This window comes from Callithrix jacchus, chromosome 1, assembly GCF_049354715.1.
Source record: "Callithrix jacchus isolate 240 chromosome 1, calJac240_pri, whole genome shotgun sequence".
In the NCBI taxonomy this organism is placed as follows: Eukaryota; Metazoa; Chordata; class Mammalia; order Primates; family Cebidae; genus Callithrix; species Callithrix jacchus.
The window spans coordinates 154,020,291-154,597,006 of record NC_133502.1 but is presented as its reverse complement, the minus strand read 5'-3'; the positions used below and the strand labels follow the sequence as shown (position 1 = coordinate 154,597,006).

The 576,716-nt window shown below is 39.3% G+C and overlaps 1 protein-coding gene, 2 long non-coding RNA genes, 2 other non-coding genes and 4 pseudogenes across 8 annotated transcripts in view; 5 read left to right on the top strand and 4 right to left on the bottom strand.

Moving 5' to 3' along the window:
- The window catches only part of LOC144579442 (uncharacterized), a 275,742-nt gene extending 66,647 nt beyond the window's left edge, over window positions 1-209,095 (bottom strand). The window contains exon 1 of the long non-coding RNA XR_013526978.1: window positions 204,213-209,095. This is a non-coding gene — a long non-coding RNA (uncharacterized LOC144579442). The remainder of the gene's footprint in view (window positions 1-204,212) is intronic.
- LOC100399138 (large ribosomal subunit protein uL3 pseudogene) lies at window positions 109,429-156,642 on the top strand (annotated as a pseudogene).
- LOC128932558 (uncharacterized) lies at window positions 156,610-181,449 on the bottom strand (annotated as a pseudogene). Its single transcript, XR_008482516.2, has one exon. The product of XR_008482516.2 is annotated as an uncharacterized LOC128932558 (transcript).
- Window positions 209,096-239,653: 30,558 nt separating the features above from the next.
- On the top strand, window positions 239,654-253,160 carry LOC118143683 (uncharacterized). The gene is made up of 4 exons (XR_004728008.3): window positions 239,654-239,908; window positions 240,421-240,514; window positions 251,409-251,616; window positions 252,600-253,160. It is a non-coding gene; the product is annotated as an uncharacterized LOC118143683 (long non-coding RNA).
- Window positions 253,161-272,611: 19,451 nt separating this feature from the next.
- On the bottom strand, window positions 272,612-524,523 carry TMEM38B (transmembrane protein 38B). Of its 3 annotated transcripts, none has more exons than XM_054258575.2 (6): window positions 524,296-524,523; window positions 500,675-500,831; window positions 486,588-486,772; window positions 485,660-485,747; window positions 468,845-468,962; window positions 272,612-272,753 (listed from the first exon to the last, which is right to left on the bottom strand). In XM_054258575.2, exons 1-6 carry the CDS (start codon window positions 524,405-524,407, stop codon window positions 272,631-272,633), a joined length of 783 nt encoding a protein of 260 aa, XP_054114550.1. In that variant the 5' UTR covers window positions 524,408-524,523; the 3' UTR covers window positions 272,612-272,630. The 3 variants fall into 3 exon arrangements, with proteins under 3 accessions (XP_054114550.1, XP_054114552.1, XP_002743220.2); XM_054258577.2 differs by lacking the exon at window positions 272,612-272,753 and adding an exon at window positions 448,313-450,574 and having other exon boundaries at window positions 468,832-468,962; XM_002743174.7 differs by lacking the exon at window positions 272,612-272,753 and adding an exon at window positions 448,313-450,574.
- On the top strand, window positions 337,511-337,629 carry LOC118147885 (5S ribosomal RNA). The gene has a single exon (XR_004734585.1). It is a non-coding gene; the product is annotated as a 5S ribosomal RNA (ribosomal RNA).
- Window positions 344,282-344,388, top strand: LOC118148044 (U6 spliceosomal RNA). The gene has a single exon (XR_004734795.1). It is a non-coding gene; the product is annotated as a U6 spliceosomal RNA (small nuclear RNA).
- Window positions 493,733-496,493, top strand: LOC103794601 (uncharacterized; annotated as a pseudogene).
- A 30,143-nt stretch (window positions 524,524-554,666) lies between the features above and the next one.
- On the bottom strand, window positions 554,667-556,009 carry LOC108593841 (stathmin pseudogene; annotated as a pseudogene).
- Window positions 556,010-576,716: the final 20,707 nt, after the last annotated feature.

Below are 576,716 nucleotides of genomic sequence, written 5' to 3'. Positions count from 1 at the left end.
AATAAAAAGAATACAAATGCAAACAACCCAATGAAAAATAAGCAAAATATCAAAACAAACACTTTCCAGAAGAACATAAATAAATAGCCAACAAAGCATATGAAACACAAATCACAAGTCACCAAGAAATGCAAATTAAAACCTCAAGATTCCACCACACACCCATTAAAGTACCTGAAACTAAAAATGCTGAAAATACGGAGTATTGATGAGGACATGGAGTAGCTGCAACCCCAATACATTGCTGGTGGGAATGTAAGATACGAAACGGCACAACTGTGTCACGAAATGATTTGACAGTTTCTGATAAAGTTAAATATAAGCTTGTTACATGACCAAGCAATCCCACTCTTAGGTATTTACTCAAGAGAAAAGAAAGCATTTGTCCATGCAAAGACTCGAATGTGGATATGCATAGTTTTTAGCTCCAAACTGGAGACAATCCAAATGTCTATTAACAGTGAATGGATAAATACATGTTCATATAATGAAATGCCATCAGAAACAAAGGAAAGAACTCTTGTTTATGATACACACACAATATAGGTAAATTTTAAATTATTATTTTGTGTGGCTAAGACAGATAAAAAGGGCATATACTCTATAATTCAATTTATATGAAATTATAAAATAAAAAAAAATTAATAGTTACAATAGTGGTTGCCCACAGTTGCTGTGGAGTCAAGGAGATTGTAAAAACAAAGAAGCTCTTTGAAGAGATAAAAATGCTCTGTATCTTGAGTTTTATGATTGTTCTATGGGCTTAAGAATTTATTAAAACTCCTAGCTACCTCAAATGGGTGCATTTTAGTGTATATAAATTGTACTTCCATGGAGCTGATTTTAAAATTACAATTAAAAACATGCCTAAATAAATGAAGCTGAAATAGAGAGTTTCAAATAAATACTAAGAGTATGTCACCAATAGATCTGTATGAAAAGAAATATTTAAAAGAAATCCTTCAGGCTTCCTGAAGTTAAATGACATCAGATTAAAATGTGGATGTACAGAAAGGAATGAAGAGCATCAGAAATGCTAAATATATGGCTAAACATAAAAAATATTTTTTCTTCTCTTTTCTTAGAAGGCAACCGATAATTTTTTATTTTAATTATGCAAGTTTATTTTAAATGATATATTTAAGCTATTATATTTCTGACATTTTTTATTTTCAATGACTAAATGTAAAAATTATAAAACAATTGTAATCCCATTCATTAATCTTTTATGCATGTCTGTTTTCTCTGTTGACCACTCGGCCCACATTATGAATGAAAATGTGTATATACTTCAGAATAATTTTTAAAAATTATGTATATAAATCAATATTTACTAACCTTGTCATTTCACCATGAAATACTACTGCCTCATTTTGCTATTTTGTCACCTGCACTTCTCACTGTCCAATTGATAATTTTAAACAACCATCGTAACACTGTATTGTAGGGTACATAACATAGATAACTAAATGTTCAAAATAGCACAAATATGTAGTCATAGGTGGAATTATAAATTATTCTTATATTTTCTGTCAGTGGGACAATTTTAACTTTAAGTTCACTACAATAAGGATACATAATGAAAATCATAGAGTAACCACCAAAAACAAGACAAACAGGCATGTCTAAAAAGCTATTCAATGAATTAAGGGCCGGGCGCGGTGGCTCAAGCCTGTAATCCCAGCACTTTGGGAGGCCGAGGCGGGTGGATCACGAGGTCAACAGATCGAGACCATCCTGGTCAACATGGTGAAACCCCGTCTCTACTAAAAATTACAAAAAATTAGCAGGGCACGGTGGCGCGTGCCTGTAGTCCCAGCTACTCGGGAGGCTGAGGCAGGAGAATTGCCTGAACCCAGGGGGCGGAGGTTGCGGTGAGCTGAGATTGCGCCATTGCACTCCAGCCTGGGTAACAAGAGCGAAACTCCGTCTCAAAAAAAAAAAAAAAAAAAAAAAAAAAAAAGCTATTCAATGAATTAAAATGAAATATTTGGAAAAATACAATTAACCCAAATAAGGCAGGAAAAGTAGAGGAACACTGCAAAACAGAAATCCCAAAAGAACAAGCCTAAACACAAACATTTCAATAATTTCATTAACTATAAATGGACAAAACATTTCAATTAAAAAACAAAACATAAGTATAATTCTATTTACAAATAACTTATCTAGAGAGAGAGGTTTAAAGTAAAAACATTTAAAAAGACATATGTAATGGTGGCGCGTGCCTGTAATCCCAGCTACTCAGGAGGCGGAGGCAGGAGAATTGCCTGAACCCAGGAGGCGGAGGTTGCGGTGAGCCTAGATCACCCCATTGCACTCCAGCCTGGGTAACAAGAGCGAAACTCCGTCTCAAAAAAAAAAAAAAAAAAAAAAAAAAAGACATATGTAAACACTAAATCTTGAGATCTCAAAACCCTGTCTCAAGGCACTGCTTCTTATGGAATCTGACCTAAGAGAAGCTCATCTTAGGGCTTGAATGACTTATCTATGAGTCATTCAAAATATTCTGATCTTATTATTGCACCTAACATTTATTTGATCATCAGTAACTAATAGTCATACCAAGGTTATACATGTAGGATCTCCTCATATGCAAGGGGTTCCTATAAGCTTAGGACACTTTCTAAAATCATCAGTATCCTTGAACTGGCTCTTCATGTGGTTATGTGGTTGGGTACTGCTATTAAATTGCACATCTTTCCCCAGCCCATCTGTGTATTTAGAGAAAACTATTCCGGGGCCTGAGACTTCCTCCAACTCTAATGAATTCCCAAACTGCATTCTAATCCTTTCACCACTTGACTTTGCTGTCTAACAAGGATGCTTCAAGCAGGTGGAACTGGCATATTGCCCATTTAGACTTTCTAGTCATAAATGAATTGGGGATTTGGGACTGCATCAGAAAAAAATCTCCAACTATCTTTGCAGCCTTAACCGGATAAAATATTTCCAAGTCTTGGGTGACAAAATTATCCACATAACAAACCCCCACAACGTGCAATTTACCCTCATGACAAACCTGCACATGTACCTTTGAACCTAAAACAAAAGTTGGAAAGTTAAAAAAAAAAGTGATTCTAGCATATGTTAATTATCTCCATTTAGCCATTCCACAATGTATACACATTTCAAAACACCAAGTTGTATACCATAAATATATACAAATTTTATTTAAAAAAAAAAAACTCTCAGTTTTTCATGAAGAAACTCTCCACTGGGAAGACTGTATGTAAAACCTGGACACATGACATGTTCAAGCTGTTTTTCCCTAAAGAAATTTGAATTATGCTACCCTGTTTCATTTTTCCACTTAGAAACTGCAGAGCCATATAATTTATCCAAAAGAGGAAAAAGGATAACTTTTTACATTTATTTGCTCACAAAGTCAGCATTTCTGATGTTCTTCATTTCTTCTGGTAGAACCAAGATTTTATCTTTTGTCATCTTTTGTCTTCAGCCTGAAGAGGTTCCTTTAGCATTTCTTATTGAGCAGGTCTGTTGGTGACAAATTCTCTTAGATTTTGCCTATCTGAAAAATGCCTCTATTTCACTTTTATTTGGAGAGATGGGGGCTGACCATGTTTTAATCAGCTTTATAGAGGTATAAGTGGGTTTTTTTTGTCTTAGTCTCTCTAGTTGATATTCTATTAGAAAAGAACCTATGATTTATTCTGAAGTAGCATGGCACAGTGATTCACAACCAAAAATCCAAGGCCAAATGCCTGAATCAGAATCTCAGCTCTACCATGAACCACCTGGAAGACTATGGGTAGGTGGCATAACCTCTCAATGCTTTAGGTTTTCAACCTAAGCATCTTTCCTAAAATGAGAAAAAATAAAAGTATCCACTTCAAAGAGATATTGAAAAAAAAAAACAACTTGTGAGCTACTATAGGTAATGGTGTTAGAACAATGCCTGGCATATATAAATCACTTTTTAAATATTTGCTATTATTAAAAGTAGTATTAATCTCTGTATCCCAGCAACAGAATGTTTACATTTTAATAAAGGTTCAGGATATGTTGATTAAGGATTCTTCCTGGATTATTTAAGGAACAACACAATAGAGTAGCAATAATCAGTAAGAAATTCCAAGATAATTCCTTTCATACATTGTCCCCTATACTTTCATTTCCTGCTAAGAAAACAGTTTAACCCACTTTTAATTATCCTGAAAGTGGCCAAACTGGACTAATTTGTCTTTGGCATGGTCTCCTTTCTTGATCCTGTTTCAGATTTTGACTTCATTGTTCTTTTCCTTCTTCTCCATGAATCTTTCAAATCCATACAAGCATTCAGATGCTTCATTCTCCATAAAATGTTCTCAAGTCCCGCAGTGAAATGTCTCTCTTTCTTCCCCATAGCTGCTGGGAGTTTTGCCTAACCCTCTTTTTAAGCACTCACCATACTTTATTCCAGATATTCCAGCTGAGAGTTTCTCAGATACGGCCATCTACTTACACATCTTGCCATAGTCAGGAAAGATTAAAATAATCCAGGACAAACCCTCTTTGGACCTGATACACGGATACTCTTGATGCCAGCCTGTCCTTGTCTCATGCCTGAGGATCGATATTTGGGTTTCTGTTTTAGACTCTATACTTAAATCCATGGATTAATAATCAGCCCAGTGTTCTGGTTCTCTGTGTACTACAGTTATTGTCTACTGCACTGCTATAGTTCAAATAATTGTCACTTCCAAAACTCATGGTGAAATTTAATTTCCAGTGTGGAAATATTGAGCATTAGGGCCTTTAATAGATGATTGGATCATGAGAGCTCTGCCTTTGTGAGTGGATTGATTCATTCGGAGATAAATGGATTAATGGGTTATCATAGGAGTGGTACTGGTAGCTTTATAAAAAGAAGAAAATTTCCTTGGTAGAATTTCCTTGGCAGGTAGTGCCTAGTAGTGGGACAGGCAGTTAGCATCAGATTACCAACGTGGCAATCCAAACTGAAGACGAGGGCCATATCCAGTTTTGGTGCATGTATTTTCTCTTGCCTATAACAAAATACCTGAAACTGGGTAATTTGTAAAGAAAAGAAATTTATTTCTTAGAATTATGGAGGATGAGAAATCCAAGATTGAAGGGCTGTACCTATTGAGGATTTTCTTGCTGGTGGGGACTCTCTGCAGAGTCCTGAGTGGTACAGGACATCACATGGTAAGGGGGCTGAGTGTGCTAGCTCAGATCTTTCTACTTTTATAATGCTACCAGGACCACTGCTATGATAACCCATTAATCCATTAATCTATGAATGAATCCATCCACTAATGAAGGCAAAGCTCTCATGACCCAATCATCTATATAAGGCCCTAATGCTCAATACTACCACATTGAAAATTAAATTTTACTGCGAGTTTTGGAAGTGACAATTATTCAAACTATAGCAGTGCAGTAGACAATAACTGTAGTACACAGAGAACCAGAACACTAGGCTGATTATTAATCCCTGGATTCAAGTACAGGGTCTAAAACAGAAACCCAAATATCTACCCTCAGACATGAGACAAGGACAGGCTGGCATCAAGGATATCTGTATCTCAGTCTCAAAGACTATTGGTCCTGGATTCTTTTAATTTTTCCTGATTATGGTAAGATGTATAAGTAGATGGCCCATAACTGAAAAGCTTTAATCTGGAATAAAGTATGGATGTGCATCCCTAAATTGGTACTAATGGCCCTTCTTCCCTTTCCTACTTCATCTCTCATCAATCCCTTACCATAAGCCTTAAATTTAAGTCATTCTGAACTCTTCAGAGTTCTGCCAACAGCTTTTGCGGGGTATAAGCGAACGTAGATGGTGGCCTGTACCTTTGTACCTTTAGTGCTATTTACCTAAAATGTCATTACCCTCATAACTTAACAAATATCTAGTTATATTTTAAACCTCTCCCCAGTTAACACACTTAAATAATGAAGGACATGTCCAAAGCTTAACTAGCACCTATGTCTCTGTTGCAAATGTTCAGTAACTAGCAACTTGGCACGTGAAAACCCTGTGCAAACAGAGAATTTAGTAATGCTGGATTTAGCAAAGTAGATACACTCAGACATGCCAAAACAAAAACAAAAATGGAAACAAAAAACAAAGAAGTGATCAGTTTTTTACTCCTAGCTCTCAAGAGCTGCAGTTTCTTCTTGTAGATCAATGGGCTTGTGGATATGAACCACTTCAGTGTCTAGATCTTCGAGTGTATGACTCTTGGTCAGAATATACACATATGTTACCATGTCCAGAATATAAACAAATGTTACTCATAGAGGGAATCTGTTTCCTAGTGAAAAGCTATTGTCCCAAAGATATAAGAAAACCAAGACAGAATGAATGTCAAAAAGTCATCACATATCCAACCCTTGAGCAATACATTTCCCTATTAAGGGAAGCTCTGAATTGCTACAATTCATCATAAACCTTTATAAAAAATCTCTTCTCTTCAAATGTGCTGTGTTGCCAGGCACATGTCTGACAGCTCCTCACTTGAAAAGTGAGGAGCTCAATAATTTCTCCATTCCTGGCCTCAGCTTCAGTCAGTATAAATGAGTCAAGGCTTTAAAAAGGCATCAAGGAATTACGGCTATCCTCTCCTTCCTAGCTGCATCCCTGTATGTGGCTTCCATCATGATAATAAATGAGGCTCTTGGTGGCTGAGCACATGTGATATCTGACCAGTTAAAATAAAATTCTGTGCTTTGATAGTGCCTGACACTTCAAAGTAGAGGGTAGTTATCAGTAGGTTAATACTTTCACTGTTATTTTGGACTTGATTCTTCTTAACCAACATTTGAGAGTGAAACAACAGTGACAGCCATCAAAAAGATGGCTGGAACTTATTGTGAAAAGATGTAGGAGCCAGGCATAGGTAAAGGACACTTTTGCTGTATCTGGTGGGCTATATGTTCCCTGAACTCAGCTGGTAAATTTCCCTCTCTAGACTTTGGCCACTGTCACAAGCCAGGTGGGAAGACACTTTTGAGACACAGCTGGTCCTGCTATCTCCAATGTTGCATTTAATCCATCAGCCAATGTCTTAGAGACTAGGGTATATTGGTACTTTTGTAACCTGGAGGCTGGCATTACTGCATATTATCAATGACTACCCAAGAATGTAGACAAATGAGACCCAATTTCACTCCATTGTCAGGTCTTAACAGGAGTCCCAGGAATACCAACATTTCCTTATTTGTGAGCAGAGGCTCAAGAAGAAATCTGTTCTATACATCTAGTATATGGGTACTATGACGGACACTTGATATACATAATTTTGTTGGCCCCTCACAACAACACTATGAGGCTAATGGTATCAATTCCGTATGAGGGAAGTGACATCTGAGACTTGGGTTTCAAACACAAGCCTGCTGATGTCAAATATGTGTCCTTTGCCATTTCCCATAATTTAGTTTCTTACTACTTAACTTAGAATATTTAACATATTTGGGTCTTAAAAACTTTAGGGAGCAAATGAATACTGTCTTTTATTTGGATCTTTTGGGTAGAAGGATTCAAGATTTCTGGTTGTTGGATATTTAGACGGAAGTATAACGAAATAACAAATGTGGTTTTGAAGATGAAAGGAGGTGGCCCTCAGTCAAGAAATGAGGGTCACCTGTAGAAGCTATAAAAAGCAAGGAAATAGATTCTCTCCTGGAACCTCCAGAAAACAACAGAGTCCTGGTGATACTCTGACCTTAGCCCAAGAGGAGGATGAGTTGTGAACATTTGAATGCTTCAAACCCTCAAGGCTTTTACCCAGATCACCTCAATAACATCTGGCCTGTGTCCAAAAAAGTACGTGAGAGATGAAATCAAGTCTGTTACGACCACCCATAAAAGAGCTATAGAATAGATACACTGTGACCCGGGGATTTAGCCACTATCTCTGTGTCTCTAGAGAAAGTGGATCATCTACAAAAATCCTCCATGCCTCCTTTCCTGTTTTCTTTTCTCTTTTTTTAATTTGTTCTTTTTCCTACTTACTTTTCATCTAATTCATTCTTCAACAACGAATTCCTATTAAACAGTTAAATATACATGGAAATCCCAAATTATGACCAGTTGCTGCCATCCAGGAGCTAGCACTATGATTTGGGTATTAAGGCATGCACATAAAAATATGTAACATAAGATAAAAAGTAGTATCTGCCTTAGGAGAAGTTTGGAAAATATATTGTGGGGGTAAAATGCAGGGTCGGGTTACTTTTACTTGGTGGATGAGCCTTAAGGAATGAGGGAAATAAATGGATAGGATATAGACAGATAAAAAATATCAAGAGGAAAAGAAACCTGGTGAAGGGAACTGTACTAGGCAGAATAAAGCCCTCCACCCAAAGATGTCTACATCCTAATTCCCAGAACCTGTGAGTATGTGAGGTTATATGGCAAAAGTGAATTAAGGTTGAGGTAGAATTAATATGGCTAATCAGATGATGTTAAAATTGGGACATGATCCCAAATTATCTGCATGGATCCAACAAGCATCCTTACAAATGGAAGAGGGAGACAGAAGAGAGACAGAGAAGAAAATGCAATGCCAGACGCAGGGTCAGAGAGATGCCACATTGCTGGTTTTGAAGATGAAAAGAGGTGGCCCCGAGTCAAGGAATGGGGGTGGCCTGTAGAAGCTATAAAAGGTAAGGAAACAGATTCTCTCCTGGAACCTCCAGAAAAGAACACAGCCGTGCTGATACCTTGACCTTAACCCAGTGGGACCTGTGTCAGAGTGCTGACCTCTAGAACTGAAGGATAATAAATGTGTGTTGTTTTAAGCCACAAGGTTGGTGCCGAATTGTCACAGCAGCAAACGGAAAATGAATACAGGAGAAATCTTGTGGTGGAAAGGTGGAAATTTAATCGTATATTTTATAACAAAAAGTCCACAAAGAAAACAAAGTAGGCAATGAGGCTTGGGAGGCAGTTAGGAATGTGGCAGTAAAGGGTAACAGAGTGCCAGTGAGGGGTTTAGAGTAAAGAGGAATGTGATCAGATTTGTATTTAAGAATTATCATTATGGCAGTTGTGTTAAGGAGCAATTAAAGGAAATAAGTCAGGGAGATCAGTTAGAAATCTGTGGGAATGCTTTCAGCAAGAAATGATGAGGCTTCAGAGAGGGTAGTAGAATGAGAGCAGAGAAAATGAGTCATTCGTTCGTTTATTCAACATATTATTTTTGAGTGCCTGCTATGCTTTCGGGTATTGCTGTATTTGTTGAAGGTATGGACAAGCCCATGGCTAATACTCAAATCCTTTCCTTAGGATTTACAGTCTAATGCATATAGAGATAGAATAGACAGATAAGCCTATGTCAGAGGGTGATAAGATCTCTAAAGAAAAAGCTGAAGTAGGAAAAGGGATTAAGAGAGTGGCAGGTGTGGATAGAAAGTGACAGATGTGGATGGGTATTTCTTTCAATGGGACTTTGAAGGAGGCCTCTCTGAGAAGGTGGTATTTGAGTACAGACCTAAAAGAAGGGAGAATCAAGTAGATATCTTGGGGCAGAGCCTTCATGGCAAAGATCAGAAACATAGTATCTTCACAGTAAAGTGTGGAGGAGGATGTGGTTAGAGGGAAATGATAAAAAATGTGGGTGATAGAAGCAGATGTCAGAGACACTGAGTGGGGCATCTCTTGGTTGGCTTCTCAGATCACAGAAAGAGCACGGGGTTTTACTCCGAATAACTCATAGGCGGGTGATGAAAAATGAGAACACATGGACGCAGGGAAGGGAGTACTACACACTGGGGTCTATTGGGGGAAACAGGGGAAGGACAGCGGGAGGGGGAGCTGGGGAGGGATAGCCTGGGGAGAAATGCCAAATGTGGGTGAAGGGGAGGAAGGCAGCAAAACACACTGCCATGTGTGTACCTATGCAACTATCTTGCATGTTCTGCACGTGTACCCCAAAACCTAAAACGCAATAAAAAAATTTTTATAAAAAGAAAAAATATATATATCACATTCTAGAAATGCCAAAAAAAAAAATGAAGGCATTTTGTATTCAGAATTGACAGGACTAGGAGTTATTTAAACAGAGCCAAGGGCCTGAGGGTAATGAACAGCCTTCTCCTACAGCTTTATCCTGATCAAATTAGGATGTTCCCATAATGCTCACCCAAAGGAAGACCACTCAGCAGCACACAAAAAGCATGAACAGGGCCGGGACCATCTCAGGGTCATCCTTATCCAGCTTGACTTAATGCAAATGTTTTTGCAAGAAGAAATTTTCATCTTGCTTCCCATGCTTTCTTTGTGGATCAAAACCAGATTATCCAGTACATGAAGAGAGAAAGTCTGGGTCCCTAAACAGTCTCTATTTTCCTGCATAGAGATAGAGAATTCTGTTCAGCTTATAACTAGAAAATATTCTATAGCAATGATGGTACCGTGTGTGGTCTTGGATGTGTCCCATAACCTTTCCAGGTCTCAGTTTCCAAACTGAAGAAAGGAAGATTGCTTTGTTTGCAAGGGATCTGGTGATCTCCTTAGGGCTTTTTTGACTGTAGGACCTGTAGTTCTACTCCTAAAATGAAGGCCTGAAATTTATCCAATATACAGTCAGGCACACAGACAGAGAAGGAAATAGCAGGAGTTTTCAACCTCTGGAAATTTCTGTGGTCTGGTATTCTGATATTATAGAGCAGCAAAAGAACCTCATTCTAGTGATAAGAACACAGGCCTCTGTTTTAATTTCAATTCCTTCTTTGGCTGGTCATGTGAACCCAATGAAATTATCTTATAGAATAAGATAGGGTATAAGAACACAAATGCATAATAACAGTGTGACTTTGAACACATTATTTCACCTCTTTAAGGTTCCAGTCCTCATCTGCAAATTGGGGATATTAGTGTCTACTGCATAGTATTATGTGAGAGTTGTAGAAAATGCAGGCAATAAATGCTAACTAGATTCTTTACCACTTAAGAGCATTATAATGGAAGAAAATGCTATTATTGTTACTTTAAAAAGAAAATTAAAAGAATTCCATTAGAACTTGAAAATCATAGTAATCCTGCTGAGGAACAGCACATTAAAGACATTACTAGCTCAGGGGAAAGGAGTAAAGAGCAAGCCACATCCAGGTTATCCACAGCTGCTCCTAATAAGCCAAAAGATCACAAATGCAAAATCTCTCTCACAGTTTGACCTGGGAATTGAGAAAGAATGCTTTCAGGTTCTGTCATCCATGGCTCCTACCCAGATATCTTATTACCTTACCTGGAATCCCCTTACTAACAAGTGAGAACCATAATCCTACGGGGACCTCGGATTGTTCAAAGCAATACTGATTTTATCTAGAGTGTATACATCTCTCAGCAATCTCTGATAGGAGAGAGGCAAAGTGGATCAGCAGAGCCTGTCCCTTGTCTTTTACCTGCTCTGCTCCAGATAACAGAGCTGCATCCTCCAGGGACTCGATATGAAGACTGAATTTCCCCAGCACCTGTGCGTGCTGGTTTCTAGCTGAGCTTGGCCAATGGGAGAGATTGGCAGGAAATTAAAGAACATATGTAATGCACAAGTCAGGGTATTACTCTTCTTGCTCAGGAAATAATCTCTGGAGACAGAGATGTTTCTTCCATGACTCCAGCTCCCTCCTAGTGACCCCAGCTCCTGAATTCTGACAATATTGCCTCCACCCTATGTCCTTCCAACCTCCAGCCTACTGTTGTTAACCTCTGGGTTGCATTGCTGACCTCAGTTGTAGCTTTTGTTTTACCTATGTAAGTATTTGTCTATATTAACTTCCCTCTGTTTTTAATTCCTGGAGTAATTTCCTTCCTAGTTGTATCCCAATTGATACAGCCCACATTGAGACTAGGCTGTAACGAGGGCAAGTTTCGATATGCTTAAAATAATCTCACAAAGTGGCAGCATCTTGGAGGATGCACCACACACTGGGGTCTGTCTATTGTCTAGTTGACCCAATACTTTACTTTTGTCAGGGTCCCAGATATGATGAAACTCTGAGAGGTAGACTCAAAGTCTTTATACTAGCAAGATTTTGAAAAGTTAATCATAATGTATATTTTAAAATTCTGATGAGAAACAGAATTGTCATATGTTGCAGAACTTTTTTTTTTTTTTTTTGAGACAGGTTCTTGATATGTCACATAGACTGGAGTGCACTGGCACTATATGGCTCATTGCAGCCTCAACCTCATGGGCTCAGGGTATCCTCCTGCCAAAGCCTCCTGAGTAGCTGGGACTACAGTGCATATACCCAGCTAATGTTTTAAGTTTTTTTGTAAAGATGAGGTCTTGCTCTACTGTACAGGCTGGTCCAGAACAGTCTTGTCAGCAGGACCCAAACAGTATCTCCCTTCAGGAGAACAACACAGAAGCCTAATTCCCATTAAGTAGTAACCTGGAAAGACCAAAATCAGCATAGCTTATAGATTTAAATTATGAATATAATCATGAACTGAGAGGCCACAGTATCCACTGCAAGGTAGAGGTGGCCTAGCCAATCTTCTAACATTCCTTTATTGGGAAACTCATATAAACAGGAGAGACAGCTTCTGTCCTTATAGAACATGCGATACATCTCCAATTCCCACGGCCATTCCACTGGGAGTACTCTGAAAGATACTGCCCACATCCAACTTTGTGATTCCTTTACCCTACTTCCCTAGCTGGTCATTCCCCATTCCAATGAGGACATCATTGCTTTGGATCTCTGTGACATGAAACAAGAAAATGGACATGATTTTAGCTGAGGCAGATCCTAGAACTGGCCTTCTCTGGCCCTCCTAAGAGAGACAGTGCTCCTGGAGAAATGACCATACAAATGAGTCCATAGAGCTACATGACTGGAAAGTCAGGCTATACATGGCATGAGGCACTATTTTCCAGGTTTAATACTGAGTCAATGTGATCATTCTCCCTCTGGGACCTAAAGGATGCATCAAGAGCTTAGGGCTAGCGTGGTACATGGTGACTACAAGTTAGGGTACCTCTGCTACCTACCAAGTTAGAGGGCCAGCTTCTATCCCTGTATGCGCACCCACACACACACACACAACACATGCACACTCACACACACACCCTGGAATAACAGCGGGATATTTCAAGACTAGATAAAACACTCAGTATCATCTACGCAGCAGCACCACACAAGGAACTCACTGAAGCAGGTATCAGAAAACTGGGCATGATGGGGGACTGGTTATGTTTCCCATAACTCTCTATGAGGTACTTGGAGTCAGAAAGGTCTTTTTTGGACTGAGTGAGCTCCAGATCTCTTGGAAAATCCAGACAAAGAAGGGACCCCCACTCCAGGGAGATAGTGTATATTCAACTTAATTATGTGGATACTTCAGTTGGTTTTAATTTGAAACAGAAATGAGATGGGACTACATTTGTACACAGCTGGTTAGGTAGGTTACGACAGCTGCGTGCTATTACCTTCACTTAAGTCTCAATGATCAGAATTTTGACACCCTCTAATCTAATCTATAATACATTGATCTATAATGTAAGTCTCAAAAGACAATGCTATTCCTTCAAATTCAAATTTGGGAGACAGGAAGGTGGGCAAGCCCCAGTGGCATGCCGGTAAACCAGTTCTCAAAACACGAATTAAATTGTTCTCAAAACATTTAATTTTTTACTTTGACAACTTCTTTTGCACAAATACTCCCACTATGGCTGATTTTGAGCTACCAAAATGACATCAACCAACTTGTAAAATTTCTGCAAATTTAACAGTCACCTCTTATGAGCTAAAATAAACCAACTCCAGCACTTGACTAGAATGTCCTACCGTCATTTGCAAAAAATGAGTTCCTATAAAAACTCAAGAAAATCCACCTATGCCTAAAATTCACCTGTAGTTTTCTTTGCTACCTGGAGTTATGGAGATGAATTCTTACCACTGTGTGGAATTTAAGTCTATCTCACACCGAGATTATGTTCATTTATTTGCCTGCTTATTTATACCTTCTTTTTTGAAGAAAGGATTTGAGGTAGATTATCTAAATACATTCAATATAGAAATAGATAAAACTGAATTTCAAATGAGTAGATGAGGAATGTAGAACAAAAAGAAAATGAAAGCTTTAGTAGTAATAAAGAGAAAAATAAAATCAGGTGTGAGCTTAGCACACAAAATACATGGTATAAAGGCCCTATGGGCCATTTGCAGTCCATGTAGAAAAAAATCCATGGGAACACACAGACATACAATGACGAGTCATTAATAGGAGTGCCTATCTCCAGCTTCCAGTGGATCTGGCCATCTGTACAGAATGATGTGGCAAGGGCTTCCCACCCCATAGGTCAGTTTCAACATTAATATTACACCTAGGACTTCTCTGGAAATGTGGTAAATGGGTCTAGTGTCCTACTCTCTGCCTGCAGAGGCACTTGGCAGTCTAATGATGTCCTATTGCCTCGTCAGTTTGTCAGAATTGCAGCTCTGGAGCAAACCCCAGTCTCCTGGAACAGCCTCACTAGGGGCACTCACTGGATGGTGGATTATTCAAGCCCCCTGTAAGTCAGACTGGCAGCTTATGAGAGCTTCAGTCCAGCTCTGCACAAACCATGACTGCCAAGCAGAATAGTGGCCCATGCTTTATCCAGCTGCCAGTGCCCCAGAAGGACCAGAAAATCAACTCTTGGGATACGGACAAGCAGAGAGGCCAAAGAATAAGAGAATCATTTAAAACAAACATGTCTCTTAGATTCGGTGACCTAGGACAGGAACTTTGGCAAGCTTTTCACATGTTTGTAATGAAGCTCCATTATCAGCCCTCCCCTGGTTCCTCAGGGACCCTGGGAGAACCCTGAGTGTCTTCTCCATGCATGGCTCTTTCCCTGAGTTGGTGCAGTTATTAGGATATGTTTTTGCTTAACCAAATTAAAAGCAAAAGATATACAAATCTGGCACAAGGCCTGGCATTGAGCAATTAGTTGAATGGAAGCCCCACTACTGGTTCTGCCAAGCATCCCAGGCTCTTCAAGGCTGTCAGCCAGAGTTTAATGGCAAGACCTTACTTTTTCTGGAGTTCTATCTTGGTTAGGGTCCACTCCCCACATATGATGACCATGTGTCTCCTAAATTTCTCTCATCTGCATACCCCACACAACTGTGCTCAGCCAGACCTGATACATGTCAAGCTTGCAGATTCTCTGGGCCCTGTGCCTTCTTGCCTGGCTATACTTCCAGAACCAATCTCTGTAGTCAGGACAGTTTCCACAAGGGTTCTCATCTCATGCCAGGCCTATCCTACTTTCATGCCTTCTCTGAGTCGAAATCAACAGATAGGACCCCTAGAGTGATGCTTTAAACAAACTGCATTGATCAGACATTGGCCCATCAGCTTTTCATGACTGAGGAACAAATATCTAGATTTTAGAAATTCTATGTGCTGAAAAATCAGTAAGATTGGCAGAACTTGCTCAGTGGTGCTTGCCCAGCCCTCAGAGAAGAATTGCCCTTTCTTGCCTTCATTGGGCCATTTCAGTAATAAATTTCTTATGAGCAACTCATTAAATCTTTCTAGGCCTCAGATATAAATCAAAAATTCCCTGTGGACACAGTTTTGGTGTTGTGGCAAAAGCACGGGACCTCAATTGCAAGAACAGAATTCAAAGGATAATGATTTCATTTACTAGATGCATAAACATGGGTAAGATAGCATCTCTGGATTCCAGTTTCTTCATCTATAAAATGGTAATAGTAAAAATATCTTCCTAAATAGATTGAGTCAAGGTCTAAAAGAGAAAAAAATATAAAAATTTCTCATAAACTGAAAGCACAATACAGTGTTACATATTATGGTTATTTATAGCTGACTTCTCAAAGAGGTTGTTAAGATTTTAAAAGGCTGCCAAGGACTGAGTAAGAAGAAAGACAAAGTAAATTTAAGAAGCCTCCAGCTTTCAGTAACGGCAAAGTAGCTTGGCCAGACTAACTCTTCTATAGATAGCAATAATTAAATCTGTGTAAAATATTTAAAAAGCGCTGAAGAACATCAGAAGCAGGAAGAAAATGGATGGGAAATCATTCATTTTAGAACAGGAAGGTCACTGGTGAGATTTGTGAATCAGCAAATTTCCACTGAGGGCATTTCTTAATCCCTGTAGCTCAGGGCAGTAGAAAATGTAATCTTACTAGCTGAGGGGTCAGAGAATAGAGTTCTGAGCTGGCAAAACCATTGAAAAGTTGGTGGGGAGGGGTATCCTGAGAAAGGAGCTACAGAGGAAGTAAGGACAAAATATACAAATAAACTCTGCCAAATCTCATTACTTAACTGCTGAACAAGAAAGAATACAGAAGCTAAAAGCTTAAAGAACTGAGCATAAATTTCAACTATTTCCCATCCAGGAAACAGAGAATTTGGAGTTCAAGTCCAGTCAAATTGTCAGCTATAACAAATATCAACATTTTTCAAAAACAGTTAACAAAATATAGTCTCTATAACATCTTTTATAATGTTGTCACATAATAAAAAATTATCAGACATGCTAAGTAACAAGATTATGTGACTTATACTCCAAAACAGAGCAGTATGCTCAAGAACTTCTAAAAATATATATTTTAATGAAAGAATGGAACATATTAGCAAACAAATAGTGATTGTATTTAAAAAAAAACTGGATGAAGACTATAGAACAGAAACCAAAATAGCAGAAAATTTAAATTGGCAGAAAAAAGAAAAACAGTGAACTCAAAGGCAGATGAGTGGAAGGGATTCAAACTAAAAAGCAGGGAGGAGGGCCAGGCACGGTGGCTCAAGCCTGTAATCCCAGCACTTTGGGAGGCCAAGGCAGGTGGATCACAAGGTCAAGAGATCGAGACCATCCTGGTCAACATGGTGAAACCTCATCTCTACTAAAAATACAAAAAATTGGCTGGGCACGGTGGCACATGCCTGTAATCCCAGCTACTCAGAAGGCTGAGGCAGGAGAATTGCCTGAACCCAGGAGTCGGAGGTTGCGGTGAGCCGAGATCGCGCCATTACACTCCAGCCTGGGTAACAAGAGCAAAACTCCGTCTCAAAAAATAAATAAATAAATAAAGCAGGGAGGAAACTTTTTGTTTCTAAACCAAATTAAACAAAATTATGTAAACTAAGTAACTAAAACCAAACAGGACTTTAGTTACTTAGTTTACATAACATCAAGCAGTCTAATATATTTGTAATAGGAGTTCCAAGAGTAAGGCAAAGAAAGAATGAAGCAGAGAAAAATATTTGAAAATATAATGACCAAAAATTTCCCAAATTACTTGAGAAAGTTTCACTTACAAATTCAAGAAGTCAAATAAATCACAAGAAGAATAAATACAATCAGTACCATAACATAATATTAAATTCTGGAATCTATAAATAAAATCTTAAAAGCAACCAGAGAAAAATTACACATTATGTACAGAGGCAAAATCATGTGAGTTTTACTGATTTCTCACAACAAATAGTGAGGGCCACAATCCAATGGAAAGACATCTTTAAAATGATGAAAGAATAAAACTGACAACCAAGAATTCTATACACAGGGAAATTATCCCTAAAATAGTAAGGCAAAAAACAAAAAACATTTCAAATGAACAATAACCAAGAAAATTTGTAGCCAGGAGACTTACCATTTTAAAAAAAAAATGAAAGAAATTCTCTGGCTGAGGAGAAGTAATATCAGATAGGAATTCAGATAGATCAACAAAAGAAATGACTAGCACTAAAAATACTCCATATTGCCTAAATATAAGGGAACATCTTTAATTTTTCATTTGCTTCAAAAATATAGGACTGTTAAAATAAAACAATTGTAACGTTTTGTTGTGGTGTATACGACATGCAGATGATATGCAGATTACATGATATGCATATATGTGTATCTGTTTATAATAATGCAAAGGAAAGTTTACATTATTACAAGGCAATGATGTCAATGAAACTATACTGTTGCAAGTTTCCTATAGTTCATTTGAAGGAATAAACACTTGACACTGTGAAAAGTTAAAGATGCATATAGTAAATAGTAACCACCAACTGTAAGTAGAACAACTAGTTTAAAAGATGTATGGTTGAAAAGCCAATATTTGAAGTAAAATTGGGTATCAAAATGTGTTGGACTTTCACAAAACAAGGCAGGAAATGTAAAATAGAGGAACAAAAAATAGTTAAAACAAATGAAAGCATGATAGATCTAATAATATCAGTAACTATAATAATATAAATGGATTAAACTCTCAAATAAAAGGCCAACATCCTTAGGCAGCATTAAAAAAATCAAGACTCATATGCTGTGTACAAACTGCAATTTTCAAATACCAAAACAAAAATAAAATGTAAAAAGTTGAAAGGGTACATAATGCAACACTAACCATAAGTAAGGTGAGACCACTATGCTAATATCATCTGCAATAGACTTTCAAAACAAAGAACTTGAATGAAGATAAAGATAGACATCTTCTATACAGGAGTCAATTTATCTACACAACACCAGGATTATGAATATAAATGTACTTAATCATAAGACTTCAAAATATAAGAGGGAAAATATTTACATATGTTAATACTAGTCTCTCAGCATTTGATAGCCAAAAGATTAGTAAGAATATAGACTATCTGAACAATACTTTCTGCTATCTTGTTCTAATATTTGTAGAACTCCATTCCTAAAATTTCAGAATGCGCATTCTTTTCAAATGTACGTTAAATACTTATCAAGTGAGATTATATGCAGAGCCACTAATAGTCTGAACAAATTTCAAAAAATTGAGATCTTGAAAGTATGTTCTCTGGCCAAATTGAAATTAAATTAGAAATAAAGTCAATAGGATAGCTAGAAAAGCTCTAATATTTAGAAACAGAACGAAGCACTTCTAAATAGTCAATGAATTTTAAAAAAAGATATCAAGAGAAATTAGAAAATATTTTGAACTTAATAAAAATACAACATATTAAAATTTATAGACAGTAGCTAAAGAGTGATTATAACATCAAATGCATAAATTAGAAACAAAGAAGTTTTAAGATTATCTAACTTTCCACCTTAAGGGTATAGAATAAAAAATAAATTAAAACCAAAATGTGTAGAAAGAAAGAAGTGATTTTTAAATAGCAAAAAAAATAAATCATTGAAATTATGAATGGAGAATTTATCACAGAAGATTCTTCAGGGCCAGGCATGTTGACTTATGTCTGTAATCCCAACAGTTTGACCCCATCTCTACTCAAAAGTACAAAAATTATCTGGGTGTGGTGGCAGGTGCCTGTAATCCCAGCTATTCAGGAGGCCAAGGCAGGAGAATCACTTAAACCTGGGAAGTGGAGGTTGCAGTGAGCTGAGATCACACCATTGCACTCCAGCCTGGGTGACAGAGTGAGACTGTCTCAAAAAAATAAAAAAAGAAGAAAAGATTCTTCAGAAATAATAATAAGGAAATTTTATAAATAACTGAACATGTATTGCTGTGTGCTTTACTAATAGCTAATCTGGGCTCATATGAACATATACACATATGTTTCTTACTTTCTAATATGCACACACATATATCAGACACACACACATATATATATGAGAATGATAAAATAAGTGGAGCAAAATATAAACATTTGTTGAAACTGGATATAGACAACATGGGATTTTTTTCAACTATTCATGCAACTTTTCTAAAATCCGATGTTATAATCAAAGCAAAAGTTATTTTGAAAACTAAGAATAAGCCCAGATTAGTTATCATGGTGAAAAAAGAAATGTACACAGCTTATACTGGGTCAAATCTCTTAAAAAAAAAAAATAAGCTCAGGCCCCAAATTTTAGTTTCATTTCTTACTCTATCTGGAATCCAGAAAACTGATGTAACTTCTTAAAAGGCTGTTTCCCTTAAATTGAAAGTTAAAATCTCAAAATGCCTGATATTTCTTCATGAGGCATCTACACATTACAGAATCCTCTCATAAACTTGAATTATGTTCTGACTTACTGTTGAAAGCTGAATTTCCTCTTTTTTTTTTTCTATTCTCTTCTCTGTCAGCCCATCTATCACTTCTCTCTTCTTCTCTCTTCTACTTTGAAAGTAGATTTCAAAGTCTACTACTTTCTTCTGTAGGAAAAAAGATTAGGACGCTTGTAGTTCTAGCTACTTGGGAGTCTGAGTGTGGATGGTCGCTTGAGCCCAGGAATTTGAGACCAGCCTGTGACATATATATATATATACAGGTTAGTATATATATATATGCATGCATTTTAAAGACAGGTTATCATCCTAACCTTTTTTCATTGGAAGAGGTTAGGATTATATCCTGTTCTGTATACACAAAAAAGAGGTGAGGGATGAATCTGAATCTGAAAGCATATCACAGCTATAAGAGGAAGGGAATTATGCAGAAAGGCCAGTCAACATATATCCATTCTTTCTCTGTCCCCAAAATATTATCTTATTCATAAATATGAAGAAACCTATTGGATGATGATCTTTTGTCCCCATCCTCAAAACTTATGATAAGAAAAGAAACAGAACATCCTATTTATTGAAGATATATAATGTATCTGTGTCTTAGTCCATTCCAGCTGCTATAACAGACTACCATAAACTGAGTGGCTCATAGCCACAGAAATTCATTTCTCACGGTTCTAGAAGCTAAGTCCAAGATCAAGTCATCAATAGATTCAGTGTGGTGAAGGCCCTCTTCACAGAAGGCCATTTTTTCACTGTAATCTCATGTGGTGGGAGGAATAGAGGTCTGTCTGGGGTCTCTTTTGTAAGGGCACTGATCCCATTCATAAGCACTATGCTTTTGTGACCTAATCACCTCCCAAAGGTTCTACCTCCTAATATCTTTACCTTGGGAGTTAGTATTTCAACATATAAATTTGCAGGGAGACACAAAGATTTAGTCAACAAGAGCCTGTCATACTTTTGGGTACTTTGATACATGGTTATTCTACCTCACCATCTTTTAAGGCATGTTAATAGATCAAAAAGGATAAAACATTGTTCAAATGAAGTTGAGATTCCCATATATTAAATAATGTTTTCAAGAACACAATTCTATCAGGTAAATAATTTGTCCATACCAGCATACCCTCTCTTATTCTCTGCCTAGCTACTGTTACAAAAGATTTTGATCCTAGTTTTTTCCAATTCCTACCTATCCTAGGTAATTCTCATAGTTCTACAAATCCAAAATATTGCTAGACAAATTGGTTAATTAGATAGATGATAGATTAGATAGATTAGGCCTTTAGGCCATTAGATGATTGATTGATTGATGACTGATTGATAGATTAAAAACCTGGTCTCATACTAGACTCAGAACATCCATTCATTTGTTAATTAAAATTCATGTACTATTCCCTCATTTTATACCAGGCACAGACCCAGCCAATATGGAATGGGGGGAAAAAGTTGAATAAGGTAAAATGTCTATACAGTCAGCTACAAGCTACAAAGAGATGTACTATATCTACCTCTATTCCCTGTATGATCCTAACATAAAAATATATATTCAGGAAATGTTAAAATGGAATAAGTAAGACTGAACTACCCAAGAAAAAATAACACATATCTCTCCAGGAGGGAACAGGATTGAGTGGACAGAGAGCAACTTGTGATTTTAAACTGTAAAACAAAATAGCAGCAGAGATGTGGATACCCAGGATACCAAAATAGCAGAAGATGTCAGAGAACCTGACTGGAAGACTGAAGCTGCCCCTCAGCTCTTTCACGTGAAGAGAGAATTCCAGCACCAACATCTAAACTCCTACCATAAATAATGTCAAGAGCTGACAACTTATAGCTTATTCTTTAAAACAATCCCATATTTATATAATTATCACATTCTTTTTTTGTCACAGATGAGGAAACAAAGATTAATTAAGTTCCTTATCTGAGTTCACTTAATTCCTAGGTGGAAGAGTTTATTACACACCCAAGCTGCTTAATCCCCAGGTCTTCATCTCCCTGGCTCCCATGTCTTTTTCTTCATTATATCATATCTATTAGATATTTTATTGCTTTTTATTTTCTCCAATAAATGACCTGGATATCTCTATGTTAGGATTTGTGTTATACACATGGGATCGAGGTGGATATAGTACACCTCTTTGTCGTTTGTAGCAGCTAACTGCACATTCTGTCTTATTTGACGTTTTCACCACTCTCTGTAGTAGCTGGCCCCGTGCCTGTTATAAAACAAGGAGATAGTACATGAATTTCAAATTAACAAATGAATGGATGTTCTGAGTCCAATGTGAGGCCAGGTATCCATCTGCCTGTCTGTCCGTCCATCCATCCGTCCACTCATCCATCCATCCATCTTCCTAACAATCCTACAAGCAGGTAATAATATTTTAATTTTGCTGAAAAGAAAACAGGCTTAGAGAACTTAAGGAGCTGGTTTAATATCACACAGGTAACTAGCATTAAAGTCAATAGTTAAAGCCAGTTCTTAATTTAGAAAAACAGGCTCTCAACCACCATTACCCCTCACCAGGATGAAACTTTCACTTCTTTCTAAAGCATTTTTCTCCTGCCAGGATCACGTATAGTAACAGTATCCTCCAAGTCTCCAGGGCTTAATACAATATAGATCTATTTCTCAGTCAGCTACATGTCTAGAGCAGTGTCAGAAGACAGTGTCAGAAGACAAAATAAGAAATCAGTTTATCATAGACACACAGAGACTCAGTCTGACAGAGACTCGAAATCGACAGATCCTTTAAAATAGTCAAAAGAAAGAAGAAGAAGGAAGAAGCGGGGGGGAGAAGGAGGAGAAAGACAAGGGGAGGAAGAGGAAGAAGAAAGGGGAAGAAGAAAAAAAAAGAAAAAAGGAGGAAGAGGAATTAGAGGAGGAGGAGCAGTAAAGGGGAAGAAGGTGAGAAGGAGGGAGAAAAAGGGGAGGGGAAGAGGAGGAAAGAAAAAGGAAAAAAAATTAATGTATCAAATTTCATATTGCAAGTTAAAGCTTCCACCCAGAATTGCCACATAGCATTTCCATTCGTATGTCACTGACAAAAGCAAGATTCTATGGCCACAGATAATTTCAATGTAGGTGCAAAAGTGCAAACCAACCATGTGCTAAAACAGGAGAAAACCTAATATCTGTGAACACAAGCTCTCTCTCCCATTCTGCAAAGATAGGTACCATCAGTGCTGATACAGAAAGGAAGAGCTTGAGATCTCCTGCTTACCAGACAGGCAACATCCACCCAGCTGACCACAGTGCCTGGTGAGCCTCTCTTACAAGGTTCCTGTGCAAAGCCCAGTCTCTACTAACATTCATGCTTGAACTCAGAGTGGCACTGCCATGAACTAGTGGGGTATAGATTGGACAGTGTTTTTGCTCCCTTAGTTATCCAAATGGATAGGCAAGTGACCCAGCCCAACACTTGAGAATCCAGCATTAGTGTTCACAACCTCCCTAAAGAGTTCGAGGGAAGGACTTATACCAACAAAGTCAGCTGAAGTGTGGATAAGCTTGGAGTTTTAGGAGAATCCCTCTGCAAATCATCACAACTGGTGTCTCGCCGGAAGAAATCATATCAGTTATTTTAACAGACTTTTAACACAAAACTTGTTATCTAGGTTTAAACAATTATTAATGAGATATCAAAAAAGGTAAAAAGATATACTAAGGTATCACAGAGATAGTGTAGGAAGAGCTACTATCTGAGGGAACAAAGAAAAAAAGGCTGAAGCTATTAAAATTTAGAAAGGTGAATGAGGGTCTCATGAATGAAAGAAGGTCCAAAGAATGGAATAGTCACATAGACCCTGAGATTTCTGAGACTGGGGTTGCCCTCTCCTGAGCTGTGCTTGTGTCTCTGAGGAAGGTGCTATGAGGCTGATTCGATGAGCATTAAAAAAAAAAAATCAATTCCTCTGCTGCAGCAGAAGCAAACTGCTGCTGCTTGGATAAAGAAGGGAACCTGGGTCTCCATCAAAAGCACACAGGAAGCAGACAATAGGGAGAAAGTTTCTCTTCTTTCTCCTGGCTTCCAGTTTCCCTCTGGTATTCCTTATTAACAGAACCTATCATGGAGCTAGGTGGCAAAGCAGAAATGAAGTTATAGGCTCCTGGTCCCAGCATCACAAATCTGAGTGCAGAACAGTGGCTTGGAAGCCAGGAGACAGTAGCTTAATATCTGGCCCAGCTGGGCTATGACGAGGCCAGCAGCCATTGCTGAGGTGGATTCCCCAGACAGGGGACTTGAAATGGAAATTGGAGAGATGGGTTTCCTAGAACATTTGGAAGCAAATTGAATCAAAGGGTGAGTGAGTCCAAGTGAGTATGCCAGGACAACAAGGTGGGAAGCCAGACTGTAGATTAGGACAAGGGAGACTGTGGAGCTGGTGTTGAGAGAGGGAGCTGCAGGAGCCAGCCTGGTAAATGTGAGAGCATGGCAAAACATGAGGAGCATAGAGAATAATGAAACAAGAAGGCAAAGAAATTTGCAGGACCAAGATGTCTAAACTCTCTCTGAGAAAGATAGAAATAGAGCTTGTATATCTAATTATCAGTCAACCTCAGTTCGTATTTTAGAAGAAATACATAAATAAGTTCGTGTGTGTGTGTGTGTGTGTGTGTGTGTGTGTGGTGTGTGTGTGTTATGCACATGAGCTGGTACATGCATGTATATCCCATGAGACTGTTCCTGAAGAATCTTGTAACAGTGATGCATGGACAATATAATATGTATTTATTATGGTTGGTGAAAAGAATTGGATCTTAATGGAGAAGGTGATTGTTATTCATGATTTCCAAATGGTTAACTAGATCCAGAGGATTTGCATTAAACCAAGTCATTCCCCTTCTATGCTTGCTGGCCATGATAGATGGAAATGTCAAGTCCCATGAGATCTCAAGGCTTACATTTACTTTCTACCAGAAATGAGGCATTTTTTTCCTCACCATTTCTGCCCTGAGTCTCATTTCTACAAACAGTGTTGGCGATACTTCTGTGCATTTGATCTTCAATTTCTCACTTCTATTAAAGGGCATTCTCAGCCCACAGCACAGTTTCTAAGGCAGATATTTTTCTGACATCAAAAGGAAAAAAAAAGGATGAGAGAAAGAAGGTGACTCTGAATATGAAATGCAAGATTTCACAGAATCATGGATTTTCAAGCTAGAATGTACTTTAGGAAATACTGAGTTTAGTGTTTTCAAGCTCTGTTTTAAATAGAAGAATTTCTTGCACTAGGTTTTGGAACTGATAATTTCTTGAATGAATAAATGACGCAGAATATGTGGCAGAGGACCTTGTAGGTAGAAGAAATTATAAGATCAATAATACAGTAGTCATAACATTTCCCAGGGTTTTCTGGAATTTAGAATATTGAAGCCAAAGTGCAAGATAGAAAAAGTAGAGAAATCTTCTGCATTTCAACTTATGGTTAATGATTGTAGAAGAAGTACAGAGATTTTAAGCAATAAAGATATACAACCAGATTTGGATTTCAAATACATTAGGTCAGAAACTATGCAAAAAAAAAAGAGGAGGGAGATAAATTAGGGTTCTTTAGAGAAACAGAACCAACAGGCTATATAAAGATATATTGGAGGAGATTTACTATAGGAATTGACTCATATAAATTTGGAGGCCAAGGAATCCCATGATACACAATCTGCAAACTGGAAAATGAGGAAAGCTAGTGGTGAAATTTAGACCAAGTCCAAAGTCCTGAGAAACAGAAAAGTCAACAGTGTAACTTTCAGTCCAAGGTTAAAGGTCTAAGAACCAGAAGCTTCAATGTCCAAGAACAAGAAAGAATGAATGTGTTAGCTCAAGCAAAGAGAGAGGGAGAAGAACAGAGAAACAATTAGTCCTTCTCCCACCTCTTTTTACTATTCAGGCCCTCAAAAGATTAGAATGATACCTGCCCATGTCACAGTAAGATCAGATCTTCTTTACTTAGCCAACTCATTCAAATGCTAATTTCTTTTGAAAATAACCTCACAGACATACCCAGAAATAATGTTTTGCCACCTATCTGAGTATCCCCTAGCCAGCCAAGTTGATAGATAAAATTAAAAGTCACAGGGGGATTTTTCAGTAATAAAAACGAGAAATAATACAATCTATACCTGAGTAGTGGAATTGGAAAAATTAGGCTAGGAAGAAAAAAAACTCAAGAGACGTTTAGGAACTGGCTAGTTCTAGATGACAGAGGACAGAAAGGAACATGGAAGAATCTAAAATAATCCCTAGGTCTCCAGCCTGAGCTAATGACGGTCTTCCCTGAACTGAGGAAGACAGGAAAAGCTGGGGTACCGTGACTGTGTTTGTTTTCAGATACATTAAACTAGGCTCAAGATGGAAACATTAAAGGGAAAAAATTTTTTAAAAGGCTAAGATAAAACGCTAGCCAGCTTCAGGAGTGGAAGGCAAGGGACAGTAATCAGTATTGGGAAACAAGACTAGGAAGGGACATATAGTGTAGGCAGTGCCAAGTACGACTTCCTGTTTCAGGTAAATCCAGCATCAAGTATCAAAGCCAGCAGAGACTAATCAGACACAAGGCCTAGCTAGGAACCACGGGATGTCCCAGTAAACGAGGATCAATTTCCACAGAATTACAATAATGGCTGAGGCCTTTCTCCCCGCCATCCCCTTTTCTAGGTCTTTAAAGCCTAACAGTTCACACCCAGCTTCCAACAAAGGAGATGAGCAAAGCTAAACTTTATTTCAGTGCTTCTGCATTCTACTTCCAAGGAAGCATATAACCAGTAAGCTGGAAAAGGGTGTCTCTAACTCACGGGAGATGGAGCTGTGTGGGTAGTGGCTTTGGGGAGCAGTCCAACCTCGGAGGAGTGTGAATTACCACCCGCACACACAGAGTGGCTCTCCTCAACTGTCTGCCAAGGAAGGGATGGTTCTCAACCAAATCAGTCTGTGACTGCCAAAAGCTCTTATGAGGGCCCAGTTTTCCAGCAGGAAACGTAACCTGAATTGGAAAACATGACTGTAAGCTGGAAAACAAACAGCTCAAAATATCTGTGTCCTGAAATGAACCATAAGCCATTCTGTCTCCAGAACCGAATCCACTTAATCAAAGGAGCAGAGGGTCAAGGGAGCCACAGAAAGGAGGGTGAGAGGAAGGATAGACCACTTGATAGAAGGAAAGAAATCAGGAAATATATAACAAAATGAACATTGAGTCTTTACTATATGCCAAGATCTGTGTGGGGAGGTCTGCATTCATTTTCTTATGAAGCCTTTCAATGACGTTATGACACATGGAGAAGCTGGAAACCCTGAGGTTAATTAACTTACCCAAGATCACATAATTAGAATGGAACAGAACTGAAACTTGAACTCAGATTTAGTGACTTCAAAATTAACATGTTTTCACCAGATTCCTTTGCACCCAGAAAGGGGGAAGGAAGTGTTATTGAATACTACCTTGGAGAAGACTTTTCAAGCTCTTATTAGATTTTTGAAAATTAAAGATGCAGAAGTGACCAACATCAGAGCATTCCTAGTCCCTGAGTTACATGTATAGGGAGTGACTTGAAAAATCAGTCAGATACTATAGGACTGTTTCTCTTTTCTAGAAAATCTTTCCTTCTCTTCCTTCTTTTCTGGGTTTTCCCTGACCGCCAAAGCTCCAGTTGATCTATCTGCATATGAACTTTCACATATGATGTTTATTCAGGGAACTTTATATGGTCAAAAGAGTTTAAGCAATTTAGCAAGCCACCTCATTGATAAATGACATGACTGAAATTTAAACTCAGGTCATAGAATCTTTCCAAGCAATTTCTACTGCATAATAACTGTCTCTATAACATGTGCTTAGAGCAAGGAGGTGCAAGATAAACACTGACTATCAATTTGTCAATACTAGCTGCTGACATATTTTAGTTACCACTATTCCATTGGTGACTTCACAGAAAGTCTCAGGATTGGCCAGTGACAATGTGAAATTACTAAGGTAAACTGTGAAGTGATATGCAAATGAAAGCAATTATTATATTTTTAATGGATTCTCTTGACTCGGTACCTGAAACTACAGCTACTCATTCAAAGATGACAGTTGAAAACTATCATAAAAATAGAACATTTAGTCATTTGCTAAGAAATGATTGCCTTTCTAAAACCTGTGGTAAATATTAAGTGACTTACTCAAAGTCACACAGGTAGAAGATGGTGAAACAGAAATACAAACCTAAGCAATTTTTCTCCAGCAACTAAAATTGAAATCACATTCTCTTTAGGCATAGAACATTCAGTGAAATGGGTAACATCATTATATATGTCTTCATTTTATAAATAAGGTAATAAGAAGTTACATCTCTTATGCAAAGGACCCACAGCCAGTGTGCAGTGGAGGTAGGATTTGCATTCAGGTTGTGTGACCCCAAAGTTGGCAGAACTAACCACAATGCTACAGCTGCTACCTTATATGAAAAATAAAAAGAAGACAAAAAAGCACAGGACTTGTTTAATATTTATAGTTCGTAAAACAGTAGTTTTACAGCCTTAATTTGTTTAGGCTACTATCACAAAATATCTTGGACTGGGTAACTTATAAACAAAAATGGATTACAGTTTTGAAGGCTGGTAAGTCTAAGACTGAGGAGCTTCAGTGTCTGATGAAGGGTCACTCTCTGCTTTATAGATGGGGCCTTCTAGCTCTGTCCTCAGATGGCAGAAGGGGCAAATGAGCTTCCTTTGTCCTTTTCTTTTCTTTAATAAGGGAACTAATTCCATCCATGAGAGCTCTGCCCTCATAGTCTAATCAATTCCAAAAGGCCCCACCTCTTAAGACTGTTTTATTGTGGATTTGGTTTCAACATATGAATTTTGAGGGTACCCAAACATTTAGACCATAGCAAGTAGAGATCTGATAGGTATAAATATAATTGCCCATTATAATCATCAACTATTCCTTAAACTCAACTCTTTTTATCTGTCTCCACTAACAACACTGAAATTCAGGGTCATCATGTTTTCTATAGACACCCTCTAATATCTCCCTATCTGCTATTTCCATTCTACAACCTATCCTACATGCTGCCATAGGAAGAATATTTTAGAGACATGAATCTGATGATGTCCCTTCCCCACTTAAAAACCTTCACTAGCTCCCTCTTTTCATTAGGAAAAAGCCCATGGATTCTGGCACTATGTTTACAGGCCCCTCTACCCTGCCACGTGACCCCCTCTTGGGTCTCATTTAATACTGTTCCCTTACCACCCCTCACAATTTCTGCTCCTGCCACTGGACAACTTCCGATTCTGGTATTCTGCAAAGCTGTCTCCTACCTCTGTATCTCTGCTCATGATGCCGTCTCTGAGTGGAATGTTTTCTCCTCCCTTGTGCATTTGCAGAAAACTTCCCAGCCAAGGTACTCCCTCTTTAAGATCCTCTCTCTCTTCCAGTGCCCCCTTGAGACTGCTTCTGTAGGAATCAAATGCCTTTGTTGCTTTGCATGCTGCATGTCTCTCCACGCCCACACTATGGCAACTTGAGGTTAGAAAGCCTGCCTTAATCATCTTTGGGTCCTCAGAGCCTAGCACAGGAGGTCTGTAAATGCTTTTCGATGTGAAGTTAGCTGACTTCTCAGTTTCTCCCTCGCTGGTCCTCATAAATTGCCTTTTTGGGTACAGAAAATATGTTTTCCTTTACCGCCTCCTTCCCTGCCTTCCTTTCTCTCTCCTTGTCTTCTTTCCTCCCCTCCTATGTACTCTGAAGAGGTGAGAAAGCAAGAGGATCAACAAACAAGTAACTCAAAAGTGCCATTCAAATGCCAGCTCATATTATTTCTCTTGTGTCTATAAGAGAGAGACATAGAAGTAGAGAGAGAAAGAGGAAGTGGGAGAGGATGGAGGGTATGCAGCTGGCTGTGGGTAGAAGCACCCCCACTGGGCAGGACCTCACACTGTGTTTAATGGCGAGCCTACTTTGGGGGATGATGGGGACGGGGAGCAATAGATTGACTGCTGTGTGTACCAATTTGAAATTGCTAGCTATACCCTTATCTAACACTAGTGTTTCATGTCGCAAATCCAGTGTTACCACATGAAATAGCCAGCAAGTGCACCTCTGCCAGAGTTGGAGTAATTTGTTGTCGGCTGGAGTGAGAAGCTGACACAGTTAGCTCACAGAGATGCTTTTATTCAGATGTGCAGCCTTCCTCAGATTAACCATGACTGTCCCGGGTCATATGCTCTGAGCAAAAGCTCCTTGGCCAGTGCTGTTGCATTTTTAAAGAGAATCCCCCAATATGCTATCCAAATAATTTCTGACTTTCCCATCTTAGCTGTTCCCTGGTGGTGATACACGAGGATATTTGGAGATGTGGAATTCAGAAACAGAAGCTGGAGAAGTAAACATCTCTGTCTTGCCTCCCTCAAATCCATCCTCCAATGTAGTTTGCTAAAACTCCAATCTGATTGTATCACTCCTGTTTAGATACTCTCAGTGACCCTACTGCACTCAGATGAAGCTGAAGCTTCTTAACCTTCCATGCATGCCTATCTGCAATCTGGCCCCTGCTTACTTCCCACTGGCAACTTTTGTCTCTGACTTTTGGATCCGGTAACACCAAACTATTTGTCAGTTTCTGCACGTATTGTTTTTGTCTCCATGCCTTTGCTCAAGCAGTTCCTTCTGCCTGGAGTGCCCTTTCCTGAACCCCTGACCTCTCACCCATGTTGCTTAGAAAACTTCTACTAATCATTTAAGGTTTAGCTTAACTCCTCTAGTGTCTTCTAACCCTCTGGGTTAATTAATTTCATTCAGGTTCCCATAGTTCTTTGACATTTCTCCCCCATGTGTTACAGTGATCTCAGGAAGCAGCAGCATATATGGTCAGGAGCAGGTGAAGGACCAAGAGGAGTGGTAGGCGTGGTCTGCCCTGGGTGCAGACAATAAAGGGTGTATTATTTATGAATAATGTGAAAAAAATTAAAAACAGATTAAAAGTTTCATGTTCCTGCAATTCTAAACAATCTCAGTGATAAAATACTCTTCTCTACATGGACAGTCTATTCCCACATCCACTTGTGGTTAATAATGCAGGGTCTAGAATCAATACAATCAGCTCTACCATGTAATAGCTGTTTCACCTTGGGCATATTACTCATCTTTCTGTTCTTCAGTTCCTTCCTTTGTAAACTGAGGACAAGGAAGCTACCTGCCTGGTTAGTTCATCTGATGATTACATAAAACAATGCATATAAAGTAATTATAACAGTAACTGGGACTACATAACCTTTCTGTAAATGCTAACAACTATTTGCTGATGAGTTGGTATTCCTCCCTTGGGTTAAAACTTCCCCACTAGCTTAAAGGTCTTCGAGAATCTATCTTGCTTACTATTGTATACCTGCTGCCTAGCATAATAAGCATTTGTCGAATGAGTAAATGGGTCATATTCATACCTACATTATAAGTGCATGGCAGAATATGTGTATTGTAAATGGCACTCAGTAAATGTTTGCGGGGTGAATGAATAGTTAAACAAAAGGTTGGCTTGTAAAAGAAGAACAAACTTGCAAAGGAAACCAGATGTGATTCTTAAGAGACACAGATATAGGGTTAGAAAGGGTAGGCAAAGCTGATGGTGAGACTGAAAGAGACATCCAGGTTTACCTCTCCTTGAACTATTCCACAAGGTTGCACCTAATAAAATGAAGGTCTATGGAAATTGGAGTCATATCAACCAACTGCATGGCTTGCAGAGCTAGAGGAAGGAGAGGAAAATCCATCACATGGGTTCACATTACAAAGTAGCAGTAACAAAAGGGAACTCAAGAGGAAGACTTTCCCACAGTCTAAGCTCTACATTAAGACCATAAATACGACTGTGAAGAGGAAAATGAGGATCTTCCAATTCCTTATTCCAATCACTGTGTTAATGTTACTTTTTTTTTATATGGTTGACAAAGCTCATTACTATAATTCTTTGTATGTCATGCTTGACTAAGATATGATTGGATAGGGATTACTCTCAGATTTTCCAGGGTGTGACATCAACTAAACCCATGGTGATATTACTCATAAAACTATATCAGAGCCGTCAACAGGAGAGGGAAAGATTATACATTTAAGAGGCAACAGACGCTGGAGAGGATGTGGAGAAACGAACACTTTTACACTGTTGGTGGGAGTGTAAATTAGTTCAACCATTGTGGAAGATAGTGTGGCGATTCCTTAAGGATCTAGAAATAGAAATTCCATTTGACCCAGCAATCCCATTACTGGGTATATACCCAAAGGATTATAAATCTTTCTATTATAAAGACACATGCACACATATGTTCACTGTGGCACTGTTTACAATAGCAAAGACCTGGAACTAACCCAAATGCCCATCAATGATTGACTGGACAATGAAAACGTGGCACATATATACCATGGAATACTATACAGTCATAAGAAACAATGAGTTTGTGTCCTTTGTAGGGGCATGGATGAATCTGGAAACCATAATTCTCAGCAAACTGACACAAGAACAGAAAATCAAACACTGCATGTTCTCACTCATAGGCAGGTGTTGAACAAAGAGAACACATGGGTACAAGGAGAGGAGCATCACACACTGGGGTCTGTTGTGGGGGATGGGGAGGAACAGCGGGGGGTGGGGAGGTTGAAGAGGGATAGCATGGGGAGAAACGCCACATATAGGTGACAGGGGGACGGAGGCAGCAAACCACCTTGCCATGTGTGTACCTATGCAACAATCCTGCATGATCTGCACATGTACCCTAGAACCTAAAGTACAATTTAAAAAAAAAAGACGAACTCATAGGAATGTTTGGAATTTCCCTTCAAAAAAATGCCATTTCATTAATTCTTAGCTTTAATAAATAGAAAGAATGGGTCACACCTGTGTTCTAGTAAAACTTTTGCCAGATCATATATCATCACAAGGAGCCCAAAGGACCACATTAAACTGAATTCAAACAACAAAATAATATCTAATGTAAAAGGTCCTCTGGAGACTAAAAAAAGAATTGACTTCTTGAACATACATCCTACTAGCTAAGTGAAGATAGCTTCCACATGCCAACCCACCCCAACCTTTTAAGACTTATCTTTCTCAGAATTAAATGTCCCCTTTATCTAATCTTCACATAACATGAGTTTGTCTTTCCTTGCAATTTAAATCAGAAAAGAAGTATTTTCTAGCATGTGTTGGATAGACATAAGTTCTTCCACTATCATCCAAGTGCCCCATATCCAAAATGACAGGAATTATACAGGAGATCATATCTGATCACCTATTGAATTAGATAGCTTCCTCCATAGTAATTCTGTTTGAACTCATTCTGCTAATAGTTCTCTACCTTCTAAACCATTTGTTGGAAAGAATGGACAAGTATTGCTGCTTCTGCTGTCACAGAGAGACCCAAAATAGTAGAGGTTTTAATTATATAGTGTTTCATTTTTCTGAATAGGAGGTCCAAGTTTGATATAGCAGCTCTACAAACTAGAGACCCTAGTTATATCTGCCTTTTGCTCCACTGTTTTCAAAATGCAGCCTGCATCTCATGGTTCAAGGTGGCTTTCTTAGCCCTAATCATCATATGAGCCTACATTCTCACTGGCAAAAAGGAGAAAGGAATAATGGCGAGGTAGGTACACTCTTCCTTTTGAGAGTCCAACTGGAAGTTGCATGCATCGTGACTGCTCAATTCCAGTTGGCCAGAACTCAGTCACGTTCCAGTCACACATGAATAAGAGGAAGTCTTTAGGCTTGTCACAAAAAAAAAAATCGAAGATTCTACTACAATGAAAAAAAAGATAAAATGGATACTGGAGGACAACTACAGTTTCTGTTCTCCATGTTTTAAAACTCTTCCTTATATTTAAGTAAAATTTGCCTCTGATGAAAATAATTGATTCTCTGGAAATAAAATAAATAGTCTTATTCTCCTCAAAAAAATAAGTGCAACTGTCATGGAACTCCCCCCTACTCAATTTTTACTTTGCCAAGAAACACTAGCCTCCACTTCTTTGTTTCTTCTCTAATGTGGTTTCTACATACTTCTGCATCCTCATTGCATTTCTCTTGTCTCCTTTTTTGCCAATGTTTCTCTCACTTATCCAGAGTTCTTGTTTTATACCTCTATGATCACGTTGCAGTTTTAGCAGTAACATTCCTCATTTCACAAATATTCATTCCTGATATTTTCATAACTATGCTCAATATCAGTGATAACTCAAAGAAGACATGATTTTCAACTCCAGGGAACTTTTATATAGGCCAGCGCCACTTTAGACAACTGATTCGTAACAGCCATGGGCAACTCAATTCTCCTTCATATTTTTCACAAGAGTAAATAATTCATGCCTGCAACATTCAAAATTTTGGTAATTGACTTACTCACTGAGTTGAGGGACTTGATGTCCAGTGGGTTGTATCTTACTTTGATTTTCAGCTTGTTATTTCATAATTTGAAGCCCTGGTTTTCTCTTTGGATATTATGTTATCACTCCCAATTTTATGAATTTTGACTTTTTTTTTTTTGGCAGACATGCTCAGAGAAACCATTGATATGAGTGATTTGCTATAACCCAGATGTATTAGTCTGTTCAGGCTGCTATAACAAAGTGCCACAGACTGTGGCTCACAAACAACAGAAATTTATTTCTCACATCTGGAGGCTGGGAAGTTGGAGATCAATACAATAGCAGATTTTGTGTCTGGTAAGGGTCCTTTACATAGGCAGCAGTATTTCCCATGAGTTCTCACATTGCAGAAGAGAAGTGGGAGGGTCTTTTTTAATAAGAGCACTAATCCCACTCACGAGGGGCTCCTCCCTCATGATCTAATCACCTAATGAAGATCTCACCTCCTAATAACATCATGTTGAAGATTAGGATTTCAACATGTGAATCTGGGAGGGGACACAGTCTACAGCACTAGATATGATTCTAAGTACAACATACACTGCTTAGAAGAGTGTAGACAAATAAATGATTCTTTTTTTCCAAAATGAGAATTTTATTTCACTTTTCATTCCTCTTCTTTTTGTTAAAAATGCTGTAAAATAATCCTAACAGCATGAATGGCTATGCAGGTAATTAACCAATGCCAGCTGAATGCTGACCAGAAGGTTCCTAAGCCCACTGGCAAGCTAGTGCCAATGATACTCCATATTAGTAGCTGGTAATGTTGGCACAACTCTAAGAATTACGTGAACTCATCCTGTTCTGTGAGCTTAATCCTCATCAACAGAGGCTTTGCCCATGGTCCACCTCCTCTTCTGAAAAGAAATGCAAATGAGTATCATTTATAGCTTGGGAAGTTTTCAAATTCTCAGAAAAAATATACTTCTCTTGCTCTTGGGCCATGAATGAGGAGCCAACCAGAAGTTAAACAATTCTTATCCTGAGAGATTCATGTCAGCCAAAGGGCCATCTCTTCATTTGAAACCTCTGCCTCTTAGAGTAGAAGCCAAATATGAATCTTGTTCCATTGCTTCTACTTACTTTGTGTTATCATAATCATTCCTTTCCTGTGCCATCCATATGACAGAGGAAAGGAAGTAGTTAATCACAACCCCTCAAACATACCTCAGGATAATTTACTAGTACTATGCTGAAAGAAGGATGGCAGTCATTTCAACAATGGGGAAAATACTTTTTCAGTTTGTATTCCCATCTGTAAATTGGTACCCCCAGCAAATAAAAAGAAATAGAAACACGCAGAAAAATAGGTCCTTTCATCATTTTCTTTTGGGCGAAAGACAGGAGGGGGATTAATAAGTGTGAAAAGAGAGGGAGAGCCGCAGGGCTAAGTAAGCAAAGAGAGAATCCATTCCTTGCTAATGGCAGAGAGCATTCAGGGAAAAACACATCCTTTCACTGAAGCTAATAAAAGCTCTGCATTTCAGGTGACCTTTGAGCAGTAACAGACAGAGAGAGTGAAAAGTTCTTCCAAATAGAAATAAACGTCTCCTAGAAGGAAGTGACATCCCAGAGCAGGCAAGCTTTAGGCAAACACAACTGAGGACACACAATATTTTTTATTGCAACCTGCATCCAACCTCATGTCCCTCACATCCCACAGCCAGAACAATCAAGATAACTTATTCATGTTGAACATCTACTAAATTCCAGACGCTATGCAATAAAATCATCAATCCAGCCTGGACCACAGCAATGACAATTCTCTGTGTAGGTCACATTGATGAATGCCAACCAACAAATGCAACTGAAGTTGATTCCCAAGGTAGATGGACACTTAAAGAACATTGGTTTGTCAAGACATGTTAGAGCAGGGTGCCTGCCAGTTATATTCACGTAACACTGTTGCTTACTTAAACAAAACTCTCTAAAATATATTTACACACTATGAGAAGATAGAAACTAGAGAATACCATTTATAGATGATAGTGAATTACCTCTCCATTACTCAAGGTTTGTAGTAGCAACAAAGATGAAACCAGATTAGGGGCCATAGGACAATCTGAGGTATCATCAATTATTAGATGAGATACTTTATGCAAAACTCTAGCATGTTGCTTGGAAGAGTAATTGTTCAAGATATTATAGCTATTAGTGTATAATAGTAAATGTCATCAATATGATTGTTGATGTTATGATGATTACTGCTCTATATTATTTCTATATTATTTCTGAGCCCATTGCATAGCCATAATTTTTAAATTATCCCTATCTTATAGAGTTCATTTCTCAGAGATGAACTGGAGAAGATGATGGAAGACAACACAATAGCCAAGATATATTAAAAAATGTCTAGAAAACTAAAGACTGAAGAATGAATGCTTGGGAAAGTCAGCAGTCCTTTATATTCAAGTTAATATAAGTAAACTAAGAGACCACCATGCCTGGGCTGGGATCTTGTCACCAATTAAAGGAGGTAGACTGTGGACTCTAGAATAATGTGGCAGTTTCTGATTGCAGAAAGGAAGGAAGAAGAAGGTAAGTCTGTGTACCTAGGTGGAGGACATATTTCAGCTTTGAATTCAACAAACTCTTATTTTTATTTTGAGACAGAGTTTTGCTCTTGTTACCCAGGCTGGAGTGCAATGGCGCGATCTCAGCTCACCACAACCTCCGCCTCCTGGGTTCAGGCAATTCTCCTGCCTCAGCCTCCCGAGTCGCTAGGACTACAGGCCCGCGCCACCATGCCCAGCTAATTTTTGCATTTTTTAGTAGAGACGGTGTTTCACCTTGTTGACCAGGATGGTCTTGATCTCTTGACCTGGTGATCCAACCACCTCAGCCTCCCAAAGTGCTGGGATTACAGGCGTGAGCCACCGCTCCCGGCCTCAACAAACTCCTTAAGCCTAACTCACCTCGAGTCAGCTTAGTTCCAGAAAACAGAAGCCATTATATTTGGTGTTAAGTAGAAGAATCTATATTAGAGAATAGTAGATAGCTCACATAATTTATGATGGTCCAATGCAATAATATTGAATGTTACTCAACTTGGAGCTATATGGCCAGGAGAAATGTCCAACCATGTTACTTGACTTCTATGCCTGATACCCAACTGCTGTTGTCACCTGCTGCTTAGCAACCATGACTCACAGGAGAGAAAGTAAGTACAATTTCTACCACAGCATCTGATCTCACATGGCTATGAACTCTGCTCTCAAAGTCTCCCACAATTTTAACTGTTTATCATAACTCAGGTAATGAGTAAAATCATTGCTGCACAAGAATCTCAGAATGTGAAATTGTAACTTCCAGCCCATATAGTACAGGAAACTATGAGAGAAAGGTATCAGAAGTGATTGTTGAGTAAACTAATTTATCACATCTATCACATTGACATCAGATTTGGAGACAAAATAGCTTTCCCAGTCATCTGATTATTAAATCTCAGTATCCCTTTTCATGCTAAGTGGCCTCAATCTGCTCCAAGACTGTGGAGGGGTCTCAGAAAACCAGTGCTACTATGAACTTGATAAACAGAGACCCAGAGAAAAGCACAGAAATATGCCATATTGCTGAACTCAAGAAGTGTCAGCATAGACTCACTGGGTATTTTCCATATTGAAAATTCCTTCTGACTAACGGTACTGTCATGTTGGAGGCAGGGATGTAGATTAGTGCTCTCAAAAGACATCCTGCACAACACACTCATCCAAGTCACTTAGTCTCAGAAATAAGGTATTAGGCCTAGAAAATTTACAGGTGTCTCCAAGGAGTTGGCATTAAGACATTTACACATGGCATACCCTGTGTTTATATGCAAGCAAGACACTATGCTATGTTTTCCTATTGATGTTTTTAACCTCTACAGAAAAAATGTGAAGACGAACTTCTAGCATATGGAAGTATTTTCACATAGCAAATTATGTGAGAACTAGGAGGAAGAATAAAGATTTGTAAATATTGCCAGTGTAAATGCAACATTTCAAATTCTATTAGGAGACCTAAATCCTCCTGTATTCAACTAAAATCAACCAACATTTATTGAAAACCTACTATGTGCTAAACTCTTTCTAAATGCTTTCTTACATGTTATCTGATTTGATTTTCAGAACAGATCTACAAGGTAATTGTTTTTCCTATATTTTTATTGTATATATTTAAGGTACACAACATAAAGTTCTGATGTACTTGCACATTATGAAATGGTCACTGCAGTCAAGCAAATTAAAATGTCCAACATCTCACCTAGTCACCATTTTTGTTGCAAGGGCACCTCAAATCTACTCTCTCTGCAAAATCTTGAATACAATAGTATTAACTATCATCCCTTAGACCTACATCTTCCCATTTGTTCTCCCTTCACCTGCCTCTTGTAATCATCATTTTGTTCTCTGTTTCTATGTTCTTGACTTTTTTTAGATTCCAAATAGAAGTAAGATCATATGGTATTTTTCTTTCTATGTATGGCCTATTTCACTTAGCTTCCAGGCCTGGATTATCTCACTCAGCATTATGTCCTACAGGTTCATCCAGGTTGTGGTAGATGGTAGTATTTATTTTTTTTTTATTTTATTTTTTATTTTTTATTGGATTATAGGTTTTGGGGTACATGAGCAGAGCGGTAGTATTTATTTTTTAAGGCTGAATGATATTTCACTGAATATAGACATATACCACAATTTATTTATGCATCTGGATTAGGTTGTTTTCATATCTTGGCTATTGTGAATAATGCTGCAATGAACATGAAAGTGCAGATATCTCTACAGGGTGCTGATTTCATTTCCTTTGGATATATCCCAGTGGTGGAACTGCCGTGTCCACAATGAGATGCCACCTCACACCTGTTAGGATGGCTAGTATCAAAAAGATAAAGATGACAAATGGCAAGAGTGTGGAGAAAAGGACACTCTAGTACACTGTTGCTGGGAATGTCAATTGCTGCAGACTTTATAGAAAAAAATATGGAATTTCTTTAAAAAATTAAAAATAGAGGTTTTTTAAATTCTGTTTTTTACACTGAAGAAAACAAAACTCCCAAGAGATTGAGTCATGTGCCACATAGCAAGAGGAAGTGAAGCTAGGCTTTCTGACAGCAAATCCAGTGCTCTATTTTACCACATTCTCTAATTAATACTAATTATTTAATAATTAATACTAACAACCCACTACATCTTATAGCAGAATACACTTTTACTAAGGACATTGTCTCATTTCAAGGCTTGGCAGAGAATGATATTACAATTTCACAATGGGACAACAGAAACACCATGAGATTCAATGACTCTTCACAGGACATGAAGTTCATGGAAGCAGACTCAGCACTTGAATCCTATTCTACTTCCAAATATGTATTCTACTTCCTGCCTCAGAGTTAATTAACACTTTTCTGCACCTACTTTATTTTAGACAGACTGCTAGGCATTTTACATACACAAGTGCTAATCCTCACAGCAAACTTGAAAACTTGCAAATATCCATGTTTTATAGGTATACAATGGCTTATAAGAGGTTGAAGTTAATCAGTATTGGGACTGATTCAAACCCAATTATTTAAGACACGGTTGTAATTACACACACACACACACACACACACACACACACACACAGCATCATTTAAAATGGGGAAAATTGTGATGAAGAAAGTACAAATAGCTCTTACCAAAACTTTGGAAACTCCTAGGTTTCATCATAAAAATGTTCTAAATTGTTATACCAAAATAAAATTAGCAAATGTAGACAAAATAGCTCTGTCTTTCATATAGTCAGGATTGTACCTGAAGGAAGAAGAAACTGATTTGCACATTCTAAAAGGACTTGGACATGTCTATGAATGTCCATTGCCAAAATAACTTTAAATATCTATGTTCTTCATGTCATTTACCCAGCCCCATTCTGGTCAGTGATGTCATGGAGGATCAAGTTGTGAACGTGTTACTCAGTGCTTAGAACTAAAGTACTGGCAAATGGAGAGAAAATTTAGCAGGAGAAGATCTTGTGTACTGAATAAGAACAGCATAAAATACAGTACTCTCACAGACATTTTGAAAAACACAACTGCTATAAAATATGTGAGATTTTACCAAGGAGAAGGAATAATAAAGTGTTTGCTTTGTTAACATATTATCTCAGTAAGACTAATAATCATTAAGACTTACATGAACTTTTTACAACTTAAAAGACATTTTCAGACATCAAACTCATTTGATTTCAAATTACATAACATTTCAATTCAATTATCTGGCCCATAGTAGGCTTCCAATAAATGCACGTAGCAATGATCTAAATTAAACAGTAAAGAATTACTATTCTGTTTAAACCCTTGAAAAAATGAAAACTCAGTAAAGTTAAGTGACTTTCCTGGTGTCAAATATAAGCTTTTACATGTTATGTACATTCTTTTAATCTTTTTTGAGTCTTTCAGAAACTACTCAATTCTATAGTGATATCATGAAGTAACATTAGACCATTTGATACACATAAAAATTGGTATTTTTCTATTATGCCTTTCATTCTTAGCTACAAAACTTGGATTTGGTTAATTTAGGTTTCTATAATAGAACTCCTGAAGATTCCAAATCCAGATTTTTGAATGATCCATATATCTGAATCACAGTGTTTTTGTCAAACATCCTTTACCTCATGGCCCAGATTTTTCTAACTAAATGATGTCAAATGAGAATATATGCAAACTGAAAAGCCCTATGTGTTAGTATTAGCCACTATCGGTGAGATGTATGGGGGTGTGCGTGTGTGTGTGTGCGCGCATGCGTATATATACACACACATATATATCATGTATATACATTTACACACACGTGTGTGTGTGTGTGTGTAAATGTAATTCCCTTAAAAAGAAATAAAGGATTGTCTTCTCAGTTACAAAAAAGTATCACACATCCATACATCTTGGACTCAAAACTTCAAAGAAAAATATAATTGCTAATAGTACTATTATATTAGACTATATTACAAAATACATTGAAAGTTTGGAGTTTGATGTTTGAAAGGACTAAGTGTTGCAGAGATGGAAAACTATCAGAGATACAGCCCATTATTAAAATCAAAGATTTACTCAGGCATAATCCTCTTATAATATGATCATATGGTTTTCATATACTATGGACTCAGACTTTTTCATGTCTTCAATTTTTAAAATCTGCTACTTTAAAAAAGTATTTTTAAAGGCACTTGAAATAAATATATGTATTTATTATATAAATAAATATATACTACATTATATTCAAATACAGTAGATACTTGTTGAATGCCTGCTAGATGACAGGTGACTATTTAAAAAGCCATTACTGTCCCAATTTTACAGATGAGGAAACTGAAGTTTGGACTAGTTAGGTTATTTGTTCAGGATGATAAAGATAAAAATTAACAAAGACATAAATTAAGGCCAAATACTGTAATATATTATCTTATATTCATTTTTCTAAACTTCTCTGAAAATTTCAAAATAGACCAATATATGATGTCCTGGAGGACATCCAAGATGACAACACTAACAGTCTTTCTTCTTTTTATTACCCTTTTGCAAATGTAATTACTTATTTTTTTTTTCTTTTGAGACAGAGTCTCGCTCTGTCCCCTGGCTGGAGTGCAGTGGGGCAATCTCAGCTCACTGCAACCTCTGCCTCCCGGGTTCAAGCAATTCTCCTACCTCAGTAAGTAGCTGGGACTACAGGCGCCTGTCACCACACCCAGCTAATTTTTGTATTTTTAGTAGGGATGGGGTTTCACCATGTTGGCCAGGATGGGCTCGATCTCTTGACCTTGTGATCCACCCACCTCGGCCTCCCAAAGTGCTGGGATTACAGGCATGAGCCACCATGCCCGGCCAATGTAATTACTTTTAACATTTCTTTCCACTTAATAATTTCTCACTCTATTTTGCACCTTTATATTAAGATCAACATAACTAGAGACTTCTGGTGTTAAGTTGATCTATTGTTTCAGATAACACTCCCAAAACAAGATGAAGCACAGTAACAGAATGCAAAGTCCTGTTTGGGGAAAACTAAGAAACATCTCTAATCCCAAAATACTATGTATGATGAAGAATTTGTGGGATCACCTGAGGAAAGAAGTGTACAGCAGCAAATCTTAAGCATGTCAGGAGAGCACAATCACCAAAAGAGATGGTGCACTACAAGAAGCATAAAAAATAATCACATCTTTAAAAAAAAAAATTGAAACGAGATGCCCAGGCCACAATGAGTAGTGAGAAATAAGCAAAGAAACAGACAGATATGCCACTTTCACAAGAAACAGTCTGTTAATGAATTATAGTAGAAGAAAAGGTCAAAAGGCTGAGGCAATAGAAATGCATAAAGACTTAAACAACTATCTCTCTCTCTCTCTCACACACACACACACACACAGAGAGAGAGAGAGAGAGAGAGAGAGAGAGAGAGAGAGAGAGGGAGGGAGAGAGAGACAGACCTTCATATACAAATAACTGTGAAATACAGAAAACCCTACTAGTCTGCAACACAGCTTGGTCCCTTTCCCATAAACTTCCTACGTATGCAGTCTGAGAACTCAAGAACTCATTTCATTCAAAAGAAAGCAATATCAAAAAGAATTGAAGATTGTTTAAGACACAAAAAAGAGAAATGAGCAAAAAATGCTTTTCTTTTCTTACAAAAGAATACACATATAGAAGATTCATTTTAAAAATGTTGGCCAGATGCAGTGGCTCATGCCTGTGGTCCCAGAACTTAGGGAGGTCAAGGCAGGCAGATCACCTGACCTCAGGAGTTTGAGACCAACCTGGTCTCTACTAAAAATACAAAAATTAGCCAAGCAGGTGGTACACATCTATAATCCCAGCTATTCAGGAGGCTGAGGCAGGAGAATCACATCAACCTCAGAGGCAGAGGTTGCAGTGAGTTGAGACCACTCCACTGCACTCCAGCCTTGGTGACAGAGTGAGATCCTACCACCAAAAACAACAACAACAAAAAATGTCAACAGGTAGAAGAAAATCCTGACAAAATTTACCTCCGTGACTCAAAGGGCATTAAAAAAATTAAAGAACCCAAAAATACAGTGTAAGATATGAGATCAGTCTTTGAAGTGACAGAAGAAAGTAAAATATGAGAAGTCAGAGAGAAGAAAAGATGGAAAGAAAATATAAAAGTATTAAAGTAACAAAGTCCCATATTGTAAGCACTGCACAAAAAAGTATAATAGTCTTATAAAAACATTGTAAAGATAAGCTCACAAAAAAAGCAGCATTATATGAAACAAAAATCAGTTATGTAAGTTTAGACAAAATTATACTAATAAAAAATAGACTAGGGAGAACATTTATACACATGATCAGTGTTCCTTAAGAAAAGAACAAAACACAAGGAAGAAAACTGAGATATATTTAAAGAAAACTTTCAAAAAGAAAATACTTGGATCAACAGATTGAAATGGTCCATTCTGTTGGATAAAATGAATATATTATAGGACAACCAACAAAAATACATCTTAGTATTTCAAAAATAAGGAAAACTCTGAGCAATCAGGCAAAAATATCACTTAAAATAATAAAACATACCAAGTTGATCTCAGGTTTCTCCATGGCAATTGTCAAGAGTGGAATATAATGACACTATGCTTGAAAAATCTTACAGGAAGAATCTGAATAATTCAAGTCTAAAGACAAGAGGAAAACATTTTGAACTTTCAAAAACCCAAAGAACATAAATCATAATGAGCTCTTTTTGGAAAAAGTACTAGAAGAAAAACAACCTAAGCAACCTAAGTAGAAGAATGAATTTTAAAACTACTACAAATTTTCTAACAATAATCATGCAACTCAGGTGACACAAGCCTAAATCTAAAAAAATTGTGGAAACTATAAATATTAATTATTAACTATTATAATGTATAAATAATATTAAAAGTATATTTGTAGTATATGCTAAGATATATTTTAATGTAATTATTAAATTATATAATTAAATTACATAAAATATACATCAAATGATTAAATTACACATTGAATTAATTATATACTAAATATGTAATTTAATTTATATAATTATCATATATATCTAGAACAATCAAAAGAGAAAATTAGAGCAATAAAGATTGGAGAAGATGCTTGATAGATATTGTCTTTTAAAATGTGAGAATTCAGTGTATTATATAGAGTTACAGTAATAAAGATAATAAATGAGAGAATTTAGAACATATACCTACGCAATTATTAAGAAAAATACTATCACGTATTATTTGATTAAAATATATTTTAAGGAATCAATAAAAAAGCTATGAATACCATAAGATTTGATTGCAAAATTAAGTTAAGCAATTAATGTAAATGGGATAAGCTTATATATTGATAAGAAAAAAAAACTAAAACTAAATAACAAAGGAAACAACTATATACCATAGACAACATGGAAACATTTTAAAAAGTAATTCAGAAAAGTTAATTTAAAATGATTAAAGTCATTTAAGAAATGAAAAAAAAACATGGGTCATATTCTAATAAAAGACAATGTCAAATTTAGGAAACAAAACAAAAAGGACTCTATAATGATGGAGACTTCAAACCACAATGATTACCTAAGAACTATAAACAAAATAATAATACCAAAATTTATAAACAAAAGCTTGAAGTCATAAAAAAATAGAAGACTACATAAATAAAATGTGGCACATATGCACCATGGAAAACTATGCGGCCATAAAAACGATGAGTTCATGTTCTTCGCAGGGATGTAGATGAAGCTGGAAACCATCCTTCTTAGCAAACTACACAGGAACAGAAAACCAAACACCGCATGTTCTCACTCATAAGTGGGAGTTGAACAATAAAAACATATAGATACAGGGAGGGGAACATTATACACCAGGGCCTGTCGGGGGTGGAGTGCTAGAGTAGTAGTGATAGAATTAGGAGATATAACTAATGTAGATGACAGGTTGATGGGTGCAGCAAACCACCATGGCATGTGTATGCCTACCTAATAAACCTGCATGTTCTGGACATATATCCCAGAACTTAAAGTATAATTTTAAAAAAGGAGAAACAGACAAACAAATTTATACCAAGATTTCAAATTTTTTCTCTGGCAAAGCAAATAAACTAAGGATAGTGAAGACTTAAACATGTAATAAATAAGGTATGTTTCATTGATTTATATAGGTATCTATTATCTGAAAAAATAGCAGGTATCTTTTTCTCAGTGTCCATATAACATTCACAAAATTATTCATCTACCAGACCACATAGGAAACTTCAAATAATTAGCAATAGTATGAAACTACCACAACCAGGTAAAGGTTATTATGGACATAAAAAACCCATAACTAATATAATATCATACATGGGACAGTAAAAAACTGAAAGCTTTCCTTTTACCATCAGGAACAAGAGAAAGATGTCCATACTGGCCACTTACATTTAACACCGAAGTGAAGGTTTTGCCAAGGGCAATTAGGCAAGAGAAAGAAATAAAAAACAACCTACAGCCAATATCATACTGAATGGGCAAACACTGGAAGCATTCCCTTTGAAATCTGGCACTAGATAAGGATGCCCTCTCTCACCACTCCTATTCAATATAATATTGGAAGTTCTAGTCAGAGCAATCAGGCAAGAAAAAGAAATAAAGCGTATTCAAATAGGAAAGGAGGAAGTCAAATTGTCTATATCTGCATATGAGATGATTGTATGTTTAGAAGACCTCATCGTCGCAGCCCAAAATCTCCTGAAACTGATAAGCAACTTCAGCAAAGTCTCAGGATACAAAATCAATGTGCAAAAATCACAAGCATTCCTATACACCAATAACAGACTTAAAGAGAGCCAAATCAAGAACCAACTGCCATTCACAATTGCTACAAAGAGAATAAAATACATAGGACTGCAACTAACAAAGAATGTAAAGGACTTCTTCTGCAAGAACTACAAACCACTGCTCAATGAAATAAGACAGGACACAAACAGATGGAAAAACATTCCATGTTCATGGTTAGGAAGAATCAGTATCATGAAAACGCCCATACTGCCCAAAGTCATTATAGATTCAATGCTATCCCCATCAAGCTACCAATGACCTTCTTCACAGAACTGGAAAAAACCATCTTAAACTTTATAAGGAACCAAAAGAGAGCCCGCATAGCCAAGTCAATTCTAAGCAAAAAGAACAAAGCTGGAGGCATCACACTATCTGACTTCAAACTATACTACAAGCCTACAGTAAACAAAACAGCATGGTACTGGTACCAAAACAGAGATATAGACCAACGGAACAGAACAGAGGTCTCAGAGGCAATGCCACAAATCTACAACCATCTGATCTTTGACAAACCTCACAAAAACAAGCAATGGGGAAAGGATTCCCTATTTAATAAATGGTGTTGGGATAACTGGCTAGCCATGTGCAGAAAGCAGAAACTGGACCCCTTCCTGACACCTTACACTAAAATTAACTCCAGATGGATTAAAGACTTAAACATAAGACCTGACACCATAAAAACCCTAGAAGAAAACCTAGGCAAAACCATTCAAGACATAGGCATAGGCAAGTACTTCATGACTAAAACACCAAAAGCATTGGCAATAAAAGTCAAAATAAACAAAGGAGACCTAATTAAACTCCAGAGCTTCTGCACAGCAAAAGAAACAGTCATTAGAGTGAATCGGCAACCAACAGAATCGGAAAACATTTCTGTAATCTATCCATCTGATAAAGGGCTAATATCCAGAATCTACAAAGAACTAAAACAGATTTACAAGACAAAAACAAACAAGACCATTTAAAAGTGCAAAGGACATGAACAGACACATTACAAAAGAAGACATATATGAGGCCAACAAACATATGAAAAAATGCTCATCATCACTGGTCATTAGAGAAATGCAAATCAAAACTACATTGAGATATCATCCACACCAGTTAGAATAGTGATCATTAAAGAATCTGGAGACAGCAGATGCTGGAGAGGATTTGAAGAAATAGGAATACTTTTACACTGTTGGTGGGAGTGCAGATTAGTTCAACCATTGTGGAAGACAGTGTGGTGATTCCTCAAGGACCTAGAAATAGAAATTCCATTTGACCCAGCTATCCCATTACTGGGTATATATCCAAAGGATTATAAATCATTGTATTATAAGGACACATGCACATGAATCTTCATTGCAGCACTGTTTACAATAGCAAAGACTTGGAACCAACCCAAATGCCCATTGATGATAGACTGGACAGGGAAAATGTGGCACATATACACCATGGAATACTATGCAGCCATAAAAACCAATGAGTTTGTGTCCTTTGTAGGGACATGGGTGAACCTGGAAACCATCATTCTCAGCAAACTGACATGAGAACAGAAAATCAAACACCACATGTTCTCACTCATAGGCGGGTGTTGAACAATAAGAACACATCGATACAGGGAGGGGAGCATCACACGCTGGGGTCTGTCAGGGGGAGCTCAGGGATGGACAGTAGGGGATGGGGAGTTGGGAAGGGATAACATGGGGAGAAATGCCAGATATAGGTGATGGGGAGGAAGGCAGCAAACCACAATACCTATGCAACAGTCTAGCATGTTCTTCACATGTACCCCAAAACCTAAAATGCAATAAAATATATATTTAAAAAAATAAATAAAATAAAGCAGCATTGCTAAACACCAATAACAGTCAAGTTGAGAGCCAAATCAAAAATGCAATCCCATTTACAATAGCAACATAAAATAAAATACCTAAGAATACACCTAACCATGGAGGTGAACAATCTCTACAAAGAATACACTTAACCATGAAGGTAAAAGATCTCTATAAAGATAATTAAAGGCTATCCACAGTGGTTCACACCTTTAGTCCCAGTGCTTTGGGAGGCCGAGGGGGGCAGATCACAAGGTCAGGAGATCAAGACCATCCTGGTCAACATGGTGAAACCCTGTGTCTACTAAAAATATAAAAATTAGCTGGGCATGGTGGTACACACCTGTAATCCCAGCTACTCGGGAGGCTGAGGCAGGAGAACTGCTTGAACCCGGGAGTCAGAGGTTACAGTGAGCTGAGATAACTCCACTGAACTCCAGCTTGGCAACAGAACAAGACTCCCTCTCAAAAGCAAAAACAAAAACAAACAAAAACGAAGATCATTACAAAACATTGCTTAAGGAAATCATAGATGACACATAAAAATTGAAAAACATTCCATGCTTACTGATTTGAAAAATCATTATTGTTAAAATGACAATATAACCAAGGTAAACTACTGATTAAATGCTATTTCTAACAAACTAACATCATTTTTTGAAGAATTAGGGGCGGAAAAGCTATTCTAAAATTTGTACACAGAGAGAGAGTCTCTTTGGAAAACTGTAAGGGTAAAGAGCCTCTGATTGGTCATCCAAAGAATTCTTCCAAATCTTATCCAAGACCACCAAAACAGTGCCCGTACAAGTCTGCAAGGGCTATATTGTTATTGGGCTTGGGATGCCCACATAGATAAAGCCACAGTAAATGAAAATTTAAATCACAACACCTAAGTCTCTTTGAATATTTGGAAAGCCTTCACAAGAAGAATCAGTACACACAAGCCCTGACTGTGAAGACTACAATAAATACCTGACTTTTTGATGCCTGGACATCGACAAGCTCCACAAACATCAAGATGATCAGAGAAAACATGACCTCTTCAAACAAACAAAATAAGGCACTAGAGAACAATCCTAGAGTGACAGTGCTATGTGGCTATCAGACAGAGAATTCAAAATAGTTGTTTTGAGAAAACTCAATGCAATTCAAGATAACATAAAGAAGAAATTCAAAATCCAATCAGATAAATTTAACAAGGAGATTGACATAATTTAAATGAATCGGGTAGAAATTCTAGAGTTGGAAAAATCCAAGTTACATATTGAAGAACACATCAGAGTCTCTTAACAACAGAATTGGTCATACAGAATTAAGAATTAGTGAGATTTAAGACAGTCTATTTGAAAATACAGAGTCAGAGGAAACCAAAAACAAAAAGAATAAAAAATTTTTTAAAAAATGCCTAAAAGATGTAGGAAATAGCCTCAAAAGGGAAAATCTAAGAGTTACTGCACTTAAAGAGGATGTAGAGAAAAAGGGCAAAAAGTTCATTCAAAGGGATAATAATAGAAAACATCCAAAACCTAGAGAAATATATTAACATTCAAGTACTAGAAGTTTGTAGAACATTGAGGAGATTTAATCCAAAGAAGACTATGTCAAGGCATTTAATAATCAAACCCCTAAAGCAAAGATAAGGTAACTATCTAAAAAGCAGCAAGAAAAAAGAAATGACATACAAAGGAGCTCCAATATGTCTGGCAGCAGACTTTTTAGTGGAAGACTTACAGGCAAGCAGAGAGTGGTATGACATATTTCAAGTGCTGAAAGAAGAAATCTTTTACCCTAGAACAGTATATCCACAAAAATATTTTCAAACATAAGGCAAAGAAAAGATTTTACCAAACAAAAGATAAGGTATTTCATCAACAGTAGACCAGTCCTACAAGCAATACTAAAGGAAGTTCCTCAGTCTGAAAGAAAAGGAATGAATCAACAATAAAAAAAATCATCTGAAGGCACAAAACTAATTGGTAATATTAAGTGCATGGAAAAACAGAATATTGTAACACTGTAATTGTAGTCTATAAATTACTCATATCTTAAGTAGAAAGACTAAAAAATAAATTGTTAAAAAAGGATAATGACAACCTTTTAAGCAGAGTACAATAAGATATAAATAGAAACAACAAAAACTTAAAAAGCAGGGGGGCAAAGGAAAAGTGTGGGGTTTTTATTAGTTTTCTCATTGCTTATTTTTTTAATGCAATCAGCATTAAGTTGCCAGCAGTTTTAAATAATGGATTACAAAATTACAAGCCTCCTGGTAACTTCAAATCAAAAAACATTCAACAGATCCATAAAAAATAATCAAGAAATTAAAACATATCACCAGAGAAAATCACCTTCATTAAGAAGAAGACAAGAAGGAAGAGAAGACCACAAAACAATCAGAAAATAAATAACAAAATGGCAACATTAAGTTCTTACTTAGTAACAATAACACAGATTGTAAATTGACTAAACTCTCCAATCAAAACATACAGAGTGGTTAAATGAATGAAAAAACAAGACCCAATGATCTGTGGCCTATAAGAAACATGCTTCACATACAAAGGCATACATAAATTGAAAATAAAATAACAGAAAAAGATATTCCATGCCAATGAAAACCAGAAAACAGAAGTAGCTAGACTTATATCAGACACAATAGATTTCAAGACAAAAACTACAAATAGAGACAAAGAAGGTCGCCATATAATGATAAGGAGGTCAATTCAGCAAGAGGATTTAATAATCATCAATATCTATGTGCCCAACAATGGAGCACCCAGATATATAAAGCAAATATTTGAGCTAAAGAGAAAGATAGATCCCAATAAAATAATACCTTAGAGACTTCAACAACCCACTTTCCCCGTTGGACAGATCATCCAGATAGAAAATCAACAGAGAAATATCAGATTTAATCTGCACCATAGACCAAATATATCTAATAGATATTTACAGAACATTTCATCCAATGGCTGCAGAATATACTTTCTTCTCCTCAGCACATAGCTCGTTCTCAAAAACAAACCATATTAGGCCACAAAACAAGTCTGAAAACATTTAAAAAATTGAAATCATATCAAGTATCTTCTTTGACCACAAAGGAATAAAAATAGAAATCAATAACAAGAGGAATTTTGAAAACCATACAAACCCATATAAATTAAACACTATTCTCCTGAATTACTAGTGGATCAATGAATAAATTTAAAAGGGAATTGAAAAAATTTTGAAACAAATGAAAATGGTAAAACAATATTCCAAAGCCTATGGGATACAGTGAAAGCAATACTAAAAGGAAATTTTATTCGTATAAGCACCTACATAAAAAAAAGTAGAAAAGCTTTTTTTAAAAAACCCTAACAATACAGCTTAAAGAAATATAAAAGCAGGAGTAAACCACACCCAAAATTAGAAGAAAATAAATAATAAAGATCAGAGCAGAAATAAATGAAATTAAGACAAAGAAAATACAAAAGAATTTAGAAAGTGAAAAATTAGTCTTTTGAAAAAATAAACAAAATTGATAAACCTTTAGCCAGAGTAAGGAGATAAAAAAGAAATAAGACTCAAATAAAATCAGAGATGAAAAAGGAAACACTATGACCAATACAGAAGAAATTTAAAACCTCATTACAGGTTGCTATGAACAAATATATGCCAACACACTGAAAAATCTAGAAGAAATGAGTAATTCCTAGACACATACAACCTAATATTTCGCTATAAAAAATTCAAATTCTGAACAGACCTATAAGAAGTAACAAGATTGAAATCATAATAAAAAGTCTTTCAGCAAAAAAAATCACAGGACCCAATGGCTTCACTGCAAAATTTTACCAAACATTTAAAGAACTAATACCAATCCTACTCAAACTATTCCAAAAAATGGAGAAGGAGAAATACTTCCCGACTCTTCATATGAGGCCAGTATTGCTCTGATGACAAAATCTGAGAAAGATACATCAAGAAAAGAAAACTATAGGCGTGTATCCCTAATGAACACTGATGTAAAAATTCTCAAGAAAATACTAGCAGACTAATTCAACAACACATGAAAACCATCATTCATCGTGACCAATGGAGATTTATCCCAAGGAGGCATGGATGATTCAGAACATACAAATCAATCAATATGATACTTAATATTAACAGATTGAAGGAAAAAATTTTTCATTACTTCAACTGATGCTCAAAAAGTACTGATAAAATTAGACATCCCTTCATAATAAAAACCTTCAGAATACTGGGGATAAAAGGAACATATCCTAGCATAATAAAAGCCATATATGATAGCCCCAAAGCTAGTGTCATATTGAATGGAAAAATAAACTGAAAGTCTTTCCTCTAAGATCTAGAACGTGACAAAGATGCTCATCTTCACCACTGTTACTCAATATAGTACTGAAATTCCTAGCTAGAGCAATAGTACAAGAGAAAGATATAAAGGGCACCCAAACTGGAAAGGAAGAAGTCAAATTATCCTTATAGCAGATGATATGATCTTATATTTGGAAAAAAACTCAAGAAAACTATTAGAACTCATAAACAAATTCAGTAAAGTTGCAGGATACAAAATCAACATACAAAAAATACTGGCATTTCTAGATGCCCACGATGAACAACCAGAAATTAATCTCATTTACAATATATATAAATGTTATAAAACAAGATATCAAGGAATTGGCTTAACCAAAGAACTGAAAGATCTCTACAAGAAAAAGTATAAAGCATTGAAGAAAGAAACGGGAGAGGACATTAGAAATGGAAATATATTCCATATACATGGATTGGAAGAATCAAAATTGTTAAACATGTCCATACTACCCAATGCAATCTACACATTCAATGCAATCAGTATCAAAATATCAATGATATTCTTCATAGAAATAACAAAAACTCCTAAAATTTATATGGAACCATAAATTTTACTATTTCTTTATAGAAATAACAAAAACTCCTAAAATTTATATGGCACCAGAATACGCAAAGCTATCTGAAGCAAAAAGAATAAAACTGAAGGAATCACATTATCCAACTTCAAATTATACTATAGAGCTATAGTAAACAAAGTAGTATTATACTAACACAAAACACACATAGACCAAGAAAACAGAATAGAGAACCCAGAAACAAATCCATACATCTACAGTGAACTCATTTTCAACAAAGGTGCCAAGAATATATGTTGGAGAAAGGACAGTCTCTTCAATAAATGGTGCTGGGAAAACTGGATATCCATATTCAAAGAAGAACAATAGACCCCTATTTCACATGTACAAAAATCAAATCAAAATGGATAATAAACTTAAATCTGAGGCCTCAAATTATAAAATCACTAAAAGAAAACATTAGGAAAATTATCCAGGACATTTGAATGGATAAAAATTTCTTGAGTAATAATCCACAAACACAGGCAAACAAAGCAACAATGAAGAAGTGGGACCACTTTAAGTTAAAAAGCTTCTGCACAGAAAAGGAAAGTGGAAAGACATCCATAAAGTGGAAAGACAACTGAAAGAATGGGAGAAAATACTTGCAAACTATCCAACTGACAAAGGACTAAGAACCAGAATATATAAAGTGTTCAAACAACTCTAAGACAAAAATCTAATAATCCAATTTTAAAATGGTCAAAAGATCTGAATAGACACTTCTCAAAAGACATGCAAAAGGCAAACAGATATATAAAAAGGTGCTCAACATCACTGATTACCATAGAAATGCAAATCAAAACTACAATAAGATATCACTTCATCCCAACTAAAATGGTTTTTATACAAAAGACAGGCAAAAACAAATACTGGCAAGAATGTAGAGAAAAGGGAGCCCTCGTACACTGTTGGTGGGAATGCAAATTAGTAAGACCACTATGAAGAACAGTTTGGAGATTCCTCAAAAAAAACTAAACATCGAGCTATTATATAATTCAGCAATTCCACTGCTAGGTATATAGCCAAAAGAAAGGAAATTGGTATATCAAAGAGATATCTGCACTCCCATGTTTATTGCAGTACTATTTGCAATAGCCAAGATTTGGAAGCAACCTAAGTATCCATCGCAGACAAATGGATAAAGAAAATGCGGCACTCATACATATTGGAGACTATTCAGCAATAAAAAAAAGAATGAGATCCTTTTACTTGTAACAGCTTGGATGGAACTGGAGGTCACTATATTAGGTGAAATAAGCAAGGCCCAGAGAGACAAACTTCACATATTCTCACTATTTGTGGGCGCTAAAAATTAAAACAACTGAACACATGAAGGTATGGAGTAGAATGATGGTTACCAGAGATGAGAAGGGCGGTGGGCCACTTGTGGAGAGTGGGGATGTTTAATCTTCTAAAAAACACTTAGAAGAATAAGATCTAGTATTTGATAGCACAACAGCATGACTACAGTGAATAATAATTTAATTGTACATTTCAAAATAACTAAAAAAGTATAATTGGATAGTTTATAACACAAAAGATAAAGGTTTGAGATGATGGTGATGGATACTCCATTTACCCTTAGGTGATTGTTATGCATTGCATGCCTGTGTCACAATATCTCATGTACCCCATAAATACATATGCCTACTCTGTACTTACAAAAATTAAAAATTAAAACTTTCAAAAAATAAAATATGCATACAGAACCAAAAAAGAGTTTGAATAGGCACAATGATTCTAAGCAAAAAGAATAAAGCTGGAGGCATCGCATTACCTGACTTCAAACTACACTAGCTAGCTATAGTAACCAAAACAGCATGGTACTGGTACAAAAGTAGACATAGACCAATGGAACAGAATAGAAAATCCAGAAATAAAGCTACACACCTATAACCAACTGACCTTCAACAAAGTTAACAAAACCCAACAATGGAGAAAGGACTCCCTATTCAATAAATGGTGCTGAGTTAACTGGCTACCCATATGCAGAAGAATGAAACTGGACAAATGCTTATCACTGTATGCAAATATTAACTCAAAATGGATTTAAAAATTAAATATATGACCTAAAACTGTAAAAAAAATTAGAAAATATCCTTCTGGATATTGACTTAGGTATCTGAAAAAGGACTAATATCTAGACTCTATAAGGAACTTAAATAGATCAACAAACAAAAAACAACCCCATTAAAAAGTGAGCAAAAGACATAAACAGACATCTTTTAATAGAAGACATAGACATATTAATGGCCAAGAAACAAATGAAAAAAATGCTCAATATCACATAAATACAAATGAAAACTATAATGAAATTATATCTTACACCCGTCAGAATGGCTATATTGGTGAGACCAGGGAGAAAAGGGAATGCTTATACATTGTTAGATAAAATGTAAATTAGTTCAGCCACTATAGAAAGCAGTTTGGAGATTTCTCAAAGAACTAAAAGTAGAACTATCATTCAACCCAGCAATCTCATTACTGAGTACACATCCAAAGGAAAATAAATTGTTCTACCACAAAGACACATGTTTATCACAGCATTATTCACAGTAGCAAAGATATGGAATCAACCCAGATGACCATCAATAGTAGGCCGGATAAGGAAAATATGATACATATACACCATGGAATAGTATGTAGCCATAAAAAAGAACAGAATCATATTTTTTGCCAGAGCATGGATGCAGCTGGAGGCCATTATCCTAATCAAAGTAATGCAGGAACAGAAAACCAAATACCATATGTTCTCTCTTATAAGTGGAAGCTAAAATAGGTACATAAAGATGGGGAAAATAGACACTGGGAACTACAAGACAGGTGAAGTACGGCAAGGGTTGAAAAACTACCTACTGGGGACTATGCTAACTACCTGGGCAGAGTTTCAACTGTACCTCAAATCTCAGCACCACACAATACCTATAACAAACAAGTACCTCTGAATCTAAAATAAATGTTGAAATTTTTAAAATTATATGTATTTTTTTTCCTAAAGAGAGCACAATAGACTATAATCATCATGGAAAGAATATTGATAAACTACACTTCACTGTAGTGAATATAATATCGATAAACTACACTTCACTGTAGATAATAAAATTATCTGCTCTACAAATGACATTGATTAAAAAAAAAAGACGAACCACAGACTGTGAGAAAATATCTACAATATATTTATCTGACAAAGGATCTGTATCTAGAATACATTTTAAATGCATATAAATCAGCAGCAAAAGATAAATAATCCCACTTTTTTTTTTTAATGCAGAGGACTTAAACAGATACTTCATGAAAATAGAAATATATGAATGGCCAACAAGCACATTAAAAGATGTTCAACACCATTAGCCATAAAGGAAATGCAATTCGAAACCACAATATGATAGAATTTCATACTCATTCAAATGAATAATATAAAAATAATGACAACATTGAATATTGGTGAAGAGGAAAAGAAATTTGAACTCTTATATATTGCTTGTTGAAATGTTAACTGGGTGGTAGTTCTCTTACAAAGTTAAACAAACCATTTACCCCATGGCTTAGAAGTTCTATTCTACATATCTGCCAAAAAGACATGAAAATATATATCCATCAAAAAAATTTCACAAGAATGTTTTTACCAGCTTATTCATAATGGCCTCAAAATGGAAACAACTCAAATGTCCATCAACAAGAGAATGAGAAGAAGGCATAATATAGACATAAAATATACTACTACCCAGAAACTTTTTAAAATTTACTACAGATATACACAACAGCATGGAATGAAGCTCAAAAATATTATGATGAGCAAAAGTGTACATACTATGTGATTCTATTTATATGAAGTTGAAAATAGGCAAAGCTAACCTATGGATGATAGATGTAAGACAGTCGTTGCCTATAGGCGGAAGTGAGATAGACTTATAAGGGAACTTTGAGGTGATGGAAATGTCTTACTTATACTAAGATGGTGAGTAACACAGGTATATTTACTCACCAAAAGTTACTAAGTTGTACCCTTAATATACATGAATTTTATCTTAATAAAAAAGCCAAAGGAGAAAAAATATACTTTTACCCTCTAATTCCACTTCTAATAATTTTTCCTATAGTATTCATTTAAAAACATTTAAAACATCCTATATATCCAACAATATCTATCATGGAATACAATTATGAGGTTTTCAAAAAGAATGAGGCACCATAATTAATAAAGAGTGAAGTTTAAAAGGCAAGGTACAGAACAGTGCATAAGATATGCTATCAAGTGAATTTAAAAACCAAACCAAACAAATGAAAAACAGAAAAAATACTGCAGGATGAAAAAGGGATTGGTAACCCTTGTCTCCAGAACTGGATGACTGAGAAACCTAGAGTGAGACTTGCTTTTCAAAAGTGAGCTATCTCTTTCGTATCTTTTGAACTGTATATCATTTGCCTATGTTGTCTTTGTCTTGTAGGCAAGTATAAAAATGACTTGTTGCATGATAAATGCACTTACATAGTTTTTTAAAAAACAATACTGAATGAAATAAGTGCTAAATGAGAGGTTTGAAGTAAATATTAAGGATGGCCAGAGATAAATAGGTAATTTTCTTCAGAGAGGATTTTTACAGAATTTTGAATCAAGAGTCATATTTTGACAGAAATAAAACAGAGTGGATCAGAAGCAGTGTTCAGTTAAAGGAACTGACATGGCAGATACAAGGCAATGGGAAACTTGGGGCATGTTTAGAAAACAGAGGACAGTGAAAACTATTTGAACCAAGTAAACAGTAGACCTTAGCCTGACGACTGAAGGCTCATTCAACATAGTTTATCGATTTGGTTATAACCCCCAACCTGATTTCTTCTAAACTTACAGCACTGAATTCCATTCTATCTGAGAAATAAAATCAAAGGGGAGAGGAGAAGAAAGAATAGAATAGAGGAAAAAAAGGAAGAGGAGGGAAGGACAAGTGTCAAGATAAAAAAATCTTAGAAAAGTTAGGATGGTATTCATTACAAGGGAAAGTGAAGTATATTTTAAAATTGAAAAAAGACTTCGTTGATTTTGATTTGGTTGCAGAAACAGAGAAGAAATAATAGGAGAAGCGTACTTACTTCCTTAGCACGCAGGGTATGTAATCAGACACTGAGGTATAAAAGGATAAAAGACATATTAAATAACTGTTTTCCATCTGCAGTTACTAATGAAGAAAATGGAGAGTCAGACAAAACAAGGATCAGGTTTCCACGAATGAAAAGGGGCAGATAAATATCAGAGTGGAAAGACCAGGATCTCACAAAGACATGACACCTGTGAAGGGGAGGGTCCAGCATGTGGTCAAGACTTGGTAGACCAGCTCTTGCTTGCATTTGATTCATCACAGCTTGCTGGACTCGGCAAAAGCTGCCTCCTCTCAAAATGAATTTTATGTGCGGAGATGAAAACAGACTTCTGTGGGCTACTCATTAGCTCACAGCGGTAAAATTGCAGGCTTCCCCCTCCCTCCCAAGAGAAGTCCCATCTCAGGATCTGCACCTTATTCTAAGTTAATATTTGTACAGACTTAGAAAAGCTGTGGAACAGCTTTGGCTAGTCTTTGACCTCCCTTAAAACTTAGACCCTGTGATGTAGCAAGATGATGTCCTTAGGGATTAAAAAAAAATTCTGTCCATTCATTCATTCATTATTTGAACAAACACCTATTGGTTACCAAGCTATGCCTCTGATACTATGTTAAGTACTGGTGAAATAAAAATAAAAAAATTAATTCTCATTAAGGCACTCCAATCTAATAGGAAGAAAGAAACAATCAGTTACATAAAACAAACATAGCAAAATGTTCATTGTAGAATCTAGATGGTAGAGATACTGGCCTTCACCTACACATTGCTATTTTTCTCTAATTTTGAAAACCTTGTATAATAAAATATTGAAAAAAATAAACCAATTACAGTACAACATAACAAGTGCTTATTGGTGTTTAACCCCAAATCGGGCTCCTTTTCATAAGTGAGGAGGCCATCATTTTTTTAATGATCATTAATGAGTGCAACACAAAACGAGTTCTGAGTCAAGTAAGTTTAATAAGCATTGGGCTAAAGATAACACAGGTCTGTACGGCTTCTTTCACTGACCCCTAAGATGTTCTATGCAATATGACTCTTCCAAGATCAGACATGGTATGTATAGTTTTTAATATAATATATAGGCTTATTTGACTATTTTCCCTGGGTATTTATCAGCATTCGTGTTCTAAAAAATAGACAGTGGGAAATACTTAAGATTAATTCCACTGAGCTGTATCTCCTGAGAAATGTAATGAGGTTATGCAGGTATGTTACTGTGTATGATAATTCCTCTTTCAGCCCATAATCCAAACAGAAATTTACTTTTCTTATATGTAGTGGTTTAAGGAACACAATCTAGTATTATAGCATTATAATCATTCATAAAGACACTGGGTAATGGCCTTATGAAGGCTATAATAAAGCCTTCATATCGTATGAAGACATGAAGAGCAGAAACACAGAAATGAATTGTTTTTAAAACCCAAGCATAATGACTTACTTCAAATTAATGCATGAGCAAAAGCTAAGGACTTTAAACATATTGAGTTAAGGACCCTGAAATGAGAAAGGGGCATCTCAGTTCAGAATGACAGACCATCCTAAAGAGGAAAAGCAGAAGTGAAACAATGTAACCAGCAAAGCCATTTATATTGTTCCCCTGGCTTAGGGCTTTTATATGAGGGAGAACTGGAAATAAATATTAGAGTTTCACAACATGATATTCAGAATTATACCTGAGCAAGACAGTATAATGAAACAGGTGTAATTCTCATACAAGAAGGCATTTTCAACAAGCCCTTTTACTCTTTAATTCCCAAGTTAAACAATCTGTCGGCCGGGTGCGGTGGCTCAAGCCTGTAATCCCAGCACTTTGGGAGGACGAGGCGGGTGGATCACGAGGTCAAGAGATTGAGACCATCCTGGTCAACATGGTGAAACCCTGTCTCTACTAAAAATACGAAAAATTAGCTGGGCATGGTGGCGCGTGCCTGTAATCCCAGCTGCTCGGGAGGCTGAGGCAGGAGAATTGCCTGAACCCAGGAGGCGGAGGTTGCGATGAGCCGACATCACGCCATTGCACTCCAGCCTGGGTAACAAGAGCGAAACACTGTCTCAAAAAAAAAAAAAAAAAAGAATCTGTCTAGGTCGTATGCAAGATATGCATATGTCTACTGGGGCAAGAACTTACCGGAAAATAACTGTTAAGTTTTACTTCAGAGTGGGTAAACTAAGTAAACAGATGACTTCCGAGAACACCCTCTTAACAGCCTTAATTCCTCTCTTGTAGTCCTACAAGTCTTACACAATAATAGAAGTATCACAACTACTACCCTTTGTTTTAGTTTTTGTTTACATTTTCACGCAATTCGGAGAACACTTTTTATAGTGCATTAAAATTATCTGTGTATACGTTGGCCTCCATGATTAAACTGAGCTCACTGAAGGTGGTAATGAACATCTTTCATTTTTGTGTCCCATATGCAAATTCTGAAAGTCCTGATATGCCATTCTAAAGAGCTTGGATCTTATCCCAAGAGCAACTGGAAGCACTAGAGGCTTTTAAATAGGGTCAGTTTTAATAGGGCTAAATTTGCATTTAGAAAGCCCTTTGGCTGGATTGTAGAAAGTAGATTAGAGGCAGGAAGCCAGGTGGCAGAGAGGCCAGTGCGAAGGCCATGTCAGGAGTGCAGGTGAGAGATGAGAAGCTGAAACTAGGGCACTAGCATAGGGGCGGGAACAGCCAGAGGGGTTCAGGACACAGAATAGGCTGAATTTGGTAACTCATGAATTGCCAAAGATGGAAAAGAACGTGTAGCTTTAAATGACTGATGCTTCTATCTGTGGTGATACCAGCGGCCAGAAAGTGGAATACCAGAGGGAAAATTAGGCTGACAGAGAAGAAAATTAACATGTTCATCGCAAACTGCCCTTTCTCAGATAGCTAGGTACTGTGGAAATAGAGAAATAGCGTCTCTAACTTACCACCAGGCTAGGTTCCAACTGTTTGTTTACAAGTCAATTGCTTAGAAATTGGAATGTGTTTTTCCAGAAGGAAGAAGAGTACAGATCCTGATTGGCCCTGAAGGCTATTTGCTCCCCAGTGGCCATACAGTATTGTATTATTTCTGTGGGAGGAGGGGCACGGAAGCTTAGGACTCAGACCCAGGTTCACCAATTACTTGTCTTTCCACCTATTTCCTTAGTTTCTCTAAAAATAAAATGAAGATTTGAAACAAAGTTTTGCTTATGTAGGAGGTTTTCTGTAAAGCTCAAAAGAGACAGTCTATGGGAAAATATTTTGTATACTGTAGCCTGTCTTATAAATCTAAAATGTAAAAGCAGCCATTTGGTTACCCGGTATTCGTAAAGGGTAAATGATTCCAGATAGCTGGGTTTGAAAGAGTTCAGAATTTAGTCTTTGACTTGGAACCAACCCAAATGCCCATCAATAAGAGACTGGATAAAGAAAATGTGGCACATGTACACCATGGAATACCATGCAGCCATTAAAAAAAAATGAGTGCATGTCCTTTGCAGGGCCATGGATGAAACTGGAAGCCATAATTCTCAGCAAACTAACACAGGAACAGAAAACCAAACACCACATGGAGCTCTCACTCATAAGTGGGAGTTGAACAATGAGAACACATGGACACAGAGAGGGGAACATTATACACCAGGGCCTGTCGTGGGGTGGGGTTAAGGGGAGGGAGACCCTTAGAACAAATACCTAATGTATGCAGGGCTTAAAACCTAGATGATGGGTTGATAGGTACAGCAAGCCACCATGGCACATGTATACCTACGTAGCAAACAAGCAGGTTCAGCACACCTATCTTAGAACTTAAAGTAACATTTAAAAAAGAGAAAGAATTCAGAATTTAGTCTTTAAAAGATAAAACTTTTTTCCCTGAAAGGTTAACCATTTTATGGGCATGTAAACCTTTCCAAAATATAGTTTATCTTACAGGGTCCTGAACATAAGACTAGGAGATTAATAACTACTTGTTGAGTAAACCGTTAACTTTGTGACCTTATTCTGAGGTGGTCAGTATTTCTCAATCTCCTCTGCTAGTTCTTCCTCCTCTCTGAGACGTCGTAAATGTGGAGGAGCCAAGGACACAGGCATCAGATCTATTAACTTCTCTATCTGCATTCATTTCCTAGGTGACTTCATTCAGTCCCACAGCTGTAAATTCCACCAATACACTCCTGACTGCAAATGTTCTGTCTCCAGTTTTGGCATTTCCTTTGAACTCCAATCTTATACCCAAATGCCTACTTATCTTTGTATGAAAAATAAATATCCTAAATTTAACATGACCAGAATATTGTTTCCCACTCATGCTCCAACTGCAAATCCTGCTCTGTTCTTCAACTGTAACAATCTCAATAAATGACAGCAAATGGCTATTTTTCTAACTAAAATCCTTGGAGTCAGCCCTGCCTCTTACAACACACAGTCTGTATGCAATCTGTGAGCCAACATTGGTGGCTCTGTCTTTAAGGTTAATTCATACTCCAACCACTTCTCACCATCTCCCCTGCGACCTCCCCGGCCAAGCCACCATCATTTGTCTACAGATTATTTCAGGAGCCCCCTTACTTTCCCTCCTATGGTCTATTCTACATGGAGTAGCACTATGGCCACATTTACAGTTCAGATCATATCACACCTTTGCTCAAACCCCTATAATGGTTTTGAATAAAATCCGTAGTTCTTGTAATAGTCTACTAGGCACTGGTAATTTAACCCATCCTTGACCCCACTCCTAGAACATAGCATTAATCTCACCTTACAACCTCTGTTCATATTGTCTTCTGCCTCTGAAACTCTTCCTTTGATATCTGCAAGGCTCACTCTTTCACTTTATCCCATTCCTTGCTCAAACCTCATATCATCAAAGAAGCCCTCCAACTTACCTCAGTAAACACCATCCTCCAGCACCATCATTCTCTATCCCACTGCTGAGTTTTATTTCATTCTCTAGCATTTTCACAACACCTGCACAATACGCATATATTTGTATATAATATTCCATTGTTCTGTGTGGTCCATGGATTGCCACCAGTCTGCAAACCAGAAATGCATGCGTGCACACACACACATGCACACACACCACACACACACACACACACACACACACACACACACAGAACTGTGAGGCTTAGCTTGATGGGAAGTTCATGTCTGCAGAATCTAATAATAAAAAATTTGGATTTGTGTTTTGTATGTATTTTTGATATTTTCGGAATTTTTACCCAAAATGCCAGGCTAAAAGAGACTGAAAATTTTAAAAAATTTTAATTGGTTCTTTATCAAAGATCATCTGAGCAGCACTGGTTTACTTCACCCCTCCTGGACTGTAAGCTCCAGAAGAGCAGGATTATTTTCATCAAATATTTACTAAACACCTACTATGGCCCTGGCCCTGAATTGATCTCTGAGACTCAAACTTGAGTAACACACAAACAATGCCCTCTTGGATCTCACAGTTCACTGGAGGAGAACACCACATAAAAACAATTGGCAGTCGAGTGTGAAAGCCCAACAGTGCAGGTAAGGTACACTCTATTCATGACTTAGAGCTTATATATTTGCACACCTGAGAAAAAACCAACTGTGCAAGTGCATGATAAGCCAGGCATGAGCAGTGAGGGAGAACCTCTTTGGGGAGCACTGGGATCTGTCTCCCTCCCAATTCATGTGAAATTTTTGTCCCTCTTCTCTTAGCATAAACCAGTTTGTTCATTTGTTCATTGGTTACTTCGATGATATTCACAACGTGGCCCCTGGACCAGCACCTATTTGTTACCCAGCTAAAAGGAGATAACCCCCTTTCAATATTTTCATCTTTCACTCACACCACATCCGTGCTCCCTTTCAATCTTCCTGCCTTTCACACACACCACATCCATGCTCCCTGTCCAGGGATGAGTCTTCCATTTTCCATGTTGGTCTGGCAGAAGGTGAGGACTCCTGCTAAGTGGCAGAAGTGTAAGCCAGAAATGGGAGACGAATCACTACTGATGTCCAAAAGCTTACAAACATCTGACAGGGTCAAACTATAGTTAAGAAGTCTTCCTTTATTTACTTCATGCTCTCCAAACCACAGTTAAAAAAAAATCCACACAGTTTTTTCTAACACTGCTTCATAGAACAGCGTATCTTATTTAGTTGAAAACGAGTCATCTTACTCTCTTTGCTGCAGGCCTGGGAGTAGTTTGAAGGTAGGTAGCATGGTTCTTGTAATTATCCCCACCCCCTAAAAACACAAGACACATATGGTATACTGCTGTTCCCTTAACAATCAGATATTTTAGCAGTCATTTAAATCCCATCCCTTTACGAAGAAAGACTTGAAGTAATTAACAAGAAAGGAGGATGGGAACAAAGATTTATGGAACAAATTATGTTGCAGAGCCTTTTGACTGTTTAACCTTCACAACAGACAGGAAGACAGGTAGATTGTGCCCATTTTACAAATAAGAAAATAATAGGCTCAGAGAGCCAGGTGGAGAGACCAAGCATCAAACCATGTCAGTCTGATTTCAGGGATGTGTAATTAAGTAGAGCCCTAGAAAAAAATAGGAAAAAATTATGACGATGACAAGAAATATTAGAATTCTTACAGTCGTATTATAATTGGCTACAAGTGTTTTTAGTTTCAAAATCTCTAGTAACTGAGGCATCAAAAAGGCTGAAAATGAAGAGGAAGATATGAAGACAATAAGAAAGAAGGAGAACAGGAAGGCAGGGTAGAGAGGGCAAGAGAATAAGGATGAGGGAGGAGAAGAAGGGTGCGGAGAAGAATAAAAAAGAAGAAAGAAAATAGGAAGAGGGAGAGTAGAAAGAGGAAATAAAGGGAAATAAAGCATTATGAAGGGTCTAATTGGACCCAAAGATAAAATACAGAGAGGTGGAAAGACAATGTGTTCCTTTATGCTATTTTTTCCAAACACTGAAGTCTGGCTTCACTGAGGTCAAGTCCTGAGTCAGATTTACAAACAGGGCTTTCTGTATTGCTAGCAATAGGAAGAAATGATTAAGTATAGTCATTTGTTTTACATGCCCAATTAATGGCTAAGAGAAGTGATATCATGTTGTAAAAGCAAGAATACAAAGCAATTTCTTTCTTTTTTGTTTTTTTTTTATTTTTATTACATTTTAGGTTTTGGGGTACATGTGCAGAACGTGCAAGATAGTTGCATAGGTACACACATGGCAGTGTGCTTTGCTTCCTTTCTCCCCTTCACCCACATTTGTCATTTTTCCCCAGGCTATCCCTCCCCAGCTACCCATCTCCGCTGGCCCTGCCCTTTTCCCCCCAATAGACCCCAGTGTTTAGTACTCTCCTCCCTGTGTACACGTGTTCTCATTTTTCATCACCCACCTATGAGTGAGAATATGCGGTATTTCATTTTCTGTTCTTGTGTCAGTTTGCTGCAAATGATGTTCTCCAGATTCATCCATGTCCCTACAAATGACATGAACTCATCATTTCTGATTGCTGCATAATATTCCATGGTGTATATGTGCCACATTTTCCCAATTCAGTCTATCATCGATGGGCATTTGGGTTGGTTCCAGGTCTTTGCTATTGTAAACAGTGCTGCAATGAACATTCGTGTGCATGCGTCCTTATAGTAGAACGATTTATAGTCCTTTGGATATATACCCAGTAATGGGATTGCTGGGTCAAATGGAATTTCTATTTCTAAGGCCTTGAGGAATCGCCACACTGTCTTCCACAATGGTTGAACTAATTTACACTCCCACCAACAGTGTAAAAGTGTTCCTTTTTCTCCACATCCTCTCCAGCATCTGTTGTCTCCAGATTTTTTTAATGATCGCCATTCTAACTGGTATCTCAATGTTGTTTTGATTTGCATCTCTCTGATGACCAGTGACGATGAGCATTTTTTCATATGATTGTTGGCCTCATATATGTCTTCTTTTGTAAAGTGTCTGTTCATATCCTTTGCCCATTTTTGAATGGACTTGTTTTTTTCCTGTAAATCTGTTTGAGTTCTTTGTAAATTCTGGATATCAGCCCTTTGTCAGATGGGTAAACTGCAAAATTTTTTTCCCATTCTGTTGGTTGCCAATTCACTCTAGTGACTGTTTCTTTTGCTGTGCAGAAGCTGTGGAGTTTGATTAGGTCCCATTTGTCTATTTTGGCTTTTCTTGCCAATGCTTTTGGTGTTTTGTTCATGAAGTCCTTGCCTACTCCTATGTCCTGGATGGTTTTGCCTAGATTTTCCTCTAGGGTTTTTATGGTGCCAGGTCTTATGTTTAAGTCTTTAATCCATCTGGAGTTAATTTTAGTGTAAGGTGTCAGGAAGGGGTCCAGTTTCTGCTTTCTGCACATGGCTAGCCAGTTTTCCCAATACCATTTATTAAACAGAGAATCCTTTCCCCATTGCTTTTGTCAGGTTTATCAAAGATTGCGTGGTTGTAGATATGTTGTGTTGCCTCCGATGCCTCTGTTTTGTTCCATTGGTCTATATCTCTGTTTTGGTACCAGTACCATGCTGTTTTGATTACTGTAGCCTTGTAGTATAGTTTGAAATCCGGTAGTGTGATGCCCCCTGCTGTGTTCTTTTTGCTTAGAATTGACTTGGCTCTGCGGGCTCTCTTTTGGTTCCATATGAAGTTCATGGTGGTTTTTTCAACAAGAAGAGAAAACTTTTTTTCTTTTCTTCATCATGGATAGGCCAATATCCATGATGAACATAGATGCAAAAATCTTCAATAAAATATTGGCAAGCCGATTGCAACAGCAAATCAAAAAACTTATCCATCATGATCAAGTAGGATTCATCCCGGGGATGCAAGGCTGGTTCAACATATGCAAGTCTATAAACATAATTCACCACATAAACAGAACCAAAAACAAAAACCACATGATTATCTCAATTGACGCAGAGAAGGCATTTGACAAAATTCAATAGCCCTTTATGCTAAAAACCCTCAATAAACTCGGTATCGATGGAACGTTTCTCCAAGTAATAAAAGCTATTTACAACAAACCAACAGCCAGTATCATACTGAATGGGCAAAAACTGGAAGCATTGCCTTTGAAATCCAGCACTAGACAAGGATGCCCTCTTTCACCACTCCTATTCAATATGGTACTGGAAGTTCTAGCCAGAGCAATCAGGCAAGAAAAAGAAATAAAGGGTATTCAAATAGGAAAGGTGGAAGCCAAATTGTCTCTATTTGCAGACAACATGATAGTATACCTAGAAGACCCCATCGCCTCAGCCCAAAAACTCCTGAAACTGATAAGCAACTTCAGCAAAGTCTCAGGATATAAAATCAATGTGCAAAAATCACAAGCATTCCTCTACAGCAATTTCTTTCAAATGGCCTATAGGTAAATTTGTATTAACTAAGATTCCTCTTTTCTCCTTTGCTGCTTAAATCTCTCCACTGTCTATCCCAGCTCATTCCCAACACACAACAGGACCATAAAAAAAATGACTTAGAGTACCATATAAGAAATAAGACTATGATTGAGACATTACAGCCATTCTTACCTCATTTTAAGAGAATGTCATTCTTCCATCATTCCAAACTTTACTGTTAACTGCAACTATAATCACTCATTTGCTGAATAACAAATGAGGATTTACTGTGTATTAGGCATTATACTCACATTAGAGATACCCTCAGGCAGCTTACAATCTAATGGATAAACTGAGTAAGCACACAATTTAAATATAATAAGCAAATTCCTATATTAGAAATGGAATTAAGCCAGAGATAATGTAGTGATGATTGTCATATGTTTTACACAATAATATAATCACGATTAAAAAGTGCAAAAGAATTTTAAATGTCATATTTTTAACAAAACAAAGTATTTTTATTTTCTTGTTTGCTTCCTGTCTTTATCTACGATCAGATATAGTTGACTTCCCCTGAATCAATACTATTTTTTGAATTATTTTCAGTTGGTGTATATTTAGAATGTCTCTATATTGCTCAGTATTTTATAATTATCATACAATAATCTTCTAAATCAATACATTTCATTTTATAACAATATCTATATTGCTGGGTATTTAGATTATTTTCAGACTCTAGAATAAATGACATTATAGTTAACGTCTTCCTTTTTCCTTATATTTTTTCCCTAGGATAAAAATTCACAGAAAAAAAATTTACAAATTAAAAATGTCTACATATTTCAGAATTTCTCATTTATGTTAATTTTTCATATTGTTTTCTAAAAGGTTTATGTCCATCTATCATGCCACTATTAAGTATAGGGAACAGCTTGACTGCAATCTCACCTAGTGTATTTTCCAAACTCTTACTACTCTAAAAGGTAGAAAAACTACGAGTTCTTTGCTAAATTAGTATGGTTGAATCTTTTTCATAAATTTTGCATGTTTACCTTTGAGGGCCTTCAGATTTTTTTTCAACTTCTTTGTGACATATAATAAAGATATTAGCCACTATCATGTTTGTTGTAAATGTTTTCTCATACTATATTGTTACCCGATTTTTTTCCCTGAACAGATATTTATCTTAGATGATTAAATCTGACTATCTTTAATTTTGTGATTTAAACTAATATCTCAAGGCTTATAATGTCAGCATCACTCCAGAAATGTGATATCATCTCTATTTTCTAATATGTTGCTGCCTAGATTTTTAATGCTATTTGGCATGAGGCATGAACATGATTTTATTTTCAAAATAGATGGCCAACTATTTATAGATTTTTCTATTCCCTAAATTATCTGTAATACATTTTGACTTCTTACATTTATTATGTTTAATTAGATTATACTATCTCACTATTTCAATTATTGCATATTTTCACCTATATTTTAGTATGTGATACACTAGTCTGTTCACCATTCTTTGATTTTTCAGATGAATTTAATAACTGATGTGAGAAATTCTACTGAAATTTTGGTTGACAATTATTTAAATCTATAAGTGCATTTAAGAGAAATAAACATTACAGAACGTCACATTCTCTACAAGACCTTATATCTCACCTTGTTTAAGCTAAGGAGTGTGCTCTAGATTCAAAGCTAAGGAGTGTGCTCTAGATTTAACCCTTTTGTACCTCAGTTTTTCCAATTTTCTCTTTCTTACATAAAAGTTAGTATGTGTTCCATATTATAAACAAATATTTTAAGGTAATCTATTTTTTCTCTTTTTTCCTCTTTGATGTTTCTTCTGGTACTTTCAGGTATTTTTATTTTTTCTTCTTGTAGTCACCATTATATAATGCCCTTTGTAACATTTATTTTCTTACTTAGGCTTCTACTATCGGAATGTCATCTTTAAACATATCCTCTGACTCTTATATCACCTATCTATGGATCCATCATTGGGCTTTTTTTCTTCATCTGTTATTTTAAGTTCTGGGAGGCATGTGCAGGATATGCAGGTTACATAAGTAAACGTGTGTCATGTTGGTTTGCTACACCTATCAACCCATGACCTACATATTAACCCTGGCACCCATTAGCTGTTGCTCCTGATGCTCTTGCTCCCCCAACATCTCCCAATAGGCCCCAGTATGTGTTGTTCACCCTCATGTGTCTGTGTGTTCTCATCGTTCACCTCCCACTTACAAGTGAGAACATGTGGTGTTTGGTTTTCTGTTCCTGAATTAGTTTGCTGAGGATAATGCCTTCCAGCTCCATCCACGTCCCTGCAGATGAATTATCTCATTCCTTTTCATGGCTGCATAGTTTTCCATGGTGTATATGTACCAGATTATCTGTAACCAGTCTATCATTGATGGGCATTTGGGCTTATTCCATGGCTTTGCTATTGCGAATAGTGCTGCAATAGACAAACACATCATGTATCTTTATAATATAATGATGTATATTCCTTTGGGTATATACCCAGTAATCGGATTGCTAGGTCAAATGGTATTGTTGTTTCTAGGTCCTTGAGGAATTGCCACACTGTCTTCCACAATGTTTGAACTAATTTACACTCCCACCAACAGTGTAAAAGCATTCCTTTTTCTCCACAACTTTGTCAGCATCTGTTGTTTCTTGGCTTTTTAATAATCACCATTCTGACTGGCATGAGATTCTGCCCAGCAAAAAGAAACTATCATCAGAGTAAACAGACAATCTACAAAATGGGAGAATATTTTTGCAATCTATCCATCTGACAAAAATCTAATATCCGGACCCTACAAGGAACTTAAATTTACAAGAAACAACCATACTAGTTATTTGTTTCTTGTAAATTTGTTTAAGCTCCTTGTAGGGTCTGGATATGAAAATGTAGGCAAAGGACAGGAACAGACCAACTCTCAAAAGAAGACATTTAGGTGGCCAAAAAACATACGAAGAAAAGCTCAACATCACTGATTATTAGAGAAATGCAAATCAAAACCGCATCGAGTGTTTTAAAATGTTCTTTTTTGCCTTTTTAAAATTTCAATAGGTTTTGGGGGAACAGGTGGTGTTTGGTTACATGAATAAGTTCTTTAGTGGTGACTTCTGAGATTTTAGTGCACCCATCACCAAGCAATGTACACTGTACCCAATGTGTAGTCTTATCCCTTGCCCCTTTGACCCTTTCCCCCAAGTACCCAAAGTCCATGGCATTATCATTATGCCTTTTCGTCCTCATAGCTTAGCTCCCACTTATGAGTGAGAACATATGGTATTTGGTTTTCCATTTCTGAGTCACTTCACTAACAATAATGGTCTCCAACTCCACCCAGGTTGCTGCAAATGCTCATTTTGTTCCTTTCTATGGCTGAGTAGCATTCCACAGCATATATGTAACACATTTACTTTATCCACTCACTGATTTATGGGCATTTGGACTGGCTCCATATTTTTGCAGTTGCAAACTGTGCTGCTACAAACATACATGTGCAAATATTTTTTCATATAATGATTTCATTGCCTCTGGTAGATACCCAGGAGTGGGATTGCTGGATCAAATGGCAGATCTACTTTTAGTTCTTTAAGGAATTTCCACACTGTTTTCCATGGTGGTTGTACTAGTTTACATTCCCACCAACAGTGTAAACGTGTTCCCTCTTCACCACATTCATGCCAATAAATATTAATTTTTTTATTATGGTCATTCTTGCCGAAGTGAGGTGGTATCACATTGTGGTTTTCTCTCTCTTTTCCTAATTTAGTTATGCTACTTCTATTTTGTAAAAACATAAAATTCACATCACTTCTGTTGATTTCAGATCTTGCCTCCATACTTTTTAAAGTCTGAAATCTGAAGTTTAATATATTTAGTGTTTTCCCGATGTGCCAAACTATCCCCAATCATAGTTTGGTTGCATCAAGTTTATCCTCTATTATATTCTTCAGGAAGAGCTTTTAAGTGCAGTATTCCCTAAATTCTTACAAGTTAGCCAGATAAAATACTCTGTTAACACTTTAAGTTTCTTGAAAATAGTTTTACCATTGTCTTTGTGTTTTGCTGTTAAGAGTTTTGATACCAATCTGGATTTTTAAAAGTGGCTTTGTTTTTTTGCCTGGAGGCAAAAGACATTTTCATTTGATACTTAAAAATTTATTGTTATCTATGATTCAGTATTGACTGTTCCAGGCCAACTTTCCCAAGTATATGGCAGGATCTTTTAATATGTAAGTTTGGGTCACTTATTTTCCAGACAGTTTTCTTGTATTATAGTTGAAATATAAGTTCTGTTTCACTGTGTTAATTTTTCAGAAACTCTAATTACAGGTATTTTGAGCCTTCTTTCTATCTTCTAGATCTTTGACTTTTCTTTTAATGTTTTTTAACTTCCACATTTTGTGGTTATTATTGTCTTGGCTATTGTATTTCCATTTCCCAATTTGTTATTTTTTCAGTTGAATTTATACTTAAGTACCTTTCATTTTATTAAGTATCTTTATTCCAAAGATGATTCTTTCCCTTCAATTCTTTTGTGAGTTTAAAATATTAATTTCTTATGTTCTAGAGTGTTCTGTCCAACTCAATTCTGAATTTTTAAATTTTTTTATTTGAAGTTCTTTATAACTACTTAAGAATATTCAATTCACCTTGTGATAATATGCCAGTTTTCTTGTATTTCATGATTAGTTTAAGAAGAATATATATATATATTTGCTTTGTCTTATTTTCATATTCTAGTAAATTCTATTTGCTATTCATTTTTCAATGTCTTATATTTTCCTATCAGTAATAACTGGTTTGTGCAGGCAGAAGTGATGAGTTTGGATGGTTTGTCGGATTTTCTTGTTAAAAAGCTCCCTCTTATTGTTATAGTGAGATTAATTTAATCAATGACCTTTTATTTGGATTGAAGTTGAGTTGGTGTGCCTCCTGATTTTACAATTATCTTTTGTTTCAGAAGTATACTTTATTTGCATGGCTTGCTCTCTTCTTTCCATACCAACAAGCCTCTAAGAGACAGCTCCCTCTAAATTGGTACTCTCCTTTCCCAAAACAGTGGCTTCTCAAATGGCTGCCCTTTGGTCCCACAAACTTTAAATCCCATTTTTTTTATATTTTTTGGACACTAGATCAGACTGAAATATAGTTGTGCAATCATAATTCACTGCAGCCTCCACCTCCTAAATCTCCTCTGTTTTGATTCTCTAGCAACCAGTGCTCTAATACATTTTGCCTCAGACCCAGTCTCAGTATTTTTCCACTAAGGGTAGGTTTCCTTCTTTATAAGAGCAACTTTATTCTATTCCACTGATGGTAGGACCTTCCTAACCCCTCCTTCATCTTTTTGAAGTCTCTGCCCAACTCTTCTCTGGCTTGACCTCAGAGTATACCTGGGCATTGGAATGTTTATTTTCCTACATGTTAATTTCCTATGGCTGCTGTAACAAATTACCAGAAATTTAGTGGCTTAAAATAATATAAATGTATTAACCTACAATTCCAAAGATCAGAAGTCTAAAATGGGTCTTACTAGGCTAAAACCGAGGCGAATGCAAAATGCAGTTCTTCTAGAGGCTCTAGGGAAGAATGTTTCCTTGTTTATTATAGATTGTAGAAGCCATATCCATTCCTAGGCTTTTGGCCACATTCTTCTGTCTTCAAAGCTAGCAAAATCTTGGTGAGTCCTTCTCATACGACCACTTCTTTTATTTTGTTTTTCCAAGACAGAGTCTCACTTCTGAGATGGAGTCTTGCTCTGTTGCACAAGCTGGAGTGCAGTGGGTGGATCTCAGCTCACTGCAACTTCTGCCTCCTGGTTTCAAGTGATTCCCCTGCCTCAGCCTCCAAAGTAGCTGGGACTACAGGCGTGCGCCACCACTCTGGCTAATTTTTGTATTTTACGTCTCACCATGTTGCCCAGCCTGGTCTCGAACTCCTGAGCTCAGGTGATCTGCCTGTCTCAGCCTCCCAAAGTGCTGAGATTACAGGCATGAGCCACTGCACCTGGCCATCATATGACCACCTCTATGGTCTTTCTCTTCTCTCTCCCTCTTCTACTTAAAAAGACTCTTGTGATTATGTTGGGCCCAACTGGATAATCCATAATAATCTCCCCATATTACTGTCACTCATTATCAGTCTTTCCTTTTAGCCTTGCAAACTGACATATTCAGTTTCCAGAGAGTAGGATGTAAACATCTTTGGGGAAAGCAATATCAGCCTGCCTCCCACTACCTGCTTACACAAAAATTGAGCTTGTGGTATTCTTGTCTTTTATGTGCTTTAGACATAAACTATAGGTTTATTTGCTTTCCTTATTGATATGTATGCTTTTCGGAGGGAATGTGGAAAGATTCGGCTTTTGGCAGCTCCCATTACACTACTAGAAGCTGGATTTCATCCACTCGTTATTTCAAAAGTCAGAATATTGTTTCATATCTCCCTTTCTTTGTTCATAATGTGCTCACTGCCCAAAATGTCCTTTATGTTTTAGAAAACTCCAGCTCAGGTGGCACTTCTGATACCACCTAAAAAGAATCAATTACTGTTTATTTAAGACTCCTTTAAGACTTTGTGCTTACTCTATTATTCCAGATGCTGTGTGGTTATTAGAATTATTCTTTTACATGTCACACTAGATGAGGAGATGTTTTAGAGTAAAAGACTATTTTCTATTCACTTTTGTTTATGGCCTAACATAGCATACGACACATGCTCTATAACTGTTATTATCTATATTAATAAGTTTTTATACCTACTATTTATACTGAGCACTTGACCGATTATTATGAACGCTCACTAAAATTCAATGCTGTAGGTCATTTTACTTTCATATTACAGAGGAAAAGACTGAGAATGGAATTATGGCCAAAAGGTCAATAAATAGTATAGACCTCAGTCTTAATCCATGTATATTTGACTACCTACACATCTTAGACTGTTTTCACTTCAATTAAATATGTTCTGAGAGGAATACTGAAAGAAATAGTGCTACACCCCTGGAACAGCCAGAAAAAAATATATATTCCAAAAGAAGATTCCAGAACTCTATTTTTCTTTTTCAATGAAATCATATGGTCTCCCTAGAGGCCAAGAACCTCTGCTAGGTGCACAAATACCAAAGCTCTCAATGAGAGCATAGTCTAGGCAGTATAGACAGGGCACTTAGCATTTTACTTAGAGTAAAACGAAGAAAGCCTTGATTGGTTTTCCAAGAAGTCAGATTAGGTAAATTCTGAGGGCTGTGGAGATTCTGGAGATATGTCAGGGGTTCAATGGAGGCTTTCAGAAAAAAGCAGTTGTCCTAATACCAGGAGCCACCATGCTCTGAAAACCCACCAATGTGCTGGGAACAGGTCTAAAGAAAACACGCAGGTCCCAATTTTCCAAAGAGCTAACAAAAATCCTTGCATTGGCTCAAGAACACCAAAATTGAAATAAAAGAAAGATGCTGAGTGAAAATTGATTTTCAGGTACAGACCACCAGGAATCCATGAATTCCATTGTTACAATGGGAAGACAGACTTAACAGGCAGAGTAACCAGAGAAATGAGTGCAAGGCCCATGCTGGATAATTGATTGTGGGCTGGGTCTGGAGGCTAATTATGCAGACCTAGGGATGTATTTCATATCCACAGGTAACACCAGGCTGGGAGAGGCCTTGGCAAAGCAAAAGCATGGAGCTTAAAAATCAAAGTTCCTACATTTCTGCCTCCAAATCTTCCTTGAGGATTGACTGTCCTCCTTAAATGACTTTATAGCTTTATAGACTTGGAAAACAATCTTAAGGCAGGTCTGAGGCTAAGACATAGTTCTTTCATCTTGATCATTAGTCCCTAAGACTTATAGTTGACTCCTAGTACAGAGGATGCAGATCTAAATAAAGTAATAAAGTAATGTGGGTCAGAAAGGAATTGAAATTCAGATATCAGTGTTACCAAACACTAAGAGGACTAAGAGTGCCAAATCATGTTACTTAAGCAGAAAGCTCTCTTACTGCTGGTACAAATAAGATTGGTTAAGTCAGAATAATCTGAGAGAGATGGTCTCTGAATTCAACTTCTGCCTTCATGACATGACTTGGTGGCTTTGAGGAAAGGACAAAATTAAGACAAACTGGCAGAATCAATGCATAAGGGCCTGTGCCGTGAAGGGCCACACAGCTCTGACCTGTGCAACACAGCCCTGACTTGAAAGGTCCATTTCCATCAGAACACAGCCACGGTGTAATATCTCCCATGTAAACTAACAAAAACAAAACTAAATGAAAACAAAACCTCTGTTGGCCACACAGCTCCTTCCAGCCTCTTGCCACATTATTCTAAGAAAATTTTACTTTTCTCATAGTCTCTATTTGTCTGCCTTCTAATCAAGCCTTCATCCCCACCGTGCCACACAAACTCCTTCTGTAAGGGCTCCCAGTGCCCTCCGCCCTGATGAAGACAATGGACAGCTTTCAGTCTCATGCATACTTGATGTCTCAGGAACATTTGGCAGGGCTAATTTCCTTCTTCCTCTTGAAACACTTGTCTCCTTTGACTTCTAGAAAGGCATACTTCCTGTTTTGTTTCTGTTTTGATTGTTTGCTCTGCTCATTGGTTTATTAGACTTTTCTTCTATATTGCTTCTTTGCCAACTCGTCCTCATTCTAATCTCTAAATGTTGAGATACCCAAGGGCTCAATCCTCAACTCTCATTTATTCTCTAAGTTTATCCAAGGTGTGCTCAACCAGGCTAATAATTAAATATCATCTACTCTGTCATGATGCCTGAATGTGAAATTTCTATCCCCAGCATCTTCCCTAATTCCACCTTGTTGACTAATCAGCTTCTCCAAACCCCTGCATGGATATTCACTAGGCTGCTCAAAGTTAAGATGCCCAAAGAGAATTTCCGATTCCCATTTATTCCTTCAGTTTGCAGCTTGCACCCTGCCCCATCTGTTCCTCTTCAGCCCTTCCTACCTTGCAAGGCTGCTCAGACCAAAACCTAGAAGTCACCCAATCCATGTGCCAGATAGTATTTACTCATCCTTAAAATATACCTGAACATTGGCCATTCCTCAACACTTCCCATCCGTATCTACCACCTTAGTTCAAGCCTCCCTCTCACATGAACTAATAGGTGGCAATACTCCCTGGCTGGTCCTCACTGCCACCTTTTCCCACCCTCACCCTTGCTGTACTCTTCAGTTATTCCCCACATGGCAGCCAGAGTGATCATATTCCAGCCTGAGTCAGATCATGACATTCCCTTGACCTAAGCACTCTAAAGACTAAACTCCAAATATTTGTGTGTGTGTGTGTGTGTGTGTGTGTGTGTGTGTGTGTGTGTGAGAGACAGGGTCTCACTCTGTTGCCCAAGCTAAAGAGGAGTGGCACAATCTGAGCTCACTGCAACTTCTGCCTCCTGGGGTCAAGTGATTCTCGCACCTCAGCCTCCCATTAGCCAGGTGCATGCCACCACACCTGGCTAATTTTTGTATATTTTTGGAAGAGACAGGGTTTCACCATGTTGGCCAGGCTGATCTCAGACTCCTTACCTCAAATAATCCACCAGCCTCAGTGTCCCAAAGCTCTGGGATTACAGGCATGAGCCACCACACTGGGCCAGGTCTTCTTAACCATAATGATTGTATATATTTGAGTCAAAAGTCCAGCATTCGTTTTTACAATGCCAGAGCTTCTGTGCCATCTCCTCACCTCCTTTGGGCTTCAGTTTCTCCTAACTACTGTGTGCTTATTTTATCTGGAATAGGCCAGATGCATTCTATTTGGCAGAGAAGAGGAAACCTCAGACAGGAAGTAAGAATTCTGCACCCTGCGCTCTGAGGGTAACATATCCCCATACATCTATTTACATACTTGGCAAAGGGCCAAAATAAGACTATGTAAAAGAATGAGAATTGTCAAACTATTATAGAATGCAAAAGTATTTGTTTTATTTTACATCTTCAAACAATGCCTCACCACACAGATAAAAGATTACCAGATGTTATGTAAATGTAATAGTATTTAGGCTTCTTTTATCTCAGTTTTGGGAAGCTGTAGAGGGACATGATTAAGATAGACCTGGGTTTAAATCTCAACCATATTCTCTCACAAGCAGTGTGACTTTGGAAATGTGTGTAGTTTCCCTGAACCTCAGTTTTTTCATGTAAAAATTGGGTGAACAATACCCAGCTCATTATGATGGAGAGGGTGAATAGAGGTAAAAGGCTCATGTAATGCCTGCAGCAGAACCGTCCTCAGTAACCAGCAGAACTGGTGCTTTTTTTGTTCCTGGTAATTGAAAGGTTAAGTCTTCTTCAAAAATCTTCCAAGATGATAAGATTTTGCCAAGTGAAGGCCTTCTTGATTTTCCTGAAGTCAATGCCAGGTAGCATGAGAAGCAGTTTTCTTCACTGTCTCTAAGTGTCCTCACCTTTTCATCAGGCAAATTGGGTCTTGAGGAGAAGGGCCAAGCCCACGGGCCCTGTCCTCTCAGCTATGTCCCAGATGAGTCTCATGGTACCACCATGGCCTGGGCTCTTCCCTGCTTCCCTTATTAGACAGATTCCTATTAGTACCTTATTTGTCACAGTTGTCACCATTTCCAGCTCTCCTAGTCATGCTTCAGCTCTCTCTTAGGAAGCGCTCATCTCTAGTTTCCTTAGGGATTCATTGTCTATTTCACTGTCCAAATCTCCAGATCCATAGCCACTTCCTTGGGAGAAGAAACTGGCTAAGAAGAAATTAACAACCAGAGACAGTTAAGATGTAAGAGTCCAGAGGGCATACACTTTCAGTAACATAACACTAGGTTAGGCACAACCCTAATTTCATTCTGTTTCCACTCCTTGGATATAATGCAGCAGTGAGAAGCCCAAACTTGGGAAATACGCCAACATATTCAATTACACTTATTAACTTGAGACCCCCTTGAACCTGCTTGCTCGCCTGCACAATGACAATAATAAGAGTACTTTATTATCCCATGGGTTTGTTGTGAGGATTAAATGAGATAATAAATTTAATGCACTCAGTTTGGTGCCTGTCACATCATATGCACTTAACTGAAAGAAGCTTCTGCTATTATTATGATTTCAATTATAATGATTATTCCTAGAGTCATGCAGTCCAGTTCTCTTCGTGGCCTGTAATTCACAACTTTTATGTTCTGCTCAGAAGTTAAGCATGATCTGACCACTCTGAGGAAATGTCTACTGGCTCTGTCTGAAAAGTCTCTGTATCCTCATCTCTGTAAACTCCCAAAGAAAGGGAAACTGCATCCTCACACAAAATCCATGGCAGCACGACAGTAACTGTGCACCTCTTACGGTTGACAAAACACTCATCCTCTTGGAACCTTGTCACCACTCTGAGCAATAAACAGAGTAAAGGTCATCATACCCACATAGTGAGCCAAGAGAGGCTAGGTGCCTTGCCCATAGTCACATATCCAGAAGAAGCAGAACAAGGAATAGAATGAAGATTTTACAACTCCAGGCTATGCCTCTTGACTCCTAGGTTTGAGCTGCTCTCCTCAAAATCAGCCAACTATTGGACTCAGGACTTCTGGATCAGATGGTACATAGGCCCATAGTCTGCATCCTGACAGTGTCTGATATCTGGTCACCATAAGAAACCAGAACACAGGGACGAGAATGTCAAAGAAGCAAGGAATTTCAGAGCTCCCAAGACCTACATGCCAATCCCACATTTTCTGGATAAGAAAAGGATGTCACTTCCAAGGTCATGCTGAATTCATAGCAGAGCCAAGACTAAAATGCAAAGGAGAACATTAACTTAGGAGCTGACTTGAGAAAATCCATAAAACCATCATACTCAGGCTTCACTGCTGTCATGAATTCAGTGTGCTGCATCCCATACTAAATTCTGGGATTCAGAGAATAAAAAGATACATTTATTATTTTTAAGACAATGAAAGTCAAATATACTCAGCCATATTTATAAGAAATTTTAGTTGAGGTATTGATGTGAACAAATCACTATACTTCACACACAAGTATTTTACTTTGTGATTAACCCTATGAGGGCAGACACACTATTATTATTCCTATTCTATAGATGAAGAAACTGAAGCTCATACAGCTTAAAGAATTTTTCCAAGGCCTAATGATACGGCTAAGATTCAAAACCAGGCAGTTAAATTCTAATACTCATGTTCTAGTCTGCACTACTGAAAGGAGATAAACTCCTAAACAAACAAAAAAAGCAACAGAAAATATTACTACCACAGTTCTTCCTGGTAAGTGTGCAATTTGAGAACTGAGGATGGAGCCCACAGCATCTAAGAATGATGTCCTTCTGAGTTACAGGTATTAAAGAAGGTGTCAGAAATCCATGAACAAAGGTGCTGAAATGTACTGTCTGCTGTCCAGGCAGTATCATACATCTTTGAATTTTTCAAAGCACCATTTGATGAATCCACAGCAGCCCCAGCCAAGGTTACTACAGATAGGGCACTAGAAAAGGAAAACCAGGAGTAGGAGTTGGTGAAGAGAAGGAGGGGGTTGAGGCAGTGCAGGCGGTGTGGAGGGATACTTTAGTCTCGCTGATATCAAATCTATTCTTTATCTCTGAAAGCTGGAACAAGCAATCCAATCCATACATTCTTTCCCCCACCTTATGATAAATTCCATTTTTAAAAAATAACTGGTGCAGGATTTATTGATCAGCATTGACTGTGAACTTCACAAATTCATACGAAAGAGTTTTCTCATTATAGAATCATTTAAAGAACTTGTTCAGAGCATTCACTGTAAAGTTCACCTGTAGTATTTTTTTTAAAAGGCATAAAATGTAGAAAGTTGAGCCCAGGCTGCATTTTTTTCCTATCAAGTGGATTTTTCAGCATATTCTTTCAGCCTCCTTCCCTTCAGTTTGGTAGATGAAAGTAAGAGGCGTGCCACCTTGACAAATTTTTTTCCAAAAGTCAGCAACAGAAATCCCTCCAAGTGTTTTAGCTGGTCAAAACTTGAATTCAAAGCTAGAATTAATCAAAGGCTGATTCTAAGAGAAACCCTGACTTTGTCTGTAGGTTCTCTATGACCTTTCTCCATGTGGAAATGAAGAGATCTATCATCAAGGAAGAAACATTTGTTGGGGTTCTCAGCTTTCATATGGAATGCCAACCCTACCATCTGCTCCTCTAGCTTCCAAAATATAAAACCCCATACTCAACCAAATACACGGAGCCTTGTCATGCAATTTTAGTCTCATAAGGCCTACAGAAGCTCCTGAGCATTGAAGGAAAATATTTATACTACCAAACCACTCCTTTTTAAATTTAACTTTTAAGTTGAGGGGTACATGTGCAGGTTTGTTATATAGGTAAACTTCTGTCGTGAGGGTTTATTGTACAGATTTCATTACCCAGCTATTAAGCCTAGTATCCACTAGTTATTTTTCCTGATCCTCTCCCTCCTCTCACCCTCTACCTTCTGATCAGTCCCAGTGTATCCTATTCCCATCTATGTGTCCTTGTGTTTTCATCATTTAGCTCCCACTTATAAATGAGAACATGCATTCTTTGGTTTTCTGTTTCTGAATTCATTTGCTAAGAATAATGGCCTCCATTCTATTCATGGCCCTACAAAGGACACGATCTCATCCTTTTTTGTGGCTGCGTAGTATTCCATTTTATGGCTGCATAGTATTCCATGCTGTATATGTACCACATTTTCTTTATCGAGTCTACACTGATAGACATTTAGGTTAATTTCATGTCTTTGCCATTGTGAATAGTGCTGTAATGAACATACATGTGCATGTGTCTTTATGATACAAGAATTTATATTCCTTTGATATACACCTAGTAAGGGGATTGCTGGCTGGAAAGATATTTCTGTTTTTAGGTCTTTGAGAAATTGTCACACTGTCTTCCACAATGGTTGAAATAATTTACACTTCCACCAACAGTGTACAGGCATTCCTTTTTTTCTGCAACCTTGCCATCATGTTAGTTTTTGACTTTTTCATAATAGCCATTATGACTGGTATGAGATGGTATTTTATTGTGGTTTTAATTTGCATTTCCTAATGAACAGTGATGCTGAGCTTTTCTTTTTAAGATTGCTAACTACATGTATGTCTTCTTTCAATAAGTATCTTTTCATATTCTTTGCCCAGTTTTTAAGGGGGTTGTTTTTCTTGTCATTTAAGTTCCTTATAGATGCTGGATATTAGACCTTTGTCACATTCATAGTTTGCAAATTTTTCTCGCATTCTGTGGTTTGTCTGTTCACTCTGTTGATAGTTTCTTTTGCTGTGGAGAAGCTCTTTAGCTTAACCAGATCCCATTTGCCAATTTTTGCTTTTGTTGCAATTGCTTTTGGCATCTTTATCATGAAATCTGTGCCCATTCCTATGTCCACAATGGTATTGCCTAGGCTGTCTTCCAGCGTTTTTATAATTTTGTGTTTTACATTTAAGTCTGTAATCCATCTTGAGTTAATTTTTATATATGGTATAAGGAAGGGGTCCAGTTTCAATCTTCTACATATGGCTAGCCAGTTATCTTGGCACCATTTATTATTCTTTCCCCATTGAAGCTTTGTTGAAGATCAGATATTGTAGATGTGCAGTCTCATTTCTGTTCCATTGCAAATGGACCTCTATTTCATTCCATTGCAAAATCCTGTAGGCATTTTACCAAAGGGTCCAGGAACCACCAAAAGACACAGAGTGAAACAATCACAGACTTGTCCCGAGCTGCTCTTTACTCATATGAACAGAGTCTCATGGATAGTTAGTATCAGGAGGTTTCATTCTACTTCCTTCTGCATTTCTCAGAGGAAGGATATAGGCTCTGCAGTCAAGCTGCCTGAATGTGATTACTGGCTCTACCACTTACTAGTGGTGAATCCTTGATAAATTATTTCATTCTTAGGCTTCAGTTTCCCCAACAGCGAAATGGAGATAATAAGTGCATCTACCATAGAAGGTTGAGAATTAAATAAGAGGTATATAAGCATATTTACAGCAGCTCCTGGTCCAGTAAATGCCAGTTATTAGATTTAATTATGGTTACAAAAGCTATTTTGTAGGACATTGTATGTTAATCATTTGATGACTGATATTAGATCCTCTGAATTTTTTTAAAGAATTTAATCTAAAGAGAACAGAATATCCATCAAAAATCACAGCTTTATCACATTGAAAAGATCTATAACCTAAAGCAGTTCCTATTTTGCCTTTGCAGAAAAGAATTTCAAATCCAAATGTGATGGCAATTTATATTTGATTGACCATGTTTAACATGTGTGTTTTACCTCCTTTTTTTATTGCATTTTAGGTTTGGGGGTACATGAGCAGAACATGCAAGACAGTTGCATAGGTGCACACATGGCAGTGTGTTTTGTTTGCTTTCTCCCCTTCACCCACATTTGGTTTTCTCCCCAGGCTATCCCTCCCCACCTCCCCCTCCCACTGGCCCTCCCCTTTTCCCCCCAATAGACCCCAGTGTTTAGTACTCCCCTCCCTGTGTCCATGTGTTCTCATTTTTCATCACCCGCCTATGAGTGAGAATATGCGGTATTTCATTTTCTGTTCTTGTGTCAGTTTGCTGAAGATGATGTTCTGCAGATTTGTCTTACCTCCTTTTTAAGCAGCATTATGATATCTATTGTAAAATACTCAAATTCCTTTTGGGAAGAATCTACTGGACTTCCAGTAGCTTAGGAACGTGGCACCTAACATTCCCATTTGTACCCCCATATCTAAGTATTGTGCACCAAGTAGCTGTCCATAAATATTAATTGATTTGCATTTTAAGAAAATTCAAGATACCCCAAAGATAGAGCCTAGAATGTGATTAGTATTAAGGTTGTCTGAGGGGCAATGAAGAAATCTGTGCCCTCCTCAAAATGGTATACCTTTGTGTTAACTGCAATTAAAAACACTTATCTCAGTGTATGAATGTCTGTTTAATCTGGTGTAATAAGTTACTTAAGAGACTTCTACTTTTTATCTTTCTTTTTCTACATCTAGCCTGGTAGTTAGCACATTTGTGATATGCATAATCAAATAAATAAGTTTGAGTAATAAATAGTCAGAAAAATCCCCAGAATAAAATAAAACTTACACTTCACATCAAGCCTATCATATTCACAATGACTCAACAGCTGCAGTAGAGTTTAGACCACTCTTGGTGAACCCAAGAGAAAGATAAAAGGAGGAAGATAGGGAAAGGGAGCAGAAAGTCTTCTCCAATCACATTTATTTAGCAACAAATATTTCTTAAGCACCTGTAGTATGCCAACCACTGTCCAAAACCCAGGTGACAAGAGTAAAGGAAAGAGTCAAAAGAGCTTCTCATACAGAACTTGCATTTCAGTGGGGGGAGACAAAATAAGGAAACAACAGGATAAATAGCTTAGACAATAAATTATATAAATAAAATAAAACTGGGTAATATAATAAAGAATTATTGGGTATACAAAGACAGGGAACTTTAGAGCATCTAAAAAGTCTTCCTCTAGTTTTCAGTTAAGCCTTTCTTTATTACAACCTTTACATCATTGGGTTATAATTATCTGTTTCTTTATTCATCTCCCGAATTCTCCCAATTGAAGTGTGACATTTCTTAGTTTCAAGGATAAAACACAGTGTCTGGTGCAAATTAGGATCTCAATACTTTTTCCCTGGATTACATTTTTTAGCGACACAAAAGGAAAAAACTTTTTCCTGGAAAGGAAATAGGGGTTAAAACCAGGAAAAGCTTCAGAAAAGCTTCAGAAAGTAGGTAAGGAGATGCATAGAAGTAGAAAATTGCATGCCATATTTGGGGGTAGCATGACAGGGAAGTAAGCGGAAAGTTAAAGGCTGGTTGTGGTAAGCTAATGAAAAACCATCAATGTCACGCCAAGATGCTTGGACTTTCTCCCTTAGGCAATGTGGGAGCCATCAGAGATTTTACAAGAAAGGAGCCAAAGAACAAGGTCTGGAAGGCAGAAAAATCACTCTAGCAGCTGGTAAAGAAATGGAAGAAAGAGGAAAGGCAGCAGGAAGGGGAATCAAGTCAAAAGCAGCTACAATGGCCTGATTGAGAAAAGAGGAGAGAGGCTGAGCCAGTTATGACAGCATGGACAAAGAGACACAATGTGGGTTCAAGAGACATTAATGAGGAAAAAGTCAGTAGGACTTGGGAAGCAATTGCATCTAAACCAGTTGCATCTGAGCTTGGAAGGAACTGGGAAGGATAGCTCAGCAGTTGTCAACTTGGAGAACTTGATTTCATATGATTTATATATATATATAATATATATGTTTTATATATATAACATATATAAAACATATATATAACAGACATCTTGAGCAGGTTTGATTCAGTCAACATATATGGAATAATTTTCCTCTCTGCCTATATGAAAGTCTGAACCAGAAGACATCTAAAGCCGTTTTTGGGCCAGCAACCAGATTGGACTTTCACTCTCAGTTGGTCAGTTTGACATGAAGTCTTTCTAGCTGAGGATATCAACTCTCATCTTCACAAGGAAAGTCTGTCTGCACAGCAGTGGCTTGCAACTTAATATTTTGCATAAAAATTCATGAGGTGCCGTATCTATTTCACCTATGTTATAAAGTAGTAAAAGGAAAAGAGAGGGAGGAAAAGAAAAAGTTCAGCCCTGCACTCAGATAGGGTTCATTTTGAGTGATGATTGCGAGCTATCCTTGGAAATTACAGATGCTACTTGGTTCACTATTATTTTGCAGCATCTCCAGTAATCTTCCGTGATCATTTATAACAGCATGTCTGATGACTTTCAAAACGTAACGGGAAAGGGTACTTCTGTGAAGCATGTCTACTCAAAGAAAAAATCAATCTTGGCTGCCGAGGGAGTGAACTTTGTACCACCACGATTAGACAGTTAGAGATTTCAACATATAAAAATAGGAATGGCAGGGGTCCAGTCCTCCAACGTATATATGTGTATAATGTGTGTTCCAGTTCCTTGAACAGTTTAGGATTTCTCCTTTCATCCAAACAAAATACAACATGTGTCAGGAATCCAAATTGGCATACTCTAGTAATAACTCCATTATAACAACTACTCATGTTTATATCATGCCTTTACAGTTTGCTAAGTACCTGCCACACACCTGAGCTGCTAAACATCAAAAATATCTCACATTTTCCAACCTTCTTTTCTTCTTTGACCATCATTCCTATTACCTGGAATGTTCTCCCACACCGGTACTCCCACCTCTTAAGGGCAAGTGCCAAACCTCCTTCCCTGTATGACAGTCTTTGGTTAGTTTAACTCTCACAAGAGAACAATGTTTTATAATGAGATCAAGATCTCTGACGGGCAGTGTAGTGTTAGCAATATTTAGGATCAGAAGACTTGGGTTCAAGCATTAGTTTCACAATGTCTTAGTTTTATGACCTGGGTATGTCTTTTAACCTCATAATAAGAGCCAAAACGTTATTTATATAATTTTTATGTAAATCAAAATAGATTATCTATATAAACCTGTTTAGTAATCCTAATTTATTATATAAATGTTAAGTATTCGTATTTTGCTATATTTACTTCAAGAGACTATTACGAGGACTAAATAATTTAAGTAAAGCATTTTGCCCAGTGCCTGGTAGATAGTAAATGCTCGATGAATGTTTATTACTGGTAACTTACTTGTTGATTCAACAGATAGTAATTACACATATCCTACATGTAAGACACTGCAGTTGATATAGCATCTCATTGATCTTCTGAATAATTTATTATTAAATGTTAAAACATTGTTGTCATGAATAAACAACTCAACATAATAATTAGGGGCACTGGCTCTGGAATCAGGCCACCTAAAACTAATTCTAATTTTTTATAGCTGTGTAACCTTGGGCAAGTTGCTTAACCTGTCTATGCCTCCTTTTTTAAAATCTATAAATGAAAGAAAACAATAAATGTTTAAATACAGGGCTGTCATAAAGATTAAACAAATTGGTTCATGGAAAGAGGCCAAAATAATGTTTGAAACACAGAAGTAGCTCGATAAATGTTAAGTATTATAACATTTTAGTGTAACGACCTCATAGATAAAATGTTTTCTTATCAATCAAAACAATGTTATAGTAAAGAGTGAGCTCAATTACCTTTTTAATCCATCCACTGCTCCTAATTTACCTTTTGTCTCAGTTTTCATCGTCTCCCAAAGGACCCTCCACTCTTTAGCCAGAGTCAACTTTCTGAGACATCACACTGATCATGTTAAACCTTGCAGAAGATCCTTAGCATGCTTTACAGGGTATTCCATTACTTATTCTACCTGCCTCTGCCTCTGCATCTTCTGCCACTCATCTCAGCCAGTTCTCCAGATTGTCATGGATACAGAGCCACAGAGATGAGTTAGAAGATATTAGCCCATCCCCTCCAGTAATATCCAGGAGACACACCTCCCATTTTAAATATGGATAATGGATATTTTATTATTTTACATCAAGGTGCTATGCAAACACAACTTTCATGCATGTTTCTTAGCTCTTTTTTACAACCAGAATGCTGCCCCCAAGCTCTCCTATGTAGAAATTCTGAAGTCATCATGCTTAATTGCCTGCCATTCCCTTTCAGACATATATGTTCAAAAGATTTTCTTTCACTGGAATTCCACATCCACTTTACCTCTCACCACTAAAACCCACTGATCATTTCTATATTCAGCTCTCATCTCATCTAAGAAGGCTCTTAGGACTCTGGCAGATTCAGTCATTCCCATAATGCTTTATAGTTGGTGGTATGTCCTTACAATATGTGTTTACCAAAGCAGGGTTTAGCTCAGTGTTTTTGCTACCTGAGATAGACCAAGCATCTAGTAAAGACTCCATAAAAATTAGCCTCAGTTAATATTTGAAGGATCATATTACCCACATAGAAAACTTTGATTAATAGAATTATAAAAATAAAAAGGCACCAATGATATCAGCAACTGTAGATTGGTTTATGCTAGATTTTTTGGTTTAGCTTCTTCCTGACAATAGTGAAAGTTTCCAAAGGCAAGATAACCATCTTAATAAATGTCAGTAACACTTATCACCAATTTAAAAAACATATTGACAGTCTGTAAAATACCCATCTCTATAAGGGGTGCTAGAGATACAGCTATGACAAATAAGTAGCCAGATTTTTTGAGCCAAAAAAAATTTTAAGGGTCTAAAAGAAGAAAAATAATGATAATAATATCTACGAATCACTGACTAACTTTGTTATTTTCGGACTGCATCTGGTACAGTGCATAAATTACCTCATTTTAATCTTGCAACAATTTTTATGTTAAATATTTTCACCTCCATTTTATAGATGAAAAAAACAAGTTGTGAAAAAGGTAAATAACTTACCCAAAGTGATAACTACTTAGTAAATGAAGGCTTTGAACCTATATTTGTTTTCAGGACCTGTCATTACACTATCAATTTCAGAAGCAACTTCTAGATTTCTGAAATAGTTTCTGGTTTTAAGGATCTTTAGTCTAGACACATATCAATACCAAAACATGAGCAACAGGCATTTGAGGACTTTCTGAACCTATGTCTTGGCCTCCAGCCTCTCTTTATTTTTAAGAAATATAAATTTTATTAATAAGGTTACTCTCAATGACAGTTGTCCCAGATCCAAGTCACACATGCCCTCTCCCACCAAATCATCCTGTACATCATTTTCGAGTATCACCTTAGATACCATTTCAATTTTGATGAAGTTGGGGAGATAGACTGGGACAAAGGGAGGAAGGACTTTGAGAATTCAAACACAAAATTATCATCCTTTTCCAAAGACTATTGAGCTGAACATTTCTAAGCACATAAACCATATATGCACAGCAAGATTTTAGAATACACATCTAGCAACCATGTAAAGATAGATAAGAAAGCAGGAGGACAAGCTTAGAGGAAATATTATATTTTGACAAAATACTAGAGAACTGGTAATAGAAGTAAAAAGAACTAAGAAATTTAAAAAGGAAGAATGTAAAGGATGCTATAAATGTCTAGATAATGGTGGGGAAAGCAAAGGTGGAAACAAAGATTGACTCCAAGGCTGGGGGAAAGAATGTGAATTACACTGTTTTTTTCCTAAGGTGATGGGAAGACAGCTAATTGGTGTGTCTGCACCTAACTGGAGTCATGATAGAGAAAGCAGGAGTATAGAGGGGCCAGTGAGTACCAGCTGAGAGAACAGGAGTGGCTGAGATTTGTAAGGAAGTAAGGTAGAAAGTGAGGTCAAGGATGGATCTTAAGGATAAAGCCTGAACCATAACTCCATTCAGAAAATTTAGTCATTCAAGTCAATAAATGTCTGTTGAGCACCAATTGTGTGCCAGGCAGTGTTCAGGGTCCTGCAGACCTAGAAGTGAGCCAAGTTCTACTAATCCTACAGCTTACAATAAAGCAGACTCTTAAGTAGTTGGGAAAAAACTAGAATATTTTAATAATCAGAAATTCAATGAAAAGTTTTAAAAGAAAACTAGTCATCAATTACACTGACTTACAGTCTATCCTTCTTATGAGAAAATCAGAAAAATAAAACTATGCATGTTCAAAAAACATAACAGCACAAACAATAATCATCACTGGATCAGTGTATAACAGTGCAAAAAATAATCATGACTGGAACCCATATTTGAAATACAAGAACTGTCCTTCAGAAAAGATGAAAGTGATTGAAAATTAAAAAGCAGGTCTCCAAAACCTCTTCAGGATGGATGATTTTAGGAACATCAAGACAGTGTTTTTGACCATTTGAAAAAAATGTCCCAAAAGTGGGATAGGATATTAGCCAGAAAGAAAGAGAAGAGAGAGGCTGAGGAAGTTCAAAATGTGGCTTATCTCAAGCAGTTTTTAAAAGGAATGTGTATATTTTAACAGGAATCTAATCCATATGTTCCAGATTCTTTTACATTCTACAAAATGCCGGCACATAAGAGCTCTTGGATGTCCAGAGATCTTTCCAATTCTTTTTATGAGACTTGTTAAGTCATCTCATTTCCAAATTGGAAGTTGTGTTTTATCTAGAGAAAACAAGCTCACACGCCAGCACACCAGGGTTTGGGTCAAAGAAGAAACGACACGACCCGCAGTAAACATGCAGAACATAAAAATGATTCCTTCCTTGACTTATGTGGTCCACATGTAAGAGGACATGAATCCATTAAGCGTAAACTATAAAACAAGCTCATCGTGTTTTAGTCCAGCTGCTATACGTGGGGACAGGGAGTGGGGAGACTAGTCAGAGAAAACACAGCTGATAGAATACATGAAGTCATCATACAGTAAATGGTTTTTAAGAAACGCAAGAAAAACATTATCTTATCAACATTCAGCCCAGAAATTTTTTGTCCATGGAAAGTCAGAGAGAGCTAATAAAGACCCTCCCATCACACAGTGCAGAAAGAAGGCATTTTATAATAAGAATTTTACAAAGCAAGTTTTCCTGGAAGAATATTCATCCTCTAGCATCTTCACAGATTTATGCCAAAGCAAATAAGAACAGAAATCACTGGAGAAATAGAAACACAAGAAGAAATCTTTACAATATAGATTGAACCTTAAGCAATTTCATTCATAAGGATTAAAGACAGTGAAATCAGTATAGAGAATCTGCTGAGCTGCTTCCGTTTCTTCGTTGCAATCAGAACAGAAACAAATGAAGCTGTAAGACTGGCTCAGCCATCTACAGCATGCATGTGGCAAGAGACATTGGTGATGTATTAGTCTGTTTTAAAGAAAATGACAGAAATTAAAAAACAATTTCCTCATTCTATAGGACACTAACATGTCACTATGCTCTTTCACCCATAGTTTCGTAAGGCAGAAATGTTTTTTAGTCCTAATGTACTACTACCATCTATAGAAGATGGGCTCTGACAAGTGGAGGAGCCATTGCTTGCCAAAACTGATGCAAAAATATCAAAGAGCTAAGACACAGCCAAACTGCTTAGCATAAGAGAGGAGAATTTGAGGGTGAGAGAAGATCTGGGAAAGGGAGGAAAGAAACCAGTAAGATTGGAGAAAGGGTGGGCTGGAAGAAACCTCTGATAAAAAATACAGAAAGACAAGCAAATAGACATGTCTTCCAGACTTTACCTGAGTTGCCTGCTGTGCACAATGCACTATGATCCTGTGATTCTATTTAGAGTTTTACAATGGAGAAGAATTTTGTGTCAAAATAGGCAGACACCCAACAAAGAGTCAGACTATGCAGATGCTAGGGGCTGGTGTCAGCTGGCTTAAATTTGAAAAGGACAACTTCTTTCGCTACCACATGTTCTTGACCCAGTCCACAACTCTGAGAGTTGAAAATAGGCAGGGGAGTGCCAAAAGCAGACATCACAATGCAGAGGGACTTGTCCCTCTGAAATATGCTACAACTAACCAATAGCACTGAAATCCATGCCCATTATCTAATCCAGAATATCATCTGTGAGCTTTAGTGCCAGACATAGTTTCTGGCACATAATAATGACTCAATAAATGTTGAAAGAGTGAATGAGCCACAGAAGAATCAGAAGTAATCAGACTGATGTTAACTGACAAGGAACAATGGGGTCCACAAAGAGTTAGATGTACAGATGCAACAGAACAGGATGGGGACAATAAGAAAGCATCCATTGCCTTGCTTCTCAAAGTGTGGTCAATGAGCAGCCTCAGCATCACCAGGGAGCCTGTCAGAAATGGAGCACCTCAGGCTTCACTCCAGACCCCTGAATCTGCATTTATATCTTGATGAGTTTCCCAAGTGATTGGCAGGTCCATCATCAGTTAAGAAACACTGATACAAACCCTAACTAGGACAGGCAACACTAACGCCATGCCTAAGAGGGTCATCGCCATCAAAGTGAGGAGGGATTGGGTATTTACCCCAAGATCTTTCCGTGGGGATGCCTGTACATTATTCACCTGTCACTCTGAAGGGTAAATTCTGTCTGCCATAACAAGTCTCCTTTTGTCTTCATAAATTCCCAAGTAAAGAAAAACTTATTTGGATACCATTATAAGACAGGTGATATAGATATAAATAGATAGATGTAGATAGACATAAGTTATCTCCCGTTCCTTCGGACTCTGTATATTTGGAGTGGTCAAATTTGCAGCATCCTAAGAAATAATACATATGCCTACTTCTGACATGCCAGATATTTTGCATACGTTATCTCTTCTAACAGTGATAACGGTAATAAGAAGAAGAGCTAAAAGGCGTTGATTGCTTACAGGCACAGCACTTAATTTTTGTACATTTAGTTTGTACATTTATTTGATCCTCCAAGGGACCTAGGCATGGATTCTCTCCTTACCTTCATTTAATCCTTCAACACTGTAACAGGGATGCTTTTATGTCCACATTACAGTTATAGATATAGAAGGAAACAGAGCAAAGAAACTATCAGCCTTTTCTGCATCCAAACCCAGACTTCCACATCTCCAATACCTACAGTTTTTCCATTGTATCACGTGGCTGAACACTAACCAATGTGGATGTAAAGGCACACATCTCTTTTGAGCAATGGTATATCAGTAGGGACCATTGCTGGTGGATGAGCCACACACAGAGAAGCAGCCCCAAATACTCTGAAGTCAGATTCATCGCAGTTTGCAGTTGTTTTCCATGTCAGCGTACAAGGTGACGGGAACATAAAGCCACATTGCAATGATTTTGTCTCAAGAGGACAGAAGCAGAAAGTAGCCTATACATATTCCTCCCGACTGTGAGCTATGGTTCACCATCATTTGCACATGGGATGAACTCACTCACTGTCTCTGGGTGCTCTTAACACAATTTGAGTACTCATTCTTTACTCTCCCTCCCTGGAGGGTATGCTCAGTGTTCCCTCTGTCTAAGGCCAATGATTATCATTTCTAAGAGTGAATCTTCCTTTAGTTCTTCTTTGTCCCAGGCCAGTTGCTGAAGTCCTGGCAGCGCAGTAAAGCAGGAGAAGCTGCTTATGAAATCCTGGCGGATCAGATGTGAAATGCCTTGCAAGAGGCTACATCAGATGCCAGAGCTGTGCAGGGGCCTGTAGCCTCACACTGGGTTCCTTTACTGCTCCATTTTTGTTTTTCTCTGACTTTGAAATTGTCTATTTTACATTAGCTGAAATCAGTGCTAGATACATCAATCCAGGAAGAGTCTAGGAAGTGCTATATAAGGAAATTATTTTTATCCAAACCTCATGGCTATATACTTTTTGTTTCAGAAGCATTGATTCCTCAAGGGACCCACATCACACTAAAAAAAAAGTCGTCATGCAAAACTGCAACTCAGGCAAGTCTGCAAGCTAGCACAAACCTCCCTCTTGCACAATCACTAGTTTCAATACAAGTTTTATTAAATAAAAAGAGTTTTGTATTGGTTTCCCAGAGCTGCCTAAGAAAATACTACTAACCGAATGGCTTTTAAAACATAAATTTATTGTCTCATACTTCTGGAGACTGGAAGTCCAACATCAAGGCATCAGCAAGATGGGCCGTACTGTCTGAATCTTTCCTTGCTCCTTCCTAGTTTCTGGTGGTTTTCTGGCGCAATTCTTGGTGCGCCTTGACTGTGGCTGCTTAACTCCAGTGTCTGCTTTCTTGGCCTCACAGTGTTCTCTTTGGACATCTCTGTCTACATATTGCTGTCTTATAAAGCCAGCACTCATATATGATTAGGGGCTGATCCTCCTACCCCAGTATGACCTCATCTTAACTAATTACATCTGGGGGAAAAAAATCCCTATTTTCAAATAAGCTCACATTCTAAGGTGCTGAAGGTGCTAAAGGGTTAGAACTTCGACATCTTTTTTTTCTTTTTTTGGAGACAGAGTCTAGATCTGTCCTTCAGGCTGTAGTGGCATGATCTCTGCTCACTGCAACCTCCTCCTCCCAGTCCCAAGTGATTCTCCCACCTCAGCCTCCTGAGCAGCTGGAATTAGAGGTGTGCACCACCATGTCCAGCTAATTTTTGTATTTTTAGTAGAGATGGGGTTTCACCATGTTAGTCAGGCTGGTATCAAACTCCTGACCTTGTGATCTACCCGCCTCAGCCTCCCAAAGTGCTAGGATTCAGGTGTGAGCCACCGTGCCTCGCCAGACTCTGATATCTTGTGGGGGTGTCATGGGGACACAATTCAGCCTATTGGGAATCCCAATTACTATAACACAGAACAATTATATTATTCCAAACGCCCTGGAATCCTCAAAAGCACATTCCTCATATTGGTTTTAGTTCTCAGACTGGTTTCAGTTCACAAAAACTCTCTAGTTACTTTCCAGCCCAATGTTGGAAGGCAAGATGATGAGAGGAGTAGAAAAAGTTCAGATTTTAGAGTCAGAACGATCTGAATTCTAATACCAGATCCAATATTTTACATACCAGAGATCTGGAGCATGTCAATTCACTTCTCTGAACCTCAATTTCCTCAACCTCAAATGTGGATGGTAATTAACTGTACCTGACTTTGTTAATGGCCCACCATGATCCCTTGAGTCCTCCACCTGCCAATACTGGCACATTTTTGCCTAAGAATGTATCTGGAGGCGCTTACTCTGCTGATCCATGGTGAGTCACAGATACTGGAGAATTACTGTATCTCAGAGTGCTGCCCTCAGCCAGTGAGTAGCTGGACTTGGTGTATAAAACGTCCCAGCTCCTACACCTTCACTAGGATAACCCTGAAGTGCTTTTTCTACATTAGTTCCCAGAGGTGCTCAGCAGGATTAACCCCAGGTGCCCACAGTGTTAACGTTCTTGAGAGCACATCCTGAATTTGCTGTTTCCCTTTCCTGCTCACTACTCCATTTCCTGGGATCATCGTTCAAATAAACTGCAGTGGACCTTTGCATAATGCAAGGGCTAGGGGCAGTAGGAAATAGATGTATCATTTCTGATCCCCCCAAAACTCAGCTACCAATAGTCTATTGTTCACCAGAAGCCTTACTGAAAATGTAAACAGTAAATTAACACATATTTTGTACATTATATGTATTATATACCCTATTCTTAATGTAAGCTAGAGAAAAGAAAATGTTATTACGAATATCATAAGGAAGAGAAAGTCTATTTACTAGTCATTAAGACAAAGTGGTTCATCTTAAAGGTCTTCATCTTCATCGTCTTCACATTGAGAAAGCAGAGGAGGAGGAAGAGGCAGGTTTTTGATACTTCAGGAGGGGCAGAGGCAGAAGGAGGAGGTAGAAGGGGAGACAGGAAAAGAATTACTTCCAGTGTAACTTTTATTAAAAAATATTTATAAGTGGACTGGCACAGTTCAAACCCGTGTTGTTAAAAGTGCAACTGAACTTGAATTTGAACCCTTCTCTCATGGTCTGCCTCCAGGAAAACTCAGTAAGACAATAAAATTTACTTTGGCAGCATTATTTTGAGGTTTAGAATTATGTTGATTTGGAACATGATACACAGTAGGCACCCAATAAATGGTTTCTATTAAAGCAAACACAAATGTATCTATTTTAAGAGGGATTATATTGTTGAAGCAAAGTGATACAAGAAGCCATTGCCTGTTACTAGAAATAGTCTCTCTGTTCATACAGTAATGTAATTTAACTCCTTTTCAATAAGAGTCCAATTGAACTTTTCTCCCAGAAAAAAAATAAGAAAAGGAAAAGAGAGGAGGGGCATTATTTTCTTTTTCCTTGTTCAAATTCTGACTTAATCACTTACTAGTAGTGTGACCTTAACAAGTTTCTGCAGCTAATATTAACCACCAGGTAAAGTTTTAAGTGGTAGAGCTGTGAATTCTTGGGAAAGCTACATAGTGTCTTTAAGCATCAATTTCTTCATCTGACTTGTTCAAGGTCACACAGATACTAAGGGATGGAGCCAGCAGGTGAACCCAGGCAGTCTGAAACTAAAGCCTACTACACGTTTAACCGCTACATTATACTGTTTCCCTCACATGAAGCATTTAATCACCCAGCTGGGACCTGCATTTAAATCATTCAAACATGAAATTTTTAAGGAATAAGATGCCTTTGCATTGAAGGTAATGTACTTTCTGAGGTTTCTATAGCAACAAAAATCTAAAATCACTTCTGGTGGTATTACTCACAAAAGAAGAGAGACATTCCTGCTGACCCTTTATCAAAGAATTTGTTTTGCCAGTTCAGGTCCAGCCACGCAGAAGAGAACTGGGCAATGGATTCTCAAGGATGTGATTGCTCCACTTGATGGTGGGAGGTCCACCTGAATACAATCAACAAATATTTTTGCTTATTGTGTGCCAGACCAAAGAAATTGAAATATGGTTATGACTTTTTTCAAGGAACTCAATTTCTGATAGAAAAAACATCTGTATCACAAATGCTGACAAATTGTGTGATGTGGTTGGTGATACAGGAGTGCCAGGTACATTATATGCAATGGGAGCAAGGGAAAGCAAAAATCATAGTAGGCTGGGGAATTTTTAAAAAATCCCAAAGAGGTAAAAACCAAGTCAATACTCTCCACCTACAGGGCAAACCAATCACTAACAAGACTTCGCTCCTTCCCCATCTCACATTCCCAATTTCCTCCCCTGAGCTTCCTAGGATTGCCTCTTCAACAAACCACCACACTCAAGGGCTTTCTTTGAAATCTGATTTCAGGGAAACCCAAACTAAGACAACATCAATCAGGTTGATTCGCTCGGTTCCCTAGAGACCTAATTTACAGAGGAAACTTTAGGATTCATTAAAACAAGTTTACCTTCACTATCGGGTGGCTCCCAGTAAAAACCACCAACAGAGTAAGGGAGTGCCCACTAATGGCCACTGATCAATTCTCGTGGTCTTCCCTCCTTCCGGGGCCAAGCTTGACTTTGTTTTGAATTCACAGTGACCAAGTGGAAGCACCTGCAAAAGCAAAGCTCAAACCTATCTCCTACACTCCTTGGCGTTGCTCTGTGAGACTGCATGGGAGGAGGCACCCCTTCACCTTCACTGTGAGAGCTGCTTGTCACCATGGTCCCTCTGCTCCCATCTCAGGACGCCATGAGGGATAGCCTTGAACTGCGTTTGCAGCAAGAACGTTGCTAAAAGCATGGCTCCCCGTACTCTCCATAGGTTTCCACATGAGAAATGTCTTTCAAAATACTTGGGAAAATTTTTCCTCCTGCAGGTAAGTGAAATACTTTTCTATTTCAGGCATAAGATTGACGATACTGATCATATCTTCTTTTCCACTTTTGCCACTGCAAGCTCGGTGTCAAATATGAGGTTCACCTGCAGTCAAAATCCTTTGACTCTCACAGGAACTCAGCTTATGTTCCTTTTGTCACTAAACTTTATGTATTACTTTTCTGTTCTTATTCTGATTAATTTTTATTGTATAATGTTTTATTGCAAGTCAATAGCCTCAAATCTTTTTTGTGGAACCTTGTCAAAAAACATTTTGAGTGTCTATACGTGCCAAAGCTATCTCCAGCACAAGGGATGGGACACTGAGCAAGAGAGACATGATCCCTAGCACCACGGGGCATACTTTCAGAGGGAAAGAGGTGGAATATAAATACATAGATTTGTTATCTGGTACATTGTTGGTAGGACAAAATGTGTTCATCCAAAGGACACATTTTCTTCCAACAGAGAAAAACCAAAAGATTTACTGTATTTTTATTTTTGTCTTTATTAGGAAACTTGGACTCTATTTAATGCCCAATTCTAGTGATTTATCTGGATTCTAATACAATCACTTCTTCATTTTCTCCAAACTTTTTTCCCCAAATTGTATCCCATTTTATGTGGTTTAATTTGTAGTCCATCATAAACTATTGTCTGCAAGATGCAGAATACATATCTTTGGAAATTAGTGCTTTGGCTAAAGGCCTGAAATATCAGCCCCTATGTTGTATGATGTTTTCCTTATAGAACAAATTAATTCATTTTAGTAAAAATATCTGATAACCTGCAAACCAATGCCCAGGTTATCAACTGATTAATGCCAACTTGAGGTGAGAGGTAATTTAAAAAAAAACAACACAGAACAAGATGTTAGAATCTCTTTCCTTCTCTACACCTGCAAAGTAAGTGTTCCTTCAGGTAGAGCAATAAATTCAAATCAGGAACCCATATCTTTAGTAGATTCATATGGTTAGGACAAGAGTAATTAGAAAGGCAAAAGCACTCAAAACCATGACTTCAAAGGAACTCAAGAAACAATTGGGAAATTTAACCTGGAGAACAGAATTCTTAGGAGAGAAACCATCTTTAAACATTTGAATAGGCAATAAACTTTTCATACATAGGTCAGTGGACCAAAGGAGGAACAAGCTGTAGAAGCATTATCTATGAACAAGGAATAACTTTCTAATTGATGAGGACATGGAACTCCACTAGTCAATGAACTGCTGGCTCCTCATGACTCCGATTGGCTCCTATCGTGTCTTTTTCTTCCTTACAAAGAAAATCCTGAAGACTGGTCTGTTTTTTTTCTTCTTCAAAGATGATTTTGGAGGTCATGAGTTTCCCATCATTGAAAGTACTCAATCAACAGCTGGGCAAGCACTTAGTAGGGATGTTGCTGACAAAATGTGAGTTTTTCCCAGATGTCTCTTAAAACTCCAGGATCTGAAAATGTAAGTGTCAAGAGGAGAAAAGCGACTTCCTCCCAGGAGCCTCAGACTTTGATTAGAGTAGGATGTGTTGCCTCTCCTCTCACACTCTGCAGAAGCCTTCCCAATTTTTTTTTAAGTACATTCCTCTCGCCCTCCCATTTCAACACATTTCTCACATGAGGTGGAACAGATGCTGGGGTAACGCAGGCTAAAAATAAAAGCAAGAGGAGGGAAAAAAACTATTTTACAATAAATATCTCAGCAAAAATTTTATATCCTGAATGGATTCAGCAGCAAAAGAGCAGCTGCCATCTCTTTTGTGGTTCTTCCTTCTCTTTTATAACTTGATTAATATGCCAATCAGATTTTTGTAATCAGGAGCAGGGGACATTAACCTCATAAAGCATGTAAAATGTATCTTATCTGAATAACGAAGGAAGTATTGTGTGAATTGGTCTCTTTTGCTCCTTTTAATTTCTAATTGTATTGGGAATCTAGCTTGTCAAAAAAGATCAGAAATCTTTTCCATCTGTCAGCCTCCAAGCCCTTTAAGTAACACACTAGTATTTTCACCCTCACTCCAATGGACCAGATAGAAGCATCACAATGACCTCTACTGTGCTAGGGGACAGTGGTACCCACTGCAGCTGTCCTAGAGGACTCTAGCCTTTAAATGAGCCTTGATCCTCTCCTTTCTCCAGCCATTCAAATCAGAAAATGATACATTGGAAAAGCTGGCCACACCAGTTTCTGGACATTAATAAGCTAGGTGATCATTATAAGGCCTTTGGGCACACACACAACAAACAGTAATAAAACACTATTAGGTACAAGACACTGAAAAAATGCAAAGATGATAAGGTATGGTAGCTATACATTTCTCCAGAAATGTATAATCTAGAGGCAAAGATTTTATGCCCATAACGAAGCAAGAAGCAAAACGAAAAGTGATAAAGGCTACAGAAGCACTACAGATAAAATTCATAGGAGCTCAAAGCAGGGGAAAAATGTTTCCATATTGTGGACGACATTTAAATAGGGGAGGCACATTTTGGAAGAAGGTGCCATTGGGTCAGGATGTAGAAAAGATTTGGGTAAAGATAGAAGAAATGTGATGGTAAATAGAGAGAAAAAGGAGGGACAAATGAAGGGGAAATCACAAAGACAAGAGTGAGAAGTACAGAGCATGTGCTCTGATGGTTAATTAAGTACACCAGTTTAACTAAAGCACAAGGTAAGGGGAGAAAAGAGAGGAAAAAGGCTTGCAACAGAGCTTTCAGTAATGACTTTCTATGATTGAGTGTTACACCCAATCGTTCCCACTCTACCCTGTTGGCTAATCGATGCTGCTCAATCCTGAATATCTTCTTAACCCTACCTCCCCCCGACCCACAAAAAAAAGAGTGGTCCTAAAGTCATATCTGGTCTGTAGCTCTGGCAGCATTCTACCCCATTTAAGCCTGTATTATATAGAATTTGTAGTTTCCTTTGAAATAGAAAATACTGAAATAAATACAGTCATACATTGCTTAATGATAGAGATGCATTCCAAGAAGTACTTCATTAAGCAATTTTGTTGCCTTATGAACTTCACTGAATGTACTTACACAGACATAGATGGTATGCCCTAATGTTCCTAGGCTACAAAGCTGTACAGCATGTTACTGTACTGAATACTGCAGCCAATTATACAATGCTAAGTATTTGCATATCCAAACATGTCTAAACATAGAAAAGGTACAGTAAAATTATGGTATTATAATCTTTTAGGACCACCATCATATGTGTATTGTTGACTGAAATGTACTTATGTGGCATGTGACTGTATGAGTGTGTGCATGCCAGCAGTGTGTCTGTGAAGTATGTTTCGCCAAATGTTGACAGTTGTTGGAACCAGATAATGGACAGATGTGTGTTCATTATTCTGTCGTTCTGCTATTTGTAATTATAAAAAGTTTTTAAAATAGCTTTTAAAATATAGAAAAAATAAGCAAATAATTAAATCCTGAGTTACTGGCCTACGGATCACCCAAGTACCTCATTTCTAGCAGTGGTTGGCTATGTTCTTCCAAGACTAAAATGTGTGTATGAACTAACCTCAGGTACATGCTGTGCCCAGATTGGGGGTTGCTGGGATCCTTGGTCATGTCTCTGTGATGCCCGTGGTGCAACTGCAGAGTTAATAGGCAACAAAATATAATCGTGTGTGGGAAGCGAAAAGAGCAGAGCAGTTTGCCATTTGTTCATTTTCACAAGTTGTAGGCGCTTTCAATGGCAAAAATATTCATGGGGTTAAGAATCAGCTTATTTGGTAAACTGCAATTAGCATGAACTAGGTCTCCTCAGCTTCTGGAAAAGGAATAAATATAAATGTCGATATTTTCTGTGGGAAGACAGAGCCCCGAGCTTCTATTTTAGAATCTCGGGAAGAAAAGTGCCTTTGTAAGGTGCTTACCAGCCAGGAAGGCAGGCCTTGCCTCCAAGCCCACTGTGAAGACCGTAAGGAGGTGCTGCTTGTTTTGGTCTGCTCACTCAGGAGTCCAGGACCCCCTACAGGAACTATGCCAGAACGGCTGTAAGCAGAGAGGTTAACCATAGATTCTGGAAGCCAGAAAACCCAGCATTGATCCCTGCTCTGCTGCTCATCAGCTGCGTAACTCTAGCTGAACGAAGCCTCTTTGGTCTATGCTCCAGTTTCTTTATGTACAAAATGACAATGATGATGAATACATGGAAAGCACTTACAGTGGTATCCGGCACAAAGCAGGTAGTATCCATGTTGTTATTCTCTAATCTTTTAAAAATTAAAAAGGAAAGTTAAATTAATTTACTATTAACTAATCTGCAGACCTTACTTGGGTCTCAGACGTCTCCCTACTACTGTTATTTCCTCTGGTCCAGGATCTAATTCCATGATGCATTAAGTTGTCATGTCTCCTTAGACTCTTCCAGTCTGGGACAGTTCTTCAATCTTTGTCTTTCACAACCCTGGCACTTTGAAAGTGGTCTGGCAGAATGGCCCCCATTTTCAGTTTGTATACTGATTTTGATGATTACATTGAAGCTACAAATTTGGGGCAAAAATATTGCAAAGTGACACTGTGCCCTTCTCAGTGCTTCATATCAGGAGGTACATGAATTAAGTGCATCTTATTCCAGTGATGTTCTTATCTATTACTAGATTAAGGTAGTGTCTGGCAGGTTTCTCCGCTTGGAACGCTACCATTTTCCCCATTTTAATTAACAAATGTCTTATTAATTATTAAGATATTCGTTATTAAGTATTTCTCAAAGAGAAATACTTGGAGATTATGCAAATATTCTGTTGCTTATCATGCTCTTGCCAACTACTTTTAACATCTATCAGTGATTCTTCTTGACACAGTTATTAACGTGGTGTTTGCCTAATGATCATCTTCTGCTTTCAGCATTCCTAATGCATTTATTAACTCGAATTCTACTTTTAAAAAGTGCGGTCCTTTCTATTTATTCAATTATTTATATAAGTGTGACTGACTAATATTTATTTTAATCTATGTGTTGCACTTTATTATTTGTTGCTCCTCTTGTTGCGTAAAACATCCAAGATTTCATTGCTGCTAGTCCGAGTTGATTCCCGTGTCCCTTTGATAATTTTGTTATAATTCGATCGGTCGTTAACATTACAATAAACAGAGTGAAGGGCATATAGGAACTTTCTGTGCTATCTTTACAACTTTTCTATTAGTCTAAAATTATTTAAAAATTTTTAAATTTAAAGTTAAAAAAAGGACTCAAAAGGAGCATGAGATAGCTCCTGGTAATGTTCTTTCTTTAGCTGGGTGCAGGTCACATGGTTGCATTCCATTTGTGAAAATCCATCAAGCTACACATTTATGATTTGCATGCTTTTCTGTGTGGATATTTTACTAAAAAAAATCTCTAAAGGTAGGTAATAGTGCTTTACAAATATTGTTTGAGGAGAATTTAGCTGTAAAATATATAGTAATGGAAAATAATAGGCAGAATTTCTTACAGAAGGGCCTGCTGGTAAGTTTCAAATCACCTTCCATAACCATTGGGGAACTCCTCAGCCTGGAGTAGCTTAGAGCAAAGTCCCCATCTGAGTTTTGCTTAGAGCTTGCATCTGATGTCACTGTGTTCTGTGTAATAATATGCTTGGTCACTTGCATTTCCCAAGGTGATCCACCTGCTTCTGTTTAGTTGGTTACTTTCTTGGACCAGAACTGAAATGTTAATGCTCAGGTCTCAGACTCTCTATCTGAAGTTCCCTGATGTTCCACCTCTGCATTAGGATATACAGACCGTCTGCTTTGTACCGTATCATCTTCTAAAAACATACATTGATTGCTTCAGCTATTATCAATATTTATTGATCATTTCAATTAATTGCTCCTTCATCTATGTTGCCACCACCCTTTGACCATGTCTCTATTAAAACATGAGTTATATTTTTCCTGTAGATTATGGACTCTCCAAAACAGGGGAATTAGTCTTCTCCATATTTGTGTCTCCAGCACCATATGTAGGGCTCTCTCTGAAAACTAACTTCATGAGGGTGGGCAAACAAGAGGGTCAGGGAGAGAGTGTAAACTCTCATCTTCTTGATAGTCATAATCTTTTATAACCTAATATTGAAAGTTTCATACTGTCACTTTTGTCACATTCTATTGATTAGAAGCAAGTCACTAGACCACCCTATACTTGGGAAGGGGGAGGAATACACAAGGGCGCATGTGACGGGAAACAAGGACACTGGGACAATGTCAGAAGATGCCTACCACAAATTAGATTAAGAGAAGTCAATAAAGTGTAGGGAACTTTAGAAATGTTTTCTAGAAACTGTTGATTGTTCTACTTCCTGATTTGTGTTGGCACTTAGGTTCACCTAAATATGACTTACTGTTTACCTCTGATAGATGTAGATAAGTGTGTTGGTGGTTCAGGATGATTGCATGCCATATAATAAATTTCTCAAGAATTATTTTTGTGAATTACCTTCATGTTATGTGACATCAAATCTCAGCAGCCAATTTCATTTAATTATTAATAGCCATATAAATAAAAATAATAACATAGGTTTAATTAAAATTCATAATCGACGTGCTTTAGTATATTTATCTGCTCTTCTGCTCCCTTGCTCTTAGCTGAAAGGCCATTTTTCCCCTACTCCGTTCTCACCAACACAAATAAAAGTGCAAAAAACGACCGAACCTGATCTACAAATGAGACAGAAATTTCTGTGCATTTATACTTTTAAAGGTTGTCCTTGCCTGAGGATGGAGAAAGAGTGATGAGAAATCAGAGGAGAGACTGAAACGGGAAAGGAAGGCGTAGAGGGAGCTAAGGGTCAGGGAAAAGTAGCACCTGTCAATTCGAGGGCCAGGTGGGACTCAGCATAGATTTCTTTTCAGGTACGAACCCTCCAGTGTCCCTTGTCCAAGATAGTTGCAAGCTCCCTGAGTAAACGGTAGAGGCCTTTGACACCTTGTGCAAGGGTGAAGACATGACAGGAAAGCCTTATTTTCTGAGCAAAGTAGAATCTAACTAAAGTGGCTGAAGCTTAACTCTTATGAGCTGAGATAGCAGTGAAAAGGGTTACCTGTTTTTAAATTACAATGGCACCACTAGTAGTGACTAACATTTACAAAGCATTTGCTTACCTACGGTACCTGGACAGGATTATTTTTGGCTCATTGAGAGATGGGCCAGTGGCCCTCCTCCATCTCATAGCTATGCCATCTGGAACACATTGCATCCAAATCAGCACAGAGGAGAAAGAGAGAGATAGGAAACATATTGATTCTAACTGGCCTTGACCCAAGGTGACCGACATCCTTTCTGCTCACATTATATTGTCTTGAATTAGTCAGTCATGTGGTCACACACAACCTAACTGCAAGGTGGGTACTGAATGTAGAAGGGGACATGGATATTTGATAAGCACTAACTCATCACCCTATGTGATCCCTGAGGCATCACTGAGGCTCTCAGAATTTAAACAGTGTGTCCAAATCATACATTAATGAGCGATCTTATGCCTAGTCATTTTATTATGTTCGGCACTTGCATATATTTCATATTTTCTTTGACTCAGATAACCTTCTTTCTGTCTCAGTAACCGCTACCTTAAAAAAACCAAAAGGTTGGTCAACTCCACAGGTAATGTCATTCTTAGCCAAGTCACACATGCAGTTGTTAGAACCATTCTAATGAGTGCAGAGCAAGTCATATTGTGATCTAAATACGGTACCTTTCATTTGTGAATAAAAAACATTTACAGCTGAAGACCCCAGTTAAGGTGAGAAATAAAAATATCCAAGGTTTCAAAGGAAAGGAAACTTTTTTTCATGAAAAATATTTAAAACATTTTTCTGGACCATCAATCACCTTGACGCAGGCTTTAATTATTCAAAAAGAAATTTTATTTCTGGAATCAAAGATTTAGATATTTCTTCACAAGGTAAAAGTTTTGAGACATCCCCTTTGCTGAGTGCCATCTAAGATTTTCTCTGACCTTATTAGATTTTAACATTTTCCTGAGACACACTGATGCCCATGCCTCAGAACAGGAAGATTCTGGCAATCTATTTTCCAGTGCAACCATCCTAAACCACAAATTCAATCATGTCACTCTCTGTTCAAAAAATCTGCCTTGGCTTCCTTGGTAGACACTTAGAGTCGATGATTCAACCATCATTTTTCCCTTCTTCCTGGCTACCCGAACCCTGATTCTCTTCAGGAATTGGACAGATTTGATGTGTTCTGGAGAAGCATTGTAGACCCTAAAGCAAGTCCATCTTTACTGCCCAACCACCACATTGACTTCTGCTTAGCACCAGTTCCAGGAATGCCTCTCAGATTTCCAGTTTATTGGTCATTCCTTGTGAAAGAGAACATATGTGCCATAAATTCTGCCCTTAAGCAAATTCTCCTACCCACTCCCTCTGAAGCAAGAAAAGCCTTTCCCTGTGATTAATAAGCCCTGGGTCTGGGGGTAGCATCAGAGAAATCTGCCTGACTCACAGCCGTGCAAGACCACACTTCCGTCCATAAGTCAAATCACTTCATACCAACAAACTGTATTTCTCTTTGGTCTCTTGGTTCCTGGGGTATTTGGGTGTCACTTTGCATATAATACGACCCTTTCACAAAACAAGTACATTTCTCTCAAACTCCAAACTATTATTCAAGATGCACTATGTCAGTCACTCCCATTCAGATGCTTATAGTTTCAGCCTGTGTCTGGGTGAAGGTGAGCACATGACATAGATTTCATCAGGAACACGGAAGGGGAAGCCTTTTAGAAAATTTCCCAAAACTTTGGTACAAACTCAAGAGGAAAGCTTTCTTGCTCTCCCTGTTCCCCTTTCCTCCTCCCTGGAACATGATTTCGTAGGAGGTGATGTTTAAAGCTTCATTATTCACACTGTAACCTATGGCCGAGTCTGCTCACTTATCAGTCAACTTACTTTCTCTTCTTCCAAGTTGCATCGATACTCATCATTTTCCATTTTCCCTTGCAGTTAAATAAGGATTCTGTTCAATAGAATATAGAGTAAAGTACTGTACAACACCCCAGGGTTAACACAGAAAATGCTCTCATGCATGATCCATATATTCTTTTCCCTCCCAGCCTGATCAAAGCCTTGGAAATTTTGGAAGCTATATTGAAGCTGGTGAATAACAAGATGAAAACCACTTGAAGAAAGGCCATCAGCTTATCAGGAAACCTATTTCAAATTTTATAGGAGAGAGATATAAACTTGCGTTGTATTAAGCCACTTAGAATTGAGGAAGTTATCCAGTACAGTAGCTAGCATTACATTAACTATACATGACCATGAAGCAAAGAAAACTAAAAATGAATATCAGCATGATGAAGACTCAAAAGAAAAAAAAAGGGAAGATCTTGAGTCTGAAGACATTGTTGAGATGCTGCACCAAACTAGAATGAACTGTCTCTAGACTTCTTGCTGTAGGAGAAAATGTAATGTCTTTACTGTTTATTTGATAGTGAACAGCCTCTTCACTATCAGCTGAAGAGGCTGTTACTTGCAGCCTAAAACAATCCTAATTGCTAAACTACAAGTGACTTAAGAAAAAAAAAATGGCCTTCAAGTTCTTTGCCAATCTGAACGTCACAAAATGTTATTCCATACTGAACTACAATCTGTTCCCTGAGTTACCATGGACATCATGCTTCTCTGATACTGCATGTGTTCATTCCTCTGCCAGAATTCTTTTTCCTCCCCTCTACATCAAATTATTCCTTAAAATTTTCAACTCAAACAGCACCTCTTCCTGTATTTTCCCCTGACTCCAGAAGACAGAATTAACTTGCTCCTTCAACTATGTTCCACAAAGCTGTGTAAGAACCTCTGGCATGGTGCCTAGGTGTATTTACCTGCAAGCTCACTTACCTGCCTTCTTCACTAAACTAAAAGTTTATTAAAGACAGAGACTATAATTTCTTTACTTCTACTTATCCATAACCTAGCACAGTCCCCAGCACATACAGGATTCTTGATAAATACTTAATGAATTGAAAAGAATCAATTGTTGATTTTTGTTCAGAATTGACAGGATCCTTTAAGATTAACTTGTCCATCCTGCTCGTTCCTGGATGAAAAAATAAAATGCTACCCTGAAATGACCAAGAATATAGTATCAGAACTGGTATGGAACATAAGCTTCTGATTTTCAAGTCACTAAGAATTTCTTCCATTTTCCAGTTTCTAGGCTGAAGCTATTTTTTAGTTTGACCACTTTATTCAACTCTGGTGACATGACCTTCCCCCAGCTCTAGCTTTACCAGTCATAGAAATAATTTTCCATAAATCCTAGTGTGAGCACCAAGAAGAAGAGAGAAATGTCAGAAAGTAAAAAGAATATATCCTAGCTTGGAAATCAATCATCCTCAGGATCACACTAACCTAACAAACCCTGCCTCACCAGACATCCTGATTTTGCAATGCGGGTCCCCTGACACTGAGCCTGGAAGCCATCCCTGACCCCCAGTAGAATGGCTGGGGCATGATACCCTGCATCACCCTGAGCAGTCAAATTCCTCTCCTGGAGGCAGCTAAACCTTGCTCTCTGGCCATCAACCACTGCCTGATTTTCTATTCCAAACTGAAAAAAAAATACATGAACACAATATTGATGCATAATCTGACCATATTATGCGTGACTGTTCCTGCTGCCCCACCCATCTCAGGTGGGGGCCTTGGACCCTGAACTTAGCCTGGATGCTGTCTTAATTCTCTGATTGGCTGGGCACCAAGCCCCAGCATGCTGAGTTCACCCAAGATAAGGCAGGAAGGGGTCAAGGCAGTGGCCTTCTGTAAGAGCTTTGACCAGGATCAATATTTATTAATGCAGTCAACTAAAATTTATTAAACATCTACTATGTGCTCTTGACAGAAAAGTTATTGTGGTAAGCAAGACAGACAAGGTCCTTCCCCATGGGACCTATGTTTTAGGGATGAGGCAGCCATTCAACAAGTAAACAAATGTTCACATAATGTGTCACATAATTCAAGAAATATCGGAAGAAAAATAAAGGAGAGTCAGGGAAATCTAGGGACAGTGATGGAAGCAAGTGTTTATTTTAAATAGGGTGGCAAATGAAGACCTTTCTAAGAGGATAATGCTTGACATAAGACCTAAAAGAAGTAAGGGATCGGGCCATGAAAATATCATAGGATGACCATTTATGCCTGGAATAGTTACAGTTTATTATCATTTCCTGATACAATCATTAATAACAACTCATTATATACCCAAAATTATCCCAGTTGGGAAAATAAATTATATGAGTTTGTAAGTAAATTACACCCAGATTGCAATAACACTCCGGTGGATTTGAGTTAAAGGCAAAGGAAATAGTGAGTGCAATGGCCCTGAAGTGGGAAAAGACTGGAGTGATTAGAAACAAGAAGGTTGAGGTGGGTGGAGTAACGTGATGGCAAAACAGGGGGCTACAGATAACTGAAAAAGGAACAAGCAGAGCCTGCAGGTTCATCAGGTAAGGAATTTGGATTTTTTTTTAATATAATAGGAAATCACAAGAAGGTTTGGGAACAGAGAGTGACAAAAACTAATTGAGATATTTAAAAGGTCCATTCTGGATTTTGTGTGAAGAACACACTATGTGGGGACAAAAGGAACAGAGACCCCAGACCGGAAGTCTGAGAAGAACAAACCACTTTTTCTCTCTACTGTCACACAGTTACTCAACACAGCACTTCTGATACCAGACATGTGGAGATTCCTCCTCACACACCAAGCAATCAGTTCTCCAGTGGGCACCAAATAAGTATCCAACAATTTAGTTCAATTCTGTCAGCTTCGACCAGAGATACTTCTCCAGCAATCTCTGCTTCTGACCAACCAGCTATACATTTTGATTCTTATTGATTAACGGAATGACTAGTCTCCTATTCTATGATAAAAAGAACACACACAAACACAATCATGATGCACAAACTTTCCATTTTATGACTGAAGACTCCTGCTGCCTCATCCTTCTCATATGGGAGCCCTTGGATCCTGGGCTCAGCCTGGATACTCCTTTACCTCTCTAGTTAGCCTAATACAGAATCCCAGCAGGCTAAGTTCTCCCTTCATGCATTCAATTAATTTGCTAAAGCAGCTCACAGAACTCGGTGAAACACTTTACTTTTTTTTACCCATTATTATAAAGAATATTATAAGGAAACACATAGAGGAAGCATCTGGAAAGGGGCACAGGGCTTCCATGCCCTCTCCAGGCTCACCACCCTCCAGGAACCTCAACAAGTTCAGCTATCTGGAAGCTCCCCAAACCCCCATCCTTTTGGGTTATTATAGAGGTTTCATTGTGTAGGCGATTGGCGATCAACTCCATCTTCAGCCCCTCTTTGCTCCTTGAAGATCAGGAGTGGGGCTGAAACTTCCAACTCTCTAATAACCTGGTTGGTTCCCCTGAAAACCAGCTTCCATTTTGAGGCTATCCAGAAGCCCACCAAGTCACATCATTCGAACAAAAGATGCTCCCATCACCCAGGGAATCCCAAAAGATTTCAGAGCTCTGTCCGACACTCTTAACACATAGGAAATTTCAAAGATTTTAGTTGCTATGTGTCAGGAACCAACATCAAAGATTAAATACTAGAACTGAGGGAAGACATCAAATACATATTTCTACTCTGGTCCAGTGACTCATGCCTGTAATCTAAGCACTTTGAGAGGCCACAGCAGTAAGATCACTTGAGCCCAGGAGTTTGAGACTAGCTGGGCAACATGGCAAAACCTCATCTCTACAAAAAAATACACAAAGTTTCCAGGTGTGGTGGCATGTGCCTGAAGTCACAGCTATCCAGGATCCTAAATTGGGAGGATCACCTGAGCCTGGGAGGTCAAGGCTGCAGTGAGCTATCAACACACCACTGCACACTCCAGCCTGAGTGACAGAGTGAGATCCTGTCTTATAAAAGAAATATGTACATATATTTCTTTTTATCACAATATCACAGGAAGTTATTGCAGTAATTCAGTTGGCAAAATGATGCTTTGAACTACGGCAGTGAAAACATGTGGTCAGATATGGGGTACATATTGAAGATAAAGCCAACTAGTAAATTAGGTGTGGTGAGTGAGACATACAGAGGAATTAAAGATGACATCGGGGGTTCTGTCCGAAGCAATGGCACAAATGACAGTGCCTACTCAGTGGGTAAGATTGAGAAAGGAGCAAGTTAAGATAGGAGTGGGAGAGAGGAAACCTTGGGTTCTGTATTCATTGTGTTAATCTGGAAACATTAATTGGCGTCCCCAATGGAGACGTGGAGTATGCACAGGGTGTGCAAGTCTGCGTCCCATGGTATAGGTTATGTCCAAAGGGATGACTTTGGGAGTTAGAATATAAATGGTATAAGTATATGCTTGCCTCATAGGAATATTTCTCTTGAATGTTTTTTGTCTTGTCAATATTGATGATTTTACTTATGTTTCTTTTCTATCAATTTTTTTCCTTCTGCATTATCATCTATTTGTGTGTTGGGTCTCTTAAATCTCTCCTCTAGTTACTTTTTCTCCCAAGATCTCCCAGGTTTTATCTTTCTACTGAAATGGTGGTAAAAGACATGGATGGTGCCCTGTTTCCTATACAGTTGACATCTATCTCAGATGTCAACTCAATTCTCATGGACAATTCCATATGCACTCAGACTTGCCTTGTGCTGACAGCTGTCCACCTCAACCTCTGCCCACATCTTGAAATGCAGAGGAATTAAGGCTCATAGGAATATTTCTCCATCAGTAAGGACTGGGAGACTGTGAGTAAATTCTCTAGCCTCCTGTCTTTCAAGAGCTCAGTTCCAGGAGGACTTCTAGATGCTTCTCCGGAGGTCCCTGTGGAATTAAGTCTTGCCACCCATAGCAGTGATTTTATAATGCATCCCTATATCAGATTTTACTGTCCCTGTCTCAATCTCCGTATTCTCCCACTCTTGCATCCTGGAATTATCTGCAAAACACACTGCCTACACCCAAGTCTTTGTTTCTGATTTGAGGTAGTTTTGGGGGAGGGAGGGAGCCAAACAAGAAAATAGTTTTAGATATTTTTATAATTTCTTCTTCAGACTGCTAATTTGAACCTCAATTTGAACATTCTCAAATAGTGAAGATTTTAGCTCAAAAATCAAGTAGTTATCAAGCTCCAATGAGGCTATGTTGTATATGTTCCTTCCCTCATCCTTTCTCTACTCAGATGGTCATACATCTCCCCCAAGTAGATCTCTTTTGCCATGTTTGTTCCCTAATTGGTCAACCTGATTCTTTTCTTCTCTTTTCCTCTTCTGACTATTAAGGCCCATCAAGCCTAAATGCTAAGATATTCTTAATGATGAGACTCTGAAAGAAGGTAAAAGGTCAACATATCTTTTATCCTGTAGGCCTGTGTTTTAAGAACAGGGTATCAACCCCACCTAAGGCTGCTAGGGTAGCCTCTCGACTATCAGTACTACCAGAACTCCTCCAACCCAGAAAGGGGGAAAAACTTTATCAACTCTTTCAAATCCTTCTTGGCCTTTTGTAGGTTAAGGAAATGAACACACTCTTAAGGATTAGCATTAGACTTCCTTTAGGGTCCAAAGGCTCTTCCCTACCCTACCCTCATCCTTAGTCTCTGATGCTACTCCCTGGGTGATTGCCCAGCACTTAGAAGAAGTCCCATTCAGTTCTCTTTCAGGGAAGTTAACAGAGCCTGGAACCCTGGCTATACCATTTACTGAAAGATCTCAGTTCCTACTTGGCTCAGAAAAGGCAAATTTGCCTTGAGGGGAGGGAAAGAGAGTTATGTTTATGTCATCATATTCCCAGAGTCTCCTTATCTCAGTTATGGAGGATAAGTAAAGCTTTGGACAGGAGAAACAATGTAGGAAGTGAATACACATAAAAAGAGGGCTGAAGACAGGGTACCGGGACATGCAAGCATGTAGAGGAGAAAAGAGAACTTATTAATGATAGAACCTATTAATGATATCATTGAAACAAATTTTTAGAGAAAATATTTCTAACAAAACTATATTTTATTGTTAAAAACAGAGGATGTAGAGAAATAGGAATGCTTTTACAATGTTGATGGAAGTGTAAATTAGTTCAACCATTGTGGAAGACAGTGTGGCAATTGCTCAAGGATCCAGATATAGAAATACCATTTGACCCAGCAATCCCATTACTGGGTATGTATCCAAAGGATTATAAATCATTCTGTTATAAAGACACATGCACACATATGTTCACTGTGGCACTGTTCACAATAGCAAAGACTTGGAACCAACCCAAATGTCTATCAATGATAGACTGGATAAGAAAAATGTGGTACATATACCCCATGGAATACTATGCAGCCATAAAAAGGATGGGTTCATGTCCTTTGCAGGGACATGGATGAAGCTGGAAATCATCATTCTCAGCAAACTGACACAAGAACAGAAAACCAAACACTGCATATTCTCACTCATAAGTGGGAGATGAATGATGAGAACATATGGACATATGGAGGGGAACATCACACAGTGGGGCCTGTCAGGGGGTGGGGGGCTAGGGGAGGGATAGCATTAGGAGAACTACCTAATGTGGATGATAGCGTGATGGATGCAGCAAACCACCATGGCACGTTTGTACCTGTGAAACAAACTTGCACAATCTGCACATGTACTCTGAACTTAAAGTATAAAAAAAAATTTTTTTAAGAGGTCAATATTGAGGATTGTGTCAATAGAGAGGTCCTGTAAGACCTAGCTGATATAGAAAATGACTACAGAACCTTAGTACAAGACAGGAAAGAGTAGAAACAAAATTGCAGCTACTTTCGCTTGGCAGAAAGAGCAGGCGACAAGGGAAAGAAGTCAGGTATCCAAGAAGCAAAGAGCACACTGCCCAAGCGAATGGGGAGCTAGAGCCTCTGTCCACACAGAAAAGATGAGACAGGTCCCAGGGAGGGAACCCAGCCATTTGTAAAGTCTATGAATACAGGAAAATTCCAGACAAGATGGGAGAATAAAGATGGGAATAGAGGCGTTTCCAAGGGTCTCATGATTATCAGAAAAAATGTACCTTGTCTCTGGATGCAGGGTAGAGAAAGAGCAAGTCCATGTGGAATTTGAACTTCTGCAAGAATTTTTTTAGACTTAACAGTCTACATATGGAATATATAGTATTTTATCTTTATTAAACTTCTTAAGAGTCTTGTAAAAGTGCTTACTCTATATCTCAGATAATCACGGGAGAGCTAGAACAGGCAAATATGCTATCCAAAAATATTCCTTAAAAATACTGACTTGGAAGAATTCATTTAAAATATGAATGGCCAGGCAGGTTCTATAATTTTTAAAAATCATAATATAGAACTGGCCAGTCTGAAGTCATCTGATTTAATCCAATCCCTGAAACGGTCCTGTGTAAAAGTCAAAACATTAATATCCCCATTTTATAAGTGAGGAAATTAAGGCTTAGAGAAATTAAATGAGTCGTTCAAGGTTGTTTGCTAAGTGGAAGAGCTGGGACTAAAACCCAGGGCTGGCGGCAGCCTCTGCTGAGGCAGGCATGGAAGGAAGGGTAATGACTTCTAATTGAAATGTCTACCAGGAGTGCGATGCACTAGTATGGGTAACGGCTGCCCCGACTCGAGCTGGGCCGGCATCAGGCCAAGAGCTGCCTGTTTCCCAAGCATTCCTTCACTTGTTCAAGAGATCATGAAAATTAAATTGGGCTATAACCAGGCCTTAATTCCCCACCCTTGATGTGAGGAGCCATATTTGTCTCATTAGCCTAGGTCATAAACTCCAGCAGGAGGGAGCAAAGGAGGCAGAGGATAAAAGTGAGGGAAGGGAAGAGAGAAAATGCTATGAAGAAGCAGGAAGCAAGGGAGAGGAAGGTGAGAGGGTACATGAAGGACAAGCACACCTCGTTACACTGGGAGTACTCCCCTCCTGGCATCATGGTAATTATATTTTAAGCTTGTGCAGCTCTTCGTGTGTGCTCTCTCATTCGATCCTCGTTACCTCCCTGGGAGGCAGGCAGGGCAGAAAGGATCAACCACATTTTACCAGCAAAGGAATGGGGCTCTGAGAAATTGAGAGACTTGCCCAATTGGCAGATCCAGGGCCAATAAAATCTGTGTTTTTTTGACTCCTACTCCATAAACAGCAGGTCATTTTCAAAATCCCCTTGAGCCAGGCAGGAGCAGAAGGCAGAGCTCCAACATTCTTTTGAACATAACACGCTGCCACTCTTGTACCTTACGATACACCGATATATCAAATGAGGGTTTTTATTTCTACATAGCAGCAGGGGTGTAAGTATGGAAGTTCTATTACCAAATGTTTAAAAATCCAGTGGACTGCCCCTCTTCTTTAGCTGTACTGGAATATGGATGAATCATCTATTGAGTAGGCTAGTAGGTCCAGAGTAGGAGCTAAGAATTATTTTTGTTTAGTTTACAGATATCTGTACCATAATGGTATGTATTAGAGAAACTTGATCTAAATTGAGCATGAAACTCTTGGCTTCAAATTACATCTCTTGGATGCTTGCCTTCCATATAAAGAAAATGTAGCAATTGACTATCTCCAAAGAATAAAGCTCAGAGAGTCAGAATAGATAAACCTTTGGAAAAGCACTGAACTGCTGTACAATCATATAGGCTGTCAAATCAGGTAACATGGGTTCAGATAAAGTCTTCACTACTTAGTATAAAATATAACACATAGCACAGTAAGTAAGTGTAGATTTGGGGTGCAAATGAATTCAGGTTCAAATCCTGGTCTTACCACCTTAGAAAAGTAATATTGATCCTCAAAATTTTAAATTCTACCATCTATAAGGTAGAAATAATCATGACCATCTTGCTAAACTATGTTTAACAATTATTAATAGCTATTATTTAACAGAAATACGTTTGATACCCTTTGCCTAAGTGACAAACCTTGGGACTTAGCCTAGCTATACCATAAAAGGTTTTTCTGCAATACAAATATCAATTGTACTTCCCTTATTTTTACGCTTTTACTGTATTGTTACTAGTTTGACACATGCTTCTAAATTGGCCTACCCTAAACAAGTATAGGTTATAATTACGCTTCAACACACATGCTACAAGTAAACTTCTGTTTAGTTGTGTTAGTAAACAATAGGACTTTGTCTATTGAAACAAGTTTCCAGGATTCAGTCGACAAACTATTTGACAAATGTATTTTTCAAGGAATACTTTTTAAATTTTATTTTAGATTCAGGGGTAACTTGTATAGGTTTGCTGAGTGGATATAGTGTATGATTGCGTGGGTTGGGCTTCCAGTGTACTCATCACTCAAAGTGAACTATTGTACCCAAGGTAATTTTTCAACCCACACCCCCTTCCCAATTCCCCTCCTTTTGGAGTCTCCAGTGTTCATTGTTTCTATTTATGTCCACGTGTGCCCACTGTTTAGCTCCCACTTATACATGAGAATATGTGGTATTTTGTTTTTCTGTTTCTGAGTTATTTCACTTAAATAATGGCATTCAGGTCCATCCTTGTTACTGCAAAGGATGTTATTTTATTCATTTTATGGCTGCATAGTATCCCATGGCATATATATATTATATATATACCACAGTTTCTTTATCCAATTATCCACTGATGGACACTTAGGTTGATTCCATGACTGCTATTGTGAACAGTGCAAGTGTCTTTTTCATATAACGATTTCTCTTTTTTTGGTAGATGCTGGGTCCAATAGAAATTCTATTTTTAGTTTTTAAAAGAATATTTTAAAATTTAGTTGAAATTTTAGTTGAAGGCAAAGTTCAGGCTTTCCATACCTAGTAGCTCCACTATATTCCTTGAAGGTAATGCATTTGGGAGTGTGTGTGTGCGCGCACGCATGCGTGTGTGTGCGTGTGTGTGTTAAGAGTGGAGAGATAGGCCTATGTTCACATTGCTAAATCTTAAAAGAAAAATCAATTTGTCAACACATGATAAGTACAACTTTGCCATTTCCTCAAAATGGAAAAATATTTCGATAAATACGGAGTAGATAACTACTTTCATGGCTGGCAGAATTTCCATGTATCTTATAGGGAAATACATTAAGTGTCCTCTGGATGGGAGAAATACAGAGATGCTCAGGAGCCAAAGTCCCAGCACTTGAGACAATTATAAAGAGATGAAAAAGGTGACTGCCTCTTCACAATTGAATTATTAAATATGGCTTTCCTGACTGAGCTACAACTAGACTGCTAGAACCAAGCTACTGACTGCCCTCTGAAGACAAAGTTTAAATGTCATTGTTTCTACACCAGGGAGAATTATTGTTAGAACAGAGTATAATGGTTCTAGAGTTCAAGAGCCTGGATTAAAATCCTGGATACTGGTAGCCGACATACACAAGGCACAGTTCTAAGCGCTTTGCACAAATCCTTGCACTTGATCATCACAGCAACCCTATGAAGTAGATGCTTATGTTATTCCCATTCACAAGTGTATTAGTCTGTTCTCATGCTGCTACTAAAGACATACCGGAGACTGGGTAATTTATAAAGGAAAGAGGTTTAATTGACACACAGTTCCATGTGGCTGGGGAGACCTCACAATCATGGAGGAAGGCAAATGAGGAGCAAAATCACATCTTACATGGTGGCAGCCAAGAGGGCTAGTGCAGGGGAACTCCCATTTATAGAACCATCAGATCTTGTGAGACTCATTTACTACCTGAGAACAGTATGGAGGAAACTGCCCCTATGATTCAATTATCTCCACCTGGCTCTGTCATTGACATGTGGGGATTATTATAATTCAAGGTGAGGTTTGGGTGGGGACACAGCCAAACCATATCAACAAGTTAGGTAACTGAGGAATGGAAAAATTAAACAACTTCCTCAGGGTTTACAAAGCAATTGTTGTAGCTGAATCCAACTTGAACTACCTGGTTCCTTTCTGCTCTTTTCTCTCAAAATCAGCCACTTACCAGCTATGTAGCTTAGGGTAAGCTACTCAATCTCTCTATGCCTCATCTACAACGTGGAGATGATTATAGTTTGTTAAAGTACAACAAACTTGCAGAGTTGTTAAAATAATTATCAAAGATAACTCCTGTATTTTTTTTAGCACAGTGCTTAGCACATAGTAAATGCTCAACAAAAGCTACTCATTTATTGTATTATCTTCTTGGTGATGGCGGAAACCATATTTACTCATTTATATATGCTGTTAAGCACATCACTTCTCTGAAACATCCATCCTTCATCTGTGCAATGGGATCATAATACCAATGTCACAAAGTTATTTCAGTACATAAAGGGCCCTCAGAAAACACTTGATGCATTTGTGAGGTCTCTCTGTGTAGTTCCTAACGCAGTTCCACATGGAAATAGGTACAGCAATAAAAGCTTCTAGATCATAGCAATCCATAATGTAAAAGTGACAATATTTCCTTCCCCTCATCCCTCAGGTTCTGTGAGGATAAATGAGAAAACCTCTAGGAGGGAGATTCTCAGGAGAAAGGGGCTTTATAAATCTAGAGGGTTGCTATTAATGAGTATCTTTATAATAAATTCGGTATTGGAGAAATCATAGCTCATCGTACATGTCTCCGTAAGGGAAGCCTATCAAGGCCTCCTTCAATGACATAGTGGCAGCTGGTGCCTGAGGCTTTGAATCTATGGAAATATGAGAGGGAAGGATAGTGTTGTTACAGAAAGAAGTCACAAAGGAATGCAAGCTGACCATTCAAACAGAATCTTCTCTCCTATGTGCTCTGGCCTCCCCATACTCCATACTGACTACACCAGGTCCCCATGGTGGCAACACTGGAGCCTGAGGTCTGATCCTCAATTTTACAGGCTCAGGAGTTCAAACATGTCCACACATACAGAGCTCAACAGGCTCTTAGAGGTGCTTCCCCATAGGAGAGTCTCAAAGAACCAGGCAAGCTGGGAGGCTGTTTCCTTCTGGCAGTCTGATATAAAGGTGTCTATTCAGGGAGCCACAGGTTTAGTCCCAAAGGCAAAAGACTGGCCCAGATTGACAAGGTGTGATTAAGGCAAAACTGGCATTGTAGTGGCCAAGAGCATATAGATCTGGAGAGGAATCCCAGCTGCCCAGCTTAGATTCAGTGTGACAAGCTCTCCAATCCTCTATTTCCATTAAAGCAGAAGTATCTGAGAGGGAACTTGTGAGGTTTCAATGAGATATAGAATTCATCATGTGCCTAGCACAGCAACTGGCACATATGAAGCCCTCAGGTAACGATAGTAATCATCACTGTGGTTACTGTGCAGCTAATATTTGGATTTTGATGATTTGAAGAAAGGATGTAAAGCAAAGCCAGGCTAGTGTAAAGAGAAAGGAGCAGGTGGGTCCACTATTCAGATAGAGGGCCTTCCTCACTTATGCCATGGTCTTGAATGTGCTGACATTAGTTCAACAGCATCCTTAAAGAAATTGCATTAGTGGGCTGGACAGATTTCCCCAACTCTGGAGACAATGATACAGAAACAAGACAGAGACATTCATTTAAAGATTCAGATATCCATTTCCAGTAACTAGGGTATGCCAAGTACACAGGAAGGTAACTTAGCTATTGGAAGATGACTTGGTGTGCATGAGATCATAGGGAGCTAGAAGATCCAGTGGGGCATTGATCCAGACATGTCAAAGCCAGATAGACTCACTCTTCCCACAAAAGACTCCACCTCATAGGTGATCTGATTACTTGACCTTCATGTCTACCAAAACAACATCTCCTTTTGTTGCACAGAGCTGAAGTTTTGCTCCCCTTCCTTTCTCCAAAATACACATAGAACGTTTTCCTTCATACAGTAAGTTTTAAAATCCAGTGATCGCCGGGCGCAGTGGCTCAAGCCTGTAATCCCAGCACTTTGGGAGGCCAAGGCAGGTGGATCACAAGGTCAAGAGATCGAGACCATCCTGGTCAACATGGTGAAACCCCGTCTCTACTAAAAATACAAAAAATTAGCTGGGCATGGTGGCGCGTGCCTGTAAGCCCAGCTACTCAGGAGGCTGAGGCAGGAGAATTGCCTGAACCCAGGAGGCGGAGGTTGCAGTGAGCCAAGATTGCATCATTGCACTCCAGCCTGGGTAACAAGGGTGAAACTCCGTCTCAAAAAAAAAAAAAAAAAAAAAATCTAGTGATTACACATGGATTTGATAGCCTGCTCTACCACTGGCAAGCTGTGTGACCTTGGAAACATCACTCACCTTCTCTGAACCACAGTTTGCTGAACTATAAAATAGTGACAAGAATCTCTAGACTGTTGTGAGGCCTAACAAAAATGTATATAACTGCTTAGCACAGTATTTGTGCTAATGTGTGATTATTGTTATAGTGGCTACTATTTTAATTCTATTAAAAGCACTCTTCATTCAATTTCTGTGATTCTGGTCCTAAAGACAAATTCTAAACACACTGTTTGAATCTGTAACTATTCTATATCCATTCTCATGTTCATTCAATCACATGAGTAAAGAACATCTTGGAGGCTGGGCCATGTCTAAAGATGCCTCAATTCCTTTATTATTTTCTGACTTTTAGATACTTGACCTTCAGAGAGTGACCTCATTCCCTAGTTCTGGGGACATCTCACTATGGCTGATTTATACAAGAAAAGGAAGAATTCTGAAGGCCCAGAGGAATGCAAAAAACTGAATATTCTGCAAATATCGAGTAGTTCTGGGCCCTATAAAGTATAGACATTTCTATTTTTCTGCTTAGAGCATTCTCTTCTTCCCTGAGCCAACCAGATTTTCAAAAGGCATTTCTCCCCCTTGTTACTATTAGCCAAGCATCCAGCATTAATAAGAATATTACTGGGATCATCTACAGTGATCCCACATTTTACTTTGGGCCATTCTTCATTTACTATAAAATCTTCAGATAAAATGTCCCAGATAGCACTTTTCTCAGTGGCTTTGAACAGTCACCTTCTCTTTATTTCCAAATGCACAGATGAGCTCTGCTCAATGAAGAAACACATTAATAGCAACCTCTCTATTCCCTCTAGGCTACTTGCAAGTTTTCCTGTGTTTTTAATCTTCACCAAGCTCCAAAACCAACCACGGTGAGTGATGTGAATACCAGGCTTCTCATTTCAGTAAGGAGGTGACTGGATTGGAGTCTGCACCGTTTAATAAAAAGAAAAAAAAATCGACACAGAAAAATCACAGGTTTGAAACAAAAGAAAGAAATGATAAAGATTAAGAAGGTGATTCCAAAAAAAAAGGAAGATACAAAATATTCCCATTTTCTCTAGAGTGGCGAAAAACTCCAGTATAAACCAGGCAACACTGAGCTGCTCTTTAATAACACTGGAGATAAGGAATGCGAACTCAGAATGGAAGCATATCTGTAGCAAAATACAAAGCTGGGGGCTTGGGATTCAGATCAGACAGAAAAAGGGGTTGTTGATTTAAGTGGTATGGGAAAATGGGGAAGGTATTGCTTAAAGCAGAAACCAATGTTGTTTATTTGGGAGACAAGCTCGAGAATATTATTATGGAAGAGAAAAGAAGTTATCTCCTGTGAATTGTCTTGAATTATGGGGGGAGTGAGAGAAGCTCACGGTGTATGACATTTAGAATTGTAATTTCTAAGCAGAGCACCATGTCTGATATATCATTTATTGTCTCTGTCTCCATCCTTCCAGAGCCACATTAAGGGCAGATGTGAACCTCACTTCCCTAAGTCTCCATTTTCACATTGATTTGAAGGACATTTATTTCTCCTTCACAACAGAATCGTATTTTTTCCCCTCTCGGAAGGTTTAGTTCATCACTAAATATTCAAGTCTAGGAAGCAATTTTTTTCTCTGTGTATGATTTGTCTCTCTCTGGAACTGAACCCCTTTGGTTGAAAGCAAGAATCTATACAAATAAAGGGCACACATGAGGAGAGAGTGGGGGTGGATGAGTGCAGGAGGATATTTCTCAAGTTGTGATGGAAATTTGCACTTCAGTCTTCCCACTTTAGCTGATTTTACAGGAAGGAAGAAACAATGCTCATCTGATCAGGTATCAGATCCTGCTGGCTTAGAAGATTCAAAAGGCAGATTCAATTACTATGCCGTATACTCCTACTTCCTGCTGAAAAACATTATGCATATGTGCAGATTCTCGTGGTCGCTCTTTTAAAATGGGGTTTCCACACAATCCTCACTGCATTTCAGGCGGAAATGAAGTGATGCCATGTACAGACATTCTAATTTAGTAGATTCGATGAATTTTAGAGCTGGAAGGAATCAACGGACCCATTTATTTGGTAGCTGGAGAAACTAAGGTGTCAGAAGTTATCTGACCTGGTCAAAGCAATGTATCCCCACAAGCATCTGCATATGCATATTCATTTGTTTCCTTTAGCACTATGGAATTGTTCTGTTTTCTGCATGTATGTGGGAATCTTCCACTTTGCACTGGGTCTTTGCCAAGGCTGGGCACTGGAGCCCAGGGCCCAGCTTAACACAATGATAAGAATGCAGTGCTTCCTTATCAAGGTCTTACAACCTCTCTGAGACACTGCAAGAGTTCAGGGGACAGGTGCAGCCAGTCTTACAAACCTAAGCTGCAGCCCACTTGTAGTCTCGGGGAAAATGGCTTTCCCCTATTCCAACTGTCCTGCGTCCCATACAAAGGCACTAACCACTTCCCTCTTCCCTTACTATAATTCCCTCAATAAACTGAGGCTTTTAAAAACAAAGGCCAGCAATGTCTGTTGTCCTCAAATAACTTGTTTTCAGCTCTGCAACTAAAGCCCTAGAGAAAAGAGATCACAAAACCCAAATTAATACCTCAACAAATTATTCTGCCACACTTGCCTTGTATATTTCCACCCCTGTAGCCTTACTGATGCTGTGCCCTTCACCAGGAATGTTATTCCCCTTCTCCCTGAGCTACCTGAGTTTTGTCATCTTCAAGATCCCCTGCCATCCAGGAAGGCCTTCTTGACCTCTTCACAGAATTCCTAAGGCATTCCCTGTTTTTGCCCCTCGCTTTGTCTTTCGTATCTCAGGCTTAGGTGACTTTTTTCTCGTGATTGTTAGTCCCCCCAGTGGAAGGCACTGTGTCCTTGGCTTCTTTGTATCTCTCAAATTACCTAAGAGAGTGCCAGTCACATGGCTTGGAGTGAGGTTTGGGTTTGAATTCAGAGCAAATTCTTATTTTGCCTCTTTGATATATCACAATAATCTCAAAATGTGGCTGATAGTATTTTTTCTCAATAGCTTTATTGTTTTCTTTCTGATAATATAGATGGCGCATTCTCATTGCAGAAAATTCAGAAACCACATTGTACCATAAAAAACAAAGTAAAGGTCACATGAAATTCTACCTTCCTTATGTAAGCGCCAGGAACATTTTCTTGGCCATCTTTTACATCCCTCTTTATCACTATATATTTTGTACACACATAAATATATTTGTATTTTATACATACCTTTTAAAAATGAAGAATATTAAATATCATATGCAAAAATGTCAAGCAACACTAGTTGAAAAAATAATCTGACTTCGATCAGCAATCTTAAATAAATGAATAAATAATATTTCCCATAGTACGTGGGGAATACAAGTAAGCAAGAGATGGCCCCTAAACTGTCTTCCTGTCTCTAGGCAGGATCCACTGAAAATACTCCATTTAAATTAGCCCAAGGCCCAAAGTGTACAGCACAGAGGACAAATGAGCATTCTAATTGGAAATTCAATACCTGACACTAAGATCAGATTTCCTCAGCCTAACGCAGCTTTCAGACATCATATGTGTTCTCAGTTTACCAGCTGGAAGCATTGAAAGAGATGGACAAAGCTACACACCTTGGGTAAAATGTTTCCTAAAGCTAAAATGAACTACACCAGACTGATGTGTATCTTCCCTGGAGATCTTACAGAAGAGACGCCAGCCTCCAGAACCCAGGGAAGAAACTCAGCTTTCTTATCTTAAATCATCCTGTTTTCATTTAAGCCTGTTTCCTCTTGTTCTACCCCTAGTGGCAAGAGAACAATTATTAAGTCAGTTCCCTTTCCCCTCCTCCCCTCACCCTGGCCACACACATGCCTTTCTGCAGGCCTAATAATTTTAATTTCCCTTCCTCCCCAGGTCCTTTAATTACCTTTTTTGGCTCTGCTTTGAATACTCCCTACTCTCTACACCCCTTTTAAGGGTATGTAAACTCTGAGTTCCTCTAGCTTCTACAGAACTGAAAGAGAGAAACATTTTACAACCCCATCACCCCTTCTTAAACATGAAACGTAGCCACATCTCATCAGTAATAAACTTTATGTCGGAAAACTGAAAGAACCATCTCCTTTTATTAGTCCGTATTTCAAAATCAAATTCAAACCTATGAAAAATTCTGTTCTCATAACAAGCAAATCTTTTCCATTGTATGACAACATCCTTTACTGTCTGGACTTGACTGGATTGAAGGATGCAAAGTATTGTTCCTTGGTATGTCTATGAGGGTGCTGCCAAAGGAGATTAACATTTGAGGCAGCGGACTAGGAGAGGCAGACCCACCCTCAACCTGGGTGAGCACAACCTAATCAGCTGCTAGCATGGTTTCTACTTCAGTCCTGTGCAGAGATACTAGAGTCTATTTGTGAGTTAGAATTATCTATCATAACCCATTTACACCACGAGAAGTATAACTAACAGATCACAAATGTCTCTTCTCTCAGCTAATCAGTTGGAATATAATACCTGCTACAACACATAACATTTCTGTTCTCCTGTTCGCAGATACATAGCAGGTGGTCATGACATAGGTATGTGCTTCAGTAGAAACTGTTTAGCCAGATGACCAGGACTGGCGGTGGTCTGGGCTTCCCTCCTGGAAGGGCACAGACCATGACTTTCTCAAGTTATCCTATTTTTTAATGACATTTATCATTCCTTTTTTTTTTCATTGTTATTTTATTTTTTTTTTTTTGTAGAGGCAGAGTCTCACTATGTTGCCCAGATTGGTCTGAAACGATCCACCTGTCTTGGCTTCCCAGAGTGCTGGGATTATATGTGTGAGCCACCATGCCATCCACTAATTATTTTTTTACTTCTTGCTTATGCCTTTTTCACTATATGGCATAAGACAAACTTAGTTTTGCTCATCACTGAAATTAACTCTTTCACCTCCTTCTAGTCTGCCAATATCTCACTTTCTCAGTGAGAAATATGCCAAGTTGCAAAGGCCCCTACATCCACTAACCCTGGCATATCTGACCCTTGTCTTGCTCTACTTTTTCTTGCCCTCTTTCTCATAGCTTCTGTTATCTTCTAACTAATTATATCATTAGCTAGGTAGAATGATGTATTAGTCAGAGTTCTCTAGAGGGACAGAACAGGACACATGTACATATGAAGGGGAGTTTATTTAAGGAGCACTGACTCATGGGATCACAAGGGAAAGTCCCACAAGAGGCTGTCTGCAAGCTGAGGAGTAAGGAAGCAGTCTGAGTTCCAGAACCTCACAGTAGGGAACATGACAGTGCAGCCTTCAGTCTTCTTCAAAGGCCCAAGATCCCCTGCAAACCACTGGTGTGAGTCCAAGAGTTCAAAAGCTGAAGAATTTGGAGTCTGATGTTCGAGGGCAGGAAGCATTCAACATGGGAGAAAGATGAAGGCCAGAAGACTCAGCAAGTCTGCTCTTTACAACTTCTTCTGCCTGCTTCATTCTAGCCATTCGAGCACTTTGTTAGCCACTAACAAAGCTATATTAGTCAGGGTTCTCTACAGAGACAGAACTAATAAGATAGATAGATAGGTAAAGGAGAGTTTATTAAGTATTACCTCACAAGATCACAAGGTCCTACAATAGGTCGTCTGCAAGTTGAGGAGCAAGGAGAGCCAGTCAGTCCCAAAGTGAAGAACTTGGAGTCTGATGTTCAAGAGCAGGAAGCATCCAGCACAGGAGAAAGATGTAGGCTGGGAGGCTAGGCCCATCTAGTCTTTTCATGTTTTTCTGCCTGCTTTATATTCTGCTCATGCTGGCAGCTGATTAGATGGTGCCCGCCCAGATTAAGGATTGGTCTGCCTTTCCCAGTCCACTGACTCAAATGTTCATCTCCTTTGGCAACACCCTCATAGGCACACCGGAAATAATACTTTGCATCCTTCAATCCAATCAAGTTAACACTCAGTATTAACCATCACAGGTGAATATGATTTATTGCCCATTTCCCCTTGTGAGAAAGGTCCATGAAAGCTCAAAGCCTCCTCCATTTTGTTCACAGAATGGAACTGGAAGAATGACTGGGACAAAAAAAGGTGTTCAATAAATATTTATCAAATGAATGAAAATTTGCTGTATCCCAAGCTCTTGTAACAGTGCCTCTCCTGTAACAGCTGCTCAATAAATACTTGTTGAAACGAGGACTCTGGCAATAGGGAATTTTGCTTTCCCATGAAAGCACCTGGGTTAAAAAACATTTTCTCCAGTTTCCAAGCACCTGGCCCTTCAATGTCTTTCACTAATCTTCCTGTGTCTCTAGTTAATGGCATATAGTAGTAACTAAACTTTCAGTAAGTTAAACAATTAATAAGTTACTGAGTTGATTGTACTCAGTGACTCAGTACTTCATGAGTAATAACTGACACTTCATGTCTGAAATGCTTTTCTGACTACCTATCCTCCAATATCATCAAAAGCAACCCATCCCATTTACATTTTAATTCAACAAACATTTCTTTCCTGAACACCTACCCTTTTTTAGTCACTATGCTAGATATTGAGTGGGACAATCAATGACAACAATACTAAAATGTGTTTATTGAGTATTTACTTAGTGCCAGGTACCATCCTAAGCACTGAACGTGTATGATCCCATTTAATCTTCACAATAACCATATAAGACAAATTACTGTTATGCCCATTTTACAGAGAAACTTAAGCTTTGAGAAGTAACTTGTCCAAAGTCAGGTAGTAAGCTGGGATAGTAAACAGGCTAAGCTTGGATGCTTATCCAGACAACTTTAACCCAACACTCAGACTTTTAAGCCCCAAAACAACCAAATGATGAACAACAATCAAATGTAATTTATTTTCTTGAGGAAAACTGGGGATATTTCAGGAGAAAACCATTTTCAAGAATTTGGAGTCATTCACCTTTTGGTTTGCATGCTCTGCATAGAATACAGCACAGAGTGAGTCATGAATACATTTTTGCTAATGGAATACATGATATTAAGCAATAAAAGGAGGTAAAACTATAATAGGCAAGTATCAGCTCTGGCTAGAGGAAGCTGGGAACAATCCAGACAACCGAAGCAGAACCTGAAAGAATAGATGAGATTCTGAAAGATCAAGAGGAGGGTCATTCTTGGTAGAGAATGCATTAGCTATTGCTGCCTAACAAATTAGACCTGAAAGAACACATAGAATACTAGGACATCAAGAGAAGAATTACTCTTAGTAGATCATGTCTTAGCTATCTATTGCTGCATAACAAACTACTTCAAAAGTCAGTAGATTGAAACAAAAATAAACACTGATTATTCTTATAGTTTGTGGGTCTCAAATTCCAGAGCATGCTTGCTGGGAAATTTTATCTTGCAATTTGTCATGGAGTTGCAGTTAAGATACTGGCTGGGCCTGTAGTCCCTGGAAGGCTTGACTGGCAAGGAAATTTTCATTCAAGGTGATTCATTTACATGGCTGGAAAGTTGTGGCTGGTTGATGGTGAAGGCCTCAGTTCCTCCTCACATGAGCCTCTTCACAGGCTGTGTGAGTGTTCTCAAAGCGTGAAAATGGGCTTTCCATAACATATGCAATCAAAAAAAGAAAAAGAGCCAACAGAAGCTACCTTCTTAATGATCTAGCCTCAGAAATCATGTAGCATCTTTTCTGCCACATCTTATTTGTTAGAGGCAAGTCATGAAGTCTGATTCACATTCAAGGGAGGGAAGTCAGGCTCCATCGCAGTGGCTCACGCCTGTAATCCCGGCACTTTGGGAGGTCGAGGCGGGTGGATCACGAGGTCAAGAGATCGAGACCATCCTGGTCAACATGGTGAAACCCCGTCTCTACTAAAAAAAAAATACAAAAACTTAGCTGGGCATGGTGGTGCGTGCCTGTAATCCCAGCTACTCAGGAGGCTGAGGCAGGAGAATCGCCTGAACCCAGGAGGCGGAGGTTGGGGTGAGCTGAGATCGCGCCATTGCACTCCAGCCTGGGTAACAAGAGCAAAACTCCGTCTCAAAAAAAAAAAAAAAAAAAGAGAGAGAGAGGACTGTCAAGAATTTTTAGATCTATCTTAAAACCACTAAAGAGGCAGTTCTGAAAAAGCACAGAACATGTTCCGAAATGACAAATTATGCAGCATTCCAGTTAATGGACTTTTATAACTTGATGACCTCCCTTGTTTTCACTATTTTCATATCACTCCATCAACGTCTTATACTTTGATCATTTGATGCTTGTCATCGTGCAGAACAAATCTTTCAACATTTCTTCCCCAGTTCATCCATTTGTTCACTTTATTTAAATATAGTTTTATTCTGTGTGGTTAGCCCTAGAAATATAAGAATAAAAAAAGACATGGCTCTTCCTTTCCAGGAGTTTATCGTCTATTTGACAAATCATGTATGTAGTACATGTAATAACCACATACTGGCCGGGTGCAGTGGCTCACGCCTGTAATCCTAGCACTTTGGGAGGCCAGGGCGGGTGGATCACCCGGTCAGGAGTTCGAGATCAGCCTGGCCAACATAGTGAAAACTTGTCGCTACTAAATATACAAAAAAAAAAAAAAGATTACCCAGGCATGGTACCAGATGCCTGTATTCCCAGCTATGATCGAGGCTGAGGCAGGACAATAGCTTGATTCTGAGAGGGGGAGGTTGCAGTGAGCCAAGACCATGCCACTGCACTCCAGCATGGGTGACAGAGTGAGATTCCTTCTCAAAAAAAAAAAAATAAAAATAATAAACAACCACATACTATATTCCAAAGATCGTAATAGAATTTTATACAAAATGATATGATAATATGTAGAAGGCTAATTTTCTTCATGGAAGGGACCATGCTTCCTGCTAAAGAGTTTAGATCTCATATTTTATTCAATAAAGTTTTTTGGTTTTGTTTTGTGTGTTTTAGGTTTTTTTTTGAGACAGGGTCTCACTTTGTCATCTAGGCTGGAGTGCAGTGGCACTATTTAAGCTCACTTGAGCCTTGATTGTCCAGGCTTAAGCTATCCTCCCACCTGAGACCCCCAAGTAACTGGTAATACAGGTGCATGCCACCACACTTGGCCAATTTTTGTATTTTTTGGTAGAATCAAGGTTTTACCATGTTGTCCAGGCTGGCTTCAAACTCCTGAGCTCAAGCAATCTGCCTGCATTAGCCTACCAAAGTGCTGGGATTATAGACATGAGCAATGATGCCCAGCCTCAATAAAGTTTTTAACCAGGTGTGTGCCAGGATTCACGTCTATATTTAAGAAAGACAATTTTGCTGGCAGTAGAGAGGATGGATTTGGTAGAAACTATGTTGTCAATAGCATGTTGAATGAAGAGGACAAAACACACATGAGAGATGTTTATTGGATAGAATCTATAGGACCTGGTGATTAATTACATAGGCAGAAAAGAATTGTTATTATTCAACTTCTGGATTTATGGAAAGTTTATGAAGGCATCATTCACCAAGGTAGGAAATACAGGAGGAGGATCCAGTTGTTTTGTGGAGAAGATAATAAAATAAATTCAGTTTTAAACATACTGAGTTTGAATTGCCTTTGGTTACATAGTCGAAGGATGTGTCACCTAGATGAATGGAAATATGTAACTGAAGTTCCAAGAGAGAAATCTCAGCTGGCAATACACATTTTGGACACACTGGTGTTCATGTGCTAAACTCATTATATTGAAGGCAGTCACCTTGGAAAGTAGAAAAGGCAGCCAAGAATAGAATCTTGGGGAATACCAACACACAAATGGTTAAAGAGGAGACAGGAAAACAGTAAAGAGGTGAAGCCAAAAGAGGAAGAAGACATCTAAGAGTTTCAGGGTCACAGAAGGAGATTTTCAAGGAGATAGAATCAACATAGATTTTTTAAAAATGCAGACATAAAATGAGAGACAGAATAAAAATAAGATGTCACATTTGTCAATTAGGCAATTATTAATTGCTCCAGTGACATGATGCAGGATAGAATCCTGTTGTAGCACATTGAGGGGTAAAAGAGAGATGAGGAATGAACACCAAAAGGGTGAACTACATGCACCAAAAGTTTGAAAGCTAAGAACAGTGAAGAAATTGTTATCTTTATAAGGATGAAAGTGAAGCAGGATCCATATCGTTCCATTCTAATCAGGCTGTGCTTTCTGGATTTTATTCTCAGTCTAATCTGAAAAGAGGATTTTCATTCTCCCTTTGGTTTTTGTAGCTGCTTCCACTGGAGTATGTCAGAAAAGGGGAAGCTGCTTTAAAGGGCCAAGGAGAAGACCAAGAACACACACAGCTTGTCAACTTCAGCAACCCAAGAGAACCTGGAATTACCACCTCACTCATTACATTCAATAGGCCAAATCGCCCCTCAATTCTCAAAGGGGTAGCTGGTTAAAAATTTATAACAATTTTCAAGGTAAGTGAAAGTCAACTAATTATTAATGAAGGCAACCGAAAAAGAAGGAAGTGTATGTTTTTTATTTATAGAAACCTTCCCTTTATGACACAGCATGAACCTATGAGTATAAAAATCTGAGATTCAATATTTTCATAATTTATCAAGACATATCTAAGAATCAGAATCTAAACATAAATTTCCACGCTGGCAGACCAAATGACAAAACTTGGAGTTCCAAAAGGCAGAGGCATGCCATTGAATAGCTTTGTAATTAGCTCTCTGGTGAGTAGATCTGGGCATCCTAGCAGAGCTTCACCAATCAATCTCAAGTATCAGAAAGAACATAGAAACAGAAGCAAATCTCCAAAGAATATAATACTCAATGTAAAGAGGTCTTACCAAGAGTTATTCTTTCTTTTCACCCTTTGGTGAAAATATAAAAAGTGCATAGAAAAATATGAAAAAAAAGAGGGATAGTATCCCAAATTCCAGTGCCCTAGCATCATAATTGTTATATTTGAGAGCTTCTCTTTAATAACAATAGAAACAACACCAATTGATTACATTCCTTTATTTTGAAATGTTTGCCAGGCATTTATCTTGTGCCAGAGTCTGTTTTAGAGGCTAGCAAACCAAACAAACCCTTTCTTGGCCTTGAGCACCTCACATTCTAAAGGGAAAGCAGACATTGAGCAACTAAATACGTAATTATTTTACTACAACTGGGACTGATGGCATGAAAAAGAAGCGTAGGGTATAGGAAAGCAGACAATAGGATCCTGAGTGCCTGCTAAAGCCTTGCTCCCCCAAATGTCCCCAAGTCCTCTATCTTTATAAGGAACTCTTTATCACTTCAATAAAATAACTTGAGCTCCTTTCTTCATGACTGCACATCCTTTCTCTCTACATGAACTGAGAAGTTCTGGGGCAGGTGCTGACAAGTAGTGGTTGTCTTCTGTCAGCCCAAGTTTTACCTAAATTACCTTGGGCCTCCTCTCATGCAGCTTCAGCTGTCTCTTATTGATTTCTCCATATCCATAATAATAAATGCAACCCTTTATTCTCCAAGGCAGCCTTTATACAAGGTTAACTCTTAGCCAATAACATAGCTACATTAGTCAGTGTTCGCTACAGGGACAGAACTAATAGGATAGATAGATATATAAAGAAGAGTTCATTAAGTATTATCTCACATGATCATAAGGTCCCACAATAGGTCTCATCTGCAAGCTGAGGAGCAAAGAGAGCCAGTCCAAGTCCCAAACTGAAGAACGTGGAGTCTGAAGTTCAAAGGCAGGAAGCATCCAGGACAGGAGAAAGATGTAGGCTGGGAGGCTAGGCTAGTCTAGTCTTTCCACATGTTTCTGCCTGCTTTATACTCTGGTGGTGCTGGTAGCTGATTAACTGGTGCCCACCAGATTAAAGATGGGTCTGCCTTTTCCAGCCCACTGACTCGAATGTTAATCTCATTTGGCAACATTCTCACAGACATACCCAGAATCAATACTTTGAGACCTTCAATCCAATCAAGTTAACACTCAGTATTAATCATCCCAACAGCGCTATTAAAGTTTTGAGATAGGCAAAGGGAGAAAAGGAGGAAGAGGAATAGCAGAAGAAATTTAAAACAGGAAACATTCGTTATCACATGTCCTTTCACCAACCGCCCACACGCATGCCTTGTCACAGGTATTCTCCTGGGGTCCTTCTTTCTCACTAGACTGTTAGCAACTGTCATTTTCCTAGGTCCTGCATTTACTCAGAACCAAGTCCTTCCTTCCATTTCCTCTCCTCTTCCCAATGTCAAGGCTTCTTACAAACCACAGATCAGGGATGCACGCTGAAAATACCAAAATGGATTATACACCAGAACAATGTCTATCATTCACACTATTATGCCGAAAAGTTTAGTTTCCTTAAACTACACTTCCTTATCACATCATCACACATTATCTTGACTGTCATAGCAGAAGTTTCATTAATATGGTTTCTCAACAAAAGATTAAGTTTCTTCTTGAGAATAATTCCTCAGCATCCTCTGAATGCAGAAGTGGCTCCAGTCATTTTAGTGTTAATAGTTCTTCCTTTTAGCTACAAAAATTTATCCACAGGTAAAAATAAGCTCTTTATAAGCTGGGTAGTAGTATGATTAGGTTACAAATGTAAAAGTTATTCTGATCTAAACCCTAGGCAAAGATTGAGACATAAAAATTTACAACTCAAAGTCACGTTTCTTTGTGAAAAAAGAAAAATAAAAGCAATTTAAATGTCCAATAGAAAAATTAATAAACTATGTCAATATTAGATGGAATATTACATAGCCATTAAGGTGCTGTTCATTTGGACTTTTGATAAGAAAATGCATTTGATATGGTGTTAAGTCAAAGAAGGCATGATTCTGAATATAAAGAAATATCAAATATTCAAAATGTAGTTGGCTTTAGGTTCTGAAAAAACTGAGAAGTAACTAGTGCAATTGGCTCTTTCCCAACTCCCAAGATCAACCATAGAGAAACTATTAAATAAGAGAGGAATTAATAAGTAAGAGAGGAAAGCAAGCCTCTGAGGCACTGCCTAAATACTGTCAGAGCCCCAGGAGGAGCTAGGAAAATAAAATAGTCTTGAGAAGGAGAAGGCTGGGGGATGATGCCTTGTTGGGCTAGATCATCCAGGTAGAGAGAGTAAGATAGAGGACAACTTTTACATCCTGCTCCAGCCTTTCCTCAGAATTGTCTTGATAGAATCATGGCTCCCCTGTGAGATAAAATCACAGTGTCTGCAGGACTATCACAGGGAAGCCAAAGCCCTGCTGGGATAAAGGACCAAGAAAAGAAGCTAGAGATGTATTATCAGCTTTCCCTGCCCCAACCCAAAGACTGGTAGATTCAATCCAACACAATAGCTTTCAAAATGTTTGATCACTGTCAACAGTAAAGAATCGTTATTCCAGGTGCACACCTTTTTTGGTGGGTATATACAGAGCTGAAACAAAAGTTTCACTAAACAGTACTTATGTTAATGAATTGTGAGGCACTCGGATATTTCATTCAATTCTACTTCATTTTTTAAAATAGTGGCTGTACCCCATTAAACATGCAGCTTGAAAACCACTGATCTAATGAGATTTTTATCTTCCCAGTGCTATTTCTACCAAATATAGTTTAAGGGAAAATCCCTGACCATAGATGTTGCTAGATAGAGTGGTGACAAAAAGGACAAACTTTACTTCTCTTCCTCCTTGTAATTACCAGGAGTTCAGTATTGGCTTTCTCCTTCATATACATTAGTATATGAGTAGTTGATATTCCTAGGAAAACATGAACATATAAGCCAAAGCTAGTAGACACGTGAAGTGGACAATTTTTTTTAATTAACAAGCAGCACTATATACCAATTATTATATAACTATTAATATATAATAATTATATATATGCACATAAACATTTTAAATTAAGCATATTCTCCAAAAGAAATAAGAAACATATATAATCCAAAGTATTATTAGCCACTAAAAATATAACAAAGAATGTAAACAGATGGAATGAAGTGTATAGTGGATATTGCTGATCAATAAGTTAGTGAAATGTAAGAAATGATTGAGAAAACCAGATGGCAGCCAAAAAAGATAATGACATACAAAATCTAAGCAACATGGATATGAGAAGTAGAAACACTAACATCCACATAATAGAAGCTCCAGAAAAAAAAACATGGAAAAAACAAAGGAAGAAATATGAGAATAAAGAAGATAAACTCTTTCCCCAAAAATTAAAAAAAAGATGACATATGTTTAACTTAAAGGCTTCAAAGTGTCAAACAGGAGAGATATAGAAAAACACACACTGATACATATTACATAAATTTTAGATCAAAGACAAGGGAAAATTTGATAGATTAACAGACAGATTTTTTAAGATTCTAAAAAGGAGCTACAGATTGCCAACAAAAGAAAAAGAATCATCATGAAATCTTTGCCCACACTTATTCACAATAGCAAAGACCTGGAATCAACCCAAATGCCCATCAATGATAGACTGGATAAATGCAATACACACACACACACACACACACACACACACACACACACACAAACACACACACATCACAGGATACTATGCAGCCATAAAAAGGAATAAGAGCATGTCCATTGCAGGAACACAGATGGAGCTGGAAGCCACTAACCTCAGCAAACCAACACAGGAAGAGAAAACCAAAAATCTCATGTTCTCACTTGTAAGTGGGACCTGAACGATGAGAACATGTGAACGTAGGGAGGGAAAGAACACACACTAGGGCCTGTTGGAGAAGTAGGGAGAGGAGAGCATCAGGATAAATAGCTAAGGCATGTGGGTCTTCATACCTTGGTGATGGGTTGACAGGTACAGCAAACCACCAAGGCACATGTTTACCTGTCTAACAAACTGCACATCCTGCACATGTATCCTGGAAATTAAAATGAAATTCAGAAAAATAAAAATAAAATGAAATAAAAAAAGAAAAGAATCATAGTGATATCACAATTCTCAAGAACAAACACTGAAGCAAGAAGACAGTGATTCATTGTTTCCACATGATGGAAGGAAAAAACTGATTAGTTTTGTCCATTCCAAGTATCTTTAAAAAGCGAAGACGCCAAAGTTGGCTTCATGAATACATGACCCTAACAGCACAGTCTCAAACTATAAAATGCAGCAACTGATGGAACTAGAGAAGGAAGTAGATAAATAGACAAGTGTGGTGGAAGATTTGGGAGATTTTAAATACCTTCTCCTCAAAAAGCCAAAAAGTAGTCAGATATACAGAAGATATAAATAACATAATTTAAAAGCTTATATTTTTAGATATAGAGAGATCTTTTCACACTATAAGGAATATACTTTCATTTCAAGCACATATACAACATTTACATAGATGTACCATGTAGTAGACTACAAAAAGGTTTTCAGTAAATCCCAAATAATTAGTATCATACTGACCACAAAGCAATACAGTTTTAAATTAAAAACAAAGGTATAAATATACAGAATTTAATGTCACCCCATTTGCCACTGCCTTTACTGTTTTCAGACTCCACAGGCTACTGAGGAAAAGATTTTCAAAAATGGAGAAAAAAGGAAACAGCAGAATTCCTATCAGGGAATTCACCTGCTCCCTTCTTGAGCTGCCACTGCAGTTTGTCTCATAGTAAGGGTCCACGTTTGCTTTCTGACTACACATAGGCATTCTCTGAACAAAAGCACCTATCATAACTCAGACTATTTATGCTTGAACTACATGCACTTGCCTTCTCTGACCCTTTGTCAGAGAATCTTTGTCCCTCTGCTCTCAGATTTTTTGCAAATGTGAAAGAAATTTCCTGGCTATCTTCATAATTTGATAATTAAAACATGAATGGATTAAAATTACAAATTCCAAGACCAGACTAGTGTGACTACTAAAGGTTTGTCAGGAACATTTTGATTAAACTGGGATGATCTCTCTGAATCTGCTTGCACAGGCTTTAGATGTCCTGGTAGAAATAGGATGATGTTATTCATGAGGAAAACTAAGGAAAGAAATTTAAAAAATATTTGGGGACAATAACTAGTGCCAAGATGATGCTGGAGGATCTGTCTCTTCTCTCAGAGAGGTCTCCAAACCATGACTGAGATGACCTGGCATATTGTGGGCTCAAATATGTTGCCTTGGCCCAGAGAGAAAAAGAACGGATTGCCTTATGAACCAGCACATTCAGAGATGACAGAAATGAGAGCACTCCCTGCCAAAGCACTTCCATAATCTCAGGGAAGACTTCTATAATCAGCTAGTTTATGAGAGAGCAAATCACTGGTGCTAAAACCTAGAAGATTTCAAGATTTCTAGGAAATGTTAATGCCAAATGCTAGTCTCACCCATGCCCAACCTTTTGGTCCCTGGATCCAACTGGCAATGCTCCACTCTCTCTGAGGACCTCTCTGTAACTCAGTGTGTCAAGGTACCCACCATGTGCAGAACTTTGCAGCTCATCATCCACCCCCATAATTTTTCTGTTATGTAGTTAAAGCTATTGCCTCTTACAAGTATGGTTCCACGGTAGGTAACCCATATCCCACTGTACATGATCTTTGGACACCTCTATCTGAAGTTCATGTGCAAGTAAAGAATTCCTGACAGTCTCAATGACGAAGGTAATGTTCCCTCAGGAGTTGTAGGAAATGAAAGCATGTTCCTCCCACCTATCCAAATGTTACCCTCAAACATGGCTTGGAAATTCACAAGAATGAAGCTGGAGATTGACAGCTCTGAGCCTCCACCCCAACTGGAGTCTCCTAAAGTCTTCTCCTGTAGTGTGTGGGTGGTTGGGGCAGGAGTTGCAACTCTGTGTGTTCAAGAAACAAGTTCCCCAGAAAGTGAGCATTTTCGCTATTACCTGTTAGACTAGAAAAAGCAAATTTATGGATTAATTCATAGATTATTAGTTCATGGTTTGAAGTCTTACTCAATGTTTTACACACCTAACCACAAGACTCATTGGTAAATATTTCTTTAATAAGATAAAATGGTCAATTATTTTTTAAAAATCTGAATTTAACAATTCAGGACCAATTTTCCAAATTTTTTTTTTTGCTGTACAGTATAGTAATCTTGTTTTCTCCCTTATATTTTATGGTTTGGGGATTATTTAGCATTTATTTCTATTTCATGTATCTTGTACACATACCAAATATTCTAAGTACAAAAAGTGTTTTTGAAACTTTTAGGTTCAAGGTACATGCATAGTAAGTACAAGTTAAATAGTAAAACATGCATTGCATCATGGGGGTCAGTTGTACATATTGTTTCATCACCCAGATATTAGGCCTAGTATCTATTATTTTTTCTTCTTCTCTTCCCCCTCCTACTCTCCACCCCGTAGTAGGCCACAGGGTATGTTGGTCCCTCTATGTGTTCTCATCATTTAGCTCCCACTTGTAAGTGAAAATGTGTGATATTTGGTTTTCTGTTCTTGTGTCAGTTTGCTAAGGATAATAGCCTCCAGCTCCATCCATGGCCATGCAAAGGACATGACATGATCTCATTCTTTTTTATGGCTGCATAGTATTTCATGATGTATATGTACCACATTTTCTTTTTCCAGCCTATCATTGATGGGCATCTGGGTTGATTCCATGTCTTTGCTACTGTGAATAGTGCTGCAATGAACACATGCATGCATATGTCTTTATGATAGAACAATTTATATTCCTTTTGGTATATACCCAGTAATGGGATTGCTGGGTTGAATGGTATTTGTCTTTAAGGAATCACCATACTGTCTCCTGCAGTGGTTGAACTAATTTATACTCCCACCAACAGTGTAGAAACATTTCTTTTTCTTCACAACCTTGCCAGCATCTGCTATTTTTTGACTTTTTAATAGTCATTCTGACAGGTGTAAGATGTTATCTCATTGTGGTTTTGATTTGTATTTCTCTAATGATCAGTGATGTTGAGGCTTTTTCCATGATTGTTGATTGCATATATATCTCCTTTTGAAAAGTGTCTATTCATATCCTTTGTTTACTTTTTAATGAGGTTCTCCTGTAAATTTAAGTTCCTTATTGATATGAGACAGACCTGAATCAGATGCATAATTGCAAAAACCCTCTCGCATTCCATAGATTGTTCACTCTGTTGACAGTTTCTTTAGCTGTGTAGAAGTTCTTTAATTAGATCCCATTTGCAAATTTTTGCTTTTGCTGCAATTGCTTTTGGTCTCTTCAGGAAATCTTTGCCCATGCCTATGTCCAGAATGGTATGGTGTAGGTTGTCTTCCAGGGTTTATAGCTATGGGTTTTACATTTAAGTCTTTAATCCATCCTGAGTTTATTCTTGTATATGATGTAAGGAAGAGGCCCAGTCTCAGTTTCCTACATATGGCTAGCCAGTTATTCCAGCACCATTTATTGGATAGGTAGTACTTTCCCCATTGCTTGTTGTGAGGTTTGTTGAAGATCAGATGGTTTTTAGAGTGTGGTCTTATCTCTGGGTTCTCTATTCTATTCCATTGGCCTCTGAGCCTTTAACCAGTTCCAACCTGTTTTGGTTATTGTAGCCCTGCAGTACAGTTTGACATCGGGTAGCAAGATGCCGCCAGCTTTGTTCATGTTGCAATCAATGTGCCAAAACCACTAGCATTCTTATATACCAACAACAGTCAAGCCAAGAGCCAAATCATAAACTAATGCCCATTCACAATTGCCCCCAAAAGAATAAAATACCTAGGAATACACCTAACAGAGGAAGCGAAAGATCTCTATAAGGAGAGCTAAAAACTGCTACTTGAAGAATTAGATAACATAAACAAATGGAAAAACATTCCATGCTCATGGATAGGAAAAAAAAATCATTATTAAAATGGCCAAATTTCCCTAAACAATTTGTAAATGCAATACTATTCCCATTAAATTGACCTGGCATTCTTTGCAGAACTAAAAAATCTATTTCAAAAATATTTCTGAATTTAAAAATGAAGGCTTCATTTTTTAAAAAATCCTATATGAAAACTAGACAATATGGTACTAGATAGCCCTTGAATCTAAGACACTAGAGGAGACATTAGAAAACACTTAGAACTTACCAATGATGAAATACAACATGCTAACATTTACGGTATAGAACTAAAGTAGTATTTAGAAGTTTATAGCTGGCGATACATTTTATCAGTCAAAAAAGAATTATCTAAAAACTAAACAAGCTCTAAGCTTTTAACTTAGGAAGCTGGAAAAAACAGAAAATGTGTTCTAAGAAACATGAAGTAATGGCAAAAGTGTTCAAATAAAAACAATCAATAACAAAAAAAGAATAAAAAGCACTTAAAAACAAATCTGGTTCTTTTTAAGAAGATAGAACTTCAGCAAGATCAATCAAGGTAAAAAGATGAAAATGTAAATATTCAAATAGAATTAAGAAGAAGTAGCTACAATTTTTAAATACTATGAACAAATACCTCTTAACTAATTTGAAATCTAGATAAAATACATACATTTCTAAAAAAAATTATACAATGTCAAAATTGGTGAAAGAAGAAATAGAAAACATGACTAGACCAATAAGCACAAATACATTAAAGTGAAAGAGAAGTTTAAAAGACTTCACTGGAAAAAACTTTAGGTTCATAAAGCTCTATTGGTGATTCCTACCAAATTTTCGAGGAATGAATCATTCCTTCCTTATACAAATTGTACTAAAAATATAGTGAGAAAACGATCTTTTTTTTTTTTTTTTGAGATGGAATTTTGCTCGTTACCCAGGCTGGAGTGCAATGGCATGATCTCGGCTCACTGCAACCTCCACCTCCTGGATTCAGGCAATTCTCCTGCCTCAGCCTTCTGAGTAGCTGGGACTACAGGCACGCACCACCGTGCCCAGCTAAATTTTTGTATTTTTAGTAGAGATGGGGTTTCACCATGTTGACCAGGATGGTCTTGATCTTTTGACCTCATGATCCACCTACCTCGGCCTCCTTATAATGTTGATCCCCAACCAATATTAACTTGGTGCCATCATCATAGTTAGCATTTAAATAAAGCTTACTATGTGCTTGATATTTCTCTGAATGCTTTCTGTATTTTAACTCATTTATTTATCATGACAAGCTATAAAGTAGGTATCATTAGTATTAATTACATTTTATAGATAGAAAAATAAGGCTGGGAAGGTTTACTGCTTTCCTAGATTGCACAGCAAGTAAGTGGGCAAATTGAAATCCAGACAGTCTGGCTTGAAAAATTGAAACTCTTAAGCAATATGCCATATTACTTCTCATAAAGAAAGAAAGTAGAGGCCCAATTCACTTTTTAGAAACAAAAGTATTAGCTAATCATATCTAACAGTATATATAAAAAATATATCATGGTCAGGTAAGATTTATCCCAAGAAAGCAAGATGGTTCAACACCAAAAAAATATTTCAAGTAAATACAACACATTAAGGGTCTAAGTGGGAAAAAACCCTAGATACAAAAAATATATAGATATATACAGTTTATTACCTATTTATGACAAAAACTCTTAGCAAACTAGGGATAGAAGGGAACTTTATTAACAGAAAATATTTTTTCTGAGAATTCACTATATATTTCTTATTAAAGAAAATTTAAGAACAGAAACAAGACAAAAATGGTTGCTACCATCTATCATATTATATTGTAGACCATGGCCAGTAAAATAAGGAAAGAAATAATAAGAGGCACACAGACTGGAGAAAAAAAGACATAAAATAGTCAATAATTAAAAGTGGTGTGATCATTTCCATAGAATAAGAAACAATGAAGTCATCAAGCTATTAGAATAATTATGAGTTCACCAATGTTACTAAATACAGGTGAACATATAAAAAATAGAATTTTCTTCCTCAGAAATTGCCAAGTAGAAAATGTCATCACATGTAAGATACCATCTATAAAGCAGAAAAAAACTATAATAAAGAATTAATTAAAGCATTCAAAGGCCTCCATCAAAGTATTTTTGTGTTTTCAGATCTGGATAAATGAAGAGAAAACCACATGCCCTAAAAATATCAATTTATCCTAATAGTAACTTACTTAAATTTCAAACTATATTTCAGGTAGGCCTTTAAGGAACTTGATTTATTCTAAAATCTATGGAGAAGGACAAAATACCTATGATTAACTAAGTTTGAAAAAGTTAAAGAGTAAAGACTTGCTTTTTAAGCAATATTAAGATCTGCTACAAAGCCATTGTGATAAAAATCAATATATAACAAGAATTAAATCAATGGAGGAGATTAGGGAGTTCAGAAACAGATCCATGAATTTATGGTAACCTGATATGACACTACAAGAGCCTGATTCTTTATAGATGGTATTTGCTATGGTTTGGATGTATTGGTTCCTTTACCACTTACATGTTGAAACTTAAACGCAAGGGGACAGTAATAAAAGGTAAGGCCTTTTGCAAAATGATTATAGTCATGAGGACTCTGCCCTCATGAGTGAATTATTACTCCAGTAATCCAGTGAGGTGGGAGGGAGGCCACTGTGCCCTGTGCTTTGCCAAGTGAAGACATGACATTTGTCTCCTTTGGAGGACACAACGTTTAAGGAGCCTTCTTGGCAACAGAAATCGGCTCTTACCAGATACCAAAGCTGCAAGCTCCTTGGTTCTGAACATCCCAGCCTCCGTAGCAGTGAGCAGTCAATTTACGCTGTTTATAAATTACCCAGTCTGTAGTATGTTGTTAGAGCAGCAGTAATGGACTATTAGAAATAACTAGCTTAATATATGAAGAAAAATTAAAAACTGGATCCCTGTGTTACACCATATACAATAGTGGTTGAAGATGAATTAAAGATGTGGGTGGGGATGATATAACTTTATACAAAGTAATGGAGGAGAACAGTTTTATACCCGGGGTGAGAAAGGACTTCTAAAACAAAACTCTGAAAACTTAATACATAAGGAAGGACAAAAAGATAGATTTTATGCATAAAAATATGGACATCCACAATAGATGACAGATGGGAGAAAATATTTTCATTGTCTAAAAACAAGAAACTAATATCTAGAATTGACAGGATATTCAAGAAATTATTAAGACCAATAATGAAAGAACAGGAAATCTAGCCAGAAAACCAGACAGATAGGAACTGGGAATACACAGGAAAGGAAGTCCAACAGGCAAACAAGCATATAAAAAATATGCTTAAAGTAACTTTTATTTGTAGAAATGCAAATTAAAACAAGAAGGTATTACCATATACTCATCAAATGAGCAAAAATTGGAAAGCTGGCTAGTATGATGTATTGAAATGAATGTGGCAACACAGGACACCTCCCACAATGGTGTTGGGAATGAACACAAGTACAGTCACTCTGGTGTGCAATCTGGTATACTTTCATTAAATGCACGCATATCCCTTGACCCAGCCTTTTAACTTCTGGGTTTATAGCTCATGAAAACAATCACACAGGTAGATAAGGGAACATGTGCAAAGATAATTGAGTTTTTTGTAATAGCAATGAGTCAGAAGCAACCTAGCTCTCCATCACTGCAAGAACAGATGAATAAAATGTATTAGATGCATATTATGGAATTTTAAGCATTATTTAGAAGCAACAAACTACACACAAAGAAACATAGATAAATCTAAAAACATAATAGTGTGTGAAAAAGGATCTTACAAAGACCACTGTGAATGATGTTCCATGAATTGAGAAATATGATCAGTTAACACTTTGAACCTAAATAATAACGTGCATATTTTCAAACATGTTAATATATTAAATATATTTTATGCTTATATATATTTTAAGCAACATTTACTGTATATGGATATATACATATGTAGCCATACATAAGATATAAAACATAAATACAAAACATATTTATACTTCTATATAAAACATATGTTTTGATATGCACACAATTAAATGCTATGCAGCCAAATAAAAAGTAGGCTGTTTTAACTGCTGCTGAATGATCTCCAAAATATACAAAGTAAAATATGTGAGATGTAGAATGAGTTATTTAATATGCTACTTGTGTGTTATATATATGGATATGTGTGTATGCTTATAAACACATACATGTATAATTACACAGCAAGAAAAGGAAAATAAGAAACTGGTACCTGTGATTGCCTCTAGGATGGAAAACTGGGTAAAACAGAGGTAGGAAAGAGACTCGCCATTTACTCTATATCCTTTTATAATTTTTAAATTTTGTTTTGTTTACATATATTAATCAAAATTATTACAAAAATAAAATGAAAATATATGCATGTACTGAAGCGAAATATTACAATGATTTGCCTGCATGTCTTTCCATCCAGACTAAGTCAAGGGGTCAGCTATATTCATCTTTTTATTTTCTGAAACAGTTCCTGACACATAATACGTACTCAGCAAATGCTGAACAAAGGATGGATGAGATATGGATGGTTAAGTTTTCTCTTCATACTTTTCCATCATTCTCATATTTTCAAAATTATTTTTTTAATTAAGAAAAATGACACTCTGGAGAATGAACCTGAACGTGGAGGCAGGCTGATAGGTAGGAGCTTCTTTTAATAGGTCACATAGGAGATTATGAATAGCTTGACTTGGGTACTGCCAAGAAGCCAAAGGCTCTTCTCAGATGTTTTCTTTAGCACCTGCTTGATACCACCACATCCATCATTTTGAATGACATACCTCAAATCAGAGTGGATATAGAGAGGTGGGCAGTTGCTGTCAGAACAGTATTCTAAATAAGTTGAGCAGCTTCTCCCTCTCTTTTTAGCCAAAGCTTGAGTTGTTCTGATTACCTTCTAGAAGTAAGAAAAGGTAAACGGAATATAGCTCAAGATCAGAGGTGCCCAAAACTCACACAGTCTAACCTTGGGCTCTCACATCTGCCTCTCTAGCAGTGCCCAGCCTGTTCTTAATGGCTCCCAGCCTTTAAGCATCCATTTGACCTCCCTCTCCTCCAATTCTTTTTCTTTCCATTTCTTAACCCTCCGATCCATCTTCACTTTCTAGCTGCTCTCCAAGGCCTCACCTTTTTGAGTACCTTTTGTGTGTTAAATATTGGACTCTGTTGCTGGGCTCCAGTGAATGTTGCTTAAAACACAAAAGGTTAAGCAGAGAGCAACTTTATTGATTAAACATCCATTTTCTTTCCTTTTGTTTTTGTAAGAGCCCTTGATGTTGTCTCTGATTGACAGCCCCACCTGCACACCTCTGGCCCTGGATTCCCCTTGGTAATGTCTCAGAGCTACAGAGCACCTCATCCACTCCACACAAGCCACAGATCCTTCATGTACAGCTTTCAAAGGAAAGGGAAAAAAAAAAAGAAATGTAACTTTTCTCTTTCCATTTCTTTTGCCATTCCTTAGACAGTATTTCCAGAAGTCCCTATTGAATGAAGAAAAGTAAAATGAGGAAAGGAAGAGAAAGCTTTCAGCAATGACCCTTTCTTTTATTTGAGTTTCTTCGGCTAGCAAGTCTTTGAATATGCTTTTAAGGAGGCGATACCCTTATTAAATTAGCTTTCTCTTCTCACCTCTCACCGTGTGAATGACCTAAAGATTCCTTACTGCAAGACTAACAGAATTACACCCATTAACGAGCTCGGCATGAGAAGCATGGTATGATGGTGGCTTTGCCCTGTTTCAACTCATGATAATGACTACATCAGCTGGTTTTGACTCTTCCCTGCTCTCCCATAAAAGTGTAATATTGCAAATAATAGGGTGCCACATTGCCATTAGAGAAGAGGATAAGCCTCCCAAGTATAGAAGCCAAATGTCCAGTTACTCATATGTAGCCAACAATAAATGAGGTCAACTCAAAAAATTCACCTTCTTCCTCCAAAAGCTCTATTTACACCATCAAATAAAACCTATTCATAAGAACTGGGTCATCAGGATGATCACTAGAGCTGCAGGACTGACCAGGGTGTCAAAAAGTGATGAACACTGTTTTAGCAACTTCAACCTCGGTGTGGCTCTTTTCCACAGTTTCACCCCCACCCTCACCTCTACTAGTTCAGTTTGAACTTTTGCAGGGAGAAAGTCCAGCTTGGATCAAATTCTGCATTAGTGTCACTAGGATTTCAACTAGATGAAAGCTGTGGGATAAAGAAATGAGGTGCAAAGCTAGAATTCCTCTTTCCTCAACACTTATTAAGACTCAGCCCTCCAGCAAAAAGTAACTCAAAGGCCAAGTATGTACTAGCCTCAGCTTTTATTGCCTTGCAAGAGTTATTACATTTTCAGGAATTTTATAAGCCAGTTGTTGATCACAGGTTTTTTTAAAAACTAAATTATATAAACTTATTAAATAACTTATCTAAAAACTCATCACTTATTTTATTACATTTTACTGCTCTCTATGCTCTTGTGGTTATTGATGTCTATAGCTCCTATATGATAGTAATAATAAATGAGTAGCTATTATACATCTCTTCTAATTCCATATTTAACGATATCATGCTGGTAGCTTGAAATCGGCCAATTTGAGTATTTACACCACAGAAATTGGCAAATGCTACAAATCAGGGCTTGTCATTGTTCTGTTATTTTCAAGACTAGGGCTCAACCATCTGTGGCTCAATGGATGAATCCAGCCCTTAGCTTATTTCTGCAGGGCCCACAAGCTAAAAGTGGTTTTGACATTGTTTTAAGGACTGTACAAGAAGAAGTTGAAGGATGAAGAGGTCAGACAGGGAATTGGAGGAGAAGAGCACAGGGAAGGATAGACAGATTCCTTTTTCTGTAAAGGGACAGCTAGTAAATACTTTAGGCTTTGTGGGCTACATGGTCTATGTCACAACTACTTAACTCTGTCATTACAGTGCAAAAGCAGTCACTGAGTGTGACTAGGCTTCAATAAAATTTTATTACAGAAGTAGGTGGCAGGTCAGGATGTAGTTTGCCAACCCCAGATCTAGACTTAAAGCATTCTGAAAGAATCAATTGGCCCTATGAAATTGACTGACAAAGTATATTACCCATTTTATAATTTGTCAATTTGTGCTACAGATCCTTTAAATCAGTAATGCTTATAATAAAGACAACACACACGTACATTGTTATTAATGAGCACAATAGTTACCATCATACCGCTTCCTTTACTATGTCTGCAATTCACACATCTCTTTCCTCAAAAAGCCTTTGTTGAGAGCTTACCCCATGCCAGACACAAGAGATGAGATCTAGAAAGATGAGGTCCATGTACTCTAAGAGCTCACAATTCAGCATGAAAAACCAATGAGCACCAGATAAATGAATGACACAGGATAAAGAACAAATACAGAAACACAAATGATCCAAGTTCCACGGGGCAGAGAGAATACAGAAACCAGTGTTCATGGTTCCAGGACAGTCCGTAGTGATAAACTGACCTAATCACATGGCAGCACCACGAAGTAAGTGTTATCGTCTCCATATTATATACGGGTAAACTGAGGCATAGATTTAGTTAACGTACCTAAGATCATAAAGCTGATAAAGGCAGAAATAAGATTCAAAGCCAGGACTATTTTGACACCAAAGTCCTTGTCCCTTTACCCCACTTCTAGTAAATCCCATGCTTATAAAAATAAGGTAATTATATTAGTATATTTTGATATATGAATGCTCTTTTAGGTTTCCTCTTTCTCTAGTATCTCTGCCATATAAGTTTACCATTTCCCCAAAAGTCAAAAAGCAAAAAGAACATATGTTGATGTAGCTCTGAAATGGTTAATCAGTTGAACTGTGACCAAATTAAAAGCTCTGGCATTAATGCACATTCACATGTGCAGGTGTTCTCTCTTTGTGGAGACAGTAAGTTCTTTGAAAGCAGGCATCAACCATTCTTTCTGCAGTGTGTAGCAGAGGGCTAGTCATGCAGGAGACATTGCACCAAAGCACTTGAGTAACTGAGGAGCAAGAGGAGGAGGAAATGCAGAGTCCTAATCCAAGCACACTCATATGCATGTCAGCCACAGATCTTCCGATGGGGCAGTCTTGATCTCTAGAGAAACAGAAGCCCAAAATGCCCAAGTACTTGAATCCCAATCCTAGCTCCAGCTGGAGCCTGTGTGCTGCAAAGTTAACACATTTATCCACTCACATAGATCAAAAAGAAATCAACATTTTCTTAGATGAATAGAGAAGAAAATGTCACAATCTCCGTTGGAAATTTCTTCTAGAACAGAGGTTCTTAAATTTGATGTGAATCAGAATCACCTGAGGAGCTTGTTAAATGTATCTTCTCCTGGTCCACTCCCAGATGGTCTGATTTAGTAGATTGGAGAACCAGAACTTCACTCTCCTGTTTAAGAAATCTTCTAGAGTTCTTCAAATTCCTATGGTGAATAATTTCGTCCACCAAGCCTAGCAAGTTGTTATGCTGCGGACCCACTAACTCTCTCATCTGCAATTCTGAAATTCAAAAGCTCTGAAATATAAACATCTTTACATAACTCATCTGGCAACAAAACTTGTTGTGAACTTAACTCATCTGGAGGCAAAACCAGGCTTAAGCTCATTCAAAACTTTTTAAAGTCTTTGATCATTTAACTTTGCATGGATTTGTACGTTTTGCTGTGGAAATATCAACATGATGGTTACAAGGTAGGTTCCACTTCAGACCCTCTGAGGCTGTCCCAAAATATCAAATATATTCTCCATTTTACTTTTCCAAAATCATAAACATTTGACTTATGAAATATATTTGGCCCTAAGGGTTTTGGATACAGAACTGGGATCTAAATAAAAATCCTTGTGATTTTTAGTACTCCTCAACCATGGGAGGTTTAGGAAACAAAATTCACAAACATCATTTGAGCTGCCTCAGAGTTCCCTGGATGCTTGATCTTCAAAAGGCAAGAGTGAGAAATATACAAATTGCAGTGATCACAAGTACTCCTGGTCACCTAAGTTTGGAAGTCTTGTCATCTCTAGAACTACACCCCCAACAGCTGAGTACCCTATTTCAGGTACGATCAGTTCTTCAACCTTTTTGATACTCAGTACGTTTATCTCAAGAAAACAGCCTAGACCACCTCATAAATCTATGGGTATTTTTAAGGTTTTCATGACTGTAAGCCCATATTATCCAGTCCCTTTTCAACAGGCCTAGAAAGATCTAGTCAAGAATATCAAAAAAGTGAATAGATAATAAAGTTGGGTTCTAGGGACTGAAGTATAATCAAGCCAATGAGATTCTCAGAAAAAAATAAAATATAAAGGGGATGAGGGTTGAACCAAGAGAAAATGCCTAGCTACCAGATGCTGAGAAAAAGCAAAGTAACACAACCTTCAAAGTCCTGCATTACCTTGTCTGTGCCTCCCTCTCCAATCTCCTGTCCCTCTAATTCTCCCCCTTCACATCTTCCCTCTATTGCTCTTCATTATCTTCAGTTTCTGGGAAACCCCTGCTTCCTCTTCCCCCTTTATATATATGCTGTTCATTCTGCCTGGAATACTCTACAATACCCTGCTTTCCTTCACCTTCAGTTTTCTAAATGCCATCTCTTATCCCCGCAAAGTTGTTTGCCTTCCACTGTCTAGTCAAGTCTCTACCAGAGCCCACATCCACTGTATTTTAATTGTCTGGTAACTTGGCTTCATGTCTTACCAGCCTGTGGCCACCATGAAACTAAGAATTCTGCTTGTCTTCCACTGTTGTGTTCTCAGTGCCTAGCAGAAAGCCTGGAAATGATTACATACTCAAAAAATGTGTGCTGAATGAATGAGTGAACAAATGAATGAAAAGCAGGAGGCAAGAAACAATGCAGAAAGGCAGGTAATGGTCCAGAACCATTTCTTGGAACACAGCAGGCACATGCAAGCCATCTCTTGCTGGGTGGGCTTTCAGGGGTCAGTTCACTAAAGGTAAAGAGACAAGGCTAAGCAAAGACCTAGATTCTTTCTCTGTTCCTTCTCCCTTTCTCTCTTTTCTTTCAGAGTCCTCAACAAAACTTTCATTATGTACTTTTGTATGTTTATGTCCTATCCCTCCACAGACAGTAAGCTTCATGGAGTTAGAAACCATATATCTGCCCCCATCTTATCCATATTTGTATCCTACCCCTAGAGTCATGCCTGGAGTAGTCTTGCACAGCAAGTATTCATTAAATGAAAGACTGATTGATGAATGAATGGGTCAACAATGTTTAATTTCTCAGGTTCCAAAGAATCTATGTTTTACAATCTCCTAGGTACCCCCAAAAAGCTAGTATTCTAGCCCTGTCATGAGTGAGCAGGAAATTATAAATTTGGATGATAGAATGATATAAGACAAAATTTTATTAGTCTGTCTCATAGGAATCTATCCATTTATCCCAACTTGTTCTTAGGCAAAATTACTGAATTTTACCATATTCTAAAAAGAAATTCACTACTAAAATTTTACTATCCTCTAATTGATACTGTGAAAACAATTCACCCCATCCCTATTTCATCTTTCATCCCAGAGTCCCAAGAGGGATTTCTCCAGAAGAGAAAACCAAATAATATTTTCATAAACATTTTTGTAATTGTGAAAAGCTCCTTGCCAAATGGTTGGCAAAAAAAAAAAAAAAAGAAAATGATCTTCTCTGAACTTGCCTTTAAAGAAAATTAGATATCCCTCCATCCTTCCACCTGGAAAAATCAAAGGGCTTCAAGGAGATGTTTTTCCTCAGCACAGCCTTGTCATGTGAAATAATTGGTAGACAGACCATTAACATATTTGTATCATGATTACTACAGATTCTAATAAAGATGAAAAGTTAAAACAATTTCCAGTTAAAGAACTCACTTGTGTTCCACTCTCCTAAATTTCTAGATTCCAAATTCTCCTTTCTCCAGTTAAAAATAAATGTGTAAACCAAATACGATTTTTTTTAAGATTTCAGCTTCAAAAGAATAAAAAATGCTTCAGAACTAATGCAAATGCTTCCAGAAGCAATATGAAGTAAGAGAAGGTCTTTCAGCATAATTTTAGTAGAAGTAGGCTCCAATATATCATATAACCTTTCTATTTGGGAAGAATGGGACCAAGACTTCTGAATACCCCAATTTTTGACCACTCCATAGGTCTACACCATATATTCTGCCAAATTTTCTTCATCTACAAAATGGGGATTTTGAAATCCAAATACTGACTTTCTGTGAGAACTAAGACCACATGATAAACACAAACTACAAAACTATGTTAAAATATAGGTGCTGAGCAGTCCTAGAAAAATTACAAGGGGCTCCAGAGCATTGGCCTCCAGAGTCATTCATAAAAAGCAGAAATATCAAATACTAAATCCATGTATGCCATGAGTCCTCCCATGATTTTCTCCATCCCTCTCCCCCACCACCAGCCAAAATAAACCATTTTGTTCATGTTCCTGGTTGGTATAAACTGGAAATTAACTTGGATAAAAGGAGCCACCCCAGCATGAGGAAACCTTCAGGCTGGGGATTCATCCAAAACTTATTCCCAGAAGATGTTTCCACTGACCCAACAGTCACAATCTCAAAGAAAAAGTCAGGGGAAAATGAAGACATAGGAAGAATGAGGTGGAGAAGAAAAGGGAAAGGTAAGCAAAATAAAGTCTAAAAAGATTTCATAATTGCCCATTTTCTGTATGCACATACAAAGAGAAACAGCTAGATGTTTGCAACACTTAGAATTCCAGTAACAATTCCATAACGTTTTTCTATAGCAGATTCTTCAGAGATTAGAGAGATAAAAGAATTTGCACACAAATTATAACACATTGTTCAGACTGATAATCTTTACAGATATGTGTGCACATTTATTCACAAATATGTGGCCAAAAGAACATGCTGGTGAAAAATAAGCAATCATCCATTTTAAAGGAATTTATTTTAAATACTTTTAAAAGTATAAGCATGGGAGCAGACTTAATTCCAGTTGAGTATTCCCAGCATCTTTAGCAGCTTGATCAACTTAGCAAGGACATGTTTGGCAGTGCAGGGCTTGTATTCAAGTTCTATCTGCTCTCCTCATTGTCTCTCTGACTTTAGGTGAGATGCCCAACTCCTCTGATCCTGAGTTTCTACAGTTGTAAAATGAGGACAACCATAAAACTTACCTCACACTGTTGTGAATAGCAAATGAAGCAATATAGCATTTCTAAAATGCCAGACTGCAACAAATATTTTACAGTCTGCAGCAAAATGGGGGAATGAAAGTGTATGGATTCTTAATAAAGCTATTCATTCAATAAAAGACTGACCCCTTATTTTGGTGTTAATATCTTTCCCACTTTTCTGGTGTTAAGAATCTTTCTGTTATTAAAGAGCTGGCAAAAGTTCAGCTCTTTCTGTATGATTTCAGTAAATGGCTATTGTTTTGGGTTTTCTCTTTTGTTATTTTCCTCAGGTGGCCAAAGAAACACTTGGCAATTCAATCTTATTTCTGCAAATTCTCTCTGAAGTGTTACTGGTCTTTGAAATGCAAAGGCCAGAGTATCACTGTAATAATACATGGATGGCAGTGGTCCCTGCATGGACCTAAGCTATGGTCACCAAATGACTCAGCTGCATTTGAAGACAAGTAGGGAACACTAGAAGGTAGCTTTTTTGCTTGTGGGACTAAGGAAACTAAGAGGGAAAAACTCACTGAAACATAAGAAATAGCCTATCAGACATATCGTTAATGATCAGTGGTTGAAGTCAGAGGATGATTCCAAGGTCAATACCTTATCTGCTGTTTGGATTTATGTTTTCCTTGGCCAAATCTTATTGGGATGTTCAAGAGGGACTATAGTAAAACTAAAAGTACTGTTTCACTAAACTTCATAAGCCATTAGGATGGGGTGAGGGACAAGGCAGTACTGCTTTGAGGCTCAAGGAAAGGAGCTTGACACAAAACAGGGAAAACTTTTCTCCCCACTTGGGTGGTCTAACCACAGAGGTACAGTGATCGGGATCTCCGTGGCTTAGGCGGCATGTGGGACTTTGGAAGCACAATGAAACTGCACCTTCAATATAAGCTCCTTTGATGGCAGACACCTGTAGCCATAGCAACACGGAGGCACCTTCACAATGCTTCAATTCAGGAAACAGATCTCACCAAAATACACCAAATCTAGAGAGAACAAAAATGGCCAACACCAAGCAGTAGCTAAGAGGATGTGCTTGTGGGGACTTATGAAAGAGTCCTCAGGGAATCCTAGAAATACAAGGGGACTAAAAGAGCCAGTGGTAGCAAGGAGGTGGGGAGTACAGAAGAGAGAGGTAAAGTCAGTACCTGAAACTCTTAGGTTTCAGGAAACCTGTTACTCTTAGGTGCACTGGGTGAAGCCCATGCTTACTCCAACTGTGTAACCTTAGTCAATTCCCTTAACTTTTCAGAGCCCCCACTTCCTCATCTGGAAAATGAAATAATGAATATTAATAACTGGTTCACGGAATAATGTTGAGAATCAAACAAGATGACTTATTTTAAAATCTTCCTTAAATGTTAAAGTACAATGTAAATATTAACTTTTTTTTTTTTTTTTTTTTTTTTTTTGGAGACGGAGTTTCGCTCTTGTTACCCAGGCTGGAGTGCAATGGCGCGATCTCGGCTCACCGCAACCTCCGCCTCCTGGGTTCAGGCAATTCTCCTGCCTCAGCCTCCTGAGTAGCTGGGATTACAGGCACGCGCCACCGTGCCCAGCTAATTTTTTGTATTTTTAGTAGAGACAGGGTTTCACCATGTTGACCAGGATGGTCTCGATCTCTTGACCTCGTGATCCACCCGCCTCGGCCTCCCAAAGTGCTGGGATTACAGGCTTGAGCCCCCGCGCCCGGCTGTAAATATTAACTTTAACAGCGGACTGTTATGCAACTTTCAGTGCTGAGATCTTAATCAGAATTTTAACCTGTAGCACATCCACTCCAGATACACAGCTGAAAGCATGCCTTCAAGGAGAAAGAATGAGGAGAGAATGAGCTAACTTGATTATAAAGTGGGAGGGAAGGAAAAACCCACCCAGTTACACCCAGAGGACCAATAAGCTGTCAATGTAGGAAGGAATTGTGAAGGGAGGAAAGAAATATGCTATGTATATCACAGTTATGCATTGCCATTTATTTCTTATAAAACTCTGTAAGGAAGAGATGACCACCCTCTTTACAGATAACGCAAATGAGACTCAGAGAGGTTAAACGTCGCACCCAAGGTCACATAATAAATAGAAGACAGGGGTGACATTTGTAACCCAGATATTTCCTACTCTAAAATCAGATAGCTGGCAAATTAAAGAGCTGGCAAAAGTCCAGCTCTTTTTTCTTTGTTGTTGCTTCTCTATATGACAAATAAGTCACTAAGCATGTTGCACCATGCCCCGTGCCTCCATGTTGTTGCAAGCTCAATCTAAATCTTTCTGCACACTCAGGAGCTGGCTTTGGCTCTCGATAAAAGATTCTTTCAACCGCACTTGCACTTGAATACTTCCTAAAACTGTTCTTTTGGGTGGCAAAACACTTTATTTGTTTGCATGGGCGTATCCTGAAAGCACTAAAGTGAAATTACTCAGATGAAAAATAAAGTCCTTTCACTGTGTGTAAATGCAACACATGTAGCTTGCATGGGGAAAAAAAGAAAACTTAAAGTACATGAGCTGAGTGAGAATTAAGCAAGCTGTAAAGATGGGAACTCTGTGCGAGGAAAGCCAGAGGCTTGTGGCTTTCTGCTGTAGAACACCATGCCAATGGGACGATGTGGCTGCATTCCTGATATAAAGACAGTGTACTGTTATTCTGCTCTTTGTGAAATGGGGTTGCAGGGAAGCACATGTGGTAATAATAGGAAAAATGCAATTCACTTTGGCTGCTTTTCAAACTTTACTATTTGGATAATCTGGGGACTTTTTTTTTTTTTTTTAACTTTGAGAAGTTCTCTCAGGACTGGCTGATTATAAGATGAGAATATGTCCTAGATGCTGCCAACAGAGAAAACTTGGCTGAATTAGATTTTTTAAGTTGTATATACTTTTGCTGGGACAGATTGGCTTCTCCAATCACCTCTTCTTTTTCAGAGAACTAACTCAAATTCTGCCTTGAAAGAGTTTTAATCTTTCCTGCTCAGGATGAAGGACCTTCAATGCTCTTCCCAAATAAACCCCCAGGTGCTCGTTGTTAATGCGCCAAGCCAAATGTTGAAGACAGTCTCATTTCTGCAATGTACTATGCCCTGAATTGATGCGGCATATTTTAACTCTGATGAGTTAAAAACCTAAGCAGTTCACTTATTATTATTATTATTAATTTTTTTTTTTTTGCAGCTCATTAAATTGTGTCTGACTGCTATGGACCCTGGGTTCATGCTCAAGGACAAATAGTAACCAAAATGAAGAAGCTACAACTTGTTCTTACTACAGCCAAAAAGTCTCTAGGGAAAAAGCAAAACTGAAATGTGACTTAAAGGAAACCAAGCCCACGTAAAAGAGGCTTTGGGAGCATAGAGGAAAGAAGACAGAAGAGTAAAAATTAGAAGAGTAGAAAGAGTTTCACCACTCAGATGCATGGAGTCTGCTCGGAGGTTGGAGTGACTGTGTGATCTCAGGCATGTTACCAGTCACCAACTCTCCAAGCCCCATCTGTAAAATAGAACTAAAGATATCCCTGTTCTGGGGTTAACATGTTAATGAAACAACCATTATGAAAGTTCCTGGCTCACGTCCAGCTACAAAGTACTGCTCAATTATTGCCGGTTTCCTTCTCTGTCTACAGGATTGATGTGGAAACCAAATGAGATTATTTGGGATGAATTCAAGTGCCATTTACATGTGGGATTGTTGTAAAAAGAAAAAACTGAAATATAAAAAAAGAAAGGAATGTAAAGAAGAGGGCACAGGTTTCAAAGAGATATCTGCACTCCCATGTTCACTGCAGCATTAATCACAATAGCCAAGACATGGAAGCAACCTAAATGCCCACCCATTAGTAAATGGATAAAGAAAACATAGCATATAAATATGATGGAACATTATTCAGCCCTGAAAAGGAATAAAATTCTGCCATTTGTGGCAAAATGGATGAATATGGAGGACAGTATGGTTAGTGAAATACATCAGACATGGGACAAATACTACGTGATACAATTTACATAATAAATCTGAAATACTCAAACTCAGAAGCATAGTGGACTGGTGGTTGACAGCAGCTGGGAGACAAGACATTAATCAAAGTGTACAAAGTTTCAATTATACTAGATCAATGAATCCCAGGGATCTACTTTACAACATAGTGCCTATAATTAACAATATGTTATGTTCTTGAAAATGTGCTAAGATGATAGATCTTATGTTAAATGTTCTTGCCACAAAAATTAATAATAATAACTGGAGGTGATGAATAGGTTTATGGCATAGATTGTGGTGGTTTCATACGTGTATACTTATCTCTAAGCTCATCAAATTATAAACAATAAATATGTAAAGCTTTTTGTAGGGCAATCCTACCTCCATAAAGTATTTTTAAAAAACAGGGAAAATGGGATAAGGGATACACAGCAATCCTCTGTACTATCTGGCAACTTTTCTGTAAATCTAAAATTATTCCAAAATTTAAAAAGAAAAATACCTGCTTCCCAGAGAATCCTTTGGGTTCTGATCTGGATGTTGCCCAGTTCTTTGTGACAGATTCAAACTTCTGGCAAACTCCTCAAGGAGAGAGAGAGACAACACACACCACGCCCTTATGTATAGCCCATAAGAGACTGCAGTGCAATCAATGTAAAAAAAATGCCAAAATTCTAGGCCATACCACTTACTCATTCAACAAATATTTATTGAGTAACTACCATGTGCCAGACACTGTTCTAGAGGTTGTGAATAAAACAATGAACAAATGCCAAGATTTCTGCCCAAGTTGAACTTCTATTTTAGTGGAGAGAGAGGAACAAAATATTTAAGTAAGCACCACAAGCGTTATGATAGATGAGCAAAAGCAGAAAATGATTGAAAACGCTGGGTTTTGTGATTTTAAAACAGGGTAATCAGGGAAGCTTTCACAGAGAATGTCAAGATTTGACAGGAATTGAGAGAAAAGAATACTGGAGAGAGACCCAAGAACAGTCTGCAAAAACCCTAAGGCAAAAGAATGCCTGTGAAGTCCAAGGAACATCAAGGCACCTGATGTGTATGGAATAGAGGGATCAAAGAAGAGAGTAAAACCAGATAAAGTCAGATGGGGGCCAGATCATAGATGATCTTGGGAGCTCTCCTAAGGAGTTTAGCTTCACGTGGGAAGCCACTGGAGGGTGTTGTTGTTGTTGTTGTTGTTGTTTACATGAAGGCAATTTATTAACAGAAAATATTTTGAGGAGACTTGTTCACAGACGGCGACCACAGCAACCCCCCTTCCAGCAGGTGCTGTCAGAGGAGATGGGGGTGACATCCTCAATCTGCGCATTGGAGGGTTTTGAGGACAGGAGTGAGATTATCTGGCTTATACTTAACAGAGTCGCTCTGGTTGCTGTATGGTGGAGGAGGACAAGGGTAGAAGCAAGAAGGTAAGTTGGGAGCACATTGCCATTTGCCCTTGATGGGAAAGCTGTGTAATTATTTACTCAACATTTCCGCAGAGTCCATAAAGGAAAAGAAAGTGCCTACAATTCTCTAAACTGATTTTGCCACCTGAAAATCTGCCACCATGCAAAAACTGGTGAAAAAAGATGGGCGCTCTGCACAGAAGTCCATCATTTAATTTCTAGATGACTGTTTGCCCCTAAGACGTTATATATTTGTTATCTGTAAGTGAGTAATCTACATAACTTACCAGATACTTTGAAGTAGAGATACCTTAGTAATAGTGGAAATTTACCCTCAAGTTTTTGCTGTCAAGCTATGAATGTTTTTCAGTCATCAAAGCATTATAACTAAAAAGAGAAGAAAAAAACAAAATTCCTTTAATGACATGGTGATCTGACTTGCTTTCCAACTAAGTTCTCAAATGTGGAAAGAAAGTATGGAGAAACCAAATTCATCACTGATAGAAATAATGCTTGGGCAGCCTGAATAGCTGAAATATTCTGCAGGGCAGGAGGGATACAGGGTGAAAGGAATCCTAGTTTGGAGAAATTAGGTCAAGGAGATAGAATAATGTTTTCCAGGCTGAAAGATGTCGGGGAAAATCAAAATCCAGAAGTATGAAGGAACTACATGCATTGGTTAGAAAGAGCTTGGAAGCAGAGGACACACACTGTTGGAAAATGGTTCAGGAAGGAAGTGCCAGGAAAGAGAAAAGTTCAATAATGAGGATTTCTCTGTACAGGGGACCAAGGGAGTTTCACCACTCAGATGCATGGAGTCTGCTCTGAAGGTAGTCCAGTCTGAACCTGCTGGTACGGCTGGAAAATCTAGAAGCAAAAAGGTCTTATTTCCTCCATGACTAACAGATCCTTCAGGGAGAGCTCTTTTTTGTGGCTTGTGAGGTTATACCATACCGATAGAGGACTGTGAAGCTAAACAGAGCTGACAGTTAAAGTCTGAAATTTTTATCAAGCTGAACTGAACACTTCAACTCTGTTCATACCCAAATTCCTTTATCCAGTTACAAAACTATTTTTAGACTACCAATGACTGACAAAGCAAGCACAATGGTTTGCTTTCCATGGGTGGGGAAAATACTAGAGGAGAAATAAGGCATAAGCCTCAGGGGCCCAAGGGCATTTATTGCTAAATCATAAAATCCTAAATGGGGACAGAAGTAGAGGTGATAATAGAAAGTAACCAACAACAAAAAAATAAGTTCATTGAGACAATATAAAAAAGTAAAAAACAGCCCTGCAAGACTCACTGAGGCCTGTGCAAGGTGGCCTGCACTAGGGCATGGTATCCTGTCCGTGTGGCCTTCTCTATGGCTCCCCCTGGGCAGAAAGGCTACCATCACCTTAGATCTCTAAGATGGACCAGGGCTACCTTATCCAGGACAGCAAGCTGATCAAAACAATGCCTCCACCGACTATGACCTGACAAAAGCATCAACCCTCTGGGTCCACTATGGTCAAGTGCCCAGTGACTGTGTCATGCTGAAAGGCTGTGTGGTGGGAACCAAGAAGCAAGTGCTCACCTTCCGCAAGTCCTTGCTGGTGCAGACCAAGCAGGAGGCTCTGGAGAAGACTGACCTTAAGTTCACTGACACCACCTCCAAGTTTGGCCATGGCCGCTTCCAGACCATAGAGGAGAAGAGAGCATTCATGGGACCACTGAAGAAAGACCGAATTGCAAAGGAAGAAGGAGCTTAATGTCAGGAACAGATTTTGCAGCTGGTGATGTCTCAATACAACTTATTTTCCACTGGGGAAAAAAAAAGTAAACAACAACAAAAAAAGGCTGGGCGCGGTGGCTCACGCCTGTAATCCCAGCACTTTGGGAGGCCGAGGAGGGTGGATCATGAGATCAAGAGATCAAGACCATCCTGGTCAACATGGTGAAACCCCGTCTCTACTAAAAATACAAAAAATTAGCTGGGCATGGTGGCACATGCCTGTAGTCCCAGCTACTTGGGAGGCTGAGGCAGGAGAATTGCCCGAACCCAGGAGGCGGAGGTTGCGGTGAGCTGAGATCGCACCATTGCACTCCAGCCTGGGTAACAAGAGCGAAACTCCATCTCAAAAAACAAACAAACAAACAAAAACAGATACTTCAGAGTCTACAGTTTGACTCCCTGGGTTAGAAACGTCAGCCTGCTACTCAAACTAGTTTTTGTTTTGTTTTGTTTTGTTTTTTGACAGTTTTTGCTTGCTTTCCTGGCTGAAGTGCAATGGCACGATCTCAGCTCACCACAACCTCTGCCTTCTGGGTTCAAGTGACTCTCCTGCTGCAGCCTCCAAGTGGGATTACAGGCATGCACCAATAAGTCCAGCTAATTTTGTATTTTTAGTAGAGACGAGGTTTCTCCATATTGGTCAGGCTGGTCTCAGACTCCAAACCTCAGGTGATCCACCTGCCTCCGCCTCCTAAACTGCTGGTATCACAGGCGTGAGCCACCGCACACAGCCCCTGTGTGTGTGTGTGTATGTATATATATATATATATTTTTTTTTTTTTTACCTTAGATATATCACTAAACTTCTCTGAGTCTTTCCTCAACTGTAAAATGGTAATAACTTAAAGGAGATCACTAATTATGATATATAAAGCATAGAGCACAAAGACAGTGTTCAACAGATCTTCACCTCTTTCTTTCATCGTCGTTCATATGGATTTGGTCATAATGTAGCCAAAGATTAAAACTGCAAAACTACAAATGACTATGTAATTTGGTTAATCACTATAGCTGATTTAATTAGTAATGACTTCACCATGAGTCCCTTATTAATTCATCTTTAAATGAACCACAAAATTTCTCAGTTCATTATTTTAATAAACATTCATTGAAATTGTACCACAGACCATGTACCACACAAGACACTGTGCAAGACAGAAAGAACAATGTTGTTTTGATCTTCTGCAAGCCCACATCTTAGAGGCATATAAACAAAATAATCACCACTGTGATAAGCATTACCATAGAAGATTATACCATGAGTGTCCGAAAGAATAAATAACTCTACCTGAGGAAAAATTCTAGGCAACACTGACCAAGCACTTACTATGTGCCAGACAGTATCTTGAATACTTCACATGTACCAGCTCATTAAGCATGACAACCCCAATATGAAATATTATTTCCGTTTTGCATATCAGAAAGTCGAGGCATGGGGAAGTCAAATCACTTATCCAAGATCACACAGCTGATAAGAGACATGGTCAGGATTGGAATCCAGGCGTTCTGGCTCCAGGAACCACACTCCAAACTCTGTAGTGTACTGTGGATACCGAGGATGCTTTATAGAAGGTAACATAGGAAGCAGAACTTGCAGAATAAACAGTTTGCAAACCAGAGAAGGGAATCTGCATGGAGGGAACAGTATACATCAGAGTGTGTAAACTCTATGTTTGAAGACCATTTAGCAGTGCATACAGCCAAACTGGGGGAACAGATCAAAAAAAGAAGCCAAGGCTGATTAAGCTGCCTGTTAAGCCTCCCCAATATTTCCTCCCCATTATTCTATGAGACTTGGATTCCTTCCAAAGGTGCCAAAGCCTGCCTTCTGCCTCATCTTTGGTCTCCTTTCATTCAACAGCTTGACTTGTTGGCTCATCAGAGCAAATATCCTGTGAGGGAGAGTGATGGACTTAGCTGCTTCGAATAAACAAGATGCTTAAAAGTACCAACTATTTAATGCTATTTGGATGATCACTCAACACTCAGTATTTAAAAATGATTTTAGGTGTTTTGTCATATGACTGAAATGGCCGGTATTTTTGCCATATCAAAAGAGGCCACACTATAATTTATTCTTCCTTTCAATGGAAAATCTTCCTAATTTTCTATGCATTTTATGAGGGGTGGAAGTGACACAGAACTAAGGGTGATGCTCATTTTCACGAACTTTAGAAACCCTAGATTCTAGGATTTCCCTAAAAAGGAAATTACAAGGAAGAAAGCATTAGCTCTTTCTCAAAGTGCTTGCATCAGGCAATGTTTGCCTTTTGGTAAGTTGCTACCAAGAAAGGCTGCGGGAATAGAGCAAATAATATGATGTGGGGCAAAGTATCTGGAACTGTTGGATAAATCACATGGCTGGATAGCACCCAGAATGGCCCTACATCACTCTTAGCTCATGAGACATCAAGGTGAGAACATCCGTTTTGAGAAACAGCCATAAAGAGTTTAAAAAAACAGCCGTAGACCACTTACTGAAACAGCTTGTTCTCACAGGAAGGCAGGGACTGTGGGAACAACTCTGGAGATAATTAACATTGAAAGAAGGGTTTATGTTTCAGAGCAGATAAAACTTGAGTTTGTTATATAAGCAAAAAAGGACACCAGGAAAGGAAAACTTGAAAATACATGACAGAATGAGGATAAGAGATCAAGCAAAACCATAAAGATGACAGGAAAAGGGGCTCAAAATTTGCAGCTTGAGATGCTAGATAGAAAGAATAGAAAGACAACTTTCCCTGATATGGGAAAAAAGAGAGAAAGGATGTATGATGATTCAGAAGGTAAATGAAAGAGAGGGTTGGACTGCTACATGGCCTCGTGTGCTCAGTGAAAACAAAAGTTACCTAGTTTGACTCAGGGACCTGACACCCATCCTTGTTTCTGTCTTTCTTACTTCCCACCTCAACCCACCACCTGGTTCTGCTGGTCCTACCCCCAAAGCATGTCTAACAACAAAGCCACCTTTATTCGTCCCCAGTGCCACCACCACAGTCCAAGCCACAATTATCTCTAGAACAGAGTCCTGCACAAGTTTTCCAGTTGTCCCATGTCTGTATTTACCCCGAATCCATTCTCCACATATCTGCCAGAGAGATTCCAAAAGTGAACATTGACTCCAGTTCCCTCTGGCTTTTCGAATACAATACAAATCCCTTAATCTGCCAAATTTGCCTTAGGTCTTGTTCAGCTTTCTTTTCCAGCCCTATCCTATGCCATTCTCTTCCCCCATCTATGGTTTAGCCATACTGACCTTTCCATTTTCAAACACACTTAGGCCTGTCTCCATGCAACTTGTTCTCACTGAAATGCTGCTTCCTGGTTCTTTCATTTATTTATGTCAGTATGGAGGGCTTCTCTTTCCTGAAGCCTTGAGCTAAATCCCATCTTCTCAAAGGAGCTCTCAAAGACCAGCTTGTCTATGAAAATGCCATGCCTGCTGCCCTAAAGCCAGGAGTTAGTGGTTAAGAAGGTAGACTAAGGAAACTGATTTCGAAGCTTAGCTCCAACACGTGTGTGACCTCTAGGCAGCTGAATCTAATTGTTCTGTAACTCAGTTTTCCACCGTAAAATGGGAAAAACATAACATAGTCAGAGGCTGGTTGGAAGGGTTAAAAGAATCAAAAAACATAAAGGACTTATAATAGTATCTGGTCCATATAAACGTTCAGTAAGCACTTTTTATCATCACAGCATCCTCTTCACTTCCTCCTAATATTTTAGTCTGTATTTTTGTGTTTATATTTATTACCTGGTTTATCCACTATTTTATAAGCTCCAGGAAAACAGAGAACAGGTCCATAACCCCGGTACCTAAGAGAATGCCAGCTATTCAGTCAATATTTTATGAGTGAATAAGCTATAGCATATCCAACTCAGTGTGTAGGTTCTGAGAAGGCCCAAACTGTTGTTGAGAAAGAAGGCTGAACTCATTAACCATAATAACCGTGCTAGCTAAGAATGTCCAAGAGAACAAGACATGTCTCTTAGAACAGAGTGGTTCCCAAGCTTGAAGGCATTGTAAGTGTATTAGTCCGTTCTCCCACTGCTATAAGGACATACCCAAGACTGGTCAAACTACAAAGGAAAGAGGTTTGACTCACAATTATGCAGGGCTGAAGAGTCCTCAGAAAATGAATAATCATGGTGGAAGGAGAAGCGTGAGTGCCCAGCTAAGGGGGAAGCCCCTTATAAAACCACCAGATCTCGTGAGAAGTAACTTACTATCACCAGAACAAAATGAGAGAAACTGCCGCCATGATTCAATTGTCTCCACCTGGTCCCTGCCACAACACGTGGGGGTTATGAGACCTACAATTCAAGATGAGATGAAATTTGGGTGAGGCACAGCCAAACCATATCAATAAGGATCAGTAGAACGCTGATTGAAAGTCAGAGTGTGTCAGGTCAAAGGACAGAAAGTTGTGGTAAGAGAGAAAGTGTGTCAGTTTGAGGTGAAAGTGAGATCGAAATGCAGTTATTTTTACCCGCGTGACTATGGTGAGAGGACAGATGGAGGTGTTAAGGTTGAGAGGTCTAAGAAAGGGAGAGAACCAATGTATTAGAAGAATTACTGGGTGAAATTGAATTCCTTGAGTAGAAGCTGGGGAGAAGTCAGGAAGTAAAATGCTGAGTCAGGTGCTAAGGTCATTAAGAAGAATAAAAGAAGATCCCAAAGGTCAACCAATAACAGCAATGAGGATGGCAAAGAAATGGCCAAAGTGGCTGCCTGAGCTCCATGAGGGGAAAAAAAAGATTGACAAGTGTTGGAAGAAAAATCATCCAGAGCAGTAGCAAAGAGTGAGGAGATTGCCAGCACTCCTTCTTGAATTAACAGTCTTGTGAATTAAAAGAAATGGGAGCATCCTGATGTAGAGATTAGAAATGGAATAGTCCAGAGGAATACATTAGTGAAGGGGAGAATGTAGTGCATTTTGGGGTCTTAGACAGATCTGACCAGTGTCAGAGCTGAAGAGATGCTGTGATATTGTGATAGTCATGACTCCCTGAGTTTCGTCTTCTGTTTTAAAAGGGCTGGGAAACACCGGCTGACTTTTAATATTATTCAGATATCTGTACCATTTCTGGTAGACTGTAATTCAACCACCATAAGCTTGCTTCATGTCTCCCTCTCTCAATCTCAATCTCTCTTACTCACCATTTTTTCTCTGATCCAAAGGTGGGACACAAATGTCTTCCTACAAATCGATGGAAGCATCCTTCCCGCGGGCCTCCACAGGAAATATCAGGAAGGAAATGGCAAATATCAAGTCCATATTTAGGAAGAAGAAAACACCAGAGGCTACTGACAACATCATAAATCCCTAGGGAAAATCTCAGGCTGGAGTTTGTCTTGGCAGATACAGGAATTTGCTATTTTTTTCATCCTTCCTCACGTGCACTGCCTGGACAGCCTCTTCAGATCAGAGCCAAGACTACAGTTTACACTGGCCAAATCATGGGGAATCCTTGGGAGAAATAGTAGCCCTCAGCCCTCCCTCATTTTGAGCAGTAGGTCAGGTGAATTACTTCAAATACATACAAGGCCCTTCAGTTACCATGGTAACTGTTCCAAGAACCGTAACAACGTCAATCATAGAAACGGTGAAATCATGGCTTGAACCCGTCTTGCTGACAAAGATATCTTGAGAAGTAGCCACTACTTGGTGTCAGACTTTTTGCCTCTCATTTGGGAGAGAATGTTTTGTTTACATCCAATCAGTTATGGGAATAAGGGGAAATGGTGGTTAGTCATTTTCCTTCTGCTTCGCTGGGTCTATCTCTGTCTGTATTTTGCTGATATGCTTGTAACTCATTTTCTCTGCTTGAAATTACAGATGGAACAATTCGTTTTTTCACCTCTCTTTCCTGTATAGGTGTAAGCACTTGAAGACGAAATATTGATTTTTTTCCATCTACTTAAAAAAAATAGAACAGTGTGCTCATTTTCAATACATCGTGCCAGTTGTTTTAATTTCTATGTGCCTGTTTTGATGAAGCAACCTCACAATATCTGGAGATGAAGTTCTAATCCTGGGGCCCTGAAATAAGATCCAATGTCCTTTGTCTACACTTAGAAATGGAGCAAACATCTCAGTTGACAGATTCTTACATGAATAGAGAAGTTAAGGAGTCATTCTTATTTCTTTCCTGTTTGTGAACAATCTACACTCTGGATTCTAAGGTGAAATCCCACAGAAATAAAACACTAAAATGGCATATTCATGACACCAGGAGCCTACATGATACTACTTACCAAAAAAAAAAAAAAAAAAAGGATTCTGGCATATTATCATTCAAAATCTGTTGATTGCTTAGTTTTATTTTTTAGCGTACATTGTAGGGCACCCTAGTCCTACATAATATTTTTATCTTTTCTTTAGAATTCTAAAAAGTCTCAAAGCAAGAACATTTCTGTGAGTTTATTAGAGCCTTCAGTTTGGATACCGAATTGTTACAAAACCAATATTTTTTACATTTTTCTTCTTAATAATGTTCTTTGACCCAGATAGAACTTAAAAAATAAGCTATTTGATGTCTAAAATTGCAGAGATAAACTGAAATTGTGTTCTGAAGGTGTCTTTTCACAAGAAAAATGGAATTTTTTAAAAAATGTAATCAAGTTATACAGAGCCTCTCACCCTCAGGTCATCAGTTCAGATTTGTCTGAGCTTGGAAAGTTATACAAAGTTGCGGTGGTTGCTGGGCTCTCGGTGCCCTATAAGAAATGAGTTGGAGGTCCCAGGGGAGGTCACTGCTTTGTAGTCATAATCCTGTAATTGACACCTATGAGTTCTTTGGAAAATAACAATTCTAACAGAAGTCCATAGATTTTGCCTAAGAATTCTCTCCAAGTTGGTCCTAAGCACCCTTAGGTTTGCAAATGTATGTTCGCAAATGTAAGCTCCCCACTCTGGAAATCCTCTGCACTATATCCTACTTAATTCATTCAACTGAGGTGTTGACAATCCTGAGGAGAATATAGATGAACAAGGAGGAAAAGCAGGAGGAAGACAATGAGAAGGAGAATTTTTAAAACTAAGCAAACAAAAAAAATTAACTAACAAATAAATAAATAAATGGAGAAAAAGATGAGAAGAGGCAAGAAAAGTAAAGGAAAAAAAGAAGAAAAAGAAAAAGGTGAAAGGAAAAAGAAAAAGAAATGAAGAAATAGGATATGTGAAATTCTATCACGGTGGTGAGTAGAGATCTCTCCATTCCAACACAGTACTTGTATTTATTGTTCTCACAAGGATCTTTCTTGTATAGGAATACTTTTTGTAAATCCTAAATTTGATTTTTAAAAGTCCAGACTTAATAATCATCCTCCAAAGAAAGGAAGTCACTGGCAAAAATGCTTTTTGCACACTGTATGTGAAAGAACCCAAGGAGGCTCAGGAATTTATGTTTCCCATACTTTGAAAGTTGGGGTGCAGATAGGACAACAAGAAGAGATTTAATTGAAAGTCTGGATTAGAAGCTGCAGCTGGGTTCTCTCTTCCCCAGTTCTAGTAGAAGACTAGGTGTATACTCTATGAAGGGGTTGAACCAGATACTCTGTCTGGTCTTAGGGTTATTTAGCGGAGCTGGAGGAGATTTCATACTGAAAACTGAAAGATTAGGTGAGGTCTACTTACTGAATGCAGAGATTTACCAAACTCAGCAACAAGAATGCTGGAACCAAGAATATCTCCACTAGAAGGGAGATCAGAAGATTGATACTTGAAAAAATTGCTCAACTGGATAAAAAAGACCTAAAGTTGCTCATAGTTGCTTTGGTCCTGCACGGCCCTGCCAGATCATCATACAGTGAAACTCACCAGGTAACATCTGCTCACAGAATGATCATTTCCTCCAAGGTTGTAGTATCTCACTCTGAGCAAAAATGCCCACATCATCAGATACTTGAGGGAAAGGTTCTAATGTGAAAAAGACCAAAACAACGAACAACAGTAAAAGAATCACAGGGAAAAAAAAGTAATGCAGAGAACAGAAGAAAATATCTCCAAAAACTAGCCTCTTCATAGAAATAAAAATATTGTCAGGATAAAGTAAGAATATGCATATATTTTTTTAAAAAACCAATTTGTATAAAGTAAGAGATTTGATATTAAAAATAAGTGAACAGGATTAAAATCAGTGAATGGGTTGAAAGATAAAGTTGAGGAAAGCTCCCAAAAAGTATAAAATAAAGAAAAAGGGATAGAAATTGGGCAGGTAGAGGGGCAGATAAGAAAATTAGAGCCACATCTGGGAGGCCTAGTATACAAATAATAGGATTTTCAGAGAGAAAGAGAGAGAGAGAGAGAGAGAGAAGAACAGAGAAACCAGAGAGGAGAGAATTGAGGGTTGTTCTTCCCTTTTCTTGAAAAATAACACGTTCCCAAAATAGCTTTGGTGTCCAGTCCTATTGAATCTAAGAAGCCCAACAGCCTTTCTTCATCATTTTCTTCTTTATCCACTTCAGTTTAAATTGGCCGTGTTTCTACTCATACAATTCCATCTCTATTCCTAGCTTCTGTTATAGTGATTGATTAAATGTATAGCTCACATTCATACTAATCTTCTTTTCAAATGGTTGTTCAGCCACACCCCTGACGTTTCCCTGAGAACAAACTTTTTCACTTTTTGTAATATGTATAGCTGATAATTTCTAAGTCTTCAAGTTTTGGTTCCTTTTTGCTTAACAATTCTTCTTCAGCTTCTCTCTGTCACTCTATCTCATTTTACTACAAGCAGTCAGGCAGTCAAGGGGACCTAGGCTGCACCTTCAACATTTTGCTCAGAAATCTTCTCAGTTAAATATCCAATTTTATCACACGTGAATTATACTTTCACAAAACACTAGAATACCGTTCAGTCAAGTTCTTTGCCACTTTATAACAAGGATTGCCTTTCCTCCAGTTTCAATAACTTACTCCTCCTTTCCATCTGAGACTTCGCCAGAATGATCTTTAATATCTATATTTTTATCAACATGATTATTCTGTTCATGATTATATAGTCTCTGAAAAGGTAAAGGCTTTTTTCTCCAGTTTTTCTTTATTTTTAAGTCTTTACCAGAATTGACTTTATCATCCCTATTTCTACCAATATTTCCTTTATGGCAAATAGACTTTTTAGCTTGCTCCTCAAAACACTTCCAGACTCTACCCATCACCCGGTTCCAAACTTGCTTACACACTGTTAGGTATTTGTTACAGTCCCAGCACCCTACTTGCTGGTACCAATATCTTAGTCTGTTTGGGCTACCATAACAAAATCAGACTGGATGGCTTAAACAACAGATATTTATTTTCCTTCAATTCTAAAGGTTAGACGTCCCAGATCAAGATCCCGAAGGGTCAGTTTCTGTTGAGGGCTCTCTTCCTGCTTGCAGATGACTGCCTTCTGGCCAGGTATTTTACATGGCAGAGAGGGGCAGTCTCTTTCTCCTCCTCTTCTCCTAAGGCCACCAGTCCTATGAATTAGGGTCTTGCCCTTATGACCTCACTTAACCTTAATTACCTTTAGAGCTCCTAGCTCCAAATACAGTCCCACTGGGAATTAGGGCTTCCACAAATGAATTGTGTGCAGATGCAATCATTCCACAGCAGGTGACAAGGAGGATGTTACTAAAAGTATGACACCGACAGACTGAGGAATTTGAATATAAAGGGAGGAGGTATATATGTCTGGCAAAGAGTTTAGAGATACATTAGTAATCATTCATAGAAACACAAATTAAACCAAAAAAATGGAACCATTATTAAATGCAGCAAAGTAAGTGAAAAAAGCTGTAATACCCCAATCTCTCACAAAGAAAATATAATTATAATACACTATATGACTCATGCATAAAGTGTAAATAACGTTTATTTAGTCATAATTATGTAAACACTGAATCTGTTTTTAGACTTCAGTGCAGATGGTAGAGTTAATCATACTTTCCCAACTCTGGCTTACCAGCATGAGTCTTAGTGCAGCCCCTTCCTTACTTATTTATTTCTCTCTCCTTATTTCCATTCCCCTACAAGCAAACACCCTGATATGTTTCAAGTATATATTTCATTTCTATGAGTTCTTTTAAAATGTGTATTATATTATTTGTGTACATTTTTAATTTACATATGTGGTATTTCTAAATATCTAATTTTTTTTGCTTTTTTTACCCAGCATTTAAAAACTCTATCCATATTGCTGTTGTGTTTTAGTGTGTTTTGTGCTGCTACAACATAATACCACAGCCTTGGTAATTTACAATAAACAAAAATGTAGTCTCACAGCTCTGGAGTCTGGGAAGTGCAAGGGCCGGCGTCTTGCAAGGGCCTTCTTGCTACATCATCCCATGGTGGAAAGTGGAAAGGCAAAGGGAAGACAAGAAAGAGCATAAGGAGGCCAAATTCATCCTTTAATAAGGAACCTATTCCACAAAAACAAACGCACTCACCAGATAATAGCATTAATCCATTCATTAGGGCAATGTCCCTATAACCCAAACACCTTCTGTTCAGCCCCACCTCCCAGTGCTTCTGCATTGAAAACCAAGTTTCCAATACATGAACTTCGGAGGGGTACATTTAAACCATGGCACTGTGTATACATCCAATTCATTGCTTCTAATTCATAAGAATTCCTTAATGTATATCCAACAACTAGATTGTCTCCAATTTCCAGCTGTCACAAACAAAGTAGGAAATTTCTGTAGGATGAAGATCCTGAGGTGTGATGGAGTTGACTAAGGGGTGGCAGAGTGCTCCCCAAATTGCTGCCCCAATATGCACTTCCATCATGGTACTTTGTAGTTCCTGTATGATTATCACATACCTGCCAATCTTCGCACTATCCAGCTTTTCAGTTCTGACTTTACTGAGAGGAGTAAAGTAATAGTTTGATGTTTTCCTCTTTCTACTCACCAGTGGGTTAGAGCATCTCTTCATCTGCTTGCTAATCATATGAGTTTTTTTTTAAATTACTTGTTCACACCTTTGCCCATGTTTCTATTCATTTCCCTTATTTTCTTTTTGCCTTGCAGAAATGCCTTTTATAGTCTAGAAGCTAATCTCTTTTGGCTCAGGAAACTAAGCAAACAAGAATACAAGACCATTAATAATTCCATGAAAACCAAGTGCAAATAAAAGGAAATTTAATCAAACTGATGACATGACTCAGATGTAAATAATATTTGTACAGTCATAATAAGGTAAACACTGAAGTTTGACATAACAAAAACATTATTCTCAGAAGGTAGGAGAAGTGAAAGCAAATGGAAGGAAGATGTAAAGAGTATAATAACTAAATCCTCATATTTTATGAGAAGAATACAATGGAAGATAACTTTTATGGTCGAATTATGTCCCCAGAAAAATATATATGAGAGTCCTAACACCCAGTACCTCAGAATGTGACCCTAATTAAAAACAGGATATTTGGCTGGGAGTGGTGGTTCACGCCTGTAATCCCAGCATTTTAGGAGGCCAAGGCAGGTAGATCACCTGAGGTCAGGAGTCCGAGACCAGCCTGGCCAACATGGTAAAACCCTATCTCTACTAAAACTACAAAAATTAGCCAGGCGTGGTAGCAGGTGCCTAGTCCTAGCTACTTGGTGGGCTAAGGCAGGAGAATCACTTGAGCCCGGGAGGGAGAATTTGCAATGAGCTGAGATTGTGCCCCTATACTCTAGCCTGGGCCACAAGAGTGATTCTCCATCTCAAAAAAAAAATAATAATAATAATAATAATAGGATATTTACAGAGGTAATCAAATAAAAAGGAGGTCATTATATGACCGGTGTCCTTATAAGAAGGGAGAATTTGGGCATAGCAATAGACATGCACAGAGAGAAGACCACATGAAGAAGACACAGAGAAGAAGCCACATGAAGATGAAGGTAGTACTTGGTTTAATGCATATACAAGCCAAGGAACACCAAAGACTGCCAGAAAACCACCAGAAGCTAGGGAAGAGGCATGGAACATTCTTCTTCGCAGCCCTGGAAGAAACCCACTCTACTGAGAAGTGATTTGGGACTTCTAGCCTCCAGAATGTAAGACAATGAATTTTTGTTGTGTAAGCCACCCAGTTTGTGGTACTGATGGTAGCAGTGGCCCATCTGGAGTGGCTGCTGCATGACACTGGCTGCAGTGGGGAGGTACATTCAAGGCCATGTGTTCCACAAAACTGGTGGGAGCCCTACCCACTTCTGAGTTGGAGGGGCTGGAGCCCTATCCTCCCAGGCACAGCAGCAGCCACCCAGCTACAGCTGCAGACCCAAACATTCCTGAATTCTTGGGGGCCTGGGAAGCCCCTCCTACCCCCACAGGCTCAGAAATGACTGCATGGCCTCTCCCTGCTCCTGGTGCCTGCTCCAATTTTGGAGCAAAGTTGTGGCTGAGCCTGGGTGTTGTCATGACCCAGCTGGGTGTGTACACATTCAGGGTGATACTGACACGCCAGTCCCCTGCCACCTCGGCCCCCTGCAAGCTTTGGGCACCAATGAGCATCAGAGAAGGCTGAGGGGGAGCTGAGGGGGGTTTGGTGCAGGCACCCCTCAGCATGAACAGCCTGGGCACCATGGAGGACATATAGCTGGTGGCAGGAGGCAGACAGGCTCCTAGGTGGAAAGGGGTGGATACCCAGTGAAGCCCCACCTTCAAGCCATGGACAGCCTGAAGCCTGGGGGCCAGGCTGCCAGTTCTGCAGACTGGAATGAGAACTTATGATGCTTTTTCTGGGCCCACCCACGGACCAATCAGCAGGTAACTTCCTCCTCTCTGAAGCCATAAAAACTGTGGATTCAGCTAAACTCAGGCAGATGACCAGACAACCTGCCTGCAGGTAGGAGCTATCCACTCTGGGTCTCTCTCCTCGCCACTGAGGGCTGTAGAGATGTTGGGATGACCTGCCTGTGAATAGGAGCTACCCATTCCAGGTCTCCTCTCTGCTGAGGGCTGTAGAGATATCAGGACGACCTGCTATGGACAGGAGCTACCCATTCTGGGTGTCCTCTCTGCTGAGGGCTGCAAATATGATGGGACAACCTGCCTGTGAATAGGAGCTACTGCGATGGGGTGGGCAGCAGCCCACTCTGGGTCTCCTCTCTACTGAGAGCTGCAGACTTGACAGGATGACCTGACTGCAGAAAGGAGCTACCCACTTCAGGTCTTCTGAAAACAGTTCTGTCACTCAATGAAACTCCTTTCAACTTGCTCATCCTCCAGTTGTCCACTTACCTCATTCTTCCTGGATGCAGAACAAGAACTTGGGACCCAGGAAAAGATCTGTAACACAAACGAGGCTGAAACACACTCACCCACCCCACTCACCAAGTTGTGGGTGACAAGAAGGAGAGAAGAGCTGCCACCCTTTGAGAGTCCAGACCTAGGGGCTCCCCAATCCAGGCCCATAACACCCTCTTTGGGGATCTGTGGTTCCTGGCATGTCCAAGCTTCCAGGAGCCACTGCATTCCCCCGTCCAGGTACAGATGCCCACAACAGAAGCCATGTGCAATACATCTGGTCCAGCACAGCCTTGCATGAAACCAGTACCTATATTGGTGCCTGGAGCTGTCCACCCCATCACAGCAGCCAGCATGCCTGGCTATGCGCAGTGGCTAGACCCCATGCTCACTAACACTCCTCTTACCACTCCATGCCTGGCTCACCCTTGGCATGTATGGGATCCAGGCTGGCAGCATGAGCTGAGTGCAGCCTGCTGCGCTGAGAGAGAAGGAGCCCAATAGGCACGAGCAATACTCAGGCAAAAGGTGCCACCAGCCACAGAGGTGTCCAGTTGGCGAAGCAATACCCCAAGTATCCCTCGTCAGTACTTTGTTATGACAGCCCTAATAAACTAATACAATACCTTTAAAAAAAGAAATGACAGTATATACATGTTATTTTAAACATGGAGGCAAACATAAACGTAAGTGGCTGCTTCTGGAAGTGGAAACTCGTGGGAACAGAATGTGCATTGGAGGCAGGAGATGGCTGTATTCTGTTGTAAATTATATAAAATTCCTTGACTATTTTAACTGTGTTCTTATAATTTTTATAAAAATATATCCTTAAAAAGCTATCTTGACATATTTTAAGCTTCTGCAGCATCTTAGAGAAAATAATTTCTACATTTTTACTACCTTAATAGCATCAAAGATTTTTTGTGTGTGTTCTATTAAGAAAATATTGGTTTTTAGTTTTCAGAGTACATTGTTGTATGGTTTTGTGGCCTTTTAAAATATTAACAATCCAGAGACTGGGACCTAAATTCAAGTGGTTATTAGCAGGCAAAAGCATTCACATTTCAAGACTTTGGATGGTGAGTGGCAGAGTATTGTAGATGGAGAATGAGCTTTAAAGGAAGATAGAAATAGGACTGAGTCCAAATGCTTCTGCTTATTCACTTGTAGGACCTGAGGCAAGTCCATTTAAACTCAGTTTCTCAATTTCCTCATCTGTACAACTGGATAATAAAGGAGTACTTCCTGGGAATTCTGTGAGTCTTAATGAGAAACACTTAGCACAATGCCTGGTTCATGGTAAGCACTTGATAAATGGTAGCCATATGGTTATGATAGCCATAATAAGAAGCTCTTCCATTCTTTGCCAACTATATCTTCAGCCCCTAATTTAAAATCCTTCCTTCTACTCCAATATCCTTCACTCTTGATTCAAACCATTGGTTCATTTTGCTCACTGTTTACGTGATTATGTTAAAGAACATAAATCTTAAAAGAATCACTTTTAAGTCCTAGATCTACAAATTACCGTACTGCTGGCATCAAGCAATTCATTTATATTTTCTGAGCCTCAGATCCTCACCTGTAAAGCCCATTAACTAATATCTGTTGTGATAATTAAATAAGACAAAGAATATAGAAATGTCCACAACAATAACAGGTAGAGTATAGATGCTCCATTTATGGGGACACAAGGCAAAGCTTATAGGCAAACTCACTTCCCAATATATTAAATTAAGTCATGTTAAACAAACACCTCATATTCTTTTGCTATCTCATGGAAACATTTTGTGAATATTTAAAAGCTAGCTCCACCTTTCAAGAGAATACTTGAGAGACATGAATATTGTAGATATGTGAAATATACATCAATTTCCAACCCCTTTGCTTTGTAATATGCCAAAAAATTGGATTTACACAGTGCTTGAAGCAGAACAAACTATCCATGCTACATTAATTGAATTAATTTCCAATGAAATCCAGAACTTTGCAATACTTGACAAAGTTCAAAGGAAAGGTAATATGAGCAAGCAAATGTTTATAAGAAATGTAGTAAAGCTTAAAACAAGCACATATTTGTCAGTATTGCCCGCCATTCAAAAACAATCCAACTTGCAAAACTTCGAATTTACAAAGCACCTAAAACTGCCATCACAAAAAGATTCCCAGAGTCCTCAATGAATTCCTTCAAATAGTGGTCTTCCCAAACAGCTTTTAAATCATCTGATTCTAAAAATCTGCCTTGCACACAAATCTTCATGAATACAGCTATTTCCCGAATGAAGAACACTCAAAATTAGAACAAGATCCCTCCTGCTTTGATGCCCATTATCAAAGTGAGCAGGGGCTGAGTTTAAATCACCATGCCCCTGCTCGAACAGTCTTGTTCCCTCTCATCCTCACCACCGCTGTGGTATCCTGTCGGGGAGAAGACATAAGGCTCTCTAAATAGTTGAGTTCAGCAATCCTCTAAAATGCTGATACAGCTCCCTTGGCTAAGTGAATGCAATATTTCTGTGACAACCTTCCATAATGCAAGGAGCAGCTCTCTTAGGTCAGCAGAGGTTATAGTGGTTCCCTGTCAACTGGGAGAGATTACTCCAAGTTTCATTTGTAGCTGAGAAGAATTTCTCCCCTCTTTTTGTTTGGATAAAATCCACACCTAGCACAAAGTGCTGAAAGACATCCTTGAAATGTGTCTTCTCTCACAATTCTTCCATGTCTGGGACTATCCCCCACACATGGGCTTGATGGCTATTGCTAGTATAATGTGGATAGCCATCCAAGTCCCATGTTGTCCATGGGACTAAAATCAGCCATAGTCTGTTATTACCAAATAACAAAGATAGAGACAGCTCCCTATTTTTATTTATGAGGCAACTTAACATACTTTATTATCATGTGTTCTTTCCAGAAACTATGTAACACAGGGATTGTCACCTTCTTGGTACACACAGGGAAATAAGTCTCTGAACACGGGCTTCTTTGTCAATGCTCCTCCCCAGCTGCTACATCCAGATATGAGTTCATGCTTTTGATGAGGTATGAATAGAGTGATGCTAGACCATGTGCCTTCAATCAGAGTACCTGCAGGCCCCATCACTCCTGTGGCATCCACTGCAGCCCAGCAGAAGTCTGGGAAAGAAAGACAATCTTTCCCACACAATGCAAGCACACAGGTCCACTTAGAAAGGAGGAAGGCAACAATTGAGTTGTCAGAACTCTGAAAGCTCAGGGACTATTGAGACCTTCTATGTGAAAATGAGGTTGCAATTTAATTATAAGAAGAAATTACATTTCTTGAGCACTTGCCATGTGCCAGACACCATACTTTGTGTTTTTCGTGTATTATCTCACTTAATTCTTGAAACAAACCAAAGTGGTAGTTACTATCATTTTCCCTATTTTTCAAATGTGGGAACACAAGGAAATTAAATTGCTTACCTAAGTGCCGCCGCAGCCTGAACTCTAAATCTCTCTGCTCTGCTGTCCCCACCACTGTCCCATCTGCCTTGTTTCCTTTCTAACAATAAAATGTCCCCAGTGCTCCAATCATGCATTAATGTGGCCTTCGACTTGGAAGTCAGGAATCTTTTTTAGTTTTCAGAGGAAATTGAGAGCATCTACTCATCCCCATTTGATAGTCATAAAAGAAACAGTCCATTTCAATGCTACTGCCTGGCATTTCATTTTCATCAACTCGCATTTTCACAGCACAAAATATATCTAAGGTACAGATGGATTTTTAGAAAACTTTCTTCTCTGCTCAAAGGTATCAAACCCCATGTTTAGTTTGCGATTTGTTTTAACATCTGGAAGCTGGATGTGCCTCAGTGTGCTAGAGATTTAAAGGTGAATGACAGTTCCTGCCAATGAGAAGCTGCACTGAGAGGTGGCGAGCAGGAAACAACCAGCTGCAATACAACAAGTGCTACATTAATGGTGTAAACCAAGTGTGGACCGAGAATAGAGAAAAAGTAACATGTACACTGTGAATGGCAGGACTATGACTTCAGTGAGGTGGTGATTTTTCAGTTGAACTTCAAAGGTCATGTAGGAGTTGATCACAGACTTGGCATGGCCAAGGAATGACTGGTGCACAGGGGCCACTGGGTATGGGTTGGGGGCATGTTGTGTAATAAGATCACAGATGGTGAGGGGGGAAAATTGTAAAGAATCCTGAATTCATCATGATATGTAATGAGATTTGCTTAATTTACATAGCGCCTTCACCTTCATTTTCACTTGTTATCCAAATTAATGCTGTAAAGTTATTATTTTCTCCTCTTTGCAGAAAGTCAGAGAGGTCAGGCCCAAGTCCTCAAAGTTGTAGCAAGAAACTTTTTATTACTTGGCCTTAAAATCTAATGCTGTTTCCAATACTTAAAAAAAAAAAAAAAAAAAAAAAGCAGACTGCCTTGAGGAAGTTAGAAAGCCCAGAGATAGTTTCCAGCTTCATCCATGTCCCTGCAAAGGACATGAACTCATCCTTTTTTTATGGCTGCATAGTATTCCATGGTGTATATGTGACACATTTTCTTTATCCAGTCTATCACTGATGGGCATTTGGGTATGTTCCAATCTTTGCTATTGTAAACAGTGCTGCAATGAACATACGTGTGCATGTGTCTTTATAGCAGAATGATTTTAAATCCTTTGGGTATATATCTAGTAACGGGATTGCAGGGTCAAATAGTATTTCTGGTACTAGATCCTCGAGGAATCACCACACTGTCTTAAACAATGGTTGATCTAATTTACACTCCCACCAACAGTGTAAAAGCATTCCTATTTCTCCATTTCTCCAGGATCTCCATTTCTCAGGAAAAAGTTGTTTCCTGACTTTTTAATGAACTCCATTCTAACTGGCATGAGATGGTATCTCAGTGTGGTTTTGATTTGCATTTCTCTAATGACCAGGGATGATGTGCTTTTTTTCTTTTTCTTTTTTTTTTTTTTGAGACGGAGTTTCGCTCTTGTTACCCAGGCTGGAGTGCAATGGCATGATCTCGGCTCACCGCAACCTCCGCCTCCTGGGTTCAGGCAATTCTCCTGCCTCAGCCTCCTGAGTAGCTGGGATTACAGGCACATGCCACCGTGCCCAGCTAATTTTTTGTATTTTTAGTAGAGACGGGGTTTCACCATGTTGACCAGGATGGTCTCGATCTCTTGACCTCGTGATCCACCCTCCTCGGCCTCCCAAAGTGCTGGGATTACAGGCTTGAGCCACCGCACCCAGCTGATGTGCTTGTTTTCATATGTTTGTTGACACAGGAACAGAAAACCAAGTACTGCATATTCTCACTCATAAATGGGAGTTGAACAATGAGAACACATGGACATAGGGAGGGGAATATCACACACCGGGACCTGTCAGGGGCTGGGGGGCTAGGGGAAGGATAGCATTAGGAGAAATACCTAATGTAGATGATGGGTTGATGGGTTTAGCAAACCATCACTGCCCGTATATACCTATGTAACAAACCTGCACGTTCTGCACATGTATCCCAGAACTTAAAGTATAATAAAAAATAAAAAATTTTTTAAAAGCCCTGAGACAAATCCAGGGGAAGATCTCTCTGAAATGTTCACATTTCATTTAATTCTATGCTCTTAGTCTTTGACACACTGCCGACAAGAAGAGCACAAGGTTAGCAGCCATACGCTATGGCCACTGCTCTTAGCTTTTTCTTGAATGTTGTCTCCATTCACAGTGCATTTCTCAAGGGTGGTAGAAGTTAAGAAATTAAGTCGTGGAATTTTATATAAATGAGAAAAAAGCTTGAAGTCAGTTTCGGAATTTCCTGCCTTTGCTCACTCAAAGGTTGTTTTAGCAAGGCTAATTCATATCTATTTTTGTTTATTTACTTATATATTACCTCATTAGAAAAAGATTTTGCAGCCATTCATACAACATACAAAAAGTAGTAAAATATTTGTTTCTAAATCATCGCAACAAAAGAAATTGCATTAGAATAAGAGAGACAAGTCAAGGGAAAAACAGAATATTGTTAAGCAGGTGATGGGATCGCTACCATAGCTGTTTTTAAAATTTCCCCTAAGTTTCCCAATAGACAAAACAAAATCAGAAACTAATTAGTAACATATTCATGAGGAGAAAACATATGGGCTCCTTGGAAGCAGCAAGTATTTCCTTGTGCTAAATTCTAAAATAAATTTATCTTATGAAGTGTCCTATAGGGAACTCGGAGATGCAGTGAATGACACCAACAATGAAATTTGTGTATGCTTCAAATGCAACGGAGGGTTCTTCCTGCAGTTCACAGTGTTCTCCAACTGCATGCAGGCTCCTATGTCTTCATGTCCATCAGCCCATCTTTCTTTCTGCTTCCCTTTCCTTCTGTTGCTCAGAGTGCACACAACGCTAGCACACACACACACACACACTCTCTCTCTCTCTCTCTCTGGGAGCTCCCTCATGCCCCAGAGGGCATTTCACATTGGAGGCATGCTCCCCCCCCCCGCTTATCAGCAACATATTTTTCAAATTAGCACTTGGTAACTTTGAGGGAAACCCAGACCTTTTGGGGAAGAGAGTGAGAGGCCAACTGAAAAAAACAAGAGGTCTGCTTTTTTCTCAGCTTGTTATAAATTTGCAATACAAGCAAAGAAAAATAAACACCCAGATTCTGCAACTAATATAAAAGTTCCCTGGATTGATGTGTTACCAAGGCTTGGTCTTCCCCCAGATCCTCTGCTATTTACAAGCAAGAAGCTATTTCTCATGTGGAAGAGGCAAGCATGCAGCTTTGGTCCTCCTCCTCCCAGTCTTCATTACTGTGTTTCCCAATTGCTGGATGAGAGGCGGGTGGACAATAGTTAAATAGAAGGCTCTTCCCAGGAGACCCATGGATTCCACCCTGCCCAGGCAGCAACACTAGTTTCTGGTGTATGAAAAACGTCTACTTCTGAAGCTGCTTTTAATTCAGTGAGACACCTCACTGCTACTGGCAGAGGAGAGGTTCAGGAGGCCCAGCTGATCTTAATTAACAAATGGGCAGATCTCTACTCTTGCCAAGACCTTCCCTGCGGCCTCTTTCCTGCCCCTCGTGAAGACTGTTCTGATCTTGACTAGGGACTAAAGATGGGGAAAGGCTGAAAAGGAAGATTTTTCTCTGGGAAAAAGTTGGGACTAGATCAAGAAAAGTGATTTCTCCATTTTGTTTAGGGAAGTTGCATTTAGGGTCCAGTGGAGTGCTGTGGTGGAGGAAGTCATGATTTCGTAGTCAAAGGATTCCAGTTTTAATCCTGGCTCAGCCAATTGCTAATGATGTCCTTGGACAAGTCCTCTTTGAACCCCAGATTTCTCCTCCATAACATAGGGACAAGTCTCTGTAGCTATAAACATAGTTGAGATAATATTTGTGAACAGGCTTCAACTGCTAAGTACTTTGCAAATTCTAGTTGTTATGAGTGTAGGAAAATATTCTACCTCCTAAACCCTGGAAGTTGGCAATGGAAGATCTGGTTTCCAAACTCTCTCAAGTCTTTTAGCTCCAATATTTACTAGCTGGATTGTTTCCAGTCAATCCTTTGTTTTATCTGAGCCTCAGTTTCCTGCCATAAGAATGCTGACAAAGGAAGTCACCTCAGATCCCAGGGCTGTGGCGAGAATCAAGTAAGACTAACCATCAAGAAGTACTTTGACAACAGTAAAATGCTAGACAAATATGAGCTGTTAATTTTATTAAGTAACAGCCCAGAGGCCTGACCTCTGGTATGAGCTTTGCATGTGTCTTTGCCCTTGGTGCTTTCTCAGCTGGATTCATCACATTCTCCTACAAGCTGTCTTTCCCCCCGACAGTTATTTATTTCCTTTCTCAATAACCACATTCCTTGAGTGGAGCCCCAGATTCCATGGGGAGAATGAATCTATTCCTGTCTTTAAGGAACTTAGATGAGGCAAGGCAGAGAATAAATAACTAAAATGGCTGAAGGAAGACAGGGTATAATGGAAAGAATACAAATCCTGAAGTCGGAAAAGCTGTTTCTGATCCCAGTGCTGGCTAAGTGATCCAGAGTGAGTCTCTTGGCGTCTCTGAGTTTTAATTTCTTTTTCTGTAAAATGTGTCTCATAAAAATAATAACACCTGCTTCATACACTTATAATAAACACGCAATAAGATAATGCCTACTCTCATTGCTGTATAAATGTTATTTTTACTATTATCTGAAAGTAGCCGGTGCCTTAACAATAAAGATAGCTACAACTTACTGAATGCTACTATGTCCCAGGTACTGTAGATGGCACTTTACTGGTGTTATTGCATCTACTCCTCACACTAGGAGGGGGGAGTTATCTCCATTTTACAGATGAGAAAACTGAAGTTCAGAAAGGTTAGGAAAGTAAGTTGTGGAGAAAGTGCTAGATCCCAGGTCTGTCTGATTGCAAAGCTCACATTCTATTACCTATTTGATTTTTTAAATAAAGTAATATAGTAACAAATACAACTTCTCAGGATTCATTTACTAGAGTAAGAGTGGATTTCTGCAGGTGCTTTCTGCTCATAGTAGACTTTCAGTACATGTGTTCTTACTTGGCTTCCCCCAGAAGCAGACCCCAAGACAAAGATGTGAAGGTAAGTATTTTATGTATGAGCAATCCCAGGAAATTCCAATAGGGCAGTAGAGACATGGACAGTCAATGAAGGGTTTCTTGCCAAGCCAGAAGTTTGAGTCTATCGAGAACTCTGGGGTCATTGTAAAAGATTCATCTCAGATTTTTTCCCCGTTGAGTGAGTGAACTAGTACTGTATTTATACACAAACTTCTATTTGGAATTAATTTTGGTTATTCTGAGGCAACCCAGGACACACACACACACCAGCAGGGAGGAAGGATCTTTCAAGCAAGAAATGCAGATGCTGAAAACCATAGCATCACTGAGTTCACATAAATGAACCAAGATCAAGAGAATGTGCCAGTATATGGTAGTGGTGAAGGGTTGGGTAGGATGGGGAAAAAAGACAGACAGAAACATAAAGAGAGTTATCAAAGCACTGGCTTGAGGATTTAATAGGCTCCAATCCTTTTTATCATTTGAGGTCATATACATTAAGAGACCTGAGGCAATTTTTCATTTTCTACCCAATAAGAAGATTATAAATCTATAATTCTTTGCATATAACTTTGTAGTGGCTTCCCTTTAAGTGGGCTACACTTCCTTACCCTTTAACTGGGTGCTTGACCATGTGACTTACTTTGATCTGTGGAATGGTAGCAGATAAGACACAAGCAAAGGCTTGGAATAGGTTGTTTACTGGGACTGGTACTCTTATATGTTATGTCAGAGTTACCCTCTTGGTTGCAAAAGACAGATGAGTTACATCAGCCAAGCCCAATCTAGATGAGCTGTACTCAGTCAGTTACAGACACATGAGTGAAACCAGCCTAGATCAACTGAGCTGACCCACAGGCATGTGAGCTTAAGAAAAATGCTTATTGTTATATAATGCTCAGACTTTTGTAGGTATTGAATGTTCTAAAGCCATAAGTAACTGCTGCAAAAACTGTATTTCCTTATTTTCTGATAGCACCAAATATTCATCCAAAAAATTAGCTCATCAAGCATTTTGTAAGCAGCTACGCTGGGTCACCATTTGAAATTATTTATTTGTCATGTACCAGCCCATCACTGAACCATGACCTTCATGAAGTCAGGAACCTTTTCTGTCTTGTTCATTCCTATATTCCAAGGGACGACTATGGTGAGTGTTGAATGAATATATGTTCACTGAACAAATTGGTATCAGTTATTTTGATATCTACTGCAAATATTCAAAATGTCACTCCAATTACACTCAATTTACTAGAGGAGACAAATGGACATAACTCTAAAGTTCTCTTATCCAAGTTATAGAAGCATAGAGAAATAAATAATTCTAAGTGGAGAAATATTGAAAGACTCTGCCGAAATAACAGCATTGGAGCCATTATTTGTTGACTCAGGATGAAGACTGATTAAGGTAGGAAGAGAAGCTATTCCAATCAGCAAGGACATCATGAATGAAAGTATGGAGGTGTGCAAGAATACCTAGAGCAGCTAAAGTATAACATATGCATATAGGGGAACAACAGGTAGAGTCCAACTCTGAGGAACCATAAATGACATGCTACAAAATTTGTACTTTGTCTTCCAGAAAATGAGCAACCAGGAAAGATTTTTAATCATAATATTAATATGACTTTATCTCTTTCACAGAGTTCTTTATACAGCTGTGGGGGAGAAAAATTTGATTTACTACCTCCTCTAAGTAAATTTGCCTTGTGTTATTGTCCTTCCTTAAGCCTTCTTTGTCCTAGCAGATAATGAACCCCATAAGCTCTGAGATCCAAGTTATATATGCTCTTTTAAGTCACCTCCCTTTCTTTCCCCTGAGCCCTATACCCTGAGTTTTCTATATCCCCACCCAAATACCTAGTACACATGCTTCACCCCTGTGGCACATCTGATGTCTACTCAAAAAACAGGCAGGCTTAAATTAATCAGAAATACAACTTTGGTCAGCAGCAGAAATGTACACACTTGGGAATCTTTCAGCACAGCTAAGATTGAGAAATCTTAAAGGTGGATGAGACAACCCTTACTTGCAAAACAGTGAAGGGAAAATGTCCATGTGTAGAAGGAATAAGAGTAGAAATCTTTCCCACTGGGCATCTGTTTCCCGACCTGGTGTGTTAATCTAAGGAGATACGGCATACACCAAAGAATGTAACTCCAGAAATCATAAATGCAAGGACCAAATTAAAGTTACACATGGTAGAAAATATCTATTTTATATAATCAAAATCATTATCATCAATACTCACTAAGTCTTCTTTCAATATGATTATATGCTAGGCAATATAGTACTATGTGTGGTCACCGACTTACAGCTTAATAATCTAATGCTCTTTTACTTATGGGGTGTGTTAGGGAGCCATTGCATTTTAGTAGGTAAAGTGTTATGAGGTGAATACAGACAGTATATGCTGGAAATAGTTATTTGTATGTACTCCTTTGATTCACAGAATCAGAGAACCAGGTGATTGTACGAAATATGATCTTGCTTCAACCTATATCATTGATAATCAGTAAAATAATAATATCCATGGTACATGGACCAAAATATGTTCACAACAGTGTGCCCCCAATTCTAGATGTAAGAAATAGCTTTACCTGTACCCAAGAAGCCAATAAAGTCACTAGCCAATCCATGCATTCGGCCTATGCAAATACAAGTTTAGAGAAATATTCCCTTATGTGCAGATGAATAAAATAAAAATCCAGTATAGAGCATGTGAAGTAAAACTGCAGCTAGAGGAAAGAATAGCATCATCCTGAGTAATCAAAGAAGACCTTTGAAAAATAATTATAATTATAATAATAAATGACTAAAAAGAAGGGAGAGGTAACAATATAATAGGATAAGGTGCAAGACAATTAACTGAGATTAAAATAGAAGCCAGGTAAGATTAGAAAGCAGTACCAGAAATGATATCTCTGTTAGAAATAGAATTGACATTGTGATAAATCAAGACACTCCTATAGAGGGAAAACTGAAGTCCCTAAGAACTCAAAGGAGAAGAACAAGAATTTTTAATTAATTAAGTAAATAATGAAAAGGAGAAAGAAAAGTATGATATAATCTAAGAATGAGATAATCCCAGAAACCGTAAGATAAAATAATCAAAGACATAACTAAAGAAAACTTGCCAGAGCTAAAACAAGTTTTTTACTTTAAAAAATATATTTGACCCAGAACAATTAAGAGAAACAAGCCCAAACCTAGATATCTGGAATTTTTGTTAATTATATAGTTAAGGGAGAAAATCTCCAAAGCTTACCAGGGGAGGGAGGAGTGGGGTAGTTATCTTGAAAGAAACAGAATTCAGACTGGCTTCGAAATCTTACTCTTGAACACCAAAATATCAGGAAGTAATAAAGCATTCTGAATACTGCATTTTTGTAACATGAGTATTGTGAGCTAAGGGAAATTATTTTTTCATGTGATTTTTGTGTTATATGTAATATTGGAAGTACCTCCTAATTAGTCACCTTTCCACTCATCTCTCTGCCTCCAGAACATCTTCCATATCCTTTGCATTGATCCTGCTTCCTTGCTGGAAGTCTTTTAGAGCTATGTGATTTTTTAAAGTATAATAAAATATTAATAATAGAATCTAGATGGTGAGTATACAGTTATCTAATGTTAAAATTCTTTTGATTTCACTGTATGTTTGATTTTTATAATTTAAAAACTATTTCATATCATCCTCATTGTTAACTGGATAGAATCCAAATTCCTTGCATAGTGTGCAAACCTCTTCAGAGTCTAGCCTCCACCTACCTCTACAATAGCACCTTCTACCATCTCCCTGTTCTAGTCACCATGAACTCCTTGCTGTTCATGAAGTACCTCTGTTAGGAGGTCCTAAAAAGATAATTTTAATTGAGATAGTACTAAACTGAATTTGTTTAGTACGACAAACTCTGCAGCAGCTGAGTTTGAGGACAGAAAAAGATGAATACTCTGACATCTCATACAAGTTGTGTTTTACTTTAGTGTGCAGTACAGGCTATAAAGCTTATAAAGTATTGTGCAAAATGAAATTTCAGAACCCCTTGTTCAAAAATTCTTAAGAATTTCAAGACGGCAACAGCAAAGCAATAAACCAACTGTGAGCCCTACCCTTTTTGTTTGGAGACAGGATCTCATTCTGACACCCAGGCTGGCGTGCAGTGGTGCAATCATAGCTCACTGCAGCCTTAAACTCTTGGGCTCAAACAATCCTCCCACTTCAGCCTTTTGAGTAGCTGGGACTATAGGCATTCACCACCACATTTAGTGAACTTTTCTAGATGGGGTCTTGCTGTGTTGCTCAGGCTGATCGTGAACTCTTGGGCACAAGTGATCCTCCCACTTTAGCCTCTCAAAGTCCCAAAGTGCTGGAATTATAGGCATGAGACACCACAACCAGCCTGTGGGCCCCTTTTGGATGGTGTGCCCTTGAATAAAGCCAGCTGTAACTATTTAAGGATATTAAGCTGACTGAAACTTCCCAAGTATCTACCATTTCCTTGAGTGGCAGTAGTGTGTATCTGCCTGCCTGTGGTGATGCACTGACAGGGAATGGGAGCACCTAAGTGGAAGTTACAAGTATCTTCTGTCTTCCTACCATGTCTTTTGCAAGCCATATCTCAACTGAATGTCTAGGTCCTGCGTACAGTTTCCTATCCTGCTAGCAGAGTCATGGTGCTATATTATCCATAGGTTATATTATGGCACTTGTATTGCAAAAAGGTAATAATGACTGGCTTATGATCAGGCTCAATCTCTTATCTCCCACTTGAAAAGACTTAGAATGAACTGAGCACAGCATTCTAAGAGAATAAGACAATTTTGTGCTACTCAGTCTTTTCATTTAACAATATTGAACATGCTGTGTCACTCTAGTTATCAAAATATTCTTTACATTACTCTATAATTTTTAAGTTTCTTCATGCTTTAAAAAGTACTGTTTTTACTACTGTCACAATTATAAGATAGATGTTTTTCTCTATCACATCAGCTATAATTTTTTTGTTCTATTTACTACATAAAATCTGTTAATGTTTGTATATTTATCTCCTATATAGTGATTTTACTAAACTCATTCATTCTAAGGGTTCTACAGTTGAAATTTCCAGGTTTTCTATTAATATAAATGCATGAAAATCATCATGTCTTTGTCTCTTCCTTTGCAATAGTTATGTCTCTTATTTCTGTTTGATGTCCTATTGTGTGGTCCAGAACTTTCAGAAAAAGAAGTTATGTAAAAATACCTCATTCTTGATCTTGGTGGCAATAAGCCTAGTATTTCACTATTAAGTATTATCATGATTACTTGTAAATAGTTCATTTTTAGCACACTGAAAAAATCCTACTCTTAATTTGTTTTTCAAAATCTGAAATAGAATATTATTAAATGCCATTTTACTACCTACTAACATTGTGTAGCTCTTGTTGTTTTGCCTAGAGTTGTGATGTACTATGTTAATCAATTTGTTTTTATTTTGGAATAAATAAAGGAATCATCTTCATATTCCTAGAATAAGTCGCTCAGTTATTAAGGATGATTCTTTTGATATATTACTGTATTCAGTTTGCTACCATTTTATTTAAGACATTTGTATCAAATTAATAGTAAGAATGTCTATAGTTTTCCTTCCTACTACATCAGCATCATGTCACTCCAAAATCTATTTACACTGTGCATTGGCCATTCATGGAGAATTAAATATAAGAATTCCCATCCCCACCATGTTCACTTCTTTGATGACAGCACTAATCACTACACATTTCCAAAAAGTAAAATATTGCTTTAATTTTTTTTAGCAGAAAGGAAGAATTCCAGAGACTTCCCTTTGGTCTTTTCTACCATATCATTCCTTTATCTAAGATCACAGAACCAAGATAAGAATTCTTCTAGTTCCTGAGGCCAAATATTCCAACTGTACAGTCACAAAATAAAAAAACAACTATGGAATAGGAGTAGGATCAGGGTCCTACACAGCTCATACGAGGCACACTCAGGGCAAAGCTCTGTTTATCACCTGAACCTAATGAATTCCCACTCTGACTACTATGATTGAACATAGTAGTATTCTGGGCTCCCAATAATTAATGTGGGCTCATAGTCCATGTCTAAGAATCCTGGAAGAATCTGCATCTTTTTCATACTCCAGTACATACCTACTTTGTGTGATGGTTAATCCGGAGTGTCAACTTGATTGGATTGAAGGATGCAAAGTATTGCTCCTGTGTGTGTCTGTGAGGGTGTTATCAAGGGAGATTAGTATTTCCCTGGGCTGGGAAAGGCAGATCCACCCTTAATCTGGATGGGCACCATCTAATCAGCTGCCAGGGTGACCAGAATATAAAACAGACAGAAAAACATGAAAAGGCTAGACTGGCTTAGCCCCCAGCCTACATCTTTCTCCTGTGCTAGATGCTTCCTGCCCTCAAACATCAGACTCCAAGTTCTTTAGCATTAGGACCCGGACTGTCTTCCTTGCTCCTCAGCTGGAAGATGGCCTATTGTGGGGCCTGTGATCACGTGAGTTAATACTACTTAATACCTAGTATTAACTCACATGATCACATGATCATATATATATCCTATTAGTTCTGTCCCTTTAGAGAAACCTGACTAAGACAAATTTTGGTACCAGGAGCAGATCTAGAGGAACAGACTATTAAAGATATAGTTTTTTCATTGGTTCTGGGATTTCTGGAGTTGGCTGCTTAATGTAATTGGACCCAAAAATGCTAAGGACTCTACTTCTAATAGTATGGAGGTCAGGTAATTAATGGAGTTTTAGCTCAGGTCCAACCTACAGTGGGTCCAGTGGGTCCCTGGACTCATCCTGCAGTCATTTCCCCTGTTCCAAATGCATAATTGGCACAGACATACTTAGCAGCTGGCAGAACCACCATATTGGCTCCCTAACTGGTAGAGTGAGGGCTATTATGGTGGGAAAGGCCAAACGGAAGCCATTAGATCTGCCTCTACTCTACCTAGAAAAATGTAAGTCAAAAGCAATATCACATCCCTGGAGGGATTACGGAAATTATTGCCACCATCAAGGACTTGAAAGATGCATGGCTGGTGATTCCCACCACATCCCCATTCAACTCTCTCATTCGGCCTGTGCAGAAGACAGATGGATCTTGGAGAATGAGAGTGGATATCATAAGCTTAACCAAGTGGTGACTCCAATTTCAGCTGCTGTACCAAATGTGGCTTCATTGCATGAGCAAATTAACACATATCCTGGTACCTTGTATGCAGCTACTGACTGGGAATATGCCTTTTTCTCTATTCCTGTCCATAAGGTCCACCAGAAGCAATTTACCTTCAGCTAGCAAGATCAGCAATATACCACTGCTGTCTTACCTCAGGGGTATATCAATTCTCCAGCTTCATGTCATAATCTTATTTGGAAAGAACTTGATCACTTTTCACTTCCACAAGATATCACACTGGTCCATTGCAATGATGACATTATTATGCTGCTTGGATCCATGGAGCAAGAAGTAGCAAATACAGTGGACTTATTGGTGAGACATTTGTGTGCCAGGGGATGGGAAATAAATCTGATTAAAATTCAGGGATCTTCTACCTCAGTGAAATTTCTAGAGGTCCAGTGATGTGGGGCTACAGTGATATTCCTTCTATGGTGAAGGATAAGTTTCTGCATTTTGCCCCTCCTGCAACCAAAAAAGAGGCACAACACCTAGTGGGCCTATTTGGATTTTGGAGATAACACATTCCTCATTTGGGTGTGTTGCTCTGGTCCATTTATCAAGTGACCCAAAAGGCTGCCAGTTTTGAGTGGGGTCCAGAACAGGAGAAGGCTCTGCAACAGGTCCAGGCTGCTGTGCAAGCTGCTCTGCCACTTGGGCCATATGACCCAGCAGATCCAGTGTTGCTTGAGGTGGCAGTGGCAGACAGGATGCTGTTTGGTGTTTTTGTCAGGCCTCCACAGGTGAATCACAGCAGAGGCCTCCAGGATTTTGGAGAAAGGCCCTGCCATCTTCCATAGATAACTACTCTCCTTTCGAGAGACAGCTCTTGGCCTATTATTGGGCTTTGATAGAAACAATGTTTGACTGTAGGTCATCAAGTCACCATGTAACCTGAACTGCCTATCATGAACTGGGTGCTTTCTGATCCATCTAGCCATAAAGTGGGTCATGCACAGCAGCACTCCATCAACAAATAAAAGTCGTATCTATGTGATCAGGCTCAACCAGGCCCTGAATGCACAAGCAAGTTACATTTAAAAAGTGGTTCAAATGCCCACGGTCTCCACTCCTGCCACCCTGCCTTCTCTCCCCAACCTGCACTGGTAACCTCATGGGGAGTTCCCTATGATCAGTTGACAGAGGAAGAGAAGACTAGAGCCTGATTCATAGATGGTTCTGCATGATATTCAGGTACCACCAGAAAGCAGACAGCTGCAGCACTACAGCCCCTTTCTAGGACATCCCTGAAAGACAGCAGTGAAAACAAATCTTCCCAGTGGGGGCAACTTCAAGCAGTCAACCTAGTTGTGCACTTGGCATGGAAGGAGAAATGGCAAGATATGCAATTATATACTGATTCATGGCTGTAGCCTATGGTTTGGCAGAATGGTCAGGGACTTGGAAGAAGCATGACTGGAAATTTGGTGACAAGAAATTTGGGGAAGAGGTATGTGGAGGGACCTCATTGAGCGGGCAAAAACTGTGAAGATATTTGTATTTCACATGAGTGTTCACCAACAGGTGACCTCAGCAGAGAAGGATTTTAATAAGCAAGTGGATAGGATGACCCATTTTGTGGACATCACTCAGCCTCTTTTCCAAGTCACCCCTGTCATTGCCCAATGGGCCCATAAACAAAGTGGCCATTGTGGCAAGGATGGGGTTATGTATGGGCTCAGCAACATGGACTTCGACTTGCCAAGACTGACCTGGCTACAGCCACTGCTGAGTCCCCAATTTGCCAGCAGCAGAAACTAACAAAGACCCTTCAGGAGAGAGATCCAAGATGGCCAACCACTAGCAGCTCAGGCTTGTAGCTCCCAGTGAAAGCGCAGAGAACGAGAGGATGCCACATGTTCTGACGAATTCTTGTTGCTCAAGGACCAGGAGGTTCCCAGCGGAGGAGCCCCACGGGTCGCCAGCATGACTCTTGCAGCCGGCACTGCAGTTTTGCCAGTGCCCTGGCGCAGTGGTTCTTGGTGCAGAGTAAACGGGACTGGTTCCCCTTTTGGCCTGTGACGTTTGGAGGTGATTGAAGAAGGGATTCAGGAGGGAAGCCAGACAGGAGACTCCCGGACAGAAAAGCATCAAGAATCTTGATGCCACTGCTTTAGCTGGTGCAGTGGGTTGCTCACATTTTGACCCTGGGAATTAACAAGTTGGACGTCCACTAAGAGACCTAATTTGAAAGTCGGTAATTACAAAGATGACAGGTCGATAAATGTACAATGATGGGAAGAAACCAGCGTAAAAAGGCCGAGAATACTCAAAATCAGAATGCTTCTCCCTCTACAGAGGATCACAGTTCCTCATCAACAGGGGAACAAGGCCTAATGGAGAATGAGTGCATTCCATTAACAGAATCAGGCTTCAGAAGGTGAATAATAAGAAACTTCTATGAATTAAAAGAACATGTTCAATGTAAAGAAACTAAGAACTTTGAAAAAAGATTTGACGAAATCCTAACGAGAATAGACAATTTAGAGAGGAATATAAGTGAATTAATGGAACTGAAGAATACTATAGGAGAACTCTGAGAAGTATGCACAGGTTTTAACACTCGAATTGATCAAGCAGAAGGAAGGATATCAGAGGTCGAAGACCAACTTAATGAAATGAAATGAGAAGACAAGATTAGAGAAGAAAAACTAAAAAGGAATGAGCAAAGTTTCCAAGAAATATGGGACTATGTGAAAAGACTTAATTTACGTGTGATAGGTGTACCTGAATGTCATGAAGAGAATGAATCCAAGCTGGAAAATATTCTTCAGGATATTATTCAGGAAAACTTTCCTAACCTAGTAAGGTGGGACAATACTAAACTCCAGGTAATTCAGAGAACACCACAAAGATATTCCTCAAGTAGAGCAACCCCAAGACACATAATTGTTAGATTCACCAGGGTTGAAACAAAGGAGAAAATTCTAAGGGCAGCTAGAAAGGTCAGGTTACCCACAAAGGGAAGCCTATCAGACTTACAGCAGATCTCTGAGGAGAAACCCTACAAGCTAGAAGAGAGTGGGGGTTAATATTCAATATTCTCAAAGAAAAGAATTTTCAACCCAGAATCTCATATCCAGCCAAACTAAGCTTTATAAATGAAGGAAAAATAAAATTTTTAATGAACAAGCAAGCACTCAGAGATTTCATCACCACCAGGCCAGCTTTACAAGAGCTTCTGAAAGAAGCACTACACACAGAAAGGAACAACCAGCATCAGTCATCCCAAAAACTTACCAAAAGATAAAGAGTATCTCCATAATGAAGTATTTATATCAACTAATGGTCAAAATAGCCAGCCAGCATTAAATGACAATATTAAACTCACAAATATCAATATTAATCCTAAATTTAAGTGGATTAAATGCCCCAATCAAAGACACAGACATGCAAACTGAATAAAAAGTCAAACTCTGTATCCAGATCCATCTCATAAGCAAGGACACACAAAGACTCAAATGAAAGGTTGGAGGAAGACTCACCAATCAAATGGAGAGGAAAGAAAAACAAAACAAACAAACAAAAAAAAAAACAAACAGGAGTTGTAACTTTCGTCTCTGACAAAATAGACTACAATAGTAACCAAGACTAAAAGAAACAAAGAAGGACATTACATGATGATAAAAAGATCAATGCAACAGAGGACTCAAGATGGCGCTGTGAGAACAACCCAGGATTGAAGCTCTCACTGGACGCGCGGAGAGGGTGAGTCGGGGAAGCATTTCCAGACGGAACTTAGTTGCCCACAGAAAGGGGAAATTCCCAGGTATAAAAGAGATGCGGGATGCCAGGCAGAGGTCTCCGCTGGCGCAGCCGGCAGCCGGAGCGCAGAGGCGCTCCACAGCTCCAGACAAAAACACACTGTTACGGGTGCCCTACTGAACCGGCAAACTGAGACCCAAGAGGGCTGAACTTGAGACTGAACGGGTCTTGAACTGTGACCCAGCCCAGGAAATCCCAGGGACTCAGCGTTTGGGGGAGCGCAGTGCGACAAACAAAACGGCGATTCCAAACGCTCCCAGTGAAAAGGTTTTTTAAAAGCGCAGCTCCGCGGGGGAGGGGCGTCAGCCATTACCGAGGCAATCAGCCCCTACTGAGGTACACGCCCATTGCTGATGCAGCCTGCCATTGCCGAGGCAACCCGGTACAACAGAGAGACTCTGCTGCAGGGCGTAGCCCGTGGCAAAAGGGCGGAGACCACAGCAGAAGGGCAGAGCCAGCAGCAAAAGGGCGAACCTCACACCAGCAGGGCGGAGCCTCGGCAGGCAAAAAGTGACTAGGCTGCCTCCTAGCTGGGCAGGACAGTGAGGCGGACACTCACAAGGAAAGCCTCAACGCCCCCCCAGACAGAACATCTGAGGAAAAAAAGGGGTTTTCTTACGAGTTAGGTTGCAGCAGAACTAAACATAGCAGCCTAGCAGCCCTGAATGAACAACAGAGCTCACAACTCAGCACTTGAGCTCCTACAAAGTACAGACTGTCTCCGCAAGCAACTCCCTGACCCCTCTATATCCATAAGACTGACATTTCACAGACATCATCCTGGGACAAAGATAGCAGAAAAAGAAACTGGTAGCATCCCTCGCTGTTCCGCAGTCACTACAGGTGCACCCCAGACAAGCAGGGCCTGGAGTGGACCTCAGCAGTCGTACAGCGAAGGGGCTAGACTGGCAGAAGGAAAACCAAGTAACAGAAATACTCCATCATCAACAATCTGGGTGTCCACTCAGAGATCCAATTGAAAAGTCAGCAACTACACAGACGACAGGTGGATAAATCCACAAAGATGGGAAGAAACCAGCGTAAAAAGGAGGAAAACACCCGAAACCAGAACACCTCGCCACCTAGAAAGGACCAAAACTCCTCACCAGCAAGGGAACAAAGCTGGACGGAGAATGACTGTGACGAAATGACGGAATTAGACTTCAGAAGGTGGATAATGAGAAACTTTTGTGAGCTAAAATAACATGTTTTAAATCAACGCAAAGGAACTAAGAACCTTGAAAAGAGATTTGAGGAAATGATAACAAGAATGGATACCTTAGAGAGGAATATGAATGAATTAAAGGAGCTGAAAAACACAATACGAGAACTTCGCGAAACATGCACAAGTTTCAATAGCCGAATAGACCAAGCAGAAGAAAGAATATCAGAAGTCGAGGATCAACTCAATGAAATAAACCGAGAAACCAAGATCAGAGAAAAAAGCGCAAATAGGAATGAACAAAGTCTCCAAGAAATGTGGGACTATGTGAAGAGACCTAATCTACGTTTGATAGGCATACCAGAATGTGATGAAGAGAATGAATCCAAGCTGGAAAATACTCTTCAGGACATTATCCAGGAAAATTTCCCCCACCTAGCAAGACAGGCCAACACTCAATTGCAGGAAATACAGAGAACACCACAGAGATATTCCGCAAGAAGAGCAACCCCAAGGCACATAATCGTCAGATTCAACAAGGTTGAAATAAAGGAGAAAATACTAAGGGCAGCCAGAGAGAAAGGTCGGGTCACCCACAAAGGGAAGCCCATCAGACTCACAGCAGATCTCTCGGCAGAAACTCTACAAGCCAGAAGAGAGTGGGGGCCAATATTCAACATCCTTAAAGAAAAGAACTTTCAACCCAGAATTTCATATCCAGCCAAACTGAGCTTCAGAAGTGAAGGAAAAATAAAATCCTTTGCGAACAAGCAAGTACTCAGAGATTCTGTCACCACCAGCCCTGCTTTACAAGAGCTCCTGAAAGAGGCACTACACACAGAAAGGAACAACCAGTACCAGCCATTCCAAAATCACACTGAATGCTAAAGAGCATCAACATAATGAAGAATCTGCAACAACTAACGGGCAAAACAGCCAGCTAGCATCAAAATGGCAGTGTCAAATTCACACATAACAATATTAAGCCTAAATGTAAATGGACTAAATGCACCAATCAAAAGACACAGACTGGCAAATTGGATAAAAAGCCAAAACCCAGCAGTGTGCTGTATCCAGGAAACCCATCTCACATGCAAGGATACACAAAGGCTCAAAATAAAGGGATGGAGGAAGATTTACCAAGCAAATGGAGAGCAAAAGAAAGCAGGAGTTGCAATCCTCATCTCTGATAAAATAGACTTTAAAGGAACAAAGATCAAAAGAGACAAAGTAGGCCATTACAGCAAACTGACACAAGAACAGAAAATGAAACACCGCATATTCTCACTCATAGGCGGGTGATGAAAAACGAGAACACATGGACACAGAGAGGGGAGTACTAAACACTGGGGTCTATAGGGGGGAAAGGGGAGGGCCAGTGGGATGGGGAGGTGGGGAGGGATTGCCTGGGGAGAAATACCAAATGTGGGTGAAGGGGAGAAAGCAAACAAAACACACTGCCATGTGTGTACCTATGCAACTGTATTGCATGCTCTGCACATGTACCCCAAAACCTAAAATGCAATAAAAAAAAAAAGATCAATGCAACAATAGGAGTCAATGATCATAAATATATATGTACCCAATATAGGGGCACCCAGATATATAAGACAAGTTTTTAATGACTTATAAAGAGACTTGGATTCCCACACTAATAGCAGGAGACTTTGACACCACATTGTTAATATTCAACGGATCAATGAGATAGAAAATTAACAGAGACATTTATGATTTGAACTCAGACCTCAAATAAGTAAACTCAGTGAATATTTATAGAATTCTTCACCCCAGGTCCACAGAACATACATTTTTTTTTTTTTTTTTAGTATCACAGTACACCTATTTTGAAAGTGACCACACAAATGGAAGCAAATCACTCTTCAGCACTTGCACAGCATTTCACAGATTTAAACGAAATATTGGTTGGCTGTTTGTTTGCTATTTTCTTTCCTTATTCCTCCCTGTCTCTGCTGTTAAGCACAATCATCAGCATAAAAGAGGTTTTTCATACCTATTTCAAGATTGTATTCCAGCCTGGGCAATAGAGCAAGCCTACTGTTCTCTCTCCCCCTTTTCTCTTTCTTTCTTTTTTTTTTTTAAAAAAAGACCCTTCAATATGGCACCATTCCTGGGGGTGATCAGCCAGCTACCTGGTGGCAGGTTGATTATATTGGACCTTTCATCATGGAAAGAGCAGAGGTTTATTCTCACTGGAATAGACACTTACTTCGGATATGGATTTGCATATCCTGAATCCAATGCTTTTGCCAAGACTACACTCCATGGGTTCATGAATGCCTTCTCCACTGCAGTGGTATTCCACACAGCATTTCCTCTGACCAAGGCACTCACTTTACAGCTAAAGAAATGTGACTGTAGGCTTATGCTCATTGAATTCACTGGTCTTAGCATAATCCTGAAGCAGGTGGATTGATAGAATGGTGGAATGGCCTTTTGAAGTCACAATTACAATGCCAACTAGGTGACAATATTTTGCAGGACTCGGGCAAAGTTCTCCAAAAGGCCATGTATGCTCTGAATCAGTGTCCACTATATGGTACTGTTTGTTTATCCCATAGCCAGGATTCACAGGCCCAGTAATCAAGGGGTAAAAGTGGAAGTGGCACCACTCACCATCACCCCTAATGATCCACTAGCAAAATTTTTGCTTTCTGTTCCTGCAACATTACATTCTGCTGGCCTAGAGGCCATAGTTCCAGAGGGAGAAACACTGCCACCAGGAGACACAACAACAATTCCATTAAACTGGAAGTTAAGATTGCCACCTGGACACTTTGGGCTCCTCCTACCTTCAAGTCAACAGGCTAAGAAGGGAGTTACAGTGTTGGCTGGGGTGACTGATCTGGACTATCAAGATGAAATCAGTCTACCACTCCACAACGGAGGTAAGGAAGGGTAAGGAAGAGTAAACATGGAGTACAGGAGATCCATTAGGGCATTTGTTAGCATTACTATGCCACGTGATTAAGGTCAATGGGAAACTACAACATCCTGAGCCAGGCAGGACGCTTCAGGAATGAAGGTTTGGGTCACTCCACCAGGAAAAAAAAAAAAGACCAGCTGAGGGTCTTGCTGAAGGAAAAGGGAATACAGAATGGGTAGTATAAGAAGGTAGTCATCAATACCAGCTACAACCACCTGACCAGTTGCAGAAACGAGGACTATAATTGTCATGAATATTTCCTCCTTCTTTAGTTAAAAATATGTTTGTGCATGCATACACTTGTACTAAAAGAAATCTTCATTTTATTTCCTTTTTCCTTTATCATGTGACATAAGATTTATTGACTTCATATCAGTATTTAAGTATTTAAGCCCCTGGCAAACCACTGGTGTAAGTCCAAAGAGAACAAACTTGGAGTCTGATGGTTGAGGGCAAGAAGCATTCAGCACAAGAGATATATGGAGGCCTGAAGACTCAGCCAATCTAGTCCTTCCATGTTCTTCCACGTGCTTTCATTCTAGCTGCTCTGGCAGCTGATTAGATTGTGTCAATCCAGATTGAGGGTGGATCTGCCTTTCCCAGCCCACTGACTCAAATGTGAATCTCCTTTGGCAACACCCTCACGGACGCGCCCAGGAGCAATACTTTGCATTCTTCTATCCAATCAAGTTGACACTCAGTATTCACCATCACAGTGTGGCAGGTCCCTTTGGAGAAGATTAGGAGGAAGACTCCCAGTACATAGCTGTGATGTGACTGTGGGGTTGTACCCCTCCAGGAATGCAGTTTTCTCTTTAATCAAAATATTTCATGACCTTACTCAGGTCTGAGAATTTGGTTACTGGACATGATCTTTTTAGTAGTTCATATCAGGCCTTAGTTCATCGACTTGCAGGGGATTTTTTTTTTTCAATCATACAAGTCAAGAACTTTAGTGTGCTGCCTTTCATTTTGATCCTAGTCACCAACCAAATATTGCTCCAGACTCCAATAATGGTGATAACCACTGACCTTGCTCCCCTAGTTAAGTGCCATGAATGGGTCTCTTCATCTCCAAATTTTTCTATGCTGATTCACCCCTAGTAAATGCTACTTTCTCCCATCAGTATCCCCTGTCTTATAATAAGTAAAGAAAACTCTGTATCTAAGCTTCATTCAATATGGAACAGGATTATAAAAATAATATCCTGATTTCAGTCAACCAATCAAATAGAACGGTTCCATCTGCTAAATATGGCACACTGAATCCAGAATTTCTGATAAGCAAACCCATATCAAAGTATTCGACTCTATCTAAATTTCTGTTTTCTCTTCCCTGATTGAGCACCCAGGCAAGCATTCTCACACACATTCTCCAGAGTCTTGCCAACATAAATTGCTGAAGTCCTAAAATTATTTTGATGTTGAAGTCTTCTGGGCTAAGTCCACTGAGACATGCTGAATTCTTTTAGTTTGTTTAGAAATAAAGAAGGACAGGAGTACAAACTGGCTTTCCTTTAAAAAGTAATCCCCTCTGGTAAAGAGGTTATCATTTAGCAAGATATTACTAGCATCACCATGTAAGAGAGAATGAGCTATTTGGTTAACAAGGAAAGCTGGAGGATGGGATCGTCTTTCCAAGTCTTCAGGTGTCATTCCTTTCCACACTCTTCACATAATAAACCTGTTAAGTCTACGCATTCAACTGACATTGCACCTCAGTAAACCACATTTTGTTTGCCATAGTGAAAGGAAACACAACTCTTTAGCACAGACATTAATATTTCCTGGATTTCTATTTATTTGTTGAACCAAAACATTTAAACAAGTCTTTCTCTTTCTTTAAGTTACTCAGAGCTATTACTCTGTGACCATTCTGGCATTTTTTAATCCCTCCATGCCGGGCTATTTCATGGTGACGGCCACTTGATTTCCTAAAGCCTCCACTAGGCCCTTCATTCTATGTGACCACAAGTTATATAATAATTTGCTGTTTCATAAATGCATGCCAGGCACTGCCAGTTTCCTTGACTATCTGGATTTTCACCACCCTCACTTCCAGTTGGGGCAAATATACAATTCCAATTGCACATGTGCATGTACACACGTGCACACACACACACTTCCCTACCTTCTGAGAATGATTTGTATGCAATCCTTTCCTATGACAATTTCTACACCAATTAGGATTCTTGGTTGAAAACAACAGAAATATTTTCAGGTGAAAGTAACTAGGAAGGAAAGTGCATTCAAATCTATGGTACAGGAAAAACACTTGAAGAAACTGGTGGAAGACTTGAGTGTATTTGAGAGGTATTATCAAATAGAACTGTCATAACAGACACCAACGCTAGAAAACATCATCAGAGAATGGTTTGATTAGTAAGACAATGGATAGATCATAGAATAAATTACAAAGCTAGAAGACCAAGCCCATAAACCAAGGGAAACCAAATATGCCAGCCCACAGCTAGTATGTTTTCATGGGCAGTACCACTGTTGGGCCCAGGTGCCACCCCTACCATTTCAGAATATTTGCTTTGCTACTGTTTCTTTGCCACACTCATTCAGATTCAAAACCCTAGGATGGCAGGTTGCACAAGGCCCAGTCTCCGTATGAGCCTATATTATGGGTCATGGGTCTTGCCTCCTATGAGAACTCACACAAACGTAGGAAAAGAGCTCAGAAAATGCATTGCCTCCCTCACAACAAAGAATGCTTTCTACATGAAAAATTCCTTTATTTTCTATGTGAAATAATGTATGTATCTGTTCTTTTAACTTTGGAAATAATTCACTACTAAAGCCATCTGGCTCCAGGGTACTTTATTAATAATTATACATTACCACTACTTATTTTACCATGATTATTACTATATTTCAAGTACTTGTGTTTGGCATATTCAAGGGTGAGTAATACACAGTCATTGCCTCAAAGAACTTACAACCAATGATGTGATGATTGCATTTTTTCTTTTACTCAAACATCAAGCAGAATGCCTGGCACTGAATAGGTGCTCAGAAAAGTTTTCTGAGAGAATAGTTTCCAAATGCAAATCTTTTTTTAAAGGCTCACTTAAAATACTGTCATGTTTGTTTAGATATTCTTTCAATTTACTGACTGCATTGTTAAGATTATCCTAAAGAAATCAAACCCACAATTAGATAACTAGATGAGGCATTATGGCATTGAATATGAGTTCGTGTATAGAGAAAATCAGTAAATCATGGATTATAAAGCAAATAGAGAAGCTAAGTGTAGGTACCAATATCTTCCTCAAAACTGGGTCATTTGAATGTAATAGTGAGTCAAACATAAAGAAAGTTAGCATGCATTGTACACCAAGGTTCAACAAAAATTGTTTTTAAAATTGCTGAACATTATTAATGGTAACCCCAAAAGGAATACAGAAAACTGTAATAATCAAATTGAGCCAACCACCTAATTTCATGAGGATACAGAGTGACTGCTAAAGACAAGACCATCCACCATTTGTCAGAAATATGTTGTGATTTGGAACCATCAAAAATTAAACCATCCAACTCAGCCAATCCTTGAGATGAAAATTATAAATATTCTGGTAATCTTAAGAATCCCTTTAAAATGGAGCATATGTTTATAGAAGATATCATTATGGCCCTGCTTTCTTGCCCAACGAGTCCCAACTCAGGCACCTGAATAAGGACGCAAGGCCAGAATTAGGCAGGAAGTGACCATTTCAGAAACCTCTGGCTAACTGAGAGACATGGGAGTGTTTTCTTAAGGCTTTCTTTTACTGCTGCTTTTTAAAATTCTTTTTTTTTTCTAACTGGTCCAGAAGGAAAATTACAAGGTGGAATGAAAAAGGGATGAAAACTCCCAGCAAAATGATGACATGTCAGTCCTTTTCAAAGATGCTTGGAAGAGTCTTTACAATGGCCCCTGTAGATTTTTAAGCATCCAAAATGTGCAAATCATTGCATTATTTTTCATCAGGCCAGAAAGTGTTTGCATTTTTATTTTTGTGTGGTTGGGGCAGATGAATTCCTAGAAAGTAAGCTGGCAACATGCCAACTCTCAGCAGCTGATGTGGAGGGGTATCCTGTCTCTTCCAGGCAGAAAGGTGACTAGTAAATGTGTTGTGTTACTGTTTGTAAGTAACTTTTTTGACATCCATCATCCCACCACAACTCCATAAGTAATTAAAGTCCCAATTTAACAAAGAAAATTCAAGAAGAGTGAATGAGGGACCAAACATCAGTTCTGTGTAACAAGATTTCTCTTCAACATTGATGCCTCAAGCAGATTTGGTTAATGCGACCACCCAGGCAGGTGTCACCTTTCCTCTCACTGCTCTTCTGAAGCTCCACAAATGGTCAAATCTTCTTAGCTGAAAGACCACATGTTAGTGATTTTTTCTTAAAAGCTACAGCTTCCACTGAAACTCCAAACCAACTCTGGCAGTCCCCTTGAGTGTAGGTAGGAATTGGGACTTTCCTTTGGCCCACAGAATATAGGAAAGGGGGTGCGATGTCATTCCCATGGTGAGGTTACTGTACGTAAGACTCCACCTTATTAGTAGACTCAGTCTGGCTCTCCTGCTGGATTTGAAGAAGGAAGCTGCTATGTTGTGAACTGCCAAGGTAGAGGACAACATGGTGGGGAACCACAGGTGAACTGTAGGACCTGCAGATGTCCTTCAGCCAATAGCAAGAGAGAAGCCAAGGCATCCAGTTCCTATAGACCACCAAGAAATAAATTCTGCCTACAACCTGAACGAGCTTGGAAGTGTGTTCTTCTCCAGTCAAGCCTCCATATGAGAATGTAGCCAGCCAGACACCATGATTTCAGCCTTTGAGACCCGGAGCAGAGGACTCAACTCAGCCACGCTTAGATTTCTGACCTACAAAAACTACAAGATAATAAATGTGTGTTGTTTCAAGCCACTATGTTTAGATAACTAAGGCAAGCAGAGCTAGACTTGAACCAAGATTATCCTATCACAAACCTTTCTTTCTTCAGTTGCACAGGTAAGAACCAAGCTATGTAGCTACACCAAGCTTATAAAATGTGAACCTAACTGAGGCGGGGCTCAGCAGCCCCAGTGTCCCATCACTAAGTGACTATCACTTCACTAAGGAGCTATTCTCATTGACCACCTCTCCATAAGCATGACAAACATACAATGAACAGAATTAGATTCAACTGGGTCCTCCTTCTACCTAGAGACATCCTGGCATCATGGGAAAAGCCACAAAAATCTATGTTCTGCCATTCCTGTGCTTATTTGGGCTCATTTGAACAAGTCACATCAACTTTTTCAGCCTTCATTTTTCTTATCTTTAAAACAGGGGGACATCAGACATACTTTGCAGGATTATAGAGGGATCTGGAGCTAAATTATATACCTGATACACATTAATAATTATAAATGGAACATGTTAGTATTAAATCACCTATATTATTTTCCCCAAATTACAGATGCAAAACAAAAATGACTTGTCCAAGACCATGCAGCTATTAATCTGCAAAGCTGGGAGTGGAGCTCAGGTCCTCTGATTCCAATTGCAGAGCTTTTCCTACTATATTCCCCTTCCTAATCTTTTCAAAAATGTTCAAAATACAATTTAATTTAATTTATGTGAATTTAAAAATAAATATATTCCATTCAGTTCTTTGAGGAGAAGGGTTGCTGTGTAATGAAACAAATATTTGAGCTGCCTCAAATCCTTTGTGGAAGAGGTGAGGATAGAAATGCATATCCAAAAAAGATGGGAATCCCTGGTTTAAATAATTACGCCTAAAATAACAATTGCAATTAAGCAGCTCCTTAGCATCAAGTTATTAAATTTTGGCAGAGGCAATTTTTCCCTTGAATTTTTTTCATCCTAGTTACAAAACAGGATTAACTGAATCACTACGTCCAAGTTCCTTCCGCAACCCTGGGAAAGACTGCTACCATAAGCATGCAACACATCTGTGACAGAGTATTAAGGCTTTATCCACAAATTACCAAGGGACCACCAATTCTCTAGGACTCATGATAGTCAACACATTCTAATTTAACACAGAAAAAAAAGTCTGCTGTTTTTAAATTAACACAACCATGGATGTATTCACCAAGTTTGTCTGCAGAATTCAGTACCACACTGTTTTTTCTAGTTTGTCCAGGTCACAAGCAGGTGAGGGGTTCAGATATTGCTACATTGCCTAAGAAAGTCAAAACAGCATCAGATAGGGATTTGAATAGATCTCCTTTCAGGTCCCATACAGCCCTGGGAATCCATGATTCAAGGGCATATTTTGCTATTCCAGGATACAAACCACAAGTATATAAGGGAAACCAGATTGAAAATAAGATGCATAGGTTCTACGAAAGTGCTGCTATTTTGAATCACATCGCTAAAGAAGTTTGCTAAAGGCACTTATGCACCAGTTAAACTACAAGCACACAAGCATTTCTATGTGCTGCCTTAAGAAGGAAAGGCAAGAAGGGGAGAGCCACCAAAACAGGAAGAAATAGAGGTGATGTTTAAAGGCCAGCTAAAAGCACATTCAAGGTTTAAAGCAATCCAGAAATGGGAAACCTGGCCATTAAATAATAAGCATTAGATGAAACAGCAACAAACATCAGATTAAGAAAAATACCCATAAATATCAATTAATATAGTACTTCAATTAGCAAAAACATTGCATTATTGGAATATATTCCCAGTAGAGAAGTGGTAATGGAAACTATTAGATCTCCTGGGAAAGCATGCATAGAAATGGAGACAGATAAAAAGAAAAGGGGGAAAGATATGGAACAATTATGCTGCATCTGCTTCTTACACATCAGTGGGGGGCACTTTTCCCTAAATCAGTTGAACAGTCAGTGATGTGAAAGATGAGGGCTCATTAGGCAGCCTGCAGACAGCACCTGAAATGGTTTGTCAAACAGTCGTGCCTCTGAAAATCAACAAGGAACCAGGAGGTGATGCTTCATTTATAGGGGGAAAGGCAAAAACAATCAAGACCCAAAGACAGGGCAACGGGGCTCTATGCAGGCTCATTATGCTCAGCTCTGCCTAAAAAATGACAAAGAAGCAGAATGCCAGGGTAGGAAACAAAAATTAAGGCAGCAACAAAGAAGGAAGGGACAAATATTTTCTGAATGCTTACCAGGTGCCCAGTACTGCGTATCATCTCTTTTTCATTCACAGCAGTGCAGTAGAGTGGTATTGCTTCCACTCTTTGAGATAATGAAACAGAATAATTTGCTCAAAGTCACAATGCACTAGATTCAAAAATATGTATGTCCAAGTGCAAACTGAAGTCTCTTGAACACAGCAAAGCTGTTTTCCAGAAAGTACAAAATATTAAGGATAATGTCCACCAATGAAAGAGACTAAAAAGTGTTTTAGGAGATCAGTAGAGAAAAGAGCTTCAGACCTGTGAATTAAGAGCTGATTATGGATTCATCTTATACGTCTCACATGTCATGAAATGGAGGATCCACAGTTCCAGCAGGAATAAAGGGGAGTGGAGGAGTAAGTCTCTGTGGATGGCATCTTTGTATTTCTTTCTTTCTCTACAATAGCGATTTTGCTGAGGTACTGATCCAAACATTCTTGGGTAGTTCCTCCAAATGCTTACCAAGTACCCCTGCTTACACTGCATGTGTCCTTCCTGGCCAGGGGCTGTTTCTCAGACTGTGGAAATTATCACTGGAAGAGTTTAGGGTTCTCTATTGAACAGAAAAGGTGGAAAGTAAGAAATATTGCTTAAACAAGATAAGTCTCAGATCTCCTTTTGACCCCAGTTTTATAATTTAACATGTAACCAGGAAAAAGGCTTTTATTCACAAATATTTAATGAGCCTCTACTATGTGCTGAGCATTAGGTTTCATTTCACTCATCTACTTCTTCTCAGTCTTAGAGAAATCCATAGAAACCATCAGGTTATCTTACCCAACTATCATGTGAAAAGAAAGCCCACTCTTAAATTCAGGTCACCAAATATTTCCTGAGAAGTCAAGATACTATGGAACCAAGAAGCACAAAGCATGCCTCCTGTTCTCTAGAAGGTTGAAGATTATATAGCATGCAAATGTAGGTCCCCTTGCTAGTTCATAAGAGAAGCTGTTAACAGCTCAGCTTCTGCCTTCCCTAGCATATCCACTACCAGCACTTCCATCTGAAGTCATGGTCCCCTTTGGGTTTCAGTACAACAAAGCAAAAAGCAAAAACTAGTCTGGCTCATGGACTCTTCAGAATCCTTACTGGCTTCATGATCCTCCTTCACAAACCATAGCAACAGGTCACGTCAAGCCTTCTTCCACGTTCCCACAAACAGATATAACAAAGTTTACAGAGGTTAAAAGCCCCTCCACACCACACCACACCATAACAGCACGTATTTTCCTTAATTCTCACAGCATTATAACAGTCAAGCATGAAAAGCCTGAGGCACATTTTCAGGAGGAACAGAAGGAACACGGAGAGTGCTTAGCTCTGCTGTAGAGATGTCTGTCCTCAATTGTATCATCTCATAATCTTAGCTTCTTCTGAGCGTTCGTGGCATCTAGCAATTAATTGCACCATTACAAGAGCCCTGGAAAAGTCTAGACTAAACCAAAGAATATACTGAGGAATGCTACCAAAGTGGTATTATGATTGTGGAAGTACCACTTGAATCTATATATCTTTCCCCAGTATCCAGCATTACTAGATTAGATAGCATTATATTTAAATTATTTTTTAATGCAGAAAAGCAAGAGATTTGGACAGTATGGTTGCAAGAATTTCAAGGCTAATGAGAATGCAGATTAGTAGGTCACCCATCCACAGACAAGAAAACAAGATGCTAGTTACCATTGCAGCAATAACAAACTGGAGAAGAACATGAAGAGAAACATTGGTCACTGCAGTTTTGTACTCAGACCCCACCTAAACCTCCAGTACACTTTGCTCCAATTTTCATTCAGGACCCACCTTAGCAATCCTCCCCCAACATCCAGCCCTCCCCAGCTTTTGGCTCAAAGTCTTCTACCTGCCCAGACTCTAACCAGTGGAGCAATTCAGCAACTTCCGCCCTAAGGTCTAGAAACAAGGCCTGTTTCTTCAGGAAGGGCCTAGACATCCATCCAAATTCCGTATCTTATTAAATTTGTAAATAAGATGCAAAATGTGTAGAATAGCATTCACCCCATTTGTAAGAAACTTTGTAAGTGCTTGTCATTATAATAATTATTATTATTTTCATTATTTTCCTTCCCACCACCACCATCACTTGTCATAAGCTATATGAAAAGTGTCTGCCTTTATTTCTCTCCTGAGCCCAGATCCTTGCCTAAAATCTCAGCCACCTAACTATGTCCTAGACATGATGAGGCTCTCACTAGCTCCCTTTCCCAGTAAGGGATGACTTTTCTCTTTATTTACAACACTGGACAAAGTTATACCATGAACCAAAATACATTCTGATATCAGGAATCACACCTGACTGGACCTACGCAGCTTCTCAGCACTCTAGTTTTGGCCTGTGTAGTTAAACAAACCCAGTAGAGACACCCAGAGGCAAATGACTGAAGGTAACAGGTCCCAGGGCTCTGATCTAGCTGAGAATAGTATTTTTCCAAGGGATATAGGCCTTGGAAATATACATATTTCATATATATATGGTTATAGTCCTTGAACCTACATGAATACATCTTTTTCATCCCAAATCCATCATTTACATTAGGGTTTACTCTTGGTGTTAACAGTTCTATGGGTTTTGATATGTGTTTAATCACATGTATCTACCATTGTAGTATCACGCAGTCTTCACTGACCAAAAAATCATCTGTGCTCTGCCTATTCATCCCTCCCACCTCCCAAATCTCTGACAACCACTGATCTTTTTACTGTCTACAGAGTTTTGTCTGTTCCAGAATGTCATACAGTTGTAGTCACACAGTATGCAGCTTTTTCAGGTTGGCCTCTTTCGCTTAGTAATATGCATTGAAGGCCCTTCTATGGCTTGATTGTTTGTTTCTTTTTAACACGGAATAATATCCCACTGTCTGGATTACCAGTTTATTTATCCATTCACTTTCTGAAGGACTTCTTGGTTGCTTTTGAGTTTTGACAACTAATGAGTCAAGCTGCAGTAAATATCTGTGTACAGGTTTTTATGTGAACTTAAGTTTTTAATTCATTTGGGTAAACACAAAGGAGCACAATTGCTAGACTGTACGGTAAGCGTGTGTTTCATTTGCAAAAAAAAAAAAACTGCCAAAATGTCTTCCAAAGTAGCTGATATGGTTTTGCTGTGTCCCTATGCAAAATCTTATCTTGAACTGTAATAATCCCCATGAGTCAAGGGGATTATTACAACAGTGTTGTGGTTTCCCCTATATTGTTCTCAAGATAGTGAGTGAGTTCTCATGAGATCTGATGGTTTTATAAGGGGCTTCCCCCTTCATTTGATTATTATTCTCTCATTCTCTCTCCTGCCACACTGTGAAGAGGTACCTTCTGCCATGACTGTAAGTTTCCTAAGGGCTCCTCAACCATGTGGAACTGTGTCAATTAAACTTCTTTTCTTGGCAGAGCACAGTGGCCCATGCCTATAACCCCAGCACTTTGGGAAGCGAAGGCAGGCAGATCATTTGAGCTCAGGAGTTCAAGACCAGCCTGACCAACATGGTGAAATCCTGTCTCGACTAAAAATACAAAAAAATTACCTGGTGTGGTGGCAGCATCTGTAATCCCAACTACTCGGGAGGCTGAGGCAGGAGAATCCTTGAACCTGGGAGGCGGAGGGTTGCAATGAACTGAGATGGCACCACTGCACTCCAGCCTGGGCAACAGAGCAAGACTCCATCAAAACAAAAACAAAAACAAAACAATAATCTCTTTTCTTAAAATAGATTACCTAGCCTGGAGTATGTCTTTATTAGCAGCATGAGAGCAGACTAATACAGTGGCTATATCATTTTGCATTCCCATCAACAACTAATGAGAGCTCCTCTTGCTCTGCTACCTCACCAGCATTTGGTGGTGTTAGTGATCTGGGTTTCAGTCACCCTAAAAAGTGGGTATCATTGTTTTCATTTTCAGTCCCCTAATGACATATAATATGAGCATCTTTTCGTGTGCTTATATGCTTATTCTACATTTGTGTATCTTCTTTGGTGAGGTGTCTGTTCAGATCTTTTGCCCATTTTTTAACCTGGGGTTGTTTATTTTCTTATTGTTGAGTTTTAACAGTGCTTTGTATATTTTGAATAACAGTCCTTAATCAGATATATCGCTTGCAAATATTTGCTCCCAGTCTGTGGGCAAGTGCCCTGTCATTCTCAATTACTTTTTAGAAACCTGTTTGTAGTGTATATTTTTAAAAGCCAGCCTGATCCTTTCTGAGACAAATTCATACATTGGTAATTTCTACATAGATTTTAAATATAAAATAGAACAGGGAAGGCTATGCCACAGGTGATTTCTCCTTCTTTGTTGTTTGTTTCACTCTGTTTTGGCTCATCTACTGACAGTCAAAGCTTGAACAAATTCTTTTCTCTTAGGACCTCAACAACTTCTTCTGTAAAATGAGGTAGGTAGATCAGATCATGCCCAGGATTCCTTAAAGCTTTCACAGGACACATGCCAACAGTCCAGCCAGTTAAGGGCACAACCACAGCTCGTCTCATGGCAACAGAGAGACACACACGCTGAAAACTTTGGAAAATGGATTCGGCATACTGACATAGGGCATGATTCTCAATGACTGTCTCTAGTCTTCACTAATATCTGTGTGAGCAAAAAACTGATAGTATTTGATTAGCTTTGTGGAGGATATCTGGGATAGAGATATATGATGCTCAACTCTTGGCTGACAATATGGAAAAACCAACACTATCAATCACGAATGAATGTATGGGAGATTGGGAAAAACAAGGAAGTGAAAATATTTTGCAAATCTAAACCTGAAAATGGTTAGGAAAAAAGTCAAATAACAATAAACATTTAAAGTCCATAGAATCCCAGCACCTCCAGGTATTCTCATAGCCCATAGTTTCACTTAAATTGCAGGGAAGATTCCTTGGAAGCTCAAACTCATCACCTGTGATTCCCAATCTTATCAGGTATTATTAACCACAATTTATCATTTTATTTTGTTGTTGTTGTTGCTTTATGGACGAAGAAACTGGAGGCTCAGAGAGATTAAATGATCTAAGACCACACAAGTCACAGAAAGAGTGAGGGACCAGGTCTTCTAACTTATGCCCAGAGCTCTTTCCACTGCACACTTTTCCCCCATGATTGATTCCATTTTAAACCTTTCTTGGGTAAATATCTCCTATGCCCATTTCCTTTCTTACCCCTTCAATTCCAGCATGTGACCAGTTTTATAGGGTTTTATGGACATACCTCAGATGACTCCAAGTCAGGAGAGATTTTTAATATCACAGATGTCAGGATGAGGAATTAAAAATAACCCTTAAAGGTCGGAATGCAGAGAAGAAGCCAATATGCTGAAATATTACAGGTTTAATATAAAAACCTGAACAAACTATGTCTCACTATGTGCTGTGTGCTATGTTGTATCTCCAGGATTCCTGCTGATATGCCTTTCCACCCCAGTCTACCTAACCAGCACCTGCAAGTCCTAGCTGAATTACCTCTCCTCCTGGAAACCTTACTTAGTACATCCAGGGAGAATCATCCAATCTTTCTTGTGTCACTGTATCTAGAACACACTTCTATTAATGCACTGACCTCAGATTACTATTTAAACTTATATATGTCTATATCTGCCTACTCTGTGGAAGCCAAAAAGAGATATAGTCACATGAATTCTGTGTGCATTATAAACTATTTCTTAACATGTCTGACAGTTCCTGGAGAGTAGGCTCTGGGTCTTATTCATGCCTGTATCCTCGGCCAGCATCAGGCCAAAGCACATAAACATCTATGCCACACAGTATCCTAGTAAACAAGACAAAGTTTACACACTCATGGTTCTTACGTTTTAGCAGAAAGAAGTAGGTAATATGCATCGAGGAAAAAAAACTATTAAGATTGCTGTAAGTACTAGGAAAAAAAGTAGGTGACTTAGGGGCTAGCCTAGGTTTTTTCTTTTCTTTTACATTAAGTTCCAAGATACATGAGCAGAACGTGTAGGTTTGTTACATAGGTAAACGTGCGCCATGGTGGTTTGCTGTACTTATCAACCCATCACCTAGGTATTAAGCCCCATATGCATCACCCATTTGTCCTTATGCTCTCCCTGCCAGTCTCCTCCCCTGACAGGACCTGGTATGTGCCGTTTCCCTCCCTGCGTCCCTGAGTTCTCATTGTTCAGTTCCCACTTACAAGTGAGAACCTGCAGTGTTTGGTTTTCTGTTCCTGTGTTCATTTGCTGAGGATGATGGCTTCCAACTTTATCCATGTCCCTGCAAAGGACACAATTTCATTCCTTTTTATGGCTGTATAATATTCCGTGGTATATATGTACCACATTTTCTTTATCCAGTCTATCACTGATGGGCATTTGGGTTGGTTCCATGTCTTTGCTGTTGTGACTAGTAGCCTAGGGTTATTTTAAACCAGGGCTAGAAGAGCCTTTGAAAAAAGCCACGTTTAAGCTCAGACTTGAATGATGCCTAGGAGCCAGCCATGGGGTGCTGTGGGGATGGGAATCTAGGGAAAGACCATTCCAATCAGAAGGACAGCAGTGCCAAATAAATCTTGGAGACAGGAAGAAGCATGACACATTTTGAGGGACAGCATCAAACTCTTTGTTAGGTTTAGAGTCATTTCTCAATCTTCCATGAGGGTAGGGGTGAAGGGATAGACGAGTATGTAATTAATTTTTCTCAAATGCCTTCCAGATCCCTGGAACTTTACATATGTAATCTCATATAATCCTCACAACCATAAGGCAGATTTTCCCCATTTTACAGATGCGGCCCAGGGAGGATGGGTGGCAGAAGCCACATCTGGCGGACCTGGCTTCGGTTCTTCCCACCTTGTCACACTATGCCAGTTGCCTCCTCATGTAGTAGAAGAAACGACAGAGACCACAGCTTACTCCAGTGCTAGGCAAAAAGCCCCAAGTAGCACAGAAATGTGCAGCCCAACAGCGGCTGGTATTTTAGGACACGAAGGAACAGAACCCACCCATCCTCCCAGCTTCTGCCCATCTGTCAATGCCACAGCATACCACAGGCACCTAGCGAAGTCTTTGAAATACATTTTCTGAGCAATATGTTAAGTATCCAATTTGAAAAGAAAACTGGCTATGAAAACTGAGCTGTGGATAATTCCCTAAGCTCTTTCCCCTTAATTATGGTGCACACAGCCAGCCAGTGAAACAAAGACTTAGGCCCTCTGTTGATTCTCTGATGCCTCATCTGAAGTCTAGGTATTTATTTTAATTCAGGACTTGGTTCCTTTTAAAGAAAAATCAGAGTCCCTGAAGAGATTCTCCTGCTAAGATTTCAATCTCCATTTCCTCCGAAATGGATGTCAAAGACAAAATCCCCAGGATCCTTGTGACAGTCCACTTTGGGTTTCTAATTTTGACAAGGAAACCATAATCTGGTGGTTTAACCCCTGAGGACGAATGCAAGAAGGAATGAGAATCGAATGGATGAATCGATCAAATAGAAACAGAGGTCTGGACAAAACAACATTCATGGAAATAAAATCTCCTGAGGCTCTAAGCTAATAGAAGCAGCTGGTGAAGACCACCAAAGACAAGAGAGTGAGAAAGGGCTTCCAGTACAAGAAAGCAGAGTGGCTTCTCCGGGACAATGGAGCAGAAATTAGCATTCCAATGAACCAGCACAAAAGGACCCTGGCCCAGCCTGGGAAGGAGGCCCCTCTCCTCCTGGCCCCTTCTTAAGGTCCATTTGTATTGCTCTGCAGCCTTCCCACAAAATAAGTTGGTTTCCTACACGGTATCTTCTTGTGTATTTTTAATCGAAGTATGTTTTCTGCTTCATTTAGCTAGAAATAGAGGGCTCCTCTGCTTGATATTTGGGCAGAATATGGCCCCAACATTGAAATACTCACTTGTTGTCAGAACTGTGCTGTCTCCCTTTCCCTTTCTTTTAATAAAATTTTGGATTCCACTGAGTGTTCCTCCACTCTTAAGCTCCAAACATTTCAAACACCACAAAAGATATGACAAGATGAAAGGAAGCGCCCACAAATAGACAGCTAGACAACTAGTTAGCAGCTGGCTGCTTTTCTTCAGGGTTTGCCTTTTTTCACATTTTTTTTTCTACAGAGGGGGATAAAGTTTCATTCTTGAAGAAGCCTGACTACAGACTGTCTCTCTCTCTCCCTCTCTCTTTCCCTCTCTCTCTCTCTCTCTCTTTCTCTCTCTCTCTCTCTCTCTCTCTCTCTCTCTCGCCCTCCCTGCCTCTTTCCCCTTATCCCCTTCCTGTCTCTCTCTCTCCCTCCCTCTTCTCCTCTCCCTCTTTCTCTCTATCTCTCGAATTGGCCATTTTCCAAGCCTGTTGAGTGTTAGAAGGAGAAAAACACTTACCATGCCATGTGTAACCCTGACCTTTGGAACTCATTGTCCTTCTGGGGCACCGTGTGGAGGGCTGCAGCGGCTAAGTAGAATTGCTCATTCTCCATCTTTTATAGTCCAGTGTATTCAATTTAATGAGGTTTTGATGTTCTAACAAGTAAGGGCATTTCTTTAACAAAAGGAACCTGAAACACAGGTTTTGATTTAAAAACCTGCCAGGCTTTGGAGAGCTGATTTAAATCTATTTTAGATCTGGATCAACTAAGGTTTGATTTGAAGTTATTTCTCTTGTTCCCTAACAAATCAGGCAAGAACATTATTCTTTAATTCTTGATTTTAGTTGCAGCTGCTTTGCAAATTTCTCACCTTTCCTCCCTCCAGGTCTTAAACTCATAAGATGAAGGTCCTATAGCATAAAGACAAACCTTTAGAGTGAAGCTGAGAACGCCTCTTTCGTACTAGTCCAGATCCCCTCTCAATCTCAGGTTGATATCACTGGATGTCAGAAGAGGCAACAAGAGCTTCCCTGTGAGTTTATTTAGGTCTGGCAGTGTATACCTCTGCTCACAATGGATCACCATTCTTTCCTGCCTATTAAATGCTGCCATGGGACCCTCTTATGTACCTGACCAAACTCTACCCATCTTGCCTATTTTGCAAGCTGGGTATGAGATTAACATCACATGTAAAAGCACTTTGCAAACCAATGGTGACGCAAATGATCATCCCCATGCTCACCACCTGCTCCTCCTCCAAGGCTTCCCTTGCTCATAAGAGACAGTATCCTCCACCTGTCCATCCAGGAATGAGATGGTGCCTAGAGATTTCCCTCTCTTAAGCATGACCACAACCCATTCATCTTTACCAACATCAATTACCTCTCCTAACCACCTCACAGTTGTATCCCTGTCCTCTTCCACAGCCTTGATGGTACCCAGGTCAAGGCCTTCTTCCTTTAACTGATGTGACAGCCTAAAGTCTCATTTCTCTCTAAACCATCCTCTGCCTCAAAAAAGACTTTTTAAAATTACTATTATCATCCCCTTTCTGACCATCCCCAAGCAATTTCCACCTGCCTCAGCATAAAGTCCAGACCCAGTGTAGGTTCTAGGGCCCCTCACATTCTGACCTCTGTCAATCTCTGTGGCTCTTGTCCCATCACTCACCCCTTCACCCCAACATCAGTCACACTGGCCTTCGCACTCCCAGGCTTCCACGATTTTCTTCAAGGCTACCCCTCTGCTTGAATGTAGTTTCCTTATTCTGGGCTGATCAACTTTTCAGTTCACTCCATGAAAACTTTCCCTGCCTGGTCTTGGTTAATGGTCTTGCCCCTGTTCTCCCACAACACTTTTAAAACACTTCTATCACTACCTAAACACACCACCAGCAGTCAGCCACTTACTACGCCTCATTGGTCCTTCCTCATTCCTGTGCATTCTGGCCGGAGAACAAATTATACACTTCTCTCCCCACAGCCTATCCCGGAACTTGGCATCAATAAATAGTTGATAGGTGGATTAACTAACTAATTAAATACTTAATCATGAAATAGGTCAAAGTTTTCAGCAGTCCTGTAAGCTATGATAGAAAAAAAAAAAAACAAGAGGACTTCTTCATGAAAGGTCACTTAGGGCAGCGTATCTATCTACCACTGACTGTATGTAGGACAAAGAATGGTATGTACGATGCCATAGATGGAGAAACATCCTGTCCTTAGATGGGCACCTACGAGGCATAGCTTACTCAGTGACAGGGCTAACCCTTTCATATCACAGAGAAGCAGTCCTGGGGGAGCAGAATGAGACTGAGACTAGAGTCCAAAGTCCTGGGTCCTCTGACATTGACTCGCTTTGCAACTCTGTGGAAGTCATGTAACCTCTCTGATCCTTTATCGTGAAACAGAGAAAAACATGACAGATCCTGCTTGTTTAACAAGTTGGATATAAGATTAACATCATATGGTAAAAGTACTTTGCAAACCAAGGGTGATGCAAATTATTATCCTTATTTGATTTAAAGTCAGCTTAGCAAATATGCCTGAATTTTTTTAAAGTCTACCCTTTACAGATGTTCTCCTATTAAAATCTTGCATATACATGAACAAGCAAGTAGGATATAACATATAATAATAATTTGAAATAGTAATTAGTGTATTTTGCCTTCATGTCTGCTCTCATGGAATTTCCTCACTGTTACTCCAAGGACATCCCCTCTTTGCCTAGAGGTGAGCCAACTACTGCTTGGAGGTCAACACCACACTGAATACCCAGAAAACCACAAGGGACTACTCTTAAATATTGAGTTCAAAAGCTACTGGGCTAGGTGTAAAACAGAAAGATTGAGAGCAGACTTTGAGAGGAGATTGTTTCTGCCATTAGACTAGATAAAAGTCTCCATGGACCAAGAGAAAGGAAGAGGACTAATCACACAGACAAAAAGAGTGAGATGGAGAGACCACAGGCATGTGCCCCAGCAGAAGCCATTCATCATCAGCACCGTCAGCCTGGGAGCAGAGTGAAAACCTGGCTTCCCCACTGTTACTACTAACCACTACCAATTAATGGTAACCAGTGCATCCCCCACAAGATGTTCACCTCCTTTCTGCCCTAAGAGATTTCACAGCCTCGTATCCAATCCACTCCATGTCAAAAATGCCTCATTCAGTGGTCCAGGTCACTTGTAGGGACACACACACACACACACACACCCCACATACACATACAGAGACCTTCACACACACACACACACACACGCACGCACGCGCGCGCGCACCCATGCACTGAGTAGAAAATAGCTCCCAGAAGACACAGGAGGGATTATCCCCACATTTGTGGAGGTGAGACTAGATGCAACCAGCAGAAGATCTCCCACCAAGCTGACACTGGGACACACACACACACATACACACACACCCCTACCTCCACGCCTTACATATTGTAAAGTACCTCTCATTCTTCATAGAGAACATCAGAAACTGAACTGACAAGTTAAGGATACATTTTTAAGGGAATAAAAAAGCTTGGCCTCTAAACAAGTACAGTAGAATAGTTTCTATGAAAAATTGACTTAGAATAACATCAAAGTCTTATCTGAAGTAGTTTCTGTCATAAAACTTCTTTCTGAGTTCATTGTCCTTACGTATCAAAAGTGTTTGGTGCATTTTACTGAATACCAAGGAACATTTATGAAGCCAGATGATCTTAGGTGCAGAATGGCTAAACACTACCACTCATGAAGCTGGTGGGAGAAAGAAGGGTCACCTTGGATGTGCTACACAGAAAGTGCCAGAGCATCCATGCTTCTGTCCAACAAGAGATCTGCTTATAATTCATACTCTGATCTTTGTGACAAGAAGCAAGCAGGATTCAACCTACCTCCACCCTCCACATCTCCTAGAATACAGTGGCTGACCCAAGCCTGGACCACGAAGATGAGAAAAAGGCAGAGGGGGTGGGCAGAATCCTGCAAATAAATTAACGGCCCAATTCCTAACAGAGTAGTAGAGAATTTACAGCAGGCTCATGGCCATGCAGGTTGGAGACAGGAATACTGCACATGACAACAGAAGCCAGCAGGATACACAGAGCTACTGCCCACATGGAAGTTACTACAGATGATGAAGGAAGAGAAATAACTGCCCAGGCAGCTGTAACACAGTGGGTTAAGTGCTGGGATAGGGAAAGAGAGGCTTCCTGTAGTGCCTCCCATTACAGAAACACCCTGGAGGGGAACGTGACATAGTTAAGGTTTAAAGGTAGCAGTTAAGAAAGGTTATGATCAGAGTAACTTATTTTTTAATTGACAAATAATAATTCTATATATTTATGGTATACAAGGGGGTGTTTTGATACATTTAAGAATGAGTAAGAGTTTTCCAGGTAAATAGGATGTGATTGATGAGTGAACCAGGCAGTTGGCAGAGTTCTCACACTAGAGATTCAAGAGAAAAAGCAAACCCACAGATCTGTTTCATTACCTGGCTCTCAGAGTTTTATGGGTATATTGATGTTGTTTTTAATTACTCTCATCATTGAAGGTTTTCATATTAAAATTCTGATTTCTGATTTCTCTTGAAATACCCTCAAGGTACCAGCTCACTAGAACTGAGTAATGACTGACTCTTTAAATAGGGTCTGATTTACCCGTTTCTATCACTTTTTCTTGTGCCTTCCTATGGCCTGAATGTATCCCCCCAAGTTCATATGTAAAAACTTAATGACAATTAATTATTACTAACATGAGAATGGTAAGAGGTGAGGGTCTTTGGGGCCACCAAGTTAGAGGGCAGAGCCCTCATGGATGGGATTAGTGCCCTCACACAAGGCGCCTTAAGGAGCTGCCTTTCTCCTTCTACCATGTGAGGATACTGTTCACCTCTCCAGTCACATGAGCACACAGCAAGAGGGTTCCATCTATGAGGAGCAGACACCAAATCAGCTTGCACCTTGATCTTGAACTTCCTAGCCTTCAGAACTATGAGCAATACACTCCTATTATTTATCAATTACCCAGTCTAAGGTATTTTGTTACAGAAGCCAGAATGGACTAAGACATGCCCCTAGCAGTGAGGCCAAGGCCAGCTCCATTTATCACTAAGCTTGTGCTATTGTCTTTCTAATACTGGAGTTGAAGGAAAAAACAAAATGTTTCTTACGTTCATGTTTCTACCAAAAGTGGAAAAGGTAGGATACAGCAAGGAAGCCATGTTTTACCCACTCTTTCCCTCACAGTATGGCCATTCCAGCCCCTGTATATCTTTGAGTGCTGAATCCTGGCCTAGACCTACGTGAGGGGAGGAATCACATCTTGTTCACCTCTATGAATGGCACTTGGTAGAGAAGAAATGAATGCTTTTTGAGTGAATTTTTCAAAATGTACAATGTCTTCAATCCAAGAAGAACACATTTTATTCAGATAATTGGAGGGAAAATTAGGATGAATGTAAAGGGATATGGAGAAATCTGGCACGAGGGTGGAGAGGAGGACAGAGGCCATATCAAAAAACCCTAAGCAGGCTTTCTAGAGAGGAGACTTTAACAGCAATGGGAAGGTTTTGAAAGGTTTTACGCAGAGGGAGTGGCCTTCCCTAGATTTGCGTTTAGAAAGAACTCTCAGCAGCATCATAAACACTGGGTTGGGGGAGCTTTTACTTTGTTCATATTAGAGGCTGGTCTAGGAAGGCATCACAAGGCAAGGGGGCCACTGGCGAAAACCTGAACTAGACAGGGGTGGCGGGGATGGTGGATAAAGAGTTTTAAGGCATCGGGAGCTGACTATTTGAGGGTAGAGAAAGGAGAGTACAGGTCAGACTTAGGTCCTAGGGTTGGGGCCATCCATATATAGAAATGAACAAGGCTCCCATGAATCCACCTGAAGTGAGATGAGGCTGCCTTCCCTAGTCACCTTTTTCTTTTCCATAATCCACTGCCTTTCTGCAGGTTAAGCTACTGTTTCAGCTAGAGGTTGACAGACAAAATACTGGGTGCCCACTTCCTTTGAATTTCAGATCAACGATTTTTTTTCAATATAAGTATGGAACGTATCACAAAATAATAAAAGCTATTTACGACAAACCTACAGCCAATATCATACTGAATGGGCAAAAACTGGAAGCATTCCCTTTGAAATCTGGCACTAGACAAGGATGCCCTCTCTCACCACTCCTATTCAATATACTATTGGAAGTTCTAGCCAGAGCAATCAGGCAAGAAAAAGAAATAAAGGGTATTCAATTAGAAAAGGAGGAAGTCAAATTGGCTCTATTTGCAGATGACATGATTATATATTTAGAAGACCCCATCTTCTCAGCCCAAAATCTCCTGAAACTGATAAGCAACTTCAGCAGTCTTAGGATACAAAATCAATGTGCAGAATTTACAAGCATTCCTCTACACCAATAACAGACTTAAAGAGAGCCAAATCAAGAATGAACTGCCATTCATAATTGATACAAAGGGAATAAAATACCGAAGAATACAACTAACAAAGGATGTAAAGGACCTCTTCAAGGAGAACTGCAAATCATTGCTCAAGGAAATAAGAGAGGACACAAACAGATGGAAAAACATTCCATGCTCATGATTAGGAAGAATCAATATCCTGAAAATGGCCACACTGCCCAAAGTAATTTATAGAGTCAACACTATCCCCATCAAGCTACCTATGACCCTATTAACAGAACTGGAAAAAAACACCTTAAACTTCATATGGAACCAAAAGAAAGCCCACATACCAAGTCAATTCTAACCAAAAAGAACAAAGCTAGAGGAATCATGCTACCTGACTTAAAACTATACTACAAGGCTACGGTAATCAAAACAGCATGGTACTGGTACCAAAACAGATATATAGACATGGAACAGAACAGAGGCCTCAGAGGCAATGCCATACATCTACAACCATCTGATCTTTGACAAATCTGACAAAAACAAGCAGAGGGGAAAGGATTCCCTGTTTAATAAATGGTGTTGGGATAACTGCCTAGCCATGAGCAGAAAGCAGAAACTGGACAACTTCCTGACACCTTACACTAAAATTAACTCCAGATGGATTAAAGACTTAAACATAAGACCTAGCACCATAAAAACACTAGAAGAAAACCTAGGCAAAACCATTGAGGACATAGGCATAGGCAAGGACTTCATGACTAAAACACCGAAAGCATTAGCAACAAAAGCCAAAATAGACAAATAGGATCTAATTAAACTCCAGAGCTTCTGCACAGCAAAAGAAACAATCATTAGAGTGAACTGGCATCCAACAGAATGGGAAAAAATTTTTGCAATCTACCCATCTGACAAAGGGCTAATATCCAGAATCTACAAAGAACTAAAGCAAATTTACAAGAAAAAAAAAAAAAAACAAACAGATCCATCCAAAAGCAGGCAAAGGACAGGAACAGACACTTTTCAAAAAAAGATATCGAAGAGGCCAACAAACATATGAAAAAAAAAAGCTCATCATCACTGGTCATTAGAGAAATGCAAATCAAAATCACATTAAGATACCATCTCACAGCAGTTAGAATGGCGATCATTAAAAAATCTGGAGAACACAGATGCTGGAGAGGATGTGGAGAAATAGGAACAATTTTACACTGCTGGTGGGAGTGTAAATTAGTTCAACCATTGTGGAAGTCAGTGTAGCGATTCCTCAAGGACCTAGAAATAGAAATTCCATTTGACCCAGCAATCCCATTACTGGGTACATACCCAAAGGATTATAAATCATTCTATTATAAAGACACATGCACACATATGTTCACTGCAGCACCATTTACAATAGCAAAGACCTGGAACCAACCCAAATGCCCATCAATGATAGACTGGACAAGGAAAATGTGGCACATATACACCATGGAATACTATGTAGCCACAAAAAACAATGAGTTCCTGTCCTTTGTAGTGACATGGATGAATCTGGAAACCATCATTCTCAGCAAACTGACACAAGAACAGAAAACCAAACACCACTTGTTCTCACTTATAGGCAGGTGTTGAACAATGAGAACACATGGACACAGGGAGGGGAGCATCACACACTGGGATCTGTTGGGTGGGAATAGGGGAGGGACAGCGGGAGGTAGGGAGGTTGGGGAGTGATAACATGGGGAGAAACGCCAGATATAGGTGACGGAGGAATGGAGGCAGCAAACCACCTTGCCATGTATGTACCTATGCAACAATCCTGCATGTTCTGCACATGTACCCCAGAACCTAAAGTGCAATAAAATACACACACACATACACACACACACACACACACACATATAAGTATGCCTCATAAAACATTTGGGCATCCTCTATTTTTATTTGCTAAATCTGGCAACCCTGGTCTCAGCCCCATTTCTTCCACCACAGCTCTCCATTGTAACCCACGTCCATTTCCCAGAGTGATGGATTTAGGGAGGCATTTTCTTACCACAGGGTAGAAATCTCCAAACACTGTTCTAGAGCAACCTTACATTCGGAAATCGACTGAGTTGTTCTTCTGTAAAATATTCCCATGACCCATAAAGTTCTGGTGTAAGGAAACTATCACCATGCTCCCGCCATGCAGTTTCCAAAGGAAGCAAGTGAGTAGCCCAAAGGCAGAGCCAGTGAATCAAAATCACGGACACAAAAGTAGATAGGAGACAAGAGAGAAAGGGCAACTATAAGCAGAGGAGAGGAGGGGAGGGGAGGGGAGGGGAGGGGAGGGGGAGGGGGAGGGGGAGGAGGGGGAGGGTAGGAGAGGACAAAGAAAACCACATCTGTTAGAAGATTCGAAGGTCCTCAGTGAGTCTTAACACATTCACACATGGTGATGAAATAATAATATTCTATTCCTTCATTTTCACACTTTTCTATATTTTGAAAAGTGCTATTTTTATTTTTCAAAATAGTAAATGTTATCTTAAAAAGGAAAAGCGGGCAGACTATTCAAAGTTTTTGCTATAAAAATTTGGGCTACTCACTTGCTTCCTTTGGAAACTGCATGGCGGGATCATGGTGATAGTTTCCTTACACCAAAACTTCATGGGATTTGTCTTCAAACACATGATAGCTGTTGGCACCATTGGAGTTTATGGGGCAAATGCATTTGTAGCAACACTGGTGGAGGTAGCTAGGTTATCTGATGACTACATAATCACAAATAAATCCAAAGTACTTGCATCTAGAAGCGGCACCTCCTAATGAAGAAGCTACTAGAACTAAAATATCTCAAATCTTAGAGGAATCCTGCAACATGCCACATCTTTTTAGCAGAACTTTTAAAATCCAATGCCTCCATGCACCCAAAGTGTAGAACCAGAAAAGGAAAGTATAAAACGATATGCTTTCTTGGTTACAATGCTTTTTTCCCCCACACATGAATTCCAGTGGATGCAAGCTACTTTCTCTAGGGAGGAAGGGGAAAGAGGCAATCATGACAAATTATTCATTTTCCAAGTTATCATCATCTTGCTCTGTCTCTGTCAAATTGTTCCTCCAACACAGCAGCTTGCAAGCCCTGCTCAGCCTTCCCCTTCGAGTGCTATTTATACCTTTTGGATCAAACCAGCACTTTCGCATACCTCAGCCACTTTAGGGGCTGTGATGGTGAACTGCACCATTTTCAGGCATTCCCATCAGAGTCACTTGTGGTCATGTCCCTGACTAACTGTAAGGACAAAGCATTCCACAATTACTTCAATCTAAATCTGTTTATAATTATGATAGAAGGTGATAGTCTAAGTTTCACCTGTGAAAGAATGAGTCCTTTTTCAAACATACACATTGCTTCCAAATTACCTGAAAGCAGCAACACAACCTTGATCTGCAACTCTGCAAAGAAGTGGTTGTGAGCCTCTTTTTTGTCATTCTCCCAGGAAACAAATTACTATTTCTCCTAAACAAAGACAGTATTTTTATCTCTTTAAGCTATTTTCTTTCTTTCATGCTTTTCATTAGGTATTGGCTTTATTGAAATGAACATTCATGGAAAATAAACTCAATATCCAAGGCGTTGAAGCAAAGAAAGGAGGAAAAAAAGGGAAGGAAAGGAAAGAGTACTACAAGAAGGGAGGGAGGGGATGGGTGGAAAGTATGAAGTTAAAGAGACAATCATGCTTGTCCTGGAACAATGAACTTAGCAGGACATTGCAGCTGCTTCTTTCCAACTATTTTCCTGCTGAATTTTCGAGCTTCCCATGATTTACGAACTTCCCTTACCACAGACTCATTCCTCCCACCTTATTCCCTCTTTCTTTAGTCGACATCTAGAAGCTTATATCTAAAGTATTTTAAATTACTAGATAGAAATAGACTCAAACCAAATTATTGATGCTATGAAATCAGGAAGTTTAAAACTGAAAATGATACTTCCATAAAACTTAAAGGGAGTAAGAAGGGGTAGAAGAATAGGAATTTTTTAACCCCAAGTCTACTTTTTCCAACCCATCAAGAGTCCACACATTTGGAAAATTCAAGAAACTTATGATATTTATTAGAAACTTATGGGTTTCAAAACAATCAAGTAGGCTGTGTTTCACCCATCTTCCCCAATGAAGGTTTAGGAAAATATGTAGGAAGGAGCTTCACACTGGCCATTTCTCTTCACATTTCTCTTAACCCTTGAATGAGGAATGTACTGAGTAGCCAGATTGAGCCTCCATGACCTCAAAGGAAAATTAGCTTTCCCATTTAATTTCTACCCAGTAAGGGAGAGTACGAAGAGTCCAGGATGTGAAATCAGGGGACCCTGATCAAGTCTTGCCTATTTGCAGATATGGAGTAATCCTCAGCTTTCATACCCTTAAAATTAGAATAATAACTAAAAATCTGTGAGCATTTAATAACATAAGGATTTTTTTTAATACTCTTTATTTTTCCATTCCTGTCTCCAAGCAACTGGTGTGGTACAACTCAGCTGGACAAGTGGATGAGTCGTTTACCTAGATACATACTTACCCCAATGTTAAAGGCAGAAAGGGTTCTTTAGTGGACAGCATCATGGTGGCAGCAACAGTACATGAGGAGTACCAGGAGGACGGTGAAGCTTGGAAAAAAAGGCTGAGATTTCTTCATTTGTTTGCCCTTCCTTTTTAAGAAATTCTACTTACAGTGCCAACTTGGAGGTTTCTGCATCTTATTTTCATTAGGAATCTGACTTTTCCATATAAATGCTAATTAGATACTAGAGCTTTTGGAGGGAATTTGAGATATTTCTTGCTGTTATCCTTGTACTAGGCAATGCTGATTTGTTGAACCACGAAAATATCTGGAGAAGAATCAAGAGACGAAGACTCAAGAGTGAGGGAGAGGATCATGGCAGATGGGAGGCAGGACTACATTGCAGCTCTGACTTTGATGAGCAGAGACATGTGTGGAGGCTTGCATCATGAATTTTTGCTACAGAATGACTGCAGGAATGAATCAGGAAATCTGAGACAACCCACAGACCCACTGAAGGAAGCAGATTGCTCCCATGGGACCTGGAAGACAACCCAAATACTGTGCTGGTATCCAAGGCTGAGAGACCCACAGATGGTTCACATCACAGGACTCTTTACAGACAACCCCCAGCACCAGCCTGGAGCCTGGTAGACCCAGGGCAGAAAGTGTTCTTTAGTAGAGAGCATCATGGTGGTAGCAGTAGTACATGAGAAGCACCAAGTCTATCAGGCTCCAGGCTGGTACTGAGGGTTGTCTGTAGAGAGTGGCCAGATCTAGAAGACAGAAAACAATCACTACAGCTCTAGCCACCTCAGGGGACAAAAGAATCAGAACAAGGGCCTTCAGTCCTAGACCTTCCCTTTGATAGAGCCTACTCAAATGAGAAGGAACCAGAAACCAGCTCTGGTAATATGACAAAACAATGTTTTTTAACACCTCCGGAAAATCACACTAGTTCACCAGCAATGGACTCAAACCAAGAAGAAATCCCTGATTTATCTGAAAAATAATTCAGGAGGTTAGTTATTAAGATAATCAGGAAGGCACCATAGAAAGGCAAAGCCCATTGTAAGGAAATCCAAAAAATGATACAAGAAGTGAAGAGAGAAATATTCAAGAAAATAGATAGCATAAATGAAAAACAGTCAAAACTTCAAGAAACAATGGACACACTTACAGAAATGCAAAATGACCCAGAAAGTCTCAGCAACAGAATTGAACAAGTAGAAGAAAGAAATTCAGAGCTCAAAGACAAGGTCTTTGAATTAACCCAATCCAACAGAAACAAAAGAAGACAGAGCAAGAAAATATGAACAAAGCCTCCAAGAAGTCTGGGATTATGTTAAATAACAAATCCCAAAATAACTGGTATTCCTGAGGAATAAGAGAAATCCAAAAGTTTGGAAAACATATTTGGGGGAATAATCAAAGAAAACTTCCCCAGCCTTGCTAGATACCTAGACATCCAAATACAAGAAGCATAAAGAACACCTGGTAAATTGATCACAAAAAGATCATCATCTAGGCACATTGTCTTTGGTTATCTAAAATTATGATGAAGGAAAGAATCTTAAGAGCTATGAGATGAAAGCACCAGGTATTCTATAAAGGGAAACCTATCAGATTAATAGCAGATTTCTCAGCAGAAACCCTACAAGCTAGAGTGGATTGGCACCCTATCCTCAGCCTCCTCAAAAAAAAAAAAAAATTATCAGCCAAGAACTTTGTATCCAGTGAAACTAAACTTCATATGTGAAATAAAGATATAATCTTTTTCAGACAAACAAATGCTAGGAGAATTCATCATTACCAAGCCACCACTACAAGAACTGCTAAAAGGAGCTCTAAATCTTGAAACAAATCCTGGAAACACATCAAAACAGAACCTCTTTAAAGCATAAATCTCATAGAACCCATAAAACAAAAATACAATTTAAAAAACAAAAAACCAGGGTATACAAGCAACAAAACAAGCAGATGGTATGATTAATGGTACCTCGCATCTCAATACTAACATTGAATGTAAATGGCCTAAATGCTCCACTTATAAGATACAGAATTGCAGAATGGATAAGAATTCACCAACCAACTATCTGCTGCCTTCAAGAGAATCATCTAACACAAAAGGATTTGCACAAACTTAAGGTAAAGGGGTAGACAAAGATATGTCATGCAAATGGACCCCAAAAGCAAGCAAGAGTAGCTATTCTTATATCACAACAAACTTTAAAGCAACAGCAGTTTAAAAAGACAAAGTGGGACATTATATAATGATAAAAGGCCTTGTCCAATAGGAATATGTTATAATCCTAAACATATATGCACCTAACACTCAAGCTTCCAAATTTATAAAACAATTACTAATAGACCTAATGAATGAGATAGATAGCAATGAAATAACAGTGGGGCACTTCAACACTCCACTGGAAACACTAGACAGATCATTAAGCATAAAGTCAACAAAGAAACAATGAAATTAAACTATACCCTAGAACAAATGGGCTTAATAGATCTATACAGAACATGCCATCCAACAACCACAGAATATACAATCTATTCAATAGCACATGTAACTTTCTTGAAGATCGATCATATGATAGGCCACAAAACAAGCCTCAATAAATTTAAGAAAATGGAAGTTCTAGCCACAGCAATCAGGCAAGAAAAAGAAATAAAGGGTATTCAAATAGGAAAGGTGGAAGCCAAATTGTCTCTATTTGCAGACGACATGATAGTATACATAGAAGACCCCATTGCCTCAGCCCAAAAACTCCTGAAACTGATAAGCAACTTCAGCAAAGTCTCAGGATAAAAAATCAACGTGCAAACATCATAAGCATTCCTATACACCAATAACAGACTTAAAGAGAGCCAAATCAAGAACAAACTGCCATTCACAATTGTTACAAAAAGAATAAAATACCTAGGAATACAACTCACAAGGAACGTAAGGGACCTCTTCAAGGAAAACTACAAACCACTGCTCAACGAAATCAGAGAGGACACAAACAGATGGAGAAACATTCCATGTTCATGGTTAGGAAGAATTAATATCGTGAAAATGGCCATACTGCCCAAAGTAATTTACAGATTCAATGCTATCCCCATCAAGGTACCATTGACTTTCTTCACAGAACTGGAAAAAACCACCATGAACTTCATATGGAACCAAAAGAGAGCCTGCATAGCCAAGTCAATTCTAAGCAAAAAGAACACAGTGGGGGGCATCACACTACCGGATTTCAAAGGCTACAGTAATCAAAACAGCATGGTACTGGTACCAAAACAGAGATATAGACCAATGGAACAGATCAGAGGCATTGGAGGCAACACAACATATCTACAACCATACGATCTTTGATAAACCTGACAGAAACAAGCAATGGGGAAAGGATTCCCTGTTTAATAAATGGTGTTGGGAAAACTGGCTAGCCATGTGCAGAAAGCAGAAACTGGACCCCTTCCTGACACCTTACACTAAAATTAACTCCAGATGGATTAAAGACTTAAACATAAGACCTGGCACCATAAAAATCCTAGAACAAAATCTAGGCAAAACCATTCAGGACATAGGCGTAGGCAAGGACTTCATGACCAAAACACCAAAAGCATTGGCAACAAAAGCCAAAATAGACAAATGGGACCTAATCAAACTCCACAGCTTCTGCACGGCAAAAGAAACAGTCACTAGAGTGAATTGGCAACCAAGAGAATGGGAAAAAATTTTTGCAGTTTACCCATCTGATAAGGGCTGATATCCAGAATTTACAAAGAACTCAAACAGATTTACAGGAAAAAAACAAACAAGCCCATTCAAAAATGGGCAAAGGATATGAACAGACACTTTACAAAAGAAGGCATACATGAGGCCAACAAACATATGAAAAAAATGCTCATCATCACTGGTCATTAGAGAGATGCAAATCAAAATCACATTGAGATACCATCTCATGCCAGTTAGAATGGTGATCATTACAAAATCTGGAGACAACAGATGCTGGAGAGGATGTGGAAAAATAGGAACACTTTTACACTGCTGGTGGGAGTGTAAATTAGTTCAACCATTGTGGAAGACAGTGTGGCGATTCCTCAAGGCCTGAGAAATAGAAATTCCATTTGACCCAGCAATCCCATTACTGGATATATATCCAAAGGACTATAAATCGTTCTACTATAAGGACACATGCACAAGAATGTTCATTGCAGCACTGTTTACAATAGCAAAGACCTGGAACCAACCCAAATGCCCATCGATGATAGACTGGACTGGGAAAATGTGGCAATATATACACCATGGAATATTATGCAGCAATCAAAAATGATGAGTTCGTGTCCTTTGTAGGGACATGGATGAATCTGGAGAACATCATTCTCAGCAAACTGACACAAGAACAGAAAATGAAATACCGCATATTCTCACTCATAGGTGGGTGATGAAAAATGAGAACACATGGACGCAGGGAAGGGAGTACTAAACACTGGGGTCTATTCGGGGGAATAGGGGAGAGACAGCAGCAGGGGAGCTGGGGAGGGATAGCCTGGGGAGAAATGCCAAATGTGGGTGAAGGGGAGGAAGGCAGCAAAACACACTGCCATGTGTGTACCTATGCAACTGTCTTGCATGTTCTGCACATGTACCCCAAAACCTAAAATGCAATAAAAAAAAAGAAAATTAAAATTATATCAAGCGCTCTCTCAGACCACAGTAGAGTAACTAGAAATCAATTCCAAAAGGAACCTTAAAAACCAAGCAAATACACGGAAATTAAATAACCTGCTACTGAACAAGCATTGGGTCAAAAATAAAACCAATATAGAAATTTTAAAATTCTTCAAACTGAACAACAACATGACAAAATCCATCAAAACCTCTGGGATACAGCAAAGGCAGTGCTAAGAGGAAAGTTCATAGCCCTAAATGCCTACATCAAAATGCCTGAAAGAGCATAGACAATCCAAGGTTACATTTTAAGGAACTAGAGAAACAAGAACAAACCAAACCCAAACCCACCAGAAGAAAGGAAATAAACAAGATCAGAGCAGAACTAAATAAACTACAGACATTATCCGTGATGAATATAGATGCTAAAATCTTTTAAAAAATACTAGCTAACTGAATCTAACAATATATCAGAAAGATAATCCACCATGATCAAGTGGGTTCATAGCAGGGATGCAGCAATGGTTTAACGTATGCAAGTCAATAAATGTCATACCACAAAAACAGAATTTTTTTTAAAAAATCACGTGATCATCTCAATAGATGCAGAAAAAAGCATTCAAAAAAATCCAGCATCCCTTTATGTTTAAAACACTCAGCAAAATTAGCACATAAGGATCATACCTCAATATAATAAAAGCCATCTATGACAACCTACAGCCAATATAATACTGAATGGGGACAAGCTGAAAACATTCCCTCTGAAACCTGGAACAAGACAAGCATGCCTACTCTCTCCACTCCTCTTCAACATAGCAAAAACAATCAGACAAGAGAAAGAAATAAAGGGCATCCAAATAAGTAAAGAGGAAGTCAAACTGTCACTGTTTGCTGATGATATAGTTTACCTAGAACACCCTGAAGACTCCTCTAGAAAGCTCCTAGACTGGTAAAAGAATTCAGCAAAGTTTCCAGATACAAGATTAATGTATACAAATTAGCAGCCATTCTATATACCAACAGCAAACAAGCTGAGAATCAAATCAAGAACTCAACCTCTTTTAGAATAGCTGCAAAAAATAAGATAAAATAGTTAGGAATATACCAAGGTCATAAAAGACCTCTACAAGGAAAAGTACAAAACACTGCTGAAAGAAATCATAGACTACACAAATAGAAATACATCCCATGCTCATGGATGGGTAGAATCAATAATGTAAAAATGACCGTACTGCCAAAAGCAATTTACAAATTCAACACAATTCGTATCAAAATATCACCATCACTCTTCACAGAATTAGAAAAAAAAAAAACTCTAAAATTCATATGCAACAAAAAAGAGCCTGCGTATCCAAGGCAAGACTAACTAAAAAGAACAAATCTGGAGACATCACATGACCTGATTTCAAACTATACTATAAGGCCATAGTCACCAAAACAGCATGGTACTGGTATAAAAATAGGCACATAGACCAATGGAACAGAATAGAGAACCCAGAAATAAACTCAAATACTTACAGCCAACTGATCTTCAACAAAGCAGACAAAAACATGAAGTGAGAAAGGACACGCTTTTCAATAAATGATGCTGGCATAATTGGCTAGCCACATGTAGGAGAATGAAACCAGATCATCATCTCTCACCTTATACAAAAATCAACTCAAGATGGATTAAGAATTTGAACCTAAGACCTGAAGCTATAAAAAATAGAGAAGATAACATTGGAAAAACCCTTCTCAACATTGCTTAGGCAAGGATTTCATGGCCAAGAACCCAAAAGCAAATGCAATAAAAACAGAGATAAATTGCTGAGACTTAATTAAACAAAAGAGCTTTTACGTGGCAAAAGGAACAGACAGCAGAGTAAACAGACAACCCACAGAATAGGAGAAAATCTTCACGATCCATGCATCTGACAAAGGACTAATATCCAGAATCTACAATGAACTCAAACAAATCAACAAGAAAATAAATCAAACAATCTCATCCAAAAGTGGGCTAAGGACATAAACAGACAATTCTCAAAACAAGATATATAAATGGCCAACAAACATACGGAAAAAAAATGCTTAACATCACTAATGATCAGGAAAATGCAAATCAAAACCACAATGTGATACCACTTCACTCCTGCACAAATGGTCATAATAAAAAAATAAATGTTGGCATGGATGCAGTGAAGAGGGAACACTTCTACAATGCTAGTGGGAATGTAAACTAGTACAGCTACTATGGGAAACAGTGTGGAGATTCCTTAAAGATCTAAAAGTAGAACTACCATTTGATCCACCAATCCTACTACTGGATAGCTATCCGGAGAAAACAAGTCATTATATAAAAAAATATACTTGTACACATGTTTATAGCAGCACAGTTCACAACTGCAAAAATGTGAGCCAACCCAAATGCTCAGCAGTCAATGAGCGGATAAAGAAATGTGGCATATATATGAGGGAATACTACTCAGCCATAAAAAGGAATGAATTCATGGCATTTGCAGCAACCTGAATGAGACTGGAGACTCATTCTAAGTGAAGTAACTCAGGAATGGAAAAGCAAACATTGTGTGTTCTCACTGATATGTGGGAGCTAAGCTATGAGGACACAAAGGCATAAAAATGATATAATGGACTCTGGGGACTTGGGCAGAAGAGTGGGAGGCAGGTGAGGGATAAAATATGACAAATAGGGTGCAGTGTATACTGCTTAGGTGATGGTTGCACCAACATCTCAGAAATCACCACTAAAGAACTTAGACATGTAACCAAACACCACCTATTCCCCAATAACCTATAGAAATAAAAAATTGAAAAAAGTGATAAACTGTGAAGTCCTCAGAAAATAACGCTAAAAAAATCCCTAAACCAAACATACAAAAATTTAAAGAGACCCCAATAGAACAACATACTCTTCACCCTGGACACCATCCACAGTGGCATTCAAGAAGGTACCACAGTTCTTTGGATTGTTGTCAGGGGAGGTCTGAGCTCTTTAACATCAGTGAGCCCTAGTGTGCCTTAACAGGCATTGCTTTTACTCATCTTTGGCCAGTTCCTTCTTCGTCCCCTTCAATGGTGGCTCCAAACCTTTCCACTCACCTCAAGCCCCCTATGTCTTCCCTTCATCTGTCTCCTTCAGATGATCTCACAGAAAACATTCAACAGACAAAACAAGTGAGCCCGCCCGGATTTCCTGATCCTCTTTTGTCTACACCAACAACCATCCAACACACCCACTCCCTTTGAATTTCTCTCTCCAGTGCCCAAGGAAGATATGTTCCTCCCGCTGCTCCAGGCACATTCTTCCTGATTGTTCTTCATCTTATCCCTTTCCACAAGTGGTCCTTCAATCTGTGATGACCCAGATCCTCCCTTTCTTCTGGATCCTTCCTTTAATCCTGGGAAACATGAGCAAGTGTCCCTTAACTTTAATGTCCCTTCCTTTTCCATATCCCCGTCTAGTAGCTACTGCCCTCTCCTTCCCTCTTTTTATAACCCAGTGTCTAGACAGAGTTGTTCACTTTCACTGTACTTAGATTCTATAATTCACTCCTTAACTCTACCCTAGACACTCTCGCCAATAATACCTGGGAACTCCACATTGCACAAGCCAATGGATACATCTTAAGCCTCACCTCCATGACCCCTCATCAGCACCACTACTAGCTCCATTATCTGGGAAACATTCATTTACCCTTAAGATTTGCTTTAACAGAGTCACCTCTTCTGTGATTCATCCCCGTCCTTTCTAGGCCAGGGTGACTCCTCCCTCTTGGTGCTCATGCAGTATTGAACGCTGCATGCATACCTCTGCTACCCCTTTTCTCACCTTGTATTGCATTTCACTCCTGACAGTTCTCTCTCTCTGCTCCTGGTATGTAAGTTTGATAAAAACACAGTGACTGTGTTTTCAGTACCTGACACACAGGCCTCCAATAAATGTATCTCAAATTGAACTGAATTCATTCTAGTCTTAAGTTATTGAACTGAATTAATTCTAGTCTTAAGTTACTAGAAAGTAAATTCAAATAATGTTTATTTGGTTAAGAAAATCTTGTGGACTAATGTAAACTAGCCAAGTTTCTGAGGTGTTTTTTCTATAAATATCAAACAGGAAGAAATTAGAAGCATGAAAATATTCTCCACATTAAAACTAAACCTCACATGTTTTGATTCCAGTTCATAGCAGCCCCACCTTTGGGTGTGTCTTTAGGGACTGTGGTTACACACTAATGCTGATAGTAAGACAAGGAGTCTGTCTGGGAAGATGCAGTGGTACAGCTGAAAGAATCCCCAAACAGAAAAAAAAAGACACTTGGGATCTATTTTCTGCTCTGCGAATAACTCACTTGGTCAAGTCCCTTCTTCTGTCGCCCTATCTGAAAAATGATAGGGTTGAATTAAATGATCAATCAGAGCACTTCCTGTTCTGAATGGCTAAAACTTTATTTTTTTTTCTAGCTTAAAAGATTTGATGTACGGAGTACAGCTGATGTCACAGATTTCAAGAGGCCAAGGAACTGTGATACGAGCCTCTGGGAAAGGATGTCGGCAAGAATGTCGAAGTCAAGAAGGCCAGCTAGGCAGCCATGTCATTTCTTCATCTGTAAAATGGGGATAATGGTGGTCATCTAAATTAACCCTTGTGACAATTATGAAGACGAGTTTAGCTGATCACGGGAAAATGCACTATCTGCAGTCAAGCAATTTAAAAAGTTTATTTTTGTTTTTCATAATAAATTATTAATAATAGTAGATAGCTATAGGCAGGAATGACAGAATTTCTCTAGAATTTAAACACATAAATCAACAAATACTCTGTCGTACTCAGTTGAGAGTAGTTCCTCTCATATTCATCTAAAAAGAAAATATCAGATTTGATAACTCTAAGAACCATCTCGACTTACTATAACCACCGTAAGAAAGATATACAAAGGTTACCCTGACATTTGAAATACATTCAAACTGTGTTATTAAAAATAATAGCAAAAACGATAGTTTTCTGGATGTACCTAAGAGTTTATAAGACACTTTCATTTTACCCATGATGATACTGAGTCTCAGAGAGGTTCAGTAACCTACCCAATGCTTCACTCCCAATAAAGAAGGATGCTTGGGTTTACCTTACATAAACTAGGTTTCCCAGTTTCCCATGGAGCTACTACAAAAATTTCTAAAATATATATACAAAGACATAGACAAAGTGATACATGTGATAAATAAAACCGAAACTCCCCATGCTTCAGAGCTCATAAAAATGATCAGTGTGTGTGTATAAAATTTTCATTGTTTTAGAATGAAAAACCTGACAAAAAGACCAGAGAAATGTAGCCCCAATCACATAACAGTATCTGAAAATTCAGAGTCCAAATTTGCAAAGGGGAGGTTTGCTCCTAGGCAGATGGCAAACAAGGTTTCATTTTCCAAGGTGATAGCAGGCAAGAGGGCATGGGGAGAATAGGACACACACACACACACACACACACACACACACACACAGAGAAGAGATTTCCCAAAACCGCAGGCCCTCATTGTATAAACATGCAGGCAAAGTAGTCAGCAAAGGAAGTGGCACTTACCCAGAGATATTTCCTGGGATATAAAGTCTGTCTTTTATTTCACCAGTGCACCCCTTTGTAAAAGCATAGCATTCATGAGATTCCTAACTCCATGCAAATCCAAACACTCATGAGAGGGTGGGAACTTCTTAATTGCGGCTTTTCACAGACTGCCAAGATCTAGGGTTACTAGGTGGCAGATTGGAGGCTAAAGCTAAGAAGAAAGTTCAAAGCAGGACTCTCTCTGACCTCCCCCTTGATCAGCAGGTGGATTTGAGGGGATTTGCACTGGGAATATCACATCTACGCTGTCACTTTAATCAAGAACCTCACTTTTTTACATTTTCTAAGCCATTGCAGTAACATTCTAACTAGAAGCTGAATGCCTAATCTCAGTCCCCTTCAATTCCTCTCTTCAGTGACAACTAGTGATCTTTGTAAAATGCCAGTCTGACCATGTTACATCCCTTAATTAAAAAAAGAATTTTTTTAACCTTCCAATAAATTACAGCTGCCTTCAGGATGAAAGTTCAATCTCTCAGTACTGAATCTAAAGTTCCCTCATCCTCTGGCTCCTTTCTGCAACTCACTCTCAACCCTAAAATTCAGCTTCCCAAAGTTAATTTCAAGACACACTCCCATGGGTACCATCTTCTGCCATGTATCTATGCCTTCATTCAAGTGAGGCTTTTTGCTGGAAATGCCCTTTCGCTTTCCATTAGGCAGCTTCTATAATGCTTCAGAGCTTCTGGTCACGTGATACCTGGTCTAGACATCAGCAACCCCCTCAAACCCCCCCAAAATTAGTTGCTGTCTCTGAGACATGCTCCTTCAGCCCTCTGCTAACCTGTTTCCCAGCAGTTCTCAATATATTACAATTGCCTCTTGTCTTTCCCTCTAACTAGACTGCAATGGCAGAGATTATGTCTTATACATCATATATTCCCAGTTTTTGGAGGGATATAAAATCGATGTTCAATGCAGCTTTGTTGTAAAAAAAAAAAAAAAAAAAAAAAAAAAAAAAGCCTATGGAGCATTTATGGAACTCCATGAGTGCACTGTAAGTATTGGGCACTGCATGTATAATGTATCAGATTTCTAATTGTGTTAAATACCAGGGGAACAAATTGCTGGAGTGATCAAGTGAGTACACCCATTAACTCCCAAACCTTGGCTTGTTGACCACATCCCATTTCTAATAAAGGTTTTGCTTCTTATGTAGGTCATAATAAAATAAGAATAAAGTAATATAGTTAGATTTTCTACAATTATTCCCCTCTTCCTTTCTTCGGTGCTAAAATATCTTCGTTTAGTAGGATAAATAGAGTGGTAGTAGACAGCAGTTTTGTTTGGGTTTTGCTTATTTGTTTATGCCCTTACTTGGCAATCTAAAAATAAGCAAGTCAATATTGGTCTTTGTAACAGTCAGGGTCTCAGCAGGAAACAGAATTCACCCCAGATGGTTCAAATAAATAGACTTTAATGAAAGAACCACTCACAGAGCTGGGAAGGGTGGGAGAAAAAACAAGGGCAGTGAGATGCCCGGAAGGGTCAAGGGGAGGAAATTGTGTCACTGGAGCCTGGTGAGTGCTGTAGCCATGGAGAAGGGGCCACCAGCAGAAGCCATAGCTTTGGAGGAAAATCACTACCCCTCCCGTGCCGCACTGCAGCAGAGTTTCTCTCCTGTCATTACTCAGTCTCCTGGCAGGGACTCCCACTGGTCAACTGGAAGCCAGCTAGCATAGAGCTGGTACAGCCCACAGGTCAGCCTCTTGGATGCAGAGCAGGCCAGGGATGGGCCCAGAATGAAATGTGGGAAGATGAGAAATGAGGAATAACCTGCAGAGTTTTAAAACTATGTTAAAACTGTTGCCTGTGGTAGCATGTGACCAGAAGCTCTGAAGCATTATAGGAGCTGCATAATGGACAAGAGAAACATAATTGTTAAACTGGCCCATGAAAATAAAATCTTGGCTACTGCTGATCAAGTGGCCTGAGCACCAAAAAGGTAAATAGAATCCTGAATTTTCAATTAATCCCTTTCAGTTACTAGCTGGGTGACCTTAAGCAAGTCCTTTAACTTCTCTGTATGACATTTCTTCATCTGTAAAATGAGAATAATAATCACTGTCATACCAACCCCCACAGTTATTGCGAGAGTTAAAAAGTATATCGTATATCCAAAACTCATAAACTGCCGAGTACTATAGTTTAATTTAACCAACATTTATCGTCCTTACCATGTGCCAGACTCTTTTCTAATCCCCTAGCAAATAATAATCCAGTCAATCCTTCATGCTGATTTCCCCCACATACAATGGAATATTTCTCTTCCTCATAGGGGCAGAAAAATGTTCAAAGGATGAATGATACACTCATCTTTACTTTCAATGTTACAAGAGGAATCAACTTCATTCCAAAACAAGAACGCTAAGTTAACCTTTACATATCATACTAAGAGGCTGTAGGATATCTTGATTCTTTTATTCAAAATAACACTAAAATTTACCTTATTTTCATGCATTCCACTACTGGAGGGAGATAAGAACCGGTGACAGACTGTGGACATTTACTATTGCCATTATTGTTCTTACTATTTTATTGTCAACTAAAATTGAGACTCTGCCTAGGGATAAACACAGAACATTCTCCTGGGAACATAACACATTTTTATGGCATTTCTTCAGCTTGTTTTTCCAAACACTCTAAAAAAACAATGATCATGGACCCCACAATTGATTCCATCAAAAATGAATAATCAGTGCGGTTCATCGCCCACTCGTTTTGCCAGTTAGTCAACTATGACCACCTGCAGATTTAGACTGGTGAATGGGCTAGAAGAGTTGTTTGTTCCAAACCCGTTCCAAACGCTGTTCCTTGTGCCTGGAGCTCTCATAAAACATGTTCACAAATCATCACAGACAGAATTTCCAGTGGAGATTTTAGAGGGCATGGCTGGAGGGCAAAAGTCTTTGAGTTCAATTACACATTGTTATTAGGAGTTTCTTTCATCCTAAAGCTGCACAAATCCTAAGCAGTAACAAGGTAGCAGAAAGAAAACAGGCTCTGAAGTCAAACTAGGACTTAAATTGCAGATTCTCCACTTACTAGGTGTGTGACCTTGAGTAATTACTTAATGTGGCTGAACCTTGACAGGGTAGGAAAAGAATTTCTGCCGTATAGGATTATTGTAGAAATACATGAGATAATATATGACACACCTAGTCTGGTGCCTAGCATATAGCTGGCGCTCTCTAATTAAATACAATGATGCTGATGATGAGGAAAGCCTGTGATGTCCTGACCCAGAAGGGGTGGCTGTGGAGGAAGACATCAAACGTGGATGGATGTTAAGACTTGGCTTTCTCTTCAGACAGGGATCTGTGCTAATCAATGCTCCTCAGCTGTGATGAGCAGTTACTTTTTGTCTGCCTCGCACTCTTCCCTCTTTCTGGGAACAACACTCCCCTTTGGAATGAGGATGGAGTCTCCCCTTCTCCACCTATCCCGCTCTAGTACGGTTGGCCATCTGTAACTCCCCATACCACCTCAGGCCAAGAAAGGACCATGAAATCAGGAAAAACTGATCAGAGTCCTTCCCCAGGACTTTTCAAATTGGAACCAAGAGAAAAGAGTTTTTCCCACCCTGGAGTCAAAGATAAGAGGATGTGACCAAGCACCTGTCTGTGTCCAAAACTTGGTGAAAAGAAACTAACATTCAGGGTGAGGTCGAAGCAAAGGCAGCACATGAGAGAGAGGCCTGGTGGAAATGCAGTCCCTGGTTCCTGACATCCCTAAAGCCAGCTGTACCCCTGCCCATCCATCCTGCAGTTTGGTGTCAGAGCCAATAAATCTCCTTTCTGTCTAAGCCAGTTAACTTAGTTTCTGTCATGCTCAATCATGCTGAGTAATATAGGGGCCATTCATCTAAATACAGGACAAAACCTAAGACAACACCTCTCCACCTCTTCAGAATTCAGAGTACCAGAGAAATATCCATGAGAAGAAGTCTTAGTGGTAGGGGCCGAGGAAACCGCATTTCTTCTTCTCCTTAGTTAGTCGCTCTACAACCATTACAGAATTTTATTAATGCCCCATAAGCAAACCCAAGATAATTTAGCACTGTCTATATCTTCATAGTCTAGAAGTCACTGAAAATTAGTAATCATTATATAAGAAAATAATTTTATTAGTAAAGGTATCTACAAAGGGTAGAGAGCACAAAAAATATTTTTCAGGCTTTCACATAAAAAAAAAGCTAAGCTAAGACTTGGAAGTTGAGCAGAGTTTGCTTTTTCAAACTCTCTAGTGAAAGCCATGTGTAGTTTGAGTGAGAGTGTTGTGTGTACACGTGTGTGTGTTTTATTGCCAATCCTTTGCAGGCTGGTTCATGGTCCTACTATATCTGAATTTGACTAGTATGCAGTTTTTACCACCTGTGACTCACTGTGCAAGTTCAGCATCTCCCGAACTGTCAATAACCTGCTCAATGACACACATTTACTAATCAAAGTCTTGTATGTTACAACAATACTAAATTGTTATAAAATTTTTTAAATGCTCACCCTCCATTTCTGTATTTATTTTGTCCCAGAGTGATAACTAACAGTTCATGGCCCAGCAGTGTGCTAAGGGAGCAGCAGAGTTCTAGAAGGCAGGCTGGGCCAGACCATCTCAGGCAGTGTGGTGAAGGCTTCAGAGAGTTCAATGAAAAGGAAAATGAAGTTCCCTCTTGGAGTTAAACCATTAAATGAACACATAGTTACAGGTAACTTAACAATGCTGACTGGCTTCTAGATGAGAGTAAGGCTTCACTATGTTGGTAATATTACATTCTTAAGGCAAGAAGTAGAAATCAGAAGAGGATAAAGTCATCAGAGAAAATAAAGAACAATGAGGAGGAGCATCTGCAGTATCTGCCCAGCCCTGGCCCAGGATCTGGCATGTAATAGATGCCTGCCTTTATAGACCCTTCTGAGATTTCAGGCAACATGGAGTATCTGACTTTGAATACTGCTGCTGTGTACCACTGAACTTGCAGCATCCCTGTTGTAGAAATGGCTACATCAGAGCTAAAGCCCACTGAACACAGGAATCTTCTGATCAAGTACCTTTCTTTGTTCCAAGCCCTGACTCTCCAAACTCTTCTTGTCCTGTGGTGCCCCAAGAGCTGGTGTGGGAGACAGACCTCTGCTTAAGTCAGTGAACATGGGTCAGTTGGAATGAGAGAATTGACTTTGCTCCTACACATAAATGAAGAACTGGGAATCCTGGTATAGAAGTTGGTTGTTGTTACATAATAAACTATTGCAAAGCTTGGTGGCCTCAAACAAGATGTACTTATGACTGAATACAAGTCTGTAGGTCAGCTGAGTGTGCTACTGATCTGGGCCAACCTTGGCAGATCTTGAGTGGGCTCACTCATGTTGTCTGTAGTCTCCTGGTAGATCAGCTGAGGGCTGGCTGACTAGAGGTTGGCTGGCTTCTGGCAGCTGGCTGCCTGGTGACTACGGGAGCAGGGGTGACTCATTCTCTATAAAGCTGGTTCCGTTTTGTTCACATGACAGTGGCAAGGATCTGAGAGCAGTGGCATGAGAGGTCCCTTGAGGTATAAGTTTGAATAGAACACCATCTGTCCCACTTGATTCAATTTGCCAAGCAAACCACAGGATAACCCAAATGCAACAAGTAGGGGAATAGCTCCACCCTTGATGCGAGCAGTTACAGTCACATTGCTAAGTGTAGGAACTTGGGGAGCCAAGAATTAGGGCCAATTTTGCAATCCACTTGCCCCATCTGGCCTCCACTTTGGGTATTTCCTCTGGATGAGTTACTGGCCAAGTATTAACTTTCTGAATCCTCCAAATCCAGCCCCTGAACCATAGAAAATTTCCCAAGGTAAATGCCATTCTCCCCAGCTTTGTTAAGCAAGGCCCACATCTGACTAGATGCTTTCACTTTTTTTTTTTTTTAATTGGAGACAGAGTCTCACTCTGACACCCAGGCTGGAGTGTAGTGCTGCCATCTCAGTTCACTGCAACCTCTGCCTCCTGGCTCAAGTGATTCTCATGCCTCAGCCTCCCGAGTAGCTGGAATTACAGGCACATGCCACCATGCCATGCTAATTTTTGTACTTTTAGTGGATACAGGGTTTTGCCATGTTGGCCAGAATGGTCTTGAACTCCTGACCTCAAATGATCCTCCCACCTTGGCCTCCCAAAGCTGGTAATCACACCGGGATTATAGGTGTGAGCCTGACTATATTCTTTCTTTAAAACTCCAACCAGTATCAAGTTGAACATCCTTTTTGGAGGGGTAGGGAGGAGCATTTAAGTTAGCCAAGGAGCTCATGAGACCACTTCATCCTTATATTAGAAAAAAAGCATGCAAGAATATGGGAATGATAGGATTCAAAATTCAATTCATTCATTTAGTTATTCATTCAATAAATGTTGGTTAAATACCTTCTAAATGCATGAGGTACCTAACATGTTTTGGGGCCTATAAGGCAATTTAGACCTCACAGTGCCCTTAAGGGAATATGATCTCATAATAGTCAGTATCAGAGGGTTTGGTGCCCCAGTTGCCCTAGAAACTATGGTTGTTTGTTTACCTATCTCTCCTCCAGCTGCCTATGAGAGCCTCAAAATTGTGGATCTCATTTTATCTACATTTAATGTGTATTAAGCACCCAATTAATGTTTGCCAAAATAAAATTAAATAATTATCTGTACAAAAGAAAACTATAAACATTGACAACAGAATTTACTCTTCACAGATAAAATGGTTTCATTTACCCACTCCCCATTTAACAGGGTTAAAACATGTGGAAATAATACAACTTACCTGTAAAATAGTGACACTACAGCCCGTTTACAAAAAGATTAGTAAGCTTCTAAGTCAATCAAACGGGTATTTTTGTTTCTCCCTACTCTTCTTTAGGAGCATCTCCTCCGTTGGAAGGGAGAAAGAAGACAAACAGCAGCCTGCATGCTTTTGAAGCTGGGTTATCAACAAAGGATCTTCTCAATCAATTCACCACCAGCAACAGAAAGCAGGCAGTTCTCAGAAATGGCTCACAAAGAAGCACAGAGAAAGGCTCTCTGAAGGCGGAAGCAGGAGATGTTTCCCTCCTGAAGATGGAAATTGAGTACAGCAATGAGGCCTGGACCTGCAAGCTTTTCCTTGGAGTCAGAAGTGCCTGGTAGCTCAACGGCCATCTCAGTGCGGGTGATTCAGAGAGGGTCAGAACACTGTCTCCAGGCCACCCAGGGGAGTTTTCATTCCAGGCATAAAAGTCAGATTCCCCAGCTGCCCTCCCCCTGGACTTTCCAGCCTCTGCCAGCACGAGGCCCAACGGGCAGTGTCCCCCAGCAGAGGAACAAGAAGCATTGAGGAGGAGCACCAGCTTGAGCAGCTGCCAGCACCATCTGCACATTCCACAGGCAGAGACAGAAGCGGCCTCAAATCCCATTGAATTTAAAGAAGAGGGATGTTAAAGAGTGAGACTGATGACATCAGCTGGACTTCACGGGGGCCAGGACCTCAGGGGACTCAGTGGATCCACTTAGTTTTCCAGGTCCCAAAATATGATTTTGCCATGCACTCTGAACTTGTAAGAGCTGATATTCCAACTAATCTCATTTTTAAATGATGTTTTTGAAAAACAGATTATTTTTTAAAGAGTTTTAGATTCTCAGCAAAATTGAGCAGAACAAAATAACTCTATGTTTAAATTTATAATTGGGTCAATAAACATGCCTTCAGCTTCTATAGGCCATGAGCTGGATCGAAGTATAGCAAATAAGACTGCATTATCCCAAAACCGAATTGCTCAAAGTGGATGAGAGAGAAAAATAAGCATAAGAGTTTTCCAAGTGAATAAAGGGTTTAGGGGACATTTTGTTCTAGGAAAAAATGATGTCCTATGATCTCTCCTTGTCCAAACCCAAGGCCAATGAGACTTAGAAAATCCCTGTAGCCACCTTCTCTGAATCCAGGATGTCTTCCTTGTTCCTCTCTAATGTCTTGCTCTAATGCTTCATTTTCTTCCCATTGCTCCTGTTTTCACTGTGAATTCAACTTCTCTTGGCAGCCCCTTCAGGCAACCCATTGGGTGATCTCCAAACCTGGACTTCAGTTCCTGCCCCAGATGCTGCCTCTCTTATCACATCCACATGTGGGTGGGCTATTTCCCAGGGTACTATGTCTGAGCCCAGAGCTCCATGACCTCTCTGGCTGGGTAGGGAATGGGGAGATTTGACCACTGCAGGCAGTGGAAGCAGATATACAATGGCAAAAATCCCCTCTATGAGAGTTCTCTGCCTCACTCGGATCCCAGTGTCTTCAAATCAGGGAGAAATAGGTGTCTGGATGACATTAACTCCACGCCCAGAGAATTCTAAGAGTGACTTCTTCAGAATTTAATGAATTCTAAGAGGATTTTCTACCCACAAACTGTGTTGCCCAACTAGAAAGGTGACTAAAGAGTGAATCCTTATCACACCTGAGAACACATACTGATCTTCTTAATTCAATGTGAACATATTTAATGTTCATTTAGTGATATATCTATGGGCCATCCCTCCAACTCTTTTCTTAGGAAGATAGTCAAGCTCAGCCATTCTAGACTGATTATACCACTGCCCCTCTCAGAAGGGAAATGCCTTGCAAATGTTGAGAACCTCCTACTGTCAAGCCCTATGTCTTGCTCCAACCCCTCCAACACAACTAAAATGAGGTATTTCACTACCACTTTCCATAGGTTCCTCCCCATTCCCTCTCCTAGAGAGAAATATTTCTCTGAGGCCACCTGGGCCTCCGCCCACTCTTACACCCATCTGTAAACAGAACCTGAATTATTCCATAAAAAAGAGTTTCCTCTCTTCATCTGAATTGTGATCTCTAAGAGGGCAGATGCCATGTCTTACGTCATTGTTTGTGTGTGCACTAAGTAAAGTGGAGCAAGTTACTCTTCCTGTAAAACCAGGAGAAATAACCCAATGGAGGTCAGAGGGTCACTAGGAGCATTACATGAAAGGATGTATGAAAAATCCCCAGAATGGAACATAATAAGTGCTCAAAACTTATTTGATGTTATTATGTACTGTTAATATTTTAATTAACTATCTCTGGGTCTTAGCTCTTTCATTAGTTAAATAGTAATAAAGTAGGTACTTTATTGACTTACAGTAAGTAAATGAGACAATGCTCTTAAGAACCTAGCATGCTGCCTGGCACATATTAGTCTCTTTATAAGTGGAAGCAATTAATACTAATGTACTAGAAACTTGCCTCCCCTTCTTCCCTATACCCACCCATGGAGAGGGGTACTTGACTTTGTCCCTCTGAATTTAAGTACCACTCGGAGACCTAAGGTACATGAGGCTGAGGATACTCCTTTCCCCTGGGGTTCCTAGAAACTCTCAGAGGTGCCCTGCCTAGTGCTACCATAGAGGGCTGTGATGGGGCTCACACAGAGGCATCAGCAACCTGCCCCAGGAAAGCTGTACATTTGAGGAAGGGGACATACACCCCAAACAGGAAACAAATGCCTACCACTGGTAAGGACTGCAGAGGGATGCCACAGCCCACTCCCCTGGGCTTTATGAATCTTTAAGCCAGGGCAAGGAGAACACTGCTTGAGAGCCTACTGAAAATCATTCATTCATTTGCTTATCTAACCATCCATTCAGCCACCCATCTGTTCATGTATAGCATAGGGGCTCTGGAGGCAGCCTTTCTGAATTGAACCCTGACTCAATCATGTCCTACGTGCGTGACTTGAACAAAGCACTTAATACCTTGAGCCTCAGATTTCCCCTTTTATAGAATGGGAAATGATAACAATAAATGCCCCACAGGCTTACTTCATGGAAAAAAACAATCCCTGAGTGCAGCACCCAGTACAGCATAAACATCATTACATGCTACTTGCTATTATGATGAAGATGATGATGGTGATGATGATGTAGGAAGCCTGCACAAAGGTGGGGGATAGAGCTGCATAAACCAAACTGCAGATGGGGTGCATGCAGGCAATGCCATCAAAGCCAGTCCAGAATAATTGGGGCTGGGACTGCTGCTTCTGTTACTAGGCTGTTCTAAGATCTGTCGTGTTTTCAAAGGGAAGAAGATATGCTGCCACTTCCCTTGAAGTTCCAGTTTACACGGGTCAGCTGCATACCTGCAATTAAACCTTGAAGGAATTTTGGGAGGCCCTCTTTTTCAGCAGCTACTTTTTTTAACCATCCTTTTCCAGGTTTGTTCCCACAGTCACCTGTCAATGTGTCACTTCCCTTCAACCTGCCCTCAAATGCATTTGCTAAAAAACAATTTCCAGACTCTCCTTGTTACCAACAGAGATGCTGAGAATGAGAGAGGAGAGCTGGAAAAGCTACAGATTCTCTTTGATGAGTCAAAGATTCTAGCATTTTCCTTTCTTGATGCTCTGCCTTTGACTGACATTGGGGCCTGTTTATAAATCTCTAACATGAGCCGGTGATCATTTCCCAAAAGCTAAAACTGCAGACCAGAATCAAGCTTAGAATTGATTACAGTGGATTTGTTTTGGTTGCTCATTTCTCCAGAGCCTCAGCAAGCAATCTCTCAAGGCTTGCTGGTGGGAGGAATGGATGGCCTGAAAGGAAGAGGGGTGAGGGGATGAGAGCTCCCCAGGCTCTCACACTGCCCCCACTTTCCCACCTGGGTGATATCTTTTCTCTACTACTTTTTGAAGCTACCAATTCAGTCTCTCCACCACCCTCTGCCTAGGTCAAGCACTGCTTCTGCTTATGCCAAGTCACATTCAAATTGATAAAATCAAGGAAGCATGGCGGCAAGAAAGATAGCCCTAAAATCCTGTTCGGTGAGTTTCAATAATTCTATTTTTCAAAATTACCAGAACATCAAGACATGGTGCACATAGAAAAAAAATACAGAATAGCACCTTGTCTATATTAATGATCTACACGTTCGTGTATACATGCAAACAGGGGATGACCCCCTTGTGTCACACTTGAAGCCTCTGACAACATCAGATGCTAAATTATTAAAGTTACAAAAATGTAAGATGGTCATAGCCCCTCACAATGCCCAATAACAAGTAGCTGTATCTCTAATAAGATGCATCCTCAGGCCACAAGCCTGGAGCCTGCTGAGCCACTCCACAGCTCATCTTGTTCACCAAGACCTTTGCAGCTTGAAGGTGACAGAGTCCATACCTGCAAGGGCAGGGTCCTCTCAGCAGCCACCATGGCCCCTTCAGTCAGCTAATCCCAGATATGACCTCTTTTCACAGACTAGAAACTGCATGGATCTCTCCACTTGGTCACACCCTGGGGATGGAGCCTGATACATGAACATGCTCAGAGATATGCCAGCCAGACAAATTAACTAACAGGCCTGAGGCACAGAGGCCAGGGCCACCTGTGCAGGCAACCTGTGATTAGGTAGGCTCCTGGCATATCAGCAGAGGGACCACAGTCCAAGGGACAGTGTCACACTTGTCAGGCCCAAATCTGCCCTGTCGGCCTGCAGCCTGGACAACCTCTGCTCCCACCAGCTTAAACAGAGCTGAAGGAATTGTAGGCACCTTTGCCACTGCTGAGAATAATTGAGCAATAGCCTCCCAGCAGGCTGAATCACGATGTGTTCCTTGGGAAATTATATACTTTTAACCTCTAAAACAATATAATTTAAAGGTGAATGTATTTTTCCTCAATAGTTACAGAGCCTCTTATTTCCTCTAAAGAGCGGAGGTGGGAGGTTATTTTCCTGCCCCTACATATATATTTAAAGAGATACCTACAATGGATTCACCTCCAAATGTAAGTTTTGGTAGAGGGGTATTTAAAATACCTTTAAATAATAATTCTGTATAGGATTTCATTTCCAATTAACCCAGTTTTGCAACCAAAGTATCCGTGCCCACCTCAACCCCCTACAGAGTCTCTATTTACGACAACAGAGTCTTCCCAAACACCAAGACTGGAAGAGTTATATTCATGGTGAAGAATGAAGATGATCTTGTCACTACCCTTCATTCCTCATATTCCTTCATTCAATAATTCCATCACCGAGAGTCAGTCAACCATCCAATCTGGACTCTTTCTCATTGAAGTGGTTCTTGTGTTCATTCCTATTCAGTTCCAAAATCCTATACATGGTAAGACTCTTCCACCCTCATGTGGGGATCACTGTGCCAGTTCCAATTAAGCCCCCTGGGTTCCAGCTGCTCCTCCACACAGTGCAATCCTGCACACAGCTACCAGCAGCATCCTCTTTCATGCTACTCTTTGCTAGGTCACTCCTCTGCTCAAAAACCTTCAATGCCTTTTATCCTTTCATGGTATTCAAAGCCAGCATTCTCTGGCCATCCCACAAGCAAGACCAACCCTGCCTGTCCTGCTGTATTCTTGATATTTTTCAGTATGTACTCACTATTCCAGCCACACCAACTTTTGGACCCACATCAAATTCATTCATATTCAAGACTTCCGTATCTTTGCTTATCCTGTTTCATCATTTGGAATTCCCTGTAATCTTCTTACTTCCTAACTCAATTCTAGGCATCCTCTAAAGTTCACCTCCTCCATGAAGACTTTCTTGATTGCCCCATGCCCTTCTATTCTCCCACAAGTGCATATGAGCTATGTCAATCAACATGTGCCTCATTATGGACTGTTTGTGACCAAGTCACTATTTCTGGTTTTTTCAATGTCCTATTTTTTTCAAAATTGCAAGAATTTGGATGTTAAGTCATCTGTATCATTCTTTAGCCAAAGTCTAGAACCGATTAGCAAATAGGCAGCTTATGCAGACTTGGAAAGAAATGAAAAGATGCTGTGATGCCAACCTGAGCTCATCAAGGACAAGTCACACCAGAGTAGCTTAATTCCTTTCTGTGCAGGGATTTTAGAAAGGTATAATAGGAAAATGGAATAAACGCAATGCTCTGCATTTCATCAAAGTATTTAACAAAGCCTCTCCTTGCCAAAAATTTAAGAGCAAAAATACATTTGACGAACTTTCTAGATAATCAAATGACCACACCTGAAGGATGTCAATCATTGCACTGTTGTCAACCAGCTAGGAAAGCTCTAGTGATATGCTCACAAGTCCATTTCAAGAATACTTTTGTCAATGGCAGAATGGTATTATTTATGGCACTCTGGGGAAAATATACAACTTGGAGGGAAAATGATAATATTGAATGACCAAACAAAGTTACAACATTTTCTGAACTGGCTGGTAAAAGAGACAAAGCTGTCAATATGGCATTCAATAGAGACAAATTTAAAGTTTCACCCAAGTCCATTCATCCAACATGACAAGTATGGAGTTCCTGTTGCTGAAGGTTTTCTGATAGAAGTTATTTTTTCATTTTTATGATATACAAAATATCCAGGATCCAAAAGACGGCTGAGCTATATGATGTCAAAAAGTCTTCCCAACTTTGAGTTCACAGTGATTTAGGATTCTACATAGCTCTGTCTCTATCGCATACCCAAACTAGATTGTAAATCTACTGTCATGAACACCATGGTCTAGGGAAAAGAACATGGAATTTGGTGTCAGATAGACCTGAGTTCAAATAATATTTTTTCTTTTACTAGGTGGATAATTTCTGTTTCTTTATCTACAAATTAGAAATTGTGCAAGGTATGACAGTTGACTTAGATAACACTCCAAACATATGACCTAGCCTAATGTCTGTCTCATAATGTGTATTGAATAAATGTTAATTATAAATCATTCTCTATATCCTATCCAGCTGACAGAGTATTAGGAATAAATCAGGATTTTAGTAAGAAATCATTTAGTTCTTTAATTTTGAGGAATATCTTAGAGAGGTTACCTGCTCATTAGAAAAGTTTCAAAGATGGAGGAAGAATAAAACCAGGTATTCTAGGCAGAGAAATGGCAGGAGGAAAGGCATATTAGTGTGAATATAGAGGACATGGAATATGCAGAGAATGGGAATAACTCAAACCCAATAGGGCTGGAGGCTGGAGAGGTTGGGTTGGGAGAATGGCTCAGATGGTACAGAACTTGAAGCACCACTGAGCCAAACTGTAAGCCATGGGTGTCTTCTGATACTCACACAATAACTCACCTTTATAACCTCTTTTTGGCACATTTTAAGAACATTAAATTATTATTAGAATCAAGACATTTTCTCTTTGAGAGCAATGGCATGACAAAAACAATTCACAAGAGATGTCTCTTCTAGCAGCAACCAAATTACTTCATTCTCATTTTTCTAGTTTGCTTTCAAAAGCCAGAGCTTACTGATTTGAACCAGGTGCCCTATTGTATCCATGCAGCCTCTCTTGCCAGCAGAGAGTTTGAAGGCCTGTTTCACCAGTTCTATTCTTCTTTTTCCGACACTAACATATTTGACAGGAATATGAGTAGGTGGAAAACACAGTGTTTTCAATTGAAGTTCACTAGCAAGTCTCCAGTAGAGTTATTTTAGAGATTAAAGAAAGGATCATTTGGACACATGAATTTGAATACGATTTATAGATTACTCTCAGAGACACAGAGTTGCTTATCTCTCAGACAGCTGTGAGAATAGACAGTTAGAAGTCACACAGGAGGTACGTAGTCCTTAGAATGGCGGAAAATATATATTAATCTTAAAGTGGCTGATGCAGCAATTAATATTTCAACCTTCCTTGTGCAAGGAAGAAAAGAGTAAGATTACAGGGAAGTCGGATTCCCATGAATATGTGATTTCAGACTTGCAGGGGAAAAATGCCTAATTATGTATTACAAACCTAAACCCTCTCAGGCACTAATGGGCTATTTTAAAACGTTTTTTAAAAATTGTGGAGACTAAAAAAAATTTTTTATCAAGGTTTCAGTGGCACATTTCTAGTACATTCCTAAATAAGGTTATGGAAAAGAACAGTATATAGTCAAGCTCCTGTGCGAATGAATTTTCATTTTCATTTTTTTAAAAAATTTATCAATGAGTATTCATTAACCATGCTCTGAGGGCTAGCAAGGCACATCCTTTTACCCTCTAAACCCCACTCTCTTCCCAGAACACATACACTCTTACACAAATACACAAGCAAAAAGATATATGGGTCAGTCCTGAAGGGTTTTATCATCAGTTTAGGGATAGAAAACAAACAGAAAAAAGCTATGAAAATGTCCTGTGCATTCACCTCTCTGACCCTAACTTGAGGTGTTTCTGCAGTTCCAAAAAGACTCTAGGTGAGCTAAAGAAGTCAAAAGAAGTTTCAGAGAGAAAGTGCAAAGGCATCTGGGCCTTTGAGGTAGAAGGCAAAGGAGGCCGGGTCTACAATAAAATGAAGAATTTGTATGTTTGGCCAAAGGGAAGAAGTCACTTAAATGAAACAGGAACGTTCTCAAGTTCATCAGGCACTCCATCAACCCTATACACACTTTCTCAAAAATTATATTCCGCCTTGCATTTCTAACTGATAGACCCAGCACATGCATCACCTCCCCATATACTGAGGTCATGTTGATATATTGATATGAGACAAAAAGGATTTCATGAAACCAAATATAAAGGAAGCCAGCTGTCACAAGAAATATTGAAGAAATCCTGTAAAATATAAAGCAGCTAGAATAAGTTCAGTGAAGAATACAAGTTGGGAAAACCATAGCTTAAAAATAAACAATCGAAGCAGTCCTTACCAAGTGTATGACAGAGCATGAATGTGCAGAGGACTCATTATCAGGATAATAAACTACAGAATTACAATAGGAATGTGAGTCTTCATCAGACCTTTGCTGTGTCCTCAGGCTTACAGAGTTTATGAGAATGGCAGCAGCATTTTATGCCCTCAGGATAAAGTATGATAACTTCTCTCTAGGAATATTAGAAATGTGACTGGGAAGGGAGTTAGTATTGGAGATAGGGCCTGAAAGAGTTTGAAGAGATGACTATACCTTTTCATGTTAGACCAGATGGATGGGCGATAGGAGAAGTTAGCTCCATATAGGAGTAAAATAAACTGTAGTTTTCTAACCCCAGAGTAAATTTCTATTACATTGGAGATTGTGAGAAGTTTGCTAATCTACATGCCTCTTCTATTTTTTTTGAGGCAGAGTTTCGCTCTTGTTACCCAGGCTGGAGTGCAATGGCGCGATCTCAGCTCACCGCAACCTCTGCCTCCTGGGTTCAGGCAATTCTCCTGCCTCAGCCTCCCGAGTAGCTGGGATTACAGGCACACGCCACCATGCCCAGCTAATTTATTTTTTTTATTTATTTATTTATTTATTTATTTATTTATCGTATTTTTAGTAGAGATGGGTTTTCACCATGTTAACCAGGATGGTCTCGATCTCTTGACCTCGTGATCCACCCGCCTCGGCCTCCCAAAGTGCTGGGATTACAGGCTTGAGCCACCGCGCCTGGCCTACATGCCTCTTCTTTGTTATGGATCCTACCTGAAAATCTGTCCGTCCATTCACCTTTTTAGAGCCCTAAGTAAGACTTTTCAATTAAAAGAGAAACCTATTGAGAAAACAGACTTCTAAAAATGGCAGAGAAAATCCCATGTACATTACCTATATGAATCAAACCATTCCTTCATTTATAATCAGGATCACAAGACATTTGAGGAAATCAATTTACATTAAAAAAAGATGAACCCAATATGACATCAGAAGAAATAGAAATGATTCAGAAAAGTGAAAATAATTTTTAGATGTTTTCAGATGTTACTTGAGAGATATTTGAGTGGGTGTTGAACACATATCAAAAAAATGAATAGATTATAAAAGCTTCTATGAAATAAGAGTACATGAACAAATGTTGGGAAATTAAAAATATGGTTACTAAACTTTAAAAAATTCAACGTATGGAATAGACAATTATAACAAATAAGGGTGAAGACTGGATTGAGAAAATTTTTCATGAAAAAGAGCAAAAATGAAAAGAGATAGAAAATATGAGCTTGTGGAAGATAGAGCAAGGAAGGCAACATATCTGAGTCCTAAAGCAGAAAATTAGCAACAATAGAGAGTAAAAAATAATCAAAGAAATAAAGGTGGGTGGGAATCCTGGGGGTATAGAAAGAGATAATTCTTAAGAATGAAAAGACCAGCTAGACACAGTGGCTCACCCCTGCAATTCCAAAACTTTCAGAGTCTGAATGAGAGGATTGCTTGAGGCCAGGAGTTTGAGACCAGCCTAAGCAACATAGCAAAACCCTGTCTCTGAATTTTTTTTTAAACTTAGCCTGACGTGGTAGCATATGCCTGTTGTCCCAATTGCTGGACAGGCTGAGGTGGAAGGATCCCATGAGCCCAGGAGTTCAAGGTTGCAGTGAGCTATGATCACACCACTGCACTCCAGTCTGGGAAACAGAAAAAGACCCTGTCTCTAAAACACATACATAATAATAATGAAAAGACCTACCAAGTTAATGTGTGAACAGAAACAACACACATCTGAAGAAATCCTGGTAAAATTTCAAAAATCCTAAAAATTATCATAAAGAAGGTAGGTTCTTACAAGTAACAAGATCAGAATGATAGTACACTTCTCAACAGCAATAAGTGAGCAATTCCTTCAACGTTCTGAGGAAGATGTTTGAAATTAGAAATACGCATCCAGTCAAACTGTCAATCAAAAGTGAAGTAAAACTAAAGACAGTTTTAGATATTCAAAGATTTTTAAATGTAACTCCGTTATATTTCATAGTTTAGTTCTTATAAAGGGCTTCAGTAAAACAAAATTTGAATATGACAAGAAAAATGAGATGAGATAAACATTTGAAAAAAAATAACATCTGAGCATGACCCAGAAGAAAGCAAGCTCCAAAGAAATGAAGAAAGCAAACTCTGGCTTCTGTGGCTTAGGAGCTCCTGAGTGATTTGGGACTACATTCCCTTCCCTTTGGATCCAATCTCTTCAGTGGGGTGAGTTCTGTAAATACTGTTTTTCCTTGGTTAATAATTGCAATCAACTCATGGATAAATACCAAAAACAATTGTAGTAACAAAAGAATGAAAATCTTTCAAAACTTGACAACATAAAAATCAGTGCAACAAAATTCTAGAACAAAAGGGAAATGCAGAAATAAATGTAAGTGTGCTACATAGTGAGAATTCCATAGATAATGTCTAAATATAAGTCATCAAACAGAGAATGGGGAATTTGTAAAGGTATAAAGCTAACCATTAGAATATCAATAAAATCTCAAGAGATAAATTATAAATTCTATGATTTACTATTTTAATTGTAGACATCAAAAATGTAAAAGCAGAAACTTGAATTGCATAGGGATAAAATTGGGGTACAGGGGGGAAAAGATAATATAAATGTTTATTTTCATTTTAGACTCATGAGTAGTTTAAATAATTATTTGTTTGACATAGGCAGGTTCTACTTTTGTTTTTAAATTAATTCAAAAAATTATAAAGAAAAAAATAAGTTATATTCTCCTAGCTTATCAGTGAGTGGCACCCCCAATATGAGCTGGGTCCTTTTAGGTATTAGGAATTTAATATAGCAGCTAAAGCCAAGAACTGGTGTCTGGGATTTGAAGGTCAAAAAGTTTAGACATACATAAAATCCACAACAGCGCCAGATCAAGACTGAAAAGACATGTAATTGACTAACAATCATATAAAAATCATTCGTATATTTGTGCATTCATTCACTCTCTCATTCACTCATTTATTCTCTCTGACTCATTTTCCTACTTATAAATCATTCATTCTTTCATTTATTCACTTATTCAATGGCTTATCAGAAAACATAAGGCAGGCTTTCCGCCTTCAACAATTTTAAAAATCTAGCTGGAGGGAAGGCAATAACCTAATACGTTACTCTCAGAAAGCACAGAATCATGCTAAAAGATGGGCATGGGTGAAAGTTTCATGAATGGGATAACAAATGTACTGGGCTTTCAAGAATGAATAAGCTCTGACTCGGAGGAAGGAATGTGTTTGTTTCATTTTACATCTTCATACTTTTATTTTTTAAGTTTTATGCTACCCCTTGAGATATTGAGGATAAGAATGGTGAGTAGCTTTCTATAAACCAGAGTTCAGAATCCATAGATCTACTATCTCACACCCATCAGAATGGCTATTATTAAAAAGTCAAAAAATAACAGATGCTGTGAGACTGTAGAAAAAAAAGGATGCTTTTACATGGTGGGAGTATAACTTAGTTCAACCATTGTGGAAGACAGTTTAGCAATTCCTCAGAGACCTAGAGGCAGAAATATCATTTGATCCAGCAATCCCGATATTAAGTACATACCCAAAGGAATAAAAATCATTTTATTATAAAGATACATGCATGCATATGTTCACTGAAGCACTATTCACAATAGCAAAGACACGGAATCAACATAAATGCCCATCAATGATAGACTAGATAAAAAAAATATGGTACATATACACCATGGAATACTATGCAGACATCAAGAGGAATGTGGTCATGTCTTTGCAGGGACATGAATGGAGCTGGAAGCCATTATCCTCAGCAAACTAATGCAAGAACAGAAAACCAAATACCCCATGTTCTCACTTACAGGTGGATGATGAGAACACATGGACACTTGAGGGGGAACAACACACTGGGGCCTGTAAGAGGGTTCAGGGTGGGAGGAGAGAGAGGGCATCAGGAAGAATAGCTAACGAATGCTGGTCTTAACACCGAGGTGATGGGACGATTTGTGCAGCAAACCACCATAGTGCACTTTTACCTATGTAACAAACATGCACATCTTGCACATGTACCCCTGAACTTAAAATAAAAGTTGGAAATCAAAAAAAAAATCCATAAATCCACAATAGATTAGGCAATTAGTCCACAGAAGAAAACAAGACCTTCTTCAACCACAGAGAAAGTTCCATCAACCCTTGGGGTACCTGTTTAAGCTGGGTCCAAGTCCTCCAAAGGGGATAAGTTACCCTGAGTAAGATAACTGACCACCCCAATTTTCCCAAGGCTGTCCTGGTTTTAGCACTGAAAGTCTTGTGTTTCTAGCACCCTGTCACTCTCAAGCAAACTAGGACAGCTGGTCACTCCAGAGTCAGCACTCAGTCTCCAACCCTGTAAGACATACTTCATTCACACCATGAGTTTACTGTGAGTCACGATACTGGTATCCCCACTTTCCTGATGACAAAATTGAGGTACCAAGAGGTCCACTGATTGCTAAAGGCCACATACACAAAGACAGTGGTAGAGCCAGGATTCAATCCCAGGTCGGTCTGCTTTCATCTAGAACTCTCTCTCTCCAACAACCTCACTCCATGCCCTGTGTTTCTTCACATAGACAGACATGAGAACAGAGGTCGTGCATACTAAGGAATTCCAGTTCTCCATGTGCAGAAGTGGAAGAAGAAGGAGCAGGAGACCTTGAGCTCATTGGCACCCTGCTCCAACCCAGTGAACCAGGCAGCACAGTTATAAGGATAAGGCAATATCTACATTTAGCATTCAAGATCCACAGAACTGCTTGCCGGGTCTGATGAAATGCCATTTAATTAGACAGGATCTCACTAATTTTTCTGTAAATTAAGACAACATTGTTCCTTATTTTCTACAGCATACATACTTTGTTATTCCTGGATAATCATTATAGTAATAATAATAATACACGTAGCACTGTAGGATTTTAACAAAAACTTTGCAATACCTTGTCAAGGAAGTTGAAGATTATGTATCTAACCAGTACAAAGAGGAAACTTCTGAGGCCTCTTCCAACCCCAAAAGATGACAGGTATCAGACTCAGAAGAAATGTACCCATATTGCTGGCTAAAAACTTCGCATATGTGGACCCTACTAGGGATGTCTTTTAAGTATAGATTATATAAAGGAGAGAGAGAAGAGATCTGGGAGAAAATGAGATAAGAGGGAAAGAAGAGGATGATAGAAATAATGAAAGAGGCAGATAAAGGAAGGAATGAAAGAAAAAGAAGAGCTAGACCTGCATGTTGAGAAACTAGAACAGATAAATGAAAAAATGTACTACAGAAAGTCATGGAGTGTTCAATTAATTAGTTACTGTCCATTTCCTTGAGAGCCCTCTAACAAATCTGTCCTTGTCAGTGACAGGAAATCTTTTTGAATTCTTTGTAAAAGGATATTAATGGCCGCTGCAAGCTTCAGCACCCCTCCACTGTGATGCTGTGATGCAGTGAGGTTGTAGGAGTTCCTCTAGGTCGTACCGGGAGCCAGCCTTGGTGCAGGAGGGACTCCTCTCATGTGCACACACAGAGTACTCCTCCAGCCCACAGACTGTCAACGCTCTATCCTTGACTGGTACATGGGAGGCTGACATTTAATACCCTGAGGACATAGATGTTTGAAAGCTGGTTATTGTAACAAAGGAAGCCATCCAAACTCTGCAAGACCAAATGGATCAGATAAAGCTGACACAGAGATAAATCTGTTTTACATCCATTCTTGCACAAGTTTTGCTAATCTATGTAGTTATAGCTTTCCCACTGAAGGGGAAAAAAATAGCCCACCACATGTCGGCAAGTCCACATCGCATTCCTATTTTTAATCTCCAAGGTATAGCATTCTGGGCAAAGACGATTTTTATGCTGACTTTTCTATGAACTCCGCTCATGTAGAATGACACAGGAAGAAAATAAAAAAGGAGGATGAGAGGGAGTGGGGAGGGGAAAAGAGAGAGAGAGAAAAGGGGAGAAAATTTCTTCTTGAATGGCTGTGTAAAAGCAGATTTTGTTTTAAATGAATGAATTCTGCTCCATCAATGACACAGGATCGCTTCTCTCCCAGGCAGTCAGACATCTACTCTTCATTAGCCAGTATTTATGCTGCCAGATTGGACTTTCATATGGGAGCCTGAAGCAGGAATGGTACAGATGGCAGGAAAGCTCTCATGAGATTGATAACGATGAAGAAAGATGCCACATTAAGTCAGAAGGTGCCACTGTTAACATCCCAGCTTGGAGGAGAATATTTCTAGCTAGCACTCCCCTCTAAGGTCTGTTTCTCTTCCAGCTTCAACTAAAATTCATCCCCTCCCCAAAAGCTCTCTACCCCACTCACTCTCTTTCTGGCAAGTAAGGGATACTTTGGCTTTCCTCTCCTTTGTGTTTCAACTCTTTTTGGCTCAGGTACTTAACCTTTGCTTTCCAAAGGTGGCTGAGATCCTGGCTGTGGAGAGGAGCTAGAGGGAGCAAGGAGGAAGGGAGAAGGCATTTTAGTCCATGTTTGCTCTTACAAAGGAACTACTATATAAGAAGTTCCAAGCAGGAAACCTGAATGGTATTTATTGTTTTGATTCAGGCCCTCATTGCATCTGCTGCCTTTCAAAGACAGACACTCTGTTCATAAAACCAGAGCCCTGCCTCAAAACCCTCCAGAAAGGGCAATCTCCAGGGTGTAGGACTGACAGAAAGTCAACACCACTGGAGGATCTGCCATGTGCAGCATTTGCTGCGAGGGTGGAGGAGCAGAGCCTCCTAACTTCCGACTTGCAAAGGAGGGATGGAGACTCATTTATACCTTCAGTTCCTGGCTAACTAGTTGGTTCCTCATTCAAGGAAAACACAGATCCTCATCTGTGAAGTCTGAATTTTTCCACTGCAGAATGAAAGAATCCACTATGTTTCAGCGAAAAAAAATAAAAAGAAAGAAAGAAGGAAAAAAGGAGCAACATCTTGTTCTGATTTTTAATCTCCATAGTCCTCATTACTGATTTTATCTGGCCTGTGACAAAGACTCTGTCTTGTGACCGAACTTGAATCAGGCTCCTGAGTCCTTTCGGACTAGGGCAACACTGGGCTTCCCTCTCCCTCCTTTGGAATCCAGTTTGAGAAAGAATCCTGCCAAGTCAGTGACTGAAAATTTTCACCCTCTATTTCTGATCACCCTCTACATCTTATCACCGAGTCTGCCTTCAGCAACAATTTTACAGAGTTGGTCTAACAAGAATCCCCCTAACTCCTCATGTTTTCCTTTTAGCAATATTCCATCTACCAACCCCCATCTGCTCCTTGGTTATAAATCCCCACTCATCTTTGTTGGAGTCGGAGTCCAGCCCAATCTCTCTACCCTACTGCAAGACCTGTTCCAGTGGGCCCCACACCTGTCACCATAGCCCCAGTTGAATAAAGTCTGCCTTACCATCTTGAACAAGTGCTATGAAGAATTTTTTCTTTCACACCACAAATAGATCTTTGGCATGAACGCAGGGAATGAGTTTTTGGGTTTCTCCTGACATCCCAGCCTCCCTGGATGACAACCTGACACCAGGCCAGGAAGGAGAGCAGGTGAAAAGCTCTTTAGCCTCGTTGCAATCGGATAGGGAGAGCATTTCCCTTGTTCAGACAGAGTCACCCAGAAACCAAACCAACGGACAAAACGTGATATAATGAGACTTGCAAACTTAGCAAGTTTGGAAAATTTGGCTGCTTTCACCCAACCTGAGTGATATATTATCAGAGTCCATCCTAGAAAATGTTGGCTGGAAAACAAAGAAGGCCACATCAAGGGCCCCTATACAGCAATCACAAATTCATGTCAGTGTGTAAGCATTTAATTAGCTTCCCAGGTTTACAGGAGCTCCGGTCAATTTAAGACACTCCAGGTAGCTCCTCCTGGACCATGCTGGCCCTCTTGGAAGCCTGGACATAGAATGCCTACCACCAGGGAAGGTATTTGAAGAGTCTTAATTGAGGGAAATTCCTATTTTTATGTCTATATGATGTACCATCAGCATTTCCTCCCCAACAAAAATACACAGAGGGGCAACTAGTCCAAATAACTGGTTTAAATCTATAAATTACAGCACTGCTTCAAGGAACTTTTAAGGTCGTTTTGTGTCTACGGAAAAGTTAGATGGCATCATAAAATTTTTAGAGCTAATGTAATCTTTATACAGTGGATTCATCTCTGCTGATGAGATGTGTTTGAGGCACTACCTCTCTCTCCCTTTCTTTTGACTGTCCTTGAGTCCTGAAAAATAATTACTGCTCCAGTAATACTCATGCCATGACCACACAAAAACATCTTCCACCCTTTGGAATGCAAGCGCTCAGATCCCAGGTCCCCATTTTACATTTTTCTACCAAGAGAAGGGATGGCTAAACGTGGTTAATTTTCTGAGTTGGTTGCATTTCAGCTGTAGAGTCTAATCCTCTCTTACATCTCCTGTATGTATTTCTTCTCAGCACTTCGGTCTTTAGTGACCTTCTCATACCATTTCATTAAATGCCCTCCGCCTAGGTAAATTACAGTACTTTGAAGCCTTGGAGTTTAGCATATAAAAAAGCAAGCGCCTCTATATACTGCCCTGGGATAAGGTGTGATGAAAATCCCATGCAAGCTGAACTGTACTTCCTAATCAAATGGGTGTAACAGATGGCTGTTGGAGCGAACCATCACAATGGAAATATCTGCAGTTCTCATGGTAACGGAATCTGCCAGGTCTGAGGGATTTGCTGTTTTCAGGACATCTGAGCTGCAATCTCTTTCGAGCTGTCTAGCAGTCTCCGTCTCGCTCTCTCTCACTCTCTCAGCATGATGGAGATAGAGTTGAAAGGTGGAGCTCGATTTTGCATTCCAGCTGTGATTAAAGACACAGGCACACATCCTGGGAGATAATACGCTGCATATTCATTATGCTATCTAGAACCTCTTTAGCTACTGGGACACGACTGTCATACAATTACAATATGCCTTCTTCAGGAGTAGAGGGGGGTTGGGACGCAGAAGATCAGAGAACGACAGTGAGGGAAAATATGAGGAATTAAGATGCATGAGACGTACCTTGTAATAAAGATATGGAGCAATATTAAAATGAGCAGTTGTTTCCATTTCATGGCAACATGTCAAGATGACTTAACATAGCAAGATAAAACATCTGGCCTGGGGGAAAAAAATACATGATGTCAAATTTCCAAATCACAGTGTAGACTATGTGGAAGAAAAACAACAGATAAGCAACTGTGTACCTTCCCAATAAGTGAAAGCGTGTGGAAGATTTCTTTATACTCCGCCATCAGAAAAGAGATCCATCTCATAAGGTGGAGGTTAGCATATAGACACTGAGCTTTTATTATAAATCTAAGGTTTGGGTTTAAATCCATAGGACTGCCTTAGAAAAGGGTTTTTTTATTATTTTTTTTCCTCATGCTATTCATAACCTTCTGATTTCACAGCAGTGCTCGGAAAGGGGAAAATAATCAGTCACAATTCTATTTTATTAAAGTCTTTTCCTCCAAATCCCTATCGATTTAAAGAAATAAGGAAAAGTATACTGTCTTCTTTGCTATAGTACCTCCTAGAAAACACACACACACACACACACACACACACACACATACATACACGGTTGATTCACAGCTGCCTGGTCCCTTGGGTATTTGAGCTTGAAGATCAGACAACATATAAGAATTCAGCCATGACTCAAAATGGAAACAAAGAAGACCATTCTTAGCAAACCCAGCAACGTGAAATGAAAAACTACAGACTGTAGGCTGGAGCCCCTAGCATGCTTACCGGCCCCCCCTACCATTGTCCTTGAGGGCACTACTGTTAAATACATATGACAGCCAAAGAGATGAGGAGAATAGTTTCCAGAAAGCAATGATTGGATCTCCCTTTTCATGAGGTAGAATAGGCAGGACTATGTAAGCCTGTAAAGTAGCTCTTGAGAACAGGCCCTGGGAGGCAGCATTGTCTCCCTCTCATATGGCTCCTGAAGAACATATATTATATAACCTTTCTCCAAAGCCTGCCCTGCTTTGACTGGGACCCTCTTCCTTTAGAAAACTGCTAATAACAACTTGTGGATGACAATCTCCGTCTTAACAAGCCGGATTAGTTAGTTTAAAGCAATGAACTGAGGCCATTTGTGCAGATGCTAATCAAAAAAAGAAAAAGGAAAAAATTAGAAAAGACCCATGAGGCTCCATCTCTTGTAAGTACAATATAGATAAAGAGGAGTGCGTCCCAGGGCCACATCTGTGAACTGACCTCTAAGGCACACAAAGGTCTCCAGGGCTGTGGGGTTATAAAAGGAGGGAACAGGGTTTGTATGGAGCTAGTAGCCGACAACAGTGGTTCTGAAAGGGCAGTTATCGGGGGACTGTCTGAAGCTTCCCCCCCCTTGGAAATTGTTCTTTATTTGCCTCCTATGAGGACTTCGCTTTTGCTTCACTGACATTTCCCAGCTCCTAGCACAGAGCCTGGCTCACAGTAGAGGCACAGATTAAATCTTTGATGGATAAAAAATTAAATGGATAAGGAAAGATTCAAAAATGTTCAAATGCCAAGAACATACAAATCCCACAAATACATGACTGACCTCTCCTTCCTGTCTATACCAAGAACAAAAATAAAATTGTATTAAACACAATAGTCAGCACATTTGGAAAGGCATTCTGTATTTTTGAAGATCAATGCCCAGATTGATTATTAACATTCAACCATGACTGGCACTTTAAAATATACACACAAAAAGGAAAGCTACTCAGTTGATGGTTCGGACTCAGAATATTGCAGAAAATTTAAGTTCATTTCAAAAAAGTAATCTGTCAATTTCATCAGCTTCTCTGAGAGGTCACTCTTTTCTACACCACAAGTAGGAAAACTGACTCATGAAGGATGGAATGTTTGGTTTCCTTTCAGATATTCTGAGAATAACATAATATGCAACCTATTACATTTTTAATCTGAGTATGTAATCAGTATGAGAGAGAAAAACAAATTACTAGAGAGAATACTAGCTTTCACATTCCAGAGGCCAAAACACACACACACACACACAGAGAGAGAGAGAGAGAGAGAGAGACAGAGAGAGAGAGAAAGAGAGAGAGAGAGAGAGAGAGAGAGAGCACACTTCTATTGGGTCCTTAAATTTTAACTGCCTTTAGAGTACATGTCGTTTTAGGTATTCTCTAAGCCAAATGTTTTCTGGAACGCTAACCTCATTAGAAGCTCAGGATGTCCTGCTGAGATCATTCAGTTAGAAGATGTTCAACTGCCCTACAAGTTAGAGAAGGGTAAGTTTGAGAATTGGAAAGACTCTTAAAGCGCAAAACATTAAAGCTGCCTCTCTGGGTAACACTCATCTCTAACCCCCATAACAAATAATATTTTTATACAAGAAGGTTGTAGTCAACCTCAAGAAGATACAGATAAAACTCCAATGTTCCCCAGAGACAAAAACCACATGATTATCTCAATTGATGCGGAGAAGGCCTTTGACAAAATTCAACAGCCCTTTATGCTAAAAACCCTCAATAAACTCAGTATTGAAGGAACGTATCTCAAAATAATAAAAGCTATTTATGACAAACCAACAGCCAATATCATATTGAATGGGCAAAAACTGGAAGCATTCCCTTTGAAATCTGGCACTAGACAAGGATGCCCTCTCTCACCACTCCTATTCAATATAGTACTGGAAGTTCTAGCCAGAGCAATCAGGCAAGAAAAAGAAATAAAGAGTATTCAAATAGGAAAGGAGGAAGTCAAATTGTCTCTATCTGCAGATGACATGATTGTATATCTAGAAGACCCCATCGCCTCAGCCCAAAAACTTCTGAAACTGATAAGCAACTTCAGCAAAGTCTCAGGATATAAAATCAATGTGCAAAAATCACAAGCATTCCTCTACACCAATAACAGACTTAAAGAGAGCCAAATCAAGAACGAACTGCCATTCACAATTGCTACAAAGAGAATAAAATACCTAGGAATACAACTCACAAGGAACGTAAAGGACCTCTTCAAGGAGAACTACAAACCACTGCTCAACGAACAAGAGAGGACACAAACAGATGGAGAAACATTCCATGTTCATGGTTAGGAAAAATCAATATCGTGAAAATGGCCATACTGCCCAAAGTAATTTACAGATTCAACACTATCCCCATCAAGCTACCAATGACCTTCTTCATAGAACTGGAAAAAACCACCTTAAACTTCATATGGAACCAAAAGAGAGCCTGCGTAGCCAAGTCAATTCTAAGCAAAAAGAACACAGCAGGAGGCATCAAACTACCAGACTTCAAACTATACTACAAGGCTACAGTAATCAAAACAGCATGGTACTGGTACCAAAACAGAGATATAGACCAATGGAACAGATCAGAGGCATCAGAGGCAACACAACACATCTACAACCATCTGATCTTTGACAAACCTGACAAAAATAAGCAATGGGGAAAGGATTCCCTGTTTAATAAATGGTGTTGGGAAAACTGGCTAGCCATGTGCAGAAAGCAGAAACTGGACCCCTTCCTGACACCTTACACTAAAATTAACTCCAGATGGATTAAAGACTTAAACATAAGATCTAACACCATAAAAAACCCTAGAAGAAAATCTAGGCAAAACCATTCAGGACATAGGCGTAGGCAAGGACTTCATGAACAAAACACCAAAAGCATTGGCAACAAAAGCCAAAATAGACAAATGGGACCTAATCAAACTCCACTGCTTCTCCACGGCAAACGAAACAGTCACTAGAGTGAATCGGCAATCAACAGAATGGGAAAAAAATTTTGCAGTTTACCCATCTGACAAAGGGTTGATATCCAGAATTTACAAAGAGCTAAAACATATTTACAAGAAAAAAAACAAACAAGCCCATTCAAAAGTGGGCAAAGTATATGAACAGAAACTTTTCAAAAGAAGACATACATGAGACCAACAAACACATGAAAAAATGCTCATCATCACTGGTCATTAGAGAAATGCAAATCAAAACTACATTGAGATACCATCTCACGCCAGTTAGAATGGCAATCATTAAAAAATCTGGAGACAACAGATGCTGGAGAGGATGTGGAGAAATAGGAACACTTTTACACTGCTGGTGGGAGTGTAAATTAGTTCAACCATTGTGGAAGACAGTGTGGCGATTCCTCAAGGACCTAGAAATAGAAATTCCATTTGACCCAGCAATCCCATTACTGGGTATATATCCAAAGGATTATAAATCATTCTACTATAAGGACACATGCACAAGAATGTTCATTGCAGCACTGTTTACAATAGCAAAGACCTGGAACCAACCCAAATGCCCATTGATGATAGACTGGACTGGGAAAATGTGGCACATATACACCATGGAATATTATGCAGCAATCAAAAACAATGAGTTCGTGTCCTTTCTAGGGACATGGATGAACCTCGAGAACATCATTCTTAGCAAACTGACACAAGAGCAGAAAATCAAAGACCACATGTTTTCACTCATAGGTGGGTGTTGAACAATGAGAACACATGGACACAGGGAGGGGAGCACTACACACTGAGGTCTGTTGGGGGGAAATAGGGGAGGGACGGGGGGGTGGGGAGTTGGGGAGAGATAGCATGGGGAGAAATGCCAGCTATTTTATTTGGCATTGAAATGATGGGGAAGAAGGCAGCAAATCACACTGCCACATGTGTACCTATGCAACTATCTTGCATGTTCTTCACATGTACTCTAAAACCTAAAATGCAATAAAAAAATTATTTCTTATTAAAAAAAAAAGACATGGAAAGGCCAGGCACCATGGCTCACACCTGTATATTTTGTTAAACAAAATTTACAAAGAACCCTTAAGACTCAACAATTAAAAAGGCAAGCAACCCAATTTAAAAAACAGTAGTCAAAAAATCTCAAAAGACACCTCACCAAGGAAGATATATAGAGATAAGAAATAAGGATATAAAATGATGTCATAGGGAATTACAAATGAAGACAATGCGTTATCACATATACCTATGTGACTAGCTAAAATCCAAAACACCGACAAGACCAAATGTTAAGGATATGTTTAATTTCACTACCCATATTGAATAGTCCTAAAAATGTGTTTAAGTCATCCTAAAGGAGGTGTTGCCTTGGTCACCTGGTTTGGGGGTAAGATCACTCCCCAGCCAAAGAGGAACTGAACAGAATCATTTGAGAATTTCTCTATGCACAGAGAAATTTTAAACTTTTAAACTAGCAGTTAACGCCTTGTATGCAGACATCTTCTGCTCTTCTGGAGAAGAATGTGTTTTAGAAATGAAGGAATAATGTAGTTTGGAACATGTCCATTGAAGCCTTACGTACCTCTGTGAAGTCTCTTAAAAAGTATTGGTCACAGTACAACATCATCCATTTTGAGGAATAATTTAAAAGTTTAGAGGGGGAATTTCAAAATGATTTTCTCAAATTTAAGACACAAGTTTTTGTTGTTGTTGTTGTTGCCACGCACAGCAGCTCATGTCTTGTTTTTTGCATTATTGATATGTTTGAATTATCAACTTATGCATTTGCTCCTTTATAGTTTAATGCAGACAGGTCATTCAGTTGGTTATATTATGTACTTTTTGGTTTTCTTCTTTTCATGTCATTGTATTATGAAAAGAAAACTAATAAAATTCTACTTTAAAAAAAAAAACTCCAATGTTCCTTCTATAATTTACAGATAGAAAACAAGTTATTTGTATATATTCAGCATATTGTCTCAGTCACAGAGATTTTTTTGTTTTATTGTCAATAATTATCTCATTTTCTCATGTCCCTATCACCTTGAACTGAGAAAGGGGATCTAACCATGGTGTTGCTGTTTCCAGTAAGTTTTAGGATCCAGTTTGTTTTAGACCTCGTCTAATTCTCTGGCGTGTTTAAAGCCCAGGTAGGACAATCAGATCTGTCCTTTCAAAGGAGCTCTTTTATTGCCAACATTCTCTAAAATAGATCCTCAAGAATTGAACTAGAATATTTTGTTGTAGTTGAGTTCATCAAACCTGAGTAGGAAACCTACTACATACACATGTGCATGTACACAAACACACACACACATGCACATTCAAGGTTCTGGGAGAATATAAAATAAGTCAGTACCTTCTTGCCTAAAAAGAGTTTACAATCAAACGGGGACAGTTAAGACAAGATTACTAATGGTTATAATACCAGGCAGGACAAAAGAAGTATAATTCAGGTACTCCAGAGAGCCAAAAGAGGGTTGATAAAAGGCTCTATGCAAAATTGAAAATTTGATGAGATTTGAAGGAGTATGTGTAAGATTTCAACAGACTGAAACAAAGACATTCCAAATGAAGAAAATGACATGAACACAGAGGCAGAAAAAGTGTTAAGAATACTTCGGGCACACCAAAGAGACTGGTTTGACTAAGAAGGGGAAGGAGAAGAAAACAAAGCTGTGGTCATATGGGAGGAAAGGGTATTTAATATCCCAGGAGCATTTGGGAGCTGCTGACCATCACTGACCAAAGGAGCATTTTAATTGGTAACTACAGCTTCACTAGGTTCACAAAACACCTCACTTTTTGAGGTTTCCAAGGACGCCCCAGGCAAGCCACAGTCCCAAAGGTGCATTACCAGCAGAAAATCCAGGGGGTTTCCAATTTACATGAAGCACCTTTTTGCCCACTGCAAGTATGACCTTTTAAGAGTCAAATCAGCAAGATGTAAAACCTGTCCTGTTCTGCATGTCTTTGGAAATAAATAAACCTTTTCTATTTCAATACTTGGCATCGTGACAAGACCTAAGAGGAACTAGAGAGATAATTAATAAGGGCATGAGGGGAAAGTGCAATTAAAAATGGCAAAGACTACTTCGTAAATAAGTGCTTCATACGGAGAAAGATTATTACTGCGATCTCCAGCTTCAAACTGAAATCAAATCACTCTGAATGGATAATTTGAACATTATTGGGCGGGGAAAGCCATCATGGTTCCTAGCCTCTAAATTACAGGAGAAACAAGATTTTATTCTGACTTCACCTTTCTGTCAGTTTAAATCAACAAAATAATAACAGCTTAGTCCCAGTTGGCATAACTCTCCATAACCTCAAGTTTTAATGTTCTTCAGTTTCTTAACCAGAAGAGGAAGTTAGATTGAGAATGCCTCAAGAATAATCTTTTCCAGAGAACTATTTAAAAAAAAAGTCTCCTAGGAAACAAGAAAGGCAAACTTCCTTTATCTGAATAAGAGCCTTTGTTGGAAATAAAATCTAGCTGGAGCAAATCTGAAAGCACAAACCCCACCAGGCTTGGAGATGTTTGAACCTCTGGCCCAGTTTACAGAGCCCATTTAAAGTACTGATGTCTCCCATCTAAAAAGCAGTCCATGCATTTGTCACTCATAGGAGAACTTCTGGCTTCTACCTTTTGAATGAAATGATTCAAAACTGTATCATTTCCTGCAATTTAATTTCATAGCTAAATGCAAAGTATAGGAAGCTAAGGTCACAGGGACACGGATCTATCTCCAGGAAGTGATCACACTCCCTGGGCTGCCGTAAGTGGAGACTTAATTGGATATAGTAGATTTTGCTCTCATTGCAACATAGAGATAAGTTATTTTTTAAATGGCCAATGACCATTGGCAGCTCAGCAGGAATAGCGGTCAGAGAAGAATTTAGCTTAAAATTATGGCCTGAGACAGAAAGAATTGCTCACATCAATTTCAGATGGTTGTGAATAGCATCATTATTTTATCATCGTCGTCATCACTGTCATTGTCATCATCCTGACTTATATTTCTTAGAAATCTTAGAAAGGAACAATGACCAGAGGAGAATACTGTATACTGTTCATTCTCTCTTTACCTTAGGTTGAGGAGGTCCAAAATAAAAATGGGATTAATAACTCCTATCATTCCTGCTCAAAATAGTTGGCCCAAATTCCTTTAATCAGAAGTCAACAAATTATACCTGCAGTCCAAATCTAGCACTCTACTTGCATTTGTAAATAAGGCTTTATTGGAACACAGCCATGCTTATTCATTTATGTATTACCTATAGCTGCTTTTACAATACAATGACAAAGTTCAGTAGTTAATGACAGAGACCATGTGGCCTGCAAGTATTTATTCTAGGTAGAGAATAAATATTCATTCTCCAGCTCCTCACTTTGCTAACCCTTTCTCTATCATCTTCATCATTATCACAATCATCCCTTCCGTTGTGGAAGTCCTGGAGTATCTGATGGTTATAACACATCTTGTTTGATAACACCCTTCTGATAGATTAAGATGGAGACAATTGTAGTGCCCAGAGACATCTCAGGCTAGTGTCACTTCTCTGTGAGAGATTCAGACTTGATATTCCCTTCATCATGGGACACTCAGGGTAAGAACATCACTTTGTATATAGAGTGAGGGCCAGTGTTCCTGGTTGTCAGCAAAACTGAGAGGCATTGAGCTTGATCTATAGACTGAGGCGATTCATCAGGAAATGACAGTGAGGGCTGTTAAACTTGGAAACTGCTTATTAAACCACCTTGTGTGTAATACATTTGTAACTGCACATATTCTCATCCATCTGGAGTGGAAATATGTAAATGAAGACACATCAAAGTTGAGTCTTAACCTGACTGGATTCTTATAAACTGCAGCAGCAGGATAAAAGATTGGAAATAATTTAGAGCCTAGACTCACCTGAGTTCAAATCCAGACACCCATTAGCTATGAATGTTCGGACAAATTTCTTACCCTCTTGAAACTTCCATTTCTCCATCTGCAAAATAGAAATGTTGATAGAAAACATTTATTTTTCAGGGTTGCTGTAAGAATTAAATGAAGTGATTCCTGAATAATGCCTAGCACAGTGCAGTAGATGCTCAAAATGGCAATGGTGACGACTGCTGCATTTGGCTTTAACTCAGAAGGCAGTAGAGATCCTTCCTAAAAAAGACGGATTTCAATGCTCATAGTAAATTGGGCTAATACTCTTAAAATGATTTAATTTTGTATTCAACATGTTTTTAATATTATATTTTAAATATTATACCTTATATTTATACATCACTTCTATTCCCAAAAGTTTTTCAAATGAACCCAACATTTCGTAAGTATGGTATAAGGGTCAGGTATTTGCCCATTTAACAGATAAAGAAAGTAAAGTTACACATAGATTCCTACAGTAAATGAATTAAGCTAAGGCTCTGGCTGTAGTCCCTCATGGCTCAGAGCACTTAGTACTAACCTGGACATTATGTAATAATAGTCTTTTAAAAGTCAACCCTAACATCCTGGGGAAGGCAAGGATCCTAGTTAGAAGGCTACACTATACGGAATGAAAGCCAGGGCAGAAGATGGTGAGAAAGAAGGCAAGACACTCAAGGAAGCAGGAATCTAACAGAAAGATGATGCTTCAGAATTCAGACAAATGCAGCAATGTGCCTTTAAAAAGGACAATGTCTATACTTCTATATTGCTTACTATCTGAAGCTAAGCCAGAGGGATGTACATAGTGAGATCTTTGTCTCATTTCAGGAAGGATACAAGATAAAGATTCTGTGCCAGTAATCTTCCTTGGATTAATGGTTTCTCTTTTATCTGCTGTATTTCTGCTCAGATGTCTTTTCTCTGAATGAGTCAGAGGAATGCAAATGCTGGGTGCAGTCCGCCTGAAATATTTAAATCGAGTTTTGCAATGTTTTGCAGGTTTGGAAGGAAAAATTACACACACACACACACACATACACACACTTACATGTGATGAAGGAATGGCAGATGAGAATTACAGATACATCAGCCAGCATTACAAAAATGTAGTATTTCAATTTGACAACAAATTCATTTTTCTTTTTCCATGTCTTTGTTTCTCCAGATCAACATTTAGATGCTTGATGTGAGCGGAAAGAATCTGCAAATTCTTTTGTGAGACTCAGAATCTCATCAAGAATGACTACATGGGAAACCGATTTTATTTTGGCTCCTAAATAACAAGGCTTCATTAAGCAATGAGCATCTCTCGCTCAGAACAGCATTCTCTATACCCTGATAGAAGGTGAGACATGTTGGATGGTTGGGCATGATTTATGTTCATTTTCCTGGTTCTTCCTTTTACTGATTTACTCTGAACTCTTTATACTTGTGTTCAGTCATAGACTCACAGGCAGGGTCTCACTATTGTGACTAAGAGGGCTTCCTCTAAAAGGAAACCTGAAAGGCATTAATATTCAAATCCTCTGGCTTGGTCTGCAGTGGCCTGATGGAGCTTGCACAGAGCTCCGATGCTGCAAGGGAACAAATCTTGGGAAATACAGCTGAGTAAATTGGAATTTAGCTCTGTCCCCATATGCAGTACTTAACATGAAACCCTTATAATGAAAGGTCTCTTCCAAAGCCTTTTATTGCTGCAAGAAAGAGTTCCTACAATGTGAACCCAAGGACAGAAGGAGGCTTTCTTATTTTCCTTTCCACCTCATGTGAAAGAATAATCTCATGCCTTTAGGACAAAGCCTTCTTTAGACAACAAAGTGAAGTGCTTTCAACATCCATGAACATCTCCCAACATCAATGAGATTGTTATTCACAGATGAAAAAGGAAGAAAAAAAGTGGTGGGCATGAACAATTGGTCAACACGGCATTACCCTCAAAAACCAGAAAGCCAGAATTTGAAATGTGAAACATCTCTCGCTCCTATTAAATTAGGATTGATGAGTTCCCAGGGTTGTTCAACATCCTTTGACTTTACTTAAATGATTTTTAACTCTTCTCCATGCCACGGTTTCTAAATTTTCTCCAAGTATGCACCTGAACTAAGTCTGGGGAAGGTAGGACACAAATGTACAAAATCCTAATTCTTTTTTGTAAATTGGTACGTCAAATTTATTCAGTATTCACTAAGCACCTAGAATGTGCTAGGCACTGTGCCAGATACTGGGGCATAGATATGACTAAGACACAGTCCTGGCCCTCAGAGCACACATGCCCGGTAGAGAGAGACAAACCAATTCTACAATGTCATACAAGTGCCAGAGCAGAAATGAGTGTAAAAGAAGGACCACCCAGGAAGGCAGATATTGATTTAAAAATACACACACACACACACACATACACGGTGAGGGGGTATGGGGGTCATTTGAGTTAAGCCTTAAAGAAATTAACCATTGGAGAAATAGGCAAAAGCAGAAAAAGAAAACCAGGCCTAGATGAGGTCACGGGAAATCAAATAAATATACCTTGAAATATAACTACCTTCAGGAACACACAAAAATGTGTTGGCTTTGCCAGATGAGATTTGTTGAATTTCCATTATCCAAGCTTCCTACTGATCAAGAATTGGACTATGTCACCCAGGGGCCTATTTCAGAAGGTTACATGTTATAAGAAAGATTAGACTTCAGCCTCTCCAAGTGAGATTTTAGTGGCATCAGCCTCTGACTGGCAGTCATCTCTCCAACTCATTCCCCTGCTAAAAAACTGTTCAAACAATAAAATACTCTGAGATCTCTGGCAGCTGCAGACATGAACACAGGTCTTCTTTGGACCCCATTTAGTCTGTCAGCAGACTATCCATTGCAGGCATCAAAACGAGAAGCAGCAGAACAGGATACCCAAGTCATGGGTAGGGACAGTCTGTCTCAAAGAGGCTTAACCAAATTTCTGTCTAGCATGGAGATACATCCTGCCAGTACAGAAATGCAAACCACACTAGTTGTTTGTGAAACAACTAGCCATTTGTATTTGCATTCCCTTGGAAGGGTCCCAAGTGCTTCCGCCATCCTTTGTGTATTCTCCAGAACCGAAGAATGATCAAGGTACACGTTAGAATCCCAATGTGAGTGGCTGCAGCTTACCCACTGAGTCCTCTTAGGGAATCCAAATGTGATACACCAAAATGCCTTTGATCTCTTGACACTAGAATTTAATGCATCATCTACACTACAAAGAGAAAGATTTTACATCTCTACAAACATCCCAGCCAAAATTTGTAGAGATTTTATATCTATATAAATACACCTTCTTTGGCTAAAATAGCATGTTGCTGAGAAGGGTTTTTAGGATTCTGGTTTAAATGAGATGGAGGCTAATTTATTCTCTGAAATGATATTGAAGCTCTACATCATACAATGTAAAAAATGACTAAGTCCACTCATGCATCAGCCAGAATAATTCTGGCAAAGTTGATGCTGACAGCATTTTAAAAAAAATGATGAAGGAGTCTGGCCTTGTTGTTGTCATTCTAATTGTCACTATGAGTGACGAAAAATGCATTTCCTTCTCCAGCATACATATCTCTCAGCTCTGTAATACCTTAACTGGGTCTGTGTCAATCCAGGGTGGGACTGAAAAGGAAAAAGGAAAGGAAGTATGTATGCAAAGATGTGAGAGAAAGAAGGAGTGTGGAGAGGAAGAGGAAGAGAAAAGGGGAGAAGAAGGAGAGAGACAAAGAAATAAAGAGCCAAGTGAGCAACAGAATCTGAGAGAGACAATGCGATAAGGATAGAGAAAAAATGATATACAAACAAGGATTGTTTTGGATGGCTCGTCCTGAATATCAAACAAAGGGTGCTGTTAGTAATCTCACGAAAAAGGCTAGTTTTTTTTGCATCAAATCAAGAAAGCTGCAATGTTTCCAAGATCTACTCAGAGTTTTCAGGCAAGACAGCCCAGAATTTCTTGTTAAAAGCTTAAGGGCTCAATTTATGCTAAGCATTCAAGGAAATGTCTCATCCAAACAGAATATCATTTTTCATATTAAAGAAGCAAACCAATCTCAGAGCATAAATGTTATTATTCACAGTCGCAAAGGAAAATGGCATTTACATTCCCTTCTTTCATAGGGAAGCAAGAAAGAGATTCTCCCTTCTTTGGGGCCAGAAGAGAGCTCAGAAATCCTATTTCTCCTCCTGAAAGAAATATATTTTTTTAATTCAACCCCAATAGGTAAGTCCACAAGCCTCCCCCACGGCATTGATTGTTCTGATGGGTCAGTGTACAATATGTGCATGTTGCCTTTAAACATATGTTTGGGGAAAAGAACCAAAGCTAATTTGAGTGTGTGAAAAGCTAGCAGATTCCATTAGTGATTGTGACTTTACTTCAAAGTGATAAGACTTCTGGATGCAGGTTCTCAGAACTGAATGTCCAAATGGGAATTTATGATGTAGAACTTCAGTTTTATCAACGACTGGAGTCAACACACATACAAAAAAAAAATACTATGTATTTCCCCTAGCAGAAATTTTAAGGTTAATGCAGTGAACCTGTTGTGCTTTTTTTTTTTTTTTTTTTTTTTTTTTTTTTTTCATTTTCTCCATAGTTTTTTCCTCTTGAAAACTGTGGGGAGTAGAGGGTCACTGGAATCACTATTTCTGGTTTTCATATTGATGGATCTGAAAGAATGCACATTACATGAGCCCCTATAGCCTCTTCTACAGATGACTGTGGCAAATTCTCGGAAATAATTCAGCTGGGATTAGACTACAGCCCTGAACTCTCCTTACAACATTGATATCTGGTAGTATTCTTAATGATCTTGGTGTCAAATCCCAGCAAGTCACCTCCCACCTTTATAGATAACAATCCTAACTAGAACTTTGAAGAGAACAAGGTCACTGATACTTAATGGTTATTATTATATTCAAAACACAACAAATCCATAAATGTACATAAATAGACAACTCATATGTCCAAAGAGGAAAAAAAAAAAACTATATGTACTGCTAAGTCCTCAAAATAGGGCACACTTTTTAAAGAAAGTTTGTTATAAAACAACATTTGGTGTTTCCACTATAAAACTGGGTGGTCTCAATTTAATGATACATGATTTTTTTAAACAAGATTTACCTTTCTTAGAATGTGAAGAGTTAATAACCGGGTCCACCAGTTTCCTAAAAAAAGAAGTCAGGACACACGCCAGTTTAACATCATTTCAGGCAGAGTTATAATACACTTCCCTGTTCTGGGTACAGGAAAGGGAAAACAGAGTCATTGAGAGTGATACTGCAGTCCTTCCTTGTTTTATTTGGCCACAGTTCCTCAGCAGCTATTGTTTTCTGTGTGTTCAAGTACAAGTGGCTATAATCAGTGGAAGAAAATATAAAGACACAGAGTGGCTTGAGAGATAACTAAATTCTTCTGAGTGTGTACCATGTGCCAGACACAGTTGATCATCTATTACACTTCTCATAGGTATCTTGTGAAATACATTCTCATTCAAATACCATTTTACAGATGATAAAACTGAAACTTTTAGACTTGCCCAGGATGGTACAGCTGGTAGTTGGTGTAACAGCAAATAACCTCAGAGCCATCCCCTCTGCTGCTAAACTTCATATTCCAGAAAACTATAGAGCAATGGTGTTCAAACTGTGTGCCAGTGTTTTAGGGGTTCTGTCAATGTTTCATTTAAATTCTTTTCCTCAAAATATATTTTAAGATATCTCAAAACTACACTTTTAAAAAGGTACATTTGGGCAGGCATCCTGGCCCACGCCTGTAATCCCAGCACTTTGGGAGCCCAAGGCTGGTGGATCACCTGATGTCAGGAGTTTGAGACCACCCTGGCCAACTGGCAAAACCCTGTCTTTATTAAAAAACACAAAAAATTAGCTGAGTGTGGTGGTGGGCACCTGTAATCCCAGCTACTCAGGAGGCTGAGGCAGGAGAATCGCTTGAACCCGAGACACAAAGGTTGCAGTGAGCAAAGATCGTGCTATTGCACTCCAGCCTGGGCAACAAGAGCAAGACTTCATCTCAAAGAAAAAAAAAAGTGCATTAGAGTATCCTGTATTCAATGTTCCTTTTGGAGACTACCAGGATATTAACTTGTTTCTTCATTGGATGAATAAAATACTGCTTTTATCAATTTCATATGTTGAATTTTACAAAGAATTTGCATAGGCTAAAACACAAGTTTGAAAATCACTGCTCTAGGGCATGCATTTTTAGTAGGGTCCAATATAACCGCCAAGGTGGTGAAATTTGGTTCTTGAAGGCCAAAAACCTTAGATATTACCATGGTTTGTTGCCTGCCTCCCAAAGATCATAGCACATAAAGAGGTATCCAGTATTTCTGTGGGATTAAAATTTCACAGGGAAGGGATTAGCAAAAAAAAATGTCTTAAAACGCTGATTCTGAGAGAGATAATGAAAAAAAGGTTGAGAAACACGGCTCTAGATTATTAAGAATTTCAGAGAATTTGAAACAGAGAAGAGGGACAGCTTGGTCCTCACTCGGCCTGAGCAGCCCACCTACTTGAATTGTTACCCTTTGGGGAGTTCTCCTTGGACGCTGTTCATTGTTAACAAGCCTGGCTTGTTTATAACCTTTTCTATCTGTAAAATGGTTTTACAAGCTCCAATCCCTCTGTTTCTGAGATGAGGTTTAGCAACCTGAGCCAGCTCCCTCATCATTTAGAAGGAAAAAGTGAGGACTGGAAAAGCAAAGGATTTGCCCAAGGACATAGAACTATTTGTGCCAATGGAAATTCAAGCCTAGAACAGTACCTTACACAGGGTAGAAGCTCATAAAGTCTTTTGTCAAATGAGCGAGTAAAAGGACAAATAACTTCAATTTAAATATGAGATTTAATTGGGAAGATCGAATATAAGACTATTTTAAACCAACTGTAGACCACCAACTGACAGGGAAAAAAGGGAGAAAGAAAACCACTGCCTAAATAAATTTCCCCAGTGGTCAGACCGGTAGGAGTCATGTCACACGTCACGGCCCCAGCTGAAACAAAACAGTGTCGGGAGACAATGCAAGTTGAGTTCTTCCACTGGCTGACCCAACCACACATCTTTCCTTTGTTTGTTTTCCTTTCTTTAAAGCTCTTACAATACTCCTAGCGTAGTACCATCTGCTGAAGCGGGATGAACAGGTAGCTTTAAAATGATGATAGCTCTGGGAAATGATAATCACTAGGTCATAGAAAGCTGCACTGCAGTGTATAAATAAGATAAGTAAAAGTGCTGAGGACTGCATGTTTGCTTTAATAAAATGTGTTTTCCCTTTTTGTGGAGAATGCCTTTCTCAAATGCCTGGGGAGAGAAGCTGAACTACAGACCAGAAACATGCAGACGGTTCCAGAATCTGGCAATGAGGGTGGGATCAGAGGGGAGAAGGATGAAATATTACCTACCGGGACACAAAAGGAAAGGGTTGGACCAGAGCCTTTGTGTTGAATTGCTGAAGCAATGGAACGAGATAAGAACTTCCAGGTCTAATTCCAAAGCTCCCTTTGGTAGAGGCAATATGCTGCAGTGAAAAGAGCAAGGGCTTGGGTTACAGCACAGCTCTCAACTAACTACGTGACCTTAGGAAACTCAATCTCTCTGAATCTTGATTTTTTCATACAGAAAAAGGAGATAATATTTTACAGGGATATCTCAAGGTTTAAATTAGAGAATATATGTAAAGCACCAACCATAATGCCTGCTATACCTTTGGTGTTTAATAAACAGCAGCGGTGATGATGCAGTGTTGAGATGCAGATACACAAGATGATGATGGCAACGACAGTGATCCACAGGCTTCTCTAGAGAGTAGCTGCAGGTACATACTGAGTCCTGAAAATCATCAGCAGCTTAGGTGTTACCATCCCCTATGAGATATGTCATTGGAAAGTGTAATTCATGGAGCAAGAATTCCCTTTGCAAAGGGTTTTAGTGAGTAAGAAACAAATCTAAAAACATGTGCACCTTCTGAATTTTTGCATATTTAGTGTCTTACTTGAGCTTTCTGCAAATCCAAAACATTGTCACTGACATTTTCACATTTTATTCCCATGCCAGCAATGTAAGGTTGCCAGTGTACAAACTAGATGCCCGTTTAACAGATGAGAAACCTGAGGCCTCAGGAAATTCAAACCCTTTTGTTACTAGCACAGCATTGTACAGTGAGAAATGGAACCTGGACTGAAAGCCTGGTTGTCTGCCTGCTATTCTAATGGTATAACATGCCATTTACTTAAAAAAAATTCTACCTAGAAAGAAATGTGAAACACATGCAGGTCTGGTACAGGTGCAAGTGTGCCCTCTCTGCATCCCTAACGTGTGGCCAACTAGCCTCTGCACAATCACTTCCACCTGAGTCAACATGGCATTCTCATTATTCATCTACCCACTCTGTCCTCTGTTCCTGACTCAAAGTAGAAAACCTAGAGCAGACTAATGAAAGAATCCTTTCTCTTGAAAACTAATAAAGTGAGATGTCTATCAACCCAGACACAAAAATGGCATCATCCAACAATTGTGGGATTGCTAGGGAAGCAAGACTGCGCTCTGGAGGGCTTTGCTATACCCCAGTGGACAAAGTAGAGTTGACTTCTGTCTGCAGGATTTCAGCCCCATTAGGGATACCTTCTCTACCTTCAAACACAATTCTGAAGGTATAAATGATATATCTTCCTTCTCACAACAGTCCTATGAGGAAGACGGGGCTGTCCTTTTCCTTCAAGTGGGATAACAGGAATCATAAATCAGCAGGAACACAAACTAGTTCATTAGACAGCCAGGTCTTAAACACAGATTTCCTCACTCTAGTTTTATCTTATTTGTACTATACTAGATTGCTGCCTCTGTCAGTTTGAAATCTTCTGGCAGCAAGCAACAGAAAATCCAAAACCCAAACCTGCTTGAACAAAAACACAATTTTTTTTTTCATAAGTAAAATGTTCTAGGAATAAGTCTGGTTTCAGGCCCCAGGTAAAAATCTGGGATAGCTCCAACCTCAAGCTCTACATAGCAGCTCCCTAGCAATCACAAGTTCTCCCCTCACGGAGAAGACAGTTCCGTGCTGCAAATCCTCTTAATACCACCTTCCGTGGGGAAGAGAGCATTTATGCACCTGCATTTCCATGGCAAATGGTGAGCTATACTCTAGTTGGATCAGCTTAAATCATGTGCCCACCCCTACACCATTATGATAGAGAGAAGGACAGGACACTTTGATGGGCTAATCAGGACCCATCACTGGAGTTAGGGTGAGGTCAACCACACTCAGTCTACATGAATGACTATGGTGGAAAGGTGCTCTCTCAATGGAAATTCAAGGTGCTATATTAGGAAGGAAAGCTAATAGGAACTGGGCAGAGAGACTCCATAATGACAGTCTTTGAATTCCTATCCTGTGCCATTTGTACTGCCTGACTGGAAGTAAACTTTTAAAAAGAAAACACCAATGTCTGCCTAGGCAGAGTTAAGTCTAGCATACCTGGACCCAATGGTAGGGAATAGGTGTTGCCTTAGTCAGTTCAAGCTGAAAGAATACATAGACAGAGTGGCATGAATCACAGACATTTATTTCTCACAGTTCTGGAGGTTGAAAATTTCAAGGTCAGGGTGCCACCAGCAGATCTGGTGTCCAGTGAGGGGACTATCCCTGGTTTGCAGACAGTCTTCTTCTTGTGTATCTTCGCATGACTAAGAGAGAGAAAGCAAACTTTCTTATATCTTTTTATAAGAGCACTAATATTAATGAGCACTCCATCCTCAATACCTGATTACTTCCCCAAGGCCCTGTCTCTAAATACCATCCCATTAGAAGTTAGGATTTCATTATACGATTTGAGGGGGGCACAGCAGATGGCTTCACTGCTGATGGTACCTTCAGCCACTTCCACAGTGTAGCCTCTAATTCACCTAAATTGCTCTTCTGTCCAGACAGAGTTTGAGCCAGACTGGTGAGAGAAACAATGGAGTAGTAAGCTCAAGAGGCAACTAGACTTATGTCTTATATAGTAAGAGGGGCGGTATGGTACAGTAGTGAGGAGAGCAGGCTTTGGAGTCAGACTGCGTGAGATTGAATCTTGGGTCAACCACTTCCTAACTGTGTGAGCTTTGGCAAGTTATCTAATTTATCTGTGCTCCAAATAGGTAAAACAGTAAAGCAGCAGCAACTACTACATTCTGCCATTATAATGTGTAGGCAGCCATAGATGGATGATACCTGAACAAATAAATGTGACTCTGTTCCAATAAAACCTTTTCCTTTTGACACAGGGTCTTGTTCTGTTGCCCAGCCTGGAATGCAGTGGCACAATCAGAGCTCACTGCAGCCTTGACCTCCTGGACTCAAATGTTCTTCCCACCTTAGCCTCCTGAATAGCTGGGACCACAGGTACGTACACCCAACTAATTTTTTTTCTTTTTTGAGACAGAGTTTTGCTTTTGTTGCCCAGGCCAGAGTGCAGTGGCGTGATCTCGGCTCACTGCAACCTTCGCCTCCCAGGTTCAAGCTATTCTCCTGCCTCAGCCACCTGAATACCTGGGATTACAGGTGCCTGCCACAACGCTCAGCTAATTTTTTCTACTTTTAGTAGAGATGGGGTTTCATCATGTCAGGTAGGCTTGTCTCAAACTCCTGACCTCAAGTGATCTGCCCGCCTCAGCCTCCCAAAGTGCTGGGATTCCAGGCACAGCCACCACACCTGACCCCAACTAATTTTTTTTTAGCTTGGTAAAAGTTAAAGATGGACTCTCACTGTGTTACTCAGGTGGTCTCAAACTTCTGAGCTCAAGTGATCTACTGCTTCGGCTTCCCAAAGTGCTGGGATTACAGTCATGAACCACTGTGTCCAATCCCAATAAAGCTTTATTTAAAAAAAACAGGCAGCAAGATAGATTTTCCTGGCATCAAGTAACAGCTCAATATGATAGCTATTGTTAAAAAGCCACAGCAAATAGCATATAACATTATTTATTATTGTCTTCCACATACAATTCCTCTCTCTCAATAGATTCTACTTTCACCCCTTTTGACTATGCTGATCTTAGATTTATCAATTCAGATATATACACATGAACCGTTTATCTTAATTTCTTAACTTGGTGACATAAAAGATCAAGAAAACTCCCCACTCCTCTAATTGGATTATGTTTCACATGTTTAAACTGTCTTGTCCATATGACTTAAAGAGAAAACACTCAGCAAAAATCTTGGCATGTTGTATACAACCCAGTGCTGTGGTGATGCATAGCAAGTAAAGAATAATAACGGGGATTATTTGCTATAAATAAACTCTCAGCCTCATTAGTGAATGTTCACTTGCAGACGTTTACTCCCATCAAAATGATTTCCTTATGTTACAAGCTACCCTTCAAGTTTCCTTCTCTACAACTATACTCCAGGTACAGAAATCACAACTCAAATTTTATGGTGCTCAGTCATGCTGAGATGTCTCAAGAGACACAAAAGCAACGTTGGAGTTACAAGTTAATTCTTCCTGCTGGGTTAATAATTAGGTAAAACCAGTTTGAAGCAAAGGGAAATCAGTGTGTCTGGAGTTCAGAGTGAATTAGTGGGGAAAGAGGCAAAAGAAGGAATTACAGAGTAGGAATATAACTGCCTCTCACTCTTCTGAAGTGGTGCACGGGGTGGGAAGGGGGAGAGGACAAGGGGAGCCATTCAGGAGCCTGAACTTATAATCAGTAAAGAATCTCCAAACTCAGAATCAGATCCTTGTCTGTGAGGACGCTCTTTAGCTAATCAAAATGAATAATACTTCTGTTTATTGGTGAGACAAAGACTTAAAACTTGATAAATTATAAAATGTCTCCCCTTAGCACTTCTGCTGGCAGCCTGGCTCATGTTAACTTTTATTTTAAACCAAAGTATCCTCCAGTTAACTCAGCAACTTCCCTCAAATTTGTATATTAAAGAGAAACTCCACATCTCATTTATTCATTTTGTTAGGATGTCTGCAACTCCCAGTCAATATGTACCAATCAATATGCACATTACCCATAATGCCAAGTGACAACCCTGAGAAACATATGAATAAAAAAAAAGAGAAGCTGACAATTTCTCTGCTCATTGGCACAAAAATGCACTGCCATATTTTATGTCTCTCGATAGAGAGGTACGTGGGTGAGGTCATAAACGGCCCAAGATTTTGTTACTAGGAAAGGAACCAGTGAAGGTGGGAATATTCCATGTATTTGGACAAAACTGTATCAACATTACTAGAAATAAAGATGCTGTCATCCATTGTACTGTCCTGTAGGGACCTAGACATATACCCAAAAGCATTTAGTGTAGTCAAGTCTCAAATATACCAAAGGCAAGGTTAAGTTTTAAATGACTAAAATGCCACAGCTTTATTGGTCATGCTACTGGTGCCATCTACAGCCTATTAACTTGTGAGATCAGCACTCAAGTGCTCACATAACTCTGAGCCTGTTACTCTGCTTTCTACAAGGAGAGCTACTGATATCATCCAAATAATACAAGCCTCTTCCATCCATCCCTTTCCCTAGGACTTGAAAATCTTAATGCAGACCAGGCGCAGTGGCTCACACCTGTAATCCCAGCTCTTTGGGAGGTCGAGGATAGTGGATCACCTAAGGTCAGGAGTTTGAGACCAGCCTGGCCAACATGGTGAAACCCCGTCTCTACTAAAAATACAAAAATTTTTAGTACAGTGGTGCATGCCTATAAGCCCAGCTGCTTGGAAAGCTGAGGCAGAGGAATCCTTGAACCCGGGAGGCGGAAGTTGCAGTGAGCCGAGATTGCGCCATTGTACTCCAATCTGGGCAACAACAGCGAAACTCCATCTCAAAAAAGAAACAAAGAAAATCTTAATGCAAGGAACCAAGGAATCACAAAAGTCCCCATTGCAGAGAGAAAACTCAGTGGGCTTTGAAGTCAGATGAGTTGGTTTTGAATTTCAAAACTGCCCTTACTCTGTGCTGTAGTTTAGATAAGTTTGTCTCTCAAATCTCATGATGAAATCTGATCTCCAATACCAGAGTTGGGTCTAATGAGGTGTGTCTGGGTCATGGAGACAGATCCCTCATGAATGGCTTGGTGCTGTTCTCATGGCAATGAGTAAATTCTCACTCTATTCGTTCCCACAAAACCTGGTTGTTAAAAGGAGCCTGTCACCTCCCTTCTCTTGCTTCCTCTCTCCCCAGGTGATCTCTGCACATACTGACTCCCCTTTGCCTTATACCATGAGAGGAAGCAGCTGGAAACCCTCACCAGAAGCAGATGCCAACGCTATGCTTCTTGTACAGTCTGTAGAACCATAAGCCTAATAAACCTCCTTTTTTATAAATTTTATTTTATAAATAAACCTCTTAATTTTTATAAATTACCCAATGGATATTCCTTAATAGCAACAACAGCCACAGAAAATGAACTGAAACTGTGGGACCTTGGGCAAGTTACCAAAGTAACTTGGGTAAAGTTACTCTATTTTTACTTATAAAATAGGAATAATAATATCTGCCTTCCAGGGTTGCTGTAAGGATTAGAGAAATTCATGTTAAATGTCTAACATATAATAAAGGCTCACTAAGTAAGTTATATTTTTCTGGAAAGACAAGTCATATGAGCTTGACATATAATTTCTCCAGCCTTGCTCTCTGCTGTTCCCTATGTTTTGATTAACTCAGGGACCATAGGAAAGACCAGGATCCAGAATGCTTAACAAGAATAGGAGAAGGAGAAGTAAAAGAAGAGGAAGACAAGCAGCAATACCTTAACACTTAGTAAGTGCCAAGGATTGTTCTAAGCTGTTCATAAATACTGACTCACTTATTCTTCACAGCAACCTTATAAGGTTGGTACCATAATTATCCCCACTTTACAAATAAGAAAAGTGAGGCACAGGCTGGGCGCAGTGGCTCACGCTTATAATCCCAACACTTTGGGAGGCCGAGGCAGGCGGATCACAAGGTCAAGAGGTTGAGAACATCCTGGCCAATATGGTGAAACCCCGTCTCTACTAAAAAATACAAAAATTAGCTGAGCATGGTGGTGCACACCTGTAGTCCCAGCTACTTGGGAGGCTGAGGCAGGAGAATTGCTTGAACCTGGGAGGCGGAGGTTGCACTGAGCCGAGATTGTGCCACTGCACTCCAGTCTGGCACCTGGTGACAGAGCAAGACTCTGTCTCAAAAAAAAAAGAAAGAAAAATGAGGCACAGAGAGGGGGATATATGACTTGCCCAAGACTACAGTGCTAGTAAATGCCAGAGCAAGGATGCAAACCCAGGCAGAATGACTCCAGAGTGTGCATTAATGATTACTGCTGTGGGACCCAAAGAAACAAATATGGAATCTACTCAATTAAAGACATCAGTGAGCTTTAGGGGATGAGTACTTTTTTGATGGCCAGGGGTACTAGGTCATAATTTTTAAGATAAAAGAGGTAGCTAATGAGCTTAAGGACACTCTCTTGACATAAACACTACAGAAAAGGCCATGCTTGTACACATGCTAGTGAAGAAAGGTCATGAAGTAAGCGATGTTCATCACAGTCTATATCTCTTCAGATCAACCAACTCTAAATCACTAGAGAGACTGAGGATGCATAGCAGCACATTGGTTCCTGCCCTTCCTCCCACATCCCCTTTGCTCTTTAGCAGCCATTGGCCATATCACTGAGTATTCTTGTTGCTTGAGTGATACCTTTGGATATTGAAAGATATGTATGGAAGGGAAAGGTCAAGGCATCCTCAATGCCTAATCTTGAGGATGGAAATATAGGCAGGCATCCTGGTCAAAAATGATAAAGGAGACTTGGTTCAGATGTCAGAAAAACAGCTTAGTTGGACTGAGTGCCAAATGGAAAAGGAATCTCAAAGATACCATAATTAGAAGACTATGACTACACACTCCAATAGCAGGGAAAGAAAGATCAGGTTCCAGAGGCAATGCTATGATTCTCTTTCATTTACTTTACACAAATGAGTGTTCCAAAGGCACTCTCACAATTGTTTCCTTCATTTCATACTCTGGCAAAATGAGGTCTATTAGAGCCATGTTAATTATTCAAAAGACCAAAAGATACCTATTTTTTAGAACCATTTCACATAAAATGGGGTAATGCAATGTATATATTCAAGGAGTTCTCCAGGTTCCCTCACAATGACAATTTTGTTGTTGCTGCTATTGCTATTGTTACAAGTGCCCCAAGTTAAAAGCAAGTTTATTTCTACATGTTCAGCAACCTCTCTGTCTGGAGAGCGTGAAATTCTGATACACTTTAAGGTTCACAGCTACAACCTAAATGTTAGCTTCTATGCTAGCTGTACAGTATAAATAATATGGATCCAAAAAGTACAAAGACACAGAGAATAGGAAACTCCAGATGTAGAACAGAAGCAATACGCTACTGCTTGGAGACAGCCAGGGAGGGCAACCTCATAGGAGTTGACTATTAAAGTCCAACTCTTCCTCCTTGGGAGTAAGAATGGAAAAAATGGAAATGGGCTGGCTACAGAGTAGGGAAAAGCCAGGATGCAAGCCTCTCTGCTGTGGCTCAGTGGGAATTGCTCATGGAAAGGACAGAGGGGAGGGAGGGAATTCTGTTGATTATAAGAAGTACCAGAATCAACCCAGCTATTCTCTTCTTTATTTTTTTGAGATGGATTCTTACTTTGTCGCCCAGGCTGGAGTGCAATGGTGTGATCTTGGCTCACTGCAACTTCTGCTTCCCGGGTTCAAGCAATTCTCCCGACTCAGCCTCCCAAGTAACTGGGACTATAGGCGCCTGCCACACACCCAGCTAATTTTTGTATTTTTAGTAGAGATGGGGTTTCACTATATTGGCTACGCTGGTCTCAAACTCCTGACTTCATGATCCGCCTGCCTTGGCCTCCCAAAGTGCTGGGATTACAGGCACGAGAGACCATGCCTGGCCCACTATTCTCTTCTTAAAACTTTCGTGCAGCTATGCCCTCTAGGGTCTTCCAAAAAGTCCAAAATGAATTATTAGGGTATCAGTGAGTCAAAGCATGATGCTCAGTATTCTTTCATATCTCTAAGGTTTTCATAAATTCTAAGATTTTTATCTTAGAATGACAAAGCTACCTCAGATTAAACCTTTAGGTAATGGTGCTGAAACAATGCAAGAGCTTTAATGTGACCAGGAGCTTTGAAAGCTACAGTAAGTAAACCAGCCACCTAGCAGGTTAGATTCCAAGCAACTCAAAGCCAATTGCTAAGGATAGCATAAGAAAGGAGGTTCAGTTATGTGAATTAATTGCTAACACCCCCCCTTGTGCACGTGCACACACACACACACACACACATACTTTCTCTACTTGCTCACTGGAAAAAGCCACATTATAAGTGGCCCTATAAAGACGCCCACGCGGCAAGGACACACGGCTTTTGCCAACAGCCTCCTGACAATAGTGGGTGAGCTTAGAAATAGATTTTCCAGCCTTGGTCAAGTCTTTAGCACTGCAGCCTTGTCTGACAACTTGATGGCAACTTCATGAGAGACTCTGAGACAGAATCATCCATCTAGATAGCTCCAAAATTCTTGACCCTGAAAATCTATGTGAAATAACAAATGTGTTTCATCTTAAGTGACTACATTTTCAAGTAATTTATTATACAACAATAGATAACTAACATTAATACTTGTTTAAGTCATATAGCTTAAATAGAGTAGTATATCCGTTTCCCAAACCTATGCCTTTGCCACTGCAACATTCTGACAAGCCTACAGTAATCCTGGATTCTATAATTAATGGCTTCTGTTATAGTTCTGCAAGAAACAAAAACCCAATCAAGCTAACTCAAGTAAAGTAGGGATTAATGAAGAAAGCACTAGGCAAAATCATAGACTTTCAAGGACAGAAGTAAAATCTTTTGCTTTTGACACGAAGGGGTGGGTGTCTAATAATGTATCTTCCCATACATAGTATATATAAATGCTGGAAGAAAAAATATAAACACTTCATGGCTCCAAGAAGTGAAAAAAAGCAGGCATATTTTGGAAGGCAGTCAAACTTACAGTAAGAAGTCAGCACAGTGTAAATTGTAGTTTTTGCAGGTATGTCCTAAAGGCAACCAGAATCATGACCAAAGTAGCATTGCTGAAATTCCAAGAAAAAGTCTCCTACTTTTTTGGCTGGAGGAACCAAGAAAATTCCAGGCAAAGCAGACAATCAGAAGTTGGGGGAGAAAGCTAGGAAAGAATACCACCAAATTCTGTTTACACTTAGCTCAAATTTCTGGATGACCCCTGAGTTATGTATGAATGGGTCAAATGGAAAGCAGCTAGCGGTTAAGGATTAGAGAATTAAACTCGGTTCTGAACTTCCCCTCACCAAACGCATTACAGGCTTCAGTTTAAGCCAAAGGAAATAAGATGCCTGTTATAAACAAAACATCAACACTCTTTAGAGCAATATAAGAAAATTCAGTCTCTACAATCCCGCCTCTACAGTATTCAGGATACAATACAAAATGACTCAACATACAAAGTGCCAGAAAAACGTGACCCAGTCTCAAGAGAAAATGCAAACAAGAGAAGCCAGTGTCAAGATGACGCATATATTGGAATTATCAGGAAAGAATTTTAAAACAGCTATTGTGAGTATACTCAGTAATGTCAAGGAAATAAATGACCGTAAAGATTAAAAACTTCAGCAAGAAAAAACAAAATATAAAAAAGAAATGAATGGAAATGTTAGTACTGAAAACTAAAACATTTGAAATGAAAAATTCAGAGGATGGTGCTAACAGCAAAATGGAGATGAAAGGAAACAGTCAGTGAATTTGAAGATAGCTCAATAAATGTCATCTAGAGAACACATGGACACAGGGAAGGGAGTACTACACACTGGGGTCTACTGGGGGGAATAGGGGAGGGACAGCAGGGGGAGGGGAACCGGGGATGGATAGCCTGGGGAGAAATGCCAATGTGGGTGAAGGGGAGGAAGGCAGCAAAACACACTGCCATGTGTGTACCTATGCAACTGTCTTGCATGTTCTGCACATGTACCCCAAAACCTAAAATGCAATAAAAAATTAAAAAAATAAATGTCATCTAATTTGAATGAGAGGTAGGGGAAATTTTTTTTAATAAACAGAACCTCAGGGACCCATGAAATAATTTCAAAATATCTTACCAAGAAAGACAATGGGGCAGGAAAATATTTTAAAGCTAAATAACAGAAACAATCTCCACTTTTTTAAGGTGTAAATTTACAGCTTTAGGAAGCTCAAAAAACCTCAAAGAGAATTAATGCACAGAAATCCACGTCTAAGTACATTAGAGCCAAATTGATGTCCAGGGAAGACAAAGAGAAAAATTTGAAAGCAGCCAGAGAAGAATATCACATTACATAAAGGAGAACAATGATAGAAATTATCACCAACTTTTCTCACAAATCTTTCACCAGAAACTATAGAGGCTTGAAGACAGTAGAACATCTTTAACATGTTACAAGAAAATATGTGTCATCCTAAAATTCTAAATTCAGTAAAACTTGCTTCAAAAAGGAAAGTGAAATAAAGACATTTTTAGGTAATGAAAAACTCAGGGAATTCGTCTCCACCAGAATGGTACAAAAAGTTCTTCAAGTTGAAGGAAACAGTATTAGGGGAAATCTTGGATTTTCAGGAATGAATGAAGAGTAGGAAATATAAATAGTAAATATATGGGTAAATATAAAACGCTTTCTTCTTTTAATTTCTTTAGAATACAAATGATTATTCACAACAAAAAGTATGACATTTTCTTATAGGATTTACCATGTACTTAGATGTTATATACGTGACAACTATAACTTAAAGAATGGTAAGATAGAAAGTAAAGAGACCTTTATATTACAATAATTCTACTTTTTATTATATTAGCATTGCACAAACTGTGAAAAGAATGTATAGAGCAAACACGCTTTTGAAATGTATAGAAGTATAATTTCAAATGAATAAGTGTCCTAAGATGGAAATTAAGATATTGAAATAACCCAAAAGAAGGTAGGATAAGGGTGGGGAAAAGGAGAGTGAATAAAAATACATAGAAAATAAAATGGTTACCTAAATCCAGCCATATCAGTAATTATATTAAATGTTAATTGGGCTGAACACTGCAATTAAAGCACACAGGTTATCAGAACGGATTTTTAAAAATGAAGAACCAACCAAATTCTATCTACAAGAGACATATCTTAAATATAAATTAAAAAGTTGAAAGTAAATGGAAAAAAAAAAGATATACCATGTAAAGAGTAATCATAATCAGGCTACAGTGGTTGTAATAATATCAGATAAAATAGATCTCTAGAGTATTTGCAAGAATAATAAAGAATATTTTATAATAATAAAAGGATTAATTCATCAGGAAGGCATAGCAATTATAAATGTGTGTGTACTTAATAACAGAATTTTAAAATAAGTGAATCAAAAATTGTAAGATTAAAGGGAGAAATTGATAATTTTATACAGTTAGAGAATTTAATACCCCTCTTTCAGCAAATTACTTAAAAACTAGAAAAAAAAAAAACAAGTAAATACATAGGATCACTGAACATGTCATTTATTTTTGCCTAATTGTATTTTTTCTTCAACATTCTGTTGCCAGGCTGGAGTGCAATGGCATGATCTTGGCTCACTGCAACCTCTACCTCCGGGGTTCCAGCAATTCTCCTGCTTCAGCCTCCCCAGTAGTTGGGACCACAGGTGCCTACAGCCATGCCCAGCTAATTTTTGTATTTTTAGTAGAAATAGGTTTTCACCATGTTGGCCATGATGGTCTTGATCTCTGGACCTCGTGATCTGCCCGCCTCAGCTTCCAAAGTGCTGGTATTGCAGGCATGTGCCACTGTGCCTGGCCCTAATTTGTATTTATAGAACTTTACACTCAACAACTATACCATATACATTATTTTCAAATACACTTAATATATTCACCAATATAGAACATATGTTAGGTCATAATGCAAGTTTTAATACATTTCAAAAGATCAAAGTTATACAAAGTATGTTCTTTGGCCACTAAAAGACTAAATTATAAACCAATACAATAATATAGCTAGAATAATTACAAATGTTTAGTAAGTAGACAACAGATATCTCAGTAATCCGTGGGTCAAATAAAAATCAAAGAATCAGAAAATATTTGAAAACAAATGATAATAAAAATACAACATATAAATAAATTTGTGTGCTGCAGTTAAGGCAGTAGAGGGAAATTTATGACTTTAAATGTTTATGTAAAGAAAAAGAAAAAATAACAATTTGTAATTAATGACCTTAAGAAGCTAGGGGAAAAAAAGAACAAAGTAAATCCAAAGCAGATGGAAGTAAGTAAGTAAACAGCAAAAATCAATGCAATAGAAAATAAACAATAAATAAAGCCAAAAGTCGATTCCTTAATTTTAAAAAATTCCTATATATCTAGTGGAACTGAGTTGAAAATGGTGGTGAAAAGGGAAGACACAAATTACCAATATCACAAATAAAAAGGGGTTATAATGGTAGATAGTACAAATATTAAAAAGCTAAGAAAATTGACAAGTTAAATTAATAAACATATTTTTTGAAAACTAGTAAAGCACAATCAAGAAGAAAGAGATAACCTGATATCTACTAAAGAAATAAAATTACTTGTTTAAAAGAAGAACCTTTGTATAAAAATTTTTCTGAAAAGCCTTCAGGCTCAGATATCCCTGCTGGTGAATTGTACCAAATATATGAGGAAGAAAAAAAATAATTCTACATAAAATCCTCAAAAAAAAAAAAAAAAACAGGAAAAAAGAATATCATTATCCTGATACTAAATTTACATAAGATATTACAATTTAAAAAACTACAGATTCATATTTTTATAAACGCAGATACAAAAATCTTTTAGCAAGTTAAACCTAACAATATATCAAAGGAATAGTTAATATATCATGACTAAGTGGTATTTATTCCAGTAATGCAAGGTTGGTTTAACATTTAAAAATAAACCAATGCAATTCACCATATTAACAAAACAAAAATATCCCAAGGGGGCTGGCCAAAACTGTCCACTAGAAGCAGCTAGTGTGCACTGTTCTCATGGAGAGAAATAGAAGAGGCAAGTAAATATAGCACCTTTAAATGAAATACCTAGTTACACACATAGGGATTAATTAAAAAAAAAATCCTTGACCAACAGAAAACAGAATAGAAAAAAGCAAGATAAAACTGCCTACCCAGGAGCAACAAAGAGCAAGAAGCCAGGGGAGCCTCCATGCCCAGGGAAGTGGTGAGTGAGTGAGTGAGTGAGTGGGGGACCCGCACTTCTCCCATAAATCTTTGTAACCCTCAGGTCAGGAGATTCCCTTGTGAACCCACTCCACCAGGGCCCACAGTATGACATGCAGAGCTGCATAGAGTCTCAGCAGAGCAGCCACTCAGGCATCAGCAGATCCCTGGGAGCTTTCGATGCCCAGGCTTCCCAATAAAGCAGCAGCAACTCCAGCAAAGCAAGAGGTTAGGACCCTGTATACCCCTAGAAAAAAGGCTGAATCGAGGGGGTTGAGCACCAACAGTCTGCAGGCCCTGCTTCCACAGCACCTCACAAGATAAGACCCACTGGCTTGGAACTCCAGCCAGCCATGGGTAGCAGTGTTACACCTCCCTAAGACAGAGCTCCCAGAGGGAGGGATGGGCCACCATCTTTGCTGTTTTATAGCCTTAGCCATTGATGCCTTCAGGCTCTGGGGAATCCAAGACCACCAAGGAACTGGAGTGATCCCCCAGCACAGTGCAGCAGCTCCATGAACAATCAGCAAGACTGCTTTTACATGGGTCCCAGATCCCATTTTTCTTCACTGGATGGAATCTCCCAACTGAGGTCTACGACCACTCTCACCAGTGTTTTCCAGATAGCAGCAGTTCCTCCCTAGGACAGAGCCCCCAGAGGGAGAGGTAAGCCACCATCTTTGCTGTTTTCTAGTCTTCACCGTTGTCACTTTCAGGCTTTGAAGAGTCTGAGGTGACTAAGGGCAGGAGCAGACCCCCATCACAGCACAGTTGCTTTACCAAAATGTGTCCAGACTACTTTTTTACACAGTTTTATGACCCCACTTTTCCTCACTGGGCATGACCTCCCAACCTGGGCCCCCAGCACCCCACCCCACCAGTGTGTCTGAGCCAACAATAACTCCATATCTCCCTGAGATGAAGGGGAGGTCATCATCTTTGCTGTTTTGCAGCCTTCACTGTTGACATCTTCAGGTACTACAGCAGCCCTATGGAAAAGTAGTCAGACTGTTTGTTACATGAGTTTTCAATCCTGTATCTCATCACTAGGCAGGTTCTCCTGGTATGGGGTCTCTAGTCACCCAAACTGGGACAGTAAAGCCAGTAGCAACTCTGCAACTCCTTGGAACAGAGCTCCCAGTGGGAGCATAGGTTGCCATCTTGGCTGTATCACAGCCCTCGTCCTTGCTTTTTTGGTCTCCGGAGAGTCTGTGGGGCAAGGGTCTGGTCCAGATGCCCAGCACAGAGCATCTACCTCTTGCAAAAGTGAGGTCTCAGTCCTTACTTCTCCTCAGTGGGTAAGGCCACCCAACCTGGGACTCCAACACCCTGCCTCTGCCTGACCACTTCAATCAGAGGTGGCCCAGCAGTTAAAGGAACACCCACACACAGCTATGAGAAAGAAAGCAATGCAAGAACTCTGGCAACTCAAATGGCCAGAGCGTCTTATGTCCTCCAAATGGCCTCACTAGTTCTCCAACAAGGGTTCTTGACCAGGCTAAATTAACTTACATTACATAAATAAACATTACATTACATAAATAAAATTCAGAATATGGATAGGAATGAAGATTACTTCATTCAGAAGATTCAGAAGCATAACCCAATCCAAGGAAACTAAGAACCACCATAAAACAATACAGGAACTAAAAGATGAAATAGTATTTTTTTTTAAACTAACTGATCTGACAGAGCTGGAAGACACACTATAATAATTTCACAATGCAATTGCAAGTATTAGCAGCAGAATAGACCAAGCTGAGGAAAGAATCTCAGAACTTGAATACTACCTCTCTGAAATAAGAGAGTCAAACAAACATAAAGAAAAAAGCAAACAGGAATGAACAACACCTCCAAGAAATATGGAATTATGTAAAAAGCCCAAATCTATGAATCATTGGCATCGATGAAAGGAAGTGAGAGAAAGCAAAAAACTTGGAAAACATATTTCAGGATATAGTGCATGAAAATTTCCCTAACCTTGTTAGAGAGCCAACAGTCAAATTCAGGAGATATGGAGAATCCCTGCCAAAGTTTACACAAGAGGATCAGCAACAGGAAACATAATCAACACATTTTCTAAGGTTGAGGTGAAAGAAAGAATGTTAAAGGCAGTTAGAGAGGAAGGGCAAGTCACCTGCAAAGGGAACCTCATCAGGCTAATCTGTAAAAACTCTACAAGCCAGAGAATATTGAGGATCTATATTCAACATTAATATAATAATAATAATTTTTTTTTTCTTTTTGAGATGGAGTCTTGCTCTGTCTCCCAGGATGGAGTGCAATGGCACAATCTCAGCTTACTGAAACCTCTGCCTCATGGGTTCAGGCAATTTTTCTGCCTCAGCCTCCTGAGTAGCTGGGACTACAGGCACATGCCACCACACCCAGCTAATATTTGTATTTTTAGTAGAGATGGGGTTTCACCATATTGGCCAGGCTGGTCTCAGAGTCCTGACCTCGTGATCTGCCCACCTTGGCCTCCCAAAGTGCTGGGATTACAGGCATGAGCCACTGCACCCGGCCCAACTAAAAGTTTTATATCCAGCCAAACTAAGGTTCCTCAGTGAAAGAGAAATAAGATTCTTTTTAGATAAGCAAATGTGGAGGGAGTTTGTTGCCACTGGACCTACCTTATAAGAGATCTTGAAAGGAGCACTAAATATGGAAAGAAAAGACCAATACAAGCCAATACAAAAACACACTTAAGTATATAGACCAGTGACACTATAAAACAACATGCAAACAAGCAGGCATAATAACCAGCTAACAACACAATGACAGAATAAAGTTGACACATATTTATACTAACCTTGAAGGTAAATAGGCTAAATGTCCCCAAATAAAAGGCACAGAGTGGCAAGCTAGATAAAAAAGGAAGACCTAATGGTACACTGTCTTTAAGAGACCCATCTCACATGCAATGACACCCACAGGCTCAAAATAAAGAATTGGAGGGAAAAAAATATATTCAAAACAAATGGAAATTAGAAAGAAAAATAAAGCAGGGGTTGCAATCCTAATTTCTGACAAAACAGACTTTAAACCAACAAAGATTAAAAAATACAAACAAGGGCATTACATAATGGTAAAGGGTTCAATCCAACAAGAAGATCTGTGTCTTAAATATATATGCACCCAACACAGGAACACCCAGATTCATAAAGCAAGTTCTTAGAGATGTACAGAAACACTTAGAGTCCCACACAATAATAGTGGGAAACTTCAACGCTCCACTGACAGTATTAGACAGATCATTGAGGCAGAAAATCATAAAAACATTCATGACTTAAACTCAACATCAAACCAAATGGATGTGATAGACATCTATAGAACTCTCCATCCAGAAACAATGGAAAATACATTCTTCTCATTGCCACATGTCACATACTCTAAAATCAACTACATAATCAAAACTGAGGGGAAAAAAAGGTCACCCAAAACCACGCAATTACATGGAAATTAAACAACCTGCTCCTAAATGACTTTAAGGTAAATAATGAAATTAAGGTAGAAATCAAGAAGCTCATTAAAGAGAATAAGGATACAACATACCAGAATCTCTGGGACACAGCTAAGGCAGTGTTAAGAGAGAAATTTATGGCAGTAAACACCCACATCAAAAAGTTAGAGAGAACTAAAATTAACAATCTAATATCACAACTAAAAGAACCAGAGAAGCAAGAGGAAACCAACCCCAAAGCTAGCAGAAGATAAGAAATAACAAAATCAGAGTTGAACTGAAGGACATCAAACAAAAAAAACAATTCTAAAGATTAATAAATCTGGGAGTTGTTTTTTTAAAAAAGTTAATACAAAAATTAATAAGACAGATAGCCACTAGCTAGACTAATAAAGCATTAAAGAGAAAAGATCCAAATAAACACAATCAGACTTGGCAAAGGGGATGTTAACACTAACCCCACAGAAATATAAATAATCATCAGAGATTACTATGAATATCTCTATGCACACAGCAAGAAAAACTAGAAGAGTTGGATAAATTCCCAGACAAGCATACCCTCCCAAGACTGAACCAGGAATAAATTGAATTCCTGAACAGACCAATAGTGAGCCTCAAAACTTAATCAGTAATAAATAGCCTACCAACCAAAAACAAAAAAACTCAACCTAGGACCAGATGAATTCACAGCCAATTTCTACTAGATGTACAAAGAAGAGATGGTACCATTCCTACTAAAATGATTCCAAAAAATTGATGAAGAGGGACTCATTCACAACTCATTCTATAAGGACAGCATCATCCTAATATCAAAACCTGACAGAGACACAGTGAAAATATAAAACTCAGGCCAATATCCTTAATGAAGATGGATGTAAAAATCCTCAACAAAACACTGAAAACCAAATCCAGCAGCACAACCATGATCCACATGATCAAATAGGCTTTATCCCTGGGATGCAAGGATGGTTCAACATATGTGAATCAATAAATATGATCCATTACATAAGCAAAACTAAAGACAGAAACCATGTGGTTACCTCAATTGATACAGAAAAGTCTTTCAATAAAATTCAACATCCATTCATGTTTAAAAGTCTCAATAAATTAGATACTGAAGGAACATACTTCAAAATAATAAGAGCCATCTATGATAAACCCACAACCAACATCATACTAAATGGGCAGAAGCTGGAAACATTCCCCTTGCAAACTGGCACAAGATAAGAATGCCTTCTCTCACCACTCCAATTCAACTTAGTATTGGAAGTTCTGGCCAGAGCAATCAGGGAAGAGAAATAAAGGGTATCCAAATAGGAAGAGAGAAAGACAAATTTATTCCTGCTTGCAGGTGATATGATCATGTTCTAGATTTTAAAAAACCTCATAGTCTTGGCCCAAAAGCTCCTTCAGCTGATAAACAACTTCAGCAAAGTTTCAGGATACAAAATCATCATACGAAATCACTAGCATTTCTGCACACTCAATAGCAGCTAAGACAAGAACCAAATCAGAAACACAAATCCCATGCATGATTACCACAAAAAGAATAAAATACCTAGGAATACAGCTAACCAGAGAGATGAAAGATCTCTACAATGAGATTACAAAATATTGCTCAAAGAAATCAGAGATGACACAAGTGGAAAAACATTCCATACTCAGAGATATGCAGAATCAATATAACTAACTATACTTAAAATGGCCATACTGCCCAAAGAAATTTACAGATTTAACACTATTTCTAAAAAACTTCCAAGGAAATTAGTCACAGAACTAGAAAAACTATTTAAAAATTCATGTGGAACCAAAAAAGAGCCCAAATAGCCAAGGCAATCCTAAGCAAAAAGAATAAACTTACAGGTATCATGTTACCCAACATCAAACTGTTTTTGTACCAGTGCCATACTGTTTTGGTTACTATAATAACAAATGAAACAGAATAGGCCAATGAAACAGAATAGAGAGCCAAGAAATAAGGCCATACATCTATAACCATCTGATTTTAACGAAAACAAACAACTGGGAAAAGATGCCTTATTTAATTAATGATTCTAGGATAACTGGCTAGCCATCTGCAGAAAATTGAAAATGGACCCCTTCCTTGCACCAATATACAAGAATCCACTCAAGACGGACTAAACACTTAAATGTAAAACTGAAAACTATTTTAAAAAAACCTAGAAGGCAACCTAGGCAATACCATTCTGGACATAAAAACCGGGAAATAGTCCATGATGATAATGCCAAAAACAATTGCAACAAAAGCAAAAATTAATAAATGGGATATAATTAAACTTAAGAGCTTCTGAACAGCAAAAGAAACTATCAAAAGAGTAAACAGACAACCTACAAAATGGGAGAACATTTTTGAAAATTATGCAGCTGACCAAGGTATAATAACTAGCATCTGTAAAAAATTTATGACCAAGGTATAATAACTAGCATCTGTAAAAAATTTATGACCAAGGTATAATAACTAGCATCTGTAAAAAATTTAAACAAATTTACAAGAAAAAAACATCCTCATTAAAATGTGGGTAAAAAGAAATTAACAGACACTTCAAAATAAGACATACATATAGCCAACAAGCATATTTTTAAAAGTTCATTATCACTGATCATTAGGGAAATGCAAATCAAAACCACAATAAGATACTTTCTCACACTAGTCAGAATGACTATTACTAAAACGTCAAAAAATAATAGATGTTGGCAAGGTTGTAGAGAAAAAGGAACACTTATACACTGTTGGTGGAAGTGTATAATTGTTGAGCCATTGCAGAAAGCAGTGTAGCAATTCCTCAAAGAGCTAAGAACAAAACTATCATTTGTCCCATTCAACACTAAAGAGACATGTACACATATGTTCATTTCAGTACTATTCACAATAGCAAAGATATGAAATCAACCTAAATGTCCATCAATGGTAGACTGGATAAAGAAAATGTAGTACATATAAACTATAGATTACTACACAGCCATGAAACAAAATGAGATCATGTCTTTTGCAGGGACATAGATGGAGCTGGAGGTCATTATCTCCAGCAAACTAACACAGAAAGAGAAAACCAAATACTACATGTTCTCACTTATGAATAGGAGCTAAAGGATGAGAATACATGGACACAAAGAGGGGAACAACAGACACTGGGGCCTAGTTGAGGGTAGAGGGCATGATGAGGGAAAGAAGCAGAAAAAATAACTATTGCGTACTAGACTTACTGGTATCTAAGTGGTAATATAATCCTTAACGTGTACAACATGGAGGTTGTAATGTACAACATGGAGGTACAACAAACCTCCATGACACAAGTTTACCTATATAACAAACCTGCACATGTAGCCCTGAACCTAAAATAAAAATTTTTTTAAATCCTGTGATGTTTTAACATCTGAAGAAAAAAAGCAGTTGACAAAATTTCACACCAATTCATGACAAAAACTCTCAGCCAGTTATGGAAGTTCTTCCATATGATAAAGAATAACTAGGAAAAATGTTATAGCTATTATTATATTTAATGATAAAATAATGAAAGCTTTTCTCTTAAGATCAGAAAAAGGCAATGATACCTGCTTTCACCAATTCTATTCAACACTAGTATGCTAGCAATTTAACAAATTAAGAAAAATTAAAAGGCATCATGATTAGAAGGGAATAAATAAAACTGCCTCTATTTACAAATAACACGACTATGAAGAAAACTCTCAGAATGAAACCAAAAAAACTACTAGAACTAACGAGGGAATTTACCAAGATCTCAGATATGGAATTAAATTTTTTTTAATCAAGATAACATCAATATTAATTTTTACATATTGCCAGCAAACAATTGGAACACAAAATTTTTAAAGTGCATTTATAATAGCACCAAATAAATATAAGTTTGAGAAAAAGAACAAAATATTGCTGAGATAAATTAGCAAATATCTAAGTAAATGGAGAAGTAAACCATGTTCATGGATTAGAAGACAATATAATTAAGATGTTTCTTATCTATGGTGTTAACATAATGTCAAAAAATTCTAGCAGGACTTTTTTTTGTAGAAAATTACAAGTTAATTATACATTTTATATGAAAATCAAAATGACTCAGGAAATAAAAAGCATTTTTGAAATAGAAGAAAAAAGTTGGTATATTTGTACTACCTGATTTCAAGTCTTACTCTTCAGACCCACTAATCAAAACAATATAGTAGTGGCAAAAAGATAGACATATAGATCAGTCTCTATAGAATACAGAACCAAGAAATACATGCACACATATTTGACGAGTTTTCAAAAAAGGTGCTGAGGTAATTTTAAAAAGAAAGAAACGTTTTCTCCCCAAATTGTGCTGGAACGAGTAGATACCTTTGGGTGAGAATATGAACATTGAGCCTTATTTTATATCATAAACAAAAATTAATCAAAATTGTCCATGGGCCTGAATGCAACGAAACAAAAGAGAAGCAAAGAAGAAAATCCTTGCAACTTCAGGGTAGGTAATAAAATCTTAGATAGGACACAAAACCAGCAACAATTCAAATAAAATGATAAATTAGATCTCATCAAAAGTTGAAATTACGCTATGCTTATCAAAAGACATTTTTTTAAAAAATGAAGAGATAAGCCATATAATTGGAGAAAATATTTATAATCTGAATACATAAAAAACTTACAACTCAATAAGAAAACTGACAATTAAATTGTGAACAGAATACTTGAATAGACACTTCACCTAATAGAGATGCTCCTCAACTTAAAATAAGGTTACGGCCCACTTAAATATTATTTCAATTTTGAATGAGAGTTCATTCATGATTTGGCTGTCTGCTTGTCTATTGTTGGTGTATAGGAATGCTTGTGCTTTTTGCACATTGATTTTGTAACCTGAGACTTTGCTGAAGTTGCTTATCAGCTCAAGAAGCTTTTGGGCTGAGACAATGAGATTTTCTAGATATAAGATTATGTCATCTGCAAACAAAGACAATTTGACTTTCTTTCTACTTGAATACCCTTATTTTGTTCTCTTGCCTGCTTGTCCTGGCCAGAACTTCCAATACTATGTTGAATAGGAGTGGTGAGAGAGGGTATCCTTGTAACATTTTTCAAGGGGAATGCTCCCAGCTTTTGCCCATTCAGTATGATATTGGCCATTAAAAGAAGAAGCCTAATATGCCTATTCCAAAAGATAGCTGTTTCAGTTCAGGCTGAGAGCTACCTCTCCTTTTTTACTCCACCTCTGATACTTCAACAATAACCAACATGGATAAAAAATGTAAATTATTCCTGTGGGAAAGCTTTTTCCCATTCTGCCCACCATGCTTAGTATTTCAAAAGGCAAAAGAAGGATTTGAAAAGTAATCACCAGCAGTGCCAGGGACCAAAGAAATCTACTCACTTTGTTTTTGGCAAATGTCAAGCTCTGCTATATATATCCTTGTTAAAAGAAATATGCTCATTAAAAAATGTAAAAATCAAGCTTGGGAATTTAGAAGTTTCTGAAACAGAAGGAAAAATAGCACAGCACTCAGGATACAAAGAATAATATAAGGACCCTACTGTACTGACTGTCCATTCTTTACATTTTCACTGTCTTTACAGGCTTTGGTAGGAGACAGAGTTCACCTTCTACTGGTGCTAAAAATATCAGAAACTTGCTCTACCAGACTTACTTGCAGTTAGACCATGGACATGGTTCAGCCAATCATGTGAATGCTTTCTGAACTACGAACCAATGTCTAGTAATGCAAAAAGCAGAACAGTGGAGAATCCATTCTGGATGACAGAAGGGCAATCATGGCAGCAATGTAGTTTCAGGAGGCAGTAATGACAGAGGTGGAAGCTGTGGCACTGGGTGCTTGGCAAAGATAGCAGATAATGCTCATCCAACCAGTTCTGGTGTGATTTTAACAGAATTCTAGCCACGTCATCTCTGGGTTCACTTATCCAATGCATGCCCACTATTCAATAATCCAGAGACTACCCAACATCAACACACTCAAATTAGCCAAAATCAGTTTCTTTCACATTAAACTAAAATCTTTGACTGATTCAAACAGCTGTCTTCTGAAAATTATTTATACAGAAGACTAAAGAAATGTAGAAATCATACATTTTAGTTTTTAATGAAGTTCAGAGAATAAGGATACCATTAAGCAATTAAAAATTAAGAGTATTGGGTGTTAGATGCAACTTTAAAAACAGGTGAATGAAATACAGAGACATAAAGATAAGCTTGCTGAGAGAGAAGGAAACTAGAAATGAAATAACTCAATCGAAATCTATATTGAGGCAGAAAATATAATCATAGACACTGTAGAAAATCAAATTTACTGTCTAAAAACAAACTTGAAAAATCCTTCAAAAATGCAAAGGACAGGGAAGAGAAGAAAATAAAATGAGAGAAGATGGATAGATGTAGAGGTAAGAACAGAAATCAAATCTGCAGATAATCGATATTCCTAAAAAGGAGGCCAAAACAAATGGAACAAAATTGAAATAGAGCAAAAATCAAAATTAAAAGTGGGGGGAGAAAAAACCCTCCCAGAATTAAAGAAAAATTTATGTCTACCAAGTAAAAAGACTTAAAAGTACCAGTCAACATTGATTAAAAAGAGACCAGCAACCAGAAAGAACAACTGCCAAACAGAAGATAAATATAAATTATTTTAAAAGATAAAAACGTAGGGTCTTCTCAGATTTCTCCTTAAAACTAAATACCAAAACACAACGAAGCAAGGTCTCCACAGTTTTTTAAAGGAAAAATTGTGATAGTCCATTTTATGTGTCAAGTTGACTGAGCTAAGGGATGCCCAGATAGCTGGTAAAACAAGATTTCTGGGTGTATTTGTGGAGGTGTTTCCAGAAGAGATTAGCATTTGAAATCAGTAGACTGAGTAAAGAATATCCACCCTCACCAATGTGGGCAGTTATTATCCAACTTGTTGAGGGCCTCAGTAGAACAAAAAGGCTAAAAAAGGGTGAGGTTTCTCTCTTTCTTCTTGACCTGGGACATTCATCTTCTCTGGCCCTTGGACATCAGAGTTCCTAGTTCTCAGGCCTTTGAACTCAGGCTGAATTACACCATTAGCTCTCCTGGTTCTCAGCTTGTGGACAGCAGATGGTGAAACTTGTTGGCATTCATAATCACATGAGCCAATTTCCATAATAAATATATCGATGTAATAAATAAATGTGTGTATAAATATGTTTATATACATAAATAATGACTAAATAATGGCACAGTAACTAAAACAGTGACTCAATCAGAAAATGTAGGACGATATTATCTGACAAAAACAGCACTGATAAAGATTATGATCCAGATACACCTCAGAAAAAGTAATTGAAGATATATTCTAACTCATCAAGAGTTAACACAAAACAAAGACGTCAAAAATGAGACTTCCATAGTATTAAAAAACTGGACATTACATGAAATCAATAAACATAGAACTCAGGATAACCAAGTACTATAAATGTGGCTAGGAAATAGAATATCATCTCGAAAGAAAATAAATACAAAAGTAAAAAAGATAATTTAATAATAGCTATGCGTCTTAGTGTTATCAGAGTCAGGAAGTGGATGGGGGAAGATAAGAGTAGCAAAAGCATGTTTAGTTCATTACAATATGAAGGAAAAGTTAAAATTGTTACATTAACTTGTAGAGCAATATAGATAGATGTAGGATCACTGAAAACAAATAAATCGTCCATAGAGCAAAAAGGTGGAATTGAAAAAAAGTTTTTACAAAACAATAAAAATAAATGACAGACATATCATTATCAAAATACACCTAATTTAGACTTCCATATTATAATTTAAAACTTCTCTTACCTAGTGTTAGGAAGATTCTCAACACTAGGTAAGATTCTTAACACTGGGTAAGAGCAGTCTAAATTATAATATGTTAAGAAAATTCTTAACACTAGATAAAAGAAGTCTAAATTGTAATTATAATATAATTATAATATGTTAAGAAATAAATTATAATTATGTTAAGAAAATTCTTAACACTAGGGAAGAGATAAAATTTATATTCTCAGCAAGAATGTTATAGAGAGATTAACAAAAAAGGTGGTTAAAAAAAAAAGAGAAAAGCAGAAATGACTATTAATATCAAAAAATCAAAATTTAAGGCAAAAAAACAGTGTAAGATAAAATGTCAATTTATACTGATAATTGTCACAATACATATTAAAGGTAGAGCAATCATGATTATATAAGTGGTAAATAATATAATACCAAAATATCTAAAAAAAACTTGTAAATATATAATGAGAAAGGGGTTTAATGTTGTAAAGTTTTTAAAGTAATTAATAAAAAAACTGAAAAGATTAATTTAACTATTAGAAATTGGGAAAGGGAAAATAAATAGTGTAAGGATGTCAGTTCTCGCCATCCATAGTGCAGAGTCAATTAATATTACCTACAATTGATAAATCAAGTAATGGCACCATAAACACATTATAATGAAATGTGGAAACAATCCCCAAAGTAAAAACACAAAGGCAAGAGATAGAGTAAGAATAAGAAAAGGTTGACAGGTGGACTCTTGCTTTTCAAACAAACCCCTTGGTGCCATTTCATTTTTTCCAGATGTATAAATTTTCTTGAAAGTTTTTTGTTTTTTGAATTTTGTTTTTTTTTGGAGACAGAGACTCTTCTTTTTGAGACAGAGATGCTCTGTCACCCAGGCTGGAGCATGGTGGCACCATCTCGGCTCATGGCAGCCTCTGCCTCATGGGTTCAAGCGATTCTTGTGCCTCAAGCCTCTTGAGCAGCTAGGACTATAGGTGTGTAACACCATGCCTGGCTAATTTTTGTATATTTAGTAGAGACAGGGTTTCACCATGCTAGCCAGGCTGGTCTCAAACTCCTGACCTCAAGTGATCCACCCACCTCAGCCTCTCAAAGTGCTGAGATTACAGATCTAAACTACTGTGCTCAGCCTTGAAATTTTTTTTAGTTGACATATAATAATTGTATATATGGCATAAGAACTGATCTTTTGATACACACAATGTATAGTGATCAATTCAGGGTAATTAGCATATCCGTCATCTCAAACATTTATCATGTTTTTTATGTTGGAAACACAAAGTTTAATCATGAAAAGCCATGGAATTCCCCCGATCATCAATTGTACAAGTCACATTTTTTGACTACAACATAATGAAATTTAAAATAAAATGCTTATGCAAATAAAGAAAAACAGCTGTGGCCGGGCGTGGTGGCTCACGCCTGTAATCCTAGCACTTTGGGAGGCTGAGATGGGTGGATCACGAGGTCAACAGATCGAGACCAGCCTGGTCAACATGGTGAAACCCTGTCTCTACTAAAAACATAAAAAATTAGCTGGGCATGGTGACGCATGCCTGTAATCCCAGCTACTCAGGAGGCTGAGGCAGGAGAATTGCCTGAACCCAGGAGGCGGAGGTTGTGGTGAGCCGAGATCATGCCATTGCACTCCAGCCTGGGTAACAAGAGCGAAACTCCGTCTCAAAAAAAAAGAAAAAGAAAAACAGCTGTTTTGAAATCTTAAAATTATATTGTAAATAACCATTAATGGGAAATCTAAATTATAGTTACAGTGTAATTAGCAAATTGGAATAGTGGACATATTACATTACAAAAGTTATGAAATGCAGCCAAATTTATAATTGGAGCCAAATTCATGGCCTTAAAAATTATATTAATCAAGAAAGACTGAAAAAAAAACAACTCATCATTAGCAAGAGAAGTTAGAAATGAAGAACCGCAAAGCAAATCTCATAGCAGAAGGGAAAAAAAGATTAATGGATTTGAAAACAAATAGAGATATTACATATGTGCAACTATTACGTATCAATTTTTAAGTAAAAAGAAAGTAAATATAATAAAAGCTAACTTGCACCATCAGATATCAAGATGTACTATAAAGGTATAATGGTTAAAACCATAGAATAGACATACTGATAAATAAAAGTGAGTAGATATACTAGGTTGAAATTCATTTAAGCATTGAATATTTAATTACATTTCCATTCAAATCTGTGGAAATAGAGTTAAATATTTAATAATTGATTTGAGAAAGATTTTATGTAGAAATATGTAATATGTTCCTTGATGGAACATTAATTGTAATATTGGAAAGATAAAAACTCTATTCAATATAGTATGAGATGTTAATAAAATTCCAGTTGCTTAGTTGCACTTTTATTGAAGTTTTCAAAGTAACTAAAGAGTTTATCTGAAAGAAAAAATAGGCAGTAATAACTGAAAATTTTGGAGGGGAAAAGGTGATGAGGTAGCTACCTGCTGTATCAATAAAATATACCATAGAGCTACAGTAATCAAAATAGTATGGTAATGTTTTTAACAACAGAGAAATTTGATAGAAATTACAGAAATAAACCTCTAGTATGTAAAAGAATTTAGGAAATGATAATAACATCACAAATAAATAGAGGGAAAAAGAATTATTCAATAAATTGACCAGATTTAGAACAAATTTTAGTCTGAATCTTTACATCATATTTATCCAGAAATAAAAGTCAGATGAATAAAAGAGCTAAATCTAAGAAATGAACTCAGGAAATATTGGAAAGAAAAATATATTAGAAAACATGTTTGTTTGGGACTGGAAGAAAAAATTTATGCTTTTCTTGTAAAAGTAATGGAGGAAGTCTCAAAGAGAAGTGGGATAAAGTGGCCCTCATGACAATTAAAATTTCGCATGTGTATATTTTTAAAACAAAAATAGACAAGGACAGTGGCTCTTGCCTTTAATCTCAGCACTTTGGGAGGCTGAGGCGGGTGGATCACTTGAACCCAGGAATTCAAGACCTGCCTGGGTGACATGGTGTAGATGTCTCTACTGGTGAGGTGAGGTTGAGGCTGTCTCTACTAGTGAGGTGAGGTCAAGGCTGCAGTGAGCCACAATCATAAAACTGCACTCCAGCCTGAGCAGAAGAATGAGACCCAACCTCAAAAAAATAAATTAAAAGGCAAAACTAGGGGAAAGATTTAGTACCACTAATAAATAACAGCCCTCACAAATCAATGTAAAAAAACAATCACACAATAGAAACACAGACAAAAGGCACATACAATGAACAAAAAAAGAACACTAAGTCATTAGCAAAAATATTGATACATATTCATTATCACAAGGAGTCAAAGAAACGTAAATAAAGCATCTTTTTTACCATCTCTTTGGTCTTGTTATTTCTTTCCTAGCCCTATTGCAATCTACAATTACTTGTTTATTATCTGTCTCTGTCAATTAAACAGTAAACTCCTTGAGGGTAGCAGCATTGTCTCTCTTTTTCACAACTGTCCTTACCACTTAACACAACGCCTGGCACACAGGGGTGCTCAATAAATGTTTATTTCATAAGTAAATTAACAGATTTATTTTTTTCTCACTATTAACAAACATTTTTATACCACTAATTGCATGGCATTGTTGTACAAATATCAACATATGTCATTCTCAGAGCAACCCACTGAATTATTTTACCATTAGTTTACAGACTTAAAAACCAAGGCACAGACTCATGAGATAACTAACCCAAGATCATAAAGCTGGTAAATAACAGACCCAGGATTTAAACTGAGGCATTCTGATTCCAGTCTCTATGTTCTTAAGCACCATACTTTCAACCCAATATGTATTATATATGATTCTCTTCTGCAGTTTCATCTGTGAACTCTGGTTATTTCAAGAAAACCTTAGAGATCACAAATGACTCATTATGTTAGGTATAGACTAGTAATATTAGCAAATTTTAGAAATGCATTCATAGTTACCTATTCACATCAGTGACTTGGTTTGTTACACTTGTGCTTGTGTGTGTGCTTTGTTTTTCAATCAATTTAGTTTAGAACATCTTTACATTTTTAGAAAAATTGTGAGGATACAGCCCACACCCAGTTTCCCCTATTATTAGCATCTTCCATCAGTCTGGTATATTTGAGACAAATGATGAATCAATATTGATACATTATTATTTATTAACTCCATATTCAGATTTCCTTGGTTTGACCTAACGTTTTTGTTTCCAGATCCCATTCAGGAGACCACACTGCATGTAGTTATAGTGTCTTCTTAGGCTCCTCTTGGCTGTGACAGTTTCTCAGGTTTTCCTTGTTGTTGATGACTTTGACAGTTTTGAGAAGTACTAATCAGGTATTTTGTAGAATGTCTCCCTGTTGGATTTGCCTGATGCATGATTATACTGGGTTTATGGGCTTTGGGGAACAGATTTATTTTTAATGATACCACTCAAGACACAACAGTGCATTAAGATGAGCATTCCCATATACAGTGAGAGTAAAAATTGCTATCCCTTTTCTAGAAATAATTTTAGTTTTAAGACGATTCTCAATGCTACCAAGTGATTCCATTTCTAAGACTCCTAAAAAAGTTTTCAGAGATAAGGGCACAAAGATTGAGCTATCACTCTCTGATCCACACATAGGAAGAAATAGATGAATACAGCTATATAAGACACATGACTAGAAAAAGTGTCTAGAGGGAGCTCTTTAAAAGGTTCACGATGTTTCTCTCTGGATGGTATAGTGATGAATGATTTTTATCTGTTCTTTTCTACATTAAAAAAATATTTACGATGCACATATATTATCTCTGTCAGAGAAAATAGGGTGACTTTTTAAAAGAAAGTCACATAAATACATATTTTAGTTCTAACTACTGTTTTCAGGCCAAAGCTAATGATGGTGCTAAGGTAATCTACAGCCATCTCCTGCATTCAGGATGCTCAAACGGTATGCCATAGCTTGACCCAGGTATCTGGACCTGTACCCTCTTCAGGACACTTAGCTTGAAGAGTTGAAATTAAGACTGTTTTCAGTCTATTCAATAATTGAATTCAGACTATTCAATAGTTGACATTAAGACTGTTTTCTCCTTACACTTGTCACCTGACTTACAGAATCCTTATATTTACATAAAGCCTTTTTCTGTTTTATTCTTTTTGGTTTTGGTTTTGTGTGTATTTTCTTTCTTCCTTATCTCAATAAAATCAAGCTCAAGATCCTCATCTTGACAATTCTATCATTATTTGGTTAACCAGTACTTTCTTCACCTCAGTTCCCACCTTCCTTACGGTTGTTGATACTTGTCTCAAGTTTTTTGAGGGCCAGGTCAGATCTAATTCATCTTTGTTTTCACTATTGGTACTCAATAAGTCTCCATTCAGTAAGTTGAATACATTTTAAAATGTAATTGTTCATTCATGGTTACTCTAAACTCACATCACCCACTATCCTGGTGTCATTCCCCTGCCTGGTCTACTCTTTGGCCTTCCATTCCCATGGGCATCATTGCCAATCCTTTGAGTTTTGGCAAATTCTGTGTTCCTTCATGAATTCTCCCCTGCGAAGTTCATCTTTCCTGGCCTCTGCTTCTTCTGATTTCCTAAGACTCTATCTGCATATTGTTAAATACGATCTTACAGTGTCCCCTATCAATATCAAGTGTACCTGTGGTTCAGCCAGCATCCATTAGTGGGAAGTCTCCAGAATTTGATCTAAGAGAGACCTGAGGTTGCAAACCAACTTTGCCAGTACCATCTGGGAGAAAATAGTCAAGTTTTTATACTCTTTGAGCCTCTGGTTAGCATCTGTAAAATGGGAATAAATAACTCAAAGAGGCCGTGCAAATATCAAGACCAAAAATATATATAAAAGAGAAGGCAAGAAAAAAATCTTTATTGTTATTATTACTGTTATTAAATCTTTTCTTCCCTGAAGATTTCATAGTTTGAGGCCACATCAGTCCTCTGTATCTTCCAAAGCAGCTCATCCAATATTTCTGACACAGCCCAGTGTCACAGAAGTCAGACATGACTTCTGTGTCATGTCAGAATAAGACAACATGTCTTCTTATACCATATGACCTTGCAAGTCACTTGACCTCTCTGAGTTTCCTTATCTATTAAATAAGGGTTATATTATAATATCTTCCCTACTTATCTTGAACCATTGTTAGTGGCAATAAAAAGATGATGATGCACAAGAACGTTGGAAGTTGTCAAGCACCTATAACCTGTAAAACATGTCTGTGGGCTTTAGTTTTCATCAAATATACTCAATATATACATATTGACTTGGAGTACCCTTAGTCACTTTTCAAATTTTGCTTAGTCCATTTTACCCTACAGGTTTCCCCATGGGGCTCAAAGGAAAGCTCCCTCCCTAAGCTACACTCATACCAACTCTGACCTGTCACACCCAACAGTGAGCTCAGATGCTAGCCTCCTTCTCTGTTATGGGTATCATGCTTCACACAACTAATCATGTTCTCCTCTGTACTTTGGCTACTAGGATCCCAGATGCAAATGTATAGCCCACCTCTAGCAACTATACAACAAACTGTGTCTTCTCATACTAACTATGCTCCTAGCTCCTAAGCCTTCTATTTTCTCTTAGACCTTGTCCTGCTACATGTATCTCTGCAAGCCAACCCAAATTCCTTCTTAATGAGAAAGGACAAAAATCTGCAATGGATGCTCCATTTATTCATTGAAGACAATGCCCTATATTCTATTGCAGCATGCTATTATTCTATAGCAACTGTGACATCTATATGGTCATTCATCAGCTCAACATCAATGGGAATAGCTATGGTAGACTGTTCACAAAAATTGACATAATGAGAGTATTTCCCTGTATGAATTCTCCTTTGCAATGTATCTTTGCACCTCCTCCCATCAAAAGATGAAAGCTATTTCCCAACTTGTTTAACCAGAGTGGTTTTTGTGACTTGTTTCAGCAAACAGAATGCAGTAAAAGTAGTGTCAAGACAGTTTCAAGGTTCAGGAGAACTTGCACGGTTCTCTATCTCTCTTAAAATACTGTCCAAACATCAAGTAAACAAGCCCAGGTTATCCTGCTTGACAATGAAAGACATATGGTCCAGTTGCCCCCATCTCTCCAGCCAACAGTCTACTAATCCCCAAAAGAAAGCCACCCAGGTGACTGGTAGGAGATGCAAGACTGAGGCAATCCAAGACTAGAAGAATCACCCAACTGAGTCCAGCCTAAGCTGCTGATTCATAGAATCATAATCTAAATAGATGTTTATTGTTTAAGCCATTAAATTTGGAAAGGTTTGTAAGCAGAAAAAGCTAACTAATACAGTGGCTGAGATCATTCACAAGTCGTGATTGTCATTCACAAGTCAACCAAAGGAAAAGAATCATTTAAGATCATGATTACTACATAGATATGAGATACAATCAGAATATCTATAAGACCATTTTCTTGGAAGCACAACTCCATTACACAAAAGAAAATGGAGTTTGCCTCAAGGAGAAAAGGAGCAAGCATCCTCACCAACCAATATTCTTGCAGTGCTAGCTGACTGCAAGCTACTAACCACAATACTCCATGTCCTCTAGGGTCCCATTCCCCAGACCCTTCCACACTCTGTGTAACTGCAGAAGAACCTTGCCTTCACATTCTAAAGCTTGGATTTCAAACATCCCACATACAAGGCAGAAACCTACTTCTAGAGGATGGTTTCTAGGATCAGAAATTCCCAAGCTGCCTGCATTTAATAAGACTTAGAGAGGAGGTAAAGAGAAAGAAATGGAGCAAAAGCATAGCATAGTGCTAGGAGAACAACGCTTGGTTTCAGACAGACCTGAATTCCCACTCCATCCCTTATAAGGTGACTTACTGGACCTGGAGTTAGAAATCCTGGGTTAATTTCCAGAGTTCTTACTTATTCACTTAGACTCATTTTCACTATTTGCAAAATGAAGAGTTTTGATTTTTGCAGCCTTGAAAGTTAATTTTGCGACTAGAAATGTATTAATGTTCATTCTAAAAACTAGAATTTTTTGAACAAATTATTCAACCTATCTGACCTTCAATATCCTCACCTTTAAAACAGATTTAGAAAAACCTACCCCACAGTATTGATCTGTACATAAAGTACCAACACTGTGCTGACATATAAATACTCAATAAACAGAAAGCAAGTTGGAAAAATGTTTGACTTTGCAGTTCAGAACATAATTTTTCTCCTAGGATCCTATTGACAGCCTACTATTAAGAATTTTAAATTTTCTACTGCATTCTTTATGACTCCTTTTTATTAGGAGTACCTAAAAGTCAAGACACTTATCTTCTTTTTCTACATGGAAGGAAGAGAAGTTAAAAAACCAGAGAATGTTTTAAAAAATAGAATGTACCTTAGCCAAACCATAGTCTCAAAATTACTAATTTTCAACCACAAAGAACAAAGCTCCTTATTTTGAAAATAATGAAAATGAGCCCCAGTGAATAAAATCTCCAGAAGTGAACTCAGGTTTTCTAACTCAAAATCCACTCCTTTTTCCACAGTTTGGAACAGTACCATCTTCACCCCAAGAACCCTAATAAATATTTGGCCTTGGTGATAACAAAAAAAATATCCTACAGTTCCCAAGTCATTTCTCATCCATCCTTTTGGCTAGAAATCCAGATTAGCTTTTGTCACTGCCATATCATCAGGCAGGCTTCACTCAAGACCCACTTATTGTCTGCAAATGTTGCTATAATTAAATCCAAGTGGCCGCTGTGAGTTATCATCACATACCCTCTCCAGCCATTAGTCAGATTTCCAGGGCTGCAGATCTTTCTAAAGAGGTCACTCACTCTTCTCTTTCCCCTTGGCTATCCCAGCAGGTTTTTTCTTTCCATTTCTTGGGCAAGAAACTTTTAAGCCAAACTCATTTTCAGGCAATCGGCCAACCTTCCCATTTATCCCAGTGACCTTACAGCAGCCAGAACGTCTCTTGCCAGCATTGCTGATGAGCTTTGGGGAAAGTGAGAGGAAGAGCTCTGAAGCAGCATCTCTGAGAGCAGCAAGGACCGGGGGCTGTTTCTAATAGAGTGCAGGACTGCTGTCATCATCATCACCATCAACATCAGAATCAGAAATCCCTCCAGTTTGGAGCATATTACATACTTGTTCTCCCTGGATGTTTACAATAATCCTTCTAGCAAGGATAAATAAAACTGTAGAACACTTGAGCCAGATAGAATTTTCAGAATCACTTTATCCAAACTCTTCACTTTACAAACAAGGAATCTGAGACCCTATGAGAGAAAGTAGCCAGCCCATGATCATTAAGTGAAATGGCAAAATGGGTCTAGATTCAAATTTTCCACCCGAATCTGGATTCAGGAAGCATCCCACTCTTTGCTCCTAGGATCCCAGAAGACTAGTAAGCATTTGTAATGAAATAGGTCTTGAAGTGCTCCTGAAAGAACACTCTGCCACCATTTTTAATCAACACTTGGAGTTGACCTTACTTCTCAGTTCCAGGGATAAGAATATAGCCCAGACCTGGATAATTAGAACACGTCCTCCTTGTGGCCACGGTTATTGGTTTGGGGATAATTAAATGACCTACATAAGGCCAATGAGAATCATCTCCAGGATTTTGCTGAAGCTTTTAGAAAACAATCTATTCTCTAAAATATTAAGTTGTAAGGACTACAAAAGCTTTGAGTTGCTAGAGGCCTTCTTTTTTTTTTTTTTTTTTTTTTTTTAGAGACGGAGTTTCGCTCTTATTACCCAGGCTGGAGTGCAATGGCGCGATCTCGGCTCACTGCAGCCTCTGCCTCCTGGGTTCAGGCAATTCTCCTGCCTCAGCCTCCCGAGTAGCTGAGATTATAGGCACGCGCCACCATGCCCAGCTAATTTTTTGTATTTTTAGTAGAGACGGGGTTTCACCATGTTGACCATGATGGTCTCGATCTCTTGACCTCGTGATCCACCCGCCTCAGCCTCCCAAAGTGCTGGGATTACAGGCTTGAGCCACCAGGCCCAGCTAGAGGCCTTCTTTACTACCATTTAGAAAAACCATTCCTTAGAATGAATCTAACATGGTAACATGATTTGAGCACCTGGATTCAACTATGCCTGAAGAATCAGAATTTTCAATTACATGTGTCAACAAATGTTATCTTTTTCAAAGATAGTCTGACTTGTTTTGTTATCATTTTTAACCAAATGAATCCTGACTAAAACATCAGCTTTTCTTGATTACTTTCAATCATGAATGAAATGTTAAGATTCCCTTGGTAAAACATAGCTCTTACCACAATCACTGACAACATGAGCTTTCCCTATCCACTTACACACCTCTACCCAATGGACCCCCTAAATGTAATTGTTCCCTGAGTCTTCTATATTATTAATTACATTAATAAATTATTATCAGACATTGCCTTTTGCATTATCTCTGACTATACCGTCAAATTCCTTAAAATCCCCACAAGGAAAAATATATGTTATAAGGAAACAAGAGGGCTTTTAGGACTCTGGTCCACCTAATGTAAAGTGTCCAACTGTGAGAAAGTAAGTATCCAGTCCATCATCCAATTGTCTTGGTACACACCCACCTCCCAGCCAAGGGGTCGTATTAATGATGTGCACACCCACAGAACAACCCATTTAAAACACAGCCTGCCAAAAATGTTATGGCAGCATTTTTTTAACTCACAATAAAGTTCTTTTCTTAAGAAAATGAACTACTGTTATTAAAACCATCCAGAAGGACATTGTCAAGCCATCTCAGTAGTCACATCAGCTTGGCCTTTTCCAAAACACCTATCATCTAGGGGATGAAAAAGATTCTTAGAGAAGTTAATAAAGATGCTTCCAGAGTCATCACATGTTTACCATATGCTGTGGTGTGGGAGGTGAAATTGCAACCAAACAAAATAATAATAATTAGCTTTGCTGGCACAGATATAGATTGTGTAGTGAAAAGATAAAGCACTCCATGCCAGTGTTCACTTTTTAATGAATGCCTTACTAATGGTTACAGTTTATGAACACCGAGAAAGCAGAAGCTTGGCTATAAAAGCCAGTCAGGCAGGGAAGCCATTCTTTCCACTGTAAACATGTTTGTTTCTCTGGACACAGTGAAGTATCAAATGCCAGTAAACCCAAGAATTATTTTTCAAGTGTTGCATCAGAGCCTCAGAGCCAAAACTATGATTGATAGACAGACAGATGGATAGATAGATGATAGATACATAGACACACACAGAGATGATTATTAGATGGATGGAGAGAGAGAGAGAAAGGAGAGAGAGAGAGAGAGAGAGAGAGACTGCTTCTTAATTCACTCCAGAATCAAATAATGATCACACTTTTGACATTGGCTCCCAGAAAAAATTGGGCATGTGATGTGTGCTAGAAAAAAGAATATATCATTCAATTGAAACTGATAGCACCCTTAGCTTCACAATGCATCCCATGCAAACAAAGCAAAAGAGTTTTATTATTAGAACACATATCACATGGGAGGAAACCCAAGGAGTCTTCGAGTAGAGGATCCACATCTAAGTTTTAGACTAACTACTCTGTCCAATTTCAGTCATAGAACTTCCGTTCATTCTTGAAATAAATAGTTATTAAACTCGTACTGTGTACCAAGAGTGGCCTAAGTGAATACACAATGGTGAACATAACAGGTATGGCCCCTGTTGTCCTCATGGTGCTTGTAGTCTAAAGGAGAAAATAGATAGTAATAAGTAAATAAACATGAATGTTATTCCAATTGTCCATTGCCACATAACAAACTACTCAAAAATTTAATGGCTTAAGGCATCCACCATTTTATTACATCTCACAGTTTTGAGGATGAAGAATTCAGGCAGAGTTTAGCTAGGCAGTTCTGTGTCACATGATGTGGATGAAAGTCAGTATTTAAGTAGCAGATATGCTGTAGTCTCAAGGGTCCAAAGCAGTTCACCAGCACATCATATGCCTCAGCAGGGATGGCTGGAAGACAGTGCTCAGCTAGGACAGTTGACCAGAAAGCCTATACGGTAACTCTTCCATGTGGCTGTGTCAGAATAATCAGATGTCTCACTTAGAAGCTCCCGGCTTCAGGAGATCTTCTAAGGGATGGGAAGCAGAAGCTTCCAGTTTATTAAGGTCTGAGCCTGGATACTCCCACATAATAATTTCTGCCATGTTCTATTGGTCTAGCAGCCATAGAAGCCTGCCCAGACTCAAAGGAGGGTACACAGACCCCGCGTCTTCCTAATGAAGAACTGGCAGTCATCTTTAATCTACCACAAATATGTAATTTACAATTGTGAAAAACACTGTGAAGTATGAAAACGGAGCCAGGAGGGAGACCGGGGGACAGGCAGGAAAGAGAATCTAAATTATACTGGGAGGGCAGGCAGTCATGGGCTCTCTCTAGCTGTGAAGGACAAGCAGTCATAAGTTGCTCAAGTTTAGCCCACCTTCATCATCACACCATGAGTATATCCCATCTTCAGTGTCAACTTTTTAAAAAATAATAATAATAAATTGCAACAAGGTGTTTTGTGTTTTTCTAACACCCTGGAAGACAGGCACATGCTTCAACACTACTGAACTCCTTTAATTCTCTGAGGAATGAAATAAAATATATTACTGAGAATTTATTTAAGGACATGGAACAGCAAATTCCACTCTAAGGTCAAATACAATACCCATAATAGTACAATAATATAATAAGCAATCAAGCAGAAAACTTTGTTACTAAATATGAATTATTTGGAAGGAACAATTTGTCATCTTAATATATGATGCATCAGATGCCTCAAAATTGCCATAATTTGCATTCACTTTCTGCTATGAAAATAAATGTTTTAACTTAAAATCCCCAGGTATATTTATCATGAAAATTATATAGCTGGTGAATGTGAGTGTATATCTCTATGTAAATATCTAATCATATGTGTAATGTAATCCATCTGTAATACCAAGCTTTTATTCAAACAGTGAGTGTCTACTTTGTGCCATTCTATCACCTAAATATAAGAATTCTACACATAGAATTCCTTGTGCAATTGGGAACTGTCTTATTCTCTTCTTTCCTACATGCCACAAGCCAAGTTCAAAACTGTTTCAGTCTCACCTGGATTGTTGGAACAACATCCCTCTAGTCTGTTCCACAGTCTGAAATCCAACGCCCTTTACAAGCAGGTTATAATCCATTTCTCCAGCCTCTTCTCCTACTTCCCCCGACACTCTGCAGTCCAGTGGTTCCATAGCTTTGCCTGGCCTAGTCCCTCCTCCCTCACCCTATTGTTGCTGGCCTATCCTCTAGCCCCATCTCAAAATCCATCTCCTCTGCAGAACCTTCTCTCCCCTATTCCCACAGGCTCCTGTCCTCAGCCCCGTCACAGCCTGAACCACAGCATATTAAATTGTCCATTTGTCGATCCCTGACCTCCACCCTCAGGCTGACTCTGCAGGAGCAGGGGCTGTGTCTTTTCACCTTTTTATCTCCAGTGACCAGCAGGGCTTGGCCCAATGTCGGTACTCCAAAAACGTGGTTGAATATCTCCTCCTTCTGGCTCTCGGCTATCTGCTGGAAGGTTGATTTCCTGGCTTGAGGAAATTTTAGCTTTCTTAAAACATCCAAAAGCCATGATGTCAACAAAGATATAAATAAAAATAGTTTTCCTTTTTTAAAGTTTACTTGAACATTATTGGGTTTGGTGTGTTGTTTTTTTTTTTTTTTTTCTCCTATTAAGCAGAGGATTCTTCTCCGTATTCATTTCTTTGTCTCTATCTTGATATCTGATGCAAGTTGCCTAATTTTATTTTAAAAAATAAATAAATAAAGCTGCAAAGCTCAGTTGTTGGGAATTTGTCTGCCAAATGTCATCCCAGTACCCTCCAACCACCACAGTGGCTTATCAAACAGTTCCTGAGAATGGCTCCTTCTGAAGAGCTTGGGATCCCATGTGACACCAGAAACTGTCTGAAGAGACAAGAAAGGAGTAGGGATTACAATAGAAACACTCCAGAACCTTACCACTACCTAAGGCTAGGACCTCAAGTAAGTTACTTAACCTCTCTATACACCTCAGCTTCCCCATCTGGAAAATGAGTACTCTGAAAATCCTAACTTCCTTGCAGTGTTCAGTGATGCAGTCAGTGCACATACAGCAGCATAGCAAATAGCACCCACTTTTCTCTCCTCCCTCCCCAGACAATCCTTGCAGAAGAAAGCAGATTCCTACTGGGCCTGGAGACAAAGGTGACCGACTGGGCCCTGCCACACAGTCCTGATCCAGCCCCCACTCAGGAATTTGTCTTCTCTGCTTCTAGTCACCTTTTTCAGACCAGGATTCCTGGTAAGGAACTCCCTTCCTGGGATAATGAGGATTAGAAGTTGAGGGCACTATGTATTATTAAGTACTGTCTCTCCTCTGTGCTTGTTCAACCTGGCTGAGGGTTGCAAAAGGCAAATGGGTTTCTCCCCACGATCACAGGTGGCTGCCAGCAGTAAACCCATCTGCCTCCCTGGGCAACACTGTGAGAGGGTCAGCACCCAGACATCAGCACCTAGCACATTCCTTTAACATCACCCAAAAGTCTCCAAACAGAAAAGAAACACTGGGTCCACCTAAATAAATTGCAGACTACTTCAATATAAAGACTTAGTTAAAACCAAGCTATTTTCAATTGAGGTTTCTCTTGGAAGACAGTGGTAGGAAAATTGAAAACAATCAGAAGTCAGGGCTGGGAAGGAATTTAGAGAGTCTCTGCTTTCTGCTCCTCATTTGGCAGAAGAGAAATATGAAGACTAGAAACGAATAATGACTCACTCAATGCTATACGACAACCTAACAGTTAAAATGGAAAAGGAGACCAGAGAGCTTAAAGCCAACTCCAATATTTTTGCCCAATATGACACTAAAAAAGTAAATGATCATCGAATAGACTTTATGATTTGGGATGGTGAGGGGTTTTAAGAGCAGAAAGACCACCAAATATGGACTAATTGATTCATCAAAGATTTACTGAATGCCCTCCATGTGTTGGGCACTGAGGCAGGATTGACAGAGTTTCTGCTCTCACATGGTTTACAGTCAGAGCAGGGTAATGGGCAAGGAGGGATAACACACAAGTAAGCAAATAGAGAAAATAATCACAATTTGTCACCAGTGCCAGGTGAACAAGGTGTTGTGATAACAAAAAATACAGCAGAGAAGGCTGCTTTAAATAGGGAGGTCCAGGAAGGCCTCACAGAGGAACTGGCCTTCAAACTGAGACAGTAGGGGCAAGATCCAGCCATGTGAGGAGTCAGAAGAATATACTAAGGTGAAGCGGGAAAAAAGCAAGAAGCAAGAATCTGCTCTTCTCCAAAAATAATCAGATGTCAGCCAGGAGGGGAGCTTCGGAGCAAAGCAGAGACTGTCAGAGGTGCGATGAGACAGGAGGGCTGGGGCCGGATCCTGCAAGGTCTTGCGGGGCAAGGTGAGACATTCCTTACTTTGTTCTAGGTACAATAGAAAGTCAGCAGAGTTCCAAGCAGAAGAGAAATGCATTTTTCCCTTATTTCTTGGAAGATGGTTCTGGCTACTCTGTGATGATAATGAGAGGCGAGCAAGCAAGGAAGCAAAGAGCACATGTCGGAACCATGGCAGGGGTCAGGCTAGAGAGAGATCATGGTTCCTTGGACTCCAGTGATGATGCCAGTGATGACAGAAAGGAATATGTAGATGTGTGATCAATGTAGGAGCAAAACTGAGAGAATTTGTCAATGGATTAGGTTTAACTGGAAGAACGAATCCAATATTTTACCTTGGTCTTCCACTTACGGGCTGGCCATGTCAAAATGTAGAGAAAATCTAAAGACCTATAACGATTCTGAGGTGGTAAGTGTCAAACTCTGGTTTCCTCCAGATAAAAGGAAGTCTAGGCAAGTTGGTAGATCTCCTTATGTCCTGGTTTTCTTAATTGAAAAAGTGGGATAATAACACCTACATTGTCCAGTGATCAAATGGATTTAATGAATATGGCACCTGGCACAGAGTGGCCATTAATAAATATAAGTTTCACTCTTCCTAAAATAACAAATCTCATTTGGCATCACATATGATGTGCTGAAGATTTCTTTTTTACTTAGTCCACTTTAAAGCATAAAGCTATTCCATATTCTAAATAAGTATTGTCTAATACAAACTAGTAAAGTGCATCATTACTTTAGTATTAGAAAAAATCATACAGACTCTTCCCTAATAGAACTTTAAGTCCATTTTCCTTTCATTGTTTGTAGCTCTTTCCAGCTCTCAAAGTTGATCTCAGTTCATTTTATTGTGATTTAGTCTAGAGAAAGTCTTAAAATTCTTAAAAGTCATCGACTCATGAATATACCAACATGGTTAAAAGAACTAAAGGGCGATCGTGGATCTGTCAACCACCCATTATAAGTTTCAGTTCTTGGTTCTTCAAACAATATTTTCAAAGCTGTTCTCTCAACAGAAAAAAAAAAATGTCCTATTTGTGAATTCCTGGGGAGCAACCACTTAGAAAGAACAGTAGAGCTCAGAAGGGTAGACATTAAGAACTTGTATCCACTCAATCCATTGAGAAATTCAGCATCCTTTTTGCTGGATACAAAAGAAAAAAGAAAAAGAGAAATTAAGCATCTTCTTCATACCAAACTCTGGAAGTGCCGCAAGCAGCTCTAGAGCTTCAGTGAGACTCTAAGACAATAGGGAAGTGTCTGGTTTCTCACTCTGCTACAAATGCTTCCTATGTTGGGACACAGAGAATGAGGATTTAAAGCAGAATAATCATTTTTAGAAGATCACCTGAGATTTCCACCAAACATATACAAACACATATGTGGAAAATGTGTAAATGTCTATAGAAAATCTTTGCCCTTATGGGTTTGTTGGTTTGTTTACTGGAAGAGCCAACTTTATATAATCTCTGTAATTTCTGACCTAACATACTCATTATAGAATCATGCTTTATGCCTTAGGGAGAAAAAATATTTTTTCCTCAAGGCAAGTAATTTGGAGGCTGTAATAAGAGCTTGTTTCAGCTTAGCTTGCATATTCGTTTCTTATTCGGTTTTCCCAAATAAAAACAGATTGTATATACAACTTCTTGGAAATATGAAGTGGTGTATAGGGTACATCCACAAAACTGCATATATACATTTGCTGTATTTCTAAGCATGCCTTTGAAAAAGATGAACAATATTCAACTACTGATAGATAACCAAAGAACTGGCTATTCTAAGAGGAGGTGGCAGTATAATATGTTTCTAAGGCTAAATATCTCCTCTCGCAGTGACTGTCATTTAAATTCTTGCCTAGCAAAGGGATTTTTATGGAAGGTTAATGCCTCCTATAACATTTATCCTGGATGGTGGAGCTTTTCGCATAATTTTCTGGGCTTTATTCCTGCAGTGTTACAGAACCTTATCTTTTCTCTAATATAATAGCTTGCCAGTAGAGCCAGTGCATATAAAGACAGTCGTTATTTCTCAGTTCAAGCCCTGATTTAATGAAATTCCAAATCTCTAGTGAAAGAGGGCTTGAGGTTAAGCCATGAAGAAAGGAGGGCAGGCCCAAGTCAAGCTGTCATGGCTCTACCTGGGCCTGAGCTATCAAAGGTTACATAGGACACAGAGCCCTGGCCAATGGAGGCTGCAAGGAAGAGAATAAGGCCAGGGGACAGAGTCAAGAGTGACATCACTGCTTTCTTGAAGGGGTCTTCAGCAGGAGGAAGCCTCCCCATTTGCATTTGAACTAATTTGCCTTTCCATCATTTTCCTAATTCCCTTTCACTATTTTGACATTTGCTAAAAGCCCTGGCATTTCAATAAAACATTTTCTTCCCATTTACCTACCTACCTTTTCTTCCTCATCCAGCAGTTGGTCAACAACATCGATAAAAACTGTGGCAGATTGTACTTTCCTAACATTGGGACCAGCAGTATTTCTGGTCCCACATGCCCTTCTGGAACCTCACCAATTCCTATCAAGAGGCAGAGTCTATCTCACCTCCCACTGATACTAGACAGGATTTTGTGACCACCTTGCTGAATACAATATAAGAGTGCATGGCGCATGACTTCCGGGACAAGGCAATGGTAAGCAATGTGACTTCTGTCTGATTCTAGCCTTTAAAACCCAGCCACCATACTGTGAGAAAGTCAAAGCTTTCTTCCTGGAGAGATGACACAGGGAGGTCACATGTGTCATCAGCCAACCTCGGCCACCAGATACCAGAGTGAATGAGTCTTCAAATCATTCTAGCCCTCAGCCTTTGAGTCTTCCAACTGAGGCCTCACACGACATAGAACATAGATATAAGCTAACTTCACTCTGCCCTGTCTGAATTTCTAACCCATGGAGTCACGAGCATAAGAAGGGGTTATTTTATGGCATTTTGAAGTAATTGATTTCATTGCAATAGCAGCTAGAACAATAACACCCTATGACATATCCTTCGTAAGAAATTGTAAATGTTTGCTGCAAAGACGTCTTGCTATCATCTAATGAAGTCTCTTCTGTGCACTCCAGGTGGTCCCTTAGGTCAATCCTTACACATCTAATCGTCAAAGGCAGCAATAAAGCAATGAAAAGGGTCTTTGGAGGACCTCCCAACCCTAGACCTGGGTCCTTTCTTTATTTTGGCCTTGGCTAAGTTATTTAACCTCTCTGAGTTTCACTATTTCATCTTTGAAAAAAGGATAATAATTCCTACCTCAAGAAACAAGGCATGTGAAGCTCTTATTTTCGGTAGGACCTTGGTGACCGTATTGACACTACTGAAAATTCTTCCCAGTGCATGCGTCCTCCAGGAGGTCTCTGTCAGTACGGAGTTTCTTGCTATCTGCACCTCCATATCATTTCTTTATGCTCCATCTAACATCACACTTCCTTGAGCATGTCATTATTACTTACGTATCAGAGCATTTTAGCTAAGCCATTGCCCAAGGCTCAGACACTGCTGGCTATTGCTAAGAATCATCAATTCCCCGTCATATCCTTGTACAGCATTTGGGTTACAGGTTTCCACACATCACTTTGTATCCGAAAATTCACATAGGAGCAAAGGAGCCTCGTGGGAGAAATGAAGTTAATTAAGATTCTGACTCTCTTGCCCTCCATATGTTTATGCTCAAAGTTAAAAAACATTTCTCTCTAATACATCAGGGTAGGAGCAATCAAAATAGGAAAATGCAAGAGACCACTGAAAGGAAATTCACTGAATGGAAAACAGTGTCTCAATTGGTAAACTAAATACAATAAATAATAGGTTAATGGGACAAATTCTAGACCCAGTATGTAGTATACCAAGAGCCTTACAGACCCAGCCTAGCTGGAGGTAGAAGTAGGTTTTAAGGACAAATGGTTACAAGACCTAGACTCCTGGAGATTGTATCACTTGGAGCCTAGTAGTTTTCCTCTAGAACTGTGCTGTCTCATATAGTAGCCACCAGCCATGTGTGCCTACTGAATACTTAAAAGGTGGCTAGTCCAACTTCAAATGTGCTGCGGAGGTAAAATATACACCAGATTTCAAAAACTTCAAACAAAATCATGTCAATAATTTCATTAATAACATGGGGAAAAATGCCAGATATAGGTGAGGGGGAGGAAGGCAGCAAACTACACTGCCATGTGTGTATCTATGCAACCATCTCACATGTTCTTCACATGTACCCAAAACCTAAAACGCAATTTTAAAAGTTTGTGCTAAAAATAAAAATAATTATAAATCAATTTCATGTTGAAATAATATTTTAGATATATTGGGCTAAATAACACATTATGGAAATTAATTTTATATATAGCTATATACTTTTAGTGTATCTACTAGAAAATTCAAAACTATATACGGGACTCATACTATATTTCTATTGAATGATGCCATTCTAGAATATCCCTAAGAAAGAAAGCATGAGAAAACCAGGCAGCCCTGAGTAAACATGTAGATATATTATCTGCAGTGGGATAATAGGCAAGTCCTGAGATCCTTGGGGCTCAGAGAAAGCTTCACCAGATACTCCTCTGAAGAAATAATAAAGTATAAGCCCTGCTCTCATCAATGGCTGCCTTCCTCCCTGGTCATGGGGTGTTGGAGGCATCCAGAACAGCAGCCAGGACTGCTAGGAAATCGTTGGTTGAGGAACTTCACCTCAAGGATGGCATTTTGGTCTCTGCTCTCCCTTTTAGGCAGGGAATAGGATAGGTAAGCATCAAGGAGGACCAAACATGCATCAACCTGGAGGTTCCCACAAATATTGAGAACAGGAAAACTTCAGAAAAGGCAAGAACTTCAACTAGCAGACTGAACTAGGTCCCAAACCATGGTAACTTTTAAAACCCAGTTTCATTTATAGTCTTAGATTAGTAAAGCCTCCTAATTTTGGTTACATTTATTTTTTTATCTTCCATTTACATATTCATCTCAAATAAGAAGAAGAACTGTTGAATGGTTTTGCTAGACATTTGAAATATACGTTGAATCATCACCAAATCCCTAAGACCAAGGTATTACTATCCGTGTCTTACAGATCACAAAATTGAGGCTTGGAGATATTAAGTCTTGCTCAAATTCTAGTAAATGACAGAAACTAAATTCAAATCCACATCTGTCTCACTCTACATTTTAGTCTCATTTTTAAGAACTAGAGAATTCTAACCAACAAAACAAATGTATGTTAGAATGTATTTATATGGTTAAATATGTATTTAAGCTTATGTATGTGAATTCCTCTTCAAAGATTATATGAGGCGAAAATAGATGATCCCACAGAGAGAAAGCTATAAGTAAGTTTCCACTCTAAGCACTGAACTCTCTGACCCTCAGTTTCCTCTTCTGTAATATGATACTTACATATTGAAAACATGTAACATGTGAATTGAAAACCACATAAAAATGATGAAAATTCAAATTTCTACCAGGAAAAGGCAAAAACTGGGTTCTGAACCTACCGAGTCTTTCTCCAACTAGCTTCTACAACCCTGAAATAGAATCTTATCAAGTTAAAATAGTCTTTTAGTTATTCAAAAATCATGTAGTATAGTTTTGTTTTACTGTGAAGGCAACAGAGATCAGTTTTATACCAGACATAAGACAATCAGATTTGCATTGTAGCAGGATCCCTATGGGGTACTCACACACATTGGTGGGAGGGTAAATTGATATAATCTTTTTGGAAAGCAATGTAACGAAGTGTACTAAGAGCTCTAAAAATGTTTAATGCAGTAATATCACTTTTGTGACTACTTTAAGGAAAAATCCTAAAACCAGAAAAAACTTTGTGACAAAGCTTCCATTGTAGCATTACTCATAATGGCAGAAAGAATGCCAACTGTCTCAACACCCAACAGTATGGGAATGGTCATGCAAGCTTCAGTACATCTACTAGGTAATAGGTAACATATTACTTAGTCATCTACATTATATTCATGGCAAGTTACCAATAACATCAAAAAATGATGACCTACTAATGTTAAGATTAGAAATACACAAGTAACAGATAAACAGAGAGCCAAATCAAAAGTGAACTCCCATTCACAATTGCTACAAAGAGAATAAAATACCTAGGAATACAACTAACAAGGGGTGTGAAGGACTTCTTCAAGGAGAACTACAAACCACTGCTCAAGGAAACAAGAGAGGATACAAACAGATGGAAAAACATTCCATGTTTGCAGTTAGAAAGAATGAGTATCTGATAATGGCCATACTGCCCAAAGTAATTTATAGATTCAATGTGATCCCCATCATGCTACCATTGACCTTCTTCACAGAACTGGGAAAAAAAAAAACACCTTAAACTTCATATGGAACCAAAAAAGAGCCTGCATAGCCAAGACAATCCTAGTCAAAAAAAAAAAAAAAAAAAAAACAAAGCTGGAGGCATCATGCTACCTGACTTCAAACTATACTACAAGGCTACAGTAATCAAAACAGCATGGTACTATTACCAAAACAGACCTATACACCAATGGAACAGAACAGAGGCCTCAGAAGTAATGCCACACATCTACAACCATCTGATCTTTGGCAAACCTGACCAAAACAAGCAATGGGGAAATGATACCCTATTTAATAAATAGTGTTGGGAAAACTGGCTAGCCACATGCAGAAAGCTGAAACTGGATCTCTTCCTTACACCTTATACAAAAATTAACTCAAGATGGATTAAATATTTAAACATAAGATCTAACACATAAAAACTGTAGAAAGAAACCTAGGCAATACCATTTGGGACACAGGCATAGGCAAGGACTTCATGACTAAAACACCAAAAGCAATAGCAACAAAAGCCAAAATAGACAAATGGGATCTAATCAAACTCAAGAGCTTTTGCACAGCAAAAGAAACTATCAATAGAGTGAACTGACAACAAACAGAATGGGAAAAAAATTTTTGCAATCTGTCCATCTGACAAAGGGCTAATATCCAGAATCTACAAAGAACTTAAACAAATGTACAAGAAAAAAACAACCCCATCAAAAAGTGGACAAAGGATATGAACAGACACTTCAAATGAAGACATTTATACAGCCAATAAACATATGAAAAAAAGCTCATCATCACTGGTCATTAGAGAAATGCAAATAAAACCATAATGAGATACTATCTCACACCAGTTAGAGTGGTGATTATTAAAGAATCTGGAGACCACAGATGCTGGAGAGGATGTGGAGAAATAGGAACACTTTTACACTGTTGGTGGGAGTGCAAATTAGTCCAGTCATTGTGGAAGACAGTGTTTGATCATTCCTCAAGGATCTAGAAATAGAAGTACCATTTGACCCAGTAATCCCATTGCTGAGTATATACCCAAAAGATTATAAATAATTCTATTATAAAGACATATGCGTGTGTATGTTCATTGCAGCACTGCTTACAATAGCAAAGACTTGGAACCAACCCAAAAGCCCATCAATGACAGACTGGATAAAGAAAATGTGGCACATATACACCATGGAATACTACACAACCATACAAAAGGATGAGTTCATGTCCTTTGCAGGGACATGGATGAAACTGGAAACCATCATTCTCAGCAAACTGACACAAGAACTTCTGTGGTGTCAAGACACAAGAACCAAACACCACATGTTCTCACTCATAAGTGGGTATTGAACAATGAGAAAATATGGACACTGGGAGGGGAACATCACACACTGGGGCCTGTTGGGTGGTGGGGGGACTAGGGGAAGGATAGCAGTGGGTGGGGGGATTAGGGAGGGATAACATTAGGAGAAATAGCTAATGTAGATGACCGGGGGATGGATGCAGCAAACCACCATGGCATGTGTATACCTAAGTAACAACTGTGCACAATCTGCACATGTACCCCAGAACTTAAAGTATAATTAAAAAAATAAAATAAAATATATAAATAAGTAAAGATTAGTAATACATTTGTGGTAGATTATAAGAATGGCCACAGGAGGGACTCAAGATGGCGCTGTGAGAACAACCCAGGATTGGAGTTCTCATTGTGTCCGCGGAGAGGTGAGTCTGAGCTGCATTTCCAGACTGATCTTTGTTGCCCACGGAACGGGGAAATTCCCAAGTGAAGAGGAGATGCGGGACGCCAGGCAGATATTCCGCCTGGCGAAGCCGGCAGCCAGGGTGGCGGCGGCAGGCCTTCCCAGCGCTCCCCACAGGGCGCGCTTGTCCGGGTGCGCCATTGAACTGGCAACTGGAGACGTGAGAGGGCTGGACTTGAGACTGAGCTAGACTTGGACAGTGGGCCAGCCCAGGGGATTGCCAGGACAGAGCGTTAGGGTTGGCCCAGTGGGACGAACAAAACCGCGATTTCAAACAAGCCCCGTGCAAACTGCCCGAGACGCTCTGAGGGGGAGGGGCGGCCACCATTACCGAGGCAAACCGCCCCAACTGAGATACACGCCCATTGCTGACACAGCCAGCCGTTGCCGAGGCAACCCATCCCTACTGAGATACACACCCACTGCTGACGCAGCCTGCCGTTGCCGAGGCAACCCGCTACAACAGAGAGACTCCGCCGCAGGGCGTGGCGGAGAACAGCAGAACAACAGAGCCAGGGCGAGCCTCACAACAGCAGGGCGGAGCCTCAGCAGGCAAACAGTGGCTAGTCTGCGTCCTAGCTGGGCAGGACGTCAACAGACATCCAAAAATAAAGCCCAAACCCCTCAACACAGAGCATTTGAGAAAAAAAAAGGTTTTTTTAATGAGCTCTGTTGCAGCAGAATCAAACATAGCAGCCTAACAGCCCTGAATGAACAACAGAGCTCACAGCTCAGCAATTAAGCCCCTATAAAGTACAAACTGTCTCCTCAAGCAGCTCCCTGACCCCTCTATATCCAAAAGACTGACATTAGGCAGGCATCATCCTGGGACAAAGATAGCAGAAAAAGAAACTGGTAGCATCCCTCGCTGTGCCACAGCTGCTAGAGGTGCACCCCAGACAAGCAGGGTCTGGAGCGGACCTCAGCAGTCATACAGCGAAGGGGCTAGACTGGTAGAAGGAAAACCAAGCAACAGAAACACTTCATCATCAACATTCAGGGTGTCCACTCAGAGACCCAATTAAAAGTCAGCCACTACGCAGACGACCAGCGGACAAATCCACAAAGATGGGAAGAAACCAGCACAAAAAGGAGGAAAACACCTGAAACCAGACACCTCGCCTCCTAGAAAGGACCAAAACTCCTCACCAGCAAGGGAACAAAGCTGGACGGAGAATGACTGTGACGAAATGACGGAATTAGACTTCAGAAGATGGATAATGAGAAACTTTTGTGAGCTAAAAGATCATGTATTAAATCAATGCAAAGAAACTAAGAACCTTGAAAAAAGATTTGAAAAAAGATTCGAGGAAATGATAACAAGAATGGATAACTTAGAGAGGAATATGAATGAATTAAAGGAGCTCAAAAACACAATACGAGAACTTCGCGAAGCATGCACAAGTTTCAATAGCCGAATTGACCAAGCAGAAGAAAGAATATCTGAAGTCGAAGACCAACTCAATGAAATAAAACGAGAAACCAAGATTAGAGAAAAAAGCACAAAAAGGAATGAACAAAGTCTCCAAGAAATGTGGGACTATGTGAAAAGACCTAACCTACGTTTGATAGGTGTACCAGAAGGGGACGAAGAGAATGAATCCAAGCTGGAAAATACTCTTCAGGACATCATCCAGGAAAATTTCCCCCACCTAGCAAGACAGGCCAACACTCAATTTCAGGGAATTCAGAGAACACCACAAAGATATTCCGCAAGAAGAGCAACCCCAAGGCACATAATCATCAGATTCAATAGGGTTGAAATAAAGGAGAGAATACTAAGGGCAGCCAGAGAGAAAGGTTGGGTCACCCACAAAGGGAAGCCCATCAGACTCACAGCAGATCTCTCGGCAGAAACACTACAAGCCAGAAGAGAGTGGGGGCCAATATTCAACATTCTTAAAGAGAAGAACTTTCAACCCAGAATTTCATATCCAGCCAAACTGAGCTTCAGAAGTGAAGGAAAAATAAAATCCTTTGCAAACAAGCAAGTACTCAGAGATTTTGTCACCCCCAGGCCTGCTTTACAAGAGCTCCTAAAAGAGGCACTACACATAGAAAGGATCAACCAGTACCAGCCATTCCAAAATCACACTGAATGCTAAAGAGCATCAACATAATGAAGAATCTACAACAACTAACAGGCAAAACAGCCACTTAGCATCAAAATGGCAGTATCAAATTCACACATAACAATATTAACCCTAAATGTAAATGGACTAAATGCACCAATCAAAAGACACAGACTGACATATTGGATAAAAATCCAAAACCCATCAGTGTGCTGTATCCAGGAAACCCATCTCACATGCAAGGATACACAAAGGCTCAAAATAAAGGGATGGAGGAAGATTTACCAAGCAAATGGAAAGCAAAAAAAAGCAGGAGTTGCAATTCTCATCTCCGATAAAATAGACTTTAAAGCAACAAAGATCAAAAGAGACAAAGAAGGCCATTACATACTGGTAAAAGGATCGATACAACAAGAAGAGCTAACGATCCTAAACATATATGGACCCAATGCAGGAGCACCCAGATACATAAGGCAAGTTCTTAAGGACTTAAAAAAAGGACTTAGACTCCCACACAGTAATAGTGGGAGACTTTAACACTCCACTGTCAATACTAGACAGATCAACCAGACAGAAAATCAACAAGGATATCCAGGGCTTGAACTCAGACCTGGAGCAAGCAAACCTGATAGACATTTACAGAACTCTCCACCCCAAATCCACAGAATACACATTCTTCTCAGCACCACATCACACCTACTCTAAAATTGACCACATAATTGGAAGTAAAGCACTGCTCAACAAATGCAAAACAACTGAAATCATAACAAACAGCCTCTCAGACCATAGTGCAATCAAGTTAGAACTCAGAATTCAGAAACAGACCCAGAACCGCATAGCTTCATGGAAACTGAACAACTGGCTCTTGAATGTTGACTGGGTAAACAATGAAATGAAGTCAGAAATAAAGAAGTTCTTCAAAACCAATGAGAACGAAGACACAACGTGCCAGAACCTCTGGGACACATTTAAAGCAGTCTCTAGAGGAAAGTATATAGCAATAAGTGCCCATATGAGGAGAATGGAGAGATCCAAAATTGACACCCTATCGTCAAAATTGAAAGAGCTAGAGGAGCAAGATCAAAAAAACTCAAAACCCAGCAGAAGACAAGAAATAACTAAGATCAGAGCTGAGCTGAAGGAGATTGAGACACGAAAAACCCTTCAAAAAATCAATAAATCCAAGAGCTGGTTTTTTGAAAAGATCAACAAAATAGACAGACCACTAGCCAGATTGATTAAAAAGAAAAGAGAGAACAACCAAATAGATGCAATAAAAAATGATAAAGGGGAAATCACCACAGATTCCACAGAAATTCAAACCATCATCAGAGAATATTACAAACAACTCTATGCGCATAAACTAGTAAACCTGGAAGAAATGGATAAATTCCTGGATTCCTGTGTCCTCCCAAGCCTAAACCAGGAGGAAGCTGAAACTATGAATAGACCAATAACAAGGTCAGAAGTCGAGGCAGCAATTAAGAGCCTACCACACAAAAAAAGCCCAGGTCCAGACGGGTTCACAGCCGAATTCTACCAGACACACAAGGAAGAGCTGGTACCATTTCTTCTAAAACTATTTCAAACAATCCCAAAAGAGGGAATCCTCCCAAATCATTTTATGAGACCAACATCATTCTGATACCAAAACCAGGATGCCCTCTTTCACCACTCCTATTCAATATAGTACTGGAAGTTCTAGCCAGAGCAATCAGGCAAGAAAAAGAAATAAAGGGTATTCAAATAGGAAAGGTGGAAGCCAAATTGTCTCTATTTGCAGACGACATGATAGTATACCTAGAAGACCCCATTGCCTCAGCCCAAAAACTCCTGAAACTGATAAGCAACTTCAGCAAAGTCTCAGGATATAAAATCGATGTGCAAAAATCACAAGCATTCGTCTACACCAATAACAGACTTAAAGAAAGCCAAATCAAGAGCGAACTGCCATTCGCAATTGCTACAAAAAGAATAAAATACCTTGGAATACAACTCACAAGGAACGTAAGAGACCTCTTCAAGGAGAACTACAAACCACTGCTCAACGAAATCAGAGAGGACACAAACAGATGGAGAAACATTCCATGTTCATGGTTAGGAAGAATTAATATCGTGAAAATGGCTATACTGCCCAAAGTAATTTACAGAATCAATGCTATCCCCATCAAGCTACCATTGACTTTCTTCACAGAACTGGAAAAAACCACCATGAACTTCATATGAAACCAAAAGAGAGCCCGCATAGCCAAGTCAATTCTAAGCAAAAAGAACACAGTGGGGGGCATCACACTACCGGATTTCAAACTATACTACAAGGCTACAGTAATCAAAACAGCATGGTACTGGTACCAAAACAGAGATATAGACCAATGGAATAAAACAGAGGCACCAGAGGTAACACAACATACATACAACTATACAATCTTTGATAAACCTGACAGAAACAAGCAATGGGGAAAGGATTCCATGTTTAACAAATGGTGTTGGAAAAACTGGCTAGCCATGTGCAGAAAGCAGAAACTGGACCCCTTCCTGACACCTTACACTAAAATTAACTCCAGATGGATTAAAGACTTAAACATAAGACCTGGCACCATAAAAACCCTAGAAGGAAATCTAGGCAAAACTATCCAGGACATAGGAGTAGGCAAGGACTTCATGAACAAAACACCAAAAGCATTGGCAACAAAAGCCAAAATAGACAAATGGGACCTAATGAAACTCCACAGCTTCTGCACGGCAAAAGAAACAGTCACTAGAGTGGATCGGCAACCAACAGAATGGGAAAAAATTTTCGCAGTCTACCCATCTGACAAAGGGCTGATATCCAGAATCTACAAAGAACTCAGATTTACAGGAAAAAAACAAACAAGCCCATTCAAAAGTGGGCAAAGGATATGAACAGATACTTTACGAAAGAAGACATATATGAGGCCAACAATCATGAAAAAATGCTCATCGTCACTGGTCATCAGAGAGATGCAAATCAAAACCACATTGAGGTACCATCTCACGCCAGTTAGAATGGCGATCATTAAAAAATCTGGAGACAACAGATGCTGGAGAGGATGTGGAGAAAAAGGAACACTTTTACACTGTTGGTGGGAGTGTAAATTAGTTCAACCATTGTGGAAGACAGTGTGGCGATTCCTCAAGGCCTTAGAAATAGAAATTCCATTTGACCCAGCAATCCCATTACTGGGTATATATCCAAAAGACTATAAATCGTTCTACTATAAGGACACATGTACACGAATGTTCATTGCAGCACTGTTTACAATAGCAAAGACCTGGAATCAACCCAAATGCCCATTGATAATAGACTGGATTGGAAAAATGTGGCACATATACACCATGGAATATTATGCAGCAATCAGAATTGATGAGTTTTTGTCATTTGTAGGGACATGGATGAATCTGGAGAACATCATCCTCAGCAAACTGACACAAGAACAGAAAATGAAACACCGCATATTCTCACTCATAGGCGGGTGATGAAAAATGAGAACACATGGACAAAGAAAGGGGAGTACTAAACACTGGGGTTAGGTGAAGGGGAGAAGAAAAGCAAAGCACACTGCCATGTGTGTACCTACGCAACTGTCTTGCATGCTCTGCTCATGTACCCCAAAACCTAAAATCCAATAAAAAATTAAAAAAAAAAAAAAGAAGAATGGCCACAAATGTTTTTCCACCTTACATCCATGTCCTTGCAGTTGATGTGTAACATCTTTTAAGAAGTGGAATCTATTTCTCAACCCTTTGAGGGTAGATCAACTCTGTGACTTGCTTTGGTCAATAAAATGTTAGTAAATGAGATGCAAGCAGAGACTTGAAAAGTATTTGTGCACTGATACTTGCCCTCTCACTGTACTTGGAATCCTTCCATCACAGCATGAAGAAGCCCAAAGATAGCCTGTGGATGATGAGAGATACATAGACCTAGTTCTTCATGTCACCCCAGACATCAGCCAGCATGGAAGGACAGCCATCTAGCTAAGTGGCAGCAAAACACAGATGTACAAAGATGCATGAGTGAGGTCAGCCAAGACTAACAAAAGAAGCACACAGCTGAGCCCAGCCCAAATTGCTGCTCCAGAGAATTATTAACTAAATCCATAGTTGTCATTTTAAGCCACTAAATTTTGAGGCCACCTGTTACACATCAAAAACTCACTGATAAAATTTGATAATGTCTGAAGGTAAACATTAGGCATGTGGGGGAAGTGGTCATTATAATAATGTCTTTGTTTTTGTGTATGTTTTAAACTTTCCGTAGGATGGGCACGGTGGCTCACGCCTGCAATTCCAGCACTTTGGCAGGCTGAGTCGGGTGGGTTGCCTGAGGTCAGGAGTTCGAGACCCGCCTGGCCAACACAGTGAAACCCCATCTCCTCCAAAAATACGAAAAATTAGCTGGGCATGGTGGCGTGTGCCTGTAATCCCAGCTACTCAGGAGGCTGAGGCAGGAGAATCACTTGAACCCGGGAGGCAGAGATCCCACCATTGCACTCCAGCCTGGGCAATAAGAGCAAAACTCCATCTCAAAAAAAAAAAAAAAAAAGAAAAGAAAGAAAACTTTCCATCATAAACAAATTTTAAAACATATGTGCATTTGAGCTAAAGAAAAATATAAAATGTCAAGTAAAACATTTGAATGTAAAAATATACAGGCATATAAAGCTTGATCATAACTACTAAAAAGAAATTTTCCATAGGAAAACGTTGCAAGAAAAATTTACCATTGGTTGTTTCTGGGTGCTGAGATTATAAATTTTTTTTAAACTTACATGTATTTTCCAGAGTATCTATAATAAACCTTATTGCTTTATCCTAAAAATAAATTTTTACAATTTTATTAACTTTTATCTCACATACACTGTTTCAATATAATTTCCTTCTATAGATTACGTATAGAATGAATTTGGAAGGGGAGAAACTAAATGCAGAGAGACAATTCAGAGGAAATTAAAACAGCCTAGGATAGTGATGAGGGTTCAAAATCAAGACAACAGTAGAAAAGGAAAGGAGAGGACAGACCAGGGAGCAGGGAGACAGAGACAGAAGATCCATAGCCTTCGATGCTGGACATCACCTGGCAATGTGCTGAGGTTTGCACAGGGCTTGTTTGTCCCAAACAAAGTTCATTTTAAAATTTGATCTCAACATGGCAGTATTGGGAGGTGAGGCCTCGTGGGAAGTGTTTGGGTCTTGGGAGTGGATCCCTCCTGAATGGCTTGGTGCTGTTCTCAGGGCAGTGAGTTCTTGCTCTGGTGAGACTGGATTGGTTTTTAGGAGAATAAATTAGTTCCCATGAGAGTGGGTTGCTATAAAACCAGGACACCCCTTGGGTTTGATCCCCCTGTGCACATGCCCTCTTCCTTTTTGACCTTTTCTTCCATGTTTCAACACAACACAAAAGCCCTCACCAGAAGCTGAGCAGAAGCCAGCATGATGCTTCTTGTACAGCCCGCAGAACCATGAGCCAAATAAATCTCTTTTCTTTTAAACTACTCCGCCTCAGGTATTTCTTTATAGCAACATTAAATGCACTAAGACATGATGAAAGGATTGCATAACGTGGGACCATGGATGAGTTTCATGGGGACCTACCAACCCAGCTTAAAAATGTACTCAAGGCCGGGCGCAGTGACTCAACACTGTAATCCCAGCACTTTGGGAGGCCGAGGAGGGTGGATCACGAGGTCAAGAGATCAAGGTCATCCTAGTCAACATGGTGAAACCACGTCTCTACTAAAAATACAAACGATTAGCTGGGCATGGTGGCGCATGCCTGTAATCCCAGCTACTCAGGAGGCTGAGGCAGGAGAATTGCCTGAACCCAGGAGGTAGAGGTTGCAGTAAGCTGAGATCACGCCTTTGCACTCCAGCAGCCTGGGTAACAAGAGCGAAATTCCATCTCAAAAAAAAAAAAAATGCACTCAAATTCGGGTTCTAGATAGAAAATCCACAGGTTTCTTCGGATTCTCAAATGAGGAATGTGATTGCAATAGCTGAAGACCCATTAAGACCTGTCCCCCTATGGACAGTAAAAAATTAAGTTTGGCCTTTCAACTCTATTCAGATCTGACCAGTCATAGGACATTGAAGAGGGCATTGAAATGATGAGATCACAGTCTGGGACTCTGGTCCCTGAAGCATGACCTATGTGCATGATGGCCCAGGTGATCCCAACCCTTCTGAGCCATCACTCATCACACGCACTGTCCCAGTGTCCCTCAGAAGCGGGTTCCTCCTAGGTTCTACCCTAAAGGAAGGCAAACCCTTGTCAAACAGCACTTCAGGGTATCAGAGACATGGCTGTACCTGGAACCCTGACTTTCAGTAAGCAAATGAAAAACCATTTTCCCAACATCTTGGGCTCAAATGGGCCCTGTTCCCCTCTCTAAACACCTTTCTTGCCATGTTTCTCCTTGTTCTTCTTCACGCTGGCCTATTTTAAGCTCCCAGAAATCTGTGCTTCCTCCCTTTATAAGGGCTTTGCTATTCCGTTCCACCTGCCTAGGACTCTATTCCACTCTCCCTTCAACTAGTGAAATTATCCTTCAGATCTTAACCTCCATCACTTCTTCCCAGGAGAAGGAAATCCTTCTGATATATGCTATCAGAACATTTAGGAAATTGATTTTTTTGCTTATATGTGATTATTTGATTAGCATCTGCCTCCCTCCTCCGATAATAATTTTAATAAAAGTCAACATTATTTAAATGTTTACTATGTGCCAGGCACCACAGAAATATCTTGACATGTATCCATTTCTTTTTTTTTTTTGAGACAGAGTTTCGCTCTTGTTACCCAGGCTGGAGTGCAATGGCGCGATCTTGGCTCACCGCTACCTCCGCCTCCTGGGTTCAGGCAATTCTCCTGCCTCAGCCTCCCGAGTAACTGGGATTACAGGCACGCGCCACTATGCCCAGCTAATTTTTTTGTATTTTTAGTAGAGACGGGGTTTCACCATGTTGACCAGGATGGTCTCGATCTCTTGACCTCGTGATTCACCCGACTCGGCCTCCCAAAGTGCTGGGATTACAGGCGTGAGCCACCGCGCCCGGCCCGACATGTATGCATTTCTTAGCACAACAATCCCATGAGGAAAATGGAGCACAAAAGGAAAACAACAGAACTGTGATTCCCTAGTTAGCAAGAGGCAGTGGTGGGATGTAATTCCAGCTGCAACTGCACTGGCCTGAAGCTCCACGTCTTTGTGTTCACTGTTTGTACCTCCCACACCAGCACAAAGTCTGATGCTTAATGGGAGCTCCAATGTGTTAACTAAATGGACTTGCCTTGCCTTGCCTTGACCTGCTCTGACACATGGCATACAGACCTAGACAACTTCAAAAATCACCTGCACCAACCCCGACAGATGAGGAATAGGAGACCCAGAGAAGGAACGTGGTTCCCTCAAGGTCACATCACACAGAACCAGGACTAGAAACCAAAATTCTTACACAACCCAGTATTCTTTCCACTCCATTAAATGAAAACTCAAGTGTCCCATCATGTAAAAACAATTAAGAATTTTTAAACCAATAAAGGACCATCACTTTCCCTATTCTAACTTTGCCCTGAAATCAGAAAAGAAAAAAAGACGGGTGGGTAAGGAAACAAAATTATTTTGTCAACGATATGTATTTGGAGAAAATCACAAGGATTAGAGAAAATTGCGAATTCTATAAATGGCTCCTTAAAAATTATTTTTTTCAATTTCTTACTAGTGATGAACACTTTTTAACTCAAAATAGCTTTGCTTTAGCAAGTCTGTGTCTTTAACTTACAAATTTTTCAATGCGATTCTCTGTCATCAATTTCTTTTGTTAGCTCAATGACAGCCTCACTTGTGCTGATCTTGATTTATGCAGAGTTGCACCACAATGGGAGTCTCCATGGGCCTGCAATGATCGAGCTCAACCATCAGACAGACCCACCTCATGGCTAGGGAGACACTATGCATGTAACTTCTAACAGGCATTGTTCTCCAGGGACTGGGAAGGAAACAGCATATTTCCAGCACAAGCTCATCAGTACTCAGAGATTCTTCAGAGCAAAATAATACTCATTTAAAGAAGACATTTATCAACAGCTTAGAGGAAGTACCTGACAGCCTAAGTTCAGACCTCAGCACCACCACTTACAAATCCCAGAACCTTGAGCAAGATACTTATACTTTTTCTGTACCTCAGTTTCCAAATTGGGTGGTAAAAGTATACATCTCACCTAAAACTCATATTAGAAATGAATAAGATAATATAACTCTGAAGCTAGCCTGTAGGAAATGCTCATTTAATGTTAGCCATTTCTACTATCAATAAAAAGAGTCAAACTCTGTAAAATATTGTGAAGAGATTTATCCTGAGCCTAATATAAGTGACCACAGTCCATGACACAGTCCCAGGATATCCTGAGAATATGTGCCCAAGGTGTTCACGATACGGCTTGGATTTATACGTCTTAGGGAGACATAAGACATCAATCAATACATGTAAGATACTCATTGCTGTGGTCTGAAAAGGCAGGACAGCTGGAGGCAGGGGATTCCAGGTCACAGGAAGATTCAAAGATTTTCTGATTGGCAATTGGTTGGAAGAGTTAAACTACTGTCTAATGTCCCCGAATCAATAGAAAGCGATGTCTGCATTAGAAGGGCTTGTGGAGACCAGGGTTCCCGTTATGCAGAGGAAGTCTCCAGGTAGCAGGCTTTATGAGAGTTGATTTTCTCCTGGATTAGAAAAAAGGAAAGAAAACGAAGCGGATTTTCTTCAGAATGTAGATTTTCCCCACAAGTGTCAGCTTTGCATGAGCATTTCAAGATGAGGCAAAGAAAACATATTTGGGGTTAAAATATTTTTATTTCCTTCTTTATCTATCATGCGATGTTATGCCAGAGCCAGAATGGAAAGTAAGCCACCTGATGTAGGGATAAATAAAACCCTTCTCATGAGACTTTATGGTTTGTAGGGCATGATTCCCCAGGCCCTTTCAATAAGAATTTGGGCAAGAGAAGAAAATGGTCAGTTCAGTCCTCACTACTATGATGAGTTGGTTTCACATGAGCCATAGTTCTGACCCCTGCAAGACCTACACGAGGTTCATTACAGACCAATTCAACCAACTTTGAGGAAGCTTGGTGCTCTCACAAACATGATTTCATTTAACTTTTTCCACGCCTGGTTATGAAGGCTTACTTATCTTCACTTCACAGCTCAGGACACTAAAGCGCAGAGAGGAAAAGTGACTCTCGCCCACGAGTAGGCAACAAGCCCCAGGTTGCCTGATTCTGAGTCAGAACTCACTCCATGAGAAACATAACACCAGAGTGTCAACAACATGATCACCTTTCACAAGCCGGGAAGCGAATGCAGAGGAGCTTGGTGACCTGCCAGTGAGCTTCGGAGCATCCAGGTCAGAGGCAACCAAGAGCAGTTCTCCCACAGGACCCTGAAGGACCACCCCTAAAGCTTTGCAGGAAAGCTTCCTATTCTTTATCCTGACATTGCCTTTTCTATTAGCGATGACATAGAAGCTCAATCCTGGCTTATTTTAATGCTCTGGGTTTTTCAAATGCCTTCTCCCTGTAAAGGGGCTGTGGAAAAAGTTCATCATGTGCTCTTTGGAAAGTATCGGCACCCAAAATAGATACCTTCATGGTTAGATGTCACCAACAAAGCCCACAGTCTCCTAATAAAAGAAGGCAAAAAGTCTCTGTAAAACGTTCGATAAATACATGTTTTGAGAAGAGCATTGGTAAATAGAAATGTTTCTAAAGGAACTCATCAAACTGAGCCAAAGGAGAATGTTTTGCTTGGAATTAGAAAGAAAAAGAACTGAGAAACCAGATGAGGGACAGGAAAGCTGCCTCAAATGTTGGAAGAGCTATCATGGAAAAAAAGGATAAGGTATGTTCCAAGTGTCTCCAAAGGACAGAAGAGTAATGATCAGCAATACCAATGATGAAACAGGCTGGGCAGAGGAGTCTAAGGGTTAAGGACATAAGACTGGAGCTCCACGGGCTTAAATCCTTTTCCTACAACACAGAAAGCTTCCATTTCCCCATCTGTAAAATGGGAATGACAACAAACACCTACCTCACGAGGCTGCTGTGCACATTCAGTAAGAATGAATCTCACGGGCTTGCCACTATACCTGGCGCATAGCAAGTCCTCCATATAATGTTGTCTGTTACCCTCGCTGTCGGGAGAAACTGAGTTCTTTGTCCTTGGCTGTATTCAAGCAACAGTTTATGATCAATGAGCTACAAAGCTGTGTTGGACAAAAGATTTATGCATTAGGCAAAGGGTCAGATTAAGTGACCTCTAAGCTTCCTTCCACACTTGGGTTTCAAGGTTCTTTGTTTCATTGAAACTGTGGTTGCTGTGAAGTCCTCTCTTGGACCACCCTTCTGGGCTCCAGCTTTGGGGTTTTGTTTTCCACTTTTGTACTTGCAAATCCTTGCTGAGGAGCAAAATCTGGAGAGTGAGTCCTCTTTTGCTTGGTGGCTGCATTCCTGGAATTCCCAAGATTCCAGTCCCTTTTCCTCCTCACATTGTAAACATTAGGTTCTTGCGGAGAGGACAAAAAGGTCATTTCCAAACACAGACTTTTCATCTGAATAATTCAACTCAACCTCGGTGAAAGCACTAGGCTTTGGGCTGATCTCAAGCCTGTTTGACAGGAACGGTGCTGATTTAGACTAACAAGAGGTCATTGTTTGAGCTGGAGAATGGCCTTCTCACTCTTGGTGAGCAGAACCAGGTACAGAACATAAAATGAGTTCAACAGACTCCATGCAGTTGAACCAACGGCAGCCAAGTGACTTCCCAAATTCCCTTCTTTACAGGGCCAAGCTCTTGAGGAGGGGGAGGCACTTATTGGGGGTTGCTACATATTCGGCTTTACTGCCACTGCCTTTATAACCACAATATAAAGTAACTCCCACAACACAGTGAAGATAAGCTCTTTAAAGAAAATATAAAAGCATTAGCTTGGCAATTCACCCAAACCTCATCATGTACCATAGACATTTTTGAAGTTTAACAAAGAAAAGCACATCATTAAAGAATACTGCTCTATCACCATTCTTATGCAAATCCTTCCAGATAGTTGGGTGGAAAATTCCATCTAACACGCAGCAAGAAATAAATGTTGCAGGGTGGAAATTTCAGCTATACTGAGTGCATCTATCACTTGTATAATCCAAACTACTGTATGTGCGCTGACTACACAATTAGTATTGATCCATTCACCATGTAAACATCAAGTACTTTCTATTATTACTTGAAATAGCATGCTATCACAATTTCTATTTCCTCCTTCTATCTTAAATAGAAGTATTGCACATTAGCCCTTTCCTTCATGTACTTTTTTGCACAGCTATCTAACTACAGTGTTCAGTGTGGTGCTGAGTTTCCTGCAGACATCTGCAGTATTAGCATTAAAGCACTTTATTTTCAAGTCACCTCTGGTGGAAGACAATACAACTTTCATTTACCCAGAAACCTGTTACCAGGGCTTCTCTTAGAAACAGATACATTCTCTGTCAATCTCTGTCAGTATCTCTCAGTCTCTCTCTCTCTCTTTCAAACACAAACACACACACACACACACACACACACATACACACACCCCATCCTTTGTTTGCTACTCATCCCCATGCTGAGACCACCATCATCAGTATGTCTCTCTAGCCCCAACCCTCAGTAGAACAAGACCATCAGGTCTCTGGAGCTCTGAGACAGCGGAAAAAAATATTGGCCAAGGCCGAGAATGGCACTTAATTTCAGGATGAATTGCTGTAGAAGCTCAAGGCTTGACTCGGCACTGCATTGTTCAAACGTCTGGATGCATAAAGAAAAATTACTTGGAGAATAAGGTCTGCTGTTTGCAAGCATAGAAAAGCATAGTAAGAGGTGAGCCTTCTCTTCTCTTCCTTTCTACATTCCATGGCATAACAGCATGAGGAATTTGAACTCAGTTCCAGACCCCGGAGGGGCAATTTTAGCTCAAATAGCTTGGAGCTACCTATCATATAATTCATGTCTTCTGGTGCTGATGGCGTTCTCTGGACACCACAGACATCCTGACCCAGTGCATAGTCTTCTTGTTACTCCTGCCATGCTCTGAACAGTATGCACTGCATGTAACTTAACTGGATTTCCAGTGTCTTCAGAGCCCAGCAGCAGATTTAGTCAGAACACATACAATTTTATTTCTGTCCATGGAAATCTGTACCTTGCAACCATCACCTACCGCAGAGCCAACTTTCATGGAGGTATGTCACAGCCCACTAGCACAATCCAAGTTGTTCTCCACCACTGTTTTCTTTAGACAGCATGTGGAAGCTGCAAATTTCTATCTGAAAAATATATATATATATATATATATATATATATATATATATATCTGTGATTTTGTTTAATGGAGAGAAAATATCTAGAACCAGTTGAGCCCTGGTTAGCCACCCTCATGTCCAAACTCCTTTCAACCAATCTAAAACAATACCATAATAACTAATTAATTTATTAAAACTCATTAGTAGATGGTTGCCATCCATTGTTGCCAAACTAGATGGATGCAAATTCCAACAGATGACATTCTAAAATTGGATAGTGTGTATTAAATATTCAGAGAAGAGTGAGGAGTTTATAAAGGAACTGTACATCTAGTTCTGCCTCTAATAAATCTCTGATTTTTTTTTCTTAACACCAACTATTCAGTAATTGTGTTCACAGCAACAAAGTTCTATTCCCCTCCCTACTCAGTGTTCCTTCCAGAAGTGGAACAAGATTTAAGATATGCACATGCACACGCTTTCTTATTTACAGTCATTTGAAATGAACCATAAAATTTCCTAAATTTTATGGTTCAAGACTAAATCAGATGGCTTCAACAACAATTGCATTAATGTTTTTGGAAAATATATAATTAATTGACTAAAATAAAATTGGTATCCTAGCAACTGCTCTTGATTGCCTATGCTTTCCCCCTTCCTGGCTGTCTGATTTTGACCAGGTAACCAACACTCCAGGAAAGATGACCCTCTCCTCAGCTCAGTGTAAAATCTTGAGCAGATAGTAAATTGATTGAACTAAGCCCATTTGTTTGGGAGTGCCTGGTTTAGGAGTGAAGACGTGTTTCAGTTCCAACAAATGAGACATGAGGAAATCAACTTCTGGGTTGGGGGCAGGAGGTTCTTCACTCTTGAAAAGATATTCGGTGGAGAGTTCACCAGCAGTAAAAACACCATACAGTGTTGTATGGGCACATGCCCCCAAACCACGACCAACATGTTGTACAAGATACAAAAAAAAAACCTTGGTCCTTGTTGAGTTGTTGAGTTAACCAGCACTGTGGGCTTCCTGTTCAAAAAAAAAAGTCATTATTGTCTTCATGGTTGGAGTTCCCAGTATTGCAGTCAGAAGCAGCAGGACTGCTATAGGGAATTATTGGTGATTATGTTCAGAAATGACCCACTTACTTCCTTTCTTGCTGTACCTTTGCCCCAGGTGAAGTTCTTGGCTGAAATAGGAACATTCATATACTTGAGCAGATGTGAGTTGCTGCTGCTCTAAAAATAAGAGACTGATAAATCTGAGTACTTTGCCAAAAAAACAGAATGATTTCATGATGGTCTTTTAACCAAAATCTGTTCTATGAACACCTATGAAGCTTAAAGACAGGTCTCACATCAGGAGGGGAGGCAGAGATTATAATATAAAGGGAGGATATATATAATAATATATAATATATAATATAAAAGGACTCTTCGAAGTCCCCAGAGCTTCACAGCTTTGGGAAATAAAGACCTCACTCTAGAGTAGCAGTTTCCAAGATTGCTAAGACAAAAACCCTTGCTTTCTCCAGAAGGAATAATACAGAAGCCTACTTGCAGTTCTTCAAATGGAGGAGGAGTAAGAACCTCTACCCATCCTCTTTAGTCTACACCCACTGATGGCCCTTGAGTCATTTCCACTGAATCACTAGGACTCCCTGGAGTAGTTGTTAAGATGATGAACTAAACCGAGGGGATGAGGGGCCATCCAGTGTTATGTGTAATAACAACCTTTTCAGTTAGAAAAAAGACACGCAGTCCTAACATTTTAGACAGACAAACAAAAAGCTGTCATTGGTAGGAAAATGTGCAAATAAATGGTGAAGTACCCTATCAACACAGGGAAAATGACAACCAGAAAGTCAGTGACAGATTCTTCCCTGCCTTTACATCAGGGTTCTACTGTAGTCACCTAAGAATTTTGGATTAAAAATAATAAAGAAAAGAAAACTACCCTAAGCATAAGTTCAGACATCTGCAGGAAGACATTAGAGAAACGTGGTTTAAACAGGAGTACCCTGTGTTCTCCATCAAGAAAGTGGGGTTCTACCATAAACAACCTTAAAAGACTAAGGGCAGCTTAGCAAAAATTATTTGCAACACATAACAACACATGAATATCCATACTATATGGAATTTACAGATCGATTTAAATTTTTTTAAAGGCAACTCAATATAAAAACATAGAGAAAGGGTGTAGACAGCACAGAAGTAGTACAAATGACCAATAAACATATGAAAAGATTCTCAGCTTCACTCCTAATGAGGCAAATGCAAAATAAAACAATGAAATGTCATTCTTTGCCCATTATGCTTGCAAAAATTAAGACTGATAATATCCAGGGCTGCAAATAAAGTAAAGAAATGGGCGCTCTCACACATTTGACGGGAGTGTGAATTGGAACACAGCTTTGGAGGACAATTTGGCAATGTCTATCAAACTTAAAATGCAATTCCATTTTAGGAGTCTGTGCTACAGATATATTTGTACATGGCTGCAGAGATATAGCTACAGGAATATTCACTACGACATTGTTCGTAATTGCAAACACAGGAAACAATGTAAATGTCCATCAATAAGGACCAGATTAAATATATTTTGGTATATACATAAAATAGAATAGTCAAACATTAAAAACAATGAGGTAGATATGTTTATGCTAGTATAGAAGCCTCTCAAATGTAAAAAAATAAAAATAAATAAACACAGCACATCTCCCCCTCTAAAACCAAAGGAAGACTATATACAGGTATCTTATACATCATCTTTTTTTATATACCTAGTACAATGTCAGGAACATAGTAGATAGCCAGTATCTATTAAAAGTATAAATGACTTGTAAATATTTGCTGGAAAAATGAATGATGAATGAATGTGCATGTAAATATACAAAAGCATTTTGAAAGGATACACAAGTGATGTAGTTTGAATGTAAGTCCCCAGAAAATCTCATGAGGAATTACTGTTGGAGGTGGGGCCTGGCGGGAGGGTGTCTGGCTCATGGGGGTGGATTCCTCATGAATGACTTGGGCCTTCCCCTTGGTGACTAGTGAGTTCTCACTCTGAGTTCACATAAGATCTGGTGGCCTAAAAGTTGGCAGCATCATTCCTCCACTCTTTTTCACTGGCTTCTGCTCTGGCCACGTGACATGCCTGCTCCCACCTTTGCCTTCTGCCATAATTGTAAGCTTCCTGAGATCTCCCCAAAATCCAAGCAGATGCCAGTACCATCTTTGCTGTAAAGCCTGCAGAATGATGAACCAATTAAATCTCTCTTCTTTTTAAATTATCTGGTCTCAAGTATTTCTCTCTAGCAATGGAAGAATGGCCTAACACAGCAAGCTTATCTTAGTGTCATGGGAGAGAGAATCACTTTTCACTGAATATCATTTTATAGATTTTAAAGCATATTACAGGTGCACATGCTATTTTCACAATAACAAATGGAAAAGTTAAGAATCCATCTCCATGTTTTAAAAAAACGTTAATATCCTAAGCAATATTGAAAGACAAAGGAAAAACAGAATATTTGTGACATATACCGCAAAGTTAACTCCAGAAAACATAAAGAGTTCTTATCAGTCAATAAGATAAACAGCGAGAAAAATATATATAACCACATGATATGTGGCAAATACTGATAATCATCTACCAGTTGTCTATTATTTGTTACAAACAGAACCATGTGTGAGGATGGGGCTAGCAATGTGTTTGTCATTCAAATAAAAAGTACAAATGACTAAAAAGCATATGAAAGAATATTTGACTTCACATAATTAGGGAAATACAAATTAAAACAAAGTAAAATACTTGATTTTTGCTGATAGCATAAGCCAAAAGAGGGAAAAGATTTCTATGATCCAGTGTTGACAAAGATATGGAGAAAGCCATTGATCAAAGTCGATGGGAGTACAAGTTAATATCATAATTTGCTCAGTAATTTGACAATATCAAACCTTAAAATATATTGTCTTAGTCTACAGCCATACCACCCTGAACACTCCCGATCTCATCTGATCTCGGAAGCTAAGCAGGGTTGGTCCTGGTTAGTACCTGGATGGGAGACTGCCTGGGAATACTGGGTGCTGTAGCTTTTAAAAATAAAAAATAAAAATATATTATCTTAGACCCAGAAATGCTACTTCTAGGAAACTGCCCCACAGAAACTCTTACACAATTACCCAAAGGCATATGTACAATAATGTTCACCGGCGCCTTGTTTGTTAGCAACAATCTGGAAACAATTTTATTGATACATCACTAGGTCCGGAAACAAGGATAAAAGTCAAACGTTCTACCCCAGGGAGCCTGTGTTCCAAGCAGGTAGAAGACACAGAGAAGGAACAAAGAAATAAGTTAACTTCTGAACATGTAAATGCTATAAAGGAAATAATAAACTGGAAATAAAAGAAGATGGCAGGGGGAGGAGAGAGAGGAGGGCAAAAGAGAGATGATTTTACATGGAGCCATGAGGAGGCCTCCCTGGAGGGTGACACTGAGCTAAGGTCAGAATGGAACTTGCAGACTCTCGGGAAAGGGTGGGAGGGGAGTGAGGGATAACAGACTACACATTGGGTGCAGTGTACACTGCTCGGGTGATGGGGGCACCAAAATCTCAGAAATCACCACCAAAGAAATTATTCATGTAACCAAATACCACCTGCTCCCCAAAACTATTGAAGTAAAATTTAAGAGTGAACAAAAATGAAAAGAAAAGAGAAAGAATCAGGCCAGCAAATTCAAGGCCTCTGGATACAATAGGAAGGAGAAAAGGAAAGAATGTCCATTGTAGATGAGGATAATGAATAAGAGAACAAAGAACAAGATGATATTGGAGAGGAAGACAGTGGCCCAATCCTTTAGAATTCACATGAAGGGATTGGGTTTTATTCCCAAGGGTGATGGGAGGCCACTGGGGGTATTAAGCAAGGAGGGACATGACTGGGTTCACGATGTTTAAAAGATCACTCTGGCTGCTAGGTGGAGAACGATTGAAGTGCAGTCAGGAGGTCCCGGCAAGGCGTGCTGATGGCTTAGATCAGGCTGGACACAGTGGGGAGTGTAAGCAGTATCCAGCTATTGGGCAGACTTTGGAGGGGGAGCCTACAGGATGTGCTAGGAGATTGGACATGTCGTCAGATGGCAAAGAACGATTTAAGGATGTCTCCAAGCCTTAGGACTGAACCTATGTTAGATGGAGGTGCCATGACTAAGATGAGAAAGCCCAGAGGAGGAAGAGGTTTAGTAAAGAGAATCCAAAGCACCATTCTGGACTTGTTAAGCTTCAATGTTTTAGGAGACAATCAACTGAAAATAGAGTTGGTAATTAACATATAGATTTCATTGGGAGGGCATGGTGGCACACGCCTGTAGTCCCAGCTACTTGGGAGACTGAGGCAGAAGGATTGCTTGAAGCCAGAAATTCAAGGCAACACTACACTCCAGGCTGGGTGACAGAGTGAGACTCGTCTCTTAACAAATAAAAATTTTAAAATAAAATACACACACACACACACACACACACACACACACACACACATACTCGCATATATATACATATTTACAAATGCATGGAGAGAAATTGGAGAGGTTACCTATCTATCCAATAAAGGATTTTCTCCAGGAAGTGGAAATGTGAGTAAAGGGAGGGGACACAGAGAAGGAGTTGCTTCTACATTGTATCTTAAATACAATAATCAAGTTTGAAAATGTTTTACAATGAATACATATTACTTTTGAAATTTAAATGAATTTATATAAAGAAGACTAGGTAATTTTCAAATTTTCCCACAAAGCTTTTTCTTCAAAGTCTTATCCAGAACGTTCTCCCCACTGTTAGCATTCAGGCCTCAGCTCCACTCTGACCTCAGAGAGCCCATCTTTAACTTCCCAGGCTCTTCCTCCCCACACATAACTTTCTTGCACACCCTGTTTTATTATATTCCTACCACTCACCACCCAAAATGAACATCTATTTGTTTACTTGTCTCCCTTATTAGAGTAAAATTACCAAGAAAGCAGGGACCTTATATACCATGTTCCTCACTTAGTACTAGAATCTAGAATCATGGATCACAAACAGTAGGCACTCAATAAATAGCCTTTTGATTTCAAATAAACCCAATTTATCCTCATGATAACAAGCTGAGTGGCTTCAGCTGAACTGAGGCAGGGGTCTAGAGTTTTGCCTAATGCGTCTCTCTCCACTTCCTTCACACCACCACTGCCTGCTCTCAGGCATCTCGGGGGTCCTCTAGTGCCCTGCAGGAAGTTGTATAAAAACCATGGAATTGCTTGATGGCTTGGGTCTTTTTCAGCTCCACAAGGGTTTAATCTGAGCCCCTTCTATGGAGCCTTACCTCTCTCAGACTTCCTTCAACCCAACCAGAGCAGTTCTGGTCCAGACTCAGCTTCAAGTACCACCATCTCTTTCCAGTTGCCCTCTGCCCCCTTGACTGCCCTCACCTAGGCACCCCACCTCCCCAGATGCTCCAGGCACTGCCTGGCACCCCTTCAGGGCTCCAAACCACAGAGTCACCAGCGAGTGTCCACCCTGGCTTAGCCTTGTGCGAGGCACTGAAGATCCAGAGACCAGCCGTCCAGGGACCTGTCTGCTCAAGGCCATTCATGGGGGCTAAGCCAGGCAGAGTGGACTAAGGGAGCTCTCTGGCATTCTGGTGGCTCTCAGGGGCATGTGGTCAAATCCAACTAGTCCTTGGTTTCCTTTTCAAGCCTTCCTGACTGTCCTGAGGCCAAACAGTCACAATTAATAAAGATTGCCTGTCTCTGTGCACTTGGTTGTTGTCTTTATGAGATATGGATGACGGCATTGCCCCCCTTCCAAGAAAGGGAAATGCCATCTCTCTTGCTTGGCCTCAGTGCCACTTCAAGCAGGGGTCAGCAAGTATACCTGGGCACTGTCTTCTGCCCCTTCTGTGGCCCAGATGGAACAGTCCTCATCCTCAGACCACACTCCTCCTCGGCCTCAGTTCAGGCATAGGGCTTGCCTATGTGCCTGCTGCCTGCCTTGGTCCGGCCCAGCATCTCCCTACAGGAGCCTAGCACAGAGCTGGGAACACCAAAGGTGTTCAGCAGCCCTATGTAAAGGTAAGCCCTGACACTTTCAGGACCTTATGCAGGTCAGAATTGCCTTCCTTAGGCCCAGGACTGCCCTTGGCTACTGGATTTGCCTCTCTTTTGTGTGGCATGAGGGTGGAACCCCAGGTAGACAGAGCCTCAGAGGTAAAGTCCCAAGAAGTCAGAGCAATGCAGAAGGTTCTGGCCTTCCTAACCACAGGAATTCTCAGGAAGGAGAGGGCAACAGGAATACACTGACCCCTTCCCCAGAGCCCAGCACATGGTGCTCAGGGGCCACCTGCTGGCAGTCAGGGGCATGTGTGAATCAAGGGGTGGGGCTGCTTAGGCCCAAGGCTTCTGCAGGGATACACACAGAGGCACATGGATACATGATGTGCTCACATGCACACATACCCACTTCCACATATCCAAACATGTATGTACACACATGGGAAAAGGCATGCACATACACGCACATGCAGACCTGAGCCTAAGCTTGCAAGCACTTGGACATAACATCAGTACATGTGCATTGATCAGCATGTACTTGCGGACAGCCCTGGGTACATAGGTACATGCACGCAAGTGCATATATATGTGAGCCTGACCCCTGACTGAGACCTTCTCCCCTATGATCTCATTATAAATCCCTTCCTCCTATATTTCACCTAGGGAAAGACAGAAGCCACACGGCCTCTGCTCCCTACTCTCCTCTTCTGAGGACACGGGTATTGCTCGGTCCATGGCTCAGCTACCAAGAGGCCCCCCTCATGGGATCTCAGCTCCACCTAAGCAGAGGACTAACCTGCCTGCACAGTTTCTCCTCACCTGCAGCCTGAGGTTTGGAAAAGTGCATGGTGGCAGAGGTGGGTTTGGCAGCATGAAGACACAGACCTGAGGACCTTTGCTGACAGTAATTTCTATGTAAGGAATGGCTGCCCACTAAGTGCCACAAGATAGGCAATAATCTAGAAAGGTGAGAGGTGATTCCCTTGAACCCTCTGAGAAGCTGAAGCTGAGGCTGACATCTCCAAGAGGGTATTCAAGGCCTGATAGAGCCTCAGAAACCCAGGTTCAAGGATGAGGAAGGAAACATACTTACTGAGTGTCTGCTGTGTGCGAGCATTGTTCCTGTGCTTTCTCATTCCAACCTTACTTCCCTAAAAGGTAAGGAGTATTATTAGTCTTTATAAACCCCCATAACAATCTATCACCAAGTCTCATTCTTTTCTTTCTCAGTAACCCACAGATGTTTCCACTGGTGTACTACCAAGTCTGAACCTCCATTAGCTCTTGCCTGGGCACCAGCACGACCTCCTGCCCGGACCCACTTCTTGTCCCATCCAGTCTTCTCTTCATAATTCAAACAGACTGGTTTTAACAACATGGAACTAAGAGTCCTTTAATGGCATCAACGACTTCTTGTGCTAAGGACCAAGATCAAAATCCTAATCTCTGTTTTGCACATACTCACCTACCTCTCTAGACTCAACGGCACCACCTGCCTCTCATATTCTCCACTCCACACTGGCTGTTTCTAATTTCTCAAATGCCTTCTCCCATCTCAGAAGCTTTGCACACACTGTTCCTTCCATCCCCCTATTCCTATCCCCTTGCCTGATAAACTCATCCTTCCCCTCTCTCCTCAAACGTCACTTCCTCCTGGACGCCTTCCTTACCCTCCATCTTCTCTCCCTGTGGTCTTCTATTATAACACACAGTGGTGCTTGTATTATCTGTTGGTGCTATTATGTGCTTTACCTGTTTGCTCTTTCCCCTAGGTTCTAAACTCCAAAAGGGCAGAGCATTGTCTCTTGCTTGCTGTTTTTATGCCAAGTTCCCACAAACTGTACATGCAAGAAAAGATGATAGTCAAACCAGGACCCTCTTGACTCCCAACAGCACTCCCTAATTCAATAAATCTCTCTGTGTTCCAAAGGGAACAGAGATGGCAAAACGATTCCAGGAATAAAGGTTGACCTTTTCTGGAGCCCAGGACCCTTGACCTTCCAGGTAAGTCCCTGGCTTGAATCCAGTCCCAGATTGAAGAATGGATCCATCTTCGATTAGCTCCAACATTTAGCAAGCTAGACCGTGCATTTGTTCATACCTTGGCAGATTTTTACTATTATGTTTCTGGAGCAAACTTATGACTGCTCCATTAGTAAAAGGCATTGCTTAACTACAGTCCCTGTTTAGTTGGTAGATAAATGAAAACAAATCCAAAAACCAAAGAAAAAATTGCAAGATGGCCGACTAGAAATAGCTACAGTTGGAGGCTCCCACTGAGAAGAATGAAAATGGTAAATTAGCTGGGCATGGTGGCGCGTACCTGTAATCCCAGCTACCCAGGAGGCTGAGGCAGGAGAATTGCCTGAACCCAGGAGGCAGAGGTTGCGGTGAGCCGAGATCACGCCATTGTACTCCAGCCTGGGTAACAAGAGCAAAACCCCATCTCAAAAAAAAAAAAAGAAAGAAAGAAAAGAAAATGGTGAGTGAATCCAGCACGGCAACTGAGGTTTCCAGGCTCTCTCACTGGGACTGACCAGGCAGTTGGTGAGACCCACAGAGAGTGAGGAAAAGCAGGGTGGAGCAAGGTCCACTGGGGAGCTGCAGGGGCCAAGGGGAACTCCCACCCCAGCCAAGGGAGGCAGTGGGTGATTGTGCTAAGCTGCCCGAGAAACCAGATCTGTGCAACTCATAGATCAGGAGATCTCGTGAGCCCACACCACCAGGGCCCTAGGTCCCAAGCACAGGGCTGTGCAGATTTCTCCATGGCCGCACCGCTGGAAACTACCTAAGACTTTGGAGCTCCCACGGGGAGGGGCAGCCACCATCTTTGTGGCTGCCTGCTGCCTAAGATGACAGCTCCCCAGTAGAGGAGTGGCGGCCATCAGTGCAGCTCCAGTCTGCCGTCTTTCCTTGCTGGTGCCAAGGAAACTGGGTAGTCTGGACCCAGAAGGAATTCCCAACAGTGCAGCACAGGCTGTGGCAAATTTTAGCCAGACTGCCTCTTTAGGCCAGACCGGGACCCATTCCTCCTCACCAGGTAAGGCCTCCCTGCAGGAATTTCAGCAACTCCAGCTGAGGGTTTAGGGACAGAACTCTAATATCCCTGGAATGGAGCTCCTGGAGGGAAGAGAGTGTGGTCTCCTGGATCAGCAGACTTAGTCTTTCCTCCTGCTGGCTCTGAGGAATCCGGCAGTCTGGACAAGTGGGATTCCCCCAGAGCAGCACACCACCTCCACCAAGAGTCTTAAGTAAGACTCTCATCCTGTTCCTTCTGACTGAGTGAGACCCCACAACAGAGGTCACAAAATACCTTATACAGGAGCATTCCTGCTGACATCCAGTCAGTGCTCCTCTGGGACAGAGCTCCCAGAGGAAGGAACAGGCAGCCATCTTTGCTGTTCTGCAGCCTCCACTGGTGACACCTCTAGGGGCAGGAGAGACTTAAGTGAATAGGGGCTGGAGTAGACCCCCAGCAAACCACAGCAGCCCTACAGAAGAGGGGCCTTACTGTTAAAAGAAAAACAAACAAATGGAAAGCAACAGCAACAACATAAACAAAAAAAGTCCCCACAAAAACCCCATCCAAAGGTCAGCAGCCTCAAAGATTGAAGGTAGATAAACTCATGAAGATGGGAAAGAATCAACAAAAAACACTGAGTGCTCACTCCGGCAGCACATATTCTAAAAATGGAACAATACAGAAAAGATTAGCATGGCCCCTGCACAAGGATAACACGCAAATTTGTGAAGTGTTCCATATTTTTAACCACCTTAAACTTCATATGGAACCAAAAGAGAGCCCACATAGCCAAGACAATCCTCGGCAAAAAGAACAAAGCTGGATGCATCTCAATACCTGATTTCAAACTATACTACAAAGCTACAGTAATCAAAACAGCATGGTACTGGTACCAACACAGAGGCAGAGACCAATGGAACAGAACAGAGGCTTTGGAGGCAATGCCACACATCTACAACCATCTGATCTTTGACAAACCTGACAAAAAAAAGTAATGGGGAAACAATTCCCTGTTTAATAAATGTTGTTGGGAAAACTGGCTAGCCATGTGCAGAAAGCAGAAACTGAACCCCTTTCTGACACTTTACACTCAAATTAACTCTAGATAGATGAAAGACTTAAACATAAGACCTAACACCATAAAAACCCTAGAAGAAAACCTAGGCAAAACCATTCAGGACATAGGCATAGGCAAGGACTTCATAACTAAAACACCAAATGCACTGGCTACAAAAGCCAAAATAGACAAACAGGACCTAATTAAACTTCAGAGCTTCTGTACAGCAAAAGAAACCATCATTAGAGTGAACTGGCAACCAACAGAATGGGAAAACATTTTTACAATCTACCCATCTGAAAAAAGGCTAATATCCAGAATCTACAAAGAACTAAAACAGATTAACAAGAAACAAACAAACAAACCCATCCAAAAGTGGGAGAAGGATATGAACAGACACTTTACGAAAGAAGACATATATGAGGCCAACAAACATATGAAAAAAATGCTCATCATCACTGCTTATTAGAGAAATGAAAATCAAAACCATATTAAGGTACCATCTCATGCCAGTTAGAATGGCGATCATTAAAAACTCTGGAGACAACAGATGCTGGAGAGGATGTGGAGAAATAGGAACACTTTTACACTGTTGGTGGGAGTGTAAACTAGTTCAACCATTGTGGAAGACAGTGTGGCGATTCCTCAAGGAACTAGAAATAGAAATTCCATTTGAAACAGCAATCCCATTACTGGGTATATACTCAAAGGATTATAAATCATTCTATTATAAGGACACATGCACATGTACGTTCATAGCAGCACTGTTTACAATAGCAAAGACCTGGAATCAACCCAAATGCCCATCGATGATAGACTGGACAAGGAAAATGTGACATATATACATGATGGAACACTATGCAGCCATAAAAAATGATGAGCTCGTGTCCTTTGTAGGGACATGGATGAATGTGGAAACCATCATTCTCAGCAAACTGACACAAGAACAAAAATCAAATACCACATGTTCTCACTCATAGGTGGGTGTTGAACAATGAGAACACAGGGACACAGGGAGGGGAGCATTACACACTGGGGTCTGTTGGGGGGCCAAGGGAGGGACAGTGGGAAGAAGGGTGGAGAGGTCAGGGAGGGATAACATGGAGAGAAATGCCAGATGTCGGTGATGGGGGGATGGAGGCAGCAAACCACATTGCCATGTGTGTACCTGTGCCACACAATCCTGTGTGATCTGCACATGTACCCCAGAACCTAAAGTACAATAAAAATATATATATTCTGAAAACACTCAGAAAGAGTGTCTCTTCTCCTCCAAATGATCACAACACCTCCTCCAAATAATCACTGTCCAAATGATCAACACGTCCAAATGATCAACTGCACAGAACTGGACTGAGGCTGAGATGGATGAACTGACAGAATTATGCTTCAGAAGGTAAGTAGTAGTGAATTCTGATGAGCTAAAGGAGCATGTTTTAACCCAAGGCAAAGAAGCTAACAACCATCATACAACATCATAGGAGCTGTTAACCAGAATAGCCAATTTAGTGAAGAACATAAATGACCTGATGGAGCTGAAAAACACAACATGGGAACTTCACAATGCAACCACAAGTATCAAGAGCTGAATAAACCAAATGGAGGAAAGAATTTCAGAGCTTGAAGACTGTCTTGCTTAAATAAGACAGGCAGATAAAAATAGAGAAAAAGCTAAAAACGAATGAACAAAACCCCCAAGAACTATGAGAATACACAAAAAGACCAAACCTATGACTGATTAGGGTAGCTGAGAGAGGGAAATCAGAACCAAGTTGGAAAATATAGTTCAGGATATCCAGGAGAACTTCCCCAACCTAGCAAGACAGGCCAACATTCAAATTCAGGAAATCCAGAAAACCCCAGTAAGATACTCCATGAGAAGATCAACCCCAAGACACATAATTATCAGATTCTCAAAGTTTGGAATGAAGGAAAAAATGTTAAGGGCAGCCAGACAGAAAGGCTGGTCACCTACAAAGGGAAGCCCATCAGACTAACAGCAGACCTCTTAGCAGAAACCCTGCAAGACAGACAATATTGGGAGCCAATATTCAACATTCTTAAAGACAAGCATTTCCAATCTAGAATTTCATATCTGGCTAAACTAAGCTTTATAAGCAAAGGAGAAATAAAATCCTTTTCAGAAAAGCAAACACTGAGGGAATTCATCACCACCAGGCCTGCCTTGCAAGAGCTCCTGAATGAAGAACTAAATATGAAAAGGAAAAATCCTTACTAGATGCTACAAAAACACACTAAAGTACAAAGACCAATGACACCATGAAGCAACTACATCAACAAGTCTGAAAAATAACCATCTGGCATCAAGATGACAGGATCAAATTCACACATAACAATAATAATCTTCAATGTAAGTGGACTATATGCCCCAATTAAAAGGTGCAGAATGGCAAGCTGGATAGAGCCAAGACCCATTGGTGTGCTGTATTCAAGAGACCCACCTCACGTGCAAAGATACACAGAGGCTCAAAATAAAGTAATGAAGAAAAATTTACCAAGCAAATGGAAAGCAGAAAACAGCAGAGGTTGCAATCCTATTTTTGGACAAAACAGACTTTAAAACTAACAAAGATCAAAAAAAAACAAAGAATATTCTATAATGGAAAAGGGTTCAATTCAACATCAAGAGCTAATACACCCAATACAGGAGCACCCACATTCATAGAACAAGTTCTCTGAGACCTACAAAATGACTTAGAGAGACTTCAACAACCCATTGTCAGTATTAGACAGATCATTAAGACAGAAAATTAACGAAAATATTCAGGACTTAAACTCAGCTCTGGATCGAGCAGAACTGATAGATGTCCACAGAACTCTCCACCCAATTAACAACAGAACATGCATTCTTCTCAGCTCCACAAGACACATATCCTAAAATTGATCGCATAATTGGAAGTAAAACACTACTCAGCAAATGCAAAGCAACTAAAATCATAACAGTCTCTCAGACCACTGTGCAATTAAATTAGAAATCAAGATTAAGAAACTCACTCAAAACTGCACAACTACATAGAAATTGAACAATCTGGTCCTGAAGGACTCCTGGGTAAATAATGAAATCATGGCAAAAGTCAAAAAGTTCCTTGAAACCAATGAGAGGAAAGACAATGTACCAGAATTTTTGGGATGCAGCTAAGACAGTGTTAAGAGAGAAATTTACAGCACTAAATGCCCATATGAAACTGCTAGAAATAACTCAAGTTAACACCCTAACATTTCATGCTCATGAATAGGAAGAATCAATAATGTGAAAATGACCATACAACACAAAGTAATTTGTAGATTCAATGCTATTCCCATGAAACTACAATTGATATTCTTCAACTAAAAGAACCAGAGAACCAAGAGCAAACAAACCCCAAAGCTAGCAGAAGGCAAGAAATAACCAAGATCAGAGCAGAACTGAAGGAGATAGACAAACACAGACACACACACACACAAACTTTCAAAAAAAATCAATGAATCCAGGAGTTGGATTTTTGAAAAAATTAATAAAATAGACTAGAAGTTAGACTAATAAAAGAGAGAAGAATCAAAAAGACACAATTTTTAAAAAATGATAAAGGGATATCACCACTGACCTCACAGAAATGTATACAATAATCAGAGAATACTATAAATACCTCTATGCAAATAAACTAGAAAATCTAGAATAAATAAACAAATTCCTGGATGTATACTCCCTCCCAAGGGTGAACCATGAAGAAGTTGAATCCCTGAATAGACCAATAACAAGTTATAATCTGGGGTAATAATTTATAGCCTACCAACCAAAAAAATCCCAGGACCAGACAGATTTACAACTGAATTCTACCAGAGGTACAAATAGGAGCTAGTACTATTTCTTCTAAAACTGTTCCAAACAATTCCTAACTCATTTTATGAGGCCAGCATAATCCTGATACCGAAACCTGGCAGAGATACAACAAAAAGAGAAAACTTCAGACCAATATCCCTGATCAACATTGATATAAAAATCCTCAATGAAATACTGGGAAACCAAATCCAGCAGCATATCAAAAAGCTTATCCACCACAATCAAGTCAGCTTCATCCCCAGGATGCAAGTCTGGTTCAACATACACAAATCAATAAAAGTGATTCATCAAATAAATGAAACTAAAGACAAAACCCACGTAATTCTCTCAATAGATGCCTTTGATAAAATTCAACATCCCTTCATGTTAAAAACTCTCAAAAAACTAGATATTGATGAAACATACCTCAAAATAATAAGAGCCATTTATGACAAACCCACGGCCATCATACTGAATGGGCTGGAAGCACTTCCCTTGAAAACCAGCGCAAGACAAAGTTGCCCTCTCTCACCACTCCTATTCAACGTAGTACTGGAAGTTCTGGCCAGGGCAATCAGGAAAGAAAAAGAAATAGAGGGTATTCAAATAGGAAGAGAGGAAGTCAAACTGTCTCTGTTTGCAGATGACATGATCCTGTATCTAGAAAACCCCATTGGTTCAGCCCAAAAGCTTCTTGAGCTGATAAGCAACTTCAGCAAAGTCTCAAAATACAAAATCAGTGTGCAAAAGTCACAAGTATTCCTATACACCAATATTATACAAGCAGACAGCCAAATCATGAATGATTTCTCATTCACAATTGCCACAAAGATAATAAAATGCCCAGAAATACAGTTAACAAAGGAAGTAAAGGACCTCTTCAAGGATAACTACTCATCACTGCTCAAGGAAATCAGAGAGAACACAATTGGAAAAACATTTCATGCTCGTGAATAGGAAGAATCAATAATGTGACAATGACCATACAACACAAAGTAATTTGTAGATTCAATGCTATTCCCATTAAACTAAAATTGATATTCTTCATAGAATTAGGGGGAAAACTACTTTAAAATTCATATGGAACCAAAAAAGAGCCCATATAGCTAAGACAATTCTAAGCAAAAAGAACAAAGCTGGGAGCATCATGCTACCTGATGCCAAACTATCCTACAAGGCTACAGTAACCAAAACAGCATGGTACTAGTACAAAAATAGACACATAGACCAATGAAATAGAATAGAGATCCCAGAAATAAGACCACAGATCTACAATCATCTGATTTTCAACAAACCAGACAAAAACAAGCAACAGGGAAAGGATTCCCTATTTAATAAATGGTGCTGAAAGAACTGGCTGGCCATATCCAGAAAATTGAAGATAGGACCCTTCCTTATGGCTTATACAAAAATCAACTCAAGATATGTTAAAGATTTAAGTGTAAAACCAAAAACTATAAAAATCCCAGAGGAAAATTTAGACAATACCATTCAGGACATAGGCACGGGCAAAGATTTCTTTGCAAAAACATCAAAAACAATTGCAACGAAAGCAAAAATTGACAAATGGGATCTAATTAAAGAGCTTCTTCACAGCAAAGTAAATTATCATCAGAGTGAACAGAAAACCTACAGAATGGGAGAAAATTTTTGAAATCTATCCATCTGACAAAGATCTAATATCTAGAATCTACAAGAAGCTTAAACAAGTATACAAAACAAACAAACAAACAAACATCAAATTGTATAAACAGACACTTCTCAAAAGAAGATGTTTATATGGCCAACAAACATGAAAAAATGCTCAACATCACTGATTATTAGAGAAATGCAAATCGAACTACAGTGAGATGCCATCTCACACCAGTCAGAATGGTGATTATTTAAAATCAAGGAACAACAGATGCTGGTAAAGCTGTGGAGAAATAGGAATGGGTTTACACTGTTGCCAATAATGTCAATTAGTTCAACCATTGTGGAAGACACTGTGGTGATTCCTCAAATACCTAAAGCAAGAAATACCATTTGTCCCAGCAATTCCATTATTGGATATATACCCAAAGGAATATAAATCATTCTATTATAAAGACACATGCACCTGTATGTTCCTTGCAGCACTGTTCACAATAGTAAAGACATGGAATCAACCCAAATGCCCATCAGTGATAGAGTGAATAAAGAAAACGTGGTATATATACACCATGGAATACTATGCATCCATAAAAAAGAAGAAAATCACATCCTTTACAGGGACATGTTTAGAGCTAGAAGCCATCATCCTCAGCAAACTAACACAGGAACAGAAAACCAAACACAGCATGTTCTCACTTATAAGTGTGAGCTGAACAATGAGAACACATGGACACAGGGAGGGGAACAACACACACTGGGGCCTGTCAGGAGGGCACAGGGGTGCTGGGGGAGAGCATCAGGATGAATAGCTAATGGATGGTGGGCTTCATACCTAGGTGATGGGTTGATAGGTGCAGCAAACCACCATGGTACATATTTACTTATGTAACAAATCTGCACATCCTACACATGTATTCCAGAACTTAAAATATTTTAAAAAGAAAAAAAAGCAGATATCTCACCTTGGAGGGGCAGAAGAAAACTTCCTAATCATAGTACCAGGGATACAAATGATAAGGAAAAGATTGACCTAAAAAATGCTAACTTCTATACATCTGTTTAAATGTAATGTACACCACCCAAAGGAAAATCAGGCCTCTGGAGCTCATGGGGCTTTTGGTTGAAAAACCTGACGACGGACAAGCCTCCTTCCAAGGGGCAACTACATGATTTTCAAGGCCCCTTAGTCAAAGATTATTAAGAATTTCTCTTTGTCAAGAAAGTGACAACAGAGCATGAAGCCATGCTCAGGGATTTTCTAAGTACAGAGCCCTGTGCAATGACAAAGGTTGCATCCACATGAAGCCAGCCCTACTCCTTCACTCAGAAAAATAAAACAGGCCAGAACTGGAAGGAATCCACAGTACAACTCAACTTTGGGAAACTTCCATCAACTAAGCACCTCACCAGTGCCGTCTTGCCTTCACAAAGCTCAGTTTCTTTTGGGGGAAGAGCAATCGGTACACAGCTGAAAGATAACAGGGCATAGCTTTACTCCTCTGGAGGTGAGGCAGGAGAGCTCCATTCCAGATCCAGGATTTCAGGGATGCATAAGGTACAAACACACCCTGGGGGATTGGCTCAGGTACAGTGTCCTCTGCAGAAGCCTGTGTGCAACATTTGCTTAGCATTTTGGGGGAGGGGGTTAGAGAAAATCTGGCTGAAGAGAGCTAGCTGGGGCGCTACACCCCTTCAGGTCTTCTGGGTCTGCAGGATGGGAGAGTTGACGGGAAGAGAAGAAACAGTTTCCAAAGGAAAGAGGGAAGGAGATATCCCTGGCTCTGTCTCCTTCCAGCACTGCCGAGGTACTATACAAAAACTGGACTCAAGAAATCTGAGCTGTGATCCCCATTCTCCAGCTTCCTCGCTATATGTGCTGGGACTTAACTTCTCTGGTCCTGAATTTTCTCATCTGTAAACTGGAGATCACGTTGAGTCATTATGAGGATTAAATGAAATCAGGTAGATTGAAAGAATCTACTAACTGTAGACCTATCCAAATTTTAGATGGTATCATTTCATATTATCTGCATAAGACCTGCTACCAGCTGGTTGATGACCGCCTCGGCGGGTGGATCACGAGGTCAACAGATCGAGACCATCCTGGTCAACATGGTGAAACCCCGTCTCTACTAAAAATACAAAAATTACCTGGGCATGGTGGTGCGTGCCTGTAATCCCAGCTACTCAGGAGGCTGAGGCAGGAGAATTGCCTGAACCCAGGAGGCGGAGGTTGCAGTGAGCCGAGATCGTGCCATTGCAGTCCAGCCTGGGTAACAAGAGTGAAACTCCGTCTCAAAAAAAAAAAAAAGACATGAGAAACTGAAGAAGAAAAAGCCAAAGTAGAGAAAAATAGAATAGAAGACCCACTCATCCCAGCCTCACATCCACTTTTCTTTCTTCGTGACATGATACAGTCTTTGAAAAGTAACCTGTCTCTGAAGACCCTTCCCCAAAAGCCTGGACTCCTGTCACTAAACTTCACTTTTGCTTCCCTACACTACCAGAAACTCTAATAGTCAGTCATGAGGCTTCTAGGCTAATATTCCAGGAACACTGGGGTAAGATTGTGGCTATCAACCACTCGCCCCTTATTATTAAGAGTGAAGATAGTTGTTTCATGACAGTAAACTACACTCCTCTACAGCAATATTGATAGATGCAAAATTGGCAACTCTCTGGAATTAAAGGGAGGCAAAATTACTATCCTTAAAATCACCCAAGACAACTCTGCCTGTCTGTGCCAAGTGGGGTGGGAAGTTGAGAGCCTCCACACCTGGAGTCTGCAGCTGTAATGTTCTTTCCAAAGAAGGGAAGGGAAGGAGATCAAGGTACCTTTGACTCCCCATAGACAATAATAACCAGAGCCATTACTGTCTCTAACACTGAATCAGGCAATGTGTTGAGAACATCTGCATTTAACCTTTACATAAGTTCCCTAAGGTATGTCTAACCCCTATCTTGAGACTCTAGGAAAATTTTTGGGTTTGTTTTTTAAGTTGAACCCTTACATAGCCATTGCCATGTGCCAGACACTATTCTAAAAGCTTTTCAAATACTATCATAAACTCATTAAATCTGCAGAAGCACCCTATGAAGTAGGTACCAGGGTTATCACTCCTAGTTAACTGAAGAAAACAGCCGTACTGAGTGTCACATAGATAGGAATTGGTAGAACAAGTATTCAAACCTAGACAGACTGGCTCCAGAATCCATGCCCTTTCAGCTGTGTTCCTTCTCTGAACTCAAAAGGCAGATAAAATCGTGCAGGTTTGACTCCAAAGCCTGTCCCATTAATGTATGTGCTATTTGGATTTTAATTCCGCAGGTACTTGCAAATGTCAGGGTACTACATCATTCTTTCAAGGAAGCAGCGAACATGGATTAAGACTTTGTGCTTTGAATTACGAAAGATGTGGGTTCAAAACCTACTTCTGCTATTGGTCAACTGGGGACCTTAGACAACTAACTTCAACTCTCTGTACCTCACTTTTTTACATGTAACATGGATATCATAATAGCATCTACCTTTTAGAGTTGTGGTGAGGATTAAGCGAAATAACACAAATGAAACCCTTGGCACCGGGCCAGGTCCAGAGTGAGCATTTAATACAGGTACACAGCTACTCTTCTTCATTTCATCAGTGTAGACAGCCACTAGGGAAGAGTAAAAAGAACATGGAATTTGGAGACAGGAAACCTTGGATTAAAATGTAGCCACATAATTTGTTCACTGTGTAGCCTTGACCAAGTCACTTAACTCCCTTTCCTCCTCTAGAATGGAGATGATAACAAGAGCTACCACTCCCAGCATTTGTCAAGATCATATGAGCTCATGCTTGGTGAAAGGGCACAATTATCAAACAATATACATATGTTGGTCATCACTAGTGTTACATAAAATAGCCTATCTAGTGTGTTGAATGGTGGGACCCCAAAACATACATCCACATCCTAAGCCCCTTAGAGGGTAAATGTGACCTTATTTGGAAAAAGGGTCTCAGCAGATATAATTAAAGATATTGGTATAAACTCATCTAGAGTATCTGGGTAGCCCCTAAATCCAATGACCAACGTTCTTATGGGTGACAGAAAAAGACACAGAGAGAGGAGAAGGCCGTGAGATGACAGAGGCACAACATGAAGTGGTGCTGCCACAAGCCAAGGAATGCCTGGAGCCTCCAGAAGTGGGAAGAGGCAGGGACATGATCTCACTCGAGGCTTGGAGGGAGTATGACCCCTCTGACCTTGATTTTGGGTTTCTGGCCTCTGGAACTCTGAAATAATCAATATCTGCTGTTTTCAGTCACCAAGTGTATGCTAATTTCTTGTGGTAACCCTAAGAAATGAATACACTGTACCTGGGGAGAAAAAGGAATAGAAAAAGAAAACCCATTTGGAACCTGTATTAGCGTACTTGAGCTACCATAATAGAACACCAGCCTGCCTTGTACAGCAGCCACTGATTTTCTCATGTCCTGGAGCCTAGAAGTCCACGATCAAGGTGCTGGCAAATTCACTTTCCAGCAAAGGCTGTCTTCCTGGTGAAGAGAAGGACAGCTGCCTTCTTACTGTGTCCTGGCATGGCCTTTCCTCTGTGTGTGGGGAGAGAGTGCGTTGATGTCTCTTCCTCTTTGTATAAGGACAGCACTCTTATTGGGTTAGAGCCCCAATCTTATGAACTCATTTAACCTTAACTACCTCCATAAAAGCCCTATCTCCAAATATAGTCACCTTGGGAGGTTGAGCTTCAACATGTGAATTTGGTAGGGGAGGAAACACAGTTCAATCTGTAACCGAGGCCAGGAAATGAATGTGTTAAAATGCAGAGCAAACAGATGCAGCTCCACTGTGGCAAGTGAAGGTGCTCTGGAGAACAAGCCCGTTTTCTAGAATGGGGCCTCTGGGGCTTTCCTCCTGATGGGCCAAGAACAAGCAGCAGCAAGGGAAACCTGGAGGAAAACTTCCCATACTCCCTGGCGCCTTCTCAAGCTGACCTCACATTCCGAGTATGCCCAGCCATTGTTATTCCCTTTATTTTATCATAAAGTGGTTGGTCTCCCCACAGAGAAACAACCACAAAATTTGATTTTTCAAAAGTGAACTCTTAGATTTGAAATACCTCCAAAGAGTATCTAAATCCCTTCAAGCCATATAAGGGGATGTGCTTATAAATAAATATCTGGATAGATACAGGTTTTAAATAGAAAAGATGGCTGAAGTCATTTTATTACAGAATTGTCAAAGAGCTGTTTATCCCCACGTGGGGTAGGAAGACACATCAAATCTAAACAGGAGAAATTCGAACAGGATGTGGGATGATATGGCAAGAGCATCCGGGGTAACGTTCAGAAATTTGAAGAGTTTCAGTATGTCAAATTAAGTCCTCTGGCACCTTTTAAAATCTAAGAAAATCAGTCATATGTTTCTTTAGCAGGTTAGGTTTGGGTGAGAATAAACAATGAAAACTTTTTAAATCATCCTGACTTGAAAACAAATAACTGATTGCCACCCATTCCCGCAATACCCATTTCCCTTGAATGCTTATAATTTATGTGTTCAATAAATATTTATCTCCTACTGTGTGTCAGGCGTAAAGCTAGATCCCATGGATTTAATCATAAACAAAAACAGGCAGTGCTCAGCCAGGAGAGGGGTCAACAGTTGGCATTTGGGGTATGTCCAAAGAGACTGGAGCCAGCCTCACAAACAAGACAGCACCAGAACAGAAGCTTAGAAGAGGGGACAGAGATAGACCAATTATATAGGCTAGGACTCATCGAGTTTTATTGAGACTCAGGAATAGCAAAACCTCTGTCTGAACAGAGTGTCCTAATACATGAGGAGGCATGGGGCAAGGGCACATCTCAGGTCACAGTAGAAGGTACCAGCGGCCCGGGCTGCATCTATCTTTCTTTCTCTAACAAAGAGGCTGATGAAACTGAGTCTACTTCCCTGGGAGGAAGAGAGGTACCTGTAGCAGACGCCCCCTCCCAGCCTCCATGGGGATGGGGATGGGGATGGGGATGGGGATGGGGATGGGGATGGGGATGGGGATGGGGATGGGGATGGGGATGGGGATGGGGATGGGGATGGGGATGGGGATGGGGATGGGGATGGGGATGGGGATGGGGATGGGGATGGGGATGGGGATGGGGATGGGGATGGGGATGGGGATGGGGATGGGGATGGGGATGGGGATGGGGATGGGGATGGGGATGGGGATGGGACAGGGACAAGGAAGCACTTGTAGAGTGGCATCAGCACATTCAGTTGAAAGTTGAGAAAGAAGAAAGTAGCCCAGGATGGACTGGGACTGACTCAAACCCACTTGGAGGAAAACAGGGTGGGCAGGGACTCTCTCAAGATACAATTCACATACCATACAATTTTGCACTGGGATTTAAACCAAATGCACACTGTAGGGTCCACGCACACCGTGCTGCCTCCTAACTTTCCCAGACCCATCATACCCTCATTAAAGAGCCCACTCTTGCCTTTTGTCCTTGTCTTCTGTGTCTCCTTCTATAGCATGCAAGAGAAAATCCAAGGAGAAGCAAGAAATGAGAAAGTGCAGAGAGAGGGGAACTGCTGACTACCGTTCATCAGATAAACTTAAAGTCAATTTCTGTGCTTCTTGGAATGTTTCCAATGGGTCTTATCCTTTCTGAAAACTTGCAACTTAAATGTCCAAAACCAAACAAAAGTAGGTGGCAAATAGATGTATTTATCTGCCCTATATAAAGAAATCATGGAATTTTGATCCTGAAAAAGCCACAGCCTCTGTAAGCCTCAGTTTTCACCTTTGAGGAGTGGGGACAAATGAGGATAAAATCTAAGCTCCCAGAGCCAATGTGAGGATTAAGGAATTTTGCATAACTCGCGCAGGACTCGTGCACACATGTACATTAATAATTATTGCTGTAGATGTGCTGCCCCACAAGGTAGAAGAGACCTGGGAGCTCGCTCAGTTGGGCCCTATTCCTCTCTCCCTGATATCCAACTGTCCCCGGCAATAACCCTATGAAATTATCACTCCAAAAACTCTCAAACCTCACCAAGGATAAGGAATCCACCGAGGATAATAATATCTGGCATTCATTACTCACACTATGCATCTGACACTGTGCTAAATGTTTCTCCTGCATGGTCTCCTTTTATCTTCGAAGTAAGTCTGTGATGTGGTGAAACAATTCTGTGAACATACTAAAAACTACCGAATTGCACTTTAAATGGGTGAATTGTATGGCATGTGAATTACATCTCAGGAAATCTGTTAAGGCCAGGTGTTGTGGCTCATGCCCTGTAATGCCAACACTTTGGAAGTCGAGGGTAGAGGACCGCTTGAGGCTAGGAGTTCAAGATTACAGTGAGCTGTGATTGTACCACTGCATTCCAGCCTGGGCAACAGAGTGAGACCCTGTCTTAAAAAAATAAATAAAATAAATTTATAAATATGTAAATACAGGTTTAACTAAAAAAACACTCAGTGAGACAGAAACTATTAATATCCCCACTTTGCAGATGAAGTAACCAAGACCTGCCTGAAGTCATACAGCCAGCAGAGAGCGGGGCCAAGACACGCACCTGCCAGGCCTGAGTGTGTGAACACGGTGTTTATTTACAGAGGGTTTGTTCTGTGGGAGCACCAGAACCAAGCCCTTTCTGTGCATCGCTGTCCTGACTCTCCCCACAGCCCCCAAGGCTTCCTGCCTTTGTGTTGAGTCATGTGAGTCTTTGGCGAGTTTCCAAATCTGCAGAGCCAAAAGCCACCTTTTTTTTTTTTTTTTTGAGATGGAGTTTCGCTCTTGTTACCCAGGCTGGAGTGCAATGGCGTGATCTCGGCTCACCGCAACCTCCGCCTCCTGGGTTCAGCCAATTCTCCTGCCTCACGCTCCTGAGTAGCTGGGATTACAGGCACGCGCCACCATGCCCAGCTAACTTCTTGTATTTTTTTTTTAGTAGAGACGGGGTTTCACCATGTTGAGCAGAATGGTCTCAATCTCTTGACCTCGTGATCCACCCACCTCGGCCTCCCAAAGTGCTGGGATTACAGGCTTGAGCCACCACGCCCGGCCAAAAGCCACCTTTTCATTGTGGCCTCCCTCTGAGTAAGAGTGTTCTTCATTCCACGTGGGGCCTCAGGTCTCAAAACACAGCCACAGATTCCTCGTTTCTTCTTTTCTGCAGGCCCCACATATCCAGGCCACACAGACCACAGAGCTGGGAGGTCCACGACTCCCAAAGTCAGGCTACGAAGCTGGCTAAAGTGGCTGCACCAGAGTCACCTAGAGGACTTAGAAAAACCACAGAGAGACCTAATCAGAAGAGTTAAGTCCTGGAGTCCGTATCTTTTGAGAGCTACCAAGTGATTCCAGCCAGCAGCTAAGTAAAGTAACCTACAATTTTAAAGAAAGGAAACTGAAGCCCACAGAGGGACGTAACTATTTCAAAATCACTCAGCCACATTCAAGCCAACTCACATCTGGACGAGCCTACTTCAGTGTCGATATTTCTAAGTCAAGAAACTGACATGAGGCAATGCAAAGGTTAGGGCAGGAATATGTAATCCATACAAGAAGAGATGCAATTAATCAGCAAGTCCCATGGGAAAATGTTTAATCCCGATATCCATAAAAATGCAATCAAAACAATGGAGAGCATTTTACAGTTATCGAATTTAAGACGAACAATACACAACTTTGGTAAGGTTATAATGAAATTGGTTCATTTGCACATTGCTTGTAACAATTTAAATTGATAATAATGCTTTGCAAACCAATGCAGCACAGCAAATTAAGAGCCTCAGGCTGGGTCCTGTAGAGACACCTCTGCGATGCCAGGTACATCAGGTATTGGAAATGCAGGTATGAATAAGACTTGCTCAATGTCTTCAAAAAACTCATTGTACACAGAGACAGAAGCGAAGGCATGTTTCTGTACTAAAGGTAAGGCTGGGCGTGGTGAGTTAAGACTGTAATCCCACCACTTTGAGAGGCTAAGGTAAGAGGATCACTTGAAACCAAAATTTGAGACCTCAGACTGAGCAACATAGTGATACCCTGTCTCTGCAAAAAAATTAAAAATTTGTCAGGCATGGTGGCATGCATCTGTGGTTCCAGCTAGCTGGGAGGCTGAGGTAGGGAGACGGCTTGAGCCTGGGAGGCCTAGGCTGCAGTGAGCTATGAATACACCATCACACTCTAGTCCGGATAACAGAATGAGACCCTGTTTCATAAAAAAGAAAAAACAAACCAACAAACAAAAAAACCCACAGCCATATCAAAGGTAAGCAGTAAGTGTGGCGGGGTGGGGCGGGGGGGTCATGAGGCCATCTAACTGGGGGTCGTTAGTCCTCCCTTGGAGGTTTAGAAAAAATATTCCTAGAAAGGTTGACAACTGAGCTGAATCTGGAAGAATGAGCAAGTTAACCAGGTGAAGAAAGTTGAGAACAGATTCCAGGCAGTGGGAACAACCTGAGCAAACTCCTGGACACTTGCAAGAGTTTTCAGCAGGAAACCAGAGGAAAGTCCAGGGTTACAGGAGACTCAGAGGCAGTTGGGCTTAGACCATAGAGGGCCTTCCACATTCGGCTGAGTCTAGGCTTGTCTTATAAATCACAAGGAGTCATTGTAGTGTGACCAGCAAGGGAATGACATCAGTCAGTGTGAGCCTTGGAATGGTCTCTTTGGCTGCAGTGTAGAGGAAGACAGCAGAGAGACAAGAGCAGACCGGGAGGCCAGTTAACAGAACGTGGCCACAGTCTAAGCAGAGACAGACAATGGAAGGCCACAAAGTAGTGATAGTGGAGAGGAAAGGAAGAAATAGGTGGGAGAGAAGGAAGGAATATGCTCTTCTGGATAGTCTCATTACCCAGTCACCAGAACTCAGTAAGGCTTTGATTGTGGAGGTTTAAGGAAGAGATAAGAATTGAAAACAATCTCAGAGGAAGAGCTGGAAACTGACTTAGCCAGGGGTCAGTAAGGCTCTGACTGTAGCTGAGTGCAATGCTGCAGCTCAGGGGATCTTCATGAGTGGTGGCCCGGGAAAGAGGGACATCCCACTTGCATCAGCCTCCCAGGCAGTGGCCCAGGGAAGGGGACATCCCACCTCTATGAGCCTCCTAGGTGACAACTAGCTGCCGTGGGGGAGTAGAGCACAGGGAGCAGGGACCAGGGAGAGGTCACAGATTGGATTTCCCAGGAAGCATTCTGAGATGGTGATTAGAGTGCAGGAGGTTCAGTTGAGCGTGTTCTCTGGATCAGTGGCTACGGAAGAGAGGGGAAGGAAGAAAGCAGGATTGGGCAGAGGGAGACGATGGGCTGCAGCCTTGATGGAGGCCTCAGCCAAGTTTACACTGGACTCTGAAACTATGATGGCCATTCAGAGTTGTCCCAGCTTGGAGAGCCAGGTTCAGTTCCTTATATCCTCCCATCAGTCATGGTGGTAGCCCAGAAAAGTTCATGTGGCCTGGGTGAGGTGGCTATCTTCCACAAAGGCAATCCCTGTAGAGTTATCTGTAGGCAACACCACCAGCAGCTGGGGAATCATGTCCTTCATTTACTAAGAGGGGTCTGGGTGGCCACATTGAGAAGAATGTGGTCTGACCACAAGGGACTGGGTTAGGTCCCCAGGGAGGGAATTGGAAACCAGAGAGAAAGCCCAGGTATAAGGCAAAGCCACATGGTAGGGGTTGTCTGGCCATAGAGAAGCCAAGCCTTCCTAAAGCTCTGTAAGTCACAGACTCCCTCAGACCCATGGGATTACATCGAAGCCCAACAGACTGTTATCCTCAGACTTGACAGACTCAGGGCCGGGCCAGGGTCTCTAGCAGGAAGCTGCGGGCCATGCAGGGAACAGGAAGGGGTAGCACTGAGTCATACTATATCCACAATAGCCGAAAATCTAGAAACGACCCACCTGTCCACTGTGAGGGAGTGGTGGAGTAAATCATGGTGTCTCCACTCAAGTAACTGTTCTATAGCCATTAAGATAATATAGGCAGCTTTTCAATGCCATGAAACATAAGATACATTCAGCAGAGAAAAGCACATGAAATACCCAGCTTGTCAGTGTAACTATAAACGTGAGCTCTGCATATGGACAGACAATTGGCAGCAAACACATAAGATAAAATCATTGATTTTTATGATTGATGGAGCATGGGGGGGTTTTAATTCCTGTTATTATCGTTTGTAATAAATACTTTTATCCAGCCCTGGCCATCTCTCGACAGAGAAAGCTACGGATGTGTTCATGTTCATGTGTGGCTGGATATATCTCATTTCATACTTATCATGATAACTGTGTGCTGCCCACCAGGCAGCCAGACCTCCAAGCCTGCTCAGATATTGCTCGGGGGAAGCTATTACCTATGTCTATGAGCAAAAGGGGTTCAAAAGTTGGCAATGAAGAAAATATTTTTAGTAGGGAAGAAAAGAAGGTTTTATGCCTCCTACACCTAACTAGTAGGTGGGATGTTAAACAGGGCAAGTTTAGATCAATATTTAAGGAAAGTCTTTGCCATAACAACGGATGGGCTATTTCCAGAGGAGTGAGCCCACGAAGTTTGAGCAGGTGCTAAAAGCTCATTGGTCAGGGATGGTGTAGTAGAGTTTCAGGGAATAAAAGACAAAGCGCGATGTAATCTTCACTTTTTACTTTAGTCAGGAGCTTTTCCTAGTTGATAATTAACATAATTCAAAATTTAACTCAAGAAAGGTCAAGTAGGGACCAGCTGGGTCAGTTCTTCATGGGTTCCTACAGGCACAATTAAGATGGGCCAGCATAATCCACAGAGAAGGGCCACTAAGAGCTCTCTCCTCCAGCATCCTCTTGCTGTAGTCAACTATCTACATTTGGGCTGCAAAACAACCCAGACCTTCTAAGGCATGAGTCATTCAAGAAGCCACAAACTTCCTTCCCAAGTTTCTGAAAGCACCGTGAAGAAAACCTCCAAGGTTAACCAAGTAGCTCTTAATTTCAACCATTTTCTTCTTAAGACACTTGTTTACATTTATTTTAAAACCATGGTCAGTGGCATCTGAATACAGCCTTACAATGGATTTACGTTACAAATAATCAAGTAGCCCTAAACCCCATTTAACACATCAAGTTGGCTTCAGATCTGTCCACAATTCCCAGAGGTGGTTTTTTGTTTTGTTTTGTTTTGTTTTGTTTTGTTTTGTTTTGTTTTGCAGCTTTCCTGAAGCCATTCAGCAAAGATTAAGTGAACTCCTTGTGTGCCAGGAACTGTGTTAGGCTTTGGAGACCCAGAGATGAACTAAGCCAGGAACAACTAGACTCATTAAGCGGGGGGAGAAATGCTTAAAGTAAAATCACAGCTCATAAACTAAGAACCCTGTGGGGTGAGCATCAAGTGTCAGAATTACCAAAGAGGAAACAGTATGATCTGTGGGGGTTTCAAAATTCTTCAGAGAAAGGTACTGTCTCACCTGGAAAGGGAAGGTTAGTAGAATTGCTCCGGATAGAGAAGGTAGCGCAGGTGCGACAGGAGCTGCTATTTTTAGGGAAAAAAGAAACGCTGAATTTCCCAAGGGGACAGTAGGTCAAGGTGCATAAGCCTGGAGAGGCAAGGAGGGTCTGGACCATGAAAGACTTTGTATGACAGGACTAAGAGTTTCGATTTTATCCTGAGAGTCATGGGAGACATGGGGGTTTTCAGGGAAGGAGTTGATGTAATCTGCACTTTTTACTTTAATCTTTCTAGGGCAGTGACAGGATGGACCAGAGGAGAGAGGAATGAATGGCAGGAAATTATAACTATGTGCCATAATTTAATCTGTCTCATTTAATCCCCACATCTTCACCATGATTACCTGTCCTTCACCTGATGGATAACCCCCTGTGATGTGCATCCAGATCTGGAATAGAAAGATTCCATGAGGCTGAGCATGGTGGTTCACACCTGTAATCCTGGCACTTTGGGAGGCCAAGGCAGGTGGATCACCTGAGGTCAGGAGTTTGAGAACAGTCAGTCCAACATGGTGAAACCCCGTCTCTACTAAAACTACAAAAATTAGCCAGCAATGGTAGCGCACACCTATAGTTCTAGCTACTTGGGAGGCTGAGGCAAGAGAATCGCTTGAACCTAAGAGGTGGAGGTTGCAATGAGCCAAGATCGTGCCACTGCACTCCAGCCTGGGCAACAGAGCGAGACTCTGTCTCTAAAAAAAAGAGAGAAAGATTGCATGATGTGGTCGAAAGAGCACAGGGTCTAAAAATAGACACCTCAGATTAGAATTATGGCTTCTTTCCTGACCAGCTGTGCAACCTTGGAAAATCCACCTAACCTCTCTGATTCCTAGCTTTCCCAACTATAAGGAAAGGACAAGTGTCTCCCAGGAATGCTGTGAAGACCTTGAGACAGAAATGTGAAAGCTCTTGGAAAATCACAGAACTCAGTGAAAATGTAATTCCTCCATCTGGATGTAAGCCTAGATTTGGATTCCATTTTTTGCATTGTATTAAAAGAGTCTCAATAATGTATCTTTAGATAAAATTTTGCTACATCAAAGAAAATGTCATTTTGTATTTACCAGTGTCTCCAGGCAACGGAGGTTGCGCCAAACCACACTCTGCCACTAGAGGGAGCTCATCCTCTAGCATCAAAGAAGACATTTCAGCTCAAACTCAAAATACAGGGGAGACAGAAAGCTGGAAAAGGTCAGCTAGTTGGTTTCTTGAGAGGGTGTGTGTGTGTGTGTGTGTGTGTGTGTGTGTGTGTACACGTACGTACACGCTAGGAGGTATTCTAATCATTCTAATCATTATTCATCATCGGTCTCAGAGTAAATGCCTGCAGTTAGACTAGAGTTCAATCCCAGTGCCACCATTTCCTAGTGTATGAATTTGGACAAGTGACTTCATTTCTCTGAGCCTAAGTTTCTTCATCAGTAAAATGGTGAAACTCATGGCTACCCTGTGGCAATGATTTTAGTATTAGACGTAGATATGTTAATATTAGACACAGAGTTCCCAGTGAGTACCTAGCACAGCATAGGAATCCCACAGATTTGAGAACCCCTTCCTTTTCCCATCTTCTTGTAAATACAGTTTGGAAATATATTTAAGTGAAATTGAAAGGCAAAGTAAACAGAGCAGAGAGCAGAAAGAGGCACAAAGGGATGCTGAATGTGCTTGGTGTGAGACGTGGACATTCCTCATTCTCGCATCTGTTTAGTGAAGGCATCCATGTATGTGGACACCGTTTTATAAGCCCCATGGCTAGACTAGGCAGTCATGAACAGATGGACAGCCAGGAGTAACTGCAAAATGAAGTGGGCATATGGACCGCAAACTATGGCTCCCTTTCCTTCTGTTGGAGCTATTCCTCTCAATTCTGGAGTCGTTACCCTGAAGTGGGAGGGGGAAATGTTAGTTAATGGATTTCATGTCACTTTTATACTCTATTCGTTCTGCCTTGTATTTCCACAGAGCTACCTTCTCCCAGTGTTCCAGCAAGCAGCTCTCACGATGGCTGTGCCAAAACCATGCCAACGCAACTGGTAGAAAAAAGAAGATTTGGGTCAAACAACCAGGTTGCCTTGACCAAATTCCAACTATCAGATGGGTGAGTTTTCCTCTCTGAATTAACCATTGCTTGACTAAACCAACATGGTCAACTGAATCTTTTGATTTATCTTAAACAAAGGCAAAGGGAAGAGAGAATTTACATTTGTCAAGCACCACTGTGCACCAGGCTCCGTGTCAGGCACTTTGCCAACTCTCACATGATGATCACAACCCAGTAAGGAGGAGGTATTTATCTCTGCTTTACTGAAGAGGTGCTTATGGCCCAGAGAGGTTGAGTAACTTGCCTGAGGTCACACAGCTAAGAGTGTGAAAGAGGCAAGTCTGAGTTTTTCCAGTACACACTAAATACAATAAAAGTCTTTTTGAAAGCTCCCTCTAAAATGTCTCTGTGTGCTGTGCTCACTTTTTAGATTTCTACCCTCTCAATTTTCAAGTCTGTCCTAAGTTTTCCCTGTTATAAAACTTCCCATTTAATCTACCCTCAAAGGTTCTTACCCTATTTATTCACCATAACAATGCCCACAAAAGATAAGAAGAATTTGTTTCACAAGCAAAGAAACCTAGGCTTGGAGTGACTTAACTAGGGCCACTCTGTTGGCAAGTGAAAATTCTGACATAGAAAAACTATTTTCTCTCATACAGAGAGATTCTGCCTCTAGACAGAGCTGGAAGAGTTCCACAATGTCTCAGCCTCTAACTGTACAGATCCCAGGAGTTCAGCTTGAAATTAGAGCATCAGTCTTAATGCTCTCCTCAACTCTCATCTCAATACTAATTAAACATGTCTTGAATTAGTCACCTTATCTCCATCTCCACTGTCAATGCCCCTGGTCAGGCCTGGATCCCTGCAAAGGTCAGCCACCTGCTGACTCAATCTCTAGTCTTGCCTCATCAGCCCAACACTTAACTGTCAGTGGAGGGTTCTGTTTAAATAAATTAATTTCATCAAGTTGCATGCCTGATGAAAAAGTTACAATGACCCCTCCTTCTCACCTCCCAGTAACAGCCAGAATCCCTTAACCTGCAAAACGCCCCCTTCATATTCTGACACAGGCTACTTCCCTAATCTCATCAATTACACCCAACACCACCCCTGCTCCTAACTTCTCAACAAGGTAATTTAGTATTGTGGCTATAATTAATGCTAATCCATCCTTCACTTCTTCCTTTTAGCTATGAAATTCTTGAGTTTTAGCTGAGTACAAGGGCTCCCTTGCAGCTAGATATAACCATGTGATTTGGTACTGACCATTGGGATGCAGGGATAGTAATGTGTGCTATTTCTGTGGTCTTTGTTTTTGTTTTTTTCGTTAAAAGAAAGCCTGCTTTCCCCTTTCTATTCTTTCTCAAGGGTGGGAAAATGCACATGTTGATAATAAGCCAGCTTTGACCCAGGATGATGATGACAACATTCAGGAGCCTGGGTCACTGAGGGTTTGTGGAGTGTAACGGTGTTTTGCTTGGTTTGGGCTTCTCTGGAGATAAGGATTTCAATGCAATTATTTCAATGATGATTCCAAGAAACAGCAGGAGGGGAATGGGGAAGTGAAGCAGAGAAGAAAACCCATGATACATTATCAAGCCAGTTACCACTGTGAGCAGCTGGATCTCAACCAAAATGGGAAAACTAGAAGAGGGTGTTGAATGTGTGATTCTAAGCTGTCCTGCCCTGGGGGTAAGGGGAAGCGAGGGTAGTTATATATACTAACACCTGCAGAAATTGGTTGAGGGATACTGGAGGAAGGGGCCATTTATTTCATGGCACCATAAGCCTGCTGCACCACCAGGCAGAGTGCTCTGGGATCAGGGAGAGCCCTCAGGCACGCATAGTGCTACAAGGTTGAAATAGGTCTGGGTGATTGTTGGAGTGAGTGTTGGGATGAGTGTTGGGGTGATTGAGGTGGGCTATAGGTGTGTCTCTTACGCCAACCCGACTCTCCATCCCTTCATCCTAGCTTGGACTTTTATGAAATAAAGAAATAAACCTTCTGTTTCAAGTCACCATTACTTAGTCTCTGTTAACCAACCTAGCTTATACAATAATACGAGACTACCTGCATTCAAAGACCATCTCTGTCACTCACTACATACAGGGGACTGAATCTTACTGGGCCTCAATTCTTCCAGAAAATTGATACGCTTATACTACTAGTGTGTTGGGCTGTTTTTAAGGGTACGTGGGGTGATATTTGCATAGTGCCCTGGCAGAGAGTGAGCAGACTGCTATTCCTGTTTCTCTTCTAGGAGCTCTTTCCCAACACTGCTCTTAAACTTTCCTTGATAGTCAACATACTCTCCAGGACTGGGCCCTACACAGGCGGAATGTGACGGAGGTCCCAGAGCAAAGCCAAAGAGTGTCTTTAGCAAAGTTTCAATCACAAAGATGTTGCCCCAGACTTATTAAAAAAAAAAAAAAAAGTAGGACCTGCAGCTAGAACCAAAGTTCAATCCAGGAAAAAGCAGCCAACTAGGAAGAAAAGGACCAAAAATACGACGAGACCATGGGGCAGCCAGGAGAGCAAGGGGGCGGTACCGGCATTTCTCGAGCTTTCAGCAGGGGCTCCCTAGGAAGGCAGTGCTTCTCTGGCCCTAGCATTCAGCCAAGCCAAGCAGCAGGAAGCCAGTGCCCCATAAGTGTTTGTGAATGAGCAGGCAGGTGGCCCTGGCAATAGTCTGGCTCAGTTCCCAGCTCTGCTCAGTTGGAGACACAGAAAGCAGCTCCCCTAGCATGCACTTTTGATGTCTGCAGACTGCTGGGCCTCATTCCCTCCCCAGTTTCCCTGCCCAATCCCCCAGAGAGCATGTCCCCAAGGTTGGGCAGTGGCAACTCCTTCCTTTCAGACACTGCTCAATGAGAACAATGAATCATGAATCATTACAGTGGGTTGTCCTAGGTAAATATCTGCTGACTCCTGATGGATAGCAAGTGCTCACTCATGAGGATTAGTTGAAATTGAACAGAGGGAAATACTGCTTTAACTGTCACTCTCCACCTGAGCTGTCACACATGCAGAGCTGGTCTTTAATATTAATTATTCAGTCAGCACACATGGACCGCTTCCCCGGGCCAGGCTCCAAATCCCCCCAGGGTCTCAGAGACAAGGAGATCTTGACTAAGTCATGTCTAGCTGGGGAGAAACAGAGCAACCAAGTGACTTTAAGTGTGAGATCAGTGATTTTTAATCACTGACTGATCTGAATTACCTGAGTCTATAAATATGCAGCTTCCTGGACTCCACTCCCAGTGACTTAATCTAGGACCTGCCTTTTTATTTTCTAGTAGACTTTTTAGGACAGTTTTAAATTTGCAGTAAAATTGAGATGCTAGTTTGGAAAGTTTCCATATATGTCCTTACTCAGTTTCCCCTATTCTTAACATCTTACATCAGAATGGTGCATGTGTTAAAATTTATGAACCAATATTGATACATTTTTAATGTCTCTTTCATTTATTCTACGATTCCATTCAGCATACCATATTATGTGTAACTGTCATATTTCCTTAGGCTCCTCTTGGCTTCGACAGTTCCTCAGATTCTCCATGGTTTTGGTGACCTTGACAGTTTTGAGGTATACTAGTCATAGGTGCCCCTCTGTTGGAATTGATCTCATGTTTTTCTCATGGTTACACTGTGGTTACGCGTTTGGGGCAGGAAAACCACAGAGGTAAGGTATCATTTTCATCACATTGTATAAAGGGTGTATAGTATCAACAGAGTTTATCCCTGTTGATATTGACCTTGATCACTTGACTCAGGTAGTATTTGTCAGTTTTCTCCACTGTAAGGACATTTTTTAAAATCTAGTTTCATACTGTCCTCTTTGGAAGGAAGCCACTGCATACAGCTCACATGAATGAAGTAGAAAGTTGTGCTTTCCCCTTCTAGAGGGCAGAGAATCTACATAAATTATTCAGAATTCTTCTACATGGGCAATGTATCTCTTCTCTTCATGTATTTATTCATTCAGTCATTTTTATGTCAGCATAGATTATTGGCCACTCATTTGACACTTCAGGTTCCAATCCGATACTGCTTTACTTTGTTGCACAAATTGTTCCAGCACTGGCCACTGGGTTGGCTCCCCTTTCCCTGTTACATACCCTTAATCAATTTAGTTTTTCATTTCTTTGGTCTTGATCCCTTTCTTACCTTCAGGTACTACAAGATGTCTCATGCTCATTTTACATTGTTTCTATTCCACTCCTAAAATACTCTTTTTTCCAAGGGGCACTGATTTATTTTACTAGAGAATAGTTTTAGATACCAAGATCTGGGTAATAGGTGCAGGGCCTGTAATTTATGTAACTTCTTACTTGAAAATAATTTCAAACCTAGAAAAGCTGCAATACAGCATAAAGAACACTCATTTATTCTTTATCCAGATTCACATCTTGATAATATTTTGTGTTACCTGCTCTATCATTTGCTCTCTGTACATAATTTTTCTAAACCATTTGAGAAATCACGGCTCTTTACCTCTATGCATGTCAGTGTGTATTTGCTGAAAGAATAGGAGTGCTCTCTTCAAACCAGAGTTACTGATTTCTGTCAATTTAACATGGATGTAATTATTTACCATTCACTTTTTAATTTTATTAATAGACTTAATATCCTGCATTGATTTTTTTCTTTCAGTACAGAATCCAGTCTAAGCTTAGGTATTGCACTGAGTTGTCAGGTCTTTTAGTCTCCCTTCGTCCGGACCAGGTCATTGGACTTTCTCTATCTTTTATACCATTCACATTTTTTTGTTTTGTTTTGTTTTGTTTGTTTTGGTTTTGTTTTTGAGATGGAGTTTTGCTGTGTCTCCCAGGCTGGAGTGCATGGCGTGATCTCAGCTCACTACAACCTCTGCCTCCTAGGTTCAAGCGATTTTCCTGCCTCAGCCTCCCAAGTAGCTGAGATTACAGGCATGCACCATCACGCCCAGCTAATTTTTATATTTTTAGAAGAGACACTGTTTCACCATGTTGGCCAGGCTGGTCTCAAACTCCTGATCTCAGATAATCCACCCGCCTTGGCCTCCCAAAGTGCTGGGATTTGAGGCATGAGCCACTGTGCCCGGCCAACATTCACATTTTTTGAAGAATACTATCCACTTTTCAAAACAGAAAGTTCCTCATTTAGAGTTTTCTGATGGCCAAGCTAACAAAATGCCATAGCTTGAGGCCACAGTCCCCAAGTCTGTCCTCACATCTGATACCACTGCAAATTCAGGGAGTTCCCAAAACCCTTTGAAGTTTCAATAATTTGCTAGACGGACTCACAGAACTCACTTAAAGCTATTTTACCCATGGTTACAGTTTATTACAGGGGAAAATACAGATTAAAATAAGCCAAAGGAAGAGATGTGTAGAGAAAAGTCTTGGCGGGGCCCAAATGGGAAGTTTCTGTCTTCCTCTCCATGAAGTCAGCATGTATTACCCTCCGGGAATCTGTGTGTGACAACACACAAGCCTTACTGAGAAAAGCTCACTCAAGCCTCAGTGCTCAGAGTTTGCTTAGGGCCTTCGTCACATAGACATGATTGATTGATTAATTGCCCCAGGGTTGGACTCAGTCTCTAGGTCTACCAATATCATGTGACCCAAAGTTCTTACCATATTCACATGGTTGGTCTTTCTGGCATGGCCAGCCCTACCTTAAGACTGAAGGTGTGACCAGCTCCCAACCTGAACAAAAACACTCCAACAGATATAACACAGGTTATTTCCCAGAAGCTGAGGGCACAAGATCAAATTCTTTATTATGCACTGATGTTTTTCATGAGTAGATCCAGATGATGCATTTCCAGCTGTGATGCTGTATGATATGTGTCCTTCTCAAAGTATCACGTCTTAAGGCCTGCGCGGTCGGTCTGCCCCTCATTGATGTTAAATATAAACAGCGTCAAGGTATGGTCCACACTCTCCACTATGTATAGAAAGTATATTTTTTCTTGCTTCTAATATACCATTTATTAAAAAGTAGTCATAATAGAAGATCAAGTGAATGTCCTGATCTTAATCAAAATTCCCCTAGATTTCACATCTATTGATATGTCCAACATAAACCAGTCTTTCCTATGGCCGTTGCAAAACGTTGCTGTTCTATCTCCAGCACTCCCTTCACTTTGTCAGCACTTGTCATCTGTCACAAACAAGGAGACACTGCAGCTTTCATCAGCATCCCTCAGTGATTCTGTTGCAGGTCTCCTCACTCCTCAACATCCTATGAGTAACATTCCAATAAGCCAATTTAACATTGAAACATAAAAACTACAGTAAGTTTTATCTTAGTGGATGAGGAGGCATTCATCTGTAGAGAAATTCAAACCCCTCATTTTTTGCAGAATACAATAAAGTCCTTCATAATATTTTACCCCCTCGCTTTTCAAAGAGATTCAGCAGCAGCAGCCCTTAGAAGCTTGTTAGACTTGCAAAATCTCAGAGCTCACCACTCACTCAATCACAATCTGCATTCTGCCAAAATTTCCAGATGGTTTGCCAGCACATTAAATTTTGGAAAACACTGACCTGTGGGACCCCCTCCAGCCCCTGACTCCCCACCTCAGGCCATATCCTGCACAGAAAGTCAAATTCTAACTGTATTGAACCATGTGCATGCTCCCAAAGGCCACATGTTCTGTTTAGCCTCCAAATAGCCTTTGCACAGACTAGTCCTCTGCCTGGAATGCCCTTAATCTACCCCACATCACAACACTCTGAATGCTTAGTTCCTGCTTAGCCTTCTAGACTCACCCAGAATCATTTCCTCCAGTCTTTCCTGGCTCCACCAACCATGTTAGAAGCCACTGCATGTGCTTTCAAGACATCTTCAACTTCAATCCTCCCAGCACTCATCCACTGTCCAAGAGCTACCCATTTTCCTGTATTTCTCTCCACTTAAGATTACAAGCAATTTGAGGACAGGGACTATATCTTATCATTACTGTATCTTCAGCACTGAACACAGTCCTGAGTCCTAATGGGCACTAGCGAAACTTGTTTAAAGAAATAATGGAAATGTGTTTAGTTATAATAACATTTATTTGGTATTGACTATGTGCTTGCACAGGTCCATATGAGATACACACACATGCATTAATTATGCAGATATAATTATTATGCCCATTGTGCAGATGAGAACACTGGGGCACAGAGAAGTTTCGTGGCTGAACCAAGATTACACGAATCATAGGCGCTAGAGGCAGGATTCAAAACTAGGCAGTCTGACTCCAGAGTTTGCAAGTTTCATACACTTTGTTTCTTGACACAAAACTACAGTGAGTGAAAAGCAAGCTATTTTTTTTCTCTCAGTTATCACAGTGGGTGAATAAGACGTGGCAGCCTGACCCTCATACCCAAAGAACCTACATTTAACGGCCCATCAGCCATCTGGGGACAATGTGCCATTATTGCTGGCAAGCTACCTATGAAATGGGTATCCCCTGTGAATGCTGAACTTGCAAAACCCAAAAGAGAGAAGAAAGGAGGAAGGAAGTTCGAGTGAGCTTTTCAAGTGAGCAGAGCAAGCCCCCCACACTCTTGTGTGGTACATGGAACAGGTATATGTCTTCCAGCCAGGTACATCTTAAAGGGTAAAATGCTCAAGAAAGTTTATCATAAAGAAACAGACACATTTACAAAGGAATGTGTTCTAAAATGAACTCGTTCCTTCTTTCCATACAGGTATTGAGTTTCTATCACTATTAGCCAGGCATTGTGTAGATACCAGTGACACGGAGATAAAAGAACCAGACACCAGACATGGCCCTGCCTTCAAAGGACTTACAATCTAATGGGTGTCCATCATAACCCATATGCTGTATTGGAGTAAAAGCAAATAATGAGAATAATGTCTTCTTGCAAGAACACATGTTTCAGGGTAATGCAGTGGCAAGAGTCGAACCTGGTCTTTTACTGGCAGTGTGAACTCAGGAAAGTCATTTCAGTTCATTTCCTTCTTTGCAGATGCTAATAATGCCTTCCTCACAGGCTTGCAAATCATCCCTATACTCAACATTACCGGATATCTGCTATGTGCAGGAAATGGGGCATAAACACAAAAGAGGAGTCTCCATCCTTGAGGAGTTTATCACAGGGGAGGTAGACATATAATTTACTGTGAAATTCCCTGATCTATTTAGCACATAGTAGGTATGCACAAGAAATATTTGTTATTTTAATGTAAATAGAAATGCCTTAGGCTATGTGTTAAGTGTTATGTGTTAAGTGTTTGACAGGTGTGGATAGTTTATTCATTCTAAATTGTTTATTGAACACCTGCTGTGTGCCAACAGCTGTACTAGATGAAAGGGACATAGCAGTGGACAAAAAGACTCCATGGGATCTTCACCCTGACAGAGTTTATTGGAGGAAAATAGATGATAGGCAAAGATGTGAATTAATATGTAATTTAATATTAAATAGTATTAGGTGCTAAGAAGAACAATAAGGCAGAATAAGGACTCAGAGAATGTGGGGGATGTGGGCTGTTGGACCACAGGGAATGCTGTGTTTGTATGCTGGAAATAAACAATGCTAACAGCTCAGGAGCTTAACCTAAGTTTACATTTTGCTCTTGCCAAGTGTGCTGTGGGTGTGAACATGGAGGGTTGAGTGGTTGATTCCTGCTCCGCCTTCTGGACTGAGCTTAGAACTCATTTTCTCCAGTCTTTCTGGTTCTACCAACCCAGTTAGAAGCCCCTGCTGTGTGTTCCCACACAACGCTACTTGAGGTTCATGGATTTATAATGCTGCCCCTCTGTAAACTAAAAATGATAGTAATATCTTCCTCATAAAGTTGTAGGGAGAACTCAAGGAGATAATGCATGTAAAACACTCAATAGATGTCAGTTATTATGTATATATGTAAATATTATACTCAGAATCCTACTGTAGCTAGGAAAGCATTAGCGAAAAGCTTGAGAAAATGTAAAATGACAGGCAGTTATTCCAGTTGTGACCAGAAGGGAAAAGGAAGACAGAATGAAACTTTATAAGCACTGCCCATGTGATAGACACTCTTAGACCCTTTAAATTCTTTGTTTCATTCACTTCTCATAATCTTCTCTGAGGAGTGAATTGGGTACTATTGTCTTCATTTTTCAGAGACTGAGTTTCAAAAAAGTTCAGTAACTTGCTCAAGTCACATAGCCCCGAAGTGGTACGCTCTTCCTGACTATAAAACCCCTTCTCTTTCTGTTACAGCAAAAGTGTTTCGGCATGTTACCAATATTCTTGTTACCAGTAGACTGGTAACAAGAATATTGGTAACAATATTGTCTCCATAACCTTAGTATGGAGAATATTAGTAATATTCTCCATATTAAGGTTAACCATTAATCTCTGAAAAAAGCATACCCCAAGTCAACTCTCTAGATCCAATAGGAATTCATTTCAGATGTAAGAGTGATTCTTGTTAATGAGAATTTTAAGAAAGCTACAGCATTTAATAGCAACAGATTGAGGCAAATTCCCCAAAATCTCAGAACCTTTCTTTGCTTACCTGCAAAATGGTGATAATGCTCCACTAAATGACTGACGGCCAGTCATTATTAGGCGGTGCCCCACTGAACTGCCATAAAGATTAAACGAGAAAGCATCCAGCACAGTGCCTGTTTTTCCATCTGAATCTTAAAAAAATCAGCCTTGCTCGAATAGTTTGAGAATCCCTTAATGTCAGAAACTGTTGAAATGATAATCCAACTTCTGATAGTCATGTGTTTCTTTTGTAGATATGAGAAAATATTTCTTTGAGCAAATTCTTTCGGGGAATTAAAAAAGCAAGAGAGTTCATCTTTCTTTTTCTAAGTTAAGAATAAACAGGAAGACTACAGAGACTGAATTAACTCATAACCCAATATTCTAAATGTCTTATGTTGACCTACAGAGGAACGCATTTTGCTTTCGCTTTCTGTATGTGAGTGGCTGTACAAGGAAAAAAGAAGCACATGCTGGATTTGTTAATATATAATGTTGGATGTGTTCACTTTTAAAATGTATTGCTATATGGGGTTAAGGAAGGAATCCTAACACAGGTACCAAAAATCTCTCACAAATGTACAAAATCAGTACTTTCCCAATGTTGCCAGATAGGAATCATTCACAGGGGCAGATTTGCTCATTCTAAGTTGGGGCAAGAAATCTGTATTGTCATAAGTGCTCCCTGTTATTCTTAAGATTAAGCAAATTTGGAAAACACTTTTCAAATCCAGCTTGCAAACTTAAAGATGTTTCATCTCCTAGTGAATTTACTAATTTCTATCTCTAATATTTTTGGCCAACACAAAGTCATTACCAAGTCATTAAACAATCCCCTAATGTGACTGACAATTTGCTTTCTTAAAAATAAAATACAGTAAGTCTTCAATTAACATTGTCAGTAGGTTCTTAGAAACTGCAACATTAAGTAAAACGATGTATAATGAATCCAATTTTATTGTAGGCTAAGTTATAGAAACCACAGCTAAGTTTTCATGGCATATTGCTGGTCAGAAAAACATCACCAAACTTCTAAATAACAACCCAAAACACTTCTAATGCTAAACATTGGAATAAATGTGAGCTATACACACATTTAAGAAAGGTTATTAAAAACTAGTAAGATAATTATATACCCAGTTACGCCAATTCAGAATCACAGGTGGCCAGCTCAGGAACTAGTCCTGGACAGAACACCATCCCACACTCCTGCACACACCCAACACTCAAACCGACACGCCAATTCATCCGACATGCACATATTTGGAATGTGTGAAGAAACCAGAGCACCCAAAGAAAACCCATGCAGTCATGGAGAGAACATGAAAACTCTACACACACAGTGGCCCCAGCCAAAAATTGAGGTTCTTTTCAATCAACATTATGAGAAAATAGCCTTATACAGGGCCTACTGTACTGCTGTACTCCTTTTTTTTAAAAAAAAAAAAAAGAGAGTATTGCTACAAATTGAAACCTGAAGAAAGAGTATTCTGGTCACATTAGAAAAGAAAATCCTACTTTGTGTAGGAAAGAGGAAGTGGCCATTGAGTCTCTCTGGCCAGATCATTTAAATCAGGCCCTACCTAATATGCAGGGAAGTATTTTGCACTTTAGTAATTCCTGTCATTGAGAATTATTATGGAGCCGAAGAGAAGCTCTCAGCAAGAGCAGGGTAGAAGGGGGTTACAGAAGGTGAAGAAATTATGAACAATAAAATGAAATTAGGTCAATGGCCATTTATAACTGGGTGCAGTGGCTCACGCCTGTCCAGCACTTTAGGAGGCCAAAGCAGGAGGATCTTTTGAGCCCCGGTGTTCAAGGCTGCAATGAGCTATGATCATGCCACTACACTCCAGCTTGGGAGACAAAGGAGCCTCTGTCTTAAAAACAAAACAAAACAATCTACCATTTTATACAAAACCATAGGGTGTACAGAACCATTTTACAAACATCTTACTTAACCTTCAGACCAGCTCTTCAAGGTAAATTACCCCCATTTTACCACCAACGAAATAAAGGCTGAAGCTAATTATCAAACTGTCATTGGGTATTTGGTTTTTCAGATCTAGGTTTCTGGCTCTTTTCAACATATAAAGCTGCTTCAACAAAAGTGCAGAGGGAAGGAAATTCTAGGATGGAATAAACTGAAATGGAATGAAGAGGGCAATTGTTATTAATCAAACAGAAAAAATATATAAGTAGTAGAAAAGGATGAAGACTCTTGAGTAGGCTGGGTATGGCAGTTCATGCCTGTAATTCCCAGCACTTTGAGAGGCTGAGGCGGGCAATCACCTGAGGTCAGGAGTTTGAGACTAGCCTGACCAACATAGCAAAACTCCATCTCTGGTAAAAATACAAAAATTAGCTGTGCATAGTAGTGCATGCCTATAATCCCAGCTATTCGGGAGGCTGAGACACAAGAATCATTTGAAACCAGGAGGTGGAGATTGAAGTGAGGCGAGATCACACCACTGCACTCCAGCCTGAGTGACAGAGCAACACTTTGTCTCAAAAAAATAAATAAATAAAAATAATAAGACTCGAGTAGAAATCAAAGTAAAGAACATTAGCGAGTTCAGAAAGATACAGTCATTATCAAAAACAGCACAGAGGTTCCTCGAAAAATTAAAAATAGAACTACCATATGATCCAGCAATCCCACTACCGGGTAAATACCCAAAGAAAGTGAAATCAGTATGTTAAAGAGATATCTGCACTCCTATGTTTATTGAAGAAGTATTCACAATGGCCAAGATATGAAAGCAAGTAATTGTTCATCAATGGATGAATGGATGAAGAAAATATGATATATATATACAATGGAATACTACTCAGGCATAAAAAGGAATGAAATCCTGTCATTGGAGACAATTTGGATAAACCTGTAGGGGATTATATTACATGAAATTAGAGGCACAGAAGCAAATACCACATGATCTCATTCATATGTGGAATCTAAAAAAGTTGATCTCATAGAGGTAGCTGGTAGAATGGTGATTACCAGAGGCTGAGGTGTTTATGAGGGAGGAGGGATGGGGAGATGTTGGTCAAAGGTTACATAATTATAGTTAGTAGGAATAAATTTCAAAAGATCTATTGTACAAGAAGGTGACTATAGTTTATGATAATATATTGTATTCTAGGAAAATGTAGAGAGTGGATGTTATGTGATCTCACCATAAAAATAACTATGTGAGATAATGCATTTGTTAATTAGCTGGATTTAACCATTCTACCACTATGTGTGTATGTGTGTATACACATACACTTCAAAACTAATGTAGTACATAATTTTAAAATATCTGTCAACTTAAAATTTTTATTTAAAAAAAGAGTTAAAAAAAATGATCAGCAAATCAAATCAAATAATCATAAATGTATAAAGCTGAGTGAGGGGGAGAGCTTATCGGGGCAAACCCACAGAAAGGCTCTTAGCCATGGAGAGAATATTCCCATTATTCCTCACCAGGGGCCAGCCCCAAGAGCTGCAAGGGGTACAGCACCCTCCAGGGTTACTTAAGGGTCATTTAACTAAATGTGGTGCCTGTAGATAGGAAGACCATAAATCAGAAACAGACACCCAGGGCTGCTAGGGTGGGGAGTCTGAGGTGCCACCTCCAGATTCTCCCCTTTAGCTCCCCCATTCCCACCCCCACCCAGCTACTGTCCTGATCCAGACCTCTTCATCTCTCCCCCTGTTTGCTTGGCTGGTCTCCCTGCCTCCAGCCTCTCAGACTACCAACAAAGGGCTGTTTTAAATTGCAACTCGAGGGCCCAACCTTATTGCCCCAGTAAAAGACTCTCAGTAACTCACATCATACCTGAGATGTGGTTAGTGTGTTGCAGTTTGTAGCTCCAGTGCTAGAATCAGACTGCCTGGGTTCAAAGCCCAGGTCCTCTTCTACTAGCTGTAGGAATTCAAAACAGTTACCTATCCTCTCTGAGCTTTCTCTGTAAAAAAAAAAAAGAAAATAGAGAGACAGAGAGAGAGAGAGAATAACAACAGCACCTGCACCAAATCTATACTGGAGCACTTAGCATAATGCCTGGCAAAGAGTAGGTGATCAGTAAATGGTGGCCGGTCATTATTAACATCTAAAACACCAGCCATGAAGATATAGTTGGATTGTTCACACAGCCCATTCTTTGCTAGGAATTGTATAGGATACAATTCCAGTCATCACAAGAAGACTTCATTCACTGGTTGTTTATTCATTTTTCATAGCCTACTATGTGCCAGAAACTAGTCAATGCTGGGAACTCTGGACTTTTTTTTTTTTTTTTTTGAGATGGAGTCTTGCTGTCTCCCAGGCTGGAGTGCAATGGCACAATCTCGGCTCACTGCAACCTCTGCCTCCCAGGTTCAAGCAATTCTACTGCCTCAGCCTCCCAACTGGATGGGATTACAGGCACCTGCCATTGCGACCAGCTAATTTTTGTTTTTTGTTTTTTTTTAGTAGAGACGGGGTTTTGCCACATTGGCCAGGCTGGTTTTGAACTCCTGACTTCAGGTGATCCACCCACCTCAGCCTCGCAAAGTGCTGGGATTACAGGCGTGAGCCACCATGCCTGGCCAAAATCTAGATTTTTTAATATGCTCCACAGGTGATTCTTATCAGGTAACTTTTGAAAGCACTGACTACATGTGAGAGAGAAGTGGTGAATAATTCTTCTCAGAACTATGTTCCAATAAAGTGGGCTCAGCCCTCCTGCCCAGACTTCAGTCAAGTCACACTGGTCACTTAAAAGGAGAGCCTCTAATAGTGAAACCTGTGGGCCAGGAATCAGAGTAGCCTGAGATTCAACTTACCTCTAGCCTCTATGGTCCTGAGAAACCTCTCCATCCTTATAACAAGTTCTTCTCTAGTTATAAGAAAGGTCCAATACATTTATTTTTACATACCCCAACCAGAAAAAGATCTATGCATGGATTCAGGGATGGTCACAGATGGAAACCAAGCTCAATGTATTACGTAAGTGAACATTCTGGCAGCCCTGTAACTATGTCAAAAATGTCATCTGTTAATCCCCAGAACAATCATAGCAGTTGAAGCTTTCAGGCCCATTTTACAGATGTCAAGACTGAGGCTCACAAAGGTGGTAAGACCACCCAGCTAACCGGTGGCAGAGCAGAAATATGAACCCAAGTCTATCTGGCCCCAAACTTGTGTTTTAGCATTGTACCTTTTACAAAGACAAAGCCACGAAAGTGAGTGTGACTCCGGGCCTACCTTGTCTACTTAGAGTATTTTCATTTGTATCTACTCGATTTTAGGGACTGTCTCTAGCTTTGGGGATTGCAAAGATGACACAGATTATGATCACAGAATTGCTGGCCTGCAGGGATGTCCCACCTATGATAATAATCTAAGCATCTCAGTGCCGTATATCATATAGCTGCCATAATCCCATGAAGGTCTGGGAGGTTCTTTATCCTGGGATCAGGGATCTGAATCCTCCTACCATGTAGTTCTACCCTTTCAGAGACCTTCACTCCCTGCTGCTCAAACAAGGAAGGAGCCGGTAATACTGCAGAAAAATTGTAACTACCAAGCCTCCATGTGACAAACATCATTTCCCACCACAGTTTTCCCTGGAAGAGCACATGCAATTGTAACCATGCAGCCAGGTTCTGCTAGAGAAAACAAAGTCAGTGTCCTGTTTCCTAAGAGGTGAGTAGGCTGCAATGTGCTTTCTGCCCTTGACGGTCCGTTTATGCAGCCAGAGAGCAGTGAAGTTCTGTACCCACAAGAGACAGGGAGGGCTGGACAAACTCACCTCTGGGTCAAGCTGAAGCCCGCCTTGCCCAAAGCATTTTGCCCTCATCAGACTCCTGCCGGCAGAGCCCCAGTGACAGCTAGAGTGGATACTTCTCAGTGCCCTTCCTTGCCTTCACGCTTTTACTGTGCCCTGACTTCCTCCCACAGGTGCAGCCACTGAAGAATAGGGCTGTTAATCTTCAAGATGAGAGCAACAGAGAGAAGGGCAGCCTCAGTGCAAAGGCTCCTGACTCATTCACAGCCAGGACTAGTAACGATAACTGTACTGCCCAACAGTTAAAAGATAAGGCTGCGGTCCTCGTCGCTAGTAAATTATTGAATGCCTCTTCTTTCCCACCCTCCACCTCCCTTCCTCATGCTTACCTCCTCTAAAGATTCCCAGCACCTGAGTATTATACAGCACCATAGAACCAGATTTCCCAAGCTTGACTGCTGATAGGAAGCTGGAAGGCTTGCTTGCTAAGTATGCAGACTATCAGGCTTCTCCCCTGGAAATTCTGTCTCTGACACAGAGTCCAGCAATCTGCATTTTCTAAAAGTTCCAAGTAATTCTTACCCTCAGAAAAGGTTAAAAACACTGATATGATGCACGTGGCCATAAAAAATAATTTCTGAGCATTTCCTAGCTTGAAAACACAATTATATGTCATTTTTAACACTATTGCCTTAGAGTCCTCTTAACTGCTATCTGTGCATTATTTAACAATGACTTCATTCAAGACTTAAAATCACCACGGGGGCTAAGTGGAAACTGGGACTAGAGAAGGTTAGTGACTTGTCCAAACTTGTCCAGGAGGAAATTAGAAAGTTTAGATCAAGCCCAGGCTTTCTGACACCAAAGCAGACAGAGTGTACTAAAAAAAGTTGTGAAGCTTCTCTAAAATCTCATTCACCTGGGCCACATGGAGATGGGTGAGCAGACACAGCTGGGAAGATGAGCTGAGAGGCTGGGTGAAAACAGGGAGCAGGTGTGACACTGAGTTCTTCCTGTTGGGGTCATGGGAGACTGGAGCACTGGGGGGGTACCAAAGAGGGCCCAGTACTTGGATTCTAACTACACAGGGTGGCTTGGAAATCATTAAAGGTCAAAGAAAGCAAGGATCCAAGTCTACACCAGTCAGCCAAAGTATCAATGACTCCTCCCCTTTGACCAGGCTCTTGGTCTCTGTCGTGCCTACCTTACTTCTGGGTATGAGGGTTTGTGTTTCTAGTGGTGCACCTTTACTGAAGCTGCTGTAGAATGCTCTTTCTCTCTCTCTCTTTTTTTTTTTTTTTTTTAATAGATTCAGGGAGAACAACTGCAGCTTTGTTACATGAATATACCACATACAGGTGAAGTCTGGGCTTTTAGTGTGGCCATCACCTGAATAGTGTACATTGTACCCATTAAGTACTTTCTCATCCCTCATCCCTTCCTAACACCCCACCCTTTTGAGTCTCCAATGTACATTATTTCACCCTCTATGAGCATGTGTACACATCATTTAGCTCCGACATGTAATTGAGAACATGAAATATTTTACTGTTTCTGAATTATTCCACTTAAGATAATGGCCTCTACTTCCACCCATGTTGTTGCAACAGACACGATTTCATTCTTTTTGACGGTTAAGTAGTGTTCCATTGTATACAGGTATGACATTTTTCAATCCAATCATTTGTTGATGGACATTTGGGTTGATTCCATATCTTTCCTATTGTGAATAGTGCTGCAATAAACATATGGGTACAGATATATTTTTATATAAAAATTTATTTTCCTTTGGGCAGATACCCAGTGGTGGAATTTCTAGATCAAACTGTAGTTTTAGTTTTAGTTTTAGTTGAGAAATCTGCATACTGTTTTCCATAATTTACATTCCCACCAACAGTGAAGAAGGATTTCCTTTTTTCCAGATCTTCGCCAACATCTGTTATTTTTTGACTTTTAATAGTAGCCAGCTGACTGGTGTAAGATGGTGTCTGATTATGGTTTTAATTTGCATTCCTCTAATGATTATTGGTGTTGTGCATTTTTTTCATAGCTTGTTGGCAATTTGTATGTCCTAAAATATCCATTCATGTCCTTTGCCCATTTTTAAATGGGATTATTTGTTTGTTGTTGTTATTGTTGTTGTTGGGTTGTTTGAGTTCCTTGCAGATTCTGGATATTAGTCCTTTGTTGGATGCATAGTTTGCAAATATGTCCTCCCATTTTGTAGGTTGTTTGTCCACTCAGTCGACTGTTTCTTTTGCTGTACAGAGCTCCTTAAGTCTCATTTGTCTATCCTTGTTGTTGCTGCATTTTCTTTCGAGGTCTTAGTTATTAATTCTTTGCCTACACCAATGTCCAGAAGAGGTTTTCCTAGGTTTTCTTCTACTATTTTTATAGTTTCAGGTCTTATATTTAAATCTTTAATCCATATTGAGTGAATTTTTGTTTATGGTGAGAAATAGGGTCCAGTTTCATTCTTGGGCATATGGCTATCCAATGTTTCCAGCACCATTCATGTATTGAATAGCGTATCCTTTCCCCAGCGTATGTTTTTGTCAAGTTTGTCAAAGATCAGTTGTCTGTAGGTATGTAACTTTATTTCTGTGTTCTCCAACCTGTTTCATTGTTCTATTTGTCTATTTTTATACCAGTGCCACACATTTTGGTTGCTGTGGCCTTATAGTATAATTTGAAGTCAATTTATGTAATGCCTCCCACTTTGTTCATTTTGCTTAGGCTTGATTTGGCCATTTGGGGTCTTTTTTGGTTAGGTAGGAATTCTAGGATTATATTTTCTAAATCTGTGAAAGAAGAAGTTGGTATTTTTATAGAGATTGCATTGAATCTGTAGATTGCTTTAAACAATGTGTTTATTTTAACAATATTGATTCTTCTGATCCATGAGCCTGGTATGTTTTTTCCATTTTTTTTTTGTATGTCATCTATAAATTATTTTATCAGTGTGTAGTTTTCCTTTTAGAGCTCTTTCATCTCCTTGGTTAAATATATTCCTAGATATTTTATTGGTTTTGTGGCTATTATAAATGAGACTGAGTTCCTCACTTGGTTCTCAGCTTGATTGTTACTGGTGTATAGAAATGCTAATGGTTTTTGCACAGGGATTTTGTATCCTGAAACTTCACTGAATTCATTTATCAAATCTAAGAGTCTTTTGGCAGAGTCTTTAGGGTTTTTTAGGTATAAGGTCATATCATCAGCAAACAGAGATAACTTGACTTCCTGTTTTCTAGTTTGGATACCTTTTCTTTCTTTCTCATACCTGATTGTTCTGGCTAGGACTTCCAGTACTGTGTTAAGTAGGAGTGATGAAAGTGGGCATCCTTATCTTATTCCAGTTCTTGCCGGGAACATTTTCAACTTTTCCCCATTCAGTACTATGTTCAGCACTATTTTCACTGTGGGTTTGTCATATATGCCTTTTATTATTTTGTTGTATGTTCCTTCTATGTCTAATTTGTTGAGAGTTTTTATCATGAAGAGATGCTGAATTTTATCAAATGCTTTTTCTGCATCTCTTGAGATAATCATATGGTTTTTGTTTTTAGTTCTATTTATGTGATCACATTTATTGATTTGCATATGTTGAATCATCCTTGTATCCCTGGAATAAAACTTACTTGGTCATGGTGTATTATCTTTTTCATATGCTGTTGAATTTGTTCAGGTAATATTTTACAGAGGATTTTTGCATGCATGTTAGTCTGGGATATTGGTCTGTAGCTGTGTTGTTGTTTTTGTGTTCTTGTCTGGCTCTGGGATCAGGGTGATACTGACTTTGTAGGATGAATTAGGGAGGATTCTCTCCTCTTCAATTTTCTTTTTGCAATAGGATTGGTACCAGTTCTTCTTTGTATGCCTGGTAGAATTAAGCTGTGAACCCATTTGGTCCTGGGCTTTTTATTTATTACTATTGGGAGATCTTTTATTACAGATTTGATCTCACTACTTATTATTGGTCTGTTCAGGATTTGTTTCTTTCTGGTTTAATCTTGGGAGCTTTTATGTTTTGGGGAATTTCCTCTAGATTTTCTAGTTTGTGAGCAGAGAATTGTTCATAGTAGTCTCTGGTTATCATTTGTATTTCTGTGGTATCAGTTGTAATGTCTCCTTTTTTTATTTCTGATTGTGTCATTTGAATCTTCTTTTTTCTATGTTCCTCTAGCTAGTGGTCTGTCAATGTTTTTTATCTTTCAAAAAAGTTTTTGTCTTATTGATCCTTTTCTTTTTTTGGTCTTAATTTTATTTAGTCTGTTCTACCCTTTGTTATTTATTCTCCTAGCTTTGGGTTTGGTTCGTTCTTGTTTTTCCAGGTCCTTAAGTTGTATCATTAGTTTGTTAATTTTTTATCTTTCTGTTTTTCTGATGTAGGACTTCTTGCTATGAGCTTCCCTCTTAGTGCTGTTTTTGCTGTATTCCAGAAGTTTTGGTTGTTATATCTCCATTTTTATTTGTTTAAAAATGCTTTTTAATCTTCACCTTAATTTTGTTCTTGACCCAAAGATCATTCAGGAGCATATTGTTTAGTTTCCATGTATTTCTACAGTTTTGAGAGTTTGTTTTGGAATTAATTTCTAGTTTTATTCCATTGTGTTCTGATAATGTATTTGATATAATTTTGCTTTTCATTTTTTTACATTTACTAAGGCTTGTTTTCTGGCCTAATATATGATCTATCTTGGAGAATGTTTCATGCACTAATAAGAAGAATTATATTTTGCAGTTTGGCATAGAATTTCTGTTAGGTCCCTTTAGTCTAATGTCCAATTGAAGTTGAGTGTTTCTTCTTTCACTTTCTGTCTCAATGATCTGTCTAGTGCTGTCAGTGGGTTGTTGAAGTTCTCCACTATTGTTGTATTACTGCCTATCATTTTTCTTAGGTCCAATAATATTTTTTTGTGAATCAGGAAGCTCTGGTATTGAGTGCATATATATTTAGGATTCTTATGTATTCTTGTTCAATTGATCCCTTTATCATTGTATAATGACCTTCTTTGTACTTTTTACTGTTGTTGATTTAAATTCTCTTTTATCTGATATAAGTAAAGCTACTCCTGCTTCCTTTTGGTTTGTGCTTACATGTAATCTTTTTTCACTCCTCTACCTTGAGTCGTTATCCTTACCAGTAAGGTGAGTTTCTTCTAAGCAGCATATAGTTGGTTCATGTTTTTTAATCCATTCTGCCAATCTATATCTTTTAAGGGAAGCATTTACTCAAGTTACATTCAAGGTTAATATTTGATATGTGAGGTTTTCTTCCTGTCATAATGTTAATTGTATCTAGTTATTTGAGCATGTTGTTTCTTTTCTCACTCTTTGTCTTTGTGGTTTTGTGGTCTGTCGTGTTACCATTTGATTTCTTTCTCTTCCTCATTTGTGTAAGTGTTAAATAAGACCATGAGTTTTATATTTTCACATGTTTTTATAATGGTATCAACCTTTCCTTTCCATGTCTAAAACTTCTTTGAGCATTTATTGTAGGAGCAGTGTAATGGTAATGAATTTCTTTAGCATTTGCTTGTCTGGGAAAGCCTTTATTTTCCTTGCATTTATGAAGCTTATTCTAGCAGGATACAAAGTTTGGGGCTGACAAGTTTTTTTTCTTTACTTTGAAAACAGAACCTCAGACTCTTCTGGTTTATAGGGTTTCTGCTGAGAAGTCCACTGTTAGTCTGAAGGAGTTTCCTTTATAGGTGACTACATGCTTTACTCTTGCTGATTTTAGAATTCTTTTTTTTTTTTTTTTGCCTTTATGTTTGTTAGTTGGTCTGATGACTATATATTGTGGCAAGGTCCTTCTTGCAATGCATTTTCCTGGAGTTCATTGAGTCTCTTATATCTAGATGTCTAGGTCTCTTGCTAGAGTAGGGAAGTTTTCCTCAACTATTTCCTCAGATATGTTTTCTAAACTTTTTGCTTCTTTTTTTCTCCCTCAGAAATACCTAAGATTTATAGATTCAAATAGTTTACATAGTCACAGACTTCTCAAAGCCTTAATTTATTTTTTTAATTATTTTTTCTTTATTTTTGTCCAGTGGATTAATTTGAAAGACATGTCTTCAAGCTCTAAGATTTTTCTTTTGCTTGGTCTAATCTATTGTTGGAACTTTCAACTGTATTTTGTAATTCCTTTCATAAATTTTTCTTTTGCAGAAGTTGTTTGTTTTCTTAATAACTATTTCTTTGATACATTTTTTTGTTACATTCCAAATTAACTTTCTTATTTCTTTGTATTGATTTTCAGATTTCTGTTGAATCTCTTTGACTTTCTTTAAAATAAATAATTTTGAATTCTTTATCTGCACTTCAAAAATTTCATTTTGGTGGCTGTCAGAACATCCTGTTTTTTCATACTTCCAGAATTATTCCACTCGTTCCTTCTCATCTGAAGAAACTGTGACTACTTTTGGAATTTTCTCTCATTTGGACAGGACATTATAATTTTCCCCTTGAGAATGTGACTATAATCTATAAATGAATAAAGTCTCTTTGTTCCTCTCTTTCACTTTCTCTTTCCTTTCTCCTTTCCACTTTCTCTTTCTCTCCCTTTCTTTTTCTTGCTACATCTTTCTCTGGCCCTTTCTCTTTCTCTCTTTCTCCTTCCCTTTCTTTCTCTTTCTTCTTTCTCTTTCTATTTCCCTCTCTTTTCCTCTCTCTTTCTGTTTCTTTGTATCTTTTACTTTCTCTTTCTACCTTTCTCTTTTCCTTTCTCTTTGCCTTTCTCTTTCCTTTTCTCTTTCTCTTCCTCTTTCTTTAGCTTTCCCTTTCTCTCTCTTTTTCTTTATATCTTTCTCTTTCTTTCTCTTTGCCTTTCTTTCTCTTTCCCTTTCTCTTTCTCATTACCTTTTTTCTCTTTTCCTTTTTTACTCTCCCTTTCTTTCTTACTGTTTCCTTTTCCTTTCTCTTTCTCTCTCATTCTTTCTCCCTTTCATTTTTCCTTTTTCTTTCTCTTCTTCTTTCTTTTTCTCCCTTTTTTCTATTAAATCTTTCTCTCTCTCTTTTTTATCAGTTTCTCTTTCTCTCCACCTTTTCCTCACTTGCCTCTCACACACATACATACCTCACAGGCTCAAATTCTCTTCCAGTGAGGTTTCTCTTTCTTAAAATAACACCTTCTTAACACTCATATTTTTTTATCCACTACCTCTCTTACACACTTTAACACTCTTAATGAACTACCTTTCTCCTTCATTCTTGCATGTACACATATACATGTCCACTACCATCACAGGCTGAGGCTCAGGTGGAGGAGGTGAGAGTCATACTCACTGATGTCTTGTTTTATGATGGCACATATGTTATCTGTCACCATGACCAGCTTTTATCAATACGCCTTTTTCCTCTTTATTGCATGCTTATGGCCCACAGTGCACAGCAGGTATGACTTCAGTCCACCTAACAACTTTCCCATTCAATCCTGCTCTTCACTGGTTTTCTTCCAGATCCAGTGGCTGAAAATGTGCTTGGAGAGACTCATACCAATCAAGGAGAAAACAGGGCCCATTACAGCATTTACCGTGGCTGTGTGAGCTGTGCTGAGCAGTAAGGGCATCTCAGCTTATAAACAGTACAGGATAAGTTTCTCAAAGGCTAGACTGTTCCCTTCTGACACAATTTTCCTAATTAAACACCCCACAGTGTGTCCTTGCTAAATGGTGATTGTGTTGATGCCTTAGAATTTTGGCTAAAGCTCAAAGCTGAAAGGTGGCCAGAAATGAGACCTGAATCCCTTAGGTCATCTACACAAGCTTTATGAGTTGAAGTGAGTTTCTTTGTTGTTTGCCTGGCAGGAAGTGCGTGGCATCCTCTTTTGCTCTCCATGGCAGGGTCACAGGGTGTATACTTTGCTTCACCACAGTTCCTAGGGAGCTGCCTGTGACTGCAGAGTGGAGAAGGATAGCCACAGTATGAGCAAGCTCCACTTCCTCAGAAGAAAAGGCAGGGGTGTAGGTTTCCATATGAGTTAAGGTGACTTCACCAAACGTTGCTAAGCTTCAGCCATCTTGAAAAAACCCCTGCAAAGGAAGATTGCCCACAGACTGAAGAGATTTCAGCAGGACGTCTGGAGACATTTCCTCTGAGCAAGAGCTCAGGGAGGTAGAGCAGATGATGATAGCCAGCTAGATTATGCATCAACAACTTGGGAGGGCCATGCAGTATCAGGGATCTCTGAGAGGACCAGGAGAGTGGCTTGAAGGACTCATAGATTCTCCTTGAGCATGTGGGTCTCCACCACACAGAGAGCATCAGGCCCTATTATTGCCAGCAACTGTCAAATAATATTTCCTTAACACTCTTCCTCCTCACTTCTCCAGAACCAGTAAGTGAACAGAGAGGAGAGAACAAGAGCCGGGAGGCAGAGTCAAAAACAGATCACATCTCCCTTCTCCAAAGCTGGAAATTGAGCCTGGGTCTGTCCTGAGCTGGGCAGTAGAAGACAAACAGAATTTGATAAAAGAGTGAAGTTTTAATTTAAATCAAATTGAGCTTTTTGATACTCAAAATATGAGATTATTCTAATACCTGGTATTACCAAAAAAAAAAAAAAAAAGCTTCTATCTTTGTTTGAGATGCTATCTAGGAATAGAAAAGGGGTTCCCAACAGAACTGGTTTGAAGAGCAGTGGCAGTGGAGGTGTCAATAAAGTTATTCTTGGATTGTTATACGTACAGTTCAGATCGCTCAGATGTAAGGCATACTAGAATCTTGGTGCAGGATGGGGGCAATTGTTAAATGTGGACTCTGAGCTGGGAGGAAGAAAAAAAACAACCACAAGTGGGACCAGAGAGAAGGGTCTGGGGTTGTGAACCTAGTTCAGGACAAGTATGGGGCCCCCAGCCCAGATGAAAAACTCTGGTTCTCCACATACCTATGTTGGGTATTCTGACTCTTTGGGAGGATGACCCAGCAGTGAGGTCCAAGACTCAGAGGCCAAAGAGCTCAGGAGCCAAGAAGTGGTATACCTGGCTCTGAAAGGTCCCTGGCAAGGGACAGGGGGGCCAGTACATTCCATCATTCAAGAGAGGGACAAAGGAAATTAAATAGAATACCTGGGTTCCACCAAATTCACTGAGGTTCAAGAAGAGACATCCACCCAAAGATGAGAATGAAGAATTAGGAAGATAACTAATAAAGTACAAGACAGGAACCAGTCCTGTGGTATGAAAGGAGCCTGGTTAAGTGAGGAGACTCAGTTCTATAGTTTGCTTCTCAAGAACTCTTCCCCTAGGGCCCCCTCTATGCTTAGCCCCAACTGGGTTAAAATCTCTTCTTTGTTCTTTATCTCACTGTCAAGTAATTGTCCCTTACTTTCCTATCTCCTTCATAGGGCCTAGGGGAGGACTTATCTGGGAGCAAGGATTCAGTAACTTTCATGAGTGAGTGAATGGATAGATGGCTGGATGGATGAATGGATAGATGAATGAATGAATGAATGAATGAATGAATGAATGAATAAAGAGTTACATAGGTGCCTTGGGCTAGCTCCTGGCAGTGCATAGGTCCAAAGTTTGATTACCAATGAACAGCCTTTAGCAGGTAGGTTAGGGGAGGAAGGTGCCAGTGGGAAGTTGCTGGGGAAGGCAGAGGTCAGGGAAACAAGATGGCAGTGGATATTGTGCCCTTTTCACAGTTTTTCACAACTAACCTTGGAGAGTTTGCAGCATAGAGGCCATCACAATGCAAGTACATCTTCTTTATTAAATAAGTCATTCATCGATGGTGCCAGGCACTATGGCACTACCACTTGTAGGTAGAAAAATCACATCCAAGGGGCATATGATCCAGCTCCTACTGAATCCGTTCCCAATGAATCACAGCTACAGAAGAATAATGTCATTTGGGAACATATGCTAAGAACACCTTCCCAATAAAATTCTCTAAATTAAAAGGCAGTGTTCAAATCAGGGTGAGCATATCAATATCAATGAGATGCAACTGATTCCAACTACCTGAGTGGGAAATCAGGCCCATATCACCATGCATAGCCACATTACTGCAGTAAGTCAAGCCGGACAGACAAAGGGAGAGTGGTCAGACACCACATCCCACATAATTTCAGATCTCTGAGCCCTATGCCAAGATTCTGCCAAACCGTATGGCATCCAAGGGATGGGAGTTAGATAGGAAAAGCATATGGCTAGGGTTGAAGGGGGGGTGCAGTGGGGGGGAACTGCGCAAGAAACAGACTTGCTTTTCCAGAGGAGGTCTGCTTTAGCATCAGACTGTTGAGGCAAAAATATGCTGTTTGAAACAAACAAAAAAAATGTCCTTAGTATTGCCTTTTAACACCAGGAATTGTGCACTGGAGGGTGGGTCACAAATAGCTTATACCCTGCACACACACAAAGTATAGATGTGCAGATGGGTGCACACAGGGAAAGTAACCCCAGGAGTCCAGACCCTCTTGAGTGCTGTCAGAGGCATCTGGCAGAAGTAACTTGATTACTTGATTCAAGACCCACATTACATGTTTTGCAAGTATAATTTTTTTATTATTTCTTGGGGGTAAAAAAAGTATACACATAAAATTAAGTTTTAGCATATTTTTAGTGTGTTTGCCAACTGCTACATGGGGGAAGGGTGTCAGATTTGGATCTTTAAATTATGTATTTTTAAAGTGGTCATAAGTAATTTAAAAATAAAAAAAAAGAAAAGGAAAGAAAGCTATCAGAGAAAGCTAAAAGGCTATTACTACTTGGTGAGGAAAAGCCAACCTAGGAATTTCCAAAGTGGAGGAATATGAAGCTCAGAGAGAACTGGGTCAAGCATCGCATATCCAAGCAACAGCCTGCCTTTCCATATTTAACACAAGACCAGGCCATAAATCTAACAATAGTTAGACACTGTGTGCCCAAGGGCATTCCTTGGTTCAATAAGATATGTGACATTGAGCAAGTCACCTTCTCTCAAAATTAATTAAGAGTTTGGAAGACCTGCAATAGCCTGCTACTATGCTCAATTTCATAACCATGCACTTTTTAAAATCCTCATCACAGCTGCGAGGATGTAGGAATTATTATTTCCAAATTCTGAGCAAGAAAACCATGGCTCAGAAAACTTTTATAGCCTTCCCAGTGTCACATGGTGTCCTGGAACATCAGGACTGGCCAGGAGACAAAATGTCTTAAATCAGGGAGAGCAGGGCCAAGCCAGGAAACCAGCAGAGGGAAGAGAGGAAGCCAGAGCAAAGCAACAGCTGGGATTTTGCCCAATCTAGCCTCATTTCCCCCTTATCCACCTGTAAGGCTGACTTCTTACAAGGCACCTTGAAGATTCTAAAAAGATTCTGACACTCAGGAAAGCTGATTCAGGATTCAAATATGGGTAGTGATGATGATGATGGTGATGGTGATGTTGATAACAGTCATGATTGACAATAAGGATGATGAGGATGATGATGGCAATTATAAATAAAAGCAGTACCATTTATCGAGCACTTTCTACATGCCAGGCATTGTTAGGTACTTTAAATCCTTTATCTCATCTTATTTTCACTGTAACTTGGTGAGGTAGAGATTATGATTATCCTTCATGTGACAGATGAAGAAATTGAGTCTCAGAAGAGACTGGGTTCCCCAAGATAACACAGCTAATAGGTAGTAAAGCTGAAACTCAAACCCGGACCTTGAAACTCCAAAAGTCATGTTTTTAATCAGTATACTTGATGGTCTTCTCATAGCAATTTAGCCACAAGCCCCCAGGGAGAAATTTGACCAGAGTAATTCCTGAGGTTCCATGCAGAAATGAAATGCTATCACCATAACTTTGTATTTTCACTACAAATACATCCAAAGTATGTTTGTCTTTAAAATTTTAGGAATTTTTGTTGTTGACAGTTTTTCATTTTATGGATCCAAACTCGAAACCCTTTCTCTATAATTATTTTTCTATGACTTCAATACTTGGTAAGGTATTCTGCTAGAGGGGAAAAAATAACAACTCTCTTATTTTAATCTGTTTTCTGACTGTACATTCTTTAAACTCTTGAGTCCATCTGGAATTCATTTTTATGTATGGTAGTAATCAAATGTTAGATCCACTGACCTAGCTAACACTATTTCTGACAAAAGCTTCCATTATTGCCTCTTCCTGCCATTATTATCACATGATAAGTCATTCTTCTTTCAAAGCTGAAGTTTTCCAAATGCTTTTCCAATTATTTGAATTCCTGCCAATATGTCTATAAGTCTCAATATTCCTAACCTATGTATAGGTAATTCTGCATTAAACCTTTTTGGCAAATAAATTTGACCAGAAATGGACCGGCTAAGATGATGACTTATAGCAGATATCTGATGTCCCCACCTCCAAATTTTCAGGGAGCAAGACAAATAAACTTTAGTTAACACTCCATTAGCAATTTTTAGACCTACCCTGCTGAAGACCACTACGATCGCATTACCCAGGGTATATACAGCATTTTAAAAAACAGCTGATTAGTGCTAATTGCTGGTCCACTGGAGGACAAAATGTCTCCATGGAGGTGAAATGCCCCAAGTGAGAAAACAGTAAAATCACCACATCTATGACATAAACACATAGCACTGAAGATCAGAGGAACCTTTTTTTAAAAAATGCTCTTAGGAAACAGATTTTAAAATGCTTTTATGAAGTAGATTTCATCCAAAAAGCAGGACAAAAAGTGAAACAATTCATGAGTTTTATCCTCAGCAAGTTTCAAGAATATATTGCATCTATGAAACTAAATCAAAGGCATGAAGAAGTTAACAATCGGACATGAGGAAAGATTGGGTAAAGACGAAAACAAAACTGTGGAATTAAAGTTGTAACGAAAGCAGGTAAATACTACAGAATATCAGATTACCAAAGTGGAAGATAAATGAGAAACTCAAAACTCTAAGCAAAAAGATAAACATATTTTGTTAAACATAAAAAAAGAGGAGAGACATGGAAGATATATTGAAGAGATCTAATCTGCACATTACCATCATCTTTACAATATTCTAGCTTCTTAAAAACAACAGCTTTATTGAGATATAACTCATGCACAATTCACCCATGAAAGTGAACAATACACTTTAGTGTATTTTAGTATATATACAGAGACATCCAACCATTATCACAATCAATTTTAGAATATTTTCATCACTCCAAGGGAAACCCCATATCCTTTTTTATTTTATTTTAAGTTCAGGGGTACATATGTAGGTTCATTATACACATAAATTTGTGTTATGGAAGTTTTTCGTATATATTATTTTATTACCCACGTGTTTCACCTAGTACCCATAAGTTAATTTTTCTAATCCTTTCCCTCCTCCCACCCTCCACCCTCTGATAGGCCCCAGTGTGTTTTGTTCCCATCTATGTGTCCATATATTCTCATCCTTTAGCTCCCACTTATAAATGAGGACATGCAGTTTTTGGAAACCCCATATCCTTTAGCACTGAAACACCTCATCTACTTTCAGCCTTAGACAACTTTCTGTCTCTGTGGATTTGCCTACAGTGGCAAGTTTATATAAATGGAATGATGTGGTCTTTTGCAAAGAGCTTCTTTTACCTAGCATAATATGGTTGAGGTTCATACCCATAGTGTATAATATAATTTGGCTCTGTGTCCCCACCCAAATCTCATCTCCAATTGTAATCCCCACATGTAGAGAGGGAGGAATCTGGTGGGAGGTGATTGGATCATGAGGGCAGTTTCCCTCATGCTGTTTTTGTGATAGGCAGTTCTCATGAGATCTGATGGTTTAGAAGCAGCTGTTTCCCCGCACTCTCTTTCTCCTGCCACCGTGTAAGATGTGCCTTACTTCCCCTTCTACCATGACTGTAAGTTTCCTAAGGCTTACTCACCCACATAGAACTGTGAGTCAATTAAACCTCTTTTTTTAATAAATCAGTCAGTCTCCTATAACTATATCTTTATACCATTGTGGGAATGGACTTCATTCCTTTTTATGTACTTCAGTACTTCATTCCTTTTCATGAACAAATAATATTCTATTGTATAGATATACCACATTTTGTTTTTATATTCATCAGTTGGTAGACACTTGAGTTGTATTCACCTTTTGGCTGTTATGAATAATATGTTATAAACATGCATGTACAAGTTTTTTGTGTTTTTTTTTCCATACATATGTTTTCATTTCTCTTGGGTATATACCTAAGGGTAGAATTATTGGATCACATAGGCACTCTACATTTACATTTTTGAAGAATTAAAAGACTTTTCCAAAGCAGCTGCACCATTTTACATTCCCACAAGTAGTGTATGAGTGTTCCAATTTCTCTACATTCTTACCAATACTTGTTATTATCTGTATTTTTAATTATAGCCATTCTAGTAGGTATAAAGTAGTGCCCCACTGTGATTTTGATTTGCATTTCCCTAATGACTAATGATGTTGAGCTTCTTTTCAAGTGCTTGCTGGCCGCTTGTATATCTTCTTTGGAGAAATCCTTTATCCATTTTTAATTGTATTTCACTTTTTATTATTGAGTTGTAACAGTTCTTTATATGTTCTAAATACAAATACCTTAACAGAAACATGATTTGCAATATTTTTCTTCCATTCTATCATTTTGCATTTTCTTGATGGTGTCCTTTGAAAACTTTTGAGGCATAAAGGTTTTCCATTTTGATGAAACTCATCTATTTTTTCTTTTGATGCTTGTGCTATAGGTGCCATATTTTAAAACTCATTGCCAAATGCAAAACTGTGAAGACTTACACCTATGTTTTCTTTAAAAATTGTATAGTCTCTCACATTTAGGTCACTAACCTATTTTAGAGTTAATTTTTGCATTTTGTGTGTAGTAGAGATTCACCCTCATTCTTTTGTGTATGCATACCCAATTGTCCCAGTACCACTTTTTAAGCCACTATGTCCTTCAATTGCCAAGGAAAATAACTTAAAACTGCAACCCACATAGCTGCAGAAAGTTCAGTGCCATCACCAATATTTTTTTCCTCAATGTCCTGTTTTCATTGTTTTGCAGCAGAATGTCCAACATATAACACAATTACAAATATTTGGCTATTCAAAAGAGGAGCTAGTGGTTAAGTGCAAATGGAAGACATGATTCTTTTGTTTTAAATAAATGCTTGAACACAACTTGAGTCCTATAAGCATCTAGACTCCAGGTCTGAATAGTGGAGCTGCCTCACCTGTGAGCCTGCAAAGACATCATGATTCCCCCCACCACCCTCTTAGTAATCAATACATGGTGTTTTAGTGCATTCTCACATTGCTATAAAGAACTACCTGAGACTGAGTAATTTATAAAGAAAAGAGGTTTAATTGGCTCATGGTTCCCCCGGCTATACTGGAAACATGGCTGAGGAGGCGTCAGGAAACTTACAATCATGGCAGAAGGTGAAGGGAAGTCACATGTCTTGCTATGGGGAGCAACAGAGAGAGAGAGAGAGAGATAAGGGGGAAGTGCTACATACTCTTAAACAACCAGCTCTTGTGAGAACTCACTATCAATAAAATAACAAGGGGGAAAGCTGCTCCACATTCCAATCACCTCCCACCATGCCCCACCTCCAACACTGGGATCACAATTCAACATGAGATTTGGGTGGGGACACAGAGCCAAACCATATCACACAGAATCCAGTGCCAATGGGTGATCACAATGAGCTCCTTTTCTAGAGACTTCTCCATCCCTCTACAGAGATAATGTGGCCAGGACAAAGGCACTTGGAATTTCTTGAAGGTTAATGGTCCCTAACAGTGTTTTCTTATTTACTATTCAAAATTCTCTTGGCTCCCATTGCTTTCAAGGAGACAGACGCACTTGGATGACTTTTGTCATTAGGACCAGTATGAAGGCTCACTACATGCCTCTGAGGATGTTAGACCATGCGTCCTTGAAGAAGGCTTTGCTCTCTTCATCTCCGAAGATCTTCATCCAACAATCTAGGGTCCCCACATACCTGACATCAGCTCATTTGTGCCAGGACTGCATCATCATCCACCTCCATACAATGTTGAATGGTTAGGAGACCACACTAGGTCATGGCCATGATGTCTGGGCAACCATCCAATTCACCACAATGAAGGTTCTTGAGGTCAAGGAGTGCACCTTTGGCTGTATCATACACACTAAGGGAGACTGCCAGAAAGATGATGGTGCCCAGTCCAAGGCACTAAAGCTCTGATATAGGTCCTTGATCCCAGCAGATTTAGTGATTGATCTTCCCCAGTCTCCCAGGCCTTTGAGTTACTGCTTTGTGCCCAACTGCCTGGCTGCCAAGTGGATTCTGGAAAAATCCAGAGGTAGATAAGGCAATGAGAGGAGGCCTGGGCTGCCCCTCCAGAGTCCAGGTTCCCTGAAAGATACCTCCAGAACTGTATGTGCTTGTCTACACCTCTCAGGAAGACCTGCTTATACTTATTCCTGAAAGCAAACTTGAGGGCTTGCTTTGGAAGGAAGTGAATGGCATTGGCCAGGTTGTCCCTCCAGAAGAACTGCTCCTTGGGTATACAAACCATGCAGGCCATGATGCCATTGACCCACTTATCAGACATGATCTGCTCACTGGCACGTTGCACCTGCAGCAGAAGGTTGGCCCACTTGCTGAGGACCACGGCATCATGGAGATGACTGCAGTAAGGCATCTAGCCAGGAAGACCTTGGCAAAGGCGGTAGCCTGATCTGTCATGGCAGCCCAGAGGGCAGACAGCCAGAGAGTGGGCAAAAAGAACAGAGAGATGGCACTGATGGCTCAGCTCTCCTACTTTCTGGACCAAAAGGCCAGCAGAGGTGTGTTCATACAATCATATCTTTCATTGCAAACTCTTGCCCCTGAGTCTTCTCTATCACAGATGCTGTATGGCTCAGAAAGTGATACCCATGAACTATACACACTGAAAAGGAAGTCTAAGAAATGCTTTCTAGTTCATTCTCCTCCAGAGAAAAGAAATCCCAAGTAGGTCTTTCCCACATATGCACCCTGGCTGGAGCCATGTGAGTCACGTGTAAACTGGAGCCACAGATGGCACCGGAGAAGTGAAGGAATTAAGGACACTGGGAACGTTTAAGAAGGCTTGATACACACACTACTTAAGAGGTGCATTCCATATAAGCAGGGGAAAACTGACCCAATTGAACTGCCTACTTGGGGAATTGTAAATGCTTCCATTAATTTTATAAAATTAATGGAAACTGGATCACCATAGTTGATCACCACCAACTACATCTGTGTCAAAGACAAGATACTCTTGATAATGTTAAGTGTTCTAGTAAAATGAGTATGATGTTTATGTATTTACATTTTATTACTTTTTCAGCATTTATTAAGGCAGTAATAAAGTCATTTTTAAGGGTCTTACTGTGACTCTATGGCTATGATGTCTTACTGTAATAAATTCCTAAAAATAATCCTATTTTATTCTGTTATGTCATCTTTGTTCACTCTTTATTTTTTTAACATTTATAATTCAAGGAAATAGATTTCCTTTTCATCCATCCTGATTAAGAAGATTTAAATTATGCTACTTTTCTTTCTTTCTTTCTCTCTTTCTTTCTTTCTTTCTTTCTTTCTTCTTTCTTTCTTTCTTTTTTGAGACAGAGTATTGCTCTTGTCACCCAAGCTGGAATGCAATGGCGTGATCTCGGTTCACTGCAACCTCCACCTCCCAGGTTTAAGGGATTCGCCTGCCTCAGCCTCCCCACAGTACCTGAGATTACAGGTGTGGGCCACCATGCCCAGCCAATTTTTGTATTTTTAGTAGAGATGGGGTTTCACCACTTTGGCCAGGCTGGTCTCAAACTCCCAACCTCAAGTGATCCACCTACCCCAGCCTCCCAAAGTGCTGAGATAACAAGCGTGAGCTACCATGCCTGGCAATTATGCTACTTTTGAATTGGCTTTAAACTCATTGGGTTCCACATTCTAGAACCAATGCAGATGATTTGGAAATTTTTCAGTTCTTTCAACTGGGGAAGAACATAATCATCTTCAGCCTAGAGTGTGGTGGGGGAGTTCTTTTTGAGAATTAATTCTTTTTTTCAAGAAATCCATCCATTTCTTGGAGAATCTCTAATTCACTATTGCAATTGTCCATATTACTAACTTAAATTTTTAATATTGTTATATTACTGATCTGATCTATCATATTACTTTTATATACATTTTTCCCACTTTGATCTTGATTAAAATTTCCAGAACTTTGTTTTTTAAGAACCAATTCTTTCTTTTTTTTTGACACAGTGCCTTGGTCACCCAGGCTGGGGTGCAATGGCTCAATCATAGCTCACTGCAACATCACTTTCCTGGGCTCCCACCTCAGCCTCCTTAGTAGTTAGGACTACAGGGATTTACCTCCAAACTTGGCAATTTTTTTTTAACTTTTAATAGAGACAGGTCTTACTATGTTGCCCAAGCTAGTCTGGAACTCCTGAGCTCAAGCAATCTTCCTGCTTTGGCCTCCCAAATGCTTATACTACAGGCATTAGCCATCATGCCTGGCTAAGAACTAGTTCTAATAATTATTTATAAAATCCACTGTTTTCTATTTTTAAGTTTATTTATTTAAATTCTTTATTTGTACTTTTTAAAATCAGTATTTCATTTATTTTCTAGCTCCTATGTGTAATATCTACGTGTTGAAAATTTTAATCATGTATTTTTCTATCTTGATCTTTAGAGATGGATATTTATAAAGGTATACTAATCCATGATTAATTGCAGATATCCCATGGATAGTTTAAATGATATATTTCTATTTGTATAGTATTACTATAATGATACTAAAATATTTAATTGTATTGTTTATTAAACTACTTCTATTTAATATAAATAATGTGTTAAAATTTGATATTCTCTTGTCTTCTTATACTTCCAATGTCTTTTTTGCTATGTTGATTTTGATGCTATTTCTTAGCACATAAAATTTCATTACCATGAAATCTTCACTCTCAATCAGTGTTTCCAATGTGTAGTCCTTGGACCAGCAACATCAGTCCCACCTGGGAATTTGTTAGAAATCGAAATTCTCAGGCCCCTCCCCAGACCTAGGGAGTCGGAAATTATATGAGTGGGGCCCACGGATCTGTTAAGAGGCCGCCAGGTGATCCTGATGTACACTTAGAGAACCACTGATCTATATCGAAACTTCTAGCATGTAAAATGATTCTAAATGCTCAATTAATGATTACTATGACCATGCTGCTTTCTTTTTCTTTATTGTTTTTATAATATGTTTTTGTCTTCTAAGTTTATTGTTGCTTTTTCATGTAATTTTTTTTAGGGATATCTAGGAACGTAGCAAACCACTGCATTTATTTTATGATTAAACTGGAGAATGTTTAACTTTTTAATGAAAAATTTAAACCATGTACATTTATTCTCATGCTTGTTATACTTGGTTTTTCTACACCATTTTATGCTTTCTGTGTGTGTGCTTTTTAATATTTCCTTTCTGTTCTAATTTTCTTTATAAGCTGTGCTTTGTTTTAATCTTCTGAAAATATTTGGAATTCTGGTAAATTGTACCTAAAACTTTAAAATCTATGTTTGGGTATCAAATATAAAGACTGTCATTTTTACTCTAATCTATTGGAAATGTGGAGAGTAGCGCTGGCATTTTCTCTTGTCTTCTACTCTTTCCTTTCTACCTTCCTTTATTTTGAATTCAGATAATACTCTCTTTTAAATGTATATACTATGGATATAATTTCTTTACAATAACCTTTTCCCTTCTATGTAACCACATCTATCACTATTACTCAAATTATGTCTATATGTTTAATATAGTCAATGCTCACTGCAGTGTAACTCATGTCTCAACAATTGAACAATTCATGACTAATTTCGTAAGCACTATTATGCAGGTGTACACTTTTCAACACATTTCTCCAGACCCCAAACATATCTCACAGTGTCTTCCTATTCCCTTAAGATAAAAACCACAACTTTCTCCAGTAAGTTCTATATGCATCAGTATGTTGTTTTCTGGCTTTTAGCATTGACAATCTCCTTTTTGCTCATTTGTAGCAACCAATTTCTTCTCTCTTCAGAATGTTTGCAGCATTTGCTTCTGTTTCTTTGAAATCAGTTTTTTTAAAGACTTCTTTTAAATTCAGAAATACTTTTCTTGCCTTTTTGTTTATTGCCTCTACTCCGTTTGTTCTGGATTCTTTTTCTAGAACATCTACTAATTATGAAGCGAATTTCTGCTCTCTATTGCTGATAGTTGCTATCTTCTTTCATGTTGCTTTTGGAGACAGAGTCTCGCTCTGTCACCCTGGCTGGGGTGCAGTGGCGCAATCTCAGCTCACTGCAACCTCTGCCTCCTGGGTTCAAGCAATTCTGCTGCCTCAGCCTCCTGAGTAGCTGAGACTATAGGCAGACACCAACATGCCCACCTAATTATTTGTATTTTAGTAGAGACGGAGTTTCACTGTTTTGCCCAGGCTGGTCTTGAACTCCTGAGCTCAGGAAATCCGTCCGCCTCAGCCTCCCAAAGTGTTAGGTTACAGGCATGAGCCACTGCACCTGGCCTAACTGCCTTTTTATAGTAGTATGTCTTCATTTTCTTTATCCTTATATAAATCTTATTTTAGCTACTGTATTTTTTCATTTCTATGCATCAAATTTTTTCTTACCTCCTATCCCTACCCCCCATAAGAGCCTGGTCAGTTTAGTGGAAGAAAGTATCCTCTTTTTAGGAATTGATATTTTATTTTTTAATGATTTTCTTCTCTTCCACAAAATCTATTTCAGAGGAGAGTGAATTTGCTTAGTCACAGTACATTACCATGCTCCTCTTGTGCTACAGAATTTTTCCATAAACCTTATATTGATTTTTCTATATTCTCATCTTTATGAAGGAGATATATACTAGCCCAGTATTGAAACACTGACAAGAAAGAATTGTGCTGGGACTAGCCAAAGATTGGGTGCAGGGGCAGTGGGAGAGGGTGCCCTCCCAATTCCTTCACATTCCCAGCTTCAGATCCAAAGGAGGAAAGAGTTACAACAGGTTATAAATGCACGCGCATGCGCACACACACGTTTGTTTGTTTCACTCTTGTCACCCAGGCTAGAGTACAATGGCACAATCTCGACTCACTGCAACCTCCACCTCCCGGGTTCAAGTGATTCTCTTGCCTCAGCCTCCTGAGTACCTGGGATTATAGGCGGCCACCACCACATCTGGCTAATTTTTGTATTTTTAGTAAAGAAGGGGTTTCACCATGTTGGCCAGGCTAGTCTCGAACTCCTGACCTCCGGTGAACCACCCACCTAGACCTCCCAAAGTGCTGGCATGAGCCACCACACCTGGATAAATGCACATATTAAATGACCTAGGCAGGAGCAGAGCCACCTTCGGGAAGTGGTGGAGAGGGGAGGGTTACCTCTTAACATCTAAAGGAACCAAAGACAGAGAAAGGCCTTCTGCTGTGCCCTCACTAAATATATCCCTAGCAGCACAGTGTGTTAGAGCAGGAGTAAACTAAGGCCCAGAGAGGTCAAGCCAGCTCTCCAGCTATGCCATAGTCTGCACTTGAACCCAGGTGCTCTGACCTCCACATTCAAGTCATCTCATGTGACCACACCAGCTGTGCACTGCACATCCGGAGGGCTCCATCCACAGCACTCCAATGCAAAGGAGGCCCCTAGAGTTGTGCACTGTGGCAGCCTCCATTCAAGGATCTTATTTTTAAATCTCCATGGAATTTTCTCTGTTCACTTATGGCCTCTTTATCATAATATCCACTTTTCATTTTATGAGTACATTATTATCCTGAATAATTCACATTCTTCATAATCCTTTTAAAGTTCCCTTCTTTTCCCTGAATAGTCCCCATTTTCTCTGGGGTCAGTTCTGTTTGTTTATTCTCATTTTATGCCGCTCATTCTCTTCACGAGCCTGGTGAGCACTGGCTCTCCATTCACATTTCTGCAGAATGGTCTAGGTCAAGCTTGTCCAACCCCCCAAGCCCACAGGCCACGTGCAGCCCAGGATGGCTTTGAATGCAGCTCAACACTAATTCATCAACTTTCTTAAAACATTATGAGATTTTTTTTTTGCAATTATCTTCTGTTTTAGCTCATTGGCTATTGTTAGTGCTAGTGTATTTTATGTGTGGCCCAAGACAATTCTTCTTCCAATGTGGCTTCTTCCAATCTTTCAAGCCAAAAGATTGGATACCCTTGGTAGGTTAATCAATGGAGAGAGATGGGTTTATGTTTGTCCCTCTAGGGAGGGGAGTGAATGTGGGTTTTCTGTCTGTAGGGGAAGTGTGTTCACTAGAAGGCATCTCTTCCTGGTGGGAGAAAGCAGAGCAGGCAGGTGGCACCACTTCTAACATCCACTGACCCAGAGCCTATATTAAGAAGATCGTCTTCTGGACTCCGACCGTCCATGTTGTGAAGCTTGGCCCCTTGCATACAGATCTCTCAATTACTTTAGAAAATATCAATTTCCCTTCAGCCTTAGATGGAAAGAACACCCGTTCATAGAGAGAGGGGCTTTGAAACCTAATCAAGGCAGCCATCCTAGAGACAGTTGGCTCCTTATCTCCAGGTTGGCCACGCCCCCTACTTTCCTGTTACATTTCTCCACACCATGGACTCCTGGGAGTGGGGGAGGCTCTCCTCCTCCCCACAGAAACCTGCTCCCCCTCACTCCTGCTTTCTCTAGGGCTGAACTGAGCCCTGGCCCTCTCTAGTCTGGTTTGCACATGAGCTTAAATATCATATGCCTTCTATATTCTAGAAATTCTTCAAAACAGCTGACCTTCTCCTATGTCACATTCATTCTCACTTTTTAATAAACTAATTTATTTTCATACCTTCTTACATTAAATTCACTTATTCCTACTGACACTTTTAAAGGTGGAAGAGGTTGAATGTGTGTGCTCAGTCTGCCTTCTTGAACCAACAGCTAGGTAGAAAATATCCAATGGGCTGAAGTCAGAGGTAAAGAGCAGCTTGGAATGTTAGAAATATTCTTTTTAGGCACTTTCTAATGTGCCTCAAAAAATGATTTTTTTCATTCTAAAACTTAAAATCTGCACATTTATATAATATAGATTCTATATAGATTCTGTAAAAATTCTGTATTTTATATACTACAACTCTATATTTATTTTATTTTATTTTTAGAAGGAATCTCACTCTATCACCCAGGTAGAGTGAAGTGGTGCAATCTTGGCTCACTGCAACCTCTGCCCACTGGGTTCAAGCGATTCTCCTGCCTCAGCCTCCTGAATAGCTGGGATTACAGGTGCCTGCCACTTTGCCTGGCTAATTTTTTGTATTTTTTAATAGAGACAGGGTTTTGCCATGTTGGTCAGGCTGGTCTCAAACTCCTTACCTCAGATGATCTGCCCACCTTGCCCTCCCAAAGTGCTGGGATTACAGGCATGAGCTGCTGCACCTGGTCCAAATTTTATAATTTTATATTTATACACATTTATAATTTATATTTTATATAAACTCTAAAATTCCACATATTTTAAAGTAATATACATATTTTTACAATGACAAAGGAATATTTTTAAAGGGTATTAGACAGTTAAGAGTGGTTTAGAACTCTGTCCCATGAAGACCTGAGGTTTGGCAGAGGTGGCTCAAGGATAAAGAAGGAGGATGAGTGAATTGACTCCCAGTGTTCCTGCCCTACTTCAGAAAAAGTTCTGCCACTTTTATCTACTTTTTATACTTGGGGTTCTACGTAAAAGTTCAGCTGGAAAATGAGCACCAGAACCTAAAAACTGTTTGAAACACCCTGTATTAGAGGATTAATATTTGGTGTACTCAGGGTTGCTGTGAATTATAAATAAGCTTTGTTGTTTATTTAATAATCACTAAAGAATTGGCTGTTTCTAACAATCAGAATTTATTTCTTCTCTCTGAGAACGTTTGTCCTCGTTGAGTGCTTCACAGGTTTCTCCTGCCACCTGGTGGCGACATATGTCTATTGCAGGGGCAATTTCTAAATTTATCTGGTATCTGCTGAAGTTGCAAATGCAACTCACAAGGCAATGAAGATTTGGAGAGGGCTTTTTATATCCATGACAAGCTACAAGGCACTTCTACATCAATTATGTCATTTGGTCTTCCCACCCGCCCTTTCAGGTGGGTATTCATATTCTCCCATTTTCAGGAGAGGAAAAAGTAGCTCAAAAGCTAAGTAACAATCCCAGCACTTTGGGAGGCCGAGGCAGGTGGATCACAAGGTCAAGAGATCGAAACCATCCCGGCCAACATGGTGAAACCCCTTCTCTACTAAAAGATACAAAAATTAGCTGAGCGTGGTGGCACACGCCTGTAGTCCCAGCTACTTGGGAGGTTGAGGCAGAAGAATTGCTTGAACCTGGGAGGCGGAGATTGCAATGAGCCGAGGTCATGCCACCGCACTCCAGCCTGGTGCCTGGTGACAGAGCAAGACTCTGTCTCAAAAAAAAAAAAAAAGCTAAGTAACAAAACCAAAACAGCTGAGCAACTTCCCTTAGATGAAGGCCAGAAAATTATGGGATTCAAACTCATTTGGAAACTTGTAATGGTTAGCTTTGTGACAATTTAATGGGGTCTAAATCTGGAGAGATTTTTGGGCTAATGGTATAAAATTGACAGTCATCAGAAAGAGGTGTTATTTGAAGGCATAGGCTGATCAAAAGTTGGAGCCATGAGAAATGGCACAATGGGTGTCACACTAAGGTGTTGTGAGTTGATGGCAGCAGGTGAGAGAAAGATAAGTGTTTAGTTCACCAGGAAGCTCACATGTGGCCATCTAAAATTGCAATCTGAAGAATGGAAATCTTTGTCCATTTCATGAAAATACATAGTTCAAAGAAGAAGGAAGAAAAGTAGACATAACAGCTCCACTCCACACAGTGCAGATCAAACCTAAAATTCAGTGCCCCACTTGTTATGGGAAGCAGATGTGACAGCGAAAAAATAACTAAGCCTGAATATTCACAGCTTCTTTCTCTGCTTACCCCTCACTCCCAAAGGGATTCTTTCTTCCCAAATTATCCAACAGTCCTTAAACATTCTTTGTGAGTAGTGGGGTAATTAACAAGGAAGATGATACAAGATGAGGAAGAAGATACCAGGACTTAAAACAGAAAGGAAGAGAACTAAGGACACAAGGAAAAGAAGGTATGCAGAAAAAGGAAAGTGGGCCAGACATGAAGAGAAACCCTACTGCTGGGTTTAGAAAAGAGTATTTTGGAGTTTATAGTGGGAGAGAAATGAGACTTTGGTATTGTAGGCTTGTACAGAAGTTGGGTGGATGGAAAGTGAGCAAACAGAACTGGGTCTAGCCTCAGATAGGTCATCAGGCAGAGAAAAGCAGATCACAGGAGCAACAGACTGGAGCCTGGAGCAAGTCTCAAATCCAGGCAGATGACAAGAGATGCAAAAAAAGTGGGCCATAGGTCAAAACTCCTGAGAAAAAGCCCGAGACCAGCTTGATTCTGGGGCAAAATCTGTGCCGTCCATGATTTATCTGCCAAGACAAACCAGATCCTCAGATGGATGGGTCCTTGCTAATTGATGCCTGATCTCCCGTCCCACTGGATAAAGGAGAGAAGGGAGAGGCTGCATAAACCGTCTGAAACCTCAGGTGCAATAGACAAAACTCTGTCCAGGGCTAAAGGCCCAGCTCTGCCGTTTTCTAACCGGTAACCTTAAAAACTCACCCAGCCTCCAAGGTTTCCACACCATGCTCTTCACACATAATGAGTGGAAGTAGCTGGGTGATTGCTGAAGGCTCTTCCAGCTCTGCCTCTGCCTCAGAGTCTCAAAGCATCCCATTTGGTTGCAGGCAAACTAGCGATCTCCTTCCCCTAGAACAGCGTGGGACTGAGAGAGGCAGGTCTTCCTTTAAGGCTGTGGCGTTTGCTAAGGGGAGTCTCTCCCCAAACCCCACTCTATTCTGCAGCTTTCTTTTTTTCTTTTTTTGCTCTTTAAGAGGGTTTATTATACTTAGTCTGAAAGTCTTTGGTCCATACAAAATTTAAAGATCAGCTTTCAGTTTTCATGCATGCACATAAAAATAGTCCAGTATTAATTGAGATTGCATTGCATCTACAGATCTATCCGAGAATAATGGACAGCTTTACAATATTAAGTCTTTACAAAATAGGTACAACTTTTAAATATCTGAATTAAAGGTAACAACATAAATGAACAGAGCATTAAAAAAATAAGGAAGAATGAGTTTGAGACCAAAATAAAGATAAACAGTGTTGAAAATATAAAGATCAAAACGTTATTATCAAAAGAACAAGAAGTTGCATCCTATGTATCTTCCACATGTCATCAGATACAATTCAGCATTCAGTTGGTTCTTTATTATGATAAGCAGACTAACTAGGAGAAATCTGAAGATGAAAACTGGTAAAGGGCAACAAAATTATGCATAAAAATAAGTACAATAATGCATACTAATTATAATTTAAAATGCTATTTAAAGACAAGGCACCTAAAAAAGTTACATATTAAAATGTGTTAGAATTTTTTTTTTTTTTTGCATTTTAGGTTTTGGGGTCCATGTGCAGAACATGCAAGATAGTTGCATAGGTAGACACGTGGCAGTGTGTTTTGCTGCCTTCCTCCCCTTTACCCACATTTGGCATTTTTCCCCATGCTATCCCTCCCCAGCTCCCCCCGCCGCTGTCCCTCCCCTGTTCCCCCAGTAGACCCCAGTGTGCAGTGCTCCCTTCCCTGTGTCCATGTGTTCTCATTGTTTATCACCCGCCTATGAGTGAGAATATGCGGTATTTCATTTTCTGTTCTTGTATCAGTTTGCTGAGAATGATGTTCTCCAGGTTCATCCATGTCCCTACAAAGGACACAAACTCATCATTTTTAATTACTGCATAATAGTCCATGGTGTATATGTGCCACATTTTCCCAGTCCAGTCTATCATCGATGGGCATATGGGTTGGTTCCAGGTCTTTGCTATTGTAAACAGTGCTGCAATGAACATTCGTGTGCATGTGTCCTTACAGTAAACCGATTTATAGTCCTTTGGATATATACCCAGTAATGGGATTGCTGGGTCAAATGGAATTTCTATTTCTCAGGCCTTGAGGAATTGCCACACTGTCTTCCACAATGGTTGAACTAATTTACACTCCCACAAGCAGTGTAAAAGTGTTCCTATTTCTCCACATCCTCTCCAGCATCTGTTGTCTCCAGGTTTTTTAATGATTGCCATTCTAACTGGCATGAGCTGACGACATCTCAATGTGGTTTTGATTTGCATCTCTCTAATGACCAGTGTTGATGAGCATGATTTCATATGTTTGTTGGTCTCATGTATGTCTTCTTTTGTGAAGTGTCTGTTCATATCCTTTGCCCATTTTTGAATGGGCTTGTTTGTTTTTTTCTTGTAAATCTGTATGGGTTCTTTGTAAATTCTGGATATCAGCCCTTTGTCAGATGGGTAAACTGCAAAAATTTTTTCCCATTCTGTTGGTTGCCGATTCACTCTAGTGACTGTTTCTTTTGCTGTGCAGAAGCTGTGGAGTTTGATTAGGTCCCATTTGTCTATTTTGGCTTTTGTTGCCAATGCTTTTGGTGTTTTGGTCATGAAGTCCTTGCCTATGCCTATGTCCTGAATGGTTTTGCCTAGATTTTGTTCTAGGGTTTTTATGGTGCCAGGTCTTATGTTTAAGTCTTTAATCCATCTGGAGTTAATTTTAGTGTAAGGTGTCAGGAAGGGGTCCAGTTTCTGCTTTCTGCACATGGCTAGCCAGTTTTCCCAAAACCATTTATTAAACAGGGAGTCGTTTCCCCATTGCTTGTTTTTGTCAGGTTTATCAGAGATCGTATGGTTGTAGATATGTTGTGTTGCCTCCAATGCCTCTGTTCTGTTCCATTGGTCTATATGTCTATTTTGGTACCAGTACCATGCTGTTTTCATTACTGTAGCCTTGTAGTATAGTTTGAAGTCCGGTAGTGTGATGCCTCCTGCTGTGTTCTTTTTGCTTAGAATTGACTTGGCTATGCAGGCTCTCTTTTGGTTCCATATGAAGTTCATGGTGGTTTTTTCCAGTTCTGTGAAGAAAGTCAATGGTATCTTGATGGGGATAGCATTTATTCTGTAAATTACTTTGGGCAGTATAGCCATTTTTACAATATTGATTCTTCCTAACCATGAACGTGGAATGTTTCTCTATCTGTTTGTGTCCTCTCTTATTTCGTTGAGCAGTGGTTTGTAGTTTTCCTTGAAGAGGTCCCTTACGTTCCTTGTGAGTTGTATTCCTAGGTATTTTATTCTTTTTGTAGCAATTGTGAATGGCAGTTTGTTCTTGATTTGGCTCTTTTTAAGTCTGTTATTGATGTATAGGAATGCTTGTGATTTTTGCACATTGATTTTATATCCTGAGACTTTGCTGAAGTTGCTTATCAGTTTCAGAAGTTTTTGGGCTGAGACAATGGGGTCTTCCAGATATACTATCATGTCATCTGCAAATAGAGACAATTTGGCTTCCTCCTTTCCTATTTCAATACCCTTTATTTCTTTTTCTTGTCTGATTCCTCTGGCTAGAACTTCCAGTACTATGTTGAATAGGAGTGGTGAGAGAGGGCATCCTTGTCTTGTGCCAGATTTCAAAGGGAATGCTTCCAGTTTTTGCCCATTCACTAAGATATTGGCTGTTGGTTTGTCGTAAATAGCTTTTATTATTTTGAGATACGTTCCATCAATTCCGAGTTTATTGAGGGTTTTTAGCGTAAAGGGCTATTGAATTTTGTCAAAGACCTTCTCTGCATCAATTGAGATAATCATCTGGTTTTTGTTTTTGGTTCTGTTTATGTGGTGAATTATGTTTATACACTTGCGTATGTTGAACCAGCCTCACATCCCTGGGATGAATCCTACTTGATCATGGTGGATACGCTTTTTGATTTGCTATTGCAATCGGCTTGCCAGTATTTTATTGAGGATTTTTGCATCTATGTTCATCATGGATATTGGCCTGAAGTTTTCTTTTCTTGTTGAGTCTCTGCCGGGTTTTGGTATCAGGATGATGTTGGTCTCATAAAATGAATTGGGAAGAATTCCCTCTTTTTTGATTATTTGGAATCGTTTCAGAAGGAATGGTACCAGCTCCTCTTTGTGTGTCTGGTAGAATTCGACTGTGAACCCATCTGGACCTGGACTTTTTTTTGTGTGGTAGGCTCTTAATTGCTGCCTTGACTTCAGACCTTGTTATTGGTCTATTCATAGTTTCGGCTTCCTCCTGGTTTAGGCTTGGGAGGACACAAGTATCCAGGAATTTATCCATTTCTTCCAGGTTTACTAGTTTATGTGCATAGAGTTGTTTGTAATGTTCTCTGATGATGGTTTGAATTTCTGTGGGATCTGTGGTGATTTCCCCTTTATCGTTTTTTATTGCATCTATTTGGTTATTCTCTCTTCTTTTTTATCAGTCTGGCTAGTGGTCTATTTTGTTTATCTTTTTGAAATACCAGCTCTTGGATTTATTGATTTTTTGAAGGGTTTTTCGTGTCTCTATCTTCTTCAGTTCTGCTCTCATCTTAGTTATTTCTTGTCTCCTGCTAGGTTTTGAGTTTTTTTGATCTTGCTCCTCTAGCTCTTTCAATTTTGACGATAGGGTGTCAGTTTTAGATCTCTCCACTCTTCTCAAGTGGGCACTTATTGCTATATATTTTCCTCTAGAGACAGCTTTAAATGTGTCCCAGAAATTGTGGTATGTTGTGTCTTTGTTCTCATTGCTTTCGAAGAACTTTATTTCTGCCTTCATTTCATTGTTTATCCCATCAACATTCAAGAGCCAGTTGTTCAGTTTCCATGAAGCTGTGCGGTTCTGAGTTGGTTTCTCAATTCTGAGTTCTAACTTGATTGCACTATGGTCTGAGAGACTGTTTGATATTATGTCAGTTGTTTTGCATTTGCTGAGGAGTGCTTTACTTCCAATTATGTGGTCAATTTTCGAGTAGGTGTGATGTGGTGCTGAGAAGAATGTATATTCTGTGGATTTGGGGTGGAGAGTTCTGTAAATGTCTATCAGGTTTGCTTGTTCCAGGTCTGAGTTCAAGCCCTGGATATGCTTGTTAGTTTTCTGTCTGGTTGATCTGTCTAATATTGATAGTGGAGTGTTAAAGTCTCCCACTATTATTGTGTAGGAGTCTAAGTCTCTTTGTAAGTCGTTAAGAACTTGCCTTATGTATCTGGATGCTCCTGTATTGGGTCTATATATATTTAGAATCGTTAGCTCTTCTTGTTGTATCATTCCTTTTACCATTATGTAATGACCTTCTTTGTCTTTTTTGATCTTTGTTGCTTTAAAATCTTTGTTGCTTTATCAGAAATGAGAATTGCAACTCCTGCTTTCTTTTTGCTCTCCATTTGCTTGGTAAATCTTCCTCCATCCCTTTATTTTGAACCTTTTTCTATCCTTGCCTGTGAGATGGGTTTCCTGGATACAGCATACCGATGGGTTTTGGATTTTTATCCAATTTGCCAGTCTGTGTATTTTGATTGGTGCATTTAGCCCATTTATATTTAGGCTTAATATTGTTATGTGTGAATTTCATACTGCCATTTTGATGCTAGCTGGCTGTTTTGCCCATTAGTTGATGCAGATTCTTCATTTTGTTGATGCTCTTTACCATTTCGTATGTTTTTGGAATGGCTGGTACTGGTGGTTCCTTTCTATGTGTAGTGCCTCTTTCAGGAGCTCTTGTAAAGCAGGCCTGGTGGTGACAAAATCTCTGAGTACTTGCTTGTTTGCAAAGGATTTTATTTTTCTTTCACTTATGAAGCTCAGTTTGGTTGGATATGAAGTTCTGGGTTGAAAGTTCTTTTCTTTAAGGATGTTGAATATTGGCCCCCACTCTCTTCTGGCTTGTAGTGTTTCTGCCGAGAGATCTGCTGTGAGTCTGATGGGCTTCCCTTTGTGGGTCACCCGACCTTTCTCTCTGGCTGCCCTTAGCATTTTGTCCTTCATTTCAACCCTGGTGAATCTGACGATTATGTGCCTTGGGGTTGCTCTTCTTGCGGAATATCTTTGTGGTGTTCTCTGTATTTCCTGCACTTGAATATTGGCCAGCCTTGCTAGGTTGGGGAAATTTTCCTGGATAATATCCTGAAGAGTATTTTCCAGCTTGAATTCATTTTCTTCATCACATTCAGATACACCTATCAAACGTAGATTCAGTCTCTTCACATAGCCCCACATTTCTTGGAGACTTTGTTCATTCCTTTTTGCATTTTTTTCTCTAATCTTGGCTTCTCGTTTTATTTCATTGAGCTGATCTTCAACTTCTGATATCCTTTCTTCTGCTTGGTCAATTTGGCTGTTGAAACTTGTGCATGCTTCACGACGTTCTCATGTTGTGTTTTTTAGCTTCTTCAATTCACTCATATTCCTCTCTAAGTTGTCCATTCTTGTTATTATTTCCTCAAATCTTTTTTCAAGGTTCTTAGTTTCTTTGCATTGATTTAGAACATGCTCTTTTAGCTCATGGAAGTTTCTCATTACCCACCTTCTGAAGTCTGATTCCGTCATTTCATCACACTCATTCTCCGTCCATCTTTGTTCCCTTGCTGGTGAGGAGTTTTGGTCCTTTGTAGGAGGCGAGGTGTTCTGGTTTCGGGTGTTTTCCTCCTTTTTGCGCTGGTTTCTTCCCATCTTTGTGGATTTATCCACCTGTCTTCTGAGGGGTTGCTGATTTTCCGATTGGGTCTCTGAGTGCATGTCCAGATTGTTGATGATGAAGTATTTCTGTTTCTTAGTTATCCTTCTAACAGTCTGGCCCCACTGCTGTAGGACTGCTGAGGTCCACTCCAGGCCCTGCTTGCCTGGGGAACTCCTGTAGCAGCTGCAGAACTGTGAGGGTTGCTACCAGATTCTTCTTCTGCTATCTTTGTCCCTGAATGATGCCTGCCAAATGTCAGTCTGATCAGTCCTTTGTGAGGTGACTCTTTGGATATACGGGTGTCAGGGAGCTGCTTGAGGAGACAGTCTGTGCTTTATAGGAGCTCTAGTGCTGAGCTGTGAGCTCCATTGTTCATTCAGTGCTGCTAGGCGGGTATGTTTAAGTCTGCTGCAGCAGAACTCATAAAGCCCCTTTTTTTTTTCCTCAGGTGCTCTGTCCCGGGGAGTTGGGGCTTTATTTATGAGTATCTGTTGTACTTTCCTGCCCAGCGAGGAGGCAGTCTAGTCACTGCTTGCCTGTAGTGGCTATGATGAGCTGCCGTGGGCTCCACCCTGTTGCCGTGGGCTCCGCCCTGCTGCCGTGTGTAATTCCCTGTAGTCCTGTTTATATGGGTGTGGTTAGAACTGCAGTGGCGATGTTGGTCCACCTCTGTAGTGGCGAACTCTCTCTGTTATGGTGGGTTGCCTCGGCAATGGCAGGCTGTGTCAGCAATGGCTGAGTACCTCCGTAGGGGTCGCGTGCCTCGGTAGTGGCAGATGCCCCTCCCCCACCGAGCTGCACTTTCCTGAGTTCAGCTGTGCTTGCTGTGAAACTCTCAACCCTGAGTGTTTCCAATTGCTGTTTTGTTTGTTTTTGTGGGGGTGGGACCCACCGAGCCTGATCACCTGGCTCCCTGCCTCAGATCTCTTTTTTTTTTTTTTTTTAAGTTGAACAGTTGACTCTCTCCCAGGTGTTCCAGTCGCCTGCTGCAAGGGCGCTGGGATCTGTGTGATTTCCCATGCAGCAACCCACTGCACCAGCTCAAACCACGTTGCTGCCCAGGAATCTCCTGGCCTGGCTTTCTGTTTAAGTCCCATTTAATCAGATGAATGTGCTAATCTGCCTTCCGAAATCTCCAATTGCTGGTTTAACAGGGCAACCAAACCAGTGTATTTTGTATGGAGTGTCACTGTGCTGCGGCCTCGGCCCAAACAGCCACACTGGCCCAAACTGCCACGCTGGCAGCCTGTGGGGCTCTTACACCTGGGAATCTCCTAGTCTGTGGACAGTAAAGATCCGTATGGAAATGGGGTGTCCACTTACCATCTGCGGATTCACTGGGAACTGCAATCCTGAGTTGGTCCAACAGCGACATCTTCCCTCTTTTCCTCCACAGCTTTCATCATCAACATGTGCTTCACGACTGCCTCCCACCAAGTTTGGAGGCATAACCTCTAGCACACTCTTTTCATGCACAAAGCTCCAACCACATCCTATGCATCTGAGTTCCCCTTGCTCAGCTCAGGGTCTTTGCTGTACCTGGTCCTCCATCCACATGGAATGTCACCTGACAAAAACTCATTCTTTATGCTTCTCAGTAGATTCTATGACAGGAAGATGTCAGCTTCTCACTTTCTCAGGCCACCATCTCTGATTCCTTAGAATCCTAGAATTCTGAAGCTGGGGAGTTTAGGATTTTAGATTATAATCTATGTGAACGTTCAATAAGTGTTCATTAAGCTATTAAATGATTTATTAATTTAAATAAGTAATAGGTACATGGATGTATAATAATAAATCCAAACACATCTCACTATATTTATGTCACCATCTTCATCTGTCACTGGATTTTTATGATAATTTGTAACTGTTCTGTTGACATCTGCCTTCCCTTCCATCTTTTCTCCTACTAAAACCTAAACTGGGCCAGACACAGTGGCTTATGCCTGTAATCCCAGCACTTTGGGAGGCCAAGGCGGGTGGATCACCTGTCAGGAGTTTGAGACCAGCCTGGCCAACATGGTGAAACCCCATCTCTACTAAAACTACAAAAAAAAAAAAAAATAGCTAGGTGTGGTGGCGGGCGCCTGTAATCCCAGCTACTCAGGAGGCTGAGGCAGGAGAATCACTTGAACCCAGGAGGCTGAGGTTGCAGTTAAGCCAAGATCATGCCATTGCATTCCAGCCTGGGTAACAAGAGTGAAACTCTGTCTCAAACAAACCAGGAAAAAAAAAAAAAAACCTAAGCTGTATTTACCACTTCTCAGCTCAGTCCCCTCCAGAGGAAAAGCCACAGGTTTTAGAATGGTTTACACAGTCCTGCATGGTTAGGTTGCCTCGATTCTCTGATCTCTCCTACCACACTCACTCCATATCAACCATGCTGGCCTCCTTGCTGATTCACAAATATGCCCTATTTCTAACTCTTCCATGACTTTGCCTGCCTGGCTCACCCCTTCACACTCTCCAATCTTTGCTCCCATGTTGCTTTCTTTGGGAGGAGTTTGCTGACCACCATATTTAAGATTTGCAATACGTTTCTTCCCTGGTATTCCCTATCTGCCTCTCCTACTTTATTTTTTCCATAGTACTTATCACTTTATGATCTACGACATAAATTACTTATTTTATTTACTTTCTGTCTCTCTTAGTAAGCCCTTGAGAATGGATTTTTGGTCGGCCTTGTTCACTGTTGTACCCCCAGTAGCTGGCACTTAATATTTGATAAATAAAATCTCTGGTTCCTAAGTGGTTTGATTCCAGCATAGTGTCTCATTCAAATAAACTAGTCCCGCAGCCAAAAATAATTTAAACCTTTCATTGTGCTTTTAAGAAACACTTAAGAAGATTGCAATCAGAACCCAGGTGACACTTCTTAAAATTTCCTATCCACCCTTCTGTAATTCTTCAATTCCAGCAGCTGCTTCTTCTAAAACCTTCTTTTCCACATCTCCCTCACATGGAGACTTTCCCAGGTTCTTTACTGTTTCTTCCCTGCAGGCCATTGGCTCCCACATCCTCACCAGAAGTTACCACTAGGACATCTGCTTCCATCACCATTGAGCAACGCTGGGATGCCTGGAGATACCCCCTCATTTTCTATGGAGGGAAATGAGCAGAGTCCTCTAAGAAGTGAAGTTCTCTCAGGTTGAGTGCTTTTCCCAAAGTAATTGCAATAAATCATATTTTTGTCAATAGTTTTGTTCCTTTGTTACAAATGCAACCTTAGAAAGCAAAAGACCAGGGACTCCAATACTTTCCCAAGGGGTCACTCTATGTGTTTGTTAGTGGAAATACTTGTACTCTTACTGTTAACTTATCTATGACAAGGAAGGTAGAGCTTAGAGACTTCCCTTTCCTCTAAACTTTGAGAATGTTGGCCTTTCTGGGGAGTCTCGAGGATGGGAGTCTGGGAGAGCATTACAGGTCACTCGAAGAGAGAAACTGAGTGAAAGTCTCTCTCCCTCTTTAACACACACACACACACGTGCTCTCTGAGGGGGGAGGTCTGGCTAACTAGAAAAGCAGATTCCAAGAAACAGCCAGGCTGCAAACCTTTTGATACCAGGGACCTGGTCAGTTCGGCTGGTGGCCAAGACCTCAGAGTAGGAGGATAGACAGTCATCTGGAGAGAAACTCCAGGGTGCCAGGACCCCAGAGCTCCTGCCCTGAAATCACAGGGAGTCATCACTGGAGGAGAAAGGGAAGAGCTGGAACCAAAAGTGAGCCAAGCATCCTGGAATTGCCCTGGGAGCAAACCTTGTGCTACAAAGAAAACTTGAGACGCTTGATGGGGTCAGTCAGTGGGTCAAGAGGAGTTCACTTGTCCCAGTCAGGCCTGAAGGTCCTGACTCTAAGCATATGAGGCACATACAGTAAAGCTGCTGATAAAATTCCTTCTTTGTTCAAAATGGGCACAAAATTTGGAACAGAATAAAGCCTATAGATAGGACCATCAGAGGCACAGAATGGCCCAAAAAAATCATTCATTCAGTCATTCATTCATTTATTCAACAAAGATTTATTAAGTGCTTATTGCCAGGCATCGTCCTCTTGGGTCTGACAACCTGGTCAAATAGACAAACCCCTATGTGGGACGAGTCACCACCAGGGAATGTCCCCATGACTACTCCCATCTGGCTCCCCCAAACACGCTCGCTCCACCCCGCTGGAGAACTTTTAAAACAAACTTCAGGGAGTACAGTCTGCTTGCGCTAGCTCTGTACTTTAACCCCAGAAACAGTTTAACAACAAAACCAAAATCACAGTGCCTTGAGAAATAAAAGAATGTCCACGGCTGATTTTATTTGTGTTATTTCCTAGAATTCTTTGGCAGCCTACTCAGGATTCCAGGATTCCACAGAGCACAATTTAAAATCCTTTGTCCTCAGTCACTCTGACCTTCCAAAAAAGTGGTGGGCACACACTCTATCCCCCAAGCAGCAGTAGCAGTGAGCTATATCAAAGCAGAGTGAGCCAGGCTTCATTACAGGAGCTCTGAGGCCCGAATTGGGCCTCCCAGAGAGTCCATGCGGACTTGTAAATAGATGCAGTAAAAGAGTAAATAATGAATTTGTGCGATTGGAGGGAAAAGCTCCAAAGCAGTTCTCACAATGGGGAGACAAGCATTTAAAAAGAAGTGCCTGAGCATGCATCTCACCCAGCAAATGTAATGGCTTCATATACATTCATGAGCTTTGGTCTCTCCACTCTTCCTCTTTTTTAGTCACAATCATAAAAGACAAAAGAAAAGTGAGAGGGGAGAGAAACATAGATAAACTTTAAGGGTACAAATTGCAAATACAACCTACAGTTTGTAAATTGCTTGGAGACCTTTGGAGGGAGAATCAAGGAAATGAAAAGTAGAACATACAGGAATATTGCTGTTTAGGGGCATGTCTCTGCTCTGGGCATAAAATCTTGTCTGGAGAATGGTTGAGAGGCACAAAACCAACTAAATGTGAGATTGCTTTGTAGAAAGGACATGCCTCCTTCTCCACTCTGCATTCCTCCACCTGTCTCCTGTAGCCACCTCCAAGGTCATATTTATGGAAGGTCCAAGGTTCTATGGCTTTAGTTACATTCAAAACCAGGGGGCTCCGAGGTCCCTGCTATGTGTATTGCCCTCTGCTGCCTCCAACCCACCCCCACCCCAGGTAGACCCACTGAGACCCCAACCTGCAGCAAAGTCACACTTCCTGAGTTTAAATCCCAGATCAGCCACTTTTTCTGTAGCCCGTACCTTCTTCCAGAAAGGATTCAGTCAGCTGCAAAATAGCTTTTCCATTTTCTGCATTTATGCCTGTGTTGCTTTGTAATTTGGATAGGGAGATTTATTGGTTTTAGAAAATACACGAAGACACAGACACATAAACACAGTGAGGAAACTGGCTTCTGGTAACCTGACATCAAGATATCGTTACATGCTGGGGTCTTGTGCCCTGAAAGGGAAGTGTGTGTTGCTAACTTCAGCTGAAAGGGGTGCAGTGGTGCAGCTGAAAAGGAGAGGAAGATCACAGGCCATCTGCCTTTTCCACACCAGGCTGTGTGCTTAAACCAACGGCGACGGAGCCAGCTCAGCGGGGTCACGGGGCTCTGCTGCTTCTTTCCTGCGAGTGAGACTGACCCCAGGCCCTAGCAAGCTGTTCCAGAGCCCCCGGCTGCTGGAGGAGCTGCTCTTCAGAAGGGAGGCAAGATGAAGGTCATACCCATTCGTGTTTAGCCCTGGCCTGGCGGCGGCTCTGCAAACCCTTGGCATAGAGCCAGCGTGGATAATTACATTTCACCTGCCCAAACTCTCCCGTGGTTTCCCTCAGAGACAGATCCTTTCCGTGGCTGCCATGATCCAGAACATAAATACTCTCTCAAAGGCAGGATCCTATGCCTGGGCAGCTGAGGTTTTGTTCCTTAGGAGGAAAATCCTCTTCTAACAACACATACTCATTGCTTTATTCCTTCAGGAAACATTTATTAAGCACCTACTTAATAAGTGCTAACCACTGCGCTGGAGGTGCAAAGATGAATAAGATTGTTTCTTCGAGTGTTTGTTTTGGCCCTGAGAAGCTCCCAGCTTAGTAGGAAAGCTGTCGATGTGAGTAGTAAATGCCTTTAAAAGTAGAATATGGCCAAAGAACTGCTAAGAGAGATTCTAAATATCCCTAGAAGAGTCACTGGGCACGGTGGCTCACCCCTGTAATCCCAGGATCATATCCATGATCCTGAGGCGGGCGGATCACGAGGTCAAGAGATGGAGACCATCCTGGCCAACATGGTGAAATCCCGTCTTTACTAAAAATCTGAAAAATTAGCTGGGCATGGTGGCACGCGCCTGTAGTCTCAGCTACTCGGGAGGCTGAGGCAGGAGAATTGTTTGAGTCCAGGAGGCAGAGGCTACAGTGAACTGAGATTGCTCCACTGCACTCCAGCCTAGGGACAGGGTGAGACTCCGTCTAAAGAAAAGAAGAGTCAAGGAAGGCTCTAGGATCGGTGATTTTCAAGCTGACCTGTTAAATAGAACCTCAGTGAGCAGACAATGAGGAGGAACATGCAAGGCAGAGCAAATACGTACGTCAAGTAAGGGGCCAGGAAGGAGCGTGGCATTGACAAGAAAGGCATAAGGCATGAGACAGAGGGGTGGGAAGAAGGGGAGGCTGGAAACAGAGTCTCTGGTTAGGTTGTGAAGCCCTGGGAATATCATGGTAAGGAATTTGTCTACTGCATGAAAGGTCTTTAAGCAGTGAAACAACGGATCCACCAGTGCTCTGCGGCAGTGTGGAGAGAAGAGTGGGCTAACTGAGGAAGCAAAGGTCAGAAGTGGCAACAAAAATATGACGCTACTGCCCTCAACCCAACAAGAGGTAGTTAGAGCCTGAATGCAGGTGGAGAGAGTGGGAGGGAGGAGCAGACAGATAGAAGCATTCAGGAAAGGGAATCAACAGGTTTTATGGCTGGGTGGCTGAAAAGTGAGAGGGTAGAAGAATTTAGAAGGGTGGGTGGCAGGCCTATTAGCCAAGATGCCATAGGAGGAAGCAGAGTAGGGGGAACGAGGAGCTCAAGCGGAGATTCCAGAAGGCAGCTGGAAGTGCAAGTCCGGGCTCGTAAACGTAAGTTTTCTGCCATGACTACAGGCTACGTTTTATCAACAACTCATCTCTGATGGCTCTAGGCCAGTGGTCTTCAAATATGAGCTGAAGATTCAACTAGAAAGCTTGTAAAGCAGACTGCTGAGCCCGACCCCAAGAGTTTCTAATTCAGTAGGTCTGGGGTGCCCAGCCGGAGAATTTGCATTTCTAACAAGTTCCCTATGACACTGATTCGCATTGATTGACCTGGAGCTCACACTGTAAGAGCCTCTGCTCTAGACTTTTTTGGGGGACATCTTCCTTACTTGATCTAATATTTTTTAAGGTGGGTAACTAGAGGTGGGGTTGATTTTTTTTAAATTCCCTTTTACCAACAGAATTCTAAGGATTCAGTTCTAACCATGAAGAAAAAGTGTTTAAATTTGGTGACTGATTAATCTCCCACTTTTATTACTCAAATGACAAGTTTTTTTAAAGAAATCTTAGCCCATAATAATAAATGATTTTTTGAGGGCCTATTACATGCCAGGTTTTGTGCTAAGCACTTTACATACATTGGTTCATTTCGTCCTCGCAGTAACCCTGTGCAATTGAGTGCTGTTATAACTCCCATTTCCAAGATGAGGAAACTGAGCCACTGAACGATTACAATTAACCCAAGGTCCAGTTTCCAGCAAATCGCACATTAACCATAGATCCTATGTTCCAATACCACAATATATTGCTGCCTTTATCATCCCACATTTTGCTCTACAAAATAGTCTCGCTTTCTCCAAGACTAAAATCTTCCACATTCCATTATACTATTAACCTGCAGTGGTTTCTGTTTTCAAAAATCTTCCAGCACATAGCTGGCAACCACAATGGAGTGTAATAAGCGTCATTCAGCCTCTTCATAACCCTTGTGTATTGAACAATCAAGAGAATGGAAGGGTCAAGTTGAAGGCAACGCCCTGTAGTGCTATGAATGTGTTGCATTCTCTGCGATCGAGCCTGGGGGATACACGGGCATTCTCAGCATATTAGAGTGTAAGAGCCTCTCGCAACATCTGTTCCAACAACATCTCTAGACAGTACATGCAGTGTCATCCTTAAAAGGCAATTTTCAGAAAGGCTTAACAATTGTTAAGATTTTTCAGCCACCTGCAAAGCAAACAAAGCATATAATTGATGTTCCAGCTCTCTACATAGAATCTAATGGTAGGTATTTAGCCCCTAAGTTACATGCCTAACTGTGAGACAGAATGTGTCCTGTGAGATCACAGGACATCAGACATCTCTAACCTGTATCTTAGCATCATTTTAATGTAATCTCCTAAAAGCTTGGAATGTGACTAAGGCTGCTTGAGGAAGCCATAGGTACTAGGATTCAACCACCACCCCGCCCGCATCCCCTGCTCTTGAGAAATTAAGCCCTTTGAAGGGCATAAGTGAGTGCCCTTCTGGAAAAGAGAGGCCTAAGGAAAATTTCAGCATGAGAACCATCCCCAACTAACCCAGAGCTAAGCCTGACCCAAGCAGTTCTAGACACATCGACAAGGGAGACCTGAAATTACGTCTTAATGTCAAGGCAAGTCCTCACGTGTAAACCTTCATCCAAATCTCTGTCTACATTACTGGCCTTCAATATCATCACTAGAGCCTGGACTTGAATCTTAGTCCTTGTGATTTAGGCTCAGGAACTCCGCCCTACTTCATTCTTGCAGTCCCTTTCCCCCAGGGCCTGGACATTAACATCCATAACACTCCCACCACCGAAACACTCTCCATACCTGCAACTGGCTAGGTCTTACTCTAAACCAGGCAGAACTGTTCCAAGGAAAATGCTACCTCTTGTCTGAAGTCCAGCAGAACTTTGGCTTTAGCTCCTGCTGCCCTAATCCAGACACCACATCGCCATCCCTTGGGCACAGACACTGTGTAAGAGATTGCTATTCCTCACGAAATTAATTTCCTCTTCTTCTTGGGCCCATATCCCAGTCTCCCTTGCAGTTAGATGTGTACATACGATTCAGTTCTACCAAAGGAACCTGGGAAGTAGTGTTCCAGGTCTGTCCCATAAACACCTCCTGTGTGACATCTTTTCCCTTCCAGTGGCTTGGTGTTGATGTCTGGGGCAACCTTGAGAGCCATGTATTAAAGGTGGCAGAGCCTGACAGCCTGGATCCCTGGATTTCTGGGTGAAGCATAGTTATCCACCAACTGGAACTATTTTGGACTGTTCGTGAGTCATTATACACTCAAAGACCTTGGTTACTGCAGTTGGCCTATCCAATTAATACAAGTGGATTATGCCCCGATTCAATAGCAGTCCTTGGAATATCCTTCATATGGAGCCTCCTAATGGATGCGTTAATCTTCCTGGCTTGTACTCAGCCTCAGCTTGCTTATATTTTCTTTCTCTTTTTTTTTTTTGAGACGGAGTTTCGCTCTTGTTACCCAGGCTGGAGTGCAATGGCATGATCTCGGCTCACCTCAACCTCCGCCTCATGGGTTCAGGCAATTCTCCTGCCTCAGCCTCCTGAGTAGCTGGGATTACAGGCACGCGCCACCATGCCCAGCTAATTTTTTTGTATTTTTGGTAGAGACGGGGTTTCACCATATTGACCAGGATGGTCTCGATCTCTTGACCCCGTGATCCACCCACCTCGGCCTCCCAAAGTGCTAGGATTACAGGCTTGAGCCACCGTGCCCGGCCGCCTGCTTATATTTTCTACCATGCATGGCTGAGATCCCAACATCTTTCTGCTAATCCCATCTAAGAACAGCACCTGTGTAAGAACAGCACCTGTGGGCTCAGGGATGAGAAAGGCAAGATTTGTGGCAAGGAGATGGGAGAGTATACACAGCCACAGCCCTTAGTCTGTTTCTCTCAGTCTGTCCATCCAGTGATGGTTTGACAAGTCTTCCTCAATGAGGGAGGATGTAAGTCTGTAACTTCAGTGCCACCCTATGAAGAGATGAAAGAATCCAAAGCATGCTGTGATATTACTGATTTTCCTTGTTTTTCTAGATTTTTCAAACTGGGTTTTTATAAGACATGTGGAAATTGCCTTCTTTAAGGTAATTAGGAACTGCTGAAACTAAAACTTCTGTAACTCAGTTTTAAAATGTTGTAAAGGGTGTTCTGAGTCCCTACCTGAAATGTGCTTTTCCTACAACAGTTGGGCTTAGGATCTTAGGTCCTTGAATCAGTCAAGAGCAGAGATGAGACACAAGAGAGAAACATGGTAACACCAGTGAATTTCATGAGCATGGGCCTGTTGCTGCACCTTGTTTGCTCTGAAGTGACTTCCCTGATCAGAAACAATGCCATATGAAATTATGCAGATAATGGAATATACATATAAGGGATTCTGTAAGTCCACATGATATGGTTTGGATATTTGTAACATCCAAATCTCATGTTGAAATGTAATCTTCAAGGTTGGAAGTGGGGCCTGGTGGGAGGTGTTTCGGTCATGGGGGAGATCCCTGATGGCTTGGTGCTGTCCTTGCAATAAATAATGAGTTCTTGGGAGATCTGGTTGTTTAAAAGCATGTGGCACCTTCCCCCTTTCTCTCACTCTTGCCATGTGATGTGCCTGCTTCCACTTTGCTTTGCACCATGAGTAAAAGCTCCCTGAGGTCCCCCCAGAAGCCTGCGCCAGAGCTATGCTTCCTGTACACCTGGAGAATCTGAGCCAACTAAACCTCTTTTCTTTACAACTTACTCATCCTTGAATATTTCTTTATAGCAACAAAACAATGGCCTAACACAGCACAGATAATAGTTTTGATAGAAGCATTAGAAGCAAAGATGTCAAATCTACACTCAAATTTGCATCTATTCTGGTAGGAACAAAATGCTGCTCCTTCCATAATGGAAGCAATCCAGTGTAATCAACCTGACACCAGGTAGCTGGCTGATCACCTGGGGAATGGTGACATAATGGGAACTCAGTATTGTTCTCTGCTGTTGGCAGATTGGGCACTTGGCAGTGCCTGTAGCCAAGTCAGCCTTGGTGAGTAGATGTCCATGTTGCTGAGCTCATGCATAACCTCCATATGCATTCAGAATAAGCTTTTCAAATTCTGCAAAAATCATTATTGATATTTTGGTAAGGATTGCTTTGAATCTGTAGATTGCTTTGGGAAGTACAGTCGTTTAAAAAATAGTCTTGCAATGCATAAACATGGAATTTATCTTTTCATTTATGTAGATCTTCTTTAATTTCTTTCAGCAATGTTATAATTTTCAAGCACAAGTCTTTTACCTTCTTCATTAAATTTATTCCTAGGGATTTTATTCTTTTGGATGCTGTATCCGCTAGGGTTCTCCAGAAACACAGAACTTATAGGATAAATGGATGGATGAATAGGTGAATGGATATAAACAAACACACAAACATAGATTTATTTTAAGGAATTGACTCACACAGTTATGGAGCTTGCAAGTGTAAAATCTATAAGGGCCAGGCTAGAAACTCAGGCAGTAGTTGATTTGCAGTGTTGAAGCAGAATTTCTTCTTATCTGAAAAAATTCAGTTTTTATTCTTAAGCAGTTAACTTGATTGAATGGGTTTCATCCACATTGTCAAGTGTAATCTCTTTTAACTAAAGTCAACTAATTGTAGATGTAACCTACATCTGCAAATTACCTTCATAGAGACATCTAAATTAGTGTTTGAGTAAATGAGTGAATATTACAGTCTAGCCAAGCCAACACATAAAACGAGCCATACTAGCCATCACAGCAGCTGAATTGGGTGAACATCCAAGTTTGAGAGCCACTGAACGTACAATTACCATGATTTAATATTTCCCTGGAAATTCAGGTCAATTTTGTAAACATATATTGGTAAAAAATTTTTTTAAAATCACAAGAGAATCAACCGAGAAACAATCATTGAAAAAGTTAAAAACATGGTTGCCAAAAATGTATATTACTGTAAAGCTACAATAATAAAGAGAGTGTGGTACTGGCAAAAAGACAGATGCACATATCAATGGAACAGAATAGAAAGCCCAGAAATAGATCTACACAAATAGAGTCGAATAATCTTTGACAAATAAACAGAAGCAATTCAATGAAGAAAAGATCATCTTTTCTACAAATGCTGCTAGAAAACACGGACATACACATAAAAAATTAATAATAATAACAAAGTCACAGACCATACATCTTTCACAAATATTACTTCAAAATGAACCATAAATCTAAATGTAATATTAGAAACCATCAAACCTCTAGAAGAAAACATAAGAGAAAAACTATGTGCCCTTGGGTTTGATTATGACTTTTTAGATATGACACCAAAAGTATAATCCATGAAGGAAAAAACTGTTGTTGGGATTAAATAAAATTTAAAATTTCTGGAGGAAGGGAGAAGAAGGGTTCTATAGCCAAATAGAGCCCTCCAGAAATCATCCCCACTACTGTAACACCAAACTGAACAGCTATCCACAGGGTGAAAAAAATATCCCCTTCATAAGAAGCACAAAACAGGTAAGTGATCACAGTGCCTGGTTTTAATGTCATATTTAGGAAAGAGGCATTGAAGAAGGTAGGTAAGGCGATCTTGAATTGCTTCCACCCTCTCACATCCCCTGGCAACAGCCACGTGGCACAGAGAGAACATCTGTGAACTTGGGGGATGGAGACAGCACTGATTATAAGACTGCATTGGAACTCAGTGCTGCCCTGTCACAGCAGAAAGCAGCACAGCAGAGCTCAGCCAGCGCCCAAGGAGGAAGCATTTAGATCAGCCCTAGCCAGAAGGGAATCATCCATTCCAGGAGTCAGAACCTGAGTGCTAGCAAGCCTCTCCACCATGGGCTAAAGTGCTCTGGAATCCTAAATAAACTTGAAAGGCAGCCTAGGCCACAAGGAGTGCAATTCCTGGGCGAGTCCTGGTACACTCCTGATCTCAGAGTCAGCAGACTTGGGGTGCTGCTGCAACCTGGTGAGACACCAGCTATAGCAGCCAAGAGAGGGCTTGTGCCACCCCTCCTCAATCCCAGGCAGTGCACCTTGCAGATCTGGGAGAAATTCCTTTCCACTTGGAGAGGATGGGGAAAGTAGAGAATTTTGTCTTACAACATGGATAGCTCAGTCATAATAGGATACGCCATTGGGCACAGTTGTGAGGTCTCCTAGCTCCCAGATGACATTTCTAGACACACAGTGGGCCAGAAGGGAACCTTCTGCCTTGAAGGGAAAGAACCAGTCCTGGCAGGATTCATCACCTGCTGACTAAAGAGCCCTTGGGCCCTGAATAATGAGCAGAGGTAGCCATGTAGCACTCACTGTGGGCCTTGGGGGAGATTCAGAGTCATACCAGCTTCAGGTGTGACCCAGCACATTCCCAGCTATGAAGGCTATGGGAAGAGACTCTTGTACTTGAGGAAAGGAGAGGGAATAGTAAAGGGCACTTTGTCCTGTAGTTTGGATACCAGCTCAGCCACAGTGGATACAGCACCAAGCAGGCTCCTGGGGTTCTTAATTCCAAGCCTTGGCTCCTGGACAGTATTTGTGGACCTGCCTTGGCACAGAGAGGAGCCCACTGCTGTTAACGGAGAGCCCCAGACCTGGCAGCATTCACAGCAAACTGAATGAAGACCCCCTTGAGCCTTGAGTGAACATTGGTAGTAGCCAGGCAGCATTCACTGTGGGCCTCAGGCAGTGGTGGCCACAGAGAGAAACTCTTCCACCACTTGAGGACAGGGGAGGGGAAGAGTAGAAAGGACTTTGTCTTGCAGCGTGCTCAGTGACAGTATAATAGAGCACCAAATAGAGGCCTAAGTTTCGCAGTTTCAGGCCCTGGCAGCTGGATAGCATCTCTGGACCCACCTGGGTCTGGGGGAAACTCTCTAACATGAAGAGAAGGATACAAGCCTGGCTGAATTCACCACCTACTGATTGTAGAGCACCTGGGCCTTGAGTGAATGTAGGCAGTAGCCAGGCAGTGGTCACTGTAGGACTTGGGCAAGACACAGTGCTGTGCTGGGTTTGGTTCTGACTACACACAGTCCTAGTGGTGGTGGCCATAGGGGTGCTTGTTTCATTCCTCCCTCAGCTCCAGGCAGCTAAGCACAGAGAGAGACAGACTCCATTTGTCTGGGAGAACATAAAAGTAAAGAGTCTCTGCCTCATAATTCAAGGAATTCTCCTGGATCTCAACCAAGACGCCTAAGGCAGTACCTCTATAAGTCTACAAAACTCATAGTGTTACTGGGCTTGGGGTGTCCACTAATGCAAATAAAGCTGAAGTGGCCAAAGACTTAGATCATAACACCCAAGTTCCTTCAAATACTTGGTAAACCTTCACAAAAAGGGTGAGTACAAACAGGCCCAGACTGTGAACACCACAATAAATACGTAACTCTTCAATGCCCAGACACTGACAAACATCCACAAGCATCAAGACCATCCGGGAAAACATGAGCTCACCAAATAAAATAAGGCACCAGTGACAAATCCTCGGAAGGCAGAGATATGTGACCTTTTAGATAGAGAATTCAAAATAGCTGTTTTGAGGAAGCTCAATGAAATTCAAGATAGCACAGAGAAGGAATTCAGAATCCCATCGATAAATTTAACAAAGAAGTTGAAATAATTAATAAGAATTAAGCAGAAATTCTGGAGCTGAGAAATTCAAGTGACATACTGAAGAATGTATCAGTGTTTTTTAACAGCAGAATTGATCAAGCAGAAGAAAGAATTAGTGAGACTGAAGACATGCTTTCTGAAAATATGCAGTCAGGTCAGGCATGGTGGCTCATGCCTGTAATACAAACATTTTGGAAGGCTAATATTGGCAGATCACTTGAGCCCAGGAATTCAAGACAAGCCTGGGCAACATGATGAAACCCCATCTCTAGAAAAAAATGCAAAAAATAGCTGAGTATGGTGGCATGTGCCTGTAGCTCCAACTACCCATGAGGCTGAAGTGAGAGGATCACTTGAGCCCAAGAAGTCAAGGCTGCATGAGCCATGGTCACATCACTGCGTTCTAGACTGGGTAACAGAGCAAGATCCTGTCTGAAACAAAAACTGAAAAAAGAAAATACACAGTCAGAGGAGACAAAAGAAAAAAGATTTAAAAAGAAAGAAGCACACCCACAAGATCTAGAAAATACTTCAAAAGGACAAATCAAAGAGTTATTTCCTTAAAGTGGAGGTAGACAGATCTGGGTTCAAAGTTTATTCTAAGGGTTGATAACTTCGCAAAGCTAAAGAAAGACATCAATATTCAAAGTACAAGAAGGTTATAGAACACCAACCAAATTTAACCCAAATAAGACTACCTCAAGACATGTAATAATCAAACTCCCAAAGGTCCAAGATAAAGGACCTTAAAAGCAGAAAAAGAAAAGAAATGAATAACATACAAAGGAGCTCCAATACTGGCAGCAGACTTCTCAGTGGAAACCTTATAGGCCAGGAGAAAGTGACATGGCATATTTCAAGTAGTGAAAGAAAAAATAACTTTTATCCTAGATTAGTATATCCAATGAAAATATCCTTTAATCATGAAGGAGAAATAAGGTCTTTTCCAGACAAACAAAAGCTAAGAGATTTCATCAACATCAGACTTGTTCTACAAGAAATGTTAGAGTTCTTTAATCTAAAGAAAAGAATGTTAATGACCAATAATAGTTCTTCTGAAAGTACAAAATTCACTGGTAGTAGTAAGTACACAGAAAAACACAGAATATTGTAACACTATAATTGTGGTGTATAAACTACTCATATCTTGAGTACAAAAGCTAAAAGATGAACCTAACAAAAAATAACTATAACAACTTTTTAAGACATAGACAGTACAATAAGATATGAAGAGAAACAAAAGACAGTTAAAAAGTAGAGGGATGACATTAAATTTTAGTTTTTATTAGTTTTCTCTTTGCTCATTTTTTTGTACAATCAGTGTTAAGTTTTCATCAGTATAAAATAATGGATTATAAGATATTATTTGCAAGCCTTCTAGTAACCTCAAATCAAAAAGCACAAAAAGTAAAATTAAGAAGTTAAAACATACCACCAGAGAAAATCACCTTTATTAAAAGGAAGATAGGAAGAAAGGAAAGAAGGAAGAGAAGACCACAAATCAACCAGAAAATGAATAACAAAATGGTAAGAGTACATCCTTACTTAGAAATGATAACATTGAATGTAAATGGACTAAACTCTTTGATCAAAAGATATAGAGTGACTGAATAGATTTTCTTAAAAAGACACAATGATCTGTTGCCTACAAGAAACACATTTCATATACAAAGGCACAGAGACTGAAAACAAAGGAATGAAAAAAGATATTCCATCCCAATGGAAACCAAAATAGATCAGCAGTAGCTATACTAACATCAGATAAAATAGATTTCAAAATAAAAACTATAAAAAGAGACCAAAAAGTTCACTATGTAATGATAAAGAGTTCAATACAGCAAGAGGATATAACAATTGGAAAGATATATGCACCCAACACTGGAGCACCCATTTATAAAGCAAATATTATTAGAGCTAAGGAGAGAGAGAAACTCTAATACAATAATAGCTGGAGATTTCAACACCCCACTTTCAGCACTGGACAGATAATCCAGACAGAAAATCAACACAGAAGCATCAGACTTAATCTACACTATAGACCAAATGGACCTAATAGATATTTACAGAACATTTCAGCCAACAGCTGCAAAATACACCTTCTACTCCTTAGCACATCGATCATTCTCAAGAATAAACCATATGTTAGGTCATGAAACATGTTTTTAAAATTTCAAAAAATTGAAATTATATCAAGTATCTTCACTGACTACAATTGGATAAAGCCAGAAATCAATAGCAAGAGAAATTTTGGAAACTATACAAACACATGGAAATTAAACAATATGTTTCTGAATGAGCAGTGAGTCAATGAAGAAATTAAGAAAAACATAATAAAATTTTTCTGAAGCAAATGAAAATGGAAACAAAACATACTAAAACCTACGGATACAGCAAAAGCAGTACTAAGAGGAAAGTTTACAGCAATAAGTGCCTACATCAAAAAAAAGGTAGAAAAACTTTAAACAAACAACCCAACAGTATATCTTAAAGAACCTAAAAAGCAAAAGAAAACCAAACTCAAAGTTAATAGAAGAGAAGAAATAGGCTGAGTGCAGTGGCATAGGTATGTGATTCCAGCACTTTGGGAGGCCAATGCAGGCAGATCACTTTAGCTCAGGAGTTCAAGAACAGCATGAGGAACATAGTGAAACCCCATCTTTAAAAAATATATATATATGAAAATATTAGCCAGGCATGGTGGCATGTGCATGTAGTCCCAGATATTCAGGAGGGTGAAGTGGGCAGATTGCTTGAGCCTTAGATGCAAAGCCTGCAGTAAGCAGAAATTGTGTGACTATATTCCAGCCTGGGCAACAGAGTGAGATCCTGTCTCTAAATAAATAAATAAGGAATAAATAATAAAGATCAGATTCAATACTGGAATAAGAATTACAAAAAGGAGAGGGGAGAAAAAGAAAATAGTAACATCACAGCAAAAACAAAATTCTTAAAATTGAAATAAAAAATACAAAATATTAATGAATGAAAAGTTGTTTTTAAAAAATAAACAAAATGTACAAATCTTTAGCAATGCTAAGGGAAAAAGAGAGAAGACCCAAATATATAAAATTATAGATGGAAAGGAGACATTATAAGTGATACTGCAGAAATTCAAAGGATTATTAGAGGCTACTATGAGCAGCTATATGTCAATAAATTTAAAAACCTAGAAGACGTGGCTAAATTCCTAAACACATACAATCTACCAAGACTGAATCATAAAGAAATCCAAAATCTGAACAGACCAATAACCAGTAATAAGATTAAAGCTGTAATAAAATATCTCCATTAAAGAAAAGCCTGGGATCCAATGTTTTCACTGCTGAATTTTACCAAACATTCAAAGAATAACTAATATGAATTCTACTCAAACTATTTCAAAAAACAGAGGAAGGAATACTTCCAAACTCATTTCTCAAGGCCAGTGTTATCCTGATACGGAAACTAGACAAAAATACATTTTAAAAAAAGAAAACTATAGGCCAATATCCCTGATGAATATCAATACAAAAATCCTCAAAAAAATATTAACAATCATAGTCAACAGTACATTAAAAAGATAATTCATCATAATCAACTGGGATTCTCCCAAGAATGCAAGGATTGTTCAACATGTGCAAATCAATCAATGTCATAGATCATATCGACAGAAAGAAAAACAAAAACTATATAATCACTTCAACTGATGCTGAAAAGGAATTGGATAAAATTTAACATCCCTGCGTAATAAAAACACTGAAAAAACTGGATATAGGAGGACATATCTCAACACAGCAAAAACCATATATGATAGACCCACAACTGGTATCACTCTAAACAGGGAAAAACTGAAAGCCTTTCTATAACATCTGAAACAAGACAAGAATGACCACTTTCATCACTGTTATTCAACATAGTAGGGGAAGTCCTAGCTTGAGCAAGCAGACAAGAGAAAGAAAAAAAGGGCAACCAAATTGGAAGGGAAGAAGTCAAATTATCGTTGTTTACAGATGACATGATCTTATATTAATATTTGGAAAAATCTAAAGACTTCACCAAAAAACTATTAGAACTGATAAATTCAGTACAGTTGCAGGATATAAAATATATGTATATATATTGTTTATTATATATATTTATTATCTATATATTATATAGATATCTAGAAATGCTACTGATACCTCTCTCTATATATATAGATAGATAGAGAGATATCAGTAGCATTTCTAGATGCCAAACATGAAAAATCTGAAAAATAAATCAAGAAACTCATCCCATTTATAATAGCTACAAAAAAAATAAGATACCTAGGAATTAGCTTAACCAAAAAAGTAAAAGATCTACAATGAAAACTATAAAACATTGATGCAACAAATTGAGCAAAAAATTGAAAAGGACACCAAAAAATGGAAAGATATTCCATGTTCATGGATTGGCAGAACCAATGTCATTAAAATGTTCATCTTACCCAAAGCAATCTACAGATTCAGTGCAATCCCTATCAAAATACCAATGAAATTTTTCACAGAAATAGAAAAAACTATCCTAAAACTTATATAGAACCACAGAAGACCCAGAATAGCCAAAGCTATCCTGAGCAAAAAGAACAAAACTGACAAAATCACATTACCTGACTTCAAATTGTACTACAGAGTTATGGTAATCAAAATAGCATGATACTGACATAAAAACAGACACATGGAGAAATGGAACAGAAGAGAGAACCCAGAAACAAATCCGTGCATCTATGGTGAACTCATTTCCAACAAAGATGCCAAGAGCATATATTAAGGAAAGGACAGTGTCTTCAATAAATGATGCTGGGAAAACTGGATACCCATATGCAGAAGAATGAAACTAGACCCCTATCTCTCATCATATACAAAAATCAAATCAAAATGGATTAAAGACTTAAATCTAAGACCTCAAACCATGAAACTGCTAAAGGAAAGCATTGAGGAAACTTTCCAAGACATTGGTCTGGGCAAAGATTTTTTGAGTAATACTCCACAAGCACAAGCAACCAAAGCAAAAATGGACAAATGAGATCACATCAAATTAAAAAGCTTCTGCACAGCAAAGGAAAAAAAATCCAACCACAAATTAAAATGACATCCCATAGAATGGGAGAAAATATTTGCAACCTGCCCATCTGATAGCAATTAATAACCAGAATATATAAGGAGCTCAAACAACTCAACAGGAAAAAGTCTAACAATCCAATTTTAAAAATGGGCAAAAAATCAGAATACATATTTCTCAAAGGAAAAAATAAAAATGGCAAACAGGTATATAAAAAATGCTCAATATTACTGATCATCAGAGAAATGCAAATCAAAACTACAATGAGATATCATCTCACCCCAGTTAAAACTGCTTTTACCCAAAAGACAGGAAATAACAAATGCTGACAATGATGTGGAGAAAGGGGAACCCTCATATACTGCTAGTGGAAATGTAAATTAGTACAATCATTTATGAGAACAGTTTGGGAGTTTCTCAAAAAACTAAGAACACTACCATATAATCCAGCAATCCCACTGATAGGTATATGCCCAAAAGAAGGAAATCAGTATATCCAAGAGATATCTGCACTACTATATTTATTTTAGTACTATTCACAGTTGCAAGATGTGGAAGCAATCTAAGTATCTGTCCATCAACAGATGGATGGATAATGAAAATGTGGTACACATACACAATGGAGCACTATTCAGCCATAAAAAGAATGAGATCCTGTCATTCAAAATGACATGGATAAAATTGAAGGACATTATGCTAAGTGAAAGAAGCAAGCGATAGAAAGATAAACTTTGTGTGTCGTCACTTATTTGTGGGAGCTGAAAGTTAAAACAACTAAACTTATGGAGATATAGAGTAGAATGATGGTTACCAGAGGCTGGAAAAGATAGTAGGGGTGGAAGGTAGGTAGTGGGGATGGTTAATGGATACAAAAATACAATTAGATAAAAGAAATAAGATCTAGTATTTGATAGCACAACAGAGTGACTACAATCAACATAATTTATTACATTTTAAAAGAACTAAACCCGTATAATCAGATTGTTTCTAACACAGAGAAAGGATAAATGCTTGAGGTGATGGATGCCCCATTTTTACCCTGATGTGATTGTTATGCATTGTATGCCTGTATCAAAATAGATCATGTATCCCATACATATACACACTACTATGTACCCACAAAAATTTTAAAATTCTGTTCTGTAAAAGATCCTGACAAGAGAATAAAAGGATAAGCCACAGACTGAGAAAAAATATTTGCAAAATGCATGTCTGATGAAGGGTTTAGATCCGCAACATAGAAGGGCCTTCTCAAAGTCAACAATAATGAAAGAAACAATCCTATTTTTAAAACTAGTAATGGAGAAAAAGCATATGGAAAAAAAATGGCCTTTCACCTTTGTCATTAAAGAGCCATAAATTAAAATTACAATCAGGTACTGCCACACTACTATTAAATGGCTTAAATTCGAAAACTGACAATATCAAATCCTGTTGAGAATACTAAGCAACAGAAGCTCTCATTTATTGCTGATGGAATGCAAAAATGGTACAACCATTTCAGAAGACAGTTTGGCAGTTTCTTATAACACTAACCATAGTCTTTCATATGATACAGCTATCCCTAAGTATTAACCCAATTGATTTAAAAACTTAAAATATAAAACTCTGCACACAATGTCTACAGCATTTTTATTCATAATTATCCAAAACTGGAAACAACCAAGATGTTGCTCAATAGCTGAATGGAGAGACCAACTATGACACATCCATACAATGCAATATTATTCAGAGAAAATAAATGAGCTATCAAACCACAAATAGAGGAATCTGAAATGCTCATTGCAAAGTAAAAGAGGTCAGTCTGGAAAAGCTACATAGTAGATGATTCTTACTATATAATATTCTGATGAAGGCAAACTGTGGGGATGATATAAAGATCAGTGGTTGTCAGGAGTTCAAGGGCAAGGGGAGTTGAATAAGTCAAGCACAAGTTTTGGGAGGAAGTGGTGGCAGTGAAACTGATGGGTATGATACTGTAATGATGGATATGTGACATGCAGTTGTTAAAATCCATGGAATTTTAAATTACAAAGAATAAACTTTAATGTGTGCAAATATCATTGAAGAGATCAGGGGATCCCAGGATAGAATGCAGAATGTGACAAAACAATCTAATAAATGCATGAAATAATTTTACTGAAGGGGATGGGGAAAAAAGGGTGCTGACCTAAGTAATTTTGGAAATGAGTGGAGTCTATAAGACTAAAGGCAAAGGAAACGGTATGTAGGCACTGTACTCTACTTGACAAAGTTGTTTTTTTCTCTCATGGGTTTACAGGTTAACAATTCTGATATAGGTACACATGTATACTAGAACTGAACTACCAAATAAATAGATAGCAGAAGGTAGATGATAGAAGTCAGGTTTCTCCCATCTGTTGGAGGTTACAGATAAACAAGGGGAGAAGACTAGAATAATCCATTTAGTAATGGATTACAGTTGAAGTCATCAATATAAATTCACGTTTAGCTTGCTATAGATGCAGATGGTTACATTTAGAAATATTTATAGTTATGTGTATATACATGGGTCAGTACACACATACATATCTCCCTGCTCTGTTAGCTAAGAGGGCACAGATGCATCATTAACGCAGTGGCAAAAAGCATGCATAGGGCAGTATTTTGAAGTAAAAGGCTCTTTAGAGAAATGGCTAATTCTAAGACTAAGGCAGAAAATACACAAGATGAGCCTGGGATATGTTTGAATACCAGAAAGTTAAAGTGGTGTTTGTTTGTTTATTTGTTTAAAAAGCCCACATTAATTGGAGTATGTAAAAGGAACCTAGGAGAAAACTGAAGGAGCTCCCAATAGTCGGTTATAACAATTTGAATCACAAAATAAATGAAGCAGTACTAGGTAATAATAATGACTCAAAATATAAAATATTCATGAGACCATACAGACATAAACAAATGCCTAAATATTAAGTGAGGAAGAAAAGGCAAATCTGTGCAGAATTCCAAATAACTTATGTAGATACTCCATCCTCAAGAAAGTGGAACCTAAATTCCTACTTCTTAAGTGTGTGCTGCACATAGAAACTGCCTTCCAAAAAGTATAGCATGAAATTGGTTTAAAAAAGAATAACTTTACTGTGAAGAAACCCAGGAAACACTACTTGAAGTGATTAAGTTAAAAACAATAGTTAAAAGTCATGTTGATCATATGTACCCTCAACAAGATGTGATGAAAACGGCACGTTATCTCTGTGTTCTTCTTCTGAAAATAAACACACACACAGTCCCAGTCTAATCATAAGAAAATTATCGAATTCCAATTGAGGAACATTTTACAAAATGCTTGACCAGCATGCCTCAAAACAGTCAAAGTAATCAAAAACAAAGAAGCCGGAGCAACTGTCATAGCAAAGAGGAGCTGGAGTTATGCCTGCTAAATGTAATGTAACATCTTAGATGGGATATTGTAATAGGAAAAGAATATTAGATAATAAATGAAATTTGAATAGAGTATAAACTTAAATAAAAACTATTTTTTCTTGTATGTTAACCAATTCAAAGTAATAATGCTAAAAATATTCTAGTCACAGTAGCAACGAACATAACAAAAAATAATTTTTAAAAAGTAATAAGCTAGCCAGATGCCTGGCCCATGCCTACAATCCCAGCAGTTTGGCAGGCCAAAATGGGAGGATCCCTTGAGCCCAAGAGTTCGAGACCAGCCAGGACAACATAGCAAAACCACGTCTGTACCAAAAATACCAAGAAACTAGCTGGGCACAGTGGGACACACCTATAGTTTCAGCTACTTGGGAGGCTGAGGCAGGAGGATCACCTGAGCCCAGGAAGTCGAGGCTGTGATGAGCCATGATAACACCACGGCACTCCAGCCTGGGTGATAGGGTGAGACCCTGTCTCCAAAAAATAAAAAGTAATAAGCTTAAGAAATTTAAGAGATCAATATAAATAATATTACAAAAATGTTTACACAAAAGAGGCATAAAGGGAGAGACATTCCATTGAACATAAATGGGAAGATTTCATATTAAATAAATGCCAACTCTTCCCAAATTATTTTCTAAATTTACTCAATGCTGATTAAATTCACTTCATTTGGAGAGTTGATAAAACTATTTTTAAATACTCCAAGTATAAGTTGGATTTTAGAATCTAATACATTAAAAGTAATAGAGGAAGCTTATTTTTACAGAAGTTAAAAACATTATAAAGCTATAAAAATAAAAATATAATATTTGAGTAAAGGAATTGAGATAGAACTGAAGTGAAACCTACAAAGTTCCCAAGCTTGCCCAATGAAAAAAGTCACCCAGGAGTTCATAAAAACACACATTTCTTGACTTCTCACCTGAATATTCTGATTCAGTAAAACAGATAAGTGCCCTCATGTTTGAGAAACAATGCCGAAAGATGGTTAGGAATGTCATATATCATAATGGAGACATTATCACAATGAATTCTTTGAAGTTTTGCAGAAGAAACATCTGGAGAGATGTTTTCAGGAGAGACTGGCTAGCTGGTTCCAAGGGGGCCTGACAGGTGGCATTATCTTGGTTAATTTACCGTGGTCCAAGATACGCCTCTCAGCCTTACAGTCCTATAAATCTGACTGAATCTAGACAGAGGCAGTCTCCTGCTAACCACGCTGATTCATTGCAATTGTACTAATTTAAAATAAAAGATAATGGTTATCATAATCTGGAGTACTCCAATGGGCATGACTAGTTCATTCTCTCCTTTTAGGCAGATACACAAGAAGTAAATTGTAGGCCAACATTTACCTAAAGGACAAGGAATTAAAGCCAGAAGAATTAACTGGATCACCTTAAAAATGCACCTCAGGTAATACAGCCTGGAGCATTCGTAATCACCACAGTCACTGCATCTCTGAGGGCCACAGTGTTTATATTACCAACTGAAAGGAGTAAACATGGTTGAGCAAAGCATTCACTAAAATGGTGTTGTCCATCTACACACTGCCTAGAAGAACGGAGAGCCCGACACGCCTGCATGAATATCAGCTTCCCTGGCAGGAACATCACAATTGTGAAAATGGTTGCACCAGTCTACTTGAAATTAATGTCACAAAATATTTTAGTTACATAAACTTCCCTTGGCCTATTTTCAAGCTTACCGAAGAATCTTCTCATGAAGCTTTCACCTAGCCTGCCTATGAGAAGATAATGTGCCAGTAAGGTTACTGCAAACACTCCATATTACCTATCCACTTCTAAACCTGAGCTATTGGACCCAGCAGAAAAAAAAAATCATCCAACAGAGCAAACTGGTGCCCTTTCAACTGTATTCTCCAATTTCACTTGGGCCTCCAACATTTTCCAGGCCATATAAGAATAATGTAATCCCCAGTTGGCTGCTTCCACCATTCCCTTCATCTATTTCAAGACTCTACCCATTTTACCATTTCATCTATTACGTTTTGCAAAGGGAAGCACCTTGTCTATGACTACACAGGAAAAAAAGCCACCATCCAATAGAGCCTTCCTAAGGAGCAGCATGTCTTCCTAAAAAATTCTCAGCCTTATTCCAGGCTGCCCACATGTTCTGCTCAAACATTTCTCAACTGCTTCAACTAGCCAGAAGTACTCTGGATCCATTAGGTCAAATCACTACAACCACTGAGGAATAACCATTCATTTGTGTCATTACCAGCTGAGGAGTACCCTAGCATCCCATGGATTTAGTTGAGAGGATCTGAAATTACTTGAAAGATTCTAGAGTCTGCCTTCAAGTCTCCTTTACTATGAGCAACACTATAACACTGCTCAAGAGGAGGCAGAATCATATGAGAAGTCCTTTGAATACATAACCACACAGGGTGAAAGATTGGAGGGAGAGACAGGGGACCTTTTTAATTCAAGGTTCTATTCAAATGGATTTAATTACGACAAAATGTGTCTTATAGATAATGAATAGTTATAGAAAAGAATAATGGGAGCTTTTGAGCACTTGTGTCCAACTGAGAACATGAAACCTCAGACATGGAATGTGATCGTGATGGTTGGCATAGTAATGCAGTAAATAAGATGACAGGAATTATTTAAATGCATGAGTCAGACTGTTATACACGGAGTGACTCAGCTCCTCTATTAGAATGCCATCACATCACCACAGCATCACAACAATAATAAATAACAGTGTAATGAGGAGAATGGACTTCCGAATTTCCTGCCTTTCTGACTCGTGGAATTCAAGTATTATACATAGGAAATGACATTATTTGCATTCCAAAATATATAACTCTGGTTTCACTTATAAATGGGAGTCTTCTTTGTGAAATAGTTGTAAAAACATTTTCATACACATTTTATTTTCAAAACAGTTCCTTAAAATCAGCAGTTTTAGCAAAGACTTTTTTCCTCTAACAAATAAGACTGTTATTTGTCCTCTAATATGAATTACTCCCTTCTTCCTCAATAATAAAATGCCCAAACTGGAAAGCAGCTCAAAATAAAATTATATTAATATTTCATTAATTTTTGTCATTCAAAGTTCTTAGGTTTTGATCTTATATTATTTCTTTCCAGATGTAGTTATATATATTTAAGCCAAATCATTTTCCAAGCATACTAGTACTTTGAATTTTTCTGTCATTACAGCCTTTCATAACATCTACTGTAATCTGCAAATTTAATCAGGATGCTATATACTTCTTCTCATAGCTCATTAACATGTCAAATATAACAATGTTGCTATCAGCCACTGTAGCAGATTCATTTCCTATTATTTTTAAGGAATGTTTCAGTCTACAGTCTACTTTGAGATTAGACTACATTTTAAGTGAAGCACTGCCTGATTACACATTTTTATAAAAATCCAAATAAGCATTATCAAGTTTATTCTCTTTACTACAATTCTGCACTGGTGAAAGAAAAACATGAAATTACTAAATTTGTCTTCGAGTCCCTCTCTTTCCCTTGCCCCTTTCAAACCACCGTTTGCTGATAATAATCCCCCATATAAATTTTTTTGTATTGATCTCACTTAAATCTTAATTCTCTTTATTAAATGTGGAAGTAGTAGTTCTCTTCTTCCAGTTTTGTATGCCACATATCTCTGTATTGTCATGGATTGCTTAACAGTCTTCCATGTAAATTAAGCTAGTCTACTGATTTACATACCAGACCATTAATCACCACAAATACACACTTAGATCATATATTTCAATATGAACCACTGCCTTCCTAACCATTTTAACCACACTCCTAAACCTAGCTTAAATGATTTTACATCATTTAAAAAATATTTGCTACTAACACATTCTTAGTAATCAGCTCTCCTAAATATCAGTTATGATAAACCATGATCAAGCCTGCCCACAGAAAGCTCCTACATAGACAGAAAAGTCCTAAATTCTTGTGATGTATAGCCTACAGCATAAGGACAGAAAAAGTAACCACATACATTATGTATACAGTGATCTTCAGGCAGCAGAACCAAAAACCAGGCCTAAGAGACTTGTTGAGTAACAGAATTACTGCTTTACATAATAGCATAAAGTGTTTCTCTTTTAAGTGATTCTCTAGACACTCCTTTATTTGGGTTTCCTCAGACTAGCATAAATCTTCATGAGCTGGAGATAGGTAAAAGTTTCTTAACACACAGAAAGCAATAAAATATTGGGAAATTAGATGTCTTCAAAATTTAAAAACCTCTGTTCATTAAAAGATATGAGTAAGAACATGTGCACAAATGGGTGCTGCTGCAATGTTGTTGCTTCCACACGAGTCTGTGCAGGGACCTTGCCACACCATCGCACATGCACACACAGGACCTCTCCACACCTGCTGGCACCACACACATGAACCCCACTGTACCACTGCACACAGATGTGAGCCTCCACTACTACTGCCCTGACAAAGCACTCAGTCAGCACTCCCCATTGGAGTGTTGTTTCCATTGGACTGGGAACACCTCAGCCCCTCCAGTGCAGCAGGTGCTTAACACTGAGGGACCAAAGAACAAAGCCATAGACCTGGTACCAGGGCCCCAGGATTGAAGCATGCAGCCCAAAAGTGGGGTGCTGAGTCTGGGACGCCCGAAATTGTCCAGAAACAAAGCCAGTTGACTGAACCCAACCAATACCACAGTCTAACCCTCAAGGGCATCAAACAGGATAAAAGCAAAAAGACTCATCCAAACAAAAGCAATTCCAAAGATTAAAGGAATAACAATCCACACAGATTAGAAAGAATCAGTGCAAGTACTCTAGCAACTCAAAAAGCCAGTGTGTTCTTTCCTACAAACAACCACACTAGCTCTCCAGCAATGGTTCTTAACCAGACTAAAATTGCTTAAATGACAGACTTAGAAATCAGAATCTGGATGGCAATGGAGACCACTGAGATTCAGGACAAAGAGGCAATGGAAACCATTGAGATTCAGAACAAAGTTGAAACCCAATCCAAGGAAGCTAAGATACACACACACAAGATGAAAGACAAAATAGCCATTTTAAGAAAAAAAAAAAAAAACTGGGATGAGAGAGCTAGAAAACTCACTCTGAGAATTTCATAATACAATTGGAAGTACTAACAGCAGAAAAGCCCAAACTGAGGGAAAAAAATCTCAGAGTTTGAAGATCAGTTCTTCAAATTAACTCATTGGAAAAAATATAAATAAAAAAGAATTTTTAAAAATGAACAAAACCTCTAAGAAATATGAAATTATGTAAAGAGACCAAACTTACAACTCATTGGCATCCCTGAAAGAGAGGTAGAGCAAGCAACTTGGAAAGCATATTTAAGGATGCTGTCCATGAAAATTTCCCCTTGCTAAAGCAGTTGACATTCAGAGTCAGAAAATTCAGAGAACACCACTAAAATACTATTCAAGAGGACAATCCCCAAGACACACTGTCATCAGATTCCCCAAGGTCAACACAAAAGAAAAAATATTAAAGGCAGCTAGAAAGAAAAGGCAGGTCACTTACAAAAGGAACCCCCTATCAGGCTAACAGCAGACCTTTCAGTAGAAACCCTACAAGCCAGAAGAGGCTGGCGGCCAATATTCGGCACTCTCAAAGAAAAATTCCAACCAAGAATTTCATATCCAGCCAAACTAACCTTGATAAGCAAAAGAGACATAAAATCCTTTTCAGACAAGCAAATGTTGAGAGAATTTGTTACCAGCATACCTATTTTATAAGAGGTCCTTAAGGGAGTGTGGAAACAAAAGACTATTACCAGCCACCAGAAAAACACTCAGTACATAGACCACTGACACTATAAAGTAACTACATAATCAAGTCTACATAAAAACCAGTTAACAACATGATGACAGGATCAAATCTGCACACATCAGTATTAACCTTGAAAGAAAACAGGCTAAACGCCACCACTTAAAAGCACAAGCAAATTAGATAAAGAAACAAGACCCAACTGTGTGCTGTCTTCAAGAGACCCATAGCAGCTGCAATGGCACCCAAAGATTCAAAGTAAAAAGATGGAGAAAAATCTACTAAGGAAACAAAAAAAAAAAAAAAAATACAGATGTTGCTGTTTTAATTCCAGACAAAACAGATTTTAAATCCACAATGATCAAAAAAGACAAGGGCATTACATAATAGTAAAGGGTTTAATTCAACAAGAAGACTTAGCTATCTAAATATATGTGTACGCAACACAGGAGCAACTGGATTCATAAAACAAATTCTTAGAAACATATGAAGAGGCTTAGATACCAATGTAGTAATAGTGGGAGACTTCAACACCCCCCTGACAGTATTAGACAAATAATCAAGGCAGAAAACTGACAAAGATATTCAGGATCTAAACTTGACATTTGACCAAATGGATCTAACAGAAAACTACAAAATGCTCCATGAAACAATACAATATACCATCTACACACGGTTCATACTTCACAACAGATCACACATTAGGCCATGAAGCAATCTCAACAAATTTAAAAAAAAAATTATACTCTCAGACATCAGCACAAGAAAAATAGAAATAAATACTAAGAAGATGTATCAAAGGCATACAATCACATAAAAATTAAACAACCTGTTCTTGAATGACATTTGGGTAATTTAAAAAAGGTAATTAAGGCAGAAATTTTAAAAAATTCTTTAAAGCTATGAAAACAAAGATACAACATACCAGAATCTCTGGGATATAGCTAACATAGTTAAAGTCAAAGTTCATAGCGCTAAACACCTACATCAAATGTTAGAAAACTCTCAAATTAACAACCTAATATCACACCTAGAGGAACTACAAAAACAAGAGCAAACTAATCCCAAAGCTAGCAGAAGAAACCAAATAACCAAAATCAGAATTGAACTGAATGAAATTAAGATGTTAAAAAAACATATAAAAGATCAACAAAACCAAAAGTCTGTTATTTGAAAGAATAAAATTGATAGACTACTAGCCAGACTAATAAAAAGAGAAAGAAGATCCAAATAAACACAAACAAAAATGAGAAAGGGGACATCACCACTGACACCACAGAAAACCAAAAATCCTCAGAGACTATTATCAAAATCTATATGCACAAAAACTAGAAAACCTAGAAGGAGTGGATAAATTCCTGGAAACAAAACACATCCCAAGATTGAACCAGGAAGAAACTGAAACTGTGAACACATAAGTAATATTTCAAAACTGAATCAGTAATAAAAAGCCCTATCAACCAGAAAAGGCCGTGGACAAGATGGATTCACAGCCCAATTCTACCAGACATATAAAGAGCTGGTACGAATCCTTCTGAAACTATTCCAAAAAACTGAGAATGAGGGACTCCTCCCTTACTCACTATATGAGGCAAGCATCATTCTGATATCAAACCCATCATAGACACAACAAAAAAATGAAAACTTCACATCAATATCCATGATGAACACAGATACAAAAATTCTCAACAAAATACTAGCAAACCAAATCCACCACCACATCAAAAAGTTAATCCACCATGATCAATTAGGATTTATTCCACAGATGCAAGGTTGGTTCAACATATGCAAATCAATAAATATGATTCATCATATAAACAGAATTTTAAAAACACATGATTATTCAAACAGACACAAAAGGCTTTCGATAAAATTCAATATACCTTCATGCTAAAAATCCTCAACAAACTAGGCATTGAAAATCATACCTCAAATAATAAAAACCGTCTAAGACAAACCCACAGCCAACATCACATTAAACAGACAAAAGCTGGAAGCATTCCCCTTGAGAATCAAACAAGACAAGGATGCTTGCTCTCACCATTCCTATTCAACATAGTACTGAAAGTCCTAGTCAGATCAATCAGGCAAAAGAAAGAAATAAAAGGCATTCAAATACGGAAGTGTAAGCTAAACTATCTCTCTTTGCAAATGATAAGGTTTTATACCTAGAAAACCTCAGAGTCTCTACCCAAAGACTCCTAGATCTGACAATTTCAGAAAAGTCTCAGGAAACAAAATCAATGTACAAAAATCAGCGGCATTTCTATATGCCAATAATGTCCAAGTGAGAGCCAAATCAAGAATGCAATCCAATTCACAATAGCCACAAAGTAGCAATAAATAATAAAATACCTAGGAATGTAGCTAATCAGAAAAGCAAAAGACGTCTACAGTGAAAATTATAAAACACTGCCGGGACAACACAAATGGAAAAACATTCCATGATCATGGATAGGAAGAATCAATATTGTTCAAATAACCATACTGCCAGGAGCAATTTGCAGATTAAATGCTATTCCTATCAAATTACCAACAACATTTGTCATAGCATTAGAAAAAAGTATTCGAAAATTCATACGGAACCAAAGAGAACCCAAATAGCCAAAGCAATCCTAAGCAAAAAGAACAAAGCTGGAGGCATCACACTATCCAATTTCAAACTATACTACAAAGATATAGCAACCAAAACAGCATGATACTAGTACAAAAAGACACACAGACCAAAGGAACACATTGGAGAACTCAGAAATAAAGCTGCATACCTACAACCATATAACCTACAACAAAGTTGACAAAAAGAATTAATGGGGAAAGGACTCCCTATTCAATAAATGGTGCTAGGATAACTTAACCATGTCCTAAATATTAAAACTGGACCCATTCCTTTTACCATACACAAAAATCAACTCAAGATGGATTAAAGATGTAAATGTGAAACTTGAAACTGTAAAAACTCTGGAAGATAACCTAGGAAACACCATTCTGGACATCCGCCTTGGGAAAGAAAAGAAACTATCAATAGAGTAAACAGACAACTTACAGAATGGGAGAAAATATTTGAAAACTATGCATCCGACAACAGTCTAACATTCAGAATCTATAAAGAACTTAAACAAATTGACAAGCAGAAAATAAACAACCCCATTAAAAAATGGGCAAAGGGCCACGTGTGGTGGTTCACACCCATAATCCCAGCACTTTGGGAAGCTAAGGTGGGAGAATTGCTTGAGCCCAGGAGTTTGAGACCAGTCTGGACAACATAGTGAAACCCTATCTCTACTAAAAATACAAAAATTAGCTGAACATGGTGGTGTGTGCCTGTAATCACAGCTATTCAGGAGGCTGAGGCATGAGAATCACATGAATCCGGGAGGCAAAGGTTGCAGTGAGCCAAAATTGTGCCACTGCACTACTGCACTCAAGTCTAGGAGACAGAGTGTGACTCAGTCTAAAAAAACAAAGAGCAGGGTGGGGGCAAAGGACATCAACACTTTTCAAAAGAAGACATACATGTGGCAACAAGCATATGAAAAAATGCCAAACATCACTAATCATTAGAGAAATAGAAATTATAATGAGATACCATCTCACATCAGTCAGAAAGGCCATTATTGACTAAGCACAGTGGCTCATGCCTATAATCTCAGCACTTTGGGAGGTCATGGGTGGATCACCTGAGATCAGAAGTTCAAAACCAGCTTCTATTAAAAGTACAAAATTACCCAGATGTGGCAGCACACCCTGTAATCCCAGCTACTTGGGAGGCTAAGGCAAGAGAATCACTTGAACCTGGGCGGCAGAGGTTGCAGTGAGCAGAGTGTGCCATTGCATTGCAGCCTGGCACAGTGTAAAAAAATAAAGAAAGAAAGGCAATCATCCCAGCACTTTGGGAGGCTGAGGCGAGTGGATCACAAGGTCAAGAGACCGAGACCATTCTGGTCAACACTAAAAATACAAAAAAATTAGCTGGGCATGGCAGTGCATGCCTGTAGTCCCAACTACTTGGGAAGCTGAGGCAGGAGAATTGCTTGAACCCAGGAGGCGGAGGTTGCGGTGAGCTGAGATCGTGCCATTGCACTCCAGCCTGGGTAACAAGAGTGAAACTCCATCTCAAAAAAAAAAAAAGCAATTATTAAATAGTCAAATTGATTTTTTTCACAGAATTGGAAAAAAACACCTTAAATTTCATATGGAACCAAAAAAGAGCCCGCAAAGCCAAGATAATCCTAAGCAAAAAAAATCAGCTGAAGGCATCATGCTACCCGACTTCAAACTATACTACAAGACTACAGTAATCAAAACAGCATGGTACTGATACCAAAACAGAGATATAGACAAATGGAATAGAATAGAGCCCTGAGAAATACCACCACACATCTACAACCATCTGATCTTTGACAAACCTGACAAAAACAAGCAATGGGGAAAGAATTCCCTACTCAATAAATGATGTTGGGAAAACTGGGTAGCCACATGCAGAAAGCTGAAACTGGATCCCTTCCTTACACCTTATACAAAAATTAACTCAAGATGGATTAAAGATTTAAATGTAAGACCTAAAACCATAAAAACCCTAGAAAAAAACCTAGACCATACCACTCAGGACACAGACATGGGCAAGGACTTCATGACTAAAACACCAAAAGCAATGGCAACAAAAGCCAAAATAGACAAATGGGATCTAATTAAACTAAAGAGCTTCTGCAAGGCAAAAGAAACTATCATCAGAGTGAACAGGCAACCTACAGAATAGGAGGAAATTTTTGCAGTCTACCAATGTGACAAAGGGCTAATTTCCGCAGTCTACAAAGAACTTAAATTTACAAAAAAAAAAAAAAAAACATCAAAAAGTGGGTGAAGGATATGAACAGACAATTCTTAAAAGGAGACATTTAGGCAGCCAACAAACATGAAAAAAACCTCATCACCACTAGTCATTAAAGAAATGCAAATCAAAACCACAATGAAATACCATCTCACATCAATTAGAAAATGGCGATCATTAAAAAATCTGGAGACAACAGATGCTGGAAAGGCTGTGGAAAAATAGGAATGTTTTTACAGTTGGTGGGAGTGTAAATTATTTCAACCATTGTGGAAGACAGTGTGGTGATTCACCAAGGATCGGGAAATAGAAATACCATTTGACCCAGCAATCCCATTACTGAGTATATACAAAAGGATTATAAATCATTCTATTATAAAGACACATGAAGGCATATGTTTATTGCAGCACTGTTCACAATAGCAGAGACTTGGAACCAACCATCAATGATAGACTGGATAAAGAAAATGTTGCACGTATATACCATGGAATACTATGCAGCCATAAAAAAAGAATGAGTTCATGTCCTTTGCAGGGACATGGATAAAACTGGAAACCATCATTCTCAGCAAACTGACACAAGAACAGAAAACCAACACTGCATGTTCTCACTCATAAGTGAGAGCTGAACAATGAGAACACATGGACACAGGGAGATCATTACACACTGGGGCCTGCTGGGGGGTGGGGAGCTAAGGGAGGGATAGCATTAGGAGAAATACCTAATGTGGATGACAGGGTGATGGATGCAGCAAACCACCATGGCACATGTATACCTATGTAACACACCTGCACATTCTGCACATGTACCCCAGAACTTAAAGTATAAAGAACGTTTTAAAAAATAATTTTAGGCTGAGTGCGGTGGCTCATGCCTGTAATCCCAGCACTTTGGGAGGCTGAGGCGGGTGGATCACGAGGTCAAGAGATCGAGACCATCCTGGTCAACATGGTGAAACCCCGTCTCTACTAAAAATACAAAAAAATTAGTTGGGCATGGTGGTGCACGCCTGTAACCCCAGTTACTCAGGAGGCTGAGGCAGGAGAATTGCCTGAACCCAGGAGGCGGAGGTTGAGGTGAGCCGAGATTTGCACTCCAGCCTGGGTAACAAGAGCGAAACTCCATCTCAAAAATAATAATAATAATTTTAAAAATCACAGATGCTTGTGAGGCTGCAGAGAAAAGAGAATGCTTATACACTGCTGGTAAAAAAAAGTATATAACTTCAGTCATCGTGGAAAGCAGTTTGGAGATTTCGCAAAGAACTTAGAACTACCATTCAATCCAGCAATCCCATTACTGGGTATATGCCCAAAGAAACAGAAATCATTCACCAAAATGTTCACCAAAAGATGTATACAAAAATGTTCAGAGTAGCTTATTCGGAAAACTCTAAGCTAGAAACATCACTGATGTGCATCAATAGGATAAAAACTGTAGTATATCCATAAGGTGGAACTAGTAAGCAATTACAGAGAAATAAACTACTAATAAATGCAACAAGACGGATGATATCAAAAGCATTATGCTGAGTTTTAAAGAAGCCTACATAAAAGAGAACATATTGCATGCCTCATGTTAAATTCAGTTGTAAGGAGTTGACTGGAAAGAAACTCCCAGAAGTGCTAGTAACAAATCTAAGTAGAAGTTAAGGTTATAAAGTTATATGCATTTTTCACAATGCATGGCATGTATACTATTTGTGCATTTTATTGTATCATTTATCTCAAGAGAAAAAAAATGTAAAAAATAGTTTAAGAAGTATGTCTGTTAACAAACTACAGAGTAAAATTGTTCTTAATAAGAAAAATAAATTCAATAATTTGGGGGAATATATGCTTTAAATCAAGTATATGAAGGATTAGTATGACTCTTACACTTACCCAAAGTCTACATGGCTTGCTCCCTCACGTCCTTCAGGTCTCTGCCAAAATGCAATTTTAACAGAAAGGCCTAGCAGTCCTCTTTTAACAAACACTCCCACTCCCCTCTCTGCTTAATATTTACTCATAACTTTTATTATCACCACAAGAATACATCTGTTTATTATCTGTCCACCACTGGAATATAAACTCCAAGGGAGCAAGCATTTTTCTTGTTTTCTGTTATCTTCAGAGTTTAGGATAATGATTGACCCATAACTAGCACTCAATATTTGTTGAATAAACAACTGAATGAAAAAAGCCAAGGATGTGAATTATACCTGGGGCCAACGCTATAAAGGGTTCTATTGGGGGAAAGGGAGAGCATTCTGAACACATTATTCCATTTACAACATGAAATGTTCCACTCAATTGTAATCAGCTTGTGATTTGAAGTGGATTTCAATGGAAAGGTGCCTGGCTTTAAGGACTAGAAAAAAAAAAAAAAAATACACTAACCAGACTCTCCCTTCTTCTCTCATCTGTCTTTGGGTCTCTACTCACATGGAGGCTTGCATTTCCAGTGAAACCCACTCACTCTACATATCTGGTCTCTCTCCAGCCCTTACTTGATACTCCCTCAGTAAGGAAGAGTGACTAATTTGATAAATCAGTTTGATAACTCATTTGGCCATGTTTTACTTGAGGGTGAGATCACTGAGAAGCTGGCCCATGGTCCTGCCAGCTTCTTCTCCTTTTTTTTTTTTTTAAGGAGACCTATTAAGTCTTGACGTTCTCAGTGCCACCTCTGATTAGCTGTGTAAGGCAGGTCTATAGGCTTTATTCACGCTTCACATTGGGTAAGGTCTAACAACCTGCTTTGCAAGTCCAAGTAAAGACTCTCATAGTGATCTGAACAGATTCAGGATGGGGGTTTCAGGCCTAAGTCATGTTCTCCAGTACATATTTTACATAAGAACCTTGAATTGAGGATTATAAGATACTTTCATAGATTAATAAAGTTTTTACCAATGCATTTGGACAGTAATCACTCAATATGTACTATATTAGTCAAAACACTAGATGAGTTCTGAAACCCCACCTCAAGGAAAATATAAAACAAGAAACAAAAAAATAATGTAATACTCCATTGGTGCTAAATAACTACTTTAATAAATTTATCTTTAATACAAGTGTAAAACAAGATTCCTTCCATTTCAACTATAGTTAAACCCAAACTTCAAAACCGGTCAATAATGAACAAAGTATTCATTTTGAAAAGTTCTGAACTGTAAGAGTACCAAATATCATATAGAACTCTTAAATATTTAATGCTTTCTGTCACAATATTAAAAATAAACTTCTTAGGCATTCCAAAACTATCGAAAGTGTCCTCTCCCAATTTTTTAAGCAAGTAAAAGTATAGTACCTGCTGGTGTTATATTTGTTAAAAATTTAAAACAACAAAAAACAAGAAAACTTCTAACTTGAATGTGACTTGAGTACTTCTAAGCCATCCAAAATACCTGATACAGGTAGTAGGTTCATGGTTTTGGTAAAATAAACTATGTCCAGAGTTGTAATGTTATCACTAGACTTTTAAATCATAAAGTAAGAAAATCTCACATCATTTAGTATCTTTTCTTTTTTTTTTATTTTGCTAAGACAAAACCAGATTTTATGTCATCATTCTTCATCTGAATGGACTGCCATATGAAGTTCTGGTTTCCGTGTTTCTTCTTGGTTAGCTGGTTACTAACAAATGCCCAAGGGCAATTCTCAGACCATTTTCTTTCTTTTTTTTTTTTGAGACGGAGTTTCACTCTTGTTACCCAGGCTGGAGTGCAATGGCGCGATCTCGGCTCACCGCAACTTCCGCCTCCTGGGTTCAGGCAATTCTGCCTCAGCCTCCTGAGTAGCTGGGATTACAGGCACGCGCCACCATGCCCAGCTAATTTTTTGTATTTTTAGTAGAGATGGGGTTTCACCATGTTGACCAGGATGGTCTCGATCTCTCGACCTCGTGATCCACCCGCCTCGGCCTCCCAAAGTGCTGGGATTACAGGCTTGAGCCACTGCGCCCGGCTCTCAGACCATTTTCACATGAAGGTGATTAGCTTGCATTTAAAATAAAATTAATAACACATGTACATGTAGATGAAAATATAACAAAACTATATGAAAGCTTGTCAAAGACATTCTACTAGAAAACTAAAACAGTAGACACTACAAAGAAGCCATACCAGAAAAATTTTTGAATTGAGATACTTTTTGTTGAATAATTATGGTAACTACTACCAATATATTCAGACCAATGAAGATTAGAAAGAAGAATATGAGAAATGTTGAGAAGAGTAATTTCTCCTACAATTAAAACAAATGTGTTTTAACGAGAGAGAAAAACATAAGCCAAGCTTATAAAATGAAAATTACAAAACATGGGATTAACAATTTATTAAAAATTATACCCTTGATTTTTTTTTTTTTTTAGAAAAAAACAGTAGTTATTTTAAAACAAGGGCATGAGAAAGACTTCAGATTAAGGCTCACGCTCTGTTCTCAATGAAAAGTAGTAAAATTACTTCTAGTAGAAAATATCCACTATGGAAAAAAATTTTCAGATATTTTCCATTTGACACACATATTAATAAAATATACAATGTTTATATCTAAAATATAAACTAGCAATTTATTTTCATTTATAATATAAAGTGTTTTAGGAAAAGTTTACTCTTCTCAGTGTTCAAAATAAAATAGGAATTGTTTTCCATACCTAGCAATTTTAATGATAATGTAAAAATTAATTCTGCTGAACTAAAGCTCAAATAGATTCAAATTTTAAAAATATGAAAATACCTACTTTTTTTAAAGTTTTAAAATTTTTGTTAATTTTCAATGACAGGTTTGCTTTTTCTAACATTTAAAAAAAAATTTCCTTCTATTATTAATATAAAACTATTCAAATAATCACAACAGAATCTTTTTTACCAGAAAAACATATTCACATGATACACTCATAACACTCAAGAATTACAATCCAGAAAGGGTTAGTCTCCCTCAAAGAATTTCTTTCTTTCTGTCACCTCCATTCCATATATACAGTCTTCATTTCACATCATGTACACAGAAATATTATCACAATCTAACAGGTAGATAAGAAAAAAAAAATGTTTTGGCCTTGTAGAGCTCTCAAGTAAATTTATTCATTCTTCTTAGTATGTTTCTTTTTAACATTATCTGAAGCAACATCACTAGGCTTCGAGGCCAATGAACCAGTGCCACTGGAAGGTGATTTTGCTTCACTTTTCTTCTCAGATGATGATAACTGCTGCTGCCAGCCAAACAATATCCGACACAATGTATCCTCAAAAGGAGCAAATGTCATAGAAGTCTGTGTAGTCATCATGGTTATCTGAGGAAAAAAAGTTCAGTTTTGAATTTAAGTGCAAATGCTTTGTACTTTAAGTACAAACATTAAGTACAAATGTTTTTCAAAAGAGAGGGGAAAAAAGGAAAAAAATGTAAAATGCATTCTTAATGTAATCTGCAGGAGAAGCAATCTAAGTTAAATTCTGGTAAAATCTCTGTTCTCCGTGAGTTTATACTTAATGGAAAAGAAGACAATTCATTAAAAATAATAGAAGGTACCATATTTTGACATGCCAAATGAACAAAATAACCATTTTCACAAAAATGCATTTAGTATTCAAAGGAAATAAGATAAAATATCAATATTACTATGCACTTAACATGTATCAGAACTGAGATAACTGCTTTACATTGTTATTCTCTTTAATTTTAACCCAACAACTACTCTATTATAACCCTCATCATAGAGTTGTAGAACCAAGGCTCTAAGAGGTTAAATAACTTGCCCAAAGTCACATAGCTAATAAGCAGTAGTTTACAATATCCAGATTTTCAGTTTGATTACTAAATTCACTGACTATCATCATCTAAAGTCAGACTGTCAGTGAATTGCAGACTACTACTCCCAAAGGAATGTAAAAAGTCTCTATCACCCAAATTTTTCCATATATATTTTTATATATAGGAACCAAGACCTTAAGGGGTAGAGAGTACTCCCATTCCTTTATCTGGCAAAACGTGGTGTTTACAGATATTTAGATATGCTCAAGAAACTAAACTGATGCCAACATAATTCTGGGAGGAGAATTTTGAAGTCTAGAATAGCTACAAAAAATCCAGGAATCTCCCCAAGACGCAATCCCTTCAGAACACAGATAATGACTCAAACTAGAAATTTTGGGGATCAAACTTCCAAAGAAGACCCCTACATAACCTACCTGGCTTGGGGAAAACGGTATTAAGAATAAATTCTTGCTAGCTGCAATACAGTGAGGGAGTTGGAGGAAAAGCATATGTTCATCACACAAGGACTAGATAAGTTAAATGTGTACTATGCAACTTAGAATAGAAAAGAAAAAGTAAATTATTAGAACATACTGTTAGGTAGAAATGAGACACAAAACAAGAGCTACAGTGTACTATCATTTATATACATAAAAACACACTCACACACCACATTGCGAGAGTACTAAGCATCACTGAAATGTGTATTTTAAAACAGCTAAGTTTAGGTGAATTTGACCTCAATTAAAAAAAAAGACAATTTTTAAAAAATACATGCTCATGGGCTTTCAAGCCAGTCATGACTACATAACTTGTATGAGAACTCAGTCTCTCCCCAAAATTAATAAAAGACAGAAGTATATAAAGTAACTGCTAAAAGACACTGGGAAACAACTGAAATAGGCAGAACCTGATGGGGCTACTATCCAAGAGAAAGGAATCTGAATAAAGTGAGTTCCACATTCACCCTTGCTTTTTCTTGTGAAGATATGTACCTAAATTCACAGCGCAGGGGAATAAAAAGCAGAAGTTCAGGTGGGATAAGGAGCAATAGGTTGGAATCTGAGAAACCAAGCTGTAAGGACCTGAGGTCAATACAGCCCAAAGAGGAGGAAACCACATGGAAGTGAGCCCCCAAATCCTTGTACAATTCACCATGGAGGAATTTACCAATCCCTAAACTCTGCATACCTAAGAAGGAAGAGAATCCAAAAGCTTAGCAGACAGCAATAGATGGGAGGCCAAATAGCTGAGCAGACAATTCAGCAGCCAGCTGTTTGGTATTGAGAAGATAAGCTGGAGTTCAAGGTCAGCCAAGGTGAAACTGCCCAGGGATGTACTTCAGGCTTAAAGTAAGACCCCTAAAGGGTTACACTGTAGAAGGGCAAACTGAAATAGCACAGTGCTAAATCTAATATTATCAGTAGGATTAAAATATTCTGCTTGTGTATTAACAACTGTCTTCCAGAAGATGTTGAATGTAGTCCCTGCCCTCAAGGAGCTTACAGACTTGTCAGAGACAGACAAGTAAATCAGTAATTACAAAAGATAAAGAAGAGTAAGGGCAGTAATAGAGGTTTCCTAGGAACATTTAAATAATGAATATAAATCTGGAAATCATTTATCTTACAAGTGAAAGGTAAATGCATAAATATGAGTATACACACTTGGAGAGAATGTAAAATGAGGAGTCTAAATGTAACATTAACCTCCAAGTTTATGCCATTATTGGGTAAGATCTAAGGACTTTTTATATTAAATTATTCCTTAGAATAAATAGTTACAATGAGATATACTAGCATAATTACCTTGGTCATAGCTTGACAATGAACTGCAAATAAAAAATAACAGAATTCAAACCAAAAACAATAGTCTACTGTCAGGAAAACAGCCATGTCTTTTTTTTTTTTTTTACAAAATCCAAGAGAAGAGTGTCAGGGTTTAAAATATTTTCTGAGAACATGAACTGTAGTAAGTATTTTTCAAAGTCGAGTGTTTTAATAGAATCTCCACTCCCAAAATACTCATCACGCAGTTGAGAAGTATTGCTGACATCAGAAATTAATGCCAGAACTGGAAAAAAACACTTTAAACTTCATATGGAATCACAAGAGAGCCCGCATAGCCAAGACAATCCTAAGCAAAAAGAATAAAGCCGGAGGCATCCCATTGCCAGACTTCAAATGATACTACAAGGCTACAGTAATCAAAACAGCATGGTACTGGTACCAACACAGAGATACAGACCAATGGAACAGAACAGAGGCTTCAGAAGCAACACCACACATCTACAACCATCTGATTTTTGACAAACCTGACAAAAACAAGCAATGGGAAAAGGATTCCCTGTTTAATAAATAGTGTTGGGAAAACTGGCTAGCAATGGGTAGAAAGCAGAAACTGGACCCCTTCCTGACACCTTACACTAAAATTAACTCCAGATGGATTAAATATTTAAGCATAAAACCTAACACCATAAAAACACTAGAAGAAAATATAGGCAAAACCATCCAGGACATAGGCATAAGCAAGGATTTCAGGACTAAAACACCAAAAGCAATGGCAACAAAAGCCAAGATAGACAAATGGGATCTAATTAAAATTCAGAGTTTCTGTACAGCAAAAGAAACCATCATTAGAGTGAACTGGCAACCAACAGAATGGGAAAACATTTTTGCAATCTACCCATCTGACAAAGGGCTAATATCCAGAATCTACAAAGAACTAAAACAGATATACAAGAAAAAAACAAACAAGCCCATTCAAAAGTGGGCAAAGGATATGAACAGACACTTACAAAAGAAGACATAGATGAGGCCAACAAACATGAAAAAATACTCATCATCACTGCTCATTAGAGAAATGCAAATTAAAACTACATTAAGATACCACCTCACGCCAATTAAAATGGCGATCATTAAAAAATCTGGAGACAACAGATGCTGGAGAGGATGTGGAGAAATAGGAACACTCTTACACAGTTGGTGGGAGTGTAAATTAGTTAGACCATTGTGGAAGACAGTGTGGCGATTTCTCAAGGATCTAGCCATAGAAATTCCATTTGACCTAGCAATCCCATTACTGGATATATACCCAAAGGATTATAAATCGTTCTACTATAAAGACACATGCACACGTATGTACATTGCAGCTGTTTACAACAGCAAAGACCTGGAACCAACCCAAACACCCATCAACGACAGACTGGACAAAGAAAATACGGCACATATACACAATGGTATACTATGCAGCCATAAAAAAACGATGAGTTCGTGTCCTTCGTAGGGACTTGGATGAATCTGGAAACCATCATTCTCAGCAAACTGACACAAGAACAGAAAACCAAACACTGCATGTTCTCACTCACAGGTGGGCATTGAACAATGAGAACACGTGAACTCAGGGAGAGGAGCAGCACACACTGGGGGCATTTGACAGGGTAGGGGAGGGACAGCAGGGGGTGGGAATGGTGGGGAGGGATAACATGGGGAGAAATGCTGGATATAGTATGCACCTATGCAACAACCCTGCATGACCTGCACATGTACCCCAGAACCTAAAATTGAAAAAAAAATAAAAATAAAGAAATAAAGAAATTACTGCTGAAATAGACATATGAGGTTCAAGGACAAACTTCTGTGAATTCCATCTCTTATCAGACCTTGATTTAACAAGGTGACAAATATAATTATGACAAATAGAATAAATCATTATTCTTTTACAAATAAAATATAACTGTCTCCTTATTTAGCAAACCATTAAAAGAAAAAGCATATTACCTAAATTAAATAGCATTTGGCTTCATGGTCTCTTACTTTAAGAGGAGAAGAAACAAAAGAAAATAGAACCCCAAAAATATTTTGGTATTTTCAACATATCCTAAAATATAAATTAATTCAGGTAAAGAAATTGTTTAAAGCTCTGCTATATTCTTTATATCTCAAGTGACACCATTTCAAAATGTCCAGTAAAATGTGACCCATAGTATAAGTACAAATGGTACTTATATCTACTTTGATATCCTCTATAGAGCCTAGCATTGAGAATTAACTGAATTAATAAATGTTACATCTCCCTCATAGCAATAATTCAAGAAATACTGCAGAATATCTATATAAGAAAATTTGCATAATTAACCTCTCTCTTCATCCAGAACATACTTCTTCCTGTCTCCACCTGCCCAAATTCAAATAATCCTTTGCAGTGTAACTCGTGTCTGTTCCATTAAACCCTTATCAATGTCTTCCAATGAAAGTTACTTGGCCCTAAAATGAATCCCTACCAGCACATGGCATATTCAACTAGGTTTTCTGATCACTCTATGCTTTCTCCATAGATTATGTCATTTCCTCAGACATCACTAATTATTAACATGAATGATTCAAATAAATTAAAATCATAGAATTTACACTTTTATAAAATGTAAAAAAAAACAGGCAAATGAACTGTTCATTTCTGGTGTATATCTTTAAGTGTGGAATAATTAAAGAGACCTGTGAAAGAGCATATTGGTCATTTATTAGTCAACGAATATATATTAAAAATCAACTATATACACTAGACTCAATGCTAAGGATGCAGTGACGAATACAGCAAACTTAGTACCTCTCCTCATAAAGTTTAAAAGTCAAGTTAACATGTCTCATTCCTTTTTAGACAATAATAGGACAGGATTTAGGTCTTATTCAATGTTTATATAATCATTTATATCCCCCAAAGCACCTAAGAACAGTGTTCCTCATTCATGTATTTAACAATACATTACATCTTATTCAACGCATCAATGAATAAAATGTATATATTATACTTTATTTAATGTTTATATGGTCATTTATATCCCCAAAAGGGCCTAAGAACAGTGTCCCTCATTCATGTATTAAACAATACATTACCTGAAGATACTTCTCATCATTATTCAGCACATCTATGCTCCTTACAACTATCTCCTCCTCCTTAAAACTCTCATCAACCACTCCTTTTTTGTTTCCCATTCTAGATTTCCCTTCTCTAAATATCAGAGAATTTCATGGCTCAGTCCTCACTCCTCGCTCCATGCTTTCCTTCCTATGTATATAACTGCCTCCTTAAATTAGCTTCTAAATTTAACATAACTGCAATAAAAATACCAACACGGTTTTTTACAGAGCTAGACAAATTGCTATTAAAGTTCATATCAATACACAAGAATAGCTAAAAATATATTGAAAAACACAAACATGGATGAAATCCAGAAAACACTGAAAAAGAACATTTGCAGGAGTGCCTGATTCCCCACAGCCTCATCAATAGAATGGGTAGCCAGACTTTTAAATTTTTACAGTTTCTGGGAAGATTGTCTGAGCCCAAATTCAAGACCAGCCTGGGCAACATAGTGAAACCTTGTCTCTACAAAAAATACAAAAATTAGCCAAGCATGGTGGCACACACCTGTAGTCCCAACTACTCAGGAAGCTGAAGTGGGAAGATTGAGCCTGGGAAGTCAAGGCTACAGTGAGCCATGATCATGCCACTGCACTCCAGTCTGAGTGACAGAGCGAGACCCTATCTCCATAATAAAATAAAATAAAATAAAAATTCTAAATTTTGTGCCAGTTTGATAGAAATGGTATCGCAGTGTTATTTTAATTAACATTTCTCAAGTATGAGTTTCATATTTTTTAATGTTTGAGGAATATTTCCCAATCTTTTCTGTGTGAATTTTTGTTAATAACTTTCTTTTAATTTTTCCAGCAGACTTGGTCCTTTATCCTTTAATTTTTAAGAGGTTGTTATACATCAGGCATACGAGCCCTCTGAAATAGTTGTTAAGTATTTTATCACAGTTTGATAGCTATTTTGATGTTTTCCACACTGGCTTTGCCAAGCAACTTTAAAAAACAATTTATGGAGTCAAACTTACCAATCTTTTCTTTATAGTAAAAGAAGAACCAAGTAACCACCAAAGTAAACAGAAGGAAGGATACAATAAAGACTTGAAATTAATGAAATCTAAAGCAGAAAAACCAATGAAACCAAAAGCTGGCTCTTGGAAATAAATGAATGAAATTGACAAACCTCGATGTAGAGTGATTTTAAAAGAGAGAAAAAGAAAATATAGATTACCATTATCAGGAATGAAAGTGGAGACATTACCACTTCTACAGACATTAAAGGGAGAACAAAAAACTATTTTGTACAATATCATGCCAACAATTAAAAAACTTAAGTAAAATGGCAAATTCCTTAAAAAAACACAATGTAGCTAAACAGACACAAGTAAACTTAAAAATCTGCATAGCCCTATATCTATGTAAGAAATTATTTATTTTAAAGACAATTATAGGCCCAAATGACTTCATTAATGAATCTATCAAACATTTACCAATAAATAATATCAAAACTACATAAACTCAAAGAACAGAGGTAATCTTTTGCATTTATTTAATGAGCCCCATTTTATGTTAATACAAAAAAGAGAAAAAAAAATTACAAAGAATATTACAAACCAGTATCCATTAACACACAAGAAAAAAAAATCTTGAAAAAAATTTTAAAAATTGGATTCAGTAATATGCAAAAGGGATACCACATCATGACTAAATGGGTTTATCACAGGAATGAAAGATTTATGTATATTTTAATAATCAATCAATGTAATCCACTATATTAACAGAATATAGGAGAAAACTCCTTTAATTATTTTACCTGATACAGAACAAAGCATGTGATAAAATTCCATACCCATTCATGATAAATAATGCCAGCAAAATAGAAATAAGAGAGAACTTCCTCAACCACATAAAGGACATCTACAAGATGCTTAAGAGCAAACATCATATTTAAGGTAAAAGGCTGAATGTTTTTCCACTAAGGTCACAAACAAAACAAAGATGTCTACTCTCACCATTTCTATTCAACATTGTACAGGACATTCTAGCCAATAAGGCAAGAAAAAAATAGCACCCAGATTGAAAAGGAAAAAGTAAAACTCTCTTTATCATAGATAAGACCATGTATATAGACAATGCTAAGAAATCCACACAAAAGCTACCAGAACCAACAGGCGAATTTAGCAAGGTTATAGTATACAAGAACAATGTGTAAGAATTAACTATATATTTAAATACAAGCAACATAAAATTCCAAATTGAAATATGAAAAACTACTATTTCTAAAGTATCCAAAAATGTGAACTACTTCAGGATAAATTTAAATTAAGCAAGATACATATAAAACAATAAAAAACACAAAATAGTACCCCAAAAACTTAAAGAAGGCCTGAATAAATGGAGAAACATATCATGTTCAGAGATCAGCAGACTAAATCTTTTTAAGATGTGATTTCTTCCCAAATTAATCTATAGGTTCATTCTCAAAAAAATTCCAGAAGGCTTTTTTTTCCATATAAAGTAACAACTTAGTCATAAAAGTTACTTACGAATATAAAAGACCTAAACTATCCTGAGAAATATTTTTAAAAGAATGAAGTTGAAGAAACTGCACTACTTGATTTTAAGACTTACTATAAAGTTCTGGTAATTAAGACAGTTTAGTATGGGCTAGAAATAGACATATAAATCAATCGAACAGAACATAGTCCAGAAATGGACCCACATAGGTCAAGCCAACTGATTTTCAACAAAGGTGGCAAGATCATTCAATGAGGGAAAGAACTATCTTTTCAACAAACCATGTTGTAACAACTTCATATTCATATGAAAAAAAAAACTGATCTTTACCTCATAGGACTTGTAAAACTTAATTTGAAATGGTTCACAGACTCTAAAAGTAAAAGCAAAAATTATAAAACTTTTAGAAGAAACAGGTGAAAACTCTTCAAAAACTTAAGGAGTAAAAGAATTTCTTAAATAGGACACAAAAGAAGGGCCATAAAAGGAAAATCTAGTAAAGTGAACTTCAACAAAATTCAAAAATTTAGCTCTTCTGAAGAAATTAAAGAAATAAAAAGGAACAGCATAAACTAGGAGAAAATTATTTGCAATACATGTATCTCACCAAAAATTGACATTCTGAATTTATAGAGAATTCTGAATATATAGAGAATTATTACAATTCAATAATAATACAATTTTAATGGACAACATATTTAAACAGATATTGTTCAAAAGACGACGTATGAATGGCCAGTAAACACATGAAAAGGTGCTCAAGTCTCTAGCCGTCAGAGAAATGCAAAATAAAACTACAATACCACTTCATACCTATAAAATGCTAAAATTAAAATGACTGATAATACCAAATAATTAGCAAGGATCTAGGACAACTAGAACTCTCATACATTGCTGGTGGAAATGTAAAATGATACAACCTTTTGAAAAAGAGTGTGGTAGTTTCTTAAAAAGTTAAACGTATGCTTTTCATATGACCCAGCAATTCTACTCCTAGTTATTAAGTGAAATGAAAATACATGTCTATGAATAGACATCTATGTATACATCTTCATAGCAGCTTTATTTATAACAACCTTTTTCAAATAATCAAAAGCTGGAAATACACAAAAATCCATCAACAGATAACTGGATAAACAAATTGTGGTACCTATTACTACTTAGGAATATGCAATTACATGGGTACATCTCAAAAACAAAATGAGTACATACTGTATGACTATATAAAACTACAGAAAAGACAAGTCTAATCTGTAGTGATAGAAAGTAGATAAATATAGTATACTGGGGCTATGGGTAGTGGCTGGGATTTACTAGAGTAAGGTACAAGGGAATGTTCTGAAGTGATAGAAATGTTTCATACCTTAACTGTGGTAGTGGTTACACAGATGTACAAATTTGTCAAAACTCATCAAAATGTACTCCCAGACTGAATGTACTTTATTATCCATGAATATAGTTTAATATGCATAAAAGTTGATTTTTAAAACATTTTAAAGGAGCTCACTTCTAATGATTTCATAAATAAATACTGAATGCCACTTTGCTAAAACATTTTTTAAAAGTGATCCTGATAAAGTTGGGCCCTGTACCATACCTTGGAAACACTGCTGTTGGTTATACCTAAAAATGGAGGTAACAGGTCACAGATTTATGAATCTTCAACCTTGTCAGATATTACCAAACTGCTCTCCCAAGTTTTATTCCTGTTTATACTCCCTCAAAATCCCTTTAAAATAGTTTATACTCTTCATCTTCACTTTTTTATTCACCGCAATGAATTACAATCACTTTTCTATCCCTTACCAGTCCACTGAAATTGCTTTTACCAAGGTCACCATATATCTCTTAATTTCAAAACCCAACAGCCTCTTTCATTTTTAGTCATTCTTTACCATTCCTTCTGCTTTATTTCATAATAGCTGTATGTCACAATTACTCCTTATACTTAGCAGCCAATAGATAATCCATATTTCTCAATCTTTTTTTCAAATCATTTTCATTTTTATTTTTTTCAAATCATTTTTATTTTTAAATATCTTTAAAATATTGGTGTAGAGTGGTTTAAAAGGGAACACTTTAACCCTGCTGGTGGGAATATAAACTAGTACAACTACTATAGAAAACAGTATGAAGATTCTTTAAAGAACTAAAAGTAGAACTACCATTTGATCCAATAATCCCACAGCTGGTTATCTCCATAGAGGAAAAGAAGTCATTATATGAAAAAGACATTTGCAAACTCATGTCTACAGCAGCACAATTAGCAATTGCAAAAGTATGGAACCAGCCTAAGTGCCCATCAACCAGGAAATGGATAAAGTAAATGTGGTATATATACACCATGGAATACTAATCAGTCATAAAAAGGAACAAAATAATGGCATTTGCAGCAGCCTGGATGAAGCTGAAGACCATTACTCTAACTGAAGTAACTCAGGAATGAAAAACCAAATATTGTATGTTCTCACTTACAAGTGGAAGCTAAGCTTGTGAGGATGTAAAGGCATAAGAATGATACAATGGACTCTGAGGACCCTAGGGGAAGAGCAGGAGCAGGTGAAGGACAAAAGACTACACACTGGGTACAATATACACTGCTCAGGTGACAGGTGTACCAAAATCTCAGAAATTACCACTAAAGAACTTACCCATGCAACCAAAAAACACCTGTTCCCCAAAAACTACTGAAATAAAATTTAAAAAATAAAAAAAATCATAATGATTAAAATTATCAAATATATTCTCAGTATCAGTCAAATCTAAATGGGATTTGGGTAAATGAATGAGTTAAAAATAAATATTCTATATAGAAAGTGGTGGATATACTTTCTAATTGGGAAAATGTTGAGAAATATTTTAGAAGTTCAACACTGTATGTTTTCCTATTTTTAAATATCTTTATTATTATTACATTGCAGTATGGTGTTTAAGTTTGGATGTTAAAATACAGAACTTTATAACCAGCAACAATTGTAAGAAAAATTATTATTTTTATTCCACAAATTAGGCCATGAACAAAAACTGTTCCTATAACTCAAGAAAATGTAAGATGCCAGCGTATTTATTCTTACCAAACCCACAATACACATTCATTTTCTTTATAAAGTTTAAGAAACTCAAAAATAATACAGCTCCCACCCATTCTGCAAACTAGAAGTAGAAGGGAACTAACTTCCCCCTCTGCTAAAAGGCATCTAGAAAAGACCCATAGCCAACATTATACTTAATAGTGAAATACAAAATACTTTCTCCCTGGGATCAAGAAGAAGATAAGAACGTTCATGTCAATCTACCTGGTCCTGGGCTTTTTTTGGTTGGTAGGCTATTTAGTACTGTCTCAATTTAAGAACTCATTACTGGTCTATTTGGGGTTTCAACTTCTTCCTGGTTCAGTCTTACGAGGGTGTGTGTTTCCAGGAATTTACCCATTTATTCTGGATTTCCTAGTTTATTTGCATAGAGGTATTTACAGTAATCTCTGTTTATAGTATACAGTATAGTATTCTATAAACAGAATGGTTTATAGAATATATATATATAGTATAGAATATTATATTATAGTATACTATACTGTATACTATTCTGTTTATAGAATACTATACTGTATACTATAAACAGAGATTATAGATGGTTGTTCATATTTCTGTGGGGTCAGTGGTGATATCCCCCTTATCATTTCTGATTGTGTTTATTTGATTCTTCTCTGTTTTTCTTTATTAGTCTAGCTAGCAGTCTATAAATGTTTTCCAAAAACCAGCTCATGGATTCATTAATTTTTTTTTGAAGGGTTTTTCATGTCTCTATCTCCTTCAGTTCAGCTCTGATCTTGATTATTTGTCTTCTGCTAGCTTTGGGGTTTGCTCTTGGTTCTCTAGTTCTTTTAGTTGAGGTGATAGGTTGTTAACTTGAAATCTTTCTAGTTTTTGATGTGGGCATTTAATGCTATAAATTTCCCTATTATAGTGCTATAAATTTTAACACTGCTTTAGCTGCATCCCAGAGATTCTGGTATGCTGTATCTTTGTTCTCATTAGTCTCAAAGACCTTCTTGATTTCTGCCTTAATTTCATGATTTACCCAAGAGTCATTCAGGAGCAGGTTGTTCAATTTCCATGTAGTTGTCTGGTTTTGAGAGCATTTCTTAATCTTGAGTTCTAATTTGATTTTGCTGTGGTCTGAGAGACTGTTTATTATTTCAGTTCTTTTACATTTGCTGAGGAGTGTTTTACTTCCAATTATGTGGTCAGTTTTATATTAAGTGCTGTGCAGCAATGAGAAAAATCCATATTCTGTTGTTTTTGAGTGGTGAGTTCTGTAGATGTCTATCAGGTCTGCTTGATCCAGATCTGAGGTCAGGTCCTGAGTATCTCTGTTAATTTTCTGTCTCAATGATCGGTCTAATATTGTCAGTGAAGTGTTAAAGTCTCCTACTATTATTGTGTGGGAGTCTAGGTCTCTTTGTAGTTCTCTAAGAACTCGCTTTATGAATCTGGGTGCTCCTTTATTGGGTTCATAAATATTTAGAATAGTTAGCTTTTCTTGGTGAATTGAACCCTTTACCACTGTGTAATGCCATTCTTTGTCTTTTTTGATCTTTGTTGGTTTTAAAGTCTGTTTTGTCTGAAACTAGGATTGCAACCCTGCTTTTCTCTGTTTTCCATTTGCCTGGTAAATTTTCCTCCATCCCTTTATTTTGAACCAGGTGTGTCTTTGGTGAGAAGATGAGTCTCTTAAACACAGCATACTGATGGGTCTTTGTTCTTTATCCAGCTTGTCATTCTGTGTCTTTAAATTGGGGCATCTAGCCCATTTACATTTAAGGTTAGTATTGCTGTATGTGAATTGGATCCTGTCATCATGATGCTAGCTGATTATTTTGCAGACTTGTTTATGTGGTCGCTTCACAGTGTCATTGGTCTGTGTTTCAGTGTGCTGCTGTAGTGGCTGATAATGATTTTTTCTTTCCATATTTAGTACTTACTTCAAGAAGTCTTGCAAGCCAGGCCTGATGGCGATGAATTCCCTCAGCATTTGGTTATCTGAAAAGGATCTTATTTCTCCTTCAATTATGAAGCTTAGTTTGGCTGGATATGAAATTCTGCATTGGAAATTCTTTTAAGAATGTTGAATATTGGCCCCCAATCTCTTCTGACTTGCAGGGTTTCCACTATGAGGTCTGCTATTAGTCTGCTGGGTTTCCCTTTAATGGTGACCTGGTCTTTCCCTCCGGCTGTCCTTAATATTTTTCCTTTCATTTCAACATTGGAGAATCCGATGATTATGTGTCTTGGGATTGACCTTCTCATGGAGTATCTTACTGGGGTTCCCTGGATTTCCTGAATTTGAATGTTGGCTTGCCTTGTTAGGTGAGGGAATTTCTCCTGTATATTATCCTAAAGTATGTTTTCCAGCTTGGTTCCATTCTCCTCATCTCTTTCAAGTACTCCAATCAGTCAAAGGTTCAGTCTCTTTACATAATCCCCTATTTCTCAGAGGTTTTGTTCATTCTTTTTCATTATTTTTTGTCTATTTTTGTCTGCCGGTCTCATTTCAGAAAGATAGTCTTCAAGTTCTGAGATTCTTTCCTCCACTTCATCTGTTCTGCTATTGATACTTGTAATTGCATTGTGAAGTTCTCATCTTGTGTTTTTCAGCTCAATCAGGTTGGTTATGTTCTTCTCTAAACAGGCTATTCTGACTATCACCTCTGGATTTTTATCTGGATTCTTAGCTTCTTTGCATTGGGTTAGAACATGCTCCTTTAGCTCAGTGAAGTTTGTTATTACTCACCTTCTGAAGCCCACTTTTGTCAAGTCAGCCACCTCAGCCTCAGCCTAGTTCTGTGCCCTTGCTGCAAAGATGCTGTAGTCATCTGGGGCAGAAGAGGCACTCTGGCTTTTTGAGTTTTCATTGTATTTGTGTTGATTCTTTCTCATCTTTGTGGGCTTATCTACCTTCAATCTTTGAGGCTGCTGACCTTTGAATGGGGTTTTTGTGGGGTCTTTTTTGTTGATATTGTTGTTTTCTGTTTAACAGTCAGGCCAGTCTACTGTAGGGCTGCTGCAGTTTGCTGGGGATCCACTCCAGAACCTAGATGCCTTGGTTTTTCCCAAACGCGGAGGTATCATCAGTGAAGGCTATGAAACAGCAAAGATGGCAGCCAGCTCCTTCCTCTGGAAGCTCCATCCCAGGGGAGTACTGACCTGCTGCTGGACTGAACGCACCTGTAGGAGGTGGCTGGAGACCCCTGTTGGGAGGTCTTACCCAGTCAGGAGGAACAGAATCATGGACCTGCTTAAAGAAACAGTCTGGCTGCTTTTCAGTAGAAGAGGTGTACTGCACTGGGTGGGGGAACCCTTCCTTGTCCAAATCATTGGGGCGTTCCAAAGTCAGCAGCCTAGAATGGATGAGTCAACCAAACCACGGAGATGGCAGATGCCTCTTCCTCCAGGAGCTCCATCCCAGGGAGAGATGCAGAACCCTGGCTGGAATGGATAAAGTTTCTGCAGGGGGTCCTGTCCAGTGAAGAAGAATGGATCAGGGGCCTGCTTAAAGAAGCAGTCTGCTTATGATCTGGCAAAGCAGCTGTGCTGCACTGCAGGGAAACCCTTTCTTATCTGTAACATTTGTATTCTTCAAAGCCAGCAGGCTAGAGCGGCTGAGTCTACTGACCATACAGATGGTGGCCACTCCTCCCTGTGACAGCTACATCCCAATGGAACCTTGCTGAAGTGACTGAAGCCCCCACAGGAAGGTGCCGCCCAGTGGGGATAAATGGATCGGGGTCCTGCTTAAAGAAGCAATCTGGCCATGATCTGTGGCCAGGCAGCTGTGCTGTGTTGTGCATCCAGACTGTTTGTATTCTCCAAAGCCAGCAGGCTAGAACGGCTGAGTCAACCAAACCATACAGATGCCAGCCACTCCTCCCCTCAGGAACTCAGACTGGTCTCAGGCAGATTCCAGCCTGCTCTGCTGGCAGGCTGGAATCCAAGCCCAAGGGCTTAAATTGTGAGGTGCCATGGAAGTGGGGCCTGCAGAACGATGCTGCTTGGTTCTCTGGATTCAACCCCCTTCCTAGGGATATGTATAGATGAATTTCCTCGTTTGCTGACCCCAGGGCCAGAGTATATAAAACTCCTGGGTCTCTGTGTGTGCCTGAGTGGCTGCTCTGCCTAAACTCCACACAGCTCTGTATCGAACCCAAGACACTGGTGGCACGGGCTCACAAGGGGATCTCCTGATTCCTGATTCACAGGTTGCAAAGGTCTATGAGAGAAGCATGGCTTCATGGACAAGGTTGCATAATCACTCACCGCTTCCCTTGGCTGGCTGTGGAAGTTCCTTTGGCTCCATAATGCTCCCAGGTGAGCCATCATCCCCAACCCCACTGCTCTTCTTCCTTTTCCAGGGGTTGAGCTGTCTGCCTAGACAGTCCCAATGCAAGATCCTTGATATTTCAGTTGAAGGTGCTGAATTCACTCTCCCCTTTTCACTCCTCTTCATGAGTGCTGTGGACCACAGCTGCTTCTAATCAGCCATCTTGGATCCTACCAGATTCACACTTCTTGATTTCAAAACTAACTACAAAGCTGCAACAATTAGGACGTAGTCATAATAACATAAGGACAGGCACACATGTGAATGGAATAAAATTGAGAATCCAGAAATAAACTCTCAAATTTACAGTCAACTGATTTTTGACAAGACTGTAAAGGCAATTCACAAAAGTAAAGAATTGTTTTTATAATAAATAGCGCTGGGGCAACTAGATATCCACATGAAAAAAGTTTGACTGTTCATCATACGATACACAAAACTTAACCCAAAACAGATCATAAACTTAAACACAAGAGCTAAAACTATAAAACTCTTGAGGAAAATATAGAGGTAAATCTTCATGACCTTAGATTTGGCAATGGTTTCTTAGCTGTGACACACAAAAAATACACAACAAAAGAGTAAACAGAACTTCATTTAAAAAAAATTTTTTTTTTGTGACAGTCTTTCTCTATTGCCCAGGCTCAACTGCAGTGGTGCAATCTCAACTCAATAAATCTCTGCCTCCCTGGTTCAAGCATTTCTCCTGCCTCAGCCTCCTGAGTAGCTCAGTTTACAGACACCCACCACCACACCTGGCTCATTTTTATATTTTTAGTACACATGGGGTTTCATCATGATGGCTACTCTGGTCTCAAACTACTGATCTGCTCACCTCAGCCTCCCAAAGTGCTGAGATGACAGATATGAGCCATGGCGCCCAGCCTACATCAAAATTTTACCAATTTGTGCTTCTAAGGAAACCATCAGTGAAAAAAAAACTTACAGAATGGAAGAAAATATCTGCAAATCATTAAGTCTGATAAGGTTCTAGTATCCAAAATATAAAAATAATTTTACAACTCAACAGGAAACAACACAAATTTAAAATGAGCAAATGATCTGATTAGGTATTTTTCCAAAGAAGACACACAAATTGCTATCAAGCACAAAAAAGATACTCAGCATTATCAGTCATCTGGGAAATGTACATCAAAACCACAATGAGATGCCACTTCACACCCACTAGGGTGGCTATGATAAAAAAGACAGACAATAATATGAGCTAGTAATGGTGTGGTGAAATTGGAAATCTCATACATTGCTGGTGGGATATAAAAAGATAAAGTCACTTTAAAAAACAATCTGTCAGTTCTTCAAAGGGATAAACACAGAATTAACATATGGCCTAAAAATTTCATTCATAGATGATACACTCTAGAGAAATGAATCACATGTCCACACAAAAATTTTTACATGAATGTTCAAAGCTCATTTTTCATACTAGCCAAAAAGTGAGACAATCAAAATGTCTATCAATTGATGAATGGATAAATAAAATGGGCTACAGCTGGAAGTATTAAGGAAAATATGAAATGATTCCTAAAGAATACGATGTCTCTTTTTGGAGTGATAAAAATGTTCTAATACTGATTTGTAGTGATAATTGCAAAATTCCATGAATATACTAATAAACTTCAATTATACACTTAAAGTGAATTATATGATACAAGATATGGTTTGGCTCAAACCATATATCACTCCTATCTCCACACTCAAATCTCACCTTGAATTGTAATAATCCCCATATGTCAAGGGCAAGGCCAGATGAAGGTAACAGAATCATGAGGGTCTTTCCCATGCTATTCTTGTGATAGTGAATAAGTCTCACAAAATCTGATAGTTTTATAAATGGGAGTTCCCCTGCGCAAGCTCTCTTGTCTGCCACCATGCAAGATGTATCTTTGCTCCTCCTCTGCCTTCTGCCATGACAGTGAGGCCTCCCTGGCCATGTGGAAATGTGAGTCCACTCTTTTTCTTTATAAATTACCCAGTCTCAGGTATTTCTTCATTAGCAGCATGAGAACAGACTAACACAGTATGAAAAATACATCTCAATGAAGCTGTTAGAAAAAATATATACAGTTCAAACTTTGAGGACTAGCAGAGACCAGCTGTGAAGAGATTTTGCCTCCAGTATTTGTTACTTGAATTACAGCCACAGACCATCTCCATTTCAGAGACTACCAAAACAAAAATAAATAATTCATACAGTAACTTCATTCTAAGACACATATTTATATAATCTATCCTGTTTTCCTTTTAAAAATCCTGTAGATAAGTTTTAGCCAAAAATATCTACTAAAATAGAGGTGACCATAGGCTACAATAATCTTATTATAAAATCAATTGTCTACTTGTGAAAAGGGAACAATACTTAATCATGGTAAGAATAATCAGAATTAGCCTCATGATATAAAATTCATAAGACATATCAGATACAGTGACAGAAAGACATGCATCCTCTCCAATCCTCTCAACAGTCGTACAATGAAGATGAGAAAATCAGGATTCAAAGACATTAAGTGGCTTGCCTATTCAGATATTAGGCAGCAAAACTGGGATTTGAACCCAAGACTACTTGTCTTTAACCTATCTTCAAGAAGGAATAAAGCTTCCACCCAGGCAATATTAATAGAAAAGAATAACCACAAATATGTCCTAATATAAAATATTTGAAATTATAGAGCTTAAGGGAAACTTAGAGAATACCTATCTCAAGTACCTCATTTTACACATGAGACAGTATCATCTTTGCAGTCTCTGATCAGCCTTGGCTATTTCCACTACACTCTGTTCTCCAATATACTACTAGGCTATCTGCAAGTGTTTCCTGATAGCCCTGGCATAAAGCAAATGAGAAATCACAGAAAAGCTAAGTTTCAGAAAGTCATAGATGTGCTGAGTAAACCTCCCCAAATTCTTCTTCCTAGCTAATAACAATAAATAAATGTTCCTCTTACTTGCCCAGGATGCAGAATTGTATCGAAGGGGAATGTCATACAAGATTTGTAATAATTATACGTACTTTGAATTCTTACCTTTATGGCCACAATAAAGATGGTATAAAGGAACATAAGATTATGCCTTGATATTGCCAGATGTTGGGTGTGCTGGAATGTAAAGATAATCGACCCCAGCAGGGTAACCTTGGAAGGGCTGAAAATAAAACACATTTGAAATCAGCAAGGAACAAATATGATCTATCTCTATCTTTCCTAGAGTGCTCTGAAAAACAGTAATTTAATAGGCCATTAATAGATGTAATGCAAAGATGAGTTTTGTTAATACATTTTAAACAGTGTTGAAAATGCTGAGTTACACAAGTTAAATACCTTTCTTCACAGCATAAACTATAGATTTTAAAATAACCATACATATTCAGACTCTCCAACAAAAGGAGTACATTTCTATATCCAGTATTTCTGAAACATATTTGGCCATATAAGTTTTTTCATAAAGGATTTCAAAGTTCCACGTTCTACAGCATGATCTGGAATTAGTGATTTAAAACCTTACAATGCTAAAAATCTCACAGGGTAAACTGGAGGAAAAGAAAGCCTGAATTTTTAGCATTTGCCCATTTCCATGATGTAAATACTCCCATCATGGCCAATGTCAGGTTACTGCGTTGAAGAGGAGAGATGCACACAACTGGTTATCACAAAACGGTTAAAAGCCATCTTCAGCACATCATTTAGCTAACTCCAGCACAGCATATTAGTTTTAGCTAATATATTAACGCTTAAATTGTAAAGTCTAAAATGAGATGCTAATCTACCAAATAAGAAGTATTGCTTTACGTTATATACTTGCCACATATTTAAAGTATATCTCAGTAACAAATCATTGCCTAGCTCTCTATCTTACAAGTAAAAAAGACAAATGATAAACTCTAGGAATGCCACACTGCAAAATATGACAAATCTAAGGGTTCCTATAAGCCATTTTATTAAAATTTTATTTATTTAATTATAACAAGCTGAGGACTAAGTTCCTAACAGGGTTAGGTTTTGACAATAGACCAAACCTGTATTACTTTCCTGTGGCTACTGTAATAAATTACAACAAATTCAGTGGCTTAAAACAGAAAAATTTAAACTCAGTATCACTCAGTTAAAATTAAGTGTCAGTAGGGCCACACTACCTCCAGAGACTCTAAGAAAGAATCCATTTCAGGTTCTGGATCTTGCTTAACAATATGACTGGGTAACAGTCATGTTTTATTTTATTTTATTGTTTTCTTCTTTTTTTTTAGGCCCCAGATCTGTTCCATCCAAACACTGTTGAAGCAAGAAATGGATCCATATGACCACCAAATGCATTGCCAATAGTCAGGTTTTATTTTATTTATTTATTTTTTTAAGATAAAACATATTTATTTTTAGAAAGTAGATTAGAAGTTACCAGGGAATGGGAGAGGGAAGACTGGGGAGTTAATGGTTTACAGAGTTTCTGTTTTGGGTAATGGAATAGTTTTAGCAACAGATCATGATAGTGGTTACACAACAGAATGAGTATTATTACCATTGAATTTTACATGGCTAAAATGGCAGATTTTACCACAATTTAAAAAAAAAATTGTCTTGTAACTATAAGTCAAACAGTGAGTGGTCCAGAGGTGGAAGACAGCTCTACCATCCGCAATGTGTGGCTTTCAAGGTCATTGTTGTCATCTTCAGTTCACAGCCAGCAAGGCAAAGATCTGTCAGACATGACCCAGAAATTTCACTCATCACTTCATTTACATCCCATTGTCCCATTGAGTATCACATGGCCACAGCTAGCTTTGAGGAAGGCTAGGAAACATAATAGGTAACCAAGTGTCCAGCAAAAATTTAGAGTTCAGCCATGCACAGTGGCTCACACCTGTAATCCCAACACTTCCAAGAGGCCAAGGTGAAGAGTCAGGTTTTAGAACAACGGTCTCTAAACCTTTTTGATTGTGCATCTCTATTGGTTAAAAAAAAAAGTTTTATAATATTCCCAAATTATGATTACCAATTTAGAAATTACACACAAAATTAAAAATTTTTTAAAATGATAAAAACATGGAAGGTTATTTTGCTACTCTTTCTCACAGTTTGTTTTCTGTACCACAGTGCCTCATTGTGTACATCGCCTTGGCATACACATCTACCATTCTGGGTTGTATTCTCTTAAGGACTGAATCTAAGGAACAAGGATTTCATAAACAATGCATTGGAGCAAGGCATTAGAGAAGGGGCTGAAGTTTAGGAAAAAAGTCCATTTAAAACTGGAGTATGAGATTTGTTAAAAAATTAGGATGTATTTAGAAATTTCTTATGCTTACTATATTAGTTTCCTCTGAAACTAGCAAACAAGTTATCTGCTTCCAAAATGCAATGGTGAAATAAGCATTGGATAACAGTTATAGATATTGCTATTCCAAAAGGGAGAAAAGAGAAGGAAAAAAAATTCAGCAGTCCCAAGCCATTTCAATATCCAGAAGGGCAAGTTCCATCAGGATTCAAGGCGTGAGAATAATCTTCTGCAGGTTGAGGTGAATCCACATCTTCACCCTCTACATTGATGGTTCTGGTCTCTGCACCCGAATCCAACCTATGGCCTGGCCTCAGGGCCAGTAGCTCCTACCATGAAGTCATTCTTCCTTTTCCAAGCATATGTTTGTAGTTGAGCAGTTTTATCAGCCTGATTCTGGCCTGCTGAATTTTAAAAGTCTGACAGCCTTCTTTCATTTAATCCTATCTTTCTCCTTTCAGTCCAAGCTGGCAGTGTTTCTTCTGATTTAATATTTCCAAATTCCCAGTGGGTCTCCTGTGTATGCACAGCACTCCATGTCACTAGACAAAGAGAGTCTTCCACAGATCTTTCTTGGATAACCTCCTCTCTATTCCTGGCTTCTGCTATTACGACTGAATGGATCCATGAATCAAACATCCAATCCCTTCAAAACTAGGAAAAGTGGTCCAGCCACACCCTTGGTCTTCTCTCCAGAGTGAATATCCCAGCCTTATCAACTTTGCAGTCCCAGTAGGCTAAGAATTTCCCAAATGTTCGAGTCCTGGCTTTGAGGGGTTTTATTTGGTTAGTAACATTCATTCCCTCAATTTAACTCTTTCCTCTTGCACTTTACTATAAGCATCAAAAAGAAACCATGCTATAACTAGAAAACTTTGCTTGGAAATTTCCTCAGCAAAAATATCCACATTCACTGATTACAAGTTATGCTTTCCACACAACTGTGGCAAACAATTGTGTGGCTAAGTTTCCACCACTGCATAACAAGGATAACCTTTCTCCAGTTCCCAAAATCATGTTCCTCATTTCCTTTGAAGTCTTCACCAGCATCTGTAACAATATTCCTACCAATATTTTGCTTATAACCATATATGTATTCTCTAAGACTATATATTTATAGGCTCTCTCTAATGTGCTCCTCACTTCCTTCAGGCCCCTCACCAGAAGTACCCTTAACATCCATAATTCTACCATGCGCTTCAAAATTCCTCTAGCCTCCACCAATTATCTAATCCCAGGTATCTGTTACAGCAGCACACCACATCCTGGTACCAAAATCTGTATTACTTTCTTGTGACTACTGCAATAAATTATAACAAATTATAACAAATAAAACAGAGAAATTTAAAATCAGTCTCATTCAGTCAAAAATCAAAGTGTCACTAGGGCCACACTACCTCTGGAGATACTAGAAAAGAATCCATTACTTGTGATTTTCAGCTTCTGGTGGCCACCAGCATTCCTTGGCTTGTGGCTATATCATTCTCATCTCCGAGATGTGTGGTCAAATCTCCCTCTGCTTTCCTCTTAAAAGGAGACATGTGACTGCATTCAGTCCCACCAGAAATCCAGGATGATTTCTTCATCTTAAGATCTTTAACTTGCAAATATGCAAAGAGCATGTTCCCGTATCAGTAAGATTTCAGGTACCAGGGGTTAAAAACCATGAGAACTTTAGAAATTATTATTCAGCCTTACTACATTTATTTACTATAAAAATATATTTATTCAAAAAATGTAAAGAAATATACTGACACATTAACAGAAGTTGTCACTAAACAATAGATTTCTTTTATGTTAACATATTCCCAAATTTTCCATTATACATACATTTTAATTCTTAAAACTTGGGGGTGAAGAAGGAAAATAAGGAAAACACTCTAAGAGAGTTACTGTGGGGACAGAGGATGACTTGTCTTTGTTTTTAGCAGGACTAGATATTTTTTAAATGAACTGGCAGCAATAAGTAATATGAAAAGGAAATTAAGAAACAATTCCATGTGCTAGCATTTAAAGAATACCTAAGGGCCAGGCATGGTAACCCATGCTTATAATTCCAGCATTTTGAGAGGCGAAAGAGGGTTGATTGCTTGAACCCAGGAGTTTGAGACCAGTCTGGGCAACCTGGTGAAACCTGGTCTCTATAAAAAATACAAAAATTAGCTGGGTGTGGTGGCATGCTTCTGTAATGTCAACTACTCAGGAGGCTGAGGCAGGAGAATCACTTGAACCCAGGAGGTGGAGGTTGCATTGAGCTGAGATTGTACCATTGCAGTCCAGCCTAGGTGACAGGCTGGAGTGTCAAAAATAAATAAATTAAAAGATTATCTTTTTATTTATTTATCTCAAAAATAAATAAAAAGTTTAAAAATACCTACTTAAATGGAAAGGTATCCCATGTTCACAAACTGGAAGACTTAAAACTGGCCAGGTACAGTGGCTCATGCCCCTAATCCCAATATTTTGAGAGTCCAAAGTGGGCAAATCACTTGAGATCAAAAATTTGAGACCAGACTGGCCAACATGGTAAAACCCTGTCTCTACTAAAAACAAAAATTAGCCAGATATGGTGGCAGATGCCTGTAATCCCAGCTACTTGGGAAGCTGAGGCAGGAGAATCACTTGAACCCAGGAGGTAGAAGTTGCAGGGAGCTGAAATCACTCCACTGCACTCCAGCCTGGGGGGCAGAGTGAGACTCTGTCTAAAAAAAGAAAAAAGGAACAATTAATATTGTTATAAGACAGCAATAATTCTCAAAGCAATCTATGTGGTCAACGTTATCTCTATCAAAATTCTAATCCTGTTTCTGTTGTTTGCCTCCTTTTTTTTTTCTTTTTGCAGAAATGGAAAAAATTACCTAGGATTTTTATGGAAGACTCAAATTCACATAAAACTGCCAGGGACCCTGAATGGCCAAAACAACCTTGAAAAAAAAAAGGACCAAGTAAGACACACACTGCCCAATTTTGGGACTTAACTAAAAAGCTACAGTAATCAAAATGGTATGGTAGTAGCACAATGATAAACACATAAATAACAGAATAGAACAGACAGTCTAGAAGTAAACCCATATATCTATGCTCAATTTCTGTTAGGGTGCCAAGTCTATTCAATGGGAAAATAATTCAATAAATGGTGCTGGGACAACTGTATATCCACATACAAAAGAATGAAGGTGAACCCCTATTCATATGCTATATAAAAATTAACTCAGTCCAGACAGAGTGGCTCATGCCTATAATCCCAACACTTTGGGAGGCCAAGGCAGGAGGATCGCTTGTATTCAGCAGTTTGAGAGACTAGCCTAGGTGACATAGTAAGATTCCATCTCTACAAAAAATAAAAGATTACCTGGGTATGGTAATGTATGCCTATAGCCCCAGCTACTGAGGAGGCTGAGTCAGGGGGATTGCTTAAGGCTGGGAGGTTGAGGTTGCAGTGAGCTGTGACAGGGCCACTGCATTCAGCCTGGGCAACAAAGTGAGACCTTATCTCAAAAAAAAAAAAATTAACTCAAATGGATGTATGCGCTGAATATAAGATAACTCTTAAAACACAGGATAAAATCTTCATGACTTTAGATTTGGCAATGGATTCTTCTTCACATCAAAAGCATAAGAAACAAGAAAATACGGTGATGTTGGCAAGATGACCAACTACAAGTTCCTAGCACTGCCCCCGCTCTCCGCCCCCCACCAAAACAAACAATGAATAACAACTACATTTTGATAAAAATAACTAAAGGAGAGTACCAGAATACAGCAAAGGAGTAGATGCAACTTTCAACAGCACTTAAACCCAGTATGGCCATAGAGTGACTGGACAAAAAGACCTCGTCTCCACCTCTACTTCTCGACAGATTCAGCTTGAAACCAGGGGGGATTTCTCCCTTCCAGAAAATGGTAAAAAAACATAACCCCAACAACTCTCATCCACTGTCTGCACCACTGTGTATTTCTGCAGTCCTCCACAGGTACTGAGACCAGCTGAGAGAAATGTCCGGAGTCCATATGGCTGTATTCACCCCAAGGAAGAATCCTACACCTCCCTCATCCTCTGTAGCCCTACCTGCTACTGTGCTACACAATCTTGAAAGCAGAGCCACTCTGGGAGTGCATCCTGCTCTGCAGGCAAATAGCTTCTATACCCTTCCATCCCTGAGGCTTTGTTGTCACCACACCATGCCTGTCTGGTGATCTGCTATCCTCAAGCCTATCTGCTACAGTGTCCTACCCCTGGGCTCAAGCTGCTATGGAGCCACTCCATCCCCTGCATCCCAGTTGCTGCTGTGTCCTGCTCCTCAGGGTCTAAGCTAATGCAGCATTTCACCTTCTGAGAAATAGGGTTTGGCCAAGCAGACCAGTCACACCTCTGGCACCTGAATCAAGGCAGCACCTGAGCTGACATGACATCCCACCTCCTAGGGAACCCGAGCACTGGTCTAGCCAAGCAGTTGATCCACCTTGGCACCCAAAACATGCAGTGTCCCGCATCCCAGGGAAATGGAGCATTGGTTGAGCTGAACCACCCTGTCTTCTAGGTGGAACAGACATGCAACACCCTACTTTTTTTTTTTTTTTTTTCCTTGAGACGGAGTTTCCCTCTTGTTACCCAGGCTGGAGTGCAATGGCGCGATCTCTGCTCACCACAACCTCCGTCTCCTGGGTTCAGGCAATTCTCCTCCCTCAGCCTCCTGAGTAGCTGGGATTACAGGCACGCACTACTGTGCCCAGCTAATTTTTTGTATTTTTAGTAGAGATGGGGTTTCACCATGTTGACCAGGATGGTCTCGATCTCTTGACCTCGTGATCCACCCACCTCGGCCTCCCAAAGTGCTGGGATTACAGGCGTGAGCCACCACGCCCGGCCCCCTACTTCTATACAACTGGACTAGTCCCCAGAGTCTAACCTGCTGAGGCATCCCACCTCTTCAGAGAGTAGAGTTGTCATTATGCTACTCCCTGTCCTCCAGGGCCCAGGACACTGCTGTGCTCCACCATTACTGGGTAACTATTGTTGCTGTACCTGGCCTCATAAAACTTGGTCCTCTGCCATGTACTACCAGCCCAGGGTCGAGTCCCCACTGCACAGTGCCTCATGCCCCAGAGCCTGAGTTTCTGGTGTAAACTCTTGACTCTGGGACTCTTGCTCCCTGGGGCTTAGGCCTCTGGAGCACTCCTTCTTCTCCAGATATGCCAATTCTGTGCACTGTCCCCAAGATCAGAGTCACAGCTACACCCTTTCCCCCTAGGAACAAGCTGCTGTGGTACATCTCAGCATCACAGACCCTAGTTTTGTGGCCAATCTGCATCTACTCAGACCTCATAGAGTAAATGTGCAGCCCAAGTCCCAGGTGCTACAATAGTTTCAAGAGACCCTGAGCTCAGCACATTGGCTCCACAGCCAATCCAAGCATGCACCCGGTAGCCCAGCACGGCTGTGGCTTCTTAAAACTTGGGGGTGAAGAAGGAAAATAAGGAAAACATGCTAAAAGAGTTACTGTGGGTAGAGAGGACAACTTGACTTTGTTTTTGGCAGAACTAGATTTTTTTTTTAAATGAACTGGCAGCAATAAGCAATATGAAAAGAAAATTAAGAAACAATTCCACATACTGGTGTTTAAAGACTACCTAAGGGCTGGGCATGGTGGCTCATGCTTGTAATTGCAGCACTTTGGGAGGCTGAAAAGGGTGGATCGCTTGAGCCCAGGAGTTTGAGACCAGGCAACTAGGTGAATCCTGGCGGGCCTGCGAGCCATGTCAGACCAGATGCCAAGAAGGATCCCGTCAACTAGGGTCCCTCCCATTGTTGGGAAAACAAGAACTGGAGAAGGCCAAAAGTCCTTGCAACTGAGGATCCTAACAACTCATGCTGCCAGTACTGGCGCCACAAACTCTTAAAGCTTAAGCTACTTAGACACCCAAAGTCATCATTGACATTGATTATAGTTAAAGAAGGTGCACAGAAACTACATCAGTATGCCAACTCAGAACAATAGCCACCAATACCTGCCCAATTGGTACACACAGGTGAAAGCCTTCCCTACGAAAACCACTCTGTAAAGTTTGGAATAGGTGATTATTCCACCAGATGTGATGATACAAATGCTGGGACACACAAAATATGAAAAAACAAGGAAATGTGACACCAGAAAAGAAACACAGTAATTATAAGATTCAAGCCAGGTGCGGTGGCTCACACCTGTAATCCCAGCACTTTGGGAGTCTGAGGCAGGCGGATCACCTGAAGACAGGAGTCCAAGACCAGCCTGGCCAACATGGTGAAACCCCATCTCTACTAAAAATACAAAAATACAGGCATGATAGTGCATGCCTGATGGTGCATGCCTGTAATCCCAGCTCCTAGGGAGGCTGAGGGAGGCGAATCACTTGAACCCAGGAGGTGGAGGTTGCAGTGAGCCAAGATAGTGGCCACTGCACTCCAGTCTGGGCGACAGAACAAGACTCCATTTCAAAAAAAAAAAAAAAAAAGCAAGATCCAACTACATGCTGGATAAAAGATATACAACTAAGTCCTCAATTAATATCATTGATAGGTTCTTAGTAATTGCAACTTTAAACAATGCACAGCATAACGAAACCAATTTTAGAATAGGTTAGTTGATATATATAAGAATTAACTTCCTATCGCATACAGTATATAGTTTCACTTAAACTGGTGGCAGTTTCTAAGAAACTACAAACAATGGTCAGTGAGGACTTACTATACTATGTAAATAGTATGCACAAGAAGGTTTCAAAGCTTCAAAGCAAAGAATATCACAGAGATAAAGGATATTTTATAACAATAAAAGAATCAATTCATCAAACAGATATATCATAAATATGAATGCTTTAAAATACATGAAACAAAATTTTTTAAATAGACAATTTCAGAATCATAGTTAAAGATTTTAGTATTCCTCTCTCATAGAACTAAACTAAAGAAAAAAGATCAGGAGAGAACACAGATGATATGGACAACACCATCAATCACCCTGACCTGCAGAATATACATTCTTTTCAAGTGCACATGGTATATTCACCAAGATAAACCATATGCTGGGCTGTAAAACAAATCCTAACAAATTTAAATGCATTAAAATTATATAGAGTATGTCTTTGACTATTAGTGATCAACAGAACAAGACAAGGCCTTATCTGACAAGGCCTTGCTCTCACTTCTATTCAATAATGTGTCAGTGCTAGCCATTGCAAGAAAGCAAAAAAAGGGGAGGGGGAGGAAAGAATAAAGAGAAGAAATAAAACTGTCTCTGTTTGCACACGATATTAATATAAATCTTAAAAGAAGCTACAAAAGGCCAGGCATGGTGGCTCACACCTGTCATCCCAGCACTTTGGGAAGCCGAGGCAGGTGGATCACGAGGTCAAGAGATTGAGACCATCCTGGTCAACATGGTGAAACCCCGTCTCTACTAAAAATATAAAAAATTAGCTGGGCATGGTGGCGCGTGCCTGTAGTCCCAGCTACTCAGGAGGCTGAGGGAGGAGAATTGCCTGAACCCAGGAGGTGGAGGTTGCGGTGAGCTGAGATCACACCATTGCACTCCAGCCTGGGTAACAAGAGCGAAACTCTGTCTCAAAAAAAAAAAAAGAACCTACAAAAACTACTAGAACTAATAAGTAATACAAAGTTAAAGTATATATAAGTCAACTGTATTCCTGCATATTAGTAGCAATTGGGAGATAAATCTTTTAATTCAATTTATGTCAAAATATGTAAAACACTTATGAATAAATTTAACAAGACACGCAAAGCCTCTATACTGAAAACTACAAAATATTTTTTAAAACCTAGATAAAATTAAGATATATACAATGCTCATATATCAGAAGTGTTTACATGACTAATGTCTCACTTTTTCCCAAACTGATATGTAGATAAAGTACAATCACAATAAAACTGCAGTTGACTTTTTATAGAAATTTATAAGCTGATTTCAAAATCTGTATGCAAATGCAAAGAACCTAGAATAGCCAAAGCAATTTTAAAAACAAATGAAAATATAAAACTGGGAGACTCTCACTACTATAAGGTTACAGTAATCAAAAGTATGTATTGACATTAGGATGGGCTTTTAGATCAATGAAAAAGAATACAGAGGCCAGAAACAGATTCGTGCATTTTTGTATTTTTAGTAGAGACAAGGTTTCACCATGCTGGCCAGGCTGCTCTCAAACTCCTGGCCTCAAGTGATCTGCCGACCTCAGCCTCCCAAAGTGCTGGGATTACAGGCATGAGCCGGTGCCCAGCCTAAGCAAATCTTTTAACTTCTCAAAGCCTTGGTTTTCTAACCTGTGAACTAGAAGAAAATAATACCTACTTCTCAGGTTTGTTGTGAGGCTTAGTGATAGCACATATTTTTTTAAAGTACCTACACTTGGCATACGGCACCTGGTTCAAAAAACAGCTTAGGATTCCAGTTTCAATTTCAGAGCCTGGACAACATAGGGAGACCCCACCTATTAAAAATTTTTTTTTTCAAATTAGCCCGGTATGGTGGCATGCACCTGTAGTCCCAGGTATTGGGGAGGACTGCTTAAATCTGGGAAGTCAAGGCTCCAGTGAGCCATAACAGCACCACTGCATTTGAGCCTAGGTGACAGAGAGACCCTGTCTCAAAAAAGGCCAATTTCACTTTCGCTTACTTCCATTAACATGATTTTATACACTATTCTGAAGACTTTACTTTGGAGTATATTGTGCTCTGCGAAGTTTCTTGCCTATAGTAAGCATTCAAGAAATATGCACTGAATGGATACATTAAAAAATGTCATAGGAATGCAAAAGTATTTGGTGGTAGATATGTGAACTGTTACAGACACACAGTCACATGCTGCATAACAATGTTTGGGTCAGTGAGGGATGGCATATTTGAAGGTGGTCGCATAAGATTGCAACAGAGCTAAAAAACCCTAGACTAATGATGTAGCAGCTATAACACTGAAGCATAATCCATTAGTTATGTGTTTGTGGCGATGTTGGTGTTAACAGTTCTACTACACTGCTAGCCATATACAAATCTAGCGTATACAATTATGTACAGTATATAATACTATATTTTTAACTTTTATTATAGACTAAAGGACACATGCACAGGTTTGTTACAAGTGTAAATTGCATGATGCTGAGGCCTAGGGTTCCAACAATCCCATCACTCAGGCAATAAGCATAGTTCCCATCTTGTGGTTGTTCAGCCCATGCCCGTCTTCCTCTCTCCCTCATCTAGTGATCCCCACTGTCTATTGTTCCCATCTTTATGTTCATGTATATTCAGTGTTAAGCTCCCATTTGTGAGAACATGCTGTACTTGGTTTTCTGTTCTTGTTGTTATGACACTTAGGATAATGGCCTCTAGCTCCACCCATGTCGCTATAAAGGACATGATTTTGTTCTTTTTTATACTTGCACAGTATTCCATGGTGTATATGTACCACATATTCTTTATCCAATTCACTGCTCATGGGCACTTAGGTTGCTCCCATGTCCTTGCTATTGTGAAGAGTGCTGCAATGAACATACAGGGACATGTGTCTTTTTGGTAGAATGACTTATTTTCCTTTGGGTATATATTCAGCAGTGGGATTTCTGGGTTGAATGGTAGTTCCATTTTAAGTTCTTTGAGAAATCTCCCAACTGCCTTCCACAGTGGCTGATTAGCTTGCATTCCCACCAACACTGTGTAAGCATTCCTTTGTCTCTGCAGTCTCACCAACTTCTATTGTTTGACTTTTGAATAACTGCCATTCTGACGTGAGAGAGTATCTCATCGTGGTTTTGATTTGCATTTATCTCACGATTAGTGATGTTGAGCACTTTGTCATGTTTGTTGGTCACTTTTATGTTTTCTTTTGAGAAGCGTCTGTTCATGTTATTTTCCCAATCTTAATTGGATTTTTTAGTGTTTGTTGGTTAAGTTCCCTGTAGATTCTGGATATTAGATCTTTGCTAGAAGCATAGTTTGTAAGCATTTTCTCCTGTTCTGTAGCCTGTCGACTCTAATTTTTTTTTTTCAGTTCCCTCTCAGGATATATCTGTTGGTCATTTCTTTTGCTTTGCAGAAGCTCTTTAATTATTCCCACTTGTCAATTTTTGGTTTTGTTGCAATTGCTTTGGGGGAGTTAGCCATAAATTATTTGCCAAAGCCTATGTCAAAAAGGGTATTTCCTAGGTTTTCTTCAAGGATTTTTATAGTTTGAGATCTTACATTTAAATCTTTAATCTATCTTGAGTTAATTTTCATATATGGTAAGAGACACGGGTCCATTTTCAATCTTCTGCATATGGCTAGACAGTTATCCAAGCACCACTTAGTGAATCAACAGTGCCTTTCCCACTGCTTACTTGTGCTGCCTTTGTCGAAGATGAGATGGTTGTAGATGTGCAGGTTTTATTTCTGTGTTCTCTATTCTGTTCCCCTGGCCTGTGAGTCTGTTTTTGGACCAGGCTGTTTTGATCACTGTAGTCTTATAGTATAGTTTGAAGTCTGGCAACATGATGTCTCCAGCTTTGTTTTGAGTACATAATACTTGATAATGATCATAAGCAACTATGTTACTGGTTCATATACCGTACTTTTTTTTTTTTTTCGAGACTGGGTCTCACCTTCAGAGCCCAGGCTAGAGTAGAGTGGCTTGATCACAGCTCCCTGTAACCTCCCAGTCTCAGGTAATCCTCCCACCTTAGCCTCCCGAGTAGCTGTGACTACATTGCCACCACATCCAGCTCATGTTTTTTCTAATTTTTTGTAGAGACAGGATTTCATCATGTTGCCCAGGCTGGTCTTGAACTCTGGGGCTCAAGTGACCTGACTGCCTCAGTCTCCCATAGTAATAGGATTACCAAAATGAGCCACTGCACTAGCCTCTATTATTAAAAAAAAAAAAAAAAAAAAAAAGTGAGCATAAAGCAGCCTCAGTCAGATCCTTCAGGAAATATTCCAGAAGAAGGCATTGTTTTTATAAGAGATGAAAGCTCCATGTGTGTTACTGCCTCTAAGACCTTTAAGTGGGACAAGATGTGGACAAGGAAGATGATGATATTGAAGATCCTGACCTGGTGTAGGCCTAGTCTAATGTGTGTGTTTGTATCTTCATTTTTAACAAAAAAAGTTTAAAAAGTAAAAAACAACAAATCTTAAAAATAGAAAAACACTTATAGAATAAGAATACAAAGAAAGAAAATTTTTTGTACAACTGTATAATGGATTTGTGTTTAAACTAAGTGTTACTACAAAAGCTTCAAAGAGTTTTTAAAAATTTTAAGTTTATCAAGTAAAAATACTATAGTTAAAAGGAATAAAATCTAGTATTTGGTGGCACAAAAGGGAAACTAGAGTTAACAATAATTTAATGTATGTTTCAAAAAAACCAAGTGTGGAATTAGAATGTTCCAAATACAAAGAAATGATAAATGCTTGATGTGATGGATATCCCAATTACCTTGATGTCATTACACATTGTATGCCTGGTTCAAAATATCACATGTACTCCATACATATGTACTATTACGCATCCAAAATAAGTAAAAATAAAAAATTCTAAAAATAAGAGAATTTCTTAAAAGTTACAGTAAGCTAAGGTTAATTTATTATTAAAGAAAAATCTTTTCTATAAATTTAGTATTGCCTAAGTGTACAGTGTCTATAAAGTCTACAGTAGCATACAGTAATGTCTTAGGTCTTCACTTACCACTTGCTCAATGCCTCACAGAGAGCAACTTCCAGTCCTGCCCCACATAAACACAAACCATCATAATGAACCAATGATCAATCTCACTTGACCCAGTTGTTGAAAATTCATACAGTCATCTAGTATCCTTTATCTATTATGTGCTAGGTGCTTGGGACACAAGAGTACTGAAACAAGACAAAAATCTCTGTCCCTGGCATTTTATATTCTTTGAAGGGTGGGAAGAACAGCCAAGGGGAGGGGGAATAAACATAATGATTAAGTAAATTATAAAACATGTTAGAAGGTGATAAATGTTGTAGAAAAAAGTAAAGAAGGAGGTGTTGCAATTTTAAGCAAGGTAGTCCTCAGGAGAAGGAAACATTGAGAAAATACTTTGAGCAAAGTAGATAAGAGCGTTAGTCATCTACAAAAAATCATTCCAGGTAGTGATAAAAGCAAGTGTTAAACCAGACCATACTTCACTTGCTCAAGCATAGAGTGAGCAAGGGAGATAATAGCAAGAGATGAAATCAAAGCAATCTGGAAAGGAGGAAAGGTACCCCTTGGAGGGCCTTATAGACCATTTAGAGGAGTCAATGCAAGGTCTGGAACAAAGTAGAAACAAAATTTGATTTTAGCTATAAAAGCCAAAAAAAATGTTTTATGGAAGGTGTTTCAAGCCATATACTCAAAATGAGAAAAATCTCCCCTGAATATCATGAATATCTTATTTATAACTTATCTTTAATCAAAGCCTCTTTTGTTCTATTTCTAACTACTTCACTCAAGCTTAAAGGGGTACTTTCCAATATCCTGGAATTTGTTAGTTCACGCAAATGTACTTTGTCACTCATACTGCCTTTCACAACCTTCTTTTTTTTTTTTTTGAGACAAGAGTCTGGCTCTGTCACCGAGGCTGGAGTGCAGTGGTGTGATCTCAGTTCATACCAACCTCTGCCTCCCAGGTTCAAGTGATTCTTGTGCCTCAGCCTCTCAAGTAGCTGGGATTATAGGTATGTACCATCATGTCCAGCTAGTTTTTGTACTTTTAATAGAGACAGGGTTTCACCATGTTGCCCAGGCTGGTCTTGAACTTCTGAGCTCAGGCTATCTGCCCACCTCAGCCTCCTAAAGTGCTAGGATTACAGGCATGAGCCACCTTGCCCAGCCTCAACCTTCATTTTTAATCCATTATAATCTATTTTTAATCCAATTTAAATTAGAAAATGAGCTTATTTTTATATTAAGTCTTTCCTCATAACATTCTCTAAGTCTTTTCCTTCTTGAATTATGAGAACAGTAAGTATATTTCTCTTCTTCATTTTTAAGTGTATCAGAAATATATCTGTGACTTTTTTAAGACTGAGTCTTGGTCAGGCAGAGTGGCTCATGACTACAATCCCAGCACTATGGGAGGCCAAGGCGGGTGGATCAACTGAGGTCAGGAGTTTGAGACCAGCCAGGCCAACATGGTGAAACTCCGACCTCTACTAAAAATAAAAAAATTAGCCAGGCGTAGTGGCGGGCACATGTAATCTCTGCTACTCGGGAGGCTGAGTCAGAAGAACTGCTTGAATCTGGCAGGTGGAGGCTGCAGTGAGCCGAGACCATGCCATTGCACTCCAGCCTGGGCGACAAGAGTGAAACTCCATCTCAAAAAAAAAAAAAAGAGAGACTGAGTCCAGCCAGGCACAGTGGCTCATTATATAATCCCTGCCCCTTGGGAAGCCAAGGAAGAAAGATCACTTGAGGCAAAAATTAAGAGCAGCCTGGGCAACATAGCAAGACCCCATCTCTACAAAAATAAAAATACTGGCTGGGTGTGGTGGTTCACATCTGTAATCCCAGCACTTTTGGAGGCCAAGGTACAAGGACTGCTTGAGCCCAGAAGTTCAAGACCAGCCTAGGCAACATAGTGAGATGAGACCCTGTCTCTACAAAAAATTTTAAAAATTAGCAGAGCATGGTGGCAGATGCCTGTAGTCCCAACTACTCAGGAGGCTGAGATGGAAGGATCACTTGAGCCCAATGCACCACTGTATTCTAGCCTGGGTGACAGAACAAGACCCTGTCTCAAAAAAAAATAAAAAATAAAAAATAAAAAATTAGCCAGGCATGATAGCACACACCTGTAGTACCAACCATTAATATGTGAGAGGCTGAAGTGAAGGATTACTTGAGCCCAAGAGGTAGGTTGCAGTGAGCTCTGACTACACCATTGCACTCTAGCCTGGGTGACAAGAAAGAGAATCTGTCTCTTAAAAAAATTAATAAATAAGACTGAGTCAGTGTCTTCAGAGAACAGATTTTCTTAAATAGATGCAAAAGGCAGTCTGCATCACACAATGGGTTATTTCTCTAATCGTTCTCTTATTTTTATCTGTAATTGAGCACAACTGTCATTTTTTAAAGCAACTCAAAGGACTTTATGATAATGTATTAATTTGTTTCCATAAACTTGACATTTTAGTAACAAACTATGTATATAAACTGAAATCTGGATGTCATAGACATTAATGAAAATGCCAAGAGCCTATCACCAATTCATTTCCATCCAGAGACGTCTATTCCGATGTAGTTTTCACTTCTTAAATATATACTCTACCCACAAGTCTACTGTAATCTAGAGGTTTTTGTTTGGTTTTGTTTTCTAAGGAGAGAAACCCACAGAGAAGGAAAACATATGTTTTAAACTACATTTGAGAGAGCAGACTTTTTAAAAGAATAAAATGTGCTAGTTCTCTTCCCATTATCATTACTATTTATTTTTTCAGCTAAATTCCATCCACATTTAAAAGTCCCCAAAATGTTCTCAAAAAGAAAATTGGTAAGATGTAAGGATAAACATCTAGGTCTCAGTATAATTTATATCAACTTACTATGACATCTTCAACCATTCATCACCTTCTGGTTTCCAATCTCCTTTTACCAACCTCTCGAAATTTGTTACAATGGCACCACCTGCACCTAAAAATAAAAAAATAAACAAAAATAGTTAGCCAAATTTTCTTGAAAAAAATATTTAAAAGGAGTCATAATTCTATCACCTGATAAAAAATTCTAAGAGGATTCCCAAAATGTAATTTTTGGAAAGAAGAAGAAAGTTGCCTAGTATATTTAGGGTACTAAAACAACTGCAATTCTTCTCTTTCGCCAGCAGGGCAACTGTCTACTACTGTACTGTAATTAAGGTTAAAATTGGGACCTTAGGCACAAAGGTATGGCCAGAGGTTCATTTTAGAACTGAAAAATAAAATCTTCTGCTTTATTACTTCCTTTCCTAATATGACTGGTTATAGGTACAGTATATTGTAAAAGGAGGTTAGAGAAATTTGTTAAATTCCTACATACAAAACAAAAAGGCAAGTGATGCAAAGTTCAGTGATCATGAACCCAGTCAATCATATTTACTATTTCTAGTAATTCTGAAAGAAAAAAAAAAACACAGAAAAGAGCAATATTTTTTATTCACATGTCCCACATAATTTCTTATGTAAACATTTATTTACAGTGGCACTATATCTTAATTAACTATAAATCTTTCGGGTTCTGGGGATCTTAATCAAACCAAGTTCTGGGGATCTTTCTGGTTCTGGGGATCTTAATCAAACCAATCATAAAAGTTTTCTATTATAAGACAGGCTCTAAATAATGGCTTATGCCTCGTACCAGCCAACAGAAACAAGGTTTTTACTTTCCAGAAGTCTGTTATTAAAATATTATTAATGTAACTAGAGAATTGTTCAGTAACGGTATTAATAATACACCAATAAGAGAGTATTTATGAACACATATTGCTAATATTACCTCGAGCCCATCCAATAGCTATCATGACTATCAAGCCATTTTTATAATAGCTATTAGCATGTGTGACTCCACCAACTATTTTCCAAGTTCTGGTCACCTCCTTCATTCCTGAAGCCAGTAGTTGAACAGGTAGATGTGAATACCCCTGAGAAACTAGGTCATGTGGGCAAAAAAATGTAATATACCTGAAAATAAAATTTTAACATTTTAATATATGAATGGCATCAGAAAAACAAATTACAATCCAACCTAACAGCAATAACAATTTGGCAAAAAACAACAAATGGAATTTTCCATATAAACATTTAACTTGAATTTAATAAAACCATTGTTTGGGTAGGGAGTTAGTTTTTCAAATCACATGAAACATATGTCATTTGACAAAAAGTCATGATCAGAGGAGAATGTGAATTGTGGACTTCCGAATACTTTATAGATATAAGAAATATTTAGTGAGCTCTTAATTTGTGCCTATATCATTCTAGAAGTTAACTGCTGAATCCAGTAACCAAACAAATGAATAATCATTCCAGGGATAGGGACTCCTACACAGTGTATTTGTCCTCTGGGAAAATTGATTACAGAAAAGGCCCTTTGGTAACAGCAAGGGCTACAATTGAAACCCAACTAAAATATTCACCTGTGCCCCACTGTGCAGCTCATAAACTGTAATCTATACAAAGATACATGATGGCTCATAAGGAGGCAGATTTATATTATGAAAAAATATATTTCCATACAGTTGAAAGAATCTGAAGCTTGTTCTTTAATTTAGTTCACTAAGTTTAAGTTTTAACCAAATTAAATTGTGATTAAAAATAATTCATCCCATCTCTGGTAAATTATTTTTTTAAACTTCATTTGTTCTAAGCATCTGTTCAAATACTAGCAGTAAGATCTACTGGAAAACATACTGCTTTTTTTGCTCCATTCCCAAAATACTCTGGCAGACAATTTTGTGCTTAAAGTAGAACATATCTTCTTTTTAATGGGGTGATATAAAACTCATGGCATGAAAGAATATATCTCTTTTAAAAGAAGCTATTAATCTTATTGCAATTCATAATTCATAAAGTCAGAATTCTTCAACGTCCATGAAATATAAAATGTTTGTCAAAATATTGCTTCAGCAACTAAATAAAAAGATACAATAGTTTGTTTAGCCTAAAGCAACCTTTCTTCCTCATCTCCACTTACCAATTCCTTCCTATTCTTCAAGGTCCCACTCAGATATTACCATAGTCATTGACTTTGGGAGTTTTGTTTTATTTCATCATCTCAGCTCAGACTACATTCTGATGGCTCTGTATAACAAAACCAATTGGTTCCTATGCCTAGAAATAGCTCTTTATAAATTTTTCTTTATAATATAAAATAAAGGTGGTAATGCTCATAATAAATTATAATAGTTCTTAGATGACAGGAATCATTCATCTTGTTACCCTCTAACCTAAAACTCAGCATGATGAAAAGTAGCCCTGAATTAAATCATTTATTAGCAGTCAATATGGAGACAAAATATAAAATACATCAAATCAAAGAATTAGTTGATAATGAAAGAGTTTGAGAAAGAAGAATAAACTATCTGAGAGTAGTAAAAAGATTTCTGAAAACCATTTGTATGGCTTTCATATTTTACATGTTTATATAAGATTTTAAAAACAACTAGTTTGATTTAAAATTTTTATACATTCATATAATGTATATGAATTTGAAAATTTGAAAGCCTCTGTATACTTCTCTCTTTGAACATAGACTAATTTCTAAGAAGTTGGTTAGGTAATGCAGGAACAGTATATACACTTAATTTTTAAATGTATTTTTAATAAAATAAAAATATTTTTGTATCTATTATAGATTACATTAAGGGGGAGTTGTTTTCACCTTAGCATTACTTACTGCCCAAAAGTAAAATATTCAAAAAACAACAAAAAGGATATTACAACTGACCTCATTTTCATTCCTTACACTGAACCTAAGCTTAACGTGAGTTAAAAACTTACATTATTACAACAGCAATCTTCAACTTTTACATTCAGCTATGTGACATTATAGCATAAGACATAAAATTTGCAATCACTGCAACTCTTCTATTTAATCAAATCTTTCTAAAGCATACCTATAATAAGCTAACATTTTTTAACCAAAAAACTGTTTACATTTGAGAGTTCAGTAGGCACAGGGCAAAAGTACAATTGTTTATTGTGCTCAGCAGACTTACAAGTAAACATATCAGACCAATGCCATCCTGAAAAACCATTCCTGCTCTATAACAAATTTGCTTTTTTTTTAATTTTATTTTTATTGTACTTCAGATTCTGGGGTACATGTGTAGATCATGAAAGATTGTTGCATAGGTATATTCATGGCAAAGTAGTGTGTTGCCACCATCCCCCCATCACCTATACCTGACATTTCTCCCCACATTATCCCTCCCCTACTCTCCCTCCCACTACAAATTAGCTTTCTAAAATTCTTTTAATAAATCCCTCAACCAACACTTATTAGGTAATCACCTTATAACTTCTTCTGTAAACATAATTTCACCTTTAACTAAAATTGTCATATCTAAGGTAACTTTAACTTGTAACGTGCCTAAAGAAAACGCATTGGAAAAAGAAAGAAGAAATGGAATGAGAAAACACTTGATTTCTCATACATTTAACTTGTATAGGGTTAAGTTAATGGAGAGAAAATAATACCAAAAGACTAAAAGTCTCAAACGGGATACACACAAGATCCTAGACCACTAACAAATGAAATCTCAACCAGTTTAAGTAAAAATGAGAGTAGAGCGAGCCGTGGTGGCTCCGGCCAGTTGTCCTGGCGCTTGCAGAGGCGAGGCTATGAGTTCAAGGCCAACCTGAGCAACATAAGAAGCTCTCATTGATTAACAAAAAAAAAAAAGAGAGAGTAGAATTTAGGTTAATACAAAAAGTTGTACAGAGAGAAGCTTCCCAGGCTTAGTCACTGAGAACTAACTCTGTTTTCATTCTATCAATTCCACTCCTCTATCAAAGACAGTATCACTTAACTAAGCCAAAACACAATGATAAACTAAATATAGTTTATGTTAGTCCAATATGACAGCTTTGTTCTTGCTCTTATCACTCTAACAAATTGCAAATTTTTGTACATGCTTTGAAAAATAGACAGAATGACACTTATCAAATGATACTTTTTGTTGTATTTTTTTCTCATCTAAATGTAGTCTCATTTACACAAATGTGCCATATATAGTAACTGATACTTGAACGTTTAAAAAAAATAAACTGGGGCACAAAAGTATTTAAAAACTATAAAATATTAATTTCCCCAGAAACAGCTTTAAAAAAAAAAAAGGAAAAACCTGTGAAAGTGTATGCTGTCTTCCAAACAATACTTTAACATACCAAGTTATTGCTTCTCTTTGCCAGTAGATGGTGCTAATTTCCAGATGTATACACTATGAGCTATTATACTAAAGCTTGCTTGTTTAAAAACATTTCTAACACCATTTTATCTCTCATATTAAAATCAAATGAAACAGAGATTGTTCTTAATATGGAAACTGTAAAAAAGAAAATAGTAAAAATATACTAAGTCTTTAAGACAGCATCATTTTTTATATTTAAGGATCTCTGAGAACAGAAATAACGTTCCTGTTTCTAAAGTACAAAATAATATACTATGTAAGTACAGATTAAAGGACTAGATACCCCAGGTTTGAATCCCAGCTTCAACTACGCAGTACCTGTGACACCTTAGGCAAGTTATTAACCCCTCTATGCCTCAATTACATGCTCTTTAACATATAATTGAATAAAATAATACCTAATTCACAGAGTTCTCCTTAGGTTTAAGTGAAATAAGTAAAACACTTAGAAAAACTGTCTGGGACACACAATAAACACTATATAAGTAATTGCTATTATTTTTGTTTTATAATGCCTAACAGAACACCTAGAACCAATAAAAATGCTATCAACAAACAAAATATAGATAGTAATATAATGGACTATACAGCAGAAGGAAGGTATGTTCTATGGCTACATACAAACACACAGGTGAATCTTAGTAACATAATGCTGAAAACAAATCTTAGCTTTTTTATGTAGTTTTAGCATATGTTTATATCCATAAACAATACAGTTCTTGAAAGCTTTATAAATAGAATCATATGTATTTTTCTGTTTAAGTTCTATTCCTGAGATTTATTCTTATTATATGTGGTTATAATTTTAATTTTCACCAGTCTTTACCATAACAGAATTAACGTGTCATAATTTATCCATTGACAGAGTTGTTCCTAGTTTTCCCTATCATAAATAGCGTTTCTAGAAACATTCTTGTATATACCTGTACATAAGCAACATTGTTTTCTTGGTATATGCTTAAGAGATTTATTTTAGGAAAATAATTCTTAAACTCTATTACATAATGCCATTATATTAATACCCATCTTTTTTCTTCTGTGGATGAGCACTTTATTGCTTCTAGTTATTTCACTGGGCATCATGAAGTTAAAGATAATGGTTACCTCTGAAGGCAGAAGAAAGGAGATGGAATGGGAGGAGACCACAGAAGGGACTACAGAAGGGACCATAAAAACTAGTGGTAAGGGTTCTGAGAAGATGGTAGTGGCTACACAATTGTTTATTTTGAGCTCTTCAAATTCCCATAAAAACACACAGAGCAACAACATAGGAAAACCAAAATCCCATGCACAATAGCTGACTCTTGAACAACATAAGGGGTTAGGGGTCCCAAACCCTATGCAGTCAAAAATCCACATATAACTTCTGACTCTCCAAAATCTGACTATTAATACCTTATTGTTGAAAAGAAGCCTTACCAATAATATGAACAGGTGATTAACAGATATTTTTTATGTTATACGTATTATATAATTTTTTCACTGTCACCTATCTGTCCCAGATGTATTCTTATAATTAAGTAAGCCAGAGAAAATGTTATTAAGAAAAATTTAAGGAAAAGATAATGTATTTACTATTAATTAAGTGGAAGTGGATCATTAAAGTCTCCATCCTGTTCATCTTCACAAAGAGTATGCTTATAGGGAGCAAGCGTTGGTTTTGCTACCTTAGGGGTGGCAGACACAGAATAAAATCTGCATATAAGTGGAGCCACACAGTTCAAATCCATGTTGTTCAAGGGTTAACTCTACTTAGAACAAAACTATGTGACAAGATATCCCCTCAAACCCAAAAATGCAAGTGGGTAGAGGAAAATCACCAACACCCACAACACTGTACTACTTGGCAGAAAAAAGAAAGCAACAAGGTGGCAACTGAAGAACTTAAAACCAAAATAATACAAAAATAGCTAATGGGTATACAATGAAAAGCAGAGCAGACTAATTTGGAAACACACACATGCACACGCAAGCACACACATACACAAATGCTACAACTGACAGGGTTCTGACATTTCTAACAACAGATAAGACAAAGAGTCCATGATAAGAAGTTCTGGAAGGGCTGAAACAGTTTAGTCCCTCTGAGCTTTAAGCGTTTGAAATGGATCCACCAGGGTTCTCTTCTAGAACAAGTACACACTTGAAGAAACTGAGAAGAATCACACCTAAGCAGCATAGAACAACAGAAGAAAGAGAAGGTCCAAACCAAACTGAGGAAGGTAAGAGACACAAGAAATCTCAAAAAGCAGGTCCTCGTCTTTTGAACACTACATAAAAACAAAAGCAGGAGCTCTGTGAAGTCAAAAAAAACTTTCACCACATTCTGCAAGTTTATGAAAGCCAATTTCATATAAAAATGACCAAAAGTATCAAGATCAAATCCTACAAAAAATTTTAACAAGAAAAAAAATAAGCAGAATAAATCCCTACAATGAAAGCACTCAGTAAAATGTGTCCACAAAACAGATCAAAACTGTAAACTACTATTTCAAAACAAACTAAAGACATTAAGAAAGTGATGTAAAACATAAAAGAACACATATCAGAATAAGCAAAATTGAGAACCAAAGATTCAACACTCAGGAAAGAATGAGAGATAAAAGGAAAAAAAAATCAATTTCCAAAATAAAAAACAAACCAGAAAACACAAAGAGAAATAAACATAACAGACAGTGCCTTCAAAGAAACAGCAGGTGAAAAGAGAAAAATAGGTTAATTTTTTTAGAAATACAGAGTTTAAAAGATTCCTTGAAGAAAGGCAAAGAAGAGCCAAAACACCAATAATAAGATTTCTTGAAGAAAACCAATGCAAAGGAGGAATACAAATGCTACTATTACTTTCTCAATTAAAAAAAAAAATTGTAGGTACCAAAAATAACACACCAGGTACAAGAGAATACTGTCATACAACAACCAACACCAAGATATTTTATTTAAATGACTGGGCTTTAATGAAAAAACAAATCTTTAGGAATCTAGAAAACAAAGATCTTAAAAGAGAAAGAAAATTAAAAGATCACCAGACTTTGACAGCAGTGCTTTAAGCCACAAGAAAATAGAGTAATATATTTTAAATGACAGTGTAAAATAGTACATTTATTGTTAAAATGCGAGAATGAATCAAGTATATGCAATAATAATTTTCTACAATCATTTCTTTCATAGTCTTTGAACATTAAGACTACTGTGAGCATCATACAGAAAAAAAAATCAACAATGTTAGAATATATTAATTCAATCACATCCTATGTCCTTAAAACCCCAAATTCTTAGGGTGGAAGAAAGGAGATACATATATATAAAGAGAAAAGTTAAATAAAAGCTATACGGTCCTGAATTTGAATTGGAAATTTCAATATGAACTCATGAGTTATTTTATCTTCATTTTTCCTACCTCTGATCACTGAAAAGGCCTAGTCAATGATCAACCCACTAACAGTAAGCATCTCTAGCTCTCAAATTGTGGTCTTGAAATGCCATTTATCACTAAATGACACCAGAAATTCTTAGAGAAACAAGTGATTCCAGAAGAAAAGCATAAAATGAAACTTTCACCACCAGGTAGAAAGTAAGCTAATTCAAAGTCTGTCTCAAGAGGCTTCCACTGGCTGAAGATGGGATCATTTGAGCTTCAATATGAAAATAACTGAAATTGTATTGAAACCAATGAAATATGGTTAGTCCATGAGCTCATAATTATTTCCTTTATGCTAGTTATCTTCGGAAGATGACAGTGATCCAGTTCACTGTACTGAAAACTGGTAAATAAAACAAAGAACAAAGCATTACCTTTCCAGTATGAATTGTACAGCTGGTTTCCAAATAGATGGTAAGTAGGAAGTATCTATTTGTATTTTGAGATCTTTGGAATGTCACTTTTCTGGCCAGAAACTCTGTGGCTGGTGGCAACTTTGCCCAACCTCTTGTCCTGTGTCCAGGTAGAATGAAGTATGCAGACAAGTGGAGGGTGAGCAAGACAAAGAGCAGCTTTGTTTAGTGTTAGAGCAGCTCGGAAAAGACCCACAGTGGGTAACTCCTCTCTATAGGCAGGCCAAACGATTGAGTGTACAGCTCCCAGCAGAGAGGAGGCCCTGGAGTGGGTGGCTCCTCTTTTAAACAGGTCCTCCCATCGTCTCTGCAGCTGTCAGCAGAGGAGGCTCCTCTCTGCAGGCAAGTCATCCCAACAAGTGCTCAGCTCCCAACAGAGAGGATAGCTCCTCTCTGCAGCTAATCAAACACATCTGTAGCTCTCAGCAGAGAGGAGGCCTTGCAGAGAGGGTAGGTCCTCTATGCTCAGCTCTCAGCAGAGAGGGTAGCTCCTCCCCATGTCTGCAGCTTTAAGCAGAGGAGGCCCTGAAGAGGGCAGGTCCTCGCTGCAACCGGCCATACAGTAGATTCTTCCTCCTCTGTCCTGCCCTGGCTGAGCCCAGGGCTTAAGGGCCTCAGAGGAGGAAAATGCATGCTGATTGGTCCATGGGCAGCAATGGGCAGCCACAGGAAAAGGCACCATGAATTCCCCCTCTGATGGCAGGACTGGCAGCCCACCTCGAGGCTTCAGGCCTCCCAGAGCCTGAAGGTTGGGCTTCATTGTGGACCTGCCAGCTTCTGCCCAGGAGCCTGTCTGCCTCTGACACCATTCATCATACCCTGGCTGTTGGCACCAAGAGGTATCTGCAGGCCAGCACCTGGTCACCCTCGGCTCCCCCTCAACTTCCCCTCCTGCACTCTTCAGCACCCAAAGTTCAGAGGGGGCAAAGGTGGCAGGGGGCTGGCATGTTAGCACTGCCCTGAGAGTGGGCACACCCAGCCAGGCTGTGACAGCCCAGCAGCAAAGTTGTATTTCTTGATTTGGGTAGTGGTTACAAGGATGTACCCTATAATAATTTATTAGGTCTTATGTTTGGCTTTGTGGTTTTCTGTATTTTCTTTTTTTTTTTTTTTTTTTTTTGAGACAGAGTCTTGGTCTGTTACCTAAGCTGGAGTGCACTGGCATGATCTCAGTTCACTGCAACCTCCACCTCCCCAGCTGAAGCGATTCTCCTCCCTCACCTTCCCAAGTAGCTGGGACTACAGGCACAGGCCACCACACCCAGCTAATTTTTGTATTTTTAGTAGAGACAGGGTTTCAGCATGTTGGCCAGGCTGATATCAAACTCGAGACTTCAGATGATCCGCCTGCCTTGACCTCCCAAAGTGCTGGAATTACAGGCCTGAGCTACCCCGCCCAGCTATTTTCAGTTTTTTTAATACAAAGATTTGTTTAAGAGACAATTTTTTTCCTAATCTAAATGATAGATATATAACTTTTAATTTTATCACATCTATTTTGGATAATTTTATAAATACTTTTTTTTTTTTTTTTTTGAGACGGAGTTTCACTTGTTACCCAGGCTGGAGTGCAATGGCGCGATCTCGGCTCACCGCAACCTCCCCCTCCTGAGTTCAGGCAATTCTTCTGCCTCAGCCTCCTGAGTAGCTGGGATTACAGGCACACACCACTATGCCCAGCTAATTTTTGGATTTTTAGTAGAGACGGGGTTTCACCATGTTGACCAGGATGGTCTCGATCTCTTGACCTCGTGATACAAATACTTTTTTTTTATCGAATTCAGTATTACTTGTAATTTTACATTAAAAAAAAAAACATCTGGCAGGCACAGACCTGGTGATTTCATGGGAAGAACCGTTGAGGTCCTGGCTTTGCACGGAGGTAAGAGCGGGGAATGGAGGCAGGAGTGAAGTCTCAGGAAAAGAGGTGGCTGCAGTAGCAGAGCCCTCTGGCTGTGTGTGTCTGAGGCTTAGCAGCCGGAGCCGTGGATAGTTTGCTGAGCCCATTAGTGCACCCAGCAGAGACACGCTGCTGCCCTACTACCGGCATCCTCCCAACATGCCTCTGTTCATCAGGAACGTAGCCAACAACATCAGGTCTGAAGATTTATAGTGTGAGTTTGATCATTACGATCCTATAGATGATGTGTATGTTCTACTTGATTACTATACTCACCGTCCAAGAGGATTTGTTTATGTTCAAGAATGTTTGTGATGCTGAAGACGCTTTACGTAATTTGGACAGAAAGTAGATTTGTGGGCGGCAGACTGCAATACAGTTTGCCCAGGAGGACGGGAAGACACCAAATCAGATGAAAGTCGAGGAAGGGAGGAATAGGTACAGTTCTTCATGCTATGATGATTATGACAGATACAGAAGTTCTAGAAGCCTAAATTATGAAAGAAGGACGTCAAGAAGTCAGTCTTTTTATTACAACTACAGAAGATCATATAATCCTAGAAATAGACCAGCTGGAAGACCACAGCAGAGCAGAAGCCATTCCGACAACGCCAGACCGAACTGCAGCTGAAATACCTAGTACAGTTCTGCTTACTATAAGAAAGATATGAAAGCAGATAAAGAACCAAAGAAGAGCAGTTCAAGTGACCAAAGGGTGGGTGGAAGGTGCTGCAGCATGAATACTGTACAAATATTTTGACTCTGGTCTGAAAAGATAAAAGAATGTTATGGAAAACTACATGGAATAATTGAAGTCCCTTTAAGCTTGAAAGCAAACATTTTAGGACAAAAGAAAGGAAATTCAACTTTATACTTGTAGAAACTCATCCCTAAATATGAATAGGTTTATACTGATTCACGGGTAACAGGTCCATAATAAATTATTGGAAACTAGGATGTCTGAATATCAAGGAAGACAGCCATAGTCTCTTACAGTGCCTCTGTTGGTCTGTCTCAAACTCAATTGGGTGGGAAAAGGTATGGTCCAATATAAAAGTTCCACTTCGCCATGACTAGCAAATTTTGCCTTTCTTTATTTTGGTTCCAGTGTTTTGTGCTTAACCATTTGCTTTGTTGGCAACTGTGTTTATTTACTTGTACAACACATGCAGTTTACATTTTCCTCAACTACATTCCTTCCCAAGTAAATTCCAATTATATTTGACATCCAGCTAAGAGGGCCCATCTCTTCTCACCTCTATCCTAGTCAGTATGTTCAGCAAATATTTACTGAGCCCTTACTGTGGGCAAAACATTGTACTGGATAATTGAGGAGAAAAATAGATTAAATCCCTTATTCAATAAATGTCTACTGAGCAAAATCTAATAAATCATTATAGTATGACCTCGTTGTTCTGTTTGAGGTGTATTATTCATAACTATTTTATAGCATTCATATCTTAATGTAATTATAGAACCCAATATACTACCAAAGATAGTAATTGTGTGGTTATCTGCCATTTAAAAGTATCCAGTACTTGTTTGATCCCATTATTACAAATAATGAAAAAAAATGCTTTGTTTTAATCTGTAATAAGCGGTTTATTGTGCCATAACTGTCATATACTAGAGTTATATTAAAATGTTTACTCTGCCTCACCAAACGCATACTAGGAAGTAATCCCCAAAATAAGTATTTAACTTTGCATTAGATATAAAGGAGACTGGGTACTATAATTAGATTATTTTGAGGCTGACAGCTATTATCCAGCTGATTTAGTATGTTCTGTAACTGAAAAAATGTTCACCAAATTTTACTTTTTAGTGATTTACATGTACATTTTATAGGGGACAAGTTCTGTATATAGTGAATAAATAACTTTTACAGTTTTTTAAAAAAGCCAGCGTGGGAAACATAGTGAGACCTCATCTAAACAAATATAAAAATTTTTTAAATTAGCCAGGGGCCAGGCACAGTGGCTCACTCTCTAATGGGCTGTTATTCTAGTACAGTTAGAGCAACATAAAAAAAAAATCAACAGACAACATGTTGGGTAGCAGTAATTCTAAGAAGAAAATAAAGAAGGATGATGTGATAGTCATGGGAGAGGAGGCGCTACTTTAGTCAGGGAAGGTCTCTCTGATAAAACAAAACATGAGACTTCTGAGGAAAAAATGATTACAAAGAGAAGAAAGCAAGTACAAAGTCACTGAGATAGAAGAATACCTTACGTATTAAAGAAATAGCGAAGCTCATGTGACCTAGAGAAAAGTGAGCAGGAGTGGTAAAACATTACGTAAAAGAAAGTGAAAGCAAAGATTTTGCAGGGTTTTACAGGCCATGGTAAAGGTTTGGGGTATTGCTCTTAATAAGATAAAAAATTACTGAGCACATGAGTGACATGTTTTAATTTACTCAAGTTGTCCCTCAGTATCTGTGGGGGACTGGTTTCAGGACTCTCTCTCAAAACCTGTGGATGTGAGAGTCCCTATTTAAATAGCAGAGTACTTACACTAATCTACACACATCCTCCTTATACTTTAAATCATCTCTAGATTATTAATAATACCTAATACAGTGTAAATACTATACATAAAGAGTTGTTACACTGTATTTTTTATTTGCATTATTTTTATTGCTGCATTGCTATTTTTTATTGGATTTTTTTCCAAATATTTTTGATTTGCAATTGGTTGAATTCAAGGATGCAAAACCCAAGGGTATAGAAGGCCAACTGTAATAATTTTGTCTGCTCTGTGAAGAATAAAGAATAGATTCAAAGGGATAATCAAAGGAGCAGCAAGACCACTTAGGAAGCTCCTGCAATCATCCAGGAGGTTAGTACAAGTAAAAATAATGAAAAGTATCAAATTCTGGGTATCTTCCTTTTTGTATCGTTTCAGCATCTATACACATTAAAAAATTCTTCCAAAATGCTAGTAACTTTTAAAAATATTGTTACAGAAATAAAAGTCTTTGGGAAAGGTTTTAAAAACACATAGCAACTGGAAGACTAAACTTTAAGAGATGGCTAAACAAATCTGTGAGACATAGTGGCTATTAAGTGGGAAGACTCTAAAGTTTTTACTTCTTTTTTTTTTTTTTAGATGGAGTCTTGCCCTGGTGCCCAGGTTAGAGTGCAATGGTGTGATCTCGACTCACTGCAACTTCCGCCTACCGAGTTCAAACAATTCTTCTACCTCAGCCTCCCAAGTAGCTGGGATTACTGGCACACGCCACTATGCCTGGCTAATTTTTTTTATACCTTTAGTAGAGACAAGGTTTCAACATGTTGGCCATGCTGGTCTCAAACTCCTGACCTTGTGATCCACCCACCCCAGCCTCCCAAAGAGCTGGAATTACAGGTGTGAGCCACTGAGTCTGGCCAGTTAAAAACTTGTTTTGATTCTAGCTCAACGACTTACTAGACATGAAAATTACAGCAGCATTTTTCTATGCCTCAATTTTCCCACTTCTCAAATGGGAATAATGATAGCTACCTTACAGTATTCCTGTGATTATATGAAAATGAATATAAAGAAATTAACTGACATATGGTAACAACTCAACATGGCCATAGGTTCCCAGGATTACTTTTTCTCATTATTACTATTATTTGTAATATCCCTTTTAGAACTGGTTACATATTCATTTTTAAATTATCACAATAAAAATAAACTGTAAGTGTTCCTAAAATATATTTGATGTTATGTATTTATATATATATTTGTTATATATTTGATGACATGGTTTTTAATAGAAAACAGTTTCTGCTTTAGATATAAAAAAGCACTATAATTTGTATTACAGATTTTTTTAACTTGATGGATCAGTCCTCTTAAGGATAATGAATTTGGATTTGCAAGAATTCAAAGCAATTCCTAGTAACATTTTTTCTTCACTTCAAAATTATAAAATTTAAAGATCTCATAAAATCAACAAAGAGTATGAGAAGAATAATTAAATATAAGCCATGATTATTCAGACTTTTTGTTTAGTTTTATTTGGTCACATTCATGATTTTACCATGTGTGTACCAGTTAGGTTCACAAGAGAAACTCTTTAGGGCCAAATATTTAATTCCCTTTCATATTAGCAATGTTAATATTAAAGATATACAAGACAGGCCGTGCGTGGTGGCTCACGCCTGTAATTTCAGCATGTTGGGAGGCTGAGGTGGGCAGATCACTTGAGGTCAAGAGTTCAAGACTAGCCTGGCCAACATGGTGAAACTCCATCTCCACTAAAAACACAAATAGCCAGACGTGGTAGTGTGGGTCTGTAATTTCAGCTACTCGGGGGGCTGAGGCAGGAGAATCGCTTGAACCCAGGAAGCGGAAGTTGCAGTGAGCCAAGATCATGCCACTGTATTCCAGTCTGGGTGACAGTACAAGATTACGTTTCAAAAAAAAAAGATACATAAGACAATGACAGACAATAATTGCTTCTGGGAGAAGATAAGGGGAGACAAAAAAGAAAGAAGAGACATACTTTGCACTTAAAACCTCTGGCATGGCCAGGCGCAGTGGCTTATGCCTGTAATCCCAGCACTCTGGGAGACCAAGGCAGGTGGATCACCTGAGGTCAGGAGTTCAAGACCAGCCTAGCCAACATGGTGAAACCCCATCTCTACAAAAAATACAAAAATTACCTGGGCATGATGGCTGGTGCCTGTACTCCCAGCTATTCAGGAGGCTGAGGCAGGGAATTGCTTGAACCCAGGAGGCAAAGGTTACAGTGAGCCAAGATCATGCCACTGTACTTCAGCCTGGGAGACAGAGTAAGACTCTGCCTCAAAAAACAACAACAACAACAAAAAACAACCTTTGGCATTAACTTTTCAAGGACATAAAACATTGTTTAAAGAAAAAAATTTATTTCACTAACAATTATGACTCAATTGTTTAAATGTCCCATAGATCACCATAATGGCAGCTTACCAGATTGAAGATGCCAGTAATATGTTAGTATTGTTTGCAAGAAACTTCAACGGAGGCTCTGCAAGCAGTAGACAGGATAAAATTCCTCCACCAAAGCAGTGGAGCATAGCAGTAAACCAGCTTGAAATAGGATTCTTCCATGCCAATGCAACTGCTCCTGAAATGGTAAAGTAAAATACAGTCTGAGATCATTATATATTTATTAAACAAGCACCAAAGAAATAAACTTCTTAATTTATAATTTTCAATAACTATTATTCATAGATGTGCCAATCACAATCATTAAAAACCTTATATTTTATTCTTTAAAGCACGACTGGAAACATTTTGCTACTGCGTGATTTTTGGCACTTTGCCTCCTTTAAAATACTCTTCTGTTCAGGCTGTCATTGCCAGTTTCCTAATAATAGATCATTATAAACAATATTCTCACTTACTGTCTCCTTTCATCCCAAACCCTATAGTAAGTACTCCCAGACCATATGCCAAAGTGATTTGTTAAGAAAAATTTATAATCTTAAGTATATTATAAAGAAGCTGAAATAAATAAACTAAGCTTTCAACAAGACAGGTCAGAAACAGAGTAACAAAATAAACCCAAAGGTGAAAGATTTCTTAGGAACAGATATTTATACTTTCTCAACATGAGTCCTAACTAATTACTTATTAATTATAAAGGGAAATCATAACTTCAAAGCCGGGAAACCTTGCAGACATCAGTGTGCAGACAGGCACATGCCATCACACCCCGTTAATTTTTGTATTTTTGGTAGAGATGGGGTTTCACTATGTTGGCCAGGCTGGTCTGGATCTCCTGACCTTATGATCTGCCTGCCTCGGCATCCCAAAGTGCTGGGATTACAGGCATGAGCCACCACACCCAGCCACTTCTCTGGTATTTCTAACAAAAATACACAACCTGAACTAATCAAATCAGACAAGCCCAAACTGAGGGCTACTTGGAGAAAACAAACATCAACAACTGGCCTACGTTTTTTAAATGCTGAAGTCAAAAAACACACCAAAAAAGACCGATAAAACATTCTAGATTATATGAAAATTTTCTCTAACTCAAATTATATTTATTTATTTACTTATTTTTTTTTTTTTTTGAGACTGGGTCTTGCTCTGTTGCCCAGGCTGGAGTGCAGTGACGTGCTCTCAGCTCACCATAACCCCAGCATCTGAGTTCAAGCGAGTCTCGTGCCTCAGCCTCCCAAGTAGCTAGGATTACAGGCATGTGCCAACACACCAGGCTAATTTTTATGTTTTTAGTAGAGACAGGGTTTCACCATGTTAGCCAGGCCCAGGAGACAGAGAAAAGAAAAAAAAAAAAAAAACTTAACACTATTAGCCCAAACTGAAACTATAGCCAACCACATGGTAGGGTTCAGGAGCATGTTCACATGAGACAAATGGAGGTAAACAAACAAAAAAAAGTAATCTGACTTATTGTATTACCTAATGTCTTTCATGTCTTTGCTTATGGAGCAAAAGTTACATAGAATGGTGGAGTATTATCTTTCCTGGGATTTAAAGCCTAAAACCTGAACCAAACAAAAATGGGATATAGTCCTTCACACCTTAGGTAGAAAAAGAGTTAATCCCCTTTATCCTTTTGCCTCCAGTGGCTTTTTTTCCCGGGGGGTGGGGGCAGTCTCTTCCTGTCACCCAGGCTGAAGTGCAATGATGTAACCTCAATTCACTGCAACCTCCTCCTCCCGTGTTCAAATGATTCTCCTGCCTCAGCCTCCCAAGCAGCTGGGATTACAGGCACCTGCCTCCATGCCCAGCTAATTTTTGTATTTTTAGTAGAGACAGGGTTTCACCATGTTGGCCAGCCTGGTCTCAAGCTCCTGACCTCGTGATCCACAAGCCTCAGACTCCCAAAGTTCTGGGATTACAGGTTTGAGCCTCCAGTGGCATTTTTTAATGATCTAGGCAGATAGTACAAATGATCAGATATAAATGGGGTAGGAAAGTAGACAGTAAGGTATTAGAAGTGGTAGAGTACATACCAAAACAAAGTCTCAAGGAGTAACATGTCTGAGAGGGTAAAGATGTGAAGAACTCTGGTAGTAGTATATATATGAATTATAGTTCACTGTAGGTATGAGTTCTAGAGAATCAATCACTGGAGGATAGGAAAAAGTTGCTAATTAAGTAAAGCATACATATGCTAAGTAAAAATCTAAAATAAATAGTATTGGAATAGGAGAAGTATACACATATTAGCTCTTCAGTTTCAAATATGAAAAAGGAATGCTGACCACATAAATAGAGAGTAATACAAGCTACTCACTGCAACTACTGACAGAACCTGAACAAATGTATCTTAATCAAAATGAGTTAGAAGAAAAAAAGACATATATGGGCTGTAAAAAAAAAAAATTACCATAGAAAAATAAAGTGATTAAGATCCAGAAGATTCAAGTGAAATAGATAACATTTAAGAATTAACTACTGAAGAATACAGAGCAATTTTCTACAATTTAATGTAAACATTTACTCCAATAGACTTGGAAATCCAAATATCTATTCCTGAAAGAAATATAAATTACCAAAATGACTTAAGTCTGGATTGGAAAAAAAAGTAAGATGTACCCATTAGAATACACCAAGAAACACAAAACTACATAGTTAGAGTCTACAAATATCAAAGAACAGCAATATCCATTATACAAACCATCCCAAGCTCAAAAATGGAAAGCTTCCCAATCTATTTTACAATAACAGCATAACCTTGAGCCCAAACTGGAAAAGGATAACACAACAAAATGACCAAATAAGCTCATTTCTATTGTAAACATAAATGCAAAAATTTTACATGAAGTATTACCAAATCAAAATGCCTAATGAATTAAAATAATGTATCAAGCAATTTAGTCCAAAAATATAAGGATGATTCATTATTTTTTTTAAATGTATTAATGTAATTCACTATGTTACATTTTTAAATGGGAAACAAAATATGATCTCAATAGATTTTGAAAAAAAATAGCACTTGATAAAATATGTAACCTTCTCCACCAGGACAGTATAAAGATATAAGAATATCCAGCCAGGCACGGTGGCTCACCCCTGTAATCCCAGCACTTTGGGAGGCCAAGGTAGATGAATCATGAGGTCAGGAGTTCAAGACCAGCCTGGCCAACATGGTAAAACCCAATCTCTACTAAAAATACTAAAAATTAGCCGTGAGTGGTGGTAGGCGCCTGTAATCCCAGCTACTCGGGAGGCTGAGGCAGGAGAATTGCTGGAATTCAGGAGGCAGAGGTTGCAATGAGTCAGAATTGTGCCAGTGCACTCCGGCCTGGGTGACAGAGCAACTTGTTCTCAGGAAAAAAAAAAAAATAAGATACAAGAATATCCTAGAACGCTGGGAATAAAATAAAACTTCCTTAAAGTGTCCCTCAAAAAAACCCTATAGCAAACATCACACTTGAAAAACTTTAAAAGCATTCTCATTAAAATCAGGAATATCAGGAGTAAGACAAAGTCACTATCATTAGCATTCAACAAAACATTCTTTAATATAAAGAAGCTAGAAAAAGAAATGGAGGGTCTTGGCTACAAGCCACAAAAAGCAACAAACTTAAACCATAAAGAATTCATTGGAAGGATTTCAGTAGCTCACAGGAAAAAAAAAAATCACAGGCTAAAGAAAACAAACAAGGACTAAGGGCACTCCAGAGGTCTATGTAGGAGGGATGATCTTACTAAAAGGCTTAGATCAGAACCAGTTCAGTAAGTACAGAGAATACTCTGTTGAGATCATTGAGTTCCAACTGTTCTATCTAGCCATGATCAGACTTGCGAAGGAACATCTGTATCACACAAAAATACTGCAGAAACATTAAGAACCTATACTTTTTTAGAACTATAGAATTGTTTTAGAAATGATCAAGGATGAGTATTTTTATAATCTTAGGCCTGAGAAAGACCATCTTAAAATACATAAATCGCAATAGTGATATAGGGAAAAAAAATTAACAGATTTTTTATGAAAGAGTAAAAATTATGAAATTGTTTAAACTTCAATAAGACTATATAAACAAAGTTAAAATATAGCAAGAGTTATGGAAAAAAAGGACTACAGACATAAATAGAATTAATATACATGATTCACAAAGACAGTCAAGAGAAGACAACAACCTACAACCCAATAGGAAAAGGGACAAAAAAAATTAAGTGCTTTACAGGAAATATAAATGGCCAATAACAGTCACAAACTCATCAGTACCATGACAAACATAAATGAAATACTGTGTTCTGATCATCAGAATGACTTGGTATTGAAGACCGATAACAGAACTGTCAAAGGAAATGGGCAGTCTAACACAATTCAGGTAAAAGGTTAAACAGGTACACTCAACACTCTTGTGTGTGAATTCTATCATTTTTACCTCTTGACAAGTACTGGTACTGTATGACACTGTATTCATATTCAATAATCATGTGGTTCTCAAAGTCTGGAATCTCAGGAGCCCTCTACATCCCTAAAAATTAGTAAACAGATTAATGGTTGCCAAGGAGGATAGCTTACTACAAAAGTGCAGGAAGGAATTTGGGGGTGGGTGAGGAAACTGTTCTATATCTTGATACTAATGGTGGTTAAATGACTGTATGTGTCTGTCCCAAAACACAGAAGTTTGTATTAAAAATAATTAACAGACTGTATGTAAATTACATCTTTTAAAAAAGCCTGACGTGGAAAAAGATGATGGCACGGTAGGAGCAACTCAGGATTGCAGTTCTCAGTGAAGATGCAGAGGGTGAGTGCAATCCGCATTTCCAGACGGATCTTTGTTGCCCACAGAATGGGGAAATTCCCAGGTGTAGGAGAGACATGGGATGCTAGCACAGTTGCTTCAGCTGGCACGGCCATTTCGGCCGGCGCCGCAGCGCACCGCACTCCACACAAAACGCACTGGTCTGGGTGCCCTGTTAAACTGGCAATCTGAGATTTGGGAGGGCAGATTAGCATATCCATCTGATTAAACAGGACTTGGACAGTGAGCCAGACCAGGAGATTCCCGGAAAGCGACGTTTGAGCCAGCGCGGTGGGTCACTACACGGGAAATCACAAAGATCCCGGTGCCCTACTGGCAGACGACTGAAACACCTGGGAGAGAGTCAACCATTTAACTTAAAAAAAAAAAAAAAAGGAAAAGAAAAAAAGGGCTCTGAGGCAGGGAGCCAGGAGATCAGGCTCGGCGGGTCCCACCCCCACAGGGACAAAAAAAAAGGGGATTCAAAACGCTCAAGGTTGAGAGTTTCACTGCGGGCACAGCTGAACCCAGGATGGTGCAGCTCGATGGGGGAGGGGCGTCCGCCCTTACCGAGGTATTCCGCCCCTACTGAGGTATGCTGTTGCCGAGGCAACCCACCATAACAGAGAGACTCAGCCAATAGGGCGGAGCCCACAGCAGCAGGGCAGAGCCTCAGCAGAAAAATAGTGACTAGACTGCCTCCTAGCTGGGCAAGACAGTGCAACGGATACTCATAAAGAAAGCCCTAACTGCACGAGACAGAGCATCTGAGGAAAAAAAAAAAGGGGGGTTTATCAGTTCTGCTGCAGCAGACTTAAACGTACCTGCCTAACACCCCTGAATGATCCACAGAGCTCCCAGCTCAGCACTTGAGCTCCTATAAAATACAAACCACCTCCTCAAGCAGCTCCCTGACCTCTGTATATACAAAGAGTCACCTCAAAAAGGACTGATCAGACCGACATTTGGTGGGCATCATTCTGGACAAAGATAGCAGAAGAAGAAACTGGTAGCATCCCTCACTGTTCTGCAGCTGCTACAGGTGTACCCCAGACAAGCAGGGCCTGGAGTGGACCTCAGCAGTAGTACAACAGAGGGGCTAGACTGTTAAAAGGAAAACTCAGTAACAGATATACTTCATCATCAACAATCTGGGCAGCCACTCAGAGACCCAATCAAAAAGTCAGCAACTCCTCAGACGACAGCTGGATAAACCCACAAAGATAAGAAGAAACCAGTGCAAAAAGGAGGAAAACACCCGAAACCAAAACACCTCGCCTCCTACAAAGGACCAAAACTCCTCACCAGCAAGGGAACAAAGCTGGACAGAGAATGAGTGTGATGAAATGACAAAATCAGACTTCAGAAGGTGGGTAATGAGAAATTTCCGTGAGCTAAAAGAACATGTTGTAAACCAATGCAAAGAAACAAAGAACCTTCAAAAAAGATTTGAAAAAAGATTCGAGGAAATAAGAATGGACAACTTAGAGGAATATAAATGAATTGAAGGAGCTGTGAGAACTTCGCGAAGCATGCAGAAGTTTCAACAGTCGAATTGACCAAGCAGAAGAAAGAATTTCAGAAGTCGAAGATCAACTCAATGAAATAAAACAAGAAACCAAGATTAGAGAAAAAAGCGCAAAAAGGAATGAACAAAGTCTCCAAGAAATGTGGGACTATGTGAAGAGACCGAATCTACGTTTGATAGGTGTACCAGAATGTGACGAAGAGAATGAATCCAAGCTGGAAAATACTCTTCATGATATTATCCAGGAAAATTTCTCCAACCTAGCAAGGCTGGCCAATATTCAAGTACAGGAAATACAGAGAACACCACAAAGATATTCCGCAAAAAAGAGCAACCCAAGGCACATAATTGTCAGATTCACCAGGGTTGAAATGAAGGAGAAAATACTAAGGGCAGCCAGAGAGAAAGGTCGGGTCACCCACAAAGGGAAGCCCATCAGACTCACAGCAGATCTCTCGGCAGAAATCCTACAGGCCAGAAGAGAGTGGGGGCCAATATTCAACATCCTTAAAGAAAAGAACTTTCAACCCAGAATTTCATATCCAGCCAAACTGAGCTTCAGAAGTGAAGGAAGAATAAAATCCTTTGCGAACAAGCAAGTACTCAGAGATTTTGTCACCACCAGGCCTGCTTTAAAGAGCTCCTGAAAGAGGCACTACACACAGAAAGGAAAAACCAGTACCAGCCATTCCAAAATCACACTGAATGCTAAAGAGCTTCAACATAATGAAGAATCTACAACAACTAACAGGCAAAACAGCCACTTAGCATCAAAATGGCACTATCAAATTCACACATAACAATATTAACCCTAAATGTAAATGGACTAAATGCACCAATCAAAAGACACAGACTGGCAAATTGGATAAAAATCCAAAACCCAGCGGTATGCTGTATCCAGGAAACCCATCTCACATGCAAGGATACACAAAGGCTCAAAATGAAGAGATGGAAGAAGATTTACCAAGCAAATGGAGAGCAAAAAAAAAGACGGAGTTGCAATTCTCGTCTCTGACAAAATAGACTTTAAAGCAACAAAGATCAAAAGAGACAAAGAAGGTCATTACATAATGGTAAAAGGATCGATAAAACAAGAAGAGCTAACGATCCGAAATATATATGGACCCAATACAGCAGCACCCAGATATATAGGGCAAGTTCTTAAGGACTTACAAAGAGACTTAGACTCCCACACAATAATAGTGGGAGACTTTAACACTTCACTGTCTATATTAGACAGATCAACCATATAGAAAATTAACAAGGATATCCAGGGCTTGAACTCAGACTGGGAACAAGCAAACCTGATAGACATTTACAGAACTCTCCACCCCAAATCCACATAATACACGTTCTTCTCAGCACCACGTCACACCCACTCTAAAATTGACCACATAATTAGGAGAAAAGCACTCCTCAGCAAATGCAAAACAACTGAAATCATAACAAACAGTCTCTCAGACCATAGTGCAATCAAGTTAGAACTCAGAATTCAGAAACTAACTCAGAACTGCACAGCTTCATGGAAACTGAACAACTGGCTCTTGAATGTTGACTGGATAAATAATAAAATGAAGGCAGAAATAAAGAAGTTCTTTGAAACCAATGAGAACGAAGACACAACATACCAGAATCTCTGGGACACATTTAAAGCAGTCTCCAGAGGAAAATATTTAGCAATAAGTGCCCACATGAGAACAGTGGAGAGATTCAAAATTGACACCCTATCGTCAAAATTGAAAGAGCTAGAGGAGCAAGATCAAAAAAACTCAAAACCTAGCAGAAGACAAGAAATAACTAAGATCAGAACAGAACTGAAGGCGACAGAGACACAAAAAACCCTTCAAAAAATCAATAAATCCAACAGCTGGTTTTTTGAAAAGATCAACAAAATAGACAGTCCACTAGCCAGACTGATAAAAAAGAAAAGAGAGAACAACCAAATAGATGCAATAAAAAACGATAAAGGGGAAATCACCGGGAGGACTCAAGATGGCGCTGTGAGAACAACCCAGGATTGGAGCTCTTCTCGTTGAATCCGCAAACGGTGAGTCAGAGCGGCATTTCCAGACTGATCTTTGTTGCCCACAGAACGGGGAAACTCCCAAGTATAAAAAAGACACGGGACGCCAGGCAGTAGGTCTGCCTGGCGAAGCCGACAGCCAGGGCGGCGGTGGCCGGCCCTACCCAGCAATCCCCACAGGGCGTGCTTGTCCGGGTGCCCTGTTGAACCGGCAACCTGAGACTTGAGAGGGCTGGACTTGAGACTGAACGAGACTTGGACAGTAAGCCAGCCCAGGGGATTGCAGGGATTGGGATACCCAGTGGGACGAACAAAACCGCGATTTCAAACTATCCCGAGCAGACGGTCCGAGACGCTCTGTGGGGTAGGGGCGTCCACCACTACCGAGGCAACCCGCCCCAACTGAGATACACGCCCACTGCTGACGCAGCCAGCTGTTGCCGAGGCAACCCGCCCCAACTGAGATACACACCCATTGCTGATGCAGCCAGCCGTTGCCGAGGCAACCCGTCCCTACTGAGATACACGCCCTCTGCTGACGCAGCCTGCCGTTACTGAGGCAACACGCTACAACGAAGAGACTCCGCTGCAGGGCGTGGCAGAGACCACAGCAGAGCCGGCAGGAACAGCGCGAATCACACAACAGCAGGGCGGAGCCTCGGCAGCCAAACAGTGGCTAGTCTGCCTTCTAGCTGGGCAGGACACCTGATCGGACATCCAAAAATAAAGCCCAAACCCCTCAACACAGAGCATTTGAGAAAAAAAAAAAAAAAAAAAAGGGTTTTTTAATGAGCTTTGTTGCAGCAGAATAAAACATAGCAGCCTAACAGCCCTGAATGAACAACAGAGTGCACAGCTCAGCAATTAAACCCCTATAAAGTACAAACTGTCTCCTCAAGCAGCTCCCTGACCCCTCTATATCCAAAAGACTGACATTAGGCAGGCATCATACTGGGACAAAGAGAGCAGAAAAAGAAACTGGTAGCATCCCTCGCTGTGCCACAGCTACTAGAGGTGCACCCCAGACAAGCAGGGTCTGGAGCGGACCTCAGCAGTCGTACAGCGAAGGGGCTAGACTGGTAGAAGGAAAACCAAGCAACAGAAATACTTCATCATCAACATTCTGGGTGTCCACTCAGAGACCCAAACGAAAAGTCAGCAACTACGCAGACGGCCAGCGGACAAATCCACAAAGATGGGAAGAAACCAGCGCAAAAAGGAGGAAAACACCCGAAACCAGAACACCTCGCCTCCTAGAAAGGACCAAAACTCCTCACCAGCAAGAGAGCAAAGCTGGACGGAGAATGACTGTGACGAAATGACGGAATTAGACTTCAGAAGATGGATAATGAGAAACTTTTGTGAGCTAAAAGATCATGTATTAAATCAATGCAAAGAAACTAAGAACCTTGAAAAAAGATTCGAGGAAATGATAACAAGAATGGATACCTTAGAGAGGAATATGAATGAATTAAAGGAGCTGAAAAACACAATACGAGAACTTCGTGAAGCAAACACAAGTTTCAATAGCCGAATTGACCAAGCAGAAGAAAGAATATCTGAAGTCGAAGACCAACTCAATGAAATAAAACGAGAAACCAAGATCAGAGAAAAAAGCGCAAAAAGGAATGAACAAAGTCTCCAAGAAATGTGGGACTATGTGAAGAGACCTAACCTACGTTTGATAGGTGTACCAGAAGGGGGCGAAGAGAATGAATCCAAGCTGGAAAATACTCTTCATGACATCATCCAGGAAAATTTCCCCCACCTAGCAAGACAAGCCAACACTCAATTGCAGGAAATACAGAGAACACCACAAAGATATTCCGCAAGAAGAGCAACCCCAAGGCACATAATCGTCAGATTCAACAGGGTTGAAATAAAGGAGAGAATACTAAGGGCAGCCAGAGAGAAAGGTCGGGTCACCCACAAAGGGAAGCCCATCAGACTCACAGCAGATCTCTCGGCAGAAATCCTACAGGCCAGAAGAGAGTGGGGGCCAATATTCAACATCCTTAAAGAAAAGAACTTTCAACCCAGAATTTCATATCCAGCCAAACTGAGCTTCAGAAGTGAAGGAAGAATAAAATCCTTTGCGAACAAGCAAGTACTCAGAGATTTTGTCACCACCAGGCCTGCTTTAAAGAGCTCCTGAAAGAGGCACTACACACAGAAAGGAAAAACCAGTACCAGCCATTCCAAAATCACACTGAATGCTAAAGAGCTTCAACATAATGAAGAATCTACAACAACTAACAGGCAAAACAGCCACTTAGCATCAAAATAACACTATCAAATTCACACATAACAATATTAACCCTAAATGTAAATGGAATAAATGCACCAATCAAAAGACACAGACTGGCAAATTGGATAAAAATCCAAAACCCATCAGTGTGCTGTATCCAGGAAACCCATCTCACATGCAAGGATACACAAAGGCTCAAAATAAAGGGAGGGAGGAAGATTTACCAAGCTAATGGAAAGCAAAAAAAAGCAGGAGTTGCAATTCTCATCTCTGATAAAACAGACTTTAAAGCAACAAAGATCAAAAGAGACAAAGAAGGCCATTACATAATGGTAAAATGATCGATACAACAAGAAGAGCTAACGATCCTAAACATATATGGACCCAACACAGGAGCACCCAGATACATAAGGCAAGTTCTTAAGGACTTACAAAAGAACTTAGACTCCCACACAATAATAGTGGGAGACTTTAACACTCCACTGTCAATACTAGACAGATCAACCAGACAGAAAATCAACAAGGATATCCAGGGCTTGAACTCAGACCTGGAGCAAGCAAACCTGGTGGACATTTACAGAACTCTCCACCCCAAATCCACAGAATACACATTCTTCTCAGCACCACATCACACCTACTCTAAAATTGACCACATAATTGGAAGTAAAGCACTGCTCAACAAATGCAAAACAACTGAAATCATAACAAACAGACTCTCAGACCATAGTGCAATCAAGTTAGAACTCAGAATTCAGAAACCGACACAGAACCGCACAGCTTCACGGAAACTGAACAACTGGCTCTTGAATGTTGACTGGGTAAACAACAAAATGAAGGCAGAAATAAAGAAGTTCTTCGAAACCAATGAGAACGAAGACACAACGTGCCAGAACCTCTGGGACACATTTAAAGCAGTCTCTAGAGGAAAGTATATAGCAATAAGTGCCCATATGAGGAGAATGGAGAGATCCAAAATTGACACCCTATCGTCAAAATTGAAAGAGCTAGAGGAGCAAGATCAAAAAAACTCAAAACCCAGCAGAAGACAAGAAATTACTAAGATCAGAGCTGAGCTGAAGGAGATTGAGACACGAAAAACCCTTCAAAAAATCAATAAATCCAAGAGCTGGTTTTTTGAAAAGATCAACAAAATAGACAGACCACTAGCCAGATTGATTAAAAAGAAAAGAGACAACAACCAAATAGATGCAATAAAAAATGATAAAGGGGAAATCACCACAGATTTCACAGAAATTCAAACCATCATCAGAGAATATTACAAACAACTATATGCACATAAACTAGTAAACCTGGAAGAAATGGATAAATTCCTGGACTCCTGTGTCCTCCCAAGCCTAAACCAGGAGGAAGCTGAAACTATGAATAGACCAATAACAAGGTCTGAAGTCGAGGCAGCAATTAAGAGCCTACCTCACAAAAAAAGCCCAGGTCCAGACGGGTTCACAGCAGAATTCTACCACACACACAAAGAGGAGCTGGTACCATTCCTTCTAAAACTATTTCAAACAATCCAAAAAGAGGGAATCCTTCCCAAATCATTTTATGAGACCAACATCATCCTGATACCAAAACCCGGCAGACACCCAACGAGAAAAGAAAACTTCAGGCCAATATCCATGATGAACATAGATGCAAAAATCTTCAATAAAATATTGGCAAGCCGATTGCAACAGCAAATCAAAAAACTTATTCATCATGATCAAGTAGGATTCATCCCGGGGATGCAAGGCTGGTTCAACATATGCAAGTCTATCAACATAATTCACCACATAAACAGAACCAAAAACAAAAACCACATGATTATCTCAATTGACACAGAGAAGGCATTTGACAAAATTCAACAGCCCTTTATGCTAAAAACCCTCAATAAACTCGGTATCGATGGAACGTATCTCAAAGTAATAAAAGCTATTTATGACAAACCAACAGCCAATATCATACTGAATGGGCAAAAACTGGAATCATTCCCTTTGAAATCTGGCACTAGACAAGGATGCCGTCTCTCACCACTCCTATTCAATATAGTACTGGAAGTTCTACCCAGAGCAATCAGGCAAGAAAAAGAAATAAAGGGTATTCAAATAGGAAAGGTGGAAGCCAAATTGTCTCTATTTGCAGACGACATGATAGTATACCTAGAAGACCCCATCGCCTCAGCCCAAAAACTCCTGAAACTGATAAACAACTTCAGCAAAGTCTCAGCATATAAAATCAATGTGCAAAAATCACAAGCATTCGTCTACACCAATAACAGACTTAAAGAAAGCCAAATCAAGAGTGAACTGCCATTCGCAATTGCTACAAAAAGAATAAAATACCTTGGAATACAACTCACAAGGAACGTAAGAGACCTCTTCAAGGAGAACTACAAACCACTGCTCAACGAAATCAGAGAGGACACAAACAAACAGATGGAGAAACATTCCATGTTCATGGTTAGGAAGAATTAATATCGTGAAAATGGCTGTACTGCCCAAAGTAATTTACAGAATCAACGCTATCCCCATCAAGCTACCATTGACTTTCTTCACAGAACTGGAAAAAACCACCATGAACTTCATATGGAACCAAAAGAGAGCCCGCATAGCCAAGTCAATTCTAAGCAAAAAGAACACAGCGGGGGGCATCACACTACCGGATTTTAAACTATACTAAAAGGCTACAGTAATCAAAACAGAATGGTACTGGTACCAAAACAGAGATATAGACCAATGGAACAAAACAGAGGCACCGGAGGCAACACAACATACATACAACTATACAATCTTTGATAAACCTGACAAAAACAAGCAATGGGGCAAGGATTCCATGTTTAACAAATGGTGTTGGGAAAACTGGCTAGCCATGTGCAGAAAGCAGAAACTGGACCCCTTCCTGACACCTTACACTAAAATTAACTCCAGATGGATTAAAGACTTAAACATAAGACCTGGCACCATAAAAACCCTAGAAGGAAATCTAGGCAAAACTATCCAGGACATAGGAGTAGGCAAGGACTTCATGAACAAAACACCAAAAGCACTGGCAACAAAAGCCAAAATAGACAAATGGGACCTAATCAAACTCAACAGCTTCTTCACAGCAAAAGAAACAGTCACTAGAGTGGATCGGCAACCAACAGAATGGGAAAAAATTTTCGCAGTCTACCCATCTGACAAAGGGCTGATATCCAGAATTTACAAAGAACTCAAACAGATTTACAGGAAAAAAACAAACAAGCCCATTCAAAAGTGGGCAAAGGATATGAACAGACACTTTACGAAAGAAGACATATATGAGGCCAACAATCATAAGAAAAAATGCTCATCGTCACTGGTCATCAGAGAGATGCAAATCAAAACCACATTGAGATACCATCTCACGCCAGTTAGAATGGCGATCATTAAAAAATCTGGAGACAACAGATGCTGGAGAGGATGTGGAGAAAAAGGAACACTTTTACACTGTTGGTGGGAGTGTAAATTAGTTCAACCATTGTGGAAGACAGTGTGGCGATTCCTCAAGGCCTTAGAAATAGAAATTCCATTTGACCCAGCAATCCCATTACTGGGTATATATCCAAAAGACTATAAATCGTTCTACTATAAGGACACATGTAAACGAATGTTCATTGCAGCACTGTTTACAATAGCAAAAACCTGGAATCAACCCAAATGCCCATTGATAATAGACTGGATTGGAAAAATGTGGCACATATACACCATGGAATATTATGCAGCAATCAGAAATGATGAGTTTGTGTCGTTTGTAGGGACATGGATGAATATGGAGAAGAACATCATCATCCTCAGCAAACTGACACAAGAACAGAAAATGAAACACCGCATGTTCTCACTCATAGGTGGGGGATGAAAAATGAGAACACATGGACACAGAAAGGGGAGTACTAAACACTGGGGTCTATTGGGGAGAAAAGGGGAGGGCCAGTGGGAGGGGGAGGTGGGGAGGGATAGCCTGGGGAGAAATGCCAAATGTGGGTGAAGGGGAGAAGCAAAGCAAAGCAAACTGCCATGTGTGTACCTACGCAACTGTCTTGCATGCTCTGCTCATGTACCCAAAAACCTATAATCCAATAAAAAATTAAAAAAAAAAAAGGGGAAATCACCATAGATTCCACATAAATTCAAACCATCATCAGAGAATATTACAAACAACTATATGCACATAAACTAGTAAACCTGGAAGAAATGGATAAATTCCTGGACACCTGTGTCCTCCCAAGCCTAAACCAGGAGGAAGCTGAAACTATGAATAGACCAATAACAAGGTCTGAAGTCAAGGCAGAATTAAGAGCCTACCACAAAAAAAAAGTCCAGGTCCAGATGGGTTCACAGTCGAATTCAACCAGACACACAAAGAGGAGCTGGTACCATTCCTTCTGAAACTATTCCAAATAATCCAAAAAGAGGGAATCCTTCCCAAATCATTTTATGAGACCAACATCATCCTGATACCAAAACCCCGCAGAGACTCAACAAGAAGAGAAAACTTCAGGCCAATATCCATGATGAACATAGATGCAAAAATCTTCAATAAAATACTGGCAAGCCGATTGCAACAGCACATCAAAAAACTTATCCATCATGATCAAGTAGGATTCATCCCGGGGATGCAAGGCTGGTTCAACATACGCAAGTCTATCAACGTAATTCACCACATAAACAGAACCAAAAACAAAAACCACATGATTATCTCAATTGACGCAGAGAAGGCATTTGACAAAATTCAACAGCCGTTTATGCTAAAAACCCTCAATAAACTCGGTATTGATGGAACATTTCTCCAAGTAATAAAAGCTATTTATGACAAACCAACAGCCACTATCATACTGAATAGGCAAAAACTGTAAGCATTCCCTTTGAAATCTGGCACTAGACAAGGATGCCCTCTCTCACCACTCCTATTCAATATAGTACTGGAAGTTCTACCCAGAGCAATCAGGCAAGAAAAAGAAATAAAGGGTATTCAAATAGGAAAGGTGGAAGCCAAATTGTCTCTATTTGCAGACGACATGATAGTATACCTAGAAGACCCCATCGCCTCAGCCCAAAAACTCCTGAAACTGATAAGCAACTTCAGCAAAGTCTCAGGATATAATATCAATGTGCAAAAATCACAAGCATTCCTATACACCAATAACAGACTTAAAGAGAGCCAAATCAAGAACGAGCTGCCATTCACAATTGCTACAAAAAGAATAAAATACCTTGGAATACAACTCACAAGGAACGTAAGGAACCTATTCAAGGAAAACTACAAACCACTGCTCAACGAAATCAGAGAGGACACAAACAGATAGAGAAACATTCCATGTTCATGGTTAGGAAGCATCAATATCGTGAAAATGGCTATACTGCCCAAAGTAATTTACAGAATCAACGCTATCCCCATCAAGCTACCATCGACTTTCTTCACAGAACTGGAAAAAACCACCATGAACTTCATATGGAACCAAAAGAGAGCCCCCATAGCCAAGTCAATTCTAAGCAAAAAAGAACACAGCGGGAGGCATCACACTACTGGACTTCAAACTATACTACAAGGCTACAGTAATCAAAACAGCATGGTACTGGTACCAAAACAGAGATATAGACCAATGGAACAGAACAGCGGCATCAGAGGCAACACAACATATCTACAACCATACAATCTTGGATAAACCTGACAAAAACAAGCAATGGGGAAAGGACTCCCTATTTAATCAATGGTGTTGGGAAAACTGGCTAGCCATATGCAGAAAGCAGAAACTGGACCCCTTCCTGACAGCTTACACTAAAATTAACTCCAGATGGATTAAAGACTTAAACATAAGACCTGGCACCATAAAAACCCTAGAACAAAATCTAGGCAAAACCATTCAGGACATAGGCATAGGCAAGGACTTCATGACCAAAACACCAAAAAGCATTGGCAACAAAAGCCAAAATAGACAAATGGGACCTAATCAAACTCCACAGCTTCTGCACAGCAAAAGAAACAGTCACTAGAGTGAATCGGTAACCAACATAATGGGAAAAAATTTTTGCAGTTTACCCATCTGACAGAGGGCTGATATCCAGAATTTACAAAGAACTCAAACAGATTTACAAGAAAAAAACAAACAAGCCCATTCAAAAATGGGCAAAGGATATGAACAGACACTTTACAAAAGAAGACATACACGAGACCAACAGACATACAAAAAAATGCTCATCATCACTGGTCATTAGAGAGATGCAAATCAAAACCACATTGAGATACCAGCTCATGCCAGTTAGAATGGCGATCATTAAAAAATCTGGAGACAACAGATGCTGGAGAGGATGTGGAGAAATAGGAACACTTTTACACTGCTGGTGGGAGTGTAAATTAGTTCAACCATTGTGGAAGACAGTGTGGCGATTCCTCAAGGACCTAGAAATAGAAATTCCATTTGACCCAGCAATCCCATTACTGGGTATATATCCAAAGGATTATAAATCGTTCTACTCTAAGGACACATGCACACGAATGTTCACTGCAGCACTGTTTACAATAGCAAAGATCTGGAACCAACCCAAATGCCCATCGATGATAGACTGGACTGGGAAAATGTGGCACATATACACCATGGAATATTATGCAGCAATCAAAAATGGTGAGTTCGTGTCCTTTGTAGGGACATGGATGAATCTGGAGAACATCATCCTCAGCAAACTGACACAAGAGCAGAAAATGAAATACCACATATTCTCACTCATAGGCGGGTGATAAATAATGAGAACACATAGACACAGGGAAGGGAGTACTACACACTGGGGTCTATTGGGGGGAATAGGGGAGAGACAGCGGGGGGTGGGGGAGCTGGGGAGGGATAGCCTGGGGAGAAATGCCAAATGTGGGTGAAGGGGAAGAAGTCAGCAAATCACACTGCCATATGTGTGCCTATGTAACTAACTTGCATGTTCTGCCCATGTACCCCAAAACCTAAAATGCAATTAAAAAAAAAAAAAAGCCTGACTTAAAATTTCTTGAGAATCCCAAGGGGTTTTGTATATGTGGGTTACATGTATCAATACTTAGCATCTTAAAATTATAACTGAGAAAATTTTAAATAGTTGTGGATGCTAAAGCAACTCTAACATCTGCCATGTTGAATTATGATTAACCCCAGTTCTGGGATTACTGCTAAGATTTATATTTTATCTACTGTTCCTCGTATAAAAGTATATACTTACAATAAATCCTGCTCTTAGGTTAAACAACTTGGACACTATTTCACTTAAGCAACTGTCCTAAGCATCTCGCGTTAGGGGTTGGCAATTGGGGTAATGGGCATGATCCACTGTCTCCTCGGGGCCACTCAAGACATGGCTTCTGTTCTTAAGTCCCTTTTAAAGGTTTCTTTCTGAAAAACTGGATTCCTCAGACTCTCAGCTTCCTCAGCCTTTGGGGGCAGAACTGCATAAACTTGTCCACTATGCAACAATTGTTCTTCATGTTTTCATTTTTTAAAAAAATTAAATGCATTAAATGTTAACATAAATAATGTATTCTTCCAGCCTGGCCAACATGGTGAAACCCCATCTCTATAAAAATACAAAAATTAGCCGATTGTGGTGGCAGGTGCCTGTAATCCTAGCTACTCGGGAAGCTGAAGCAGGGAAAATTACTTGAACCTGGATGCGGATTGCAGCAGTGAGCCAAGATCGCGCCACTGCACTCCAGCCTGGGCAGCAAAGAGAGACTCCGTCTCAATAATAATAATAATGTATTATTTATGAAAAATAACTTTTCCAAAACAAAAAAAAATTTAGTGACAAGAGTCACACTGTTGCACATTTTAACAAATGTCTGGCTTCAAATAGAAAACTGTTAGATTCTCAAATCTGCTTCCTTCTGTTACGGTATCACAACTCAGCTGCTGGAAAACTCCACTGTACACTTTTGAGAAAATGAGAATGAAAAAGATCATATCTCTACATCATTATTAAAGTAATTTTAACCTAGCAGTGTCAGAGAATCCCATGGGTCCCTGGACCACAATTTGAATCTGATTCAGCCTATACAAAAAAACTTTTTAAAAAAATAAAATTCTGAATATGTAGTAGCAACAAAACTTACTTTTTTCAAATCAAAGAAATAATATCTTAGGCAGATAACGTGTTCTACTTTAATACAGTAATACCATCCTTATTCCAGGTCAAAAATTGTACCAATGATTTAAACTGAGCTACAAACTTCAACATAAATGAAAAATATTTCTGAAGTCCAAGAATTTTTAAAAACCAGTAAGTAGTCCATAAGGAAGGGACAGCATCATTCTCCAGCACTTATCAACTATCTGGGGGGAAGGCAAATGAAAGGCAGCATGAACACAAAGAAAGTAGGCAAAGAAATGCCTGACCCCAAAGAAAGAAGAGATGCATACAACTAAAAGAACGGTAGAAAAACTACAAAAGTAAACAGGATTTGAGCAAACATACCCAGTGTAAAATCCAAGAAAATACAACTGCTGTCCCTTGATCACATGGTTAAAAGAACTCAAAATTAGAAGCAATGGAGAGCAAAAAAAAGCAGGAGTTGCAATTCTCATCTCTGATAAAATAGACTTTAAAGCAACAAAGATCAAAAGAGACAAAGAAGGCCATTACATAATGGAAAGGATCGATACAACAAGAAGAGCTAACGATCCTAAACATATATGGACCCAATGCAGGAGCACCCAGATACATAAGGCAAGTTCTTAATGACTTACAAAGAGACTTAGACTCCCACACAATAATAGTGGGAGACTTTAACACTCCACTGTCAATATTAGACAAATCAACCAGACAGAAAATCAACAAGGATATCCAGGGCTTGAACTCAGACCTGGAACAAGCAAACCTGATAGACATTTACAGAACTCTCCAACCCAAATCCACAGAATACACATTCTTCTCAGCACCACATCACACCTACTCTAAAATTGACCACATAATTGGAAGTAAAGCACTGCTCAACAAATGCAAAACAACTGAAATCATAACAAACAGCCTCTCAGACCATAGTGCAATCAAGTTAGAACTCAGAATACAGAAACCAACCCAGAACCGCACAGCTTCATGGAAACTGAACAACTGGCTCTTGAATGTCGACTGGGTAAACAATGAAATGAAGACAGAAATAAAGAAGTTCTTCGAAACCAATGAGAACGAAGACACAACATGTCAGAACCTCTGGGACACATTTAAAGCAGTCTCTAGAGGAAAGTATATAGCAATAAGTGTCCATATGAGGAGAATGGAGAGATCCAAAATTGACACCCTATCGTCAAAATTGAAAGAGCTAGAGGAGCAAGATCAAAAAAACTCAAAACCCAGCAGAAGACAAGAAATAACTAAGATCAGAGCTGAACTGAAGGAGATTGAGACACGAAAAACCCCTCAAAAAATCAATAAATCCAACAGCTGGTTTTTTGAAAAGATCAACAAAATAGACCACTAGCCAGATTGATTAAAAATAAAAGAGAGAACAACCAAATAGATGCAATAAAAAATGATAAAGGGGAAATCACCACAGACTCCACATAAATTCAAACCATCATCAGAGAATATTACAAACAACTCTATGCACATAAACTAGTAAACCTGGAAGAAATGGATAAATTCCTAGACTCCTGTGTCCTCCCAAGCCTAAACCAGGAGGAAGCTGAAACTATGAATAGACCAATAACAAGGTCAGAAGTCGAGGCAGCAATTAAGAGCCTACCACTCAAAAAAAGCCCAGGTCCAGACGGATTCACAGCCGAATTCTACCAGACACACAAAGAGGAGCTGGAACCATTCCTTCTAAAACTATTTCAAACAATCCAAAAAGAGGGAAGCCTTCCCAAATCATTTTACAAGACCAACATCATTCTGATACCAAAACCCGGCAGAGACCCAACAAGAAAAGAAAACTTCAGGCCAATATCCATGATGAACATGGATGCAAAAATCTTCAATAAAATATTGGCAAGCGGATTGCAACAGCACATCAAAAAACTTATTCATCATGATCAAGTAGGATTCATCCCGGGGATGCAAGGCTGGTTCAACATACGCAAGTCTATCAACGTAATTCACCACATAAACAGAACCAAAAACAAAAACCACATGATTATCTCAATTGATGCAGAGAAGGCATTTGACAAAATTCAACAGCCCTTTATGCTAAAAACCCTCAATAAACTCGGTATCGATGGAACGTATCTCAAAGTAATAAAAGCTATTTATGACAAACCAACAGCCAATATCATACTGAATGGGCAAAAACTGGAAGCATTCCCTTTGAAATCCAGCACTAGACAAGGATGCCCTCTCTCACCACTCCTATTCAATATAGTACTCGAAGTTCTAGCCAGAGAAATCAGGCAAGAAAAAGAAATAAAGGGTATTCAAATAGGAAAGGTGGAAGCCAAATTGTCTCTATTTGCAGACGACATGATAGTATACCTAGAAGACCCCATCGCCTCAGCCCAAAAACTCCTGAAACTGATAAGCAGCTTCAGCAAAGTCTCAGGATATAAAATCAATGTGCAAAAATCACAAGCATTCGTCTACACCAATAACAGACTTAAAGAAAGCCAAATCAAGAACGAACTGCCATTCACAATTGCTACAAAAAGAATAAAATACCTTGGAATACAATTCACAAGGAACGTAAGGGACCTCTTCAAGGAGAACTACAAACCACTGCTCAACAAAATCAGAGAGGACACAAACAGATAGAGAAATATTCCATGTTCATGGTTAGGAAGAATTAATATTGTGAAAATCGCTATACTGCCCAAAGTAATTTACAGAATCAACGCTATCCCCATCAAGCTACCATTGACTTTCTTCACAGAACTGGAAAAATCCACCATGAACTTCATATGGAACCAAAAGAGAGCCCGCATAGCCAAGTCAATTCTAAGCAAAAAGAACACAGCGGGGGGCATCACACTACCGGATTTTAAACTATACTACAAGGCTACCGTAATCAAAACAGCATGGTACTGGTACCAAAACAGAGATATAGACCAATGGAACAAAACAGAGACACCGGAGGCAACACAACATATCTACAACTATACAATCTTTGATAAACCTGACAAAAACCAGCAATGGGGAAAGGATTCCCTGTTTAACAAATGGTGTTGGGAAAACTGGCTAGCCATGTGCAGAAAGCAGAAACTGGACCCCTTCCTGACACCTTACACTAAAATTAACTCCAGATGGATTAAAGACTTAAACATAAGACCTGGCACCATAAAAACCCTAGAAGGAAATCTAGGCAAAACTATCCAGGACATAGGAGTAGACAAGGACTTCATGAACAAAACACCAAAAGCATTGGCAACAAAAGCCAAAATAGACAAATGGGACCTAATCAAACTCCACAGCTTCTGCACAGCAAAAGAAACAGTCACTAGAGTGAATCGGCAACCAACAGAATGGGAAAAAATTTTTGCAGTTTACCCATCTGACAAAGGGCTGATATCCAGAATTTACAAAGAACTCAAACAGATTTACAGGAAAAAAACAAACAAGCCCATTCAAAAGTGGGCAAAGGATATGAACAGACACTTTACAAAAGAAGACATATATGAGGCCAACAATCATAAGAAAAAATGCTCATCGTCACTGGTCATCAGAGAGATGCAAATCAAAACCACACTGAGATACCATCTCACACCAGTTAGAATGGCGATCATTAAAAAATCTGGAGACAACAGATGCTGGAGAGGATGTGGAGAAAAAGGAACACTTTTACACTGTTGGTGGGAGTGTAAATTAGTTCAACCATTGTGGAAGACAGTGTGGCGATTCCTCAAGGCCTTAGAAATAGAAATTCCATTTGACCCAGCAATCCCATTACTGGGTATATATCCAAAAGACTATAAATCGTTCTACTATAAGGACACATGTAAACGAATGTTCATTGCAGCACTGTTTACAATAGCAAAAACCTGGAATCAACCCAAATGCCCATTGATAATAGACTGGATTGGAAAAATGTGGCACATATACACCATGGAATATTATGCAGCAATCAGAAATGATGAGTTTGTGTCGTTTGTAGGGACATGGATGAATATGGAGAAGAACATCATCATCCTCAGCAAACTGACACAAGAACAGAAAATGAAACACCGCATATTCTCACTCATAGGCAGGTGACGAAAAATGAGAACACATGGACACAGAAAGGGGAGTACTAAACACTGGGGTCTATTGGGGGGAAAAGGGGAGGGCCAGTGGGAGGGGGAGGTGGGGAGGGATAGCCTGGAGAAATGCCAAATGTGGGTGAAGGGGAGAAGCAAAGCAAAGCACACTGCCATGTGCGTACCTACGCAACGGTCTTGCACGCTCTGCTCATGTACCCCAAAACCTAAAATCCAATAAAAAATAAAAAAAAAAGAACTCAAAATTTCAATTATATCCCCACTGCAGATAGTGAAAGTATGCCAGTTTATCCTACTTCTACAGTGTCCGTCGTGACTGTGAAACGGGAACGCACTCGTTCTCACATGTTCACTGCATGAAGGGGAAGTCTGTTCTGGCTACAGGAGGCTTTTTCAGTTTCAGTGCTTGCACAACTTTCATAATTGCAGAGTAGTCCGCAACCATCTGAAACTCCAAGAGACTAAGTCAGAAACCGGCTGTCTCCTCACGTGACTTTTGAACACTGTGCGAGCGAGTGGCGGTACCGCCAGGAGGCCGTGCAAACCCTGGGCTGGCGACAGTACCGTGGTTCTGAAACACGGCGGCGGCTTCTCAGTCCCGGGACTTCCCCCGGCGGTGGCAGGGTCTGCCCCGCTCGCCCCGGCTGCGGCGTCGCGGACCCCAGGTCACGCCTCCTTTGACGACTACTAGCGCCTCCTTCCCCGGCCTCAGTTTCCCCATCTGCACTCAGTAAGTCGGACCAGCCAGCCCTTGGCGCCCCTCCAACTCTACCATCGAACTTTCTGGGCTAGCGGCCGTTCAGCCGCCCACCCGACTTAGACGTTCCTCGCCATCAGGGGCACTCTGAGGGGTCCGGCCCGCGGCGCCCCGCACTCACCGGGCTGACTTTTCACCGCCATCACGGACACTAGATAGTGCGCGAAGTCAAAAAAGGGAAACATGGACGTGTGGGAGAAGGTCAGAGCCAAGTCGTCCCACGGAAAGTCCATAACGACGACCGACCGCAGCAACCTAACCAGCCGCTGATACGGGTTCCCTGCGAGCGCGGTGAGGTATAGGAGGGGATGGCCGCAGCCGCGCGCTCCGCCGCGCGGACTCCAGCTCTGCGCGTGCGCCCTGGCGCCGAGGGGCGGGGCCGCGCGTCGCCGGAGCCGCAAGCTCTCGGCGGGTGGGCGGGGCGAGCGGGTTCCTGGCAGCTACAACCGGCTCTGGCCGGGTTCTCCTAATAAGGGTCCAGCTTCCCCGTCCTGGACGCAGTGCAGGAGCTGGAAAGCGGGCAGAAGACCAAAACACGGTCCTCAAGGGGAGACACTCACGGTTGGATTTATTTCTGTCAATTGATGTCATTCACCTAACATTTATCGAGCAACCACAGTGCAAGTCACACTGTGACTTACTGGAGATATAAAAATAAAACGTTAATATCCTTCCCTCAAGAAATATGCGTTCCCTAAAAGAGATTTTTTATAAAAAGAAAGAAACGCACATAATGGTACAAAAGCAGGTACTGAAAGGTATAGATGCCGTGCGAGGGCAGTTCCGAGAGGAAGATTATAATTCCGGGAAGTGGGTAAAGTGACATGTGAGCCGGAGTTTAAAAGTTAAGTGAGAAACAAACGCTAGGTGGGAGATGGAGGGAGACGTTCTGGGTTGTCTACACAGTGAGAAATGAGGCTGGCAAAAGTCCTCGGATGGCAGACAAAGCCAGGCAGTTTGGCTCCAGAGGTTAAATTCTTGATCAATCACTGTATTATGCTCCGAGCCAGAGTCCCTTCTCCTAACCATTAAGCTAACTGGGTTGTTTGTTGGCGGGTGAGGGAGTGCAGGTGCAACCAAGCAACAATATTGAGAATAGATTGATGAAAAGCGACTGAGGACGGAAAATCGGAGGGTATTCACCGGTCCAAGCAAAAGGTAGAGGAAGTTGTAGCAGCAGGAATTGAGACCCAATTGTGGGAAACAAGAGTAGAAGCAGAATATGGTCGGTGGGTGTCAATCTTAATAGGATGCAAAGGCAGCATTTGTCAAAGAAAATGAGGAATGGGTGAGTAGGAGGACTGTGGTTGCATTCAAATAAATAGGAAACAAGAAGGAGTAGGTTTGGCACACCTTTATTTGATGTGTGAACAGATTATGCTGGCACCAGGAAATTGGAGATGCGTGATTAGCTGCTAGGTAGGTGACAGCTTCACGGGAGTATGCACTGCAAAAGGAGAAATTTTTTATCTGAATATTTATTCATTAATTTTAATTCATTTAACAAAATGGTTTTTGCGTGCCTATTATGTAGCCAGCATTTTGCTGAATGTGAGAAGTACTGGCCTAAACACTAAGTATTTAAAACGTAGGAAAATTGAAGCAAAACTCTACATTACTTATCAAGAAAGAATAGACTTTTTCAAATACTTTTCAAGTGTGGTTTTCCAAGCAAGCACTTCCCATAGAGAAATGTCTTCAGACCTGTAGCACACTTTTTTTTTTTTTTTTCAGACGGAGTCTCTATGTCACCCAAGCTGGAGCACAGTGGCATGATCTCAGCTCACAACAACTTCCGTCTCCCCGGCTAAATTTTTTTGTATTTTTAATAGTGACGGGGTTTTACTGTGTTAGCCAAAATGGTCTCGATCTCCTAACATCGTGATCCGCCAGCCTCTGCCTCCCAAAGTGCTGAGATTACAGTCATGAGGCACCGTGCCCGGCCCCTTGTAGCACACTTTCTAGCAAAACTAAGGGGGGAAAAAAAACTGTGAATATTTATACTTTCCTGCGATTATTTATACTTTTTTTACACATTCTATTATTTTTGGAATTTTAGTTTTGTGAATTTAGGCTCAGAGTTGGGATATTATTTCCTAAAAGATTTTACATTTTAACAGTCTTAAATTTTACAAAATATATGGTTATTTGGACTTAAAAAATACTTAATATGTTGTAATCCTTAAGACATCACTGAGACATGTGCATCACCGAGTCATGAGTCTATGCCAGTATCATTCTGGGTATCATTAAATCCGTTATTAACACCAATGGGGCAAAAGTAAATAACATCAGAGGTGTTAAAGTGAATCAAGCACTTTTCTTCCTTAAACAGAGGAAGTAATTCCAACAGGAAGGAATTAATCGTCTCAGAATCTACAGATAATTTGATATCTGTTGCATTTCAAAACGTTAAGAATAAGCTTGGTCCTATCTGCCTATAACCTAAAGAAATTTCCTTATAAAGATCTAGGGGAAATTAAATCATAATCTCACAAAAAGACAAGTTCCATCTAAATTTTAAATGTGCTCACCATATTTGCTTCTGGTCAGTGCTTGAGTTATTTAGTCTACTAAAATGAGCATAGGAGGAGGAAATGAAGAATGGAAAAAAACCCTTTTCTTCTTACCTTTAAATTACTATGTTATTGAACTTTTTAAAGTACCTTAGAGTGCACAGTTAGGAAGTTTTATATTAAAGGGACCAATTGCATTTTAATTACCAGTTACCTTTAAATTGGTTAGAAGCAAACGCAAGATTTGGGAAACTTACATGTGAAGATTCAAAGTTTTCCTGACTTTTGGAAGCTGTTTACAAAATTACCTAATTATTGTTGATAAAATGAATCCAAATTACAAAGTATAGTTTATTCATAAGGAAGCCAAACTGGTCTAATTGTATTAATATCCGAAAAATAGTTTTGTGGCTTTTTTTTTCTCTTGGAGACTGAGTTTCACTCTTGCTGCCCAGGCTGGAGAGCAGCAGCATGATCTTGGCTCACTGCAACCTCTGCCTCCTGATTCAAATGATTCTCCTGCCTCAGCCTCCCAAGTAGTTGAGATTACAGGTCCCCACCACCACACCTGACTAATTTTTGTATTTTTAGTAGAGACACGGTTTCACCATGTTGGCCAGGCTGGCCAGACTGGTCTCGAACTCCTGAACTCAGATGACCCACCAGCCTCAGCCTCCCAAAGTGCTAGGATTACATGCGTGAGCCACCACGCCTGGCCTGAAAAAGAGTTTTGACTAAACCTGTTGGAGGCACTTTTTAGTTCAAAAATATGTGAATCTAATTTTTATAAACCAAGTTTTGCAACAGCAGCATGATTAACATTTAGGGCTGAACAATTCTTTGTCATGGACTCTGCTTGCATTGTATGACATTTAGCAGCATCACTGGTACTAGATGCCAGGACCACATCCACATGTGTGCACGCATGCACACACGCACACACATACACACATTCCATTTGTGACAACCAAAAATGTCTTGGCTTTGCCAAATGTTTTCTGGGTCAGGGGCAGGGGTTGGGGGCACAAGATCACCCCTGGTTCAGAACTACTGTTATAAATGAATAAATGCTTTCTTCAGCAATATACGCTTATGGTCATGTCACTAATGTTAATTATCTCTTTAATTCTAGAAAAATTAATATAATCATTCTTCATCTCAGTTTACTCATTCATCTTCCTGGGGCAAACTGACAATGTCCTGAAACCAGTATCATACATGCAATCCTAGCTCTTTCTTCCCTGCAATACTGCTTTCTACCCACTAAGTGGCATGCCTTTTACTTTGGGAAATCTATAATACTGACTTTTTATTTTTTTATTTCTTTATTTTTTTTTGAGATGGAGTTTCGCTCTTGTTACCCAGACTGGAGTATAATGGCGCGATCTCGGCTCACCGCAACCTCCGCCTCCTGGGTTCAAGCAATTCTCCTGCCTCACCCTCCCGAGTAGCTGGGATTACAGGCGTGCGCCACCATGCCCAGCTGATTTTTGTATTTTTAGTAGAGACGAGGTTTCACCTCGTTGACCAGGACGGTCTCGATCTCTTGACCTCGTGATCCACCTGCCTTGGCCTCCCAAAGTGCTGGGATTATAGGCGTGAGCCACCGTGCCCGGCCATGACTTTTTATTTTTTATATTAATACATCATACTTGCACATATTTACAGGGTACATGTGAAATTTTGATATATGCAAATGATGTGTTATGATCAAATCAGGGCATTTAGCATGTCCTCCGCCGTAAACGTTTATCATTTCTTTGTGTTGGGAACATTTCAAATCATCTTTTTTGTTTTCTCTTTTGAATCTTAAAGGACTATCAATCAAATCATCTCTTCTAGCCATTTTGAAATAAACAATATATTATTGTTAACTGTAGTCACTCTACAGTGCTATCGAACTTTTTAAAGTACTTTAGAGTCCATGATTAGGAAGTTTCATATTAAAGGGACCAACTGCACTCCTCAACTTTAGTTTCTTGGTAAGGCATTTTCATTCTAAAGTTATTTTGATAAGCACTTGATAGCCACACTGTATCAATGGTAATATATTAATATGTGACGTTTAAGACAAAGATATGTAATTTGAATTCAACCTTTTCTAATATTCAGGATTATCATGGAGAATTAGCTAGAGAGCACCAATTGCCTTCAAAATACCCACTGAATTCAATCAGTACAATTAGATGCCGGTGCATGAGATTGAAGTGAAACCAGTTCAAGTATATACTCAACTCCTTAGACTCAGCATGTATCTAATAATAGTGCCTTTGATATTGTGTCTTGGAAAACCTGACTTGGCTCACTTATTTATTCCACTGGAAACTAAAATCCTTTTCTATAATTGTCATTCATACCACTAATATAAACTAGTAAACTAAAAACGCTCTCTATGTGTAACAAGTACAAACTTCCCTGACTAAAAACCTGATGCTATATGGGACTATCTCTAATTTTCATCAGAGTAAGGACTGCCGAAACTGTAGTCACTTACCAATGCCGTAGCTGTCAGTTGTCTGTGGCCATTAACACCTAAGTTCAACATGTTACTCTGCAACATCTCTGTTCAAGAGTGACAGGTACCATTAAATCACAGGATAAATGAATTTTTGGCAGTTGAATGAACGCTTTAAAAAAAAAATAGTAACAGAGTACAAGTAATAGAAAACTGTTCTGTGCAGCTTAAGCAAAATGAGAAATTTGCTGAAAGTCTACTAGGGAATTTCATGAAAGTCAAGAAAACTTGGACAGCTAAGACCCAAGAAGAGCAAGAAGCAGAGCATTTCTGGGGCCAGCCGCAGTGGGGGCCGGGGGGCGGGGGGTTGTGCACTTTTCTCAGTGATTGATGATAATCAATGGCAACATTTCTAAGCTTCTGGGTCCCCCTATTGAGTATTGCCAGGAGAGAGACCCTGGCCTGACCTGGGACAGCTGTACCCTCCTGGTTTATCAGTTCTGATGGCTGGGTGTGGGGGTTCAGTCAGGCTAGTAGGAGAAATTTTAGCTATAGAGAATATACAAAAGCTCTTTTGGAAGGCCTGAGGGTCTTTACTATTGTACTTGGCTGAATTGGCTGAAGTCAGCCTTGTCCCCTTAGTTAAATAGAGTAGAAATAAAGGAATGTGAGTTTACCTAACTAACTTGTTTGCTCATGTGGTCGTAAAATCAACCTTTGATCTTTCCAGATGGCTCTCTCAGGGGGAGGTTGACCAGGGATATTACCCACTAACGGTGTTTGCTTTAGGCCTGGGAACTTGGCCTTTAATCTCTGGTGGTGTTGACTCAAAGCCTTGGCATTTAATGTGTGCTGAATAAAGACCAGGAATGCCAGTGGCTGTTAACTACTTCAGGTGAGAGGCCACAGACACCCCTAGCCCACTCGTTCACTGTATTCTGTGTCTGAGTGAATTTATTGATCTGTCATGCGGTCAGGGCCTACCTATCAGACCCTAACAGCTGGGTCATGTAGTTCAGATCTGAAACATTCCTATGTATCAGAGGCAATTTCTGGAAAAAGGTGGGAGCAGCTGGGTGCAGTAGTTCACACCTGTAATCCCAGGACTTTGAGAGGCCAAGGCAGAAGGATTGCTTGAGCCCAGGTGTTTGAGACCACACTAAGCAACATAGTGAGACACTGTCTCAAAAAAAATAAAGAAAAAGAAAGGAGGGAGTTAGGCAGACATCCCAAGAGATGTCTAGTATAATCATTTTCTTTAACTCATTTATTTTATTTTATTTTATTTTATTTTATTTTATTTTATTTTATTTTATTTTATTTATTTCTTTTGCAAGTGAGTCTCGCTCTGTTGCCCAGGCTGGAGTGCAATGGTGCAATATCAGCTCACTGTAACCTCCACCTCCCAAGTTCAAGCAGTTCTGTGCCTCAGCCTCCTGAGTAGCTGGGATTACAGGCACCCGCCATTACGCCCAGCTAATTTTTGTATTTTTAGTAGAGATGGGGTTTCATCACGTTGGCCAGGCTAGTCTCCAACTACTGACCTCAAGTGATCCACCTGCCTCAGCCTCCCAAAGTGCTAGGAGTACAGGCATGAGGCACTGTGCTTGGCCAACCCATTTATTTTAAAGTAGGAAACTAAGTGCTTGAGAGGTCACCACTGGCAGTGACAGACCAAAATTTGTTACTATTCTGTTACAATCAGTCTTCCCTGTGTACTCCTACTAGGTTTTCTCCTGTCCAAAAGAACTCAAATACTTCTTTTAACGTCTTTCTTTATGAACAGATTCAGCATCCCTACAGCAATGAAAAGGCCACCCACGACATAAGGACCAGGAAGACAAATCAGTAATTATTAGTAACCCTATCCCATTCTTTGACATGATCTCAGCAGATCCCATTGCTTTATTGTCATTTAAGTTTTTTGTTTGTTTGTTTTTATTTGTTTCTTTGTTTTTGATGGAGTTTTGCTCTGTTGCCCAGGCTGGAGTGCAGTAGTAGGATCTTGGCTTACTGCAACCTCCACCTCCAATCAATGAGATGGATCGAGTGATTCTCCTGCTTCAGCCTCCCAAGGAGCTGGGATTATAGGTGCCTGCCACCACACCCAGCTAATTTAAGGTATTTTAAAAATAAAATAAAAGGTCCAGTCCAGTTAAAACATCAATCTTACACGCAAACAGAACTTCTTCCCTCCGATTAGCTCAGGACTGCCTGTCTCAGAGACTTTGATGGGGGAATGGGCATGGCAGAGTCCTTCAATCTTTCTTCATCTTCTGCTCCTTCCATCTTCTGTGTCTTCTAGGGTTAGGGCAGTTGGGAGGGAAATTAGAGAAAAGGAATCGATTTCTAGTTGGCAAATGTTGGTCATAGTTTTTTTTGTTTGTTTGTTTCTTTGTTTTGGTTTGCTTTTGGCTATTGATATTCTTCTCTATGGCAGGGTCTCAATGTGGACTCATTCATGGGATGCATTTGTGGGTTCCCCAATGATACTATGGAGCTCACATAGAAAGATCTCCTTAACTCTATAGTTATGGCAGACACCATTGGACGACTAACCCAGCACACATATTCAACTCTGTGTATTGGGTTAAAACATTAGATATAGTTTTTTCAGCCCCTCAGCAAGGCGTGAACTTATGTTAGGATATTGGCAAATAAAACTTCAGGGGACCTAGGCTGACATCCTTCTGAAAAAAAAGTAAGGAAAAACAGAGTTGGAGGACTGACACTGTCCAGCCTTAAGATTTACTATAAAGCTACAGTGATAATCAAGACAGTATGATATTGGTGAAAAAAAAACAAACAGAAAAATAGATCAATGAAAATATGTGGCTTCTCTAATAAAAGGGACCTATGCCCTTGACACTGGCCCTTCTCCTTGTCTTTCTGCCTAGAGCTGGGGCAGGCATCTTGTAACCATGAGAGAAAAGAGCAGATCATCAAAGTTATTGAGTATCTTTCTCAGACTTCCTGTTATATGAAAAAATAATTCCTTATCTGTTTAAATAGAGTCTGAATTGGCTTGGGGAAAGTTAGCACCTCCTTCTTCACAGGGAGAGGAGTAGGAAAGCAAAGCCTTCTAGCCCTCTGAATTCCCTTCCATAAATTTCCCTTCAATTCTTGACCTCTTGGATTGTTGAAAACGAAGTTCTCTGGACTAGTTGTTATATTTTATTAAGTTCTGCATTGACAGGGCTTAATGGTCTTTTCAGAATGTAGAAGTAACATCATTTGTCTTAGGGGCTGTAACGGAATTTCATGATAAATAAGCATCTTGTTACACTAGACAACGGGTAAAGAAGGGAGATTAGAAAATGGGGTGGATGATGCCAGGTGTGGCAGTTGATGCTTATGATCCCAGTACTTTGGGAGGCCAAGGTGGGAGGATTTCTTGAGGCTAGAGGTTTGAGACCAGGCTGGGCCACATAGTGAGACCCCATCTCTACAAAATTTTTTTTAAAAATAGCCAGGAGTGGTGACTGCACCTGGTCCCAGCTACTTGGAAGGCTTAGGCAGAAGGATCAGTTGAGCCCAGGAGTTTGAGGCTACAGTAAGATATGATCGTACCACTGCACACCAGCCTGGGCAACAGAGCAAGACCCTGTCTCAAAAAGAATGAGATGGTTGGGTGAGGTTTGAAAGAAGATGCAGATGGCTGTGGCTGGGAACCCACAAAATGTCAGTGATCTGTGTAGATGGGTTGATCAAACCAAAACACTAGCATCATATGAGAACACAACATATACTTGATGTATGAGCAAATAAAAAGAATCATACCTAGGGATTTATAAATGCGTCCAAATACCAGAGCATGCATGGTCAGGAGGGTCCATAAATACAGACAGGGCAAGTGCAGTTGCTGGTAAGTTAACAATCACAGAGGGAAATTATTCCAATGTACGCTGTTTCCATGTGACAATTGACAATAAATACAGACTTTGTTGGTTGAGTCCAAACTTGCCTAGCTTTCATATAGAATGTGTCTACATTATATATATTTTCAGGACTATTGTTAATGTTCAATTAGTGGAATTGTATACATATGTATAGGTAGAATGTATAGTTCAAGGAATGTTTCAATCACTGTATGTGCTTTAAATAACTGTAAATCATGTCAGATGTAAAATCTGTAAAATGTAAACATCTACCAGTATTTCATTTCTTATCCATGAAGCTGGATATTCTTATAGTTTTACATACAAAAGTTGGTAATGCTTCCTTAATCCAAAAAAAGCTAAGGAGAATATTTTTACTATTAATAACAGCAGAGCTTTTCATAGGCATTATGATCATCTAAGAAGGGGATAATATCCCACAGTATTTTAACCTTGGAAACAATTTTTCCCATCAAGCAGTTCATAAAACTGGAAATCCATCTTGGAGAACCCCATGTAAAACCTTTCCTGTCTCTGCTGCTTCAACTGGACTATCAGGTTATTTACAATATTCATTCACTCAGTAAATATGTCTCTCATCTTTCAGATAGGAACCATCAGATGATGATAGCAAAGGTTTTTCTTTCACCTCTTTTTTTTTTGAGACAGAGTCTTGCTCTGTCGCCCAGGCTGGAGTGCAGTGGCATGATTTCAGCTCACTCTAACCTCCGCCTCCCGGGTTCAAGTGATTCTCCTGCCTCAGCCTCCCGAATGGCTAGGATTACAGGCACACACCACCATGCCCTACTAATTTTTGTATTTTTAGTAGAGACGGGGTTTCACCATGTTGGCCAGGAATGGTCTCGATCTCCTAACCTCAAGATCTGCCTGCCTCGGCCTCCCGAAGTACTGGGATTAACAGGCATGAGCCACTATACTTGGCTGTCTCTTTTTTTTTCTTTTTATTTAAGTTCTGGAATACATGTGTTGAATGTGCAGGTTTGTTTCATAGGTATACATGTTCCATGGTGTTTTGCTGCACCTATCAACCCATCATCTAGGTTTTAAGCCCGGCATGCATTAGGTATTTGTCATAATGCTCTCCCTCCCCTTTCCCCTGCCACCACACCTGTATGCCCTGGTGTGTGATGTTCTCTTCCCCGTGTCCATGTGTTCTTATTGTTCAACTCCTACTTATGAGTATGTGGTGTTTGGTTTTCTGTTCCTGTGTTAGTTTGCTGAGAATGATGGCTTCCAGCTTCAACCACGTCCCTGCAAAGGACATGAACTCATGGTTGCATCTTCCAACTCTTCAGCTACTTTTCTGTTTGGCTTAACCAGCCACTACCAGCATATCAAATTACATCCTGGACTATATCTTGAGTTCATTTGAAAACTTTCTCATCTTGGGAGGCAGTGTAGTATGGTGGTAACATAGAATATACAGGCCTTAAAGTCAGACATTCCATTCATTGTGTAACCTCATAGGAAGTAGTTGCTAAATCTCTATAAGCCTGCATCCTCGTCTTTAATATAAAAATAACAGTACTTCCTTCACAGTGTTGTTTCCAAAATTAAGAGGAAATATATTTTTCCTCTTAATTGCTTAGCGCAACTGCCTGTCACAAGGTAAGTGCTTGATAAACCTTAAATATTACTGTTCTATACTATCCAGATCTCTTAGTAGGAATTTGGAAGTTCCTTTCCTATTGCCTTCTTAACTACTAGCATTGTATAGATTATATTGATTTTAGAGGCTCAGTGATTAAGACTATAGGGGCTGAGGCCAGACATCCTCAGTCAAAGCCTGGTTCTGCCAGTTGCTAGTTGAAGTACTAAAGGCAAATTTCTATGTACCAGTTTTCTCATTCCTAGAATGACAAAATAATACTCGGGACTTCATGGTTTTTTTGTAAATACTAAATATATCAACAAAAGTAAAGAACAGTGCCCAGCACACAGAAAGCCCTCAATAAAGGTTGGTTATTATTATACAAAATTTATTTTCCAGATATCATAATGACTTTTTGAATAACTTTCTCTTGTCATGAATAGAATTTAATTTGGACTTAATTTCATAGAAATTACCCACTGTATAAAAGCAGTCAAATTTGTGTTCTACTTTATTGACCTGTTTGACCTAATTGAAATGATGAACAGAATTATTGGTTTGCCATAAAAAAGGATGCTTAGGTGACAGACTTCAGGAAGTTCAGAAAAACTGTAACATTCCAAAAAGAAAGTATGGAAATTTTTCCTTTTTTTCCTCCCTTTTGGTTTGTGTTTTGTTTTTTGTTCTTATATCCTTCTTTTCAGTGTTATACATGTATAATAACATATGCGCAAGTAGGGGTGACAATAATCCTTCCCTTAATGCACAACGATGATGTTATTGCTTTGACCAAAGCCATGTTCTTGAGTTTTTCTAGTTCCGTTTTCACATCCTCTCAGCTACGAGTCCTCTATATTGAACTATACTAGTTCAGTTTGGAAAAGCCTTCAATAGGGCCTCAGGTCCTCTAAATTCACCTAAGTTTGAGATGCCAAAGTGAAAAAATGTTAACCAGGACATAGTCTAAATAAAGGCTGGGAATGTTCCCTACTAGACTGAGGTGAGGACAACTGGGCTGACAGCTGCTGCAAATCCAAAACTAGAAGAGAGGCTGAAGATAAAATTAGATAAAAGGACGTTGAGACTGGCTAAGCAGATGGGGCGGTTGGCAAGTTTGGTCAGTCAGATCATAGCTCAGACTAAGAAATCCAACCTAAGACAGATGAGGTGTAGTCAGCTGGCTTCAATGTTACCAGAGCAAAAAGGTTACGTGATGAACCAAGAAGACACCTCAGGGACAGTGTGGATGACCAGCCACATAAAACTACTGATGCCAGCATTGGCAGGGCCAAACAAGGATTTCTCTCAGGCAGGTGAAGAGTTGCACCAAAAAAGATATGCCATCCAAGAGACACCGTCTCATCAAAGAGTCCTAATCAGAGAAGAAAAAAAATTGATAAATAGGATTACATTAAAATTGAGAACTTCAAGTATCAAAAAAATACCTTAAGAGAGTGAAAAGGGGCCGGTGCGGTGGCTCCCACCTGTAATCCCAGCACTTCAGGAGGCCAAGGCAGGTGGATCCCTTGAGCCCAGGAATTCGAGACCAGCCTAAGCAACATGGAAAACCTGGTCTCTACAAAAATATAAAAGATTAGCCAGGCATGGGGGTGCTTGCTTGTAATTCCAGCTACTGGGAAAGCTGAGGTAGGAGGATCACTTGAGCCCAGGCTGTCGAGGCAGCAGTGAGCCGAGATCATGCCACTGCACTCCAGCCTGGGTGACAGAGTGAGACAGTGTCTCAAAAAAGAAAAAGAAGAGTAAAAAGGCAAGAAAAGAAGATACTTGTTATATGCACACACACATACCCAAACACACATATATTCCAACAATAGACTCTTACCAGAAAATATAAATAACTTGTATAAATCAATAAATAAAAGACAACTAATTTATTAAGAATGTTCAATATAAAATATCAAAAGCCTTAATAGGTAATTCAGGAAAGAGGATATATAAATAATTAATAAATTTCTAAAGAGGTACTTTATTTCAACAGTCATCATGGAAATGTGAATGAAAATTTAAATAAACTACAATAAGAAATGCTTATCGAAATGGCTAAAATGAAAATAAAAGAGGTAATACCAACTGCTGGTGAGGATGCTAGGCAACTTGAAGTATCTCACACTGTTGGTGAGAATATAAATTGGTATAACCACTTTGGAAAACTAGTGATATAAGCTGACAGTGAACATATACATGTCTTCAGACCCAGAAATTTCACTCTTAAAAGGGGGCATGTGTTCACCAAAAACATATACACAAGTGTTATAGCAGCAATAGCCCCAACCCAAATGTTTGTTAAAAGGAGTAAATCTTGGTATAGGCTTGGTATAGAATATATATACAATATTCTATACAGCAATTAGAATGAATAAAATAATGCTACCTGCATCAAAATCAATAAATCTGACATACATGGTGTTAAAAGAAGCCAGGCTTTAAAAAATACATTCTGCATGATTCCATTTATTAGAGTTCAAAAATGGCAAAACTAATTTATGAAATTAGAAGTCCAGATCATGTTTGCTGTTGCAGGCTGGAGTGGGGTTCTGGAGTCTGTGTTCCGTTTTATGACCTTGGAGTATTCACTTTGTGAAAATTCATAGAGCTGCAATTTTATGCTTTGTGTACTTTTCTGTATGTCTTTCATACTTCAGAAATTTTCAATAGGCCTGGTGAGGTAGCTCATGCCTGTAATCCAAGCACTCTGAGAGGCAGACGCAGGCAGATTACATAAGGACAGGAGTTTGAGACCAGCCGACGCCATATAGCAAAATCCCGTATCTACTAAAAATACAAAAAATTAGCTGGGTATGGTAGCACATGCCTGTTATCCCAACTACTACTCGGGAGGCTGAGGTGAGAGAATCATCTGAGCCCAGGAGGTTGATGCTGCAGTGAGCCAAAATCGTGCCAATGCACTCCAGCTTGGGTGACAGAGTGAAACCATCTCAAAAAAAAAAAAAAAGTCAATAAAGGTAAAAGGACATCTTCTAACAAACTTACAAGGCAACCTGGAAGTTAGTAAGCAGTCTGGCTCTTCTTAGGCTTTTTGTCTCTCCAGAGAGGCAGTAGCATGGGGAACTTAGGGATAACAGCCTATCCTTTCTTATCCTAACTCGATTGAGTGTTTATAATGCCGTCAGAGGCATTGCTGTGCTATCAGCTAAGTCAGAGGTTCCTTCTGGAACCCTGAGACGTAACAGCTAAATTGTATATAATTTCCTTAATTCCATGCTCCCCTCAAGTCTATTTCTCAAATAATTACTTCCAGAGCAGATGAAGTTAATAACTCCAGGTTAATCACGCAAGATCATCTTTAGGTGCCAATAATCTAAGGCCTTAAAAATGATCGACTTTTCGTGACATTTACATCTTTGTTTTATTGTTTCCTTTATTTTTAATTGCATTTTAGGTCTTGGGGTACATGTGAAGAACATGCAAGATAGTTGCATAGGTACACACGTGGCAGTGTGTTTTGCTGCCTTCCTCCCCTTCACCCACATTTGGCGTTTCTCCCCATGCTATCCCTCCCCAACTCCACCCCCGCTGTCCCTCCCCTATTCCCCCCAATAGATCCCAGTGTGTAGTGCTCCCTTCCCTGTGTCCATGTGTTCTCATTGTTCATCACCGGCCTATGAGTGAGAATATGTGGTATTTCGTTTTCTGTTCTTGTGTCAGTATGCTAAGAATGATGTTCTCCAGATTCATCCATGTCCCTACAAAGGACACGAACTCACCATTTTTGATTGCTGCATAATATTCCATGGTGTATATGTGCCACATTTTCCCAGTCCAGTCTATCATCGATGGGCATTTGGGTTGGTTCCAGGTCTTTGCTATTGTAAACAGTGCTGCAGTGAACATTCGTGTGCATGTGTCCTTAGAGTAGAACAATTTATAATCCTTTGGATATATACCCAGTAATGGGATTGCTGGGTCAAATGGAATTTCTATTTCTAGGTCCTTGAGGAATCGCCACACTGTCTTCCACAATGGTTGAACTAATTTACACTCCCACCAGCAGTGTAAAAGTGTTCCTATTTCTCCACATCCTCTCCAGCATCTGTTGTCTCCAGATTATTTAATGATCGCCATTCTAACTGGCGTGAGCTGGTATCTCAATGTAGTTTTGATTTGCATCTCTCTAATGACCAGTGATGATGAGCATTTTTTCATATGTCTGTTGGCCTCGTGTATGTCTTCTTTTGTAAAGTGTCTGTTCATTTCCTTGCCCATTCTTGAATGGGCTTGTTTGTTTTTTTTCTTGTAAATCTGTTTGAGTTCTTTGTAAATTCTGGATATCAGCCCTCTGTCAGATGGGTAAACTGCAAAAATTTTTTCCCATTCTGTTGGTTGCCAATTCACTCTAGTGACTATTTCTTTTGCTGTGCAGAAGCTGTGGAGTTTGATTAGGTCCCATTTGTCTATTTTGGCTTTTGTAGCCAATGCTTTTGGTGTTTTGGTCATGAAGTCCTTGCCTACTCCTATGTCCTGAATGGTTTTGCCTAGATTTTCTTCTAGAGTTTTTATGGTGCCAAGTCTTAAGTTTAAGTCTTTAATCCATCTGGAGTTAATTTTAGTGTAAGCTGTCAGGAAGGGGTCCAGTTTCTGCTTTCTGCACATGGCTAGCCAGTTTTCCCAACACCATTGATTAAATAGGGAGTCCTTTCCCCATTGCTTGTTTTTGTCAGGTTTATCAAATATTGTATGGTTGTAGATATGCCGTGTTGCCTCCGAGGCCTCTGATCTGTTCCATTGGTCTATATCTCTGTTTTGGTACCAGTACCATGCTGTTTTGATTACTGTAGCCTTGTAGTATAGTTTGAAGTCCGGTAGTTTGATGCCTCCTGCTATGTTCTTTTCACTTAGAATTGACTTGGCTATGGGGGCTCTCTTTTGGTTCCATATGAAGTTCAAGGTGATTTTTTCCAGCTCTGTGAAGAAAGTCAATGGTAGCTTGATGGGGATAGTGTTGATTCTGTAAACTACTTTGGGCAGTATGGCCATTTTCACAATATTGATTCTTCCTAACCATGAACATGGAATGTTTTTTCATCTGTTTGTGTCCTCTCTGATTTCGTTGAGCAGTGGTTTGTAGTTCTCCTTGAAGAGGTCCCTTACGTTCCTTGTGAGTTGTATTCCTAGGTATTTTATTCTCTTTGTAGCAATTGTGAATAGCAGTTCATTCTTGATTTGGCTCTCTTTAAGTCTGTTATTGGTGTATAGCTTGTGATTTTTGCACATTGATTTTATATCCTGAGACTTTGCTGAAGTTGCTTATCAGTTTCAGGAGTTTTTGGGCTGAGATGATGGGGTCTTCTAGATATACTATCATGTCGTCTGCAAACAGAGACAATTTGGCTTCCTTCTTCCCTATTTGAATACCCTTTATTTCTTTTTCTTGCCTGATTGCTCTGGCTAGAACTTCCAGTACTATATTGAATAGCAGTGGGGAGAGAGGGCATCCTTGTCTAGTGCCAGATTTCAAAGGGAATGCTTCCAGTTTTTGCCCATTCAGTATGATATTGGCTGTTGGTATGTCATAAATAGCTTTTAATATTTTGAGATACATTCCATCAATACTGAGTTTATTGAGGGCTTTTAGCATAAACCCTGTTGAATATTGTCAAAGGCCTTTTCTGCGTCAATTGAGATAATCATGTGGTTTTTGTTTTTGGTTCTGTTTATGTGGTGAATTACATTTATAGACTTGCATATGTTGAACCAGCCTTGCATCCCCAGGATGAATCCTACTTGATCATGATGGATAAGCTTTTTGATGTGCTGTTGCAATCGACTTGCCAGTATTTTATTGAAGATTTTTGCATCTATGTTCATCATGGATATTGGCCTGAAGTTTTCTTTTCTTGTTGAGTCTCTGCAGGGTTTTGGTATCAGGATGATGTTGGTCTCATAAAATGATTTGGGAAGTATTCCCTATTTTGATTATTTGGAATCGTTTCAGAAAGAATAGTACCAGCTCCTCTTTGTGTGTCTGTTAGAATTCGGCTGTGAACGCATCTGGACCTGGACTTTTTTTGTGTGGTAGGCTCTTAATTGCTGCCTCGACTTCAGACCTTGTTATTGGTCTGTTCGTAGCTTTGGCTTCCTCCTGGTTTAGGCTTGGGAGGACACAGGTGTTCAGGAATTTATCCATTTCTTCCAGGTTTACTAGTTTATGTGCATAGAGTTGTTTGTAATATTCTCTGATGATGGGGGGTTTGAATTTATGTGGAATCTGTGGTGATTTCCCCTTTATCGGTTTTTATTGCATCTATTTGGTTATTCTCTCTTTTCTTTTTTATCACTCTGGCTAGTGGTCTGTCTATATTGTTGATGTTTTCGAAAAACCAGCTCTTGGATTTATTGATTTTTTGAAGGGTTTTTCGTGTCTCTATCTCCTTCAGTTCTGCTCTGATCTTAGTTATTTTTTGTCTTCTGCTAGGTTTTGAGTTTTTTTGATCTTGCTCCTCTAGCTCTTTCAATTTTGATGATAGGATGTCAATTTTAGATCTCTCCACTCTTCTCATGTGGGCACTTATTGCGATATATTTTCCTCTAGAGATTGCTTTAAATGTGTCCCAGAGATTCTGGTATGTTGTGTCTTCGTTCTCGTTGGTTTTGAAGAACTTCTTTATTTCTGCCTTTATTTCATTGTTTATCCCATCAACATTCAAGAGCCAGTTGTTCAGTTTCCATGAAGCTGTGCGGTTCTGAGTTGGTTTCTCAATTCTGAGTTCTAATTTGATCGCACCAAGGTGTGAGAGACTGTTTGTTATGATTTCCGTTCTTTTGCATTTGCTGAGGAGTGCTTTACTCCCAATTATGTGGTCAGTTTTCGAGTAGGTGTGATGTGGTGCTGAGAAGAATGTGTATTCTGTGGATTTGGGGTGGAGAATTCTATAAATGTCTATCAGGTTTGCTTGTTCCAGGTCTGAGTTCAAGTCCTGGATATCCTTGTTAATTTTCTGTCTGGTTGATCTGTCTGATATTGACATTGGAGTGTTAAAGTCTTTCACTATTATTGTGCGGGAGTCTAAGTCTCTTTGCAAGTCACCAAGAACTTGCCTTATATATCTGGGTGCTCCTGTATTGGGTCCGTATATATTTAGGATCGTTAGCTCTTCTTGTTGTATCATTCCTTTTACCAATATGTAATGACCTTCTTTGTCTCTTTTGATCTTTGTTGCTTTAAAGTCTATTTTATCAGAGATGAGAATTGCAACTCCTGCTTTCTTTTTGCTCTCCATTTGCTTGGTAAATCTTCCTCCATCCCTCCCTTTATTTTGAGCCTTTGTGTATCCTTGCACGTGAGATGGGTTTCCTGGATACAGCACACCGATGGGTTTTGGCTTTTTATTCAATTTGCCAGTCTGTGTCTTTTGATTGGTGCATTTAGCCCACTTACATTTAGGCTTAATATTGTTATGTGTGAATTTGATACTGCCATTTTGATGTTGGCTGGCTGTTTTGCCCATTAGTTGATGCAGATTCTTCATTTTGTTGATGCTCTTTACCATTTTGTATGTTTTTGGAATGGCTGGTACTGGTGGTTCCTTTCTATTTGTAGTGCCTCTTTCAGGAGCTCTTGTAAAGCAGGCCTGGTGGTGACAAAATCTCTGAGTACTTGCTTGTTTGCAAAGGATTTTATTTTTCCTTCACTTATGAAGCTCAGTTTGGCTGGATATGAAATTCTGGGTTGAAAGTTCTTTTCTTTAAGGATGTTGAATATTGGCCCCCACTCTCTTCTGGCCTGTAGGGTTTCTGTCGAGAGATCTGCTGTGAGTCTGATGGGCTTCCCTTTGTGGGTGACCTGATCTTTCTCTCTGGCTGCCCTTAGCATTTTCTCCTTCATTTCAACCCTGGTGAATCTGATGATTATGTGCCTTGGGTTGCTCTTCCTACGGAATATCTTTGTGGTGTTCTCTGGATTTCCTGCACTTGAATATTGGCCTGCCTTGCTAGGTTGGGAAAGTTTTCCTGGATAGTATCCTGAAGAGTATTTTCCAGCTTGGATTCATTCTCTTCATCACATTCAGGTACACCTGTCAAACGTAGATTCGGTCTCTTCACATAGTTCCACACTTCTTGGAGACTTTGTTCATTCCTTTTTGTGCTTTTTTGTTTAATCATGGCTTCTTGTTTTATTTCATTGAGTTGATCTTCAAATTCTCATATCCTTTCTTCTGCTTGGTCAATTCGGTTGCTGAAACTTGTGCATGCTTCATGAAGTTCTCGTGTTGTGTTTTTCAGCTCCATCAATTTACGTTCATTTCTCTCTAAGTTGTCCATTCTTGTTATCATTTCCTCAAATCTTTTTTCAAAGTTCTTAGTTTCTTTGCATTGAGTTAGAACATATTCTTTTAGCTCACAGAAGTTTCTCATTACCCACCTTCTGAATTCTGATTTTGTCATTTCATCACACTCATTCTCTATCCAGCTTTGTTCCCTTGCTGGTGAGGAGTTGTGATCCCTTGTAGGAGGAGATGTGTCCTGGTTTTGAGTGTTTTCCTCCTTTTTGTCCTGGTTTCTTCCCATCTTTGTGTATTTATCTACCTGTCATCTGTGTAGTTGCTGATTTTCTGATTGGGTCTCTGAGTGGACGTCCAGATTGTTGATGATGAATTTATTTCTATTTCTTAGTTTTCCTTCTAACAGTCTGGCCCCTCTGCTGTACGACTGCCGAGGTCCACTCCAGGCCCTGCTTGCCTGGGGATCACCTGCAGCAGCTGCAGAACAGTAAGGGTTGCTACCAGTTTCTTTTTCTGCTATCTTTGTCCCAGAATGATGCCCGTCAAATGTCAGTCTGATCAGTCCTTTGTGAGGTGACTCTTTGGATATACGGGTGTCAGGGAGCTGCTTGAGGAGACAGTCTGTTCTCTATAGGAGCTCAAGTGCTGAGCTGTGAGCTTCATTGTTCATTCAGAGCTGCTAGGCAGGTACATTTAAGTCTGCTGCAGCAGAACACATAAACCCCCATTTTTCCCCCAGGTGCTCTGTCCCAGGGAGTTAGGGCTTTATTTATGAGTATCCATTATGCTGCTGCCTTTTTTTTTTTTTTTTTTTTGGCAGGGGCTGCCCTGCCCAGCAAGGAGGCAGCCTAGTCACTGTCTGCCTGCAGAGGCTTTGCTGACTGCTCTGGGCTCTGCCCTGCTGCCATGTGAACCTCCATGTGGTCCTGTTTATATGGGTGTGGTTAGAAGTGCCTCGGCAATGGTCACCCGCCTCTGTAATGGCGAACTCTCTCTATTCTTGTGGGTTGCCTTGGCAATGGCAGGCTGCCTCAGCAATGGCAGACTACCTCTGTAGGGGTGGAGTGCCGCAGTAATGGCGGACGCCCCTCCCCCACAGAGGTGGACTGTCCCGGGTTCAGCTGTGTTTGCCGTGAAACTCTCAACCCATAGCATTTCCAATTGCTGTTTTTGTTTGTTTGTTTGTTTGTTTTTGTGGGGTTGGGACCTGCTGAGCCTGATCACCTGTCTCCCTGCCTCAGAGCCTTTTTTTTTTTTTTAAGTTGAATGGTTGACTCTCTCCCAGGTGTTCCAGTCACCTGCTGAAAGGGCGCCAGGATCTGTGTGATTTCCCAAGTGGAAACCCACTGCACCAGGTGAAACATGGTGCTGCCCAGGAAGCTCCTGGCCTGGCACTCTGTTTCAGTCCCATTTAATCAGATGAATGGGCTAATCTGCCTTGCCGGAGCTCCAATTGCCAGCTTAAAAGGGCAACCAGACCAGTGTATTTCCTGTGGAGAGCCACCTTGCTGGGGCATCGACAAAACACCCACACCAGCTGAAACAGCCACTCTGGTCAAAACAGCTGCACTGGCGACCCGTGGGGCTCCTCCACCTGGGAGTCTCCTGGTGTGGGCAATAAAGATCTATCCGGAAATGCAGCATCCACTCACCCTCTGTGCTTTCACTGGGAGCTGCAGTCCTGAGCTGCTCCTAAAGGGCCATCTTGGGTCTTCTCCCAAAGCATAATATCAAGGTTCTTATTTTATTTTATTTTTTTTACATTCAAGGGCAGAGCTGCTTAAAAAGCAGATGGGGTGGCAGATACCATGTCTACTATGGAGCTCAATTATAGGCCTCTGCATACAAGGGCCCTCCTCTCCTTCCTGAAGGGGAAGTAAATTTCACCTAAGTAGGGTTAAGATTCTTGTCTTGTGTTATTGCTCTAACAAACATATAATTTGGGCTCCAGACACATGCAAACTTTATGAGGCTCTTGGAGGTGCCTGGCCAGGAGCTAATATTATAATATGTGTCATCCCTCCAGAATTCAGAGCTCAGTGGCAAGGGTACCTGAAATCAGGCTTGAAATTCATTAAGTGGCTATTTTCTACTGGCTGGTAGATCATGAGAGTCAGTGAAGATAGAGATGAGAACACATCAATTCCCCTAAAGACTGCAATTCAGAAGAAGTGGAATGGTGAATGGTTCAATAGTTATTTGAAAAACTGACCACCACCATCACCACCTACATTGGACTCTTGGGAGATATTTATGATGAAATTTCCAAAGGCCAGTCATGCATCTAATCAACTTTATGTCCAGATAAAGAACATCTCCAGGCTTTCAGGAAGCTTTGCTTTAATAGCACAGAAACAAATGAACAAAGATTTTATGGCATAATAAGTGCTGTAACAGCAGGAAACTTGAGGTATTGTGACAGCTCTTGATGGTTGAGCTTCTAACTTAAACTAGAGAGGTTAAGAAAGTCTGAGAACTAGCTGACTGTCAAATGTTCTAGAATCATAACCCCATTTTGTATACCACAGTGTTTTGTCTGCCGTCCATGAATTTAAAGCAAGGAATTTCTTTCAGAAGGGTCCTAACCTATCACATGGAAGCAAATTAGGCCACTAAATAGCAGAAATTCTCCAAGATCTGGAGTCACAGTGTGCCTAGTTCAGAAGTTGACCATGACTCTGGTCTTCAAGTTTGGGGTCCAAGGAAACCCCTGAAGCTTTGCTGAAAATCACTGACATGAGGCAGATTAATTAATCAGAGAAAAATGTGTGCAAATGTATTTAACATGTATACACAATACCTTCAAAATGAAGACCCAAAGATAAATGGGAAATTGTCTATTTTTATGCTTAGGTTCAATAAAGTATGGCCAGCCATGAAGAAATATGATTGAACAAAAGGTGTAAAATCTAATGATAACAGTGTGAGTGGGGAAAGGCCTGTGTCTGTAAATTTCTCTTGGCCTCTCTGAGAATCTATTTCTTCCTTCTGAGAATGGGGCAGGACCCTCTTTGGAATGGGATATTAGGATCTACAGTCAAACAAGGTAGGTCAGATAATTGCTTTATGACCAGTTTTTACACAGTAAGGCAGAAGGCAAGTTAGAGTAATATTTTTAGGTTTTATGGCTAACTTTGGGGGAAAGGGATTCTGGTTACTACTAATTTAATCCATCTTGGGTAAAAGGGAGTCTATTTGGTCAGTGCAAAAGTAATTGTGGTTTTTGTCATTACTTTTTTTTTTTTTTTTTTTTGAGACAGAGTTTCACTCTTGTTACCCAGGCTGGAGTGCAATGGCATGATCTCAGCTCACTGCAACCTCTGCCTCCCGGGTTCAAATGATTCTCCTACCTCAGCCTGCCGAGTAGCTGGGATTACAGGCATGTGCCACCATGCCCAGCTAATTTTGTATTTTTAGTAGAGATGGGGTTTCTCCATGTTGGTCAGGCTGGTATCGAATCCCTGACCTCAGGTAATCCACCTGCCTCAGCCTCCCAAAGTGCTTGGATTACAGGTATGAGCCACAGCGCCTGGCATCCATTACTTTTAATAGCTTCTATGGCTAGCCTCAGGGGAGAATGGGATGGAGAGACATGAGAGCAGGAAAAGGTCAAAGAAAAACTTTTTCTCTTAAGGCTGATTCTAAGGCCTTCATTTAAGGGTATTGTTTTCTGAGCCCCAACATCCACAGTAGTTGTGTCCTAGAAGCCCAAGTCCAAGTCCATGAACCAATGCAAAAATTTCTGCATTAAGTAAGTGGAAGAACAGGTGTCAGGCAGGCAAGGTGGCCACCACATGATGGACTATTCCACAGAGCAATCTCCTTCTCTTGTTTCTGTGTATATATCTAACATGAAAGCATGTGCTCAAGCACCCCAAACACCCCCTTCCTCAGCATCATATTAGGAATCTCTGAGGCCCACTGCTATATTCATTGGTATTTCAGTCCATGATCCAAGTTTGGGATCCAAGGAGAACATAGCTGGCCATACTTTATTGAACTGAAGCATAAAAATAGACAATTTCCCCTTTATCTTTGGATCTTCATTTCGAAGGCTGTTGTATATACACATTAAATACATTTGTACACATTTTTCTCCTGTTAGTTAAACTGCCTCATGTCAGTGATTTTCAGCAAAGCTTCAGGGGTTCTCCTTCGACCCCAAACTTGGATGCATCTACCAAAGACTACTCTCTGAAAGCAGATAAACTTGTATATTCTTCAGAATGACGAAGAAAGAGGTCAAGGACTCCTGGCATCAGGGCAATTGCAGTGTTTAGTGGGTAGGAATTGGGAGCTGAGGAAATGGTCAATGACTGAAACTGAAAAGTTGCTCCCCGCTTCTGCAATACCTCAGACACACAGCATCTTTCCACAGCCACCTTCCTGCAAAGTCCAAAGACCAGCCACTACTCTGACTAGACACCTAGTATAAAATTGGAGAAAAGAATGCCATAGTGAGAACACACCAGTCCAGAGAGCTGTGTCGTCATGAATAATGAAGGACAGTCACAGAGACAATACGCCCTGTCTTTATAAGAAGGCCCAATAAACCAAATCTATGGATCTGATAACTGGTCTTTTCTGTTTAACTTTCTCTGGCTTTAATCCCAGAGGTAATCATGGACTTTGATTCTGATGCAGCATTTGCAAGCGGGAATTTCCATTGTGATACCCTAGAAACTGATCCTAGGCAAAACACCCAAGGCTATTTGGACTTGGTTTTTGGCATCCTGCCTGTTTGAACCTGACATATAACTCCTTTCCATTCTTTGTTTTGTCTGTATTACACAAACAGTAGCAGCAGCTCTTAGAGACTGCACTCTACTCTACAACTGGGGTTTGGAGGACTGTTCACATATATTCTACATCAGGGATCAGCTAGACTCTGCCTATGGGAATCCTAAAAACTAAACAACACAAAAGGGAAAAAACTGTCAGAATACATTCAGTAATAAATTTTCTAGCATCATAATGTTTATTATTAGGTCTTACACAATACAAACATTTTCTATTCATCAGGGATTTATTTTTAATGTTAGCCAGATTTTTTTAAATCCTCTAGATTAAAAAAAAAACTCTATCACTACAGTTTTCACAAACAAATCATCTTATGCACAGAGCAATGTCTATGATAATTAAATTGAATGTGGTCAAGTTAGTAAATCATCTACACTGCAGCCCCATCCACCCTAACCCTTAGCCCTTAGTTCATCAGGATAATTTGACAAAAGAATGTGGATGGAGCATAAAAATCCAATAGGGCAGCATTACATCAGCAAAAGAAAGCTGCCGGGCATGGTAGCCCATGCCTGTAATCCCAGCACTTTGGGAGGCCGAGGTGGGTGGATCACAAGGTCAGGAGATAGAGACCATCCTGGCTAACATGGTGAAACTCCATCCCTACCAAAATTACAAAAAATTAGCCAAGCGTGGTGGCATGCACCTGTAGTCCCAGCTACTTGGGAGGCTGAGGCGGTAGAATCGCTTAAACCCAGGAGAAGGAGGTTGCAGTGAGTCAAGATTGCGCCACTGCACTCCAGCCTGGGCAACAGAATGAGACTCCATGTCAACGACGACAACAGAAAGCCATCCACAGCAAAATTAACACCAAGGTTAAGGTGTTTAAAGACTCATTATTGTTTAGATTGCTAGTAGTAAAAAAGTCTGAAATTGATCTGTAATAGTCAACCAGCTAAGAAAATTGATTTAAAACTATTAGTGGAAACTTTCCAGACAAAAAGCTATCCCAGGGCAATTGTGAGTTGAATAAGGATATTTTAGTGGTAAGAAATTATTTATTTAAATTTGTCTGAAATCTTCCATCTCCAACCCTCTGCCCTTCCAGTCCTCATCCCAAGCCAGCATCTGAGGCTATGAGAATTCATAAGGATGTTCTTTTGCTTTAAAAGGGAGTGGGGTGAGGACTTCCACCAAGATGGCCAAATAGGAACAGCTCCGGAGCGCAGTTCCCACCGAGAGTGAAGCAGAAGGCAAGTGATCTCTGCATTTCCAACCAAGCTACCAGGTTCAACTCAATGGGACTGTTTGGACAGTGGGTGTAGCCCAAGGAGTGCAAACCGAGGGAGGGTGGGGCGCTGCCTTGCCCAGGAAGTGCACTGGGCCAGAGGACCCCTGTTCCTACCCAATGGAGGCCATCAGGGACTTTTTCCAGACACTCAGGCAGTCTGGCTCAGATACTGCGCTTCTCCCATGATCTTTATAGCCCACAGACCGGGAGATTCCCACCAGGGCCAACAGGCACTGATTTCCAGCACAAATCTGGGCTGCTGTTTTAGCCAGTGCCATGGGTTTCTGGCACATAACTTGACAGCCCTATTAGCTGGTGCCTAGAATGCCTGTGAGACAGAGGCACCCATTCCCCTGAAAAAAGGGAATCTGAAAGCAGGAAACCAAGTGATCTGGCTTGCTGGGTCTCACCCCCACAAAGACCAGCAAACTGAAACCCACTGGCTTGAGATTTTTGCAGCCAGCATAGCAGTTTGAGCTCAACCAAGGACAGTCAAACTCAGTGTGGAAGGGGGCTTCTGCTATTACCAAGGCAGTCTGCCATTACCGAGGCAGTCCACCATTACCAAGGCAGTTCTAACCTTGCCTGTGTAAACAAAATTGCAAGGAAGTTTACACAGCAGCTGGGTGGAGCCCATGGCAGCTCAGCAGCTCAGCAATGCCTCTGCAGGCAGACTGTGACTAGACTCCCTCCTTGCTAGGCAGGGCATCTCTGAAAAAAGGCAATAGCACATCAGGGACTTATAAATAAAGTCCCATCTTTCCAGGACAGAGCACCTGGGAAAAGGGGCAGTTGTGAGTTCTGCTGTAGCAGACTTAAATGTCCCTGCCCAGTAGTGCTGAAGGGAGCAACAGAGCTCCCAGCACAGCATTTGAGCTCTGATAAGGGACAGACTGCCTCTTCAAGTGGCTCCCTGACCCCCATATATCCAAAGAAACACCTCATACAGCAGAACTCTGGCTAACATCTGGTGGGTACCCTTCTGGGATGAAGCTACCAGAGGAAGGAACAGCAGCAATCCTTGCTGTTCTGCAGCTCCTGTGGGTGATTCCCAGGCAAGCAGGGTCTGGAGTGGACCTCCAGCAGTCCTGCAGCTGAGGGGCCTGACTGTTAGAAGGAAAACTAAAAAACAAAAAGAAATTTCTTCAACATCAATGGAAAGGATGTCCACTCAGAGACCCCAACTGAAAGTCACCAACGTCAAAGACCAAAGGTAGACAAATCCATGAAGATGGGAAGAAATCAGCACAAAAAGGCTGAAATCACCAAAAACCAGAGCACCTCTCCTCCTCCAAGGGATCACAATTCCCTACCAACAAGGGAGCAAAACTGGATGGAGAATGAGTTTGACGAATTGACAGAAGCAGGCTTCAGAAGGTGAGTAATAACAAACTTCTCTGAGCTAGAGAAACATGTTTAACCCAATGCAAAGAAACTAAAAACCTTGAAAAAAGGTTAGATAAAATGCTAAATAGAATAACCAGCTTAGAGAAGAACATAAACGAGTTGATGGAGCTGAAAAACACAGCACAAGAACTTCACAAAGCATACACAAGTTTCAATAGCCAAATCAACCAAGCAGAAGAAAGGATATCAGAGATTGAAGATCAACTCAATGATATAAAACAAGAAGACAAGATGAGAGGAAAAAGAGTGAAAATAAATGAACAAATCCTCCAAGAAATATGGAATTATGAAAAAAGACCTAATCTACATTTGATAGGTTACCTGAATGTGATGGGGAGAATGAATCCAAGCTGGAAAACACTCTTCAGGATATTATCCAGGAGAACTTCCCCAACCTGGCAGGGAAGGCCAACATTCAAATCCAGAAAATACAGAGAACACCAGGTATTCCTCAAGAAGAACAATCCAGGGCACATAATCATCAGATTCACCATGGTTGAAATGAATTAAAAAATGCTAAGTGCAGCCAGAGAGAAAGGTCAAGTTACCCACAAGGGAAGCCCATCAGACTCACAGCAGATCTCTCAGCAGAAGCCCTACAAACCAGAAGAGAGTGGGGCCCAATATTCAACATCCTTAAAGAAAAGAACTTTCAACCCAGAATTTCATATCCAGCTAAACTAAGTTTTATAAGTGAAGGAGAAATAAAATCCTTTATGGACAAGTAATTGCTGAGAAAGTTCATCACAACCAGGCTTGCCTTACAAGAGCTACTAAAGGAAGCACTAAACAAAGAAGGAACAACCAGTACCAGCCACTGCAAAAATGTACCAAATGAAAAGGCCATTGACACAATGAAGAAACTGCAACAACTAATGGGCAAAATAACCAGTTAGTATCAAAATGGCAGGATCAAATTCAAACATAACAATATTAAACTTAAATGTGAACAGACTAAATGCCCCAATAGAAAGACAAGACTGACAAGTTGGATAAAGAGTCACAACCCATCCGTGTGCTGTGTTCAGGAGACCCATCTTATGTGCAAAGACACATGAACTCAAAATAAAGGAATGGAGAAAGATTTACCAAGCAAATGGAAAGCAAAAAATAGAAAAGCAGGAGTTACAATCCTAGTCTCTGATAAAATGGACTTTAAACCAACAAAGATCAAAAGAGACAAAGAAAGGTATTACATAATGGTAAAGGGATCAATGCAACAAGACGAGCTAATGATCCTAAATGTATATGTACCCAATACAGGAGCACCAAGATACATAAAGCAAGTTCTTAATGACCTATAAAGAGACTTAGACTCCTACACAATAATAGTGTGAGACTTTAACACTCCACTGTCAATATTAGACCAATCAACAAGACAGAAAGTTAACAAGGATATACAGGACTTGGACTCAGATCTGGACCAAGTGGACCTAATAGATATCTACAGAACTCTCCACCCCAAATCCACAGAATATACATTCTTCTCAGCACCACATCACATTTACTGTAAAATTGACCACATAATTGGAAGTAAATCACTCCTCAACAAATGTAAAAGAACGGAAATCATAACACTCTCTCAGACCACAGTGCAATCAAATTAGAACTCAGGATTAAGAAACTCGCTCAAAATCACACAACTACATGGAACCTGAACAACCTGCTCCTGAATGACTACTGGATAAATAATGAAATGAAGGCAGCAATAAAGATGTTATTAGAAACCAATGAGAACAAAGACACAATGTACCAAAATCTCTGGGATGCATTTAAAGCAGTATCTAGAGGGAAATTTATACCACTAAATGCCAACATAAGAAGCAAGGAAAGATATAAAATCAACACCATATCATCACAATTAAAAGAACTGGAGGAGCAAGATTAAACAAAATCAAAAGCCAGCAGTAGACAAGAAATAATTAAGATTAGAGCAGAACCAAAGGAGATAGAAGCACAAAAAAAAACTTCAAAAAAATAAATGAATCCAGGAGCTGGTTATTTGAAAAGATCAACAAAATAGATAGACCAGTAGCCAGACTAATAAAAAAGAAAAGAGAGAAGAATTGAATAGATGCAATAAAAAATGATAAAGGGGATATCACCATTGATTTCACAGAAATACAAACTACCATCAGAGATTACTGAAAACACCTCTATGCACATAAACCATAAAACTGGAAGAAATGGATAAATTCCTGGACATTTACACCCTCCCAAGACTAAACCAGGAAGAAGTTGAATCCCTAAATAGACCAATAACAAGGTCTGAAGTTGAGGCAGCATTAATAGTCTACAAACCAAGAAAAGTCCAGGTCCAGATGGGCTGACAGCCAAATTCTACCAGACATACAAAGAAGAATGGTACTGTTCCTTCTGAAACTATTACAAGCAATACAAAAAGAGGGAATCCTCTTGAACTCATTTTATGAGAACAATATCATCCCAATACCAAAACCTGGTGGAGACACAACTAAAAAAGAAAATTTCAGGCCAATATCCACGATTAACATTGATGCAAAAATCTTTAATAAAATACTGGCAAAGCTAATGTAACAGTACATCTGAAAGTTTATTCATCATGATCAAGTAAGCTTCATCCCGGGGATGCAAGGCTGATTCAACATACGCAAATTTATAAACATAATCCATCACATAAACAGAACCAAAGACAAAAACCACGATTATCTCAATAGATGTGGAGAAGGCCTTCGATAAAATTCAACAACTCTTTATGCTAAGACTCTCAATAAACTAGTTATCTGCAGAACATATCTCAAAATAATAAAAGCTATTTACAACAAACCCACAGCCAATATGATACTGAATGGGCAAAAACTGGAAGCATTCCCTTTAAAATTTGGCACTAGACAAGGATGCCCTCTCTCACCAGTCCTATTCAATATAGTTTTGGAAGTTCTACCTGGAGCAATCAGGCAAGAAAAAGAAATAAAGGGCATGCAATTAAGAAAGAAGTAAAATTGTCTCTATTTGCAGGTGATATGATTGTATATTTAGAAGACCCCATTGTCTTAGCCCAAAATCTCCTTAAGATGATAAGGAACTTCAGCAAAGTCTCAGGATACAAAATCAATGTGCAAAAATATGTAGGAATACAACTAACGACATGAAGGACCTCTTCAAGGAGAACTACAAACCATTGCTTAAGGAAGTAAGAGAGGACATAAATAGATGGAAAAACATCCCATGCTCATGGTTGGAAGAATCAATATTGTGAAAATGGCCATACTGCCCAAAGAAATTTATGGATTCAATGCTATCCCCATCAAGCTACCATTGACCTTCTTCACAGAACTGGAAAAAAAACACCTTAAACTTCATATGGAACCAAAAAAGAGCCCACATAGCCAAGACAATCCCAAGCAAAAAGAACAAAGCTGGAGGCATCATGCTACCTGACTTCAAACTTTACTACAAGTCTACGATAATCAAAACAGCATGGTAGTGGTACCAAAACAGATATATAGAACACAGAACAGAACAGAGGCCTTGGAAGTAATGCCACACATCTACAGCCATCTGATTTTTGACAAACCTGACCAAAACAAGCAATGGGGAAATGATTCCCTGTTTAATAAATGGTGTCGGAGGGCCGGGCGCGGTGGCTCAAGCCTGTAATACCAGCACTTTGGGAGGCCAAGGCAGATGGATCATGAGGTCAAGAGATTGAGACCATCTGGTCAACATGATGAAACCCTGTCTCTACTAAAAATACAAAAAATTAGCTGCGCATGGTGGTGCATGCCTGTAATCCCAGCTACTCAGGAGGCTGAGGCAGAATTGCCTGAACTCAGGAGGCAGAGGTTGCAGTGAGTCAAGATCGTGCCATTGCACTCCAGCCTGGGTAACAAAAGCAAAACTCCATCTCAAAAAATAAATAAATAGTGTTGGAAAAACTGGATAAACATGTGCAGAAAGCTGAAACTGGACCCCTTCCTTATATCTTATACAAAAATTAACTCAAGATGGATTAAAGATTTAAACATAAAACTTAACACCATAAAAACCCTGGAAGAAAACCTAGGCAATACCATTCAGGACATAGGCATGGGCAAGGACTTCATGACTAAAACACAAAAAGCAATGGCAACAAAAGCCAAAATAGACAAATGGGACCTAATTAAACTCCACAGCTTCTGCACACCAAAAGAAACAATCATTAGAGTGGATCAGCAACCAACAGAATGGGAAAAAATTTTGCAAGCTATTCATCTGACAAAGGGCTAATATCCAGAATCTACAAAGAACTAAACAAATTTATAAGAAATAAACAACTCCATCAAAAAAATGGGCAAAGGATATGAACAGACATTTTTTTACAGCAGCACACAAAGTTTTATTAATATTCTGATTCTCGCATCACAGCTGTTAGGGCAGGAAAGGATGAGGATACACACCACCTGTATCATAGAGCAAGCAAACCACCAACTAGCATCTTGAGATTCTCTCTATGCTGTTCTCTAGAAACATGCTTGTGCCTTTAATCTGCCTTTTAAAGGGGACTCAGAACAGAAAATGTTTGTTTGCAAATAAACATCTGAAAGAATATAGTAACAGCTGACCTGGGTTGAGGCATCCAAATAAAGTGGTAATTGTGGAAGGAGACAATGCAAACTGCACTGGGGCGAGAAACTGAGGGCAGAGAACGTGCGGTCATTTGTGCATTGGGTATTTCCACCAGCTCCAAGGCCCCGTTGGAACAAGTATCAACCAGGAGGGTCTCTACAGCTTGATAATTTATTAACCTAACTCAAAAAAAGTCACTGCCACCAACAGCACTGTGCAGTTTTATTAACCATTCAAGTCCAGTAGCATCTGGTAAGATTGGGACAGAAATGGAATTGAAAAGTGAACAGATATTCAGCATCTAACAGTTCAAAAGAAGCCACTACATACTCTTTTCACAAATATGTTTTCACAGAGCCAATACAGTACTAGCCATTAACCCAGTACACCAAGTGTACTGAAGTAGAAAAGATGCAACAAGAAAAATAGCTACATTAGAAAGACCAACACTTAAGAAAAAAACACTTTCAGTTTCTCCTTTTTAGCCCCTAAAACAACATCTTACAGTCTGGATCTACCTATACAGTCCCACATTACCTTCTAAAATATTTCTCAGGAGGGAAAAAATAAAATGACACTGGCCAGTACAGTATTTGGATATTTAGGAAGGGGATGGAGAGAAAGTCAGTTCTCAGAACAAAGTAGTCAGCTTCAGTCTTGTCAGCAGAATCTTTGGATTCTTTGTTCGTCCACACTTCTTCAATGTGCTTATCCTTCTCTCGCAAAAGCTCCAGTTTGGCAGCCATTTGCACCTCTCAGTTCTCTTTGCTAGCTTCCATTTTGTGGGTCAGTTTCTCTTCTGCCATTTTACTGAAGTAGTTGTTCTCTTCTATTGCCTTCTGAAGCACTTCTTTCTCATGCTCTAGTTTCTCAGCAAGCTGCTTCAAAACCTCAGCTGCATGGGACTTGCATCTTTCTTCTGCAGCTTCTAATTTCTTCTGAATTTCCTCCAGGGAAAGATCCTTCTTTTTTGGAGGGGAAAGGGGGAATTCTGGAACAGATTCCTTTGACCAAGGGCTGAGAATCAGCTCAAAAGCCTGGCCTGAGACATGCTTCTACAGTTATTTCACCTGGATATCAGAAGCCATGGTGAATAGAAGACAAGCGAGCTGCACAATCAACTGGGATAAGGAAAGCCCTGCTCAGTCCGAGCCACCTGACCACACTCTCTGAACAGACATTTTTCAAAAGAAGACATTTATGTGGCCAAGAAACATATGAAAAAATATTCATTGTCACTGGTTATTAGACAAATGCACATCAAAACCACATTGAGATGCCATGTCATGCCAGTTAGAATGGCAATCATTAAAAACTCTGGACAACAGATGCTGGAGAGGATGTGGAGAAATAGGAACACTTTTACACTGTTGGTGGGAGTGTAAATTAGTTCAACCATTGTGGAAGACAGTGTGGCGATTCCTCAAGGATCTATAAATAAAAATACAATTTGACCCAGCAATCCCATTACTGGGTATATACCCAAAGGATTATAAATCATTCTATTTTAAAGAAACATGCACATATATGTTCATTGCAGCACTATTTACAATAGCAAAGACCTGGAACCAACCCAAATGCCCATCAATGATAGACTAGATAAAGAAAATGTGGCATGACAGTGGAAGATCCAAGATGGCCCTTTAGGAGCTACTCAGGATTGCAGCTCCCAGTGAAAGCACAGAGTGTGAGTGGATGCCGCATTTCCATATGGATCTTTATTGCCCACAGACCAGGAGATTCTCAGGTGGAGGAGCCCCACGGGTCTCCAGCATGGCTGTTTTGGCCGGCATGGCTGTTTTGCCAATGCCCAGGCGTGGTAGCTCTCTGTACAAAATACACTGGTCTGGTTGCCCTTTTAAGCTGGCAATTGGAGTTCGGTTAAGGCAGATTCACCCATTCATCTGATTAAATGAGTCTGAAACAGGGAGCCAGGCCAGGAGATTCCCAGGCAGCGCCATTGTTTCAGCTGATGCGGTGGGTCACCACACAGGAAATCACACAGATCCTGGTGCCCTTTCAGCAGGCGACTGGAACACCTGGGACAGAGTCAACCGTTCAACTTAAAAAAAAAAAAAGGCTCTGAGGTAGGGAGCCAGGTGATCAGGCTTGGAAGGTCTCACACCCACAAAAACAAATGAAAAAACAGCAATTGGAAACGTTCAAGGTTGAGAGTTTCACAGCAAGCACAGCTGAACCCAGGATGGTGCAGCTCGGTGGGGGAGAGGCGTTCGCCATTACCAAGGCACTCCACCCCTACAAAGTAGTCTGCAATTGCTGAGGCAGTCTGCCATTGATGAGGCAACCCGCCATAACAGAGAGAGTCCGCCATTATAGAGGCGGGCCACCAATGCCAAGGCATTTCTAACCACACCCATAAAAACAGGACTACAGGGAAGTTCACATGGCAGCAGGGCGAAGCCCAAAGCAACTCAGCAAAGCCTCTGCAGGCAGACAGTGACTAGGCTGCCTCCTTGCTGGGCAGGGCACCCTGAAAAAAAAAAGGCAGCAGCACAATGGATACTCATAAATAAAGCCCTAACTCCCTGGGACAGAGCACCTGGGGAAAAAAAGGGGGTTTATGTGTTCTGCTGCAGCAGACTTAAATGTACCTGCCTAGCAGCTCTGAATGAACAATGAAGCTCACAGCTCAGCAATTGAGCTCCTATAAAGAACAGACTGTCTCCTCAAGCAGCTCCCTGACACCCGTATATCCAAAGAGTCACCTCGCAAAGGACTGATCAGACTGACATTTGACGGGCATCATTCTGGGACAAAGATAGCAGAAAAAGAAACTGGTAGCAACCCTTACTGTTCTGCAGCTGCTGCAGGTGATCCCCAGGCAAGCAGGGCCTGGAGTGGACCTCAGCAGTCATACAGCAGAGGGGCCAGACTGTTAGAAGGAAAACTAAGAAACAGAAATAACTTCATCATCAACAATCTGGACTTCCACTCAGAGACCCAATCAGAAAATCAGCAACTACACAGATGACAGGTAGATAAATACACAAAGATGGGAAGAAACCAGGACAAAAAGGAGGAAAACACTCAAAACCAGGACACATCTCCTCCTACAAGGGATCACAACTCCTCACCAGCAAGGGAACAAAGCTGGATAGAGAATGAGTGTGATGAAATGACAAAATCAGAATTCAGAAGGTGGGTAATGAGAAACTTCTGTGACCTAAAAGAATATGTTCTAACTCAATGCAAAGAAACTAAGAACCTTGAAAAAAGATTTGAGGAAATGATAACAAGAATGGACAACTTAAAGAGAAATGAACGTGAATTGATGGAGCTGAAAAACACAACACGAGAACTTCACGAAGCATGCACAAGTTTCAACAACTGAATTGACCAAGCAGAAGAAAGGATATGAGAAGTTGAAGATCAACTCAATGAAATAAAACAAGAAGCCATGATTACAGAAAAAAGTGCAAAAGGAATGAACAAAGTCTCCAAGAAATGTGAGACTACGTGAAGAGACCTAATCTACGTTTGATAAGTGTACGTGAATGTGACGAACAGAATGAATCCAAGCTGGAAAATACCCTTCAGGATACCATCCAGGAAAACTTCCCCAACCTAGCAAGGCAGGCCAATATTCAAGTGCAGGAAATACATAGAATACCACAAAGATATTCCACAAGAAGAGCAACCCCAAGGCACATAATTATCAGATTCACCAGGGTGGAAATGAAGGAGAAAATACTAAGGGCAGCCAGAGGGAAAGGTCGGGTTACCCACAAAGGGAAGCCCATCAGACTCACAGCAGATCTCTCAGCAGAAACCCTACAGGCCAGAAGAGAGTGGGGGCCAATATTCAACATCCTTAAAGAAAAGAACTTTCAACTCAGAATTTTATATCCAGCAAAACTAAACTTCATAAGTGAAGGAAAAATAAAATCCTTTGCAAACAAGCAAGTACTCAGAGATTTTGTCACCACCAGGCCTGCTTTACAAGAGCTCCCAAAAGAGGCACTACACATAGAAAGGAACAACCAGTACCAGCCACTCCAAAAACATACGAAATGGTAAAGAGCATCAACAAAATGAAGAATCTGCATCAACTAATAGGCAAAACAGCCAGCTAGCATCAAAATGGCAGTATCAAATTCACACATAACAATATTAACCCTAAATGTAAATGGGCTAAATGTACCAATCAAAACACACAGACTGCAAATTGGATAAAGAGCTGAAACCCATCGGTGTGTTGTATCCAGGAAACCCATCTCACATGCAAGGATACACAAAAGATCAAAATAAAGGGAGGGATGGAGGAAGATTTACCAAGCAAATGGAGAGCAAAAAAAAGCAGGAGTTGCAATTCTCGTCTCTGATAAAATAGACTTTCAAGCAACAAAGATCAAAAGAGACAAAGAAGGTCATTACATAATGGTAAAAGGGTCAGTACAACAAGAAGAGCTAATGATCCTAAATATGTACAGACCCAATACAGGAGCACCCAGATACATAAGGCAAGTTATTAATGACTTACAAAGAAACTTAGACTCCCACAAAATAATAATGGGAGACTTTAACACTCCACTGTCAATATTAGACAGATCAACCAGACAGAAAATCAACAAGGATATCCAGGACTTGAACTCAGACCTGGAACAAGCAAACCTGATAGACATTTACAGAACTCTCCACCCCAAATCCACAGAATACACATTCTTCTCAGCACCACATCACACCTACTAGAAAATTGACCACAAAATTGGAAGTAAAGCACTCCTCAGCAAATGCTAAAAATCGGAAATCATAACAAACAGTCTCTCATACCTTGGTGCAATCAAATTAGAACTCAGAATTGAGAAACCAACTCAGAACCGCACAGCTTCATGGAAACTGAACAACTGGCTCTTGAATGTTGATGGGATAAACAATGAAATGAAGGCAGAAATAAAGAAGTTCTTCAAAACCAACGAGAACGAAGATATTACATACCAGAATCTCTGGGACATTTAAAGCAATCTCAAGAGGAATATATATAGCAATAAGTGCCCACATAAGAAGAGTGGAGAGATCCAAAATTGACACCCTATCATCAAAATTGAAAGAGCTAGAGGAGCAAGATAAAAAACACTCAAAACCTAGCAGAAGAGAAGAAATAACTAAGATCGGAGCAGAACTAAAGAGATAGAGACACGAAAAACCCTTCAGAAAAATCAATAAATCCAGGAGCTGGTTTTTTGAAACGATCAACAAAATAGATAGACAATTAGCCAGATTAATATAAAAGAAAAGAGAGAATAACCAAATAGATGCAATAAAAACTGATAAAGGGGAAATCACCACAGATTCCACAGAAATTCAAACCATCATCAGAGAATATTACAAACAACTCTATGCACATAAACTAGTAAACATGGAAGAAATGGATAAATTCCTGGACACCTGTGTCCTCCCAAGCCTAAACCAGGAAGAAGTCGAAACCATGAATAGACCAATAACAAGATCTGAAGTTGGGGCAGCAATTAAGAGCCTACCACACAAAAAAAGCCCAGGTCCAGATGGGTTCACAGCCGAGTTCTACCAGACACACAAAGAGGAGCTGGTACCATTCCTTCTGAATAATTAAAAATGGAATAATTATGAAATTATTCCAAATAATTCAAAAGAGGGAATCCTTCCCAAATCATTTTATGAGACCAACATCATCCTGATACCAAAACCCTGCAGAGACTCAACATGAAGAGAAAACTTCAGGCCAATATCCATGATGAACATAGATGCAAAAATCTTCAATAAAATACTGGCAAGTCGATTGCAACAGCACATCAAAAAGCTTATCCACCATGATCAAGTAGGATTCATCCTGGGGATTCAAGGCTGGTTCAACATAGGCAAGTCCATAAATGTAATTCACCACATAAACAGAACCAAAAACAAAAACCACATGATTATCTCAATCGATGCAGAGAAGGCCTTTCACAAAATTCAACAGCCCTTTATGTTAAAAACCCTCAATAAACTTGGTATTGATGGAACGTATCTCAAAATAATAAAAGCTACTTACAACAAACCAACAGCCAATATCATAGTGAATGGGCAAAAACTGGAAGCAATCCCTTTGAAATCTGGCACTAGACAAGAATGCCCTCTCTCACCACTCCTATTCAATATAGTACTGGAAGTTCTAGCCAGAGCAATCAGGCAAGAAAAAGAAATAAAGGGTATTCAAATAGAAAATGAGGAAGCCGAACTGTCTCTGTTTGCAGATGACATGATAGTATATCTAGAAGACCCCATCATCTCAGCCCAAAAACTCCTGAAACTGATAAGCAACTTCAGCAAAGTCTCAGGATATAAAATCAATGTGCAAAAATCACAAGCATTCCTATACACCAATAACAGACTTAAAGAGAGCCAAATCAAGAACAAACTGCCATTCATAATTGCTACAAAGAGAAGAAAATACCTAGGAATACAACTAACAAGGAATGTAAAGGACCTCTTCAAGGAAAACTACAAACCACTGCTCAACGAAATAAGAGAGGACACAAACAGATAGAGAAACATTCCATGTTCATGGTTAGGAAGAATCAATATCATGAAAATGGCCATACTCCCCAAAGTTATTTACACATTCAATGCTATCCCCATCAAGCTACCAATGACCTTCTTCACAGAACTGGAAAAACCACCTTAAACTTCATATGGAACCATAAGAGAGCCCGCCTAGCCAAGTCAATTCTAAGCAAAAAGAACACAGTAGGAGGCATCACACTACCGGACTTCAAACTATACTACAAGGCTACAGTAATCAAAACAGCATGGTACTGGTACCAAAACAGAGATATAGACCAATGGAACAGAACAGAGGCATCAGAGGCAACACAACATATCTACAACCATACAATCTTGGATAAAGCTGACAAAAACAAGCAATGGGGAAAGGACTCCCTATTTAATAAATAGTGTTGGGAAAACTGGCTAGCCATGTGCAGAAAGCAGAAACTGGACCCCTTCTTGACACCTTACACTAAAATTAACTCCAGATGGATTAAAGACTTAAACATAAGATCCGGCACCATAAAAACCCTAGAACAAAATCTAGGCAAAACTATTCAGGACATAGGCATAGGCAAGGACTTCATGACCAAAACACCAAAAAGCATTGGTAACAAAAGCCAAAATAGACAAATGGGACCTAATCAAACTCCATAGCTTCTGCACGGCAAAAGGAACAGTCACTAGAGTGAATCAGCAACCAACAGAATGGGAAAATATTTTTGCAGTTTACCCATCTGACAAAGGGCTGATATCCAGAATTTACAAAGAACTCAAACAGATTTACAAGAATAAAACAAGCCCATTCAAAAGTGGGCAAAGGATATGAACAGACACTTTACAAAAGAAGACATACATGAGGCCAACAAACATACAAAAAAATGCTCATCATCACTGGTCATTAGTGAAATGCAGATCAAAACTACCTTGAGATACCATCTCACGTCAGTTAGAATGGTGATCATTAAAAAATCTGGAGACAACAGATGCTGGAGAGGATTTGGAGAAACAGGAACACTTTTACACTGCTGGTGGGAGTGTAAATTAGTTCAACCATTGTGGAAGACAGTGTGGCGATTCCTCAAGGATCTAGAATTTTCTAGAAATAGAAATTCCATATGACCCAGCAATCCCATTACTGGGTATATACCCAAAGGATTATCAATCGTTCTACTATAAGGACACATGCACACAAATGTTCATTGCAGCACTGTTTACAATAGCAAAGACATGGAATTAACCCAAATGCCCATCAATGATAGACTGGACTGGGAAAATGTGGCACATATATACCATGGAATATTATGCAGCAACCAAAAATGGTGAGTTCGTGTCCTTTGTAGGGACATGGATGAACCTGGAGAACATCATCCTCAGCAAACTGACACAAGAACAGAAAATGAAATACTGCATGTTGTCACTCACAGGCCGGTGATGAACAATGAGAACACATGGACACAGGGAGGGGAGCGCTACACACTGGGGTCTGTTGGGGGGAATAGGGGAGGACAGTGGGGTGGGAGGGAGTTGGGGAGAGATAGCATGTGGAGAAATGCCAGATATAGGTGAAGGGGAAGAAGGCAGCAAATCACACTGCCACGTGTGTACCTATGCAACTATCTTGCATGTTCTTCATATGTACCCCAAAACCTAAAATGCAATATAAAAGAAAAGAAAATGTGGCACATACACACCCTGAAATATTATGCAGCCATAAAAAAAAGAATAAGTTCATGTCCTTTGCAGGGACATGGATGAAGCTGGAAACCATCATTCTCAGCAGACTGACAGAAGAACAGAAAACCAAACACTGTATGTTCTCACTCATAAGTGGGTGTTAAACAATGAGAACACAGGGACACCGTGAGGGAAACATCACACATGGGTCTTTTGGGGGGTGGGGACCTATGGGAGGGATAGCAGATGGTCGGGAGATTGGGAAGGGATAATATTAGGAGAAATACCTAATGTAGGTGATGGGAGGGATGGATGCAGCAAATCACCACAGCATGTGTATACCTATGTAACAATCCTGCACAATCTGCACATGTAACCCAAAACTTAAAGTATAATAAAACAAAAAATGGAGAGGGAGCAGGAATGAAAGCCGAGATTAAATAAGCCCTCCTTTTCTTGTTGATGGAAACTAATCATTGCTGCATGTTGCTGTTTAAGCTATTTTAGAGCTGATGGGAAGGAAGGTGTCGCAAAATGAGCATTTGACTGAGAAAGCCTCAGTCTTTCATTAATTTCAGAGTAGTAAATCTTTTCAACTCTGTAAATGGACTGTGAATTACAAGAGTCCCTCAGATCAGAAGCAGGAACTCAGTGAGAGATCCAGAGGGAATGAGTCCTCTGGAATACAAGAAAAGTGTGTTCCACCGCAAGCTGTGGCAGAGGCAGGTGTGTGGCAGATAATCTCCAGGGAAGATGTCTCCAAATACTTGGGCATCATCATCCAAGGGTATAGCCTGCTTAGAAACTAGTTAGCAAAAGTGCTGAGTGCCAACCAGGCAGGACATCAGAACCTGATGGGGAGGAGGGTCAGTTCTCCAATTTCACAATGCATGAAGGCTTTTTAAAGGCTGTTAGTGTAAAATTTTTAATGTTTTGTGTACAGTCCTACTCCTATGCATGAGAACTGACTTGCTGACCTCATAAGGTCCCCTCCATCCTTATGTGAGGTAGCATGCTAAGAGGACAGGGAACTTTCTTTTGGAAAGCTTTGGAATCATAAGTCCAGTTGGTAACTGGAGGATTTCTCTTGGAGGAGCTACTTAATATCTCAAAGTATCAGTTTCAAGCCTTCAAACTGGGGTTGAAAATACAAGTTTTATTTATCTCATAGTCTGTTATGAAAATTACACTATCTACTTAGGTTATAAATTTTGATAAAATATAAAGCTTTGTTTGAGCATACATTGTAAGGGTTCGAACGAGGCAACTGAGGCCAGTTATTGAAATAAAGAAATTTAATCGGCTCCTGGGTGAGGTTCCATGGTCCCGGGGAAAGGGGCCAGAGAAGTCGCACTTCTCTTCTTAGGGCCTGGGGTTGTATAGGGAGTGGAGGTAGTTGATTGGCTGCAGGGGAAACAAAGCGGAGGTAGTCTCATTGGTTATGAAGGGACTGGGCATGGATGAGGCGAGCCGCCATTGGCAGCCAGGTGGGACTGCTGGCAAGTGTGCTGGCTGAGGACTTACGGGGCAAGCTGCCATAGGGTAGGTCTTGGCAGGATTTTTTAAATTTCTGCGGGTCCGAGTGCCTAGTTTGCTGATGAGTGCAGGACTGAGATTGGAATGCGGAAATGGGTATGGGGAGCCCGTGTGGAGAGGCCAGATGCTGAGTAATGCGCTCAGAATGATGACGTAGTTTTCAGGCAGGGAGAGGAATGGGTGTGTCCATTTGGCCCCCCCGCGAGGCAACCAGCCTTACATACATTATCTTTAACAACTGTGATGCGGGCTCGGTGGCTCATACTGTAATCTCAGCATTTTGGGAGGCCAAGGTGAGAGGCTCCCTTGAGCCCAGAAGTTTGAGACCAGCCTGGGCAACATAGCGAGACTCTGTCTCTACAAAAAAATAAAAGTAAATTAGCAGCACGAGGTGATACACATTTATAGTCCCAGCTATTTGGGAGGCTGAGGCAAGAGGATTTCTTGAGCCCAGGAATTTGAGGCTGCAGTGACACATGATTGTGCCACTGCACTCCAGCCTGGGTGGCAGAGTGAGACCTTGTCTCAAAAAAAAAAAAAAAAAACAAACAAAAAAACTAAAAATAATACCAAAACCATCTGTGGAAGATTGTGGAAAATGACTAGCAGAGTCATCCAACATGAGGCAGAGAGAATACAGGAATTGCAATCACCCCATTCAGGTGTTTTCTCATTTCTGTACCTAGAATATCTTTCCTTATCAGAGTATAAATTCTGAAGGGTGCCGGGCGCGGTGGCTCATGCCTGTAATCCCAGCACTTTGGGAGGCCGAGGCGGGTGAATCACGAGGTCAAGAGATCGAGACCTGGTCAACATGGTGAAGCCCTGTCTCTACTAAACATACAAAAAATTAGCTGGGCATGGTGGCGTGTGCCTGTAATCCCAGCTACTCAGGAGGCTGAGGCAGGAGAATTGCCTGAACCCAGGAGACGGAGGTTGCAGTGAGCCGAGATCGCGCCATTGCACTCCAGCCTGGGTAACAAGAGTGAAACTCCGTCTCAAAAAAAAAAAAAAAAAAATCTGAAAGACAAGAACAAAGTCTTAACTCTGTGCATCCCATAGGACGACAGATAGTCCTTAACAGGTAGGAGATGCCCATAAATATTTGTTGAACTGTACCAGCGGACTTCAGCTTCCAAATCTATGAATCAATTAGCCATTAGGGTGAAAGTGAGTAAACTGGGAAGAGGAAGACGAGGAGCCTTGCTTTTTCACAGGGGAAACGGCCTTGTCACTGTGGTCTTTATTGTGCCTTCACTGTGCTGCCTTTTCTGTTCTGAACATAGACCGCTCCTGGGCACTCTAAATTGTCAAGAGCTCTGTAGGCTTCCCAGAGGAGCAGTTTTGTGTGGCTAAACACAGGACATACATTCTTTTTGCACTTTTTGCAGGGTGGGTTTACTGACAAAGTCATTGTCCCTCTCTTCCTGGCCTTAGTCCTCTGCAGATCTAGTTATGCTGTTTAGGTTCATGAAGTACAAATTAGCATAATCCGATTAGATTAGCTTCTGAGGGGCGTCTTTGGTCTGAAAAACAGAGAAAAGAAAAAAGTGTCTCACAAAGAGGGGAGCCTGGAGGATGGAAAGGGAGGGGGGATGCAATTGCTCCTGTGCTGCTGGCCTGAAAGCTTGCACCTGCACAAGCCCTCTTGTAAATAAGGACTCTTAGATGGTATTAAACAGGGGACTGAGGAGTCCGGGGGAGCTCAGGGAGGTAAGCATGGGGAAGAGAAAGGCAAGACAGCAGCTCTGCGTCCCATTAATTGATTTATCTGGATCGGCAAAGCCAGGGTTGCTGACAGAAAAGAATGTCTGTTTGATTCCTACTCAGCATTGAGAGTGGGTCAGCCCCATAATCTGGTCTTTCGAGATAACGTTTTAGAATCTCTGCAAGAGACTGATAAGGAGTTTACTTGCAGGGAACAATGTCCATTGCAAGTCTGATTTCAGTACTTTCTGAATTGGACTTCTGTCTCTTTCCTTTATTTCTGGAAAAGAAAAAGCCAGGCGATGGTAGTTGTTTTAGGCCTTTGAGTAATGTGTGCTTAAAAGCACAAAAGAAAAACTGAACAATCCACTTGTTAGAATAGGTGACACAGGAACATTTTTGACGGGGTACACCTTTCTCTGCTATGGACAGTTTATGGGTTTGGTTGAAGTTTTCATGATAGGAAAGGGACTGTATTTGTGAAGTAAATGTTGCAAGTAATTTCTTTTACCATTCTCAGTTGAAAAAAAGACTCTTTCCCCCAACAACCCCAACCCATTCCCAAAATATTACGGAGCCCTGAGACAAAGAAGTCCTTGCACTTTCTGGGGACTGAGCATGTTTCCGTGATTCTCAGGGAACATAAAATATGTTTAACTCTGGGGACTGAAAGGAAGTCATAGGTTAGGCCTGATCTATGACATGATTTACCTCTAAGGTCAGGAGCAGAAGAAAAGGAATCACCTCCAGCTAGAGAAGGATTATTTCTGTTGAGAGAGATCTTCCTAAGTCATTCAATATAATTTAAATGCTGAGAGCAACAGACATCCCCGTCACTTCTTTTGGATAATTTTTTTTTTTTTAACCAAAGCATTCTTCAGGATAGAAAACTCAGATCACCAACCAAACTGGTCTATGCATTTTTTTCTCTTTCTTTCATTTTTATTTTATTTTATTTTGAGACAGAGTCTCACTCTATTGTCCAGGCTTGAGTGCAGTGGCATGATCTTGGCTCACTACAGACTCCTCCTCCCAGGGTCAAACTATTCTCATGCCTCAGCCTCCCGAGTAGCTGGGATTACAAGCCCCCATGCCTCGCTAATTTTTGTATTTTTAGTAGACACATGGTTTCACCATCTCGGCCAGGCTGGTCTTGAACTCCTGACCTCATGATCCACCCTCCTCGGCCTCCCAAAGTGTTGGAATTACAGGTGTGAACCACTATGCCCTGCACATTTTTTTTTCTTTATTTCAATCATTGCCTGCCTGCAGTAAGCATGTCTTTCATAAGAAATTTCTTTCTTAGAGACAAACGAACATAGTAAAAGAAATTTGGCCTTTGCTGAAGGCAGACATGGGCTGAGAGCCTACCTTGCTGTTGGCTGTGTGATCTGAAGTTTGTCTCTTAAACTCTTTTAAGCCACAAGTTTCCAAACTGTAAGCTGGAGCAAATGCCTCCATTAAATGGATGTGAGAAGGATGAAAGGTAACTTTTATAAACTACCTATAATAGGCATGCAATGAATATAAAACACTTTCTTGAAATATTTATATTTTGACTCCTTCCCCAAGTAAAACTTGCCATACTCAAATACATATATGTTGTGCATACAAATAGGTGTATCCTGATACCCGAGCACAGTACAAGGAGTTTTCTAGTCCTAAGGGCTGTCTTTGCTGTTTCCCCTGCTGTTTTACCAGTTCATCCATTCTTCTCAACTTCTGTGATGGGACATCTTTCTTCCTGGAGCTTAGGGCTACAGAGCCTCTTAGACAGGGATGAAAGAGATACTGCAAGGTTGTTTTCAGAAGCTCTGGAGCCCAGGGAAGAAATTTAGTCTGGGAAGACAGGTAGGAAAATTATTTCTATCTGCTAGAAGTCAACATGAGCATTCAAAACACCTTAAGTGTGAGATGGGGATCTCCTGTCCAGAGGGAAGGGTAAGAAGCAGCTCAGGGAAAGGCCTGGGAAGCTCATTGGCTCTGATAGCCCATATCTCTCTCTCAGGCTGCAGGTGGACACATGGTGTTTCATGCATCCTCTTACAGAGACAGAATAGTGAAATTGCAACGCCATAAAAGCAAGTGGGCAAGGTATCCTTAGTCAGACAAGGCGCTCTGCATATATACATTATTTTTTTACTTCCCCATATAGATTTTAGTAAAGGTTCATTGTGGAAACATTTGACTTTTTCAGAAATATTTTATTATCATGGTTATGAGTAACATAATTTGACTGCCTATGAAAATAAAATTATACCATGGCCAAGTAAGATTTATCCAAACAACACAAGAAAATATATTAGTATTATATATCATTTCCATCTCAATAGCTATCCGAAGGTCTTTCATTAAAATTTATTATCCATCGGGTAGAATAACCTTCAGCAAAAAAGAAAAAAAAATATTATCTGGTTCTTTGTGGGGGGAAAGGGTAGTGCAGGCGCTCTGCCTGCTCTGTGCCCTAAGAGACTGATCTATACACATCTCAAGCTTCCATCACGCTGGCCTCTCTGCCTTCTGGTTGGGTTCTGGCTGATTTTGGCCAGTGAAAGGCAGTGGCAGAACAGCAGGTGGGAGGAGAAAAACAGGTCGAGGTATTTATCCCCCTCCCCATATCTACAACCACAGCCATAGCTGCCATCAGACAGCCCCTCCCTCTTCCGTGGCCATACCTATGCTGGGTTGCAGTTACACTGGGGACTAGCAGTGGGCAACAGGAGTCTTGGGCCTCTCCTTTACCCAGCCATCTCACTAGGGGGTCCACTTGCCAAGCAGTTGTCAACTGAAACTTTATTTTTTTTTGTTGTTTCCTTGCTCTTTTGGATTTTCTTTTTGTTCCAATCCAGAGGTATGTGTCCTCTTAGCTCAGCCAGCTAAGAGTCAGTGTACAGGGTACTAATCTATCAAGACCCAGTGGATCCAGGGTCCTTTCTCTTCCTTGTGTCAGAGTTCCAGGGAGCATGTTTTTGAAACTCCTTTTTTAGAGCCAAATTTAGACTGTGGTGAGGGAGCAATTTTTTTCCATTGGAATTTACTTTAAGTATATAATTTTATGTTCTTAAGAAGTCTTAATTAAAAGAGGGAGAATATTCAGTATACCCTGGCCCCCCATTTCTTGTGTTCGAAGCCTCAAAAATAGGACCTCACAGCAAGATTTTAAACTGAACCCAAAAAGACAAAAACTCAGAGAAAAGGAAAGCTTTTTAACTACAACTCAAAATTCAGAAACATCAATTAGATTAATTGTACTACATTAAAATAAAATTTGAATATATGGCACATACCATAAACAAAGTCATAAGAAACAAATGAAATATTGGGGGGAAATATTTGTAGCCCAAATCACAGAAAAAGAGTTGATCTCCTTCATATATAAAGAGCTCTTAGAAATCAATAGAAAAAAGGGTGAAGGACATTTAAGAGAGTCCACAGAAACAGAAATACCAACAATTCACAAACATGTTAAATCAAGTTTAGCATCATGCTGTCTCCTTCCACATTTTAAGTTCAGCCTAAAAGTCTCTCTGTACATTGTCAACCATAACAAGTAATCCCACCATAGCCTACACTTGTGCCAATGACCAAGTTTTGGCCAATCAAATGTAGCCATCTGTTCAAACCATGTTCAGATAAAGCAAATGTCCACCTGTAACCAATCCAGCTGTTTCTGTACCTCACTTCCCTTTTCTGCATGTCACTTTCCTTTTTCTGTCCATAAATCTTCCACCACATGGCTGTGCTGGAACCTCAGAGCCTACTCTGGCTGGGAAGGCTTCCTGATTTGCAAATTGTTCATTGTTCATTAAGCTCCTTTAAATTTAATTTTGCTGAAGTTTTTCTTTTATCACGTACGATGTCAGCCTCACTCATAATAAGAAAAAGACAAACTAAAACCACATTGAGATAACATCTTCACCTATCAGATTGGCAAGTATCCCAGCAGTTGTCAACATAACTGGAAGGTGAATTTGTGCAGAAACAAGAACACCCATACATTGCCGTTAAGACTGAATTCATTCTACAGGTGTGCCTGCACTCTTGGGAAATCATATGTTAAAGGTTATTTACTGCAGCATCAATATCAGCAAAAGACTGGAAACAACACAAATGGACGTGTTTTAATACATGCAGATATTAAAAGGAATGAGAAAGTTCTCTATGATTTGGGAAGATCTCTAGGTTATAATGTTACCAGAAAACAGCAGGCCAGGCATGGTGGCTCAGCAGTTTGGGAGGCCTAGGTGGGTAGATCACCTGAGTCCAGGAGTTCAAAACCAGCCTGGCCAATATGGCGGAACTCTGTCTCTACTAAAAATGCAAAAATTAGCTGGGTATGGCAGTGCACACCTATAATCCCAGCTACTTTGGAGGCTGAGGCAGGAGAATCACTTGAACCTGGGAGGTGGAGGTCACAGGGAGCCAATATCCACTGCACTGTAGCCTGGTCAACAGAGCAAGACTCTGTCTCAAAAAAAAAAAAAGCAAGATGGTGTAAAAAAGAGAAGGACACGAGAATATACAGTTGTACAGATGCTCTTCAATTTAGGATTACATCATAATAAACCCACTGTAAACTGAAAATATTCTAAGTTGAAAATGCATTTAATGAGCTTAACCTACCAAACATCATAACTTAGCCTAGCCCGCCTAATACATACTCAGGATACTTACAATAGTGTTGGGCAAAAATCATCTAACACAAAGCCTACTTTATAATAAAGTGTTGACTATTTGTTGAATACTGTAATGAAAGCACATGTAATTTACTGAATACTGTACTGAAAGTGAAAAACAGAATGGTTGTATGAGTCCTCAAAGTACTGTTTCTACTGGATGCATTTCACTTTCTCACCATCTTTTTTTTTTTTGTGAGACAGAGTTTCGCTCTTGTTACCCAGGCTGGAATGCAATGGCGCGATCTCGGCTCACCGCAACCTCCGTCTCCTGGGTTCAGGCAATTCTCCTGCCTCAGCCTCCTGAGTAGCTGGGATTACAGGCACGTGCCACCATGCCCAGCTAATTTTTGTATCTTTAGTAGAGACGGGGTTTCACCATGTTGACCAGGATGGTCTCGATCTCTTGACCTCGTGATCCACCCGCCTCGGCCTCCCAAAGTGCTGGGATTACAGGCTTGAGCCACCGCGCCCAGCCTTCTCACCATCTTAAAGTTGAAAAATACTAATTCAAACCATCGAAAATTGGGAACCATTTGTATTTGGATAAAGAACTACTGAAAGATAATTAAATTCTAAAAAGAGATGGGTGATAGAATTGATAGATACAGAGTGGAAACAAGACTTTTCAATATTTGTCTTTTAGTATAATTTTGATTCTTATACCATATAAGTAAATTATCTACTCCAAAGCATTTTCCAAAAGAAAAAATACTCCTGCTATTAATCTCACTCTTACCTTATTTTCCCCTTAAAAATAGCTTTAGAAAATAACTTGTCAATAACCATCTGTTGGGCATATTATCATTTTTATCATCTCAATTGTATCTCAAACAATATTACTTCTAAAATATAAAAATTATAGATTTTAAAACACTATCAACTTATAAAAGACGGCAGTTGAATTGAGGTCATTTTAATTTAATATAATTATAACCCATACATGATAAGATGTAGAGCTTTTTAAATTTTTACACATTTGGCTTATCTACTTAAACCTGACCACATCACACTTATTTTTTTAAACAGGAGTACTTAGGGGAAAAATTATGTTTATACCTTGAAAATTTGATGTCTTTAAAGTTTTGCTTAAAAAGACCCCGTTTCATACCTAACGCAGATGATGGTTTGATGGGTGCAGCAAACCACCATGACACGTGTATACCTATGTAACAAACCTGCACGTTCTGCACATATATCCTAGAACTTGAAGTATAATAATAAAAAAGACCCCATTTCAAGTATAAATGTGACTTTATTCCAAAAACAAATTTTTATGCCTGAGTATTTCACAATATATTTGCCTAGATTAGGGCTCCAAGGTTAAAAAGAGATTTTTAGAGGCTTCTTGTTGCAGTTTGGTAAACACTATGTCTGCTCATTTGTAGACTTGACTGCTTTGTCCTTAGTTGCCCTCTCTCCTCCTCTTTCTAAAATCTGCTCATCCGGGAAGAATTAGAGCATTTTTGGCTCTCCTCTCACATACTGCTTAAAAACTGAGCGTGGATCCAGTATTTGCAGGGAAGGCCACTGATCCTCCTAAGTCTAGTGGGAGCTGACAAGGGGATGTCTGTAAGAATATATTCCATCTGTAATACTACCAGACAAGGTGACGAGACTGGGAACATCCCCAGGACACCTGGGTTACAGCTCTTGCTCCAGGCTCCTCCTCCCTGAGGGATTTAGCTCATTATGTAGATCTTCTATACTCTCCACCTCTTTGGCTAGAATGTTAAAGAGAACCCAAGACCCTGGGTCTGAGGCCAACTGAACCTCATCTCTTACCTTCTTTAGTCATTCACTAGTCCAAACTGAAAGGAGTAAGGGGAATACTAGTAGATTTCACTGATATGACTTCTCTTACTTTCTCTTACAGACCAAACAATCTCATGTAACAGACTATCTAGTCCTTCCTTGGCATTTTCCAGTCACTATTGTCTTATTATCAACATCTCTTTCAAAATCCATACCCTGTGCAACCCCTATATATAGTGTGAGGGATACAACTGTACCATCTCAGGTGTACTATAGTCTGCAGAAAGCGAACAGGTGCACACACACAAACATGCATGTATACACACACACGCCATAAGGTAAACTGAAATCTTAATTTATTTAGTGAAAGATTCAAAACACATGATTAAATGATCTGGCTACTGGCGCAGATGCAAGGTATCACAGCATTCCACTTCCTCCGAAGTGGGAAAAGGATCTCAGTAGCTGTGAGACTATGTGTAAGACAGAGTCTTGCTGAATTTAAGAGGCCGTTCTATGCTGTTTTCTGGTCTTTTTAAACCAGGTACTTTTATATCACTAGTTAAAAAGAACGGATGCAAAAAGTCTAAAAATATATGAAGAGAGTGAGAATGCAATTCCATGCCTAGTGATTAAAAACACTTGGTTTCCTTAAACCCTCCTTCCTCCCCAACTCCAGGGGAGCTGAAAGTGAAAAGGGGACAGCAGAAGATGTGGTGGAGTGGACCTCCCACCCTGGGAGTGTGTACCTCCCCTGCACACACACACTGGAGACATAGGTCAAGCTTGAGCCAGGGTGGAGTTGGAGGTAGGAAGGAGATGACATGGACTTTCACATTGGCCCAAACTAGCCCAACATGTCATGACTGGATGGGAAAGGAAGATTAGGCATCACAAAAGGCAGTGACTGGAAAACACCAAAACCATGGCATGTTGGCACGTCACCACATCCAGACCATGGAACTAACGAGTTGTACCTGCAGGTATCACATTCAAGCCTGCCGCAGTATGACAGCCATCTCATGGTGTCTCATCATGGTATTAACTCCAGCCTGGTGCTTCCAAATAGGAAGTTTTTTTTTTCAGGGGTTGTGTTTGTGTACCCAATATTGTTATTGGGTAATATACCTAGTCCATGAGGTTCCATTAGGTGGTTAGGATAAAAAAGAATTAAGAATTCTGATGTTTAAAAAAAGCTGTCTGTGAAAAGCAACCTGGCTTTACAGAACGCAGTGATTTTGAGTAAAAACCGCTGAGGGTCAAATTCTGGTGCTGCAGTGGAAATTTGAGCAAGTTAGATAACCTTCTACACTTCAGTTTCTTTATCTGCAAAATGGGAACAGTGATATTAATACAATATATTAATGTAATTAATATAACATAGCTCATATTATATTATAATATTGTTACAAAGATTAAATGAGCTGATACACAGGAAGCTCTTGGCATAGTGCTGGCATGTAGAAAGCACTCACCCAGCTGGGTGTGGTGGCTCATGTCTATTATCCCAACACTTTGGGAGGCCAAGGCAGGAGAATCACTTGAGGCCAGGAGTTCAAGACCAGCCTGGGCAACATAGTGAGACCCTGTTTCTGAGAACAAATAATAAGTAAAAACAAAATAAAAACGAAGCATTCAGCCAATCTTGACTTTACCTCTGAATACTGTAATTTTATGAATGTTGTAAATAATTGTGAAATAGATACTTATGTACCTAATACTTTGACCATAATTCCAATTATTTCCTTTTGATAGGTTTCTAGGAGGATGACGACTTAGGTTCAAATGTATGAACATATTGACTGCATTCTGTTTTTAACGTTTACTAATAAAGACAATTGAATAGCTTGCTTCATCGGACTATCAGCGAATTCTTGGCTCTGGAAATTAAATTCTTAGAATAAATGCTAGCTGTTAGATTACAAACCGAAGGTTTATCTAAAAATCTAGTGCTCTTCAAAATATCTTGTGATAAGCCATTAGCAATAAAGAGAAGATAACATGGAGCGTTTCTTTTTTTTACAGTAAACTCTAACGGACGCAGAAGTGCAAGTGTGGTTCAGGAGAACTTGCCCCACTTTCTGCAATCCCTCAGCTGCATTCATTCCTTGGCATTCCCTTCCTAACACCTGCCCTTTAAATCCTTCACTTTGCATTGTCATTGGACTTTTAGATTCCCTTGTTATCTCTGACCTTTTTATTTAAGGATGTGACTTTTGATTAACCTTTGCCCTGTGGGTCAGCAGTTAAGCTGTGCATTCTCCCAGCCCTTTCATCTTTTGCCTTTTTAGGGACAAAGCCAGTCGTGCATAATGTACACTTATTTTGGCCATCTCAAGCCATTCTTAGGTGATGAAACCTCCTAAGGCAGGTGCTGCCAGGGGTATCCTTGAATAGGAATTATGAGAAAAACTTTTAAGAAGAGCATTAGACTTTGGGTTTCTAAGAAAAATTCAGCCTGTTCAAGTTTCATTTCAATGTCATCTTTTAGAGAAAGCTAAAAGAGTACTCTTAACAGAGTCAGTCGTCATATAAATTTTTACATTTTAAAAGTGAGGGGTCAGTTGCAGTGCTGCTGCAGGGATTAAATATTAGAAACTCTTCCTGAACTCAAGCAGATTTTAGCTTTTTAGGGGAAACAGAATACACACAGATGTCTATAACATAAGGTAGAAGAAATAAGGATCATAAAGCACATAAAGGGATTCTAAGAGAGGAGAGATTAGATCAAGTACTAGAAATCTAGGCGATGGTGTTTAAGATCAGCGATGGGCTGGCGCAGTGGTTCATGCCTGTAGCCCCAGCACTTTGGGAGGCTGAAGCAGGAAGATTACTTGAGCCCAGGAGGTTGAGATCAGCCTGGGCAAGATGGCAAGACCCTGTCTCTACAAAAAAAATAAAAAATAAAAATAAATAACCAAGTGTGGTGACATGCACTTGTAGTCCCAGCTACTCAGAAGGCTGAGGCAGGAGGATCCCTTGAGCCCAGGAGTTTGAGGCTGCAGTGATGGTGCCCCTGAACTCCAACCAGAGGAAAAAGGATCAGCCATGTGGAATTTGGCATAGGTGGAGGGGTGAGTAGAACAAGTGAGAATGGGAGCATTCATCCAAGCATTTGGCATCATAGGAGTAAAGTCAGAAGCAGCAAAGAGTGGGCATGTTTGGGGATCTTTAAGTAGTTTCACTGGCATGTACAATACATATAGGCATTGTGGAGGGCGAAGGGAAGGACACACTGGGGCGGGGCTGCAGAGGGCCTGGTTTCCTAGGGTGGACAAGATACTGAAGGTTTTGTAACAGAGAAGTGATCATGGCTGTAGTACAGCTGTGATTTGAGAAGGCCTATTAGGGAGCTGTGAGAAAAGGGACATGAAGAGGAAGAAAATTGATTTCAGGTGATGCTGTTTTTTGTTTTTTTTTTTTAATATACTGAAGACCACAGAGGAGCTGGTGGGGGGTGGGAGGCACGTGTCCCAAGCCAGGACAGTGGCTGTGAAGATGAGAGAAGGGGTGAATGTGCTTAGTAAATTTATGAAATTTTTCTTTAAATGAAAATAACAATTTCTTTTCTTAAATAATTTATTTGCAATAAATTAAGAGTTAAATAACAAATTAAAATCAATGGTTAAAAACTCACAAAACATCAACAAATAAAATCTTTGGTTGATATATCTAATCATTTTTACAAAGCACAATAATTGAATTTCGGTAAGAAGACATATGAAGATTACTGAATGCTATAGAAAAGAGACAAGCATAATGATAAGGTGCTTTTTCATTTTCAATCCTAAAAGACTTGGTAGCTGAACAGGGCTGTAGAAAGTCTAAACGATGTCTGCAGACATGGATCTGGGTCCTGGTTTTCCACTAACTGCTCATGTGGCCTCTAGAAAGTCACTTCAAAACCCTCTAGAACCATTTT

Excerpts from the sequence above, each read along its gene's own strand:
- TMEM38B (XM_002743174.7), bottom strand. The coding sequence starts at position 524,407 with ATGGACTTTCCGTGGGACGACTTGGCTCTGACCTTCTCCCACACGTCC. Across the intron at positions 500,832-524,295 it reads GGCGGTGAAAAGTCAGCCCG|GAGCAGTTGCATTGGCATGG; the intron begins GTGAGTGCGGGG and ends TTACCATTTCAG. Across the intron at positions 485,748-486,587 it reads AGCTATTGGATGGGCTCGAG|GTGCAGGTGGTGCCATTGTA; the intron begins GTAATATTAGCA and ends TTTTATTTTTAG.